Source organism: Melanerpes formicivorus, unplaced genomic scaffold, assembly GCF_026170545.1.
Source record: "Melanerpes formicivorus ecotype bairdi unplaced genomic scaffold, bMelFor1.0.p_v2 SCAF_17, whole genome shotgun sequence".
Lineage (NCBI taxonomy): Eukaryota > Metazoa > Chordata > Aves > Piciformes > Picidae > Melanerpes > Melanerpes formicivorus.
Genome location: NW_027142369.1, coordinates 32,142 through 602,611, shown reverse-complemented (window position 1 = coordinate 602,611; position 570,470 = coordinate 32,142). Strand labels below are relative to the sequence as shown.

At 45.4% G+C, this 570,470-nt stretch overlaps 16 protein-coding genes and 2 long non-coding RNA genes across 29 annotated transcripts; 10 read left to right on the top strand and 8 right to left on the bottom strand.

Moving 5' to 3' along the window:
- Positions 1–51,904: 51,904 nt before the first annotated feature.
- Positions 51,905–140,287, bottom strand: ADCK1 (aarF domain containing kinase 1). 3 transcript variants are annotated; one of them, XM_068148664.1, is made up of 12 exons: positions 140,213–140,287; positions 137,156–137,296; positions 132,447–132,530; positions 111,185–111,388; positions 88,094–88,252; positions 83,751–83,909; positions 80,738–80,854; positions 69,862–70,011; positions 69,428–69,625; positions 64,840–65,033; positions 63,400–63,589; positions 51,905–63,286 (listed from the first exon to the last, which is right to left on the bottom strand). In XM_068148664.1, the coding sequence occupies exons 2-11, from the start codon at positions 137,279–137,281 to the stop codon at positions 63,418–63,420; spliced, it is 1,563 nt and encodes a 520-aa protein (XP_068004765.1). In that variant the 5' UTR covers positions 137,282–137,296; positions 140,213–140,287; the 3' UTR covers positions 51,905–63,286; positions 63,400–63,417. The 3 variants fall into 3 exon arrangements, with proteins under 3 accessions (XP_068004765.1, XP_068004763.1, XP_068004764.1); XM_068148662.1 differs by having other exon boundaries at positions 51,905–63,589; XM_068148663.1 differs by having other exon boundaries at positions 51,905–63,589; positions 137,156–137,293; positions 140,213–140,283.
- Positions 140,288–155,169: 14,882 nt separating this feature from the next.
- On the top strand, positions 155,170–173,285 carry SNW1 (SNW domain containing 1). Its single transcript, XM_068148660.1, has 14 exons — positions 155,170–155,247; positions 156,283–156,436; positions 158,533–158,694; positions 164,806–164,901; positions 164,995–165,101; positions 165,894–165,998; positions 166,092–166,161; positions 166,855–166,920; positions 168,155–168,271; positions 168,621–168,762; positions 170,332–170,428; positions 171,214–171,331; positions 172,320–172,483; positions 172,564–173,285. The coding sequence occupies exons 1-14, from the start codon at positions 155,234–155,236 to the stop codon at positions 172,766–172,768; spliced, it is 1,617 nt and encodes a 538-aa protein (XP_068004761.1). The 5' UTR covers positions 155,170–155,233; the 3' UTR covers positions 172,769–173,285.
- Positions 173,286–177,740: 4,455 nt separating this feature from the next.
- ALKBH1 (alkB homolog 1, histone H2A dioxygenase) lies at positions 177,741–191,846 on the top strand. Its single transcript, XM_068148661.1, has 6 exons — positions 177,741–178,019; positions 180,776–180,884; positions 185,282–185,444; positions 188,321–188,411; positions 189,480–189,673; positions 190,204–191,846. The coding sequence occupies exons 1-6, from the start codon at positions 177,756–177,758 to the stop codon at positions 190,625–190,627; spliced, it is 1,245 nt and encodes a 414-aa protein (XP_068004762.1). The 5' UTR covers positions 177,741–177,755; the 3' UTR covers positions 190,628–191,846.
- A 6,397-nt stretch (positions 191,847–198,243) lies between these two features.
- On the bottom strand, positions 198,244–206,672 carry LOC137446277 (uncharacterized). Of its 3 annotated transcripts, none has more exons than XR_010988603.1 (3): positions 206,500–206,672; positions 201,148–201,304; positions 198,244–198,533 (listed from the first exon to the last, which is right to left on the bottom strand). It is a non-coding gene; the product is annotated as an uncharacterized lncRNA (long non-coding RNA). The 3 variants fall into 3 exon arrangements; XR_010988604.1 differs by lacking the exon at positions 206,500–206,672 and adding an exon at positions 206,294–206,331; XR_010988602.1 differs by lacking the exon at positions 206,500–206,672 and adding an exon at positions 206,116–206,267.
- A 2-nt stretch (positions 206,673–206,674) lies between these two features.
- On the top strand, positions 206,675–284,996 carry SPTLC2 (serine palmitoyltransferase long chain base subunit 2). Its single transcript, XM_068148659.1, has 12 exons — positions 206,675–206,914; positions 215,017–215,211; positions 224,764–224,918; positions 226,295–226,443; positions 226,949–227,073; positions 232,924–233,017; positions 235,520–235,625; positions 236,462–236,681; positions 238,442–238,568; positions 276,010–276,145; positions 278,223–278,352; positions 284,188–284,996. Exons 1-12 carry the CDS (start codon positions 206,789–206,791, stop codon positions 284,305–284,307), a joined length of 1,683 nt encoding a protein of 560 aa, XP_068004760.1. The 5' UTR covers positions 206,675–206,788; the 3' UTR covers positions 284,308–284,996.
- A 6,805-nt stretch (positions 284,997–291,801) lies between these two features.
- ISM2 (isthmin 2) lies at positions 291,802–313,762 on the top strand. Of its 2 annotated transcripts, none has more exons than XM_068148658.1 (6): positions 291,802–292,786; positions 307,231–307,491; positions 307,993–308,362; positions 309,151–309,291; positions 309,772–309,843; positions 310,349–313,762. In XM_068148658.1, exons 1-6 carry the CDS (start codon positions 292,649–292,651, stop codon positions 310,864–310,866), a joined length of 1,500 nt encoding a protein of 499 aa, XP_068004759.1. In that variant the 5' UTR covers positions 291,802–292,648; the 3' UTR covers positions 310,867–313,762. The 2 variants fall into 2 exon arrangements, with proteins under 2 accessions (XP_068004759.1, XP_068004758.1); XM_068148657.1 differs by having other exon boundaries at positions 309,766–309,843.
- Positions 313,763–320,665: 6,903 nt separating this feature from the next.
- On the bottom strand, positions 320,666–327,075 carry AHSA1 (activator of HSP90 ATPase activity 1). Its single transcript, XM_068148656.1, has 9 exons — positions 326,890–327,075; positions 326,320–326,510; positions 326,063–326,145; positions 325,159–325,276; positions 323,429–323,517; positions 322,957–323,091; positions 322,061–322,162; positions 321,492–321,543; positions 320,666–321,087 (listed from the first exon to the last, which is right to left on the bottom strand). The coding sequence occupies exons 1-9, from the start codon at positions 326,967–326,969 to the stop codon at positions 320,915–320,917; spliced, it is 1,023 nt and encodes a 340-aa protein (XP_068004757.1). The 5' UTR covers positions 326,970–327,075; the 3' UTR covers positions 320,666–320,914.
- Positions 327,076–327,197: 122 nt separating this feature from the next.
- On the top strand, positions 327,198–342,443 carry VIPAS39 (VPS33B interacting protein, apical-basolateral polarity regulator, spe-39 homolog). The gene is made up of 20 exons (XM_068148654.1): positions 327,198–327,450; positions 327,572–327,664; positions 328,152–328,251; positions 329,737–329,880; positions 330,813–330,851; positions 331,184–331,248; positions 333,715–333,771; positions 334,664–334,756; positions 335,385–335,418; positions 335,851–335,953; positions 336,042–336,069; positions 336,253–336,326; positions 336,873–336,948; positions 337,235–337,369; positions 337,889–337,930; positions 338,305–338,394; positions 338,829–338,915; positions 339,652–339,741; positions 340,038–340,142; positions 340,415–342,443. Exons 2-20 carry the CDS (start codon positions 327,572–327,574, stop codon positions 340,433–340,435), a joined length of 1,476 nt encoding a protein of 491 aa, XP_068004755.1. The 5' UTR covers positions 327,198–327,450; the 3' UTR covers positions 340,436–342,443.
- A 4,298-nt stretch (positions 342,444–346,741) lies between these two features.
- SAMD15 (sterile alpha motif domain containing 15) lies at positions 346,742–351,434 on the bottom strand. 2 transcript variants are annotated; one of them, XM_068148653.1, is made up of 4 exons: positions 350,290–351,434; positions 349,880–350,237; positions 349,616–349,714; positions 346,742–347,304 (listed from the first exon to the last, which is right to left on the bottom strand). In XM_068148653.1, the coding sequence occupies exons 2-4, from the start codon at positions 350,054–350,056 to the stop codon at positions 347,029–347,031; spliced, it is 552 nt and encodes a 183-aa protein (XP_068004754.1). In that variant the 5' UTR covers positions 350,057–350,237; positions 350,290–351,434; the 3' UTR covers positions 346,742–347,028. The 2 variants fall into 2 exon arrangements, with proteins under 2 accessions (XP_068004754.1, XP_068004753.1); XM_068148652.1 differs by having other exon boundaries at positions 349,880–351,434.
- Positions 350,268–361,676, top strand: TMED8 (transmembrane p24 trafficking protein family member 8). 2 transcript variants are annotated; one of them, XM_068148651.1, is made up of 6 exons: positions 350,268–350,559; positions 351,934–352,012; positions 353,031–353,160; positions 353,943–354,081; positions 354,317–354,616; positions 355,713–361,676. In XM_068148651.1, exons 1-6 carry the CDS (start codon positions 350,460–350,462, stop codon positions 355,928–355,930), a joined length of 966 nt encoding a protein of 321 aa, XP_068004752.1. In that variant the 5' UTR covers positions 350,268–350,459; the 3' UTR covers positions 355,931–361,676. The 2 variants fall into 2 exon arrangements, with proteins under 2 accessions (XP_068004752.1, XP_068004751.1); XM_068148650.1 differs by lacking the exons at positions 350,268–350,559; positions 351,934–352,012 and adding an exon at positions 352,099–352,213.
- A 1,685-nt stretch (positions 361,677–363,361) lies between these two features.
- Positions 363,362–371,732, top strand: LOC137446491 (rab9 effector protein with kelch motifs-like). Its single transcript, XM_068149160.1, has 13 exons — positions 363,362–363,474; positions 363,861–364,037; positions 364,293–364,398; positions 364,871–364,993; positions 365,514–365,733; positions 366,704–366,727; positions 367,533–367,655; positions 368,186–368,373; positions 369,091–369,290; positions 370,041–370,132; positions 370,450–370,504; positions 371,197–371,294; positions 371,443–371,732. The coding sequence occupies exons 1-13, from the start codon at positions 363,362–363,364 to the stop codon at positions 371,655–371,657; spliced, it is 1,734 nt and encodes a 577-aa protein (XP_068005261.1). The 3' UTR covers positions 371,658–371,732.
- Positions 371,733–372,826: 1,094 nt separating this feature from the next.
- Positions 372,827–382,001, bottom strand: GSTZ1 (glutathione S-transferase zeta 1). 2 transcript variants are annotated; one of them, XM_068148648.1, is made up of 9 exons: positions 381,838–382,001; positions 378,738–378,789; positions 378,026–378,093; positions 377,116–377,196; positions 376,588–376,713; positions 376,034–376,109; positions 375,136–375,188; positions 373,846–373,895; positions 372,827–373,306 (listed from the first exon to the last, which is right to left on the bottom strand). In XM_068148648.1, the coding sequence occupies exons 1-9, from the start codon at positions 381,856–381,858 to the stop codon at positions 373,180–373,182; spliced, it is 654 nt and encodes a 217-aa protein (XP_068004749.1). In that variant the 5' UTR covers positions 381,859–382,001; the 3' UTR covers positions 372,827–373,179. The 2 variants fall into 2 exon arrangements, with proteins under 2 accessions (XP_068004749.1, XP_068004750.1); XM_068148649.1 differs by lacking the exon at positions 381,838–382,001 and adding an exon at positions 379,306–379,411.
- Positions 382,002–382,036: 35 nt separating this feature from the next.
- Positions 382,037–414,910, top strand: POMT2 (protein O-mannosyltransferase 2). The gene is made up of 21 exons (XM_068148647.1): positions 382,037–382,281; positions 382,918–383,002; positions 384,442–384,546; positions 385,649–385,757; positions 386,716–386,824; positions 388,503–388,662; positions 392,178–392,284; positions 393,613–393,695; positions 394,837–394,946; positions 396,811–396,877; positions 397,693–397,762; positions 399,237–399,315; positions 400,510–400,661; positions 403,125–403,216; positions 404,308–404,384; positions 405,486–405,557; positions 405,772–405,831; positions 406,044–406,149; positions 408,511–408,651; positions 409,264–409,378; positions 409,929–414,910. Exons 1-21 carry the CDS (start codon positions 382,037–382,039, stop codon positions 410,032–410,034), a joined length of 2,250 nt encoding a protein of 749 aa, XP_068004748.1. The 3' UTR covers positions 410,035–414,910.
- A 9,204-nt stretch (positions 414,911–424,114) lies between these two features.
- On the top strand, positions 424,115–430,879 carry NGB (neuroglobin). Its single transcript, XM_068148645.1, has 4 exons — positions 424,115–424,368; positions 425,690–425,801; positions 427,330–427,449; positions 428,578–430,879. The coding sequence occupies exons 1-4, from the start codon at positions 424,262–424,264 to the stop codon at positions 428,722–428,724; spliced, it is 486 nt and encodes a 161-aa protein (XP_068004746.1). The 5' UTR covers positions 424,115–424,261; the 3' UTR covers positions 428,725–430,879.
- TMEM63C (transmembrane protein 63C) lies at positions 430,856–467,552 on the bottom strand. 2 transcript variants are annotated; one of them, XM_068148644.1, is made up of 24 exons: positions 467,469–467,552; positions 448,474–448,588; positions 447,982–448,202; positions 447,012–447,091; positions 445,830–445,917; positions 443,671–443,708; positions 443,116–443,258; positions 442,369–442,420; positions 441,845–441,953; positions 441,334–441,407; positions 441,147–441,227; positions 440,895–441,015; positions 440,644–440,777; positions 440,277–440,399; positions 439,659–439,812; positions 438,996–439,102; positions 438,114–438,200; positions 437,520–437,585; positions 437,239–437,401; positions 436,214–436,319; positions 435,851–436,018; positions 435,456–435,571; positions 435,237–435,308; positions 430,856–435,151 (listed from the first exon to the last, which is right to left on the bottom strand). In XM_068148644.1, exons 3-24 carry the CDS (start codon positions 448,186–448,188, stop codon positions 434,939–434,941), a joined length of 2,502 nt encoding a protein of 833 aa, XP_068004745.1. In that variant the 5' UTR covers positions 448,189–448,202; positions 448,474–448,588; positions 467,469–467,552; the 3' UTR covers positions 430,856–434,938. The 2 variants fall into 2 exon arrangements, with proteins under 2 accessions (XP_068004745.1, XP_068004744.1); XM_068148643.1 differs by lacking the exon at positions 467,469–467,552 and adding an exon at positions 467,130–467,229.
- Positions 467,553–486,948: 19,396 nt separating this feature from the next.
- ZDHHC22 (zinc finger DHHC-type palmitoyltransferase 22) lies at positions 486,949–493,965 on the top strand. The gene is made up of 2 exons (XM_068148642.1): positions 486,949–487,883; positions 491,935–493,965. The coding sequence occupies exons 1-2, from the start codon at positions 487,322–487,324 to the stop codon at positions 492,198–492,200; spliced, it is 828 nt and encodes a 275-aa protein (XP_068004743.1). The 5' UTR covers positions 486,949–487,321; the 3' UTR covers positions 492,201–493,965.
- A 17,432-nt stretch (positions 493,966–511,397) lies between these two features.
- Positions 511,398–523,349, bottom strand: CIPC (CLOCK interacting pacemaker). 3 transcript variants are annotated; one of them, XM_068148639.1, is made up of 5 exons: positions 523,286–523,349; positions 521,961–522,396; positions 519,983–520,173; positions 518,773–518,942; positions 511,398–515,616 (listed from the first exon to the last, which is right to left on the bottom strand). In XM_068148639.1, the coding sequence occupies exons 3-5, from the start codon at positions 520,068–520,070 to the stop codon at positions 514,738–514,740; spliced, it is 1,137 nt and encodes a 378-aa protein (XP_068004740.1). In that variant the 5' UTR covers positions 520,071–520,173; positions 521,961–522,396; positions 523,286–523,349; the 3' UTR covers positions 511,398–514,737. The 3 variants fall into 3 exon arrangements, with proteins under 3 accessions (XP_068004740.1, XP_068004741.1, XP_068004742.1); XM_068148640.1 differs by lacking the exon at positions 523,286–523,349 and adding an exon at positions 522,872–522,897; XM_068148641.1 differs by lacking the exon at positions 523,286–523,349 and adding an exon at positions 522,526–522,736.
- A 13,678-nt stretch (positions 523,350–537,027) lies between these two features.
- Positions 537,028–563,958, bottom strand: LOC137446262 (uncharacterized). Its single transcript, XR_010988601.1, has 3 exons — positions 563,725–563,958; positions 562,247–562,371; positions 537,028–537,156 (listed from the first exon to the last, which is right to left on the bottom strand). It is a non-coding gene; the product is annotated as an uncharacterized lncRNA (long non-coding RNA).
- Between the last annotated feature and the right edge of the window lie 6,512 nt (positions 563,959–570,470).

The following is a 570,470-nucleotide window of genomic DNA, read 5'->3' as shown; positions in this document are numbered from 1 at the left end:
ATAACAAACCCAGAACTGCAGACATACTGATGTGCATTTGAAATTACAGCTAGTGATGCTCTTTTTCTCTTTCTGAAAACAGCACCAATCCCCTGGACATAGAAGGGCAGTAGTTGAGAACTGCTATAATTAGCTAGCTGGGAAATCATTCATCATAAGCTTACCAACACAGAACAGTTAAGCAAACGGTAGTTTAGAGAAGGAAATACATCTCTTAAAATCCAAATGGACAGAGCTAAAGGATCTGTATGGCTTTGTAATTAGAGAGAGCAGAAAGGTCATGGTCTTTATTTACCAGGTCAGATAATGGCTGGCTGAACAGACTAAGGCAAACCACATTATCCTTATCTGCCTCAGTTTGCCCCCCCTAGAAAAGGATAATGAAAACTACCTAGATTATAAAGGGAAGATTTGCTTTGCAGATGGCTTCATTAATACTCCTGAAGTGCCGGGACACCCTTGCATGACAAGTGCTGCCCAGATAGTCACTGTTAAACTTGCCATTTTGCTAAGTGCTCCTATAAACAACTTAGACTTCCTTTTCTAATTCTCTTCAAATAGGTGGGTGTTAAGCAAGCACTTAGCACACCATTTATAAAAGCATCAAGTGGTTTCAAGTAACGCGTACGGTACCCGGCACGTGCCCCTTTCCGCGGTGCCGAACGCCAGCGGGCTCGCCAGTGCCCCTTTCCGCGGTGCCGAACGCCAGCGGGCTCGCCAGTGCCCCTTTCCGCGGTGCCGAACGCCAGCGGGCTCGCCAGTGTCCCTTTCCGCGGTGCCGAACGCCAGCGGGCTCGCCAGGGCCCCTTTCCGCGGTGCCGAACGCCAGCGGGCTCGCCAGGGCCCCTTTCCGCGGTGCCGAACGCCAGCGGGCTCGCCAGGGCCCCTTTCCGCGGTGCCGAACGCCAGCGGGCTCGTCAAGTGCCCCTTTCCGCGGTGCCGAACGCCAGCGGGCTCGCCCGTGCCCCTTTCCGCGGTGCTGAACGCCAGCGGGCTCGCCAAGGGCCCCTTTCCGCGGTGCTGAACGCCAGCGGGCTCGCCAAGGGCCCCTTTCCGCGGTGCTGAACGCCAGCGGGCTCGCCAAGGGCCCCTTTCCGCGGTGCTGAACGCCAGCGGGCTCGCCAAGGGCCCCTTTCCGCGGTGCTGAACGCCAGCGGGCTCGCCAAGGGCCCCTTTCCGCCCCGCGGGAAGCTTCACGCTGCCATGTTCTGCTGCCCCACCTTCACGGCTAGCTCTCGCCAGTAACTTTTCTTTAACTGGAACTTGCTCCAAGTTCCATGCTAGCTGGGCTGCATGGCAGAGTACTGTGAATAATTCTGCAGCGTGCCCTTGGATCACTTTGACAGGCAAACCTGGGCTACAAGTCCAGGTTCTGTTGCTTGATGTTTTGTTGCAGCCTGCTCTCAACACACTGGCCCCATCACTCCCTGATGAGAAAGGCAGCACAGGTCACAACCGATCTCCAATCTCAGACTTCATGGTAAGAGCATCTTCCCTTCCATTTAAATCACAGACAGTTCTGTGCCTGCGTGGGTCTAAAGTCTTCTTGGCTACAGAAGTCTGTTGTGGACTCTGATCATGGCTTTATGCACTGTGAAGTGTGGCCCTACTTAAAGCCTTATTCATTGTCCATTCCTCTAGCAGAGAAAGGCGAGAGGGATAACTGTGTCAGGGGTGGGGGGAGGGTGCAAGTTAGCTGTAGAGGAGGAAAGAGAGGTACCTCCATGTCCCCAGCTTAGCTGCCTTTTCTTTTTATTCTGGGTCACCACCTATCTAGTTATTTCTATGATCACAGGGGTTTGGGCCAGCAGCAGATCTCAGAGAAGCTGTGCAGCTGTTCTGCAGGAAAGAGTCTGAAAACATAGGAGAAATTCATCTCATCCCTCTCATGAAAGAAAACACTTGGGTGAAAGGAAGCACAGGTTTTCCATGTGCACTCCATGGGGAGGGCTCACATAGCAGTAAAACTTATCTGATCAGAGAATCCTCCTGTCAGCCAGGAAGAAGAGAGAACAGGACAGCTGTGTAACATACAATACTCTATACAAGAACAAACTTGATATTTTGTTAATTAAATATACAGTGATTGGCCCCTTGTCATGCCTCACCTCTAAGTTCACCATGAGTAAGGACAGCAATGACAGGAAATGCCCTGTTTCCCAACACATCTTTAAAGGATCACTAAACTACCAATTGTTTCCTATCTTGAGTATTTATGCCCTTTCTGTGTGGAAAAGAACAGCAAGTAAAACTGTAATCCCTATTTCAAGGAACAGATTGAACTTTCCCAGTCCTGTGCTTCTCTCAGGGATCATTTCTCAGCATGAGAAGGCAGCTGGAAAGGTATTTCTCAGCCTCACTGAGGTGATATTAGACTAAATCCATTCATGTTCGTAAAGCTCAGATATTACAAGAATGCAGGTCATAGAAAAAGCTTATCAAGAAAATTAAATACAAGGTCCTCAGTGCCTACCTCTAATCTCAGGAACTCTCAGGATGGGGAAGAGAGATAAATAAAATCATACTTGCTCTGAGGGTTAACTCAGTGTCATGGCTAAAATCCAAATTGAGTAATTACATTCTGTCTCCTGAGTGTGCCCTTGAAGTTTCTGCTAAGCATGTGACTTCCCTTCACTTCCTGTTGCCAAGTTTTGTTACGTGTGCCTAAGTATCAGCTGTACCCAACCATATGACCTGACTCACGCTGTAGGAACAGGAAGGTTTTGTTCATCCATACTCCAGCATCTTTTGATGAAAGGCCTTATTGCATCATCATACCTCACGTGAGCTGCAAATGTATTTTGCTAGGGCTGCTGCACTATTGTCAGCAATACTGAATTTTCTCCATAGCACATTTTACAAATACCCTTTCACAGTGACAGCAATGCCGTAAGTGTGCCAGACCCCCAAATCCACAGCACACCTCTGTATACTCTGATTTAACAGGGATGCTGAACAGGCTGTGAACATGCTGGCTGCTGGTTTCTGACATCGGGGTTTAAAGGTAAAGTTTGGCATCACAGTCATCTCCCTGAACTACAGCAAGGGCCTATAGAAATCTGAGACAAAAATCTCCTTGTGATACTTAGAGTCATGAATTGCCTCTCACAGACACTTTTATACATCTCTTCATTGTGTATTTACTTTGTCTTCCTTCTTCCTTCCTTCTTCCCTTATGGGAAACATGTTTTATACCCTTCAAATATTGCTTCAGCTTCACCCTGGTTTCTCTCAAGTAAAGACAGCATCTACTTCTCACAGGCTGCTTGATTTTCCTCAAATGCACCCTAACCTTAGAGATTCTAGGAAGGCAAGTGGTGATTAGGGTCTGCTCACATCAGGAATCCATGAACAGATAATCCTTAACCTGTGAGATTTTTAAATGCCACTGGGAATTGCAGGGAAGTAGGAAGGGGGGAAATAATTAAAATATCAAAGAACCAATTTTATTCCTCCAACTAAATCTCAGATTTTAAGGATATACAGCTACCTTATCCAACCTCAAATAGATCACAGTCAGCCACTTGAATATGTAAATATCTGTGTCCTAAAAATCTCCATTTATCTTTTCTCTTGACATCCTGGACCTTGCTCGCTGATGTAATATCATCTTAAAAGATCCTGAGACTGATAGGCAGAAGGCTTCCAGAAGATCCCAAAATGCACACATCTAAACAGACCAGCTGCATTTCCCAGAAGCTGCAAAGCAAAATAACTTAATTCTGAAGTTCAATCTATTACCAAGGCAGGAATTGTTGTTGTTGGGGCTGGTTGGTTTGGGTTGTTTTTTTATTGTTGTTGGTTTTGTGTTGGGTTTCTTGTTCATTTACTTGTTTTGGTTGGTTGGGGTTTTTCTGTTGTTTTTTCTGGGGGTTGTTTTGTGGGGTTTGGTTGGTTGGTATTTTAATCTAATATTAAGCAGCAAATGAGAAAGGTAGCTTTTCACTACTTGAAATAACAATAAAAATAATGAAGTCTAGTTCTTATAAATGTTTTCCATCCACACAGTCAGTACCATCCATTGAGAGAGGAGAAGTCTCTTTTGTAACATGACACTGAAAACCTGCAGCTGTGTTTAGCTTTAATAAAATCCAAGGGCAACAAAACTAAAAATTAGACCAGAGTTGTCTGTTACCAGGGACAAGTAATTGCCTTCACCCACATCTGAAAAGAAGCCAACTTCCATATGCAATTTGGCATCCCAAATGACTTCAAGCTTGAGATCATGCACTAGCTACATAGTAGGATGCTCACCTGTTCTTGAAGGAGCAAGAAAAGGACACTTGAAATCCACCCTTCTGAACACAGGCAGAGCAACAGATGCAAAAGACAGATCAGTATGTTCACATTTCTTACTTGCAGGGACAGCTACAAAAGTAGGGTCAGACAGTACTCTGTGGCTGTTGGAAGGCTCCAACTAAAACCAGCCAAGGAAGGCACTGCCTGGATTGTTAAAGGTCTATGGTGTGCATTTACTGACTGGAAGACAGATACTACTAGTGACAAACCACAGTGGTTCAGGAGATGCATAGGCAGCTGACACCAACACCTCAGCAGAAAGCCCTACTTCTGAGTTGCACCAACTTTTTAATAACTTAACCTTCAGGTCAAGACGTCTGTTCATGTGATCCTGACACACTGCCCTCACCTGTAAAATGAGAACCCTGTTTCTACAATGCTAGAGATGTCCCACACAGGTGAAACTCTTTTGAAGTGAGAGTAGAAATGCTTAGCTGTTCTAGAGCAATAAAGCACAATGATGACGTAGTACATTCTCTCTGCTTTGTACATTTTCTCCTATTTGCAATACAGCCCACATTTCATAACTGACCATTTCCCATGCTTGACTCAGAGTAGCTACAGAAGTGAAAAGGCAGAAGCTACAGAAAGAGATGACACAAGAGAATGAGCCATCTGACAGTTGCTTACTCAGAGAGCAAGGAACCTTGTGACTCCCACCCCATCCCCCCAGGGTTTTGTCACTGTACTTTACAGAAGGATAGGATAATAAAGCCATAGCACTGCACATTCAGAGGATTGATGTAAAATCCTGCTATCATACAGGATAGCTTCACATAGGACAGCTCTCTAGCTAAAAGGGGCTTCATCCTTGCTTACTTTCCCTGTGTTGCCTCATCTCCACTGCTGGACTTTGTTTTGCCTCAGTGAACTCCCATTGTTCACAGCAGAACATGAAGGTTGATGAATTTATCCTCACATTACTCTCTGGAAGGCAGAGAAGTGTCAACTTCTCATCTGCAAAAGGGTGATAATTAAATGCTGAGAGAATAAATGACTTGCACAAGGTCACTTGGGAAGTATGTGGCAGAGCTGAAAATTAAATGCAGATCTCCAGAGCTGCAGGTCAAGGCCTAGAACACAAAAATCTTTCTGCCCTGCTGGCACAGTGGAGATCAGACTCCCAACATAATGTAAGGGACTCTGCAGGAATGTGTGTGTGTTACAGGAGAGGAGATGAACTTCTTGTGTGCAGTTTATCTGTAGGAAGAATTGGATACATTTCAAAGAATCAGGTAAATATCAGAGATCAAGGGAACAGGAAAGCAACACAGAATCTACTCGAAGAGCTATGAAATGCCTTTTCAACATCTTGTATACAGGCAGTGATGCCCTTGTAGCCTTCTTCTATGGAACATACTACTAGACCAGGGGAAGGTGTGTCATCAACACCCTATTTTTATGTGCAGAAGTCACAAAATGCAGCCATGGATTTATCTTTCCAGTTTAATATGAGACTTGTTAACTGATTAAATATTTTATTAGTGCTACAGATCATGTTAGGATTATAGCTTGATTGCTACCTGTATCTTGTGTTCTTGCTTGCCATGCAAACTCCTCCTAAGAACTCTCTTTTACCCTTTCTCTTTTTTTTCACTTGCAGATGATTCCCTCTGATCCATATGACCATATTTATCCCCTTTCATGCATGTAACATGTTCCCTTCATCTCTCTCCCTTAAAAAAAAATAAACATAAAATGTTTCTGCCCTAAGGCTTTTCAAAAGCAAATAATCATTTTAGCTGGTAGCTACATGGGTCCTCTTACGCTTTTTGAAGCTAGGAGTGACACAATACATATTCACAGCATCTCCACAGAACTGGAGAGAAAACTATGTGTTACAGTGCCCCTACAAGTCCTCCTAGAAAGCAACAGAGTGTCAGGAAGGTAAATGAGCAGCAGCACAATGCTGAGTTTCTATAAAATTGGTACTGGGTGGGCTGGGGGATGGTGGTGGTAGAGAGTGCTTTTGAAGGCACCAGGAAGAGAGCAGGTAAAAGAAATGGTGAAGAAGGAGGGGGCAGAGAAAGGAAGGAACTCATCCAGGTGGAGACCTGCACCAGATGGGTCTCAGCCCCACCTTTGATTTCAGAACAATCAGGCAAAGTACAACAATATTCTCTAATTTCTCAATTGTTGGTGCTGCTTTTTGAGAGGTATGGGTACCAGGATGGATGTCAGCGGCTCTGCCCATCACTAATCCCAGCTGCCTGTCTCATATCAGTGGCAAATCTTCCTCACAACTAATGTATGTAGCTGCTTTGCTGCTGCCTGAACTTTGATGTGAAGTCCCAGAGTAGCAGTTGTTCTTAATGTGTGCACAGAAGAAAGCAGATGAGTAAAGCTCAACTCTGATAATAGTGATAGTTTGATAATAACAAATTAATTTGAATGCTGTCATCACAATTCTGGCAAATTTCTACTGATTCCACAAAGTTTGTGTTTGTATTAAAAAAAACCAAAATAATAATAATAAACCAGGTTGGAAGAGACCTTCAAGATCATCGCGTCCAACCCATCAACCAATCCAACCCACCTAAACAACTAACCCATGGCACCAAGCACCCTATCAAGTCTCCTCCTGAACACCTCCAATGATGGTGACTCCACCACCTCCCCAGGCAACCCATTCCAATGGGCAATCACTCTCTCTGTGTAGAACTTCTTCCTAACATCCAACCTAAACCTCCCCTGGCACAGCCTGAGACTGTGTCCTCTTGCTCTGGTACTGGCTGCCTGGGAGAAGAGACCAACATCCTCCTGTCTACAACCTTCCTTCAGGTAGTTGTAGAGAGTAATAAGGTCACCCCTGAGTCTCCTCCTCTGCAGGCTAAGCAACCCCAGCTCCCTCAGCCTCTCCTCATAGGGCTTGTGTTCCAAACCCCTTACCAACTTCATTGCCCTTCTCTGGACTCGTTCCAGCAAGTCAACATCCTGCCTAAACTGAGGGGCCCAGAACTGGACACAGGACTCAAGGTGTGGCCTAACCAGTGCAGTGTACAGGGGCAGAATGACCTCCTTGCTCCTGCTGGCCACACTGTTCCTGATGCAGGCCAGGATGCCATTGGCCCTCTTGGATGCCTGGGCACACTGCAGGCTCATGTTCAGCCTACCATTGACCAGCACCCCCAGGTCCCTCTCCACCTGGCCGCTCTCCAGCCACTCTGACCCCAGCCTGTAGCACTGCATGGGGTTGTTGTGGCCAAAGTGCAGAACCCGGCACTTGGATGTGTTAAATCTCATGCCGTTTGTGGCATTAATTCCCAGCTTCACCTGGACAGCTCCGCTTTTCATATTGCATCCCAGTTTCCACATAACTTTGAGGTGCTTAATCAGAGAAAATATTTGGGGTAGAAAAAAAAAAATAAATCTAATTATAATATTTTTGTTCCAGATACACTTCAGCATCAAAATGAGAGGGTATTTGTTTTAGGGTTTTAAAGCAATTTAAGCAGTCATGGTCAGGAGAAGTATCTGAAGTAGAGAAAAAGATCAAATGACTATAAACTATAGCCCAGAGGGGATTTAAACAACTGTAGTTCAATTTTCCTGGTAAAATAAATTATAGAAGAAAACTTTCAGCCTGAAACAATGAACTTATTATTCTGGAATACATGACAAAATAACCCCAAACTTTTACATTCCTGGATCTTTTTGAAACTGTTGCTTAATACTCTTAACCCAGTCACCAGAGTGTCATCAAACTGCAGCTTTGGAAATACAATCAAGTTAGGATTGTTCCAAAGGCTTCATTCATCCTAAAGAGCATCCCCAGATGAGCCATTCAGCTGTTCTATATACAAAACTAACTTTGCCCTCTATTCTCATGTGAGCACTGCAGTGTCCATAGATAGAACCCTGCTTTACTACCAGTGAGGAGCATAAAGTTAATACCCCTAAAGCTTTTTTTTTCCCCCGTGTTTGGGGGATGTTGATGTTAGTGCATGAGGATAATCCAAGACATTTTTATTAATATTTCAGCAGTACATCACCATATCCAAGCAAGCACTGACTCCAAATGATTAGGTGTGTTGGAAGTGCCTATACCCAGATCACTTTATAGATCTCACAGACAGGAACAGCCCGTGGCCCAAAGTGGTCAGTGGATTTTGTTGCTAGAAGCAAAGCCCTTTCACAACAAGCTGGTATCATTAGGGAACATGTGCCCCCCCCCCCCCCCCCCAAGTATGTCCTTTTTGTTATTCCTTCTCCTCCCAAACCTACTGTCCTTAGCCCTAAGAAGCAAAGGTCAATAGGACTCCACCTAACAGCTACCTAAACCAAATAGGTAAAGCTAAACCCACTAAGATTTGATCAGCAGTTAGATCAGAACTAATAGCCTCCATGGAATAAGAGAACTAAAATACTTTCTGCATTGGTAGGACAGCTATGGGAGTAAAGACTGTTGATAAGGGCTCAGGTGCAGCAGATCTCTGTGCACAAGCTATAAACAATTCTGGTTGCCCCACTGCAGAAACCACCCCAGTGAGGCTCAGAGGAGACCTTATTGCTGTCTGCAACTACCTGAAGGGAGGTTCTAGCCAGGTAGGGATTGGTCTCTTCTCTCAGGCAACCAGCACCAGAACAAGAGGACACAGTCTCAAGCTGCACCAGGGGAGGTTTAGGCTGGATGCTAGGAAGAAGCTCTTCACAGAAAGAGTGATTGGCCATTAGAACGGGCTGCCCAGGGAGGCGGTGGAGTCACTATCACTGAAGGTGTTTAAGAAGAGACTGGATGAGGCACTTGGTGCCATGGTTTAGTTGATTAGATGGTGTTGGGTGATAGGTTGGACTTGAGGATCTCAAAGGTCATTTCCAACCTGGTTAATTCAATTCTTACAGCCATGACTGACAACAGTAATATGGGACATCCCTCCCTGCAGGCTGCTGCTCTAACTGTCCTCTAAGTAACAGCATGCACACCATCACGGGAAAGCATAAACATCATCAAGAGAGATCATGTGGGAGCTGAATGAAGGCATATACTACCACAGAGAGCCTACCAGACAACACAACAGTGTCCCGCTCAGCTCAGAAGCATTTCCACATGGAACAGATCCAGAATGTCCACACACAGTGCATGCAGTCTGCATGGATGTACTGATTTTGCACCCATGAACACCCTTGCATTGTGATAAAAGGAGGGAGATCCTGCAGAAGGGGACAAAGTTTCCACATTGTCATGGAACATTAGTTTGAGGCATCCCACAGGGCAGCATGCATATTTTTCAACCTGCCAGCCCCAAATGTGCAAGGCGCTTTGTGACAGAGACCCAAAATTAGGCACATAAAAATTATTAACTTTCAAACCCTAGAGATTTCTCCCCTTCTTGTAATCAACTCTTCCTGTTGCTGCACCTTCATTATTCTTTGCTTTTGAGGGAAACAGATTTTGATGACTCCAGTGGAAGAACACCAAAATTTGGATGGGATTCAGAGCTTTGAAACCAAAGTGAGCAATGCTCCCACAAAGTGAGATACAAGTGAGACATACAAACCCAGTCACAGACCTTTTTTCTTTCCTTTGCTTTCAATGTGCACCCTTGCCAGAGAGCAGGAAAGGTACACAATGGCTTCACCATGGCTTTGCTGGGACTGGCAGCTTCACATTACTTGATCATCATCTTCCACTCTCCTTGATCTCCCACTTTTCAACCTCAGGTTAGACATTGTCCCTGATCTCCCCATGACACTCTTTTTCTCTCATGTCACCATCTCAGCATTTTACCCCACTGTTTCATGCCTTCTGCCCTCCTCAGCTGCTCCCACCTACACATCTCTCTGTTCTGCCCTCTTCAGCCTTAACCACTCTCTTTCTAAACCTCTAGATCTAATAAGTTTCTCTGCTCTCCCCATGCCCACAGCTGTAATACCATTCTCCGCTCTCTTTCTCCTATGGAAGAGTACACTAAATTCACAAGCCCCTGTTGCACATCCCATTTTCCCTCCTCTGTTCCCATACTGGTGTTTCTCAGGCTGTCCTCACTTCACTCTGGGATAATCCCTTCTATTAGTCCCAGCATGTAACCTTTTGTTTACACATAGCCAGGTCTTCCCTCCCTAGCTTTTCTTCTAGATCTGCCATGTTTAGAGAGTCACCATGACCTATTTAGGTCTCCTGACCTAGTTATAGCAGAAATACTGACTCTAAACACTTGAGAAAAAAAGGGCAGCAGGATAAATGTCATCATTGTTGCTTGAAAAGAAAACTAACCCACCAGCACACAGCTGCTGAGCTATTCCAGCTCTGACCATTCACCAGAGAAGCAGGATCAGCAATTCACTCAATATTGCAATGCCAGTGTGGCCATGGATAACGTAGTTCAAGAAATTACCTGGAAGGATGGTCTTTAATGTCTTGCCAGCACCCCATTTTCTTTTCCTTATTCCAGCATCTTTCTTTCTGGTCTTGATTGCCCAAGGCCTGTCTCTTAGGTCCACCCAGGCATTTTATAGCAAATCTGTTTGTTCCCACTACTGTCACCAGTCTCCTAAATCCAGGCTGAAGCAACAGCCTCTGTTTGCTCAAGAACAGCATTTCTACAGCCAGGCTTCACTTAAAAATCAAGCAATGCTCTCCATCTGCTTGGCTGACCTCCCCAGCCCTTTTATTCTACTTCAGCTATTGTCACAGCTGTTTCTCTTTTCCCTTCCCCTCCAACCTGTGCTATTCACCCACCTTGCTTCTATACCTGGCTTGCTGTTGCAGTGCTGCCTCCTCTTTACCATCTCTGGAGGTGGTGTCAGCAGTGCCAACACTGGCACTGAGCTAGTAAATCTGACTGAAAATAGCAGATGTTCTCCAGAACCAGTCTGAGTTAGAAATGCCCATTTACTGGAGTACTCTGTACTGTTCTCATGGCATTGCAGCCAGGAACCACTGCTCTGTGACAGGTGGGCCTGTGATTCACTCCCAGCTCAGCTTTTATTTTAGCCACTGTTAACAGCTTTCCCTGTAGTGTCTGCATTTTAGGAATCATATTTGCCCTATAGTTCTGTGGATTAATTCATTAATTCAAATTGTGTCTTCCCACAGATGGTATTTGGTAGTGCTGACCCTCCCTGGATAGGGGCAGCACCCTGACTGATGCTGCAAGCAGCCTGCTCTGCACCCGGAGCTCACAAGGTTCTAACATCCACCATGGCTGCAGATCACAGAATCACTAAGGCTGGAAGCAACCCCAAAGAGATCCTGTCAAGTATTTCAGTAGAGGGTCCCCCTCCATTGCCAAAGTCCCATCATAAAAACATAACTGAGTGGCTGTAGCCCTCTCACAATTCCACCATGAGAATGTGGCTATTCTGCATTCATGCACTGTGATTTTGTACGTTTGCTAGCTTCAGTATAAAACACACTTTTTGGCTATTGATTTCCTGGGTCACACTCTAATCTACTGTGCAAATGGCTTTGGAAATTTACTGTGGAGGCTCCAAATCCCTACATTGTCATCAACCACTGCCTGCTAAATGCACACTTGTGGATATACTAAACTGCAGCTTGGACTCCTGCACTTCCTTTGTAGCTGATTTCTCAGACCTGTCCCCCTACCTGTTGGTTTGTCATTCCTCAGTGTGCCGTATCTACAATTGGACATGGCCCCAAAAAGGCACTGCTAACCCACAGTCACTTCAACCACCCTCAGCAGGACTAACACTGTCACTTAACTCTCTACTGTGTCTCCCCATCCAGACCTGCTCTCCCAGTCTGCATCACTGCCAGCTGGCCCAGCCACAGGCCTCCACACCATTCTGAACATATCTGCGCCCCCTGACCTGCCTCACATCACCTTTAGCCACATCAAGACTGAATTCTTCTAGCATGCAGCACTGACATATATGGTCTGTGGTTTCAACTAGTCATGAATCTGGAATACACTGAGAAAGTGCCTCACACTTAGAGCCATGGGCAGGAACACACTGTGTTAGCATCACCCTCTCCCTCCATCTATAGAGTACAAGAGGACTGGAAAAGGACAAAATGGTGCCTGCACAAGTTGTGCACAGAGGATCCCTGCCAGCTTCTCAAGACAATATAAAACCAATTAATTAAGACAATTCCAGATATGCTGATTATGCTTGCCATTACAATTTCTGATGGGATTTCCATATGTCTTTGAGCATTCTCTACCTGGCATGTGTCAGCCACACTTCACTGCTGCTCTTATGTTATTACTATTGACAGCCACTCAGTTTAAATGCAGGTTAGGATTGAAATCTTGTCTGCTCTCTCTTATCTCTGCCTGTTTATCTTGGCTGTTTCTGTTCATTATGGAGAAATCCTCCTTTTAATAAAGCCCCTTTGAATACCTCAGTAAACTTGCAAAGGCAATGCCAAATGGATTAGCAGGGAGGTACTGCGCTCTGAAACCTGCCTGAATAGATGCTTCTGGATCAGCCAGCGCTGCCTACCACCACTAGCGGTCTGAGCTCCTCCCAGGCTGTCAGGGGGTTGAGTGCAGCTCCAGCTGCATGCTGGACACAGGTCTTTGAGGAAAGGCAGAAACGAGGAACATCTGGTTTGTGAGAGCCGGTTACTCAGCACTAATGTGAACTCCTGCAGGATTTTAACACATGGCAGTGGCAAGCGAGTGGGTGTGTCACGACTGCAGATTACTGTGCCAAATTTTATCAGCTCCCTTCTACCTCGTCCTCTCCCCCCATTTTCTGCTTCCTAGCCGCATGCTGGGAACTGCCCTGTCGTTCTTTTGTTTGGGACAGGGGCAATCTTTGTCCTGTGTGCACCCAGACGGCTTAGCACAGCGTACTCGGCTCCCAGAGTGAGCCCTCTGAGCTGTTACCTCAATCTCAACCAGTGCAATAACGCTTTCCGTCTTCAGGTCCTTCCGGCACGTTTTCCACACTTGAATTTAGCCTCCAAACGTCCCCGGGCAGTCCCCTGAAGGCTTGGTGGGAACCGGTTGGAACCAGTCCGGGGCAGAGCCAGCCTCCACCCAGAGGGGGCGCTCTGCCGCCCCGCCCTGCCACGCGCTGGGGAAGGGCGCCTCCGCCACCTCGCGCCGCCTGCCGGCCGCGCGGAGGAGGTGTCGCAGCGGCGCGCCCGGCCGCAGGGCTGCGAGCCACCGGCCCGGCCGCCCGCACCACCGCCCCGCCGCCAGCTGCCAGCCCGGCTCACGGGTGCCCCTCCTTCAGCCCCGGGCCTCTGCAGCCCCCGGCCCACCGCAGCTGCTGGCAGGGGTGACAGCGCAATGGATTTCGGCTCCCATGGCCAGCAGTCACTCCTGCTATGACTGATACATACATTTTCCACTTATTATATGTATATATTGGTTTTCAGGGGGAAAGGCATTTATTGCTTTTAGCACACTTAGGAGTTTAAATAAAAACAAATACATCTATATTGACTGTAGTTATTATGCTTGGTTTCATACAGTGTAAGTGGTTCAAATAAAAATAGATTGGTTGGAGTGAATGTGCATCAGTTCCAATAATAACACAGGCAGCTTCAAGAAGCATCTAAGTTTCATTTAATGTGCACTGGGCTTACAAAGAAGAAGGAAGAAACATGGGTTTGGAGCAGCTTTTAGTCTGCATTTTCCATCTAAAGGCTTCTGCATTTACTAGATTTCTGAAACAGAATGCGAGTCCATAAACAAGTGGAGAGAGGGTTTATTAGGAGGCCCAGAGGGGTATTACAAAGGGAGAAAGTGATCTACAATAAAGCATGGCCCGGAGGTAAAAATTCCCCACCTTATTACCGCTCAATGGCTAGTCCCCTATGTGTGGTATTATCTCCCCCCAGGAAAGCTAGGCTTCAAGCTGGAGCAAACAAAACTTTGGTGTAACAAAGGATTGTAGGTTTTGAGAAAGCCACATTAGCCAAAGGAAAATTAAGAACAAGTAAGAACCAGGAGCTTAACAACCTTATTGATTTGGGGCCATACATGTTGAGGAAAGGCTACAGGAGACTAGTGCAGAAGAGGAGTACCAAAGAAAAAGGCCCTTCTTTCATCATATTTGAGTCTATGTGTTTTACATAGATCTCCTCTATGTTCAGCAGAAAAGAAGACATTGCCTGGATATTGGAACCCCCTGCTTCAGCATGGGCTATGGCAGTGACTATCCACTCACACCTGAAGTCAATGAGGAGCTATCCTATCTCCCACAAAAAGTTCTTGGAATTTCCCAGCTCTGGGGCCATCTGTTCCCCACGGCACCACCTGTTCCCAGTGAGCAACACCCCAGGAGGGCATGTTTATTAAGACTAGCAGACTGAAGCTTGGCGGAGTCTGCAAGAAAGCAATGGGAGGCCTTTAAATGCAGACTTTCTATTTGCAGTATGTGAAGCATGCATGTGTGTGTTTCCTTCAACCACCCATACACCACGGGGGAAAGAATTCAAAAACAGGACCCTAAAATAGAATAAATTGTGTGACTCGTGGCCCTGCCACCCTGCGTTGTATGCTCAACAGAAATCTCAGGCAAAGCATTAGGTGTGACACCCCCTTCACACTCATAGCTGCAGGTGACCCCAAAGGAAAACCTACATACATAAAACAATGTATCATGTGCTAAGGCATCTCACTCAATAGTGCTCTTGCCTCCAAATAGGCACCACACTATGGGGGTCTGGCTCCACTGGATACACAAGTCTTCTGGTACAAAACAGCTGAGAAGACCACCGCCCTCTGGCATGAAAGCAGTAGCCTGGCTGCCTGCGAGGTTTAAGGCATGGCACATGAATCTAGAAATATTAACACACTGTCCTTGGCCACATAGCTATTTCCCTGAGATTTTCAACTAAGAAAGATATTCTTTACTTCTGCCCTTAGAACTTGTTGTGTTCAATAGTCTTCCATGGTTCTCCCACAAATGTTCCTATTTCAGAGGTCACTGAGCTGGGGTTTTGTCTATAGAGACAAAAAGGTACAAGAGAATTACCAGGTTTTGCCTGGGTATCATCTATTTCCCCATCAGATAACCAGCAACCAGATGCAAATTTTCTCTAGAAATGTATTTCTAATAAAAATACTTTTGCAAAATTTCATGACTTTTTTTTTTATAAGACTGTCCAATGTATTTTGGTCTCTACTGAAAGAACTGAAAACAGTAAGATAGTGGGCATATTTAAAGCAACATTTTTAACTATTTTTTTTAAAAGAGGGTTTTCTTTGTCAAAACCCAAAAAGCCTTGAAGACAAGTGTTAGCCAGAAAAGGCAGACAAAACTTTTAGCCTGGAGAAAAGGCTTATTTCATGATCAGCTCCAGCCATTCCCTTTCGCACCATGTTGGCCAGGTGGACTGCAATACAAATAGCAAACAGGTTTTCTGTGTGTACTCATGTCTCTCTCTAGTGGAAAGCCCTCATCACTACACAGATATAGATAAGAGACATGGGATCATCAGCTCAAGAAAGGGAGACCTGCTTTCATGGAGCTAATGCTGCCTCATGTTGGGAACAGAACTTTCCTGCCTTGCACAAGAACCCATTCCTTTTGCTCCTTTGCTATGGCTTAAAACTACCACACATAACCACAAGTGTTTTGGAGAGGGGGAGACATTAATGTCACACACAGAGCTAAATCAGTACCCAAAAAATGTTGGCATTTAGGGATTTGAGTCAGATCCACTTGCACTGCAAAGGAGAGCCATTAAGATCTCTTTAAATGCTTTGTTAAATGCATTTGCAGGCAGGAGCTACTCCACAGAAAGAGAGAGGTGCCATCCAAATTCTCATTGCACACCCTTGGAAAAGCACCCAAATGCCCATCAGCTACCAGCCTGCTCTGCCCAATTGCTCTCTGTGGACATGGAGGAAACATGCCCCAGCAGAGCCCACTGGCCTCAGCTTGCCAGTTCTTTCTCATATCCCTATGCAGCCACCGGGAGGTTTTTGCTTTAGGCTGTGAAGCAGCAGTTTTGAGCCCACTGGCAGGAGGCACACACCCCTCTGACCTTCGTGGCACTGCAGCCAGCACTGCTGCAGAGCACCCAGGGCATGAGGTCCAGCAAACAAGTGTCATGCTGCATGCTGGTGAGAGCCAAGCACAGGCAGCCAGCCAAGCAGATGTCGCACTTGCACATGGCTGGGTTTTCCTTTCCGTGGTGACAAATAAGCACTATTAGATTGGCAGAGACAGGATCTGCAGAGCATGGAGAGGGTGGATCATGCTTTGCCCTCTCCCTCTGCAGAGCTAGGGGAAGCCAAGCACTCTCTGCTTGCCAGAGAATTGCTCCCTGTAGTGCCAGGCCCAGCTCACACATCTTGTCCTCATTTATTCACAAGGGGGCAAGCGGGCCCATGTTGCATTTGTAGAGGATGACTATGGAGGGCTGTTAGCGTGGAAGAACAAACAGAAGGTATCGAAGGGCCCTGTGGCCAGCTGCCTTGAACAAGCCACAGACTGCTTTCCAACACCCAGGGGCCTTCTCAACAGCAGCACTGGGGTCCATCCCTGTGTTGTGATGGGTCTGAGAGCATTGCAAAGAGAAACCACGGACTGGCTGAGGGAAACCTCAGACATGTAAACTGAGAGAGGCTGAAAGCACAAAGCTTCCATTATAACTCCAAGATGCCTAAGCTGACTTGATGTGCAGAGCTTTGCTAGGTCCTGCTGATGGAGGAGCATCTGCAGGTGCAGCTGTTACAAAGGAGGCACTTTAAATAACTTTGGAAAAACCTGGCCTAAGTGATGTGTCTGAGGTGGCAAAATGTGTGCAACACATAGCTAGCAGCAGTCTTCTGGCAGCTTCCCAGGTCTAACCACTAAGCCTTTTTTTCCTGTGAACCCAGCTTTGACTGATGTAATTGTTATTGGTGGTTCCCATGCTTACATTAACCTCTGTTTTAATTCTGTATAAATATATTAACATAGATTCCATGATAGAGATCAGCGTTATGTTTCTAAGTAATTGTATGCATTTCGGACTATTTGATAGATGTTGGGAAGAGGACAGTGGGTGCAAATGGGAGTACAGGCACCAAGGCAGGCGCTTGCTCTAAGCAGCACTCACACTGCCCTCTGCTTACCCCAAGCAAAACTGAAGACTGCAATATAGTCTACATGGGAGAGAGAACTACCATGTGTCAAATGTGAGCTTTGCATCAGGGAGTAACAGGCATAAAGCTATCTACTTATTTCACTTGGGATAGAACATTGAGGAGCTACTCAAGGTAAAAACATTTCAAAGAAGTCTTGAATCTCCCCTTGCCTCACCTATCAGAAATTGGCAGAAAATCTAAGTGGCCAATTTGGTTGCCTTGTTTATAACATTCCCCTAACACAGGAGGACAGCAGTGACTGTCAAGGCAAGCGTCTTGACTTTTTAAATGCAATATTTGTCTTTTACTAATAAGCTCACTGATTGAGCTTGGCTGTTGGAAGTCCTGAATTTTGTCCACAATGAACCCTGGATATATTTAATATTTAGAATAGAATAGAATTAACCAGCAGCAAGAAGTAAAAATTGAAAGGGTATTTTATTTCCTCCTTTCCTTCCCAGTCAGAACAAGTTTGAAGTGATGAGTTTCAAGGTGCACATCGCTTTTTGTTTCCTAAGCAATTCTTTCCATACATTCTTTCAGTTACACTTTGTCTCCAGCAGGATCTAAGCAGCAGCTATTGAGCCTGACTTCAAATCTCATCCAGCCCTAGCTTTCCCTGTGGCCACAGAGGGGAATGTTTAGTGCCAGCCGCTCTGCTGCTTCACCTCCTGACACAATATTATTTCATCGTAACCTGTCCAGTGAGCAAATGGCCTCTTTGGCTCTCTTGCCCTCTCTGCATGAGGGCTGGGATATTGATTGTGCTGGTACACACAGGGTGATTCCTGGTGAGGAGGGATCGATGGGAGCGTAATTGCTACCTCACCAGCAGCAACCAGGGAAGGGAGGCTGGAGCACAGCTCAGCAGCAGAAAGAACGCTGATGCTGTATTTGGAGCATCTGCCTTCTGGCAGCAGGATGCCACACCATGGGGCAGGGAACATAGCCGGGCTGCTACCAAAGGAACAGGTGGCAGGTAGTTCCATGGCATTGGTTTTGCAGCCACTTAGGAAGAAAGCTACAGACAAGGGGAAAGAATGGATGAAGGCTTTGCATCTAGAAAGGAGGTGCCAAGGGATGGGTTGGTGGAGACAGTGCTGCTGAACTGCCGATTAGTTGTTTCCCCCAAGGTGCACCTGTATTGAAATCACAGAAAATAGGTCTGGAAGGGAGACCTCAAGGGTTATGTAATGTATTCCCCTGCCCCAAGGCATGACTGATTATACTTACAACATTGCAAGGCTGCAGCCTTGGCTCAGGACAGCAGAGTGGCCTAAAATGGACCAGGAACCAGCACTCTTCCCTTTAACACAAGACTGTAAGTTTCAAAGACTGTAGCAATACAGCGATCAAAATCATGACAACACGTAATGTGTTGGAGCAGTGCATTTTATAGGCATGACTTCTACACTGAAGAAAATACCAGAATCTTCTTATCTAATGGGTCCATTGGTTCCTCTGATTCACATCTCCCATGTTTGCAAGTAGCAGATGCTTTGGAAGAAGCTTCAATCATCAAGTAAAGACAAAACACTCGAAAAGTTTCTTATCAGGAAATTTTTTCTTACCACAAAACAATAGCTAGCCAATGCATGTGTTTAATGTACTGTGACTGCAAATGTTTCCATTATTCAGATAGGCAACTAACACCTTTCAGTGTTCTGCTAAATATGCCAAATTCTTGCTCAGACCTGAGATAGCTAAACAGCTGAATGTCACTAACAAAAACCAGGACTAGAGTATAAAATAAGGAGTAATTTTCTGATGACTTGGCAGGCAAAGAACCCACAGTGCTGATCAAAACAGTGACAGTTAGCTCAGTGGGTAATGCTGGGGACCTCATTTCCCCCCCTTTGTGCTTCAGTTTTCCCACCAAGCAAACAGGAAAAAAACAATGCTTATCAGTTAAGTAGAAATACCCAAAATGGTTAATCTCTGAAAAGCATTAAAAGGCTGTACTTGCTGATTTTACTATCCAAATTAAAACATACAGCCATGAGCCACCAGTGTGCACTTGCAGCCCAGAAAGCCAATCACATCCTGAGCTGCATCAAGAGAAGCACAGCCAGCAGGTCGAGGAAGGTGACACTGCTCTCAAGAGACCCACCTGGAGTACTGTGCGCAGTTCTGGAGCCCCTATTACAGGAAGGATCTGGAGGTGCTGGAACATGTCCAGAGAAGGGCCACGAGGATGATCAGAGGGCTGGAGCTCCTCTCCTATGAGCACAGACTGAGAGAGTTGGAGCTATTCAGTCTGGAGCTGAGAAGGCTCCTAAAAGACCTTGTTGTGGCCTTCCAGTATCTTGAGGGGGCCTACAAGAAAGCTGGGAAGAGACTTTTTAGGGTGTCAGGTAATGGTAGGATTAGGGGGAATGGAATAAAAATAGAAATGGGTAGATTCAGATTGGATGTTAGGAAGAAGTTGTTCCCCATGAGGGTGGTGAGACACTGGAACAGATTGCCCAGGTTGCCCAGAAACCCCATCCCTGGAGGTTTTTAAGGCCAGGCTGGATGTGGCTCTGAGCAACCTGATCTAGTGTGAGGTGTCCCTGCTCATGGCAGGAGGGTAGGAACTAGATGATCCTTGAGGTCCCTTCCAACCCTAACAATTCTATAATTCTATGATTTATTTGGGTAATATTTCTAAGCTGCTATGAACATGAAAAGTCATAGATGTTATCTTCTTTGTGAGCCAATGTTTGGCTCATTGGCTTCAATTTCAAAGGCTCTTGAGAAGGCAGACTTGCAAGCACTCTGCACCACTGCCACCTCTGCTGAGCTCTCTAAACACAGATACAAACTTGGACCTGCCAACTCCACCATGTTCCTTACATAGGAGACAGCAGCTGTGTCAGCCACAGCTCTAATAGATTCTCCCCATTTAGAAGCTTTCCACATGTTGGCTTTACTGTTACTACAGTTCCAGGAAAAACTTTGACATAGTGCTTCCCATTGTATCTGTATTTGTGGGTCACTCTCCATCACTGACAGAGCCTGTTGTTGCATTTCTAGCTTTGCAGACTTATCCAGGGAGTAAAGGTAGGTGATTTATTGTCTGGACACCTGGTGACAGCTGGGTGCACTAACAGCTGGGTACACTAACACAGCCAGGAATGGAATACTTTTTCTCACCATCAATCAATCCACAAGAGGCCTACACCAGCTGTGCCCAAGCAGGAGCAAAGGAGGTGGCAGAACAGGGCAGTAAGATACAAGGACTTGGGGCTTCCAGTGAATGAGAAGCTCAGTGTGAGCCACCAGTGTACACTTGCAGCCCAGAAAGTCCTTCAGATTAGATCTCCTGGGACTGAAATAAAGTTCAACTCAAACTTCTTCAGAGTATAGTGCTAGATTTGGGGATCCAAACTTATCCTCTTTTTGTTGGCACATTACAGTCATCAGATTGGACTGCAAACACCAGGGCATTTCCACAGCTGGAAATCCCTTCCCAAGCTCTGTATAAACTGCTATTATTTTCAGTGCCCCACTGGAATGTTTTCCAGATTCTACCTCAGAGATAGGTGTAAGCCCAGAGGAGTTTCTGGTGGAAGAAGAGCCTTGCAGGAATTGAAGCTGCTTTCTAAAGCTGGGAGCACTGGCCTGGGTTTTACTCACCTTCTTCTTTTTTTCTAACTCTATTGCATTGTCACAAATTAATTTCTGCCACACTAATGACACAAAACAATGGCATTAGATTCACAGTGTCAAAACTCTGGGGCTAGAGAATTATAGCATCTCTCAAATATGTGTGGAAAACTGTGTCTTCAAAAATCAACAGTGACCTCATGACAGTAAGCAGACTTCTAGTCAGCCAAAGGCCTGAGGTGACAGCCCTCTTTGCTTCCAATGCACACTACCTTTTTTCTCACAAGTACCACCCCAACTTTTCAGAGCTTCATGACTTGCAAAAGCCAATGTTTGCTCTAAGTGCTGCTGTTTCTCTGGCAGGGACTGCATGAGAAACAGCCAACACGTTGATGGTATCTCCAGTGCCACCTGGAAGAGGCAGCACCAGAATCCTGCCACAGAGGCATCATGCTTGGCAGAAGGCAGGGAAGCAGCATTGGACTCTAACCACCCAACAGTGAGAGAGACAGCAGTAACTGGCTGAGGGAAAGCACCAAAACTCAGGTCTCAGCAACCCAGCTTTTTCCAACCTAATGCATAGCAAGCACAGAAGAAATCAGCACCCAAGAAGAGCACTCTGCCATTCCACTGCTGGAGAGCCTATAGTACAGCTTGCTCCACACACACTGGAAAAGAAAGACAGAAATTACACATGGTCTCTTGCATGAGGTTTAGAGATCCTTTGCTTCTTCACTTGTCAAGTCACATCATCCTAGGGACTGACACAATATATCCCCACATGTGGAGATAGAGTAGAGATGCAGTCATTTGCTAAAAAGAGATTTGATTACTCCCCAACTTCCCCAAGCTTCACCCAAGTCTGGCACAGAGAGTAGCAGGGAGGAGAAGGAGGCAGGCATGTCTCTTTGTGTTTTTATCAAAGATTCAAGTTTGTTATTGATTCATCCAAGCCTATTTACTCCCCTCCCACCTCTGAATTCTTCCCAGCATTACTGACTCTCTATCCAGTACTTAAACATCAAGCCAAAGAATTTCCTTCTCAAAAGGATGTGCTGTGAGAAAGCAAAGGCGATGCATGGCTCTGAGGAACTCTGCCTTTTCCATCACACACTGGCCTCCTGCCTTCAGGCTCAGCTTGCTGTAGACAACAACTTTGTCATCACTTGCAAACAAAGTGCTTTAATGCAGGCATCAGTGAGGAGAACAAACACAACCCCCAGTGCTGCTTCACAGAGTTAATTCTCTGATGTTCCTAGCAGTACCTAGTGCTTCCATGGTTCTTTGTCTTCTAAGATCTCCAGGCAAAAGAGTTGTTGCCAACTTGATTGCGAAAAGGGCTTATCCCCACAACTCAGTCCCAGAGTGAGATTAACCTCTTAGATCAGACTTCAGAAAGGAGCAATCAGTTATGATGGGGCTGAAGGAGCTGATCTGTAAGTTAAAATATAATGAATTTGAAATAGCCATAAAGCTCAGTTGGTATGCCCATGATACAAAATGTTTGTGGCAAGGGTTAATGTTACCATTAACTACCCCTACATCATACATAATCATCATATGACAGCAGAATAAAAAAACCCAATCATCTCTAAATCTTGGCAGACTCTCTGAAGAAGAGATTAGGTGCTATAGGAGGGTAAATTTAAATGAAAATAATGAAAAGAAGGTCATAAAATAAAGCTAGGATCAATATCAGTGTACCTTTATTAGAAATTCATCTAGTACAGGAATCAGAACTGGAGGATTTTTTTCACAGAATCATTTCAGTTGGAAAAGACTTTCAAGATCATCAAGTCCAACCATTTGCAGCCTGCAAAGCCAATCAGATCCTGGGCTGCATCAGGAGAAGTGTGGCCAGCAGGTCAAGGGAGGTGATTCTCCCCCTCTACTCAGCTCTGGTGAGACCCCACCTGGAGTACTGTGTCCAGTTCTGGAGCTCCTATTACAAGAGGGATGTGGAGGTGCTGGAGCGTGTCCAGAGAAGGGCCACAAGGATGATCAGAGGGCTGGAGCACCTCTCCTATGAGGACAGACTGAAGGAGTTGGGGCTGTTCAGTCTGCAGAAGAGAAGGCTCCCAGGTGACCTAATTGTGGCCTTAAAGTATCTGAAGGGGGCCTACAAGAAGGCTGGGGAGGGACTTCTCAGGATCTCAGGTAGTGATAGGACTAGGGGGAATGGAATGAAGCTGGAGGTGGGGAGATTCAGGCTGGACGTGAGGAGGAAGTTCTTCCCCATGAGAGTGGTGAAGCCCTGGAATGGGTTGTCCAGGGAGGTGGTTAAGGCCCTGTCTCTGGAGGTTTTTAAGACCAGTCTGGATGAGGCTCTGGCCAGCCTGATCTAGTGTGGGGTGTCCCTGCCCATGGCAGGGGGGGTTGGAACTAGAGGATCCTTGTGGTCCCTTCCAACCCTGAATGATACTATGATACTATTACCTAGCTACCAAGTCTGGTGCTAAACCATGTCCCTTAGCATCACATCTATGCATCTTTTAAACACCCCCAGGGTTAAAGAGTTTTATAGTTTCTGAAACTAAATACAGAGGAAGATGCCCATGGCAAAACAACTGCCCAGGCTAGAAGAAACTGTATGCCAAACCCATAAACAGGGTGACCAAGCTGCATTGGTCTTCTCGTGAAACCAAGCATAATTCTTCATAAAGATTTGGCAGCAATCTCACACTCGATACCAGCTCATGTTCAGACTAAAAAAACCCAAATGGATTGCTATTCATGTATCAGATGGGCAAACAGACACCAGCTGCAGTGTCGCCCACTTACTCTGAATTAACAACAACAGTATTGCAATTCAGCCTTTGAGCTTCTCTAAAATACAAGCAGGGAGAGACCATCATAATATCCGTGATAATGACTGGGTGTGCAGATCATGGAGCTGAAGATTATTTCTCCTGAATTCCTTTCTTAGAAGAGGACATGTGTTCAGATTTGGCTAGCTGGTCTGAAACCGTGCCTGTGTTCATTCATCTCTGTTATATACCCAGTTTGCTCACTGGGACAGATCAGCATGCTGATTTCAGTTCAACAATATCACATCAAAGAGAGAAAAATCACATCACAGCCTTAAACTAACCTTCCAATGCTGTATTATTTGGGAATTTAATAACAGTTATAATCTTTAAATTCCAATTATGCCATGTAGAAACCTAGATAACAATGCCAATTTGACTGCACGCTCAAAATCTCTCTGCTTTTCAGGAACACAAACAAGTTTCCATTACAGATTAACATTGTAGGCAGGATCCTCACCTAGCATAAACTGGCAACACCCCTGTGCTACACCAGTTTATACCCACTGCAGAAGGTTTAGTCCAGTGACTTTAAAATCTCTCTGCTTTTCAGGAACACAAACAAGTTTCCATTACAGATTAACATTGTAGGCAGGATCCCCACCTAGCATAAACTGGCAACACCCCTGTGCTACACCAGTTTATACCCACTGCAGAAGGTTTAGTCCAGTGACTTTAAAATAATCGGATCAGCAATCCCATCCACAGCAGTTAGCAGAATCATACACAGGTACAGATTACACATACCCACTCACTGTAGGTTATGTATTTATAGAGCAAGCTAACTGAAAGGAATTAAGCCTGTGCACTGTGCTGCATTCAGCCTTTTGATGTGAGCAACAGGGGTGACGGCATTGTTGTGCTGGAATCGGATATGAAGGCATGAACGTGCAGACACGGCTAAGGGTGACACCTGCACTAACACTCAGAGACTTGCCTGGTGCAGGATGCATGAGAAAAGACTTCCATCAGCCTCAGCTGAAGGCCACTGATGTCTGAGGGCAAGGGGGAGCATATTCATATCCATATAACACCATTCCTTGCAGACTGCACCTGGATATAATATGAAGGTTGGTGTGTCCCCATAGCTACAGGCTAAAGCATTGGTTTCACAGGATGCAGAAGCAGATGAAAAGGAGTGCCTTGGTCTTCCACACTCAGGACTGAGCAACAGAACAGCACTCAAGCCACACAGAAAAACAGCCTGAGGTAGCTTCACTTATGCAGGTAGACAAGCTGTATAAGAGGAGTCCAAGTCTGCACAAGCAGAGCACACTTTGGCTGCAGCTCTTCGCCAGCCTTCCTCTCTCCCCTCCCATCCCACACAAGCAATCTTGCACCTACAAATACCTGCACAGGCAAAACCATAGCCTGTAGTGTTTGTGCAGGCTATCTGACCCAAGCAAACACCCAGATGCTCCAAGAATATGACCAGGTGCAATTGGGAGTGCTGAGCATTGTGGGTGTAGCTTTGCCTTTACATGCAATTAGCACTGCAAAGTTGCACTTGCAGCAGAGCCTGCATAACATACAACAAAAAGTGGCCTATTTTGTAGTGCTCTTATTAGCGTTGAGTGTCTTCCCTCCCCACCCAGACACAGGGCTGGGAGAGCAGGAGACAAGGGCTCTAGCCTTTGTGCATAATCAGGCAGGGCAAGCTATCTGACCCACATGTGCCTCCACCCCCCCCCCTTTCCAGTTAGTGCTTTCGTCATGCTGAGCTCCTGCACTGTGGTTTCCAGGCGAATTTCCACTCGCTGCTCAGAGAGCTGAAACCTTTAGATTAATCCCAGATCTGTCAGCCTCCATCATTTTCAAGCAGAGCTGTGAGCTCCAGGGCACTCTGTTACTTTCCCTAGCATTGAGGAGCCTTAAGCTTCATGCTCTCACTCTCATAGAGAGTGGACAGCCCTATTCCTCCCCCTCCCCATCCTGAGATGACCCTGAGTCTGTGGCTAGTCCAGTTGCAGCAGGATTCTCTATAAATCAGGTGATTAATTTGTTTCCTATCCTTCAATGAATTTTAATTTGATCTGCAAAGGTCAAGCCACCTAGAAGCCAAATACTGCCAGCATACCCCTTGCTCCCTTACACAAGGCTGCCCCAGCCCATGAGTGGCAGCCACTCTGGCTAGACCTATAATCCCTCGTTTGCTGCCAGAGTTGAAATGAGCCTATACACCCTACACAGGAACTCTTTACCCATTTAACTGATAGCTCAACATAAAAGTTTTGCTCAGATCTGGTTTTGGTTAGACTGAACCTCTCTGATTTTTCTGTCACTAATCAGCAGTCAGGGAAATGTCTTTTCCCCACTCCAGCAGACCATCATTGCCACCTATCTAGCCCCCATCTCTCATTCAAGAAATTTGCATCCTTCTCTTCTGCCCTGTTCCTTTTGCTCTATTCCAGGCAGCAGCAGTGGCTGCTGACCTGAAGCTGCAGTACCTAGGACTAGTGTCTAGGACCCATATGGAATGATCCCCAAGCATTTAGTGCCCACAAATCGTGTATGAAGGACCATGAAGAACATATCCACCAAGCTGTTAACCTGCTGAAGACACAGCATAGCTAATCTAGCACCAGTAGAACCCTTGCAAGTGGTGGGCATGGACATCTGAAGCAAGAAGAAACAGGATTTGTAAAATTACTCTAAATTCTGGTCTTAGTGCTACACAACACACAGGCCAAGAAGTGGTCTCTGCCATGCTGATCTGTAAGTCACCACAGCATTTCTTTCCAGCCTGCCCCAGAGTATGGAAGTGGGATATGCTTACTCAACCTGCAGCTGGCTCTGCTGGACTTCCTCCCTTGCACACGAGCATGGCATGAAGATGGAGAGACTCTGTGAAAGGCTGAGACCTGCAGAAGCCATCACTGGTAGAATAAAATAGTCCTGGTTGCTCAGCATAACCTGTGGTTCCTCCTCATTCTGGCAGCTGGGAGGCTCATGTGAGGAGCTTGCCTGTACCAGAGCATGTGCACCCTTGTGTGAGTTTCCTGAGACCACCTCAATCCCAAGCACCAAGGCCTCCTGTGTCCGTGGTAGCTTTGTGTTTTGACCCTGCCATTGACAGGCAAATGTTGGGCAAAGAGAAGAACACAATGCCAAATTCCATTGAGGAGGCAGGAAATTACATAGAAATAAAACAGAATGAAGGGTTGAAAGGTCTGTCTGTCTGTCCCTGAGAAAAACCTTTGCAGATGCTAAGAAAGGCAGCCAACATGAGCAGAGTGGTGCTGGTAGCTGCTGCTTAGGAGTCTAGGATATTTTCTGGACACTTTTCTTTCTTTCACACAGGTGCTGTGAGATGGGAGAGGCCCCATGTGCTGGACACCAGTTCACACTCCTGGCACGCAGCACCCTTATGAAGAAGACCTATCCTATCTAAAGGCCTTGACAGGGAACATTTGATACTTCAGGTGCAAGTCAGGAGGCAAAGCCCCATACAGGCTAGCCAGGATGCTGAGCAATGGGCAGTTTGCTCTGACACCAGAGGAGAAGGTGTTTACCTAATACTGCAAGAAGATCTCCCAGCCAGTAGCCCCTCCAAGCCAGCCACGATCTTGCCCTCTGCAGCCCTGCAGCTGAGCAGGGACACCAGAGCTCCTCAGGGTACCAGGCTCACCGTTTCAGCAATTATCCTTTCTGTGAATACCTCCTCCCTGTATGTGGAAAGGGGAGACAGTCCAGTGCTGGGTGCTGTGAGAAGAGTTTAACCCTTCAGCATGTAACAAATAAATCCCACTATTCCAGCTCCCTGGCTAGGGCTCCCTCCAGCCTGTGCTCCCCTCAGTCCCTTTCAAGAGCAGCTGAATCAATGTTTGACTTGTACAAACAACTGTCTGACTGCAATTTGGAAGGGATTCAGATGGGGATTACGGCAAGGCAGTGGATAAAAATCTATTACATAGCAGTATTTATTCTAGATCCCTGTGGCACTCAGTGTGAACTCTGGCAGCATCTTCTGTTCCTTACTCAGTGGCACATGTGCAGGGGATTGAGAAGAATCACTTTTGGGAGAGCGTTCTCCATAGCAGTGGAAGGAGAGAACCAGGATCCAGACTGATCACTCATTTCAAAACCAAATTTGGCTCTGCAGTGCATATGCCCAGAAGGTGGAAACATCTTCAGTTTTGAGAAAAAAAAAATGATATTAACAAAAACTCATTGATTTGATAGCCCTAAGAACCTTGCTAGCTAGGTTCTAGCTCTGGTTTACCAAAGACCAATGATTCTGGCTCAGTGCTGCTGTATCTGAGATCAAAATTTGATCCTTCCATCTCTCTTTGTGCACAGAAAAGATCCAGGCTCTGAGTCAGCAGTAGGAGCTCCCTGGGTGCAGGAAGCTTGCCTAATCTCAGACAACGAGCAACTTCTGCAGCAAGCCTGCTAACAGGACTGCAAACAACTCACTCATGGCTCACAGGGATCACCACCAAACCACCACTGTTGGCCCAGCCTGGCCAAGCTAGACAGGAATAGCCTCCCAGGACAGGCATCTGGTCCAAGCACCCTCAGTCCTTTTCCAACACACGTGCACACAGTCTTCCAGCATGAGGAAGCATGGGGAGCACCAGGGCAGTGCTGTGGGATGCTGCTGATTTAATAGGCTGTGACAAGGCACTCCAGCAGCAAAGAGAGGCAGAGAATCACTGCTCTTGAGAAAGAAATGAAGATAGGGGAGGGGTTCAACAGGACTGAATTACTCAGCTCCAGCTTTGCCTCCTTTTGTGTTTTAAGTACCAAGTTTGCATCTGCCAGAGGTACATCACATGTGATGGGAGACCAACCACTCTCTACCAGCACCGCAGATTTTCTCCCTGGGGTGATAGTACTAAGAGCAAACTGAGCACTGGTCAAGGCCCCCTTGCCTTGCTGCCACTGACAAGGCAATGTACACAGGCACCCTGCTCCCTGGCAGCAGCATTTCTGGGCTGAGCAATGCAGAGGTGACAGGAATAAATGGATTAGAGAAAGTTGGAAGAGCCTGAGCCAGTTAGAGCGGGCCCAGCAACAAGGGACCTGCCCTAAGCACCGCCACAGACTTTGAAGCCCAAACTCGTTGTGTCCTAAAAGCTTAACAACTCCCTCTGGGGACTGTCCATGTGGCTGGATCCGTGCTGGAGTTGACCCTGTGCCAGCGAATGAAGCTCTCCCATGAGGAGCCAGTGCAAATACAAGGTAGCAGTGTTTACCGGCATGGAGCACCATGAGCCTCCTCTTCCTCAGCTCTTCCCTGGGCTCTGTATAAGTCATTGCTCCTCCTGTACAAGTGGTTGCCTGACTGCACAGGCTTCAAGTTAACCAACATAGCTGGATCATGGGCTTAGCCATTTGAACTTTTAGCTCAAACTTTGTTACCTGTAAGCCAGATACAAGCCTTACCTGCAGAGATATCAGGAAACTTCATGAATGCAAAGCTTTCAATGTGCTTTAAAGATCATCAGGGAGAAGAGACAAGAGATAGGAAAAATATTGCAATATTGTAATATTTTGTCAGTGATAATAAACTTCAAAGTATTTCATGCAAGAATCTTATAAAAAGATGTGCTCTGTCATATGTTATTTCTTACAGGACCCACATTGCTTTAAAAAAAACTAAGCTTCTGGAAGGGAACTAGGAAGAGAGCATAACTCAGATCTCTGCCTCCTAGACTCAACCCCTCTCACACAGTCTCTTTTCCCCCTTGCTTTCTTTCTTGCTACAATCCACCCTGTCCTCCTCTATTGGTCTGAAATTATTGCTCACTGAGTTCTGTTTTCATGCAGAAGCCAAAAAAGCATAAGTAGCATGAAGCCTCAGAGGCAACCACACTAGAATGGCAGCATTCACATATTTTCCTCTGACTGCACCAAGTGCTCTTGGAAGTTGTGACAGGGATATGAATCTGAGACTCCCAGCTTTATGTCACTTTTCTGGCTGCATAGGTTTTCTGCAGGGACCAGGCTGAAGTCCCTCCTCAAGGAGAGCTTCATTCTCATGCCATGAGTCAGCCTCCATCCTTGTAAGTGTAATTTGGTCCATCCCAGTCCCCAGAGATCCCAGCCTACCTGAGCAAGCTCAGCTCTTCTGCCCAAAGGGAGACACTCAAGCACTACATATTACTACTAATGAAGTTGCTTTGTTTGTTCTGTTGCTCATGGGAATAAGTTAATGTCTCAGAATGCCCTTTAACAGTATCTGGCTTTGTTTATTAAATACTTGCTTTGAAAGATAAACATGAATAAAGGGCTCCTGTCTGGATTCCTTCTGGGAGGAGTGAGCATCAAGAGTCTCAGAGGATAAAATGAGTACAGAGATCAAAGCTGGTCACTCACCCAGAACAGCATGCAGCACCCATGAGTCCTACATTTCATCTTCCTAATTTTCAGAGATTATCCTGCACAGTCAAAAGAAAGTGGATCTGACATGCTTAGGGGGTCTTTCGCTCTTCTTTGCCTGGGGCCTGACACCCCCTTCTGCTCCTGTAAAACAACTGTGCATCCCAAAACACTGAAAGGGATTCTGACAGGCTGACATATGATTGCTGTTGCCACAGGAAGGATTTGAAAAGGCAGGAGGGGAAAGCAGGATGGCACCAGTGTTAGGAAGCCTTCAGCAGTAGAGAAGAAAAGGGAGAGTGTGAATCATATTGATGGAGCACAGCTAGGCATAGCCTGTTCACTAGTGAGCCTGCAGGCTGTGAACACACCTGCTGAGCCTTTCTTTAGGCAAGCGAATGGCAGAGGAAACAGATAAATACAGTTACGGTTAGAAGTGAGCACTGTGGGCTATCCTGAACCTTGCAGGAAAGTCACAACAGCCTCCAAACTCTCCTCTGCAGTGCTAGCAGATTTTGGTGGGTCTCTGCAGAGTAAGACCCACAGGATCTAGCTTACAGGTGATTTAGAAGTGGTCTACCCAAAGTAACCTAATTCCCTCACTCTGCCCCAGACACCCAGAGTTGGACAGGTTGGAAATGATGCTGCTCTCTCGCACAGCCATGTTTTATGAGTCACAGTAAAGATGCTATCTCCTCTCTGCCCACGCATGTGAGGCTGGCATTTGAATCTGGCCTTTCTGGTCACACAGCCATGGCATCCTTCTCCTGGGAGGGTGACTCCCCTGGCCTCTCTCAGCTGTAAGCAGCTGTAAGGGAGGAAGAGCCACCTCTTCCTGACAAGCATGGGAATAGATCTGAGAGGGAGTGGTGTGGATTCAGCCTCCAGCCACCTGCTGTAGGGAACGGGCAGATCATTACCCAGAGAGCTCTGTAATTTTGCTTTGCAAATGCATGCCCGCTGGCGCAGAGCCTGAGGAGAAGGGGGAGAGGGAGGCGGCTCACAGCTCTGCATGCCAAAAAGGCACTTTACGATGTATGAGGACACCAACACTTCTGCAGCCGTGAGACCTTGCAGACTTAACTCTCTCTGCTGCTCCCCAAGCAGCTTTTTCCTAAAAGAGAAGGAAGGAATGGCAAGAGGGAGCAGAGAGGGAAAGAACAAGGGGATGTTGGAATGAGGGAAAGGAAGAGGACATAATGGCTAGGGAAAGGGGTGCATGGAGCCTATGGAGGTCAAGACAGGAGTTCCTGCAAGAGTTGACAGCATGAAAGGGAGAAGAATCTGTCTCCAGCATCTCCCAAGCAGGGAAGCTGCAAGCACCTTCTGGGAACTAACAGCAGGATTAAGGAAGAGACTGCTTGGGACTTCCTCTAAATGCACTAAAGTTTTGCAAAGCCTGCCTCCTGGGAAAGCCTGGCTCACATACTGCTTGCCTCCCATTCCTCCTGCCTCCCCAGAGCATTTAAATTCGTGGACACTTTTCAGCCCAAACTTTGACACAGCCCCATCTCCATCTGATATTGTATTTTTTTCAAGTTTCATGGAAACAGGCAAAAGGATAGAAGAGAGAAGCTAAGTTTCTCTGAAGGCACATGTGAAATGTGAATTCAGCAGTATATCAGTAGAGAACCCAAACAGGAGAATGCTTCAATGAATAAGTGTTACAACAAATTTCAAACTCCAACTCTCTGAAAAGTTGTTTTGTTTGTTGTTTTTTTTTCATCCAGCAATTGTGCAAAATCACAAAGAGTTGAGTAATCTGGACTCCCAGGCTTTGTTCCATGCCAATACTTGCTCTCCTTTGATTTTGTTTAGAATAGAATTAACCAGGTTGGAAAAGACCTTCGAGATCATCAAGTCCAACCTATCACCCAACACCATCTAATCAACTAAACCATGGCACCAAGTGCCCCAGCCAGTTTCTTCTTAAATACCTCCAGTGATGGTGACTCCACCACCTCCCTGGGCAGCACATTCCAATGGCAAATCACTCTTTCTCTGAAGAATTTCTTCCTAACATCCAGCCTAAACCTCCCCTGGCACAGCTTGAGACTGTGTCCTCTTGTTCTGGTGCTGGTTGCCTGGGAGAAGAGACCAATCCCCACCTGGCCACAACCTCCCTTCAGGTAGTTGTAGACTGCAATAAGGTCTCCCCTGAGCCTGCTCTTCTCCAGGCTAAGCAACCCCGGCTCCCTCAGCCTCTCCTCATAGTGTTTGTGCTCCAAACCCCTCACCAGCTTTGTTGCCCTTCTCTGGACATGTTCCAGCAACCCAACATCTTTCCTAAACTGAGGGGCCCAGAACTGGACACAATACTCAAGGTGTGGCCTGACCAGTGCTGAGTACAGGGGCAGAATGACCTCCCTGCTCTTGCTGGCCACACTGTTCCTGATACAGGCCAGGATGCCATTGGCTTTCTTGGCCACCTGGGCACACTGCTGGCTCATGCTCAGCCTATTATCGACCAGTACCCCTAGGTCCCTCTCTGCATGGCTGCTCTCCAATGGTTTAAGCCCATTCCATAGAGGTGGCCCCTCTGAGGTGTACATCAAAGACGGCAGCAAGAGGAATCCACTGAGAGCAAGTGTAAACCCAGGTGCTCAGCAATTATCACCTTTGAAGAAGCTCTTCTTGCCCTGAAACCACTGAGCCCACAGACACACACAGCCACAGGATGACTGCATCCTAGACAATCTTTACAAAAATCTGTGCAGAGCTTCCCATGCAGCAGGGCTTTTACTGCACTGCCTGACATTGAACCAAAGCTGCAACTCCAACAGAGGTATGGCCTGAGAGGTCACATGTAGTTAGGGTCCTACACACTAGTGAGGGACCACATTTCCCAATGTTCTGTTTTCTGCTGCCAGGCCTGTGCAGAAAGGTTTACAGTACAGAAGGGAAAAAAGGCTTAATTGTTCACACCCACATCTAGCTCCTGCTCCCCTAGCAAGCTGGGAAAGCCTGTTGTGCTGAAGAACTTCTGGGTGTTCCTTTTATGTCCAAGTAGCTCCAAAAAGAGCAACCTTCACTCTTTTCAAATATCATTCCCCAGGCTTGCCTTAAGGGCTCTGGCTAAAGTAACCATCATAAAAAAACCATCAAAAATACCTGAGGGAAAAAATGTGTAAGCCAGAGAGAAGCGTGTCTTCAGTTTCCACAGCCAGGAGTTCTCCTTTTTATAGCAGAACACCTGTTTGCTACTTCACAAGTACTCTCAATTTCTAATAGTATAAGCCACAAGAAAAATAGACCTGCTGTGGCCACCTGATCTGCTGTAGCAGCAAATATGCACCCCAGTTCTGCTGGCACTATTACATGCTCCAGTAGCACCCATGACTTGCAGGATATTCGCTAGGCTTAAAGCCACTTGGAAAAGCAACGGGATACTATTTTGAATGTGATTTTATGACATGTTGATGTGTCACACTATTGCAGCACAAATTTGTATCAGTCCTGTTTTTTTTATCCTAATGATTTCTAAGAGTGTGTAATGAGTTTTTCAAGCATCTGGTTAGGGGATTATTGCCTTGAAAAGCTCCAGCCTGAGCCCCTTGATCCTACACCTATGCATAGAGGCTTAACTTCAGCATCAGGACCTCAGGTATGAAAATGGACAAGGGACAGGCAGGAAGAGGTCAAAGCCCAAGATTACTAAGAGAGCATTCTACCAGCTGGTGGTTGTGATTTATTTGTTTCTTCTCTTTCTCCTGAATTTTTCATCCAGCCCTCACCTACTGCTAAGAGGGCCAATGGCATCCTGGCCTGCATCAAGAACAGTGTGGCCAGCAGGAGCAGGGAGGTCATTCTGCCCCTGTACACTGCACTGGTTAGGCCAGACCTGGAGTACTATGTCCAGTTCTGGACCCCTCAGTTTAGGAAGGGTGTTGACTTGCTGGAACATGTCCAGAGAAGGGCAACAAAGTTAGTGAGGGGTTTGGAACACAAACCCTATGAGGAGAGGCTGAGGGAGCTGGGGTTGCTTAGCCTGGAGAAGAGGAGACTCAGGGGTGACCTTATTACTCTCTACAACTACCTGAAGGGAGGTTGTAGGCAGGTGGATGCTGGTCTCTTCTCTCAGGCAGCCAGTACCAGAACAAGAGGACACAGTCTCAGGCTGTGCCAGGGGAGGTTCAGGTTGGATGTTAGGAAGAAGTTCTATACAGAGAGAATGATTGCCCATTGGAATGGGCTGCCTGGGGAGGTGGTGGAGTGGCCGTCATTGGAGGTGTTCAGGAGGAGACTTGATGGGGTGCTTGGTGCCATGGGTTAGCTGTTTGGGTGGGTTGGATTGGTTGATGGGTTGGACGTGATGATCTTGAAGGTTTCTTCCAACCTGGTTTATTCTATGGGCATCTGTTACTCACAACATGATGCAGTGACAGGTGAGTCTTTCCTTGGCAGAGCTGAGACACTAAACACCTTACCTTTAGAAGGAGTTCCTTCAGTCACGCTAACTCTGCCTTGTGTGATGTTGGAATACAGCTGGAAATTAATGTGTCAGAACCAAAAAAAAAACACCCCAAAAATCCCCAAACTGGGAAAAAAATATATATATATATATTGCTCTTGTTTCTTTCATTTCTTTCCTAAGTATGAGGCAGACTCCTCATCAATAAGATTTCTAAAAAAGACAAATCAAAAATAAAGAAGACAAAAAAAGTGCTGAGACTTTCTAAATTTAAAAGGTTCTGCATTTTGGCACCTTTCCTTGCTAAAAATACCTAAACACACTTGTTGGTGGGGTGGGGGATTCAGTATTTCTGCTTTTTACCATCCAATTATCCCAGCAACGAGAGAGGTAGACAACTGCAATTTAAGATTCCTTGACAGTTGTCTGCTGAACACACAGCATTTAAATGCCCATGTTTGCAGAAGGCAGCGAGGAACCCAAGCAAGGAGCAACCCATTGGGGTTAGCACATAGCTGAGGTGCTGGGCAGCACACTGGGGTGTGCCAGTGCTCTGGAGTTAATTACACTCCCCACCTGAGGCAAAAAGACGGTGCCCATGTTCCCTTTGGGCAAGACAGAGTGGAGTGAGCCACAGGCCACCAAAGCCAGAAGCAGGGCATGGGCGGGGATGGAGGGAGGACATGCCTGGAGCAAGGTACCTGCCCAAACTCTCAGCCCAAGATACCTCTCTCAACTGATCTTCATTCCTGGATTAGGGATGCAAGTTATTTTTTTAAGGAATGTGGCACTACACTTACTCTGTTGCTTTTGAGCATTGCCCCTGCACAGTGTGTGTTTGATGGTCCAGTGGCCAGTGCAAGCTGGCTAGGGAATGGAAGACACGAGCTGTGAGCATCTTCAGCCTAAGGAGGTTTGGTTGCCACAACCAGCCTTGTTTGGTGGCTGCATCTCTGAAAAAAAGCTGCTATTGCTGCTGTGGAATCGTGCTGCCCACCTGCATCAGAGCATGCAACCAGGCTCACACAAGTTACTTTTTTTGGACCAGGACTTGGACTTGTCCCCTTAGTGAGTGATTGATTATTAGAGTTTCCTGGGACTCAGTCTTCCTTTCAGTATAATTAATATTGTTAGTAAGTAAAGCATGACATGAAGTGGATGAGTTTACATGAAGCTGATTGGGGTGGGTTGAATATATACTTTTTATATATATATATTATATATATATATATATAAAAAATATAGAATAGAATAGAATAGAATAGAATAGAATAGAATAGAATAGAATAGAATAGAATAGAATAGAATAGAATAGAATAGAATAGAATAGAATAGAAAATTGCCAGACCAGCTCAGTTGAAAGCAAATGAAGCTGTATTTACAAGCAAAACTACAATCTAGAAATATGGGATGCAATGAGTATGTCCAAAATACACAATATTTACAATTTATAAACACACAAGAACCACTCCTGGACAGAACCAGGGGATTACCAACAGCTCCCCCCTCTTCCCCCACTGTACACAGGACAAGAGAAAAAAGGAGAAAAGCAGAGAGAGACCTTATTAGTACTTAGCCACAACAAAGAACGCAGCCAAGCTCAGCAAGCTAGCAGAAGCATCAGTTAGTATCTGCAAGAGCAAAGAAATCAAAAAGAGGAAGAGTTAATGTACACAACTAACTTTAGGTTAGGTATCAGATAGCTCCCTGAAGGGAGGTTGTAGCCAGGTGGGGGTTGGTCTCTTCTCCTGGGTGGCCAGCACCAGAACAAGAGGACACAGTTTCAAGCTGCACCAGGGGAGGTTTAGGCTGGATGTTAGGAAGAAGTGCTTCATAGAGTGATTTGCCATTGGAATGGGCTGCCCCGGGAGGTGGTGGAGTCACCATCACTGGAGATGTTTAAGAAGAGACTGGCTGGGGTACTTGGTGCCATGGTTTAGTTGATTAGATAGTGTTGGGTGATAGGTTTGACTCAATGGTCTTGAAAGTCTTTTCCAACCTGGTTAATTCTATTCAGACCTCATCACTCTTTTCCCTTTTGCATCCAATGGTAGTTTATTTACATTCTTCTACTTTCTGTTCAAGATTTGTAGAAAATTCCCTAGGCACAGCCTAACACTACCACACTGACACTGGTTTAAATTGCTAAGCACAGCCTAACACTACCACACTGATACTGGTTTAAATTGCTAAGCACAGCCTAACACTACCACACTGATACTGGTTTAAATTGCTAAGCACAGCCTAACACTCCACACTGATACTGGTTTAAATTGCTAAGCACAGCCTAACACTACCACACTGATACTGGTTTAAATTGCTAAGCACAGCCTAACACTACCACACTGATACTGGTTTAAATTGCTAAGCACAGCCTAACACTACCACACTGATACTGGTTTAAATTGCTAAGCCCAGCCTAACACTACCACACTGATACTGGTTTAAATTGCTAAGCCCAGCCTAACACTACCACACTGATACTGGTTTAAATTGCTAAGCACAGCCTAACACTACCACACTGATACTGGTTTAAATGGCTAAGCCCAGCCTAACACTACCACACTGACACTGGTTTAAATTGCTAAGCACAGCCTAACACTACCACACTGATACTGGTTTAAATTGCTAAGCACAGCCTAACACTACCACACTCATACTGGTTTAAATTGCTAAGCCATCTCCTTTCAACAGGAGAGCCCTGAACATAAGGCAGGAATTCTTCTTAAAAGGAAGTGTAACAACCACTATGGCTTTGCAAGAGCAGCTCTAGTCACAGTGAGCCAGCTCCTTTTCCAACAGAGCAGCAGGGCTTGGGAGGCAGCAGGTGCTACGTCTCGACTCCAGTGAAGCTTCTGACATTTTGACATGTGACTCACGACATTTGAGAAAAGATTGTCTAGGTGAACCTACTGTGGGATAATAACATTCAGTTAGAAAAACATTCCTTGAAAATAGCTATCATGATTTCGTTGCCAGATGAAAGAGTTCCTGAGTGGATCCTACAGGTGTGGTGCTGGTTGGAGGGTCCAGCGCGAGTCAGTGTTTACCTTTAATGACTTAGATAATGGACTAAAGAGTATACTTATTAAATCTGCAGATGACATCAAGCTGGGAGGAACTGAATACGCTGGAGGACCGAAATAGAATACCAGACAATCACAGCAAATTGGACAAATGATCTGAGAACACAAGATGAAATTCAGCCAGGACTTATTCGTGTAATTAGACTTAAGCAGGAATAATCAACTTCATAAATATAGAAAAAGGAACAGCCGTCTTGTTGGCAATTCTGCCAAAAACAAGGGAGTCTGGAAGTTACTGTACATCACAAGCTGAAAAGCAGTAAGAAAAGACATGTCTCACCACCACAAGACAAGTAAATATCAGACTGGAACACTAAGATTAGCCTAACAGACCTGTGATGCAGGTTTTTTTCATGGAAGATTATGTCCAGTGTTGGGTGTTCCACTCAGAGACAGCAGCCAATTGGAGAGAGCCCAGGAGAAAAAAAGAGAGGGAATGGTTAAAAGTTTAGGATCTGTGGCCAACAAGAGTAGACAGAGGATGTCCAGATAAAGAAAAGATGACACTGCAACAGTTTTCAAATGTCTGAGGAGCTGCTACAAGGAAAAGAATAATCTTTTTCTCCATACCCATGGTGAATAAGAGCACTAAATTCAACTTCAGTATTGAAGATTTGGGTTAATCTGTTAAGAATAGGGAAGCATTGGAATAGATTGCCCAGAGCTAAATCAAAATACCGTCAAGGGCAAAGGAGGTGCAGCTGAACGTGCCTAGGGCAAGGAGATGGGCTAGATGATTTTTCAAAGCCACTTCCAAACCTGTTTCCTATAGGGTTTTTCGATCAGTATTAGCAAGTTTAAATAGAATCTGTTCATAGAACTCTCCCTCACATCAGATATTTTCCACAATGGAAAGGGAGAATTTTGAAGCTTTTATGGTACAGCAAAACACACACACCAGTCCCTGCCCAGCTCCAGCTCCATTTAGGTGCTCTCAACCCTATGTGGAACACAGCCTGGGACATTAATCTTTAAGGAAGGAAAACACAGTCCTCTCCTAACAAGCTTGTATTAGGCTCCCCTAGCAGTGGGAAGGAAGCATGTCTGGGAACTTCATGCCCTGCAGCATTCCCAGATGAACAGGACACAGATTATGGACATGTGAGATGAGCAGAAGTGACCACAGGACTGTAACTAGCAGAGCCACAGCAAAGACATATGGCTTCCTTCTTAAGTGATGATAGAACATTTCTGGTGTCAAGATGAGCAGGAGTGAATGAAATACCCCTGCCCATGCCATAGATGTGTGTCTACATGAACACATGGCAACTCTCTCCAAATTGAGAAGGTCATGCTCCCTATTCTGGCTGCCACTGAAGAGGATAATTAATATAACTTCTTAGATCAACCATAAAGTCACAGACTGGCACCTAGCAAAGTCAAGGAGTAACATATTTTGATGCTAGAGAGCTTCCAAGAGAAGCTGTCAGCTGGCCCTAGTTGTCCCAGCTCCTCCTGCAAGGCCTCAGGGGCTGTAGGGCTGTCCTCCCTGCACTCGGGCTCCATCTGCCGGGTAAAGGGCCAGTCCTGCTGCAGGCTGGGTGCCCCCCACTTCCCTTAGGGGCAACTGAAGCAGGGCAAGGAATAATTTCGGTAGGAGTCCGCAGGAGCTCCCACCACACCTCATCTAGGGCAATGCAGGTCCCTGCTGCCTGTCTGAGCAGCTCTGCCAGAGGGGCAGGACACAACTACATTTTTCTTATCACACCCTCAGGCAGGGAGGAGAGACCCGTGGGGCACAGGCCAATCTCCATGGCTGGCCATGCTTCCTCTCGCATCTCTCGCCCACAGCATCTCTGAGTGATGCTCCCAACGCTGGCTGTGCCCCTGCTGCTTGAGTTAATTACAGTAATTATACCTGCACTCCTCAGTTCCAGCTCCCTTCTCCCTTTTGTTGTCACTTCCCTGCCCGTTCATTTGCAAATCTAATCGCTCAGTGGATTGTTAAAAAAGAAAAGGGGTAGGGAGGGCAAAGATACAAATGAGGAAAGAAAGTATGATTCCTATAGCAACAAAACAATGGAAATCGAGGAGCCACTGAGCAGCACCAGGTGCTTTATTTAGAGCCCCTGTAAGGGCTGCATGCTGCTCCTGGCTCTGACAGACAGGCCTTTCCTGGGCTACAGCACTAGACCAGAGTGGGGGAAAAAGAATTGAATCAGCCTCCCCCAGTGCCTGCCAAATTGTCTCAGTCAAGGTTCACAGCAGACGTTATCTGCTTTGCAGAGGAGTGGAAGAGTATCCTGGGTAGCCAGTGTTCCCAGCATAGCAGGATGCCCACACAGGCACAAGCATCATGAACCTCCAGCAACTACTCTTCTCAGTGCTGGGTTCTACAAACAGGGCAAAAAGTGTAACCAGGAAACAAAAAAAGGCAGAAATGTTTTCATAACTGTTTTCAGGTGCTCTGAAGAACAGGAAGCAAGAGGTAGCCTGTGATTAAGCCCAGATGCTGGGCCCAGTGTTACATAGCTGCCAGAGGGCAGTGGAGTGGTGTGTTTTGCTCACCCAGGACTGTGTATACAGGTTTGAGAAGAAAAGTAAAAAGCAGTGTTATTTTTCATCATTTACTGCCAACAGATGGAGAGAGTAAAAGAATCAAAGGGCAATGAGGCCTGGTTCCTTTGCACTAAGTACAGCAGTTTAATTACCCTGAACTGAATCACCTTCATGCCACCTATTGTGTTCAGCATAGCCACACACTTCTGAGCTTGTTCACAGTATCATCCCAGACACCACAATTTCCCACTGTGCAATCTTTTGCCAGTTCAGCACTAGGGCTGATTTCTCCCATTGCTCATGCTGAAAAGGCAGCCCAGGTGACTGCAAAAGTCAAGGAGTTTGAGAACCACAGAAACACACAGAATCACAGAATGTTAGGGGTTGGAAGGGGCCTCAAAAGATCATCTAGTCCAATGCCCCTGCCATAGAATAGAATAGGAATTAGAATAGAATAGAATAGAATAGAATAGAATAGAATAGAATAGAATAGAATAGAATAGAATAGAATAGAATAGAATAGAATAGAATAGAATAGAATAGGTTGGAAGAGACCTTCAAGATTAAGTCCAACCTATCATCCAATACCATCTAATCAACTAACCCATGGCACCAAGCACCCCCTCAAGTCTCCTCCTAAACACCTCCAGTGATGGCAATTCCACCACCTCCCCAGGCAGCCCATTCCAATAGCAAATCACCCTCTCTATGAAGAATTTCTTCCTAACATCCAGTCTAAACCTCCCCTGGCACAGCTTGAGACTGTGTCCTCTTGTTCTGGTGCTGCAGGATCACCTAAAACAGGTCACACAGGAATCACAGAATTTATCCAGTTGGAAGAGACCTCAAAGATCATCCAGTCCAACCTTCAACCCAGCGCTGAAGGGTCAACACTAAACCACATCCCTAAGCACCAGGTCCACACACTGCAGGGATGGTGACTCCACCACTGCTCTGAGCAGACCATTCCCATGTTTGATAACCCTTTCAGTGAAGAAATATTTCCTAATATCCAGGCTAAATCTCCCCTGGTACAGCTTGAAACCATTTCCTCTGGTCCTGTCACTTGCCACCAAAAAGAGGCTGCCCCCTCCTCACTCCAGTCTCCCTTCAGGTAGTCATAAAGAGTGAGCAGGTCTCCCTTCACCCTCCTCTTTTCCATTCTGAACAAGTCTGGAGGTGAGGATCTAATTCAACTGATAAAGTACTAGAGGAATAGATGGTTAATTCTATTTATTCCCACTCCCCTTTCTTTTTTAAGAAGTCAGAACTAGGTGACATTATCAGAGTTTTCTTACCATTGTAGGCTCTGTACACAAAACATTTGTTCTGCATACCTGTATAGGAAAGAAAGCACTTCTAGAAAATGAACAGGAGCAGAAGGTAGAGACACCTCTGAACATCATGGGCAGGCAGAGAGGTAATCAGAAAAAGAGGTCAGAACTGTAAAGTATTTCTTTTTTGAGGTAATAGCCAAAGGGAAATTTTTAGGAAGTGAAATCAATAAACTCATTCTAATATAACAGGGGGAGGGGGAATGGAAATCCCCCAAGGTAATGCCTTGTTTCTAGGCAAGAAATATGAAACAAGAGTACTGCATAGATCTGAGCACAAGTAACTGCAGCATGGCAAACTAGGGAGTCTCCAAGTACTTTAGATGACGTGCTCAAAAGGATTTTCCATCTCCTAGGAGGCTAATTGCAGGGGGGGAGGAGAGAAAGGACCTGCAATTATGTTGATTAAAATAGTGGTCCCAGTATGGTCTGTTCTTCACTGTTGCCAGGAGACTAGAAGGCTGGGGTGAACTTTTTAACCTTTTTGAAACAAAAATAGGTGTTTGCTTCAGCACCATATGATCTTGGCCCTCTCCAAGGCTGTGCATCATCCATTAGTCCTCCAGGGGGAAAAAAAATCCCAACAAAACTTCACTTTCTTAGACTTCTGTCAAATTTACCATGTCCAGAACCATACTGATTCTTCCTAGCCTCCATCTTCCCGACCCAGTGCCCAGCTCCAGGCTCTGTGGTAACAGTTCAGTGGTGGTTCTTTCATTTTTCATAATATTAATCCTGACATTCCTTCCTGACCAGGATCCTAGTTCCAGATAGGCAGGTCAGCTCCAGGTTACTCACCCCCACCACAGGATATACATCTGAAGCAAAGGCTGGTTTGTGGCTCAGCTGGTGGGTGAGGATACTGAGATGGGCAGCCACTTGCAGGTTATGTGGACATACACTACCTGCACTCAGTGACTTGTGCTGAAAAAGGTTACCGTAATACTTCAGGAAATAGGATCTTGATGTAGAAATCAAGTCAGGCTATCTTACCAACTTAGAATAGAATAGATAAATAAAAATAAACAAAAATAACAAAATAGAATAAAATAGAATAGAATAAATTACTCCAGTTTTCCCCCTCTCTTCCCAGATGATAGAGAAGTGAATGGAAGCACTGAGTATATTGGTGGGATATGGTTATGGTCCAAGGTGAAGCACTGGTTTTTCCTTCAGGTCCCTTTTGGGGACCAATCTAAAGCAGGCAGAAAAAAAGAAAAAAAAAAGAAAGAAAAGAAAGAAAAGAAAAAAAGAAAAAAAAAAGAAAAAAAAAGAAAAAAAAAGGGAAAAAAGAAAACTAAAAAAGAAAAAAAAAGGGAAAAAAAAGAAAAAAAAAGAAAAAAGAAAAAAGAGAAAAAAAAGAAAAAAAAAAGAAAAAAGAAAAGAGGAAAAAAAGAAGGGAAAAAAGAGAAAAAAAAAAAAAGAAAAAGAAAAAAGACAAAAGTAAGACAAAAAAAAAGAAAGAAAAAAGAAGGGAAAAAAAAAGAAAGAAAAAAGAAAGAAAAAATAAAAAAGAAAAAAAGAAGGAAAAAAGAAAAAAGAAAGGAAAAAGAAAAGAAAAAATAAAAAGAAAGAAAAAAAAAAGAAAAAAAAAGAAAGAAGGGGAAAAAAAAGAAAGAAAAAAGAAAGAAAAAATAAAAAAGAAAGAAAAAAAGAAAAAAGAAAGAAAGAAAAAAGAAAAGAAAAAATAAAAAATAAAGAAAAAAGAAGGAAAAAATAAAAAAGAAAGAAAGAAAAAAGAAAGAAAAAATAAAAGAAAAAAGAAAAAAGGGAAAAAAGAAAGAATAAGAAAGAAAAAAGAAAGAAAAAGAAAGAAAGAAAGAAAGAAAGAAAGAAAGAAAGAAAGAAAGAAAGAAAGAAAGAAAGAAAGAAGAGAGAGAAGAGAGAGAAAGAGAGAAAGAGAGAAAGAGAGAAAGAGAGAAAGAGAGAAAGAGAAAGAGAGAAAGAGAGAAAGAGAGAAAGAGAGAAAGAGAGAAAGAAAGAAAGAAAGAAAGAAAGAAAGAAAGAAAGAAAGAAAGAAAGAAAGAAAGAAAGAAAGAAAGAAAAAGAGAAAAGAGAAAAAAATAAAGAAAAAAAAAGAAAGAAAGGGAAAAAAACAACGAAAGAAAGAAAAAGAAAGTCTGCAGTAGTAGCTGTTTGGAAGCTGTAACCCTGAAGGTGGTGTCCATGCATTTGAAGCACCTCTGTATCCCGATGTAGGCCATTTGCTCCAAGATGTCTCATCTTTCCTAAACCCAAGTGCATTAATGAAACTGAGCCCATGTGCCTTTTCTGTGCCTTTTCTGTGCCTTTCTCTTGTACCTGCTGCCTCAAGAACCGTGTGTACCAAGGAATGCACTTGTCTCTTAATGCCTTAGTGACAACATGCAGGTGAGGGGCTGCAATAGATGGATGCATGACACCTTTGGAAATGTGGGACAGAGAAGACATTGAAGGTAAAAGATTGCAACAACAGCAGCAAAATTAGCTCAACGCCTAAGCCTCTGCTACAGATGCTGTAGTGTGTGTGTGGAGGGGAGTCTGAAGACCAAGACAGAAGATCCTTGCCCCTGTTAACAGCAACAATCAGGCACTATCTGGAAAAAGCCATTTAAAACTCCTTGTGTAGCTGTGTTATAACACAGCACATAATTACTCATCATGTTCTTTCCACAGCCTGCACAGGCTGCCTGCTGGAAGAGCTGTACTGCGCAGCTATTCCAGCACAGCTTGGCCACATCACTCCTTGAGTACCCTCTAGATCAAGCAGAGGGGAATTCATCCAAGTGATGGAGACCTTCCTCCTAAATCCCATAACATGCACAAGGCTTCTGCCATTGCCACACCAAGCTCTCTACCTCCTCATTCTTGGGTGGAGAACAAGGGCAAGGCTGCAGGAGTGCTACCAGAAAGTCTGGCTTGGCTCCACATCTTCAGATCCTTCTCTAGACTCAGACTGGACAATACCCCTGTTTGAGCTTCTCCTCTGCGTTTTCTCCGACACAAGCATCCAGTATTGTGAACAAGGTTCTCCCAAGAGGGCATACACATCCAGGGACTAGAAAAGGTTCAGGTGGGAGCATAAAGGCACATTAGTGAAGGGTACAAACTAACTATTATTAGAACTGGAAAGAGGACCTCAGGTTTCCCATCAGCTTTTTAATGGAAGTGCTTCCGCTTCAAATCTAAGACCCATTATAAAGGCAGGTCAGTCCAGGTGTGAGGCAATGTAGCATAGAGATAGCAGTTGGAAGGCTGCCAAAAGCAAAAAACCTATGAACACACCCCAAAACCTTAAACCCAGTAAGCTCACTGTGGAACTACTACATGAATTGCTTCTTACCACCTCAGACGCTAATTACTTGTGTGTTTTAATTTTGGTACTTAACGTTCTTCTGTCCAAATTAAAGTAAATCTAATTTAATGCCCCAACAAAAACGGGCTCTAAGTGTCTTTTTCCTTGAAAGCTTCTCCTGTGCAGCATTATTTTAACTCCAAACTTGCTTTTGTCTTAAGTGTTGTGAACTTGGAAGACGAACAGAAAAATACCACAAGAATTAGAGAATATGCCTTCAGTCTTGTCTGTGCACAGCTATAGCTATCCAGCCTTCAACAAAGGCTACTGAGAGGGTTACACAGACCAGAGAGATGCACCACTATATAGTAACAGCATCCAGCAGATGGTTCACAGGTTCACTTCTGACTGCAGGAAGAGAGAGCTAGCTATAGAGCCCAAGGGTGCTTCTCTTCAGCACTTTCTTTCTATTTACAAACTTTTATTGGATAGCAACTTCCTAGCCTTGTTTACACTGCTTCCATCTTGGATATCACCCCTCTGACATTAGTTCTTGCTCAATCCCAGGCACAAATACAGGCTGGGCAGTAACTGGCTGGAAAGCAGCCCTGAGGAGAGAGACTTGGGGGTGCTGGTGGACAAAAAGCTCAACATGAGCTCTCAATGTGCACTTGCAGCCCGCAAAGCCAATCAGATCCTGTGCTGCATCAGGAGAAGTGTGGCCAGCAGGTCAAGGGAGGTGATCCTCCCCCTCTACTCAGCCCTGGTGAGACTCCACCTGGAGTACTGTGTCCAGTTCTGGAGCCCCTATTACAAGAGAGGTGTGGAGGTGCTGGAGCGTGTCCAGAGAAGGGCCATGAGGATGATCAGAGGGCTGGAGCACCTCTCCTATGAGGACAGACTGAGGCAGTTGGGGCTGTTCAGTCTGGAGGAGAGAAGGCTCTGAGGTGACCTAATTGTGGCCTTCCAGTATCTGAAGGGGGCCTACAGGAAGGCTGGGGAAGGACTTCTCAGGATCTCAGGTAGTGATAGGACTAGGGGGAATGGAATGAAGCTGGAGGTGGGGAGATTCAGGCTGGATGTGAGGAGGAAGTTCTTCACCATGAGAGTGGTGAAGCCCTGGAATGGGTTGTCCAGGGAGGTGGTCGAGGCCCCGTCCCTGGAGGTGTTTAAGACCAGTCTGGATGAGGCTCTGGCCATCCTGATCTAGTGTGGGGTGTCCCTGTCCATGGCAGGGGGGTTGGAACTAGATGATCTTTGTGGTCCCTTCCAACCCTGAATGATACTAAGTTTCTATAGGGTCCTCACAGCTAAGAGAGACATCTACCCCATCTGTTGCAGCATCTCCAGGCCCAGTGGCTACGCAGCATAAAGTGGAGAGAGAATAAAGGAGAAAGGACACAGGACAGGTTTTCTACAGAATCTGCAAAAGCTGAGATGCTTTTGAAGAGCCTGCACAAGCAAAAGCTGTTATTTAGCTTCTTGACAACAAAGCAGGTGGTGAATTTACAGAGCTACGTCTCCTCCCTCCCAAAATGGTTTTGCTACAAATTTCTGTCACTTCAGGAAAGCTCTTTGCATCCACCTTGATGAGAGGCAAGGAGGATGTTTGTCTCAGCAGATAGATGGCTTTGCAGATCCAGGGGAAACTGAGGTTACCAAGTAGGTGACATGATTAACAAGAGTATGGGATACCTTCAATATAAACACAGCCTGCCACAGGTCTCCATATTTAAGAGCAGCATTTCAGGGTCAACAGCCTGGTAGCTTTGGTCAGTCAGTAAGACCTAATATTAGTCTCTGAAAGGGTGTCAGTTTCTGCTTCACAAAACATAGCTTATATTCTGAGTCTCCCAGAGACTTTTCTACTGCAAGCTTCTCCTCATGTGGCCAAATCCCTTCAAAGCCAAGGAGCAAAAGAGAGGTGCTGGTCAGTCAACAGGCAGCAACATTTTGAGCCCAGGTGAGCAACATACAGGTGCACAAAGCCAAAACTCCCCCCAGTGACATGGGGTGAGGAGGAAAACAGGCAGGTAAAGACCTCCTCGGAACACATCCTCTGAAAGCCTCAGCTTTCTTCACACCTTCTCCCACCTGTCCTCATCACATACCATCCCAGGCAAATAACTGCCACACAAGACAGAATGAAGGTCCCCTCATATAGTCATTGTCAAGCTTGCAAAGAAGTCCAAGGAGAGATATGCTATAACGCATTCAAAAGACACCACTATCTCCAGGAGCAGGACTTTCCCTAACCACCCTTCCCTTAGCTTTTTCCAAGAGAAGCAGGATAATGCTTGGCTTTCTCCAGATCACCAGGGAAAACATCTCCCTCCTAAGTGCAACCTCACCTCTTCAGGCTCTGCCCTCTGCCCCCTTCCCTCTTTCCTTCTCCACCTCCCCCACGGGTCACACCAAAAATGCTACCAAAGCCTTCAGCAGATGCACTCGTTACTTCCAGCAAGAGAAAAGGCAGCCACAACCTCATTACAGTTTGTAATGAGCTGAGGGGAAAATACTTCTGCCCAATTAGAATGCTTAATGAGCGCCTGATTATTACAAGTGGAAGCTGGCCGGCCTCCTGTTTTGCCCCATCTGTAATGGCAGGACAGCTTCTAGCATCCTCCATGTATCTCTTCCCCTCAGCACAGCAGGAAGAGGTATAGTAACTCTTCACTAATCTGTACCACACCCTGGCAACAGCAAAAGAGAAATACTGCTGGTATTAATACATCAGCTCTTGCTGTAAATCAAAGGTTAAGCTTTCTGCTGCTTGGGAGAAACCTTTAGTCACTAACAATGTCACCAAAGACGCCAAAGACACTGAGTCATGTTGCACCCCAGAGACTGCTCTGGTTGAGAGTTTTAAGACTCTTTAAGAAGTGCTTGGAACCACAATGCTCTTTTTCTGTCCTATTTTATCTATTAAAAAAATGCCCACCTCAAGCAATGGCTACTGTCAGGTGATCTCAGCAGCACAGGGGAACTGCAAAGTAGGTATTTACAAAAGAGCGCACAGTCAGTGCTGCATGGTAAGCACAGGGCTAGGGTCTCCCAAGGCAGAAACACAGATCAGGTGCTGCCATGCTCCCCCCAGATATCCTCCCTGCTGGCAGCTTCAGCAGGAGGGCAGAGGCCAGGATGGGGAATGTGCTGTCATCCCAAGGGGGATCCCTGCAGGGTGGGCTTGCGGTGTTTCTGCAAGGCTGCTCTCTGCATCATGTTAAGAATTTTGCTCTTTTCTCAGCTTGGGACCACAGACATCCCCAAGATGCCCCTCAGCAGCCTTCATGTTCTCCCAGCACTGCAGGCCCACCAGGCAGTGGCAATCCATAGGAGGATCCAGACTTTCTCCACCCCACATCTATGTCTGAGATTTTCAGCCAAAACCCTTGCAGCTGTTGTTCTTGACTCCTCCAGAAACCATGACTGCCACCTGTTCCTTTCATCAAATTTTTCCAACTTCTATAGTGATCAGCACTATCTTTTCTCTGGCTTTCCAACAGTCCTTTCTTCAGCCTAAAAACACAAGCCAGCATGTGAGAAGGACAGGAGAGGCTGTCCATGCCCAGCTTACCTAACAACTGATGTGACAAGCCTATGCAGCATTGATTTGAGTGAAAGAAAACAAACCCAAACACTAAGTGCTCTGATGAGATACTAGAGATGGAGAACATCTTTACTGTATGTTTAAGGCTACCTTCAGAGTTTACCTGCAGTTTACTGGAGTGTCTCATGCAGTCTTGGTGATTCAGCTCTAGCCCACATAACTAAAGTGCCCAAGACCACTTGATGATGTGATAGAGCCAAGTGACTCATAACCAGGAGTGCTTGGACAGGACACTCCAGTGGCCACCATGACTCAGTTTTTGCTACTACTGTGACACACACAAGGAATGACTAGGCCCAGACAGACACAGGCAATGAGTTAGTCACTATACCTTGCACTGATTACAAAAGTTTCAAGGTACTCAGTAATCACTGAAAACCGTACAGTTGGATTATTTAGAATAGAATAGAATAGAATAAACCAGGTTGGAAGAGACCTTCAAGATCATCACGTCCAACCTATCACCCAACACCACCCAATCAACTAACCCATGTAACCAAGCACCCTGTCAAGTCTCCTCCTGAACACCTCCAGTGACGGCGACTCCACCACCTCCCCAGGCAGCCCATTCCAATGGGCAATCACTCTCTCCGTGTAAAACTTCCTCCTGACCTCCAGCCTGAACTTCCCCTGGCGCAGCCTGAGACTGTGTCCTCTTGTTCTGGTGCTGGCTGCCTGGGAGAAGAGACCAACCTCTGCCTGTTTACAACCTCCCTTCAGGTAGTTGTAGAGAGCAATAAGGTCACCCCTGAGTCTCCTCTTCTCCAGGCTAAGCAGCCCCAGCTCCCTCAGTCTCTCCTCATAGGGCTTGTGTTCCAAGCCCCTCACCAACTTCGTTGCCCTTCTCTGGACTCGCTCCAGCAAGTCAACATCCTTCCTAAACTGAGGGGCCCAGAACTGGACAGGTCAATACATATGTACATATGTAATATATATAAATAATATAAATAATACATATTTATTTATGTATCTTAACAGGAGAGGCAGAAACTTTCTCACTAAAATTTTAGACCTGCTATGAACAGAAGTACCTCTTAGCCTATCACTACAAGTCCTTCTAAAAAGTCCTTCCCCGTCTTTCTTCTAAGCCCCCTTCAGGTATTAGAAGGCCTCTATAAGGTCTTCCTGGTGCCTTCTTTTCTCCAGACTGAACAGCCCCAACTCTTGCAGCCTGTCCCCATGTAGGAAGTGCTCCAGCTCTGGGTCTGTTCCTCTGAAGATTACTGTCTCATGTTGAGAGTGAATAAACCAGCAACCAAGTGGCAAGCTGCCACCCAGGGGTCTGATGCAGTCCTTTGGCACTTGTGCTAGAAGATATTTCTGGCTGCATTGCCAGAGGAATGTGGAGAATGCAGTGCACCAGGAGCAACTGAAGTTCAGCACTCCAGCCAGCATGGGGACACACTGACATGAGTCACATACACTGGCTGACACAAGCAGCAATACAGCCTCAAATCTCAGGATGTGGCTGGAAGAAGTGCCCAAGAGCAAGAGACATCTAGCCTGCTCTCACACTGCAGAGTCCTCCCTCTGAATCAGAAGGAGGAACATTCCTTAGCAAGAGCTGGGTAGGGTTTTCAGGTGACTTAAGGACCTTGCACCATGTTATCATCTGAAACAAATGAGAAAGTGGACTGCAGCTGAACATCATGCCCTTGCTAAGCCTTGAGCCCTGTTCTTGCAGTGCTGCCAGACCTCCCTGCCAGAGCTGGTGCTCCTGCAGACTAGTTGATGGGCTTCAGCCTGCCATGGTTAGCATAGCACCTCCTTTTCCCTGCTAACATCTCGTCTGCACACAGAGTCCAGTCCATCCTCTCAGGACGTGTGGGGCAGCACCTCTTAGCCAGTGATGCCACTGCAAACCTGGCTCTCCCCATAGTCCTGCCAAAATGTCTCCAATCCTGACTACTGTGTCCACCTCAGTCACCTGCCCAGGTTAAGCTGAGATCTGACTTACACCATTATTCAAGACCAAACTATACAACTCTGAGTGATCTAAAACACACACAACATCCCACTGCAGTAAGGACTATCAATAAGCAACATCAGTATCTTTACAATATGGCCCAAACCACAGTCAGGCTTCCTTCAGCCCATCATGATGTCTTGAAGAGACAAACCAGGAGCAACAGGAGCATCACTGCACAGTAGGTTCCATACACAGAGTCCAGCAAGAAAAAGTAAGAGGGAAATTATTCAGCATGTGAATGTACCACAGTTTGCTCTAGGCAGCTGGGCACGGCCCTACCAACTTCATGAAGTCAAGATAGGGCAACATCTGCCCTGTGGCTAAAGCACAGACTGAAGGGAAGCTGCAGGCCCCATGCTAACTGGCAGTCCCTCCCTGTTTGCCATGCCCCTAGCACTGGCTAGCTGTGTCACAAGGTGACTGCCAGTACATGGGCTGTCAGTGCTGCAGGAGCTGGGGAAAATAAATCAGGCTAAGAAACTGGTTGCAAGTGGGATAAATATGTGAGAAGAGGTGTAGGCTCCTTTCTGGGAGTTGAGCTAGGCTGCTGGCAGAGTGAATGAAGGTCTGAATCACATAATAAGGCATTTCAGAAGTCCAGTTTCCTCTGCTTTACACTATCTTTTCTTTCCCTTCTTCACTTTGGCTTTCTTGTTAGTCAGTTTAAGGGCAGACAGCTTATCCTATCAAGCTGCCCTGAGAGGAGGAACTGGGCTGTCCAACCTTCTAGCAGCTCCTTGCTGACAGACATTTATTCAAATCATTCTCCAGTTTCAACCAAGAGAGAAGGCCAGAGATTCCAGAGATAATGAAAGTCCTTTGAATTTGATGAAAATAGCAAAGTGGATAGAGGAGGATGCTCTGAACATCCCCACCACAGGAGAGACTGCAGTTTGAGTCAAAATACCAAGCACCACAAAACCTTCATGGGAGAAACCATGTAAATACCCTAGGCCACAGGAAACACCTCAGAAGAGCACTTGCAGGGAACCAGCAGGTGATGCAGGCAGGGACAGCCCAATACGTCTGGGTCAGCAGCAGGTCTCTCTTCTCATGGCCTCTGCGCAGATGGAGAACACGTCTGTCTGGGAGCAGATGCACCCATTGCACCCGGTCTGCTATTGTGTAGATTCCTTTCCTGGCATCATTGGCCAGCACTGAACTGTGAATTAATGTCCAGGACTGCCAAAAGTGTTTAAAAGGCTTCTCCATCTCTTAGAAAGGAAAGCACATCCTCATCCCTCCTTACACCAGCCCCAAGGAGACTGTATCCTCTATACTAACAGTGCCGGGCCAGCTTTGTGATGAAGCCACACTGTGCTGCTAATGCTCCTGCATCCTCTAGGCAGAATGAGGCCAATGAGCCTGATCTATGTGCAAATCTCCCCACACCCTCTCCACAAATAAGCTCATGCCAGGTCAGAGCCTGACTCCACCACCGACTTTGCTGGCACGCGAGTGCCTACCAGCTCCTTCAGAAGCTGCTGAACCAGGATTAATGATGGATGTGACTCTTGCCTGCTCTCTGTGGATTTTCTGCACTCTGCTTGGGAGGTGTCAATTCCCTCTCTCTGAAGGAAGATGACAGCAAATGAAGGAGCATTATTCCTTCTGTTTGCACTGAAACACTGGCAGTGCCAGCATACAAAAATTGGAAGGAGTCACATACCTTCCTCTCCACATTTAGGCCATATCTTGGGCTAAACTATAGCAATTCACTCAGTGGCCCCTCCCCAGCGCAGAAGGGGAATAGAGAAAAAGGAGAGAAAACCCATGGATTGAAATGAAAACAGATTTAATGAAACAGCCAAACTAATGCCAACATAAAGCACACAAAGTTATACTCAGTCCCGTGGATGTACGGTGGTCACAATAAACTGGAAGGCAGTCCACAGGAGCAGGAGGACCGCCCCCCCCCCAGCAAACTTCCCCCTTTACACCGAGTGTGACATCATCCATGGTCTGGGATGCACCTGTGAGCCTGCCCAGGTCAAGCTGCCCTGGCTGACTCGGAACTGCTAACAGCCTGCAGCCCATGGCACGCCTGTGATTGTGTCCCAGAGAAACCAGGACACTTCCAATTTAAAAAACAGAAGAGCTAGGACGCTTTCCAAGCCTAGAAACAAACTTAAGGCCAAGGCTGACGTTCCAGGGATTGCTGCCAATTAACTTAATGGATAAAATTCCCCTCTTCAGCTGTGCTTTGTGCATGCAGGAGAGGAGCCGGACTGTTTTCATGCCCCAATTCCATATACTAATTTTTGCTGTGTTCACTCATCTGCCTGTTTTCATGCCTAGAGTATAGGCTGGTGTTGAAGTTGCATCTGCTGAAGAGCCTCTCTGCTCCCTATCCTGGGGGCTATTTGAGGGCAAAAATATCCATTAACCATTTACATTGAAGCACATACTCCACAAAAGCATGAGCAAAGAACATAATGATGCATCAAGTCCCACAAATTCATCAGCTGCGGCCACGCTCAGAGAGATGGAGGGAGCAGTGCTGCAGAGCAGGGTGGCTGCTTGTGAGGTGGTCACTAGGCTGCATGGGCTCCCCACCCCACCTGTACCATCACCTGGAAAGTGCAGCTTGCTCCTGGAGCATTACAACACAAGTGAAATCTCTAGCATGAGCAGTGACCCCAAACAGCCCCCATGTCCAACGGTGGCTGGGCTTTCAGGGCAGCTCTGCTCACCTGCTGGCTGGTACTAGAGGACATGCACTGCCATAAACCCCCACAGCTCTCTGTTCCTTCCCTGTGGACCTGAATTCACATCACATCCACCCTCCTCCCAAAGATGTGAAGGCCCAAGTGGTGCTTCCTTGTCTTCAAGTGGCTGTTTCACTAGCCTCAGCTTCAGAGATGCTGAATCAAATATCAGCAAATTCCTAAACCTACCACAAAAAGAGAAAAGGAGTGAGAAAGGTCTAGGTGCAGTGTGCATTTCAGAGTGCATGAGTGACTGACAACAAACCCCAAAGCCCTGAAACTCAGAGAAAACAGGAACAAAAGGTGGGAGAAAACCACACAAGCACAGGGGAGGGGGTGAGGAGAGGGGCTCTCAGTATTGATGCTTGAAACAGGCTCTTTAAAATGGAAGATAATGACACTGAAAATTATTCTGAGCTTTTCAAAGGCATAAATGACCAAACTGCCTCCTGACTCCTGAATTACATTATCCAGAAAGAACTTAATAGCATGTTATTATCACTTCTTCTCGCTGACAGGATTTCGGCACTGAAAAGACAAACAAGAAGTGCATTCATAATCACAACCGTGTTCACCTCTGCTGCCTGCTGGCCACAGCTAATTCCAGGTAAGTGGCTCAGTTGCTGGCCAGGGGAGCATGGCAGGGAGGTAATTGCCTTTGTCACTGCCTGAGGGGGACTGGCTGGGGGTCCCCAGAGGACAGCAGGTGCTGAAAACCTGCTGTATAGTGAACAGCATGGCTTGAGCTGGCTAGTGGCAGCTGATGAGGATCTACTCACCATGGGCCAGCTCTGGTGGGTCACAATGCTCTTTAAACCAGCATACAACTGTGAAGAGCCTAGGGCTGTGCAGACAGCAGTGGAGTCCCCATGTCTGCTGCCATTGTGGCTCTGCTGGCCTGTCAGGAACTTACAGGAATGGCAGCAACACAAGATAAGAGAACAGAGGAACATGCAAGGTCTGGGGAGTGTGAACAAGCAACCTGGCCTGAGTTCTCCAGGGATAGCCCCAGCCTCTGTTTTTTGTCATGTAGTTACTTTTCACGACTGGCAGCCAAGGTGATAGTGGTGCCATTCATTTCCAGAGCTGGGCAGCTTGGTAAGTCCTTCTCTCTCTTCTTCCACCCCTGCCACCCCATCCTCCTGCCCCAGTTCAGAGGTTGGAAAACAGCTCAGTCACATTGTGCCCTGGCCATGCCCTAGGGCTGGCATTGTCCTGGTGTAAGCCAGGGATGGCCCTAGATTCACACAGCGCCATTGTACTGCTGTCTGAAGGGTACCACACAACACAGTTTACTGAGCCACTCCCAAGGCCTTTCTTTATCTTTCCCTTGTGTTTTATCAATGTGTGCCACAGCAATCCAAAAATCCTCTCTCCCAGGAAGTATCCCATCTCCTCCCTCCAATGACCAGAGACAGCTGCAGCCATGTCAGAGCAACACAGGAGACCAATCCAGAGGAAAAGAAACAAAGACAAGAAAGAAGTAAAGAGCCAGAGAGCTCTGCTTGGCTGTCACTGCTACAGAAGTGTTTCCATGGGGCTGCCTGGGATGCAGAGCATGACCCAGTCCATCAGAGTCCCTAGGAAGGAGACTGTCCTTGCTACAGTGCTCACATGAGACCAACCTGAACCCCAGGGACAGCACTCATACAAGCACTCTGTGGGCTGCTCATGATCTATGTCCCAGAGTTAACAATATTTCATTTCAGCAGCCTTGCTTTGACATCCATAGGCCACTAAGCTAGTGAAGAGTGAAGGGAGTAACCACCAATAACAACAGCCAGCACTGTGCTCTGCTGCCCACTCACTACACATGTAGTGGTGATTCCCACCCCCCCAGGAGCACAATACGCCAAAGAAATAATCCTTCCCCAGTGGCAGCAGAAGACAGGCTGTGAGGAGAGCTTATGCAGTGTACCCAGAGTCACTCACACCACCAGGGTAGGACTCCTCAGCCTAGCCTCGGCAGGAAGCTCCAGGAGGTCATAGGAGCAGCCATTACCACAGCAGAGGGGCAGAGCACATGGCAGAAGAGCATGCAGTCTCCTACCTCCCTCAAAGGCTCCTTCAGGGTCTCCCTCTTGTCTAGCCAGTGCTTGGCAGATGGCTCGAATGTGGTGACCAAAGGCAACCATGGGGAGAAGACCTGGGACAGAGCTCCCAAGAGTAAGACTGTGAAGCATAAAGGAGTTGTGTAAGTCATATAAACTAGGCAGGGAACAGCCCTTGGCCAGTGAGGGCTGTGAGGGCAATGCTGCACAGCTTGCAGAGCTCTTCATTCTATTCTCTGGCTTCAGAACTCTCACTCTGTGTTCACACAGTTGAACAGTTGTCTATAATTTCTCAAGGGTGTCTATAATTTCTCCCAGAAAATCGACTCTTCAGCCTGCCATGCAGTTAGTAGTTGCACCACACTTTCAGCTGATGCCTCACACCATGTCAATCTGCTTTCTTCCCTCTGTCACTGTTCAGATCACATCAACACACTTAAAGTGCATGGATGCCCCAAAGTAAATCCCCCAACCCACATCAGCTCATTGCTCAGTTCCCCATGCTGGCTGTTGCAGAAAGCTATGTCTGTGCTGACCTTCTGCTCCTGGTAGTTATGCCAATGGACTTGCCCTGCTCCAATTTATCTGATGACCCCGCAATGCAGAGGACCAGCAGCAGTCCCAGTGCAGATTGGGTGCAGCATAAGCAGCTGCAGGATTGCCTGTCCTATGATATATGCATCTTATATTGCCAAGTTTTCCTTTCAGCCTTATCAGCATGATGGATAGTTTAGCTATGGGGAAGTACAAGATAGTAATAACAATGGCCATGATTACTATTTTTCATATTTTCTTTAAGAGCAAGAAGCCATTACCAGGCTTCATACATGTCACTTTATTTATTAGCCACATTTAGTAATCTCTCCCATCTTTGCTTTATTAAAGTGAGAGGCACTATTAGGCTGTGTGCTGGGAGGAGAGCAGGGGCTCACAGGGCAGCCACCATGGGGAGACACCCACTTGCATCCACACCGAGCCCAGAGCTGCAGGCCTGCAAGTCACCAGCAGCTGACTTGCATTTTACATGCAGGCACATCCTGCTAGGTCAGACTGCAGCGTTGTTCCCTTTTTTGCAACGCTCCAGTTATAGGGAGAGGCTTTATGAGTGTTATTTATGCTCATATGTATCAGAGGAGGGCAAAGTAGCCTCAGCACAAAAAGATTCTGAATTAAAATAACATATTCAATAAAATAATAGAATAAAATATCAAAGCTCCTCCCTACTCCACAGTGCTCATGCAGTCTGGGTGAACAGTTCTCACCAGATCACCAGAAATTCAAGTACCTGGGCTGCAGCAAGCAGCTCAAAGAGCAGCCAGTGATCTGACACTGTGGCTGCTCTGTAGTGCCACAGAGGGTAGTAAACAGAGTGATGCTCTCTGGATCACACAAGCAAATCCAGAAAGGCCCTTTGACAAGGTCACCTTGAGCTGCCTCGGGTCAGCAGGAGGTGTGTGGCTATGTGCACAGTCACAGCTGCGGGCAAATGGATGGTAATGATCCCTGCAAGGCACAAAGACACGGATCACTACTCTGCAGAGAAGCTGCTACAGCCTTCCGAGTTGTCGAGGGAAAGGCCAGGCTCAGCTCACACCTCCGAGTGTGCTGAATACCCTCAGCCAGGGAAACTCAGCACTGTCTCTATGGAACCTGACTACCATCACACAGAGGTCATTTAGCATCCTCCCAGGCTGCACAGGAGACCTTCAGCTGTATGTAAGCAGAATTTACTCCTAGCTTAAAGCCTATTTGACATCTGAAGTAGCCACATTAGGACCATGGAGAATGCTCATAGTGCCTCTTCCCAGGAAAGCACTGTAACATTCAGGTTTTGTCCAAGAAGGACCTGAGGTGGCTGGTCAGTTAGAATGGCCAGGTAAGCTACCCAGGCTACCATTTGCCAGGACAGACAGACTCACAGCCCCAATCCACGACCAAAGTAAACAAAAAGAGCCAGCAAGCTGGGCTTCAGAGCAATTACAAGCCCTGGGCAGGGACACTCTGTCTCATGTCTGAGCACAGACATTGACACAGAGGGAGAGCTGAAAAGGCTGAAACCCAGATCCAACCTCATCCCACAGTGCTGACTCGACAGTGATGTGAGCCAGCCTCCTTCCTGCTTTGTGCTGTGGATGTATGGCTTCATGGGAAGCCTGGCTGGAAGGAGCAACAGGGCATCTGTCTCTTTCTGTCCTCTTGCTCCCAGAGCAACTGAGCCACACTTTGGCTGCCAGGTCCTTGAAGCCTCCAGGGACTGAGACCCCCTCTGCATGACATGTCCTAGCTCTGCACCACCCTCCTGGTGAAATGCATCTCTGTGCACAATCTAACTATCCAAGCTGTAATTTGTGGCTATTGTCTCTTGCTAAGCCATCTGGCACTGCCAGAAGGAGTTTGGCTCTATTGCTTCTATAACTCTTTCAAAGAGCCACTGGCCATTTTTGGCTCATGTCTTTGCTTCCTCCTTGCCAGACTAAACAAGTCCTTCTCCCTTTCAGGCTATGGGCAGCAGGTCCTGGCTATGGTGCATGCCCTCCTGTGAGAGACTAAATCTTGTCTCTCTTGATGTGACTCAACAAAGAAAATCACCTTTGCTGCTTGCCCAGACAACAGCTGATGTGTATCGGGCACTGGATAACGACTCTCTGGAACGTGCATAGAGAAGGTCATCTCTACCCATCAGCTACCCTGGCAAGGGAGGATGGTGCAAAGGACAATGAATTCACCACCTGGACATATACCACAAAAACTGTATAAAAGATCTGAGCAACTACTGGCTCGGAAGAAGGGAAACTCCTGGGCAATGCCGCTCTGAAGGAAAACAAAGAAAATACCAGGAGAGAAAAGGACAGAGACATCACCATGTAGCCTGGAAGAAGCAGACCAGGAGGAAGCCTCTCTCCGTGTCCTAAGTTCTACCTGCTGCAACTCACGGAGCTGAAGAGGCTGCTCAGAGAAGGACTTGGACTTCACGATCTCTCCCTCCCCTCCTCCAGCTGAGGACAGCACAGCCAACAAGGATGACATCTCCTCCATGCTGAAGTGGCAGCACCCTTCCTCCACAGACCCAAACTGTCTTGGGAGTGTGGCAATATAATTCCTTTCCACTTTTCTCTCCCTCTTCTCCCTATTTTTTTCCTCTCCCTCTCCCTTCTTCTGTTCCATCCACTTTATTCTGTTAATAAATAGCCTCACTGTTGATATTTCAGCCTCATTTGTGCCTCTAATTTCCTAACACAGGAACAGTCAAAAGAACTGAGTCCCTTTCCTTCTCTGGACTGCAACACCTCCCCAGACCCAATCCAGTTTTCCCACATCCTTCCTCAACTAAGAGAAATGTAAAAGGACATGGTTTCAGTTTTGCACTTAGCAGCACCAAGACAAGGAGGAGAACAAGTAGCCTCCCCTGCCACATTCCTCCTGATGTAGCCTAGGATATATTTTCCACTGCAAGCCCATATCTACCGGGGATCCCCCATAATCCTTTCATGGTCCTTCTCAGCAAGGCTCCTACTCCTCTAGATCTTCTATTCAGCCAAAAGGTCCAAGTGATACCTCATGGAGTAAGATGTTAGGGGGGTGTCAGTATCACCTATATAGTGCTTGGAAAGGATCATTTTTCTCAGCAAGGTAATTAGGTAATGTCCGTCTCTCACTGTGCAGCTCTTTTTGCAGTCTCAGGCAGCACTGGGAGGAAAGAGGACCCCCACCTTGAAGGAAACTCACCAGGGCTGAGCAAGGGCCAGACCCATGCCAGCAGGAGCCTGGTGGCCCCAGTATCCTGGTGAAATGGGGACCCAGGTTGCCTTCCAACCGAGGGCTTTAGCATGTGGCAGCACATCACCCCAGCAGAGTGACAGCTGCTGGCTGATCAGCTGGGACAACAACCGAAAAAAGCCCAGGAGTCCCACCTGGGGAGTGAGGGAAACAGCCACAGGAGAGCTCCACAGAAACAGAGCTGAAAAAAGCTGCTGAACTGCCTTGCAGAGACTGCTGCACCTCAGCAAGTGTCATGCCACGCTCTACTCACGGGGGTTGGGAGGAATGGGGAACCCTCTGCTGTGCCAGAGGTGGCAACTCACCTGCCACAGCATCTGGGTGACCTGAGAAACAAAAAGCCAAGAATGCAGTCCAGAGCATTTAAAGATCACAGCTCCACTTAGAACCATGCTGGATTTCAGTACTTACACCCAAAAGGTGGGGGACACCTTTTCCTTTTTTCCTTTCTCCTTCCCCTTTCCTTTCCACAACTCTCCTCCCCTCCTATTCCCAAACCCTCAGCTCTCACTAGCAAACACTAATTGGTGTGAACACACAGAAACATGCACGTCCTCCCACTGCTCTGCAATGCAGGTGCCTGGTTGGAGCACCGTGGCCACTGCTAACTGTCCATCATCACACTGTGGCAAACCAGTTGAGGTCCAGTTCCCTTGCAAACAACACAGGCAGGACACCAATCACCCCCCCGGCTGGCAGTGCATGAGGACTGCCAGTGGGAAGGATAAGGAACTCTTTGGGCCTTGCAGACACACAGCATGGCATGAGGCAGCGAGCACGGAGCAGTGGCTGTGGCTTTCCCCCAGAAGCATCACCAGCTGACACCTCACTGGCTGGGGTGCTCCCTGCTGGGAACTGATGGAGGTCCTGGCCACCAGCAGTGCTGCAGCCCTGCCCAAGGTACAAAGCCACATAAGTGTGTGGCCCTGGAGCCTCAAGCAGGGTAGCAGAGGGACAGCAGGATTTCCTGAGGGCTGCTGTGCTTCTACAGCCATTGAGACTATCAGCTAGACCTGCAGGCAGTAGGCAGGAGATGGCTTTTTGGTGTGGAGCAGAGAGCAGACCTTCTGCTTTGTTTCAGACATTAAAAGAGAAGTGATGAGAAAATGTACAGGCTCTGGTTGCTTCCTTCCCTGTGTGATGGTTCCTTGCATGCTCTAGGAACAAGCAGCCTGCCCATACCCCTTTGGACTCTGGGTACAGTTGGGGAGATACACAGTGGAAGGGGCTGGGAAGAGCCCTGCCAAGTGATGCATTGGAAGGTAGCCTCAGTGACCCAGGGGGAGTCATTCTGGCACTGCCCAGGCTGTGTGCCAGGCACAGTGCATTTGCTATGGGATGCAGGGAGTGGTTCACATGGAAAGCTTCTACGCTGCAACTGGATGATGTTCACACACCCCTACGGGGCAGCAGAAGGCACCATGTAGCCTTGATCTGCAAATCTGTATGCCACCTACCTGTCATTTTTCAAGTTCAGTGGATGTGCTGGGTAAAGGCTGTGGTGTTTAGTCATGCTCTCTCTGGCTTTTTCTTCAGATGGATGTAAAAAATCATAGCCTGACTGCCTCATTCTCCACCTCCAGCCAACGTAGCGATGGTATGTTTAAAATGCCAGATGAAAAGCCTGCTGGATGCCCAACACTTCCAGAAGCACTGACAGCCTTTGGGGGGGGAGATAAGTTTACAATGTCACAGGAACTGAAAGTCAGCTATTAGCTTTGCTTCTCTGGCCCTAGCTCTTACACCACACCTGTTAGTCCCAAGAGTCAGTGGGCTCAAAAGTCTGCTGTAAGGCAAATGTTTAATACCTGCACCAAACTTCAGCTTGCTCACAGCTGAAGCCAGGCAGACAGCAGCCTGTGCACTGCCTGCAAGCAGAGCAGCAGAGGCTATGTTTCTAGCGGTGACAACACCAGTAAATGCAGGTTGGAAGGAGAGGCCAAGTGCCCAGAGCTGATTCAGGTCATCCATGTCTGACAACCACAAATTGGGATGAGAAAGTGTCTTTTCAAAACACTTTTAACACATTCACCTTTGAGAGCTTTCAGCAAAAAGACAAGGCAGGAATGTTAAAGGGTCAAACTCTGGGTCTTTCCTCAGGCAAACCCTCCTTGATTGACTGTGGGAAGGGAGAGAGCTGAGCACAACTGACAGAGGAGTCCCACTCCTAACACTGAAGCATACAGCCTCCTGGCACAGACCAGTGACAACAGACAAAGCTCTTCCAAACACATCTCGCTCTCTGCCTGCTGCATGTTGCCAAAAACAACAGTGTGAGAGGTTGCTGGTTCTCTACCACTTTTAGAGCCAGAACCTTCCTCAGGCAGCAGGACTAGCAGTGGCATGGTGGGATTTAAAACAGGTAAATGAACAGGCAAGGCTGAGAGTAGGCTGGGGGCTCAGTAGTCAACTAAATGCCAGCTGTGCAGAGCCTCTCCACAACACAGGATCTTCCAGAAATGAGGGATATAACCAGGGCCTTGCTGTGAGATGTGCTTTTACACACAGGTGTTAATGAAACCCAAACTCTGGTTGGTATATCCAGACATGGATAGGCAAAGGCATTTGCAGAGGCAGCTACAAAATGAAGATGTGAAGTCAATGACCTTTGCTAGAGTGTCTCCTAGACTTCAGTCACTGCATCAGGCCAATTTTCTGAGCAGAGCTCTGCTTGTGAGGGGAACAAGACAGGCCCACACACTCCAGCCAGCCTAGATGCTGGAAGTGCCTAAGCAAGGCACTGATTCAGCCCAACTACTCACATGAGCAAAGATTACTCATGTAGAGGCTACAGGACCAATACTCCAGGGCCCCTATGACTCCCTGTCGACTCAGGATCTCGTCACTGCAATTACCACCACTCTCTTGCCTGACACCACCACACAGCCCAGAAGTCAGGGCACTCAATCTTACTGGGGTTTATGGGCTTAGTCCTTAGCAAAGATGGGACAGCACATCACTCCCACTGCTGCCTCCACAGTAGGAAGGGCTCAGAGAGTTAACATCAAGATGAGGACACTGACTGCATGTGAGACCAAAATTCCTTGTTTGTTCATCCCCCATCCAAAACTCTGCTAATCACACATTTCTTAACAGTCCTGAGCCAGCCGTGCCTACAATCTGGAGCACAGTCACTGTCACAAGCCACACTTCTGCAGCCACTAACTCACCACACCCAAGCACACCTGTAGTCAGGTACTTTTCCTGGATTACATCACTTACCTCTTCCACACAGCCAGAGAATTGGTTCCTGAGGGACTGACCCACACTCTACCCCCTGCTTCCCTTCCCATGCAAATGGACTCAGTGCAAGTTGAGGTCTCCCACCTGTGAAAGCTGGCAAACTCTATGCAAGGTGTCAGAAAGCATGGTCACCTTGTGGCTTGCTCTCAGGCACAGCCAGGTGACTGAGTGACAACCCTCAGCTTAGCAAGTTTGCTGGCAGTAGAGGGACATTCCTGACCTGTCTTTCATGCCCCATTTCATCAAGACAGTGTATGAGAAAGCTGGAATGATCTGAGCAGTCACCTCCATCTACCCTTCCTGGCTACAGGAATCTTCACAAGCAGCAGGGATGTCTCCCAGGATCCCAAATAAGTCTCACATAAAGGAGACCTCTAGGTGAGACTTCCTGGTGGTAACCCCATAGCTGCAAAGTCAGAACCACCAGACCTGTCACTTGCACCACCAAGCAAGAGGCAGGTTTTCATCTGAGGCAGGAGCAGTGAAATGTCACAGGTGACAAGGTGAAATGCTCAGTGTGTGGCACAGAGATGGTGACATCTTATAGATGCACTGCAACATGCTCTTACAGGCAGGGAGGAGGCAGGATCAGGGTGGATTTGGGAGGAAAGGAGTGGTGCATTCTCCCAGCAAATTACCATATTCTCCTCTATTCCATCCCAACACACACTGGCACAGCACCAGAGAACCCAGATGTGGAACAAACCTCTAGAGCAAAGATGAAGAGGCCATTTCATTTTGCTTGCAAGGAGTTAACAGAGATGTCTGGCATCACTCAGTGGAGAAATGGAAACAGGACTGATGTCAGAGGCCCAAACATCATCCTGAGTGCACAGCCAGGCATCCATCTCCCAAAAGTCTTTCAGCCAACACATTTATTTTGCTGTGCGGCAGCACAGTACAGTCATATACATTATTACCAGCAGTTTCAGAGCCCTGAACACCTGAACAGAAATCAGACTAAGGAGACTGCTAAAACCAATATAAAGCCTGTTGGATTTTAAAGGGACTTTCCACGTCTCTGTAAGGGTCTGAGAAATGTTTTCAGGCATTCTAGGCAGGGTGGGGATTCTCTTAAATTTGTACGATTCTTTAAGGAGAGGTTTTTGCTTCCAGTGCTGTCCCACTGGAATCTGAGTGGCATTTCTCCTGCTCAGATGGGGAAAGAAAATACTCTGCTCGTCCTGTCATGTGGTATCCCTCACCTCTTTTTCCTAAACCATGAAATGGCAGAGCTCCAGGACCAACTCCACCTTCCGGCACCAAAGCGAAAGCTAGTGCTGTAGCAGGCAAGGACAGTGCAGCCTGTAACGTGGAACAAGACACCACAGGATAGACAGACACAGTCAGAAAGGCAAATGTGCTGTGGTGAGCAGAACGGAGGGAGGGAGGGAGGGAGGGAGGGAGAGCACCCAGACCTCTCCCACGGGTTCAGGTCAGTACATGGAATGCTGCATCCGGCTCAGGACGGCGATGACCAGCTTCCCCAGCTGGGACCCCTTCAGCCACAGGAGGAGTTCATAGAAGTTGATCTGCCACAGGCTCAGGGACTCTGTGAGTGAGATCTGGGCCCTCCTGTAAAGTGAGTGACTCTTGCTCCTCTGGTACCTAGAAGGAGAAAGACAGCTGCATTAGATCCAGCAGGATGCAGCCCAGCAGGAAGGCCTGTCCTAAATTTTCAGCACAATTGACCCTCCCTAGAGGAGGTGAACATCCCACATCTGGAGAATCACGAGCAGTGGGGAGCCCTGGGAGTAGGGATTGTCTCCAAGTAGTGTTCCTGAGGAGCTGGGGACTGCCTTCCTAGCAGAAATCTGGAAGAAGAGACAGCCTGCTCCCCTGTAAGCCCAGCTCTCTTCCCACTGCATTTAGTGACCTGGGAACATAGCATCCTCTGCTTCTACATCCAGCTTCACGTCAGCTAATAAAGATGGGTGCACACTCCTACAGCCTTTCCTGGCAGCACACTCATAATGGTCCAGCAATTCTGACACATTGATTCCAGGAAATATAGTCCTCTACCTTTCTTCAGAAGCAGAGGTTAACTGGGCTTTGTGGTCCCTCATCAGCCAGAGAAATAACTGTTATTTCTTCTGCAAGGATGAGAAATCTCAGGCAAAAGTGCATTGACTCATAAGATTCACAGATGGAAATCTCTTGCATGACTCCTGTTCCTGGCTTTTAAACATCAACCTGATCTTCACAGTCAGCCCTAGTCCCTAAATCAGGCTGCAGAAATTGGCAGCAGAGAAATGGCAGGTCTTTTCTACCCACAAATACTTTCCAGTGGTTATGCATGTAATAGGCAGGTAAGGACCTTTCCCTGCCTGAAAGGGCTAAACCTTAAGCCCTTACCATAAGATCTCCAACCCCATCCCTGGGCCTTAAGGGCCCTGATTAGCCTGGCACTTCCTCCCCCAATCCTCTGCCCAGGATCTCAGTTATACTCTGGCCTGCATCTTCAATCCCCACCTAAGTAATGGTCCCCAGCTCATGACCTGTTGTGAAGCCCCTTGATCTGGATCTTAATTCATAAAATGACCTCTTGGCTTGTCCTCAGCCATGTGTTATCACCATGCACCTGCCTGACAAGCACTAGGCCTGAACCTGATCTGCAGACTGACTTTCTGGTTTGACCTTGGACCTCTTCAGTCACCATGATGTTGCATCACGATACAGGCTTTTGGCTGGACTTGACCACTATCTCTGTGTCTGTCTTGCTCACCTTGCTCAGATGCTGTGAGACTGGGCCCTGACTGTCTTGCTGGCCTCAGGGTCCTCCCTGACTCCTGGCCCCCAGGGACAGACTGCCCCTGCTGCTCCATGTCTGGCCTCTGGTGCCTGGAGAAGAAACTCACGTGGAAACGGCTCTGATGCAGCAGCGAGACATGTTGAGGAAGGAGCTGGCACTGGCCCGTGTGCGCAGGGCTGCCTCGATCCCCCTCAACAAGTCATTGGTCTTCAGCAGCAGCAGCATCTGGCGGGGGACGTTGTTGAGGAGCTGGGTGATCTGGGGCAGGTAAGCAGCAGCGTTGGAACGGATCTCCACATCCTGAGGCCAGCCAGGTCATGTCAGAGAGAAAGGAGAGAGAAACTGAGAGTCCATGCATGGCAAACCCAGGTAGGGATGCAGCTGAGATCTGGCAGGGGGAGATGGTGTTATTCCAGACCATGACACTAGACCAGAACCTATAGAGAATTTTGTCCTGCTTTCCAGCAGACACCTAGCTGTCCCAAGCACTGACAGCACAGTCACAGATCACATTTGCCATATTCCCACCTGCCCCTCAGTGAGATAAGGACTTGCCCTCTCACTGGCAGGATTCATAGTCTCTCAGGAGACCAGGGCACTCGCTGCTATCTCAGTTCTCGGCTCCAGGCATCCCTGCAGCAGCCATGTCTCATTACTGCCCTTGCAGCCTTCTGACTGAGTCTCACCTCACCAGCCCCAGTGCTGGCAAACCTGCATGTTGCACAGGACTGCTCAGGAAGGTGAAGGCATGCTGCAGAGACAACTAGGTCGCTCTTTGTCTTGCTGTTCCATGCAACTGATAGCTTTTTGCTATACTTACAAAGCTGTTTCCAAGGCCTAGTTTAGTCCTCTGTCCTCCACACAACACAGAAGAGGTGAGAAACATCATGCAGTTATATGCCACGTTAACCCAAAAGATTGAAAACTGTCATCTGTCAGATGAGGGGTATATCCAGGCCTATATCCTGTCTGGCAGAAGCCAGTAGTAGGCACTTGAGGAAAGAGTGCAAGATCAAGGCAGACACAGGGTGATCCTTCATATTCCTTGGTTGCCCAGCTTCCAATAAATACACTATCCCACAGTATGATCCCTGTGGTAATAGCCTGAGCCACTTAAGACGAGCTCCCCTGCAAACATGAGCCACCACAGCATGCAAGACAGTCAACCCCCACTCTCCTGTCTCCTTTTAGATCTGAGAGTTCTCCCACAATCTTAGTAAACACAGCACAGCGTGGTGTGGAGCCAATCTCATACACATACCATGTTCCTGCCTCTCCCTACAGAGCCATGACACAAATCAGCAAATCAAAGTAGAAGTCCCTTGAACACCTGAGATCTCCAGAATCCATGAGAACACATGCAGAGAACAGCAAATGGCTTCTTACAAGATGGAGGCTCTTTTGTGGGAAAGGACAGCTCTAAAATCTCCTGTCTGGAATGAGGGACAGCTGACCTATACTTCATGATATTGGATCCCACATTCACTCTTTGTGAACTTCAGACTTATAAAGTAACAGCTCTGTGCAAATCGAGCGTGCAGGTCACAGTGTCAAAGATGTCAGCTCAGACATCACCACAGTTGCTTGGCTGCTGACAAATGAATGTTTGTATCCTCCTGCCTCCATCACTGAACAGATACACAAAGCTTCAGCAAAAAGATGCTTAGCTCTCCTAAACAGTAAATGTTTTGTTCTATTATCTGTTGGCAGAAAATTCCTCCCGATTATCCCTTATCCATTATCCCACCCAGTATCACTGCAGAGCCTACTTATTTTCCACACACAGGTTTTATTTGCTATTTATTTTCCTTTTATTTTTAGCTCCAACTGCTTGCCCACATCACAAAACAACCACATGACCTGTCATCAGAACTGTCATTTTCTGTCAAGGGCGAAGGCTGTGTGCAGAGGAAGAAATGAGCTATGCCACAGGACCTGAGAAAAGCCCCTTGGCTGCAGTCACAGAGGCTGCTGCAGAATGCAAGCAAAACATAATCATAAAATCAGATGAGAAGAGGCCAGCAGCCACCCTGAGCAGTCAGCTGCCTGGCCCTGGCTTAAAATGGGAACAGCTACACCTATGGCAATCCTCACACATTTGCCCTGCTCCTAAAACACTGCAGTGCTGTGACTTAAAGACTCCCCTCTCCTCATCTGCACCAGTGTTTCACTGGCCTTGCTGTTAGAACTGTTTTTTCTCAGGTTAACCCCAACCTCCTTTGCTGAATCTAAAACTCATTACTTCTTGTCCTGTTTACAGCAGTCCTCAACAGATTTGAAAATCACTACCACAACTCTTCTCAGCCTGTGCTCTTCCAGGTATTTTCTGCCCTGACTTGCTCAGACTTACCTTATGGGTTGCATGTTTGACCACTAGTCCTTGTGGCTTCCTACTGGACTTGCCCCAGTGTCATGGAAACTTTCTTGAGTTGCAGTGCCCCAGTCTGGGCACAGCACTAGAGAGATGATTTTATTCCAGGAGGGTTGCTTCCTTGTCTCACAGGCCACTCTCACGTTGACACATCCTCACGCACATTCTCTGGAGCTCTGTGCCGATGGTAGCTGCCTACACAGCACTTTGCCCCTGCTGCTGATACAATCTTTCAAATTCACCTTTAAACTAAGGGCAAGCAGCAGCTCATTTCCTAATGCCACAGCAAATCTGCTCATCTCCCCATTATCTGCCACAGGACTATCCAGTTTCAGCCTTAATTGTGTCATGTAGGCAAAGACAACAAATCTTGCTCCACGGACACAATTCAAGTCAGTGACAAAGTTCATTAGCCCACACAAGGCACCATGCAGTTGCACCTCTGGCGTAACCCTGAACAAGAATGACTGTAGGACAGGTGGGACAACGATCTGTCCCTCAAGTGGGACCTGAAGCCCTTGCTGAAATCATGGAGAATGCTGCCCCCTATGCTGGCTCACAGTTCCCCTAGTAGCAGGTGTCACTGTAACAGTGACTGAGAGGAATGATGTTTCCTTTCTGAATCATCAGCAGAGATCACTGGAGTGACCTTTATAGATCTCCTTGATCAACAAGTACTAAAACTGCATAGACCAAAGCACCAGGAGCTGTGACCTCTGGAAGAGCTGAGCGCTTGCTGGCAGCCCAAGGACATGCCAGATAGTCTGGTTTAAGCCAGTCATTCATTCACAAGCCCTATGAGGAGAGGCTGAGGGAGCTGGGATTGTTTAGCCTGGAGAAGAGGAGGCTCAGGGGTGACCTCATTGCCCTCTACAACTACCTGAAAGGTGGTTGTAGCCGGGAAGGGGTTGGTCTCTTCTCCCAGGCAACCAGCACCAGAACAAGGGGACACAGTCTCAAGCTGCGCCAGGGGAGGTTTAGACTCGAAGTGAGGAGAAAGTTCTTCACCGAGCGAGTCATTCGTCATTGGAATGTGCTGCCCAGGGAGGTGGTGGAGTCGCCGTCCCTGGAGGCGTTCAAGAGGAGATTGGACATGGCCCTTGGTGCCATGGTCTAGTCATGAGGTCTGTGTTGATAGGTTGGACTCGATGATCCTCGAGGTCCTTTCCAACCTAAGTTATACTGTGATACTGTGATAAGCATTTCATATCAACTCAGGCTCAACACCGGCCTCGTAGTACTGGAACCAGCTCTGTGTTGATTTTCTTTGGTGCCTCTGAATTTTTTTCTGGAGCTACAGCACAAGAACTCACCAGATCAAGCACAGATCTGCTAGACAGTCACTCTATTATTTCTGATCTGCAGAAAATTAACTCATGTAAGAAGCAATCAAATTACTGGGCGGGGGGTCCATTACCCAAGGTATCTGACCTGCTCATTGCTATGGATAATGGCAAGCCAGTGCAGCAAATGCTGCCACATCCATCAAAATCAAATGCCAACCCAAAGGAATTTCCAGAAGAGAACTTCACAGGACAATATTGTAATACTACCTAAATGAATTTCATCCTTTCTACTACAGATTCATGCAGATAAAAGCAAACCATAGGATACAAGATGTTTCTGCCCTAGTCCATTATCTGAAATCACATCACTATATCTGCATCTAAGAACAGCACAGCTGCCAGTGGCTCTGACTACCCTTAAGGCGGTGTTCAAGTGTCAGGAGTGTGAGAGGACTTCAGAAGGATCCAGCACATGTGGGTAGGAAAGGGTGAAGAATGTAAGTGGCAATTTCCTAGATTTGTAGTGATTGAGTTGACAGGATCTGCAGTTAAGCAACCTTGACTCCAAGTTAATAGAGTTTCTGATTGGGTGGTAATTTCCAAGGGTTTTTAGGAGTTTGTATCAGTGCTGATAGTCATTTGCATGAATAGTGATAATGCATTATCCTTCTCATGTCTTCCCACTATGCCTTTATGTCTCCTCTACCTTAACCTATCCTCTTTGATGGTTCCCTGCACAGCTGCATTCAACACTTTTTTAAGGCAAAGGCTGACTACAAATGGTGAACACTTACCCATTAAAATATTATACAAAATTCAAGCAGCCCACAACAAGTGTATCTGGGAAATGAAGTTCAGCCACTACAAAGCACATTGCAGGAGCAGCCCTGGCTTTTTCCAGCTCACCTATCAATGCAAAATTTGCTACAGAGCTGCCAGGGTTTGCCCAGCGTCACTGCAACATCAGGTGGTGACAACCACGAAAGGCACCTGAAGAGAAGAAAGCGCAACGACAGGATACGGCACAGAGGACCTACCTCTCTGGCTGAGACTGGTGACCGGTCAATGCCCCTGTTGACAGACTCCCAGGACCTGGCAGTCAGCATGCAGGCGAAGAGAGGGTACAAATCCCCTGCCCCGAGCCGCCGGCTGTACTTCTGCACCCTCTTCATGTCAGCCTTAATGAGGGCCTGCCAAAGGCGGCAGTAGTCCATGCGGAATGACTCGCTCAGCACCTGGGGAGAGAGACATGGGCCCCAGAACTCCATGGAGGATAGGGATCTAGGGGGGAAAGCCTTGTGCCCCCTAGCTTGCCCCATCTTCCACTTCAGAGCTTGGAGGGCAATGAAATTAAGAGGGAAAATATATTCATATGGGCTTAGCGGGGCAAGGCGGCAGCTGGATATGCTCTTTCAGCCTGATGTCCACAAGCAGCCTCACAAAGCCCTGAAAGCTCCCCATAGCTACATACCTGGTAGAGCCCATGGTCCAGGAGGATAATGTGGGCCTTGCCAGAGGCTGGGCACTTCCTCACTAGCACATTGCCTGGGTGTGGGTCACAGTGCACAAAGCCGTTCACAAAGATCATTTCGCTGTAGAGTTTCCCCAGGTTTCGAGAGATCTGTGAGCAGACAGGAGATGGTCACACGCTGCCACTCACAGCAGGGTGCCTGCCAGGGAGGGAGGCAGCCCCTTGCATGTCAAAACTGCAGTAAGTGAGGGTCTGGTATGTGCCCATGTCCCCACACAAAGCTCTTGCAGCTCTTCAGACTGACAAACACACAGGGTGGCTGCTGGCATCTACTACAGAGTGATTCAGGACATTCAGGGAAAAATCTTTGCCAGGGTATCATGAAGGTGTTTGTGGGGTCAGGAGTTATGTAGGGACACTTGCCCAGCATAACAGTGAGAAAATACCTGTGGGTAGGAACAAAGTTTCTGGAAAAAGGAGGGAAATGAAAGAGCAGGTAGGGCAGACACACACTCACACAGAAGGCATGGAAAGAGTTCCCTCTTCCCTCCCCCCATGACACTGTTCCCCACTTTCCCCCTTACTTTCCTCAGACCCATGTTAACCTGTGAACACAAAGCAGCACAGAAACACTGTTTGAATTATTCTGTCACTGCTATGTCCCTTCATGCTGCTGCTCCTTATCACCAACAGATGTTAGTGAAGTTAAAAATCTCCCAGGAGCAAGCAAATATTCCCAGGGCCTGGCATCAATCCCTCACCATGCACTAACATGGGAGCCTTGCCCTGACATCCCACTGCCAGCCCTCCCTGCCATCAGAGAGCAGCACAGTGCTCCACAGTGGAATGCTGAACAAGCAATTAAAAGACAATCATTATAAATGATTCCAAGCATGTCTCCAGACACATAATGGGAGCAGCAAACAGGCAGCTGTCCCCATCAGCAGAGGTGGTAGAAGGGGTAACAGGAGTACTAATGACAGCTTGTCCTACAGAAAACCAGACAGTCAGGGAAGGGTTTGCTTTAACCACCTCTGCAGCATGGTCACTTCTGAGAAAAGCAGATGTTATAAATAGTGCCCAAGTAACTACAAACGAGGAGAAAGAATGGAAACCCTTCCTACAGCAACAAGAATGACTGTAGGACAGGTGGGACAACGATCTGTCCCTCAAGTGGGACCTGAAGCCCTTGCCGAAATCATGGAGAATGCTGCCCCCTATGCTGGCTCACAGTTCCCCTAGTAGCAGGTGTCACTGTAACAGTGACTGAGAGGAATGATGTTTCCTTTCTGAATCATCAGCAGAGATCACTGGAGTGACCTTTATAGATCTCCTTGATCAACAAGTACTAAAATTGCATAGGACCAAAGCATCAGGAGCTGTGACCTCTGGAAGAGAGCTGTGACCTCTGGAAGAGCTGAGCACTTGCTGGCAGCCCAAGGACATGCCAGATAGTCTGGTTTAAGCCAGTCATTCATTCACACAGCCTCCCAAGGACCTGTACACCAGGAGGAATGGATTTGGACATCATGACTGATCATTGGCATCGATCATGACACTTGTGTGCACACTGAACAAACCCCATTTTGCCCTCTCTGTCTCAGCTGTTTGCCTTACAGAGACCTGGAAGAGTACAGAATTATTGAAGGTGAGAACTTGGAGACAGTCTGAGGCACAATATGCTGCCTCATACCCACTAAATAAAAGTCCAGACAAGGTCTGACAGTTCTGTAGATGTGTTGGCTGGTTATGGATAAAGCCTGGAAAGCTATTAATTTGGGACACTGGAATGGGGGTTTCTCAAAGATAGCAGGTTCCCCTTGTGTGCTGTGGTGAGGGCATAGGTTGGGAACATCAAGCAGTGGAACAAGCTGCCCAGAGAGGCTGTGGAATCTACATCACTGGAAGTTTTGAAGACCAGTGCTGATAACACCCTGAGTAAACTGGTCTGATATCATAGCTGATCCTGCCTTAACAAGAAGTTTGATAGGACACCTTCTGAGGTCCCTTCCAATCTCAAATATCCTAGGACCCTACAAAAACACCTCTCACCAAGTCATCCTTGCCATACTCATAACAGCATTACATGGTGTGGCTGTAGGTTCCAGGTGCAGAGATCTCCCCTCCTGAGTCACTATCAGCAGAGAGGTGACTAAACAGGCTTACAGTCTTAGCCTTTTGCATCCCAGGACGCAACACAAAAGCAGCTCAGGACTCGTCTCACCATGAAAACAGAGGGATCACAGACTTGTTCAGACCCTCAGGGTGGATCATGAGTGCAAGACAATCTTCCCTGTGAGATCCCCATCCTCTATCCCTTCTCATCTGTACTTATATTTACCTCTTCCCCTGCATGCAACCTTGAATATCTGCAGTAGTTAATTCACCCAAACCAGACATTGTGGCTTCTTTAAGAAAGACCAATGCAGTCAGTATAACTGAGTGAACATACAGAAGATATGTGACAGGGATTTATGATATAAACACAGAAACAGTCTTTACTTTGACATAAATAAATAAATAAAAGCACAGGGTAAGAGCTGTGCTGCAGAGTAAAATATTTTCCCTCACTTTTGTATGTTGAATTACCTCCAAAAGATGATAAAAAATTACTATAGGAGGCACCAATACTGCTGAATTCTAAACAAACCAAAAGCAACAAAACAGGAGACAGGTTAAAGGCTGTATTTGTAGGGCTGAGTGTGAGATGTGAACAGTGCCCTATCATTATAATTCAGACAAAAAAAAAGGAATTCATGTTTCTAGAGAAAAAGTTTAGGAAAAATAGCATGACACCATTAATTCTCCAGTACTGTGCCACATCACCACAAGCCTTATTTTAACATGTGCAGAATCCACTTTGGAAGAATGCAGCTAGGAAAAATGAGACAACAAACAAGTGAAAACCTCTGCTCAGGAGGAATTCAGCATGCATTTAGGTTGTGTAAGACCTTGGGGTGAAGGTGCTCCACAAATTAGACAAAAGGTTGCAGAGCTTTACAGAAGCAAAGACCAAAATAAACACAGAGGCATTTTGTTATGACATGGAGAGGTCATCATTCCTTTCTCTGTTTAGTATCCAACACAACAAGGTCTTTGTCATTACCAGGGTCCCCCAGCACTGTTCTGCTGCACACTGTAAAACAACGATAATCACCCTTGGAATCCCGCATTCATTTCCAGACACCTCATTAACAGAGAGATGCAGACTACAGAGAGTGAGTTCAGAGAAAGCATTAAATGACCAAGCTGCAGGAGGAATTTACTTGGGGAAAATATTAAAAGTTTGGGGAAAATATTAAAATATTAAAGATTAAGATTCCAGAGTTGGCTATGGAATGGCAGAGGAGGGGCAGTCTACCAATACTAGAAGATTTGAGCAGCAAGGAAACAGAAGCACTTGTAGCACTGGATGTGCTACAAGAAATACAACTAGGCAGATGGGGGTGTAATCAAGAATGGCATGATTTATCCATAACACACAAGAGAAAGAACCATGCTAGTCAGTAAGCAGACCTGAGCTGGATCCATCAGAATAACACCACGCACTGCCTCTTGCCAGAGGCATACCCTTGCCGATTGGTGCACTGCTGCCTAAAAGGAGTCATTGCAGACAGCAATCTGCCTTTGCTACATTATGTGACAGACCATGACACTGTCAGGCAAATCACACATTTTCAGCTCAACCTTTCCATTTGGAAAAAAGTGTAGCTGAAGAGTAAGTAGATTGCAGATGACAAAATGGAGAGTCAGCAACCTGGGCCAAACAAAGGAGTGCCAGATACATGTATGACAGCCAGATTTGGAGTAACTCTTCACCAAACTAAGCACACAAAGTTCATTTTATGTACTCAATATGGCACACCATGGTCACAAACCATACCCTGTGAGTTACAAGCAGATACAGAGTAAGAATGTAATGCAGACATCACGGATTGTGACTGTGCAGCATCACAGTCTCTCTATAAGCTGGTCAACTTCATTGGAAGTAAGAAAGATAGAAAGCATGACTCTGAAGACTCTTCCAAAATTTCACTCTCTAGATGGTGAAAACCTTTCCCCTAAATCCCAGCCTAATCTTAATGATGTCCAGTTTAAATTATTTCCTTAGGTAACATAACCCTAGAGCTTAACTAGCTTCTTTCCTCTCCAGCATTTACAACTCCAATGTGTTTACCAGTAAGATAATGATCATCATAGATAGAGCATAAAAACTGCCCTGTTTCTACAGGATCCTCATTTATCTGCTATGTCCTAGGAGTCAACCTGCTTCTTCCCCAGTCACCCTGCACTGGAAACACACACTTACCTTGTGATTGACTAATATCCCAAAGCTAATTCTAGCATGTCACTTCCCTCTGATAAACGCCCAGCATATTTCAGAAATCCTTCTTATTAGTTCCTAAGTGCAAGTCTTTGCTCATTTTTATCCCTTTCTATCACTTCAGTCCCCAAAGCCACCAAGTGCTATTGCTACTCTGGTCCTCCTCTACAATGCCATAACCTCCCAATTTTGTGTCATCAACAACCTCCTTCACACAGTTCTGTTCATGTTGAGGTCATCACTGAATCTATTAAATAAGATCAGTTTGCAGAGCAAACCTCACAGAACTCCACCACAGTAATTTTTCTCCATCACTGCCTCTCCCAGTTTCTTAACTACTTTGCAGTTTCCTTACTAATCCCCACCTCTTCTAGTTAACTGATTCATACCCAGAGTACCAAGTATTTTACCAAGTACACCTACTGCATTTCTGTCACGTAATTCAGAGGATCCCAAGCTGTGGTACAGGGAGCAGCAGTGACCTATTTCTTGCATGCATACACAGATGCAAACTGTTGCTGCCCTCAGTTTTGAAAGCCTAGACAACCTGTTACCCTCCCATGATCCACTAGGAGCCACTTTGGATGAAACCATATTGTAAGTCCCTTGCATACAGCTCCATAGCAGCAAACCTCTGGACACACACTAGCCCCTGTACGCAACTCTCCTCTCAGCACACCTAGCTTACAGATCAACCTGACAACAAAATACTGCAAAGTCCATCATAAATTAGTATCTTCCAAACTCCAATATGCAGTAGGTAGCAAGAAACCTCTCAGGAAGAAAAGAATGTGTGCACATTTGAGGTTATGAATGAAGTAAAAAAAAAATGGCACAAGTACCACGTCCACAGATAGCTGCAACGTGAAAAACCAACCTGGGTTATCCAGGGCAAGTCACTGATACTTTCCTGGCCTTGTGAGCAAGCTGGACCTGGCTTCATGCCTCTGGCTGACATGAAGAAGAAAGGCAAAGAAAAAAATCCTGTGACATGGTCCTGTAGACCTGATCTCACCGCCTGCCCCTGATAAGTCTCAGATGAAACTGCCAGATAGTGCATCATACTTTCCTATCCCACCTCCATCTGTGACTGTCTCTTTAGATAAGGAACAGATACTAGTCTCTGACCTTAATTTGGCTTTAATATTTGCCAATTATTTTAAGAGATGGCGACACTAACTTCTATTGATCTCATTAAAAGTAAAGGTCGTTGTGCAGCTCATTTCTCAGGGCTCAATATTACCTCCTCAGGCCAAAATAATACCATTGATTTTGGAACCTTAATCGAAGGTTAATTGGATTGAAGAGTGTATTGGGTTTTTGCTTTCTTTCATTGCTGTTATTACAGCCTTCATCCAAGAGTTTGCTTAATCCTGCCAGGGCAATCCTGCCCAATTAAAATGGTGTCAAATTAGCAATGGGTGCAGATAGAAAACAGCCACAATTTGGAGCCTGCTCTGTGTCTCTGCTCTGAAATGGCTCTTGTTCACAGCAGATTAGGATGGCCACGCACAAGAGATCCGATTTCACAATCTGCCTTCTGTGATCCAGTTGTGAGGATCAAAACCCAGTGTTCTCTAATGCAGTGCTATCTCTATGCATGATCTACCACCACAGCAAGGTGATGTCTGGACACACATGATGTCATTAAGCTACAGGAATAGTTTTTAGAACTCCTGGAGTGTACTGACAGCATATGCCACGCTCCCTGTTGGGGACTGAGGAAATTATTTTCCTGTTCAATGCCCCATCTTCCATGGCATTTAAGTGGGGAACAATATTTAGACTCATCTGCTCAGGGAACTGAGGGATTAACTTGGTAAGTTTCTACAGATTCTCAAAAGCACACAGGTAGAGAAGACCAGTCATTTATTTAATTGCTTCTTGTACCTCTCTCGAATGTGAAATAGCCGTGGGGATCATTTTCCTTTGGTTTTAAATGTAGTTCTGTTTCCTTGGATTTAATATAAACCTTGTTTCCAAGATTCAAGCAATGGACTGACACAGATGCTTCAGACTGACTTTCAGTGAGGAACAGGTTCGTATGCAATTTAACTCTTTTACCTGGTATCTTTGCACAGTTCAGAAGCTGCAAATGCTGGAGGTCATCTTTGCTTACCAGCGCCTTGTGAATTTTCATCAAGCTTCAGACAAGAGGAAATGTTGGAGGATATGAAAGGAAACCTCTCCCCAGACTAAATCAGTAGGTGCAAAGAGCAAGAAAAGCCTTTTTGCCCAGAAACAGTGTTCTTCTCTGTGCTCCATTTCAACTAACACTTGAGTGTTATAAGCACAAATACTTGAGACATGAGAGGTTTCCACACTTGTCCTGACAAAGGAATCCCACCCTGGGAAATCCCACTTAAATTTCAACAGCTACAAGGCAGCAGCTCCTGCCTCTTGGCACAAGAGTAAATCCCACATTGAAAGTGTATTTCAAGTTGCAAAGCTGTCAACCATGAGAAGGTAGCTTGGCTCTTTATTGAGCCTTATAAGAGATACCATTCCAGTGCAGAACCCATTTAGTAACAGAAGGAAGCAAAAAGCCACAGAAGGATGGGGTGACAGATGGCAGTAATTGCACACAATAGCTCATCTTAAGTACCTTAGCTGTTTGCTTTCACTTCTCAGCTGGACAAAACACTTTTCCTGAGTTCTGAATCATCCACAGCTCATCACCAGGCTCTTAGTGAGCTGAAGTAGATGGCATTGTTTCCTTTCCCTGACTTAAGTCCAAGCCAGGGTGATAATGGGGGACTCTGCACTTGGCTAACTAAGCTGGCTGGTTAGCTGGAGGACATGGCATGAGTGCATCTGGTAAGCTCCACAGCTCTCACAGCCTGCTGACCCAGCAGCCTCTCTAGAGGCAAGCAGAGCATCCACAAAGAGGGACAGTGAGGACCCAAGCAGTGGATCAGAAATAATGATACGATTTGTACACAGACAAGGTCTCTCAAAGTAAACCAGGTAAGATCAGAATGGGTGCAAAACAAGCCATTTGGGATCCTCTTTAAAAGTCCATGCTCTATGTAGCCTTGCTGTCCTTCCTCCCTCCTGCATACAGTATGCTATAAACATCTTGAGATCTCCTCAGTCTGGTTTCCCTCCCCTTTCTACCCACCTCTGCCAAATGTATTGTAAATGCTCTTGTGTCTTAAAAGAGGAACAGCCTAGGTTCTACATGTCCCCCTTAACCCTGCCATATCCTGGTCTTCCCTCAAAACTCATGCCAGCTCATTTCTTGCTAACGCTACTCTCCAGGCTTCCCTCCCACTGTCAATATCTTAGCTGCATGCTCATCCTCAGCTACGCTTGCACATGAATAAGTAACTGTTCCACAGGCAGATATTTCAGTGTTTGCACTTGTCTTTAGAAATCAAAGCCTTCTCTGATTAAATGCCATTACAATCCAGCGCTTGCATGGATCCAGAGAGATTAATGTGCTTTTGGGCAGCTTTAATGATAATCCTGCTACAGACGGTATTAAGTAAATGTCAGTAACCTGGTTTGAAGGAAGCTTTCACCTCAGGGATCCTTTCCATTTAGAGGAGGGAGGCTCAGCTTGCTTTTCAAGGCTGCATTGTCAGACAAGAGAAATCCTGCTTAGTGAAAACTCTTCTTCTTCCACCCAGTAAAACAAAATGGAGTATGATGACAGAAGGGTCAATAGATAAACAGATTGAGATGATTCATAGGGATCTAATGCATCCCTTGAAAGCCAGAATCTTATAAGCCATGTCATAGTTTTGAAGCCCCTCCTCATGGTCCTTTCAGTGTTTGATGCCTTTTGCTCAGTTCACCACCATGTCATGCAGTTCTTTACCCGAAATATTAACAGCAGCAACTGAAAATGGACCTTGGTCATATTTGTCCCCACCTGCTGCACCTTGCCAGAGGGTAGATCTGCGATGTGCACCGCTCCTGCCTCATTTTACTGCGCCCATAACAACAGACCTCATTCCCCATCACACGATTCTGACAGGCTTGGTATTCCCTCCTTCCTACTGTTGCTTTATCGGTAATCAGTAAAAATTAATCATTAAAATTCGGGTGTGAAGAGAGCAAAGGAAGAATGAACAGCTCAATGCAGGCACTGACAGTGTTGGCAGAAACTCAGTCCTACCACTGAGCTGAGTAACATCCTATACGTGACAGATTGCCAGAACTTCTGAAGCTTCATCTTTGCAGTAGAAGTCTGCTGCCAATCTTTTTTAAGTTACATCTTAGCCATCGTTTAGAGACCAGCTTGGAATCAGCAAAATATGTGGCTTCATCGCTGCACAGAACCTATTGTGCCAAAAGGTCACCAAAATTACCTTCTCAAAGGCATGAATGGTCAAAAAAAGGAGATCAATTTTCACCCCAAATCTCTCATACTGGAAGAAAAAGCCTCTGCAAGCTAGAAGAACTGAAATTAGCTGCTTTTCTACTGTATTTTGGCACATAGTGGCAGAAAACGTCCTACTGAAAGGCCGAAGTCACCAAATTCTCCACCATGACTGGTTGGAGAAAGCTACAGAAGGTTACAAAGAATGTTCTTCCACAGGCTTCCCCAGATAACTTTGCCATTTAAGAAAATCCAAAGTAGAGGCCAAAGCCCCAGGAAGCTACACTATCCTAGCTACCTCAATCTTAGAATGAATCTGCTGTTGAAGTATTGTGAGGAAGCGCAGCTCTGAACAGTCAACTGTTGTATCTGAGTGCAGTGGGCTAGACCTGGCCTGTCTTTATAGTAGAAAAAAGGCTAGGATTAACTCAAATTAACAACTCTGTCACTTCTGACCAGTTGACTTCTCCAGGTGAATGGAGCTGACTGTATGTTCTGCCATGGACAAGGCCTTCTTAAGTCTCTATTGATAGCAAATTCCATGACCTGCCATGTTCTCAACAGGCACACTATGGTGTTCTTGGTAGACCAGGCACATCCAGGTAAATACAAAGAAAGATCATCAGCACAAAACAGAGAAGGAATCATTTCTACCTCTGATCAGCTGACAATTACTACTGGATTGCCCTGATGAGAGGGAAGAGGAGAAACAGTGATATAAATGCTCCAAATTCTTCCTGATGGAGACACGAGAGACTATGCTATCTATGGGTGACCTTCTATTAATTCAAGAAGTCCCTTAAATGAAAATGGACCACCTATCTTGCAGAGAAGAAAGCGTCATTCAGTATTGCCCGTTGACCTTGGCTTGTTCATCACAGTTACAATGGAAAAACAGTTTCAGAATCTACTTTAACCTTAACTTTTCCCTCCTGTGTTTCAGTGGAGAAACATGTGAAAAGATGCCTGCCTTTCTACCTGCAGAGGTTACCAGAAAATCTCTCATTGAGTTCTGCAAGGTGCAAGAGCAGAGGAAAAGGTGAAGAGAAACAAGCAGAGAAAGAGGCAGGTTACTCAATCCTCCACCTCTAATTTTGCTGAGCTCTTTAGGCTGAGAAAAAGGCACCTCCTAACACAGGGAGGCAGCTGAGAAAATACAGTTAACCCTTCGGGGGCGCACCAAACTCAACCTCAAATTTTCCCATCTCTTGAGAGGTCTTTGCATGTCTCTAACTGATGGCACATGAACTTTGCCATAGATAGAAAGGGGGCAGAGGAAGAGCAGAGAGAGAGGAACTTTCATATTTCAGAGGTAAGTGGATGGACAGACCACGTACAGTTGATTTTATGCTGTAGCTCTTGGATGACCAGGCAACCAAGTGCAGGCTCATCCACAGGGCACAAGGGAAGCAGCAAGCAGCACTCACTGAGGGAAGCACTCACTGACTGAGAGTTGTGGCTTGACACACTGTCCAGTGGCTGAAAACCCTTTCCCCTGGCATCTTCCCAATCCTTCTGGGATGTAATACCTTCTTTTCCTCAAGAATCCTTCAGCCACAGAGAATCCAAAATGCTCTTCTACCTTCATGCCTCACTCACAATCTCACTCACTGGTGGGATGAAGTCTGTTTAATGAAGGACTGCAAAACTACACAGCAATGTAGGACCAGGAAGCAATGAAGAAAACGACTGCATCCAAAAGAAAAAAGGAGGCTTTGGAAAACAGAAGAAAACAATCCATGTCAGAATATTATACCATGGCTAAGGGCTCCAGCACTCTAATAAATGATCATGTAAAACCCATATCTCCTGCATAAGGTGATAAATACATTTGTCCAGAAGAAAGTAAATGCAGAAGAAAGAGGGAAGGAAGAGAGACAAAATGAAACAGAAGCTGAAGCTGTTCCTTTAAGAGAACAGGAACTATCATTCTGGAACAAACTGTGGGTGTATGTGATATTAGAGCATGGTCATCTTTCACGCTCTGCCTTTCTGAAGATCTTTTGTGCAGTGTCCATGACAGTGTTCCCCAAAAGGGGTTATGGACTTTTCCCAGAAGCACAAGAACTGAGACCTCTTAGATTGATTGCTCTGTTCACATCTGTGTGCTCTCTTTTCCATCCCCTCCTGTCACATTAGCCTCTGTTTTGGATCAATGTCAGCTAATGTCAACATCAGTTTCGTTTTGCCCACCTCACCCAACTCAGGGATGGCTGAGTAACTACCTCATTGACATTGATGCCATTCCTCTCCATGTAGGCCCTGTCATTCACTTGTCCCCCTTCCATAAATTCCATGAGGAGGACACGCCTTGAGGAGAGCTCCCAGTAGATCCTGGGGACCTGAAACAGGAACAGATGGGTTAGGTCAAATAACAGGCTGGGAAAGCAAAGAGAATACATAGCACAAAGCCCAGAAAAAGAAAAAAATGGAACAGGCTGAAACGAGGACTTGTTCTTCTCCAAGGGAGCTAAATCCATTTATAGGCCTCTTCACCAGGACAGCAGCAATGTGTGCAAGGGTAACACAACAGTTCAACAACAGCAGGATATGTCCTTACGGCACATTTCTGGCCACACTCCACAAGATTTTGACCACCTCCCACATCCAATGATTTCTAAGGGCTTTACCTGCTCTGCAGCTCCTCTAGCTGGGCTGCCTAACTAGTACCTATCTCAAGTTTCTGAATCATCCACTCAGGTCCTTCAGACAGAAACTGCATCTCATTTGCTATGCCCAGGGCCTACTTAAGCAGCTCTAAAAATGATAAACAATCATCATAAACTGTAGGTCTTCAGGGGCCCATGGAACACAAATGCCTTTGAGCTGACAAACCCTGCATAGTTAGGTCATCTGCAACTGAAAACCAAGTGTCAGAAATAAGGGCCTTGTCACAGAAGCCCTGGGAGATCCTTAACAATCTTATTGTCAGTGTGACACAGCAACAAATGTAAAATATCCAAGCACTTATCATTCAATCCACAATAAATCAAACTAAGGTGAAATAACAGTAAGAGGCCTAGTGTCATCCAGGGAGGCAGTGACTGGCTCCCTCTTTTCCAGCTTCTTTCTCCTGCCACATTCTTTCCATGCTGCAGCCTCTATTGTAGAGAGTCCTTTGTTGACGTTCCCTTTGGATATTGCTCACATCACTGTGCTGACTATCTCCCAAGCTGTCCAGATTTGCTTTTGCACATGGGTAAAGCCACACAGGTACATTTCACCAAAGGTATAAGGGAGTTCCACCCATGTTTTTTACTATGCCCCAGTAGAGTTGCACATTTTGGATCCTCCAAAGGGAGAGACAGCTGTGTAGACCCCTCTCCTTACCTGCCTGACTCATCCATGGACTCACATACTGCAAGGGTCCAGCATCTTGGGGCAGGACAAGCAGAATTACGAGGTCCTGTCCATCTTGTATGACAGAAACCAGAGGAACAAGACAGGCCACTGTAGCTCAGTTTCTCACAGCCTTCCCAGCTTATCTGGATGTCCATTCTTTACAGCCAGATAGGTGTGAAAGCAAACCAAAACAGTTCCCCAGACCATCCAGCTCACTGATCCCTGCTGCCTTAGATCATTTCAGGTGACACTCATTCTTGTCTCAAGATTTACAGATGCAAGTCAGTGGGCTTGTAAAGTACTATCCATGCATTTGGAGATGCCTTTCTCACTCTCAGCCAAATTCTGCAGTGATTTTTTTAATTACTCACAGATGTTTGCCTGTAATGCTAGTGCATGGAAACAATTTATCTCTGGCTTTAAAAGCTCAAACAGGTTCACAGCACAAAATCTACTTCTCAGCTTTCTAGCATGTTTAGGAAAATTAATGATACAGGAGCCCAATTCTTCTGTTGCCTTTGGGTGATGAACATGTCTCTGAATTGGCAGGTCAGACAGGAGGATCCATTACTTAGCCATCTCAAGCCATTTGTTATTGTTACACATATTGATATCATGATAGCTCCTTAACCCAGTGAGGAGGTAATTGGCTGTCTCCATGGGGATTTACTTCACTGTATCCTAGTTACGGCTGCAACGGATACAGCTCTTCAAGGTGCATCACTTCTGATAAGCGCCCACTCAGCAAAATCATTGTCCTTTGACCTTCTGTAGCCCTGGTGGCTTTTAGCTGTCTGTGTCTATGGGAAGGCCACTGCTGCTACAGGGCTCCAGGACTTCCCAAAAGCTGGAGTCAGGTAGCAAGGAATTATAGCCCTTAAATGGGGGAAACAAGGATAAAAAGATGCACTAGCCTGCAAAGCCTACCTAAACTCACCTGATTTTAGGTAGTTGTCACTTCCATTTTGGGACTTCTGTATAAACCTGAGCTGAGAACCTCATTTTGATGTGTGTATGCAGGAGGGTCCAAAGGAGGGGGCATTTTTTACTGCCTTTGTGCATGTGCAAAAGCAGGTACATAAGTGACTGTGCCCAGAGCACTATGTGTGCTTGATCGTATTTGTGTATGTCCAGAATGCACACAGCAGAGGCTTCTGCCTCTTGTGCATCAGCAAAAGAGGTGTGCATGTGCAAGCTTCAAGACAGGGGCTCAGGTCTTTCCAAGAATGAGATGTGTACATGACTGGCTGTACTTGACACATTTGTCAGTGACCTTAGTGCAGTAGCAGGGCAGGTGGGGCAAGAGTCTGTGGGGGAGAGAAAAATGTTGGTGCAATTGACTTTGTGTATGAAGACAACATGAATACAGAAGCCATGAACATGTATGAAGGCTGAATGCTCAATTCCAGATTGAGAATGTGCTTTTTTGAAGGAGGAAAGATCATGCTTCCTCCTGAGATATACAGCATTCCCTGTCCTACTTGACACCATCAGCTTCAGTCTAGCTTTTCTGGTTTATATCCATTTCTTGTCCTCAGTTGAGCTAAAGCCCAGGAAAGAGGTACCATCAGATGGCTCAATAAAGAATGGAAAACTCACAAGTCTCTGGACAAGTTCAGAAATGCTGGGAAAACAAGTAGCAGGATCCAGAGACAGCTGGCCCCAAGTCACCACTGCTCATCCAGTATACAGTGCCTACAGCAGGTAACTGATAAGGATGATGCCTGTCTCAGAGAAGTTTCCGGTTGGTATCAGCAGAGCAGTTTAGGATGAACAACACACAGAGAATGAGCTCCATTCTCCCTCTGTATCGTTCCTCTAAGTGGTAAATGAGGTGCACAAGATGCCTAAAGTCAGACTATTAATGTACATACATAGAAATATGTGTTTCCTCACCTTCAGGAAGTCAAACTTCTTGAGCATATGAGCAACCTTCTCAGCATTTCTGCCCTCATTGAGGAAATCCAGCTCCAAGGGCAGATTCTTCTTAGCTTCTTCCACCAGCCACATGAACTCAAAATCTGGAAAGATCTGCTTCACAACCAAGAGGAGAACCTGAGAACAAGGAAACACTCAGCTGCATCCTGGCTCCAAAATCATGCAGCTCCAGATAATGCTGTGATAGGACGCTTCCATGTCATTTACAACATCCTTAGCCTATGCCCCAAGTGCTTGTAGGGTTCACAATGCAACACATGGTGTCATGCTTTGGTCATGCAACACAAATTTTGACTTGCCCTTCCACAAAGGCACACCTGGGAGTTAAATGACAGCACAGACACCACAGGGAGCCCTGCTGACTAGAAGAAAAAGAGCAAAGCCCTGGAGAAAAGACCACCCGGCTAGATCTCACCGATGGCTTGGCCCAGGAGCAACTCTCTTCTGAGTGCTGACTTTTAATGTTACTCCTTTCCACTGCTAAGCAAGAAGTTTGCCAGCAGAGAAAATCCACTGGCCAGTTCACAGAAGACTGTGGCATCTGGATACAAGCAGTAGGCTACATATCTTTAAAGGACGCTTCTGGTGAGGGTCAGAGGGCAGGCTGCTCCTCAGCATCAGTCACAGGCATCCTCAGCAATGCTGAGGTGGTGTTTTCAAAGTACCACATATCGACCACCTGACATCCTCCTCTTCTTAAAGGCATTAGGTACTCTGCTACACAGGGTCTCAAAAAGCTCAGCCAAGATGTTTCTGGAAATCTTTGCTTAAAACAACATTTAAGGGGTGAGTAATAGGCAGTCCTTCCTGAAGAACATGAAGACTATGTGACTGGATGGCATAATCAAAGCTGCACAGCAGTCAAGCACGTTTTCTGTTCCAGTGAAGGGCCAGTTTCAGAATCAGTCACAAAATGACACCAGCTGACAGTCTGGACCACATCTTAAGGAAAATAAAACATTCTGTGGGCTTTTTACCTAACTACCTGAGTCATAACACAAAAATAAAGCATAAAAAATGCCATCCACATTGCTGTCTTTATCTTACTTTGCTCTGTACACCCATCCGAAAATTAAAATAGACTTGTCAAGTGTGTGTTTCTGGACACTTTCACCTTCTAGACCTTCACCACCGAGGTGGGAATTCCTGCATGGCAGGAAGAACATTTAAAGACCACGCAGAAAGCTGCTAGCATTGAAATGCATGGAAAGAAATAAGTTTATGAATCATCACTGTTCCTGTGCAGCTGCGTGAAAGCATTTTGTTCTCCACCCCTGTCTCTACTTCCCTTATCTAAATGTAAGTTTCAAACTCAGTGCTCCTTTAAAAATGTAATCACCAGGTTCCAGACACTATTGAATGATTTTTCTACTGTCCTATCTAGAGGCTTAAATCCTTTCAAATCTATCTCACTCGGTGATCTTCGTGAACATATACATAAACTTTACAGAGGCTGCACAATTGTTGCATTGGTGTCCAACGTGAGAAAAGTCATGCATTGTTTTGGGCTTTCTTTAAATTCTTTCAAGGCTCTTTTGAGCCCATGTGCCAATTTGACCATCAGCAGGGACATATTTAACAAATTATCTGGCCTGTCCTCTTTCTGACATCAGTCTAGCATATGGTCTTGAAATAAGTACCAAAATAAGAAGAGGTATCTCCCTCAGTACCGATTTTTAAAGAGTCAGTACTGATGCCATGAAACTTCAAATGAATTTAGGAATCTTCCATCTAGCTTTTTCCATTCACGCTCCTTCCCATCAGTCTCTAAATAGAATAGAATAGAATAGAATAAACCAGGTTGGAAGAGACCTTCAAGATCACCGTGTCCAACCTGTCAACTAATCCAACCCACCTAATCAACTAAACCATGGCACCAAGCACCCCATCAAGTCTCCTCCTGAACACCTCCAGTGATGGTGACTCCACCCCGGGCAGCCCATTCCAATGGGCAATCACTCTCTCTGTGTAGAACTTCTTCCTAACATCCAGCCTAAACCTCCCCTGGTGCAGCCTGAGACTGTGTCCTCTTGTTCTGGTGCTGGCTGCCTGGGAGAAGAGACCAACATCTGCCTGTCTACAACCTCCTTTAAGGTAATTGTAGAGAGCAATAAGGTCACCCCTGAGTCTCCTCCTCTCCAGGCTAAGCAACCTGACCATCTCCATCAATATTTAAATCAACCTCCCATCTAACTGGAATGTCTGATTCTTAAAGAACCAGACCTTCAGTGCATATTCATCTGGCTTTCACTTCAGCCTACACAAAAATAACCTCACACAAGGATACAATTATGCATGTAAGCCAACACTCCATAAGAGACCCTTTAAAAACAAGACTGCACTGTGTCATGTTGTGAGCTACTTCTCCACAGATCTCAAGGATGAGAAGCTAGACTGTCTGTAGAGGAAGGACAGTAATACATTGCAAAAAAGCAAACACACTGGTTTAGTTTCAGGTTTTCCATGAGGATTAGTCTAAAAGCAGAAAATAAAGGAATCACTCTCAAATTGTTCAAACGTGCCTGCCAATATAACCAGGCATCACAGCAGCATGGTGTGAGGGAAGATTTTTCCTGTGACACTGCGGTGGTGAGACCTAAAACGGTCAGACACCTACTGTCAAAAGGTCAAATATCCCACAGTGGGTGTAGATGGGTGGCTCATTCATACACAGTTCTCTTATTGTCCTGGTCTTACAGCCTTTCATTACCTGTTAGTCCTTCTTTAACTGCTTAGTTTCTGCCATCCTGTCCTGGCCAGGAGTGAAGGATGCCATAAGCCCCTCGAGAATTGCTGTACCTGTGATGACTCACAAAAGCAAACTCTGGGCAGATCACTGTAGTCAGTCCTGGAGACGACCTGAATCAGTTCCAAATCTACAGCTGGACCCAAAGCCAGTTCAAACAGTTGTGTGCTCTCAAAGAAGCTCTGCAACAGACATATCTAATCTAACTGGAATATCTTTATTGAACCAAATTTTTTTTCACTATGAGTCCAAAATAAATGTTCAGCTGCAAAAGTATGTGCTCCAGCTGGAACCAGCTGTGCTTCTTTGCAGGCTAGCCAGGATTGCTCAAAGCAGAGCATTTTAGCTGCCCAAAGAAGCTTCAGTTACACTCTTCTCTGAGAGGGTGCTGGCAGCATCTTTGATTCCTGATCTCCTGTGATGGAGAACTCTGTGTCACTGCATCAGCAGCTCACTCTAAAAACTTATTAGACCCCTCTCAGCTTAAGGTTCCCCTCTTTAACTTTTAGTTTTAGCATTACCATTTACAGACCTAATCCTTTGCCTCTGCTTCACCTCAACCTTATCCCCATTTCCTACCATATCATTGGCATCTTTGACTACTGCAATGCAGTGCTGTGCCACAGCTTTTCCCCAGCTCCCCACTTTAACAAGGGGAAGTTTGGGTGAAGCTACAGCATGGTACTGGGAACACGAATGGTACCTACCATTCAGCATAGGAACAGGAGACAGGCACTGAAACTTCTGTTTAGGCTCGAGGTGAGGAGAAAGTTCTTCACTGAGAGAGTCGTTTGCCATTGGAATGGGCTGCCCAGGGAGGTGGTGGAGTCACCGTCCCTGGAGGTGTTCAAGAGGGGATTGGATGTGACACTTGGTGCCATGGTTTAGTCATGAGGTCTGTGGTGACAGGTTGGAACTGATGATCTTTGAAGTCTCTTCCAACCTTGGTGATTCAGTGATTCTGTGATTCTTGCCTAATTGAATCCCTCATTTGTGAGTCTGCCTGTGTTGGGTGATCTCCATGTTTCACTGTGTTTGTTTCCAGCATCAACCAACTCAGCACTAAGCTGCTGATCAAGAACAAATGCTGAATCACAGCAACCTTAGCCACTGTTGAATCCATACTGGAATATAATTGAAAACATGCTAACCCTAAAGAATGATCATTCCTTGGCCACACAGCCCTGAATGCAAGGGCAACTGAGATCTGTTTAATCAACCAGTTGATGGGCACACAGGCTGAAGAGAGACTTCAGGACTCACGTTCTAGTTCTTAAATCTCATATGGACTTAATCTGTTGTCATTCATGTTTACCTATCATCTCATTCTGCCCCCCATCACTCTTACCTTCTTGCTCAGCTTCTCCTTCCACACAATCACGTGCACTGTAATACTCATCAGCTTTCTGTATTATTCCCATAAGACAACACTTACATTTGGAGGTTTCAGGGCTGCAGGATGATGGTGTTACACCTGCTTACATCACAGGTAAATATGTCTCCCATAGGTTTTGATAGCAATTGCTCTGTAAATCAAGTCAATAGCTAGTTTTACCTCCATAAGCAAAATATCCTTGGAGCTCTGGGCTTGGACCTTTGGGTGCTGGATTTTCACTGCCACCGTTCTTCCATCCTGCAGGACTGCCTTGTGCACCTGAGCTAGTGATGCTGCTCCTAAGGGAGTGTCCTCAAAACTCACGAACAGCTCTTCTATCTGCCAGGAAAAGAGATAGAGATATCAGCTTTGGGGTACCAGACACTGTCCTAAGGAAAGCCTTGCCACAGGACAAAGACAGCAAGTGCCAAAGCTGGGGAGGCTCATCCCTTTGATATTACCTCTCGTAAGACCTGAGCCTTGTTGCTGCTTGGCCTCCCAGTGAAAGCTGCCAAGCACGGAAGTGCCCTGGATATATTTTGTTTATGAAAACCTGTGGCAGACCCCAGCAGTACATTTCATCTAGGACATGGAGTAGTCAGGCAGCAAGTGAGGGACCCCTCCTGAAAATGTTTTGCAGCGGTAATATCCAGCATCCTTGATTGCTACTGTGTGCAGAAGTCAACAGCTGTCCCTTTGCATGTATTTCTTTTGCATGTATTTAATGCCACCTATCATCACCCCCTGAAACCTGACACTTCATTGTTTGCAAGCATTACAGCAGCAGCACTGAGCTTACTTGGTCAAAGCCAGCGTATGGCCAGAAGCAGTGGTAAGGGGGTGGGCATGGGGACAAAAATTGCAGTTTGCACCTCTGATGATTTGCCCTGAAAATGTGTTTGATGTGTGCCCTGGTTTCACCGGGTTAGAATCAGAACCAGTTTTATAGCCAGGAAAAGAGTATTTCTGAGAAGACTGCAGCACCCAATTCAGTGAGAACAAAGCTGCTAAGACACCATGGGTTTGTTTATGGCTAGCCATGGTATGCAGGTCTCCATAGTTATCAAGGTCTTTAGCAGCTTTAAGTTAGACAGATGCTAAAGCTAGGAGGAGCAAAAGCAGCTGACTGAAGCTGGCCAACACACGTATTCCATACCACAAACATCACGCTCAGTATAAAGACAGTCCCTGGAGAGTCTTGCCCAAAACTAACATTCCTGTTCACTGTGACCCTCAGTGTTTTCACTGAAGCTGTGGTGCTCACAGTGCTTGACATCTTGCACTCACTGCAAGTGCACAGCTCACAACCACTACACTGCCTGAATACAACCTTGTGTACTTTCTGTTAGTATTAAGAGGGTTATTGTTTTCTTTTGTTAAATCTGTTTCCATTTCAGTCCATGTGTGCCTTTTCCAAGTTCCTCTTGCTAGGGACATGGGATGTCACTGGGCAACACAATTGGCTAAACAAAGACAGCGTGATAGACTTTCTCACACATCCAATAAAAGTAACCAGTGCTCTCAGCTCAGAAAAAGCACCAAGTGGGGACAGCAAAGCACTGGCAGGAGAGGAAATTATTAGCAGTTCTGGCTGTGAAATCCAGGACTAGACTATAAGGAAAGTTGCAGATGAAGACATAGATTTACCAGGTGAATGAACAGAATGCAAAAACCAAGGCAGCCATGGGTGTGGCAATGGGAGGTGGGCAAAGGCTCATCTTCCCTGCAGAACACAGCACCCTGTTAGAGACTCTCAGTGCAGCACTGGACAGCTTGAGCCCTAAAAACTGTTACTACAGTAGTGTGGTATCTGCCTTGTGACTAGCTCTGCACCGTTAGTTAGCTCAGAGGGAGTGCCAACACAGTCATGAAGCTTCAGGCATGGAGCTAGTTCATGTAATGCTAGTTAAGGGTTTCTGTCTTGCTCTGCAAAGCAAGGTGCAAATAGGCTCTGAGGTATCAATAAGTCAACAAAGGGAACCTGTCCCACTCTTCCCGCAGGCTGGACTGGTTTGGGGCAAGCAGCTGAGAAGCTTGTAATTTATGCAGTAACAAAAAAGAAGGAATGTCAGTGCATTTTTGTAACCTGCTTTTTAAAAGGTAATTAAGGATGGGAGCTGCAGAGAGCTAGTAATTAACTATGAATAAAGACTTTCTAAGCAAAGTCTTCATGCAAAGCACTTGAAGGAATATTCTTTTTGCTGACAACGAAGAAAAATACTATACAAGGAGCAGACTGTTCCCTCCTGCAGCTGCCAGGGAATGAGCCCCCTCCCACACCACCCTACCCCTTCTCTCCCAGTACCTTCTACAGAAAACTACTGCTAGCAACAAACTGGAGCATTTGCAGCAATTAGATTCCAACAGAGACTCAGCTGCCACCAGTAATTCACGAGGAAGGTGCATTTTATTTATTTAATTAATTCCCTTTGGTCCTGGCAGCAAAATCAATTAAGTAAAAACAACTGCATTTAAAAGCAACTAGTTATGTGGTTTTTAATTACAGCAGGTCCATAATTCAAACCTATTGACGTTCATGTCCCAAGAGAAAAAAGATTTTTCTCTCTTTAACCCCCACCCTTTTTTGCTAACTCACTTCTGGATTTTGAGGCTCTTCTTTCAGTTTAGTAAAAAAGAAAGACTTTTTCCTTTATGTAAAGTTTGTCTATCAGCCAAAGAGAGGATATCTTAAGGGGAATAATACAGACAATATTCTTGTGTCACTACATTTTTTTAAGGAAACCTCCTTTGAAGACAGCTGCCCCTAGGAGTTCTTTTGGGCAGAAGTACTGCTTTTAAAAACTTGATATTTAAAATATGAAAGCCAGGTTAGCAGTCACAGAGCCAGCTGCAATTCAAGAGGGAATTTGTGCAAACCCACAGGCTGCAGGTGAGGGCAGCGAGGTGAGGAACTGCAACAGGGCCTGCGAATTGACAGCTCCTCCAGGAGCGTAAGGGTAGAGTGTGCACATGGGGGAGGGAGTAGATCACAGCCAGGCCATTACATGAGCAGCTGTGAGGCTGAGATAAAGCAGCAGCACCATTACAGCTGGGTTCCAGGACCCCCCACTTAGCAAATCACCCTCATTCATTATGAAATTCTCTTTTCACAGCTCGATGGAGGCAGCTAGTGCTTCTGATGCAGGCTGTGTGTCCCAGACAGGCAAAAGCAAGCAAGAGTCTGTATGACTTGGGAGCAGAGGTGAGCGAGGCTCCCATGTTGCCTGCCAGAGAGCAGGGTCCTTCCCCAGGGGTGGAAGCTGCAGCCATTTCATGCAGGCAGTGAGTTCCTGGAGCAGGCTGCAGGCTCTTCCTGCTCACGAGCACCTAGCTAATAGATGCCCTTAACAAAAACTCTACCCATGGTTTTGGGATGTATAATGAGCAAGCAAAGGTCCAGGATAGTCTCAGAGCCCACACAATATAGAATTCTCAAGCTTCTTTCAAGCCACAGCTGGTCTCAACGGGCCTTCTCAAACTGGCTCTTACCATCTGTAACCCTGGCAGGAGATGAAACAAGCACAGTTTCCAGACAGCTTTAATAAATATTTAAAAGAGAGAAGGAATTTTAGGGCTGCTCTTTTAAAAAGGAACAGGACAGCCAGCTGCAGGTTTACAGCTGTGCAGGTGAGCAGTGTCCCTGCACGCAGTAGATTCCCTCACTAGCCTCCTGCACAGCCAGTTCCCATCAGGTATGTGCTCAGCCAGCCAGTGAAGGTGCCTGTGTACTTCTCTGGCTGGAAATGGAGTCCTCACCATTTAAAGAATGAAACTTGTTTGATTTTAAATATGTAAAATCTTTCCATGATTGTTGGTATTAGTATTCACACCTCAGGGAGATGATACAAAAGCTCTAACAGGATCTATCTACTTAGGCACTTATTAGTATGTATTTGTGTTGAGGTGGCACCTAGAGACCATCATTAAGCCCAGAGTGCTGCTGTATAAGGTGCACTTCCACTGCAGGCCCTGCACAAAGTCAGCTTTATGGGAGTCCCCAGCTGGCACCGACAGGCCTCCTCACATGCTGAAGTGCCTTCCCAAAGCACACAATGCTCTGCTGGAGGTCTGTGGCATACACCAGCTCTGCTGCAATGGTGAGTATCAGAATGCCTCAGTATTTTTTGTGAATCTGTCCTTAAACACTGAGGAAGTTACTGAAAGGCAATTGGATTTAAGCTCCCAAATCCTGAGTCCTTTCTGAAAGTATTACCTTACATGACCTGCCCAGCATGTTATGAGAAGCCTACGACAGAGCTGGGATTTAACCCAGATATCCCAAGTTCCAGCCTGATGTCTTAATCTCCAAACCATAAACGTTAAATGTGCATGTCTTGCTAGCTAATTTCTTTTGAAATACACTGCCTCTTAATCCCAACCTTTTTATATCCATCTGCTGCACCAAATGATCAAATATTACTGCCTGGTTTCAACCTGCCCACTCCAGAGGGATATTCCCTTCCCTCTCCACAAAGGCTGCTAACAAGGTAGCCTGGAGCAGGAGCTGAAATCACGATGCCCCTTCCTGACCCAGTGATGTCATCCTGAGTGGAATGTGGTGGCTGCAGTCTGACGTAGTGACCACAGCAGATGAAGCACCATGTCATGTATCAGTAGTCTGTTCAGGACAAATTTAGGATGCACTGGGATGAAGGATCACTAATAGAAGATGTCTCAGCAGCCCAGCCCTGTTTAGCTGGCAGGCTGAATCCCTTCCAGCATGGTGCTCCAGAGCCCTGTATATGGTGCAGCCTGAATAAGGCCACTGTGGGGTCTAAGAACATTTTGCATTACAAATCCTATCCAAGAGTTTTCCAGAAGAGTCCATTACAGTTTTGAAAATTCCACTCTTCCACAATCACTTACAAAGAACCTTTCCTCTACTCTGCCAGCTGAACCAGTCCAGTACAGGTGGTGTCAGTGAAGAGACTTTCAAATGCTCAGCACTTCCCAGGGGAAGAGAGTCTTGCACCAAAGCATTTTGAAAAATGCCTTCAAATATTTTCCAGGACATCAAAGGACTCTTCAGCCTGGAAAGATAGACAATAGGGAGGGAATGTCACAGAGCTCTATGAAATTACTTCTGTCATGGAAAATGGGATTGGGCATGCTCATTCACTCCACAGAAGAACTTGGGGGCAACAAATTGTCGATTAGCACACAAGATTAGCAAATGGCAGGAGTAAAACAAGGAAAAAGAAGGGGGTTTTTTTCCTACACCAATTAAGCTGGACAATTTATTGCCACAGAATGTTATGAATACCAAAAGTCCAGCTGTGGAGATAAGTCACTGAAGAAAATCACAAGTTATTAAACACCAATATACAATCTTGAGACCAGGCAATCTAACCTTTGGATTACCAGAACCAGGAAGATGATACAAGGTAAAGCTTAACTGTATGTCTGCCATGCTTTTATAGCCTTTGTCTCTTAGCCAATATTTGCTACAATTAGAATAGAATAGAAGATAGAATAGAATAAACCAGGTTGGAAGAGACCTCCAAGATCATCACGTCCAACCTATCAACTAATCCAACCCACTTAATCAACTAAACCATGCAACCAAGCACCTTTACTGAATAAAAAACCCAATCCTTGCCTACAAGACACACACTGTGGTAAATGCTTTAAATAAAGCACAAATAATTCTAAACACTAAGGTTACAAAGAGATCAAACATGTACATTTGAGACTAAATAATGTGCATGTTCATGCCCCTTGTATCCCCCTTCCTCCAACATTCCATCTCACAGCCCATTCCTGAGGCTACATATTTGGGATCAGAATAGGTAACATGGAGTCTGAACCAGCTATTTTCAGAACTACCTTGCTGTTACTCAAGAGAAGTTAATTCCCAAAGCCACACAGTTAGTGGCAGGGTAGTGGGCTTCAGTATTTTGTCTGATCTGTACAGTTATCCTTATGTTCTTCAGAATCTCTTCCCGCCAAACTGACCAATGTTCATGACAGCAGCATGGACAATGCAGGAATTATTTCAAGGGCTGCTAGCTTGGGAAACAGTTGCTGTTTGACAGCCTAGAAAAATAACTGAGAGACCCTGTAAGATTCTGAGTCTTGCACTTTGTATTTGGAAATAGCAATGTATTGGATCTCCTGCTATTTTAGGAGGGACTGACAAGGCAACGCAGGATCAACTTGTACTTCTTGCCTCCAGGAAACTCATCACAGGCCATGATACAACAGAGCTTCATTAACAGTACTGTGTTACAATGGCCTGCAGTAGCTCAGTCTCCTAGCATTTTGATGCCATGTACAGGAAGATGCAAATGGGAGAGCTGGGCTAAATCCATTCAAGGCAAAGAGAACCATACAGTTGGGAAACAGGTACATGTCAGAAGCAGACAGAAATAAAGTGAATGCAGTAGGTAAATTTTGCATATCTCCTTGTGCTGTGATTCTTCAATGGAATTCCCTTGATGAGGTGACTTGATTCATCCATTTATTCCATTCCTGACAGACACAGCACTGAACAGTCCCCTCTTAATCATAGCTACATGGATGGTGATTTGCTAAGGTGAGCTCAATCTACAGGAGCTTTCTGAGATTTACACAGGGATCATGCAGTCTGCAGCCTCCTAGACCAGGCAGCATGGGGCACTGTGACAATGGGATTTGTGAGCTTGTTGGAAAACAAACCAACACAATACCACTCTGGGAAGACAGCAGGTTTCCCTGGGGAATTTTGAGGGCTGCATTTGCCATCTTAACACCACCTAGTACAATGTCCCCTCTATTTCATGTGGCAGAAGAGCTGAAGAGTTACTCAGTTCTGTAACTGATACATTTTAAGGCTTGTGGCTCCCAGAACTTTTGGAATTCACTTTATTTACACTAGGATCCTATTGCTCTCAAAAATCTGACAGCCTTTCCTGGAGCAGGTTTATAAGATGTGAATTACATCCTAGGTTGGTCACCTTTTGAAGAACTTAACTGTCCATGGCACCAAGGACTTACCAACCCCTGCAAGTCTGTCAGACCAAAGGGTCTAGGAGCGAGAAAATGTTACCTTGGAGCAGAGCAGTCTACTTCCCAGTGAGCAATGAGGGTTTTTTCCATTGTCCCAGCCTCTCTATTCCCACTACAAAAACAAAATATCACAGTATTGCTCCAAGAATTATTAAGACAGCAAAAACTGAAAGATTAGATTTATCACAGCAGACAGTGGATTATGAAGAATAATTCATCAAACGTCAGAACAAACAGCCCACAATTTACAGGCGGCTTTGTTGAGTCAGTGAAATCTGATTGGACTTCTCCCCACCTAATGAATGCCAAACCTAATTGATGGCTCCTAAATGCATCTGTCAAAAACAAGTATTTATTAACTCAATATTTTTATTAATACTGTAGATATACACAGAAGAGTGGCTTTGTTCAGCATGGGTTCCCTGGTGTTCAAACACATGTAAGTGTGCACACACAGAGAGGTATACACCACACAAATCCACAGGTAAAAGGTATGCATGCATTCTGAAACAATTAGATATGGCTTGCTACACCAAATCCCTGCATCTTTCAGTGCACAGGATGGAAAAGCAATGTGGTCCATCTCAAGGGGAGGTGTGCCTACCTAGAATTTTTTAGAGCTGAGCTCTTACACTGGCTCTCCATGATATCCCACATGATGCTGGACCACACCATGCTGCAGAGCTCATGCACAGATGAGCAGAAGTAGGGCTGGCCAAATAGCTATAAATGAGCCCTTGTTTAATTTCTAAGGGCCAAATTTCTAACTTCAATATCCTTTTTAAAAGAACTTATCTGTATGATTCATACACACAGCAGTTATTACACACACAGCCAAAGACATTGAACTTCATCTGCCAGTGGTACGCATTTGCTCCGGGCATGTTGATCACTGCTAACTTGGTTTATCACTGCTAATGTTGCACCACAGTAGCACAACACCAGGGCTGTCCATCAACTATCAGCTTTTCTTCTGGGAAAGGGCTGTGAGACAGCTTTCCTGTTATTTCTACCTGGTACCACTTTGGTACTCTGCATTCCACTACCAGCTGTATCACTTAGAATCTTCTCTGGGATCCTACCAACAGCATTTCCCAGTGTAAAGCCATGAATCTTACAGAAAATTAACTCTGCTAAAGGAACAGTTTTGGATTGCATCATCTAGAGACCAAAGTTGGCTCAATCATTCACTGCCTGATCATAGAATCACAGAATTGTCGAGGCTGGAAGTAACCTCTGAAAGTTATCCAGTGTAACCCCTTCTGCAGTAAGCAGGGGTGTCCTCAGATAGATCAAGTTGCCCAGAGCCCTGTTGAGCCTCACTTTGGTATCTATTCTCTGTTCCACTCACCCATCATCCTCTTTAGTCTCTTCTGGATAGAAATGCAGTGGGAGACCCTACATGAAGCCATTCTTGCTTTTATCTCATTCATTCACTGAACTGTACAGTAACAGTGTCAGTCCACTTGCTATAGTACTTCTAATTGCTACAGAGCCATACTTTAAGGAAAAGTGCCCTTTTTTCCATTCCTGATGGCTCTTGCTTTTCTGTGCTCAGACATACTCATGGTAGGTTCATTTATTTTCTTGAATAAAGTCAGATCCTTAAGACAAGACAGAACTGTCTGAGAATATCACTCATCCTCATCCTGGATCGAAACCAATCTCAGTGGTGACAGCTACAATAGGCAGTAACAGCAAGGAGCAGACAGAGCTGATGTAAATCTCCTGAGATCCTACCTGTGAGGTGGACCTCATCTCCGAACTCTCTGAAGGGTCAGTCAGTTACCCATGGCTCCCACAAACAAAACAAAAGAACAGAACACACCAAAATACCCAGTCCAATAAACACACCAAAACAAAATACCCAGTCCAATAAACACACCAAAACACCCAGTCCAATAAACACAAGGATTGCCATGGTCATACTGGAACCTCACTGGCTCAGGAACTTCCTCTGGCACAAGGAGATGAATGTCCTTCATCAATTAAGCCACTGGGTGTCCTACTACCTTCCAGAGACAAAGGATACGAAGATTAACTGACACTGCACATCAGACTGTCGTAAGTCAGATATTAAGCTGGATAGTAGAAAAGCAGAGTCTGGGTATTATTTGTATGGCCAGTCCAACAACTCCAGGGACACAACCACATGCAGAGAGAGGAAACAACAAAACTGGGATGTCTCAGAGTAGGTCTCTAACCTATCCACCAGTATGAACATTACTCCTGGTACTCCACTTCATGCAATGCAGATAGCTTTCCCCATGTCAGTAATCCCATGCTCAAATTGCAGGAGGTAGTTTCTTTGCAAAATGTCCATTACCAAAGGAGAAATTTTGCTGTCAGTTCTGGGGCCCTCAGTTTAGGAAGGATGTTGACTTGCTGGAGCGTGTCCAGAGAAGGGCAATGAAGTTGGTGAGGGGCTTGGAACACAAGCCCTATGAGGAGAGACGGAGGGAGCTGGGGCTCCTTAGCCTGGAGAAGAGGAGACTCGGGGTGACTTTATTGCTCTCTACAACTACGTGAAGGGAGGTTGTAGACAGGCAGAGGTTGGTCTCTTCTCCCAGGCAGCCAGCACCAGAACAAGAGGACACAGTCTCAGGCTGCGCCAGGGGAGGTTTAGGCTGGAGGTCAGGAGGAAGTTTTACACAGAGAGAGTGATTGCCCATTGGAATGGGCTGCCTGGGGAGGTGGTGGAGTCGCCGTCACTGGAGGTGTTCAGGAGGAGACTTGACAGGGTGCTTGGTTGCATGGGTTAGTTGATTAGGTGGTGTTGGATGATAGGTTGGACGTGATGATCTTGAAGGTCTCTTCCAACCTGGTTTATTCTATTCTATTCTATTCTATAATTTTAAGATGCAAGTCCAGATCTCCTAGAGAAGCAAGAAGGTGGGAGAACCTTGCACTACTGAAGTCTATTTCCTCAGTGGTAACAAAGCACCAGTCCCTCTAATTCTGATGTGGCCATTGAGAAAATGTTCATTTCCTGTTTCCAGATGCAGTCAATCAGCACAATCACCTGGTCTGTTCAGCATCTCATTTGTTTCCACCCCAGAATAAACTCTTGGGCAGCTTGTTGGTGTTCCACTATCCTAAAACACTTCCACACCCCCGTCTGTCTGTGACTGGACACCACCAGCAGCTACTGTTTCCTCATCCAGAGGGTCAAGCCAAAGTCCACCAGCAACACTGCTTTTGTAGAGAGAGCAGGTGGAAAATTATAGTCTTTCAAAATGCACACTAAATAGTGTCACTACTCTCTCTGTTTTGCATGATCTAAGCATCTTATAGCCTATACAAAATGCACAGATCAAAGTAGTGTAAGGCTGAGGCATGAATATACATTTATATACACACTTGGTCACTTCCTTCCTTTTCATCATGCTGAAAAATAAAGTAGTGACTTGTGAGTGACTTATTCCCTGTAACAGTGCAGGCTATGGGGCTACCTCATGTTCTCTGCCCTCCCCTTGCACATAAAGACTTCCTTTTATCTTAATTTCTCTTCCACCTTGAGCTGTCTCTCACTTGAACAATGCTGATTGAATCTACTCTTTTCTCTCTGTCTTTTTGGAGAAATATTGCTTCACCTGCATCTCTCCTGCCTGCAAGGATGGAGCCACACTTGTCAGTCATTCAGACAGACTGGGATCACAGCCCTTCAAGAGCACACAACTTCTCCACCCCCAGTGCTGAAAGCACTCACTCTCTCTCTCCCCCTGCTAACCAAGAAGGGTCTCAGTTTTTATACCAGCATGTAGTGAGAGCAGGGCAGAAGACAACTCTCTTGCAGTCAACAAACTTCTTTCTGCATCCCATCTGCCTTAAGGCAATTCCATGGTTCAGGAGGAGCAGTGGTGACCCCTTTCTCCTGAGATCTTTGTGGCTTACTGTGTTCTCTGCAGCTGCTCAGCTCCTAAGCAACAGAGCTGAAAGTGCTAACATAGCAGGAACATCCCTGTAGTTCCTAAGGAAGGCAGCAGTTTCCCCAGACTTCTGCTCTTCTAATGGTTCTGTCATGGTATCTGAGCAGCTTCCTTACCCCTTTCCCAGCTTTCTGGACATGTTCCACAAAGCTCTGCTGACAGCCCCTAGCCTCACCACTGCATCTAGGTAACAGCTCCCATAAAATTTCCACTTCCTTTCTGGTGACTTCTAGTGACTGTAAATAGAGACTACTTATAGACAAACTACAATTTCAGCTTGTCTCAGACATCTTCTTTCAGGTAGTCATCTCTCTGTTCATATTCAACACAGAAAAAGCAGTTTCTAATAGTCTCATTCAGACCATCCCTCAGTGTCTCCTTCCATCACAACAGACAATGACACAAACTTTCTGACAAGCATGCATACAGAGTTGGCCTTGTCATCAACACTGACCTATGTCATTTCCAGACTAGGTCTCCATCTAGTACTAGACACAAACTACTAATGCTCACTAGTGATAGGTGACAACAATCCAACTGTTCTCCCCAAAGTTCCCATTCCTCTGGAGCTACAAATGTAGTAAGACATGTGAGAGCCCCTGGCATACCCAGAACCCCTTGGCTGAATTCCTGCAGACATACTCCCAAATGACTTATCACTTCCACAGATGCCAACAGCCTGTGGCAAAGATAGCACATTTGGAAAGAATGACCAAATCACAGAATAGCCCAGGTTGGAAGGGATCTCAAAAGGCCATGTGGTCCAACTTTTCATGGGAAAGGAGCCTAGATGAGATTATCTTGAAAAACTTCAATAATGGGGACCCTACCACATCCCTGGAAAAGGTTGTTCCCATGATTGATAGTTCTCAACATAAAAAAATTCTCTTATATCAAGACAAAACCTCTCCAAGATGCCACAGAGAAGAAGACATGCCACACAGATGGGGCCAGCTGGCATATTAAGCAAGAAGGTAAGATTCAAGAAAGTACCCATAAGCAAATGAATTTCCAGGACCCTTTTGACTTCAGGCATAAACACATCCCTGCCATGTACAGGCTGAAACATGAGTAGGAAAGGGTCAACAGACCCACAATAAACAGGCTCCATAGTTAGTTGCAGCCAGGCAGAGGGAGACTCTGCTGAGATGCCCCAAGGGCCTTGTCAGCAGTAAACCTGCACAACAGCAGCAGTCCTGTGAGAAATAACCAGCTGCCAGAGACTGAGAATATATAGGGACCTTCGGGAACACACATCACCTGTGCCTCATCTCAAATGCCTCTGATTCAGCCTTGAAAGCCTAGGGGCTTAGAGAGGCACATGGGAGAAGGGGTGGTGAAGAACCGTCTGTGGGCAGGTTTATGAGACTATACAGAGAGTGGGGAGGAGATGTCTAGAGGTATGTTTGGAAGAGGTGAGCTACAAACATCTCATCAGCAAGCAAGGCTGTGCAACAGCTTGTGCAGAGAGTTAAGGAGGAGGCACAGGGCAGCACATTTGTGTGTGCAGCTTGAGTGGAGCAAAATCCTCCAGTGTCAGAGAGGCAGGGTCAGGACAGGTGTGTGGGTGCAGAGACAGGGTGTGCAGAGGGAGTGGAGAGCTGTGTTGCAAGGCTAGGTATCTGGCAGGACAGTACATGAGTATATGCTACGCTGACAGACCCTTCTACTCCAGCTCCTGAGAGAGAGGCATACTCCCATGGGTACTATGTGGAATGCTCTTAGGTGTCTTCTCAGAAAGAGATGATGGAAAAGTGGTTCTAGGCTCAAGACAAAGAGCAGAAATGACAAAAGGAGCATTGCACTATGAAGCAGCCTATCATCATGGTGGATAAATGATCAGTACAATAAAAACATCACAGAGAGCAAAGCCCAGCCCCAGTCAAACTCTGCCCAGCTACAATGCCTTCCCCAGGCTTTGGTCAGAATTACATCAATGCAAGCATGATAAAGTTTTATTGAAGCACAATATAGCTCCAGAATAATAATAGAGAGAAATGAGAGTGAGGATCTGAAGCGGACATGGAAGTACATGTAGCCTGGCAGACGTGGGCAGCTCTGTCTGAACTGAATTCATATCAAGAGCAGGATTTAATGAGGTCACTACCATTAGAAGAAATTAGCTAAACAAGTAGGAAAGCTCTGCTGAAGATGTAAAGCTTCTAATCCAGTTACTCTTGCTGACTGTGCCTTGATGGGATACTGAAACACTGTCACACCTGGCAAAACAGCCAGTGCAAGAGGCACAGCTGTATAGCAGTTCACACCACCAAGAAAAAGGTGTGGGGACTGAAGAGAAGTCAAGGAAGAACGACTTACAAAGGGATCTGGATGGGACCCTAGAGTTTGTATCCTTTGCAGCCTGCTCTCAGGAAAAGTAGAGATCCAGAAAAGCAATTAGAGAGAGACAACTGCATGGCAAATTAAATCCACAAGCAACTCTGCCAACAGTATCACTGACACCATGCTGGGGAACAGGTTCCGTGCATTCCCTAATGACCAGTTACACAGACCCTGGAGCTCAGAGTTCTCTGCACTGATCCAAAGAGAAAAGTCCAAAGAGAAAAGTCCTATGCTTAGCCAGGTACATTATTTCATGTTCCCTCCCTGTCAATCTCTCCTCTGAATATCAGCCTTCCCTTTCTTCTCCTGCCTGTATTTTCCCTGTTTTCACATCCCTACAGTTTATTTATTATCCCTCTCCCTTCTCCCCATGTTTTGTCGTTTGCCCCCAGATCTTCTTGTTGGGCTGCAAGGTTCCTGGTTCAATGGCACAACTCAGCTGATTTACTCTTCTTAAAGCAGAGTCTGCTCTCATGTAAATCACCCTCCAAACCCAGCCTGTGAAATGGGCTTGTTCACTAAACTCTATGAATAGGGAAGTAGGCACAGCTGGCCTATTCATAATCAACATAAAAAATAGATTAGCACTTTACAGATTAAACATTATCGTTTCAAGAGTTAACATAAATCAACTACACTTACAGGCCTAGCATTGCTGCTGCCACTGCACAGTGACAAGCACTGCAAAGGAAGGGCTGCCAGTCCAGGCTGCAGTGGGAAACTGCTTGTTTGTCTTCCACCTTGAACGCACATTCTTTTCTGGCACCCCAAGGGTGTACTGCTAGAGGTTGCTACAAGGAGAAAAGTGGGCTAAGGCAACAAAAGTAGGGGGTTAATTTTGATTAATTTACATGCATTTCAGAGCAATCCAGCAACCCACTATTCCAGAGCCACAATTCAGCTGCCCTACTTTACTTCCTGGAGTTGATGCAAGTCAAAAACAGATGGAGCAACAGTCAGTGTCTGGAATAGGAATAGGACAAGGAGCCTTTAAACACCAACTGGTACCTAGCTCTGTTTCCTGTAGTTCAAAATCACTGGGCTCCTGTAGATGAAGCAAAGACATTTGGGGGAATTCTATCTAATGTAAGTAGGGACACCGATCTCAAAACACAACTCATCATAACTCCAGGAGTCACCTCACCAAGGACTCCAGACATGCCCCAAGGAGAGCAAAGCCAGAACAGAGTAGTCCAGAGCCTGCTACTGGTCAAGCTGCACCTCTTTCTTCATAAAGGACAGGACACAAAGTCACTGGAGATGCTCCACCCAACACATTGTCATCAGAGTGCTATGGCTGTGCAGACAACAGAGAGCTAATGCCCATAGAACCAGTGCAGACCATGCCCTTTCCCTCCCCACTGCCCACTCACGGAGAACCACCCAGTGTCCTAAACGTTTAGCTTGGGACACCCAACCTGTAATTCCTGAGCTGGTCCTGAAAAAAACCTTTGACAGGATATCCCAGTGAGAACCAGACACACAGCTCTTTCAAACAGAAAGGAAAAAAGAAAAAGAAAAAAAGAAGTGAGGTTATAATCCAAAGGACAAAAGACAGCCTGGGACAGGACACTGTGGGCTTAGAGGGTTTTTTGGCAGCCAGGGCAAAAACGCTAGCAGTTCACAAAGGAGAGGGCACCAAAAGTCACATGGAGAGTCTTCTTTACTATAACCCCTTTTAATAAGCCCTAGTAATTTTAATTGCTCTAGCCTCCTTCTAGCCTTTCTTGATAAATGGGAATAACAGTTAATAGACCTGAACCAATCAGTTACATCCAATAAGCTGTTTGGCAAAATTAGCTTTGTTCTCCACTCCAACTGATACCACCTCGGTTCCATTCATTATCTGAAATGAGCCAACTAATGGATATTTTCTACTAATCATGTGAAATTTGGAAGGCTTGGTGCTGAACAGCCTCTTCCAAGAATTTGCCAGTTTGAGACAGAGTAGTTACATGAGCTTTGTAAGGCAGAAACTCACAGGTTTGTAACAGCTGAGCTTTTCTGGCACAAGCAATAGGTCACATGAGTTTATTGCTTCAGTTGTACAGACAGCTTCACAGGTTTGGCTCTGAACCACACACCTTGTAGAAACAAAGCACTGCAAAGCTTACAGAAAAGAAGTGCAAAATGTACTTAATGTTCACAAACATAACTTGGTTTTTCCGAAGCGAAGAGAAGGAAACTTTCTCCCTCTCAGGCCAGCCTGCCTACTAGGGACTGACACACTTTGCTCACTGGAGGAAAGACCTTTGAGACCCCTGAAATCCCAATTCTCACTTCAGTTCTCAAAACACAAAAGCATGTTGACTGTGAGGTTTCCCATGAGGAGAATTTTCAATGTTCTCTCCCACAGCAACTTTTTCACTCTGCCAGCACGATTGAAGCTCAGCATCCTTCTGTGGAATTAGGAGCTGTCTCTCAGACAGGTCCCAGAAGTGCCATAAAACAGAGCCCATTAGATCAGTGTACAACTTAACAATTCATAAAAATGCTATGTGTCTATTCTCTGTCTTAGGAAAATGCAGATGTGCCAAGGTTAGGCCCTGTAACTCCTTATTTCATTTTATGTCATTGGTTTCATCTACAAATAACCTACTGCCACAAGTCACCCAACACAATGCACCATGTTGTCATGTTTGCCATGGGTCAAGAGCCAAGTAACTGTGCAGATGTAAAATTCAGAGACGAAACAGGAGACATGAACCAGGCAGAATGAAGTAAGACATTAAAATATCAGCAGGCAGAAGACAGGATTCCCTGCAGCATCAGAAAAACCAGGCATAATAAACCCAGCCTGAGTCTAGATCAGAGTATTGAGTAAGACTGTTTCGGAAGATACCACCAGCAAGCTTTGAAGCAGAAGCCAGTCGCTCCACATGGCAGCTGAGTGCTTCTGCCACTTCCCACATCCTGCCAGAGGCTGCTGAGCAAAGAAGACACACACCACGTTCAAAAAAAGGAAGTCTCTGTGTGCAAGAAGGCCACATAAGAACTATCAAACCCAGTTACAGATAGCAATTTCCAGTGATTGTTTGGAAGTGGAGGAGTTACCCATGGCTGAGAGGTAGTTTCTGCTGATGGCTAGAGCACTGCTGTGCAGCACATCCTCTGCATGATGTGGACACCAAACATGAACGTTATTTGCATCAGAGCAACATTTCAAGTGTCATCAAAACTCTGGAGAAACTGAAGAGATGTTACCACCTGCACACAAGACACTGTGAGCAAACAGATTCTGTGTAGGTATATCATACACTGACCCCCCAGGCACCTAAAACATTTGTAAACTAAAGGAAAAAAAAGTCACTAAGCATGGAGAGGAGAACCACTCCTTATAGCAGGCCATTCCCTGTTGCATTTTCTGATCTCAAATCTTTCACTTTCTTGCAAAAGGCCCTCAAAAAAAACCCCAAACAAAACAAAACAAAAACCCAAACCACCAAAAAAAAGCTTCAGACAATCTACTGTCCAACTTTCTGTATTGTAAATCTTATTATCTTGAAAGAAGCCAAAGAAGATTATCCTCTAATCTATTCACAAAACCTTCCTTCTCTTAGACAAGGGGCTTAGAGAACCCAGGAAGAGGCTGCCATGACTCAGATCCTCTCCCAGGAGCTGTGAACAGAGAGAAACCCCCCTGTTCCAAATCTTCCCTGCCACAAGGGCACATTTCAGCATCATTGGTGTGGATCACTAACACTGGACCCTGAAAACAGAACAACTAGGGACACAAGAGAACAAAACAAGGTGGACCACCTGAGCCACACAAAGGTCCCTGTTTGCCTTCCCCACCTGACCTTGGCAGTGAAACAGCAGCTCTGAGCAGCTACTGCCCACATGAGAGCTTGGTGTAGAGGCAGCCACACAGAGATGCAGCAGTAACTGGGGCCTCTTACCAGAGACAGGGCAGGGAGAGCACCACGGAGGCTGCAGCAGCTGCTCCTGCCTTGCAGTTGAGTAATGCAGGCCCATTTGTTCTGGATGACATTAATGCTATTCACCATCCATCTCAGACTCTTTAAATTACCTTTTTATGGCCAAAATCCTTTTCATAATTGATAAAAATCTCTTTTTTATATCCCAAGTTATTGCAAAAAATGTGAAGGTTTTTTACTCCTCATTACAGTTTTAATACAAATGTGTTTTTTATTGACAGCTGCTTGGAAGCCCTGACAGGCCTACTGAGAGAGACTCAGAGGGCTGTGAGAAGGGCAAGATCCTTCCATCTCATTTCCTAGCACCTCACACTGTCGGAGTAACGGCCATCACAGCCCAGCCTCCACTCTGGTGGGTAACATCATGCAGGAAGAGATTTTCTGTGATGGACATAACACCCAGGGCAGGAAGAAGAAGCTCTTGCTGACCTAATTCCAGTTTCCCTTTGTCTATTAGTAAAGCACATGAGAGCCAACTTGACAGAGCACCCCAGCACAGCGTTGCTGGAGTGGGGTACTTCAGGACAGAATCAAGGTCACAAGCTATGGGAGAGATCTAGGTCTTTGGCAGGGCCGTTTAGCATCAGTCCCATGGCCCCAAGCAATCATGACAGCAAACATGCACTGACACATCAGTGCTTCTAGGCAGAACACTTGACCACAGGTTGTGCAACAGTTGAGGAAGCAGGCACATGTCCTGGTATGCTGGATGGGCTAGACAACACTGCCAGCCTGGGAAGTGGCTTTCTGGAGCCATAACAGGATCTGCAGCATCATGACCTGAAGACCCTGTGATCTAGCAGGGTAAATGAATCTTCTGTAGAGCAACATAGAGAGCCAGCCACAAAATGTGGCTCATGCTCCCTTGGGAGCACCCTGGATGCTGTAGGACATGCAGCATAATACCCAACAACCTACTGAAAGCCTAAATGCTCTCCCACAGGGCTGAACACTGCTCCAATAACTTTGCAAATAAGAAGTAAGCATATGTCTCATCACAGCTCAAAATGCTAATCAACAGTTACAGAGGGAAGGGAATCAGTCCATCCTCCCTGTCAGTGACACAGCAAAGGCTGACAAGCTGTACCAAGAATGAGTACAGAAACAGCAGTGTAAATAGAAATCTCTTCCTCTGTCTTTTCTTACACTCCAACAGTTCAAGGGAAGTCTCTTGCTGTGTGAACTAGCACCTTGCTGTGGTCTCATTATAAATCTTTTCAGTGGTAGGTTCACACAGGCATATCAGTTTTGTCCCTCCCTGTCAAATGGCCACATGCCATTGGTGCACATCACTGCAGTGACCATGCTCCCAATTTCGTGGATACACTTCAGCTGGAGGAGTAACACTCATGTGCCCAACCTTGAAGACACTTTGGGAACCTTAGAAGCAATTTTAAGCAGAGGGACAAAGGGCAGTATTCTTCTTAGTCACAGTTTTGCTGCAGGGATAGTAATTTCTTAGATAAGGAGTATCTGTTTCTTACTGCACAGCACTGATGCCATGCCAGCTACAACAGTAGGAATCTAAGGAGAGCAAAGCCCTCCAACCTAAGGCTGAGTCCTCCAAACATCACTGGCTAAGTGCATCCTGCTTCACAAACCACAGTACAGGGGGTTCCTCTACCACATGTGCTTTGCTTACAAATCACAGTCAAACCACTGACATATCTGGCCCTGCTCAATCAGCAAGCTCCATTACTGTATGGCTGCAGGAGGCTTCTTGCAAATGGCAAAATAGTCCTTGAAAAACAGGTAAAAGCTGCAATTAAGCGTGGATGAAAAGGATGGTCTCCTTGGAGGTGCTAGCTAATCAAGCAATTAGAAACTACTTCCCATTACCTGCACTCCCACAAAGCAGAGCTGAACTGACATCCTTCCAAATGACTCCATCTCCAAGTCCTTTATACAATTTGGTTTCAGCAGAGACAAGCCTTGACCTCTGGGCACTCACAAGCCCTTTCTCCCAGCTTTGAACAAAGCAAGTACTGGAACCAACACATTCAATCACTAATGTGTTCTCCCTGTGGAGCCTGTTTAGCCTCTCAGCCTTCCTGGAGCGCAGCAAACTCAACAGCAAAGGTCTATCTGCAAATGTGGATGCCTGGGGTCAGGATTTCTCGGGATCCATCACTCCACACTCCACAGCATCTGCAACTCAGCTTTGGCAATTTCTACTCACCTCTGCAACACCCTCTGCGCCAGGGGAGGTTTAGGCTGGATGTTAGGAAGAAGTTCTATACAGAGAGAGTGATTGCCCATTGGAATGTGCTGCCTGGGGAGGTGGTGGAGTCACCACCATTGGAGGTGTTCAGAAGGAGACTTGATGGGGTGCTTGGTGCCATGGGTTAGTTGTTTAGGTGGGTTGGATTGGTTGATGGGCTGGACACGATGATCTTGAAGGTCTCTTCCAACCTGGTCTATTCTATTCTATTCTATCCTCATATCTCCTGCTAAGAGATGTTGAAGCTAAGTCAAAGGGCAAGAAGAGAGGACAGACCCTCACTCCCATGGCAAGTAAGTCTGGCCCTGTGCCCTACATCAGCTCCTTGCCCTGCAGGCAAAGATGCAACCTGGACACAGAGCACTTGGTAGCCACACAGCACAGGTGCTCTACCACCAGCATGAGAAAGACCCTACCTGGGACCACAGTGGCCTCATGGGGATGCTAAATCTATCCTTGCTCTAACCCTCAATTGCACAGGAACAGGGGCCAGAGAACCAGCCTGACAGAAACTGGCCAGAAAGGAGCAAAACTGGGAGACCCATATTTGATTACAAAATTCTGATGTATAAGGATGGGCTGATAGCAGATGAGCAGTATCCCTGTAACCCACTACCACAAGCCAGTTCCTTCCAACAGACCAGCCAGAGGAAGGAAATGCCCCTACTCCCAGTGCTGGCAAAACATTTCTTCCATCATTTCTGCTTCCCAAGCACAACAATTTAGTGGCTCTAAGATGCAGCCATTATGACAGGTTTCTCTTTCAGAGCCCCTCATCAGCCTTCCTCCCTACATGTCTGGTGTCCATGTGTCACCAGAAGTCGCCTGGCTCTCCTCTGCGTGCCCTTGGTTGAGTTAAGAGAGCGTAGCTGAATCAGCTGTCTTTCCTTGAGTCATTAATAGCTTTGGAGAGAAAGTAACAATTCTGGGGTAGGTAACATACTCATTTTGCTTTCATTTTCCACACGACACCTTTTCACTTTCAGAACCTTCTTCAAGCAAGGAAGATGAAAAGAGAGGCAGAACAAACTCCTTCGACTGTATCTCATCAGCTATTATTATGCATACAGCTTTTCCCAACTGCTCAAATCCAGCCTATGGTATCTCCACTGACTCCCCAAAAGACTCTTATTCTATGATCTTGATGATGATTGTTTACAGGACTCATTGTAAAGATTTATTTGTGCTGCCTCTCCCACAGGTACTACTTGTACCGCCCTGAGAATGTCATCTCAGCCTCCTGCATACAACACTCAAGAGAATGGATCACTTCCCATCACCACTTAGCTAAACCACTGTGGCTATTAGAAAGACAACATCTGCTCACTACTGATTATTTTTATCCAAATGATCCCCAACAGCTACAAAGGTTTTCCTTAGACTTAAACCAGGGTTTGACAGGGCAACCCATCAGCATGCATGCACAATGCTCCTCCTTCCGTGTCAGATCAGCACACATGCCGTTTTCCTTTCAAGCAGTGCATTAGCCCATGCAGCACAGCTACATGCTGCAGCTCTCAGCTTCAAGCCATGACACTGGCCTAAAGTGGGAGATTCCTCCAGCAGCAGAGTGTCACACAAATCTGCACGGTGACCAAAGAACTATGTTGTACTGCTGTAAAGCTAACTCACAAGCCCTCTGTCTTTGCTCCAAGATCGGTCCCACCGACATGGTCTCACTTCACTTTTCCCACAAAATCACTCCATTGGTCAAACAGCCAAGCCTCTGACAAGATTTTCAGGAGGAGATCACAACAGCAGACAGACTATTTCTAATTGACTGAAGATACAATGTTTCTGTACAAGAAATTGGCTTTTTTGATCTTCAAATGTACATGCCTTTTTGCAAGCTCTTGCCTAATCTGTCAGCCTTCACATTCCTCCCTACGTATCTCGGTATTTCCAGTTGCTGTTTCTCCCATTTGTTCTGCACTGACCCTAACTGGATGTAACTACCTCTTGCTTACAGTTGGGATTCATATGAAGAGCCTGCTCCTGCACCCAACAAGGGAAATGGAAGTCTTACCACTGAATTCAAAAGCTATGAGGTTAGGCATAGACACCCTGGGAAGGTTCCCTCTCTATCATTTTCTCTTCTCTTCAAATTCATCTGCAAGTTCCCAGGTGTAATGCAGGCTGCAAGAAGAGTGGGTTTGGGATCCCTCCTTGCACCCTCCTCTGCCCTGACACTCCACCTTGCTCTTCTGCCATGTATATCATATTTTAAATGTACTGAAGACATAGTTACATGGGAAGTAAATTTGTGCCTGAATTAGCACCATTAAATCTTCTGGGCTCCAGAAAAGACAACTTTGGTGCATTATGTTCCCCAAATCCTTTTTGTTTTCAAACACCTTGAACTGATACCTTGTAACTAACAGACATGGGTGTTTACCTTGGCATTTAATACTACCCAGTCTCACCAGCTCCTTTATTTCTGTACTTGTCATTCTCTTAATTTTTCTCTTTTACCATCCTCTAATTACTATTTTCTTTCTGTCCCTTTCTTCCCATTTCTACCTTTTTTCCCCTCCCTTTCTGTATCTCTTTACCTATTGCCCAGCACTGCTAATGTGGGTGAAATGAATACTAAGACAGAAGGCTGCTGTGGAGACTGGATTTAAGCTGCCTTGCTGGGAATCAATGAGGTATGGAAGGCTCATCTAGGTTCAAAGAAGCTGAAAGAAACCAGGTGTATCAGTGGCAGCTGAACACACACTTGAGAAAAGAAAGGCACTGACCTCTGAGCACCTGCCTCAACCTCTGAAAGATGCCACACAAACAGAACCAGAGGTGGCTGCTGTGGTAATTTAGTGGGTGCTAATCTTGAGGTGGCTTTCCATGACTCCTGTAGAGGCCCACAGAGCAGCAGGAGTCCAGCCGCCTACCCTGCTCCATCTATCCACTGAGCTGTGAAACACAGCTGATACCAGCCATGCTACAAAGAGGCAGTGCTGAGAGAGGGAGCCTCTTGCAGGTCAGGGGCTGGTATTAACCCTGCAATTAAACTACAGGGAAATATTGTTGTTCCTGACTAGATGATATCTAGACCCTAAAACTACATAAAGGCAGACTCACCACCTCCAAATCTACCCATAATATACCAGTAGGTACAAATACTTCATTTATCCCATTGTGTTCCCCCCAGTACCTCCTTATCACCTAGGCTGGAGTGAGAGGATCTCTTTTTTGTAAGGGGCAAGATGCAAAACAGCAGAATGCCCTCCCTAAATACTGCAATTACTTCCCTTGTATCTAATGAACACTGATGTCAGTGCTGTGGGCTGCTGAGGGTTAATGGTGATAATTTCCTCAGCTACCATGTGATCTGACTGAAAGCAACAGAAATGATTTATGCTATTATTTTCTTTGGGGGTTAATTAGGGGCTCCAGAAAGTAAAGGGCTGTCAGTACCAGCTGGAATTGGTCTAGTGAGGCCAGGGGAGAGCAGTCATCCCTCACACAGTTCTGCTAATATATCTTTGCTGTGAACATCAACACTTCCAGATCCTACCTTTCAGTGTGGCAGACAACCCTTCATCCTGACCTCCAGTAACTCTGTTAGTCTTGGCATAACCTCTGAGGTATGCTGTTCTGCTGAGTCCTGCCATTTCCACCTAGCAGCTTTCACATCCTTAATCCTCTGTTATCTTCTCCTTTCTTAAGCTTATCAACCAGTAATGCCCATCAACAGACAGGGAATATTAGCATGGCATTGTCCCAGGGACAAGTAGAGAACTCCCCTCGGTATCTCTTGCACCTCAGAACCATTAAGGACCTCCTGTTTTCCTTCCTTTAACTGCCCTGGGCTTGCCAAGGCCCAAGAAGGCAACAGGCTATTGGCTGCCCTTACCTCTTTGCCCAGATCCTCACGGATCACTTGCTCAATCTCCTGCCTGGTGCTCTGTGGGGCTTGGCTGTGCAGCACTTTGAGGGTGCGTGTGTACTCCTCCGGCAGCAGGTAGTCCAGCGCTCCCAGGTGCTGTCCCACCTTGATGAAGGTGCCTCGGTTAGCGCAGCACAGCTCGCGGAGGCGCTCAGCAGAGCGCAGGTGCACCTGTGGAAAGACCAGAACATGAGCCAAGCCCTTCTGCTGTCTGTTACATGCACACACACAGAGAGATGTACTTTTCATTTGTCCAGTATTTAAACAGGCATGGGATTTACTCTCTTGATTTTGGGTATCACCATCCAATGTGTCAGCTAAGTATTAGGACTCTGACTTGATTTAGAGGGGCTGAACCAGATGAGAGGCTGAACCAAACGAGATGCTCCCGAGTACAAAGGGGCTTTGACACTTATTTGCACAGGCACCAGGATCAGTGACAGCACATCAGTTTTTGGCTCTATCCAGAGCCACATCCTTGCACAGAAAAAGAGGTCTAGCTATAAGGCAGCACTGGTTTGTCACTGTGATCCACCACTACAATGTGCAGTTTGAGAATCCCTATTCAAAATGATGCAAGTCAGAACCACAACTATGTATGTTAGACTCTTACGGTGTGTGATGAACAAAAGTGAGAAGAAAATCACAGATACCATCCCAGAAACTTTCAGGAACCTGGAAGAAGAACCTGTTAAAAATCAGAACTTCCTATGTCTACTTGGCAGTAAGGAGAACAGTATGTGAGAAGTCCTTCATGCTTCTCAGTTCACATCACAAGGAGAAAGTACATCCTTCTAGTCCAACTAGGTCTTGGTCTTACTCCTTGCATTGCCAAAAAAGCCCTGCAGAAGAGTGTTTAAAAACTAAAAATTAGAAGACTTGCCAGCTTTGCTCATGTTTGCCAAAATGCAGCCAACAAATGAGAAAACCCATCACCAACCTCTTCTGGATTTCAGCTCCTGAGGTTCTTTCTGCCTCTCAAGAACAAACCAGCCACCACATCCTTCAGTGACAATGATTTATTCTGCCTTTATTATTCTCACTAGAAAAGCCTCCTGCCAAGGACACAGACATACTCAATATTCTTTAATAAACTTCAGATAAGTTTACTCTGATACATTAATAAAATCTAAGCATGAATCAATGACAAAAAATAACTCTGCACCGCTCTCCTGTTAACATCTGACACCTATCTGCATGGAGGCTCCAAATTCCTCCAGCTTCTCTAACTGAAGGTCAAATCCTGTGTCTGCAGACCTCATCTGCACAAGATTCCATTAAAAGCCTCAAAGTATGTGGCAGAAAGGAATGCCATGGCAAACATGCATGAACAGCACACACAGCCACCCCATTTAGCAGCTGCCTTTGCCCTCTGTGCAAAGCAGTGCCCTGTCACATCACAGGAGAAGGTAAGCATCTCACATTTGGGAACACATCAGGGGGCAGACTGGGTGCTGAGCTGCAAGTGCATGAAACAGAGGCCTAGGGAAGTGTGAGGAGAAAGCCTAATGTGCAAGTCTCACACTCCATGTGTGAGACTTGACAGCTTGATGCACACAGACAACACACACACGCACTTCCCCAAGTGGGCATGCACAGGCAAGCGTAACTCACGCTAGGAAAGTGAGCTTCCCCTAGCATATTGCCCGCTCAGAAGGACTCCTCAACATACCATCCATGAGCATGCCTAATGTCTCCCACACTATCATGCTGTGTTTTACACACCAGCTTCAAAGCTTGTGCTCTAACAAGCCAGCCTCTGCCCTGGCTGTTTCCCCTGCCCTCCTCCCCTGTGTCTGGCTGGGGTAAAAGTAAGCCAGAAGGGGACAAGAAAAGGAAGCTGTGAAAGAGAACGAGAGAGCAGGAAAAGCAGTGAGGGCATAACAGGATGAAAGAGAAAAGCAGTGGGAGGGAAGGAGGTAGAGCAGCTGGGTAGTTTGCAACAGCACTAGGAGTGCAGCCCATTACAGGGAAACAGCTTTTATGCAGCTCTGATAATCGCCTTCTGCCTGCTGCCTTCAGTCGTGGAGGAAAACCACCTGCCAGCACTGAATGGGAAGGAGGCCGGTGTCCTGTCACCCCCCTGTTAAGCATCAGGCAGCCACAGCCCAGGGCACCAGCAGGAAACAGTGGCAAGGCTCCTCGCAGACATACTCCTAAAAACCCAGCTCTGAGTATGGGCCAGCACAGGGCCCTGCAACCTCCCACAGGCACAGCAGGAGCCCAGCAAATAGCCTCAGGCTGAGGCACGGCTCAGGGCAGAGTGGCAGCAACCCTGGGGCTCTGGCACTGTGCTGGGCATGAGGCTGGGCAGCCAGGCTGGGGTAGATATGCTGGCTTCAATACACCTACAGATCCCCATGCAGATCGCCAAAGGAGATAGAAAAAAAAAACAGATGGAAAGCTCAAGTAGCTGAAAATGCAACTTGCTGTAGACACACTTGGATGAAGCATCCATCTTTATGTCAGTCACAGCTGAGGAGGAGGCAGAAATAGCCTCTCTCTTTTCTAGCACAAGAAGAGGGGAAATTTTGGCCCTCCCAGACTTGTAGAGAAGTCAGTTGGCCTCATGGGCACAGCAGTCCTGGACAAGGCAGACTAGTGTACCCTCAGGAACAAAACTCTCATGCACCCCATCCTCCACCACCCCATCCTCCACCATGCTCTCACTCTGGCTTGGTTGTAACTCCTAAGAGACAGCTGCCCTGGCTAGCTGACCAGACCAGAGAATATCAGCTCCTAGCCCTCCCCAGGAGAAAGGATGACCAAGGAACTTATCTCAGATGAAGGAAATATATCTATAGCCCTAGGTCACATTAGCAGCAGAACTACAGTGAGAATGAAGCAGGACTGTGAATGCAGCTTCTAAAGTTGCTTTTCTTAGCAACCAGGTCAGGATTTATAGTGGAAAAATATTCCTAACACTATTAATTGCCTCAATCTCTCCAAGCTAGATCACAGTCCAGAGAGAGCACTTGCTTCTCTGATAGACGACATTCCCTTAATCATAAGCAAGAGAGCCACATTTCCACTACTGTGTCCAATACTGTTGACCCACACTTCTGCCCTCCCTTGAAGAAACTGCACAGTAAATGGAAACCCCAGAATGGCTCAAACCTTTTCTCCAAGGAATCCCACGAGATATTGCTCTTTGTTGCCCAAGCAATACCTTGGAGACTCTTCTCATCAGGAAAAAGAACTGGGAACAACAGCCAGTTAGACATGGACCTGCATTATGCCCAGGAGCTCACTGCAAGGAAAGGAAGCAATTCATGTGCTGAGGATTACCAAGAATAAGCCTCCCTCAGGAAGCACTTCAGATCACAAATACTATCTGACTGCATATATGGCTCTTTACTCAGCATACATGGGCAACTCAGAGTGTCAACCACCTTCCCTAAATTTCAGCAGGATAAGTGCTGTCCACCATCCTGGAGGAGACAGCTCTTCCAGGAATGCCTGCACCAGCAGGAAACTGGACTGGATGAGCCAGGCTGTCCCTTGGACTCCATGCAGAGAGAAGACATGATGTCATGACACTTCTGTAGGGAGTATCCCAAAAATACAGTAAGTTGAGGAGGAAGAAAAGACATGTCAGAGAAGAGAGGAAAGGAATCTGGTCACAGCCCTTCTCTCTCCCATCTCTGATAATGACAGGGCCATATGCACAACTACAGCTTTAGATGACGCAAGACAGCACGAAACAGAAAGGAATGAAAGGATGTCCTCCTCAGCTTAACACAGTGAGAGACTGAAATAAAGCCTATGCCAAAAGATTAGTGGAGATTTTTAGGGAGGATACAGCTACTGGTGAAGTTACTAGGCTACTTGGGTGCCTTAAAAACAGCAACAGAAAACCTAGAACCCATTGCAATGACAGTCTAGTTGCATCTAAGGGGCATCAAGAAATTGTAATAAGCATACAGCTAATATAAACTTCTGTAGCCTTCACTAATGTTATCCATCCAGTAATCAAGTTGACTGACAGCAGGGATGCTGCAGGGAGACACACGACTCTAAATTGGGCTGTTATTGCTTCCTTTTGTCCTCACTTCCCTGCTTACCTGTTATGAAAAAGCCCATTCCTCAGCACACCAGATACTTTCCATTCAAATGCTTCCTTACACCAATACCTACTGATAATACTGCTAATCACAGACAGATCCATGTCTTTGGAATTTGAACAATTTCTGCTTCAATATACCCCACTACCTAATACTTGATTACTTGTGTACATTATGTATTACATCCCTAAGGAACTACCTGCTTGCCCATATGAGAGTAGGGCATTCCCTGTGTTCCCATTTAGGCAAGTACATTGTTATCTCTTTAGACCTACAATTGTAAGTTAATTTGCCCTGGTACACACCCTAGTTAAAAAGGCATTCCCCTAATCCTCAATTTTGACTGCCATAGCTCAAAATAGTCTCAGTACAGAACAAGATCCTTCAGAAATTCCACCATAAGAGTTGGTTGCCAGTGCAAGAGCCAGGAAGCAAGAGAGAGAGATTTATGGCTTGCAAAGGGTAAAGGACAGTTCAAGGAGCACAGGGAACTAATGGAGAGATCCCAATAGAAGGCTACAAAGATGACTAGGGGACTAGAACATCTCACTTACAAGGCTGAGAGACCTGGGGCTATTCAGCCTGGCAAAGAGAAGACTGAGAGAGGATCTTACCAATGCACATAAATACCTAAAAGGTAAAAGTCATGAGGATGGGGCTCTGCTCTCCTCAGTGGTAGTCAGTGACAGGACAAAGGGCAATGGGCACAAATTAGACACAAAGTTCACCCGAACTTAAGGAGAAACATCTTTCTTTACTTTGAGGGTGACAGAGCACTTGACCAGGCTGATCAAGGTTGTGAAGTCTCCTTCTGTGGAAACTTTCAAAACTCACCTGGATGCATTCCTGTGCAACCTGATCTAGGCAAACCTGCTTTAGAAGGGGGGGTTGGACTAAATGATCTCCAGAGGTCCTCACAAACCCTATCATTCCATGATTCTGTGACAGAGATAATCACTTAGACTAAAATGACAATTTCTTAATTCTCAGTTTCAGAAGCAAAGGAAGAAGGAGTCAAGACAGCCGGCAGGATGAACAGGGAGCTCTCTACAAATGGATATACACAGTAAACCTGCATCAGACAGCTGAAATCTGGTGTTGGTGCTAGAGCCTTGTATCACTAGAGCTAGAGGCAGCTGAAGTTAAAGCAAACACTTTTCATGATTTGTGCAATCCTTCCCTGGAGATCAAAAGGGACTCTTCCCAACCACTGCCAGCGCATTTCACACTGAACAGACATGCAAGGCCCCACTATTCAAGATCCTGAAAATCCACACAAACACACTGACCTCCCACCTGTGTGACACATACCCCCATACTTTCCCCACTAATGCTCTGAATGGAAAACATGGCTTTTAATAATCCATACAGGTGACTAAGGGGTGGCTTAGCACAAACTTCTGATCTGAGATGTCACTTGGGTCAGGAAACATTCGTGCTGGACTGAGGTCCATCTCTTCAGCCAGACACTTCCCAAGCTGTCCTGGGTAGGAGGAAGCAGTGTTGCTCAACTGCAGCCCAGAGCACCAGTCACCCTGCTGAACCCTGCCCTTGCTGGCTGGTGCATACACAGCCAGAACCAATCGCCTGCTCAGGTTCCATCTTCGTTTTGCTCCAAGCTTGGTCATTTGTGCTCTGATTATCTCTCATTACTGACGACCTTGCTGTAATGAGTTTTAATCTGCCTCATATTAATTAGAAACATTTTCATTAGCCAGCTCAATTTTAGGTAAATAGCTAATAGAAGCAACTGAGCTGCAATTAGTTATCTGTGGGGCAGTTCAAGAGAAAAATCAGAAGGGAGCAGCTGTTTCCCCTCTAGACACCTCTGTGATACAATGCACTATTCTGTCTAAGTGTCCTCAGCAGGGAGAGCAAGGACCACAGACAAATGGTCAGAGACAAAAGGCAAATAACATGTTAAAACAACTCGGATGCAACACTTCTATGGCTATAGCATTGCCTGTCTACTCTCTCCCACTAACAGTTCTAGATCTCATTGCTGAATACAGGAATCTGGGAGTCAGGCTGAGTCCTTTACACCTACAGACATCACCTCCAGTGAATAAGATTCTGCTCTTGAAGCTGTTTTATCTTGAGACTGTGCAACATGCTCTTCATGTTGTACAATCTCTTCTGGGGCATATACACTTATGTGAATGGTAGAATAGACTAGACTAGACCAGACCAGGTTGGAAGAGACCTTCAAGATCATCACATCCAACCCATCATCCAACACCATCTAATCAACTAAATCATGGCACCAAGCACCCCATCAAGTCTCCTCCTAAACACCTCCAGTGATGGTGACTCCACCACCTCCCTGGGCAGCACATTCCAATGGGCAATCACTCTCTCTATGAAGAATTTCTTCCTAATATCCAGTCTAAACCTCCCCTGCTGCAGCTTGAGACTGTGTCCTCTTGTTCTGGTGCTGGTTGCCTGGGAGAAGAGACTGGCACCCACCTGTCTACAACCTCCCTACCTCCCTCCCTACCTACAACCTACCTAATGGTACTTACACACAAGGATATTGCATGAGAAGGAAGGACCAGACCTATGCATACACAGATGTAGAATACTTGCAAAGTTAGCAGGTTCCCAAAAGTGCCCTCAGTGCCTTGCAGTTCAGATAAGGTTGGTATACAATGAGATCTGTCCTATGCTTCATCACAGAGTACCCATGGAGGATAAGAAGAAATTCAGCAGCGTGGCTGCAGAAGGCACAGTGACATTTATAGAAGCCGCAGTGAAATTAGGCACATGTCTCAATCCATTGATCACAGTGCCTGCAGCTCCTGTTACAGAGGCAGGTGAAATTAGAATAAATTTGACACAGTATCTCTCAAAATCTTGCAAACAAAATTAATTCAGCTCAGTTTGGATTAGACTATGTGAGATGGCAATGAAAATAAGATGAGGGCTGTAAGGACACCATCTTACACAGCTTTGTGTTTAGCTGTAGTAGGGGGCCCTCCCAGCCAGCAGCCATGTTAAGCCCAGTTTTATTTGCTGTTTTCCAGGTGCTGTAAAGAACAAGATCAACTGAGACACCATGTTCAGGAGTGTTCCATAAACAGGAGCTGCTGCCACATCTTACAGAAATCACAGACTATTGACTGAATGGCAAGAGATGATATGCAGCAAAGATGCCCTGAAGGGAGAGCAAGCCACAGACAGCTATGTCCATGTAAGGAGACCCTGAGAAGGCAGTAGCATGGGAAGTGAGGTCCTGGGCCACGGGGAGGGTGTGGTAAAAAGCTTAAATAAGGCCACAGTAGGAATTGTCTCTTACTGAAGCATATACAGTAGTAACTATGCATATGTAGGCTTCACATAGGGGAGAGGGATGTAGAGATGCTGTCTTCGCTTTAAAAAAGGTCTTAAGTTTCAAAGGGACCAGAGAGAGCAAAACAAATAAGGAAGAGTACATCAGGAACCACTGCAAGGCAGATGAACCAGTATGGTATAAAAGAGAGAGTTTCATGCATTGCCCTCAATAATAAAATGAGATATTGTCAAAAGGCTGACCTTGTAACATTCTCCAACTACTCAAGAGGTTGAATACTGTAAATGTGAAGGAAAACATACAGGGTGTTACTAGGGTGAATGAAGAGGTGGAAGATGAGATGAAATGAGTATGAGGGGAATGTTCATTGATGAATATTCCTGGCCTTCAAAGAGAAGTGTAGGAACCCAGCAGCAGGGATGACGATGGGCATTTGACAGCCTCTTCCCTTAGTCCCCACACACCATTCTGCAATAAAATGCAGCTGGAACAGCCATGGACTCCACAGGAAGCACTGACAGACAAAAGAGAAACCTCACTTTTCAGTGTGTCTTTCAGCATAACAAGATGGATGGCCGAAGCACAGAAGGAAAGATGGAGACAGCTCAGCTAAGCCTCATCTGATTCAGCAGCTGAGGGTCATGACAGGGTAGCTTCACACAGTCTGCTCTCCTAGTGTGGGTGTGCAGGAAAGAAGGAGGCACGAAGGCAGCCGTTGCAGCTGGAGGGGAGAAATCGTCACATCCACTTTGTCAATGCCAAAGAATCTGGGCTGACATTTTTCTCTTCCCAACAGTCGAATCCCACCCTACCAGCTGCATGTCACAGCTGACCTCCAGTCAGGACCTATCCGAGTCAATGTCAGGCGATTAAACTACGCAACAGCAGCTTCTCCCCCTTGTACATATGCAACTCCTCTCCTGGCAGGCCACTCCAATGGCCAGGGGAGCGCAGCAGGCAGGCTCCCTCCCTTACAGCCACACAGACAGGCACCAGCACTCAGCTTGGTCACAGAACACAGAAAGAAGGGTTTCTACTGCAGGCTCTGCAGAGATCTCAGTACAGCTCCTTACCAAACAGAGAGGCAGATTCCTTCCCCCTTCTTCCATCTGAGAAGCTCTGACCTTTAAAGTACAGACCTCCTCCCATAAGAACAAGATGCCTGAAGAAGAGACAGTAACACAGGAAATACCTAGAAGTGATTCAATTGGATTGACAAAGAAGTCAGGAAAAAGAACCATGGTATTATGCCATCAGTTCCAAAAGCCTGCAGTGACTGCCACAGCACCACATCCAACACAAAGAGTGGCTACAGTGCCAGTAAGCCACCATCAATGGCAAAGTGCAGGTCTTCTAAAAGTGCCTATGCTCAAACAAAAAGGCCTTGTTACTCAGAAGGCCTGTTCTTTGCCAAGCACCAGTGTTGCTGACTTCAGTGGAAAAAATTATAATGCATACATACATATATATTAAAAAAAGACTCCAGCTTTTTCAACTGGTTATCACCACATAGCTCTACATCAAGAAAGGCCCAGCAATGTCACCACCATGGCAGACTGACATCTCTTCTGATTCATACACAATCAATAGACTTGCTAAACTAAAATTAGAAGATCAGGTCTTTCCTCCCAGCCACTCCTGTGCTTTCTTATTGAAAACAATAGGTTTGTGCAGGTGCCAGTGGAAGCAGAATTTGAGGAAAATAGGCTTATGTGGGTGCTAGTGAGGGCAGCATTCAGTCTACTGAATCCTTACAGCTGCTGGAAAGGCAGGCAACAGAGAGTTTATATTGGTTTTGAGAGTGCCACTTCAAAATAGCAAGAGATAGCAGTTTAATAAAGTAAAACATGAATATTTGACATGACACCAAGCTGAGATGAACTAAAGCAAAGCCCAGGTGATGCTGCATGTTGGTTATTCATCACTGAGAGCAGATTACTTTTGCTGCCACAATACGCAGAAGGAATTACCCCCAGCAGCAACAGAGGCAACTGCTTTTATTGCAGCTGGTATCCCAACCAACAGCATTGTGCGCGTCCCCCCTGCACTTGTCTGTGGCTCACCAAGGTTGTGAAGGGAATAAAACTGAGATTGACTTTGTATACAATTACATATTCAACATTTTGCCCTTTCCATTGCCAGTTGTTGAGTTTTCCCTCACATCTAAGAGATGAACGAGCATCCACGTGGCAGGGATGCTGCACTGGTAAATGTCAAACATATTACAAGAACCTAGAGTAAAGTAGTCAGTAAAGCTGTTGAGTATCATGTCTCACTCCAATTTTAAGAAAACTGAGCGGCCCTCCAGCTGCAGACTCACTGTTAACCCTGATTTTATTTACAAGGAATTGGGTGCAAAAGGAAACACTTGGTGTGTGATGAGCTGGGCACAGGGCCAAGCAGAAAAGGAGCTGAAAGTCTCCACCTCCAGGTTACCTATCCCACCCTGCATTATAGTGAATATTTAATAGTCAATATTTAAGAACAGTTCAGTCTAGAACACTATGAAACAGATTTCTGCACATTTGCCTGTGAAGGAAAACCTTATCCTCCAGCACTCCAGAGAAGCAACAACAAATAGCGCGAAATGGGTATCTAGGGTGAATTTTCTCTTGATTTAAAAGATGCTGATTACTACAGACCACCTGTGCAAGTACTCCAAAGGGCAGGGTAGAAGAAAATTAATCCATCACTACCCAGTTATAACTTCTCTGAGGAGAAAACTGCAAAAACAGGCAGCACTTGCCACAATGTTAAAAAGAAAGCCTCGTCTAGGAATCCACAGGTTCAGTCTGAATTTCACAAGAGCAAAAGTCAAGGTTTCTTTGTCAATACGGGGAGAACCTGGTATAACAGACTTACCCTGGACAAGAAAGAAAAATAATGACACAAACACTAACACAGCAGCAGAGATAACAGGCAATCTCCATCAACAAGTTAGTCAAAGGTAGCTAATTTCAAACTTTGGGTAGAAGGTAAATAATACACTGAAAGCAGAAGGCCTTCCAGAAAGGTGATCAGAGCAAAACCTGACAGAAAAACAATACTGTTGAAGATCCTCCAAAGAATCAGACCTTGCTGGCAAAAATCAATCACTGTGTATAGCCTCAAAGAAAAATTTTGCATGACACAAAAGACCACAGAGATCCTACACAGAAGGATGAAATCACAATAAAACTAGAAGTCATCAGCAGGCAGGAGAAGATGGAAAATGGCATAAACACGGTCTTGATTTGTTCTCTGGAAAAGAGTGGAACTTGACTTAAACAGGAAACACTCAGTGGCAATAAAGCAGTCCAAATGACAACTTTATGTCTTGTTCTAAAATCCATCAAATCCACAAGTCCAGCATTTCTCCCTTCCAAGCCTTCACAATGCTGCTCAACCATGACCCAGAGAGAAGATATTGGTCCGATACCAACCAGGAAGACCTCCCTTTCATATGGCAATGCCCAGGCTCAAGCTCATTTTGGCACATGGTATCAGGAAGCCAAAAGCTCAATAAAAGTGAGCTTGGAAACCCACTCTATACTTTAGTCCTAATTTTGCAAATCCCCCATCTCCAACAAACTATGTTGGCTTACAGAGAACACATGTCTGTAGCAGTTATACAGAAGCTGTTAAATTTTACTATTCAGTTGCCTGAAAGAAGAAAAAGAAAGAAATGTCTTCTGTTGGCCTATTAATCTGTCATAACGAGACTCTTCATAATTAATTTGTCCCTAACTGTTGCTTTGTAATGGTACCAAGAGAACATTTCAGGAATGGCAATTACCTCTGGTGTCAAAATGATGAGGAAAACAAATGTTCAACCATCAACAAAATGCAGTGTCTTTTCCACTCCCACCCAATGGTGGGTGACAGCACTGCACACCAGAATTACAGTGCAGTTAATTACCAGGCATGGTGCAACTGAGAATTCTTTCCTCAGCTTGAGATTACATTTGATGAGCAATGCAGGTGGAAGGAGGTGCATCTGTCACTGGGATGGAGGTTGAGTGGGGAAGTGATCTTACCTTGCTTCTTCCTACATTTACTACACAGCCAACAATTACAAGCAGTGAATGCTATTTAAAGATGCCTGCATTTGCCTTTTAATGCTAATAGGAAATATAATGGGTTTCTAGGTTATTTGTAAATTGAAGAGCTCCTTGGGTTATGAGCTTATTGGATTTCAGCATGTTACAGAATCTGACATCTGTTTCTGAAGTGGGATTTCCAGGAATGAAGCTAAGACACACACAATGTGGAGCTCACCTCTCCAGGTGAGGACCACTTTCTGCCAGAGCTGGGGGAATCCTGCTGGCTCAACTGCCAGAGACAGAGGTGTGCAAAGCTGCAGCCTGGGAGAGCTTTCCTGTCTGGGGTCTCAGTTTTCTCAGAAAATTAAGATTCTGGCAAATCTTTAGCATGAGAGTTACTAATGAATGCAAGGCTGAGTGAAGTAAGTCTGTATCAGCAGCACAGTGTGGGCCAGGCAGGTGGCAGCCAGGACTGAAGCATCAGTAGGGAGAAGTAAAGGCAGAGCTGGGTCAGGCTGCAGGACAATCAGGAGAGAAGGAAATTGATTCAGTTCAGTGCAAGTAAAAGAGAGGTCAGCTGTGCAGGGTAAGTGTGAGAAGCTACAGATGGGGATGCACCAGAAGTGCATGTGTGAAGCTGCTTCTGCCAATGCATTTTGCTCAGTTCTCAACCACATTGTCAAGCACTCACTACCCTAAAGTCGTTTTGACAGGTTTAAAAGAATCAAGCATCAGACTCCCTCCTGGTACAAACTCAGCCCACACCCTGTGGCCTTTAGGGTCAACAGAGGTAAAGGAAAGTTGCAGTGGATCTAATTCTGATGGTCAGGGTTGCAGGAGTTTGTACAGTTCATGGGAGTTCTTCACATGCATCAGAGGTTGGACACATTTTTTGTCTTCAGGGGCACAGTCCATTACATGCTCAGAGCAAGGAAAGCATGATTCCAGCTACCACCCTTGCTGTTTCTCACTGCCCATCTCCCAGGAGCCATCCTTTCATTATAACAATGTTCCCCAGTCAAGGATCACCACTTCATATATTGGCAACGAATAACACCCAATTCAGACTGCCACAGCAAAACCACAGCTTACTGGAAGAAACAGAGAAGCTGTCCTGGATAGGAAGTGGAGAGAGAGTGCAGGGCACTGCAGAGATGAAACAGTTCCTGCTGAGCTCTGGAAGTGCCCATCTGTGCTGCTTGACTGTGAACACAAAGGAAAGAGCTTTAGGGAAGAAAGTATCTTCCCCACTTCTCTTCACACAACAGTCCTGTGATAAACGAATGGGAGTGCAAAGCCTGCTGCCCTTCAGCAATCCTGTAAAAAACAGCTTGTGTTCAGAGCACCCTACAGTAACAAACAGGCTGTACTGTTACAGAGTTCACAGGCAACCCCAAGCCCTACATTTTCAAACAGAGACTGCAGGGGCAGCATAGATAATTTAGGAGCTGGGTTGGTTTTTTTCCAAAAGCAGTTCTGCTAGTGACCTTTTCAGTGAATTTACCTCTAAACTCAGCAAAAATGGATCCAGGCTTGGCAGGAGGCATTTCATAAAGCACCGTGCATGTGTGTAAATGTGCAGGCTCACATGCAGATTCATTGTTCAAGGGGAGCTGTATAAAGACAACCCTTGTCACAATGTTTACCCGCTCCCTGTGGGTCCCTTCCAAGTCACATCAACTCAGCACAGTGACAAAAACAAGTTGTTACTGGTGTCAGAACTGCCAAAATGATGCTGCTGCAGAGGAAGGAGCAGCAAGCTGCTCTGAATGGTGCATCATCAGCAGAATCTGCAGCCACTGAGACAGGACTCTCAAGTCCAAAACAGAACCGAAAGCAACACAAAATAAACAGACAAACCAGACCACAACAACAAAACGCAAACCGCTTCTGCGGGACCAATAGCTGGCTTAACTAGGCTAGCAGTGAATGTGATTATAACCTTGGATTCACTTCTCCAAAGCCATCTTTGAACCTTTGACTCTGTCTCAGAAGTGGCTAGTTTAACAGAAGCACTCACACTCATACAGGCACATGTCCACAAGCACGTATATGGCTGTCCAGATATACAAAGATGCAGGCACTTGCTCACATCAGCAAATTTCTAGGCAGGGCAGTAAAGACACATGAAGACACCAGTAAATAAAGTAAGATGTAGCTTCCAAACCTGGCACTGAACTTCACAATTTGTTTTGGTCTGAAAATAAATCAGCAACTGCTCCAATTCAAGGGAAAAACAGCTTCCTTCTTTCTTAGTCCCCCGGGTTTCCACAACCTAGCTGAGATCTGCCTGGTCTTAGAGCACCAGGTGGAGAAAGACAGCAGAGTTCCTTACAGAGACACCTCTCCCTCAAGTACAAAACAGAGTGGTCCCCACATAGGTAAAACAGTTTGCCTGGAACCCACTAGTGGACCTTCAACATTGATATAAAGCCCAGAGAAGTTTCTGAAAGATTCCACCCACCACAGCAATTCTCTCAACACTGGTTTCAAAGACTAACTGAAGACACTGGCTTGACGAGTAAGATAATTGTGTGCTAACCTCCAGCACATTCTTGCATCAGATACACTTTGGGGAGAATGTGATAAGGTCACTGGTTTAGCAGAGCAAATCTACAGTATTCAGCCCTGCTTTGAAATTCCAACCTGGCCTGCTACAAGTAGTACCCTCTGCATGCCATGCTAATCTTACCACTCCTAATTTAGGGTACTTCAAGCTGGTGTTCCATTGCAAGCTGACTACAGCAACTTTAGAAAGGTGAACAGATTCCATGACATAGGTCTTGTTAAGGACACAAAAGACAAAGAGAATGCTTGCTTTGTCACTGCAAGTAACGACATGTCTCTAGCCCTAAATGAATCTTTCAGGCATCCATTTATCCTACTCTCAAATAGGACTATTTCAATTCTCAGGCCAGCTGTTTTCCTGATATTAAAAGAGATAAAGCACGGGCTACCTGTCAGCAATATTGATATTACAGGTGGCCTCCAACACCTAAGTCATACAAACTGGCTAGTAGTGCACGACTACACAGTCCCTCCTTAAGAAAACATCCTTAATTATGGCCAGATTCAGTCAATGGGACCAGACTTAAGTGGCATTCTAAAGCAATTGCTTCTTTTTGTTTCCTGCAGTCTTTACACAGACCTTCACAACTCTGAGAAATCCTATGTTCATATCTATTTGTGCCACTCACATCTAGGGGGAAAATCCAGGCATGTAAATAAATCTCTACAGAGAAGATATCACCTCTTGCCATAACTCTTAACTTTGCATCGATTAGTTGTTCATTTCACATTGGGACTCAGGGCACCATCCAAATGCCAAATAAGATTACATCTTCACTTCCCATTTGTTCTTTTTATAGTGCTCCTCCTGGTGTAAGCTCCTTGCAACCTACATCATTCAAGGGCTTCCTCACTGTACCGGTTGAGATGTTCTTCAGATACTGCTTCGGCTATTGTGTACTTCCTCAGCAGCCACAAAGGAACAAAAGTAATGAGGTCTTCAGGGATTCAAATGAAAAGGGATAGCCCCACCTGGAGGGCAGAAGACTAAATGCTCCCAAGGCACGGAGTTAATTTAACTCCTGCTGAGGAGGCGCAATAAAGATGTAGGACCGTTTAGGCAAGTGCCTAACACCTCACACTCATGCTCCTAGAGTGAAGCACTTCAGGGATAAGGGTGCGCAGCCAGGAAAACATATGCAGCGAGGTACTGCCTCTTTCTCCTCACTTGTTCCTCCTTCAAAAATGTCACAGTGAGATGGCCCATTTCTCTGAAGAAATCACTGCAAGGGGCAGAAAACACATCTTTCCCATAGGCACACATCCCCTCGCCGCCAAATGGACCTTCCTCATTCTACAAAACTAAAACCTAGAGATGCTGTGTCCATAGTATTCAGATGACACTGCTCTAGAAAGCAGAAGGAAGAAAAGGAAGCGTTTTATAATGATAAAGATTTATTGTACAGCTTGTTATGTGTTTTCAGTGCAAAGCTTTCATGCTTAATGTGTTGGCAGGAAGTTTACTAGACAGCAATGCTCAAGTGCAAAGTCATCAAGCCACCAGCTGGCCCTTGCTAGTAGCTTTTTTAGGCTGCATTAGTGTCCAGCATGCTTTTAGACTAAGAGAAATCCTGGGGAGCACATAATAGGGCAACCAAATATGATGAGCTCAAGGACTGTGAATGGGCTGTGAAGCTCTCCACATCCCTATTACTGGTTCCCATTTAGATTGGTGATGGAAAGTCACTGCCACCTATTGGCTTTTCCATCTTACAAGGAAGTTCATTTGCTTCTCAACCAGTTCACCACAGGTTGAAGCACAAGCAGAGAAGGCCTCCACCACAGGCACTAACCTTGGTGTGGAAGAGCTCACAGTCCCCACTCACAGTTGCCTTTTTGAAGGAATGCCATGGAGAGCTCTTAGGGTTTTCTCTGCAGAGATACTCCACCTCCATCACAAAGAAACTTTTATCATAGTATCATAGTATCAGTCAGGGTTGGAAGGGACCACAAGGATCATCTAGTTCCAACCCCCCTGCCATGGGCAGGGACACCCCACACTAGATCAGGCTGGACAGAGCCTCATCCAGCCTGGGCTTAAACACCTCCAGGGATGGGGCCCCAACCACCTCCCTAGACAACTCATTCCAGGGCTTCACCACTCTCATGGTGAAGAACTTCCTCCTCATGTCCAGCCTGAATCTCCCCACCTCCAGCTTCATTCCATTCCCCCTACTCCTATCACTACCTGAGATCCTAAGAAGTCCCTCCCCAGCCTTCTTGTAGGCCCCCTTCAGATACTGGAAGGCCACAATTAGGTCACCTCGGAGCCTTCTCTTCTCCAGACTGAGCAGCCCCAACTCCCTCAGTCTGTCCTCACAGGAGAGGTGCTCCAGCCCTCTGATCATCCTCGTGGCCCTTCTCTGGACACGTTCCAGCACGTCCAGATCCCTATTACAAGAGGGATCCCTATTACAAGAGGGATCTGGACGTGCTGGAATGTGTCCAGAGAAGGGCCACGAGCATATAAGTTCCTATTATCTAAGGCAGACAGTGCTACTGACTCATGAAGGAAATCCAAAGACACAGGCTATTCCACTGGCCTGAATTATCCAGAAACTGTAGGTTATTTTTGAAAAACACATGCACACATACACCCACTCATTTTCTTTGCAGCATCCTTCAGTCCATCAGCTTCACTGTGAGATACAGCTCATTGTGAAAACAGCCACCCCATCGTGAGAAGCAAACACAACAAACACTATGAATAGCCTCCATGGAACAGGAAATCACATTCTGTATAATGATGGCACAAGGTTACACCTTCCAAATATTTGCCCAGATACTGACAGCCCAATAACCAGGAGTTTGCATGAGAGCATCCTCATTCTGCTCTACACAAAAAAAAAAAAGGAAAGCTAATTAACCTTGCCAAATGGCTTCCCCCTGACAAAGCAATTCTGTAGCCAACAAAGTTAATTCAAGAATGGATTCTCACTGTCTCCCAAGACACCTTGACCCCAGATCCTTTCTCTCCTTGCTATCTCCTCTCTACCAAAAACAAAACAACAAATAAACAAACCAACCTGCATCCTCATTCACAGCAGCAATCTTTTGTCTTACAGAGGAAAACAAAAAATGTCCTGCTCATGGTTTTCAATTATGGCTGCTTGTGCTGAAACCTGCAAAATGAGCAACCTAGTGCAATCCTCTTACCACAGTGGTGGCAACTTGGCATCCCACTGATGCCAGCCCTTAAACAAACTGCATGTTGTGAGATCCTGACTGACTGACAGTGGGATCAACAGAAATTGATGCCAGCAATATAGGAAGTGTCAACCAAGACATTCAGGTGCTACAGCGAAAGACACACTGGAAATGGCAAAGGGTAGGCTGACTTGAACTGAGGAAGCAAACACCCGTGGAGGCAGAAGAATGTCAGAGAAATGCAACCCTCTACAGAACAAAATGGTTTGTTGAGAAAGCAATAGGTAAGGAAATATCACTGGGCAGGCTGCCTTCTTTCCTCCTCTGAACCAGCACAAGCAGGGGCAGAAACAGGAAGAAATGCCCAAGCTTACAGGAGCAAAGATAGCCATGACAGCAAAGACAGACAGGAAGAAAGCTCTTACGTCCCCTAATGCTCCTGACACTAGAACTACAGATGGCCAACGACTTGGGGCTAACCATGGCTACCACTGGCCTTGATATTAATAAGATAGCATTATGATTAATGTAGAAAAATGGCAGACAGCACAGGAAGAGATCCTTAACTCAGGAAAAAGCTCAAGTTTCCTACCTGGCCAAGCCACTAAGCAGTGAGACGAAGCAACCGCTGGGACAGACATAAAGCCTGACCACTTAAACAAGTTTATATTCCCTGTTAAGGCAGGAGCAGAAATGGGAAAAGATTTATTATTTTTTCTCTTGGCTGTTGCTGAGGAAGGGCTTTGAGTGACATCAGCAACTGGATCCTCCTGTCTTATGACTAGTAGGAGAATTAGAGAGGCAAAGCAACCCCAGGGGGCCACCGTGAATTTCCAGATACTATTTCCTGACTCTTGGAAAGCAGTAAAGCATCCCCAACCTGCTGGCCATAAAAAGGTGCTGAGAACTGAGGAGCTGAGAAGGTTAGCATCAAAAGTGGTCCAGGAGGGACAGAAAAGTAGAGTAAGATTGAAGAGAATTCCTTGGAGCTAAGCAGGAACCTGGCTAAAAGCCCCAGGGGAACCCATTTACTTCTTAATCTGCTTTGCATTTCATTGATTTCTAATGACTACATCCCTGTTTGGCCCAAACACACTCAGGGCTGCTACCCAGGCTTCCCATCTCTCATCTGAGGCCATGGGCAATTGAGAGTCTTCAGTTTAACAGTTAACTGGGAATCTGTGGAGAGGAAGTTAAACATTATTTCCACTGGAGTAGCACCCAGTGCAGAGTACTAGGAGGAGATGCATGGAAAAAGTGCATGCAACCAGCTGCAACCCCATCCCAGAAACACATGCAGCTGCATCCTCTTACTGGAGAAGTGGCACAGCAGCTGCACCCAGATCTGCTGGCACTATTTGCAGCCCCAGAGTCACCAAATTCCTGCTTCACAGAATCTCTCTTCTAACCACTGTAGCAAAAGTGAGGCTAGAAATCAGTAACCAATTCATACACATGCTGAAAAGAAAATTCCAGACTCTCAGCATACAAAGAGAAGGTTAAGATGCCCTCTGAAAGGACAGAAATGAAAGAGTACAAAGAATGGCTGAGAGCACCAGAGATCTATTCAGGACAGAGCAGTATGAGCAGCATCTGGATAATTCTCCTTCACATATACCAGGTACTTGGGAAAGGCACTCACATTCTCTTGACCTCTTACAGTGACTAATCTCTAGTACTAATCTAGTGACTAATCTCTAATGGGGCAACTTCTTACAAATCATTCTGAGATAGTTCTAGATCAAGAAAATCAACTTCAACAGAGTGTTAGAAGAGCTGCAAGGTGGTATAGACTTGGGTTGCCACCCACTAAAGTTGCACTAAGATCAAGGGTTTGACATGTATAATTACTCAAACACAAGAAGTTTTCCCATGCAAACTGATGGTTTGCTAGCACAAACTGTACAGAGATGTTACTGAGGAACCCAACTCAGCCTTAGTGGCAGCCCTCCATAACATCTGCCAACAGCAGAACAGGCCTTCATGTGCCTGCATCTTCTTCCTCCTGTGTCCCAGCTCATTCCCCTTTAGGCAGCCAACGGCTAGTGCTGGCCATGCCACAGCGTGGTGCTGTGTCATGCTGACATGCTGTACTTGCCATTGGCTCTGCCATGCACAGGGACTGACTCAGCTAGCCCTGGCTGACAAGCAGGGAAAGCACAGATCTGTGCAGTGCCAGCAAACAGGGCCCTTTCTTGCTGCCTGGGGCATGAATTGACAAACCATCACAACCTGCATGACAGAGGTTAATGAAGTCATGAGGAGACACTGCAAAAGGTCAGGAATTTGCAAAGGCTGCTGCAAACTGCTGCCAAATGACAAGCTGTCCACAGCACTGATAACTCCATAACTTGGGTGTTGCTCAAGAAAGGTACAAGCAGGCTTTCTGCAAACCAGGTTTCAAAGGTACACAGCAGAGACATGGGCAGATGCAAAGTGAAGCACTAAACTCCAAGACATCTATCTCCAGTTTATGCCAGAGCAGCAGTGCCATTCTCCTGGGATGGGGAGCTACAGAACAGCTTATCATCTTTAGACAGGAAAAGATGAGAGCAAGCCCAAGGAAACCACCCTACAAACTATTCTAAATACTCTAAGACCATACAGATGGTGTGAATTTTCTATCAGAGAAATAGCAAAACATCCTGGAGTCCAGTGCCACTGACTTTTATCTGGTCCACTGATCAGAGCTTTAGAGTCCTGAGTCCCTCCAGTCTGAGAGTCCTTGGAGTGCACCACCCCATGCATTACAACCACATCAGCAGCCTATGCACCAAGGGAAAAAAATGCAGTTAAAGACTTTCAAATGGACTATGCAGAATGGCATAGTTTGGCACAAGCCACATTTCCCACTCTAAAGAGGCCTTGAGCTGAAATAGCAGAGAGATCCTGGCTACATATACCACGTTCACACAGCTAAAACTTAAATGTCACTGACAGCTCAAGGTATTGTAGGGCTGTAGGCTGGAGTGAAAGGTACAGCACAAGACTGAGAGGAGTAATAGGGGTGCTCATCGTCCTTCTCACTAGAAATGCTTTCTCTATTTGTGTTAATTAATGGTATCAAAACACAACAATGTGTTTTGCAATGAGATGAACGTTTCTTTGCCCAATTCTTAATTCTTTGGAGATCTACAAGCCTAATACATCCCTATTACTCCTCCTCCAACAGACTCCTTTTACTTATATTCCCTCAGCCTTCATGTTATGGCCACTACCAACCAACAAGCAAGGTAAGAAACTACTGGCAGTCCCTTCTCAGCAGCCAACTTTCACACAACCAGTCTAGGCAGCAGTGGACTGGTGACAGAGCCCAAATGCATCTTATCCAACATAGCAAGCACTTGAATCTCTACAGGATGCAAGTGAGCACTGGCTGCATGTGGTTTCTCCACTGGGCAATGCAAATCCTGCAAGAATTTAATCTAATGTGCAGCACAGTTTGCTGTTAACAATTCTCCCCCTCTACTCAGCTGTGGTGAGACCCCACCTGGAGTACTGCGTCCAGTTCTGGAGCCCCTATTACAAGAGGGATATGGACGTGCTGGAACGTGTCCAGAGAAGGGCCATGAGGATGATCAGAGGGCTGGAGCACCTCTCCTATGAGGACAGACTGAAGGAGTTGGGGCTGTTCAGTCTGGAGAAGAGAAGGCTCCAAGGTGACCTAATTGTGGCCTTCCAGTATCTGAAGGGGGCCTACAAGAAAGATGGTGAGGGACTTCTTAGTATCTCAGGTAGTGCTAGGACTAGGGGGAATGGAATGAAGCTGGAGGTGGGGAGATTCAGGCTGGACGTGAGGAGGAGGTTCTTCACCATGAGAGTGGTGAAGCCCTGGAATGGGTTGTCCAGGGAGGTGGTTGGGGCACCGTCCCTGGAGGTGTTTAAGAGCAGGCTGGATGAGGCTCTGGCCAGCCTGCTCTAGTGTGGGGTGTCCCTGCCCATGGCAGGGGGGTTGGAACTAGATGATCCTTGTGGTCCCTTCCAACCCTGACTGACACTATGATACTAATTTGTTAGAAGGCACACTGAATTATTAAACAGACAGTTTGATGGTTTGCTTTACAGTAATGAGTTTGGCACCACACCTCTCCTGTGCCTTGCAGAATTCCCAAGGAACACAGACCAGTGCTATCACCTACCTGTGATCTGAGGATGTCATACTCCTCTGAGCCATAGGGAACACTCCGAAGAGAGGTGAGGTAGTCGTAGCTGATAATTGCTGTCTGCAAAAGAAAACAAAAATGTTGAGCAAGCTCTGCAGTTATCAAAAGAGCAAGACTTCTGTTAAGGAGAACGTATGTAACTTAGGCTCCAAAGTTTAGTCTCCACAGTGAAGTTTATGGTAACACTCTTAAGAAATGAAAATATCCCTATTTCAATGCACATTCATAGAAAGCATTGCAGCAGCCTCACTGATGTGCAGGTATTAAAAATAAGCAACACCTGCCACTCCTGTACTATTCTCTATTGGAGAAGCTCAAAGCATTTTCATAATCTCTGTGTAGCACCTTGCACAGCAGACTCCCATTCTCAGCCAACCATCTGGGGCTTTCACAATAAAGTCGCTGCTAGTAATAGAGGCTACGAAGAGCTTCTTTGTGAACATCAGTTATCTCACACCATCCAACCTGCCTAACTATGTTGGTGCACACTGAGCTCACTATGTGTTGCTGGCTCAGCAGAAAGCAGAATAACTGAAGACAAGCTCCCCAGTTAGCACCAGCAGTAGTACTTTTGGAGATATTCAACTGTATACAGGACTAGAGGGGTAAGGAGTCAGATACCCAATTACAAGCCAACAATATGGGGATCCAGCTAAAGCTTGTTAGCCAGACAGTCACAAACAATGAAATTAGATTCCTAAGTACCTTCACAATGTCTGAAAGTGGGTATTTCACAATTTTATCCTATGGCTAAAGTTCTTTTCTTTCCACAGTCAGAATGCCAGCAAATGGAACTGAAACATACATGCCATGTTTACTAAGTTTACTTGGAGGGAAAGGAATTAACATCTAGATGAGCTTGTCCACTAACCTGCTATTTGAGCTTCAAGATCCTAGCCATACATAACCATTTGCACAACTCAGATATAAAGTCAGATTTCCTACAGTCTTTGCACTGAAGAGGAAACATCACATTCTGGGACACATACTAGCCCCACCCTTCATCACAAACATGCCTAGGAAGGACATAAAGCACAACTGATGTATCATGAAAGCCAGGGAGGCAAGAGAATCAAATTTGGTTTGAGACAGTCACTAGAACTGACAACAGAGAAACAGTGCAAAGCTCAGAGATGCATCCAAGTGGGGATCAAGCTGGGAATCAGTTACAATCAGACACACTCTTAACTTGTGAAGGTTGGGTTTCTCATGTTCCCTGTTTTCCAAATTGGAAATGGAGAACAGCATCTTATTTTCTGGCTTTTTAGGCTCCCTCACCCCTGGTGATCTCAGGAGCTACACACCTACATAAAGACCCATTCAGAAAAAAAGATTTTTCAAAGCATCTTCACAACCTCAAAAAACAACTTTAAAGTGGAGGGAGGCTCCTATCAGCCTTGCATGAAGTTCCCATTTTATCTCTGGTCCAAAAGGGTAATTATGACCTCCAACTTGAAAAGAAGTAGCTAACAGATTGGCCTGTATTAGAGGAAGAGGGAATTAATTAAGTGGTTGCTAATTATATTGTAATCTTAAACACTGAATTAGTATTATGATGATACTGATAGGCAACTCTGACATTGCCAAATCCCTGCTAGTGTCTGAGATTTATTCCAGCTACTGCACAGAACATCTCTTCCATATATCCAGAATAAGTGTGATACCCTCAGTGAAATACAGCAAATGCTCAACTGCTCTGCCAGGCTCCTAATTTTACCAGAAACCATCTGAAATGTGATGGTGCCCTTGCCACTGACTTCTTTCTCAGCTAAGACTAGTGCCGTCATTCCTGTTACAGTGTGAGACTGAATCTCAGGCACATAAGACAACCTACAAGATCAATCAGTCACTCCCCTTACAAATGCCCAGATTACTTAGCTGATCTTGCATGCAGGCCAGTGTCAAATGTCCCCAAGAACAGGGCTTCCATTTCGCATCAAGGAATTCTCAACACCTTACACTCTTCCATCACTGTTAAAACTATCCTCAGATCTTACCAAGTCATGGTGCAATGTTCCCTCTGAATAGCTGTCTACCCACAAGCAAGAGCCGGTTGCCTAAACTGAGCTTCAGGAAGATATTTTCATTAAGCTTCTTCAGAAAGTCTGCAGTGGACTCAAATCTTTCTTATCAACCCCAGATAAAGACTGCCCAGAGTCCTGTACTTACATGGCAGATTTCTTGATCTCCACACTTTCTTTCCTCCAGGATTTTGATTTGTTTTGTTTGCCAAACCATAACTTGTCTTAAACTTTTGTGTCTGCTGCTGCTGAACTTAGCTCTTAAGAATTACAGACTCTCCATTGCAACCTGCTTTTGCCTGGCTATGGTCCAATGATCAGATCAAGCATCCAGGTAAAAAGCCTGGGTACGGCTAGGATTGAAGGACTGAGACGTTACATCCATACAGATGCCACCAATATCCAAAGTCACTTGTTTCTAGTGCTACAGAGTCTCAGCTTTCATTTTAAAAAGAGCAAGCCCAAGAAGCTGAGCTTCTTAGAAATTAACATGTCTAATTGCTCTATTAACTTCACTCAGTCTATGGCTAAGAAATGGGAGTCATTTGGGCTGCCAGCGCTCAGATGAGAGATGACCTCTAACTGTCCAACAATGAGCAGACTTCAAGCTGAAGGTACAGCAGGACTAAAGGATGTCTTGGAAGCAGCCTAACCCAAGTCTTATATATGAGAGAACATAGAATTGAAAAAGATACAGAAATTTGTTTGAAAAGTACACACATAAACACATGCTACTACCACCCTCAAAAGACTGAGCACTGATAGCTTGGGTTTGGGGGGGTGCCTGCTATGGGTGCATAACCCTGCAATGTGTGTAAGAGCAAGGACAATTAAGTGCTTTACAGCCTGTGACTTGTGACATCCCTGAAGGCAGAGGATGTGAAAGTCAAGCATGTCTTTAGATTCATCAGCATGTAAAGCAAAGAAAATCTCCCTTCCTCTACTTCCTATTAATGAGAAAAGCAGATTCTCCTGGGCACTCAAAAGACAGATCAACTGCACAGCCTCATCTCACTTACTTTTGTGTTAAATAGAAGATAGCCACAAAAACACTGGTTTCAAAAGACTGAGAAACACTGGTCAAGCAGGCAGAACTCAAGGACAGACTGGAGAACCCCAAAAGCTTGAATAGAGGAATCCCCTCCAGCCAATAAATTGTGTTCCATCTCCATGCCTCAGTTTCCTGTGCAGTAAAAGGGAGAGAGCTGCTCTCTGCAACCAGGCAGCACTGCCCTATGGTCAGGAATGGAGCACAACGCTCAGCACTTGTTAGGTAGGAAGGAAAGATGACAGTTTGTGTTTCTGGCCTCACCCTTTCAAAATAAACACTCATTTCTCACAAAAGTTCATGGTGCAGCTCGTACATACGAACAGTGAGGCACCTAAGCCAACCCACAGATCTTGTTTCTTATTGCATGTGCCCTCAGGAGCTGACTCCCTCTAAAACTCATTAATGAAGTGCTTAGAAGTCATAAAATATGCAGAGAGACAGCTGCCTACCACTGGGGTCTCTAAATGATGGAGATCATGGCCTGAAGTGACAAATGCATAATGCAAGTGAGGTACAGGGAGACAGAGTTCTCTGTTGTCCTTGTTCCTGGCTGCTCATGGATTCATCAAGTAATATCCTCCAGAAGGCAGCAACCTGTTTGGCTGGCAGTCTCCATTCTGATGTTTTCTGGATAGTGATGACCAAAGGTGAAATAATAATGACAGTAGGCTGGTGTAGTGTTTATTTCACAACTCTGGAAACCAGTCTCAGAAGTACATTACCTCCCATCCTCACTTTACCCTTGCTTTGGGAGCAACTCTCAAAACACCTGCCCTCCCCTCCCCACATCTCACCAGTAATGGCTACCTTTCCTATTAATATAACAACCACAACCCTTAAAAGAAAAAAACACTCCAGTGTGAAAAAAATGGCACATGCAGACAAGGTGGTTTGAATTAGGTCATTGTTAAAGGCAACAGGACATGGTACCTGATGCACTGAATTTAGGGAGCAATGCTCAGCTGATAGAAGGAAATGTTTTAGCCCTTGTAGGCCACAGACCTTGGGAACGAACTGCAACTATGTAGAGAGAAAAAAGCCTTTAGCTAATTACCGACGGCCATTGTGACTCAGGAAGCCCCACAACTACCTGAGAATTAGAGCTGGTAAACATTGCAAAAGAGTCTGTTTTGTTTACTAGCTCTAATTCTCAGGTAGTTGTGGGGCTTCCTGAGTCACAATGGCCGTCGGTAATTAGCTAAAGGCTTTTTTCTCTCTACATAGTTGCAGTTCGTTCCCAAGGTCTGTGGCCTACAAGGGCTAAAACATTTCCTTCTATCAGCTGAGCATTGCTCCCTAAATTCAGTGCATCAGGTACCCAGGTCACTGGCCTTGAAGCCCAAAGTAAGCCCTTGCTCTGAAGGTTCCATCCTATCCAGGGAAGCAGAGACAGGTCTCTGCAGCTGAGTATCTTTCTTTGCTGCTTTCCAAAATGTGCAAAAGACAGTTCTATTTCTCCCCCTCGGTGCTCCTTATTGACCTTGTGACTTCTGAAGCCAGCTGTCAACTGAAAATGCAAAATAGGAATACAAGAAATTCTAAGTTCTTGTGAACTCCAATTCCCTTACCCAGCCAGAGATCCTCCTGCTGCACACTACTAGTGTGAAACTTACTGTGGCAATGGCTCGGCCCACACGAACAACTCCAAAATCATTGGGATCCAGGAACTTGTTTCCATACAGATAGATGCCAGAAGCAGCTGCTACCAATGAGGTAAGTTTCAAGACCCTTCGTGCCATGACTGATGAACCCTGCTAAGATACAAAACAGCAACTGTAACATACAAGGACCTACTGGCCTGATGCCCACAGACCCGAAGGACCTGGCAATCCAAGTTTTAACTGCTCCTTTGCTACTGATGCATTACTACCACTGTCCACAGCCAAGAGCTCAAGCAAACACACAGCGACCAAAGGTAAGCTGTTGTGCTCTGACTTGATTGCTATTCCTAACTCGACAGTGCCTACAGGACACAAACCCAGAAGTAACTCAATGCTAAACCTTGCGTACCCGGAGCAAAACAATTGTTCATGGTCCCAAAGGTTTTCCAAGGAGAAATAACAGGCGGACAAAGAGAAGGGAGCACGAGCTCATCAAAAGTCAAGGCTGCCTCCTCAATGCAAATGTTTTGAAGATAACACAATGTAGGGTAGATTACAAGAGAGAGGGTAAGAGAAAGCAAGAGATCAAAAAGAGCTCTTGCAACATCAAGAGCGCCCGAAAGTTGGAAACCCTGCCAGACTAGCTGGTAAAATGCCTCACTGCTAATCAGTTTGGGGAGAAGAGGCACTGCATTCCTGGAAGTTGCATGCAACTCAAGTAGCCAGTGGTGGACAGCTGCATACAACACAGGGGATGGGGGACCTGATCTGTGACCAAGTGAGATTTGTTTTCTTAACATGTCCATCCTGTTCAAGAGCAAGACAGGGACTGCACTAGCTGAACAGACATCTGCAGGAATCAACAGCCTAATCCTGGCTCTGTCATTGGCCCAGCCCAAGGTAAGGCACCTCTCATTGACTTTTTCTCTGGGAGACAAGGGCGCAGAAGAAACACATTTGCCCCACTAAGCGCTTTGGAGCAATGCATTTCTTCCTTATAGTACACAGAGTAAGTGTATTTTTTCCCTTCCCCTTTAGCTGGCATTTGATAGAAAATGTTTGATGATTCCTTCTGCTTGCACCACAAATCAAGAAGCATGGCTCACCTAATAGACGGGCTCTCCAGAGCACCCTTGGGAGTGCAAGCTTTTACCCCTCTCTACATTTCACCCATATCTGGGGCTAAACTATTACCACTGCTGTATCATTCAATGACACCCCACCTCCCCCAGCAGAGAAGGGGAATCAGGAAAAGCAGAGAGGACAGATTTAATGAAACAGCCAAACTAATACCAATGCCAATAGAAAGCACACCAAGTTACACTCAGAGCGGCAAATGTATGGTGGTTACAATAAACAAGAAACAAGACCTCTGGACATGAACCTTAGGTAAACTTTATTATTTCCTTACAAGCCCTAGGTAACTTTGAGGCAGAAAAGCTGAGATATATTGTGTCAGCACCTGTCAGAGCTGCCTACAGCACCCCAGCTCTTTCTCCTTTCAGAAGGGGCAGATCACTGATGAGGACTCCTCCAAATCTATAATTAAACTCAAGAGAAAACAAGCCTGGCCTCTTGACTGCAGCCAAATGAACATGTGTCACTGCAATTCCAGAAATCGAGGCTTCTTCCTGGAAGACTGGTCTTTTTGTACAGAAACCTCTTGTATCCTCTGTCACCTTCAAAAGACATTTTCTGCAACGTATTTTAATTAAACCATTTCTACATATTTTTTGTAGAATTTAACTTACTGGGAAGTGAAAGGTGCAAAAAGTGTGACTTTTTTTTTTTTAACACAGAAATTACACCTCTCGTTTTCATTAGTTTTCCTTCACATTCTTTATTACTAGAAGCACATTTGTTTGAAAGCAGGATGCAAGTCCATCTGTTCTTGCATCTTATTACTACCCGAAGCTATAATCTGCAGTTTGTGACATCACATCTATTACCATACCCGCCAGCGGTCCGTCACGGGCAGACGATGGGAAATTCAGCTAGCAAACGGGCAGAGCAGCTGACAAAGTTTCTACTTTCATGCTTAATGTGTTACACCAATAAAAAGGGAAGAATTAAAACTTCCGCGTATAAGGTATAGAAATGAAACTGTCAGAAATCAATTGTATTTCAAAGTTTTGCATAAGGTGCTGAGGAGCCTTTTCTATGTAAATGAGCCATTATGGCATCCCTAGGGGTATCTTAAAGACCCTGTCAGCTGTGAAATAGGGCTCAGGATGTCACTGCCTCTCATTATTAAGGCCGGCGATGATGAATCACCAAGGTGAGCTGCCTTCTTTGACTTTCACACAACTTCACACACGTTAGGTTTTCTTTCGTGACAGCTGGACGCCATGACTTTCCTAATCCCACTCGGGTGAGCCGGAACGGGACAGGAATTTAATGTTTTTTCCCGGAACCCGGGAGCTGAACCCCTCGAGGCACACCACCGCCACTGGCCAGGTCGGTCCCCCGGCGCGGTAGCGCTGCCCTGCAGGTCGTGCCCTCATGAGGCCCAGGGAGCGGCACAGCGCGCCGAGCCCCGAGGGACAACGGGGACAGCGCAGCCGGTCCCGCCGCAAAGCCCTAGCAATGCCCGCCCCCCCTCCGAGCCCGAGCCCGCGCCCGCGCCCGCTGCCCCCTGCCCCAGCAGCGTGGCGCAAGGTCTTCTCGTGAAGGACACAAGGGCCCGGGGCCGGGTCCAGCTGCTTTCGGTTCTCCTTCAGGAGAGCCGAGCCGCACCGCGCCTCCAGGGACAGCGCCCGCGCCCCTCGCTGCTCCTGCCTTCTGAAATGACCCCGTCCCCGCCGTGCCGTGCGGCAGCTGGGCCTCCGTTCCCGGGGCCCGTGCCTGCAGCGGACATCTACTACCTAGGCCCAGACCCCCTCGTCTGCCGACACCGGCCGGGGCGCGGAAAACTCGAACGGGCCGAGGAGCCTGTAACGGCAGTGAGGGGTAGGAGGGCAGCGAGGGTCCGGATCTGGATGACAGTCCAAATCCCAGTCCTTTCTGGACCCTCCACAGCCTCCGTCGACCGCACCGACCCCTCCGCCAGCGCACGGAACCGGCACTTACCGCCTTGCCGGCACGGCGGTACTTCAACTCCCGCGCGCTCAGCCGCCTACGCCCCCTCCGCCTCGCATATGGTACGGTCCTTTCCGCGCCGCATGCAGGGAAATGTAGTACGCGGGCACAGCTGCTAGAAGCGGCCGTGGCCTGGCGGGACTTCACGAGGCGGCCCCTGGGCGAGTCCACCGGGAAACGGCGGGGGAGGTCCCCGTACTGGGGACACGCGATTGCCGAGGAGTAGGCAGGTGCATGGAACCAGTGCAGCGTACACCAGGGTAACGCAGTCTCCCCTGTTTCAGTGGCGCTCCGGGCCTGGCACGACTCTCCAGAAATACCTCTGCTGTGCTCTTAAAAGCGCCTGAGGCTTTGTGGTATTCGGTGTGCTCTCACTGGAACCCTGCAGCAGGAAGAAGACCTGCAGATGTACATCCATGTATCAGAAACCATGAACGAAGGCAGAAATGCCAAACTCGGAGCACTTCTTTTCTACATTCTACGACAGGTGCCGGAGTGGCACTGACACTTTTATTGACTAGGGGTCACAACTGCGCTTTAGCAAAGGGTGTGGGTTTGACCAGGGCACCATCAACATTCCTAGGCTCTGACTGCAACACATCGGGATTAGGTGTGAGCACAGTCACCCACGCAGCTGTCGCACATGAACTGGTAATGCCGTGTCTGTGCCGTGTGCTTACCTGAGGGCTTCTGGACATAGAGTAGAACATTTGTCCTGCTTGTGTTGACATGTGGTCAAAGCCCCCAGTAGCACAAACTGACACCGTGAATTATGCTGCCGTACTTTGCTTTCACTATTTGGTGACATGAACACGTGGCTGCCTAATACCAGCTTATATTTAAAGGTATAATTGTGAAGGCCAAAGGGATGTGTGTCGTAAATATTTCAGAACCTGCTAGTCTCCATCAACAGAATGATCCTGTGTTCATCAGGAATAAAAGAGCTGTTTGCTACAAGGAAGAATAATTTCTGAATTTAAAAAACCCTTTATCTCCAGATAGCTTTTAGGTCCTTACTATATGAAATAGAAATTACAATAACTTTTATCATATTGAAGATCCCCTTCAAAACTAACCTCTTCACCAGCATCTTCTAATAAAGATTACAGTAAAAGAGACAACAGAGCAGAGAATGAAAAAATGTTGGTGAATCATCAGAAATACTGTAAGATTCATATTCCTGAAACTTGGCATTTTTAATTTCTCCCATTGTGAAAAGAAGGAAACTCGGTGTTGTTCACAGTCATTATCTTCCTGATAAAAAGAAACCAATTCAGTTACACCTGGGAACCCATAATGGCAAACTGGAAGTATTTGGGCCAGAGTTAAGGGCACAGATACCATGATTAATCCTTAATACTTTAAAGATGCCAGAGACCAAAACCAGAAGAGACCAAAAGGCTCTTAATTCTTTGAGAGTTACCATTTCCAGGAAGGTCCTGGAAACACTGAAACAAATCCGGGGAAATACCACACTGCATTTCCATTCATATCTGCAGAGATACAGTTGCACCCAAAAAAAGTAGAGGCAAGGAAAAAAGGGATCTAAAAACAACTGAAGCAAAAGGCCTCCGCTTCTAGAAGTAATAAACCAGAACACTGAGCTCTGGGAAAGTTCCTGAGACCAGCTGCTCTTCCAGGATGAATTTTCATTCAAGCCCCCGTACAATGTACTGTAAAGGTAACCTGTCCACCTTCTCACTACCTGTAGGACAATGGTATATCAATTTTTTCCTAAAAGATCAGTATAATATTGGGAATGTTTGCTAGGTACCCCTTTTGTTTCCATCTGACTTCGTTTGTCTTTTCCTTACTTGTCCCCTGCAGCAGACATTAACACAAATGCCTGCCCTGTGTGAGCTTCCTGCTAAATATTATCTCTGAGAAATCTCTGCAAAATATTATCTCTGAGAAATCTCTGCAAAATATTATCTCTGAGAAATATTTAGCTTCCTGCTAAATATTACCTCTGAGAGTAACTACAAATGATGAAGGGCAGAGTTGAGGGCGAGTACCCTACCAGCACACAGAGGATTCGGGGTGCACATGGCCAGTTGCTGCATCAGCCACATGATGGCCAAACTGGCTACAATCCCATAAATTTCTCTCACTTCTCGGACAGATGGGAGCTTTTGAACTGATGGAAGGAAGGTAGTGATGCATCCCATCTTAGTCTTGGACCATTACAAACTGTGTAAGAAAGCCTGTTCTTGGAAGATAGCTTTACAGTTTAAAGGGTGATGTTAAAAGAGGAAGAAAATAAAAAGCCAGGGAGATGTGTGTGATGTACTACTGAAAGAGATGAGTGCAGGCTGACATGAAGTAATCACTCTGAATGACAGAATAAAATAAGCTTAGAAATATAGGGAAAAGATCTATTACTCTGTATCTACTAGAGCCTGTGGAAGTCTTGCTGTGCATTTTTGCCTTAGAAAATTCAGAACCTTTATGGCTCAGGCTGATACTGGCCATAATAGTGCTGCCTCTATTTAAGGCTACTGTGCTACTCCACACAAAAATCCAAAACAGAGACTAACCTCAGCACAATCACAAATTCCTGATCACACACACAGCCTGCTGTTTCTACAAGGGATGCTTAAGACTGTGGCCCAGGCTATCAATCCCCTGCTTTAACTGCTAGATCACATGTGCTGGCAAAGCTCCCAGCAACAGGAGCAGGTCAGTATCTCATTTTTTATGGCCTCTCCTGGAAAACCTATTGGAGGCTGCTTCAGTTTAATTCTGTTCCTTGTAGCTCTCAGTTAAACAGGCTGATGCTGGGCCTGCTGTGGAGAGGGGGAATAAAAAAGAGGCTTTTGTCATATAACAATGCTGTGTGCTGATGTGCAGTGGGCAATTATGTAACCAACGCTAAATCTTTCTATAATTAGAACAAGCACCTAGTTAGACTGATCAGAGCTCTTTTGTGTGAGCCTGCACAGGGATAAGGCAAGAAAAAGCCTGGCTCAAAAGAAAGATGCTGGCTTGATTTTCCTTTTCACTTCAACTGGTGAATAAATTAAATCTCAGATTACCCCAAATTGCTGTGAAAGATGAAAAGCAAAAAGCATTTCCTTTTCATTCTTGGTGAAGACATTTGCATCCCAGGTGTGAATTTCATGAAATGCAGAAATAAACCCAAAGACTCAGGCCTCTCTGTGCCAAGCACCAGCACAGGAAAAGCAGCCAGACTGCCTGAACAGAGGACAGAAGGTCAGAATCAGCCCACCCTACTGAGAATCAATCTCTTTTTTTAGACTTGCTCTGATGAAGAAGATGGCATGGTATCTGGAAAGTCTCACATGAGACATGTCTCATGTAGGGGAGGAAGCACAGTAAAAGAGATCAAACAGTCCCAGAAAGCAGGTAGTCCTGTGACTTTGTGGACCCAAAGAACCAATTGAACAGTGAGACACAAAAAGGTATGGGGAGAAGTTGCTACCAGTGCAGTGGGGAGAACAGCTTGATGTAGCAGATTCTTCCACACTCCACACTGATCTTCCACACTTCCACACTGATCTGTCCTGCCATTCTGTGGATGTTCAGCAACACAAATACTAAGGCAGATCCATCTGCAACTACAAACAAGTTCAGCTCTAAAACTTGCTGTAGCAATGGCAATTCATACACATTGAAGATCTAGCTGGTGGGATCTTTACTGCTACAGATCTGTACATATGAAATATTTTCTGATTTTTTTCTGGTTAATTAAGGTCACAGTATCACAGTATCACTCAGGTTGGAAAGGACCTCGAGGATCATCGAGTCCAACCTATCGACACAGACCCCATGACTAGACCATGGCACCAAGTGCCACGTCCAATCTCCCCTTGAACGCCTCCAGGGTCGATGACTCAACCACCTCCCTGGGCAACCGGTTCCAATGACGAATGACTCGCTCGGTGAAGAACTTCCTCCTCACCTCGAGTCTAAACCTCCCCTGGCGCAGCTTGAGACTGTGTCCCCTTGTTCTGGTGCTGGTTGCCTGGGAGAAGAGGCCAACCCCTTCCTGGCTACAACCACCCTTCAGGTAGTTGCAGAGGGCAATGAGGTCACCTCTGAGCCTCCTCTTCTCCAGGCTAAACAACCTCTGAGTAAGTATTGACAGATGTGCAAATCAACATGGAAGACAGGAAGTAAAACCTGGAACTCATTCCAAAGATAGTTTAACACACTCCCACAGGTATCCTGCTAGGCCAAAGGCACCCATGTTCTCAGTCTAACTTTAAATGGAGATTGACAGGATTTGCCTTTATATCAGCAACAGAAAGCTCAGAGCTGACTCTGGGAGCCATCGACTTTTAGAATTTGGTCTGTTTTACCAATCATACTGTACAAAGCCAATATTTGGAAAAGACATCTCTCAAAAGAAACATGCCCATTGCCACTTAGGGCAGTCCCTTCAAGTCAGTAGTGACCAGTGTCTGAATGTGGTAACAGAAAGCGATGTGCTGCTTGGAAAGCTGTGCTGTCAATGAGCTGCAATATCCACCTCTACTGTTGTTTTGCTCCTTCAAGGCTGTTGCACAACCCTGTTGCTCAACAACAGCTTAGACAATTGCAGGCCACTTCCATACCTCTCTCCTCCCATTTCTGTTGGCAAAAAAATTCCACCTTACTTTGTTTGCTAAACCTGTTGGTGGCTAACTGCCACTTCTAGCAGTTGTAGGAAGTGTCCTTGGGCCACTATGTACTGTGTGAACAGATCTTTAGCACTCAGGAGTGGGATGTTTCCAAAACATTTGCAAAACACATGGAGTCTGGAAGGTTACAGAAGCATGAGATAATTTTTGCCTATGGGAGAAAGTGTACTTTATAAAAAAAGTAAAACAAACAACAGAAATTAAACCATCCTCCATTCCAGTCATTCCAGAGAATACAGATGTGGCTTGAAGAATTTAAAGATTTTCACAAAAGCACTAATAAACCTTCTGATCTTTTCCCCTCAGCTACCATTATTCCTTCTGAATGCTGCCTGGAATCCTTAAGGGAATGTGAAATGTGAGGCTTGCTGATGCAGCTGAACCTTTCCATCTAGGTAAATCTCTTCTTTTTCACTGTTTAGCATCTTACCTGTGGCATAATTTATCCCTTGAGCTAAGAAGTGTCATTTATTTTGCACATTTTTGCCCTACAATGTGCAGGCATACAGATTTCTGATATTAACAATAGCTTATTCCATTACTTTCAATTGTCATCTTCATTTGCTACAAGATCTTTCATGAACCATTTAATTCTGCATTTGCAAATGTGAAAAGTGCTGAAGTAGATTATATAAAAAAAAAAAAAAAAAAGAAAAGTGCAGAGGATTCAACAGCCTAAATCTACCCCAAAAGGCTCCTTGGAATGCATCATAACTTTGTCCTCAAAACTAGGTATGGTATTCACATCAAACTAAAAGCGTCCCTGCTGACAGCCGTGCCATGGCCATGCATTAAATCCTCCACAGAGCCTGAACCCTTACTCACTGTACAGAGGATAATTCTGGCATGACTGTTGTGTGAAAAGAGATGTATGTGGAAATCTGATAGCAATATTGCCCATAAATGTTAATCAAAAATTATCATGGTAAAACCAAACAGGAATTCATCCTTCTTTCTCAGAGACAGATTTATATTTGGGGGAAATGTGTTTGAGGGTGTCTGAACCATTCCTTGCCTAATATTTCTTTTTATCAGAGCTCTGCCAGACCTGGTGTCTCTGAACCATTACCAGGTCTGGTTCAGAAAATGTCTAGAACTAGGAGATATATGAAGACACACAGAGATGGTTAATTCAGAAGGGAATACTAACTTTTCTTATCTGATGCTGTATATATTGTGAGACTTAAGTTTTACTTGGCTGTTCCTGTATGGACCCTGGTTGCTCAGGCATGCCCAAAGCAGATCTTGCAATAATGAAACTATTCCCATGAGATTTCAGCTTTGATTAGAAGATAAGAAATTGAACACTGAGCACCTCCCACAGTTTTCCAAAGGTTAATTACTCTCATTTTTAAATATTTATGTGTAATTTCTCATTTGAATTTCCCTAATTTCCCCTTACAATCACTGGTTCTTGTTTTGCCTTCCTCCAATGAGATTGAACAGTACCTTCAGATCTTGTATTTCTAACTTGTACAGGTACACATACAGGGAGGTCTAATCTCCTTTTGTAATGAGCACAACATAGTCAGTGTCTTCATTTAGTTGTGTCTCGGTCTGGAGAGGGAAAAAGACTCAGTTCTTTTGAATATTCCCATGTTGTGAAATTAGAGGCACAAACGAGGCCAAAATATCAACAGCTAGACTATTTATTACATAAATAAAGTGGATGGATCAGAAGGGGAGAGGGAGAAAATAGAGAGAGAAGACAGAGAGAAGAGGAAAGGAATTATATTACCACACCCCTCACTTCCCCCAAGACAGTTTGAGTCTGTGGAGGAAAGGTGCTGAAGGAGATATTGGGTCTGTAGAGAAAGGGTGCTGAGGCTTTGGCTGGAGAAGAGATGTGGTCCTCTGAGCAGCTTCTTCAGCTCTATGAGTTGCAGCTGGTGGAACTTAGGACACAGAGAGGGGGTTCAGTCTGCTTCTTCCAGGCTCCATGACCTCTTTTCTTCGGAGCAGCATTGTCCCAGGCTTTTCCTTCTCTCGTGCTTTCTTTCTCAGTGGCATTGTCCTTCTCCTGTGTTTTCCTTCATCTCCATTTTTCTTCTGCTGAGCCAGAAGTTGCTCAAGTCTTTTACACAGTTTTTTAGTCCTTAGCTTTGTGTCCAAGTATTGTCCCTCAGGAAATCAGGGGCCAGGAAATCATCCTTAGGTAAATATCTAGGTATCTTTCCCCAGGAAATCTCTCTGTGTATTCCTGTGTGTTTGGGCAGGGGTCTGGAGGGGGGGGAGGGGAGGAGGCCTCCACCTCCTCCTTCTCCATCTACCTGCCCACACAATCATTACACATCAGGAAACAGGTGGTGAATCCATTGTCTCACCATCCTCCCTTTCCAGGGTACTTGATAGGTGGAGATTATCTTATGAATATTCATGAAGATGTCCATTGTTGTGAGGCCAGCTGTGGTCCAGTGAGCAATGTTATCTTTGCACCTTCCAAGAGTCGTTCCAGTGGCTCTGCCCACCACACATCAGCTATTGTCTGGGCAAGCAGCAAGTGATTTTATCTTTGTTGAGTCACACAAGGAGAGACAAGCTTTTAGTCTCTCAAAAGTTGCTAAGATCATTCCTGCTTGTAATATAATTGACTGATAGCACAGACAAATGGCGTTTACCTCATTCTAATCTGGCAATGCAATAGTTACTCAACTTGGACACGAAGAAATTTCACATATTGTATTCCCCCAACACTTCCAATTAACACTAGCCTTATATTATCTTTGTTTCCTCCTAACCACCTTCTATCTTCCAGCACTGTTTTCAAAACTTTGAACACCAGGACAACTCAGAGTCCCTGCAGAGTTCACCATGTCCCTAATTCTACATCCCCATGGACAAAACCTTTTGTTACTTCCTGGCACAAGAAATTCATGCTAAACTACTTCTCTCTCATAACCCTCCTGAACCCTTTTCAGAACCACTCTTTCCCAGGACAGTCTGTACTTACCCCCCCCCCCATTTCTTACTTCCAAATATAGAAGTTGTACAATGTGATATTAAACCACATCTTGTTTATATTAATTCTACTTAACATGTAAACTAGATCATGCTGTATGGCTCTCCTCTCAGTATAACTGAACATTTTGCTATTCATTTTGAAACCTACACATTCTATAAACAGCAATTCCATATTGATTCCAAGCTGATGAAAATGGTGACTAGTGTAAGTCTGGGTCCCTTCCTCTGTGATTTCCTCAGAAAGACCCTTAGGCACTGGTGATCCTTTGCTTTGTGAAATGCCAGCCAGTTCTCACCCAGGTACTCTATCTCTTCAGTTGTTGCACAGTGCTAATTCTTCAATCAAAACATCTTGAAAAGCAGAAGATGTAAGTAATGGGAGGTGTAACAGGTAATTTTCAAGGTCAGCTTTATGAATAATACATTTCTTTGGTCTGGTGACTAACCTACCATAAAAAAATAATGGGTTCCTCACTCCAGGAAAAAAAAAGGGGGGGGGGGGGGGGGGCGGGGAGGGAGCAACCAACCAACATTCTGTATACATATATTAAAAAGAAGGAAAGAAAGAATAAACAAACAGAAAACCACCACCAAAAAACAGTAGATCAGAAATGAAACACATTCTGGGTTTAAGGATTTTCCCACTTTCAGAAAAGTAAGCACATTCAGACTATACTTGGCCAATAAACACTACACCAAAGTTTGAATAATTCACGTTGCAAATGTTTAAAAATATTCCAACTTTCCAAGCTTCCCACAGTTCTTGAGTTCAGAACTTCTCAAAAGTAAACATTTTTGTAAACATCCCAGTAAGCATTTTCCACCAGTTATACCATATATATATAAGCCTTTTCCAGGTTTGATAGGTGCTAAGTAATGCAAAGTAGGGACAAGAAATTGGTCACAGCTGGATTAGCAGCACCTGTGTAAAATACTGTGATGTATTTTAAGCAACTGAGACATCAAAATTAAACAACAGAAAAAAAAAAAGAGGTTCAAAGAGAAGAAAATAAAGTGTTAAAAAGAACCAGCATTGCTTGTAGCCAGACAGCTATAAACATCTGCATGCACAAACAACTCATGGTCTGCAGACAAAGCAACTGCACAGTTCTTGGAACAAGCCATAAGGCTGAGGAAACCAAAGGAACATCTCCCTAATCATAGAATCAATAAGGTTGGAAAAGACCTCAAAGATCATCAAGTCCAAGCTGTCACCCAAGACCTCATGACTACTAAACCATGACACCAAGTGCTACATCCAATCCCCTCTTGAACACCTCCAGGGATGGTGACTCCACCACCTCCCTGGGCAGCCCATTCCAATGGCTAACAACTCTCTCTGTGAAGAACTTTCTCCTCACCTCAATCCTAAACTTCCCCTGGCACAGCTTGAGACTGTGTCCTCTTGTTCTGATGCTGGTTGCCTGGGAGAAGAGACCAGCCCCCTCCTGGCTACAACCCCCCTTCAGGTAGTTGTAGGCAGCAATAAGGTCTCCCCTCAGCCTCTCCTCCTAGGGCTTTTGCTCGAGGCCCCTCACCAGCCTCATTGCCCTATGCAGGAGCGGAGGCAGATTGCTCATCTGTAATTTTACCTTCTAAACAATAATCTTGTATTGTGGCTGCCTGTTAAGCTGGGTTGTGAAACAGCTCATGAAGTTGCATATTTACCATATAGCATTAAATAATGCGTCATAGCAAAGGATGAAGGAGAAATGTCATAGCAGGAGGGAGAAAAGATTATTTTTTTTCCAGCTGAGACTGGGAAGAGAGACCCTGGCAACTTCCAACAGTGAAAGGAAGCTCCTGAATCAGAAGGTAATTTTGCCAGCTTTGACAATAGCAATTGTGTTGCTAAATGACTGACAGAAATAGGCAGGAGAGATGACAGATGAGTTTTGTTCAAGGAAATTATTGATAAACGATGTATGTCTCAGTCTTGTATCTTTAGCTTTGTCTCAAGTGCTCATAAGAGACCAGCTGTCTTGGAGAGAAGGGTAAGTATCTGTCATTCATAGAGATGATGACAGAGCTCTTTTCACCACAATGCAAAGCCAAAGTCTGATTCCCACTGGAGACAACAAGAGTTTGGGCAGAGAGCAACTGCAACAGGACTGTCCTTACCTTCCTTCAAATCTGCCCATCCTAGAAATTACAGCAGACTAATTTAGTATGGCCTGCTAATCTGAGGATGACAGACAAAATCACTAGAAGACTGGAAGTCCTGCCTCTAATGGTATGGGTTTTTTTATTACTAATAAAGACTATGTATACTTCTTAATCATTCTACCAGCTTCTGTTTCTCTTCTAGATGAACCATGCCTAGCACAATGGGACTCTTCTCCCTTCGATTAACTAGGTACCAATATAATTATAGCAGTTCCTAAATACATCTCTCTTGTTTATATATGATACCACATACTGCCACTTCAACACAAATAGCCATTTACCCATGTAAAGCTCCACCTACAACTCCCCAAGAAGTATTTTTTCCTACTCCACCCTTTAACAATGGGGACGGAGAGAGGGAAGCTATTAGTAACCCCCGGTTTTGCCCAAGGGGGTTCTTGTGTTGTTTATAAATTGTGAATGCATGTAAAGATTGTGTATTTTGTACATATTCATTGCATTTCCTATTTCTAGATTTTAGGTTGCTTGTAAATACAGCTTCATTTGCTTCCATCCCAAACTGAACTGGTCTGGCAATTTTATTCTGGGGGTTAGTTCTCCAAATTAGTTGGGGGATAATCTCAACCCACCACAGCCTCTCATGTCTCAATTCAGTGCTATCTATGTAGCGGATAGGAGAATAAGAAATGTTATTCCAATCCATTTGCTCTGTATTCTCTACTTTTTAGTTGGGCACCATCAGTTAGATTGAGGTGTAAAGCTACTGAGCTCATTAGAAACTATCTGATTAGATAGGATGTCAAGAAAAGAAGAGGAAAAAAACTCAAACAAACAAGGAGGAGGGAAGTATTGTAGAGAGCTCTTTTTCTTTTTTCCTTTCCACATAATCAGAGTCAGTATGGTTGGGAAAGACCTTCACAATCATCAAGTCAGTTTAAGAAGGACATCGAAACACTTGAACATTGAACACTTGAACTTGAAGGGCAACAAGGCTGGTGAGAGGCCTTGAACACAAGCCCTATGAGGAGAGGCTGAGGGAGCTGGGATTGTTTAGCCTGGAGAAGAGGAGGCTCAGGGCTGACCTCATTGCCCTCTATAACTACCTGAAAGGTGGTTGTAGCCAGGAAGAGGTTGGTCTCTTCTCCCAGGCAACCAGCACCAGAACAAGCGGACACAGTCTCAAGCTGCACCAGGGGAGGTTTAGACTCGAGGTGAGGAGAAAGTTCTTCACCGAGCGAGTTGTTCGCCATTGGAATGTGCTGCCCAGGGAGGTGGTAGAGTCACCATCCCTGGAGGTATTCAAGAGGAGATTGGACGTGGCACTTGGTGCCATGGTCTAGTCATGAGGTCTGTGTTGATAGGTTGGACTCGATGATCCTCGAGGTCTCTTCCAACCTTAGTGATACTGTGAAGTCCAACAGTGATCTAACTGTCCAAGGGCCACTACACCACCATATCCTTGAGTGCCATATCTAGATGGATTTTAACCAGATACAGGTGACTTAGAGAAAGACAAGAGGCTCGCTAAGTTTCTTGTATTATGCTTCTATTTCAGCGCTGGACACAGGTAAAATCCCTTCAAAAGACCTGTGTGTCTTCAGAGTTTTGTGCAGGCTTACATACAAAAAGTTATCTGTCTAAAATGAGAGAGGTATGTTAATATTTCACAAAAAAGCCCAGATGTTTTCTATCCATACAAAGGTTATCTATCTAAAAACAACAGAAGTATCTTACAGAAATCCTGATGTTTCTTATCTGTGCAAATGCTGTCTGTGTAATCCTCTCCCCCTTCCTGCATTTCAGCATTCCAGCTAACAATGGGGAGTTCCCTATCAACTCTGTTACTCTGTTAAACTCAACAATATTTTTAATTTAAATAATTTAAATAAGAATAATTTAATAATTAAAAAAATAATTGAAAAATAATTAAAAAATATTATTTAAAAAAATTAAATAATTTAAATAAATTTAAATAATAAATTCCTGCTCATCACAGGGATAGCAATTCAACCACTTCTGGAAGCAGTCTGTTCCAGTCTTTGACAGCCCTTTCAGTTTATGTTTTTCCTAATGTCTAAACTAAACCTACCATGACACACCTACCTCTTGTCTTATCAGTCTGACCTTGTGAGAAGAGGCAAACAGCCACCTCTCTATAAGCTCTCTTCAGATAGTTGTATAGGCCTAACGCCTTGTGAGAAACTAAAGCTTGTCTCTCCTGATGTGACTCAACAAAGATAAAATCACCTTTGCTGCTTGCCCAGACAATAGCTGATGGGTATTGGGCAGAGCCACTGGAACGACCCTTGGGGAGGTGCAAAGATAACATTGCTCACTGGATCACAGCTGGCATCACAATGGACCGAGGCCACCCTCAGGAATATGCATAAACCAAGATAATCTCCACCCGTCAAGTATCAAGGAAAGGGAGGATGTGTGAAGTATCAAGGAAAGGGAGGATGTGTGAAGTATCAAGGAAAGGGAGGATGGTGAGACAATGGATTCACCACCTGGCCCCTGATTTCCTGGGGGACAATACTTGGACACATACCTAAGGACTAAAAACTGTATAAAAGACTTGAGCAACTACTGGCTCAGTAGAAGAAAAGCACAGAAGAAAAGCACGGATGAAGAAAAACACAGAAGGACAATGCTGCTGAGAAGGAAAATGAGAGAAGGAAAAGCCTGGGGCAATGCTGCTCTGAGGAAAAACTGAAAGAAAAATGAGAGAGACATCACCATGGAGCCTGGAGGAAGCAGAACCCTCTCTCCGTGTCCTAAGTTCCACCTGCTGCAACTCATGGAGCTGAAGAGGCTGCCCAGAGGACATCTCTTCTCCAGCCAAAGCCTCAGCACCCTTTCTCTACAGACCCAACATCTCCTGCAGCACCTTTCCTCCACAGACTCAAACTGTCTTGGGGGGTGAGGGGTGTGGTAAAACAATTCCTTTCCTTTTCTCTCACTTTCTATTTTCTCTCTCTCCCCTTCTGATCCATCCACTTTATTTATGTAATAAATAGTCTAGCTGTTGATATTTTGGCCTCGTTTGTGCTTCTAATTTCACAACACAGGAATGTTCAAAAGAACTGAGTCTCTTTCCCTCTCTGGACTGAGACAGGCCTCCCTCATCCTCCTTCTCTCCAGGCTAAATAACACCAGCTCTCTCAGCTGCTTCTCATAAGCCTTTAGTCTCAAGACCCTTCACCAGCTTTGTTGCCCTTCTCTGAACCTGCTCCAACACCTCAGTATCTCTCTTACACCCTGGTGCTCAGAACTGAACACAGTACTCAAGGTGTGGCTTCACCTGTGCTGAGCACAGTGGCACAATCGCCTCTCTAGTCCTGCTGGCCACACTCTTCCTGATGCAGGTCAGGATGCTGTTGGCCGCCGTGGCCATCTGACCACACTGCTGGCCACCTGACCACAGTGTGGTAGTTTTAGGCTGTGCCTAGAAAATTTTCCACAAGTCTTGAACAGAAAGTGATAGAATGTAAATAAATCACTACTGAATGCAAAAGGAAAATCATGATAAGGTCTAAATAATCCAATTGGTCTGACTAACTTTGTTAGTAGAAACACAGAAACACAGAACTGTAGAGGTTGGAAAAGACCTTTGAGATCATCCAGTCCAACACTCACTCAGAGCTCACAATCCACTATTGCTGCTCAGCAACTGCCACTGAACCACATCCCTCAGCAACACATCCAGGCAGCTTTTAAACAGCTCCAGGGATGGGGACTCCACCACCTCCCTGGGCAGCCTGGGTCAGTGCCTGAGAACCCTTGCTGGGAAGAAATTTCTCCTAATGTCCAACCTGAACCTCCCCAGGCACAACTTGAGACCATTTCCTCTTGTCCTGGCACTTGACCAACCCCCACCTCACTCCAACCTCCTCTCAGGTAGTTGTAGAGAGCAATGAGGCCTCCCCTCAGCCTCTTCTTCTCCAGGCTGAACAATCCCAGGCCCCTCAGCTGCTCCTCAGCAGACCAGTTCAAGGCCCTTCCACCAGCTTGGTTCCTCTTCCAAGCAGCTGAGGTGGTGATATGAAACCACTCAACTCTGCTCTCACTAGTGGTTTGTATAAACTTTCAGTTTCCTTCTCTCTGGCAGATACTAGCTACTGCTTCTGCTGGCTTTCTGACCTTGAATGCATTCTTGTTGTGGTTAAGTACTAATAGCAACTCTCTGCTTTTTTCCTTTCTCTCTCTTGTCCTGTGTACAGGGGGGAGGGAAGGGAGCAGGGAGGGGGAAGCTGTTGGTAACTCCCTGGTTTTGTCCAAGGGGGTTATTGTGTTGTTTATAAACTGTAAATACCTGTAAGTATTTTGTGCATATGCATTGCATTCCGTATTTCTGGATTGTAGGTTTGCTTGTAAGTGAGTTTCATTTGTTTTCAACTGAGCTAGTCTGGCAATTTGGGAGGGGGGTGGTGTAATTTCAACCCACCACATTAATCCAGCTGACCATCAACATCCTCAGGTCCCTTTGTGCCAGGCAACTTTCCAGCCACTCAGCCCCAAGCCTGTAGTGTTGTATGCAGTTGTGATCAAACTACAGGACCCAGCACTTGGCCTTGAAGCCTGTATGGTTGGCTGCAGCCCCTGAATCCAGCCTGTCCAGGTCCTTGGGAAGAGCCCTCCTACCCTCCCAACAGATGAACATTCCTCCCTAACTTGGTGTGATGTGCAAACTTACTGAGGGTGTTCTCAAACTCCTCAAGATCACTGATATTGATGTGTCGTTCCTACTAAAGGATCAGTATTGCTCTTGCTCCTGCTCTTCTCGTATGATGTTCTCGGGATTGGGCCATTTCCACTGTGTTCATCTCCTCTGGCCAAGAGGCCAGGAATGCCTGAGGAAGATGTCCAAGCGGGCCAAACATGCAATACGGGAGATACCCTGCATGTTGGCTGGGGCGGGTTCGTTAGATTGTGGCCGTCAGACGGCAGATCCGGGCCCGTGGTCGCGGGACCGCACAGCTCAGCCGTCTGCCAGGCCCGGGAGTGGCTGTAACCTCGCCACCAGCCTGTACGGACGCAGCCCCTTCTTCAGTCCTGTGCGCCCCGGAGCAGGCAGCGGCCCCAACGGCCCTCAGCGCCGCGGAGGCGGAAGAAAGACATTTCCCGCCGGACCTTGCATTGGCGCGCGTCAGCGTCCGCGCCACTCCCCCTGCCGTCCCAGCTACCCACGGCGGGGCTGGGCGCATGCGCAGCTGCCGTTATATCCCACAACTCCCCTCCGCTGCGGCCTAGTTCGTGAGAAGACGACGGAGGCGGCAAGATGGCGCTTACCAGGTAGGTCTCCCTGGCACTGCTCGGCCTGCTTGGGGTGACTGATCTCCTGGGTTTGCATACAGCTTCCCAGCGACTGTGCGAGGTTCCGGCTCACGAGAACCTCGCCTGGGGATGCTCCTGGAGAGAGCACTGCGGGGCCGCTGCCTCTCCTGGTGGAGGGGCCTCTCCTAGTCGGGCCACCAGCCGGATAGTAGGCTAGGCCAGGCCGCGGTCTGAGGGAGGGCCGTGTCGGGCCGCGTCCTGCTTTTGTCACGTCTTGGTGGGAGTGGGTGTTCGGGACTGCCGCTGGTTAGGGGCTTTGTCTCCGCGTGTTTTCTGCGCAAAGAAGGAGCGCATCTCCGCTTCGGCCGGAGGTGATCGGGTCCCCGAGGGTTTTGTCGAAGTTCCCTTGCCGTGAGGGAAGGCGACAAGTCTTTGTTACAAGCTGTTGCCGTTCATCGCAAGGCTCAGGAGTCTAATTTCAGTGGCTGTTCCAGAATGCAGATGTTTCCGGAGGTGGACACTTCCTTAATAAACGCATAAAAAGGACTCTGTAATCTAGACGAGCTGGAAATGGGAAGTCAAGAAATTGCGAATTAGTTTCTTAACTTTGGCCGGGAGCTATGTGATGTTAAGGAGGGAGGTTGTTGTGTCTCCTTGTGAGCATTTGCTCTGTGGGAAAAGAAGGGCGACTTGCTGGCACTAGTCCGTAGCGGTGGAAAGAGTACAGAGTCACATGTAATGTTCCTGTCGGTTAATGGGCACTGCCACACTCGTGTTCAGACGGGATGTGAATGTGGATGCATTTAGCATCAGTTTTTATAGGAATCTTCCAGCTGAAACATCGCACGTTGTTTTTGTCCTACTGCTCTCAGGTTTATGAATGCAGTACTCCAGTTTCTTAAATTTTCTTAATCTGTATAGAGTGATTGTAGAGAAAGTAATAATTTAGCAGTAGACTGAAGCCTAGTTGAATGTTACCAAATGAATTTATGATAATTAACTTGCTGTGTGTTTGTTTTTTTCTTTCTTTCCTGTCTCTCTGGGCATATGCAGTTTTTTGCCAGCTCCAACTCAGCTTTCTCAAGACCAGCTAGAACTGGAAGAAAGAGCAAGAGCTCAAAGATCTAGGCAGACTGCTCTAGTCTCATCACGAAGGGAACCTCCCCCCTATGGTTACCGGAAAGGATGGATACCACGGGTCCTAGAGGTAGATACTAAATTCATGCTGTAGTAGTGTGTCTGCTAATCAGAAGAGAAAGAGTGTATTTTCAGGAGTAGAAATAAACTCTTAAGCATCTTGAGCATAGCTCAGAAGTGTGCAAAGCTATACCATGTGTGTTATATCCATCCAAACTGCTTAATATATTCTGGTTTTGGGGGAAGTTGTTGTAGTTCACCAGATTGTCATCGAAGGTTTAAGCAAAGAGGATGGTATAAGGATTCTTCCCTTTGGAGATTATGTTGCAATATGGAAATACACTTGTGGTATTTCCAATTTGCAATGTGTCAATGCAAGGATCCTCTGAGAGGCATTTATATTGTTTTTCTGTCATTTGTTAAATATTCCTTCCAGATTTTGTCTGGAATAAGTGAAGGTGAGTATAATCAACAAAGAGAACACTCTTGTATTCTGCTCTTAACACCAGATAGCTGAAGTTGGAGCAGAAGATCGTTAGGGTTGGAAGGAAAATTAAAAATTACCACAGACTCGAAGTATGGCAGAAGGCTGTTGGACAGTGTTGTCTGTGTTTAGTTGTAATCCCTGCTGGTTTAACTTAATTTCAACTGGAAATGTTAAAAGGTAGAAGGGAAAATACAGACACGTAGCTCCGATTAGAAAACTGGTTTAGTATATTTTCTGACTGTGAGACAGGACCTTGCAGATTTCAAAATGTTTGACAATAATGCCTGAGACCTACACTGATGAGTCACAGGCCAGTGCTCTCAGGACAAGGCACACTGTTGTGGTTTTGCTACAGTATTTTGTGTATGATCCTTCATTGTTCTCAAATCCTGATTTCATGAGGTATTAACAGCCTTGCCCTTATTTGAGTCTCAGTTTCGTGAAGATGGATCCAGCATTGTGCCATGGTGATCCATCAGTACTAGATAGGGTGACTTCAAATAGTAGTTCCAGTGGTTCTCTAAAAGAAAACCTCTTTATGTAGGTTCAGCGTTTGATAAAGCATATGTTAAAGATTGTGCCTTTATTACATGCAGTGTAGAGTTCCCTCACTACACTAGTGATTACTCAAGTTAATATTTTAGTACTTACTCTATCTTGACAAGGGACTGACTTCTTTTGGCTAGTACTTGAACCTTGGTTCTGTAACTAAACGTTGACTGTGGGACACCCAGTGAAAGACATTTAAACTGGAGCTATATTTCAGTGAACACTTAAATATGGCATAGGCCTGTTCTTTGAAAGTATTCTCCTCATTCATTCTAGCCTCAGACTACATTCTGTTGCAGTGGTGTTAACTACTTGGTCACATGGTGAGCATGGAGATAGTTTAGTCTGTTTTGTTATCAGACTCCATGTGAGTAGTGCCATTGCAGCAGAGGGAGGGGGTGATAGGGTGATACTCATGCTTCTTTGAGCAGAGGCCTTCTCTGAAGAATTGCATTTGAGAACATATCCTGAAGTTGGTGCATGAATAGTATCAATTCGTTGTGACTGCTTGGTGTTGCTGTGTCAGGATGGTCTGCTTTAAGTAGTTTGTTATCTGTCCATTAAATGCTTTTACAGCAATACATTGAATGAGAGAGGAAGGAAACTCTAAGAAGGCTGGGCTGTTGCATGCTGGCCCACTTTGCTGTGTGTCCATAGGTCAGAGTAGGGAAGGAGGATAGCCTGCTCTTCATACCATTGTAATGCTACGAGCTGCAGGCTTTGAAAGCAATGGAAGGCTTTTTTAACTTCATTATGATGTGAAAAGCAACAAATAGCCAGTAGCCAATCCAAAAACTTTCATAATTTCAGTATTTCCACAGTTCCTTTATTACAGAAGGTAAGCTTTTGAAAGTATAATAAAAAATTTGTATATTAATTAAAAATACTTAATTATGTGCTGTTGGTAGGATTGTAGTGCCTGTGCATTCCAGTCACTTGATATGAGCTGTTGCTTTGTGCAGGGAACAATTGCTACAAGATGTCCATGCACTTCAGGGTCTTTTAATAAGTGTCAGTTCTATAGTCCATTATTCTCTTACCAGCTGAAATAAAGTTACTAGAGTATTCTGACAAGGTTTAAATTTGTTTTTCTTGTATTTCAATCATTCAGTACTTTTTCTTTTGTCTAGGATTTTGGAGATGGGGGTGCATTCCCAGAAATTCATGTGGCCCAGTACCCATTGGATATGGGCCGGAAGAAGAAAATGTCCAATGCTTTGGCTGTTCAGGTGGATGCAGAAGGAAAAATCAAATACGATGCAATTGCTCGACAAGGACAATCAAAGGACAAGGTAATGCTTCTTCAGATGTGGAGACTGGCATGTATACCTGGAAAAGTTGTATTTGCATGTACTTAAATTCCTTGGTCTGGCATTAGCCAAGGGGTTTGTGTAGTGTTTTCTTAAACTTTAAGAACTGAACCAAAGAATTTTGACTGAGATCACTGTGTGATCTTCTGTTACTTAATTAAAAAGTAGGTGGAAATGGTGAGAGTTGCTACACAAAACTTAGGCTGTGCTTTTGAGAAAGGGACAGTTACTGGAACACTCTGGCTGAATGTTTTGGTGAGATAATGAAAACAAAGATAAGTCTAAACTAATTTCATTGGTAGATTGGTAGAATGCAATTTTAAATGTTTAGCTTTAGTTCAGTTTGAATCTCAGTCAGTACAGTCTGTCTTTTTCAGTCTGTCTGTCTGCAGTCTCTCTGAGCAACAGCTGTGCAGTTGACCTTGAATTAACTGAGCTAACCAGATAAGAAACCAATTCTGGCATATGCTTTTAGCTAACAGAATTTCCTCCTTAATAATAACCTTTTCTCTCTCTAACCCTTTTTGGGAAAAAAGGGAGGTAGGGGTAGAAGAGGGGGTGCGGGGTGGGGGGGGACCCTCCTGGCTGGAGGAGGGAAAATTTTTTGCTATATTACATTCTTTGCTGTATATTTGTGTAAATATTGTATATATATAAATCTGAATTTCATCCTGCTTGTAAATATAGCTTATTCATATCTTTGCTTTTCTGACTGGGTTAGCCATGGTTTCTTTGTGTGTGTGGGAGAACTGAACTTTCTCTCACTACCACACAGCAGCTTTCCTTAGAGAGCTTTCCAGTGGAGAAACTGAAAACAGGCCTGATGACAGGCAGCCTCGTTTCAGTGTGTATTGGGAGGACAAAAAGACAGAAAACGCAGTTCAGCTTTTAGAACACTACACCTAGTATCCTACTAACTTAACATTGGATGCTTCTGGCTGTTTTCAGTACTGTTGGGTGCTCTTTTCTTTCTTAATTGCTGCAGAAAGTATAGCCAGTAGTTACACTTCACACTTTTTTCGTTAAGCTCAGTGATGTCAGGATTCTCATCTGCTTTAATGGGAACCAGCTTCGGTTTCCTGTATACAGTAGTCTCTCTGCAAACAAAGAGGTGACACTATCTTGATGCCTTTACTAGAATTGAGGAGACCACTTTGAGGAGTCTGCCTTTTCAAACGTGACAGTGGACGACATAAAAAGTTGAATTCCCTTAAGCAGGTATTGGAGGCTGGAAAACTGTGCTATACCAAGTGTATGACCAGCTGCTTCTTCTAGCAGGCATCTGCTGTAAAGAACAGAGTAACACAAAGGAAAAAAAGAGGGTTAACTACGAAGGGTGTTTCAGTTGATAGATAGGAATAGTTTTCAAAGTCATTTGACTTCTGCTTTGGTTTGGGATGCCGTAAAAGCTTTTGGTATGCAATGCCTCATGCCTTACTGCAAATGAGGAAGTGGGGAACCTATCTGAACAGAAAAGCAAACAATGAAGCTTAAATTTTAAAACAAAAAATAGGGTGAGCATTCCAAGAATATCAGGGGAGATCTTTCTTTTTAAAACAAATCATATTTTTCTGTTGTGGTGGTTTGAAACTGATCCTACAGTTGCCAAAGTTGCAGAAAGATAATACCTGTAGGGTGGTTTTTTAATTAATACTCTGTTGAGTGTCAAAAAAGTTGTCACACCAAGCATATCCTTATCCTATGCAGTGTAAGTTACTGCAGTACCTTTGGAAAAAGGAGTTAAAATCAGTCTCCATGCTCTCATGTGGTAGAAAGCAGTCAGACTAAACAAACAGCAGCAGTGGCAAGATTTTATTGAAGGGACTTGCATTGGGGTTCTGTAGTCTCTTGAATTATTTAAGAGGAGGGTGGTAAAATATTAATTACAATGAAAGGGGCTTGGGACTAAATTTTTGATACCTGATAACCAAATCATACTACAGAGAAATTTGAGTTATCCCAAAGCATAAAAAATTGGAGCAGATTAGTAGAAAAGTAAAAGTAGTGATTTTGGGGGGAAGATGCAGGGCAAGGGGGAGTGGGGGTGGGGGTTGAGAAAGTGTTGTTAAATCCCCACTTTTATGACTTGTCAAATATATCTTTACTTACCTGTAGGATAAGATTTACCTTTTATATAACAGAACTGCTCGGACTGGGGTCTGAGTGTATTTGAAAAAGAACTAGAAATTATAGTAGGCTTTAAGCAAAAATGACTGATCTTTTTCTGTGCCTCATTTGGTTCAGAGTTAGGAAAATAGTTAGAACAGGTAAAGTTAAATTTAATCTGTTAATATTTGACATTGATTCACTGTTTGATTCATGAAGAGCTGTACCAGCATTCATTAACTTCCCATATGGCATCCATGTTGAAGCAGTATTACTCTATTTTTGTAGCCATACTTTAGCAGAATGGAAGACATGTTGGTTTTTCCAAATCTGGACTCTGTAGAACTGGAATTACAGTTTTCTAATCCTAAAATCTGCCTTCTTGGTCATCTTGATTCTGATTGCACCCAGCTGGATATAAATGTTGAGAGTAAAGATGAACTATTGTGATTGAAGGAGGAGTAAAACTTGGGAGAAATTAGGTAGTTTGAATCTATTTCACTGGAAGTAGCAGAACTACTATTAATTGATTTGCCTTGCAGGAGAGAGAGAAAGTATTGGCAGAGATGACATAAGGAATAGTTCTTAAGTGATCTGTCCTGAATACTGTGGGGTAATTTCTGTGAGAACTTCTGACAGTAGTGTCAGTAGGATTACATACAGAAGCTTCATTATCCTGAGAGCTGTAGTATTAATTGAAATATTTCTTCAGTCTTAATACTTTTTGCTAAGAGAAATAGTTACTTGGCAGCATGTCAGAATCAAGATTGAGTTTCTGATCCTATTCTATGAGCTACTTCTTCGGTCTGAGTTAAGCAAATTTTGCTTTTGCTACAGTTTATGGATTTTTGAAGTTGAATTTAGTGTTCTGACTTCTTGTAGAGGCAGCAGTTCCATCACCTAGACCCTATATCTGGATGGCTTGTCAGCACTTTCTGCTGTTGCACTGGTTCATTTCTCTTGCATCTGTTCTTTTACATATTTAAAAATACAGTTGCTTCAGATAATTTTCCTTGAAAAATGCTGACCTAAATGAGATAGTCTGACAAGCCTCCTGTTTGGGACTGGCAGGAAGTCTTCTAGTCATGAAGTGCTGGATAGCTTTGAACCTCAATGTGTGACCTCATGGATTCAAGGATGTAATTGTCCGGTTGTCCAGATGAAGGATTTCAGCATTAGCTGGAGATGTGCTTACCTCTTGTGCTGCTATAGGTTTTTCCAATGCTCTCTACTCACACTGCTAAAATAATGCATCAATAATTGATAGGTTTTAGTGAGACTTGTGCTCTGTCCCCTTAATTAGGAAATTAAGGACATTAATTTGCTTCCAGTGTCTTTAAGATGCAAGAGTGAGTAAATATTCCCTTTTCTTTTTGTTTGGTTTTGGTTTGGTTTTCAGCAAAGATGACTTGTCTGTGTGAGTTGGATTTCTTCTCGGTGGCCCAAGGCTGTGACAGAGATATTAAAAGGAGGAGGAGGGGGAAAAAAAATCACAAATCTTTATTTTTCTTTTTTGTAATCAAGATTGTGCATTCAGTTGAAGCATTTGGAAGGAAGGTTCTTCTAGCTCTCTACAATAGTGAGGCCACATCTGGAGTGCTGTGTTGAGTTCTGGGCTCCCCGGTTCAACAGAAATGGGGAACTATTGGAGAGTGTCCAACAGAGTGCCACAAAATTGATAAGGGGCTGGGGTATCTCTCTCAAGGAGAGACTGACAGACCTGGGGCTCTTTAGCCTGGCTGAAGACCAGGAGAGGGTCTTATAATTACATGTAAATATTTAAAGAGTGGGCATCAAGAGAATGGGGCCAGATTATTTTCAGTGGTGCCCAGCAATAGAAGGGGGAACAGGAACAAACTGGAACACAGAAGTTCCACAAAACCTGACAAAACACTTCTTTACCTTGAGGGTGACAGAGCATTGGAACAGGCTGCCCAGGGATGTTGTGGAGTCTCCTTCTGTGGAGATTTTCAAAACATACCTGGATATGTTCCTGAGCAACCTGTTGTAGGTGCACCAGCTTTAGTAGGAGTGGTTGGACTAGATGATTTCTAGAGGTCCCTTCCAACCCCTGCTATTCTTTTACTGTGTGATTTACAGAGAGAGTAGGTCAGTTTCGAAAGGGAACCTGTCACTAGTGACAGAACATGCCAAGAGAACAGGAGTATAGCTTCAATAATCAGAAGTGTGCTTTACTCATAATTGGTGATAGAGCATGGTTTGAGAGCTTATTGCCAATTTTTTTCCTCTGGTGTATATGCCAGGCTTACAACCAAGTAATTGTAATGACTTCTAAAATGTTTTATGCTTCATATGAAGAAACCATTCGTAGACAATTCATTCTGCAATGCTTGATGTTAGCTTCTTGACCTACATGTAGGATTGAGTACTGTACAGGGCTGCTCTGGCTATATAGAATATGTGAATGGGAGGGTTTTGTGTTAAAAGTTAAGATTTTTCTGATAAGACCCTTGTGTCTGTCAGGTGTGTTGTGAGACTGAATGTGAGTGTGTCTAAATCCTGCCATAAGCTGCGGTATCTCGCACAACTAGTTGGGTAAGATGGTTCTTTTTCTCATGGCATGCAGATTTCTAATTGCTGCCCCAGCCTGAGAGGGAATCACATAGCTGAACCAAAATTTGAGAATTTTGTTTCTGCCTAGAAGAGGACTCTGCTTTGCAGTAGCAGTCAAAATGAAATATCTGAAATGCAGGCTGATGCTTCATTTGAAATTTAGTAGATGAAAAGTGGTAGTGGGTGGGCATATGTCAATATCAAACAACCTAAGTCTTCTCTTAAATTAATAAAATATCTCAACATTACTGAAAAGGAGGTAAATATTTAGAAAAACAACACAGTGCAACATCTTTATCTGCTTGTCCTTATGGTCTCAAAACCCAGCTCCAGTTAGAACATGCAACTGTATCAGGTTTATGATGGAGACAAAACTTTTTTGCATTTTCAGGCTGCTCTAATCTATATTATGGATTTCTTCCATGTCAATGCAGCATACCCTTTGTGTGCAGTAATTCAGAGTTTAAATAGTTCATGCATCTCATTTCCACCTCATTGTACTGTAGATCTTAGAGCACCTCTTAGGCTTCTTTTATTTTCTTCTTTGTCTTCTGGGATACGCTGAACTCTTTCAGCATACTTTGTTCTTCATGCAGCAAGACACTTGGATTTAATTACCTTAGAGGAACACTGCTCTTCAGATGCCTTTCAGCATCTGGGAAGCTAGGATATTACTGATGCTACTTCAAATTTTAGGAGTGAAGGGTGAGAAGCTGTAAATGGCTCTTGAATGACAAATTAATGCTGAGGCTAAAGGTCAGTTTCATAGTGGGACACGCACTTAGAATGAACTTGAAATAATAGTTGTAATGACTTTTAACCTTTTGAACTAAGACTTTCTGATGTTGTTTTGTTGGACAAATGGGAAGCATTAATGCAATTTTTTTTCTGCAACCATCTAATACTGTTCTTCCACTGTACTTAACTGTTAGCAGCTGTAAGCCCCAATTTTAGCTGCACATTGTCTGAAGACTGAAGTACCTATATAAGGGAGACTGTCAAGTACAGATTTCTGAATCATTATTTCAAGGAAATAGCAAACAATGAAATTGTAAAAATGTAGCTGCTGGAAAAGTCTTGTGTCAAATTCAGGTTCCCCAAATGAGACCAAAAAATAGTTAAGAAAAAGGAAAAGGCTAGGAAAGGGAAGCAAGAAGCTGGTGTCTACTCCCAGCTCTGAGAGTGATTTATATGATGATGTTCATCAGATTCCTTATTTTCTTTCGTTAAACGGTGTCCTGAGTATATTCTTGTTCTGTGGGAGTCATTGGAGAGTATGCAATTGTAATGCTTTTAGAGTTCTATGCAAGTTTTAATTAGTACCTACAGTATAGTCCAGGTCTGAAAAATGCCTTTTGAGATATGTACTTTTATTCCTATTCACTGACACTAATAAAATACAATGTCTTCCAGGTTATTTACAGCAAGTACACAGACCTTGTGCCCAAAGAGGTCATGAATGTGGATGATCCTGAACTGCAAAGACCAGACGAGGAGGCAATTAGAGAGGTATTACATGCACTGATGTGCCTAGTTGTAAGTGATTATATTGTATGTCTTGCATAGATGACAAGATACATACTGTGGTATCTTTGTCTTCAGATAACAGAGAAGACAAGGGCAGCCTTGGAGAAGTCAGTCTCCCAAAAAGTCGCAGCAGCCATGCCAGTTCGAGCAGCTGACAAACTAGCTCCCGCACAGTACATTCGGTATGTAGTGCTGGGGTGTGTGCAAGGTGGTGTTTTGTATAAAAGGGATTAAAATTGGGGTGTTCCTCAAAATTTCTGCAAACAGATTCCTCTTAAATTCTGTTCTTCTCAAAATAATATGAAACTGGCTTTTATATTTTGAATTACCTCACTAACAAGAACCTAGTTTGAGGTGTGATGAACGTGTCATGAGCTGCGGCACGTTGTGAAGATGTTGCTTTAGCAACAAAATACAGGTTTGTCAGGGAGCACTATTGATGATGCTGCCCTGAAAGCAGTTTTTACTTGAAAGTTTCAAGACAAGGCATCTAAGAAAGTTATTCTCTCATATAAAATGAGCAGTTGGAAATGGAATTACTGGGAAGCTGGTACTCATCTGTGATGATTTTCCACAAACAGAAAAATTACATGGCAGGGTTAGACTTGGCCTGAGGTGAATTCTGAGGAAAAAAAAATGTGAAGTTGTTCTTAAATAACCACTAAGTACTCACCTGGGATTCACACATAGGTAAAGACTATTGTGGCATCCTCTGTGTACTCTATTAGTTTCTTCTACTTCAGAATTTGGGCTGAAAATGGGGAATATAGCCCCAGGGAGACAGATTCTGTGTGGTGTAATTGACTCTCTGCATTCAGTCCGGTATCCTCTGTGCAGTTAACCTGCTCCTGGCATTCACAGTGGCAAAGTCTTAAACTGGTGTGGGTAAACTGAAAATGCAGAATAAAAATGGTGTTGGACAGGGAGTATCTAGCTGTATGCAGAGAACTGGACACTTGGATTGTTTTATTCAGGTACACACCATCTCAGCAAGGTGTTGCCTTCAACTCTGGAGCAAAACAGAGAGTTATTCGGATGGTGGAAATGCAAAAGGATCCTATGGAGCCTCCAAGATTTAAGTAAGTATACAAAACTTCTTCATGGCAGATAGAAGATTCTGAAGTGTATTTCCACACAGCATGCTGACTGTAAATATTTTCTTAATTGTTCAGAATTAATAAGAAGATTCCACGGGGACCACCTTCTCCTCCGGCACCTGTAATGCACTCTCCTAGTAGGAAGGTATGAAATGCCATAGCTGTTCTCAGTTTTAAATTCTGGATGGGTTCACAAGTGCAACTTCCATGTAGCTCATTTCTCTGTACCTTCTTAGTGTTTTTTTGATGTGATGTTAAGTGCTAGTCAATGCACAGGGCAGTTGTTTTGGTTTTTTTGTTTGAGCAGTTCTGAAAGTAGCTGTCTTCCCATGCACCTTGTCAAAGGTTGAGTAGATTTCTCACACATTATGTGCAGGGCTGCATTGCTGGATTTGTTCATGACACGGATGAGTTGGCTGAGGCTTTAGCATTGGTACACTGACACTGCTTTTGGACAGCACTACAAGCTAATCCTTAACACTAATTTGTGTTATCAAGGATTAGTTCCTCCTGAGAGATGTGTGTTCATCAGTTTCCTGCAACTCAAACTGCCAGTAGAAGTGCAAAAGTTATAAGGCTGGCTGTGATTTAAGGCCTGTGTGAAGAAACTTAAGAGGTTGGTTGAAAATCTGTTGTGACTTCATTCAGTGCTGGCGAAGGTACAGTGCAGCAAATAGCGTCTTACCGCCGCTAGAAGCATTGGGGGTTTTGTAGCAATGGTCTGAACTTTGTGCTGTGATTTATTCCAGTAGTTTCATAGCTGCATTTGAGAGAGAAACCACTATTTCTTTCTGCTATAAATCTAAAGATTGCTTTTTGCTTTTTCTGTTAAATCCAGATGACTGTGAAGGAGCAGCAAGAGTGGAAGATTCCTCCATGCATTTCAAACTGGAAAAATGCAAAGGTAATTAAGTTGTCATAAATCGATCTTCCTAGTGTTACACCCTGCTGGGGGACTTCTGTGAGTGATATAAGCTTGAATAATAATGAATTTAAACCTCTTGAGTTAGGTAAACTGGCTGCTTCCAGCATGGAGAATGCATGACTGTACTCTGTGTTTCTCCCTGGCACATAAGGCTTGTCGAATTGACAGGAGCATAGAAATGAGAGAGAATATATTGATTATGCATTTTGAGAGCTAAAAAAGGCATTAGTTAATACCCATAATAATGCAATGCAAGGACTCTGAAACTAAAGTTTATGGAGATCAAAAAGTAAGGTCATCTAAACTGAAAAAGGGAAGGGCAATTTATAGAGAACCAATCATGTTTCTTTTTAATACTGCAGTCCCAAGTTTGTGGAAAGTACCATTTGCTTCATTCTTTCACTAATTAGATTTCATCACTGGTTTGCTTAGCTGTTTTCATTCCTTGTTTGAGTAGGTATGTCCTACTTTGATTTTTATCAGCCAGTGAGTTTATATTCAGAGAGAAGGAAGAATTGATGATTTGCTGCACTAATTGGTCTAATCATTCTCAAACTTAGCAAGCTGCTGTTGTGAAGCAGCCTTCCCAAAGAGAGGAGGGAAAAGCTGCATATTTGGATGCTGGGTTTTTGTTAAGATTTTTTTTTCCCCTACCCCAACACAGCTGTAGAACTAGGTCTGATGCTAATTAGTGGATCAAATTTTAGGTTACAGATGCTAAAACCAAAGCAGATTTTTTTTAGAGCTCATTAAAGAATCTTAAAATGTCATCTATAGGTAATTTTTGGTTTCAGCTCTTGAGAGCAAAATTGGTATGTTGTTTCTTATATTGTGGCAGCTTTGCCCTGTCTCATTTTGAATCAGCTCTTAACAGGTATGAAAACAGATTAGGGAAACCAATTTTTAAGCACAAATGGTAAAAGAGCTCAGAGGCTGGGGGAGTTCTTGTCTGTAGTTCTTAACACAAAGCAAAGACTATAACTGAGTTAAAGGGAAATTGTGATTCAGACTTGGGGGCTGTGTAGAATTGGAGCAAATCTTAGGACTGCCTGGTATGAATTTGAAGCCAGTTATAAAGGAGGTCCATTGAGGCATATTAACCATGGGCTCCGAGTTCTCTGTGTGTGTTTTCTTATAAAATAAACATCATAATGGTTGCTATTACAAATAATACTGGTTTCTGTGACAAACTGACTTTCTGTTTCCACTGTAGGGTTACACCATTCCATTAGATAAGCGTCTGGCTGCGGATGGCAGAGGATTGCAGACAGTTCACATCAATGAAAACTTTGCTAAGCTTGCTGAGGCTCTCTATATAGCTGACAGAAAGGTCAGTTTTAAACTCTTGTTCCATGTGGTTTTACCCTCTTTGAATGTTTAGTTTCCTTAAGAAAAATCAACCATGAATAGATTATCATTTGTTCACTTGTCCTGCTTCTTAGCTAACTTAAGACATAAAGTCTTACCCCCAGTGCCTTAGAATCAGTGGTTCATGTGGGTTTAATTATTAGAAGCTGTGGGACTTACTTTGCAGCTCTAGCTGCTATGGCTGTTTGGCTTTGACCTTCCTCTTTGTGGCTTGATTCTTGCCCTGTATGCTGGATGACTCCATTACACAAGATCTGCTTGCATCCCAGGTGCTACCTTTGTGTCTTTTTAACTGTATCTTATGTGTGCAGGCTCGGGAGGCAGTAGAGATGCGTGCCCAGGTGGAGAGGAAGATGGCACAGAAAGAAAAGGAGAAACATGAGGAAAAGCTCCGAGAAATGGCTCAGAAAGCCAGGGAAAGAAGAGCAGGGATCAAAACTCATGTTGAAAAAGGTATGTTTCTTTGTTCCTCAGATGCTGTGGCATTTTCTGGCACCCTATGAAGTGTGGGCTTGGTGAAGTAACCTGATTTCTAATCATGGCATCTGTTCTTCAAGTCTTCATGTGATCAGCCACTGAATTTGATTAATTCACTAGCTGGTTTGATGGCATTTGGGTTTGAACGTCACAGCAGTGTGTCAGTGTATACAGATTCAGGACACTGTTAAGAATTTCAGAGGGTGTTGGGCTTTTGGGGTTTGTATGGTTTTTTGAAGAAGCTTGTGGCAACTTTGTTTACAAGAACTGATCCATCTTTTAGGTTTTCAAAGATGGTAATGGCACCATTCTTGCAGACTGGTCTTGCAGAACTGTAGTTCTGTCAATAACTAGGCCCAAAAGCCATTAATGAATTGATAACCCTTATGGTCTGACGTTTTGATTGAAATGACGCTTTCAAGATCAAGATGCTGAACTTCCAGAGCAGTTATGATCAGTCTAGAGGGTGGAGGATGTAATCATAAAATGTCAAGTCCTGGATCTGGGAAATGCTAAACCTCTTCCCAATAGGCTGGCAACTGACTGGCTGGAGAGCCACTCTGTTGGAAAGGACCTGGAAGTCCTAGTGGACAGTATGCTAAACATAAGCCAGCAGTGTGCCCTGGCAGCAGTAATGCAAGGGGCATGCTAAGATACAGCTGCAGAAGTGTAAGCAGCAGGTCAAGAAATAACCATTTCCTTTTACTGGTGACCTGTTGGACTGCATCTGGAATACTGTGTGCAGTTATGAGCCCCTAGGTAAAATACAGACATGGATTTATTAGTGTGAGTTCAGTGGAGGGCCCTCAGAATGATGAGGGGTCTAGAGCATCTGGGTTGTCAGGAGATGCTGAGAGAATGAAGCATTTTCTGCCAATAGAAGGTGCGGGTTTGTGGGCACCTAATGGGAGCTTTCCCATATCTATAGAGAGCTCAAAGCTCTTCACTAAACTGCACAGTGAAAGAATGAGACAGTGGTCAGAAGTTGAAGCAGGAGATTCCAATTACATGTGAGGAGACCAGTGTTCATCATGAGCACAAGCAGCAGTGGAACAGGTTGCCCAGGGAGTCTGGCAGACTCTATCCTTGGATGTTTTCCCCACCTGCACAGGGAAAGCCCTGAGCAGCATAGTTTGTATTTAGCATTGATCCAGTTCTCAGGAGGAGGCTGAACTAGACTCCCTTCCAGTTGTTCTTTGATACTGACTCATGGAATGATCTTCAAAGCACTTAGATGCCTGTGTGTTTGAATGGTATTTTCATAGTATAAAAGCATGATATAATGATCTGTAGGTGTTTCAGGATATTAATTCCTAGCTGGACATGTGTTTCCATTTCCTAGATTGAAAACTGAGGAAAACATAGTTGTTGGCTAGGTCTGCTTGTCAAGGGCAGTTAATTACTTGTGGCATAAGAAAGCTGTGGGTTTCCATGTGTTCAAGTTGTTGAAAAATGCTGTAAAAGAGTCACTGTGCCAACATCTGTGGCTTAGTCAATTCAAACCTAAAAAAATTGTCTATAATGAGTAATCTTGGATTTGTTCAGAGGATGGAGAAGCCCGAGAAAGAGATGAAATTAGACATGACCGGCGCAAAGAGAGGCAGCATGACAGAAATCTTTCCAGGGCAGCCCCTGACAAAAGGTGAGTCACAAAAAAAGCTGCTTTACTCCTGTACTGGCACTGGCTTTCCCTCCTGTTAACTGGGCTTCCTTTTGCTTGATGTCAGTGCCTTACTGGTATGAAGCACTGTCATTCATTGTATGAAATGGTATTTGCTGTGTTAGTGCACCGCAGTACTCCCGTCTAAATTTACAATCTTCCAGATTGATGGAGGAAGGGTGGGGGGAGGAGATTTTTGGGCTTGGGTGGGTTTTCTTTTAGCAGAACTTCAGTATATTCCTGTTTAATTAACATGTTGACAGCAAAGGCTGAAACCTGGATTGTATAACTTGAGACCAGAGTATCAGTAGTGGCTGTGTTTTTTGAAGCCGTTCCTTTTGAAGTAAGCTTAGATTTATGCATGCAGGGTGAAGTATCTTGTTTGCCCAGGCTAGTGATATTTCTGAGCACAAATGGTTTCTGGAGGCTTAAAATCTTTAATATCTTCAAATTAGATTGCTTGGCCTTCCCAGGATATAATTACACTGATTCTTGCAAAAAAACAAATATGACATTTTAGACCAAGTCAGCTTGATGTAAATTGCAGATAGTGGAGAGCAAATTTAAATGTCATGCCCAGCTGAACATAACTTTCCCAAATGTTTCCTTTGCCAGGAGACAAATCTTAAATGTTACCCAGTAAGGAAGGGCAACAGTCAAATATGGCTTCTGAGGAAAATGTTAGTAGCTAGTGCAAGATCAAGTTGCAGCTGAGTATGTCAACAAATATTACTAACTGACTTAATAACTTGAAATTTTTAATTCAGGTCAAAGCTGCAGAGAAATGAGAACAGAGATATCAGTGAAGTTATTGCCCTAGGAGTACCCAACCCCAAGCCATCCAATGAAATCCAATATGACCAGAGGCTATTCAACCAAAGCAAGGTAAAAATACCTGTCCACAGCTGAGTAGCTTTCTATGAAAACATGCTCATCCTTCCTTAGTGGCTATGCCCAGAATACTAAGGGGACCCTGTTTTTTGGGCTGGTGTGGATTCACTCTGAACGAGCCTTCTATATTAATTGGCTTGTTGATCTACTTTATCCATAGCTGATGCAACAGAAAAGGAATATTCTGAATGTGTAACTAAATTCAAGGGGTTTTGGTTTGTGTTTTTCCTCACTGGGGAGCAGGAAGAGGCTATTTTGCCTTCAAGCTGCAGTGACCTCACTTTCTTTTGTACAAATGTACTGACTGGATAAGGGAAATCTCTGAGAAGCCAGTAACTAGTTTCTATTCCCATTGCTGCTTGTGTTAACTATAGCCTCAGAAGGATTTTTAACAGCAATGTTTGTTTTTCCTGAACTTGATGCTATTCAGAGATGAAAAACCTAGATTAGGCTTCAGAAAATCACTGAATAGACTGGCAGTTTGTCAATCATTTTTTCACATCTCCAGTGAAAGAGTTGCAGGCCAAAGGGAAAGCTGATGAATCAAAAGTGAACAAGCTGGCACTTCTGCTTGCACAGAAGTCTGTCATCTGTATCAACCAGCTTAAATCATGTGTTCCAGAGATTCTGAATAACATTCATTTCTGTATGGTTGCACTTGGCTATTCTAGACAGCTGTACTTGCAAGGAAGACCTGAAACGATTCATTATTCTGTAATTACACGGCCTGTAATCCTGCCCGGCACTTTCTGGAAAAGTGGTCCTGGCTGAGGCTTGCAATGATTGTGTCATGGTCTCTGGACTTAATCCCAGACCCATTCATATTCTGATTACATGCTTGAACTAATTTGAAATAGATAGTAAATCGCACAGTACCATTTTGTGCATTTGTGACCCCATCAGTGTATCTTGATGTTAAAATGAATTAGCAGAAGTTTTGCAGACTCCTTTGTGCTACACTGCTGCTCTTTCTTCTTCACAGGGTATGGATAGCGGCTTTGCTGGAGGAGAGGATGAAATTTACAATGTTTATGACCAGCCGTGGAGAAGTGGCAAGGATATGGCCCAAAATATCTACAGACCAAGTAAAAACCTGGATAAGGACATGTATGGTGATGACCTAGAGACTCGAATAAAGACCAACAGGTAAGAAAATAAAGTTAAGCAGTATTATTGATAAGCACTTTGAAGAGACAATCAGCTGAGTATCACCTCTTCTTTTGCAGGTTTGTCTCTGAAAAAGAGTTTTCTAACTCAGATCGTAACACAAGAGGGAGGGGCCGAGATGGACCAGTTCAATTTGAAGAGGATCCCTTCGGTTTGGATAAGTTTCTGGAGGAAGCCAAGCAACATGGTGGATCTAAAAGGCCATCAGATAGCAGCCGTCCTAAAGAGCATGAACATGACAGCAAAAAGAGGAGGAAGGACTGAATGCCTCTGCTCCTGGAAATGGACTACAAGCTTGGACTTGACACCAGGCAGTTTTAATACCAGGTGTATAAACATGGTAATGCAGCAGTTCATGACTCTTGTGTGGATGTTTATACACACAAATTGCTCTGCACAGGACAGCTGCCCCTGGAGAGTAGAGGAAGTGAGACCACTTTGAAACATTTCACAGGAGAATTTTTCTTTAGCAAGTGCTCTGACTTTGATTCCCTGTTGCCCAGCATCTCGGGGTAAGAATGTAGCCCCTTCCTACAGCTTTAGTGTTTGTGGGTAGCTTTACTTCCTCTCTTAAAAGCTTTCCTGCTGTATATAACTATGGTCTTATGCTGTAGTGGATGTGAGGGAGTTTGGTTTGGTGTTCCTTTAGTGAGTCTGTACAGTTCGTTGGAAGAAGGGACGAAAACAGCTGTATTTGTTTTAAAACCAAACATTCATAGTTTCTCAATCTTTATTTTTGTTTCTTTACACTTAGTGAAATAAAGCTTCCTTCCACTGCTCACTCACTTGTATTACTCCTTTGACTGCGTCTTCTCTGAGAGTGCCTTCTGAGCATGAGCTGCAAACAATGGAAATGATTCAAATTAGTTAGGCAAGAAGGTTCAGTATTTTTCACTTCTGGGCTTCTAAAACATTCATAGGGAAGGTAGAAGATGGGTTTATAATGGATTCAGTATTGTAAGCCATAACCATACATGCTAAGCTTCTGCCAGGGAAAGGTGAATATAATTTGCACACTGATTGCTAGTTATGTCAGCAAAATGCACCTTAAAGCTTGTGCATTCAAGTGGAACTAACAGAAGGTAACTGTCTAAACCTATCCTAGAACAGAGTGGGAAGTTTGCATTTTGGAAGAGATTAAGAAAGCTAATGTGGTGGGTTAATGCCTTTTTCTGAAAACAAAAGAAGAAAGCAGGGTGGAGGGCTTGCGGGTCCTTTACACTCCCTGAAGGGCGTCTCCCCCCTGGGAAAGCTGAGTCTGTTCCACTTCCCCCTCCCTGCCCAGCTAGGGTATAAAAAGCAGGACATCATAGCAGTTGGATCTCCTTTTTGGCTCCTGCCTTGCCTCTGCTGGATGAGAGCTACTGCAGCTGCCCTCCTGCTCCTCAGCCACGTGGCCGGACCTGATCCTTTTCCCTGCTGCCTCTGCACCTCCTCAGAGAAAGACTGGTTTAGTATTTTTTTTTCTGTCCCACTCCCATCCATTCGTGTTCCTTGCCCTTGTGAACCTTGTTTTTCCCTGTTATTGTTATATATATATATAAAATTTGAAGAAAAAAATTATTTGCCTCTCTACTTCCAAGCTGACTCCAGATTGTTGCTTAGTGGATTTGCTCCTTACCCTTTTTTTTTCCTCCTCTCCCTGTTTGGAGGGAGGAGGTGGGGGGGAGTGGGGAAGAGATTCTCAGCCTTTTCCCATTTGAGCTTTTAACTCTCAGCTAAGGCTCAAACCACTACAGCTAATCACTGGGTGCCTTCTGCTTTTCATTTCTCAACTCTTGTACCTCTTCAGAGTAGTCCTCAAAGCCTGAGCAGTAAAGTCAAAGGGGCTGGCTTACAGCTTCAAGAATAAAAAGCAGCAAAACAATTTCCAAGAGGTTGATGCTAAACACTCATTCATGTCCTTCCTCGTACAAATGTCTTGGATGCTTGAATACAGCTCACATCCTAGGTATCTTCAGCCTATTGCCTGGCTTGTCACAGTTGTAAGACTGAAGTTGTCAAACCACTCCTTAATTTTTTGTAGCTCACAGGTGATCTCTTCTTAGCAACAGGTACTGAAAACTGCAACCAATGCAGACTTCTGCAGTAGTATGACCAGTGTCAGACCTGATTCCTTAGCACAAATATGTTGCATCCCTGAAGTCTCTTGCCAATTCATGTTACTCCAGTCATCTCCTAGCACTGAAACTCTCAAAAGAAGAAACTAGGCAGGATGCTGCTGAAGAGTTATTTGTATTTATTCAAAGACATGCACTGATCATGTCTGTTACACCAGCCTGCTTGTGGCTCATGGTCTCATTCTGTACTAGGTCTGAGTAGCTAGGTCAGCTGAAGCACATGTAACTCTACAAGAAAATCCCCTTAATATTTTGCCCCTATTTAGTGAACACACTAAATGCAAATTTCTAATGATTTTTTTACATGAGACCTGTTAATTCATTAATGGCTTTGGGCAGCCATTGACTCACTGTCCTTTTATCCTTACCTGTCAACATCACTGCATACTAAATGCTTGGGAGGTAGTGGGATGGCCAGTTTCTTTGCTCTATTTGTGGCAGTGACACTAGATGATAGTTATCTGGCTCTGTCATTGACTAATGACAGATACCTTTGTATGGGTACTTGACCAAAGGTTTTTAACTTAGTGTACACCATCTCTTGATCATTCACTAATGCACTGACACTGACTGACAAAGTGCTGTATTTTTTCCTTTATTAACAATGTTAGAAAAAGCTTTAGTGTAGCTTTTTCCTAAGTGAAGAGCTCCCTCAAACAGCTGATTTTTCCTGTAGGAAATGACAACTGAAGGGGAAAAAAACCAAAATTTTGGCTAAAGTTCAAAGCTTAGCTTTACACTGTGTTATCTTCCTCCTGCCACCAACCATCCACATTAGATGCAGAAACCTGTCTTTACAAATAGTTGCATGGCAGCTTCTGAACAGTTAGGCAGCATTGGTATTCTTTTACCTTAGCAGAGCAAGAAGCTTTCATCTCTGGAATATGGCCTAGGTGCTAGCTATTTGTGAGGTTGAGAGAGGGGAATGAACCAGAGTGATTTAGGAAACACTAAGAACACCTTGAAGTGTCAAAATGCTTAATCCCACTTGGAATGAGTATGGCACTACTGGGATGTTACAACATCCAACCAAAGGCAGAATTAAAGAGCTGAACTCGTTACTTCATTAAAGGAATCAACCTATTACCTTGGCACCTTCAAGTATGTGGGTGTCCTTCTGAAACACATTCTGAACATCTTGTGGAGTCGAGAACTTAATCCAACAGTGGCGCCTGTGAAAGCCTGTTTCTTTGTCCTAGTTAGCAGTGCAAATAAGAGAATCCAGTTACTGTAGGAAATACTCAGAGAGGCTGCTAAAATCTTTATACTCATAATCCATTCCAGGATTCAGAAATTATCAGGAATTGGCACACTTGCCATTTCAGAAGCCTTTTTCACACTCTTAAGACATTTACTTATATTGGTAGTACATGGGGGCCTAGCAGAGACTGTTCTGCATCCCTGTCTCTCAATTTGAGTCCAACGATTATAAAACAAATCAAGATTTTAAGTTACAGTTGCAGACTGGAATAATGCACAGCCAGTTACTTCAAACTGCAGTCATTACCTACTATTAAGCCAGGCACAACAGAACTGACATTTAAATGTCTGTCTGATCTGAGAATAAGCCTGCCAGGGTACTTCAAAAGCAATCAGCACAATAAAGCAGCTTCTTCGTATTTCAAGCAAGCAGCCTGCAATTGAAGATGACAAGCACTAACAGCATTAAATAAAGTAAGTTATTTCTAAGAATGATTTGCCAGCTGGGACAGACAGTTGCCAATAAAGAGAATATAATGCAGGAAAGCCAGGTCTACCAAAGTGCCTTTTATCCCAGTTGCTCCCCAGCAGAGTTCACAGCAGCTCTGGCACACTGATCAGCAGGCATGACTGGCAGCACCTCCGAACCCATTGCTTCAGCATTCCAGTAGATGTCTTCATTAGGGTGTCCTACACCACTGGCAGATTTTTATACCTCTGGCAGTTTTAAGCATTAATGAATGCTCACAAAGTAATCACTGATCAGTTCAGCTTTTATCTGTGATACAGGCACGTTTATGGTAAGCTGCCAGTCTTTTCAGTGAAGCAACACATTCCTGTCCTGAGGCACAGAGCATGGCTGGCAGACATATAAACTTTAGCGTTCAGAAGTAATCAAACTGTTTCAAATGATCTCTCCATTTCGAAGCTAGTCCTCAAGTGATAGCCCATCAGCTCACTAACTGAAGTTCACTATAGGCTGAGGCTAATTTAACAGACCATTACTTCACCTGGAGAAACATGAACATGCAGGAGAACCTCTACTCAGCTTGCAACTTTAGAGTGGGAAGGCAACACTTTTGACTGTTCCACCTTTTAGAAACTATGTGTGGTAATATTATCCCTGGTCTCAGAAGATAACTAACCTAAACAGCAGAGGCATGAACCAGAGGCTTGGGAACATCCTGAAGAGGCTGCAGTTTCTGCCTTAGCCTCTGCACTCTGGGTCGAGTATGAACAACAGAAGACTCCTAAGTTCGTGCCCAAACCCTCACTGGCCAACAAAAAATCTGAGATCAGGCACATAAATGCCTTATTAGTTGTCAGAAAAAGAATAACACTATGAAGAAAGGTCAAGCTTTAGGTTAACTGCTCAGAAGTGGCAGCACCGACGAGCTTCCTAAAACTCTTACACAAACCCCATGGAAACCACCGAGCTTCAGCGAAGCCTGCAGCTCGCAAACAAGATGCGACACCCATTAGGAGAAGGAACTAAGGGTAAGGAGCGCTGAAAATCTGACTAGAATACGAAGCTTCCAGAAAGCAGCTCCCAGCCCAAACAACAGGACCACCCCGCCGCGACCCGGCGAGCGCCGGCCGGTAGCTCCTAATTTTACCGAGAAGGCACAGCAGTGGCGGGGAAGATGAACAGGTACTCACAAACGGCAGCTGGCACCTCTGTATTGACCCGAACTGGGAAAAGTACTCCTTCAGCTCCTCTGCGGGAGAAACAGACACTGGGTTAGCGGGCCGCGGCGCCCCCGCGCAGCCGCCCCCGCCGTGACCCTGTCTCTGTGGCCTGCGCCGGCACACGCGGCGGGGCCGCCTCCTCCCGCGCTGCCCAGCCCGCGCCAGCCGTAGCACCGGCAAGGGAAGAGGAGGACGGCGCAGACTCACTGCTCGACACCGTCCAGGGAACCTCAGTCACGAAGATGTCAAAGAACCTCCTTGAACGGCGCCCCACCGCCCGCACCGCGCTGGTGGCTGCCATCTTGAGAGCTGCAGCGGGAAAGGGAGCGGCCGGCCCCGCCCCGGCAGTGCGCAGCGCCGCTCCCCGCGGCCTGGCCAAGATGGCGGCGGCGGCCCTCACCCGGGAGGGCGGGGAGGACGCCTTCCGCCGGCTTTTTCGCTTCTACCGGCAACGCGATGTGTCGGATTTGCGGGGCGTGGTGGACTTCTCCGTGCCGGGGGGGCAGGTAATGCCGAGTTTCTCCTGTTCTCGGCAAGGGGCTGGTCCCGGCGTGCGGCGCGCTCCGGGCTTGCCCCGCGTGTTGAGCGGTGTCGCCGTGTTTCAGCGCGGTGCTGTGGCAGCGGTGCTGTGGCTGCGGTGCTGCAGCCCGTTCTCGCCCTTCGCGCTTAACGTCAACTCTCTAACGCCGTTCTGTTACTAGCTGCAAGGTGCTGCTCTCCAGCGCTGAGCTCTTGCGGGTCGCAGTAGTGTTTAAAAGCCCGTCGTGCGGCAGTTGAACGGAGGCGGGCACGTTTGCGGGCCCAGCGCCCTTCTGTGTCCGCAGCACCTAGGAGCAGGCTTGCCCAGGGTCCCGCTGCGCCTGCTGCCATGGGTTTACGGCACGGTGCCCGACGGCACCAGGCGCTATCCCCGCTGCCCTTGGCCAGCGTGTCGCTTATTCACAGGTATGCTACTTTCTGCTTAGGTTTATTTGCTCCCATAGTGTTCAGTTGGGGCCCTACACTGCAGCAAGGGATCTCCAAAGCCTCTGCTAGAACTGTGCGAAGGACCGAAGAAAAAAGCCCAGAAGTTTCACTCCTGAAGCTGACACTGTTTCCTGACCCTACTAATCCTTGCCTTGTCCCTGAAATACTTGAGTGAGCTCGAGTAAGAGCTGAGATCAGCTCTTTGCTGTGCAGCGTGCACCCAGGATTCCTGCTTTCTCCCCTTTGGTAAAGCTTATTCTTTCTTACTCCCATGTAATAAACGTTTGGCTTAGCCATACGGGCAAGTCCAACCACTGCACCTATATGAGGCTTGATGTCAGCAGCACATCTGAAGGAGGTAGCCAGCATAATTAGTAATGTCCCTTGTCTTGGGTGATGGAGAAGTGATCCTTCAAACTCATCTTCCCCAAAGGGATAATGGATGTTGTTAACCAGGGGTTTCCTATGTATGAGCCTATACGGAAAAAAAGAGTAGGGAATGTAGTTAAAATGAAACTTTGCCTAATGTTCTGTATTCAAATGCTTGGCTTTGTAGTGTTCTGTTAGAATATCTTTTTTGTAGCTCCTCAGACTACAATTTTGATATTAACAGACACAAAACCAGACCCATGTGAAAATGTTCAAGGTGTTAGCATTAAACAAGGCAGTTGTTAACATCTCAGCCATTCTCGAGCATGCAGCAATCCTTTATCAAATAAAGGATTGCAGCATTACAGCCCTTCTGGGAAATCTGAAGTATGTGAAAGCATCACAAGCATCTGTCCCCTCTTCACAGCATTCTTTTTTATGCCTGTTACCTTCTAAGATCAGTTGATGGCTTGCTAGTGAAAGCTTTCTCCCAGGTTAAAAACATCTGGCTTTTATCTTTAAGAACCACAGGCCAGGCACGTTGGCTCAGAAATGTTGCTTTTCTCTCAGAAAAGTGCTTCAAGTGATTGAGCTCTTCAGTGAAGTGTGACATATCCCAGCTGCCTTGCCACCAGGCTTATTTAACTGATTCAGCACTTGTAATTCTTCAGTGCAGAAACAGCTTCTCTTCTCCAGGAGCCCTAGCAGCAGCTGGTTGGTAAGCAGTTTGAGACAGCAGAGAAGTGGCAGAGACTTAGCTGAAGGAAGAACCTTCCTGGGGACATTCTGCAGACAGGACTCTGAACTGAGCTCTTCACAGCTGGCAGTCACAGGGCTGTTTTTGGCAGAAAGCTGAAAAATTGGTAAAACTGAGGACGTTGCCAGAAGCTGCTACTGTGTGGTAGTTTAGAGTTTTCCTACAAATTCTGTGCACAAAATGTAGACCCTATTGCTTGGAAGACATTAGCCAGAGAGACTTCATATGTGCAATGGCCTTCATTTCAGAAACACTTTAAATTATCATAAAGTCTTCTCTGTCACTGCCTGCTTACTCCCGCAATACCTGGCCAGCTCTTTCCTTTTCCACAACCACATGGAGATCTGGACTGGGGAACCTGCCTCTTTCCTGGCCTCCCTAAGGTGTTTCCCAGCCCTGAAAGAAGGGAGTGGGAACACAGTGGGTAAGTTTGGTTTTGTTCAGCAACTCTTTGCTTATTGCAGCTTAAATACAAGCATTGTTGTGACCCAAGAGAGTCCATCAGGTAACTATATTCTGCTAAGCCTTGAGCTGTTGACCCTGCTGTTGAACAGCAGAAAGTGGCAATGTTTTATTCAGAATTTACAGGGTTTCAGCAGTACTTCACACAACTTTGGCCACTTCATCATTGGATTACTTCTCCTCTAAATTATAGATAAGAATAGGCATCTGCCCTATGGAATCATGACCAACTTGTTATTTGGGACATTCTACAAAGGTGTAAAGTGTTAGGGGTACCAATTACTGCTTTCTAGTGGATGTTGATAGTGACCAGAATGTGTTCTAATGATAAGGTTGTACTGTGTAAGTGGACAAACAGTGTTAAATTGTTTTCTCTTTGGTGTAAGTTGTTTGGGGTTTTGCTTATGAATGGAGAACATCTGATCCTCAAGTACTGTGAAAACTGTAGGGACCTTTTGATTCATGTGTTGAGTACATGCTGGCTCCGTTAGCAGCATGCCCTGTTCTGGTCACAGCTGCTTAGACAGTAGTCGTGTGATACAGTTGGCATTTCTGTAAGACTTGCCTTGGAATATGGCAGCACTCTTTTTCACAGGGGCTATTTTTGGATAATTGAGTATTTCTTCATTTCAGGGGTGTGGGGGTTTGGTTTGGCTTTGTTGTTATTTGGGCGGGGTTTTTTAAACCAGCTCCATTTCCTTGTGCCAGGTGTTCAGATCACAGCTCAGTGTTTCTTCAGTCAGTGATCAAGATGCCTACAGAGCAGGATTACAGCCAGTTAGCCAGTGGAAAGCCTATGGCCTCAAGGGATATCCAGGTAGGTTATTCTAATTTGAAGAAAAATTAAACACAACCTGTTCCCCTTGTCCTGTGACTTGCCACTACTGTGAATTGCCCAGCCCCATCCTTCATGATCTCCACCATTTTAGATATTGGTATGCATTGGTAAGATCCCCTCTCAGTCTTCTCTTTTCCAGGCTAAAGAGCCCCAGGTGTCTCAGTCTCTCCTTGTGAGACGCTCCAGTCCCCCAGTCATCTTTGTGCCCCTCTGTGGGACTCTCTTCAGTGGTTCCCTGTCCATCTTGAAGTGCAGACTGCAGAACTGGATGCAATACTCCACCCCACACCATTGATCACAACCCTCTGAGCTCTATCATTCAGCCAGTTCTCGGTCCATCTGACTGTGCACTCATCTAGCCCACACTTGCTAAGCTTATGTGTGAGGATGTTACGGGTGGGTGTCAAAAACTCGCCAAAGGCAAGGTAATAAACATCCACTGCTCTCCCCTCATCTACCCAGCTGGTCACACCATGATAGAAAGCTATTAGATTGGTCAAGCATCATTTCCCCTCTGTGAATCCATGCAGGCTATTCCTGGTAATCTTTTCCTTCACGTGCTCAGCGATGACCTCCATGTGCTTAGCGCTTGCACACCTTCTCTGTCCATCTGTCCCACTCTGTGGTTATGGTTTTTTTGTACATTGTTTAATTATTTTTTTTCACTTTAATCAAAATTTGCCTTGCTGTAATTTGTGACTCTTGCCTCTTACAATTTTGCTGTGCACGTGTGAGAAGAATCTGGCTCCACCTTCCCTTCAGGTAGCTGTTAGGAATCTAGGCCAGTGTGTAATCAGCCTTTATGGCCGCAAGGGTGCGCTACAGACTCATGCACCCCGGTCCTTTGATTTGGAGCTGCTCCTTGGGCCTCAGGCTGTGCTGTTGCAGGGTGTTGTGCAAAAAGTAGTATCCAGCATACCAACTGCTGTCCCAATGTAGTGTTATCTCTAAGTGTGATGAAGATGAATGTCCTGTTATCCAGGTTGTTGACGTAGGTAGTCACCAGTCTTGGCCCTCATATTAAACTGAAGAATGCAGCTTGCAACGACCACTGGTTACACTGAACCATCAAATCACTATTCTTTAAGGCTAGTGGCCCAGCCAGCATTTGCTCACTCTTTTAGTTTATTCATGAAATCCATGAGTCCCCAGTGTGGCTGGAATGATGCTGAAGGAGGCAGACTGGAAAACTTTGCTAAAGCCAAGGTAAAGAGTATCATAGTATCAGTCAGGGTTGGAAGGGACCACAAGGATCATCTAGTTCCAACCCCCCTGCCATGGGCAGGGACACCCCACACTAGATCAGGCTGCCCAGAGCCTCATCCAGCCTGCTCTTAAACACCTCCAGGGACGGGGCCCCAACCACCTCCCTGGACAACCCATTCCAGGGCTTCACCACTCTCATGGTGAAGAACTTCCTTCTCATGTCCAGCCTGAATCTCCCCACCTCCAGCTTCATTCCATTCCCCCTAGTCCTATCACTACCTGATAGCCTGAGAAGTCCCTCCCCAGCCTTCCTGTAGACCCCTTTCAGATACTGGAACTGGCATCTCAGTGTAGCAGGCAGTAAGGTTGGTGTGACAAAATTTCCCTTCAGTAAATCCATGCTGTGTTCCTCAACCAGTTTGTGTCTGGAAAATGGCTGCCATGAAAGTTTGCTCCATAATCTTACCAGGGGTTTTAGTAAGGCAGATGAGTGTGTAGTTCCCACATCCTCCTTACTTCAAGAATTTTTGTGATTGATTGTTTGATTGGTAGATTAATTTTTCTCCCCCTCACATTTATTTTGGTTCATTGGGACTGCAGTCAATGTCATTCTGGGTTGCTATAAAGGCAGCCTACTGTTTCTGTACCTGAGGCAGCCACACTAGCCATCTGGTATGGTTTATACAGGGAGAACGGAATAACTTCAGCAGAAAGGCTTCTACCTCTCCTTTTGTTCCACTTACCTGTCGTAGTAGAGCTGCCCTTGCTTGGTCACTCTTGTCATTTGATGTCTGTCTAAACATTTCTCCCAGAAATTACATTGCAGCAGGGGCATCACTTCCCATAGTTATAAATTAACCTCTAGTGTGCTGCAAGATTTTTCTGCAGTGAGAGCACTGCATCTTCTTCCTCAAGACAGATTCCTTTAGTATACAGATCACCAAAGAATTTGGCTTTTGACCACTCCACTCAGACCAACTCTGTTAAAATGAAGAGGTTCAATTGTGCTTGTCAGTGGCATTATTTATTTAGCTCATAAAGATTGCTACTGAAATACTTTTTTCACTCTTTTTCCTCCCATGTGTGGAAGGTCATTGATTAGCATTACTTTCCCTCCCAGGAACTGTTTGTCATGAAAGTTAGCATAGAATTTTATAGCCAAACTCTGCAGCTCTTAGAAATTGAAGGTTTTCTGTTTTCTTGACATCAGAAGCATAGCAGTAACTCACATTTTAGTTGTTCTCACTTTTGTACATCTAGACTGATCTGATTTTTTGTAGGGCTACACAAAGGTTTGGAGACACATGAGCATCTTCTGAGCTTCTGATGCAAGAATCGTAAAATTTGGATCCTTGTGCTCAGTTATGTGTGTCCAGGCTTCAATTCCTTCATTAATACCTAGAGATAAAGTACACACAGCAGAGCTTAATTTCCTGGATGTAGTCAAATGCTTTCAGAATCCCACATCAAAAACTGTAGACAGGAAGGGCAATATTATTATTATGCTCTATGCAGAGGCCACAAGAAAGTAGAATTAATGCTTCTGGCAAAGCAACTTCTGTAACCAAACCTATCAGAAGCCTGCTGTACTCTGAAGGTGCAGGGAATGGAGGGAGAAGAATGACAGTATGTTATTAACACACTGAAGGCTCTTTTTCTAACTAGTTAATTTAGTCTTGCGAGGTCTGTGAGATGTGCTGGCAGGAAACATTTTATGTGCTTTTATTACCACTTCTATAAGGCCACAAGGCAAGCTTGTATCCTACTGACATTTCTAGCCTTGCTTCTTCCTTCTCTTCTCTATCTGACTTGGTGTGACTGAGAAGTTCAAAAAGACACAGTAGGGTAAAACCTCAAGACCTCCTTTTCCTTTGTTCCTCCCGTGCCCTTACCTCTCCTTGTGAGTGAATTTTGTGTTGATGAGTCTTACTGAATTGACAGTCTTTGAGAGAGTGCCTTGTTCTCCAAGCAGGTACAGTACAGATTAGTAGCATATTCCTGACAGAGACTTATTCATCAATAACTGATGGCCAGCCCTGGCCTAGGGAGAAAATGATGGTGAAGAAAGCTGTTAGCACTCCTGGTGATGGAGGCTCTTATGTCAAGGACTCTTGTCTGTTAAGATGGAGACCAAATCAATCCATTATATCTCTGCTAACCCTCTTATTTGAGTTCTTGCTTGAACTCTGTCTGAGGTGCCTGGCTGAGTGGGTGTGCAGGCTAACTACATGTTTACTTTTTGTTAATTAACAATGGCTGCAAAGTATTTGCAGTCAGCAACAAGCAGTTTGGGATATAATTTGACTTTCATCCCCTCTGAGTATTGCCATACCAAAATACAAAGATGGATACAATGCTTCATGCTTACTTTCAGGTAAGATTCAAAGGACAGTTACAATACTAGAGACTTGCTCAGCCTGTGGAATGCTCTTTGCAATTCATGACACTACATAACAATAAGAAGATGGCACAGGTTTAGGGGCAGCACAAGGTTAGTTTGAAGTCTACAAAACTAGGCCAGAATTATTTACATTTCTCAAGGTTCAAGAGAAGAATTTTGCTGAAACAGTTGAAAAGCAAATATATTTCAAAGCAGTTGGTTTTCCAAGGTCTTACTGCTTTATCTACCTGTAATCATAGAATCATAGAATGGTTTGGGTTGGACATGACCTCCAAGTGTTATTGAGTTCAACCCCCTCTGCAAGTAAGCAGGGGCATCCTCAGTTACCTAGAGCCCTGTCTAGCTTCACCTTGAGTGTCTCCAGGGATAGGGCCTCAACCACCTCCCTGGGCAACCCATACCAGTGCTCCACCACCCTCACGGTAAAGAACATGTTCCTAACATCCAGTCTAAATCTACTCTTCTCTAGTTTGAAACCATTGTCCCATGTGCTTTACACAGATATTTCCTTTATTGTCGTTTTTCCCTGCCTGCTTCCTACCTTGTTGCCACCATTTGTTTGCACTGAAAAAACCCCACAGATTTTAACGTAATTATTCAGACCTGCTACAAGATTTCATCAGCTTACATGCAGTCAGTGGCTGTATGTCTGAGGTGTTTTTCAGTACCTGCCATTCCTGTCCTTGGCTCTAGTTCTAGGGGAAAACCCACAACAAAACAAAAATGCCTAATCACACTTTCTCCCTCACCCTTTTTTCTCTCTGATCAGGGTTTATTTTCATTCTAAACCCTTTCCTCCCGGGCTGCCAGCGTCATTGGGTGAAACAGTGTCTCAAGCTTTACCCCCAGAAACCCAATGTCTGCAACCTGGACCTGCACATGGCTCCTGAGAAGACCATTGACCTGTGGGGACAGAGCAAGGAGCAGCTGAAGTAAGTCCACACAGAAGGTCTCAGCTCTGATAAGGTCTAAGAAAAATGAGCAGAAAAGGGAGCTGGAAAAGACTGTGTACAAGGTGGCAGTATGCAGATGGTGTCAGATATGCCAAGTTAAAGATGTGTATTTCAAGGCTTGTTGTGCATCCTTGTTATTTCTCTGCTTTCACACTCAGAATGGGATTTTGCATAGCAAATTATTCCAAAGCCATCAGTCGGATGTAAAATAGTGACCCTGGCTGGTATCACGGTGCTTGGAAGCTTGCTAAGCTCAGCTGCAAGTGGGACCATGAGGTCCTCTGGGCCTCCTGTTTTCCTAAGGCAAAAGAGATCTTTCCAAACACCCTACTTCCCAGTCAGGTGTCAGACCTGTATCTTGCAGGTTTTGTGAACTTCCTAGGCCAGCTAGTTCCTGTGGTTTTGTTATCCAAAGTCTTTGTTTGGTTTGGTGGGGTTGGTTGGTTTGGGGTTTTTTTATTCAATCTGAGATGGTGATTAAATGTACCATTTTAATGGCAACCCTGTTTACTCTTGAAGATTCCCACAGGTTCAGAGTTCTGTGGCAGACACAGCTGCCCTTCCTCTCTCTGGTTTGGAAGTTAATGGAGAATTTGTCCAAATTTTGAATTCAAGCAGAAAGTTTTGAAGACGACTTCTTCTTTTTTTCATGTAATGGAAGTCACCTGTTAAAATACATACAAGAGAGATGCTCTTTGCAGTGCACAATCTTTTAGTTCTTTGGGTATTTATTATTACCTTGTCAATTTCACTGCTCATTTTCCTGCACAGTTGTTTAATGTGATGGAGAGATCAGAGTTTCCTACAACTCTCATCTTCCACCTCGAGCTCATAGTAAAATTGAGATGCTTGAGATTTTTCTTCAGAAATACTTTTGACATCTACAAGATACAGAACAGCAAAAAGCAAGATTTTGACTTCTAAATATTTGTACATAGAAGTTATGCCCCCAGTTGTGTTTTCCAGGCTCAGTCAGAATTAGTAACAGAAATTCAGACACCTTTTTTCATGTTCTATCAAGCATGACAAAATTGTTCTTTGAAAGTATTGTGCCCTACGGCTGGAAAAAGTGGGGCACTGTTCCACCTTGACAGTTGTTTCCCAGCAGTGCCTCCTGTGCACACAGAGAATGATTGGAGTAGAGGTTAATTTGCAGCTGAAAACAGTGTTTAGAGGAGTGATGGCTGGCAGAAACACTGGCAGTTTTATTAAGCCCTTGTCCAAGTCTTCAAGTGAGCAAACTGCATACGGCATTTGTGCTTTTACTTGGGAGACAGTGAGCAAACTGCACAAACTGCATTTGTGCTCTTACTTAGGAGACAGTGCATCCAGACAGCCAACTTGTCTGGAGTGAGAGCCTTTCAGGGAGGCCAGAAATGGAGTGCTTAGCTAAAAAAGAGGTCTGCTTCCCAGATTTGACAAACCTGTCATACTTCCTAAAGCCATCAGGAAGATGCCTAAATGTGCTCGCATCGTGGCTCATCTGCTCTTCTCAGGATGCAGGTATCACAAAGCCCACACAGTTCCTAGAAATGTGTGCTGTGCTATGCTGTCTTCACAAAGAGGAGTCTGGGGATTTTCTTTAGTGCTGGGGACAATGAAAAGCATATCCTCAAGTATAATGAAAAGGCTGGGGGGATTTCACAGGTGCAATAATGTACCAGTGAACAAAGGGAGCTTCAGACCAAAGTACCCCTGCTGTTCAGTCTTGTTCTCTTTCTAGTATAGTTGTACCAGAATTTTTCTGTGTTTTCTTGTAGGAGAACCTGCTGCTACAGCTCTAGGATCTCACTGTTTGCAGATGCACTCAGACTTTCCTCTCCTTAGCAATCACCTGTGAAATCACACACAAAATTAAGTTCTGGGACTAAGGCTCTACTGAGCACGTTAGGGCTCCTACTGTTGTGCAAACACTCCAGCACTGTAGTGGAAGAGGAAGGGCACTTTCAAAAGGCACATGCTAAAAATGTTTAGTTATGAACATTACATTTGTCAGTTCAGAGATGCAGAGGAATGAGCTCTGGCCTCTCCCTTGTCTAAATACTGTGTTGCCTGCTTGTGGGCTCCATAAGTTGTTCCAATCAGCATGTATTTGACAGTTATTGTGTTGCTGCATTATGGCAATTGCAGCTGCTATTATTCTATGACAAAGATGGAAACTGGAAAGATTACTTTCTTTCAATCATCAGTGAGCTATGAAAAAGTAGTAAAGGTAAAGAAACTGTTCTTTTATTCCTGTTCCTCCTTGAGCATAGGAGTGATCAGTATGGTAGAAGTGAAGGGTAGAATCAAGGTGTAGAAATCCAGGTGGAAATGCACACTAAATGCAGATTCTTTGGCTGAGACTTGACCATGGCAGCACAAATATGAATCCTGGTTTGTGAGAGAGCATGTCTTACTGAAGTAGTGAGGCTGTAAATGAGAACAAACCATCTGGTGCTACTATTTATTATGACGTTCTGAGTGCACATCCTTTTTCTTTCTTTCTATATCATAACACAACTTGAGAAAAGAAGCTGAAATTCCTAGAAGAGAGATGTGCACCTTCCTCTTTTCATGTGGCACTAGCATGTTTCCATCTGATTTGCTATGGTAATATCTTTTCCATAGGCCATAGCAGGACTCCTCCTGCCTGACAGCAGCTGACAGCAGACCCTATAGTTTGCACAAACTGCATGAACTGGATTTTTAGAGTCTTTAGAGGAAAAATATAATGGCACTGAAAATAAAAGTTTAGCACTGATGGTTTTAATAGGTTGTCATGGGTGAGTGCATCTCATTAATGTGTGCTGCACTACCAGAAAACCACCCAGAAATTAACACACAGCCTATTTCTTTTCATTTTCTCTTTGCAGAAGGAAAGGTTCCAGTAAATGGGAGCCCAGAAGCTTACTGGAGAAGCTGCGCTGGGTGACCCTTGGCTACCATTATAATTGGGACACTAAGGTACTGAAATGAAATTCTCTCTTTCTTTTTTCAGCTGTAAGCACTCAGAATGGCAGACAGGAGGGTATCATGCCATAAAATGCTTATGATTGTACGAAACAGCCTTGAGGAAAGGCCTTAACAAACCACGCTTGTAAGAACATGTTAATCTGTGTTAGTTTACTGTGAAGGATTTAACAGCAAATGTTAACAGCTGCATTCCTTCCTTTGAAAAGTAGTGTGGTAGCACATACGTGGCTCTAGACCTGTTTTATCCTGATACTTCAGGGGAGAATGACCCTGAGAGCTTGGAGACAGCTATTCATGAGAAGCCCCTTCTTTGGAGGGGCAAGTGAGAGCAGAAAGAGACTGCTGCTGATGTGACTTTGAACTTAAAGAGTCTGAGCCAGTATATTACACTCTCACCAACCAACAGCTAATTTGGGGCTCTTAACCAAAATTAAACTTCCATGAGACTGAGCCAGACAGAGGCTGAGAAAGGATGGCAGAGTGAATGTGCAGTCTTGCTCCAATATGTGCAATACGCTGATAAATCTGCTTGCAGCCTTATATTTACCAGGTCAGATCCCTTCTGTAACAGCCTATTATTGGGTGGCCTTAATAAAAAGTTGGCTGTTCCCTTCCAGCCCTCTCAGAATTACTCACACAAGACAGAAAAAGTAGGTTTGCAATTATTCCAGTTGGCCTTATTCTTCAAGGAACAAAGATGCTTGTTTCAGAGCTCTGTTGATGAAATAACAGAAATGCCTTTCCATTGGTGGCTTTAGGTAGTGACTAAGTAGATCCTCTAGATGTTGGTACTAACCTTACTGAGTTCAGATTTGCCATACCGATACAATTCTTAACTCCACGATTGATTGAATCCCTGGCAGTCTGGGCGTAGGCCCAGAATTAAATGACAGGAGGTAAACCTGCTGTGGTTCTGCCTATGTTGTAGTCATTTTCCAGTCCTTCTCCATGACTATCAGCCAATCTAGAGTTCTCATTCAAGGTGTGTTTCCAGTTGTATTTGCTGCTCTGATGTTCTGGGTGTGGTTTGTTTTTTTCTTTCCACTCTCCTTCCTCCAGAAGTACTCAGCAAATCACCACACTCCTTTCCCCTCAGACCTTGCATTCCTGTCAGAACAAGTGGCTGCAGCCTGTGGGTTCCGAGGTTTCCAAGCCCAAGCAGGAATCTTGAACTACTATCATTTTGACTCTTCACTGGGAATTCATGTGGATGAGTCTGAACTAGACCATTCTCGGCCCCTTTTATCATTCAGGTGAGTCAAGGAAAGTATTTGAGTGTTGTGGAAGGATTGCTGGCTTTTTTCTTTCCTCTGGTTGCATATGGTTATAGTAAGTTGGTATGGCTTAGTTGGTTAATTGAATAATGTTTGCTCTCTGAAGGTTTGAATAGTAGGAGGCTGTAGCTCAAGGGCATAATTTTTTTCTTTGAAGACTGCTTAAACAGCATGGATGTGGCATCTGGAGTGGAAGAGCTCTTTGCACACAGCACAGTTCTGTTCTAAAGCAGCAGAGTGGCAATTAGGTACTAACAGGGAAGGATGAAATACCTGAGCAGAGCTTCAAACCTGGCAAGGCCACTGCTTACACTATGCATACCTTGACCTAGGCCTTCTCTTAGTCTGTTTCTCACGTTCTCATTGTAAAGTTCTTGCTAGGAGTCCATCTGGTTTTCTCCTTCTGAATTATATAATTTTCCACAAAGAGATTCAGCTGCTAGTACTTTCTTACTGCACATATAATAATTTATTTTCTCTTCTCTCTCCCTCCCTCATACTACCTCTAGTTTTGGGCAATCCTCAATATTTTTGCTTGGGGGCCTGAAGCGGGAGGAAGCCCCAACAGCAATGTTCATGCACAGTGGAGATATCATGGTGATGTCCGGCTTCAGCCGTCTGCTGTACCACGCTGTACCCCGGGTCCTCCCCAACCTTGAAGGGACAGTTTTGCCTTCATGCCTGGACCAAGCACTCTCCTCAGACCTTCCTGTTGGCTCAGTCATAGAGCACAGCTCCGATGAGGACTGGCAGGTCTGTGCCAAGTACTTGCAGTCTTCCCGCATTAACATGACTATTCGGCAGGTGCTGGCTGAGGGCCAGAACTTTCCAGAGGAATCTGGGACAAATGGAAAGAGCCAAGCATCCTCTGAAGACAGCCACCATCAGCAGAACAGCAGAGCCAAGAGACATAAACCAAACCCAGACAGCTGAGACCAGGAGATCATGCTGATATAGACCGGACAGGCAACCTCCATATGGAATTGGGAACTGAAGCAAACATGCTAGAAGTCACTGGTCTGTATTTGAGTTAATAAACTTCTGCACAGTAAATGTGGCTCTTCTTGCTGTATGAAATGCGTTGGGGAAGAAAGAGAATTTAAAAGGAAAAGAAAGGAAACTGTTCAGGACCAGGACTCAGGATAAACTACATTGGTATTTTGTTGCAGATGTTTACTCTGCACTGTTCCCTTAAAAATACAGAGAATTGTAAGCTTGATTCATAAAGTGTTCTGTAATGGTTGGGCAGGCAGAAAATGCTAGCAAGAGACACGTAATTGCAATGTGTTAAAGAATCCTATTGGGTTTGTAAAGCTCAGCTGAAGGGCAGCAACAGGTATGAATGAGAATAGGCTGCTCTGGCTGTGAGACCTACCTGCAGCAATTCCACAATTACCTCTACAGCAAAATTTGGTTCAGTAATCAGAAGGGAGCAGCTCCCATGAGCAACACCTGCTATAAACTTACTCTAGCCCTGTGCTCTCCTTTTGCCTACTTGCACCCTCTTAACCTGCAGCAGTGTTATGAGTGGAACTGGACTTCATTTGCATACCTCAGATTTTAGAGAGAAACAACTGGGGGCAATCTCTACTTGGAATGTGTAGTAGGTCCCAGCTGGATCTCCTCCCAACAGTAAATATGTGGCTGAGCCCTACACACTCCTCCTTTCAAAAATGCCCACTTAAGTGCCTGAAGATTATGGTCCTCCAGTCCCAAGCTAGTATCTTTAAGGAAGAGAATGACTTGCAAGTAGAAGCAATGAACTTGTAAATTAAGTACCTAAAAAAAATTAATCAGTGACTATCTCTGCCACCCAAAGATAAATATTCTGAAACAAAGAAAAGGACTAGCTTTTGTGCCAGCTCTTTGTTAAGACTCAGACCTTCCTATCTGCTTTTTAATGCAATTTTAATTGTTGGAGTCGAATGCACTGTGTCTGGGGTATTTTGTTGCACTTTCTCAATGAATGAGCTTACTCAGTTTTAAATTAAAGGTCTCTATCAGTTTGGGGCTGGCTTTTTTCTTCATTGCTTTTTTCCTATTAGTTATTTCAGTGTATTGTTAATGCTCTTGCATCCCTCGCGCTGCTCCTTCCAGGCTTCTTTTGAATCTACTGCCTCTTCCATCTGCCAGCTCTGCTGGAGGAACCCTGCATATGTCTCCCGGGCTACTTTGCTTACAGGCACTTCAGGATTTGTTAGGTAGTGGCAGAGAGGTGTTGTCTGCAGTATGCAATTTAATATGTAAGTGGCAGCTTTCCCTTGGGGGAAAGCATGTCTGTCTGCTTATTTCATAGCAGTTGAATGTGTCTGTGTGCAATTAATTCCTATTACAATACTGCAAAGAGAGCTCAGTAATTTCATGTCTGAAATAATCAGATGTGGGGGTTTAATATCTTATTCTATGACAGAAATGTGTCCTTTCTGTATCCTAGGCCTGGTGTATTTACATCTGAGGTCTGAGAGAGTGAATACAGTCATGCAGAGAGGTTACAATGTGACCAGAAAGGAGGGTTGATTAAGTAAGTCCCAGGAAACAGCAAAGCTCCCTTAGTGGCACCTGAAGGTGCACAATGGAAGGAAAGTATTTGTTTTCTTCGCAGTGAGGGGGCAGACTGACTGTCCTTCACCTTTCACTCTTAAGAGGTGAGCAGATCTGCCAACTCATTCAGCATTGAAGATGAGAGAAGATAAGAGTCATGGAACTAGATCACCATGAACTGGAGCTGGTTTCTTCCTGTCACAGGCTGAGGTTTAAATCCATGGTTCACATTTCTTAGGTCTTCAGTTCTCTAAAAATACATAACAAATTACCAGCAATCATTTATTCCAGCAGTCAATTGTTCTGTGATTCAAGGATGAGAAGCCATGCTGTTTATCATCTGCTCTTTGAAACTAGTAAATGCTGGCAAAATACTGATGGCACTTGGTCATGGCAAGTATCCAGTCCCTTGAAACCTTATGGGAGTTGAGAATTTACTGCGTTACCAATTTGCAGTCAGGCCATTGTGAGTGAGAGGCAGCCCTGATCTAATTCTACTATCACACACTCACAAAATGAGAAGTCCATGACCCAGAAATGGGCATAAGGGAAATGACACAGGGCAAAAAAAAAACCACCACCTACAGAGGAACAGGTATAAGAAGGGAGAATTTCCTGAGCTGTCAGCCTAGCAGGACCATTGATTCTGTGACAACAGAAGAGTACAAATGAGCAAACCCCAGAACTGCAAACTCTGCTTCCAGAACATGACATTGAAGAGGCAGGAGCAGTCCTAGGAGGACATGGGGAATAGGGCTGCATCCAGTGATGAGACACTGCTCATTTTCCTTCTAGGATAGAATGATTTGGAGCTACTGACTTTAACTACTCTACAATGCTCTCAGGCTGCAACATTGCACCGGATTTGTTTAGGTTTGTGATCATACAACAGAATGTTTCATAGCACTGATCACATTTTTGTAGCTATAGGTAGCACAACATTTGTTTGCATTTGTATAGGTGCACACTGAGATAATCTCGACAGCTTTTAATTCCTCTAGAAGAAAAGGGTCCAAGGGTCACAAGCAGAAAATTGCATCAATGGCATAGGCAGCAGTCTTCTGGGGTGATAAGCATTGAGGGGTAATGGTTTCAGACTGAATGAGGGTGGATTAACTCCAGATACAAGGGACAAATTCTTTACTGTGAGGGTGGTGAGGCACTCCTGGTGCCCAGATTAGTCGTGGATGCTCCCTCCTTCAGTGCTCAAGCACAGGCTGGATGGGGCTTTGAGTAACCTGGTCTTGTGGAAGGTATCCTTGCCTATGGCAGGGTGGTTGGAACTAAATGACCTTCAAGATCCTTTCCAACCCAAACCATTCCATGATTCTCTGTCCTGCTGTGCCCAGCTGAAGGGAGGGAAAGAAGAGGACAGCTGGAGCAATTCTGCAAGAAAATGAATGAGTTGATTACAAGAAGATAATTGTGTGTTTATTTCAAGGCCAAAGGATCTCAAAGCTCTTCCAAAAGGTAGGTCAGGACTATGACCTGGTCAAGTAGCAAGGCCAATTTATATGAAAATTGAGGGAAAATTAAATGGAAGTAAGGTGAGGTGGCACACTTAACACGTTGATGTGACACTTAATATAGTGGTGGACTTGGCTGTGTTAGGTTTATGGTTGGATGTGAGAATCTTAAAGGTCTTTTCCAACCTAAATGACTCAACGAGGTATAATGAAACATTCTCCAAATACTCCTTTTGAAACTATAGAGAGTAAAAAATGCGTCAACCTAAAAGACATACTGCCTTTCTTCTCTGCTGCTGGGAAGTCAGCACTTGACATTAGCTTTTAGCTTCCTTCTAGGTGAATTTAAAACTCATTCTGTATTTACTGAGGAAGGCCAGAAGAATCAATAAAGGCCTTGGCTTTCTAGAGGTGATCATCTCACCAATCATTTCTGTCTCTGTTCTGCACTAAGGGCTTAGATAAGAAGGTTTTGTTTTTGTTTTCTTTCTCCTTAATGGATAGGATTCTTAATTAGGATGGGGGATGAAATGACTGCAATTTTGCTATGGCAAATTAAAAGCAAAATGAGGTAGCAAAGAGCAGGGTCTGGAGGGGAGGGGAGCAATCAGAGACAGATATTGATTTTGAAATGATGGAGGAGACAAAGGAGAGCACACAGCCTGGGAAGGAGACTCATCTTTCAAAGCACTGTTCTTGCTTAAAAACAATCAGTCTAGGCAGAGGTGTTGGTCACTGCTGAAGCTTCAGGGTTAGCTTTATTTTCAGAATTTAAATTTTGGAAAGACTCACTAGCTCATAGCTTCTTAGACAAATCTTGAGACTGTGTAGCTTATAATCACGGGATGGAGATGAACAGAAGTAAACCTGAATGGAGCATTGAGAATTCTTAGTAGTGGTAACAAACAATGGTTGGAAATATTTTCTTCCAAAGATGAAGAAGAAGTGTCACTGCTCTTAGCCAAGCAGGCAGAGAAGAAACAAACAACATACACTGAATATGGGGCAGGCACCAAGACCTAACACCCTTCTTACTCCCACTCAATGCACATACCATCTTTTCTTTCTAGAACAGAAAGAATTGGTCTGATGTTGTCTTGTCCCAGCAGCTGAGATCAACCTTAGGTACAGCTTTCTGCCACTCCAGTTAGCACACTTCAATGTACACTGGCCTTTTCCCCCTTGGCTTTTCAGAAAGCATTCTTCTAAGATTAAATCAGATGTGAGTCTGACCTTTGGTCAAATATAGCCAGCACCTAGAAAGACTGTCAGAGAACAGTACCAGTCTTGTAATAGCTGGTTTGAGTTTGTCAGCTTGTTCTCATTGCTATGATGAAACCTGACTTTGCAGCAATGCTGATTGTCAGGTGTCCTCGACAGGGACAGAAAGATTTAAGCAGCAATACTGCAAATCATCTGTAGCTATTCACATCCAGCTGAATGCTGTATGCAAATAAGTCCCTTCTCACCCCAGACATCTGAAAACATGCCTCAGGTCCTTTCAAAGCAAAGGGTTTGCCCCACCATGTAGGAGACCTATCTTCTGTTCTTCACACTGACATTGCTCCTTCAAACCTTCATCAGAATGGTGGTGACAAAGCAACATCCAAAAGGACTGCAGGTTCTAGGAGATAGTGTGTCCTTGTCCACAATCCTCATTTCCCCCTCTCTTCCTCCTGCCTCCAAGTGCTGCTAGAACAAGAAAAATCTGTCTTTTCCTTATTGATTCCTTCATCTTTGCAGCCCAGCTCAGATCCTGGTATGTCACCTGTTCCCTGTCTGAATCCCAACCATAGACAATGCAGATAATTAGCTGGCAGAGAGAATTCTTCATCCCCTCCTAATGCCCTGTCCTTGCTCATCAACAGCAGAAGCACACCTCTCCAGCAACTGTTTCTGTGGCTGCTCCTGTCATGGACAGCTGCTGCTGAATGTCAAATGTGAGTATAGAGATATGATCTCCTTCAAGCCCTTCCTGGTCTACTGCTGTAATTGTGCTCTGGGAGAGATACAAGTGTGGCACACTGTTTTGATGCTTCAGCGTTTACCTGGGCTGAAAGTGGAACCAGTCTGGAGACTTCTCCTGGCTTATACAGGGGTCATAAGCAGCAAGGCAAGTCTTACACAGTCTTATTACCACCCTTGTCTAATCTACTTGCACTTCTTCCATTCTCCCAGGACAAAATATTAATGAGAAATTAAAGGAAAGAATGATCCCATGTGAGCAAGTATAAAGAAGTGAAGCTATGGCATGCTCTTTCTGATCCCTGTGGCCTACTCACTCCTCTCCTGTAGCTGCACCACTGCACACTGTTCTGAACAACGGAGGCTGCTCAGTGCCAAAGGCTGTAATCCCTGGCTCCACAGATACTTAATATTTCTCATCCCTGGAATTCACACACACAAGAAATTATGTTTTCTTCAGGTAACATGGAACCTACTGAGAAACCACAGCTCCCATCTGAAGTGCAAGTGTGCAGGCACTCAGTGCTTGATTAATTGAATATTATTTCCTGCAGGAGAAAAGTAGGAGAGAGAGAAGTATTAGTCACATACTTGCTTATTGAGATCTCATAGCCAAGGTCAGTGCTCAGCCAAGAATAGATAGCAGAAGCCTCTTGTGATGTATTTTTGTGATGAGATGTTCATAGCACACAGACATTATCGTTTTTCACGATGAAAAATTTAACTATCTCCTGGAATATGCTCAATTCTATTTTGTCTAATTTCCTTGCTTTGTCATTTAAAAATATCTTTCAAATGAGACCTTGTGATCGTGGAAATTAGCAAATCTCTTATCTGGAAATATTGCTTCACCTCCACTGAAGTGCAGCTATTTGTTCTTTTGCCAGCCCTCTACAAGATGATGATGCCCATTTGTCAGTGCCCACCATGGGGTTTTGTGCTTTAAACAAAAACCCTTACAAGGAAAAGATGAGTAGTCAAGTGAAGATGCTGCAGCGGGCACATTGGTGAGGAAGACCACCAGAAGTGGCAGAACTGACACGATGGCCTATCTGCTGGTGTACAGTGCCTCTCTGATCTCCTGAAGCACAGCAGCCTACAGGATCAGCACAACCCTCTATTTGGTTTGCTCCTTCTAGCTTTTGCATATGGGTCTGTGCAGGATGTCTCAGCAGTCCTCCCCAAACATTTTAAGACACAAAGCCTTTTCTCCTCCAAGTTTTCCCCACAGACTGCAAACCAACCATTTCCCCAAACCTTTAACTGAGAGCACAGGAGAGATATGATTTATATGGCTTCTCAGACCACTGAGCACTAAACCTAGAAAGAAATAAGGCCTCTGAAGATGAAAGGAATAGGATCTTTTGGAGACTTGATAGGGTGCTTGGTTGTATGGTTTAGTTGATTAGGTGGTGTTGGACACAATGAAGGTCTCTTCCAACCTGGTTCATTCTATTCTATCTCTGAGAAACTCACCTTAGCTCCTGTGGTACCTGAAAGATGCAGCTGTACTTTGTTTGCCAGGGGCTACAGCACAGGACATGACTTGATCCAACTGAGCAAGAACAGAAAACATCCTGTATGTGAGCACTAACAGCAAGTGTGAGCATGCTCGGCACAAGGAAGGGGTATGTTCTGCTGTACATTTGCCCTCTCTGTCTCTGGAGTCTTGCGGCACCTATTGCTGCTGAGCTCCAAGTTCTGAGTGGGGCAAGGGTTGAAGTTGTTTCCTGTGATGCTCCCTGGAGCACCTTTCACAATTGCAGCATGGGTGCAAGGTCCTCCAAAGCTTTCTGTACAGCCTAAGAACTGGGAACTTGCTCAGTTTTCACTGCTCTTGAGGGCACTGTGTGGACAAACAGTGGAAGAACCATAATGTAATGACCACAGTAATTCAAACCACAGCCCTTCTGTCCTTGCACTGCAGCAGCCACCAATGTAGGGGGTACCCAGAAAGTGGAGTGTGTAGAGAATACCTCCATATCTTAGCATCTACCCTTCTCCCAGTCTGGAGTGGGAGCAACATGGTCCTCAGTCTCAAAAGAGGGAGACTGCGTTTGGGGCTTTTAGAATAACACACACACACTACTGCCTGGGAGCTTGGCATCTGGTAGGGAAAGTGCAGTCACCATGGTAATGCTTCACCTCATTTAACTGCAAAGTAGCCTCTTGTGTTGTTATTTCATGCAGCCACTCTCAGCACATCTGCCCTGCACACAGCACAGGCAGCGCTTTGCCTGCGTACCCACACACACAGCAACCCTCTGTCACAGCCCATACAGACAGGCTGCATCCCCTGCTGTGCAGCACCCCTGCCCACACGTGACACCCAGCACGTATGTGCTGAGCAACACATGTTCCCTCAGCTCTCTCCCACTCATATCACCTCTGCCTCTCGAGAACCAGCCAGGATTTAAGGTCTCTGCTCCCACAACTATAGGTCCCTCTGCTACACAGGCCTAGGGTGCTTCAGAAACACAAGATCAATGCATGCTTAGTCCTTTCCCAACACTTCTGCCACAATACCTATTCACAACTCTTGCACAGTTTATTTCTGGACACATTTTGTCTTCACACTGTGGTATGAACAAGGAACAAATGCACCTTGGTCTCATTAGTTTTCCTCTGGATTTTTTTGGGGGTTTTGTGTTTTGTTTTGTTTTTTTGTGGGGGGAGGGCAGGTGGGGGAAAGTTGCCTGAGAAACAGATCTGCAAGACGGAATGCCTCTCCGCAGTGCCGGCTCATGGGAAGGTGGTGGTCAGGTCATTTCCTGCTCCTGACCAGACCCCGCTGCTCACATTTCTTGGCATGTAACTATAGGAAATTCATCTCAATTCCCTTTCTCCTCAAAGCACTCTGTGGATCCCTGCAGGAGATAGCAGCAAAACAGTAGTCCAGAATAGGAGTGCCTGATGTGATGCTGTAGCAGGAGCATAGTAGATAGGAGCCATGAGCTGAGTTCCTAACTCCTCTGCTACACAACAGCCAAGTATTGCCTCATACAGAATCACAAAATCATTAACATTGGAAAAGACCTCCAAGATCACCAAATCCAACCATTGACCCAACACCACCATGCCCACTAAATCATGTCCCCAGGTGTCACATCTACATGTTTTTTGAACACTTCCAGGGACAGTGACTCCATCACCTCCCTGAGCAGCCCATTCCAATGCCTGACCATTCTTTCTGTAAATAATTTTCTTTTCTTAATATCTAATCTAAATCTCCCCTGGCACATTTTGAGGACATTTTCTGTCATGCTATCCACTTGGGAGAAGAGATTAACACCCACCCCACTACAACATCCTTTCAGGTAGGTCTCCCCTCAGCCTCCTCCAGACTAAACACAAACCCAGCTCCCTCAGCTGCTCCTCATAAAACTTGCTCTGTAGACCTTTCACCAGCTTTGCTGCCCTTCTCTGGACACAGTCCAGAAACTCATTGTCTTTCTTGTAGTGAGGGGTCCCAAACTCAGTGTATCAATCTGTGGCCTCATGGCTGCCAAGTACAGGGGAATGATGACTGTCCTACTCCTGCTGGCCACACTATCGCTGATCTAGGCCAGGATGGTGTTTGCCCTCTTGGCCACCTGTGCACTTTGCTGGTTCATATCCAACTGTCTGTCATCCAGCACCTCCAGGTCCTTTTTCTGCCAGGCATATTTCCAGCCAATCTGCCCCAAGCCTGTAGCATTGTATGGGTTTGTTGTGTCCCAAGTGCAGGACCCAGCACTTGGCCTTGTTCAACCTCATACGACTGATCTCGGTTCATCAAGCCAGCCTGTCCAGAACCCTCTGCAGACCCCTTTTGCCTTCAGGCAGATCAAGGCTCCCATGGAGTTTGGTGTCATCTGCAAACATACCTAAAGGATGAAATTTAGCTCCCACTTACACCACCAGCCATAGCCTGGGGATTTCTCCCAGGATACCAGTGTCACATCAGGTTCCTTCAGCTCTTCCAGAAGCTGCTGGTGTGATTTGAGCTTGGGCAGTGTTACTAGAGTGGGCAGAGACCTGCTCTTGACCAGGCCAGGTTGCAAGTACCTGGGTAAGCATGCTACTGAAATGAGATCTCCCCACCTGGCTGCCCAGCATCTCTCAACAAGGCATCCCCAGTTCTCCCAGGATGAGTCAGGGCTGCACATCTCATCCTTCTCCATCTTGAGGAATAGGCAGGCATTTGCACAAGGCAATTCCCTGCTCCTCTCTCTCCCCATCCTCATTATCACTACCTGCATGCCTGCCTGTGGCTGAGTTCAGGTGCCTCTGGAAGCAGAGGCCCTGCTTTTAGCCCTGCTCAGGAAGTGGGACCCAGGCAGAGGCCGTGCTGCTTGCAAAGCCCACAACCAGCCCAGGTGGGGCTGCTCCAGCCCGGGGAAAGACACTTAATGCCTAAGCACACACTTCCCTCTTATGGCCGTGCCTGATACAGCAGCCGCTCAGGCCTGCAGCACCTTCCCCGGAGATGTGATTTTCCTGTCAATACTGACATTTCCCGTCGTTGCCTCTTAGAATTATCGAGCACAGGCATTTCTCCTCTGTACTTGGGGGTCAAGCACAGGACCTTGTTGCCATGTTTAGGTGATGCTGAGGACACCATGAGCAGCATGAGCAGGAAACACAACTCAAGTGCTCAGTACATGTCCTGGCTGTGTCTCATGATCTGACCAAGTACACATCCCTAGTCCTGGGGCAGATTTCCCCTATAGTAGGGCCCAGCCTCTAGTATCTTTCCTCAGCTTAAGCATGGCTTTCACTTACTCTGATTTTGAAGGACAATTTTTTAACTATTTAATTATAGTTAAGCTTTTTGATCAATTTCCCTCATCCCACTGCACGGAAAAATCTCTCACTTATACACAAATAATATCCTTGCCAAAAGGAGAGGCTGCAGCCTTCAGAACAAGAGGACACAGTCTCAGGCTGCGCCAGGGGAGGTTCAGGTTGGATGTTAGGAAGAAGTTCTATACAGAAAGAGTGATTGCCCATTGGAATGGGCTGCCCAAGGAGGTGGTGGAGTTGCTGTCATTGGAGGTGCTCAGGAGGAGACTTGATGGGGTGCTTGGTGCCATGGGTTAGTTGTTTAGGTGGGTTGGATTGGTTGATGCGTTGGACATGATGATCTTGAAGGTCTCTTCCAACCTGGTTTGGTTTATTCTAAATAAAGGTTTATTCTAAAGGTTTTCCTGTACTGACCTTCTCCTCTGGACTAAGCCTCAAATAGCTGGTTCTTTCTGTGCTCCCATCACCACCAACACCAGACTTAATTCAAGAGCTGCATAACTCTTGAATCCCCTTACATCTGAACTATGGCCATTCTTGGCCCAGCCAAGAAGTTAGTTCAGTTCACTGACCTGAAGGAAAACTAGTCAATTTTCCATGGGACAATTTTCTACCAGATCTGAGAGTTGAACTCATGCACTCTTCAGGTAGAAAGAGAGGCAGGAGAACGAGTACCTGCAAAACTGTGCTTGGTACCTGAAAGGGGAGAAACTGCTCCTTCTTTCTCCAAGCTAAGGGTTGGTCACTGCTCAGGTGCCACAGTACTGTCCTCACCATCTCTCTTCTTCTCTACAACGTGCTGTCTTCTCATGGGCCAACTTTGTAATAGCATCAGTAAGGTCTGAAACAAAAACTATCAAAGACACATGTTCAAGGGAACACCGTTTATACTCATGTTCTTCACACAGCACCAGGTGAATGAGAAGGAACATGTCTAGGCTCCAGCAGTACCAGTAATTTTGTTAGAAGCAGTAGTTGTGACCCTTCTTGAAAGGAGCCACAGCAGTCTGTTCATGTTTTGCTGAGCGCAGTGCCCTAGTGTTCTCTATGCACTCTGAAGCCATTAGTGACATCCACAGTGCCAAAAGCCATAGACCCAGATCCTCAAAAGTATTTAAGCACCTAAAAAGAAGTTAGGAATTAAAATACCATGGGGCTGTGGGTCCTAATGAGGATGCAGTTATAGTGGTATTCAGGGTTTTTGCTGATACAGCTGATAGTGCTTAGAAAAGTTCTGCTCAAAAAAAAGTCCTATTCTGCTGACATAAGCTGCCTGCACACAAGGAGGGGTTCACTGCTACAACTCTGCTGCTACAGCGATACTGCACGCATTTACATGTAAATTAGGGCTTTGTTTACACGCACAGATGCAGCCTTTCACTTCATCCTGGATGGGGAGGGAAGAGAGAGGGTAATGGTCTCACTACTCGAATTTTATGGACTGAAAAAGCAAGGCACAAACAAAATGAAGTAACTGGCTCAATATAACCCAATATTGGTGGCAGAAAAGGCAGAGACTACAATCATAGATTACAGCCACAGGATTTCAGTGCTAGAGACAGGGAGACAAATTAGTGAATTATTGAGTACAAGCCTTGTCATGCCAACTATGGAAGGTCAAATCTCCAATGTGTTTGAGATGGGCGGGGGGGGAACTGGACAAGTAATGAATCCCTAGAGAGCCCTGAAGCTAGAGGATTGAGGCCTGTTCAGATGCACAAAGCATTGTCAGGAAGTATTTGAACCCGAGACCTGAAGAGTTTATGCTATGCATTGTAGAGTTTTACAGGTTATTTCCAGAATACTACTATTCTCCGAGCCAGTAAAACAGAAGCTGTGGTGAGCCTGGAACTGTAGTATTCACAGCAGAAAGTGTTAAGGACAGGGAGGGACTTCCCTGGTGCAGAAACACAACTCTTAGCGGAATTTAAGCCAACCAACTCCATTGCTTAGAAAGATGTACCTGTCTACACCTTTCCTCCATCAGATGGAAGCAATCTGCTGTGGGCATTCATGCTTTACTTACTTATCAAGATATGCTGAGGACAAACAATGGTCAATTCCTACACCAGACTAGGAAACCTTCCAAGTATCACTCTCTCTTATGAGCTACACCAACGCCTCTCCAGCTTTCCATGAATTTTACCTAGGGGTTTGACAAATTCTCCTGGGGCATACTCACAGCTATCTGGTTCTTTAAGAGCTATGAGGTCCCCAAGACCTCCATACTGCTGCTAAATCTTGTCCTATGCTTCAGGCAGTAATTCTGCCTTTCAGCACCCAAGGTTCACTGCTTCCTTGAACTCCTTTCCCAGCACAATCCATGCAATTTCAGTGCTAGGTTGCTGTGACTGTGAAAGAAAAACAGGGAGCAGAGACCATGCGCACCTCACAGCGCTGGTCCGCCCAAATGGCAGCCTTTTCAATTATGTCTTTAGAGCTCATTTCTGCTTACTTCAACCTGCACCTGGAAACTGAAGATGAAAGGTTATGTGAAAACTGTGGACTTTCAGAGCAGCCTGCCTTCTGTTCACTGCCTCACATGCAATGGCTGAGGTATTGCTTATTTTGTGTTGCAAATATAAAAGGCAAAGGCTTAGGTTATTTTGGACTACAGCTACCTTGAAATCTTCCATCAAGACTCTTTACATATCTGACATCATTCACATACCCAGTGTTTTCTCAATTGCCAACTCCCTCCTTTCCTGAAATTCTTCCCCTCAGTCACATCTCAGTGACAAGTCCTGGTTATTTCTCACCAGTGCACAAGCCCCTGTTCCCTCTGTTTGGAATGTCAGAACAGAATTTTTTCCTGCTACACTTCTGTTCTAGTTTACTCAATTGGTCCTTCTTGAGCTTGCCCTTCTGCTGTCTCCAAGCTTCACAACTCCACACCGTGAGCCCCAAACCTACAGATGGTTAGAAGCAGTACAGCTCTGTGTTGATAAAAAGCTTGCTGCACAGCAATCCCTGGCTGTCTGACCTGTCCACTCTTCCTTTTGCCTCGTTAGATCTTTTGATACAGTCCTTTGCTTCATTCAGTTGGCTGAGTAATACTGTTTGCTTTGCAGCTCAGAGGAACAGCAGCCATGCGACCTAAAAGGAAACTCAGAACTGCAATTCCCTGGTCTAAGTTTGTTTGGCTTCACAAGCTGCAGCCACCTATGTACACAGGTATCTCATGTGTCACACCATCAGTGCTGCATCAGAGCTACCTAGCTGTGACTCCAGCTCTGCAGAATGCGCTCTGCAGGCAGCTGCTGTGCCCTGGGATGGTAACCCCATGCTAGGACTTACCTACACATCTATCTTGAACTCTTCTGTCACCTGCAGCCGCAGGGTGAGCATGGTATTTCCTGTCCCCAGTGCCAAAAGGGGTCAGCTGCCTCTCAAATACCAGGTTTTGCTGGCTACATGCTGAGGGAAACTTGGTCGCTGGGTGATGAAGTCACATATGTGAGACTGCCTAGACCTGCATGAGTTAAGTAGTGGATCCCTTAATGTTTTTTAATTCCTGAGTTTCCTAAACCAAAATTGAAAACATTGCATTGTAAAGGTTTAAGGACAGATGAAGTAACCAGTCTGCAGGTGCCTACATGTGAAAGGGGTTTGGGCTCTATTTGAACAGGTAACACAACAGTAAAATCCAGTGCCTGGCAGGCGAGGCAGCTGATCCTTGCTAGAAACAAGACACTAGCAGATAAAACTCCCCCATACACACATGGGCAGGGAGCAGAGGGTATTGCCCCATACATGCCCTGGAGTGTAGACTGGTGGACCATCTGCATCCCATGACACAATCTGGTCAGTGTAACTCAATCTGCTCTGCTCAAAGGTAGACAGGAAGAAAACACCCATAGCCAACTATGGCAACAGAGGTCCTCTGATACACTTCTCTCTAGCTCATTTTCTTTTTTCATTATAGTATTTGTTCATTTCCTCATAATTATTTTAACTCTGCAGAAGCCCCCTCCTTCTTATGCAGAAAAAGCTCAACAGCAGGAGAGGTCCTGGTACCTCTTCCCACCAGTACTCCTAACTGCACCTACTTCAGCAAGTCCACTTGCACAAGCAACCAAATGCTGAACAGGGACATCTGCTGCTTCGATCACTAAGTCCTTCCTAGCAACATCAGTTTACCTCATGCTCCCATCCTCCAACACGAGAGGGGACATGACCCATCCCATTTCAGCTGACAGCACACCGAAACCAGGTGAAGGAAGAACGCTTCTTAGACAAGACCATACCTGCTTCAGTGGCAGTCAAGATATGGGAGTGGCCACAGAGAGCAAAAATAGGAACAAAGTCTCACGCCCAGCCTGTGTGCATTACCCCATAGCCTGTTTGTTCCCCTCATTACAAAAAGCCCTCTGATCCAAAAATGACACAGAGGTGAGGAATATCAGACACATACTGCTGCCTAGAAACAGGCTGAAACCAGGCCATGAAGCTCTCCCAAGTCTTCTTGAGGGGAGGAAAATTACTGTCTTTCACAGTAGCTAATGTATTTTTGTTAGGGACTCCATGTTCCTATTGAATGTGCAATGAAACCCACAACAGAGGCTCCAAGATGTGACTATAATACTGAAAAATAACTATCGGTAGTAGCAAATGAGAAAGAAAAGGCTGAGACCATCTCCTCAAATTCATCTGCTTAAACCTGTTAATTTTCCAGTGTGTTAACCGAGATCTGTGCTATTTCAGGTTGCACTCCAGGAAACACCACAGCCCTTCCCTCTCAATTACACTGGAGAAATCAAAGGTCATCCTCTTACATCTCTTCAATATGTGATTAAACATGTTAAACTGTTTCCTCTCTACAGATTAACACTCCTGCAACGTGGAAACCTCTGGATGCCTTCGTCTTCCCACTCCCTCACCAAAACGTAGACAAGTTGTTTAACAGTGCACAAATACAGATGCTTTGTGGTTGGCAGTGCATCTTTCCTCTGGTGTTGTCGTTGTGATGTTTGGTAACCCAAACGAAGGTTGGTAATAGCTACCCCCGAGCTAAATACAGTGTTTAGTTTACCTGGCTTCTAAATAAAGTATGTTCTTTCAAACTCTCAGGAAATACTCAAATTTATAGCCAAGCATACCATGATTTTTAAACACAGCCGCAGGCAGAGTTAACGGACTGGCAACTCAGCAAAGCAGCCAGGCATACGCCTACCTTTAAGCCCAAATTTAAATCCTACTGACTTAAGTTCTGCCAGGAGCTTGTCAACAGCGTTTCCTTTCAAGCCCTTCATTACTTGACGGAGTAGCGCCAAGATTCACCTCTCCCAGCTCGATCCCACGCTGGAAAGGGCATTACAGTAATTAAGTATGACCTCCCAAAAAGCCATTCAGTTTCATCCAGGAGGTCTCCAGTCAGACTTGCAACGGGTTACTTTAGCTTTCCCACTGCCCATCACGACACAGCCCAAAGCCTGCGTGTCCTGAGGCCACGCCCAGAGTCTCAAAGGAGCTGCTTCACTCTACCAGCTCCCTCAATTCAGAGCAGCGAGGGCAGGCGAGGAGCTCCCCGGCTGCCGCATCATACCCTGGCCCTCTCCTCGGGGACTCCCGAGGGTAGCGCCGCCGCGGGTAACGAGGTGGCCCCAGCCTGCGCACTCGGCGGCGCTGTCCCCTTGGCGTCAACGAAAGCGTTTAAAGACCCACCGGGTGCCTTCCGGAAGCCAGGGCAGCCTCACATATTCAGCTCCCCCGCGCACCTCCTACAGGGCCGCAGCCATGGCCCAGGCGGTGCACTCATAGCTGCGCTGCTCAGCCAGCCGATCGGGCGGCTATCCTAACCGGACCAGAGCTGCCGCGCTTCCCTGAAGGCGCTTTAGCTCACCTCCGCCTCATCCCCCGTCCCGTCAGCCCGCTCCGACGCCCCCCATTGGCTGCCGTCTCAGCTCCCGCCCGGCTCCTCCCTCCTGCTATTGGACGGATGCCGCTGTTCACTCGTGCCCCTCCCTCCACTTAGCGCTATGATTGGCTAGCTCATGTTCCTCCTTCGTTCCCGGTTCCATCTCTGCCAAATGATTGGATAACTTTTACCTTTTGGCTCCATCTCCCTCCCTTGTGATTGGGCAAGCGCCTTCCTTCACCTCACTTTCCTCCCATCTGATTGCCATGCGGCGCTCTCATTGGGGGCCGTCTCCTTGATGCCGTTCCCCTTCCTCAGCCGCTGCCGCCAGTCTCGCACGCGCTCTGATGCGTCGTTGCGGAGTCCGTCCCCGCGTGTGACGCCTCCGCCGACGATTGGAGGAAGCAGCGGCTCGCGCTTCCGGTGCGGCGCGGCCGGGCGGGGGCAGCGGAGCGGGCGCAGCGGAGCGGAGACGGTGGGATGGAAGGACCTGAGCGAGCTGCGGCGGCGCTGAGTGCCCAGCCTCGCGCCAACGGCTGCAGCGGCGCGGCCCATGGAGCGCTCCGCAATGGCTACGTGCGCGGGCTTCCTGCGCCCGACACCCAGGTGTGCGCGGCGGGCGCCCTCCGCCGCCCGGGCGGGGCCGGCACCGGGGCGCGGGATGGGCTGGGGAGGCGGGGGAGTTTGTACCACCCCTCACGCCGCGGCTGCGGCGGAAGGTGGGCTCCGGGCAGCCATCGAGGTGGCTACTGGGTAGTTCGGCAAAACTTCGGTGGCCGGTGGGGTTCGGATTTTTGCCTCCTGGCCCTCGCCTGAGGATGTGGGAGGGCAGCGCCTTGGTCACGGGCCTGCTTCGGGGGGCTGCGCCGGGCGGATGATTGTTGGCTAGATTGGTAACTTCAGGTGGAACGACTGGCCCTCAAGTCACTGCTATACCTTTACTGCAAGGCTTTTGTCACCCGCAGAGATTTAAACTTAAACCTTTCATAGAATAGGTCTGTGCTTGAGAAGAAAGGATATTTGCACTGCTCTTCTCTTTATTGTTACAGGTGTGATGCACAAGGCTGTGGGTTCAGTGGGCTGGTGTAGGGACTTACACGGAAGAGTTAAAGGTTGATGCAGAACTTCACATTTAGCTGTATTAACACCCTGTGATGTGAGTGTATCTGTGATTCAGGCTTCTAGTTTCTCTGAAAGAAAGTAAACCTTTGTGTAAGTGTGTAAGGGACGTCATGGTTCTTGTGAAGGCAATCCCAACGAGATGGAAAAGGTCGTTTCCTTGGGCACCTAAAGCTGCTTGAGAAAACCTACCTCCCACTGTCATCCCTCCTGTTACTCCATGCTTTTATCCCACTGCTGCTCCGTCTGTTTTTCCTGTAGGCTTGTGTAGTCACTAGGTGAAGCAGATTGAAAGCTCATGCAGGATAAAACGAAGCTTTTCTTTCTTTTGTTTTTCTTTTCACTCAGGAAAAAAAAAAACCACAAAAACACACAACAAAACTTTAACCCGGGGCACTTAGTGTATTCCTTTCACTGGGTGAATGCTCATAGTTTTGCCCTGCCAGCTGGAAGGTGACAGCACAGTATTGGGAGTGAATCAGTTGGAGAGTACAGTACCTTCATTTGGTGGCACTGTCAGCTTATACTGGTTTAGGGGGCTCTGGCACCTTTAAAATCATAGGTGTAAATATTTGCTCTAAGGCCAAGTGTGGTGATGATGAGGGCTCTTCTGTGAGTGTAGGGTTTGTTTTTTATTATTTTGCCCCTTTATGCTTTTTTAAAGAAGGCCTGACTTAAATTACATTTTTCTGAACAGAGAAATAAGGTATGGAAGCCTTTTTTTCTGGGGATTTTGTTCAGCTGTGTATCTGGAAAACATGGGAGGTGCAATATGTCAGTGGATAAACCATCAGTGTCAAACTGAGGAAGCTTAAAAATGTTCCTGCTTTATGAGACATTCTATTCAGTTAGTAGCTTGCACATAGAATCAATAAGGTTGGAAGAGACCTCAAAGATCATCAAGTTCAACCTGTCACCCAAGACCTCATGACTACTAAACCACGGCACCAAGTGCCATGTCCACTCCGCTCTTGAACACCTCCAGGGATGGTGACTCCACCACCTCCCTGGGCAGCACATTCCAATGGCTAACAACTCTCTCTGTGAAGAACTTTCTCCTCACCTTGAGCCACATGATACTACATTCAAATATGTCTTGGACACCTCAGGTGTTTGAATAACTGTTTCTAAAGGGGAGGAAGACTCGTGGCAGAAGTGGTCATGAGAAATCTTAGCAAAGAATCAAAAGTGTATTGACGGTGTCAAAGAATGTAAGAAGAATATAAGGAAGTTCTACTTTTTTTCATGGCAGCTGTTTGCTTGTCCAGCAGGAATTTATAATTAAGAATCTTGCATTCTTTTCTCTGTAATTTTATATGGGTCAGATTGCTACCTTTCAAAACAAGGAACTCTATATCAGAACTTGACTGGAAGAAGTGTTTGTTCAGGGGTACATATATAGATTTCTCAAACAGCATCAGTGATGGGAGGTTAAAGCCGATGTATCACAAATTTGGCTACTTGAGTAGCCCTCTGTCTTTTGAATTTTGGTTGTTGAGCCTTCACACAGGAGAAGGGAAATGTTAATGCTTACTGTGTGTTGAATGTATTTGTCTGTGCATGTATCTTATATACCATACCAATACAATACTTCAAGTGAAGAGGTCTGTGAAATGCAAAATAGCCAAGTACCAGAAAGGAAGATGCTCACACAGGCAAACTTAGTTTAAAAAAAAAAAACAAAAAAGGTGAAAAATAAGGATGGGGAGGGGTGGGGGTGGAAACGGTGCTTGAAGAGACCTGACAACATCTAAATAAAATGAATGTATTGATGGGAAGAGGAAGGAAAGCCATTGGTATAAAGATCTGTTTCAGTTGCTGACAGTTTATCTGGAAAAGCCTGGAGCTTGTGAGAGGAGAGCTTAGATGAGAGGTAGTACATCACTGTGCCCTCCTGTAGGGCTTGATTATGCAGGAAAGCTTTCCCCATTTTATTGATGTGAAAAAAAGGAGTCTGCCTTTATTTAGGGCATCTCTGTTGTGGTTACCTGAGTAAGTTTTGGGGTCTTTTGGTTGGTTTGGTTTTGTTGTCCTTTTTTTAACCCTAACCAAAAAACATGGATTCAAGGCATTATTATCCTTGTGATGCATCTTTCAGTCTTTCCTCACAACCTCCTGCACAGAGATAGACAGGTATTTAACATAGTGGGGGCTTTTTACCGTTACTCTGGCATCAGCAGAAGAGGGTGAAATTGTTCACCTTAATTTTTAAACACATTATATTACTTTGTCTTCTGTTTGGATCTGAGCTGGTAATCCTTCCTCTTAGGAAGAGGAGAGAGAAACTTGCTGCCTACTAAGACTGTGTGGTAATTGCTGCCTACTAGGACCGTATGGTAACTGACTTTGGCTACCTTGGAGATTAATATTACTGGTTGCTAGGAAAGTAATAATTTGAAGTTAGAGTTTCCCTGATGTTTCTAGAAGATCTTCAAATACCATACCCTAGCAATCTCCAGATATCTTACTGCATTCATGCTTTTATAAACAAGATCTCGCACTACTTCCTCAGGAAGACAAGGAGTAGCTTGGCTGAAGAGAGTGGGAGGACTGTGGGATTTGCATGCCTTTAAAACTGTTACAAGTCTTGAATTCTCTCTCCACAGCTATTAAATGGGCAGCATAGATACTGTTTTTTCTGAAAGCTTTGGTATGTGCATGTTAAAGAAACAGCTTGTGTGGTCCTGCAATTTGTATTTGGGGTTTTGTGTTTTAGAGAATAATCATACTGCTTATAGCCTCATATCATAAGATGCTTCAGGATACAGGGGAACAATGTCTTCATTTTATAGATGCTGTTGTTGCTAGAGTTCAGGTTAGTGTAACCTCTTAGGGAGAGCACACCTAAGAAGAGGAGAGAAAGAAATACTGCAAGTTTTTCTTGTTCTAGTGATAGCAGTGATGTGAATGACCCCTGGTTTCATATGGTTAGGTTAAGATAAAGATGCTAAATAACTGCTCTGTCCACTAGTGTAAGAAGGAATTTTAGTACAGAATTGTGTGGGCTTGCTTTTACAGCTGTGTGAAATGAAAATTCAGGTATTTCTGCTAAAAAGAAAAAAACTCATCCTGAAGAACTGAATCTCATGAACGTACTCACGAAGAAGTAAGTGATCATTGCCCCTCACTCAGCATAGGTGAGACTGCAGCTTGACTACCGTGTCCGGTACTGAGCTCCCCAGAAAGTTGCTGATAGAGCCACATGAATGTCTGAATCCAGTGGAGGGCTCCCAAGAAGCAGAGGAGGCTGGAATGCATCACTCTGATGTGTTCTGCTTAGAGCAATGCAGTCCTTTCTAGCTGTAGCTAGATGCTGCTGCTCAGTAACTATTGCAGTGCTGGTTTATGTGATTAGTTTCCCCAAGAGCTTGGCCCAACACAGGCATTACCTGCCTGTGGCTGAGTCAGAATGCCATCTTTTTACTGCCTTTTGTAAACAGCTGTGTGGTGCACTCTGATTTTTCTCTTGCAGTAGTTTCTTGCTAAGATGGTGCTCTTCTGTGTGCACACAGTCTTGGACAGTACAGGAAGGAGTAGGTGAACATCTGTTTGTTCTGAGCCATACGCTTAGCTTAGGTGAGTCCTGGGCTTTCTTTGTCCTTTCCATTTAGATACACAAGTACATGCTAGTTCAAAGGTCATGGCTCACTGGCTCACTTTATCACATGACTTGTTGAAACCATAAAAGTCTTAATCTTGTCCCCTTCCTTTTTCTACTTTGTTTTTCCTCCCCGGGAAAGGAAATTAATTACTGAGCTGTAGGCACTTTCTTGGTGTCTGGAACTGCTCTTGCAGCTCTTTGGCAGCAAGCTTGGAGCTTGCAGCGTGTAAGCCTTCGTTGGAAGGCTTGTGGGGGTTCATAAGACGTTCTTGGAAAAACAAATAGGCTCATATCTAAAATGTGGCTACAAATGTCTCTTGTAGAGGTATATTTATAGTCATAGTACTCCTCCTGAAAAGTCTGTGGAATTGCATTCAGAGTATTTCTTTAGTTCAGCTGGGATAACATAGAAGCTTCTCAGCTGATATGATAGCTGACGTGGGAGTTTAAGGACGTATAAGCATGCTGGTAGGAGAACACTGGGAGAGTAAATTGATTGGAGTGCATGTTGAATCAATACAAGTATTCCCAAAAGGGTGTTTCTCAGTGAAATAATAGGGTTCAATCATATGGGATAGTTTTAGCATTCATTATAATCAGAGGCACCTCAAAGAAGCTGGAAGAAAATGAGTGTATTTTTATTCTGATTAAAATGGTCTATAGGTTTGGGTTTGTTGAGTTTGTTTGGGTTTATTATTCTTTTTTACAGTAGCTATTCTTTTGGTATTAGATAAACTTAGATCCATACCCTTAGGATGTAGCTTTTCATTTCTTCCAGATGAACTTCATGTTACTTATCATAGTATAAGTCAGGGTTGGAAGGGACCACAAGGATCATCTAGTTCCAACCCCCTTGCCATGGGCAGGAACACCCCACACTAGATCAGGCTGGCCAGAGCCTCATCCAGCCTGGTCTTAAACACCTCCAGGGATGGGGCCCCAACCACCTTCCTGGACAACCCATTCCAGGGTTTCACCACTCTCATGGTGAAGAACTTCCCCCTCACATCCAGCCTGAATCTCCCCACCTCCAGCTTCATTCCATTCCCCCTAGTCCTATCACTACCTGAGATCCTGAGGAGTCCCTCCCCAGCCTTCCTGTAGGCCCCCTTCAGATACTGTAAAGCCACAATAAGGTCTCCTTGGTGCCTTCTCTTCTCCAGACTGAACAGCCCCAACTCCTTCAGTCTGTCCTCGCAGGAGAGGTGCTCCAGCCTTCTGATCATCCTCGTGGCCCTGTGATCTCTGTTTATTAGCTGCTAGGTAGCTTGTGAAGTAGTCACTGTCAGTTTTTTGTGCTTATCCAGCAACTGGCTACTAGTAGCCAGCTATAGGTAGCAAGTACATTGTGTGTTTGCTCCTGAGTAGCTGCTGTTCACAGCATAGTTTGTCAGTGAGGGGACACAAAACTGAATTTTAATCTTATCAAGCAGTGAAACTAGTAATTGCAGCTTTAGTGCACAATCTTTCTCAGATCTGGATGCAATAAAATTCTATGGAATTGGAACCATAGTGTTGCAGTTAAGCAATCTCAGTAGTAGCAGAGAAGATAAAGCTCTCATGGGTTTTTCTCTGCAGTGTTGGCTTACCAAGTCGCTTGATTGTCATGGCGGTGCTGCCCCCCTTCTCTCCCCAAAAGCTGCTGGTTCTTGTTTGCTGAGACGTATTGAATGAGTGTGTGGAGCGGTGATGCAAAGATTATTAAGGTCTAATAAACAACCTCCTGCAAACTATTATATTTCCAACCTGAGTCATTTCAGTGTTGGAGGGGTGCTGTGCTGAAAATGATTAGCTTTAGTTGTGCAAGCCAAATGGGAGTGAGTGGGGTGGAGGGAGTTCCTTTGGCTGGCAGTGTTCCTGAAGAAACAATGTATGAACCTATGGCCTGTGTTAAAGCTTCCAACTGCCATCATCTGCCGTCATGTGGTAAGCAAGTGTTCCTGCACCTGTTCCAAAGCATGGTCTTTTTCTAGTTTAAGCCACCACTGTACACTGTGTTTTTAAAAATTAACTTCAGTATTAAACCTGGCCTCAAAGCACTGCAAGTGAGTTCCTTGCATTTGGGGCAAGGGTTGCTGCTAAAAGACAAGTTCTTAACTATGATTTTACTGTTTTGTTTCCACACTTGCACCAGTTCTAAAGTTTCTGCGACTATGGTGGCCAAACTGAGGATGTGCTCTGGTTAAAACTTTGTTCTGGATGTCCATGTTGGCAAAGGGGAAGAAGTACAAATCAGTAGCAGAAGGAAGGTGCTGGTGCAGTTTATACTATACAGTGACTGCATTGCTGTAGCATAGTTATGGCCTAAGAGCAGAATTTTGCTTCTAAAAATTACTTTCAAAATCTTAATGCCAGACTTCCAACTGAGGCTTTCTGCAGCACCTGAGATAATAAGGTGTTGCTTTTCAAGTAATGCAGCATCTGATGAAGTCAAGTGTCTGTGTCTTTATTGATTCATCTAGTTGATACAGAGGTTAGTACAACTCTGTCTCCCTTCCCCATACGATAGGGTAAATGTTATAGGTAAACAACTGGTTTTATTCTGTCTGCGGGCCCCCACTCATTAATTATTTGCTGTTGTCCTTTATTGATGCATTTGGGTTCAGCCTTTTTGCTAGGTGCTGATGCTTCTTTGATTAGAATGTATTTTTTTAATACATTTCTTATTATATCTGACTATAACATGCAGTTTGAGTACAGTCCAGAGAAATCTGGGCAATGTCCTAGAAGCATCCTTTTATTTTAGCCCTCTTTTCAGTGTGATGTTATTAATAAAGGCAGTTATTGAAAGGTATTACCTTGGTTTCCTTCTTGTGCACATCTGGCATATTTGGATACCAGAAAGGTGTAGAACTATCTGCCAATCTTGATCCATTCAGGGGCTGTCATTTTCCTAGGACTAGGGTTACTAGCAAAAATAAATTTGTTCTGCAACGAGTTGGACTTGTGTCCTTGGCTACAGGTAAAGGATTTATGTCTTAGAGAGTGTTTTTTCACACATCATATTAAGTGGTAGCTGCTCTATAACTTTTAGGAATACAGGTAGCAATTTGCATCTAATATCTGGGTTTCTGTGTTTTGTTGCATTGACTTTTATCTTTTGACTTTGTTCTCTGAGCAGGTGGTCTAGCTAAAACTGTGATGGGGATGTTTTTTCCCTAATGTTATGTTGAGTGAGCCCTGTCAAGTTTTTCTATAGTAGTCACCAACGTTATGTATTACAGTAGTCATACTTCAGGTGGGCTTGCACATGCATTGCACATCTAGTCAATTTCTTGTCTCCAGGAGAGGGTATGCAAGTAGCAAGATGGCTTTCAGGGTGGGCTTTATGCAGAAAGCCTTGCTTTGTTCTGCGTGCTGACGTACATGTAATGTTGGGACTGCGTATACAATGACTTTTTTGTCTGTGGTATCATGTCCACTCATGGATGAGCACAGTGTTTACGTCAGCATCTTTAGGCTAAGGGCTATGGAGACACATAGATTATGTTTGTTTTGTTACAGGAATACACGGTTCCAAAGCTAAGTCTCACTCTGATATGTTCCACTTGCTTTCCAAGTCTCATAATTCCAGAAAGATATTGTTTAGATGAAGAAAACTTCATTTCCATTTTGGTTGGATGCCTGGGGAGCATCAGTGTTCTGTTATTTGTGCTTACCTGGCTCTTGGTGGAGGGGGAGGGCAGACTTCATCTGGGTGGGCCTGAATATAAGCAGTGTTCTCTATGTAGCTTCACAAGCTAAAGAATGTTGAGACCTTAGAGTAAACTGTACTAAGTTGGTAACCATGACTTTGGTTGTATCAACAACTTAGCAACCTCATGTATGGAAACTGACTATCAACAATGGCTGAACCTAGCTGAAAGTATGCTGCCCTGGGTAGAGGGATGAAGACCATATAGCTGGTCAGAGGGCCAGGGACTATGCTGAAATGTCTACGTGTCATTTCATTAATGAATATCTCACAAATGCCTCTCTTAATTTGCAGATGAATCATATTGTGCACAATGGAGGGTTATACAAAAGGCCTTTCAATGAAGCTTTTGAAGAAACACCGATGCTGGTTGCTGTGCTGACCTACGTAGGCTACGGTGTTCTCACTCTCTTTGGGTATCTGCGAGACTTCATGCGGCAGTGGAAGATTGAGAAGTGTCAAAATGCAACAGAAAGAGAAGAACAAAAGGTAACCATTGGGAAATAGTGGCCAGTGGGAAATGATGTGGCTGAGGCTGTAAAATAAGCATTTCTTTGGTGAGCAATGTTATTTAAAGTTTCCTGCTGCTTTCCGTGTCTTCTGAATGCCCCAAATATTTTGATAGCACTGCTGTTTCGTTAAACAAAATGTTTCTTTAGTTGTGTTGTTGTTTTGGTGGAGCAGTTCCTTCATCTAGTTCACTGCAAAACTGCATCAGCAGTTACATCAACACGATGCCTTAGCTGCATAAACAAGGGTTTGGCGAAGATAGATCACTTAGGCCCGCAGCTAAAGAAATGCTTATCAAAGGATCTGGTTTAGGTTTGAGAGTAGTGGGAGGCTTTCTGATGCTGCTCTAGTGGCTGTGTTTTTATTTGGCAGCATGCCATTAATTCTCTTTAGCCTAAACACTTGTTAAGAAAACCCTTGTGGATGAGAACCAGAGCACAAACTGAACATCCAGCACAGTAGCAGGTTAGCGGGTGAGTAGTCTGAGGTACTGACTCTTGACTCACTGACAGCAATTAATAACAGTAAATCTGTAGTAAGATATGCTCACAAAAGCATCTGTTACTAGGTGAAAAGTCTTGCCTGCTTCAGCAGTTAGTCTGCAGTAGATAATCCTAATTTTGAATAGTTGTAAAATATTTTGAGGCCTTTATTCCCTGCAGGAATTGGTTACTCTTAAGAAAGCTGAAGTTTAAAATTGCAGTTCACAAGCTATTTCCTGATGACTCTTAATGTGAGCCCTGTTAGCACAGCGTGAATACTAGTGAGCCTTGCTCCAAAGGTAAAGTCAGTTGTCTTACTTTTTCTGATCAGGCTTCTATTTTTCTGCCCAGCTTTGGGGAGCCAGTTTGGTTTATCAAATGCTAAGTAGAGTTGTTTTCCACTTACTGGTTTCTGGTTCACTGTTAAGCCACACAAACAGTTGGTTAGCAGAAAATAGTGTGGTGGGAAGGATGTTGCACTAAGGCAAACAAATAATCAGTGGTGAGAAGGAAAACTAGGAAAACTTATTTGGAGGATTTTTTTGAGTAAAGTGCATGTCATGTGGTGGTAGATTAAGTAAGATGTAGTAAACTAACCAGTACCATAAATTACTTCACAAGGGCTTCTTTCAACATTGTGAGGTAGAGTTAGGCTGGCTCATAATAAGGTGCTTAATTCCAGAATAGAAACATTCTCATAGGAATTTGATGAGTAATAGGTATTTAATATTTGTTAAAAGTATAGGAGTTTAAATTTGCAGTATTTCCAAAACTGACTTCTGGAATCTGGAAGTAAAAAAAACTGATTCCTTTTAGCAGTTACAATGTCTGAATAAGGATTGGTGGCTAAATCTCAATTCAAACCCCAAAGTGTTCATTAATGTTGTTTAAGCTCCTCTGGTTTATGTCACCTGAGAATGTGGCACCTTTGTATTTTTCTGTATATAAACTAGAAGTTGATGCAGAAAGGAATATCCAAACAGTTGTAAAAATCTACCAAGACATTAGAATGAAGGTTTAAATATTGGTCTATGCTCCTGGTACTTGAAGATTAGAAAGGGACAACTGAAGTGTTGGTGCAATTATTCTGTTGCACAACTGTTGTGAAATGCTTATTCTGTTACTTAAATGTAAGGTGCAAGACTGCTTACAGTAGTCCTTTTCTCTGGGAGCAGTCATGACTCTTACATGAGAGCGTACAAATGGAGGACCTCAGGCAGCAGGCCTAGTTTGGTGAGACTCTGTTGGTTAAGATCATTACACAGGACGCTGGAGTACAGACTTTGTTAGCAGCTAATTATCCTAGTTCTGAAAGAAATTTAGCTTTGACATTTTTTTTCTAGGTTAATTCAGTACTGCATCTTTCCCTGCAAGACATTTGCTTAACAAGCGTACCTCCCAGACAGATGAGTTTAAAACCTTTTGAGTTTATATGTTGGTCATGGCTTGCAGGAAAGAGATGGCACATGTTCTGTATTTGTTTTGTATATAGGATGTCTGTGGATGGAGCCAGTAAGAAGTGCCAGTGAATACTGCGTAAGAATGAAGAATAGGAAATCCTGTTTTAAATGGTGTTGAAGAAATCTCAGCCTAGTGGACTTCCCCTAATCACGTTTCTAGTGCTTTGGCTGGAATAGCTGGGTTTGGTATTGGACAAACAGAAAAGTGATCATGTGAGGTCTAGAACATACAGTACTTACCCTCACACTTTGCTGCTTTAAGCTTTGTTTGCCTACAAATGAATTGATGGGAGCATGTTGTAGCACATCTAGTGTGGGAGCCCGGTTTTATTTCGGTGCTGGGGGAGTGAGGTGCTCAGTGACTTGTTTGGAAACAATTTCTCCTGATTTTCAGATATTTGAATCTCTCTCAGTGCTGGCTGACAGCCCAATCGTCTTAGGGTGAGAGAATGCAGATACTAGTACACAGAAAAGGCTCAGAACTCACACTTTTTTGTTAATACATACTAACTGGAGGAGCCCTGTGGTTGACTCTGGCAGATTTGTGACCTGTGTGGAAAGCAGCAGTTTTATTGTTGAAGTTCTAAAGAGCTGACTGGATGATTATGCTCTTACTTAGATCTTAAGTATCAAACAAAAGGAGTTAGATTTAGCTTTTTGAAATCATAATTGCCTAGGTGAAAAGCTCCAAAACAAAGACAGTAGGAGTAGCTGTGTAGCTGGGCAGTGTGACAACCTGCTTTGTGAGCAAAACAAAATTACATAGAGTGAGAAAAGGTTTCATAATGGTCTGAATAAACTTGTCCTGAAAGTTTTTCTCCATAGTATCAAGTGATAGAACAAGAGGAAATGGCCTGAAATTGTGCCAGGGGAGTTTTAGATTGGATATTAGGAGGCATGGTCAGGCTTTGGAATAGGTCACCCAGGGAGGTGTTCAAGAAACATGTGGACATGGCACTTTGGGACCTGCTTTAATGGCCATGGTGGTGTTAGGTTGACGGTTGGGCTCAATGTTCTTACAGGTCTTCTCCAACCAAAACAGTTCTATGATTCAATGAATTATCATAGTATCAGTCAGGGTTGGAAGGGACCACAAGGATCATCTAGTTCTAACCCCCCTGCCATGGGCAGGGACACCCCACACTAGATCAGGCTGACCAGAGCCTCGTCCAGCCTGGTCTTAAACACCTCCAGGGACGGGGCCTCAACCACCTCCCTGGACAACCCATTCCAGGGTTTCACCACTCTCATGGTGAAGAACCTCCTCCTTACATCCAGCCTGAATCTCCCCACCTCCAGCTTTATGTGACTTTTCTGTGGTGTGTTTCTGAATGTGATCACAGTTAAAAGCATAATGTAAACTTAGGCCCAAAATGTAGTTATGAAAAGCTAAGACCAGAAAAATCCACCTTTGCTTTTTGTGTGTTATTGAGGGCAGTTTATTTCAGTAGAGCAAATCCTCTCCTCAGTTTGTCTCTTAATATTGTAGTCCTAGTCTGTGCGTCAAAACTGGAACCCAAAAGTGACCAAACAAGGTTAAAGAGCAGACTTCCCAACGGGTCTTTATTGGAACTGCCTCTTGACAGTGGGCGAATTCCTTGGAATTTATTAGAGCCTTGCACTGAAGTTAATGATTCCAGGAAAACTTCAATATCCACTCATGGTTGGAACACAAAAGGGTGAAAATGAACGGACTTTACTAGTACTGATTTCCAGGAAATAGTCTGATGGGTCTTGGCTTTGTTTAAAATATACCTAGCTAGGCTTTTCCTGGAAACCAGTGTTGTGTGGCACATCCTCTCCAAAGCATTATTAGTCTGGTTTAGACATGGGCAAGCAGCAGGATTAAGAGTTCTCAGTTACCCTGGCATCAGTTTGTGGATCCCAATTTCAATGTAATGTCTGGTCATACAATGTAGTTAAATCTGAAAAATGCTTGTGGGATTTTATTGGCTAGATGAAAATCACTTTTACCTTTCTTTAGGTCTGATTTGCCTTGTTGATTACCTTGTATATTTTGTATGCAGGAACAACTCTGCAAATGGGGCTGGTAACAAGATCTCTTAGCATACCTCTTCTTACTCAGTAGCTTGCCCAGTTGGAATATGTTGCTAATATCTGGGGTTTTCAAACACTTGTTCACAGGAATCCAGCAGTAGTATTATCTCAGGAGCAGTAATCTGTTGTTTTAGCATCTGTATAGCTCACTGGAGGCCTTCTAATTGTATAAAGGCTACCTGCACTTATTGCTCCATTTTTCTTTTGACTCACTAGCAGTGAGATGGAACTAGTTGTTCTGCTTCCTTTTAGAAGCCTGAATTTTGTTGCAACTGTCTACCTGGTTTCCATTCAGAGTAATTTTTGTGTTATCGGGGAATGCCTTATGTGAATTGCAGATAAGCCTGGCTGGTGCTCATGGCACCATTTGTTAGCTTAGGTGCAATGCTATGAAAACTTGGCTTTAAAAGCAGCATAAGTACTGCATTTGCATATCCTTGTGCCCCAGGCTAATGCTTACAAAGCTGTCATTATGACCTTCACTTGTAGTATTAATTTGCAATATGATGAAATCTTGGATTCTCAAAGCACATATACGAAGGTGCTGCACCCCAAGGGAGAATTTTATTCTTTCCTGATTTTGCTCCCTCCTGAAATTGCTGTGCCTTTCAAGCTTCTAGGAGACCACTGACACTTGGGTTTCTTCATCATAGAATAACAGAACATTAAGGGTTAGAAGGGACCTCCAGAGATTATTGAGTCCAACCCCCTGCCAAAGCAGGATCACCTAGAGTAGTCTGCACAGGAATGCATCCAGATGGGTCTTGAAAGTCTCAAGAGGAGACTCCATAACCTCTCTGGGCAGCCTGTTCCAGTGCTCCATCACTCTCACTGTAAGGAAGTTTCTCTTCATGTTGAGGTGAAATCTTCTATGTTCAAGTTTGTATCCGTTGTTCCTTGTCTTGTTACTGTGCACCACTGAAAAGAGCTTGGTCCCATCCACTGGAGACCTGCCCCTCAGATATTTATAGTCATTGATGAGATCCCTTCTCAATCTTGTCAAGACAAAACATCCCCAGGTCTCTCAGTGTATCTTCACACAGGAGATGCTCAAATCTCCTAATCATCCTTGTGGCAATCCAGCAAATCCCTGTCTCTTGAACTGGGGAGCCCCAAATTGGACACAATATTCCAGGTGTGGTCTCACCAGGGCAGAGTAGAGGGGGAGAAGATATCACCTCACTAACAGGGGATATGTTCTGGGCTTAAATCAATAGGAATTGAGCTGTGTAGGATTTCCTAGCCCCATGTTCAAATGAATTCAGATAAAAGAACATTCTGCTTTGCCTCCTGCATTGGAAAGAGCATAACCTTTGTGTAACCTTACTCTGAGCATTGCTCAAGGAATCAACTCTCTTAGAATATTTTTCCTCCATATAAGGCTGTTCCATCTCAGGCTGATATTCTTAGAGTCTCTTACAGCTAAAAAGAGTGTTGGACCTTAAATAGGATGAGAACTTGGTGAAAAAAATAATAATACCCTCTGAAGGTCATTTAAAGGTGACAGTGATTGCTTCCTGTAGTAGGATGCTCTTGCAGCACAGCCCTGTGGCTATATGTGCCAAAGTTTTGAAATAGTATGAATTTTGATAAATTTCTTTCCCCTCTTCCTTCCCAAATGATTTTGGTTTTTTCATCTTTGAAGTGGGGAAAAAAAACCCCACACCAAAATTTCATTTCCATGAGAAGTGGTCTTTCTGCTATCATCTCTCCTCTCCATCTGAAATACCACACTGTAGACAGATTCAGGGAGAAAACAAACAAAAGCCCAACCCCCAAACCAACCAGGCAGACCATCACGTCCTGTATACCCACTCCAGAAGTGCTCTTCCAAACTTCAAAAGGCAGTGCCAGTTTATAGAGGCACATTGACCCTACCATTTCTCTTTCTTATGTTCTCAAATGCATGGGTCATGAGAACCTCTTGGTGGGGTTAGGATTACTGAGGCAACAGACAATCTAGTTACAATTTATCCCAAAATAACACTTCCTGCCTGTTGTATTCCAAGGAGGATGGTTTACTAGGGGACAGGTTCCTTGAATTCTCATTGATTTGCAAGACATCCTTTTTTCTTACCATAATCCATTAGATTCAGGGCACTTGACAGTTAAATCACTCCAAACTCAATTTTTGCTGTTGGCTTGTAGGATCATACTTGCATTGTATATCTTGGTGGTGTCAAACTCTTGTGGATGATTGTCTTTGTCTCACCAGTTGAGCTCGTTACTCTTCCTGCTTTGTCAGCCTGAGTTTCAAAATAAAACTTGCTCTATCTGATCAGCCGTCTCAGGTGAGATTGGACTCTAAGCCCAGGCATACCTGCTTGAGTTGGTATAATGACTCGCTTCCAGACTCTGGAAAAAAAACAGTCTTCTTTTCAGTGGTGCCCAGAGACAGGACAAGAGGTAATGGGCACAAACTTGAACATCTAAACATGAGGAAGAACTTCTTTAGATTGAGGGTAGTGGAGCAGTGGAAGAGGCTGCCTAGAGAGGCAGTAGAGTCTCCATCTCTGGCCTCAATTCAAAACCCGCCTGGATGCTGTCCTGTGCGACCTGCTCTAGGTGATCCTACTCCATCAGAGGGGTTGGGCTAGATGATCTCCAGAGGTCCCTTCCAGTCCCTGTCATTCTGGGATTCTCTGCTTCTAGCCAAGAACCTTGGCTGAAATCTCGGTTGTTTCCAAGGTCACATAATGTGTTTGAATTACTGCTGCAAAGCCAAATTCTCAAGCGAAGATGGCTAAGAGTTGAAAATGCTGAAAAAGATCTCAGTAGGTGATAATGAGCCGTAACAAGTCCTTCAAGTGTCGATCTTCTAGTGTGTCAGAGATTCTGTTTGATGTCACTTCTCCCACCCCCCTATGAATGATGTAGCAGTGGGTTTCAGATGCTTTCAGATAATTACTTCAATTTTGTCTCATGAATCAGGATCCTATTATATTGCTACAAGTACTCTCATGCATATCACCACTTAATAATACAGTACTCTCCATGTGACCTCATATATGAAGGAAGTTCCCAAATGTATTTGTCAATACTTGGATGCTTTATTCTATTGTCAGAGTGACCAGTTGGTTAGTGATTCAGCCTTGAAACACATTTTGTGCCTGGAACAGTACAAGACACTGAAATCGAAGGAGGGTAGACTGTGTAGCTACTTCAAGAAACTAATGATTTTCTAGCTGTAGCTTTATACTAACTGAGCTATTACCCCTGTTAAGCTCACTTGATAAAGAGCCTTCAGAGAAGACTTGGCACATGAAATAATGCAAAACTATCCTGAAGTACAGGAATGTGAAAGAAATAATTGCCCCACCCTACACCTTAGCTCATGGAAATCATATTCCTTCTTTCTGTCTTTGCTGAGAGAGAGCATACTTGTGACTCCCTGGAGGAGTGATCACTGGCTAAATCCAGCTTGTTTTTCATCATCAAAATGATGATTTCTAGTATCTTTGTGCCTTTTGGGCATGTCTAGAGAAAAGGAGGCTGAGGGGAGGCCTTGTCACTCTCTACAGCTACCTGAAGCTCCTGAAGTGAGGAGGGGGCCAGCCTCTGTTCCTTGATAACAAGAAACAGGACTAGAGGAAATGATTACAAGTCATGCCAGGGCAAGTTTAGGCTGGATATTAGGAAACACTTCTTCACTGTAAGGGTTATCAGACATTGGAATGGTCTGCCCAGGACAGCAGTGGAGTCATCCTCCCTGGGGGTGTTCAAGCAGTGTGTGGACCTGGCACTTAGGGACATTGTTTCATCTTGGCCTTTCAGTACTGGGTCAGGGGTTGGAGTGGGTGATCTTCAGGGTCTCTTCCAACCAGATATATTCTGTGATCATGCACAGGCAGATTAGAAGAAAGCTTAAGTGAACTGTCTGCCCTGAAGTAGTCACTTTCAGGCTCTTTCCTGTACAGTTGGTGGTATGCAGCTGCAAAGGGGTGGACCTAGAGGTTCTTTTATTCCAGACTTAAAGAACAAAGTTGCTAAGTCGTTAATATAGGAAAGTAAAGAAAAAAGTACTCTTCCTGCAGTCAAGCATTTTAAGTAAAAGCTTGTTAGTGGCCATTTGTTAGAGTTGTTATTAAAAAGCTGGCATAAATGCTCCCAGTTTGGCTTTGGTGGTGCAAATGTGAGGCAGCATAATTTGGTCAGATAATCTGTCTTGCTTATCGTATCACCAGAAATGAAATACCTCTCAACGTATTTGCATTTCTCCTGTGAAAAACAGGAAGAAATACTATGCTGGCTCTTGCCTTTGTCATAAATTCTCTTTCTTCCTTTTGCAGATTATTAAAATAGCTTTTTTTTTCTTTTCTTGTTTTTTTATTTCTTCCCAACAGCAGCCAATGAATTATGCATTATTCTCGTTAGTGAGTGTCAAACGCTCTTGTAATCGAGTAGTAATAAGGAAATCTCGTTATTTTGGAGCATTTTAAACAGGCCAGGAAAAAAATATTCTTGTGTGCTCAACTGGCCTTGCTGTCACAGTTAGTGTGACATTCCTGTGTGTTATCCATTCAAGACAGTCACTTACTTTTCCTGAAAAACGTTGGAAGGGAAGCTAGAATTCAGGAAACGCTCATGCAAAGAAATCCTGTGGGATGTAAGTGCCGATAAGCTGTGCAGAAGAGAGGTACCATAGTGGAGTTGATTTGCTGGAATTCAGGACAAACATTTATGGAAAGTTCTAGCTGTAACCTCTCTGATAATGCAAATGCTGCTATATTAAATGAATTTCTGAAGTACAGAATAAAATATGGCAGAGTACCAGAGTTTTCAAACTCTCTGTGCTTTCAGTAGAGCAATGCATACTGTTTGGTGCCAAAAAGCAGTTGCATGTTCCTTTGCTCTGCTAAGCTCTGAAGGCTGAATGTGAATCTCTTGTAAAGATGATGTGGCTATGAATTTCACAGAGGAGGTTATTGCATGTTTTGAGAGGGATGCTCTCCTTCATTATCCTGCAAGAGCTGGAAGGAGAGCCAAGGTATTTCAAGTCCCATTTTTGCTCAGAGAATGAGATCTCATTGTGTCATTAGGAGCTCCCAGTTCAGTTTCAGTCTTGCTTTCACCATTATCTCTCCTATGTGTTAAAATTCTTAGAGGCTTTCAAACTTGAAGCATGGCCTAATGCCACAATTATTTTTCCTAGCTGTGCTTTGTGGCTTTTAGTTTCTGTGAACTGCTAGAAAAGTTGAATTGAATCAGCACCTAATTTTGAGGAAATCTGGAGGGCATGGTGGATTTACAGGCTGAGAAAGTTCAGAAATCACATCTAGCAGATAGATTTTTGTGCTAGCTGATGAATATCTGGAGTTCAAAAGATTTTGCACTGGCATGGATATCCAGGATAAAAACCACTTTGGATGGAATTGGTTTCAGGGCTTGTGGTGAAGAGCTCTTGATCTTTTTATCTTGAGTTCTCTTTTTCCAATTCTAAATTCCACCTGAGTGACAGAATTAACTTATTCCTCTCCTTCTTGGTTTACTGTAATACACATTTTCCTTTGAGCACTCTCAATGTTTTTCAGGACTTTGTCCCATTGTACCAGGACTTTGAAAATTTCTACAACAGAAACCTCTACATGCGCATTCGGGACAGCTGGAACCGTCCCATCTGCAGTGTGCCAGGGGCCAAAGTGGACATGATGGAGAGAGTTTCCCATGACTATAACTGGACCTTCACGTGAGTCAAAATTGAAGAACAGACTTCAAGCAGCTGTCTTGGAGTAGAGGGTCTGTAAGAGCAAGTTGCATACTGTGAGGTTAAAGGAGCAGGGAATTGTGTGTGTGTTGAGCTTTCCAGTGGCTTTAATCCTGGAGTACTGTGTTCAGATCTGGGCCCCTCAGTTTAGGAAAGATGTTGACTTGCTGGAACGTATCCAGAGAGGGGCAACAAAGCTGGTGAGGGGTTTGGAGCACAAGCCCTATGAGGTGACTTGATGGGATACTTGGTGCCATGGGTTAGCTGTTTGGGTGGGTTGGATTGGTTGATGGGTTGGACGCAATGATCTTGAAGGTATCTTCCAACCTGGTTTGGTTTATTCTAAATAAAGGAGAGGCCGAGGGAGCTGCAGTTTCTTAGCCTGGAGAAGAAGAGGCTCAGAGAAGACCTTATTGCTGTCTACAGCTACCTGAAGGGAGGTTGTAGCTAGGTGGGGGTTGGTTTCTTCTCCCAGGCAACCAGCACCAGAACAAGAGGACACAGTCTCACTACCACACACACCTGACCAACACAGTGATTATATGCCTGTAATATTTTGGCTACTTACATAGGCTTCTATGCCTATAAAAAAATTAATACTTGGGGTGTGATAACCAGAATCTGGAGCAGGTACTTTGGATTGCACTGCTGACTGTACCTTTGTGTTGATTTAGAACCCGTCCTGACACTAGAAGTAAACATCTGAAACTGAATTTAACACAATTGTTTTGAGTCAGTCTATAGAAACAAAATCAGAAATGCAAGAAGCAGGATTCTTACAAGATGGAGACAGCAGTGTTGTGAAGAGGTTTGCAGCACAGTACTTGCTGAAGCTAGTCATGTCTCTCCTTGACTTTCAAGGGCAAAAGAATTAAAACTTTTTTTCTGCTAAAATTCTTCCTTAATTTCCTCCTCATGTATTGTCAGCACAGCAGTGCCAGATGTGTTTCCTTTATATGGTTGGAGGATATCCTGCTTGAGGGGCTGCCAGATTAATTGATCTAGCGATCCTAGTTTGTAATTGACAAGAAAGCTGTGTACTTCTGGGTTGGGGAGAGGGAAATGGCAGAGAAACAGCAAATGGGTCAAAAAGCCTCAAATCATTTTAGATATGTTTTTAATTCATCTTTTATTGTAAACTCTTCTACAGTCTAGTGTGAGATGCTGGGATAGGGATAGCGTTTTTGTCACTGATCAGTTTCATAATGAGGGGCACTACTAGAATAATGTTTGGTTCTATTGATTTTTAACACTGCAGTGCATATTCTAGGAGACTGAAATAAGAGTCTTCTGGTGTAGTTACTTTTTATTTATTTTCTTAATTGTGGGTGTCCTAACTTGTGGTGGTTTTGAAACAGGTACACGGGGCGAGTGATAAAGGACATCATTAATATGGGTTCCTACAACTACCTTGGATTCGCACAGAAGTCTGGGACTTGCCAAGAAGCAGCAGCTAAAGTTCTGTCCCAGTATGGAGCTGGGGTGTGCAGCACTAGGCAGGAGATGGGTAAGTTGGAGCAAGATAGAGTGCTCCCTCAATGTGTGTTGTTTCAAAGACAGTAATCTGATTGCAGGTCTTTGAAACATTATGTGTTCCAGCTTTGGAACCTTAGACTAATCAATATAGAAGTTGTTTACTTTAGTGAGTGCTGTGGCTCAGTTGGTAGTGCTATAAGACCGTTAATGGGAAGGTTGTGAGTTCAAGCCTGCAGTGGGCAGTGGTGTCCTCCCTACTCTAGTCATGAGGTCTGTGGTGACAGGTTGGACTCGATGATCTTTGAGGTCTTTTCCAACCTTAGTGATACTGAATATACTGCAAAATTACTTGCTGGGTTTAGTTTACATGGCATGGTAGTTGGTTCACTTATACTTTCATAATTGGTATTTTTTTCAACACTCCCTTATAGGCTTTTAAACAAAGAGCAGTCTGGTTGGTGGGAATCTTTCTTGTAGAATATGGCAATAGTGAAAGCTTCTCCTCACTCTGAATTTCTCATTTGTCTTCTATGCAGGAAACTTGGACAAACATGAGGAGCTGGAAAAGCTAGTTGCCAGGTTCCTAGGTGTGGAATCTGCAATGGCATATGGAATGGGGTTTGCAACCAACTCTATGAACATTCCTGCTTTAGTTGGCAAGGTATGGCTTCAGTGCTTTCGAAAATTCATCTAACAAAGATTCTGCTGATTGGGGTTTCTAAAAATCTTTGTTTGGTTTTGTATTGCTTCAGTGGTAACCCCTATTCTCTATGGAAACTATAGATCACAGTATGCATCTCTAACTTTGGCAGAAGTCTTTGTGGAAAACAGCATCCATGAGACCAGCACCAGTCCAGATCGTGCCCTCTTTCTGGGATAGAGCCTCACATGTTGAGGCTTGTTTCCTCAGGCTACTAATTAGTGTATGAATTGGTTGCTAATTAACAGGCTGATTGGCTGAAGAAATTTTGATGCTCTTGAGACACTAAGAAATGGTTGTGTCAGTGAGAGGCACAGATGAGCTGAGTTGCATCTTGGTACATACAGAACTTCGTATCTTTGAGTGACAGGTGAAAAGTCCGTCTTTTGAGGGAGCAAAATCCAAGTAGGAAAGATACTTGCGAGAAGCAAAGTTAAATGTAGACTGGCCATGTCTGTTATGTGCCCCATAAACCAGTACACAACGCAGCCTGTGTGTCCTGCATCTCAAACTATGTTCTTTTTTAGTTTTTGATAAGTGAAATGGAAGAGAGCTCTTTGTTAGCATCTTCTGATGCAAGTACTTGAACCATTTCCTCCTTCTGAAAATGATTCACTGTTAGCCTACTACTGCTACCCTATTGGAGTTCTTTGTCCCTGTGTAGTGTGTTTTCCTTCTGTTCACTTATTTTTCTAGTTCCTGAGATAATTTTGTAAACTCTTCACTTGTGATATCTACAGTTTAACATTGCTGCCTTTTTCTTCCTGGTAACTTTTCTTACTGGTGAATCTTTTCTTGACTAGCTGTAGTGTCTTCCTGGATGCTCTTCTGTTTGTAATGATGAAACAACACTGTCTGCATTATGCCTCTTTTCTTTTGGTCTGTTCAAGTTTATAAATATCAGATGCTTTCTGTAATGAAAGATGGTTTTGAGTCCAGTGCCAGAGAGAAATTCAATGATTCAGATTTAGTCTTTCTGGAGCCAAATATATTGTTCAGCATCATAGCACTGTGGAGGTATGTTACTCCTGACATACCTTCTACTTGCATTTTTCTCCTCTCTGTCTTCCCACATCGTTCTCTTCAACAGAAAAATTACTCATGTTTTCTGTGAGATCTTTTGGACCCAGAACACACAGTGCACCTTGAGTACTGTGTCCAGTTCTGGGCCCCTCAGTTTAAGAAGGACATTGAAACACTTGAACGTGTCCAGAGAAGGGCAACAAGGCTGGTGAGAGGCCTTGAACACAAGCCCTATGAGGAGAGGCTGAGCGAGCTGGGATTGTTTAGCCTGGAGAAGAGGAGGCTCAGAGGTGACCTCATTGCCCTCTACAACTACCTGAAAGGTGGTTGTAGCGAGGAAGGGGTTGGTCTCTTCTCCCAGGCAACCAGCACCAGAAAAAGGGGACACAGTCTCAAGCTGCACTAGGGGAGGTTTAGACTCGAGGTGAGGAGGAAGTTCTTCACCGAGCGAGTCATTCGTCATTGGAACGGGTTGCCCAGGGAGGTGGTAGAGTCACCGTCCCTGGAGGTATTCAAGAGGAGATTGGACGTGGCACTTGGTGCCATGGTCTAGTCATGAGGTCTGTGTTGATAGGTTGGACTCGATGATCCTCGAGGTCCTTTCCAACCTAAGTGATACTGTGATACTGTGTTAAGTAGACTTCAGTCTGTTGTAAGTCAGTACAAATTGTCCATTACTGCAAAGTTGCTTAATCTTTTTTTTCCTGTATGGATCCCACTGTATATATTTAGTACCTTAGGAGAATATCTGAGATGCCTGACTCAGCTCCTTAGTTTCCATATTTTACAGCCATTGAGAGAATCTGAACAGTAAATTCCCAGGCACATAACCTGCACATTTACTAAACCACTCTTTTCATAAATGGATAGTCTATATTGTGTTAATGATGAGCATACTTGGATTTTTGTGCACTTTTAATACAGAAGTAAGAAGCTTCTGCTCTTAATACTAACAGTGCCATTATACTCAGGTGAATAATCCAAACAGAAGATGCCCTCTTCTGAAGAAAAGAGGTTTTTGTCAGATGAACCATTTTGCAGTTTAGGATGTTCACTAAATGATTTTTATGGCTGCCTGAAGTTGCTTCTTTCTACTCTTTTGATTTCTTCGTTGTCTGCAAATAAGGACTTGGATAAATCCTGAATTGTGGCACCACCTGGTACACAATTGGCTCTGTGTGTGCAGCTTGTTTGGCAATGCTTTGTCAAGAGTCCTTAGTAAATCCCAGAGATTCCCATACTTGATTAGTATCTGGGGCTCTCTCTCTTTATATCCGTTGTTTGTATGTCTTTGCATGTCCTACATGCATTTTCAGGTGCAAAGCTACTTGGAAAATGGATTTTTGGAAGTTTGGAACTCTGCATTCAGCCAGAAGGAGTTTCTTTTGACAGTCACTGATATGATTTGAAGCTAATAATTACTCATATTGTATCTAGGCACCCATAATGTAATTTAAATAGCTCAAAACGCAAACCACTGAAATGAAATTACTCACATATGTGTAATATTGGACCACTCATTCTGGTTTTGCTCTGCAAAATCCTTGAGCACTTGATTTATATTGCTACTGAATCCTTTTCTAAAAGTAACAAACATGACTTGACTGTCCTAGAGATACAATTCTACTCCGTAATCTAATCAGCATTGGTCAGCAAAAGAAATTCAAAAGCTTCATCAATGTTACCTAGCTGATCTTTATACACTATGCCTTGTGACCAGCAGCTTCTAGTAAGCAGATCCTGAAAAGAGGTATAGTTGGTGTGCACTGAAAGTTGTTTTTCAGCACTGCTAAAGCATCACTAAAAACAGGTCTTTCTGCACCTGGCAGTTTTCAGCAGGAGACTTGCTGATGGCAGCCAAGTTGTTGGCTTCCCAGTACAGTCACTGCCAAATAGGCTGAATTTAGGGCACAGATAATATGAGATTTGAGGATTACCTAGTGAAAAGTTGTTAGACTGTTTAAGGCTAAGCTAGACTCCAATTAGTGTTCGTTGTCTTCTCAAATGTAAGATTGCTGATAAATGCAACCTAACATTGTAGTAGCATCATCAGTGATTGCTATACTGCACCAGTGACTTCTTTGATCCTTTTCCCTCTTTCTAGTGGCAGACAATACTTCACTGTTTTTACTTCCTCTTCAGTTTTAAATTAACTTACTTTGTCTAATTTAATGTCCTTCTCTGTTACAGGGGCATGAGAAGTCGCTCAGCGATTTTGTTAAACCTTTTCCCTACCAAAAGCTTGTACTTGTTTTTATGGAGAAGCTCCTTACAGCCTATTAATCATTTTCTCTCTTTTTTTTTTTTTCTCCATTCATTTCATTTTTTTTTTTCATTTATTTCATTTCATTTTTCATTTCATATAAGAAGGATTCTAATACCTGATTATTGCATTCAGTTTTTGATACAGTATTGTTTAGCAGCAGTGCCCTCTGACGTAGCGTCTCCTTCTCTGATGTAGTAGCTGCAAAGATCAAATGCTAGTTGAAGATTTCTGTGCTTCTTATGCTAAAGTCTGAAATATAATAGTTCAGACATGTCTGAAAGGACAGTCTATGTCCTTGTAACAGCAGTTTGAACACTTGGGATTTAGTGCAATTTCTGGGGGAAACCATTCCTGAGCTTTCCCAATATGCAGAATATTTCTAGGTACATTACAGTTCTAGTGGAGAATTCCCTTTTTTTGTGGAGAAAATAATCCTACTGTTTGTGGTACCTCCTTGTGTCAGAGGACATTGTGTGGGCAATGCTTTCACGGTTCCTTCTAGTAACTCTCATCACAGAGATGTTCTTGACACTTCCTTCCATTAATTATTAATAGAGAAACATAGAATGAGTATGTGTTTCGTGTCAAATCTTCAGCACCTAGCTATGCCTTTAGGATTTTAAAGTTCACAGTATCACTTCTAGAGCTGCAGCAGATATGCATAGTGGGCCAGAGTTATTTGGAAATATTATTGCTATCTTACAGATTAATCCCCCAATATACATCTCTGTAGTCCAGTGGTAACACTGTGCCTGAATATTCATCATAACAGTTATTGACCTGTAGTCATTACTGCTCTCAAAACAGATGTATCCCCTTTTGATATTTGTCTAAGGATATATCTTGGACAAATGTAATTGCTTTTTGAAAATGCAAACAAATTAAATGTAATGTTTAATGGCTTCAGAAAACTCCATTTCACTGCAGTTTTGTTTTCTACTTCCTGTCTCTTCTGTGTTGCCTCCACCTGCAAAGTACTTAATAATTCTGTTGATTAAAGAAAATTAGTCCCTTTGGAGCTGAGCACACATGGGTTGAGTCAGTGGTTACCTCCTAATGTAAGAAATAGTTCAACTTTGATAAGGTCTTTAATCTAGGACTTTGGTGGCCTGTTTCCTACCACTGCTGTAGACTTGCTGCATGAACTGTGGCAAGAACCTTCTCTTTTATGACAAGGTTACCCACTTGGTGCATGAGGGAACTTCAGTGACGTAGAAGTGAAGTGTTCCCCACATCATCCTTGTGAAAAATCTGTCTGCACTAGGCATGGATGGATGTACACTCTGATGGATCAAACATTGGCTGAGTGGCTCGGCCCAGAGACTGGTGGTGAATGGAGTTAAATCTAGTTGGTGACCAGTCACAAGTGGAGTTCCCCAGGGCTTAGTGCTGGGGGCACTTCTGTTTAATATCTTTACCAGTGATCTTGACAAGGAGATTGAGAACACTGTCAGTAAGTTTGCAGGTGACACCAAGTTAGGTGGGAGTGTTGATCTGCTGGAATGTAGGAAGACTCTTCACAAGGACCTAGACAGGCTGGGTGGATGGAATCATATGGGCTTCAACAAGGCCAAGTGCTGGGTCCTGCACTTGGGTCACAACACACCCATGCAATGCTACAGGCTTGGGGCAGGCTGGCTGGAAATCTGCCTGTCAGAAAAAGGATCTGGAGGTGCTGGTTGACATACAGTTGAACATGAACCAGCAATGTGCACAGGTGGCCAAGAGGGCAAACAACATCCTGGCTTGTATCAGCAATAGTGTGGCCAGCAGGAGTAGCAAAGTGATTATCCGCCTGTACCTGGAATTGCTGGCTGGCAGCTGTCTGAACATGAGGCAGCAATGTGGCCAGGAAGCCACTGGCCTCCATCAGGAATAGTGTGGCCAGCAGGACTAGAGAGGTGATTGTCCCACTTGTACTCAGCACAGGTGAAGCTGCACCTTGAGCAGTCTTGGGTGCTGCAGTGTAAGAGAAATGTTGAGGTGCTGGAGCAGGTCTGGATAAGGGTAATGAGGCTTCTCAAGGGTCTTGAGAAAGGGCTATCGAAGACTGGAACAGGCTGCCCAGGGAAGTGGTGAATTCCTGGATCTATTTAAAAGCTGTCTAGATGTGGTACTCAAGGATATGGTGGCCCTGGTAGAGTTAGATAAGGGTTGGACTTGGTGGTCTTTGAAGGTCTTTTCCTACCTTAGTGATTCTGTGATTCTTTTTCGCCTGGCTGCTCAGGAGGATGAGTGCATCACCAGGAGATACTCAGGCAGATTCAGCTGTAGCACTTCTGGGAAAAGTGACATTTAAGTAGTTCTTTTAGTTAACAGCAGTCATGTATTTTTTTATTTGCCATAGTAAGGCTGCACACTTTCTTAGCAAGTCGTGCCTGGACTAGCTGGTTTTATGTGGGAAGTATGTATTTATTTATTTATTAAACGACCCCTTAAGCATTTCAGAGCTGGAAAGTGTTGCATGCTTGGCCGTGAAACATAAGATTTTCAGTATCTTCTTCTTTCCCCTTCCAATTCAGGGCTGTCTGATTTTGAGTGATGAACTGAATCATGCATCACTAGTGCTTGGAGCAAGACTGTCAGGAGCAACTATTCGAATCTTTAAGCACAACAGTAAGTATCAGATGGTGGGCTCTGCTATAGAGGTGCTATAGATCAGGTTCAGTCTCTTCTACCTTCTGAGACTTGGAAATCCAATTGTGTACTGGTGACCTAAAAGGTTAGAAGACTGCTGCCACTGAGAATTTTACCAGCCCAAACTGGGTACTTTTTGATACACTTATCCTGGAGTTGTTCTGCATGTGAAGAGAAGCATACTGCCCTTTTGCAAATCTAGGGGCACTGATGTTTTGATGTGGCTTCTGTTACTTGGATAGCTCAGTGTAGTTAGACTATTGCAACATCGTGTGTCACATAGTAATGTGATCATGTAGTGGTCTGGGTTACTGTGTGGGGAATAAGAAAATGTAATTTTAGGACCAGATGCCAACATGATCCTACAGTAACAAGCTTAAGAATGCAGATGATGTTCTAGCTAAACTGGACTGCCATGCATTGGTATAATGTACAAAAAGAAATTTTGGGATGTGAAGCTTAGGTTTATTTTACTCAACACTTGCTTCCACTGTTTGCTTCCAAAATAAACAGAATTTTCATGTTGCTAGTTTCATCTTCTTCCAAAGGAGATAGAATATCTTTCAGATTAAAAAACACTAAGGGTTTCCTTCTTTTATTCTCAGTGAAAGAGATGCCTGGTTGTCCTTGATTACTAAAGCCACTACCTTCACTCTTCAGCCACTCCTAATGCTTTTTATAGGATTATCTCTGAGATCATGATGCTTCTTGCTCTTTGAAGTGTCTGGTGATGGCAAAAAAAGCTTGGGTGGCAGCAATTATTTTCCTTTCTTTGTCCTACTTGATAGTGGATCCTCTGCTGTGCTTACTGTTTCATTCATTACTCTATCACTTGGATAATTTTTTTTGCAGAAGTGTAGAGCTGACCATAGTTTTATTTATTTATTTTTCCATAATACTTCATAAATCACAAAACCTTTGCATTCAACTTCTGCATTTGTATGGATATACTTCTGCACAAATTCCAGAGTTTCAGAGAACTCTGGTGACAAACAGAGTTCTGAGTATGAGGAGAAAGACTTAGGAGCTCTCTTGTGATGGGGAAATGAGACTGTTTGAATGGGGTACAGACTTGCAGTGGGGAGATTGAGGGATATTCCAGAAACTTTATAGGTGGTGGGGCTCTGTGAAGGTGAATGGAGTGACCAATTACAATTGGAAGGTAAAATGCAGTCAATGCTCTTGGCCTTTCAAGGCGATACACAATTCACAATTAGGCATGTGTTCTCAGTCCTACTCTTGTAATACTCTGTGCTGCCTTAGGTAACTTCATTTTCCTGAGCTGTTAATGGCTTCATTAATATTCTGCTTTTTAGAAATTATGGAAGAAAATGTAAAATCCCCCTTAAAATCCTTCTTCAGTGGTTTCATTTTTTCTCTACCTTATTCTGCATTCTGTAGCTTTCGTTAAAGTCAGACCTAGTTCTCAGTCTTTCCCTCTTTCTTGAGAAGTTGGAGCAGAAGTCTTTATTTCATTGTTCTCTCTAACTGCACCAAACTTGTCCTTTCTTCCTGGAGCAATTTGTTGGAGGCAGGGGCTTCACTGCTGACTTCATCTTTGTCTTTTTCTGAGCATTAGCTGTCTTTTGCAGTCTATTAACTGACCTAATTTTCTGTATGAGTTCTAGTCTAGTTCTAGTTCACAAGCTTCTCTTCCTGCTACAACTGATCTAGTCTACCAGTCCTCTTTTCATGATCATATGTGTTCTTTTTCATGCCTTGGTGTTTATGTCTGTCTCTTGCTCAGCACTTTAGCTTTTATGGTTTGATTACTCCCATCTCCATTCCTCTCTCTTCAGGTGTTTATTCAGGACTCACTTCATGTGTATTTATTTGCTCACATTAGTCAGGTTCTCCTAGGATCATGCCGAGTGTGCATAGCCAAAGCTAGTTAGGTTTCAGAGTACATTGCTGTTAGCAACATCATCTATCTAGTATCTGAAGTGCTGAGTACTGTCCTCTTTCCTGCACTGCTGGTTCTTTTTTCTTCCTTTTCTGTTTTGGGTTTAGTAGCTTCCTGTTCCACACTTCCAGTCTGTTCAGCTTTAAATAAAGCATTCTGCACTTCATTCTGTATTCTGCTTATCTTTAGTTGATTGTCCTTAAGCTGGCTTGTACTTTTTTGACTTACCTTTTTCCAGCAGGACACACTACCTACGTTGCTTTTGTTTTTTCCTCCTAATCAGATACTTTTTTTTCCCCACCTCCCCCTTCCTTGTTTGCTGTTTGTGCCTAATGCTCTAATTTTTGCTTTTAGCTTGGGATAATTAAATCCTTCCTCAGAGTTCATACAGTCACCCATTCCCTTCAAACTCGTCTGTGGGCTTGCAGCTAGATGAGGCCCATGCTTATTGACTTCTGTATGGTCTGTCCTCCACACTGGAGCAATTTGTGCATTTCTGGAATATTGCTGTCGTTAGTCATGTCAGAGCTCAAGCTGGTAGCTGTTTTGGTACGGTTTAACAGTAATTTCTGGTGCAGATATGCAAAGCCTGGAGAAGCTGCTCAAAGATGCTATTGTGCATGGGCAACCTCGTACACGGAGGCCCTGGAAAAAAATTCTTATCTTGGTGGAAGGAATATACAGGTACAAACTATTCTTTATATTCCTAAGACCCTCCACATGAGATCTAGCTGCTTAGTATTTGGGTTCCTTTGCCAAATCAAACAATGAGTACTGTCATTTCACAGTTATTTCATTAATCTCATCTGTGAATTAAATGGAGCTATGTTTGTCTCACATCCTGGACTTGCTGTTGCTGGTACTGTAGCTGCACCTGCTCTTGTCACAATGCTTCCCATATCCCAGTTAGATTGTAGAAATTAATTAATCTGATTGTTTCCATCAGAGCCGAGATCCTAAGTTGCTTGTCTATTCCATTCTTTCTGTGTTCATAGACAATGCTAGCGTGAATGGAATTGTGCAATTGGAATGTTTTCGCTGAGAGCGAGTAGGAGCATCTAGTAGGCTTAGTTGTGTTAGGCATTTAAATCACAGTTACTTTCAGCACTAAATAGGGTATTTTGGAGGGCTACTAACCTAAGAACAACAGGTAAGTAGGTGTCAGATCAGAATACTGACATGAGAATGGAAGTAAGATTGAGATGATGAGTTTATAAGATTGTCAGTGAGCACGTTGATTTATGAATTGTCATTGAATACATTCCTTTGCCTTAACTTACTGTTGCTGCTACTACTTAATCTCTATGTCAGCATCCCAGAGATGTTAAACAGGTAGAAAGTAGATATTTAGGCCCCAGGTGCAAGGATGAGTTACATCTTTCTGCAGAACATGATGAGTCTAGCAAATTTTGTGTTCATAATTACTGAAAGAGTGAAGAAAAGAACGCTCAGTAACTTTAGGCTTTATCAGGCAGCCCCAGCAATTAAATGAACTGACCTGAATTTCTGTTTCTCAACAGTATGGAAGGATCCATAGTCCGTTTGCCTGAAGTGATTGCTCTTAAGAAGAAGTACAAATCCTATCTGTACCTTGATGAGGCTCATAGTATAGGTGCCCTGGGTCCCAGTGGCCGGGGTGTAGTGGAGTATTTTGGACTCAATCCTGAAGATGTGGATGTTATGATGGGAACATTCACCAAAAGCTTTGGAGCTGCTGGAGGATACATTGGGGGCAAGAAGGTAAAAAGCTAGGAATCTCATGGCTGCAGGCTGGAGATGGAGTCCTTCAGTAAACATTTCATAGTCGATCTATTTCTGAAGTTTTCTGATTATCCATTTGTTTCATAATTTTACATACTGCCTAGTACAGTGAAATTCTGCAGTGTAGAGGAGGCTAGTCTAGTAAAACACCTCATAGGTGTATAGTTTTCACATGGTCAGCAATGATCCCAGTTTCAGAATGTACAGTACTGGTGTAGTGTCATTTTAGAAACTGCTAAGAGCCAGGAAATAGGGATTTCCTACTGTTACTTTTAATGAGACTTGCAGGAAAATTGCTAAATGCTGAAGTTTCTCATCCTGCTCAACATCTTAGGTTAGTCTAGTAGAGCTGATTCCCTCTGGACTTGAACAGATTACTTTCTCGTAAAAAACATTTTCTTCACTTTATGGTTGGGGTTTATTTTGTTTGTTGGTTTGGGTCAGGTTTTTCGTTTGGGTTTATTTTTCCTACTGACTCTTTTCTGGAAAGAGTACTGTTAGAAAGTGTTACTCTTGCCAGACTCCTCCTCTTGGGAGGAATAATGTAGACAATGGCATGTGTCCCCTTTCTCATGTCCTCAACTGTGTTGTACAGATCAGGCTCCCAAGCTTTATGTGAGGGTATTAGTCTACCATTTTTGGTTACCGTGACTGTAATTATTTTTTTTACATAGTGACAATTGCTGCACCTCATCCAAATGCAGATGGGACTTGCAGATGTTTCTTTTGGGGAGTTTACTGGAATTGGATTAAAAGTACTATGACATCTTCCCCAGAAGAAAGCACCCTATAAATCTTTTTCCAAAGGTAGTGAGCCAGCAGGATTAACTCTTGGCATAATGTGAAGCAGCTGAGACTCCACAACTGCGTTTTAGCTGCTGTTTGAGGGATTGCTTTAGAGCCAAGAGAACTTAAATCTTCTTACCTGGTTTAATTCAAAGTCTCTTTACAACTTCTTTGAACACTCCCACATATTTCTAGAATATGTTCACAACTTGTGCTATCTGTAGGGCCATCATTATTAATTTTTATGATAGCAGAAGACAGAATCTGTCCTGCCATTCATACTGCTCCTGTGTCCTGGATATTTAAGAGTGGGTTTGTTGCCGTTAACAATCAGCCTATATCTGCAGTGTGTTGGTCCTTTTGTTCCTGTAAGACCTTCTTTTGTTCTCTAACATATCTGACAGGTGTGTTTAACTGGGAAATGCAGGAAGGGACAGGTTCTTGACTCTTAAATTAGACCTGCTGCTTTATTTACATTGTGCTGATAAATGGGAGAAAACATTTTGTGACCCATTCCTCTGCTTGGTAACTTGTGGTTAAACATGTTGAGCATGATACATGAGCACCAATGGATCCTAGTCCTCACTATTCCATTTGTTTTAGACTCTTATAAACTCTTTTGAAACACAGCCTCCACACAGCTTGAGTAATGCAAGCAAAACACCTTGCTGTAATCCAGTGCTCAGGGTGCTGGCTGTTGTAGGCATTTGTCTTTGATCAGCACATGTTCTTGCCTCCTGATATAATTATGGGTTGTTTTGCCCTTGCTGTTCACTTTTCCATTGTTTATTACATATACTATAAAAACAGTCCCTGAGATACCTATTCTCTTCCAGGACATTCTGAAAGAGGTTTCTTGTGGTGGTCTGTTTCACTGTATGATTAGGACTTGACAATAAAACATATCTCTTGTGCTGGGAAGGCGATGTCTGATGGCTCTTGTGTTTTACTAGGAACTGATTGATTACCTCAGGACATACTCTCACAGTGCTGTGTATGCAACATCACTGTCACCTCCTGTTGTGGAGCAAATCATCACCTCAATGAAGTGCATTATGGGTGAAGATGGTACAACTGTCGGTGAGTCTTTCTAACAGTAAGCATGTGAAAGGGGGAAGCTAAAGAGAGCCTCTATCACATTTAACAGATAACTCATTAAGTGGGCACAACAACAAATAAATTTACCATCCTACTTGGCAGATCAGCCTAATAACTGGATAATGAATTTTCAGATAGAGGTAAGTCATCTTAGCCTTGTCCAAGACACAGGATTGTCTTGTATTGATTTTTGTTGTGTCCAGCTGTTGTAGCTGCCTTCTTTCTCTTCCCCATTGTCTGTCCTTTGCTGTTTGCCTCGCTTTTAAGTTGCTTTCAGAGTATTTTGCTGTGTATCCTTTACAGTCCTGTTGGCTGGTTACTGCAGAGACAATGCTGCTTATTTTCATCATGTAGTATAGTTTGATGTTTGCACCTCAGTAAATATAGGAATGTTTCTGGAATTTCATTTTACTTGGGGAGCTAGAGGCAGTTTTCAAGATCAGTGGAGTTAGTATATCAGGAGAAGAAATTGAGCATGTTCATCGTCTTTGTGTGCCTGAAAGTAAGAACAGGGAAATCCTTACTGGTCTGATGCATTTAAAGTAAAACCTACAAGTTGTCTTGTCTCATTTGCCTAGGAGGTAGCAGATTCCTTCACTTACAGCAAGAAGTAAATAGCTTGCACTTGTAATGCATAAGCTGCCTTGAAACTGAGATTGTACAGCACTTGGCATGTAGGTTTCTTTTCCCCCTTCACAGGCAATTAAAAAGTTGTGAGTAGCTCACATAGGATGGCAGTCAAATCTGTCAGTTGTGCTCAGTTCAGGGGCTCTTTGAAGAATTCAAACTGCAGAATATATTCAGTTGTGGGAGTTTCAGGCATCTGGCCACGAGGTGGTGGTGGTGGTGTATACTAAAGAGCTGTGTTTGCTTTTCAACACGGGTCAGCTGGACAAATAACCTGACAGATGAGTCCTGCAGTGAAAAAGCTAGTTGGAGAAATTACTCTGGAAGTTTTTCTGTTGTAATGGATTTCATTCAATCTGCTTACAGAGTTAAGTGCTAGCAGTTGGTGGTGGTGGTTGCTCAATAGAGAAGGCGTCACTGAGGCAAGCACAGCCAGGCAAGCAGTCGGTATCTGCACGCTTTCAGAGTGATCCGTGTGAGATGTGTACCATCCAAGAGCAGTCCCCAGGGCTGCTCTCGAGGACAGATACTAACCAACCCTCAAACTGCATGAAAAATTTAGTTGTGCAAAAGGCCTGGGTCTTGCCATCATCTTAAAAGTTAACTGTAGCACTCTTTTAAGCTGATGAACAGTGTGTGGTCTGCTCAGGCGTTGCTTGTTTTGGGATTTTTCCAGTATCTGTTTTGCTTAATGAAGTGGAAAGCAAGGAATGTGTAACTGATTTCTGTTTGCAGTATTCAAACTAAGGCATTTTTGATCCTTGTATGAGGCTACAGTGTGATATTTCTTCAGGCCAGGAGAATGGAAGCAACTTCCACTCCAGACTGTTCTCTTGCCATTATGCCAGGAAGGTCCATCAGAGCTGAAAGGACTGGGAATCAAATTGGCAAAAGAATAAAAGGTGGTCTTTGTTGTTGTGTTCCTTAAAATGGACATCAGGCTATATCCTTCTCACTTGGTGCTAAGGAGTACCAAAATTCCTATGCACTTTTTCAATTGAGGAGAAAAAACCCCCCACATTTCAAAGAAGAGTATGTATGTCTGATTTCTGTATGAACTGGAAGTGCTGGATTATAATAACTGGATAGCCAGAGTCCTGTCTGCTGGCACCCAGAATCCCTCAGCTACAGGTCTCATGAAAGTGTTACTGTCTTTCCAAGCATCTAAGTCAGCCCTCAGCTAGGGTGATCACCTCATAGGATGATCCCTGCATGGAAGTGCTTCTCTGCTTCATCTTCTGTACAGTGCTGTACCCAGGCATGGATGTTTTTTAAATTTGCCTTAAGGCTTTAGAGATAATATTCCCTTGTAGGCATTTTATGTGGATGCAGTTGGCAAAAGTTCAGTTGAGTAAATTGAGCAGCTGCTAGTGATACCATGACAAAATTTTTTCCTTGTTTAAGGGCTTTGGTTGAAAAACCTCTGTTTGGATTCTGTGGAATTTTGGGTGGGGCTCTGGAGGACCACTGCCTGCAGTTGGTTAGGCTATGAGTAGATGTGGAGTAGAGTGGTGCTGGTAAGAGTTGTTAACTGTGGAAGACAAGTAGAGAAATAGTGTTAAACTGGGTCCCTGGTAAGTACCTCTGAATTGACTGTCCATTACAAAATATTTGCTGCTTTTATAGTTAGTCAAGCTGAACTAATGGAGGAGAGGAAACTGAGAGCAATGGTTTTACAAGGGCACAGGAGTTGGAGCTGGAATCAAAACAGTTTTTTGGTCCACAGCTAAATCTTTTAATGGTTTCAAGAATGCTTTCTTGAAAAGGGTCTTTGTGGCTTCTTTGTCTTTCTGCTTCTGCTCATCCTAAGGGCAACAAAGTTGGTGAGGGGCTTGGAATACAAGCCCTATGAGGAGAGACTGAGGGAGCTGGGGGTGCTTAGCCTGGAGAAGAGGAGACTCAGGGGTGACCTTATTGCTCTCTACAACTACCTTAAGGGAGGTTGTAGACAGGCAGAGGTTGGTCTCTTCTCCCAGGCAGCCAGCACCAGAACAAGAGGACACAGTCTCAGGCTGTGCTGGGGGAGGCTCAGGCTGGAGGTTAGGAGGAAGTTCTTCACAGAGAGAGTGATTGCCCACTGGAATGGGCTGCCCAGGGAGGTGGTGGAGTCGCCATCACTGGAGGTGTTCAGGAGGAGACTTGACAGGGTGCTTGGTTGCGTGGTTTAGTTGATTAGGTGGTGTTGGGTGATAGGTTGGATACGATGATCTTGAAGGTCTCTTCCGGTCTGGTCTGGTCTATTCTATTCTATCATGCACTATTTTTAAGAGCTGCTGTCCTCTGTGGCATAAAACCTGTGTGGAAATTCTGATGTCCTGATAGCTGAGGAATAAGTAGAAGGAAGCAACGGGTTTTTGAGAACAAAAGAGGGTTTTATACATTATTTTGCAGGAATAAGTTCATTCTCTCCTCTCCAGGTTATTTCTAAATCCAGTGAAACATCTGGAGGCTCTAAACTTACAGTATGAGGCATTGTAGTTACTAAAACTTCACATAACTAAAAAAAGTAAATATCTCCTTTCAGACCTTTCCAGCAAGCTGCCAGTGACTAAATAGGATATTAGTAGGAGGCAGCACAGACAAAACACAGATGCTATGAAAAACTGAATGGCTGCTTATAAAGAACTTAAGATAGACGGCATGCAGTGTGCTGCCTGAATTGGAACAGTAGTTTCTTGTGTCTTGATTTCTGTTGAAACTAATCTGTTAATTTTTTGTACCATTTATGCATGTAAGTGACTAGCAAGTTCCAGTCTCTCTGAAGACAGTTACAGGAATGTAATTATGTATGAATACAAGTGTGTCACTTGCTCCTTCATGCAGACTGCAGAAAACCCTCCCAACAACCAAAGTGATAGCAGAGCCGTGTTACGGTTCTTGATGGTGGTGCTGCTAATGCAGAGTCTATCTTTGAAGTAACAGTTGTCCTCAGGAGTAGTGAACATCTTAAGCACATAGAATGTCTTTAGACAATGTACATGGTTATCTCGCATATCATCACGTTTAGCTTTGGTGTATAGTAGAACAAGGTCAGTAGGAGTGGCACAGGAAGCTTCTTTCCACAACAGCAACATTTTGGAGCTGGCTTTCCAATTCAGAGTCACTATGGTTGAAATTGTTAAGAAGCAAGTGTTGCAGAGGCTTGTCAGCAGTTCAGTGGATGCTACTCATTCTCTCTGTTCAGCCACAAAGATGAATGGACTTCTGAAAGTTTAGAGATAAAGGAACATTTTTCAATGCATGATAAAAAGCCACAATAAGCAGAGCTTTTGGGGTCATAGTATGCACAAAGATGGAAAACTGATTTCTGGAATAGGGTTCTGAAAGCTTCTTATGTAGAGCCATTTGATTCTTGCTGTTCATGTGGTGGCTGGGTTATTTAAATTGACTACAGGGTAAATGAGACAGCTTGGTGCTTGTCCTGGAAAATGAAACATTAGGACTTAGGATATTAAGTACTTCATCTGTCTCAGTGAATTTTTCAACATCAATTATTTGGTTTGAGTTGAGAACTGGATTTTTTTCACCATAACAATCTCCCTAGGACTGGGAATCAGGTTGACTCCTTTCCACTGTTTACATAAGAGCCAGTCATATATCACCGGAGGTGTTTAGGAAGAGACCAGATGGGGCACTTGATGCCATGGTTTAGTTGATTAAATAGTGTTGGGTGATAGGCTGGACTCAGTGATCTCAAAGGTCTCTTCCAACCTGGTTTATCCTATTCTATCCTATATTCTGTGCAACTGCAGTTTTTAGCACTGTTGGTCTTCAGGACTTGGCCTGTTTGCTGCCATGATAACATTGCTGGGACAAGTGAAAGAAAATCATAAAGTAACCTTACTTAGGTGTGGGCAAATCAAAACATGCAAGGTGAAATCAGTCTAGGAACTGGTTAAAGTCCTTCAGAGATTACACTTAGTTCTCTCTCCTGTGTATTAAAAACTGAATGTAAATCTTAAATCCAGTTTGAACTAAAGCTGGCAGTGTTACTAGCCTGTAAAAGAGATGAACTGCTTCCTTCCATGGAAGTTAACAGTAGTACTTATACATGCTGACGTTTTATAATGTTTGCTGTCTTCCATCTCAGTTTCAGGAGGCAAATATCCAATGCTCAGTCACAGCACTGCACTTACTGTGCATAGGCTAAGTTGCTGAGAGCTCTTGCCCAGGATTACACTTACATTTCGAATGGATGTTGTTTTGAGCAGTGTTTAGAAACGAAGGTAATGTTGTACATTAACCTGCATCGCTCCAGTGTTGCAAGCAATAGAGGTAGCAGTTGTATAAGCTACTCCAGCTGCTAAACTATCAAAAAATTTTAAGCAACCTTTGAAAGCTAGTCAGCTGTGCATACTTTGATTAGTATTTGTCTCATTTGAGAACCTGAGTTGTAAAAAGCTACTAACTGATTGCATCTTGTCAGAGGAATCAAAACCAAATGGTCAACAAGTAAGGATTTCTAGAATTGCTATGGCTGTACACAACAAACTCCAGTGACTTAAACCAGGGAAGGGAGTTGAACCAATCATAGGCAAAGACAGTAAGAATGTACAGTACTTGGCCGAGTACTGAGCCTAACTGAGCTGCTGAGAAGACAGGACCATCTATGATACACACAGGGGAAAACATGATGGAAATGAAGCTAAGCCTGGTCTGCTTAAATTTTAGGGGGACAAAATAAGACTACAATTGGTATTTTAACTTCCATGTGGTTAATTGGGCTCTAAAGTGAAGGTATGGTCTGAGTAGTTCAATCAGCTATCTATCAGGTTTCTTCAAGTGTTCAGTGAAATTGCCCTGTTCTTTCCAAAGGCAAGCCAGAAGTATATCCAATAGCAATAGTGTAAGCAATAATGAAAGGTGAGCTAATGTTGCATCACTTAAAATTGAACATTATGTAGCAAATAGTCTAAATATGAATTGTTTGTACCTTTCCAATGTTAGAAGTAATTGAAGCAGTGGCTGCTCTTGTGCTCAAAAGGGGAAATAAACGCTCCTTTTGCAGTCTGAGCTTGAAGACATTCTATTTGCATTAAAACTATTTCATTTGAATTTCCTCCAATAATGCAGTTGCTAATGAGGTGTTAAATTATCACCTTAGGAACCCAGGGACCAGTCAAAACTTTTTTTTGTGTGTTTTGTTTTGTTCATTGCTGCCCTTGGGAATCTCAAGCTGAGCTGAGAAACTGTTGGAAAAACAAATACTCTGGGGGTCATAAAGAGAGTTTCCTGCTTCTCTCCAGAGGACTAACAGTTTTAAACATCACTCTCTGTACTTGTGCTTTCAGCTGGGGATCTTTTAAATACAGCTTGTTGCTGCACCTCTGCCTCCCTCCCACAGAGCATGGAAAGCCTCCAGAAACATTGCTTTAACCTAGGCTATGCGGGAGAAGTCTTTCAGCTTTGGGTGCTTTGAAGAGTGTTTACAGATGTTAGAAGAGCTGCACCCTTTGTGTTGTGCACTGGAATGTGAGAATTCCTCAATGCCTCTTCCTTTGCACTTTGATATCAACGCTGTGGTGTTTATGCAAAAGCTTACAAACCTTTATAACTGTACACCTGCTTTGTTCCCATAACGTTCTGTTTCTGCTCAGGTGTGAACTGCCATCTTCTATCTTTGTAGCTTAAACACTGTGTCATAACAGGAATAAAACTAGGAATGTGCTGCTTTGAAGTAATTCCATTTTTGTCTATTTCTTACACTACATTTGATTTAAAACTTGTGGCTTGCTTTTTTTACTCTCTATAGGACTGGAGATGTCACATTTCTACAGAATACTGAGGTCTTGCTCATAGAAGGAAAGGGGGAAATACTGGAGAGGAGCTCACTAGCGTGTATTGTTAGCAATAGTGTGACTAAAATGCTGTAAGTCAGTATGAATGTTGAAGTAAAGCATTGGAACAGGAGTAACCACAAATTAGGTGATGTTCACTGTCAGTATGGAAGAGTTCATTGTACCAGGAATGATACATGATTTACTAGAGCAGAATTTACTGAAAATAGGTGAATGACCCACACAATTACCACTTCCTACCATCAGCCATGGCAACTGCAGCAGCTTTCTATGTAGAAAAATTAATACTAGTATTACTGGAGTGTCTGCAGTGCACACACACAGGGCAACCTTTCATTCCCTGGAGTGCCAATGTGAATGTTTCTAGCTTCTTTGGAAAGAAGGAATAGTCTGTAACTGAAGCCCTTTCTGTGAACTGTGTGCAGGTGTTTTAGGCTTTGTGGGACTCACATACTGTGCTTGATTATTGCAGTGGACTCTAATGTAAAATGTAGTTGGCACCAGGTCGGCTGATGCCATTTCACATCAGTGCAGTTGATCTACCACAAATTCCCAAAATGCAACAATCTTGACAACCTGCAGTTTGTAATTTAGTTCTGTTTGTGTGCAGATGTTTGCTAGTGTCTCAGAATTAATGAATTTGTTGAATAGTACAGATCTAGCCTTTGAAAGAAGTTGTCTAAAAAACCTGCATGCCAATTAGAGTATTTTGAGAGCACGTATGGCCAGTGAAGACATTTGAGATGACATTAAGATTGTGCAAGATCTGTTGCAGTCTAGCTTCAACAGAGCAGTTTAGTTCAAGACAAATTGGCTTGTCAAGAATAGGAGGTAATGACCTGTAGAGCTTCTTGCTGCCAAGTATAAGCTCCTGTCAATGCTCAGGTTGTTGCCTAATTGTTGCATAGTGGAAAAGTTGTAGTTACAAGGCTGTCTGCGTGGGGTTGGAAATGTGTTGCAGAGGATGCATGCTTCTCACGTTTATGTTGGCTCCCAGCTCCTGAGATTTCTTAACTGTTTGGGATTTCAAATTTAACAAAAAAGAAAAACAACCAAGCAAACAAAACAACAACAACAACAAAAGCCATTCAAATACTTTTAAAGTCCTAGGAGGCTTCAGAGCTTGTTTTCCTACTAGTCAGCTTTAATACTATATTGTATAAATGTGCTGCCAAACTCAGGCCCTAAGTGGGCAGTGGAGAGCTCCCTTGCCCTGCAAATAGTATCTCCACAACTAAGTACTCTGCACCAACAGATAAGGTACTCTTGCAGAACAGCTGTCTGTACCAAGAGCTGGAGGCTGAACATTTAGTGCCTTCAATCTCTACTGCATGTAACTTGTCTTTTCTAGGCTTATGGCTATATTCCTGACAAGTAACTTTTTGTTCAGGACTTGGCATTGTACAGACAATTGTGGGGTTTATATGCTTTGATCTTTCCAGGATCTTTGGAAAGTATAGCTGTGCAGGAAAAAGCAAGTCTATAAAAGTCACAGCAGAAAAAAGGCTTCCAGGGTTTGGGCCTTTTTAGGCTCAAAGCCTACTCTTCTACCTCACTGCCCTTCCAGGTGGCAAGCTACCAGAAGCTGCTTGCCAAATACAACTTACTAACATGGGAGGGCTCAACACCCTTCCTGTTGAAATTATTGCAGAGTTTAAGGGCAAATCTAGTGTTGTTTCAGAAAAGGACAACTCTGGCTGTTATAACAGATGTGGGCAGTTCTGACATGGCGTCAAATTTGCAAGCTGTAGCTTTACATCACGACATGAACCTCTTAGCTATAAGCATCTTTGATGTTGAAGGAGAGACTTGAGATGTATGAGGACTGTGTTCTGTGAATGACTGAGGTGCTAGCTTCTCAGTGACTTCACACATAAACTTTGTTTTAAAAAGCTAAATAAATGAAACCAACTCAGCTCCCCCAGAGCAGAAATGCATAATTTTAGGACATGTTAGTGTAGAGCAGATACACGTTTGCCACGTCCTGTCTCTTACACTGTTGCTTGTGTTAGGTGGATGAAATCTCTAGCAATATTGGGAGGCATAGCAAAGTCCTGTTGAAGGGCAAAACAACCTTTGGAAACTAATGTGCTCCATTCCATATAGTCCCATTTAGCACTGAGGAAAAGTAGGTTATTTAGGGCTGTTCTATTCACTGTCCTTATTCTTTATGGGATCCTTCTACCAAGAGACTAATAGTAGAAAATAACCTGCCAGGCTTTTTTGTCTGCATCTTCAGATTAAGTGCTAACACAGAGATGAAATACTTTTTACAGTACCTTACAGTATCAATTACAGGTCAAATCTTCTGTGTAGGATCTCATTATTGTCTTAAGCTTGGGTAGCCTGTTTTATAGTGCTCCTCTCACTGTTTCTTTATGAAGCTGATTTCTGTTCAGTTTGGCCACAAGATGGTACTCCAGTGTTTGTGACTGCTGTCTCCCAAAGAAGTTTGCCAAAGAGTAGAATAGTCAAACACATCCCAACCCTCAGCCCTGTTCACGAGGTAAGAGAACGGATGCCCTAGCTCTATTTGTCTCTTTTCAGACTAAGCTGATTTACTGGCTGTTTCTGACCAGAGATGGGTGCTTTACAGCTGACTAGTACCTATGTCTCTTCCACTCTTCTTGCTGTGTTAGACCTTGTGCATTAGTCTAACTGCTTCAGCAACAATGCTGTTAGAAATTCCTAAGGTATTGACATGGGTTGTGACCAATTAACCTACTTCTGCTGAATACTGTTTCTTACACTTGTACACTTCTCATCTGATTTTACAGTTAAGAGCAGCACTTCAGTGGCTGAGGCAGCTGTAGGGAATGAGGGAGAAGATTGTTGCTTGTCATCTGCAGTTAGTCTGTGCTGTTTCTTGTGCCTACTTCTTGTGCCTACTTCTTGCCTGTGATTTCCCTGTTCTACCTGTAGTGGTACTATTGTAAGTTTAGGTATGTACATTCCCTGTGGAAAAGTTTACCTATTCATACCTTTGTTGACTTCATTTTCACAGTCCTGAGGTTATTGGAACATCTGGAGTTAATATGTTGTGATTTTTTTAATTCAAACCATAGGATCTTTTTCAGAGTTCCACATCTGATATATAAAAATGTTAATTTAAATATAGGGGAAAATTTCAGCTGGCAGCTTAAAAAAACAAACAAAAACCCCAAAACAAACAAAAAACCCCAATCCACTACAAAACAAAAACCCCAAACCCTGAACACCCCACACACTAACAAACAAAAAAACTCCATCCCTAACAAACAAAACCCAGAAAAAGAAATAAGCTAAATGGAAAGAAAACAAAGAAACCCCAAACAACACAAATAAATTACAAGAGGGATGTGGAGTTGCTGGAACGTGTCCAGAGAAGGGCCACAAGGATGATCAGAGGGCTGGAGCACCTCTCCTATGAGGACAGACTGAAGGAGTTGGGGTTGTTCAGTCTGCAGAAGAGAAGGCTCCCAGGTGACCTAATTGTGGCCTTCCAGTATCTGAAGGGGGCCTACAGGAAGGCTGGGGAGGGACTTCTCAGGCTCTCAGGTAGTGATAGGACTAGGGGGAATGGAATGAAGCTGGAGGTGGGGAGATTCAGGCTAGATGTGAAAAGGAGGTTCTTCACTATGAGAGTGGTGAAACCCTGGAATGGGTTGTCCAGGGAGGTGGTCGAGGCCCCGTCCCTGGGGGTGTTTAAGACCAGTCTGGATGAGGCTCTGTCCAGCCTGATCTAGTGTGGGGTTTCCCTGCCCATGGCAGGGGGGTTGGAACTAGATGATCCTTGTGGTCCCTTCCAACCCTGAATGAAACTATGATACTATGAAATCAACTTGGAAACTAGTTATTTTAAGGCTCATCTGTTAACACAGGACATTCAGTGACACAAGGTGTGGCTGTTGGACTCTTCTTCATCCTTCCCAACCCTGAGCATTTGCTGTAAGTCTGCTTTGTCGACTACTGTTGGATTTTAATTCTTTTTATGATGCCACACCTGCTTTCTTCACCATGTTTGGAGAGAAAGTAGCCCTGTTTGCAGCAGAGGAAGGCTACAGAACCTTCTTGGGGGTTTTGGTCGTTTTTTTTCTTTTGGTATTGGTTAGTTTTGTGTGGGATTTGGGCTTTTTGTGTGTGTGGTTGAGGGTTTCTGTGTGTCTGTAGCCTTTGTTGTTGTTGTTGTTGTTGTGGGATTTTGTCCGTCATGAAGAAGGTAGTAGCTTGCAGCCTGTTGATTGTGGAGATTGAGCCCTAATGTCTTGGTGGAGTGCATGGATGTTGATGTATAGTTAACTCAGAAATTTTGCTACAAAGGGAAACCTTTAACCTTTGTAGAGAGGAAAGTGTTCACCGACAAGTGCTTGTCTTCATGATTGAATTATTTTGGCAAGTCTCCGTGAATTTTGACAATTCACAATGATTTTCTTGCAGTGTTTTCATGGCAGTGCTGTAGATACCTGGTAAACTTGGAGGAATTACTCTGTGTTCTGAGAAGCACCTGTGTAGGCTTTGGGGGCTTTAATGGTTCTGCTTTAGTGATGTTTATTAGCTACAGCTCAGGCATAGTCTTAGATCCACGAGGTGGTGTACATAAATGAGATTGCTTAAGTTAGGGGTTTGATGCATTCAGTAAGATTGGTGGGTTATTTGAAGGCTTATATATGTGTGTGTGTGTGTGTTTTTCCATAGTGAAGTTTTTCCTAATACAGATTGTACCTGTTCAGTGACTTTCTTCTGGTTTGAGGGTAGTCTAACGTGGCCATGAGGGTTGTACAAGCCTTACGTGTTGTGTTTTCTATAGCAGTAATGGCTTGTGTAAGCATTTCAAGTGCCTTTCTCATTGAAGTGTTGCCTCTCTAGATCAGACTTATTAAACTTGAGCATTGTGCTTTTCCTCAGAACAGCTGGTGTGCACTACACCTTTTCTGTGTTCCAGGAAAAGAATGTGATTTACTATGCTGTTTCTAGTAGTCCATAGATGTAGAGAACATCTATGCCATATAGTGCAGGGTGAACTCCAGCCTTGCAGCTGGCAGTGTAGCAGAACTTAAGATATATAAAAGTACAATTGATGCCATTTGTTATTTTTCTCTGTTGAGGTGGAAATTTTATGTTACCACTGTAGGTGAACTTTAGACATGAAGTTATCATAGTATCAGTCAGGGTTGGAAGGGACCACAAGGATCATCTAGTTCCAACCCCCTGCCATGGGCAGGGACACCCCACACTAGATCAGGCTGGCCAGAACCTCATCCAGCCTGGTCTTAAACACCTCCAGGGATGGGGCCTCAACCACCTCCCTGGACAACCCATTCCAGGGCTTCACCACTCTCATAGTGAAGAACTTCCTCCTCATGTCCAGCCTGAATCTCCCCACCTCCAGCTTCATTCCATTCCCCCTAGTCCTATCACCACCTGAGATCCTGACAAGTCCCTCCGCAGCCTTGTTGTAGGCCCCTTCAGATACCGGAAGGCCACAATTAGGTCACTTCAGAGCCTTCTCTTCTGCAGACTGAACAGCCCCAACTCCTTCAGTCTGTCCTCATAGGAGAGGTGCTCCAGCCATAGGAGAGGTGCTCCAGTTCTTAAAATGCTGGCATTTTTGTTCTTCTCATGCTTCAGTTAAACTTCAATTTGTGGTTTATACTGACCGTATCCTTCATTTTTGTCTGGAAGTGCAATGATTTTCTGTTCTTGTGGCATGTGTTCAGCTAGAGGTGATAATCTGTCTGGTTCTGTAAGGTACTGTATATCTGTGTGGTATTTTACAGTTAGTAAAGGCAGTTGATAATGCTAAATGAAACCAGATGACTACTGACTTATTTGTAACGCTTCCTAGTTGAAGCATATGAAGAAGCCATATCGTTAACCATCTTCTCTTGTACAACAAAGGCAAAGAGCCTTTCTCTGCCTTTTTCTGTTTAAAATCCTAAAGAACAGTTAGCTTTGATACCAGCTTCCATTGTAGAGAAACTGCAGAAAGCAGATGGAAAATATAGTTCACACTCTTTGTTGCTCTGTTGTAAAGCTACTGAGCTGTCTCCATGGAAGTAGATTATAAACATCCTTTATATAACATGCTTTGTCAAAGCTTGCACATTCTTTCTCTTGTAAAGAAATGTCGTGTTTATATGTGTTCCTGATGTTTTTTTTCTTTCAGTGGCTTCATCTGCCATAAAGGCCTGCCAACTTATTTGTGTTGAACACGGGTTTGAGTCTGTTTCCTTCTGTTTCTTCTTTGCTGATGCTTTGTCTTATTCGTGAGGCACTGCGTGAAGATGTGCTTTTTAACTTCCAGTGTCCAAGATGTCATCATAGAAAAAACCCCAGAAAGTTTAAAAAGCTTGCTTTTCTTGAAGATCCCATTCTCTTGTCAAGTAAAATTTTATTGAAAGTGCATACATTCACGGTTCTCATGTTTCTGACAGCTTCATGGTGGAGGCACCATCATTAGTTCAGAAAAACAGTCTGACAGGCACGCATTTCTTTTTCCTGTCTTCTCACCTAGGCACAAGACTGTCAGACAAGATCTGTACAGCTGCCTTTGCAATGGTTATGAATGTTGTTATAATGACTGTGCATTTGTGGTGATATACATTTTGTATAAGCTGATGTGTAAGTAGTGCTAATACCAATCCTACAAATCCTCCCTCTCAGTAATTAACATGCAGAGTTAGGTAATGCATGTACCCAGGCAATACAATCTTAATTCCTTTGTTATGGAGGGAGAACTCTAATCTTAGTCTTTAAAATTATTGATCAGCTGAAACGCTTTCAAAATAGAGTAGAATAGAATTAACCAGGTTGGAAATCATTGAGTCTAACCTATCATCCAACACTATCTAATCAACTAAACCGTGGCACCAAGTGCCCCATCCAGTCTCTTCCTAAACACCTCCAGTGATGGTGACTCCACCACCTCCCTGGGCAGACCATTCCAATGGCCAATCACTCTTTCTATGAAGAACTTCCTAATCTCCAGCCTAAACCTCCTCGGACACAGCTTGAGACTGTGTCCTCTTGTTCTGGTGCTGGCTGCCTGGGAGAAGAGACCAACCCCCACCTGGCTATAACCTCCCTTCAGGTAGCTTTAGACAGCAAGAACTCCTCTGAGCCTCCTCTTCTCCAGGCTAAGCAACCCCAGCTCCCTCAGCCTCTCCTCACAGGGCTTGTGCTCCAAACCCCTCACAAGCTTTGTTGCCCTTCCCTTAGACACCAAGCTGACTGTAAATTGTAATTGATAGGATGTGGTGAATTTCAGCCACCTGACCATGGTGTAACCAGATACAGGAAACATGGTATAAACAAACATGAGCAAACAAAAAAATTAAGAAGTGGTGCTCTTGTAAATTAGATTTCAGAAATTGCTCTTTTTACATTCCCAGGGCACGGGGAATTATTTGTTGCAGGGAATACTGCTGTTTCTCTGCAGGTCCTTCAGTTACTGTCTGCTTCCAGTGTGCTTTTGTTCTCACTTTGTCTCACAGGGTAATTACTTAGGACTATTTAGCTAGAGAGAACTTAAATTGCTTTCAGTAGAAATTCAACCTCTAGAACAGTTATGTGTGGCAAAAGTACGGCGGTGGCTTGTGGCGTTGGAGTTAGGGTGCCCTGCTGGGTCTCTTCTTGAGCCTAGTCTCTCACTGCAGTATGGTTGCACTGGGCTTGGAACATATGGGAGGAGATAAGTGTCATGTAACCATGAAATGAAGTTGTTTCTATGCAGTTCTTTGCATATGAAATAATTTTGTGGTCAGTCAGTCTTGCCGTTATTTGGATACACGTTCTCTCTCCCTCTCGGTCTTCTTCATGGTGAAATAGAGTTTGTGCATAATTTTTAGTCAGCTTTATCAGACCAGGCATTGTCTTGAATTCTGCTTTAAGTGGAAAGGGTTTGTGTGTTTCTGACAGCCATTCACAGGGGCAGTGTTTTGATTTGGTTTTGGTTGTTGGTGGGTTGTTGCAGGTTTGGGGGTTTTGGGGTGGGTTTTTTTTTGCTTTGGCAAAAATCTATTCTCCACCAAAGACATCAAATCCTCCCACTTCTGTCTAGCTGGATTTCTTACAAGGAGTCACACTGAAAATCAATGGAGAGCCTAGGATCTTTTGTTCTGCCTTGTGTGAAATTTAGGAACACTTGCTATTTCTGCAATGTTGGACTTGGATCTGATACACCATTATAGGTAATGGGGGGGGGGGGGGGGGGCTGGGAATAAAAGCTTATTACCAGCTAAATGTAATTCTAGTAGCAATTAAGTAATCTGATGCTACCATCAAGCAGCAGTCTTTTTAAAGACTTTCCTGAGTCTTGAAGAAGCAGGTTTCTGTAATGCACAGTGCATGCTGAGCATGGCAAGAGGCTGTATTACGCTTTCTCATCTCCTCAAACTGGATTCTTGAGTAAAATACAAGTTGTTGGCATGATGTTTGACAGTGTGGTTCTCTGTTACATGGTTAACTCAAATAGGTTATGCAATGTAGATCTACTGTTTGGTCATTTCTGTATCTTTAAAATCAGGGGGCTGCTGACAAACAGTCTGAGCAATCATTTTGGCTTGTATGGTGTCCTATGTGAGCTAAAAGACTGTGTCAATGTAAATAGGAACTGTAGGTAGCTTTCGGGATAGAAGAGCTATATAATATAGGTTTAGGGGTTGGGCTTTTGTTTATCTGATCCCCAATGCTAACTGATCAGTTAACTCTCACTTTGCAAAGCAGTGCTTGCCTTGTGACAGCTTTTCACTTTAGGTTTAAATAAAACCATGATATGCAAACTCTGTTTCACAGCAGTGCTTGAACATTGTCTATGACTACTATTTTTTGGGGCTGCCAAAGTGTTTCTGGATTTTGAGAAAAGTATTGGTCCAGCAGAACCTTTTGCAGGGACATGCCTGAGGTGGTGAATGTCCTACTAAATCACTTCCTCTTCTCTACCTACTGCTTGTGTAGACTTCAAAGACTCCAGAGGTCAGAAAATAATTTCCTCTAATTACCACACAGAGAGCCTGAGATGCTAATGGCTCCCTATCCCAGCTCTGTGTCATGTTCTTATCTATATAGAGGGGAGGGGCAGCTTTTAAAATCAGAGGTGGATAAAGCACTGCAGCTCAAGTGTTAAACCTTGTGGAGGTTACTTCTACAAACCAGGTGGTTCTTAAGATCTCTTTTAAGGGCTTACAAGTGTAAACACATGCATTTTGCTGAATTGCTCACAGCCAGATCAGTTGGTATCCCTAGCTGTGAACTCCTGAGGACTGTGGCCTTATAGAACAAAGAAATGGTCTGATGAGAAAGCTCTAGATTTAGAGGGCAAATAATCTCTTTGGCAACCCGAGAGGGAGTGTGTGGGAGGTGGGGGTACTGTTATGGGCAATGCATCAACTGATGGACTGCACATAAGGGCACAAAAATGCACACACTTCAATGACAAATATGTGGCATGTCTCAAATGTCAAGAGTTGCATAGGAATTATCCTGGTATTAAGATAGCTGAAATGTTTCCATATTAAATTACAAATAATCCTGTCTTTTGGATGTACCAAAGAGTTGCATGTTGTTCCTATTGTGGAGCAGTATTTTAAACAAGATTTGAAAGAATACACAAACTATTTCCAAGGCTAAGCCCCTGGCTGTATTTTTATCACAGCCCTGTAAATATCTGATGTTTTTTAAAATGTTGGTTAGTGTACCCATGATGCTGTATACCAGTGGAGCTTTTAAAAGCCTGTATTCCCCAGAATACAGCTTCACAAAGCTCAGAAACATTGGCTGTTGGTGCCTTGTGTGTTGTTTGGATTGTTGTTTGCTGGGCTGTTGATTGGTTGGTTTTGGTAGGTTGGGGGTTTTCCCCCCTTGTTTCATTTAATTACATCTCAGTACAGATTACCAATCCATCTGTGTGGCAAGAGAGACTGAGGTGTATCAGTTAATAAAATAGGTTGATTTGGGTGGTCACTTTAGAAAATTCAGATAAAATAGGAAATCTAAAATGTAAACTAGAGGGGAGGAGTCATAGTAAAACCTTCAGCAAAACTGTTCTGACATGTTCGCCTTAAGAGTTGTATTACATGATTTCATATGGTGTTAAGTAGAAACTGGTATCAATTCCTCAGTCACTTACTGAAGAAGGAGGTTGCTCAAGAGCAGGGTTCTGAGCATGCTGCAGTGTGGTTCTGCCCTGGTGTAAGTGTTCACATAATTAGCAGCTGATTATCTGTGCTATGGTGTAGCCTATGTTCTTTGGCTTCACTTCTCCAAGTACTGTGCATCAGTCAATATTGGTAGCTCCATTGGAACAGGCTACCCAGGGAAGTGGTCAAGTCAACATTTCTTGAGGTGTTATGTAGATATGGTGCTTAGGAACATGTTTCAGTGGTAGATTTGGCAGTGTTAGGTTAACAGACTTCACCTTAGAGGTCTTTTCCAAACTAAACAATTCTCTGATTCTGTTTTCTTCATATAGGGACAAATGGCTTCAGCTATCCTTAGACTGATTGATTGATTGATTTCTGACAATACAATATGTACTTAATTTTCACTAATTTCTCATTAAAGTGCCTTTAAAAGCAGTGAAAACGTTAATGCTTATAGTTGATGGGGAGCTCAAAAGAGATGATTTTGTTATGATGGTTTTGTTTTGAACTCTGTGTTATAGAGCAGGGTTGGAGAGAGCAATATTGTACAAAACAAAAACAGTAGAAATGGTTCATTATCAAGATGAAACTAATTGGTGTGTGTTGGAAAGCAATAAAAAGCCTCTACCTTGTAAAGGACATTGAAATTTCTCCTGTGTGCACCTTTGTACACTGAGCTGCCCCACACCTGTGTCTGTGAGCTTTGTAAAACCTTGCAAAACCCCTACTGAAGGCTGTTGCATAAGTGCAAGAAATGCTCAGGCCCTGAGAAGAGTTTAAGTGTTAGTAAAAATAAATCCTTCTCGCTGTGGAAGATTGCTGTTTCCTGTCTCCATTGTGTTATGGCCTTGCTGCATGTACTCCTTAAGAAAGAACAAGAGAAGTTTTTCCAGGGGTGTTTATGAAGTTCTGGTGTGGATGGATATCTAAGGTAAGAGCCATGCTTGCTTATTCATACAGAGGAGATGATTTATTCTTACCCTGTGAAACTTTTCTGCTCATGCACATAACTGTATTTGTTATGAGGGCCAGGAGACCTTTTGCTTGATCTTTTATCCTTTTTTTATTAGTTATGGTCTTCTGGGTGGTACACAATCAGCAACTGACTGCAGCTTCAGACTGCAACTCCTGAAGCTGATGGGTAGAAATGTGCATCAGCTGAGATTTTGCATGAATCTCAAGTGCTGCTCAGTTGTTGTTGGGGTTTATCTCCACTATCATGCTTTCCCTTTTTCTTCTAAGGCTGTAAATCACACGTAAAATATAATGGAATCTGAGTAACATCCTTTAGGCAACTGCTCCATGAAGAACAGAACATGCTGATTTGATATTAGTTGGAGGGTCAATCAAGAGTAAAATGACTCAGCCATCTTTTTAATATTTTTTTACAATCCCAGAACTATAAAACTACAGGAACAATTTCCTTTCTGTTGAGTGTAATGCATGGAAATGGCCACACTTGGGATTGCAGCTCACTTGTAATTTCTCAGGTTGAATAGTCTAGATTTTCAAGATGAACAAAATGTTCTGCTGGTTTTGAAAAAGAGGATGTGTTTCTTAACCACTTCATTAAATATGTCCTGTTAAAAGAAGAGGAAGCTGAAAATCAAAATTTGACTTGGAAGCAGACTCAGAAATACTTGGAGTGTTCAAATAATCACTGCTTTTTACTTGGCAGAGTTCAGAACTCCAGGGGAAATCTAGTGTGTATTGAAATTCACCCAGTCTTTTGCATTGCTCAAAGTGGAGGCGTGATTTGGTTGTACTGTAGTGTCATTACACCACAAGGTCCAGTTCCCTGATATACTCCAGTATAGTTGGGATGTGTTTCCAGATGTCAGAGCAATGTCAGCCTAGTGATATTTTGGTCTGGAAGTTCTTCTTTGGTTTGGTTTACTAGCTGACTTTTAATGCTCTGTGCTTTATAACCCCTACCTATTATTCTTTCCCCCAGAATAAATGTCCCTACTCCTGCTTTTGAGATGCAAAAATGCAGAGCCAGAAGTGGTGCATACCTACCATAATTTAGGTAAAAGGTTTAGCCCTAGGAGGTGTTTTAATGCAGTACAGCTACTTTCTCTGTTTGGAGAGTCTATGCAATGTGTTTTTAAAGAAGACTCAAAATGCCTCTTTTTTTTAATCCTATATCATCAATGTTCCCTTTGAGAGACTTGTGTTTTTAACAAATGGTCTCCTTCAGTTCTTTTGAGTCTAATGAATTCTGGAGCTGCACAGTGGGAGTCTGACAGGCTGGAAGTTGCATTAAACAGCTTCAGGTTTATATTGAAAACATTGTCCTTGGTTCAAAGGAAAGGTAATTATTCTGCCCTGGAATGATAGCAGCCCCTCCTTTATTGACAGCACACCATCTGGTTGTGATAAATTACATAGCCCTGGCAAGGCTGCAGCTTTTTGGTAGCAATGGATGACTTAAAGGCTTCACAATTCAGGTTGGTAAAAAAAGTAAGAAATACATATTGTTTATGGAAATTACTTATTGCCCTGTTATTGCTCACAGTGCTTTTGTCTGGTTTTATGTTCATTAGGTGTACCTCTAAAGGAAAACTTCACAAAGCATGGAGTTTTCAGGAGCAAATTCTGGCTGCAAGTTCAATTCTACTAATTTTTTGAGGGAGAGCTTGAGAAAGTGGCTATGGAAATCTTGAATGTTTCAGGTGTAATTGATACCATTTATTGTACTTTGTCACCCAAGGACTGTTAGTAAGAACAGTGCAGATTATTAAAGGTGTGTTTTTTTTTCTCAAGGAGTGATTGTTCTTAAATGTGTTGGTTGCTGTAGCTTCAGGGTGGTAGGTTCCTCTTCTGAAAACTTGCCAAGTAGTCAGTTTGCATCTATAAATAAAAGTTCAGAGTGGTGCTAGGTAGTTTGCTAGCCAGTTGGTCCTCTTGCAACTAATTCTTGTTCTTGCCGTCCCAGACAAAGTTGCTTCTTGTAGCCTGCCTAATTATATGATATGTTTGGGTTCAGTTCTGTGCTTCTGACAAAAAGCAAAAAAATGAGTCACTGGTGGTTGTTAAACAGAGATATCTGCAGGTGTCTTGGAGGGGTCAGTTGTAACCCCATTGCAAGACAAGGTTAAACGCTTGCCGTTACAACGTACTGAATGTGACTTACTGTCATGTCTGATTTGTTGGAAACGTTGGCTGGTCTCCACTTGCAGATTTTCTTTTCTTTTGGAACATGATTCTAGATATTCTTCCCATACATTACTGCTTCTGCTTTAGAAATTTCCTCAATTTGTTGATTTTATTTGCTTGGGGAAAAAAATAATCACAGCCACACTGCGATGATGAACCTTATTTTGGCCAAGTTCTTTTGATACCTTCTGTGAAGCTAATTGCTGTAGAGGGAACTACCTCTGCAAAGCATTTTACTCTTTCTTGCTTGGACAGAGGTAGCAGCAAGACCACTCATTACTAGTTCTTACTTTCATACCACTTCTATTTTTAGAACTGGAATCCTTGGAGTTATATTTGCACAGTGTGGCATGAATAACATTTATCTTAGATTTAGATGTAAAGAGAAAACACTTTGAACCTGGCTTTGCTATGCTTGTTATTTCTGTGGCTAGGCAGTTTGGACGTTCATGCAGGGATTTGCCACAGGTTAAAATAACTCTGAAGCCATGTTGAGTTGTTACTAAAATTTAGTCAAGCATTTTATGTGTAATGAGCGAAGTGCCCTGGTAAGTTTGACTTGCTCCTTGCCTGCCAGGGTACATAAGAAGCAGATGTATGTTAGTCTGGGGTTTGGCAAGCTTGGTCCTTCATCTTTTGCTGGCAAAATATCTCTAGAGCTTCGAGTCTTTTAGGCAAGATGCCTCTCATTTATTATGTGCAACATATTGATGTGGAAAAGTTGCCAAGTGCTCATTATTTTTAGTATCTCAAACTGATAGATAGGAAATTTCATCCTCTGTTGTGGGAGGCTGCTAAAGTACAAGGTAGAACTGAATTCATGTGGGTAATTTTAGCTGCTTTCTACATCTACTAAATGGTAACTTTCTTACAATTTTAAGATTTTCAAGAGGGAAGCAGTCTGAAAACTGAAAGTGTTAGGGTGGCCAAACATTGGAACAGGCTGCCCATAGAGAATGGTGGGGTCACCATCTGTGGAGACAGTGAAAACCCAACTGGGTACAGTTCTGGGCAGTGAAATGGACTGGCTGATTTTAAGACATCTCTTCCAACCTAAAGGATTTTGTGAAAAGTGGAAGTGGAACCTTCCACAGCAGTAACATCCTGTTTTCAGCCTCTGTGATATTTTGTGGGCTTACAAAGAGAATAATAAACCTGTAGAGCTTCTTTTACATTCCACAAATGCCTTTTCCAGTGCTGTTGGACCACAGGGAAAGGTGCAGAATGGAAGTTTTCAGAATCATTGTCTGTGCAAGATGTGTTCTAGAATGATTTCATTGCATTGGCATCTCTTAATTATATCAATTCCTGCTGCTTTATAGTTGATTTCTGATTCCTTGTGTGCGTTTCCTGCCTGTGGCCAGGGAAGCTGACTTGGTTTCTTGCAGTTTGCCTTGGCCACTTACGTCTTTGAGATGTTATTATCTACATTCAGCCACCCTTTACCCCTGAAGTACCAAAGCAGGCCAGTAAAGTTGTTTTCCCTAGTGAAAAAAAGTTCCTCCCTAAGGCAAATGCCAATTTTCATTCCTACTGTACTTATATGCCTCATCAGGACAACAACTGCATTCTCATCCCCTCTATGAGGACTCCTTTTTCTGGTGATTTTCCTACAGAGCAATGACTGACAGCTTTTAGTACTAGCTTCTTTTTGATTGTGTTTGACTTTCACCCAAGTCAGGATATTATCTTCTTAGATATTTGCTTTAAGCTTTGTACTGCAAGGCTGAAACTTTACTTCCCGCTATGAAGAGCAATCTTGTCTTGTTTAAGACTTTAGTTTATCCGTGGCTGCAGTCCGTCCATGGAATCTTGAGACTCATTACAGAAGATTCTTCTCTAGTAGAATCAGAATCAACCAGATTGGAAAAGACCTCAGAGATCATCAAGTCCAACCTATATAACAAAGGAGAAAAATAATGGAAGCATGCTCTGTTAAAATACTCTGTCATAATCTGAGCTAACTTAAAAATGTGTCTTGGCCATCTGCAGATCAATCTCATATTTTAGTCACAGCTTCATGAAAATCTGCCGCTGGTACAGTGTCTGGTAGTGATGCTTCCTGCATTTTAAAGATTGAGACTCATCATTGGCTAATTTTAATGGCAGAGAGCTCTTGGAGCCTTCTGTCCTGTGGATTTTTAGATGTACCATTCCTAAGGAATGTAAATACTTGACGTGTTCTTCTCATGTATTGTAACTTCTTTCTGAGTCCTTAGTAGGTTTCTTTAGTTGAGCAGCTGTGAAGGACACATGTAAGGCTGAACTTTAGCCTTGTTTCAGTCACGCTGAGGAAGATGAAGGTACAGTTATGCCAACTGCAGAGGCAGAAAGTATGAACATTGGTGGTATGTTTGCACTCAGAAGAATGGACGTGCAGATGAAACGGTTAAAGAATTATTAGAAGTTGTTTTCCTCCCTGTAATCTTAACAAGTTTCACCATACAAAACCTTTTTAGCCACTCTCTCTAGACTGGACTCTGGGCATATTAGAGTCCACATGCATGCCACCTCAGACCTATAGGGTACAGTTTGGATATGCTTTTAACCACTGGCTTCAACGATGTGCAAAAACATGTAAGTGGTGATGGTGGACAGCCCTTAAGTTCTGAACTGCCTGTCTGGTATGTATGTGAATCTTGGTCTGCCATGTGGTAGCTCAGTAAAAATGTATAGTTGGAGGTATGCCAGCGTGTTACCTTTCTACTCCCAGAGCTCTGCTGTTAGCTGCTGCTGCTTTGTTCTGGCTGTTTGTACAAAAGCTTCCCGGAGTGTCGGCAAAATGATTAACGTTTGGAATCTCCCTTTAATGACTGTGGATTAATAATTATTAAGTTTTAGCATTTATAAATATTTCTAATGGAATTTACTCATTTTGTGTGTGTGCAGCTATTGCTAAATGCTTGGTCTCTGCTGGTTTTAAGGGCCAGCATAGGCCAGATTTGAGGCAGGATGGTCCATTAACCCATCACTTCATTGTTTTTTTCTGTGGCTTGAGTGGCATTGTGCTGGTTTAGTCTCTATCTCCTGAAAGCTGGAGTTTTCAGGATTTTCTAAAAGGAACTTGGCTGTAGGAAAGCAGTCTCCTGTGGTTTGATAAATATTGGCTTAGTTTAAATCAATTGTTAATGCTGCTTTTACTAACTCCTTAAAATGTTTATTCACAGTGGTCTCCTTTACGCGTGTGTCTTATTTCAAAGTCTCTCTGCTCACATAATGAAGCCTGCTGTTTGAGGCAAAAGATGACTTCATCAATTGTAATATTTTCATGGCTGTGTATGGGTGATAGGCCATTTCAGCTAATTTTTATTACCACAGCGTTTTGTTACAGCTTTATGTCACTGTATTGCAGAAAACCTACACCATGAGCTAAGGATGTTATGTTCACTGCTGTACTGAGATCGTGACTGCTCCAGAGAATTTACAGTTTCAATGATACACAGATCAGGGCAATATGAAGAAACCAGATTTATCCTGTTAATACAGATACTGGTTTATTGGCTGCAATGAAGTTGGGCAATACCACCACTGTGACGTTCGGAGTGCATGTGCAGACTGATCAGTCGGTTTCATTTGTGGTCACCAACAGGGAGTTTCTGTTAACAGAATAATAATCTGTGGAACATGGCTTACTTTGAACAATTAGTAAGATCTTCTGGGAAAGTGCCTCCATTGTAGCCTTTCAATACTTAAAAGGCTTGTAAGAAAGATGGGGAAAAACATTTTGGTAGGACCATATCCTGGTTTGAGCTAGAAGAGAGCTAATTCTGTTTGGCAATTTAACTTTTCAGCTCAGTCCCTTCTAAGTGACTGCACCTTCTGCAGGCAGTGTCTGCTTCTAGAAGTGGTAACATTTGGTCTTTATAGTTAATACTAAGGATTAGTCTTTAGAAAGTTCTTGCTTATACCTCCTCTTACAGACACTAAGGTCACTGCTGAATCTTGTGTACTATGTTGGTGTGCTGCAAAGCAAGAGGTCACTACTGTGGGGAGGAACAGACAGGACAAATGGTCCATAACTAACCAACAAAGTATTCCATCCCATATGTGTTACATTCCATATAAAGCTGTGAGGGATCACAAGGGTTAAGCATTCTTCTTCAGTGGTTGGTTCGATTCTGCTTTTGATCCAAATTTCTTCATTCCTAAATCCAGTTCCGTAATACAGCTCCTGAATCCAATTCCATGATACAGCTCCTGAATCCAATTCCATGATACAGCTCCTGAATCCGATTCCTGTTTGCTTCTGCTGAGCAGAAGGTCTGAGGGGTTTGGAGCACAAGCCCTATGAGGAGAGGCTGAGGGAGCTGGGGTTGCTTAGCCTGAAGAAGAGGAGGCTCAGAGGAGAACTCCTTGCTGTCTAAAGCTACCTGAAGGGAGGTTGTAGCCAGGTGGGGGTTGGTCTCTTCTCCCAGGCAACCAGCACCAGAACAAGAGGACACAGTCTCAAGCTGTGCCAGAGGAGGTTTAGGCTGGATGTTAGGAAGAAGTTCTTCACAGAAAGAGTGGCCATTGGACTGGGCTGCCCAGGAAGGTGGTAGAGTCACCGGCACTAGAAGTGTTTAAGAAGAGACTGGATGAGGCGCTTGGTGCCATGGTTTAGTTGATTAGATGGTGTTGGGTTATAGGTTGGATTTGATGATCTCAAAGGTCTTGTCCAACCTAGTTAATTCTATTCTATTCTAATCCAGTCTGGGACTTGCTCAGTGCCTGTTCACAATGTGTGCTATAATTGCCATCCAGGGGGGTGGGTTTGATACTGATTCTGTATATATTTCCTGCTATTGTTACTATTTTCATTAAAACTGTTTTGGTTTTCTTTTTCAATTCATAAATCTCTCTTTCCTTTTCTCCTCTCCTTCTGAGAAAGGAAAGGGGTCAATGGAGAATGTCTGTAATTCGTCTGGTGGCTGGCCCAGCCTTAACCCTTGTCAGACCTGTTGAGATAGGACAAAGGGGTAATGGTTTTAAATTAAAAGAAGTTAAATTCAGACTGAATGTAAGCAAGACATTTTTTACAATGAGGCTGGTGAAATGCTGGAGCAGATTGCCCTGAGGTGGTGGATGTTCCATCCCTGGAAACATTCAAGGCCAGGTTAGATGGGTCTCTGTGCAACTTGATCTAGTTGAAAATGTCCCCACTGACTGCAGTGGGATTGGACTAGATGACCTTTAAAAATCCCTTCCAGCCCAAACTATTCTGTGATTACATACTCAACCAAACTTCTTTTAAAGTCAGTGTATTTTACGTGTCAGTTCTTTAACAGATTGTATCTTTCCAGCCACATGATCTCTTTATGGTAAGAGCTGCATCTTTCTGTGATGAAGTTCCTGGTGTGAGCAGGCTGCCTTGAAATTCTCTATATGCAGCTGGTAGTTGCATACAAAACGAGAAAATGCAAATAGAAAAATACTCCTCTGGTCTTTGGAATATGCCAAAGGCTTCAATCTCACCAGTATATATAAACTTAATGAGCACATAATGCATGCACCCAGCTGGTTTTTGGCATGCTTTTAGACTCCACTGGAACTGTTTGGCTTGATAGCAAATGTAATGACAGATACTTAGTATTAGCATAAATTTTGTTTCTTGGAGACCTTTCAGTGCCAAGAAGCTCAGCAGTAATTTTTCTTTTCTCCTTTTTCCATTTCTGAATCTCCTTGGCTTTACCATTGCCAGTTTTTTAAGTCCAGTTTAATGGTTTTCCTCTGTTCTTTAAAGCACTGAGCATTTTTACCATCACCTCTGCAAAGGCTCCATGCTCGGTGCCCGTGTAATCCAGGCAAATCCTCTGCAGAGGGTCCTGTTAAAAAGCCATAGGCATGGGGTTAAATCAGAATGGTCATGAGCCAAGCCATCCACTGTTTCTCCTAAAATAAATCATTGCTAATGCTGCTGCCATATGGCCAGTGAATGTGAGGCCTCTGTGGTTTTTTATTTATTTCTTTCCTTGTTCATGCTTTCAAGTGCTCTGGCTCTTAAACTGCGCTTCTCCTCCCACGTTATTTGTAGTCTATCTCCTGAGCAGTGAACTTGGGAAGCATGCAAGTGTGTCAGAAGAATAAGTAACTTGACTCAGCTGTCCAGTTAGTGGTTCCTTAGTGTCTCCATGGTAGAGCCGTGCTTAATTCATCCAGATGTGATGAAGGCTTTTTTTGCGGGAGCGCATCCTGACAGCAGGTCACTGCTGCACAGGAGTCCACAGCTGCCCTCGGGTACTGCAGAGGTACTCCCTCTGTGCAGCAGTGGCCCCTAGTGGAAGATGCTCAGTCCTGGTGTCCCCCAGATTAGACATGAGGCCTAAAAACTTCCCATAATGACTCTTGCCATTTCCAAGCTTGTTTCAAATCTGGATCACCCCCAAGTAGCACTGTGGAAAGAAACCAATGACTCACTTCTCTCTCCTGACTGGTTTGCTAAATACTAGAGTTTGAGCTATTAAACAGCAATATAATTACACTGAGTTAAGGAATTAGAGACTCTTAAGTACTTTTCTAAGCTTCTCATTGCTTTGGCAGGTTCTCTCAGCCTTTGCCAGTGTGAGCCTGCACTTTATAATGGAAAACTGGGGGAATATAATATTCCAACCTATACATTTTAATTTGTCTCTGTGCAATCTCAGGTTACATTGTATAATTGTATATAATGCTTTTCTGAAGACCTGTAATGAAAATCTATATCTTCTGCTTCTGAAGGGAAGGATGTAAAATTCTTACTGCAAATATTGGCAGTGCTGCAGCACTCACACATGCAAACAGAGGAAACAATTTGGTAAATGTGGAGTCACCTTGTCCCTGGAACTTAAACAGTGAGATAGGAAAAGTATTCTGGAAGATAAGAAATCTGTCTGTAATGATGTTTTCCATATTGGCTTTTATAGTATGATCTGTTAAAAGAAACCAGTGCAAACTTTGCTTCAAACCTTCCTTTCACATTTGAGCTTTTGTAAATGACTATAGTTTTTTTGAGGCTGACGGAATAGCTTGCTGTAGGAGGCAACTTTTCCATTGTTATTTTGGGTGAATGCTGCTTTTGGCAGGACTGTTCACATGAACTGGTCTTAATCCCCATTTCTGCCTTCAGATATGAGTTCAAGTTAGTCTTGTTTCTTACAGATTGATGTTGCAAGCCTCTTAAAATCAGTTCTAGCAGATATTACCATCCCAGGACCTTAAACATCTACTACAGCCTTTTTACACAACATTGTGCTCTTCCTAAGTGCTGCTTTTCCTTAAAAGATGAAAAGTGTTGGGTTTTAATCAGCCTTGGACTGGAATTTTGTCTAGTGTTCTAATGGGGATTAGTATAAAATCTCATTCTACTTTCTCTAGTTTTCAGTATAATTACTGTGGCTCTTAAACAGGTACTACTTTGTTTCAAAGCTGACCCTTATTTCCAGTCAGATATTCTGCAGTCCTGCTTGTCCTTTCTGCTACTTGGCCAGTCTAAAATTATGTTGCTAATTTTTTTTTCCATTGTGCAAATGTTGTTAGAAGTCATGTTGACTTGTGCTTTTCAGGAGAAGCCATAAAGAGGGAATTTTCTATATCAGCCAACATGGATTTAGGAAGGGCAGGTCCTGCCTCTCCACCTGATCTTCTTCTATGATCAGGTGACCCGCCTGGTGGACGTGGGGAGGCCTGTGGATGTGGTCTACCTGGACGTCAGCAAGGCCTTTGACACCGTCCCCCACAGCAAACTGCTGTCTAAGCTGTCAGCTCGTGGCTTGGACCACTACACTCTGTGCTGGGTTAGGAACTGGCTGGAGGGCCGAGCCCAGAGAGTGGTGGTGAATGGTGCCGCATCCAGCTGGCGGCCAGTCACCAGTGGTGCCCCCCAGGGATCAGTGCTGGGCCCCATCCTCTTTAACATCTTCATTGATGATCTGGATGAGGGGGTCGAGTCAGTCATCAGCAAGTTTGCAGATGACACCAAGTTAGGAGCAGATGTTAGTCAGTTAGAGGGTAGAAAGGCTCTGCAGAGGGACCTCGACCAACTGGACAGATGGGCAGAGTCCAACGGGATGACATTCAACAAGTCCAAGTGCCGAGTGCTGCACTTTGGCTACGGCAATCCCATGCAGAGCTACAGGCTGGGGTCGGAGTGGCTGGAGAGCTCCCAAACAGAGAGGGACCTGGGGGTGCTGATTGACAGCCACCCGAATATGAGCCAGCAGTGTGCCCAGGTGGCCAAGAGGGCCAATGGCATCCTGGCCTGCATTAGGAATAGTGTAGCCAGCAGGAGAAGGGAGGTCATTGTGCCCCTGTTCTCTGCTTTGGCTAGGCCACACCTTGAGTACTGTGTCCAGTTCTGGGCCCCTCAGTTTAAGAAGGACATCAAAACACTTGAACATGTCCAGAGAAGGGCAACAAGGCTGGTGAGAGGCCTTGAGCACAGCCCTGTGAGGAGAGGCTGAGGGAGCTGGGATTGTTTAGCCTGGAGAAGAGGAGTCTCAGGGGTGACCTCATTGCCCTCTACAACTACCTGAAAGGTGGTGGTAGCCAGGAAGGGGTTGGTCTCTTCTCCCAGGCAACCAGCACCAGAACAAGGGGACACAGTCTCAAGCTGCGCCAGGGGAGGTTTAGACTCGAGGTGAGGAGAAAGTTCTTCACTGAGCGAGTCATTTGTCATTGGAATGTGCTGCCCAGGGAGGTGGTGGAGTCACCGTCCCTGGAGGTGTTCAAGAGGAGATTGGACGTGGCACTTGGTGCCATGGTCTAGTCATGGGGTCTGTGTTGATAGATTGGACTCGATGATCCTCGAGGTCTCTTCCAACCTTAGTTATACTGTGATCTTATATGAAAAACATGTTCATGGCAGTGAAAGCACAGTAGTGCTTTTATGCCTTCTCTAAACAGCAATTGGCTGTTGTGTTGTTTTTAATGATGAGCTATTTACAAGTTTAGTGTCCAGAAAACAACTTGGCTTGTTATGCTAACATTGCACAAGATCTTCATAAGCCCTCAGGAGGCTTCTGAAAGCTTAGTGGAGAATCTGTTAAATCAGCAGAAGAATATTGAATTCCTGGTTGACTTGAAAAATGCTTATTTCCAAAACAGAGTATGCTGAATTATGTCTTCCACTGAAACAGCCAACCAAAAGACAGGAATGTAGGAATAATAAACAGAGTGGAAGTGTAAGCCTTTGCAAAAACAAGAGCATTTTAATGTGGAAAAATTTACAAGCTCTGATTTGCAGAAACAAAATTCTAGAGAATGATAAATGTAGCCAAGTTTTCATCACCAGTTTACTTCTATTTAAACTCTCCCAAATGTCCAAAAATGCAAAGAAATTTTCACTTACTTTCTACTGTTTGACCAGTTTGAGAGCAAGGTATATGGAGAAAAAAAGCTCTGTCCATGCTAGTGAAATAGTGGCTTATCCCCACAGTCATTGATGCTGGTGCTCTCAGAAAAGCAAACGTTGCGGCCTGGTCCATGTTATTTCCATGTAGGGTGCATTTAGACAGTATCACAGTATCACCAAGGTTGGAAGAGACCTCAAAGATCAAGTCCAACCTATCACCCAAGACCTCATGACTAAACCATGGCACTGAGTGCCACATCCAATCCCCTCTTGAACACATCTAGGGATGGGGACTCCACCACCTCCCTGGACAGCCCATTCCAATGGCAAATGACTCTCTCGGTGAAGAACTTTCTCCTCACCTTGAGCCTAAATTTCCCCTGGTGCAGCTTGAGACTGTCTTCTTGTTCTGGTGCTGGTTGCCTGGGAGAAGAGACCAACCCCCTCCTGGCTACAACCACCCTTCAGGTAGTTGTAGAAAGCAATGAGGTCTCCCCTGAGCCTCTTCTTCTCCAGGCTAAACAACCCCAGCTCACTCAGCCTCTCTTCGTAGGGCTTGTGCTCAAGGCCTCTCACCAGCCTCGTTGCCCTTCTCTGGACATGCTCAAGCATCTCCATGTCCTTCTTAAACTGAGGGGCCCAGAACTGGACACAGTACTCAAGGTGTGGCCTAACCAGTGCTGAGTACAGGGACACAATGACCTCCCTGCTCCTGCTGGCCACGCTATTCTTGATGCAGGCCAGGATGCCATTGGCCTTCTTGGCCACCTGGGCACACTGCTGGCTCATGACATCAAGACATCTTATCTTCTGTTTGGGGAGCAGGGAATGATGGTATTACTTTTTTCTCTTTCCTTCATTGTGATTTATTTATTTCTTTTTTTCTATTTTCAGTGATGATTGTCCTTTGATTTACATGCAAGTCTGTTAAAAATCTTAGGAAGCCTATGTGATTCAGGTTGGCCATAAAACCGGGCTGTAGGTTGGTGGTGTCATTTGGGAACCATGGCAAATGCCCCTTTCCACAAGCTCTTGTTGTGAATATGGAGGCTCAGTTTTAACATTAGCAGCCAGCAACAGTCAGTAAACATTACTGCTTAGGTTATAGAATGCCTTTCAGCACCATGTTCTGAAAAAGCAGGCTGAGTTCTGCTGCTTTGATGTCCTTCTGCATGTAGGTGTGCCCGTACACATGCACACAGATCTACCATAATCTGCACAAGCACTTACGTTGCCCAAGTAACTTCTTTTGGGTTAGCTTTATTTTTTGTTCTTGCTTCTTTTTTATTCTAAGAAAGATGGAAAAAGTGTTTAGTCTTGGGAAAGCATTTGTGTAAGAAAAGGAAAAGGTTTGTTAGGTTCCCTAGGTTGTGATAGTCAGGAGAGAAGAGGACAAGAAACCTGCCCAGGTAAGCCATCCTATAAAACTGATAGCTCTCCTAGCAAAGTATTCCTGCTGAGGTCATGCTAACATCAGTCAACCTGTAAGCTTGCTGCCAGGTAAATCCCTTTGTTGACTCCAATCAGCTATAGGAAGATAAATGCTTCTGCCACGAATTAAGGATGGTACATGTGCTTCTCACCTCCAACACCTCTGAACTGGCAACAGTTTGAAAGATGGGACAAACTTGAAAAACAATTTGAAACAAATTACATTAAAGAGTGAAAGTAACTTTTGTGCAAAGAATTAATTGAGTGTTTTCATCCCAAACGTGCCTTATGGATCTGATATTAAGATTGACTTGCCCTAATCCTCTCTACTTTTTGCAGTGATTTAAAAGATGTCTTTAATATGCTCCAGCCAATCTTCTTAACAAGACCTACTTCTTGTTAGATACGTACTGAGGCTTACCAGGAGCAGTGTGCTGTTGGCAGAGTACATGTTCACAAGTTCTCACAGAATTCTTAGAAACCTCTGCTGGTAAATGTTTCAGTTTAGTTGACCATGTAATAAAAACTGGAACTGAGGTCATTCCATTATAGAATTTTAGAATCAATAAGGTTGGAAAAGACCTCAGAGATCATCAAGTCCAACCTGTCACTCACTAAACTATGGCTCCAAGTGCCACGTCCAATCCCTTTTTGAACACCTCCAGGGATGGGGACTTCACCACCTCCCTGGGCAGCACATTCCAATGGCAAATTACTCTTTCTGTGAAAAACTTTCTCCTCACCTCCAGCCTAAACCTCCCCTTGGCACAGCTTGAGACAGTGTTCTCTTGTTCTGGTGCTGGTTGCCTGGCAGGAGAGACCAACCCCCACCTGGCTACAACCTGCCTTCAGGTAGCTGTAGAGAGCAGTAAGGTCTCCCCCTGAGCCTCCTCCTCTCCAGGCTAAGCAACCCCAGCTCCCTCAGCCTCTCCACAGCCTCTTGGGCTGTGCTCCAAAACCCTCCCCAGCCTTGTTGCCCTTCTCTGGACACATTCAAGTGTCTCCATGTCCTTCTTAAACTGAGGAGCCCAGAACTGGACACAGAACTCAAAGTGTGGCCTAACCAGTGATGAGTACAGGGCAGAATGACTTCCCTGCTCCTGCTTATGTTACAGTGGGAGCTGTTGTTGAGGAACTGAATAATTGAGGTAAAAAATATGTATCACAAGTGGAATGATTCTTCATGTACTGAATAGCAATCTACTCGTGTCAAGAATTTTCATTTATTCTCAGATTTTCATTTAATCATTCAAAGATGTTAGCCTTCGACTTGTGTAGAAGAAAAAGGCAAGAAACTGATGTTTACCCTTTTTTGTCTGTGTTGGCAACAACAAAAAGAGAGATTAAATTAAGTCTGGAAAGTTAATACTGTGTTAAATAGCTAGAAGGTTAGTTAATAAAAGAATATATAATAGCTTCATCATAGCAGTCTAATGTGAACTAGTATTTGTTGTCCAACAAGAACTGTATTGCAGCTAATCCACACCATTTCACTGCTCAGGAACCACTTTTAAAGATGTTTCCTCCTGTGTTGCTTTGAAGTCTTTATAAGAATGAATTAAAACTGTAAACATACAGCTTGATTTGTATTGCATCAAGTATCTGTTGTAGATCCAGGTGACAGTGATCCCTAGTGTGACAAGCAGATAAAATCCTGCTTGTGCTTTTCTGCCCATCTGAAGTTGGTTTGCCCCTCTGGAGTTCAGTGTCGGGCAGTAGTCTGTGTACGATGCAACATGCCTTTTATTTCTCAAGAAGCTTTGCTGATGAAGTGTTGCTTTGTTTGGGAGGACAGATTTGTGATTGCTCTCCAATTACTGCCTCGAGATCACAAGAGGGGGGGAAAACCAAATACACCCTGGTTGAAGGAAATTTGCTTTTGAGTCTAATGCCATCCATGATAGTTTATTCATCAGCCTTAACAGATGACAAGAATGTTAAAAATATTAGATCCTTGTGACAGAGTAACTGTGGTGGGTTGAAATTACCCCCCCAACAAAGACTTGCCAGACCAGCTCAGCTGAAAGCAAATGAAGCTGTATTTGCAAGCACACTACAATCTAGAATATGTAATGCAATGAGTATGTACAAAATATACAATATTTACATATATATACAACACAAGAACACCCCTGGACAAAGCCAGGGGGTTACCAGCAGCTTCCCCCTGCCTGCTCCCTTCTCCCCCTGTACATGGTAAAAGAGAGAGAGAGGAGAGCAGAGAGTCGCTCGTTAGTACTTAACCACAACAAATGCATGCAGCCAAGGTCAGCAAGCTAGCAGGAGCAGCAGCTAGTATGTGACAGAGTGAAGAAAATTGAACAGAGATATAGTTAGTTTACCCAACTAACTGTTATGTTAGATACCAGGCCAACGGGATATTTAGACCTTATCATTGCTTTCCTTTTTACATCCAGTGGTCATGTATTTATGTTCTACCACGTCTTGCTCAAGAGCTGTGGAAAATTTTCTAGGCACAGCCTAAAACTACCACAGTAACTTCCACAAATTCTAGGGCTTCTTTTATTCTTTGTAGAGACTTTTTTTTTGTCAACAGAAAATTAGAAAAGTTAAGCAAATCTTAAGTCTAAGAAATACCTGGTTCTTTGGCTTTTGGTTTGGCTTTTTTGGTGTGGTGTTTTGGTGGTGGGTTTATTTTTTGAGTTTAGCCTAGCCTTGTAAAAAAATTTGAACTGCTGAGCAATTCCTGGGTTTTTATTACACTGCCTTTTGCAAGTAAGGGTTGTCTGAGAACCTTTGCAATATTTGGGCTGTTAGCTTAAGCATGAACTTTTGTGATGTTTGCTTCACAATGGTAAAGAGCAGTGACACTAAACACAGGTGAGTTTCTCTGTTTATGTGCCTCATTGATAAACCCATTGCAGGCAGAGTCTAGATTTGGTGTGGTGGAATGTGCAGCCCACTTTTTATCCTGCAGATAACTACGGTAAGCACCAACTGAACTTCTGCTTACAGAAGAAATGTGGTCAGATATCTCCTGCGTAATGTTTTCGCTTCTGTGTTTCTGAGCAATAATGGTCCCTAAAGCAGAGGCCTTCACGACTGATAAAGTATCATTTTAGCCTGTGGGAACCTGTCCTGGCTGAGATGTTCACTTTGTTGCCACTAGGCTTGTGGAGAGCATGTGTCTCATGTACCTTTAGATTCATGTCAGAGTGCTTTCTCTAGGGTGTTGGGATACTTTTTTTGGTGTTTTCTTTCAGGGAGATGCTAGCTGTGTTTTGTAAATAATATTGCTTGCCTTACATATTTGCAAGACTTGATATGCTATATGGTAAAATGTTAGAAGAGATAAACTCTCCCTCAGCACAAATCTAGAAACACCGTCTTGTGAAGCTTGTTTAGAAGCGATCAGAAGTTTGCTGTTTGTATTGGAAGGTATGTGTTAAGTATGGGAAGAATGGTACAAATACTAGTCAGCCATTGGTAGTGAACTCTGCTGCTGCAGAAAAAGCAGGCTGTAAAGCCTGACTTGTCTGCTCTGCTAGGTCTAGAGTGAACTTGCTTAAGGTTTGTAAATGCAAAAGTACATATCTGGCTTTCTTGACCATGTGGAGTAGGTAACAACAACGGGCAATGCCTTGGAGCAAAGGTTTGAGAGGATCTCCAGGTGACTTCCTCAGCAAAGCCGCTGCTTGTCTGGGAGTTCACAGGTGATTATTAGCACCTAGGATAGGAAGGCTGCAACTCTGTAGCATCTGTTGCACTTAAGGTGTACAGTAAAACAAATGGCAGTATGAAAATGAGCAATGCCAATTCAGAGTGACTGCCTGTTATCCTGGACTAGTATCAGGTACTGTCAAGTAAATGTATGTTCCTCTTCTCAAACTGTTAACTGTAAATATCCAGCTCATCTTAGCTATCCCACTATAGGCAATTGTTGGTTTTTTTAGTCTTCCCTCCCTTTTCTCTGTTGAGTCTGTACAGCTCTGAGTTGGGTGGTAAAAGTTTCTCCCCTGTAGGTGACATGTGACCTTTACTTCTGATACAGTGGCAGCTTGCTCTTTAGGGTATACATGTGGACTTCAGACTAAATGATGCCAAAGTTGATGGAAGCACGTAAGTGTTTTGGTGTTTTGCTGCATTGCAAGAGCAATCTTATGACTGCAGCAAACTTGCAAAATGGTATAAAAGCAAAGGCAAAGTTATTAGTTAATCCTCTAATTCCAGTGTAGTTCTGTCAGTAGCTAGTTTAAGTCATTTACAGGCCCCATAAGGGACTTCAGATCAGTTACTTTGATAAGGCGTTCTAGTTTTCTAGCCTTTTGAAGAACTCAGTTCCAGTAATTCTCTCTTTCTTCTCCCTTTCATTCCCTCCCTAAAGGTCATCACATTCCAGTTTCCTAGATGAAAGGATGTTACCAGAATCATTGCACAACTCTATGTGAGAACAATTGGTAGGGTGGTGTCTGAGCCAGCCTTTTTTTTGCATGGTCTTAAAAATGAATCTTCATACTGCCAAGAAAGCCAACTGCTGGAAGACTGATCCAGTCCCAGCAGTCTTTCTAGGCCTACAGTTGACCAGATGTGGACAAAGCTCTGAAGTTCAGAATGTGTTTGGACTGAGGAGGGATTTTGAGGTTCTGACTGAATCCTCAAGTACTGTTTGGGTACAAGCAGGATTAGCCATGTTACCTCGTCACTGCTGTCTCCAGACACTGCTTGGTTTGTGGTCCCAGAAAACATGATAAAACTGTGGTAGCAGTTAACAGCCAGTTAGCATGCACACAGCTAGTGTGTACCAGTGTGGCTGAACCAGGGCATGTTAACAGAGCAGAACATTGTGGGTATGCTGCTTGTATAATATTGCAAACCCTACTCAATTACCATGTGACTGTTTAAGTGCAGGATTTTATAGTGGAAGAGGAAAGTAGTTGCATAGGATACAGGGAGAAAGGACAGCAGAGGATAAAGAACCTGCACTCAGTTCTGGTTCAATTCCTGGTGCTTAGCTTGACCACAACTACAGTTCTCTTCAGAAGATAGTAATGACCTGTGGTGGGTAATGAGAAGACACCACTGAATATATTTTGAAGCTTGTGGTAGTGATGTAGCTGTGGTAACAAGGTTTTAGAAAGGTAGTAATTTCACTATGTTGACTGATGGTTCTGGAGTGAAGTAAAAGCTGACAGGCTTTTGAGACCCACAAATGAAGGCTGCAAGTGTCTTCCGAGTCTGTCAGTTGCTGTAGTAGGTGATTATGTCTGTAGAGGACTAGAAGACTTGCACATGAAACTTGTTTACATCTCAAAACACTCTTCAATCTATAAGGACAAATCTAGAATCATAAACTCTTGTTATGGGAAAGAGTCTAAGGAAGACTGTGAAGTAGTTGCCAAATACAAATTAAGGTTGCTCTTTAGCCTGGAAGGCTCCCAACAACTTGAAAAAGGATGTGAATGTATAGAGGGGAAAACTATAAAGGTGCTGAAGTTCCTTCTGCTTGAAGCACTGTAAACTTTCCTACTTTCTGGGAGCATGGAGAGAATGTATGCATGGGAGAAGCTGCACTCCTGGTTGTGGGAGAGGGGCTGATCACAGAATTGTAGCCAGCTGTTTGTGTTGTCTTACTTTTCTCTCAGTGGTGAAGTCTTTTGTATTTTGATGGGTTTGTATATCACTGACTTGAAATGTTACCAGAAGTTGTGTATTTCTGCATAGGACACATGCAGATGTATCTTCCTCAAAAGGTACTAAGGTAGCTCTTTCATACTGCATGTAGACTTCTGTGGACACTTCTGGGTTTGTTGATTGTCTCAAGGTTAAAAATGCAAGTAGTGGGTTTTGACCCACCTTCTGTAGTACCTTGCAGTAGGCCTGTTTCTTTTGCTGGGTTTCTTGGGTTTGGTGGCTTGTGGTTTTGGGATTTTTTTGACCTTCACTTTGCAGTCTGGGGTATTTAAAATAGCCAAAAAGATAAGAGAAACCTAGGCCTCCATTAGGTGGCCTGATCAGAGCCAATTTATGGACAAGTTTCATAAGCACAGGATGCCTTTGTGGTTTACTGAAATCTTACTGCTTTTGAAGGAAGAGGAATTAAGCTTCTGCAGAAACTCTGTGGGAGAAAAGATTAAGAAATACTGCTGTTAATGGAAGAGAAAAGATGTCTTAAAAAGCAATGATTGCTGTTAAAAATACCAGCTGTTACCCACTAATGATAGACCAAGTTTTGCAAACTTAACAGGTTTCATCCGTTTTTCTCACACTTTGCCTTTGATGGGATTTTTCCTTTCGATTGCATGGTTGTGAGTGGAGTGCCCAATATTCTTGGCTACAAAAAGTATATAGGTTCTTAAAATTACATTTGTTGTGGCCTGGAGCACAGCTGTGTGGATGTTGGATGTTTCTTTGAGACCTGGCGTTACTTCTGGCTAATCCCTTTGTTATCTACAAATTCAAAGGAAGATGATTAGTATCTAGCAGCCTACTTCACTAATGTGGCATAGACTTGCACTGCTGTAGATTTAATGCTTCAGTATATGAATCATTCATCTGGTGAAGGCAGTTTTGTGGTAACTGATTAACCAGAAATATACTCTGTGGACTAGAGACAAGTAATTGTTGCTTATTACAGTCTCATCGATGGTACAGTGCTCAATCTGTTAGGCAGGATGCAGTTACTAGAGAATTCTGAATCTTATTTAAAAGCAGATGACTTTCTTGGTTAGCCAGGTACCTCCTGAATCAAAACCTCTTATGGAGAAAGTAGGGGAGTACTTGGACTTGATGGTTGTGTCTGTCTTAATCTGTTCAGCTACAGCCTTGTTGGAAGATGAGTGATTAATCTTGACTGCACGAGGGAGAAGAGACTCTGAATTCTAGTTTGTGTTTAATTTTAACACTTCCATAAGCACAAGCAGTACATTTCTTAGTTTGTACTTTAACTAGAGGCCTTGTGTTGCAGTTACTCGTGTGTCTTAATGACTATTGGGTTCATGGTCTTACCTTCATTTCTCTTCTAGGTAAGGCACGTGTGCAGCAGCTAGCAGAGAACACAAGGTATTTCAGGAGACGACTGAAAGAGATGGGTTTTATCATCTATGGAAATGAAGATTCTCCTGTTGTGCCTCTGATGCTGTACATGCCAGCAAAAATTGGGTAGGTTTAACAGGATAGATTCTCATCTGTTTCCTTTAAAACTAGGATGGAGCACGAACATTAAGACTTCTCTAAACATAAGAGAAGACTGATTTGATTGTTTGTTCTTATGATCGTTACTGAGTCTTATAAAACATGGAAACGTCCTATAAGCAGTCTGGAGAAAACTGAGGCTTTCAGCTTCAGTAAGAAAGACTTCAGGGAAGTAGTTTTAAAACATGGCATGTAGTTGTAAAAGTTGAAGTTTGGGGAGGATTTTCTAATTTATATATATGTAGAGTGTATATATGTGCTAAAAGGAAGCCAAAATTGAATGGAAATTAACATTAAAAGTCACTGGAGGATTCTTTCAGCTGCTCCTGGATCAAAAGCAGACAGCATTTCCATAGATGGAATCTGAAAATTAAGGGGGGGGGGGGGGGGGGGGGAAGGCAAGGGACAAGACATGATGGGTCACAAAAACCTGTACTTGATGAATCCCCAGTTTTTCAAGAGGTCTGGACTTAATAGCTGAGATACTGTTATTGTAAATACTTAGATTTGTTAATGCCTGTGGGCTGCTGTGTGGATGATTAAGGCTAAAATTCTGCCAGCAGAATACAATGTATATATAAAAAATTTTTGCAACATAAACAAAAGCCTGATTTCAAGGACAACTTGGCTTTGATAGCTGCTTTTCAGTGTCTGTGTATATTGCAGTGCTCAACCAACACTTTGAAATTTGGAAGGCAGAGCTTCGTTTAAAGCCATATCACGCATCTCTGGTGCTCTTCTGGCTCGCTTAGGCTTCAGCCTGGTTAAGCACTGTGGTTCTGTGAGGGAACAAACATCTCCTGGCACTCTGCATGAAGCTATATATAGTCTTCTCCACCTTTCTCAGTTCAACCAAATTTAAAAGGTCTGTAACCTTTATGGGTGTTGTAGAGTCTGCAGTTTGCACCATCCAGCACACAGAGGCATACTGTTTCTACTGCCCAGCTGCTCTACCAGTCAGTACAATCTTTTCCCTGGAAGTGCTCATGGAAATATTTAATAGCTGAGCAGTTGGGCCAGTAACTTAATTTAAAAAAACAAGAACCCAGAGCTCTGATGAGAGTTGGCTCTCAGGATCTACACAGAGTCTACTTCATTCTTTCTTTGTCTCTTTTAGTCTGCCTTTACAATAGTTTGGGGTTAGTGAATGGATTCAAAATGAAGTGTATCAGAATGCACCTATGCATAAGAAAAATAGTTGCAGCAGAAAGGCAGAAAATTTAGAAACCTAGTAAAAGGATGGTCTTTCTATACATCCTTGTAAGTCTCTTAAGTTCATTGCTACTTCTCAAGGGAAGGTCAATTCAAAAAGGTTTAACCAGGTTTTCCTGTGGCCTGTAGAAACACTCCATTGTACCACCATCAATGAAAGGTGGTAGATTTTCATGCCTCTCGAGGCATGTCACAGACACTAATTCATTTAATCCCCATAAGAATTTGTTTTGTTGAAGATACTGTATGACTGGTTTATGAGGGTTTTGCAACCTCCTCAAAAATATTTTGCATCAGATTAGATGATCTCAATTTACTGTGGCAATTCAGTGGTTCCCATGGTAGGCACTTAAAAAGTAGCGCGTTCTGTGACACCATGATGTACTTGAATTAAATTGGTGAAAGCAAATCATCTTGAAGCTGCAGAAGCATCTAGTTTGGGGCATTGCAGCATGGGGGATTCCTTGTGTAGTCAGACTTCTGAGCCAAAATCTCCATTTCCTGTCAACAAGGTTTGCAAGCTTAGGTTACAAATCCATCCAGAAACAGCCTGCTAAAAGCGTGGCCTCTGCCACATACAATCTTTCAGCTTTGTTAGAACTTAATTCAATGAAACCTTTTGAGGAGGACCACCTTGGGACTGAATTTTTAAAAAGCCTTTTGTGAACAGGTGTTCTGCCTCTGAAAAAAAGGTACTGGAAGCTCCAAATGGTGGTCTTACAGGCTTGCTTTGGAAAAGGCCTCTCTGGGTTAACATACTGAGACCTTAGTGCTGTTGCTGCTTTGCCTCCACTGACAGCATCCTGACAGTCTCTCTTGTTCTCTTTGGCAGCGCATTTGGGCGTGAGATGCTGAAGCGGAACATCGGTGTTGTGGTTGTGGGTTTCCCTGCCACCCCCATCATCGAGTCCAGAGCCAGGTTCTGTTTGTCTGCAGCTCACACCAAAGAGATGCTTGATACAGTAAGTGTCTCATCTTGTCTTCCTTTTTGCTCATGCCTTCTACAAACAGATACAACAATTGTCTGGTTTTTGTGGACCGGTTCAATGTTTGGTACACAAACTAGTTGAACCTAGTATTCAAAGCTTTGTGTAGTAAAGCTGGCAATGACTCTGTCGCTTTCCTTGCTTCAACAATGCAGAATGGCTGCCTAGAGTAACTTTCTTTTCCTGTTTTAATTATGTGTGAGAGTCTCATTCCTTTGAGTCAATGCTTTCTCTGCTCTAAAAGAGGCTCTACCTTCCACAGAATGTTAGGAGGAAAAACTTCTGCTGAATAGAAGTTTAACACACACACACAAAAGCCCAAAAGAAACACCCAACAAACACCTGAAAACCTCCAAAAATCTGTAATCTTCTCAAAAGCAAGTGCAAACCTCAGCATGTGATTACCAGTGAGAATTCTTATTCTGAAGATTACTATTCCAATTCTTGTTTACAGCTTCAGAGCACTTATGTCTTAAATAATCCTGTCCTAGGTGAGTTTGTGCCATGTGCAATGCCTTACTGACTCCTGCCTGCCCTAAGCATGTTCCAGCAGGAATGGAGGTTCCCTCTAAGGAGGCCATTTATGATATGCTGCCTTAAAAATTAATTATGGGAATTACTCTCTGACTAATTCATCTGAAAGGGGATTATATGAATAAGCCTGCCTCTCCTTGTTACAGTTTAGTGTGGTAACTGCATGCATTTTTGAGTCTTCTGAATAATCTTCTGTGATGGTCACAGACATGGGCTGCCTTAGGCCCTTTCAAAGTTTTCTGTTGTCTTTTTGTTCCCCACTCAGAATCTAAGCTAGATTGAGTCACAACCTTGGCCTTCAGAATAATAGATTGTCCTGTTCAGAGACCTGCTTGAAGGAATCCCATAGGATATGACCCTGAAGAGAGGAGGTGTCCAAGGCAACTGTTGGTTTTAGTTATTTCTCCCTGAAGAATAATCCACCTTGCCTTACAGGAAAGCATATGTAGTGGGAAACTTGCACTGATGGACAAGAGAACAAAAGCATAAAATGGAAGCATGTAAGAGGTGCAAGCAGGAGCAAGTGACGCAGGAGGAACAGAGACAAAACATACAGGAATGGGGTCAGGAAAGCCAAAGCTCACTGGCACTTGAATCCGTCAAAAGACATGAAAAGCAGCAGGCAGGGCTTTTATGGGGTTATCAGTAGCAAAAGGATGAACAGAGAAAATGTGGGGTTGCTGATGAATGGCACAGAGATCAGGTGATAAATGGCACACGAGAACACAGGGTACGCAAGTGTCATTGTTACCTCAGTCTTTCCTGATGAGGCTTCCCTTCAGAAATCCTGGGCCCGTGAGGTCAGTGAAAAAATATGGAGCAATGAAGACTTACCCTTGGTATGGAGTGTCTGATAAGGAAATATTTAAACAAACTGAACATACAGAAGTCCATGGGACCTCATGGGCTGCACACATATACACTGAGGGAGCTGGCTGTCCCTGCAAGACCACTCTTGATTATCATTTTCGGAAGGTTATGGTGACCAGGGGAGGTTCCTGAGTATTGGAAGAAAGCAAATACCACCACTAACTTGAAGAAGGGCAGGAAATACCGTCTGAGGAACTGCAGGTTGAAAAACCTTACCTTGATCCTTGGGGAGGTAATGGAAGAAAAAACCCTTGAAACTATTTTCAGACATTTTGTGGACAAGAAGGTAATTTGGAGCAAGAAGGTAATTTGGAGTAGTTATGAAGGTGAAATCCTGCCCAGTGTCCACATATGATCAGGTGGTGACACTTCAGACTTTTCACATTTCACTGCCACAGAGCTTTCAAATTAGCAGCTGAAATTTGCTCTCTTTTGTTTCAATTTGGTTAGGAAAAACAGCAGGGTAGTGGGGTGTGCAGTTTGATGTATAGTTCATCTTGTTCCCTATCAGTTACACAGCCTGCCACACGTCTGTGGTGTTGTACCTGATGCTACTGAGTTGGTTTTGCCTTGTAAAATCTGAGTGATTCTTCCCTGACACTCCAACAGCAGACTACTTCAGGAGTTCCTTTTCAGCTACTTGCCCTGCTGCTCTTCCTGTAATTTTCTTAATTCAGTTGTTTCTGTTCCAAATAAAAATTCTGAAACTATGGAGAAGGCCCTCTCCTTCCTTTCCTCTCAGTGTAAAATGAATAGTATCATAGAGTTGACTCAGAGCACAGTAATAGAGCTGAGTGCATTGACATGAGGGAGCAGTAGAATCTGGCCAGGTGGACATGGGGATACAAATGGGCAGGAGACATAAGGAAGGAGAGGAGAGAGAATTGAAGTCTGTGAATTCACACTGCTGCAAACTGAGCTGCAACTGAAACCATGCAAACTTGGTGTGTTGGCATGACCTGAGCAGTTGTGTAGTCTCCCTGTTGGTTAGGTTCTTGGTCTTTTCTCTTAGTGACTAACTGGAGTCTTTACCATAACAAGCTGCTTTTGCAGAGTCTATATAACTACTGTACTTAGTCTCTTCCAAAAACAATCTGTAACTTTTACTACTCTGCTGGAAAAAAAGTTCTTTTCCTGTCAATTTGCTTACAAGTCTTGCTGCTTTCCAGACAATGTTTCAAGCTCTGTGCATTTAACTCCTAAAGATTCATTTCTGGAGGACTTCTGTAGGTGCTGAATGCTCTAAATTGAGGAAATGCTTGTTTAATATATTAGGGCTTGTCTGCCTAAGTAAATTAATCCAGGGCAAAATGAGGTGTGAATTTTGAAGCGAATGAAGAAATCCCAATTTAGCTCAGTGTGTGGAGGATTTGTTCCAAGTTACTTTAATCCACTTTAGGCTTCAAAACAGCTGCATACTCTGAACCCAGAACACTGGAAAAAGGAGTTAATAAGGAGCCAGTCTTTCTGTCAGTGACTTTGTGTCATGTTTTCTTGTGATGCAGTGAAAGGGGATTGATTTCAAGCAGCTAATCATTAAAGCAGCCCTAAGATCTGATCCCTCTACTGAACTGTAGCAACAATATCCACCAGGAAAAGGAGCTGGAATGAATAGACTTTCAGAGAGCTTCTTGAAGTCAGTGACAGTGAGGAAAACTTGGTGGCTCATCCTTGTGCAATAACTAAGGCTGTTATGGCATTTTCTTCTAAACAAAGTCCAACCAGGTTTGGCCACAAGGAAGAGAAGCTTGTGTTGTAAATGCTGATACTTGTAATGATTCCTTGTTCTTATTAAACCAACCCACATGATGAGGAACAGTTCTCAGTTACAATTTTAACCGTTTTATGTAAATAGAACTTCCTTGCCTGAAAATATTTGGCTCAGGATCAGAGTGAAGTCCCTCATAACCTGCATCCCTGTGGGCTAGTACTTTCTTTTCAGTGATGAAAAATATATTACACTCTCCTGAAGTCAGAGTTCACCAATGCCATTTCCTTTGTAGTCTTTGCTGGTCACGTGGTCCTTTTTGTTTTAAATTAATAAAATCCTAAATCTGCATTCAAGAATAACAGTCAAGACTCTTTCAACAGAAACTCAACCTTAAATTGTTTCCATATGGGATCTTTACTTAAAGCTCTGGCAAACTGTGCCCACGCTTTTCTTTGGGGGGTTTTGTTGGTTGTTTTGGGTTTTGTTTGTTTTGGGGGGTTGTTTTGGGTTTGTTTTACCGAGGCCCAGCTTGGTTTTGTTGCTCCCCCCGCATTTTAGAACGGAGAGGTTCTCGCTGCCAGATATAACAAGCGTGAGCAAGCATGAGGGGATGTTGTTTAAAGAAACAAAAACTTGAACTATCCCTCCAGGAAGGAAAAGCATGTAGGGATATTAACCCCTGTCTGCCAGCTATTCTCAAGAGACAGGCATTTGACCCAGAACATGCTAAAATTGGAGCATTAATGCTGCGTTAGTTGCATGCTGAAGGAATTCTGAATGTATCTATCTGAATAAATTTACAGTTCAAGGGAGTGCAGAATGGCAATTTTCTTAACTCAACCTTTGAGTTCAAAAATCCCATTGGACTTGGAAGTCATCTTCTGAATTCATTTCTTTGTCACTTGCCTGTATAATTAGCCTGCAATGTACTGTTGCAGAATTATCTGCAGCAACTGATTTATTTTGTACCTTGCTCCAGGAGTGTTCTGTAGAGAGATGAAGTTTAGGGTTTGGCTTTTAGCAAACCCTGCTGTGAACCAGTGTCTTATCAAAGAGATTGCAACATAAAGAAAGTATGATTAACTGAGCTGGGACTTTACTCATTTCTTACATTAGCAGATGTTTGTTCTCTGGTAAACTTCATAACATTTGTATTCAGGTCAATGGTGAAAGGTTTTCCTAGCTTGTTCTGGGCCACCAGCTGTGTGAGTGTTGTTTTGTGGCACCCTCATTCAATGGGACTTGTTTTCTAGAGAGAAAATGCTTGAGATCCTACCCAGAATAACTGGTTTTTTTGATTCCTTGGATTAGCTGGCAAGAATCTCCTATGCAATATTGTTAACAATGTGGTTAACATCTCTAGTTGTATAGGGACAATGCAAATTAACCAAATGGAGATGTAAGAAATACTTCACACAGTATTGCAGTTTGCTTTTCCCTATCTTGCAATCTCACAAAAGAGAGTATGTCAGAGATGGTATACTAACAGGTACACTAACACACAGCTTGGTTTCATACTGAATGATTCACTAAGAGGAGTCATTTTTTTCCTTTTCAGCTCTGTTACCTCCAGAATGGGAGGAACATTGCTCTTGTTTTTTTCTGCCTGTGAACAGTCATGGGGTTTTGGGGATGACTGTGAAATTTGAGTTAGTATTGCTGGGGTCCTGCATCTGGGTCGAGGCAATCCCAGGCACAAATATAGGCTGAGCAGTGACTGGCTGGAAAGTAGCCCTGAGGAGAGAGACTTGGGGGTGCTGGTGGACAAAAAGCTCAACATGAGCTCTCAATGTGCACTTGCAGCCTGCAAAGCCAATCAGATCCTGGGCTGCATCAGGAGAAGCGTGGCTAGCAGGTCGAGGGAGGTGATCCTCCCCCTCTACTCAGCCCTGGTGAGACCCCACCTGGAGTACTGTGTCCAGTTCTGGAGCCCCTATTACAAGAGGGATGTGGAGGTGCTGGAATGTGTCCAGAGAAGGGCCACAAGGATGATCAGAGGGCTGGAGCACCTCTCCTATGAGGACAGACTGAAGGAGTTGGGGCTGTTCAGTCTGCAGAAGAGAAGGCTCCGAGGTGACCTAATTGTGGCCTTCCAGTATCTGAAGGGGGCCTACAGGAAGGCTGGGGAGGGACTTCTCAGGATCTCAGGTAGTGATAGGACTAGGGGGAATGGAATGAAGCTGGAGGTGGGGAGATTCAGGCTGGATGTGAGGAGGAGGCTCTTCACCATGAGAGTGGTGAGACCCTGGAATGGGTTGTCCAGGGAGGTGGTTGGGGCCCTGTCCCTGGGGGTGTTTAAGAGCAGGCTGGATGAGGCTCTGGCCAGCCTGATCTAGTGTAGGGTGTCCCTGCCCATGGCAGGGGGGTTGGAACTAGATGATCCTTGTGGTCCCTTCCAACCCTGAATGAAACTATGAAACTATGATATTACGATCCCACCTTGGCACTGCAGTAGTCAGATGAGTGCAGAGCCACTCTCCATTGAGTGACCAGTGGTGCTCACTTGGTCTTGAGACTTCTAAATGCTAAAATCAAATTCAATCCTATGCACCTCTGAAGCTACAGACTTCTAGCACAACCCCACCTCACTTCAGTAAAATGTCTCTCAGCAGTCTGCAGGCATGTGAAAAGGAAGATGTGCTGATAAATTGCTTGCATGTGTCTCTTCTGCTAATCTATTGTGGTCTCTCTCTCAGGCTTTAAAAGAAATCAATGAAGTTGGGGACCTTTTGCAACTGAAATATTCCCGTCACCGTTTGGTACCTCTCTTGGACCGGCCATTTGATGAGACAACATATGAAGAAACAGAAGACTGAACTCCCTCCATGTGCCTTGGTGGGATGGACACACCCTGTGGAACACTCCGTGGCATACAGGCCAACAGCGTCCATGAACAACACACTTGTGACTGCTTAGCGTAACAGACATTTCCTCACGATACTGAAGTGGCCACATCAGCTCTAAATGGCATTTTGTAAATAAGGAGAAGAGGAGAGGAAAGAAACAAAGAAAGAAAAAAGGAAAAAAAAAAAAGCTTTGATTCCTGTGTCTTCAGGGTCTGGCCCTAGAGGTGCTTGGCTTATATTTTTTTTTTTTTCCTCTTGTTGCTTTTTTATTTATTTGTCTCAGTGAGTTCACAGCAACCCACATTGGCTGTGGCTGATCAGATCAGACTTTGTATGCACCATGAGCCTCCCAAATGCTGGCTGAGATGTTGTGAGCATGTGTGACGCTGGCATGGCAGCATTTCCAGTGTCACTGCTTAGGTGTCTGACCTTCCTAGCAAGGAGTGAGCTGACCTGTCTGTTCTCGGAGACTTCTAGAGAAGCTGTTGATTGCTAACTTTGACATATTTAACAAGATGGATAATCAACCAAAGCTGGTTTTGTTGTTGGGTTTTGGGGGTTCTTTGTTTTATTAATTTTTTTTTTTTCTTTTGCAGTTATTTGTGTTTAAAACTTGAATTTAGCCTTTTTTTAAAAATAAATGTGTTGTTGACATGTCACTGACAGGATCATTGTTCCCAAACATTTATTTAGTTTTGTAAGCCACAGACAGGATGACTTCTGGAACTCCAGCCTCTTTTCCTCCTCAGTGTGGATAGTGGATTGTCTCCTGCTTTTGACACTCATTGTCCTCTTGATAATAGGGAAAGTGATGTAGAGGGGGGTTTGGGTTGGGTTTTTTTGTTTGTTTCATTTGAGTTTTTTTTTTTTAATGAGTTGTGTTTTGTCTTCCTTCTGACATACTTCTGTTTAAGAAAAGAAAGTAAGATGGGGTTAATGTGCATTGCCCTCTGTCTGCAGGTTCATTTTTCTTGCTTTAGAATCATTACAAAACCATGCTAAGTTCCTGAAGGGTGCTCTTTGGATTAAGTAAACCATAGCAGGCCTATACAATGGATGACTATTGGCAGAACCACTTATTTCATGCAGATCTGTGAAAGACTGATTGCTACCCTTGGCCATGCTAATTCACTGTTTCTTGTCATATCTGAGATGTTCTTCATTGGCCTTGCTGCACAAGGCTGTTACACAAAGAGCATAGACAGCTTGGATCTTGTAGCATACGTTACATTTTGGCTATTCATCAAAGTCATTTGGCAGCTGCATGCCTGTGTAGACCTTTTCTGAGGAAGGAATGTCCTCACAATTGCATTTAGTTTGAGAACTTTGTTCTTTTGCATTTCTGTTACTGAGATCAAATTAACAGTCACTGAGCCAGCTGCTTTTTGGAATCTTTATTTGCAAGTTCCACACTGTCTTGCTCTGGTCAACATTTGAAATGGACATCTTTGCTCTAGCACACTTTAGAGGTGCTCTGCTGCTTAGTCATTGCCTTTTGCATTCTTTCAGGAAGTGGGATGGATTGTTGAAGAGGTACCAAAAACGCCCTAACAGGCGTCTGTTGCAGTATCATTTGTTTCTGTGTTTTATATCTTGGACACATAGGGTTTCTGCTTTAACACTGATAAGTTTTCTTGGGCAGCATGATGCTCTTTGCAGGTGACTGGAGTTTTCTAAGTCTGAGCACAGCTCAAAGCTGTTTGCCTGGTGCTACAGGGAAAAAAGACAAGTTCTGTCATGTTCATTCTGCAGTTAACAATGAAGAAGCACTTTGGTCACTCAAACAATTCTGCATATACAACTGGTGATTTAAAGTAGAATTGGCATTTATGGAATATCTATCTTCATGTATTTATAGATCTTGTTCCACTTTAATGTAACAGAACTTCAAAACAGGAGTTCAGATTTTTACCATTGCATTTCAAAAATTTGGTTAGATGAGAAGAACTAAAACTGTTGCACAATGGGTCCAGATAACTGTTTCTGTCTTAGTCCACCAATGCTGATTTGCTCACCTTCTGGAGCACAGTCTAAGAAGTCCATGACCTGTACATGCAACTTTACCTAGCTATGAAGTAGTCTCATTTATTCAGCCAAAGAGTGAGTAAACTGCAACTACGTGAGCTTACTTTCTCACCTGCGTTCTGCCAAGGCGTAGCTCTAACATTCCACCAGATGACCTGCTTTCTGAGTTCCAAGAGGCTTTGCCTCAAAGAATTACTGCCTCTTTTGCCTTTCTTTTTTTTTTTTTTTCTCTTTTTTTCTTTTCATTATGGATTGTAGTATGGAACAAGAAGAGGTTAGTACAGGAAGCCCTGTCTCCAGCTCTGGAGACTTGATCACAAAACTGTTTAAGATCAGACAGAACTGACCAACTTGGAGGCATAGGCATGGGTCAGTAGGGAACTGTTGTGAGCAATCCCCGATACACCATGTGCTTGTATCTGCTGTGTAGTCAAGTTAGTTTGAAAAGTGTGATGTGTTAAGTTTAGAAGTGGGTAATTGTAGGTTCTGCAAGTCTTGAGTTTTAATCTTGTCTCTGGGATTCAGCTTTAGGCCAGCTTGTCTTGAGAAGGGAGAAAAACTGGATACATCTCAGTAATTCAGATAACTTCTGTGTAACACTTCTGAAATGGTCAATGTTTGAAAATTACTGGTCCCCATTGGGATTCCAGTCGCACTTGTTCAGGAAATTGTGCTTGTGTTAATCTGCCATTTAGTATCTTTTTGCCTATGACTTCCAGTTCTGGGTTGCAAAGACATTTCAGAAATCATTCAGGCAGTTAGCAACGTTTGCAAACTGCTTGGTTACATTTCAGCCCTCCCACATCCTTTTTGGGAAGCAGCTTCACACATACTCCCACCCCCCCCACCCCCCCAGTCCTTTCCCCAGACCCTGTAGGTCTTTTATTCAAGGGTAGCTCTTCTGCCAAAGTCTGGTACCTGTTGAAGCCACTTCTGATAAAAAAAGGAAATTACAAGTCCAAGATTTTTCACTTTTAAGTCAGTAATTCACTGAGCTTGAAAGCCAGGAATGTTTTTTTTTCACATCATCTATAAAATACTCTGCTCCCACAACTGAAGGAGCAACCCAGTACTGATTTGTGCTAGGCAAACCTGTAGCATGTGTAGGATGGATTGCTACTTTGATATTTATGTACTAGACAGAAATGTGTGTCTCTTTTGTCCTGGCAGCAGAAGTGAATGAAAGAACCAAACTTGAAAGATCACAAAGGAAGAAAAGCTGCTTTAGAAATAGACTCCAGTCCCTGCCAACTTTTCTGAGACATTCTAATTGAAAATGACTCCTGGTATTTCTTAAGAGATGCAAAATTCAAAAGAAAATGAAGGCTGCTTTTGAACAAAAGATTTTGCCCTGTACTGTACCTTGGCTAAACCTACTCATAAATATACAATAGTTACCGTACCAGTAGCTCTGTGAAGAACTTAGCAAGCAAAATTTTGCCTCTGCTGAGCAGAATGAAGAGTTTAGAACCATTATAGTTTTCAAGGCTGATGGCCATATTCTTTTACACTTGAGAAAACTGAGAAGCTCCTATTACTAAGCATCAGCAAAGAGTGAGAGATCTGCTTCTTGTTAGAAACTGGCCTTCCCATGGAGACCTTTGTCTCAAGGAGCCTGATTCATAATTTTTCTTTAGTTCTTGAGCACAGAAGACACCAAAGGGGTTTTTCATGTCAAAATACTCAAAACTTTAGGTTTTGTCGGTTGGGGGATTTTGAGTTTGGTTTTGTTTGGTTTGGTTGGTTGTTTTGTTTGGTGGGGTGGGGTTTTTTTTACACAAGAGACAAACTTTTGTATATTATCTGTGTATATGGTATATTTAACCCTTTGTTTAGTTGCTGTATTTTTTTCCCTCCTTAAAAAGAGCTGCTCTGATTCTTATACTACTGGTGTAGTATACTTCTGCTTTAGGCAAAAACTCAGGAGTGAATTGCCCAAACATCTTACTGTGATGAAGTTGTTCAGTGAAGGAATTGCATCGTTCATCCTTCTCTTGCTCTTTCCTCTAAGAGTGCAGGAGTGATATTCACTGTCAGAGCTGCATCTTCACACAGAGCAGGAAAGAGGGAAGTGAGTCCCTGAAATCAGTGACCCAGCCCTGTGCTGTGTGGTCGAAGGACTGCTAGAGCAGAGATGGAGAAAAGGGGGCAGTCAGTCATCACTTCCTCTCACCTATATATAGGGATCTCTCTTGTGTACTTGAGTGAGCATCCCTAAGACAGGACTGCAGCTTCCAGTGCCCAAAGGGACATCCCTCAAAACCTTTTCCACATCAAGTAAATAATTTCTCTCCTTTTGTGCAGATTTTAATTTCTGTACTTCTGAAAAGTGTTTAGCTTACAGTTGTTTGCTCATCCAGAAGCCAGGTTATCCATTCAGGCAGATCATAGGAGAGGTTGGAGGAAAGCATGAGCATGAGCTCTGTATTTCAGAGAACACCTTGCAGCACTGGATCTGATGTGCTATGCTTGAGCTCCCTTGCTGCATCCCAGAGAAGGAAACTTGTGAAGATTTATCCCAATACACAATGCCCAGTCAAAATGTGTACAGTTTATACATACAACTTAGATTATACTCTTTTTACAGTTTATACTCAGCCTGTGAAAGTGTCAAACATGCTGGGATCTGTGTGGGTGGCACTTTCTGCACAGAGATAATGAGGTACCTGTGATCTGTTCTACTGATAGTGAAGCACTGAGCTATTTACCAATGCCTAGTGTGACCTCTCGGCAGGTGCATCGCAGGCTCTGGTGCTGGACCTGGAACCCAAGTGGCATTGGCCCACTGTTTAGGAAGGGCACCAGTCATTCAACCTGTGTAACTTGAACATGGTTTTGAAAGGAAGAAAAGATAAAGAAACAAAACCAAAACCAACTCAGATGCCATTGTGATAGCTTGTATTCCTGTAAATGTCCCCAGCCTTGCAGTTGTTCACCTGTCCAAGGATTTGGATGTGAAGCTAGAGCACAACCATGAAGTGTTTGTGTGAAGTATCGTGCTTTTATCTTTCACTAAGAGAAGCATTTGGTGCAGACATTGAAGCTGTTGTGTTTACACACCCAAAAGGGGCTGGGTGAAGATGATGACTGCAGTGTGTGTTCAAGGCCTTAAACTGTGACTCTTGGTATGAAGAATTGAAATTAAAACTGACCTTAAAAGAATGCAGTGGATTTTAACCCATGGAAGAATACTCTGTGCTTTCACTTAAGCAATAGGTACTGCTGTTTAAGGAGCAGAAGAGGTGTCTGTATGTGAAGGCAGAAAAAAAAAGTGCAGTCCTCCGCACTGATGTTCCCATGTAGCAAGCATGAGTAACTTGTTGCCGAGCTGCTGAAAGTGGGAGAATTATTGAGAGGATCAGGGACCTCAGAAGCAGTGGCAGCTAGCAAATTAATTTCCTCAACAGTATGTAAACAGGCCTCAGTTGAATATGCCAAGGGTTGGTGCCGTTCCCAAAAAGCCCATGGTGAAGTGAAACATGCACCATTCATCTGACCCCTGTAAAGCATTTGAGTTTCCTGCAAAACCTCACCCTGTTCAGACAGTATTTCTGCTACCCTCTAACGGTATGTTAAGCTAAATGCATCTCTGGCCTTTCAATATTATTAACTTCAGACCAGTGTGAAAGAGATCAGAGGATTGTTGGAGCCTGAGGCTTTAGGCTAGCAGCCCCAAGGCCAATGGTGGCCCACATTTCCACAAGCCCTGGGCAGAATTACCAAGTCACAGCACTTTGTCTAAAATTGCACTGTCTTCTTATGCCTCTGTGTTGCTATAATGTACATATATATGGAATTTTTTTGTAGATAAGACATTTTAGATAAAATTTTTAAATGGGCTTCCCCAAAAAAAATATTTTATGCCAGATGTCTAATTTTTTTTACACTTGGGATTAATATGAAGTTGGATGCTCCATATGCAGGGGGAAAAAAAAATAATGGATGGTATATTGGCTTTAAAAAGATAACAATGCATGTTTAAAAACAAAAACCAAACACTTGGAGAAAAAAATGCTTGGGGAAAAAAAATCCATTCAAATATATTCTATGTTCTGCATAATAAAAACTTTAAAAAAAACCAACATAAAATAAAAACTGTATTGTGATGTATTTATTTTTCTTGATGCTAATGAGTCTTTTACCCTGATAGGGAGACCAAACTCTTTTCCCCCTCCTTCCCACCTCTTCTACCCCTCCCCTGCCCACCCCCTCAAAAATAAAGCCAAAACCAAACCCAGCACATGAGTTTCATATTGGAGTAGCTGGGTAAAACCATAGCCTGCTTGAGAGCTCAGAGAGATCAGTGTTTGCCCACAGCTTTGGGCTCCAGAGGCAGGAAACCTTGCAAGTGAGATGGACACTCAGGTGTTGCTTTTCAGTCTCAGGTCCATCATAGAGCAACAGCCCTGATGCACAGTCTAGAGAGGCTGCTTCTTTTGGGGAGAGACAGGTCTGCAGAGGTTACTACTGTTCCTGAGCTGCAGTGCCCGCCATACCTCTGTGCTAGCTTCATGAAGCTGGCTATGCTGGGCAGCAAGGCTGCTACCTTTGGGTGCTGTTAGTGTTAGGCTATCAACTGTCAGGCTGCTAATGAGATGTTTGAAAAGATGAGATGTTTGATCCATCATGCATGGGATTCTTGACCTCACATGTCCCTTGCAGTCTGTGCCTTGTTTTAAATACTTCCTTCCATTCATCTTAGCCCCGAGTTTGCATAAACCAGATGTCGGTATTTGAAAAGGAGGTGCCAGGTCCTATTTCAGCTGTGGGTGCAGAAATGGGACCAGACAGAAATGCTTGCCTTGTTGTTTTTCAGGTGTCCCCTTCTGGGGTCTGGGCCAGGACTGGCACTTTTCCTCAGAGGCCTCCAAAACCTCCTTTCAAGTGTCTTTCCCTAGTAATTCCTTCGTAATAATTTCTGCTACAGGCTGATGTGGAGATCCTGGAAAAGATATTCCCTAGACCTCAAAGAAACAGCCTCGCCATATTTCCAACGGGTCTTGGGGATGAGAAAAGATGTTGCCGGCGCAGGAGAGAGCAGATCAAATATTAAAACTTATTTTGAGTGATGGAAACTTCCTTCTGCAGCTCGGGAACAGCCGGAGCTTTCACCGGGGAGTACAGAGCCCTATTTCTGCCTGCCACAGGCTGGCCCAGGTCGGGGGTGGCCCGTCCCCGCTCACCAGCGGAGCGGCCCCAGCGCTGCTGGGATACGGGCAGGGGGGAGACGTTAGCAAGCGGAGTCTGTCTCCTCGCACTGAATCTGCTTCTCCTGAGGGCCAGGCGGGAGGCTCCGAAACCTCGATGCGGCTGAGTCCCCAGCCCCGACGCGGCTCCCGCCCCTCCACCCTCCCCGCCTCGTGCGGCCGCGCCGGAGCCCGCCGCCGCCCCGCCCCGCTCGCCGTGAGGGCGCTGCCCCGGCGCTGCGGCGGGGCTCCCCGGAGGGAAGCGCCCCGGTGCCACGAGGCTTGTGCAAGGCCGGCGCCGCCGAGGCGAGGCGAGCCGCCGCCCGAGAGCGGAACAAAGAGCCCCGAGCCGGGCCGGCACCGCCGGGTAGAGGGGGTCGCGCCCGCCCGGGCCATGCAGCTGCCGGGAGGGGAGGAGCGGCTGGCGGCGCCCCGGAGGGGACAGCGCTCGGAGGTAGCTGGGAGGAGGCTTGGCAGCGCCGGCAGCCCCCGAGCTGGGCCGGGGCGCGGCGGGGCCGTGCCCGAGGCCGGCTGCCGCGCTGCTCGCCCAGGAGGGGCTTGACCGCGCTTCATGCGAGAAGGAGCCTCTCGGCAGGGAGCAGCCGCCCGCCCTCCGGTGCCCGGCGTTGACTAAAGAGCCGCTGCAGCACCGGAGAGTGACTCGGCGGGGGGAGGAGAAGAGGAAGATAAGAAATCAGATTGCCGAAAGGATTAGGCAGGGGGGTGGAGAGGCGAAACCCTCTTCTCCCCTCCCTCCCCCCCGCACACACTTGTGAAGCTTTTCAGAGTTATCCTTCAGCATCAGTGGCACCGGCAGCCGAGCCCGGGGGAGCAGCGACACCGAAACGTGCTCGGCAAACTGCAAGAGAGATCAGAGGGAGCGGAGCGGTCCGGACCGGCAGACCCTGCCTCGGTCCCTGCCCGCACCCGCAGGGAACTGCACTTCCCGTCTGCGATATTTTATATATTCTTCTTTTTTAAAATTTCCCCCCTGCTCCTTTCGCTCCCTCGAGGAGGGACGGGTTTAGCAGCACCGCGGGCGGGCGTGCTACCGGGCCGCCTGCCCTGGGCGTGCGAGGTGGGGTGAGAGGCAGGGAGAGATGCCTGTGATTAGAGGGAGAGTCCTGCTCATCCTCGGCTTCGTCTGTCTGACAACTTTCCTGGCTGCCGTAAGAGGACTGCCCGTGAGGAAACAGCGCAGCAACAGCCCGAAGGAGAGAAGCTCTAAGCTGGCGGAGGTAAGGCAGATTTTGGGGAGGGAGGGAGGGATGGAGAGCCAGGAGGGTGCTGGGGCGAGCCCTCCGCAGGCTGAGGCGGGCAGCCGGCCACCTGGGCAGTCGTCGTGATTCCCTTGGGTCTCCAATGGAATCACGTACAGCTCGGAAGGGAGCAGAACGCAACACGTGTCCCCGCGGCAGCAGCTAGGAGAAGCGGCGCTTCGTGCCCCTCCGCTCCTGGGCTGCTCTTCACTCGCTGTGGGGCAGAACCCTCTCCTGGCTTCTGAGAATTCCGGGTAGCCTCAGGTCTTCGCATTTCACAGATGCTGCAGTAAAGGGTCTAGTTTAGGTGCTTTGAGATGGGGGCCGAGTGCCGGGACCCAGCGCCCGAGAAGATCCGCTGCCTGCAGGGGGCAACAGCCCTCAGAGGAGAGGGGAGGGCAGCCGCGGCCCAACCTGCAGTAAAATTAGCAAGGTTGGTGGCTTGCCAGGAACTCCAAAACTCCGCTACTACAAAAATAAGACGTGGCGGATTTCAGCCACCATCTCTCCTTCACGCTGGGACGACCCTGGGGCAGATTCCGGAGTGCTCATGTTGCGTTCTCAGACCGGCAGTCAGCGCCCTGTCGACATCCCCCGGAGCGGTGGCCTGTGCCCGGTCCGGCGTTCCTCGGGCAGGAGGCCCTGAGAGCCCTTACAGACAGCAGGGGGAAGTCCCGGGGCTCTGCCTCGCCGTCCTGAGAGCCACGTCCTGGCAGCGCTGGCTTGGGAGCACGGATTGTGGAAAGTGAAACTTAAGCAGGCAGTGAGGGGACTGGTCAGGCTAGGAACCAACTGATGAGACCTGATGAGGATGGCAGGAAGGGAATAGGGAAGAAGCAAACTATCAAGAGGAGAAGGAGAAGAATTTGAATAAGGTAGAAAAGTGGACGCTTAAAACAAGCTGTTTTCATCTCGAAACTGTTTGCTGGAGAAAAATAATTCAGTCAGCAAAGCTGTATTTTAAAGTTACCTTTTGAAAAAATGCTGCTGCTAAAAGTGGATTACAGGAATAAGTGGGAAAAGTGGCAATAGGTGGAGGCTGAGCAGGACAGGGTAAGAGCAGTGCAGCCCTTGCTGGTGGTACATAGCAGTATGAGAAGGAGCAGATTTGATCTGCAGCATCACACTGGCAGAGGAGATGCTGAGTGATGGGCATATACCTTACCATTAGTTATTACCAAAACATCGTGCTGATCTGTGGAGAAGTCATGCTGGGAGCTCCTGATGGATGTGCTAACTTCACTGCAGCATGAAATCCAGGGAGCAAATGTGAAGAAGGACTCTGCTGCATGGAAAGCCTGGCCAGCAGACAAGAGAGAACATGGGCTGCATCCAGCCAAGTACCGCCAGTCGAGCATGGTAGTAGTTTTGTCTGGAGTGTGGACCATGCATATGCCAACAGGACTGCTGTGGATATTACGTGCTGCAGTACTGGTAATACCATCTTGATGCTGTACTTTGCTTATGAAGCTTCAAGTACTGACACAGGTAGTGATTCAATCACCAGACAAATGCCAGGCAGAGTGTACTCAGGCTCCAGATGCTGAGGGAATAGAAATTTATGGCTTGAAATCCAGGAAAGTACAGAAGGCCTGTGTCAGGGCACATAGGATAGGGACAAACTACATATTAGGAAGCTGTGCAGGTTTTCACCATAGGACCCTGCAGTGCAATCTCAGGCTCCTTTTTAATCTGATGCCTAAAATACATCAGGAAGTGGGGTGAGCTGCTGTCAGTCCATTTTGTGAATGGTTGTGAATGGCAACGTTGTGTGACCAGCCAAAGATCACATACGGCACTTACACAGCACAGCCTCTGTCCCATTTGCTTCTTGCAGAAATAAAAACATACAAGAAGTTTGTAGGCAAAGGTTTGAGGGTGGAGGTGAAGAGCAAGGAGGAAGATGAAGAATGGATTCCACTGGGGATCTCTCCGTGATCCCATGCACACATGTCCCTTTGGGGTACTGGCTGCAGAGTTCACACAGCAGGGGGAAAGCAGTAGGTATTGGTATGTGTCTTTTAGCTGCATTTTTGGAGGAAATCTTCTGTTTCTAGTGTATGTGGGGGGGAATTTGGAGTAGTAGTGCCTGGCTGTTTGAACTAAAGCCTGAACACAAGCACAGCAGTATGGTGTTTAAGAAAAAAAAATCCAGAGTGATTTTGGGTCATATGCACAGATGGTTCCTGTTGCAGCGCTGATAGGTCCTGTCTCTATGGCAGCAGGGCAGCCACAGCTGGAGTATTGCTTACACTCTGGGTAATGCCCTGCAGATGTGGGTAGAATGAAGGGGGGCAGGAGAAGAAAAATAGAAATAATGTGGCAGAGCAGATAGACAATCAAACCCATTAAACAATGACATAACTTGGACTTGGTTTAATTTAACATCTTTATTTAAAGCATTTTTTCTTGGTTTAGATCTGCTGATCCTCAGAGTTGAACTTCTATGCTAAAACAATTTGGAAAAAATGAAAATCATTAAGGTTCTCAGTACATTTATGAGTTAGAATGTCTTGTAATTGAAGGCAGGATGGAGGGAGCAGATGCTTTATCTTTGAGCAGTAGGCACATTGGTATGTCTCAAAGCCCTGTACCTCAATCAGAATCTGTTACTTCAAGCCATTGCCAAAGGAGCAAGCACTTACATTTACATTTTCTCAGCAGTGATACTGCAGAAACAATTTGCTTGAGTCCAGTATAAACAACAGATATAGTGAGAATGTTTGCTATTTCTTCGGTCTGTTTGTCTGGAAGTTGAAAAGGCTGAATACTTTCTTTCCAAACTATGGCTTAAACCTAATGAAAGAAGATACCTGCTCATTCAAAGAATCTTTGGTGTTGTTTGGGAAGGCAGATGAGCTCCAAAGCAGCAGGCAGGTGTACAGCAGGGTTTTCAGAAGCACTTCTGCAGGCTGAATGCATTACAGACTGATGTGGGCAGAAATGTGACAGGTCCAAGCACAGATCCGTGCTCTTTGGATTTGGATAACTGAGTACTTGGAAAAGCTTATGTCCCTTGTGGAGACAAAGGACATCTCATCACATTACTTAATGGGTTGATTATTTATGAAGTCAAGGGGGTTAAATGCAAACTAAGTTTTGATAAACTCACTGGATTTCAGAGGATTGCCTTTAAGCATTACTAATAGATGTTTGGATTCTTCCTGGCTGCTACCTGTTGGTTCCAGTGCTCTTCTAGTAAAGAGAAATAGCTAATATTCTGATACACTAGAAATTTAAACGTTAGAAATTAACAGGTCTGTGTGAACCGACACAACTGCTTCAGTAACTGCGTGGAAATATTACTGCCAGTGGTAACTGTGATGGGAGTGTTGGTAGTGAGTGTCTCAGCAGTCACAGAGAAGCCTGAGCTATTGTGTGGAGGGTCCAAGCTGCCCAGTCCAGCTCCAGTGGGCTTGTTTGGTTCTTCTTCACAGGAGCAAATTACTCTGAGGGTGCCAAAAGCAATGGCAGCGAGCCCCCTGAGGCACAGGAGCAGGGTGGGAATCCAGGCTGGAGCTTGCTGTTGGAGTTCCCCTATTCCGAGACTGTGAGCTAAGCAAATCTGGGATCTGTGATAAGAGATAATGAAGGGCAACAAAGAAATATCAAAGGTAGCATAAGGGCTGTAGTTGCCTGCAAATCAGTGGGTTTGTGCAGCACCTGGTATGGCTGGCTCCTGGCCCCTGAGACATAAGGAAACAAAGAACAACAGTGTTACTTGCCGATTACATCAGGCAGCAAGAGTTGTGATGGGGAGCCACATTTAAAACTGAAGATCTACACCAAGGGGTTCAGCTTGCTGATTAAAAATCATTGGCTGCAGTATATGGAGAGTCTGAGTGCAGAAGAATGTTGAAGAACTAAATGTACAGCAGTGACATGGTGCCTGACTGGAGCTACCAGCAAGCAGGGAGGGAAGGAGCGACAAGGTGATGTGGCATGGCTGTACTAGATAAAAAGCATTAAAGGGAAATACCAACTGGGGGTTCAACCATTCAAGGAGTTTGTCAGGAGACTGTAAGTTGGGGTAGACCTGTCATTTGAGAGCCCTAACGTAGCCTTGAGACTCTGCCTAGGAAAACCACCGGAGGGGTCAGCAGTCTGGGAGTGGCTCCTGCGTGCCCAGGAGCCTCATGTGCCTCCCCGAGATCTCGGTCCCCCTTGGATCACCCAGGCTGTCTGGTCGAGGAGAGGGTCTCGCTTTCCTCAGAGCCGTCTGGCCCTGCTGCAGGTCTCCGGGTTGCGTTGTCACCGATGCCTGCCCTGCGTGGGGACACCTCGCCGCGCTGCAGCCCGCTCCGGAGGGGTCGGTGCTGGCTGCCTGCACTGCCACTGCGGACTGTGTCAGTAGCAGAGTCATTTTGTCTGCGGATGTGCTTTTTACCTTTTCATTTCTTCAGCAATTAAGCGTTCTTGTCCCTGGCTTTGTCCTTGGCGGAGGTCGGATTTGCGGGTACAAAACGTGCACTGAAGCATCCTTCCGCTCTGAAAGGGGCTCTTTGTGCACTGGGAGGTACTTCGCCCTTTGTAGCAAATTTCCTTTTGAGAAGTGCCAAATTATCTTAGTCAACACAGTTGAAAACCCTCCCGCCCTGGGGCTGAGGCAGGAGCAGAAACAAAAGAGAGCCGGGTGTAGGGAAGCTGCCCGACATGGGGGCTTCTTCCCTTTTCACTGCATAAATAGGTCTGCTGCATTCCCATTGTCACAGTCAAAGGGGTTCCTGTAAAAGGCACATGTAAGGGGAAGAGATTAGGCATAAATCGCTCCACAGGGCATTGCCTGGCCCTCTCTCTGGGTTCCCAAAAGTGCCTGGTTCTTGCAGACCTCCTTAAAAACTGCCGGGCTGGGGTGTCCTCCTGCCTCCAAGCCCAGCAAGGTGATAGTGGGAGTGTACTGGGGATTAATTCCTCTTTTCCTCTTCTCAGTGTCGCAGGCCTAGGGAGTGCAAATCAGGGATCTTCTGCTTTTCACAGTATCAATAAATATTCTTCCACACAGAATAATCCCCAAAACAAGATACCCAGACACTTCCCGTAGGGAAGCCTGAGGACAGTGTGAGCTGCAGTCATGACAGCAAGGTGGCCCATGTCATCCAGCTCCCCTAATGCTGTCAGCCTGAAGCTTGTTTTTTGTATAAAATGCTGGCGCTTGTAGCCAAGAAGCAGCAGAGAGGTTGCAGCCATGTTTCAATGTAAAAATGTTTCTGTTTCAGACAGAAGCTTGCAAAAGTGCAAGAGGGTTTTTTGTTGTTGTTTGGTTGGTTGGTTGGTTGTTTTGGTGGGGTTTTTTGGTAGACCATTTTTGCAGAAAACCTTCACTGTGCTGTCAGATGCTTTCAAGGGGTTCAGTTTCTGCACATTCCCTGTGTGTAAGGACTCCTGGAGCTTGTCTGAGAAGCTGCTATGAGATACACTCCATCTCAGTATTTAAGAGATGAAGACACTAAAAAGATGGTGACCTGCTTGCTTCTGAGTCCCAGGTGGCTCTTGGTGTGAAGGGAAACAATGCTTCCTGGACTGCAGGTTGTTTTAGTCTCCAGAGGAAGCATACAGCTTCAAAGGGAACAACCTGTAGTAAATTGCTGCCTTCTGCTCCCTTCCACACTGTTGGATGGGCATGAGGTAGGGACTCAGTTGTGGATGGCCACAAAGCATGCATGCATGCAGGGGAGAGGTGGTTGCAAGACATGGGTTTATCTTGGATTAGAAGCTGTTGGTTGGCCTGGTCTACCAGGGCCTTATCTGGTGTGTGGGACTTGGGGTGTGAGGCAGGGCTGGGAACATGTCCCCAGCCAAGGGAGTCTCCATCACACAGGGCACAGGATGAGGCTGGTGTATGGCACAGGTACTGTGTTCTTCAGATGAGCTGTCCTCATCCCAGTCCCAGCAGCCTCAGTCTATGGCACTTAAGACAGCCCTGCGTCTTTCCTGTGAGCAGAGCCCCGAGGTGCTTGCCAGACAAGGGGATAGTATTTATGGAGTGGCTAGGAGGTGTTCCACCAGTGGAGATTTGGAACCTCTTCACCTCTGGGTTGTCCTCTTCCCCACTGCTGCCCTCTCTGCCCTCCCCTTTACTTGCAGTCACTCCCACAGCAGCTAAAATCCTGTGCTATGCTGTGCAGCACCTCCAGCAAGACAAGGTGTACAGATGTATTCATGTGCACTGCTTCCCCTACTCCTTCCACTCCAGGAGCACTGTGGTTATGTTACATGGTTAAGCTGGCTGCATCGTAAAAATCAAAGATCTCCCATTGGGGATTGCTTCTGGTTCTCTCCTGGGGATCATCTGCAGAGTGGTCCCCCTCATGCCTCCAGTGGAGCAAATTTGGGACTGCCTCAAGATGCTGTGGGCATCTTGGGGTCAGCTTGGATTCCCCTGCACCTGGGATTACAACTCAGCTATTGAGCATTTGTGCCCATGCTGGGGATGGGCCCTGAGGTTACAGCTGAGATCCCACTGGGAAGTGACTGGCCAGAAAAAAAAGAAGGGGTCAACTGGAGGCTAAGATGCTGGGAAAGCAGGTGTCCCCATTTGGATGTGCCCTAGCTTTGTTCTGACTTTGGAGTTGCCTCTGCAGTCCTTCAGGCCTCAGACTCCTGTCTCCTGGGGGAAAAAAAAAGTAATTATTTTTTTGGTGAGGCACTTAGAAGTAGCAGGGGCTGTCCTGGAAAAGCTTATGAACAAATGAGTTATGAACAACAGATTGGAGATGGAGAGGAAGGTTTCCATGCCCCAGATCCTTTCTCCACTCCATGCTGGTGTGCAAGAGTCATTATATCCTGCCACAGGGCGGGGAGGGGAGCCACTGCTTTGGGAAACTGCAGCCAAGCCTCTGGATAAGGGGCTGTTGGCTGTGAGTCCCTCCACTTTGTTCCTTCAGGAGACTGAGATGCAGTGTCCTTATCTGGATCCCTTCCCATGCAGGGCATGGAGACGCTTCAAGTCCAGCTCAGGTGCCCATTTTGTCTGTATTTGAAGGGGTGCCTGATGGATTTCCATCTGCTTGGTGGGATGTGTTCCCTGTCCTGCTGCCTGCATGGAGCAGGCAGCCTGTGTGTCTGGCATGGGGCAAGGGCAGTAGGTGCCCCCTGCACTCCTGTCTGCCCTGTGTTCCCCTACACTGCAACCTCTTCTTGCATTCTGGGGTGGGCAGGGGGATGCTGGCATTGGTCTGATCCCTCCGCTTTCTGCGTTTGTTTGCAGTTCTGCCTGGGCTGCAGCAGGGAGGGGAGCAGCAGCTGGAGCAGTCTGAGGGCTATGGTGTGCAGCCTAACAAATGTGGATCGTTAGCTGGAACAAGTTAATGGTTACTGAAGCACAGGAGGTTCGGAGCTGGAACAAGTTACCAGCACCTAGTCTGAGGCATTAAGAGCTTATGCACATTACAACTCAGCTATGTTAATGGAAAACATGTGCCCTAGCAGGAGCATTTTCCAGAGAGCACCAGAGGGTATGGATGTGTGTCTGTTAACCTCTCCAGGGGACCTCTCTGTGCAGTCCCTGCAGGGACCCTGCTCCCATACCCACAGCTGTGCCCCATCTGGGCAGCTCCAAGCTGTCCTGTCTGCAGCATAAGTCTCAAGGATACTTTTCTCCTCAGGTAAGGGTGTCTTGCTGCCAGCTGGGCTCCTTGCAGCAGGTGCTATCTGTTAAAGGTCATCCCTTGGACCTATGCACTTAGGCAGAGTCTTCAGTGCAAGGACAGCCCCAGCTGCTGTGCTGGGATGTGTCAGTTGTGCTAATTAGGTGCTGCATGTCCTCCATTGCAAAGTCTGCTTGGTTCATCTGTGTGGGAGGCAGGGCAGCTCCTCCTGTGGGGCAGGTGGGGAGGAGAAACTGGTCTGTGGTAGATACTCCTGAGATCCTTCTCCAAATATGACATGGAAGACTTGCATCTATTCCTGCCTTTGCCACAGGGTACCCAAGAGACCTGGCACAGGTAATTTTGTTTGTCTGCAAAATGAGGGGTTTACAGGATTTGGTTTTATATTGAAGAGGGGAAAGATATTTATGCTAGAGAAGCACCTCACTGAAGTATAACGGCTGAGCTCCTTCTTGTCCTTGTGTCTCACAAGTGACCTGAGGAGTTGGCCAAGGATGCCATGGGCAAGTTACTCATTAGTGTGCCCACAGGAAAGCTGACTGCAGCAAGAGGGGCTGGGTGATGCCGACAAGAACATGTTGGGAGGAGCACTGACAGCAGCCTGGCCAACCACCCGTTTTTGATCTTGCACAAGGTCCACTATGCCATGTCCTGGCTCCTTGTGCCACATGCTGCTGCTTCTCTCTGCTGTGGTGTCTCCTGCTCCAGGGCTGACTCTGCCTCGGGAGCAACCAAGTCACCAACTCTGGAAAGAGTTTTGTTACTCCTGTTGTTGCAGTCATGAGACGTGAAAATAAATGTGAGTTCTGAAAATGAATGAGACATGAGGAAGCCTTTGCTGCCTCCTGCAGCTTCCTACTCAAGACAGTTGTGATGAAGCTAGTTAGAAAAGAGAGAGGTTTCATAGGCTCTTAACTGCATGAAGATTGTAATCATGAGGGCATAATAATGATCCACACAGCCCAGTCTGCTGCTGGCTCCCACTGATCTGTCATAAACAGGATCTGCCCATGCAAGTGTGATGACCAAGTGCTTTGTCTGTTCCATCAGCATGTGCAGAGCTCTCTCAAAACCTAATGGGAGATGGTTTTGTCTTTATTTTTTTAAAAAATCCCCAAACCATCACTCAAGATCAAGTTGATCCTGAGGTAGACCAGTGAGTAAAGCAGCTAGAAGATCATGGTCTTGCCCTTTACATGTGCCACAGCCCCTTTATGGGCAGGAGTGTAACCGAAGACAGAAGACGAGGGAGACAGCTGAAGGTGTCCACTGCCTTAAGTTACCTCTGGCAGATCTTCCAGAGCTCACCTGCCAAAACCCTGAGTGGTGGCTCCTGCTAAACCACCTGCCTCTGAGTCTAAAGGTGTTGTGACTGATTGTTGGGATTGTGGCTTGGGAGGATTTACAGGAAGTAACAGGGACTGTGTGGCACCTTCTTCCCTGCTTTCTTGTAAGTACCCACCCAGCTCTTGACAGCTCTAGACGCATGCTACACTCTGGTACTCTGGGAAGTATGTTAAGCAGGTGATGAACTGAGCAGAGATCACTTGCCTGATGTGCGTCCAGTGGATTTTCCATCTGGCTGAAAGACAGGTTGTGTGCTGGTCAGTGGGTTATGAGCCACCAAGATGAAACTGCAGCCCTCAGGAGGCTGAAGTGATCTCAGCCTGATGGGCTAGAAAAACCCAAACCTTTCTTTAAGCAATGTCTGTGGTGGGGTCATGAAGAAGAGAGCATGCCCAGCACTGAGGCGGGACCTTGAGGTCCCTTCCAACCCTTTAAATTGTGTGGCTCTATGATTCTTGTTATTACCCTGTTGTTCAACCTTCCTTTGTTTTAAACACACTTAACAGTGTTACTTGTTAGCACTGGAAAAACCTCCCCTTTTTCCCACTCCCACCAGCAAAAACCTCCATCAGCCTTTCTGCAAATTACAGCCCCAGAGCTTCCCCCCAGACAGGCTGGGCTTCTTTTTGAAGCAAGCAGCCAGTGTCCTTCTGCTTCCATAGCTGTGTAATAAACCTCTGCTCTGGAGTTTTTCCTGCCTGCTTTCAGTTCAAAGATCATTTTTTTTTTATTTATTTATTTTAATCTTTCTCCAGATCTCTGTACCTCCTTTAAGTGAATATAGAAGGCAAAGTTTTATGGTAATAAACAGATTTTTTTAAAGTTATGGTTTCTATCTTGTACTTGGCTGGTTCATAAGCGGGGAAGTTCGCCACACACTGTGGGACAGATTTTAAAATGATGTTGGAGAGAGCTTGGGGGAAGGAGTCAGAAGACACTTGTGTAGACTCAGCTTTATCCAGGAAAACATCAATAGTTCTTCTCATGGAGTCTTCTTTCAGTACAACATGGTAAACTGTTCAAAGGAAATCTAACACAAGCAGTAATGAATTAGCAACACCCCACCCCCCCATTCCTTACAGTTAAGCCCAGTGCGGTGTCGGTGTTTAAGGAATACATCCTTGTTTTCACTGCAGGGTTAAGCCCAAAGCATGGCCTGGACATTGCCACTGATCTGAGTCCCATATGCACAGCTTGCTTTGGTTCAAGATCAACAAGTTTGTGCGCTTGCTAATTGGGTCAGGATAGGTGTGGGTAGAAACCGTGTCCTCTGAGCTTGTCCTATGCTGGGGACTCGCTTGCTCCAAGCTGCTAATGCACAGGCACTGCAGGCTCCAGCAGTGCTTCTCTCTGTGGTGAGTGCACTTGGCTTGGATGTAACCCCATGATGAAGAGCAGCTCTGCTCAGCGGTGTATGTGGTTACATAGAGCCCTGCTGGTGGGCTCGCTGGCAAGCTGCTGGGCCTGCAGAGTTGCTGAGGAACGTGCTGGAGGAAAAAAGTACCTGTGGTTGTAGTAGCAGCATAGTGGTGTCCCTGGTTGCCAAAGGGCAGTGCAGTACAGAGACTAGTCTTGTTGATGTTTTCAGGTTTTAACCTGCTGTAGGGTCTGAGATGTCATATCTCTAATCACGTTTATTTAAGACCTATAGCACGTGAGCACTGGTCGTTGTGCTTTCTTACCCTAGGAGTTAGTTCAGTCTTTAGAGAAGTTTGTAGCAAAGTCACAGATTTTTAAGACCAGAAGAAAACAGTAGATCCTTGAATTTCTTTCCTAGCACAGATGCAGTGCATATGTGTTGAGCCCAGTGACATGGATTTGACTGTCTCCACTTCCCTTGTTAGCTTGTTCCTGTGGTTAATCACCTACAGTGTTAAAAGCACGATCTTTATTCCTCAGTTGAATTTATCTGGCTTGGACTCAGGCACATTGGTTCCTACTATGTGTTTCTGTTCTGGATTAGAGAGTCTCTGGTGTCTGATGGATTATTGCCTTAAAGAACTGGGAAATCAAGTCATTCCTTTCTCTTTAACATGACAAACAAATTGGATTATACATCTTTCACTGGTGAAGTTTTTCCATCCCTTGAAATGATTTTGTGGTTGCTCTCTTCTCCATCTTCAGACTTCCAAGCAATTTTAATAGAGGTGTATGGACTAAAAATGGGAAAATGCCAGCCTGGATTCTCTGCAGAAACGATGTGTGGCCTTTCCCCACACTTTTTCCACATGCTCTGTTGTCTGTGTTACATACAAAGTAGACATGACACTGGGGTGAATTGCTGACAAGTTCGTTCCCCTTCCTAACACTGTTGCTGAGCTTGTGCCCCAAGGTGTTTTGGTAGTCAGTGCTACATGTGGGAGAGCCCAGGCTATGTGAGAAGGGCTCCTGGGCTGGCAGAAAGGAGGGTGTGATCCTGCTTATAGCCTTTGGTCTAAACATGGTCTGTCTTGAGTGCTATCCCAGAGTTTCTCTTGGGCCCCTACCCTGGAAAACCTTATTCCTGGCCAGACAGGATATCCCAAGTATATGCAGGAGACACTGAGGCAGTTCCTCTTTTGGCTTTTTCCTTTAGCTGGTGCTGACTGGTTGCAGAAGGCTGGAGCTCGACCATGAGACACTGGTGGCTTTCCAGTACTGCACTCTCTGCTTCTGAAGTGTGGAGGCAAGTGTCCTTCCACAGTGGCAGAAGGAGAAGGGAGCTAATAATGACCAACTCTGCAAAGGTTTGCAGCCTTTCCCCTGCACTCCATGGAGAGCAGGGGAGTGGAGTTTTCACTCTGGTCGGGCCAGCTTTTCCCTTAGCTAACACACTGCTGTGAGTTAGCTCCAGGCTTGACTGCCTTATCCATCTGTTGCCTAGGCCTTAAGGGCAGAAGAGAAGGTAGGTGTCACACAGGAGTGTGACCCTTGAAGGGAGCTGCCTGTGTGGCTGGCAGAAGCCCTGTGGTGAAAGGGAGAAGACACATCTACCCATCAGGATCGTATTGCCACGGATGCACTGACCCAGTGAGAGCACTAGGCATCACAGGACCTTGCTTGATCATAACCCATGGCTTGATCAGCAGGGGCTGGGCATTGAGCAGGACCTTGCTCAAGAGGGATTTCTGATACAGGGACAAATTTTAACCAAGCGAAGCTTCAGAGCGATGCAGACATGAGAAGGGTTGGGTGGTACGGTGCAGTGACTGTTGCTGAAAGACTCTAGGCTATGCAGTGTGGACAACCCCACAGACTCCTTTTGCCTCTGGAGGATTTGGGAGTAAATGGAGCTCTGGTCACCCTACAACACTCACATCCAGTCCCCTTGGGGCAGTTTTGTATTTTCCCAGTGGGAGCAGTACTCTGAATTTCTTGAGTTTGTTTGGGCATAAAATCTGAATTAGGCACTGGGTGTAAACTTAGAGACTTGGAGTCTGTTCCTGCCTTACTTGCTCTGATGTCCTTGGGTAAGCTTGGATCTTGTTGCTAGAGACCTCTCTTTCCATGTGTATTAAATTTAGGTTGTCTGTGAAATGAGCTTACCAAGCCTCAATAAGCTCATTGCCAATTAGGCAGGAGTGCCAGCCTCGCAGGGCTGTTGGCAGCCCCTTGCGCAGGGGTTGTGTTGGGCACACGCAGCTGGCAGCAAACCCAACACCGGCGGGCAGTGTCATGTGGCCGACACCAGGATACGGCCAGGTTTGCCTGCTCGCCCCCCCTTGTGGTTTCTGCTCCACCTGGGCTCCTCCTTGCTCTCTCCCAGGGTGTCCCTGGGCATAAGACGAGATCTGGCGGGGGGCTGAGGCACTGGGAGCCAGGCTATGGCAGAGCCAGGCATTCTTCCCATAGGCCCTTCACAGAACTGTTGTGGTTGTGGTTGTGGTTTTGGTTGGGGGTAAAGGGAGCTAGGAGAGGAAGGTGCAGGCAGAGGGGTCTGTCAGTGCCTACATTTGCTGCCAGCTCCCTGGCCAGGGACAGGGGTGAGCCTCAAACCCTCTCAGCAGGCAACACAGGCTCCCTCCTCCCCACAGCTCTCTCTTCTCCGGCCCCATCTGGTGAAGTCTGTCACCAGCCCTTCCCTGTGTACAGCCCGCTCTGGGCAGCAGCCAAGGGACCAGCAGTGTCCCTGCTGCTCTTTTCCCTCCCCCGGGGACCGGAGAGGGGGGTCGCGAGCTTTGATGTGCGGGCACAGGGCTGGGGACAGGCTGTGTGAGCTCATGAGAGCCTGGCCAGGCTCCAGCTGCCTTTGAAGTGCTCCAGTGATCAGGATGAAAGGGAGGGGAGTCCTTCCCCGAACCATCTGGCTCTAATTGCAGGTAGAAATGCCTCTCGCGTCCCCCGTGGAGAGGGGGCATGCCGCTCCCTTCGTTAATCCCGCGGCTGGGCTGGCGCAAGGGCGAGAGCTTGGGAACAAAAGGGGGTTTCAGCTGGGCAGCCGGGAAGAGGCAGCCACTGGTGGAGATACTGGGGCTCAGGGCATCTCTGCTCCCAGCCTGAAGCTGCGGGGCCCCCCAGACCTTCCCGGGGACGTCCCGTGCTGCGGGGGGGCTCTGCCAGTTGTTCCATCTCTGGTTTCTCGGGCGCACTGGAGCCTGCTGGCCCTTTGACTCCCGCTCTTGCGTGCCAGCGTGCGCCGAGGATGAGGACAAGGAACATGGGAATTCAGCACAAGCACGGGCCGTTGGCAGGGTTTGTTGGCTGCCCCCTGTGTCCCTGGCCAGCCGGCACTGCCACCCTGGCCAGGCTCCCTGCCCACTCCCCCTGCACCTCCTGGGCAGGGCTGGCTGCCAAGGCCGCGTGCCACCACAGCAGCGGCAGCACTTAGAGCCCTGGCAGCACTGGCAAGTGAGTTGTGTTGTCCTGTTCGTGTGGCATCTTCCTTTCCTAAGGAGGTGAAGGTAGCTGGGTTATATCAACCAGCAGTTTCTTTCCCTCTTTGTGGTACCCTTTGGGCAGCAGCTGAAATCTCAGTTAAACTCCACTTGCTTGTAGTCATCTGCCTACTACCAACACCACAGAACAGTACATTTAGGTGAGGTTTCTCCCCTTGTTCTAAAGCCCGTGTTATAAACTTGTTATATAAATACAGAAAACTATTAAACATGAGCTCTGGTAACTGTGACCAGAAACAGCCCTTCCCATTGCCCATCTCCAGGGCCTAAGCAATGGCCACAAAGGGAGGACAAGAAGTACGAAGCCTGGTGAGATGGGAAGTGGGACAGCAGAAAAGTGCAGAGAGAGTGGTCACAGAATGGAAAGCACCAGCCTGAGTAGACTTGTAGGTTGTTCAGATGCAGTGGGGCTAAGACCTGGCATAGCACAAACTACTGGGTATGAACCTGGTTAATTACTGCCCTGATGCTGCAGTAAGGTGGGGTGGAGGAACTGTTTGGTGCAGGAGACCAGACCCCACTTTGCTGGGCAGTGGTTTTGCTCCCTGCACAGCTACCCTCAAGGAGGTGTTCTCACTGCCTCTTCCTTTTCCAGGTCTCTGCCTCATCCAACCCCCATTCAGCAGGGGACGAGGAGCTGCCGCCACCAGGCAAGGCACGGGGGCTGAGGCGGAGTGGGCAGGCTGGCCTGCGGCGGCACAGGCGCCGTGGGGTGGCTCAGCAGGTAGCCAGGAGCCCAGCACTGCCCCATCCTGACAACACTGACCAGGAGCAGAACCTACCCTTCGTGCTGGACCTGCAGAGTTTGACGGGGCTGGCCAATGTTGACCTGAGTGCCCCGAATCCCAACATCCAGGTAGGGATCAGATCTGAGCGGGCTGCAAGGGCACATGGGTGAGTGCCACATGTGCTCCTCAGCCTCATTTGGTTCTCTAAGAGGAAAGAACTCATGTGTGGGCTTCCTGTAGGCACTGACATCTGTCCTCTTGGTAGCTGTCTGATGCAAACAGCTGACAAAGACAAACTCTGTGGCAGGGGAATTTGCTTACCCCCTTCTCCCTGTCCCTTACCCTCTCCACCCCACCCCCTGCTCCTCTCTGTAGAGCTGCAGAGAAAGAGCAAATGCTTCTACAGGGGTCACCTGTCAATTTCTGAGGGTGGTGTTGGTCCCTGTGGGTGACCATCAGCATCCCTGCACCTTCCACTCTGCCTCTGTCCAGTCCCTCCAGGTGAAAAGAGTCCTCCTGCACCCATCACATGGTCCCGTAGCCCAAAGCATCTCCAGCATTTCAGGGCTGGTAGGTCTGTTCCACAGGTGTGCCCTGGCTCATTACCCTGCCTCATATCTGGCCTCCAGGTGACCATTGAAGTGGTGGATGATCCTCAGGCTGAGATGGAGATGGACTTGTTGAAGGAGACAAGCAATGACTGGTCCCTGATGTCCTCTGAGTGGTTGTCCCACAAGGACCTCTTCTGGCCTCTCTTCTGGGAATACACCGACCCCAGTGAGAAAGAGGAGGAGGATGAGGAAGAGGAAGAGGAGGAAGAGGATGAGAAGCTGGATGTAGGAGACAGGGAGGAGGAAGAAGAGGAGGAGGAAGAGGAGGAGGAGGAAGATTACATGGCAGAGTATGAGGAGGAGTCCATGCTCAGTGGAGTGGGAGGTGACTGGGAGCAGCGGTGGCCTGGGCAGAAGAACTGGATCTTTAAGGAAAAATATAACTATGGTGAGTACCCTGCAGACTGGCACTGCCCTCTGCTGCTCTGCCTCACCCACAGCCCTGTCTCACTGCAGGGGGAGCAGCCCTGCACCACGGAGCACAGCACAGTGGTGTTCATTTCCTACTTAAAAATTAAGCAAGCATGCTGAAGAGCAAAGCCAGCACTCATGGGCTGCCTGCAGGCAGACACACCCCAGCATCCCAACAGGAGTTGTCCTTGCATGCAGTCAGACAGGAGTGTGGACTCCTGCAAAGGCAGGCTCAGATGAGAAATGCAGGGTAAATGTTTAATGGCAAATGTAATCAATTCAGATCCCCATGGTGACACCAGTGTTAGAAGCCTTTGCCACAGACCTGAGCAATCCCCCAGGAGGGGAGCTGCAGAGGGTTTGATGGCAGGTGCCAGTGGGTAGGCAGGCTAGGCCATCACTGCAGCTCCTTCCTACAGCTTCACAGCCACAAGCCCAAAAGCAGTCAAATATTGCTAACATGGTGCTTCAGCATCGTGGCCAGTGAATCAGGCAGGGTCAGTGATAATGGGGGTGAGCAGCAATGCCTGTCTGAGTTGGTACAACCTTCAACAAAGTTGTGAGAACTTTGCTTGGGGGCTGCTTTCCTGAGGTTGCCAGCAAGGGCAAGGCTGGCCCTTGGCATCACATGGTTGGTCACCTCCATGTGCCCCAGGCTCTGTGTCCCTGTAAATGACATCCCAGGAACAGGACAGAGCTAGAGGGAGGTTCCAGGTGGCTGCTGAGGCTTTGCTGTGGTCCACCACTCTGTCCTGCCATGCACAGACTATGAAGATGAGGAGGAGTGGAGCCTGTGGTCCCCTTGTAGCACCACTTGTGGCAGTGGCAACCAGAAGAGGACTCGGTCCTGCGGCTATGCCTGCACAGCAACGGAGTCAAGGACCTGTGACCTTCCTCACTGCCCTGGTAAGCCTTCCTCCATACCAGTGCTTGGGCACTGTCTACCTTGATGTGGGCTGGTCTCCCACCACTGTGGGCTGAGTATAACTCATGCTTCAAGAACTTGTTATGTCTAATGTGATCTGAGGTAATGACCAATGGGCCTTCATGACTCCTCAAGCAGCTACATGGTGCCCAAGGGTGGAAGAGCTGGTGCTCTGCTCAGTGTGTGACTCTTCATGTTTTTCTCACACTGGGAGCTTGGAATCCTCTCCTGAGACATACTGAGAGCTGGCTCCATCACTGGAGCCATAACCATAGCCTTGGGGCTGTCTGTCCTGCTGCTGGCCCTTCCTTCCAGGCACAGGTTTGTCACCAAGGCAATAGCAGAGGGGGTGTAAAAGCAGATAGTGTCTGATGCACTTGTGGAGGGAAAAAAGTACTCCTCCTCCTGATGTTCAGCCTGGCTCTTTGTTGTTTTTATTTTTTACCTGTCTCAAGGAGCAGAAGGAGAAATGGTCTTCCCCACAGAGGAGACACCTTTCAAAAGTGACAACACCACAGAGCTCTTCAACTCAGGTCAGCATCTACCTCTACTTTGCTCTGGGGGCTGCTTCTGGGCATGTTAGCTGGCTGGTGGGGAGGGCTCTGCTAAGGTCTCCTACATCTGATGTCCAGATCTAAGTCACCCAAATATGCAGGCTTTTGGAATCATGCTGGGAAACCCAGCTCCTCCCACAGCCCTGGTACAACAATCCCACTTTGTGGTGCAGTGGCTGAGGCCAACCTGCTGCAAGCCCTCTACCAAGAGATGATGCTGCCAGCCAGCCTGGCCCCTGCAGCAATGGGTGCCCCAGGCAAGGCCCCTGTAAGGGCCAACTCAGCCTTGGCATGAAACCTCTTCCCTCTATCATTGCCTCAGTGATAGAGCCTGGGTCCAGCTTGTCCCACGAGGCTGGCTGATGCTGCTTGGCAGCTGCGGGACCTGCTGGTGGTGCTGGTGAGGCCACAGGCAAATAGCAGCTGGGTAAAGCGAGGTGCAGGGCTGCACGCACCCTCACCCTTTCGGTGCACTCCCCCACAGAGGTGGACAGCTGCGAGAAGTGGCTGAACTGCAAGAGCGACTTTCTCACCAAGTACCTGAGCAAGGTGCTGACGGATCTGCCCAGCTGCCCCTGCTCCTACCCGCTGGAGGCTGTCTACAGCGCCGTCAACCTGCAGGACGAGCAGCGGGGCAAAAGCTTCCAGTGGCGGGACGCCAGTGGCCCCAAGGAGCGCCTGGACATCTACAAGCCAACGGCGCGCTTCTGCCTGCGCTCCATGCTGTCCCTCGACAGCACCACGCTGGCCGCCCAGCACTGCTGCTACGACGAGCACACGCGCCTCATCACCCGCGGCAAGGGCGCCGGCGTCCCCAACCTCATCAGCACCGAGTTCTCCCCGGAGCTGCACTACAAGGTGGACATGCTGCCCTGGATCCTCTGCAAGGGCGACTGGAGCCGCTACCACGCCATCCGGCCCCCCAACAACGGGCGGCGGTGCACCGACAATCCTGCCGAGGAGGAGTACCTCTCCCAGCTGCAAGAAGCCAAGGAGTACTAGCCACAGCCACGCTCACGGGAGCCAGGGCCGCCGCCGGCCCCTACCCCAGCCCAGCCTGGCAAAACCCTGGCCCTGCTTGTGGGCTCCTTGCTGGCGCCAGGCAGAGTGGGGAGGAGGTGCTGTCTGTCTTGTCTCCTCAAAAGGGTGCCTCAGCCCCCCTCGGATTTCAGAAGGGGCCAGAGGTTGTTGTGATGCGATCCCTGCCTCACCACCCAGGGCGGTCTCACACCCTGGGGTGCCTGGGCTGGCATGCAAGGAGCCACAGGGGATGGGAGACATAAAGTGAATGGGAGGCTGCTCCCATCTGCTTTTATTCTCTATGATATATCAGTGCAAGCTGAAAGCTGAGGCTCTGCAGGGTGAAATGGCCTTAGCTCATGCTGTCCTCACGTTACATCTGAAGAACTGGCCTGCTGCAGGCAGAGTTGCCTGCTCTTGCCTGTACACCTGCCCTGGCACATGCTGATCTGCTTCTGAAACTGGGGGTAGGTCCTCCTGGGGAAGGGCAGGGCTTTCCCTCTCCTCAAGTTCTTGCATGCTCAGTTGGGAAGGAGCAGGGAGAAGCTTATCAGGGTTTCATGGGTCCAGGAATTATGTGAGGCAGGAGGAGACTGGCCACCTGGGCTTCTTTGGCCAGACTGTCTTGCCACCACAGTTTTGGCTGTGAAGGGGAACACTAGATGTCGAAGCTAGACACTAGTGAGCCTCAGAGTTGATCAGCACAGGTTGGCACCACCTGTGTGCATTTCAGCCTCTGCCTCAGTGCTTGGGATGGCAGCACCCATGCAAGTCCCACCACCAGCCTGCCTCCACACCTGCTCCCCAGGTTTCAGTGCTTGGGTGCACCCTTGATGCAGCTCAGCACAAAGTCCTGTGTTTCTCACCCATAGCCCTGTGGGGGGCAGGAGACAGCTCAGCCACTACTTGTGCCATTGCTGGAGGAGCAAAAAGCACTGAGCCAAGTTCTGCACAGAGATGGGAGCAAGTCAGGGACTGCTTGGAGCACCTAGCATTGCCCCTCCCTGGTCTACTGCTGGCCTCGGGCAGCAGAGAGAGGCAGCAAGCAAGTGTGGCTCCAGAGAAGGAAGATATACACATGCTAATAATGTCAATTGACCTGGTGTCTGCAGATCATGGATCATCATGCTCTCTGTTGGCACTCTGGTCTTGCCTGGGTTTTATTTAGCTTTTTGCAGGTCCATGGCAGCATATTTTGGGAGCTCCTGAGTTTCCTGTAGAGAAAGCACCTTCATCCCTGGACAGTCAGTGGCTGAACCTGGGAGAAACTGTTCATAGCTATTTAGCAAATGCTATTCACCAGAGGAAATAAAAAAAGCAAGTCAAGCACACATGAAAAAGAATGGAGTTATTTCTAGACTAGAGGTTGAACCCAAGGCTGCTGTCTACTCCCTGTTTTAATGCAACAAACCCATCTGTCTGAATGCAGAGGTCCTTGGTTGACTATCCTGTGCTGGGTTTGTCCTTCTTTCATGATCTTGCTCCAGGGCCAGTGAATATCCATGAATATCAGTGAATTTCTGATAGCACTCTGGGGAGCCTTTCTGGGAGTGTCTTATGTATGTTGAGTATGCTGATCCTTTTGCCTTGGTTATTGGTAGAATATTGCATCCTTGCTCATCAGTACCTAAAACTTCATTGTTCTTAAAATGGAAGTATTAATGAAGTTACCACTGAATTGTCCTTCCTTATTTAAATACTATTCTACACATACTCCCAAGGCTCCAGTTATGAGTGCTGTCAAAACATTGGCAAACACAATCCATTTCCTAGCAGCTGTGCAGTCTGACATGATCAGTATTATGTAAAGGGGGAAAAGGAAGGCATAACCAAATAAGCATGGATGGAACCCCAGATCCTGGTAAATGTTCATGATGTTTTCTAGTCCAAATGGTCATTTTCTCACTAGTAAAGAGTGGCTAGTAAAGACTGGTAATGAGCTAGGTCATAAAGTGGTGGTCAGGAAGGGGTGGTAGTGATCTGGGGTCTTGGTTCTGGGAGCCTAGCACATGTACTGGGAGGCTCAGCAACAAACAAGGAGGTGTTTGTATAGGAAGCAGACAAATGGAGTGGCCCAGGCCAGGGAAGGATTAGCTTTTACCTTCTGTCATTCAGCAGAGGATCTTCACATTTCCTCTCCCATATCATACGTCAGGTCTGCTGTTAACATCAGCAGACTCTCAGAAGAGCTTATTTACCATCAATGCACAGACTTTAAAACACTCTCCCGTTAAATGTGCCTAGTGCCCCAGTACTGAACCCACACATGGAAGCAGGACCTCTGCAAACAGCCTTTCTGGAAGGAAACTTTTGATAGTTCAGCCAATTTATTTGTTAGACTGGCTGCTCTCAGAGGAAGTGCTATTATAATGAGGACTGCATCCTCCTCCTTTTTATACTGGATATGCCAACCAGTCTGACCCCCCAAAAAGAAACTATAATTGCTGTAATAAATGGGATTTCCACCAAAGGGGAAAGAGAAACATTTCTTGCTTTGAGCTCCCTCTCAGAAGAACTGGTTGAAAGCTGAGTGGCTGTTCTGCCTTGCTGCCTCTATGTTTTAGATGATACAGGCATGAAGTGGAGCATGAGAAACGCGAAGCAGTGTTGTTCCTCACACAAGCACCTTATATACTGGGAGGTTTTGCAGGGCACCATGAGAAAAGTAGACATTAAGGAAGCATTTATTTTTATATCCCATCAAAGATTCTGTCCAGCTCAATGCTATTTAAGTGATAAATCTAAGCTTCCACTCCTTAAGTTGATTGTGGTTTTTATATATAATATATAAAATGTGGGGGTTTTTTTCCTACAAAATTTCATAGAGAAGAATCCTTTATTCTGATGCTGCAATAAAGCACTTTACATATGTGTGTGTTACTGGTGTCATTCAGGTGAAACTGAAGCATATGTTGCTATTTGTTTTGGTTGATGACACTACATTAAATGCTACATGTCTTGGGCCTCCAGCCCCAACTGTGCTGCAAAGACCCTGGTTGCTTTGCTTCCTTCCCTTATTATTATATGTATTACAGAATTAGCCAGGTTGAAAAAGACCTTCGAGATCATGAAGTCCAACCTATCACCCCACACCATCTAATCAACTACACCATATTGCATGGTGCTTGACTGCAAGAAGTGCAGCTAACAGAGACTATCTGGAACCCACCACTGCAGCCATGGGATATGTGAAGTTCCTCTCACAGGGAAGGAAGCCTCCTTCATCAGGGTCAGGGCTGAGAAGCAAATACAATACCTGTACCTTAGCCCTTACCCTGGCCAAAGTTGGATGCCAGCCATCCTTACACAAGCACACTTCTTTAAGCAGGGACTGAGCATGGGAATGGGTGAAAAAGCCCAGCATCATCCCAGCTGGAACACTAGTTTGACAAAGCACCTCCAGCTAATGATAGCAGGGGGATTTGTACAACTTTCCAGGGATCACAACTTTTTGTTGCCATTAATTAGGCACATAAATCATGACCACTTCCAAGCTCTTTCTATTTCCAGCTGTTTTCCCTTCTTCTCTCTTTCTCCTTTTGCTTTGTGCTGGCTGCACATCTGTCAAGGGTTATCTGTTACTCCAGCATGGGGCTCTGCTCCACAGCTGCCTGGTGCCATTACTGACCCCTGCCTGAGATTAGCAGATGGCTCCTCTCAGTGAAAGATGCTCTGATCTTCCTACTGATCTTCTTCAACATCAAAAACGTTGTTGCATGGAACCTAAACTAGGGACAACAGGCTGAGCTGCACTTTGCAGGAAGAGCAGCACAGGGAAGATCACTCTTTCCCTGGATAGGCAGTCATACATAACATGCCTAACATGCCTTTATCCTCAGCAGCAAGGTCCTTGCTGTGCATAGCTGAGGTCTGCTCTGAAAATCTCGGGCTGTAGAAATCCCACAGCCAAAAGATAGAAGCAGGAAGAATTGCTGCCCTAATTCTGCTAGTGCCAAGATCTGGAGATGGCACCTGAAACCATGGAGTAAGTCTGCTGCATTTTTGCCTGCTGCTTTGAATGCAAGACTTCTTGACCAGCTGAGTTGTCAAAAGTATGCTAGCCTGGACTGGAGCTCTGCATGGCTCAGCTGTACTGCTTCCCTGGCATCCAGCTTGCAGCCAAGTTAATTCATACACAGAAGGAGCTGTGCCCAGATGTTGCTAGGCACAGCAGTCAGCATATTCCTGTTGCTGCTGACCTCCAGTTTTGGCCCCAGATGAGTCAGGAGCAAGCTATGCAAAGACTTTTTCGTTGAGACTGACACCTTGAAGGCATGAGTGCATGGTCAGCTGCCTGAGAGGCAGGTGAGTGCAGCCCATCTCTTGGGGATGGACATGAGATTTCATAGGAGCATGTTTACAGTAACAGAAATCCCATTAGCTATCTGCTTTTTTTCAGGGCTCCTGCTCCAAGAATCTGCTTCTTGGAAAGCACACAAACCCCCTAACTGATCCCCAAAGGAGCTGCTTTGGGAAGAAAAGACAGAGAATGACAATGCCAGAAGAGTTTGGCCGAAGCCTGCAGAGCAGACCTAACTGCAAGGCCTGGCTTTAGCCTAGGAAAGCACAACAAGGTCTGTGGACCTTGAGTTAAAACTGAGGCTCCAAAGAGGAGAAAAAAGAACCTTCCAAGCACTCCCGTTTTGGGTTGGTAAAGGCACTCATCCCACTGTGTGGCCACACTAGCCCTCTGGACTGGGTGTGCTGGTGACACAGCATGGCACACTGCTGCCAACTTCTCTCTAGAAGAGTAAAAATAAAATTAAATCACACTAGCTGCAGTTCTCCAGCAGCAGTCCTGCTGACCAGAGTGTAAACACTGGACAAATGGGAGTTTGTGGCGAGACCTGGTCTCCTGGGCTTTGCCTTCACCCCAAGTACAGAAAATCACTCCCAGTGAGTGCTGGGTCCCCAACACCCAGCAGAACTCCTCCACTGCTCCACTTTTCACTGACACTATGCAGAGGGATGCTGAAATCATGTCAGAGTAGCCCTGCCTGATGTGTCCATGTGGCAGGATTTACTCCCTCCATCTCCACAGAGAAGAGACCCAAACGTTTGCAGTCAGGAAAGGAATGTCTTCTTCCCTGCCATGCAGCGGCCAGCTGCCCCTCAGAAATGCCTGAGAGGAGCCCAGCTGGCAGGGCTCAGCCTCTGCTTTGTTCCAGGTCCCTGCAAGCATGTCAGCTATTCTTCTGTCACTGCATGGAAGCCCAGCAGTAGGGATCACAGCCCCACACAACTTGATTGTCACACAGAGGCCAGGGGCTGCAGCAAAGCCATGCACCAGCCAGTGTCCCCCACCACACCAGCTCCTGACAGCCCTGACCCTTCCTTGGCTTGTGTGCACTGTGGGAGCTGAGCAGCCACAGGCCAGGATGTGAAGTTTCCGACGAACCAGGAGAAAGTGTCCCCCCGTGCCAGGCATCACAGCCTTTGCACACAGGGATGTGCCACAGAAAAACAGATTTAGACAAGAACCTTGGGAAACTACACAGCCCCACCATGGGGGACATGGGCAAACTGTCCCTCACTAAAGGGTCCCACTCCCTCCTGGGCTTCAAACTCTGGTGATGGAGATGCCACAGTAACCCTCAGCTTTACTGTGCTTCAGAGATAAATATTTTCCTATCACCCTTCCTGCTTTATTTTAAGACAACTGCCTCTAATCTGCAGTGGCCACAGAGAGCATATTATTATTGCCTTACTTGCTTATACCTCTCATGTATTCCAGGATTTTATCATGGTGCCCTATTTCCCTCCCTCTCTGCCCTCTTCTCTAGACTTAATGCAGGGTTTCCTTAGAAGCTGTACTTGCAGACCTCTGGTCAGTCTCATTGTCCTCCACTGAACTTGAGCTCTTTCTTGAAGCATGTAGCCCATAGGAGGCTTTCTTAATGCTACGTGAAAGATCTCTTCACAAATGCTACAAACCACAGCCTGCCCAGGCAGCTTTTCTTCCCTTGCATGATGTTTGGAATTTGTGTTAATTTGAAAATGCACCATAACCTGCCCAGTTCAATCATCTTTTACAGATGGGCTGCCAAGCCTTTGACTTTTCCTCTTGTGCATATTACTGGTGGTTTCTGCCTCACTGTAAAACAAGGTGAGGTCAAGTATACATGTATTCTTTTTTGATCCTGAGTCACTTTTCCACTTGGGTACAACAATTTTCAATCCTAAACTTGTCTTCTAAGGATTTTGCAGCACTGGCAGTGATGTAAATTATTTTAGACATTTAAGTTATCCATGACATTATCTTCTATACCAAAACATACTGGATTAATTACAGCTCTATTAGGCCTTCCCTTATTTGCTAATAAAAATAACATATAAAAAGCATTGCCTAAAGCCTTAATAAAGCCCATGCATTCTGCTGAAGCATCAGGTTAGCTCAGTATGGGTTGTGCTTGATGTAGCCATGATACAGGGGTGTTGGTCAATACTTTTTACCTGCTTATCTGGGTGTTTACAGGTTGCTGACTGCATTTGTTTGTTTTGGAATTAATTGGTCTTGCAGACTGATCTAATTCCCTTGGTCTTTGCCTCTTTCTTTCTCCCTCACCTATCTCATTCCTCCTTGAATTATGACAGATTGCTCTGCTGTCCCAAGTCTTCTAGAGTGAACTGCATCAGGCCCTGCCATGCTGGAAACATCCAACTACTTTTGCTTTGGCTTTTCATTTCTTTAAATAGATAAGTTCTTCCTGGTTTGCTACTGAAGTAGGGTTGGGATGAAGTTTCAAAGCAGTTTTAATAGTTACCTAAGCTAGGGATTTCTGTCTCTTTGATTTGTGGCCTGATTTTCCCACAGAAGTTTCACATACATACATGATCAAAACACATGAAAAAAGGCTGAACCATGACACAGGTTCACCTAAACCAGCATCCAGTCTCTGACAGCAGTCAAGAGCAGGTGAGTAGTAAGGAAGAGTAAAGAGGACAAGCACATGTAGCTATTTCCCTGAAGTGCTTTCCTTGTCAGCAGTTGGTGGCTAAGAAACTCCCTGAGATAGGATGGTTGGTCTGATTAATAGCCCTTGGTTAGTTTTTCTTCCATGATGTTTTCCACTCCTGTTCTGAATGTATGCAAACTTTTAGTGCTGCTGAAGCACCAGCTGCAAGAAATTCCAAAATTCACTACATGTGTGCAGAGAGTAATTTGGTTGGGCCACCTTCCCTCCCTTGTTTGATGGTTGCTCCTTACACTCCATACGCCTCATGTGTAGCCAGTTAGCATCCACCTCTGACCTCTCAGCACTGAAAAAAAATCACAGTTTACTTCTTTGTTTTCTTTAATTCACAAAACTTTCCCTCTTACCCTGTGTCAGGTCAGATTCTCAAAGAGCTTTTGGGCAGGAGTATACAAGATCTTGCTTTTCTTCCTCGTCTTATATAGCCCTCTCTCCATCAGACAGTTGAAGGACTGAAAACTGTGTCCAGCTATCCTGGCATTTTCAGGACAAGCAAAGGTCTGGGCTTTCTCATTAGCATCTGTATCACTTGCATCAGATGTCACTGTAGCTGAAGGAGGGGGTCTCCCTGCTGTGAGAGCAGGTGAATGTAGCACAGAGACCTTCACCAGCATGCCTCGACTTAAGGCTCAGATAACTTTTGCCAAGTAAACAGCAGAGGCGGTGTAAGGGATCACCACTGCTGTGCCCTGACACCATCTCATGACACACTCTGTGGCTCAGGCTAAGGGCATGCTGGCACAGGTTTTCCCTCACCAGTGAGTTAGGCCAATAGATTCAGTTGTGAACAGCAGCCACTGCATGGCTACACAGCCACCAGCCTCTTCTGCTGCTGTGCACAATTTCCAGACCCAGGGAGCCAGCTGCTGCAGTACCAGGGGAACTCAGGGCAGGCAGTTTTGCTGGAAGAAGAGCCCTCAAACAGCCTCCAAGCAGAGCCCTGAGCCCATGAACCCCATGAATATGGGTTGCTGGCTGAGGCCAAAGCCTATCTTATTAGAGTAGCAGCAGGATACCCGAGGTAAACCCTGTTTGTGATGAAAGGAAGGCAATTAAAATTCCACTTCAGCTGCCTTCCTGTCCCACTTCCTAACCTTCCAGCAGCAGGTGATTAGCAGGGCCTGCCTTCTGCTGCCCTGGCTCAGCTGTGCCAGCAGAGCCCTGCTGCAGGCGAGCACTGCTGCCACAGCCTGGCCAGCTGCCAGCACGGCTGCCAAAGCACAGCAAGGACACTCGATTCGACTGCTGAGCTTGCCCCAGCTTAACTTACAATGAGCTAATTTTTCCCCCCATTTTTCAAACAATTTTGCAGTTCTTTTACAGAAGTTCTTGCCTTGGCTGTGAACATGCCTGCTAGGCTTGCTGGTTAAGGTTTCCCATGGTTCAGGATTTCCCAAATAGAAAAAATCAAACATTCAGTGTGACATCAGTGTGCTTGCTTTTGTTACACTCCTGCAGCCCAGCAGATGCCTACACAGGTGTTCATCTGTGCATAAGAATTCTGGCAAAATAGGGTTCAAGAGGGGATTGGGCATGGCACTTGGTGTCATGGTTTAGTCATGAGGTCTGTGGTGACAGGCTGGACTTGATGATCATTGAGGTCTCTTCCAACCTTGGTGATTCTGTGAAAATACCTGCAGCACCTTTCCCAGACAGACAGCTCTTTAAGGAAGACAACCTAGGGGGACACAGGGAAGCCCTACCCCATCTACACCTGTCCTATCTTCAAATGACTTTTGTAGTCACAGATCAACACAGGAGTAAGCACACCACATAAAACTTGTGCATTCATACTGCACTCTTGACATCCCTACACACCTTGCCATGAAGAGTGTGTGGAAGAGGCTAGAAATGCTCCTTCCACTGCTTAAAAGGGAACTCAATCACATTTGTGTTTTTTTTTAACAGGCACTATAGTGTTTTTTTTTTTCCTGTCTCCTCTAGTGAAGGGGATGGATACAACATGCCACTCAGATTTAGCAAGAGATAAATTAAAACACCTCCCCAAGATAGTAACTTCTCATCCAGCAGCAGTACTTACTTCTAGCTTACTAGAGGTGCTCCACAGAAAACACCAGCAGAAGACAAAACGTGTGAGAGGAGCTCGTGCCTCAAAAGGAAAACTGAGCACTTGTTGCACTTGAGGTTTGGCAGACTGGCACTTCTGACCAGCACTGGGTTTCTTCCTTATCCTCTAAGCAAGTTTATTGCTTTAGAAGACATCTCTGCAAATGAACTGTGTTAACATTAGAGAACAAACAAGTGGTTTTCCCCTCACCAGCCAAACAACACTGGAAGTGGGGTCAGCCAAAAGTACAGCACCTTGTTTATTTTACAGGAGTCAACCCCACCCTCTGAATGTAGTTTGCTTTGGCCTAAAGCTCTCAGAGGTAGCTGACCCTGGGACCTGCAACCATTTTGTAAGTGGGAGTTTCCCTAGCAGTCATTTGGTTTTCTGGGCTATCAGGTGAACAAACTATCAGCACTCTCGTAGAGCAGCCTTGTCTAAGAATGGGTTGTGTTGGAGAAAGGGATGTGTAAGGGAGGAGAGAAATAGCTTGAACAGCATCTTAGATCCCTTCAGAAATGGAAAGGGTTTGAAACATTTACTAGCGGCAGATCAAAAGCAGAGAAAACGAGCAGCTGCTCAAACTAAAAACTGCATCAAGCTAATGCTCTCCACTCTCCCAGAAGTGAGGAGTAAATCACGTTGGGATCAGCACTCCTTATTGATTGCTGTTTTTCCAGACAGATCCCTTTCTCAGCCTATCAACCAACCCTTTGAACTCAAGCCAATCTGACGACACAAGTTCCACAATGGTTTTTTTAAGTTAGGTTTATTTAGCAATAGAAGTATGTACATGTAAGAGAATCCCCTGCAGCACGAGACATGCACAAAGCAGTGAGGGACTGAAAGTGGTGCTGCTCAATGGCCTTCCTTATCACCTGTCATCCCACTTTACTCAGCAGCAGGGCCAAGATTAGAAAGGGACAGGTGAGAAATTTATCAGTCCACGTGGCAGAGTCTTCAGGCAGAGCCTTCCCAGCAACTGGTATTAAAACAAGCGGGCGCCGTAGCCAAATGTCTGTTTAATGCCCTCGAAGTAGTAGCGCTGCCAGCCTTGCTTTGTTCTTTCCTCCTCACTGGCAGGTATGCCCTTTCCTTCCAAACACACCTCTGTCTCACCACCTTTGTCAGTGAAGTTCAAAGTAATTGTTGCAAAGTGCCCTGGAGGGACCAAAGCAAATCTGTCAGTGCGTGGTATAGTATATGCTGCCTCAAGCTGCTGCTCTGCTCCTCCTCTCACACAGCACCACTTAAAAGACTCCTCAGGATCCATCCCAGAGGGTCTATTTATGACAGCTGCAGGCCTTCAGAGAGGAAGGAGAGGGCTCCCTCTTCATGGGATTTGAAGCACTTGCAGCCACAGCTGAGCAAGCTGCTACTTCCTTGTTCCTAATCCCTGACTACTGCTCTAAGCCATGGCTGACGATTCTGACTTGATGGTGTGGGATATGAAGCTGGGAAAAGGCTGGTACTCTGTGTTCCCTGTTCACAAGCCAGAGTGCAGTGTGGCAAATGGGGATGGAAATCTTGAAACACAGGCAAGGGTCCATTCTTGGACTACTTACCAGCTGGCCAAGATTTAAATCTCCATTTCATAACAAGTTGCTTCTCGGGGACCTTGAAAAGAGAAAGACTGAGTAGTAATTTTTTGCAGATCTTGCAGTCTAGTAAGAAAGTTAATCTGAAGCCTTAGAGACCCCTTGAGAAACATGCACACACATACAGAGGGAAAGAGATTGTAAGTGTCCTTTTCTTTCCACTATTCTAGGATTGTAGGCCATAGTACACTCCCAAACTCAGAGACAGCATCCCTATCCAGAAGACTTCAGTGGAAGGAGAGCAAAAGAGAAAAAGGGTCTTTTACTATCTTTAACACCCCTTCAACCCTCAACAAGTAAGTAAAATCAAAGACAGGGCAGCTGCATGACTGGAAGCCAGATTTTCTCCCCAGACTGAAGTCCCATACATTAATCTGTACTATAGGGAACAGTTCAATAGCCACAGCAATTGATTATAGATAACTAAGAGCACCAGGCAGAATTCCACAACTAACTGAAGTTTTGTTAAAGAACTGATGTGTGAAAAACAAGAAGCTGCCCCTAAGCAAGGTATATCTGCACTAGTTAGTACTTACTAGGTCAACAAACTCTCCTGTGACACTGCCATCCAGCAACTGAAATTTGCCTCCTTTATCAGCCTCCAAGGTGGCTTGTGCATGAGTAAAAGCCTGGACCATCTGAAAAGAATTCAGAAGATCCACATTACTTTGCATCATCTGCTTGCAAACTTGTTGTCTAATGCCTCCCTTACCAAGATACCAAGGCTCTGGAAGAGGAGGTAAGTCAACAGTGTGAGACAAGACAAGACAAATGCCCGGCCCTGGCCAGAAAATCAAGGCTGTAGCCACCACAACAGCATTCTGCCTGCCTGGGGAAAACAACCCCTAGCTTACATATTCCATGTAGTGTTCTGTAAGCCATGCTTCTGCTCTGTTGATTCCTTAAGGAAATCTAGTTCTCAGTAAAGTGGTTTTTTTTTCCTTTCTTTGCATTTTTCTTCTTTTCTTTTTCTTAAAAAGAACAAGACACTGAAACCATGTTTAATTAATAACAAAATGCCACTTTCTCTCCTTGAACCACATAACAGCATGTGCAGGAGAGGGAAAGCTATGCCCAAAGTGCCCTTCGATGCCACTTAACCTTAAAAAAAAACCCAAACAAAACCACCACCCCAAAAAAACCCCAAGAGCACACAACTGCAAATCCCAAGAGATGTGACCACATGCACTAAGGGATACACCTACAGAGAGGTGCTGATAGCATTCTGGAGCTGGCTTCTGGCTGGCATTACTCCTGTCTTATCAGCTGTGTGAAAAGATGGGCACGTGAGCTTTAAGCCAAGTGTCCTGCAGACCAGCTTTCTTCCTCCAATCTCACGGGTCATGGACATCCTACAGAATGCTCTAAAAAGCTTTTTTAGCAACAACCTCCTATGTGCACAGGGCAAATGTGAGAATCCGCCTGGCATTACCTCCTGCGTAACGAATACCCGGTAGAGTTCCTCGGGAGACGTGAGGAAGGTGTCCTTCAAGCTGATCTTGCACGTAGGGATCTTGACTCCTATGGATTTGGACTGTGACGTGGCAGTACCGCTGCTGGCGGCCGTCTAGCGAAACAACAAGCAAAACACACACGACCCCCTAGATTTTGCACCAAAAAAGCTGAACAAGTGGTTCACATATCCAAGAGAGGAAGAAAAGGAACCAAAGGCCTTGGGTAAAGGCGTAATTAGGTGCAAGCATATCTGAGCGCACAAAGCAGATTTATCACTCTGAATCAAGAAACATCACGCGCTGCAAACTGAAACAGTCAGGCCTCCCCCACAGATTCCTGACTACAGGCATCCTATAAACAGCACAGGTTGCTCCTGTAAGCTCCAGAATCTAATGCTGTGTACCTTTTCCTTCACAGATCCAAAAGCACGTTTGCAGAGTTTTATTTACCTTGCGGTCTTCTGCTTTAGGAGCCACCTGAGGTGTTGTTTCCATGTGTTCACCGTTCACTGTGGGCAAAATCATGCCCTGGGTGAATTCTGGAAAGACAGGAATGTGCCCATGAAACTAAGAAAAGACCAAGTAAACAGTTTTAACTGTCCTTTGAAATTCACAACCCAAAAGGGATTCCTGGTTCCTGCCCTGCTCTTGCTAGCACCCATGACTCAAAACAGTGTTGAGAAAAGTAGAGAGACCTCTTTTCACTGGCAACTAATTCTTCTTGTCCTCACTACTCCTCACTGAAAGCCATCAGAACTTGTCTGAGCTTACCTCCTCCTCCTAGCCTAGGCATACTAATCACCATGTTCCACATGTTGTTCTCATATTAATGTCAGCCTTACACTTACGTAGCTTTTTCTCCCTTCTCTCACCCACCACTATAAACAGCAATCATATCTCAAATACTTCTATCTTGCTGGTCTAGATGAACCAAACCCAGCTTTACAATTGCTTTTCAGACTGGCTCTCCCTTCCTCCTATTATTGTAGTACAGAATAGTTACTTCTAACTCCATCTTCACATCATCTTTGTTGACAGCAGATGACAGGACTACACAGAAACTCAGGGGAGGTCTCACCAGTGCCCTGCTAGCTGCACTAGTGTTTTTATAACTCCACCAGAAGCTTCTACCTTTCTCAGCTTTTTCTCCAGCTCTATCACTTCTTTCAATGCTCTTCCTCCTTCCTCTTCATCTGTACAAACTGGCAAAATCCCATTATGCAGCAGAATTGTATGTTTTATATATATATATATATGTGTGTGTCTGTCTGTTTTATCTTGTATATCACACCACTTACTTCCTAATTGTTACTTATTCCAGACCACAAGATTATATGGTTATACCTGAACAACATTCTCAGCTTCCACTGGGTGACTTCATCTCCCACCCTGAACACTAAAACATCTGAACAAAAAAACCCAAGGGTGCAGAAATGTTATCCTGGAAAAGCAGCAGCCAGCAGCAGCTTGTATTCAACACAGCCTGAATACCTAGCATGTGTAGTGCACTGAAAGTAATTAGACATAAAAAGCAACTGTAGTGTTCCCAGTCTGTACCAGACAGCAAAGCAGAACCCATCCAGAGCACACTGATTTAAGTCCAACTGCTGGAAGCAGGTTTATCTTCTATACTAAGTTTGATCTTGACCTGAGATATTCAATGACACACACAAAACCTGTAGAGCCATGTCCAGTTTTGAGCTATTCTGAATCCAAACAACACTAGATGCCTTTACTAGTGTAGCAAAAGAGAAAAACTAACAAACTAGAGAGGAGTTCTCACCTTCTACAGGACTAACTAAAGGACAAATTGTGCCACATGCAGCGACTGCTGTTTCTGTGTCACTGGGATAGCAAACACATTTTACTGGCTTTCATCTTCTCCACAGCTGAGTTTCAGTGTGTGAAGGACATTCTCAGTTTTAGAACATCAATACAAAAACGTTATTACTGGGTTATCACCAAACCAAATCTTTCTGGGCTGTGCTAGTGTTTAAAGACACAAGTGCTTCTTGCCAGATGTTAACCATTTTCAAGAGACAAGTTAACTGTTGTTGCTGTGACACCCTCCTGTTGAGATGGGGTGAGGATCTAATATTCAATCCTCTTGTTACCCCCATTCTTCCTTTAACACTAGCCCATATGGGCTCCCATAGCACTTTTCCTTCTCCATTACATACCTGTTTTGAGAGTGCTGATGTAAGTTTTCATTGCATCTCTTATTTTTTTTGCACCTTCTTGCTTCATCAGAGTCTTCAAGTTAGTGTCAGGCTCATCTTTAGCAAGGCTGACAAGGATCTAAATGAGGACAAGTACAGATTAACAAATCTGTACTTGCATGGTCCTTTTATTACTCAGATCAACATCACAGATAGGTTTTGACTAAACTTTAACAAGCAACAATGTAATTTTATTAATCTTTCACTTTATCTCTCAGAGCCTACAGCAATGTACACATGTACCTAAATACCTTCATGCATCGTCACAGAGTCATTCAGGTTGGAAAAGACCCTCAGGATCACCACATCCAACTGATATCCCTACTCCACTAAGTTCACCCCTAAATCATATCCCCAAGCACCACATCCAAACCACCTTTAAACATATCCAGGTTTGGTGACTCTACCACCTCCCTAGGGAGCCCATTCCAATTCCTGACCACTCCTGTGAAAAATATTTTCCTAATGCCCAGTCTAAACCTACCCAGTCATAGCTTGAAGCTATTTCCACTTGTTCTGTCACTAATTACCTGTGAGAAGAGACCAGCACTTATGTCTAGAAGACAGGAATTTGATAAAGATACATCCCAGGAAGTGTTCAAAGCCAGGCTGGATGGGGCAACCTGGTCTGGTGGAAGGTGTCCTCGCCCATGGCAGGGGCACTGGAACTAGATAATCTCTAAGATCCCTTCCAACCCAAACCATTCTATAATCCCATGGTTGTGTTAATTTAAGTAGTCTCTAACACTAAAAAAGTTATACACAAACATTCCTTAAAAGGTAACACGAAAAAGAAAGTATTGTGTGAGAGTTCTTTTTAGAACAGCCACACAGCCCAACAGTATCAGCCTTTAGTTGTGCTTACCTCGACTTCATCGATGTCATTTTCATCTGAAAGATTAGGAATCTCCACATAACCTTTGTATTTCACTCCTGTCTTGGAGGTGCCTATAATTACAATTGTTTAGATCAAGATTTCTTACTTCAGCTGCTGTAAAAGCAAACATTTTAGCACAATGCAACACTTCCCTTCATACCTATTTCCCAAATGACACAAGTACTCTTATCTTTAATCTCACATTTGAATCAGTCTTTGAAACAGAAGTGGAGACCATCACTCACCAGTCCATGCCAGCTTGATAGCCCATTCATAGAAGAAGATAAGTTTCCCTTTGCGGTTGTTAATGGAAGCCTCTCCATCCAGCTTGCTCACTTCTGTCACCTCACAAGCCCCTTCCTCACCCTCCACTCTGACAGGCAGGAGAAGAGTTTTCAGCCGCTCGGTGGACCAGTTGGAGGCATCTCGCTCCGTCCTGTGAGAAAGCAGGGGGGGGTGACAATGTGGGACAGGCCGCACCAGCAGCACACACTGGGACTACCTGGCCTTCTCGGGTCCTTCCCTCTCTGCCTCGCTCCAACACGCACACAGAGCCCTTCCCCCAGGCACTTACTCAGGCATTCCCCGGGTGCCCCAATGCACCAGCTCGGGTACCCCCCACACAAAGAAGGCGAGGCCCTTCTCGAGGCGTCAGCCCGGACACCCCAGTCCAGCACCAACACACAGGTAGGGGAAGAAGAGAAGTACCCGTTCCCAGGGACACCGGCCGGCAGCCTCCCTCCGCCCAGGGGCACGGAGGACGCCAGCAGAGACGCCCTGACGAGCCTCGGGGCCGGCGGGCCCGGCCCGCTCACCAGTGCCAGTTGTTGACGTTAGTGGCGTCCGCCCGCTGCTCGACGATCCAGCGCGGGTCTCCCTCCCCCCACTTGGCCATCGGGACCGCCGCCGCTGCTGCCGCCGCCTCCTCCGCACCGCTTGTCCGTGGAAACTGCTAGAACCGCCGGCCGCCGCGCCACCTCCCGGCTTCCGTCACCGGCACGGTCCCTTCCGGCGCCCTTCCCCCGCCCGGCGCAGCCCTGCCTGCTTGGTTCCGCTGCGCCACCTCCAGCTGCCTCTCCTGCCGGTGGGCAGCTCCCGGAGCCGGCCCCGCCTCGCAGTCGCCCGAACCCGGCTGTCAACAGCCCAGCCCAGCCCTTAGTGCCCAGCACGCACACCGCGCCATTGCGCCGGGCTTGCAGTGCGGTGCGGACCGGGGCGCAGAGCCTGCCGGTACTCGTAGTGTACCAAGGGGCAAGCGCCGGGGCGGGCAGCGGCGGGGAGACCACGAGTCCCGGCGGGCTCTGCGTGGCAGCCGCCCTTCCTTTCCTCCCCTCCCCGGTCGTACCCTGCCGGTGGCGGTGTCTAGCACGGGAGCGGTGAGCGGGACCGAGGGGCAGGAAGGCCGGGAAGCGAGAGTGGGAGCGGGACCGGGCGGCGGGGACGAGGATTCCGTTCAGGCAGCCGCGCCCCTGACACTGCTGCGCGGTGCCGTTACAGATGAGCAGGGCGAGGGCGGACGAGGAAGAGTATTGGCACAGCTCCAAGTTTCGTGCCTTCACTTTCGACGATGAGGATGATGAGCTCTCACAGGTAGGGTCCGAGCCCGGGGCTGCCGGGGCGCCGCAGCCCGACGTCAGAACCCCCTGGGCAGGCTCCCTCCGTGGCTGGCTGAGCCCAGGCCTCGGGCCCGCGCTTCGCGGAGGGTCCGAGCTTCCTGGGTGGGGGGGATGCTTGCCTCCTACCCTGCTTGAAGGCAACCATGGACTCCCTTCTCGCCCCTTACGGTAGCCAATCCGACATCTCAGTAGGGCGGTGCTGTATCCCCAGCTGTCTGAGCTGTCAGTGTTTGTGTTGGTGTCAGTAGCCATTGGATTCCTAGTGGTGAGGAAGGGTTGCTGTATCTCTTAAACATCTCTGAAACACATACACAGGTATTGTCTGTGTTCTTTAGAGGTGACAGCAGAAGCCAAAGAAGCTGTGTTCGAAGCTCTGAGAGGGAACGTTTGAAGGGAATAGGAAACAAATCGTGTTCTGCACCACTGCTGGGTTTTATACAAGCTCTTTCTTTTGTCTGTAGCTAAAAGAATCTAAACGAGCCGTGAACAGCCTTCGGGATATCGTCGATGATGATGATGATGACCTTGAGAGGGTCAGCTGGAGTGGAGAGCCTGTGGGAAGTAAGTGCAGAAGTACTGCAAGTTATTCTTGAAGCAGATGGAGTTTAAAATTACCACTTAAGTCATTTAGTCAAGGTTAGGACTACTACTTGCTATCTAATCCTGCACATCTAATCTAATTCTCATCTTCTCAGGTCACATAGTGAGCCACTTGATTTATCTGTGTGGATCCACTGAAAAGAGAGCAAGCAAAAGTCCAAATTACATAAAGAAGAGGAGTGCAGACAAGTGAAGGGAATGCACTGTGGTTTTCCCAATATGTAGCCCAGCTTAGAGCTGATATGTTGGAGTTTATGGCTTGATATTCATCGTGCTTAGCTGGCCTGCAGGATTCTAGGTGATCATTTCCTTCACACTGCTGCTTGAAATGGCACTATTTAAAGTTCTTTGTGCTTTGTCTCCACAAGATTTCAAGGAGATATTCCAGGGTTTAGTGTGTGTTTATGAACTAACTCTTATGCTAGAGGTTTGAAAGGGTATTGTAAGCACTAAGCAAATGCATTTCTAGTGGTGATGGGAGTGAGCTCATGACCCACACGCAATGCTGTCTATCGCGATTTGGAGTTCATGACCTACAGAATGTGTGCAACTTGCTAGCCAGTGCCAAACTGTGAAAACTTATATTTGGGTTACCCAGAGGACTTCTGAAGAGCCTGTCCTTGTCCTGTGCCACAGCTCCTCCCTCTGGTTCAGGCCACTTCTTTTCCCACCTAAGGTCTCTACCTATTGGTTTTTTTGCTCTGTCACCCTGTCCTAAAACGTGTGTGTTGTGCGGCTGCAGGAAAGGGCAGCATGTGCACATCGATAGTTTGTTTTGTCTGTGTGGGGAGGAAAACTCTCTCCCAGTGTTCAGGAAGGAATGCTTTTATGTTTCTGTAATTAGAGGTAAGACAGGGATTCTCTGTGTTGCCCTGTGCCTTTACAGCAAGGATTATGCTTTACCCCATGCAACCACATAAATGTTGGGTGGTCTATGCAGGCTTTTTCTATAAGCCATACCAGCTGTCCAGCGTAAGACACAACAGGTTCAAGCTTTACCGTAGAAGATTTCACCTCAACATGAGGAGAAACTTCCTTACAGTGAGGGTGACAGAGCACTGGAACAGGCTGCCCAGAGAAGTTGTGGAGTCTCCTTCTCTTGAGACTTTCAAAACCCACCTGGATGCATTCCTGTACTGACTACCCTAAGTGATCCTGCTTTGGCAGGGTGGGTGGGCTCTTCTGAAATCCTTTCCAACCTCTGACATACTGTGATACAGTGAACATTGCTGAAATTGACCATTTTTGCATAAATGTTTTCACAAGCAGTGTTACATGAGGTTAGGATTCTGGCTACTTCATCTACTTAGTGCTGAGGGTCAGTGTTATCAGGATGTGCCAATTCAGAACTGACTGGGACACAGTTGGTAATACTCCTGCCGTGCCGTAAGATGGATCTTTACAGGCTGTTTTTCCCTGTTATAAGTGTCTTCTGTCTGCACACAGGTATCTCCTGGTCAATTAAAGAGACAGCCTCCAGCAGCACTAGCTCATTGGAGGGCCATGACTCCAGCCTACAGAAGGGCTCTTCCTCCTACGCTGCTTTTCCCAAACAGGCTTCCTCCTATTCTCTAAGCAGCCTATTTAAAGGTGAGGTCTCTCCTGTCCAATATGGACAAATGGCTTTTCCCTCAAGAGTGTCAAGGGACAATTGTGGTATCTTATGTAAATCTTTTAAGTGTATTGCACCGCAGGGAAGCTCTGATCTCTCCTCAGTGTGGGAGTATCTCTCTCACTAGCGTGTTCTTGTGGTATGGGAGGCAGCTTTGGAGTTCATGGCTTCTTAAAAGCCAGATTCCCACAGAGCGGCAAGGTAGAGTACAGCATTGTACAGCAGACTTTGCATGGTGGAAAAGAGCAGGTTGCAAAGGGTCTGGCTTGACTCATGTGGCCCTCATTTGATCTTCAGTACTGTGGAGAACACAAGTTGATTATTCTTTATTTGGAACTCATCTGGAATCTGTTGATGTTCTAGTTGTTTCAGCAAGCACATGGTAGCAGCAGTGGTAGCGTAGCTGGTTAGGGGGGATCTGTGCTGTGGGGAGACTTACACAGCTTGCAGGTGTTCAGCTCTGTTGTTTCACAGCCAGACAACAGCCCAGCTTTTGCTCTGTCTCTCTGGGGTGGATTTTATCCTCAACTTTGATAATACGGTGATAATGAAAGGCATCCAAATCACAGCCCTGGTGAAGAAAGCTGCCTGTGTTGCCATGGCCTAAGCAGTGATGCATGCTTGAGCCTCTGCTCTGCAGGTAGATGAGTGAATTCAAGTTAACCTCTCCCAGCCTAAACAACTAGAGGGCAGATAGGGCCAAGGCGTGATGGTGTTTGTGATGCCACAGCCATCTTCGAGCCTTACATTGCAAGCAGGTGAGCCTCAGCTATGCCAGTGAGAATCACCATACAGAGTGGCTTGTTCTAGAGCTGCAGTATGCTGGCCTGAAGTCTAGATTTGTGTTACCTCTGCAAGAGAGATTGCTGGTGAAGAGACAGTCTCTCATGAGTGTTTGTCTTGATTTCAGGACGAAACAAACTTCCAAGTTTCCAGTCCCTTTCAGATGGTAAGTTTTGAATCCCTGGCTCATTTTGGGAGGGGTGCAGATTTACACTGACCATGAAAAGGGGAAGTGTCACCTTCCTTACATTGCAGAAAGGGAAACTGAATCTGGGTTGCTTGAAAGTCATTCAGCAAAGAAGCAAAAGAACTGGCATGCTGGTGTGGGCTAATCTGCTTAGGTAGGACTGACGGCTGTTGGGTTTAGAGCAATTTTGTATTGCTGATTGGTGCTTGAGTTTGGACCTTCTACCCTGGAAACCAAGAAAAGGGTGATTTTTGGAAGTGGGGGTAAATCAGGACTTTGATGTGCTACTCAGCTTTGCCTTTTCCTCTCAGCCCTCTCTGACACAGGAGTTAAAAACTATGCCCCAGAGCTGCGCAGACCGAAAGCTGAGTACAAGGTGAGCAGCCTGTGCTTGTGGCATGCTGAGATCAGAGCACTGCCAGAACTTTCTACTTTATTGGTTCTATGTGAGGTGATTAATTGCTATTTCAGACAGCAGAGGGCAATGCTAGGAAAATGCAGCCTCACAGTAATTGAGGTGTTCTCTGCTTATGCTCAGAAGTGAGGAGCTTTGCTGGGGGCACCTTGACTACTCCTTCTGCTCTTGAATGATCCTGCAGACTTTGTGAGAAGGATTTCTAAGTAGTGCTTTGCCTGTAAGCTGCTTTCATGCTGGGTCAGATGAATGGGCACCATGTCTGCAGATTTTAAAACATTTTTAAAGGCTTCTAAATTTCTTGTTCATGAGTCTCTGGGACAGCACAGAGGGACTTGCACAGAGATGGAGTTCCAGTTGTCAGGACCTTCTCCCAGACAGACAAGTGTTAGATGTTGCAGAACCTAGTGGATGGTGGGGACTGAGTGGGTCCTCCTACTAGGAGCAGTGTTGTGATTCTATGTCCCCATATCCAGCCTGTAAAGGACTGAGCAGATATTCCAAACACATACAGACATGCACAGTGCTGACTCAGCTGCCAACATAGATGGACACAAACCAGTGCCTTTACCAACAAACACATAAACAAAATGCTCAGGCCTGATCTTGAGCCTCCTTTCTGTCTGACCAGGGTTAAATTCCCATAGTGGAACATATGCACACTCCTGGGGGCTCTGCAGTAGCTGGTCTTGGATGTGCAGTTTTTGTAACTGACTCCCAGCCCCCAGTGTCCTCCAGTTGGTGGCACCTGGACCCTTGAGCCCATAGGGTCCATGGTTCCATTCCAGCTCTTGGTACTCAGACTGAGCTTGAAGTTAACTAGCATACGAACATGCAGACTTGGAACAGGGAGCCCACCCACACAGAAGGTGGTTAAATATAGAATTTAATGAGAGTATAAGACAGACTGTAGTGATCCATTGCAGGGCTCAGTCAGGCAGGCACACTAACTAGTCACTTGTTTAAACATGGCTGGCACCCTTATAGCTTCTATTTTTCTATGCTTGTTCATGCCCAGTTAATTTTGATCCTTCCCTTTCCCTGTTATTTTTTTTCTCTTTCCCATAAACTTCCATCACAAGTCTCACACATTTACACAACCCTCTTAAAGCATCCCATGATTATCTTTCCCCTGTGTCTCATATTGGATCCTGTGTCTCTTTAAGGTTACATGGTGTTTGGGGAAACTTTCTTTGCTTTGCTCCTCTTGGGGGATTTTACACAACAAATAATGACCTAACCTGCCTTATTTGAGGGTGGCAAGAGGTGGCTGAGTCAGTGTGCTCAGATTGCACTGACTGACTAGGTTACTGTCCTTGGCCATCTGATCTTCACCATGTTGGTGTGTTTGTGTTGACTAGCCATTAATCACATAATCTAACAGGCAGCACTTTCTGAAAGCACAGCAGGAGGAATAAGTATGCCCTGTTGTATTCTGTTCTGTGCCTTCATAAGCAGTGGAGCAGGAAGGAGAAGGATTGTACAGCCCCTTAAAAGTAGGCAGGAGAATTGTAAGTGAGGTGAAACAAAGAAGGGAGAGTTAGTGAAGGCTTTGAACCAGTGTCCTGACTGCAACAGGCTGAAGAGCTGCCTCTGGCCAGAGGTGCTGGAGGGAACCCTGGTGTTCAGGACATTGGATGCTCAGCTGTACATTGACTTGAGAGACTTACGTGAAGCGGTGCCCTAATAGGATTGGGTCAGGCCTTTGTTTTTTTCTTTAGTCTCAGTACATCTTCAATGAATTTAAAATTCAGTCCCTTTCTTTGGCTCATTTGAGGCAGAAAGCTGAATTGCAGCCGCTGGCTCAAGTGCTCAGGCTACTGCCACTGTTTCCAGATCATAGTGTCTTCAGGGGAAGGACTTTGGTCATTGTGGCAGTGGTAGTGTGTTACCTTAAGATGGTCTCACCAAAGGCTTCAGTGCCCTTGTCACTAGTCCTGTGCAGCTCTCCAGGCACTTGCTTGAGGGTGCTGTCCCTGCATTCTCCACACTGCTGTGGAAGGCTCACCAGCAGAAATTTGTCTGAATTGTAACAAGAAACTGCATCCTTTCTCCTCAATTTTGGGTTTGTCAGTTCTGCATGTATTTTGTTTGCACTTCTAAAGCAATACTGGAGCTCTAATTTGCAAGAAGGACAACCTATTGAAATGCACTTCTTTTAAAGGATATGCTGATGGTGGACCTTACTGAGGCAATAGATGCTGTGTTAAGATCTGAGCCTCTAGCTTCTCTGTCCACCAGCATGCAGAATCTGATGGCCCTGCATCTGCACCTGAGCACTGTAGGGACACATGCTGCAAACACCTGCCCTGGAGCAGCTACACATGGGCCATCACTCTGATCCAGCACAAGTGGAAAGCAGTTTTGAGACTGTTGGTGTGATCTGATCTCTTGAGGCTCAAGAGCTCTTTATTTTTCTTCTGTCAGGACTACAGCAGTGATTGGAGCCCTAAAGATACAGTCATACGAATGCAGAGGGGCAAGGTAAGGGCTTTCCACTCCCACCTGCTTTCAAGTCACAGAGGGTGGGTGGTCCTAAATGTCTTTACACTTCCCTATGCTCCTGGCTGTTCCCAGAGCAGGATGGGAATCTAAGTTGCTTGCAGCATCTAGCAGGGATGGTGCTCTGCCTGCCCACTGCTTTGCCAGGTGATGGTGCTTGCATCACACTAGCTCAGGAGCAGCATGAGGCCTTCAGGGTTTGTTGCATTGTTTTCTTGAGTCACTCCTCAGCAAGGCTTTGGCAGGAGGTATGTGCACTACTGTGTCCCTCTCTACACTCTCTGCTCCCTGGGGCTGCGTTTATGGAAAAACTCTGAAGGTGTGGGGCTTTACATCTCTTCTTACTTGGTGGCAAATGGAGGGAGGAAGACAGAAGCAATCTTGGTTACACCAAAGCTGGAGTGTTAAGTCTCAGCTGCCTCAGTTTGGAAGTGAACACACAGGGAGCTTTTGGTTTTACTTCCTCAAAGGCTGAGGCAACCTAAAGGCTGAGAGAGGCCAGAGTTATGGAGTAAGGAGAAGGAAGGAAGAGTCTCACAAGTCTACTTTTTTGGTCTCCTGCAGAATTTCCTCCTCCTGTCAGGCCTGGCGCTTTGCAGGGAACTTTTGCTTTGTTACAAGGGTGTTTGTGCTGAATACATAACGTCTGCTGTCCTAGCTGGGGCAGTAATGATGGCTAGCTCTGCAAGCCTTGTGGACAGGTTTTCAAGGATCATGCCACACACCATTTCAGTTAAATGAGTAGTTGTCTGCTGGTTGAGAGGGCAGTTATTGATGTTGCTGAAGGACTCATGGGGGGAAGAATAGGTAGCACCTTGTGGGTTGGTTCAACCTCGGGATCACCTTATGTCCTGTATGGCACTTCTGTCTCCAGGTCTGCTCTCTAGAGAGATTCCGCTCCCTGCAGGACAAGCTGGTGCTCTTGGATGAAGCTGTGGCAGGGCATGATGGAAATGTCATTACAGCTGTGAGTCCTACTGGGGCTGTACAGGGCTGGGATTTCCTGGGTGGTTGTGTGAACGCAGTATCTTGCAAGTTGGGGAGTTGTTATTTACTTAAGCCCAAGAAGCTACTGAAAAGGGTCAAAGCTAAAAGCTGGGAGGTTGCATATTGCTGATAGCTTTCCTGCCACTCTGCAGAATTATGTCATGTTACTAACAAGGAACCTGATCCTTCAGCCTTGCAGTAATCTTTGCAGCGGCTTCTTGAAGGCTGAAGCTTAATATGCTCATTGCAACACTGAAGGTCTGAGAAGCCTTTCCAGTTTATTTGGCTTCCAAAGCATCAGGCAGCAAGTTGGGACTGTGTCAGAGCTTCCCTCATCCAGATCTCACACAGAATGTTTTTTTCTCTGCAAATACTGATCTCATCTAAGCTCCAGAGTAGGAGTTAGGCAGGTGTCCTGGCAGCTGTGGCCCTGGCTTACTGTTTGTTCTGTGCCTAGTGGGCAGCAGAATTCAGCATGGTGCTATAAGAGCTGTGTATTCAGAGGCCCTTTGCAAAAGCTTCCTCAGGTATTGTTCTTCCTCTCTCTCTGTCTTAATTCTGATAAAGACTGATCTGGTCATCTGAGAGCTGCCTCTCTGTGTTCACAGGTCCTGATATTCCTGAAGCGGACTCTAAGGCGAGGTAAGTGTGGCTGGAGCCAGCGTTTCTGTAGTGTTTCAGTTCAGGGCATGGGGGTGATTCTTTCACTGGGTGCAAGTCACAAAGAGGGCATCTGGAGTATTGTTACTTTACTGAACATTAAATGTTTTTGCAGCAAGTCTGACGTGGCAGGGGTGTTGGTGATGTCCACAAAGGCTCCAGAGAGGAGCTTTAAGCAGTGGTAGTGGTGATGGGATGGATATAAATGAATCTGTAGGGCTAGCAGACTGCAGTGGATTTAACTGGCAGCCTAGTGAACAGACTTTCTTGTGCTCTAGCTTCTAAGACTGAGCTTTGAGATGGGGTAACGTTGTTGAATCCTGCCAGTGGCTTGCAACTCCATGTACCATGCTTAGCCCTCTCTGGCTTGGTAGAGTTAACTTTACCACTTGTACATGTCACTCTTTTCTGTAGAGATCTTGTTTCGGGAGCTGGAGGTGCGGCAGGTGGCCTTGTGTCACCTGATCCATTTCCTCAAAGAGACTGGTGAGCAGAAGTTCCTTCTGGATCTGCTCAGGTGAGGCTCTTGCACAGCCTTGTGGCAGGGCTGAGCATGTTGCTAGCAACCTGCCTCCACATTAATGCTTGCTTATTCCCTTTTGCAGGTTCCTAGACAGAACTGAGGAAGTTGCTGTGAGTATTCCCAGGAGGAGAAGCTCCCTTTTCTCAGTGAAGAGAGAGTGTAGTGGGCAAGGGGATGCTGGCTGCAGGGTGTCCAGTAGTCAGGCGAGAGCTCTGCACCCCCATTTTTCCCTCTGGGGTCTTGTACCTTCCAAATCCATGAGAACAGACTGTGCTCCTTTTCCCTCCCTCCAGCTGTCCCAGTACCGGGAGCATTTGAACATCCAGGATGTGGAAAAAAGAAGGGAATTTCTGAAAGGCTGCATTGGGTAAGAAAAAAGTGCAAGAGGGTGGGAGGGATGAGGGTTCTTCACAGATGGTGACAGTAAAGAAAATTAGACTTCTGTCCCAGTGCCACAGCTCGAGAGCTGACGTTGACTTTGCCCCAGTGGGAATGGGGTGTTGTGGACACAGTGTAGACCAGAGAGGAAGAATTAGTGTTGATCACTAGTCCAACAGCTTTTGCTGCTTACTTGGGGTGAAGATGCTTCAGGTACCTTCTCATCATTGACCCTTCAGGTTGTGAAGGATGAAAGCTTGTGGGTTTGAGTGCTTGAGGGAATTGGTAGCATCACCTTCAGGTTGCTTTGTGAAGACACCATATGATTTTTCCTTCTCTGGAGTTTGTCTAGGAGAGAGCCAGTTGGAGAGAGCAGTGAGGCAGAAGCTTGAGTACCTACTAACCACTCAGGCTGGGGAGAATGGGAAGTGTTCCCTTCATGCTCTGTGGGGAGTACATTTTGTAGAGAAGAGCATCCTTCTAAGTGTACTGGTAATAGCTGTTGACAGTGTCTCCTTCCTCCATGCCTCACCAGGCTGCCGTTTTCAGCTGAGGATACCTCCCACATCCAAGACCATTACACCCTGTTGGAGCGACAGATCATCATTGAGGTATGACATTTTCCTTGCTGGGCAGGAGATGACTGGGACTAGCTGCAAGATCTCTGTCTGTCCCTAACTTACACCACTTCAGATCTAATCAGCTTGCTCTGGCTAGTGTTAATGTAACTGCTATTCGTGCTGCTGTGCCAGGCACGTGTGTGAAATACCAGACCCGAGACTTAATGGCTTGTTGAAGCTGTGCTGTCACAACACTCTCTGCAGGTCTCTACCCTGCAACTAGGTCAGGCAGTTGGCCTGGCTCAGGCTCACCCTCTCTGTCTTTCTGTTTCCACAGGCCAATGATCGGCACCTGGAGACCGCTGGGCAGTCGGAGATATTTCGGAAGTATCCTCGCAAGGCTTCAATTCTCAACATGCCACTAGTGACCACCCTCTTCTATTCCTGCTTCTACCACTACACAGAGGCTGAGGTGAGGATGATGTGAGAGAAAAGAAGGGTTACATCTCATCCCTGTAGCACTCAATATGTGGTTAAGCCAGGCCATGTTAAGGCAAGAGCCAGGGGGAGGTCACATTTCATCCATCAGAGAGACCTGGAGGAACGCAGGTCCTGTTGTTCTGGGACCATTTTGGGGTTTTGTGCTCTTCTAAGATGGGACGTTCAACCTCCAACAGCTTGTCAGGGAGCTGCCTCCTAGAAACAACTGTCTTTTACTTCTGGCTCCCATGAGGCTGAGGTGTGTGATACTGATCATGGAACTGCTGGTGGTGCACCAGTTGAGGATGTAGAAGAAACCAAACCAGAGAGCCAATGGTGTGGGATAGTTGCTCTCCTCTGCCAGCCGTTTCCTCCTGTGGTACTGACATGAACAAAAAGCAGTAAAAACTTGGTCAGGTTCACCCTGTGCAAGGCCTTACAACAGGTGTCTGAACCTCTCTCCTAGTCTGCCCTGCTGAGTTTTCACTGACTTGTCTGCTGCTCTCTCTAGGGAATGTTTAGCAGTCCAACCAACCTGAAGAAAACATTTAAGGTATGTGAGCCTCCTTCCATTGTGGCAGCAGTAGCAGAAAATGTGGGCAGCCAAATTGTATTTGGCAAGGGGGAGTTTGAGGGGCTCAGCACTGAGATAGGGAAGGGCATGCCATCTTCCTTGAGCAGGGAGACTCTGGAGGCTTAGAAAGGCAAGTGGAGCCATGTGGAGATTTCCATTGGGTGTATCCTATCTGCAGCAGCACTTGCAAATCCTCACCTCCTGCTCTCTGCAAGTGCTGGCCCTGGCCTCAGGCATCATCTCATCTCCTTGCCTAGCTGTTGGTGTAGGTCCTGACAGGGCTGGGTCAGATGCAACTCACACAGGTCTTCTGAGCCGTGCTAGTGCTCTAACTGCAGTTTTCTGCCTTGCAGATTCCTGATAAGCAGTATGTGCTGACTGCCTTGGCTGCCCGTGCCAAGCTGCGAGCCTGGAATGATGTGGACGCCCTCTTCACCACCAAGGTGAGCTGCAGTTCCAAATAATGACATACACTGCTGATAGCTGGCTTGTTCTGGAGTTACCAGACTGGTTTTACTTCAGCAGGGCCCAGCACCTCTGCTGCAGGGGCTTGCACTACCTTCCTCCTCTCCTTGCCTAAGACCTCTACTTAGCCTGGCTTGGCTGTAATAACAAAGTCAGGGCTGCCTTCATGCTCTTGTTACCAAAGACTTCTCAGCCAGCCTGTGTCCAGCCACTGCTTGAAGGGCTGTGCCAGCTTTGCATGTGGTGGTTAGTGGCATATGTTACTGGCACTGGGGAAAAACATTTTCTTGTGTATGGAGAGACTGCCCTTTCAGGAGTAACAGGGTTTGGAGAGATTGCCCTTTCAGGAGTAACAGAGGGTTTGGAGAGATTGCCCTTTCGGGAGTAACAGAGGGTTTGACTCTTGTTTCAGAACTGGCTGGGCTACACCAAGAAGAAGGCACCTATTGGCTTCCACCGAGTGGTGGAGATCTTGCAGAGGAACAATGCTCCTGTGCAGGTGAGCAAGGAACCACTGCTATTGTCATCTTGCTCTTTGGGTTTAAGGTGTGAATGATTCCCTGAAGTGAGCTGCTTCCTAGCTGGGAGTGGGAGAACAGCTTGTTGAGCTGCTGACTCCGGCAGGTGGGCACAGCAATTAGCTGAGCAACCCATACACCAAAAGGAATTGTGGGTGGTAATAAACCTTTATTAGAATAAACCAAACCAGGTTGGAAGAGACCTTCAAGATCATCGTGTCCAACCCATCAACCAATCCAACCCACCCAAACAGCTAACCCATGGCACCAAGCACCCCATCAAGTCTCCTTCTGAACACCTTCAATGACGGCGACTCCACCACCTCCCTGGGCAACCCATTCCATAGCGCAATCACTCTTTCTGTATAGAAATGAGGGCTGGGCCCTAGGTACGACTGCAAGAGGGACAGCAGTTATCTGGGAACTCTTCCCAGTGTATTGTCAGCTTTGTTTGCTGCATTAACTTTCCTTATGCTTAATCTGTCTGGCAAAGGTTCACCCAATCCATAGGAGCCTTGGTAGCCTTGGACTTTGAGCTTTGTGAGCAAAGCTTTACTGCTTCTGGAGTCCTGAGCAGTCTTGTCATGTCATTTTTTTGCCTTAAGAAGGGTGAAGTCTGTGTGACCAGCAGCCTTGAAAGGTTTTGTGACTGGGGTGAGAGAAGGAGGCAGGAGATGGCTGCAGAAGGCAGCTGAGATGCTCTTCCTTCCCTCACAGGTGCTGCAGGAGTACGTGCGCCTGGTGGAGGACGTGGAGACGCGGCTGAACCTCGCCACCAAGTACAAGTGTCATGATGTTGTCATTGAGGTAGGTCCCTGCTCTGTGTGTGAAGAGATGGGACAAGAGCCTGGTATTTTTTTTCCCCCCTAGCTTTTTCCTGCTCTGCCCTGTGCCACTGGAGTCCTGTGCCTGGTAGAGTTTGTTTATCCATGTGGCCTGGGAGCAGTGATACAGTGGCCAGTGGAAAACAAGTGGGCCGGGAGAGTGGTTCCCAGGATTTGTGCTGTGGAATTGTGCTGAGGGGCAAGAGACAGGGCACCAGCTAGCTGTGGAAGTGTCCTTCCTCTTCTCTCAGCTGGGTGCTGGTTTTTCTGTTTACCTAGACATACAGAGATCTAAAGGACCGCGTCCAGCTGACAGCATATAAATGCAAGGTGGAGCGAGGCTCTGCAGAAGAAGAGAAGATAAACAGCATTCTCAACAACATGGTAAGAAACAGCCTACTTTTTCTTCCAGGGACTTGTCAGAAACAGCCATAGGTAGGTGTAAGGGCATGACTGTCCAACATACTTTTTATCCGTGCTAGGAAGCTAATCTTGTGTTTGGGGTCATAGTCATTGTAGGAGTGAAGGGAGAAACTGAGAGAAATAGCACTCTCTAGCCGTAGTTGTCAGGGTGAGGGGTTGTGGGACTCACTGACTTTTCACCTGAGGGATCTGTGTGCAGCACTGACATTAGTCATGTCTCGTTCTTTCTTTAGCAAATCCGATGGAAGAACTGAGCACCTGTGAAGCAGCCAGCTCAGCCATTGCCTTGCCAGTGAAAGAGGAAACTGCAACACCCAGTCCAGTGCCAACAGAGCAACTGTTACTACTCATTGCATGATCAACATTTGTCAGTGACAGTGGGTGCCTGTGGCTTGTGGGACAGTGGCATTCAGGCTGGCTGAACACAGCTGCTCCAATGTAGCCTGTAAAACCATGGTACTGATCTACCAGGGTTGATTCTTTTTGGAATCTGATTCTCTTTGACTTGGCTGTAAGCCAAGCATTGCTTTTGTTTACAGAGGGAAGTTGCTGGGCACAACAAGATTAGCATTTGCTCTAGGTGGTGCCTGGGCCTATTCTCACAAGAGGAACAGGTCTGTCTCGCTTGACATCTTGCCACCAGACAGTGCTGACCTGTCCCTGTAACACTCAGACAGGCTTGGGCACCACCAGTCATGGCTATGGTTGGAGTAAAGCCTATTGGACTGTGTTCTCCCTGCATTGAAGAGTGTGTTGGGGGAAAGGACCAGCTCAGCAGCTGCACCTTTAAACCTCTTTTTTGGGTTGTTTATTTGTTTGGTTGTTTTTCCTTGGTTCATTCTGGCTCACCCTAGCAATAGAGGAGCTATGTGAATTCCTACAGAGAACCAGGACAGCAGCCTCTGCCATCATCCTTGCACTGGTACCCTGCAACACCGGGGAGGTCCCTTTAGCAGGGCAGAGCAGTCACCTAGTGTGGAGCTGGTCAGAGCCCTGCTGGGTTGGATGGAGAGCAAGGAGGGACCCTACTCAGTTGGCACAAAGCTGCTTGCCACTGCAGCTCTTTTCTTTGAGAGTGTTACACCAGGAAGGATTGAATTGCACTTTCGTAGAAACACAACTCCTCAGGAAACTGCTGGCTTCATCCTTCCAGACCTCGATTCAATTCCTTAAATAAAGCTGTGTCTCTTTCTCCTTGGGCTCTTTATTTCCTTCCCACACTGAACACTTTTTGTGCTAACCCTCAGCAATTTCTCACACCTCCCACAATGTGAGTATGCAGGGTATTTTCTCATGTCCTCCATGGCACAGTGCATGTCTTCATGAAGTGGCTTTGCTAGCAATAGTATCTTATTTTACACTTCCAGTGCCATCAGCACAGATTAATTAATGTCAGTCATGTAGGAGAGTTTGCTGCTGCAAGGGTGGTCACACCAATCTTGAGGGCAAGCTTGAGCTCCAGCCTCCCTGCTGCGCTGTGCATTGCATTTTGTTTTCTGTCAGTGTTTGGTTTTCTTCTCACAGAACTATTTCAGTTAGTAGGGACCTCTTGATCATGGAACAGGCACACCAGGACTATGTCTGTTAGGATTTTCAGTAACTGCACAGCTGGAGATGGCTCAGCTTCTCTGGGCAAAATGTTCCTGAGTGTGACTACCTTCACAGTTAAAAGGTGTTTTTCTGTCCTCAGTCTGTGCCCACTGCACTTTCTTCATAGCACTTCAGGCAGAACTCACTAAATATTTTTCTGACAAAAATTTTGAAGGCATGGAATCACTAGGGGCTTTACTAAGAAGCAGAGGATGCTTCAGAGATTTTAATTATGCTTTGTTTATTTGGTTGGAAACTCACTGTCTGCCAAACCATTCATTTAGTTGTTTGGTTTTTTTTCACCAGGCCTATCCAAATGTGATGGACACATTAACCCTGTTTACTGAAGGCTGGCTACTTTGAGTCCTGTTGTAGGTGGTGCTTGATATTCCAGGTTGAGAAATACTCACCCAGCAGAGGAAAAAAATCACCAAATGAGCATCAGTGCTGAAACAGAGATGCCTCTCTCCTTGTTGCATGGTCAGTTGTAGCAGACAAGCTTCTCGGTGGGCTCTCAACACCCAGCCAGGAGAGTTCAGCCTGCAGCATTACAGCAACTGTTTGTACAGAAACTGTCAACTGCCCTGTAAACTCTTATATAAAGCAAGGCAAGTGTGGAGAATGGTCCTCCAGGGAGATGCTTGTAACAATAAAATCCTCTTTCCAATCATCTCAGGGATGCAGGGATTATTTAAATAGCTTTTTATAGACCTTGAAAACTGGCCAGATCCCAAGGCCTGGCTGTTTCAGCTAAAGGCTTTAAATCAACCTGCATGAACTGGGGCCAGGCAGCTGAGGCAGATGAGCTACCTGCATTTTATTCATGGCAGAGGCTTTTTGCTCTGTGCCACTCTGCTGCTGCCCTTTGCCATGTAGGAACAGTGATGGGCAGCAGTCAATGTCCTTCAGTGCCACTTTGGGTAGGCAGACAGTGGTCCCAGCTAGGGCATGGTGGTTTGTGTTTCACCTGCATGTGGTAGAGCACAAGCAAGCGTGCTGCTGGTGTCCACAGGTCAGCTGCCTCTGCTGGTTCCATGGACTCTTGAGTCATGTTCTCCTTGTTTATCACCGCAGACTTGCAGAAGCAGGGGCTCAAGTGCTTTTAAACCCACACTCAGCTGGTGACCTGGCTGATGTTGCATTTCTCTGCTGCATCCCATTGCATATGCTGCTTGTCTGCTTCATCACTCAGTCTGCTACCTAGAAACCCTGCATTGTGTACAGCCTTGTCACCACCATCCCTCTCCTCAGGTGAAATGGACAACATCATTTCAGAGCATGCTGCTGTTGTTTGGGTAAGTGGTCACTTCCCCAAGTCTACCAAATGCTAGAGTCACAGAAACACTTTAGAGTTTCACCTTTCTTGTTTGTCTAGAGGAAGTTGGAGACTTTGTGGCTATAAACTTGAAAATGTGATCAAAAGGAGTTAAGGGAACTCCAGATTAAACACAATACTGGCATTGAAACTCTGCTCCTAACAGGGCCTCAGATTACCACTGCAAGATAATCACTTGTGAGATAGAACAGGAAACAAGGTGTGGAGAAACTGCCTGCAGTCTCTGGTCAAAGAAGCAAACCCAGAAAGTTGCATTTCACTTTAGGCTGCTGTTGTAGGTCTTCCAAGTGCTATGAGTGCAAGGGTATGACCCGTACCCCCTGCTTATGACCCCTGTGGGCATCTAGCCCCTCCAGTCGGGCTAGTCCTGGCCTTCTGCTGAAGCAACCAGTGAGGGGCCAAACATGATGCTGCTCTTCATGCTGCAGGCAAAGCCATTTACTAGCAAAAGGATGGCAGATCTTGCAAAGAATAACAACTTCCTCCTCTTTACCAGCTAAATCTAGTTTCTCCCTCATCAGCTAAACCTGAGAGATGCTGACTGCTGATTACAGAGCTGAGGGAGAGCAGACAAGTAGTGTGGCTGAGGAGGGGAGAGGAAAGGGAAGGAAGACCAAACCAGACCAGACCTTGCTTGAAGGAATCTGCCTGCTATGTGGAGGACTTGAATCTTGACACGTTTCTGTGCCACTGCAGTTCTGGTATGGCCTATGACCCATGGATTAACTTTAACACAAAGCAATGAGGGTCCTCCATCAAGTAGGAAGAACTTTTTTAGCTGGTTAAGGTGGGTCTTGAAAAGGAGTCATTATGAGTGGGATATTCTAGGCGAGTTTCCCTCATGCAGGACCTTAAACCCTCACGCTCCCATCCATGCTGTGTGGCACCACAGGAGCATCCTTGTACTATCCTTCCCGTGAGCCCCCTTCGGATGCCTCCACTTTGAGGTTGAAGCAACTCCTTTGCTGCAGTGCCATCGTGAGGCCACAGGACCAGTGCTCCGGCCGGGAGCCCTTGGATGAGTGAGGTGAGTGGCACAGTCCCAGCTGCACTGCCAGACCCTGGAGCTGGGCCCGCAATGTGCCTCTGCAGTTCTTTAGAACTCCTCTTTAGGCTTCAGCTTGGTAGCAGTTTTCCCGAGGAGCTGTGCTTGGTGGTTCCCCTGCCTGTATGATTCAAGGCTGGGGCTCGGGTCTGAGCTGGTGATAATTCTGTTGGTGAGAAGTGTAGCATGTGTGAGAAAACCCTCCTAATGTACCACTGTACAGCTAAAGCTGGAGTGGAAATAGCATGCATGGAAGGGGGTAGTCATGCATGCAAAGTGGATCAGCAAAATGATGCAGCATGTGTCTCCCTCACCAGTTTCTCTAGTTTGGGGTCACCCTGCCTTCCAGAAGCACTGCTTTCCATGTAACTGCCATCAGTTTTTTAACAGCTTCATGAAATAACAGTAATTCTGAGGCTACATCAGTGAGAAGGAGCTAAGAAGTACTTGCTGAGCAAGAATATGGTCAAAAATCTTTTCCACTTGCCTCAGGCTCAACGTCTATTTCCATGGGTGTGCTGTTCCTATTGGCAGCTGCTACATCTGACCACTGCAATTTCATTATCCACTTCTGCATGCTGTTCTCTTTCTTGTCTCCATGAACACTTAAAGCAGGATATAATGTCTGTCCATGATGGCTGAAAGTTTGTTTGACTTCATATGCAGCCTGTAAAGGACGACTCTTTGCTCAATGAGAATGAGCTATAGAACACAGAAGTTATACTAGAGTCGTTACTATTAATTTCAGCACCCCTCACCTAAAATGGTCCTAGATCAGAGGTTTCAAATAAACCACCTCTAACCAATCACCAATGCAATTTTTCACAGATGTGGGAGATGAGAATGTCTCTTCACACCTGTGTGCACACTGGTAAGTGACATTTGGCTTTGTTTGTCCTGCAGGGAAAGTAACTGTGAATGCTAAATGGCTGGTGGCCATTTTCTACGCAGCCCTGAACTGCAGCACGTGTCAGAGCTTGCCTCACCAGAAGGCACTGAAATTACTCAGTGACCTCTGTTTCCCTGAATGCTGCCCTATCTGTGCAGAAAATTTTCCTGGCCATGGTTTATGTGCAAGAGTTTTGTCAGCAGAGGTTTTGCTTCTTCAGTGATTCAGAGGAGTAAGTAAAAGGTTGAATGCTAAGGCACTGCTTGTCCAAGCTTCCTCTTTGCTCTGAAACTTGTCTCATCCCTCAGGTGAAGGTGCTGAACTATTTATTGCCCTTAGAACCTGTCAAGGAAGATTGCTTTAGATGATGTTTTAGCAATAAAAGATCTGAAATATCATCCCTGAGTTATTTTGTCCCTGGTTCCTGTTTGGCTACTTACCAGGGTAGTCTGAAGCCAGTCATCAGAACTACAGCATGGGATGCAGCAAAAAAGTTCTCAGGGGATATCTAGTCAGGACAGCCATTGCAGGTAGTGAATTTAGTCTATGGATTGGGCTAAAGAGGAGATTAAGTAAAGGGAACACTGCTTGAGGGAAAGGACTCCCACTTGGCTCACTTTTGCTCTGCATGGCAGAGTAATACCTCGTACACTTTAGAGTCAGGTATCTGACTTCATTCTCCACTGCTTTCAACATCTGCTCAGAAATCCCAGAGGAAACTGCTGGCTGATTGTTAGTCCTCATAGACTGTAATGAAGCCCATAGCAGAATGCTTTACTGAGACCTCATCCCAGCCACCTGACAGGACTGAGGAGTGCAAGAACCAGCACTATTCACTCTTAGACTCTAAAATATTCCAGCCAGTAAACCTATGCATACATTTGTTTCAACAAGTTTCACTCTCTAGACTGCTCAGTAAGCTTACATAATCCGGTCTGCCTGAGTCTTCCTTTGTTTTGGTTTGAATTTGTTTATTACATAGTTATCCTGACCTATGAACTGCTTCAGTTTCACTGGGTTTCAGCGGCAGTTTCAACAGAAAATGGAATTCTAAATCCAAATGGCAGTTATGTTGTAACAGCTACAGCTTTGGTGTAAATAACTAAGCAGGACTGAGCCCAGACTTTCATTTTTTTTTCCCCATAGGGGATCTTGAGGAAGCCATTGATGCCAGACAAAATAGCAATGGTTTAGTTGGGAGCACTCATTCTGTTGAGCCAGGCTTTAATCGGCACTTATTCATACTGCCTTGATGGTGATAACATACCACCCCCACCACAGGCTATGTGATATTCCTTTCAAGGATAAAAGGAGGTAACTGGATAGTCTCTCCAAATACATCCAAGACAAAGTATCTTTTTTTATTCCCTAAATATCTAGTTCAGTTTATTCTCTTATACTTCCTGCTGTTAGCTGTGTCGTTCAGTAGTGTTTACTATGACAAACCGCTGCCTAGTTTTCTCTCACAGGAAATGATTTCTGTGGTGAGGCCAGGGACTAGTTTTGCACCTCATAACTATGCCCCTTTTCTAACAGTGATTGCTAGCAGCAGCTGGCACCACACCTACACACTACTTACTGTATTTTACATCTGGGCTTTAGAGCGAGCCCAGTCTGCAGAGACTAAAATCTGGGAGAAATCAGTTCGCTTAAGATGCAAGCAAATTGTTATCAATCACAGGTAATTAAAACACAGCTATGATTGTTTATTTTTTAATTTATTCGTTTACATTTGTCTTTTTAATCAGCTGTGAAGCAGAAGCGAAAGACAAACGTGTACAATCTGATTTACAGCTTCTGCTTCACTTACTTCCTGGAAGCAAACAAAAGACTGCAGAACAGAGCCAGTGTGGGGACGTGTTTGCTGTCATCAGATGGCTAAGAGCTGCAATGACCTTTTCTGTGATCTGGAGAAGGTGGAGCTATATACCTCCTTGGACAAACTGCAAGGTAATAAGGGTGTGTTCTGCTGTCCCTGATGGGCTTCTTACAAACATGGCTGTGCATTGTGGGATTCCAATCCTGCCTCCGGGAGAGCATCTGCTACCTCAGTCTGGGCTTGTTGCAAAGGAGGAACTGTAGTATAGGGCTCTAATCCTGCTTCTTGGACAAACTGTGAGAAAGTGAGGGCATCTGCTTTCTTTCCTGATCGGGACTTTTGCTCTAGGAAGAGACCCAGAGTGTCTCTGTATGGGAGCGCAATGGATCTGTTGAAGAGAGGCTCCTCAAACCCCAGCAGCTCTCGCACATGTCGTGAAATCTCCTGAAATACAAAACAAAATACCAGGAGGTTTCAGTTCACAGAGCAACAGCTAATAGTATTCATTCTGTGTCAGAGCAGAAGGAAAAATAACTGAAATTGTGCATTTTGGAACAGTTTCACACTTGAACTTGCAACTCAAGAGGCATCTGGACCCATTAGCCCTTTGTGACATTTGTAAAAGCAGAGCACACTGCTCAGTCTCCAAGGTTTACTGGTAGGAGTGGCAACACATCTGGTCTCTTAGTGGCACAAACAGCTCTGCTTTTCTCTTTGCCCTGTCAAAACAGGCAAGTTATGGGTGAATGAGCTGGAGTCTGTTCTGCCTAAAGCAAAAACTGGTGTTTGCTAAGTTATATTGTCAACAACAGAGAATATAGACAGAAGACATGTAATAACTAATTAAACCCATAAGTCATATTGTTCATTAAGAAAATGATGAGTGACTGAGGCAGCTGGTCAGTGAAAAGAGCCTTGCCATTAATTTTGAAGTCACCTCTGAGAGTGTAACCTTCTGATTTGACTGAAACTTCAATATACAATTCGCAAAGTTTTGCTGATCTTTCACAGTATTTGCTCAACACCTTTCCCCAGCTTTAGCTTTGACTTCGAAGAGCAGTACCCCACCTTGTGCAATATCAAAAGAATACTGGACTAGTATCTTCAGTAGTTTTGATATTTAAAATACCAGTACTGTGGAATTAAAACCAGTAGTAACTTCACTTGTCCATGCTGTGTAGCTTCCACATAATTCACTGTGTAGCTGCCCTCTAGCCAAGTGCCGTTTCCCCTAAATTGCAAGAAGTGTCTTTCTTTCTGAGCTGATGCTATCACATTTATTCCTATAGTAACTATCTCAGTTTTAACTGTTCACAGCCTTTCACTGGTATTTCTAGTTGGGAATCTTATGTGTAGGGGATTATGGCCTTAATTTGTATCTGCTCTGCTGCACATTTCCTGAAAGACCAAATGAGCCACATCCCGCTCAGAGCTCTGCAGGCTTGGGTATTATCAAGAGTAAAGTTCTTTACAACACAGATAACTAGCAGGATAATGCACAGTCTTCAAGAACCTCTAGGTTCCACTCAAGTCTGTGAGATGCCCCAAATTCACTTGCAAGCTATGTAAAACACTACAGAGAGGCTCGTTTCAAAGCCTGATGCAATACGCTGGCTCTTGCTTATCCTGTCTCTGAGAACATTCATTTTCTGCAGGAGGAAGAATGGATTGGGGTTGACATCTCTAACCCATGGCTCAGTGTTTCTCAGCAGCTGAACTACCACCATGCATAATCCTTATATCCCAATGTGAGGCTTACAAAGCCTGTGACATTCTTCCCATCTTTGGTAAATGCAAGTGGCTATAAAGGCTGTATCTGCTTGTACTAGAAACACTCTTCAATGGCTGTTGTCTGAAAAACTAAATTTAATGTGGTGCCTTCTCCTTCAACTAACAGGCAAATTCATGGCACCAATCAGTAATACATTTCATTTCAAACAAACAGTTAAGGTTGTGCAGCCAGACAGAACTGTGGGGAAATTGCTTGTTGATGCTTTGGAATAAAACAGCATTCCTGCTCTAATCACTGGACCACAAAGACTTTTCTTTCTTCCTGGTTATTTGAACTTCTACCTTGTGTCCTCTGGGGAAAGCAACTTTAAAGTATGCTGCAAAACAAACAATTTATTTGTTTTGCAGCCCTCTGTGGTTTCCATTAGCAAGGGGAAGAGGGTACTGAAACCTAAGTCAGCTTGTTTATTTTCTGAACCTTCAAGAAGCTTTGGCAGGCCAGACTGTAGCCCTGAACTTCAGTCTAGCTAGATTAATTATCAGTGCTTGCTACAGAAAAGATGTAGATTTGAAAGGAAAATGACCAGGCAGATACAAGTTTATAAAATGAGGAAGACAGAGATGCTGTTTGTGTTCAGCAAAGTGTAAAACAAGGAAGTAACAACGAGTTCCCCTCTGCTGCCCGGGAGCAGTGGCTCAGTTGCTGCAGGTTAGACCTGACCAGATTTTTAGAAGTACTGTGAATCAGTAAGCAGAAAGTTACTGGGGAAAAAAAATATCTGAGGGATATACAGGCTTCGTTTCAACCTAAGAGAGGAGCACGCATCTTGCTAAACAATTGCATGTGGTAAGAGGAGCAACATAGTCTTAAAGATAGGCTAAGTACTTCCAGCTGTTCAGTTTCGGGTTCACTCTTCGAATCCCAGCAATCTGGTTGGCAATAGCCTAGCTTGCACGCTGACAGAAAGGGTCAGAGCTGGGCTCCAAGGGGCTAAGGTGCTCCGGGACCCGCAGACCGCCGCACCTGCATGTGGCCGAAATCCGTGACGCCCATGGCGGGCAGACTGGAGCAGGTCACAAGGACGAGGCGGCGGCCAGTGATGCCGTTGCCCCTGAAGCACTCCTGGACAGAGAAGCAGAAGGAAAGGCGGATGGGCAGCGGGTCGCCCTCGGCCACTACCGCTCCCGCGGCACTCGCACACTCGCTCACACACAGAGAGAGTTGGGTGCCATCGGTTCAGGCGGCGGTAGGGGAAGGGGCTTCCCGCCCGGGCCCGCAGTCCCGCACCTCGTACTGGGGGAAGCCGAGCTGCACCACCCACTCGGCCACCTCCTCGGCGCTCCAAGACAGGACGGGGCAGGCGGACCGCGACCACCCCGCGTGCCCAGGCTCCGAACCCTCCTTGGGTTCCAAACCCTCAGCTGCTCGCGGACCCGAGGGCCCCGGGCTCGGTTCCATCGGCATCACTCCCAGGCCACCAAGGCAACGCGTTCTTCCGGGCTTCCCACGGCAACCGCGACTTCCACCCCCACCCTGCTAAAAGCCTGCAAGGACGCCTGCGTTCCGCGCCCCCTGGCTCTGCGGAACTTTGTGATTGGCTGTGTTGCCGAGGGGGGAGGCTGAGGGGAGAGCACCTAGGCACCGCCTTCTCCCTCCCGTCCGATCCACAAGCGCCCACTCTGTTCTTCTTGCTCCACCCTCGTTCACACTCGGGTTTTTCCGCTGGCAGCGGCCGCAGCGTTTCGGCCCTACTCGGCTCTTTCCGCTGTCGGCGACCTCAGAGACTTCGGCCTCACTCGTCTCTTTCCGCTGCGGCGGGCTGCCGCCTTCGGCTCCTCGCGCGCCGCCTGCCCGCTCAGCCCTGCCCATGTCGGACGTGCTGGCTGCTGCCGCCGGCTCCCGCTTTGAGCCCCCGGCCGCTGGGACGCCGGGCGGCTGCGGCGGCCCCGGACCCCGGCACCTCTCAGGTACGGGCTCGGCAGGGGAGGGGGCAGCCGGTCTGGTCGCGGCGGGCAGCGGGAGCGGCTCCTTGCCTGCGGTCTTCCCTCCCGGCGGCAGCGAGCGCCTGCAACTCGGCCCAGGTCTCTGAGAAGTACCCCCAGCAGCCGATCGGGCTGTCCGCCGGCTGCGGGGCAGTGGAGGGGGCCCGCCGCGATGAGGCGGCAGGCCCTGGGGCGCCTATTTTAGCGCTCGTCTTGAGGCCAGGGAGAGTACCCTGAGTTTCCTTTTCCGTGGTGGGTTTCCTCGTTTCTCCGGGAGAAGCTTTATTTCAACAGTGACAGTTCGCTTCGGTAAAAACACTGTACCGTTAAGAGCAGCATCCGGAGTTGTCCCTTGGATAACAAGTGCGGTACAGGGTGGGCTGGCTGCTGGCGCGGCGAGGGGCCGGCCGTGATGTCCAGGCATACCCATCTGCAGCTGGTACCCGCGCTGTGCCCCGGGGGCTCAGGGTTCCGCTGCCGCCCCTGCGCCCGAAACTGCAGCTACAGTTCCCGGCGGTTTTTTCCGGCAGGCCAAAGACCGAAGATTAATGCAGGTTTATTAAAGATAGGGTGTTTCCCTCCATGAAAGAGGCCTCCATCTAGCCGGGCGCTGAGCTACCTCACCTGGGGTCTCTGTCGTGAGCCGGCGTCCCGGAGCTGTATTGCTGGAGAAGGCTCCCAGCTCGAAACAGGCTCCGCGAAACAGCCATCAGAGAGCTGATAACGATGTGTCATAACGGAGCTGCAAACACAGGAACTTGCCGTTGCCCAGTTCACTGCCTTAATGCGATCAGACAGCGGGGCTGTGGAGCGTGTACCGCAGCTGTATGGGGACACAGCTTTCCCGGAGTTCAGGAGACTCGGGGGAGACCAGGAGCCATCTTTGTAGACAGTCCTTTCAGCAGTGAGCTAGGAATTTCCATCTCGTCAGAGCCCTGTGGGAACTGCATGATTGCTTTTTCCAGGGCTTTGTAAGCCCAGTTTTACATGATGCAATTTGGCCTTGTTTTACCCTTCTAAAGCTAGGGATGGTGCTGCCTGAAATAACTCTGCTTCTGAGAGTAGTTCTGCATGAAAATGTCTTGTTCTCCCAGTCCTAAGGTTAAGACACTTATAAATCTTTGTTCTGCAAGGTGCTAGAAGGCGGTAGGTTGGACTGGATGATCTTGGAGGTCTCTTCCAACCTGGTTGATTCTGTGGTTCTTGATACAGATCGTAACATGAAAAACTCTTTGGTACAGCTCTTTGTTTCATCACCACGTGACCTTGTCAATGAGTGGTGGCTGTAGTTTTTCCTTTATGTGTTCTAAACCCCCAAATTTGTTACACTTTTTGTCTGTGTACTCTACTTGTTTTCAGAAAATGACAGCTCAGCCCTAGAGACAGAGCCTGGAGATCAGCTGGCTGATTCTTTGGAGTCTAGCACTAATCAGAACAGGTGGGGAAATCTTTTTCTGTGTTGTGACCCATATGCATGACAGCCTGTCGCACCCCTGTGACCTCCTCTGTACGGTAGTTGATCGTGTGCAGGTGAAGAGAGGGACTGGAGACGGAGCTGTCCGCTTTGCGACAGAATACGCCGGAATCGCTATAGCAAGGGCTGTTCCTACAGGCTTGAGGCTGTTTCAGAGGTTATGAGGTGAGGAAGTGTAGTTCATGGCTCAGCTATTCAAATCACAGAGTCATTCCCTTTGGAAGGTTTTGTAGTCCACTGTAAGAGCTACTAAACTCTCAGAAGGAGATTTTCTCTATCCTGTCCAAAGAATATTTTAATAGTTGGGCATTCCCACTGTCTATAATTCTGGTGGCAGCTGAGTAAGAAAACTCCTTGTACTGTCTTTTTGACAGTGTTTTGGGGGGGTTTTCTTCACTCTGTTTTCTGTGTCACTCATTTGTTAATGCTGCTATTACTGTGTTGCTGTTGTATGTTTTATGGTTTGCTTCTCTGTGCAGCACATTTGAATACAGCTGAGACACCTGGGTGCTCCCAGTATCTCTTGGGATTGCTAATAGGAAAGGCATAACAGGGCACTTAAATAGGGGGCATTTTCAGAGTGGCTGTCAAAACTGTTTTGAATTGTTTTACTGATCCAGCTGACCTCTTATGGAATATCTTGCAGTAGCTGGCATAGAAGAAGTTGTTCTTTCTTGAGCAGAAAAGTTGCTGCTAATTTCTGCACTTAGTACAATGCTGGTGAGCAGGCATGGTGCTGTCTGAAGGAGGGTAAGCACCAAGTGTCTGCAACTGAAATTGCTCCCTTGGGTTCACATGGAAGATAAGTGCATGGAGATGAGGACAGGACTGGTGTGCAGAGGGTTCTTTGTGCAGTTGGCAGGTGCTAACCACAGAAGCTTTTCCCCTTCATTGCATTTGAATTTGAGTTTCAGAGCAGAGCGATTCCTCTGGCTGTGCCCTGGCTGTAAGTGCTGAATTTAGTGCACTTTACCTCTGACAGGTCACAGACTGGGTCGCTCCTGAATGCTGGCATGACGGAGGATTTGAAGCAAGAAGCTGGCACTTTGAAGGACCAGGAAGTGCCTGAAGCAAAAGACAAGCTGCCTGACCAAATCCAGTCTCTCAAAGAGGTAGGTGGGTGTATCTTCTGTCTGAAAGCAAGGGCAGTGGTATGGCAATAGTTCTCCCACTCTACTGTTGTGCTTATGACTGTGGAATTGAGGCTTTAAGGGTTGTGTTAAGGCAAAAGTAGAATTACCATAGATTCAATTGTACTTTATTCTGTACATTGGTTGGAGGTATTACCTTCTTGCAGCTTTATGGAAGGGGGAATTGAAAGTGACTTCTGTCTTGTTTCTTTTGTTGAGCAGCCAGTTTGCACTACAGATGAGTCAGGGGAACTTGTGCAAGTGGCACCTAGCTCATGAGCTATGCCTTTCCCTATATGAGGAGAAAGGACTGGCTGTAGTGAACCAGTGGACTTGTAACTAGAATGCAGCAAATGACAGTGTGATTGTGACTGTAGTTTAGGTACATATGGAGCTGAAAGGGTCTCCATAAAGAGAGACTCGTGTCTTGGGAATTCTTTGTTAAGTCTGTATGGCTGTTGCTTTGTTGAGAGATGACAGTTAACTCAGGCAGAGGCAAAGATGTGCCTGCCCAGGGACTCCTGGTGAGGCCAAGGGGTATGTAACACTACATTTGATTTCAAAGTTCATAACTTCTGTGCATTGGGGGAAATAATGCAGAGAGCTGCCTCTGAGCCAGCCATTTCATTTGAAGTGATAGAAACTTCTGCAGATTCCTGGCTTCAGAAAGATGCCTGAGTTATTAACAAATTCTTTTAAACACATCTGGGGACTTTCTTACCACCATGGTCTTTATGATGATGGTTTTTATGTTCTTTGTGCAGAAAGCTGTTAGGATAACCAACTACCATGTTCCTCAAGGAGCAGGGGATATAGTTATGATTCAGTCAGATCACACTGGTGCTGTGGATATCCTTTCAGCTGAGCTGGAGACTGCAGACCTCCTTGGGGAGCAGAGGAAAGGTGAGTACTGAGGCCCCTTCTTAGCTGCCTGCTCTGCCTAGAAAAGAACAGAGGCTATCCTGGAGACACTGTTAATTCCTGATGGGGATTTGGGTTGCTGGCTTGTGAGTGGGAAAACTCCACAACCAACGCTTCTGAGAGCAGGCTTCAGAATGCAAAAGCTTTGCTTATTTCAGGTAGCAGCTTGTCAGTAGTGAAAAGCCAGGTGGGCCCATGATCTTTTCCCGTGTTTCAGCTCAGCCTCCCCCTCTGGCTCCACCCACCATGTGGACCACCGAGAAGATGAAGGAATTCAAGGCCAAGATGGGAAAGGAGAAGAACGGGCAGATGGTAGTGAAGCGAGGCGAGGTGGTGACGGTCCGTGTGCCAACTCATCCTGATGGAAAATGCATTTGCTGGGAGTTTGCTACAGATGATTATGACATTGGATTTGGAGTCTATTTTGACTGGACCACAGTTACGAGCACCGCCATTACTGTTCAGGTCAGCGAATCCAGTGATGAGGAGGATGAAGAGGAAGAGGATGAAATTGAAGGTTAGTGCAGAACTTATAAAGGTTGATTTGTGGTGCTTGTTACCATGCTGCTGGGAGTGTCTGTCAGATGCTGTCATTTCTGTCTACTTTGTTTACTCAGACCATGTGTTATCTCTGCAGCCTTTTGGGTTCTTGGTTAGGCCATGATGAGAAAGCATTTAGCCCTTCCTGCTGCAGCACATTTCAGTGACTGTCCTTCTCCAAGAGTGTTCTTAAAATTTAACACATTGAAAAAGAAACCCAGAATTCACTTGTTCAACTTCTACTTGATACACAGATTAGAATCTGAAATTTTAACTTGACTGTTTTTCTTAGTCTTTCAGACAGAGGAATTTCTGGTGGTGAATAGGAGCAAAAAAGTTGAGGGGTTTGTGTGTGTTTTGTTTTGGTTTTATTGGTTGTTTTTTGTTTGATTGGTGGTGGGTGGGTGGGTTGGTTCATTTGTTTTTTCTCCTCTTACATTAGTGGCTCCCACTGACTGCATTGGAGAGGATTGATGCCTGCCTTTGTGCTTCTGAAACACACAGTGACGTCGTCTGTTCTGTTGCTTAAGTGTGTGTGTGACCAGGGTAGATGGGAGGCTAGTGTCAAATTAATTTTGCAGGCTATCTTGTATGAGGAATCCTCTTGGAGAATAATTGATGTGTGACAGGTTGGACTTGATGATCTTTGAGGTCTCTTCCAACCTAACTGATTCTATGATGGCACAAAGTGATGTTGTAGCTAAGAGTTTTCCCACCTTTCTTTTCCTTCTGTATCACTGGATCGCTTGTGGTACGTGTAAAAGAAAAGCAGTGAGGTATGTAAAACATAAGTGCAGGGAGAGGAGACCAGGCTGGCAGGCAAGTGGATACTGTCCCATCAGTGTTCCCAAGAGAATTGTTTCTTACCAAATTCTTTGTCATGGTAAGGAAAGCTGGACTTTTTGGGTGTTATTTGCTGGGAGTCAGAGCAGATGCTATGCAGAATGCTATCATAATTAGCCTTCTGTATACCTGCCTGCCTCTGACACATTCTGGTCTTGATCATGTTTTGCTGGACTGCCTAATAGTTAACAGTCTCTGGCCTACTTACTTGTCTCCTCTTTTGCATTCAGGACTCGCCCCTGTTGGTGATGTAGAGAGAGGCTCTAAGAGCTACCTGCGGAACCGCTATGGGGAGATCCTGCCTGTGTACCGAAGGAACAGCCACCGGGAGGTGCAGGCAGGCAGCCACGAGTACCCAGGCGAAGGCATCTACCTGCTGAAGTTTGATAACTCCTACTCCCTCCTCCGCAATAAGACTCTGTTCTTTCATGTCTATTACACTAGCTGAAGCAGCAGGAAGGGGCAGGGACAGCAGGCAGGTAATGGTGAGTGCAGCAGGCTGCCACCCAGCCCTGATACCGCCTGATGGGCACTGTTGTGTGACAGAACTAAGGCACAATTCTGCCGGCTTCTCTTCAGATGCTAACTGGTTTCTCCCCACACCCTCCTTGTCCGCTGTCCCAGTGGAGAAAGGTAGCTATTACCACATGGTTGTCTGCAGGTAGCTGCTCTTTCTGTAAAACTCTGGGAGATCTACTCTGTGTGGGCATTGGCTGGACCTTCATGTCATAGCTGAAAAATGCCCAGAGGCCAGGTTCAGGGGGTCTTGATTTCGATCTGTTGTGCTGGTACGAAACAAAATGAAAATATTCTTGATCTGTTACTATTTTGTGAATACCTTTTCTGACTCTCCTGTTGCATCTACATCACTAGAGGGCAGCTGTCAGCTGCAGTGAGACAAAAGCACAGCACTTAGCCACTGATAGCCTCATCACCTGCCACCAGTACAAGTCCACCAGCAGCCAGTGCTTCCTTCGCTTCTGTGGGTGGGGGTGCATCTGGCCAGTGGCAAGGCCAGGCCAGAACAGGCAGGCCCCAAATGGCAGTCACAGTGTGTAGCCGAACGGGATGGGGGGGAGGGTGCACTCCTAGGAGCCCATAAGGTTTTCCTACAGATTAAGAATTGGGTGTTATACCTGTTGATTGTAGGAATATGTGTGATGATTAAAACTTGTGTGATCACCAGTAGTTTTTCCTACAATGCAGATGTGAAGCAGAAGAAATTGCTTACTGCTGTGCTGAATAAATACAGAAAGGTTGGTGTACAACTATTAAACGTACAGGAAATGTTTCTTAGTAGCCTGGTGGTTCATTGGTATTGCTGCCAGATGGGTTAATACCATGTGTGGCAAAGAAAAGGCTCCCAAGAGAAGTGTAGCTTGTCAGCTGCCATTGCTGTTGCAAAGGTATTGTCAGGAAAGAACACCTGTGCTCAGAAACTCGAAAGGTGTGGGATTTAACCAACCCTTTCTGTGAACCAGAATCACCAAGGCCATTGCTAACCCGGACCACATGAAAAAGGATGGAGTTCCGTGGCATGTGCTGGTGGCTAGCAGTGGTATTAGTGATCATCATCTGCTGAAGTACCAGCAGAATTGAACAGGGATTAAGTTAATCCTTCAGAGATGAATTTTAAATTGCATTTGTCTATAACTGTTGTTTATTTTAATACTTTTAACTTGAAATCATTCCCTTTTCTAGGAATACTGCTGTATTTATATTTTGATACCTCTTTGCAGAGAAAGAATATGGCTGTTTGCATGGGGATTCCAGCAGAGTTCTGAGTTTTGTTTTTAAATCCTCTAGGTAAAGCACCTCTGCTTGATCCATTCCCTCTATTGAGAGGAAATGATGGACAAAAATGATTTTGGAGTAGTTAAAGCCAAAGATTTCACTCTTGTAGGAGGGCTATGTATTTCATATTTAAGGCTATAGTGTAATGCTCTGCATTTTGCCCCATATTCAAGCTCTTCTGCTTACTTACTTGTTGCCCCAGAGAGCTTAGTAGATCAGGACTGTGTGAGAGAGAGCTGTCAGTCCAATGAAGAGCAGGCCAAGATGGGGGAGCAGGAGGAGTAGAAATGCAAAACCCACTGGTTGGAGCACAATGAGAGCAGGCAGGGTGCAGAGCTGGTCAGGGTAAAAAGCAAGAGTTGTTGCTGGTTTGGGTCCTGAGACTGGGAGAAAACAAATGCCTTTTGTAAAAGAGTGAGAGTTGCACATGTGGGCAGGGGGAACTGCAAAGCTGCCTTATTTAAGCAGAGGCAACCACAGGACAGCCCTGCAGGGAGACAGAACAGCAGGGCTTGCTACCTGTCAGAGTAAGATGCTCTTTCATTTAGCAGCCTGGGGAGGATTGTTCCTTCCTTTAGCTTCTCTTGGGGGAGATGAAGTACCATCCTGTGGCCTTCATACAAGCACTTGAATCAGGCCTGATCAACTTGGGTAAGGCACTCTCCTTTTGCATCCTTTTTCTGTCAAGTTCCTACACACTGGGTAGAAGAAAATAAAAAGGACTTTTCAGTCTCACCACAGTGTCAGCACTGTCCCACTCAACGACTTTGGTCCGTTGCCTTGAGACCCACAGAACTCTGTATGCACTTGCTGATTAGTGTATGATGCACTGTCTTGTCATTCACTCTGCTTTGTCATTAGGACTTGCTTAGGATGAAGGAAAGCCTGACCTGTACATAACAATAGACACTCCAGAGTTACTGATCCTTGGTTGCATGGTTTATTGCAAGCTAGTAGGTTATCTCCACTAAAAACTATTTCCCTTACAGATTGGCCTCCCTGATGCTAAGTCATGGCTACTTCCCTCTTCTGCCTGTGTATTGCTTATATTAAGGTTCAAGATGAGTTTTGTCATGTTGTAAGAAATTAGTAAGCCTTGCCTCACAACCAGCTTTGATCATTCACTGACACGCAAATAGCATGTGCCAGGTTTTCAAGCCATTAGTGGCTGTTGCACTGCAGGTGGTATTGTGTTGCTCACTTCTACCTTTCTGAAGTGTGGATCAACCTTGAGTATGGCTCAGGTCGGTTATTTGGCACCATGCCTGTCTCTTCATCTTACTGACTTAGGCCCAACAACAGCACTAAATGTGGTGTCATCCCAGTCAGCATCCATCTGGTGTGCAAATGCTGTGTGCCTACAGATGGGCCTGCTGCAGTGGAACTGAAAGCATTCGATGTGTGTTACGTCACTGCTTAACTTTTCCAGAAGTATCTGTTATCTCTTATAAACAGAGAGTATTTAATCTGTAGGAGACACAGTAGCTTCACAGTTGTACAGGATTATTCCTCTTTATTTTTCCCCCTCTTTTTTTCCTTTAATTTCCACATTACACAAGTATGTTGTTTCTGGGCTACTCAACATTCATTAATCCAAGTGACAGCTTCTCTTTGGATGGATATGTAGTCTTCAGTAATTTTCTGATAAAGCCAATAGCTTGGCTACATGACTAGTGATTAACAGCAGCCATTCCCATTTAAAGTAGAGCCTGTAGTTGGTTCAGAACAGTAATTTATTTCTCAGGCATCCTTTTTTCAGTTTGGTGTATCTCCTAGATTTGCATTCAGTCCTCCTATCTGGCTGAGGCAGTGATGGAACTTTTTGTTATTGTAATTGCAGACCTCTGGAACTAAGCCTTGAGTTTAGAAAGCAAGATGAATTTAGAAGGCAGTTGCACTCCAGAGAGGGAAATTAATCCTTGAGAAACCCAAAATCTTCCTTCTACAGCAACAAAGAAAGAATTTTCCTAAGTGTGCGTTTTCTCCCTGTAAATTGTCTAGGAACTCAAGAAGCTAAATCAAGAAAGAAGCTTCTTTTGCATTTTAGGTTTGCTTTTGTAAAAGCACAACATTGTTTTCCATTTTCTTTTTAATATACTTCAGATCTAGGAATAAAACATGTTCAGTCAGAGATACAAGACAAAACTGAAGTGCAAGATGTGTATAAAACCTAGCTTGTGTAATTGCTTACAGTAATAAACAGCAATGGTTGGGGCATTTCTTCTATGTCAAAGAAGGTCATAAGCTCTCCATTGTTTTTTTTCTCTCCAGGTGTAATGTGGTAGCAGGAGTTTAAAATGTATTTTACTGAGGACAGAGAGTTAAAATTGCTTCAGTTAGGGACTACTTGGACTGATCCAGTTTACTCTCAAACTCTTTGGAAGCCTGCATTATGGCTTCTTGTGAAAGGTTACCGGTGTCAGACGTAGGCTGATTGCAAATTAATGATCAGGACCCGTTTAATAGTGGCAGATGATTGTTAGTAGTGAGCTGTTTAAATGAGCAGGTAAGGTGAAAATGAGAGAGTGAGTTTAGTTGTTGACTTCAGGTGCTAGGAAAAGAGTTGAGTTACCACACAACTGAGTCTAAAAGACAGCCACACACCTTTCATTTTGGCTTTACCCTGCATGCTTATCTACTGTAGCTGTGCACACATGTAATCTTCATCCATGGTTGCCAGTGGGTCAGTTATTGTGGTGCTGGACCTTGTGAGGTGGGGTAGGGATCATATGTCTATTTGCTGAAAGACTTGTTCATCCTTGTGGGGAATCAGAGTAGAGATCCTTAAATGAGTTCACTTCTATCCCTGCTACTTACACCCTTCTTTTTTGTCTCACTACCCCTACTAAAGCCACTCTACAGAGGATTTATTACAAGGTGCCATAGGAACAAAGAGTGCAAAATAAAAGCCATAGATGTCATTAATCCAAGAGACTTCTTGTTTCTCTGCCCATGAGTCAGACAAGGAGAGCCCCTATAGGCTGTTTCTGCAGATTCAAGCTGTTCATTAAAGACTGTCTTGTTGCTGTAAAATTAGTTTGAGTTTCGTGGTGCCATAAGATCTTTGCCTTGTAAAAATCACACATTGCTGTCAGATATTGATGAACACTATTGAGGACTAATCCTTTTGATATACTGGTGATAAACCTGAGGACCAGAGGAACACTAGAGAGACACAGAAAAGCATTCCTTGTGTCCATTCATCATTTCTTCCAGAAAAAGTGTCTGAATCCAGTGTTGTGAGTGGTGTGTGCTTGTATATATTGAGGTTGGATAAGAGACCAAAGCAACAAAAGGGTGTTTTTCTATCTACAGGAATGAAAGAAAAGACTATTTCTCCTTTTCTCATAATTAGGGAAATGTTGGATCTGATAGTGTCATGTAGATGTAGCAGAACATCTCAATGAAAAACTGGGAACTGATCATGTTCAATACATTGGTTAATTAAGACTGTGAAAGAAGCCAGTTTAGCAGGTGTCAAAGTGCTGCATCATTAATCCAAATAAGTTATCTGAAGCAGTAAATACCAACTAGGAGTTTTAGAAGGTACATAAAACTGTGGAGTTCAAATACATCTTGCTAGGAGGGGAATTTTCCCTGGGGTTATTCCATGTTTGCCTCCAAAGAATTTCTGGCAACTTAATCACTGGTGCTGAGGACACATAAGGTTGAGTGGATGGTGGGTCTAACTCCCCTTGGCTTTTCTGTGTTCCACTCTGCTTTTACATTGTTGCTTTCTCAGAAGCTCTGTCACAAGAAATGTACCCTTTATCAGGTAGGGAGAGAGGAAGGATTTTGTAATCTCTCAGTGAGAGTTATCTGGTATAAGCCCATCTGGACTGGTGAGTCGGGTCCCATGGGCAAGAAGCTGGATGCTAGCCATTAAGCTCAGAGCCATGGAGGCTTTGCTGAGTAATGAACTTGAAGTTTAGGAACTGCATTTGAAAATGAGAAATAATTGGAGATGGTCTCCCTGCAACCTCCAGGATGCTCAGAGGGAAACAGGCTTTTCTCAACTCACTGCTACCATAGTCTTTTAATGGGGAGCACCTTGTAGCTGGTCATACCTTTTACAGACCTATATTCTTGTGAACTGTGAGGGTTGTCTGTCCATCCTTAACTATGTGATGTGAATATCTTTGGTGTCCTGTGGTTTCAAAATTAAGTTCTCAGTGCCAACTGTTTGCTTTTTGTGTCCTCTGAAGATACAAGTTCTAAATGGAGGAGAGGATATTTCAACAAAACGTGGCACTGAACCACTTGCTGAAGGGCACATAAGAAGACTGTAGCGAGATTGCATTGCTTCTATGCTTGGTTTGTGTTACTTATATTTGTGTTATGGCTGATTTATAACAGTATATTGGAACTTACTCTCTTTAAATAAACTTTTCACTATGCAACCAGAACCTTTGTTTTCTGCTTAAAGTGAGTGCCTTGATATGAAAAACTGAACTACACACTCTCTAAGAAGACAAGGATATAATTATAATTAGCTCTGTGAGCAAAGAAGAGGCAAACTTGTAACACACTCTGCATTCTGGCTGCAGATGGATTGGGAAATACTCTGATGTCAGCTGTAAGTGATGGTTCCAGCCAGGAGGCTTTGTCTGTTAAACTGACTTGCTGGGATATTTATTTTTAATTCTTTACATTTTCTGCAGTGCTTGAAATTGTACTGAATAGCTGAAGAAGCTGAGAGGAGCAAGCAAATAGCCAAGCTCATATCAGGCACATGTGCTTCATATTAATACTTTTCACGTTCATTTGCAGAGATGCCCTATAGCTATTATAGCCCCATTCCATTACATCATCTTTCAATTTGAAGGATTAAAAGCATGTCTTCAGTGATCAGGTACTCATTAAATTACCCTTCATAGCTCCTGAGAGCTGCCAACCCATCAACTTTATCTTACTATGAAGACTGTATTGATGTGGCCTGGAGAAAGCACCTGCTGCTCAGAAGGAGGAATGATACTGCAGCCTGAGCCATCCTTCCTTGCTTGTGAAACTCCGTAGGGCAAGTGCTGCAGAAGTTCAGTGGTGTCTGTTTCTAATCTGCTTTTCTGTGGAGCACTTTTATAAGATAATTGATGGGCAGGAGTAATCATGAAGCAAGGTGCTTGAAAGGATAGATGACTGTCAAGTGAAAGGCATTTCATCTTCTTTTTAAGACCACTGAAAAGAAACAGCTCTACAGCAATTTAATTACTGTGCACTCACTATGAATTCCTGTCCTTGTGGTTGGCTCAGATACAGGGCCAGGAGGAAAATGGAATAACTCCATGGAGATGCAGAGAAGCAATGGGAAATTTACTTAACAGCAGCTCTTTCCCGCCCTTTCTGTGATTGTTGTGGCTGAGCTGCAGCAGAAATGCTCTGATCATGAGCTGCTCAGCAAATGTCTTGCAGTAGGCTTTGTTGGCCCTGACTGGGAAGTGATTCTCCCCTGCTTCAGCTACACGGAGAGAATATAATTTTGCTGCTGAAGCCCCGTCGTTGCTTTTAGTGGTGTTAGATGATCAACATCAGTTCTGAATTTAGCAGAATGATTCCTTGTAACACGGGTGATATTGGAGAGACAGCAGAATCCTGTGGGAACATATTACACAGATGTCCTGCCTTTTTTTGCTGCTAGCCCTAACTGCAGAGTAAGGGAAAAAAGTTTCACACCTGCTGGTTTTTATGAGAGCTACGGGAAATGTGTACCGATGCCAGCACTGAGGAATCGACAGACAAGCTCCCTCTTTCCCCGCAAAGGGATGGGTGGTTTGGGTTCTAGCGATGAGTGCAGCTTACCCCGGCATGAGTGGGCCGGAGCTGCTGCCCGTGCTTTCCTCGCTTTCTGCCTGCCCCTGGGGCTAAAGGGGGAGGGCGCGGCGGCTCCGGGCTCTCCTAACGCCGACTAAGGCGGTGCGGACGGGGCGCGCCCCTGCGGGTGCTGGCTCAGAGAAGCCGGGGGGCGGTGGCTCGGGGGCGGTGGCCATAGGGCGGTGGCCCGGGGGCGGTGGCCATAGGGCGGCCTCACACAGCTGCGCCGCGGGGCTTTTATGGCGGCAGCCCGCAGTCGGCGCATTCGCTTGCGGCTATGCTGCCCGCCTGCCGTCGGGCCCAGCCGAGGCCATGGGGCAGCGCTCAGGAGAGCCGCCTCACCTTCTATGTGCTGTGGGGGCTGCTGGAGCCGCCGCGGCGGCTCGGCAGGTGCGGAATGGCCCAGTCAGGGGCAGTCTCGTCGCAGCAGCGCTTGCTTGGGGGCTGCAAGGGAGCTGTGAGATCGGAGCGGTCCCGTCTGTGTTCCGGGGTGGGCTCCCTGGGGGGGGCGAGGGCATGCCACGCCTTGTCTCTCGTCTGTGTAGAGCTACCGCAGCTCATAGCAGCCCTCTCTTGCTAGGCTGCCACTTGCTTCTCTCTGCATCGCTGTGCAGTGTCAGCTGTAAATCACACAACCCCTTTCCTTTTGCCCTCCCGTGGCATAAATGTATTTTCAAACCTTTCCATATGTTTTTTTGACCTTCCACTTTATTACTTGGTGCTTATCTCTGTTTTCTCTGTTGTGTTTTGGGTTTTTTTTCCCACTTCCCTCGCAGCCAGTCCAGCAAGATGGTTTTCCAGGCTTGGCTGCCCCTGCCATTGCCAAAGCAGCTGGTGGTGTTTGCATTGGGAGACTGGAGCTGTTACTCTGCGGACACAAGCGTTGTGGTGGACGTGCTGGTGACCCCAGGCATTGCACCGCAGCAGGTTGGAACGCTGGAGCCTGCCTGCAGGTCCGACAGGAACTGGTGCTCTGAGGGTGTACTGGTATAGCTTTCTGCTGGGCGGTGCTGCCAGGCGTGCCAGACCTCCACCGTGGTGTTTCGTTTTAGTAATGCTTTTGGCAGCTTCCTTGCGGCTGCTCTCTGGATGGATGTGTTTGTGGGTTTTCTTTTTTGTCTGGGGTCATTACCAGCTAGTGTGGGAGCAGGAGTTTTTCCTCTGGTCAGTGTCTCTTGTTGGCTGAAAACCCCTGGTCCTCTGTGCAGGTCTCTGGTGTGGGAAGGTGACTGGAGGAGAGATATTTTCATGGCTTCATTGAAAGAGATGGATGAAGGCAACTATGTGAAGCTTATCCTGACTGTCAATGGGCAGGTAAAAGAACTGAAGTCCTCCCCTCTTCTTGTTTTGGGTCCCAAAACATTGTCACTGCTGAGCTACAGAACTTCCTCTCCCATCTTCTCCTTCTCTTTGCTACCCAAGGCAGAGCTGCCTCACATACACCTGCTGAGTCTAAACCCTCTTGTGATGCTCCAGGCCCATTGCCTAAACTTAGCTTTGACAGAATGCCTTGTGTATTGCAGGAGGTGGGTAGCAGAAAGCAGTTCACTGGGTCTGTGGTAATCACACAGTTGTTTTACCTTGCAGTGAAACTCTTGGATTTAGCATCCCCAGTGCCTGGCTTTGCTTTTCTTTGTTTATTCTGTTGGTGCTGAAGATGAAAGCTGGGCTATTCCCTTGCAGGGAATTTATCACTTGCAAGACATCTTTTGGCTCAGCCCTTGGGGGTGGTGCCCAGCATACTTGGCATGTCCTTTTATTCTCAGTGTCGCTGTTTCTGCTGCAGCTGCTCCGAGGTCTCTCCAGCAGTACCCCAGCTCACACTTTCCTTGTGCCAGAAACCACCCAGTCACCAGTGCTCCCAGCAGGTGATATGCCCCATGGCCAGGACATGGAGGAACCTACTACAGTATGTCTGTACTTTGGAGACTTCCTCTTGTTTTTCCATCTCTAAGTATCTTCTCCCTCACTCATAGCTGTTGAGTTGATATCTAGCAGAAACATTTGCTGCTGCTGTCTTTGAGGCAGCCTGGCTAGGCAACTTTTGGAGCTGAGGATTCACTTGTGAAAGTGGTACTTTTAATTGAAAAGCCTTTGGAAGGAATAAATTTAACAGCCTTTGGTGGTATGTTTGATTAGCCTGCTCCTAGCACAGATGGTCTTTCTGCCTTTCCAATTGCTTTGTGCTAGCTGTGCCCATTGCAGCCAGCAGTCTGAAAGCAGACTGCTGGGCATGTAGTAGCAGGTAGCAGCATTGCTCAGGGTGTATTTGGCAGCTGATTACTGTTGGCATGCTAGCCCTTATGACCCAAAGGGAAGGAAGATGAGCCTGAAAATAGTCACCACGTGAAACTGAGGTCTGACCCAGTAATAACAGTGACCTCAGGTCTTATTCTTCAGGGCTAATTTGATTGAGGCTCTTGTCACAGGTTAAGGGTCAGAGCTCAGAGGTGACTGCTAGAGCATTCAGGCCTGGGAGGAAGGACATCCATCCACCACTGAGGACCCTGGCAAACACCTGTGCCCTTAAGCCACCATCTGACAAGGTGAAGCCCACTGAGGCCTGCCGGAGGAGTCCTGTCCACCTCAAGAAGCCCAGGAAAAATTTGTTTGAACCTACAGCATCTGAGAAAGATCTCAGTGAAGAAGGTAACTCTGGCAGCTCCCAGATTTGTTTTATAGATCTTGTCTGAATGCTGCTGGGCAAGAAGCTTCCAGACCATTTCTCTGTATACCTCAAAGGCAGGATGGGCTTGTCTATTTAAGTTTGAAAAGTACTGAGAACTGTTCTTTAGTCCTGGATAAACTGCTTGATGATTTTTTTTTGTGCCTGTTGGCTAAAGGCCAGAAATAGAACATGGGATACTTTTAGTGTCAACACACTGTATCATAACATAATATGCCTGTCTCTGTGTAAAAGTGCTTTATAAATGAAGGCAAGTATTGTTAGTCTTGATTTACAAAACAGTAAGCTGAGGCATAACAAAGTTACCTAATATGATGTTCTGTAAATTCTCCAGCCTGTTCTCCTACTCACACTTGGTCCATAGAAGACAATGAATGTTATCATTAAAGTATAGAGAATATGAAAAGGAATTATATGCATAATTAGTGCAATTGTGCTCACTTTTCAGTAGTGAGGAGGTAGCTGCCAAGGGCTCTGAACCTTTAGCTTGTGGAGTGTTAATTCCAAGTCAGCTCCAGGGTGTGACCAAGTTTGTGTTAACATTTGACAGTAGCTCAGTGGTCTGCATGTAAAAGTGACTTTTTGGGGCTTGACTTGCTCATTACAAAGGCAAATATAACTTCTTCATAAAGTCACTTTTGCTGTAGGCAATGTGAGAAGGGGGGAAATGAGCTTCCATCACAGGGGTAAGATGCATTGGTGAAAGCATGGTGGCAGGGAAAGTGTGCCCTGCTGTTACCTGTCTTCTGCGTTCCTGATAGGACTTTCTTCAGGATTCTTGGTCTTGCATCATGTTTGTTGCTTTGAGGTAGCTTTGTTCTAGGCTAAAAAAAATGAAGGCTAAAGGGCTTTTAAACCTTAGAGCTTAGCACTTTCCAGGGTAGGTCTGCTGGCTGCATTCTTTATGGGGCTGTCTCTGTGTTTCCTCTGCAGATCTGGCAGTGAAGGAGTTGCAAGGTGAGAATCTGGTTCCTGGGCCCTGGTTTGTCTTTTCAGTCACTCATTGATGCCATTCCCTTTAATGTCACAGGCCTCTCACACTTCATCCTTTTCATCCTTTATCTCCTCAGTGATTATCAAGTAGGTTGTGTGTATATACTGTTCTTCCCCATGCAATTGCCCTCAGTATATGTTCTTCCAGTACTGCCAGGCTCTCCAGTACGTTTCTGTAGCCCCTCTGAATCTCAGGCACACCACTGGGTGCATAGCTGATTGAGGCAAAGGGTAAGGTGTGAAATAGACTTTGATTGAAAAGTATTTTTTAGCTTACTCAGCCAACCACAGGGGCCTGGGACAAGAAAGGAGCAGGGACAGAGCAGTACAAGCAATATCTCTAGAAGCAGTTCCAAGCTTCTGATTGCAGTATCTTAGGTACTGGCAAGCTCTTCCTGGGTAGATCTCTCTTACAAGAAATAGCACAGGGGGATACCCCAGCTAGGATAGTCTTTCTGGGGATGGGTAATTAATTGGGGATATCCAACCCTGTCTGAAGTGGCAGCCTGTATGCATCCTAAATCCAGCCAGACTCCTTGCAGGCTCCTTCTGCTGGTACTGTCTCTCATAGTACAGCAATTATTCTCCTAAGCCAGCAGAAAGCCTTCCTTGGGAAGCTGTCTCTTGCCACCCAGAGGGAAGGATCCTAGGCCCTTTGCCTTCCCAATTCTTCCCTCTGAGCCTTTAGCTGCCTTGTTGTCCCCAGCAGGGAAGGGAGCTGAGGGTGCATTGTCTGACTGCTCACGGCCCTGTGCTCTCCCCTCCCCAGGCATTCCCAGCCCACGGTGGTGTCATGCTATGTGCCTCAGTGACCTGGGGACAGCTGTTCTGATCGGTGGACAAGGTGTCAATCAGCAGTCCTGTGAAGATGCGCTCTGGAAGCTGGAAATAGGTGGGAATTTAAGGGTTATCAGAGGTAATAAGGTCAGTAGGACTCCAGGGTAGCTCACGCACATGGGAAGAAGTACTCGGGTGTCTGTGCACACGAGGGGACCAGGGTCGCCAGGCTGAGCCGACAGTGTAGGGTGCCATGAGAGGCTGTTGGGTTGTCTGAGGGCCCTGTAGGAGCCAGAGTGTAAGATCTGGAAAGAGCTGTGTGAGTTTTAAGGGGTAAAAGCGACAGTGCAGTTTACAGTCTGTGTGCTATGACTGGTGGAGAAGGACGAGATAAAATTCCAGTGCCTCACAGCTTTCTGCCACTCACCAATTCTCTCTTCCATCTTTGTATTCCACACCTAGTTAGTGTTTCCCTTCATTCTTCAGAAACATTTCTGTACGAGTCCCCTCTAGGCCTGACTCAAAAGAGAGGAGGAGATGAAGGAAGCAAGGTCTTGAGTGAAGATTTTGACATATTCTTTAAATATAAAGAAAACAAGAGCATCTTTGAACTCTCACACCATCTGTCTGGTGTTGCTCCAACAGACAGTGATTTCTGGCTTCCACTGGATTTCCAGCTACAAAACACCACACCATTGTGTTTGTATGGTCACACAGCCACCTATGACCCAGACACCAAGCGCATCTATGTCTTTGGGGGAGTAAGGGAGGACAAAGACTGCAGCAGCATCTACATTCTGGACACAGTTACCTGGAAATGGCTCCTTGTGGCTGTAAGTACTGCAACTCTCCAAGATAAAAGCACAGGGTCGGTGGCAGGTCCTGCCTGAATGTGGCAATCTGTGTGCCCATACCCTTACTCTAGTAGTCTTGGGCCACTGTCACTGCAGGTTTTCTGGGCTGCTTAGGGGGGATTGACATGTATAAGAATGCTATGTTGAAGGGCTACAAGCTTAGAAACCAGGGGCTGTGCTTGCAGTGAGTGAAGCAAGGTGAAAAGATAGTTGTAGCAGAGTGCTGTGCCTGACTAAGGTCATGGGTAGGAGGACTCTACAAGTGACAGAGGGAAATAACCTCTCATTTGCTATGGTGCTGTTGAGAGTTGCACTGGCAAAGAGCTGGTCTTCTCAAATTGTGGACTGCTGGGAGCATGGCAGATCTCTAAGCTCTGCAGTTGCCTGTCGTGTCCTTACAGAGGGCTTTCTGAGCTGTCACAAGATTGCTTCTACAGAATAAGCCTGGATGACATTTGTCTGTTTCCTGAGGAAGCTAGGTTAGGAGATTGACTTCCTTCTTTCATCAGAGCATTCTGGTGGTGCAGAGTATGCAGAGGATGCACTGTCTGTCTGTATGGCAAATCTCTGGCTAGGGAGCAAATAAAGTGAAAATGAATACTTGTTGGACTCCCTGCATGATGTGGGCCCCTTTCCTACAGGTCTTGCAGCAGACAATGCACTTCTCATGACAAAAGCATGCTCAACTTTTTCCAGGCTAAAGGGAGGGTGCCATTGCTCACCTACCACAGTGCAACCATCTACCACAAGGAGCTCTTTGTTTTTGGAGGGACTTTGCCCAGGAAGGCATCAGTGGCAGTCGGACCCTGCAGCAACATGCTCTATGTCTTCAATCCAGAGCATGAAATTTGGTACCAGCCCATCTCAGAAGGGGAGAAACCTCTCCCTAGGCTTGGGTGAGAGTGTTCTTATTCTAGCCCTCCAAAATAGAGCAGGAAAACTCTGCTGACCTTCCCTCCCACCCCAGTAAAATTTCCTAAATATTGGGTGATAGTTCTCCAACATTTGCTCCTTAAGACAGGGCTATGGTTTGAGCAATGTGACTCCCAGTACTTCCTGTCATGAATCCTGGTGGGATTTTCTCTTTGGGTAGCAGTGGCTGAAGGCAGAGGCAACTGCAAACTGAAGCTATGGCAACCCAAGGCTGAAAATGTCAGTTTTGGGAACCTGATGAAGATACAGAATTACAGAATATACCTGGTTGCAAGAAACCTCAAAGATCATCCAGCCCAACCCTTGACCCAGCACTGAAGGGTCAACACTAAACCATATCCCTAAGTGCCAGGTCCACACACTGCTTAAACACCTCCAGGGATGGTGACTCCACCACTGCCTTGGGTAGACCATTCCAGTGTTTTATAACCCTTTCAGTGAAGAAATATTTCCTAATATGCAGCCCAAACCTCCCCTGGTGCAGCCTGCAACCATTTGCTCTACTCCTGTTGCTTGTTATCAAGGAGAAGAGGCTGCCCCCTCCTTGCTCATACCTCCCTTCCAGTTGTGCTAGGGAGTGATGAGGTCTCCCTTCAGCCTCCTCTTCTCCAGACTGAACAATTCCAGCTCCCTCAAATGCTCCTTGTAGGTCATGTGCTCCAAGGCCTTCATGAGCCTGGAGTACTGTGTTCACTGGCTTCCTCATTGCCCAGGCATTCAGCTACTCTGCTGAAGAACAAGCTGCTGATTTTTGGGGGCCGAAGGACTTCTCTCTACCTCAGTGACATGCATATCCTGGATCTGGGTAAGAAAGTCTGTGCCAGGTGGATGGGAAAGTTCCCTTCTAAGACAGGGACTGGGGAATGAGGCATGCTTGATGGGAAGGTAGGATTAATTTACAAAACAAATTCCTGACTAGGCAATAGAGATGGAAAACTAAAGGGTGAAAAAAAACCCCAACCAACCAACATCTTTCTGGGGTAAATATGGGGAGTCTGCTTTCTTGGAAGAAGCTGGCTAACAGAGAATACAGGGTGCTGATGTGACAGAGTATGTCAGTTTCTATCTAGCTATGAGGCTGAGCTTTTTGAACATTTCACCTGCATTTCTCCTGGCTGTCAGGTTTCATGGAGTACACACCAGTGCCCCTCCTTGCAGGACAGCCTTCTGCACGCTGGTAAGATCCCACTGCAGACCCAGAAGCCCTCTTCCTCTGTCCTTTCTCTCTGAAGCCAGATTTAAACGGTGCCTGTGATCAGACCTAGTTGTGTATCTCTGCCCCACTAGTCAAAATACAGTGGGTGGCCCCTCTGCTGTGGGACCAGAAAGTCCTGTGCTGTCCTAGTTAGTGCCTGTAGGGTGGGAGCAGGGTACAAACTCTTGGTCTCCATGAAAATCTGCCTTTCAGGCTAGGGGAAGTTTTCTGCTCTGTGCTAGTGAACTTTATTGCCTGCTGTTTGGTCTACGCAGTACCTGGAATACCATAGGCACACAGAAAAGATGAAACTAAATCAGGACTAGGTGGTTCCTAAAAAGACACTGTTGCCCACTAGAACAATGACCTAAATCAAAGCAAAACCCAGCTAGCCTACTATCTCACTCCACAGAGCAAAGCACAGGAGTTTTAATAGCTCCTTCTGAGAAAATGAAGTGCTTTTCAGGCCTGCTTATGGCCTGACCTGTGGAGGCAAACAAACAGCTCTGTCAAGGTTATTCAAGTCAGAGCAAAAGAGAAGCAGAAGTTAGCTTCCATTCTGTAGCTTAAGCCCCCAGCCTCCTGCTGAAGTCTGCCCACCACTGCCCATTGCAGATTGAGGTAACTGCAGGAGGTTTTCTTGTAATCACCTTTTGCCTCTGCTTTGGTCACAGTTTTCATGCAGCTCTAGCTGTGTCGGACCAGAAGGTTTTGATCAGTGGAGGCTGCAATGCCAAGGGAGCCCTGCAGGATGCCTTCATCTTCCACCTAGGTGAGTGACTCTCCTTCCCTGTTTTCATAGCTCAAGGTGATTATGGGGCTGCAGTGGTGTTTTTGAATACCTAGGCTGCTCCACTTGTTGTTTTATCCCTTGGACTATGAGTGGGCTTGTCAGTGTTAATAGCCCCTTTCTACTTCAGATACTCTTTCATGGAGCACAGTGGTCCATCATGACCTCTGCTCTGTGCCCCGAGCTGGCCACACATTGGTTGACTTGACTCCTGCCTACCAGATGAATGTGGACCAAAAGAACAAACAGGAGCATAACCTACACACAGTGTTGGTCTTTGGGGGCTCCAACTGTTCTGGGTCCTTTTACAACAGCCCAGTCAAGATCCAGCTGGACCTAGGATAATGCACAATACTCAGAATGAGCCTGGAACAGAAAGGGCTTTTCACCAGCCTGAATACAGACATGCATGGCAATAAATGACCCCAAGTAACGTGGCTGTCCAAGTATCTGTATGTAAGTGAATGCTACTTTGGCCCAAAAGATCATGGGTTTGTGAAGTCCTGAAGGCAGTGCTATTGTCCTCTCATGGTAGCCAATATACAGCTTCAGACTGGCAGAAATTTCCTCCCATGTCTCTGGCTTGAGTGCCAAAATACTCAAGTGTGATTTGAGCTGAGTCTGCACAGGAACAGTCACAGGCTTACAAGTTTCCCTTCTCACTCTACTGGTTTCTGGGCTGGAATTCTTGAGGTGTTTTCACTTAGGTAATACTGGAACAGGTTGTTCAGGGAGGTCATGGATGTCCCCTCCTTGGGGGTGTTCAAGGCCAGGTTGGATGAGGCCTTGAGCAACCTGGTCTAGTGGAGGGTGTCCCTGCCCAGGGCAGGGGGTTGGAAGTAGATGATCTTTAAGGTCCCCTGGTCCCCTCCAACCCAAACCATTCTATGAATGGGATTTACTCCTGCTGCTTGGAAGGTCCTCATAGTCAGGTATGATTCTGGTTTGGAGGGAATCTGAGGTGGGATTCCCTTGGGCAATACTCTGCAGCTGAGGACTAGGAAAGCACCTAGAGCAGTGTCTTGAGGATGGGAAGAGAATGCCATAGTTTTCAGGGTATGGGAGTGAGCTGGCTGTGTCTTGCTGATTATGGCACAACCACCTTGCTTTGGACAGGCTTTTGTTATAAATCCCTTAAGTCTGCTGCTAGACATAAGGAAGAGATACAAGTCAGTTGTGCAGGAAGTTATTCTCTTGTCACTGCAAGAGGTGGCAGAACTGCTGACTGATGACTCTCACAAGACCTGCAGGACTCAAGGAGGGTTGGGGTTAAGCTGCCTTCTGTCAGAGACTAGCTCTTAACTATTTATCTCCACAGCACTGGTGACTATGCCATAGCTCTGAAGCAGTTGCAAGGACAAGCAGACCTACTAGGTTAGTAGCACACTACGTGCACTGGTCCCCTGATGCACTTAGATGGTAGAAAGAAGCCCCTGGGGAGAGTCCAGAATTGGCTCAATGCTTCACAGTTGTTCATGGTCACATTCCCCAACCCAAAGACATAGAAGTGGGACTTCTGATAATTATGGATACTTCTGCTTTAATTGTTTCATGGAGATACATCAGATAGAAAAAAATATAGTCAGAAATAGCTGCAAACTTTCCAGCACAGGCATAGAATAGAATTAACCAGGTTGGAAAAGACCTTTGAGATCATCAAGTCCAACCTATCATCCAACACTATCTAATCAACTAAACCATGGCACCAAGCATCCCATCCAGGCTACTTCCAGATCCTCTGTCTTTCTTCCCACTCAGATGAAAGTGAGACAATGATACGAGGGCTTCCTGCTGGCACTGAAGTCCTACTCAAGCTGTACCTGTTTTCTTCTTTGACAGCTTACTTGATTTAATGAGTAGAAGGGCTTCAAGCTCGCAGCTCTGCAGGAGTATCTGGCTGCCGGGATGGGTGGCTTACTTTGAATGCCTCTAACTCTAGGAGAGCTTTGTTTATTCTGGTTATTGTAGGATATGGACCCATATCTACTTTGTATCTGCAAAAGGAAGAGAGTTTGTGATCAGAAGGGCAGAGCAGTGTGCTGTGCTTGCCCAACATGCAAGAAAAGGTTCATCTTTTTTTAGGTTTATTTCTTCCATCTTCAGGCTCTTACACAGAGTGCAGCACAGCATACAAAGGCACAATGCTCTTCCTGGGAATTGTGCAGCCACTACTAGCATAGGTTTTCAACAAATATAGTCTGATTCATCTTTTCCCACTGTGTGTAGTGCGAATATAGGGGAAATAGGGATAGAGGATGTGGGGCATGAGCAGCCTTAATTTTTCTAAGGCCATAAGATCAGGCTTCTCCCAGGAGCCTCTGGAAGACAGCACAGCTCCTTATTTCCAAGAGCTTCCACAAGAGACAGTATTTGTGACAGGAAAATGAATGCAAAGAAGAATCCATAACTGGATAGGCCAGGCAGAAAGGATGCTGCTCTTTACAGGCACAAGGGGCAGCAGAAGCTAAGCTCTGACAGCCCAGCACAAGGAACAGATGCCCTTGAAGAGTGCCACCAGCTTAGCTGTAATTACCTTTCAGCGTTGAAAACTTGAGGTACCAAGCACAGATCAGCCATGGAAACCTGCAAATGTAGCAGAAAAAAAGAGGTCAGAGTAACTCAGAGCCTGTCCCATCACACTTCAGTGTGGCAGCAGGCTTGGAAGCAGGAATTATTTTATTGTCCAGTACAGAGGAGTTGTCCTGACAATCTCATTCTTTAATCTAGCAGTAATAATACAACAATGGTGCATGGAAAGGAACTTCATAGCTGTCACTAGCAGAATAAGCCATCACCCTTTGGGGAGCTTCATATCTACCAGCTGATTGTGAGGACCTCAAGGACACAGTGCTTCTATGGCAACTGCCTCTGAGCAAACAAGTCTGCTGGCAAGCTACAGAGGGAAGCAATGGAGGGAGGAGGGAGTTTGCATGGCTGGGAGAAGAGGAGTAAATTTTGCATGTTTGTATTGCAGGATTATCTAGCAGCTCTGGCCAGTGTCAAGGCTTGATATGTGATAGTGCCTTTGCACACAGGCTCAGTGACTCACAATGTGAAAAGACTCAAGGACTTGCTGCTTAGCAGCACAGAAGCAGTTGTCATCCTGTTCCTCAGGTCACAAAGTCCTGAGTGCCCTTCAGAGGGCACTCAGCACAAGATCTTGTAACTAGCCTTTGCCCACCAAGGGTTCCAGGTCCATAAGGTGCCTATTAGAAAATCCTCTGCATTACAGTGTATTGCAGAAGCTCTCCTGTGTTGTCAGCCTTTTATAGGAAAGATCCAATTTCCTGCTAAACAGAACTGCTAAAGGGGAGAGGCCCAAGAGGCCTCTACCTTGCTAAGGGTCAGAACAGCTTTTATGTGAGCTCTCTGAAGTCTATCCATGTTAGAACTGGACAAATAGAGCAGAAAAATACAGTGCAGCTTGGTTAACAGTTCCACAGAGCAGAGCTAAGAATTGAATCTGTGTTTCTTGAGCCAAGCTTTGCTCCCATGACAGAACTTCAAATCTCATAACAGATGAAACATATGTAATCTGTTTCCACATTCTCTAGTAGCAGCAAAATCCTAGGTACAGCTGCAGAGTGGCCATCAGTAGGTCAGAGGTAGGGACAAATAAACATCTTTGTAACTACCTGCAAGTCAGTAAGGGCCTAAATAGGATTCATGCAGCTGTTTCTCTTAGGGTGAAGGTAGCACATGTAACTCAAATCACAGGGTGGGGTTGTGCTGTGTCTCCACACCTTCCTTCCTTTCCTATTTTATGAAATATACAGGAATTCTCAGCTCTTCAGTGGTACACAATACTCTGACAGATACTTACTTCATCCCCCACACAGTAGCGCCCAGCAGTGTGCTGCAGAATCTGCTCCAGTGCTGTCAAAAGAAGTGGCACATTGGCGTGAGATACAGGAAACTCATTTTGAAAGGAACACCAAAGATCTTTTAAGACTGAATTATGAGCAAGTGCATTTTCACTCTGAGATAAATATCAAAAATGACCTGTATGGAACAGAAGCTAGAAGGAACAGAAATTTTACAACAGTGTAGTCATGGGAGTCTTTACAGTCCTTCAGCTTTTTGGGATTATCAGCTGCTTCACACAATGCACCTGAAATACTAAGAAGGTAGTGTGGAGGTAGAGTGGAGAAGGGAAAAATGCAGAGGTTCAGTCTGTTTGCACCTTTGCAGAAGTGAAGATGTGCCTGCCATTCCAGCATGTGGGAGAAATGGGTTTTGGGGAAACAAAAAGCACCACATTTCTCCCAGGGAGGTAACCAAATATTCTACTACTTGCTAGATTCTGTGGGATTTTGCCATCAGGTATCTTTTGTCTGATTACAAAAGCATTTAAGTATAGACTGATATATCCTTGAAGCACAAGGCTCTAATCTTGGAGTAGATGCGTGGAAAGAGCTGCTGTCAGCCCTCATATTTCAGGATGAATCAACTGCTGCAGTATAGAGGAAGCCTTAGGCCCTCCCCTTGCATGCACAGAACTGCCCTGGACAGCATCCTTCCTCTGAGACCCTGGAGAGCTACCTGGGCAAAGTCCTGGGCAAAGGACTCGGCAGAAAGAGCACTACCTCTGCCAGCAGGGTGGGACTCCAGCACACCAGTTTAGGGAGGGCTGTTCTGTTCAAAGAGGAAAGTAGAACCCCAGAGGTGCAGCATTCTGAAGGGTCAGTTGAAGTGCTGATCATTTTGGATGTGGGACGCACCTTTAAAGCCAGATGAGATGCAGTTCTGAGCCCATTCCATTTTTTTCTCCCCCATTTGATTCAGGATGCTCAGGTTCTGCAAAGGCAAGCAGTCTGCAGGTTAGATTGACTACTGCTGGCTGCAGCTTACCCACTGCCCCATTCAGTGGAGGGGAGGAGTTGAGGGCTTGCCAACTGGAAGCCCTAGCCTGCTGGACCAGCCCTGTTCTCACCCTTACTGACTAATGTATTCTGCTGTCTTAGAATCATTCTTCTGTAGCAGCTTTGTCTCTGACCTTTGGGTTGCTCAGTTGTCTTCTTCCTAAACCATCCTAGGCCCAGCAGTGAAACTGTGTGGGTTCTGTTGTTTCTGCAAAGACCCCTGGGGTGCTATAGGATTTTCTCTGTAGGCAATACATATTGTTGTCATTGGCAGATGAGGCAGAGGCCAAGCAGAGATTGCATCTGCTAACAGCCTTAAGGTCTGCTGGTCTATTGGCTGAGCTTTTCAGAGATACAGACACCTAGAAACCCATCCTGGGTTTCTCATTAGTATGGCTATGACAAGACAGTACCTGGAGTGGCTGAATGCCAGAAACAATGTGTTCAGCAATCATTCTGACTTGGGCTCTTTTCTTTGGATCCTGGGGCAGGAGCCTGGGGTTAGGATGGGTGTCCTCTAGGTAATGAAGTATAGCTAGCTGTAATGAACAGAGATAAGGGGAGGTAATTGGAAAGGTATCTGGGAAAGGGAAGCTGATCCAAGAGAATACAACAGCTTTTGAATGAAGCCACAGAATGTCCCCTTTGACGTCTGCTTGGGACCTTGTCATTTAGCACAGTTGCAGAGTCATTTAAGTCAGACCATAAACTGCTCAGTGGAAAGTGAAGATACAAATTAAAGATGAACTGAGATTAAATTCTATGCAGCAGTTTCCTAGCAGAGGCTGTGTGCTATTTCTGCCCCAAGTGGGATTGTTTATCACAACTGCCATCTCTTTTCCAATACACAGATGAGAGTTCTGGTGGAAAGATGTGGCAAAGTTGTCTCCAGACTGGGTGGCAGGTTGGAGTGAATGGTTAATAGGGATGTGGTAACTTACTGACTGAGAAAGGGTGATGCCATCAATTTTCAAGGCTGGGACTTGCTGCATTGGGTTAATTGCCTTGAATTCAGCAGAAAACTGTGGAAACAAACCTGAGATCAATGCAACAAGAAATTTTTCTTCCTATTTGTTTTCCTCTAGAACTCAGTTACCAATTATTTTTTTCCACCTGGCTTTTCCCTTTACCTCAGTATCAATATTTGAGTAAGTTGTGCTGTACTATTAACCTACAGCAGGCTCTCACTGGTGCTCAGGGATTACTGTTATCCAGGGCCAGACTGCCTTACCTGCTGATAAAGCATTGGTACAAATCCCAGGACAAGTAGTGCTGCAGCAGTGTCACTATTGCTGTTCTAGTTCTCCAACTCCATCTTGGCCCATACTGGCAGACCAAGCTGGTGCTACTACCTGGCATACAACTCCCTGCTACAGCCCCCTCAGTAAGTTCTCAGTGAAGATCTCTTCTAACAACCCACCTCTTCCTTTGACAAGCCTTTTGCAGCCCCTTGCTATATCACTTAGCATCTTTTAGACATGCATCCCCTGCCCCACACACACTTTCTGGTATCGAGAGAGGTCAAGTCTGTGTTTAAATTGTGGTGCAGCTTCTCTGAAGTCTGCATGCCAGATATGTTCAGTTGTATCGTGCTAAGCAGGAGCAAAAGACCTTCAGCCTTATGAAATTCAGTCACAGATGTTCAAGAGACGGAAAACCTTTAGTCTCCTGCAGTCATTTTCTCCCTGTCTTGCATGCCAGGGAATACTGGCTGAAAGCACCTATTGATTACAGAGAAAAGGTGAGGAAATGAGTGACTTTGGTTGTGAACTTTCTAGTGCTAATCTCAATTCTCCCAATAATCCCCAAGTTCAGCACCCCTGGAGAAAGCAATGGTAGCTGTATCCTTACCTGCTGCCCCCCATCCTTCAGGAGGTTGACTGGCACCAGGTCATAGGAAATCCCTTTCAGAGCAAGTGCTAGGGAAAGCAGAGTGTACAGCTTCAGACAGGCACACTGAGACCAGTTCCATTGGTAATGGGCTCAGGGAAATGTTACCTTCTCAGTTTGAGAAAAGAATGGCTTTAAAACCACAGGAGACCCTATCCCTCAAGAAAATTGGCCTGACTCCACCAAGAAGATAGTGTTCTGGTATTTGCCAGACCAAAGCACTAAAGATCAGTCCTAGCAAAAGTGCTGCATTGTTCAAAATAAGCTTTGTCAGTCTGCCACACAGCCCCTCCTGAACTGGCTTACAGAAGGCAGGGAGCCCTGAACTCACCTACAAAACAAGTAGGGACTGTTCCCAGCCCTGCTTAGCTCTCAAGACCTAGGCAGAGCAGAGACTGAGGCAGTACCTGTGTAAAAACAGTGTAGAGCCCCTCCAGATAATGTGGAAGAAATAGCTACCTGCAGCATGTTAGCTTTACAAAAGGAGTCCTTCCCTCTAACCAGCTGCAGGCTGAGTAACGCCCTCCTGTCTGCTCCTGCTGCAGAAATGCCTCACAGTTCCAGGTTCATGTTTGCTGATCTTCCTCTTAATAAGTGACTGATTAACTGTGTCAGTGAGGGGGAATATTCTGCAATAACACCAAAACAGTAAGAGATAAACACTGGATCTTACCGATTCTCACTCTCCATGAGCAGGAACTTCGAAAGTAGCTATAAAGGATCGGCTGAGAAGAGAAAGACATAAAATGGTTGTATGGTGGTAACACCAGAGCATTGTAAGGAGAACAATGCATGAACAGAAGGCATTTCAGGAAGTGTAAGACAAGGAAAAGCAACATTTTGTGCAGAAAAGGCTCCTTTCTGAAAGTAACTCTTTTTTGGGTGCACCTCTAGTGCCACTGTCCTTTCATGCTGACCCTCTGATATTCAGTTGCACTTGATGTTTCCAGCACTGCACAAGATTACAAAGCTTCCCTCTTCCTCAGACCTTGCTAACTTCTAACCCATCTTAGATTTCTAGAACAAATTCCCCACTGATTGGTGCTATGCACCTGCACTGGGTATTTGTATGGCAAGAAATAGCTTTTCCAGCTGCACAGGGGTAGGGCCAGGCCGCTTTCCAAACAAGAAGAGTTTCTGCTGTTTGAGATGAAAGCCAAGAAGGTGGACAATTAATCTCTACCTGAACTCTAGCACCGAGGCAGCTTTCCCAGATGAGTCTACCCTGTTCAAGCTCTCACCTTTTCAGATGCCATGGTCAGTGTATGCAGTCTACTCCACGAACTAAAAACAACCTTTTTGCTTTCCTTTTAAAGCCAGCTGCAATGGGGGAAGGCTTCTCTCCTAAAGCCAATGAGAAAAGGACTATGCCCCCCAATCTGTGCCCAGGACACAAAAGCCAGCCAGTCAGATCCAATCCCGAGCAACTGCAGTCAGCTGGGTTCACATCCACATCTCCTTGCATTATGTGGTAGCCCCAGCCCTGGTATCAGAACCAGGAAGCACATTTAGGAACCATCCTTATTTCTCTGTCTTTTTGTCCAGGAATAAAAGAAGATATCTAGACAGTCAGGCTCTCAGCAGTTTTTAATGCAGAAATATATCCCTGGGGAACAAACCAGGGATCTGAAACCACGTGCAGATTTTCTCTTTCACTAGGGAACGACTGGAAGCTCCCTGAGCAGCAGCTGGCTTTGCAGGGAGGGCCCCTAGGGTCTTCCTGTAGCCCTCCTCTCAACAGTACCAGCCAGTGCAGAGGGCTTTTTATGTTGCAGGCTTCTCTGCTCCTGGGCCATCTTTGTGCAAAATATGAACTTTGGAGTTTTTTGTGTTAAAATCTTTTCTTTACCCACAGGAAATAGGTACTTGTGCATGTCTCTAAATAAACCTGTAATTCTTGTCTCTCCTTCCTTTCATAGATTCCCAAGGCATGTCAGGGAACCCTCTGTGTCTCCAGTCTCCCAAAAAGCATAGAAATTATACCAGAGACCAAAAGCAAGGAGAGGGGGGGAAAAAAAAGGCAGGGGAGGGGGGAGATATTTGCTTACTGATACAAAATCTGCCAACAGGAAACCAGAGGCCCCAAGACTCTCTGTGTCTTTTTGTAAACATGATGTTTCTCTTACAATTTAGAGTGGTTTAGGTATCTTTAAAGGAGGTATGCATTTGATTAAATTAGTCAAAGTTTACTGGAGAAATGGTCTTTAAGTTAGAAGGTAGGTGATGGCAGTACTGGCAGAAATTTTCTGGACAAAGTATTTACTGATTTCCTTAAGTTCTCTGGTTCTGGAAGCAGAGCACTAGAAATCTCTGCTATGCTTTTTATCGAATGTCTAGCCTGCTGCATTGCAAAAAGAAACAGAAACAGTGACTTCAGAAGGGAAACATACAGCATTCATTACACTAATTTTTTGGCTCAGAAATTCATGTCCTTCACCCCATCTGTTTTGGACTCTGGCTTCTTAGCTGGCAGAGTAATTTCTCCTGACCCTCTCTACGGATCTTTGGTTTTGCAGCCTGCGATATCATTTGTCATAAATTGTGCTAAGCTAATTGCTTCACTCTATGACGTCCAGGCCCCAGAATACTTCACAAGAAGAACAGGAAAAACAACCCATTCCTCAGCTGGGAACCATATCTCCAGAGGCTGGGGCCTGGAATGATCTCTGAAATTCAAGCTGTTTTGCTCCCAGTGGCAGGGCAGATCACAGGCAAAACAATCAGCTAAGTAAAGCCTAGAAATAGCAGGAGTATTTTCATCCTCAGTGGACAGGTCCCAGAGTGACTTTATATCTAGTCCTCCTCAGAGGAAGAGCTGGGCATGGACCAGGAAACTAACAGGGAAGTGCCCCCATTTACAACCTGGTGAGGTACAATCCCCATAAGCTGCAAGCTAGACACGTTGGAACTGGGAGGACAGTAGGACACCTCCTTGATGTCTACTGAGATTTCTGGTTTGATTCTGCTTTAATTTCCAGTATCAGTGGCACAGTGAAGGAAATCTGGGGTTAAATTCTAATCCAGAATAAAAATCTGGGAAATTAATGTCACTGTTTAGGAAGATGGAAGAGTCACCCCAAATTTTGCCTGTTAAGCTCTCAGGTTTCCAAGCCTGCCCACTTCAGTATGGTCTTCTCTGGATACCACTTCTTCCCAGGCTATATTCAGGATGCACTTGCAAAGGCAACATCTTTCACCTCTTTCTTGAGACTCATCACTCCTGTACACACCAATATACACAGGGCAACCACCCACGTGGGACATGAGACAGAACACTGCTCCTTGGAGTTTTGTGTAGGGGAAACCTCGGTGTCTGAAAGGCGCCGCTTGTATCCTGCTGCCTCGAAAGAGAAGGGTATAAGGAGGAAGTACAGCTTTGCTCCCGAACTCAGTACCTCTGCAGCAGCTGCTGGCGCTAGCAGCCCACATGGCTCAAGCGAACACCACCACTGCTTTAGTTTTACTTAGCATGGTTACAGATTCCACGTTCCCCACTGAGGCAGACAGGAGGAGGCCGGGGCTGCAGAAATCTCCGGAAGACACTGTGCACGGGGGTGCACTCCCCCCGGTAACCACCATCGGGACCTTCTCGGGGATCCCGGGGCAACCAAAGCCGATTTAGGTCATCCCAATCAGCTGCCGAGGAGGGCGGCGAGCCTGCGCCCCAAACTCCGTCCCCCATAGCTCTGGCGCCGCCATCGTCCCCCGCGCCCCTCCCGCCCGGCGGGGACGCTCCGCAGGGAGAGCGCGGAGCCAGCACCAGCACCGCGTACCTTGGCTGCAGCAAAGCTCATCCCGCGCCGCGACCCCTTGCGGGGACTCTGCAGGATCACGGTCAGGCTCGACCCGCTATAGAGCCGGACCCGCTATAGAGCCGTTCCCTCAACTAGAGCTCGGCTACGAGAGCCGCGGCGGAGCAGGACTATATCTCCCGGCGTTCCCTGCGTCCCGCCCCGGACTCCGTCTCCCAGGATGCGCCGCGTCCGGCCCGGCGCTGCGCGCGGCGGAGCCCCGCGGATGCTGCCGGCCGGGGGCGGCCAGGCCGAGGCGGGCCAGCGCAGCGGGCAGCGGCGGCGGCGGGAGGCGCGCCGGCTGCCAGTGGGAGCGGTGCGCTCCGCCGCCCCTCCCGCTGCGGCTCGCCCGGCGGCGCTGGCCCTCGTCACTCTCCTCAGCTTCGTCTCCCGTTTCTACCGCCTGCCGGAGCCGCCGCACGTCTGGTACGGGCCGGGGAGAAGCCTGTGCTCCTCCGGCGGGGCATCGTCCCGCGGGCGGCGTGCCGGGCCCAAACCCCTGGTTGTGGGTGGGTGTCTGTCTCCACCCAGGAGGCGCCCCAGAAACAGCCGGCTTTGGCCCCCTCGGAGGGGCGTGCGCCCAGGCTCCCAGCCTTCGCCCCGTTCCCAAGCATGCGTCCGCCCCTGCCTCGCTCGGCGGCGAGCGAGTGTTCGTTCTCGCAGGTGCTGGGGCGGGATCTCGGCAGTGAGGGCTGCAAGGAAGGGCTGCGATTTCTGGCCAGCGCACTCCCGGCCCCGCGATGTTACACAGAGGGGACCGGGATTTGGGGAGGCTGTTCGGCGATGTGTGAGTTGACTTTTAACATCTCTAGGCTTAGTGGAATCAAAAGGGCAGGTTAGAGGTTTTAGAATGCTAATACCAAGTTCATTAAAAGGAACCCTCCCTGGAATGGCTGAAGAACTCTCCATGGTGTCCCAGTGAGTTTAGTACATTGTCTCATTTTGAATGTATGACACTATCCTTCTCTATGATGAAAAGCATGAGTAGAAAGATCTTCCTGGATTTTTTTGCTGCCTTCAGTATTATCAGGTTAATGGCTGATTTTGTTTATTTTTTTCCAGTTGGGATGAAACTCATTTTGGGAAGATGGGAAGCTACTACATTAATCGAACCTTCTTCTTTGATGTCCATCCCCCACTGGGGAAGGTAAACTGCTCTTACGTTACAAGTTTTAGAAGCTGACAAAAGTCTTCCACTTACCTCTGGCTGAAGGGTGTGATGAACACCAACCAGTAGCTTTCATAATTGATGTTGACATCATGGTACTTTTCTTTTTACATCCAGAGCCGCAGCTTGCAGCTTTTCTTATGGGAAAGAAGCAAAACTATATTGCATGCTTAGTATTTGAAAGGCTTGAAATAAAACCACGAGTCTGGCTACAGGCTGCGGTCGAAGTGGCTGAAGAGCAGCCAGACAGAAAGGGACCTAGGGCTACTGATTGACAGCTGGCTGAATATGAGTCAGCAGTGTGCCCAGGTGGCCAAGAAAGCCAATGGCATCCTGGCCTGCATCAGAAAAAGTGTGGCCAGCAGGAGCAGGGAAGTCATTCTGCCCCTGTACTCAGCACTGGTTAGGTCACACTTTGAGTCCTGTGTCCACTTCTGGGCTCCTCAGTTTAAGAAGGACATTGAGACTCTTGAACATGTCCAGAGAAAGGCAATGAGGCTGGGGAGAGGCCTCGAGCACAAGCCCTGTGAGGAGAGGCTGAGGGAGCTGGGGTTGTTATGCCTGGAGAAGAGGAGGCTCAGGGGAGACCTCATTGCTCTCTACAACTACCTGAAGGGAGGTTGTAGACAGGTGGGGGGTTGGTCTCTTCTCCCAGGCAATCAGCACTAGAACACAAGGACACAGTCTTAAGCTGTGCCAGGGAAGTTTAGGCTTGAGGTGAGGAAAAAGTTTTTCACAGAAAGAGTTGTTGCCCTTTGGAATGTGCTGCCTAGGGAGGTGGTGGAGTCACCATCCCTGGAGGTGTTCATGAGGGGATTGGACGTGGCACTTGAAGCCATAGTTTAGTTAGTCATGAGGTGTTGGGTGACAGGTTGGACTTGATGATCTTTGAGGTCTTTTCCAACCTTATTGATTCTATGATTTGGAGGAGATACATCATAGTTCATAAGGAACCAAACAGTTTGTGATAGTGTATGTGTGAATGAGATGTCTACCACAAACAACTGAAAGCCTCGAGTTGCTATTCTGTAATCTAAGAACTTTTTCTAGCAACAGTGTATAGTGTTGGTGAAGGTGGACTCCTTCAGAGAAATAACTTTCCTTTCAAGGCTGGGCTGTCTTAAACTGTAGTAATAGGAAGCTATGGGAGAATGTACAGAGACACAATTCTCTCTCTGTCTCACACCTGCTATTTCTCTTGACATTATCCTTAATAGTCAGTGGTCAAAGTCCTTTTGATCCCTTCTGATTTTGATTTTAGACAAAGGGCAGTATGCATGCATATGAATTCTGTACATAAACTTTATGTCTGGATAAAGTAGTTATCCTCTGGATCAGATTTGCAGATTTGCTGCCAGCCTGGATAGTTCTTCAATGATACTTCCCTGACCATTTTTCTTTTTGCCTTTCCTCTTCAGATGCTGATTGGACTTGCTGGCTACCTTAGTGGCTATGATGGTACTTTTCCTTTCCAAAAGCCAGGGGACAGATACGAGCAGCACAACTACATGGGAATGAGAGGGGTAAGGCTCTCCAGGCTAGTATCAAGCTAGTTAGCTCTTGTGTTTTTCCGTACTGAGTGTTGTCTCCTGGATCAGATCAGAGGTCTGTTTAGCCTGGTGCCTGTTTTTTAAAGCTCCTTAGAAAACTGTTAGTGAATGTATTGTAAGCCTTAATGACTGTCTGTGAGAGGCCAGGTAAGAAAGTAAAGTGAATACTGAGGCCAACTCTTGCTGCTAAGTAGTAGGACTACAGTGCTAAGTGAAATGGATATCTTGCCTGTTCTGCAAAGGCAACATTTGGCTTCTGCCCACTCCATTGTGCCTGGCTGCGCTGCTGAGGAGCCAAGGATTTTGGTAAGCCAGAATCATCCACTGCCACCTGCAGTTTGCCACCACCAGTGACACTGAGCTGAGTAAGCTGGTGGAGCAAGTCAGGCTAGGGAGTGGAATTGTATCTGAAACTCTGGCTGTTCTGCTACCTAGGAAGACCAAGATTCATAAAACTGGCAGCAGGTAACATGAGTCAAAGTAAGAAACAGTGGCAAATTGCTTGTACCTAGAAAGAGGAAGAAAACCTGGGAAGGTATATTGTCTTGGTTTAGTTTCTGGGTCTCTAGCAATTGATAGTTCTAGAATTCTGTGAGCCAAACATGGGAGAAGTGCTAGAAGCAGGCACTGAAAAGAAAAAAAAATACTGTGATGCCTTTTTTTTTTCTAATTATTTTGTTTCTCTAATTATCCTCAGTCTCATTTGTGTGGTGGAGGTGAGATACTGAACTGCTGAAGATGTAACCTGTGGGTGGATTTTGCTCTTGGATTTCATATTCTGTTAGCTTGTGAAGAGTATGGTGGATGTGTAGTGCACCTACTTGACATACCTTTTATCAGTATGTGTCTAGCAAGAGAATGACCAGCAGGGGTTGCTGACACCTTGGCAGAACAGAAGAAGCCTTCTCTGTCCTCTGAACAATGTCTCTGTTCATGTGGCTTTTATCTGATGTTCTTAGCGAGTGTGTTCAGATAATGCAATACCTCCTGCTGTTGGCAGGTGTGGAAGATGAGGGAAGGGATGCATGTTCACCTTGGGGAGGGTTGTAACTCCAGTGATCTTCTTTTTCTGCAGTTCTGTGCATTTCTTGGCTCCTGCCTGGTTCCCTTTGCCTACCTCACAGTGTTGGAACTGTCAAAGTCACTACCAGCAGCCTTACTCACAGCTTTCATCATTATTTTTGGTAGGTGTTTCTGCTGTGGCAAAATCAATCAGGTTAATTGTTCAGAGAATTTAATTTGTTTATTACTCTTTGTTAGCTAGCCAGAATATATTGATGTTAATGAGGGAGTTTCTCTAAAGCAAAATAATTCTGTTTTAGATGTATGAAGCTTGGAACCCTTGAGAATTGAGAGTTTTGTTTCACAGTATCACTAAGGTTGGAAGAGACCTCAAAGATCATCGAGCCCAACCTGTCACCACAGACCTCATGACTAGACCATGGCACCAAGTGCCACATCCAATCCCCTCTTGAACACCTCCAGGGACATACTTCTATTATCTGTGTAATCACAGCTTTGGATGACATTTCACCTCAGGTTTAAGGATTTTTATAAGATGGGTGGTCAGGAAGGATTTTGCCCACTAGTGAAATACTGGTGATTCCCATATGAGTTACAGAGGTATTTAACAGCCTGTTGCATTACTGTGGAAGAGTTCACAGCAAGAAATGAATACATTTCCCTGTTGAACTGAGCCATGGAGACATTAACACTGCAAAGGGAGTTACCCAAACTGGGATCTGTGAGGACGCACAGATCCTGAGGTACAGAGACTTAAATAACTGAAGTCATGCTAACTTCTTGTAGGTAACATCTGAAAGGTGACTTCTCCTGTAGCAACCCCTGGCACCATCCTAGTGCCTTAGTGGGTGGATCTTTACTGTCTGCAACACTCTCCATCTGAATATGTTAGCAGCACTTCCCAAGTGGTGTTTTGCAGATGCCGTTGTGCTGCCTGGGCTTTGTACAGGTGTTCTTTTTTTCATTGGTTACACAGATAGAAGTTGAGATGTTCTGATCTGCTTCTGAAATTTCCCCTGTTCCCCTTGTCTTGACTACACTGAGGAAACTCGCTTCCTGCAATCTTAGATTCACTGTGGAACTGCAAACCTTGTGACCTCATTGTGCATCTCTTTCCAGATACAGGCTGTATTACCCTGTCTCAGTATATTCTGCTGGATCCCATTCTGATGTTCTTCCTCATGGGAGCAGTTCTGAGTATGGTGAAATGTAACAGCTGTGCAGATAGGTAAGATAAAGATACTGATTCTGTTAAACTATAGGTACACAGATAAAGTAATAGAACTTGTCTGTCACTTGGTAGTCTGGGTGAATGGCTGAGATGAGATTGTTTCAGGAAATGTGAAGTGAACACAGCTCATGGTAGGGGAGAGGAATTTTTAGTAGGAAGGTTTGTGAAACTGGGGAGAAAGTACAGTGGCTAAGGTTAACCATGAGAGACTTAGATTACTTTGGCATGAAAGGAAATCTCAGCAGAAATAGTATTTATGGAACTGCAAATCTTGAAAATGAAGGTTAAAGCTTTTTTAAACTTGACAGGAAGGAAAGCTAGTATAGAGTTGTAGGATAGAGAAGGAGGAAGGAAGGATGGTTTTAACCTGTCCCAACACTTTTCTCCTTAGTGGCAACAATACTCATTTGTTATCTTGAACTAGTCACTTTGTCTCTAGGCTGCAGAAACACAGTTTATTTGTGACTGTATCCTGTAAGTGCTTAGAAAAATTCTGCTAGCTGGGGTAAATAGTGTGATTTATTTGGTGTAGAACAATTGGTACCAAAAAATTGGAGGGAAATACAGCCAGGATGTTTCTGAATAAAGCAGTCAAGTTGCTGACAATATTTGCTATAGACCCATCCAGAGAAGGATGATGATTTGTAGGTCTTTGGATAGGTCAAAAGGCTTCTTTGTGGCTGGGCTGTACAGAGTAGCTTCCCCATAATGCATCCAGAATTCAGAGTTATAAAAGCTTAGAATAATGTGGAATATATTAGCATTGGGTTTTATGAAACATTCAAGAACAGATCATATCAGTCTTAGTGTGACTGCAGCACACATGGCTAAAATGCAGCCTGCAGCATCATGTAGAGCCATTCAAGGCCATCCTCACCTACAACACATATCCTAGGGAGTGCAGGCACTAAGTTACAGGGCAGTATTTGATCAACTCTTTATGCCTTGACCTGAACTTATGTTTCATGTCTTAGAGCTAATCCTGTTTTCAAACTAGGTGATTTTATGCAAATGAAAAGCCAGCTCTAGCTGTTGTGTGGCTTAGCAGCTCACAGGGGTTTTGTCTAGTCAAAATACAAGCATCAAAGGTGAATGGAGCCAGAAAGGATTTTAAATTGTGTCATCTTTTCTTTCTGTTCTCTGTGGTTCAATATTGGTTGAGTTTGGAGTTTGTTTGCTTTTTCTGGCAGTTTTTGTTGGTGTTTGGATAGATGTTTTCCACTATGGCCTTTCTGCTTTAGGACAAGTGGCTGTTCTGTTGTCCTCTTCTCCTACATGTCCTTAGCTTTCTGGGAGAAATAAGTTTGCATTTTATGGAGTAAAAGTCCTGCTTCTGTTTTCAGACCTTCCATGTGTCAGGTGTTCTTCACACTGGTGTTTTAGCAAATACTTGCTATCGTGTTCTTTTCATTAAAGGGGAGATCTAGGGCTGCCCAGGCTTATGTGTTGGGCCCTTCTGAAGCCTGTAACAAGGCTTCACAACCCTTTATCTGAAGCCAATATCCTTTCATCATTCTAAAATTAATGAAAAACTTGTCTTTCTGTTGCTCATGGGCTCCTGAGAGGATGGAGTGTAATTTTGCAGGGTGACTGATGTGCTGTTCACATTGCTGATCACAGATGCCCATTCATGCAGCTGTCATTTATTTACTGACCTGCTCTATCTGTCCTGCAGGCCATTTTCTGCCTCCTGGTGGTTCTGGCTGAGTCTGACTGGTGTGAACCTTGCTGGAGCGATGGGGGTAAAGTTTGTTGGCCTTTTTGTAGTCCTTTTGGTTGGCCTGAACACAATCTATGACCTGTGGGACTTGCTGGGGAACCTCAGCCTGTCACTGGTGAGTTCAGGAATTTGAGATGAACGTTGTAATGGGAAAAACTATTGCCATGCTTTTGAAAAAAACAACAACAACAAAAAGAAACATACATGTTTAGCAGGATGTAATGGCATAAGAGCACAGCAAAAGGGTTTCTTTTTCCTATCCTATTGAATGCCTTAGTTACTTCTTTGTTTTTTCAGTCTGGGCTAAAAATGCTCAGTGGGAATGGCTGAGAGTGCAGGGGCATAGGCCACATAGCAGTAGCATTAGAATAAACCTTTATTAGAATAAACCAAACCAGGTTGGAAGAGACCTTCAAGATCATCGTGTCCAACCCATCAACCAATCCAACCCACCCAAACAGCTAACCCATGGCACCAAGCACCCCGTCAAGTCTCCTTCTGAACACCTTCAATGACGGCGACTCCACCACCTCCCTGGGCAACCCATTCCATAGCGCAATCACTCTTTCTGTATAGAACTTCTTCCTAACATCCAACCTGAACCTCCCCTGGCGCAGCTTGAGACTGTGTCCTCTTGTTCTGGTACTGGGTGCCTGGGAGAAGAGACCATCATCAGCCTGTCTACAACCTCCCTTCAGGTAGTTGTAGAGAGTGATAAGGTCACCCCTAAGTCTCCTCTTCTCCAGGCTAAGCAGCCCCAGCTCCCTCAGCCTCTCCTCATAGGGCTTGTGTTCCAAACCCCTCACCAACTTTGTTGCTCTTCTCTGGACTCGTTCCAGCAAGTCAACATCCTTCCTAAACTGAGGGGCCCAGAACTGGACACAGTACTCGAGGTGTGGCCTAACCAGTGCAGTGTACAGGGGCAGAATGACCTCCCTGCTCCTGCTGGCCACACTGTTCTTGATGCAGGCCAGGATGCCATTGGCCCTCTTGGCTGCCTGGGCACACTGCAGGCTCATGTTAAGCCTACCATCAACCAGCACCCCCAGATCCCTCTCTGCCTGGCTGCTCTCTAGCCACTCTGACCCCAGCCTGTAGCACTGCATGGGGTTGTTGTGGCCAATGTGCAGAACCCGGCACTTGGATGTGTTAAATCTCATGCCGTTGGACTCTGCCCATCTGTCCAGCCTGTCCAGGTCTCTCTGCAGAGCCTCTCTACCCTCCAGCAGATCAACTCTTGCCCCCAGCTTGGTGTCGTCAGCAAATTTACTGATGATGGACTCAATGCCCTCATCCAGATCATCAGTAAAGATGTTAAAGAGCACAGGGCCCAGCACTGATCCTTGGGGCACACCACTAGTGACTGGTTGCCAGCTGGATGTGGCACCATTCACCACCACTCTCTGGGCTCGGCCCTCCAGCCAGTTCCTAACCCATCGCAGTGTGCTCCCGTCCAAGCCATGGGCTGACAGCTTGGCCAGCAGTTTGCTATGGGGGACAGTGTCAAAGGCCTTGCTGAGGTCCAGGTAGACTACATCAACAGGCCTCCCCACATCCACCAGGCGGGTCACCTGATCATAGAAGGAGATCAGGTTGGTCAGGCAGGACCTGCCCTTCCTAAATCCATGCTGGCTAGGCCTGATCCCTTGGCCATCCTGTAAGTGTTGTGTTATTGAACTCAGGATGACCTGTTCCATGATCTTGCCTGGCACTGAGCATGTTGTAGTCCATCATGAATCACAGGAATGCTTTGCAACTTGCAGTCTCCACAGCCAGTCCTGAGGATGGGGGAGGCAGCCATAGATAGCCTGCTTGTTTTCAGATCTAGTTCTTAAAAGCTCTAAGAAATTTGCTAGTGAATTTAACAGCCCTCTTAGATATTGCATTTTGTAATTGGGAACTGTGAAATCTGATTTACCATTTGCTGTCTTGCAGCCAGCAGGAAAAGAAATTGTTCAAGCACATCTTTTAAAAGGCATTCAGTTCTCTCTTCTCAGCCTTTTCTGAAGCTTGGAAATCCTATTTTTTTTTCCACTCAACTGTTTGTCCTGTTTGTATCATAAACAGTGGGGGTTTGGGGTGACTTTTTCTATTCCTGCTGTGTGACTTCTTTTCTCTGATAAATGTGAATCAATATAGGTTGCCAACATGGAGTGTTTAAGCTCCAGAGAAACACTTCTTGAGCAAAGTCAATTAATTGCATTTGAGATGGAACAAATCCATCATGTCTAAGCTTTCTGCCAGAGGATGGGTGCACACTGATTTAATTTGTGCTGCTGGCAGCAGAGGAAGCAAGCCCTTGAGTGTTAGGATATGTAAAGAAACTTACTCCAGAAGGTAGATGCTTTCTGAATAACCATTTGGCAGCCTTGGCACTTGAGATTAAAAAACCCAACCAAACACAAAAACCTAACAACAAACCCCCAAACACACTAGTGAAGATTAAACCCCTGAAAGCCTGAATAAATTCTCTCTGCATTTGTTAGGAAACTACTCATGATTATTTATGTGCAGTGTTTTTCAGACTAATTTGATTTCTAGGATTCTCAGCTTGATTTGATCCACTGTTGTGGTTTCCTTGATGTTGTCCTTCAGGTGTGTCCTCCCTTTTTGACTTTGCCTTGGAGTCTGTTGTTGAAAGAAAACCTTTTCACAAAGGTTAAAGCATTTTGAGCAGGGGACAAGAAGTTAGCTCATGTGCCTCTCCACTGGGTAAATATTATGTACCATCAATCAGCATTTTTCCAAGTGGCAAGTGTTTAATAAATATTTTGCTTTCATCCATTTTGAAGTTAGATGTGGATGTTTAGCAAAACCTTTTTGTTATTTAAATGTTTGTTGGCTTTTTCTCTCCTCCTGCAGCTATTTATTACCCACCTTGCATTTTACAGTATTTATTTGCCAGCAGTGTCAGTAGGATGTGAATGTGCAGTTGCTTCTTCAGCATCTGTGTACAAAACACCTTTCCAAGTGGCTTAAATAAAATACTCAGGTTTTGTGTTGAGGCAGCCGAAACACTCACAGGTTTTCCTGCTGACTTTTCTGTAATTTCTGGCTGAGCTGCAACAGAAGTTGCTGTGTGAGAGCATCCTTGCCTAAGTAAGCTGGTTTCTGGGAATGAAGCATATCTAGGACCCCAAGAAGCACAGGTTACAGGGAGACTCCAGGGAGTCCAGTCCAGGGAGACTTGCTGGGAGAAAAAGGTTTCATTTTCCTTTTTGCTTAGGTTTGACATTTACTATTCTGGAAGCCATCTCCTTGCTGTGATTTTGTATCAAGTTACAGTCCTTGTTTTCAAAGTATTCTCAGTGGGAGGTGTCCAACCTCCTTTGCCAAGGTTGGCAATGCTCAGTACTTTGAAAAGTTACACTCTCCTGTTGCCTGAGTTTTGTTTTCCTCCTGAGACCATGAAATTTCAAGGTTCTACAGCTCCAGCTTTTGGATATGCACAGTGAGGCCTGCCTAAGCTTTTATCTCTCTCTAGGCCTTTTTGAGGTAGTTCTGCAGCCTTCTGAGCTTGCTTGCTGGGCAAGCTACTGCTGCTCAGGGCTGCTGCTCAGAGTCCTGTGGAGTAAGGAGCGGAGTTGTTCCTGCAGCTGCACTGTTTGATCCAGATTGTGTTTGTTACAGGTCATGCTTGGGAAGCATTTACTGGCTCGTGTACTCTGCCTCATCCTGCTCCCGCTTGCCCTCTACACAGCTACCTTTGCTGTTCATTTTACAGTATTAAACAAAAGGTATTTCACAATGTTTTCTCCAGAAGAGTCACTTGTCTTTACATTGAATTAAAGCCTGTTGATTATGGATTTCTCCATTTTCAGTGTTGGAAGCACAGCTACAAGCTGTGTCTTTGCTAAATTCCTTTCTTAGATTCCTGCATTAGAATAGAATAGAATAGACCAGGTTGGAAAAGACCTTCTAGATCATCGATTCCAACCTGTCACCCAACACTATCTAATCAACTAAACCATGGCGCCAAGCACCCCATCCAGTCTCTTCCTAAACACCTCCAGTGATGGTGACTTCACCACCTCCCTGGGCAGCCCATTCCAATGGCCAATCACTCTTTCTGTGAAGAACTTCTTCCTAACATCCAGCCTAAACCTCCCCTGGCACAGCCTGAGACTGTGTCCTCTTGTTCTGTGCTGGCTGCCTGGGAGAAGAGACCAATCCCCTCCTGTCTACAACCTTCCTTCAGGTAGTTGTAGACAGCAGTAAGGTCTCCCCTGAGCCTGCTCTTCTCCAGGCTAAGCAACCCCAGCTCCCTCAGCCTCTCCTCATAGGGCTTGTGCTCCAGACCTCTCACCAGCTTTGTTGCCCTGCTCTGGCCAAGCTGGCCATGAAACTGAATTTGAACTTGAGACTTTCAGAAATGCCAAGCAAGTATCCTAACCAAATTCTCTGTCTCCTTCTTAAATTTCCTCCCTCCCCCTCACCTCCCCTTCTTTCCTGGACCTGAAAATGTCTCAACACCACTCTTTTTGTGATTTAAAATAAACCAAAAAGCATTGCATTCCTGAAAAATGCTTTGACTGTGATTAAAAAGCCTGTGTGTGCCCAAAGGGAGGTCTCTTCTCTGAATGCCTGCAACCAAGAGATGCACAACAGCTAGTAGAATAGCCAAGTAATGTTTTTCCATATTGCAGCATATGAGATAGGTGAATATAAAACTGAATCTGGTATTTTTCAGTTTAAGTCAACTGGACTAACTGCTAACCTCTTAGCAGAAAGGAAACTTAAGGGGCCACAGAGAGGGGCTTTGTTGTATCTAACCTGAGAGTTGGGTCAGTTTATTTGTCATAAGAATACCTCCAAAGTCAGCTTTGTACAGTGACAGAGTATACACTTCAGTGACCTCAAGGCCTTGCAGCTCTGGACAGTATTTTGCAAGACTGTCTCTGTCTGCTGTGATTAGAGGTGTGTGCATCTAGGGGCACTAAAGTCTGATGCCTTGTCTGTTTTTGTCATCTTCCTTCTGTAAAAACAATGTGGTAATCAGTGACAGAGCTTTGTATGCCAGTTTTGCCAGACTTTGAATTGTCACGTTCTTTGCTCTCTTTTGTAGTGGTCCTGGAGATGGTTTCTTCAGTTCAGCATTTCAGTCCCAGCTGATTGGGAACAATCTGCACAATGTCTCTGTTCCAGAACGTGAGTGTCCAAAGAAATAAACCACTCTTGAGTGTTGTCAGTGTGTGTGGGAGTTTAAATAAAAACAAGGTCTCCTTGTGACTCAGTGCAAGGCAGTTGAGATTTTACCTTCATGGTCATGGTCAGATTCATGCTGTTCCTCTGTGCAGTTTTATGTATCAGCAGAAGAGAAGAAAGCTGCAAATAACACTATGTTTAGACATGGTCACTAGCTGTTTCATCATATTCCTTCTAGAGGGAAAGGTGCTATTTAGAGGGGTTTGACAGCTTTGTATGTATGCATCTTGTTAATTTTTTAGCCTTTATGGTGCTTGAGAGAAGAAAAATAGATGTGTCCTGTTTACCTTAGGTTTGTAGGTGCTCAGATGTGGGATTTGTTTTCAAAAGATGTGTAAATGAAGACTTATCAACTCCTTTGTGACACATCAGTGCTCCTGCTTCAGATATGTTATATTCAGCATGCATGTGAATGTAGGGGAAAGATGGCTCCGTGGTTGTTCCCTAATGCTGAGGTTGGCTAGGAGATACTGAGCCTTTAAGATGGCTTAGCTTTCTGATTACTTCAGCTTTTCTTTGGCAGGCCCCTGCTCCAGAGCTGTTACTATGAGAGCATCAGGTCTGTTCTCCCAGACTACGTTCTCTCATTGGCGTTGGCAGGCTGTGAAGGAAGGTATCTTAAGACAGGGAATCAGCTCTGCTATCCCATAGCTGGGCTTGCCTCCACTACCTCTTGAATTGCTCCAGGGGTCCAGCAGTGGAGTGCTTCAACTCAATGACAGGCTTTTCAAACTTGGTCATGTTTTAGTCTGACCACACACTCCTATGCAAAGTTATCTCAAACCTCTTGTTACCAAAATTACATACAAAAGAACTAGCTCTTCTGGTAATTTTAAAACTAGGTGGGAGAATTTTCAGTGCTTCAGCCAAATGTTATGTAACAGCTTTAATGAATTTTGGTTGGGGAGGGAAGGTAAAATTGCAGTGAGCTGTGCAGAGTGATGTGTCAAACAGGAAGTGAGCTGTCATCAAAACTGAGCAGGAGAATGCTTGCCTAATCAGAGTGCTGCAGACTAGCTGGGGGAGATATTTATAGGAGAGCTGCCTTATGCTTGTTTTGCCTCCTTCCTTCCTTCCTATGTAGACTTGGCTTATGGGTCTGTGGTCACAATGAAGAACCTTCGGATGGCAGGGGGATACCTTCACTCCCACTGGCACCTGTACCCAGAGGGGGTTGGGGCTCGCCAGCAGCAGGTTGGTGTGCTTGAGGAGCTCTGCCTCTGACTACAGCCAGGGACTGACTCCCACTGCGCTTAGCATTACAGGGTCACTGTGACAGGAGCTATGTATTTACTCACCATCTGTTACACTCTCAGCTCTGCACTTGGCTTTCAAGTGTGAGTGGAAATGATGTTTGAAAGCAGTCTACTACATTGCACCAGAGGGGTGACTTACAGCAGCAAGGCCTCATTGTAGTAGCATGACCACCCTCCATAGATGGAGGCCAGGAGGATTTCAGAATTATCTTCCATAACGAAAATGCTTTTGTTACCTCAAGTAAGGCTAGAAAACTCCTGTTGAAAACAAATACCTTATAGGTTTCATTGCTGTGTTTACCTTACATGAATTACTCCCCTTTGGAGCCTTGCTTTCCTCCTCTGTCACTGAAGAGTTTGTAAGGCTTTGCTCATTAAATTAGATATCTGTACATTCATAAGCTAACCATAACAAAGCTATCTGACCTCTAAGAATTTCTGATTAAACAAGTGATAAAGTGAAAAGCAGAAGTCAGGTAACTATCACTAACTAAGCAGTACAAAGATGAAGTGAATTTCTTAACTTTTTGTCCATCTTCATCAAACTTCCCACATCTTTTCAGCTCTTGCACCTTTCCCAAGATGTGTTTTGCAGTTTGCATGTCAGTGTCTAAAAATTGTTCTGAGCTCCATGAAAGAAAGTTGCTAGGGAAAAACAAGGGTTTGATTTTTACCTCTCTTCAGTGAGGAAGGGTTCAGAAATGCAAACTGTCTCAGTCTTCTTTTCCTGCTGTTCTTCCCAACCAATTCTCTGTGAGGCGTTCATGTTGGTTACTGTGGATGGAGATGTCATACCAAAACTGGCTCAAGGATAGGCACTATTCAAGTGCAGAGAAAATGCTTTGTGACACTGAAAGCATTGAAGGGAGAGGACACTGCTGGGAGTTTCCTTGAGGCTAAGCGGAAAAGGGTAGAGATGCCTACTATGTAGGTAGGACAGGGATAAGGAGCTGGAGAGTTTGGGTGCTGTGGAGAGGGGAAGAGAATTCAGAACTTGGAGGAGATTAGGTAGGAAAAGAATGGAGGTAATAATCTCTCTCTGCCTCCTCCTTTCCCTTCCCTTCTAATGGTATAACATCAAGTTATGATATTCTACCAGCAGCTCTCCATTTCTCCCCTCCGCCTCAGACATCCCTGTGTGTTCTGCCTTTCACCCACCCACTAGGCCATCTGCTCCCACCTGAGTGGGAGGCACACATCTGAGGCTGGGCTAGAGTTCCACAGAGGAGGGCTTGCTGCTTGCTGGAAGAGGAGAATGAGCAAAGTGGATGCAGTTTCTCATGCTGTTTTGGAAGGTTGCCCTGGGGCCAGATGACCTGCCCTGCCATGGTAGCAGTAGGAGCAGTTACTCTCTGTAAGGCTGAGTAGGCCAGTGTATCGTGCAACTTTAACACTGATCCCTAAATCCTTACCTTGCCTAGATCTTCTGGCAGAACTATTATGATTGTCACAGGCAGCCAGTTGTTGTCAGTCTCTGCCAGTGTTGCTCATTTGTAAAGCCAGTGCTGTTTCCATCTCCTCAACTGGTCAGTGACTATACAAAGAGTTGAGGTTTGGATCTGTGCCTGTTGCTGTAGGGTGAGAGGAGGTCAGGCTGTATGGTTGGAGGCCCGTGATGCATGTGAACTGACAGTGAGTGTGGTGATTCTGAGTGTCCAGCCTATACACCAACTAAGAGGGATCACCAGCATCCAAATCATCCCAAGGTTTCTGTGTTATTGGTGCAGTTTGCTGGCAAATGTGTGTCTGCTATCCCCAGCTCTTTTTCCTGTTTGGTAAAATAAGTTTTCATGTGCTTTCAGGTCACTGCCTACTTGCATAAGGATTTGAATAACCTGTGGATTATAAAGAAACATGATTCAGATGCAGGTAACAAATAACCAGTAACATGCCTTTTATAAAGGCTGGTTCAGTTTTTCACTTAAATGTTCTGAGTTGCCTCCAAGGCATGGATGCAAGGGGGAGAGGAGGCAGAACAAGAGTAACCTGGCTCCATCTTGATTAATGCTCTTTGTGTCTGCTCTGGTTTTGTTGTGTTATTTTTTCTCTAGATTGTTCACTGACAACATTTCAGCTAGGTAGGGCTGCAAATAACAGAGAGGAAATTAATCTGAACTCAGTTAATATTTTATGCAATCTATTGTTATGGCTATGGGCCCTGGAAAAACTGGGTCCTGGTACATTCTGATCTCTTGTGTTGATTGATTTGCATGGATATTTGCCTGTGACAAGAGTGCTGAACATGGAGACCTGTGGTTTGTACGTACATCTGTTGTTTTAGGATATCATATAGTGTAGCTCAGGCGTATTTGATCTGGCAGAGTTTCCTTTCTTCACCTGAAGCTTGTGTTTGTAAAAATGAACAAGAACTGGATGAACAACAAAAATGCAAGTGGAACAAAATTATCACCAGTGTTGCAAGGCTAATTTTATAGTTAATAAAAATATGTAGCTATTGTGTTCAGTTAGCCTGAACAGGCATCCCTTTTATGTAAGGGGAGCAGTATGTGCTCCTGCGGGTGATATTCTTTCGAGTAGCCCTCTGGTCATTAAACCAGAGCAGTTGTTTACACCAGGCTTGAAGCAGACACAAATTAGTTTGCCTTGTCTGCTTGAGGGAACTTTCAAACACCCTGATATGTTTGTCAGTGCATTGATGTGATTAGCTTGCCTTCCTTTGGCAGATCCGTCAGACCCCTTGAGCCCTGTGGAGTTCGTGAGGCACGGAGATATTATTCGTCTGGAACACAAAGAGTAAGGATCATTTCTGGGATTCAAAGAAGATGCATGGTTGAATAGATTGTGACAGAGGTATCTGTATATCTGCATTTCCAGTGTGGGGTTTGTGGAATTTTTTTCTGTGGTTTCCCTTTTGAAGGGTGTTAAATGGGAAACGTAACCATCATTAGAGTTACCTACCTAAGCAGCAGAGGGATGATTTTTCAGCTGCGTAATGTGCAGCATTAAGGGTAACTCTCCTGCAAAGAAGCAATTTCAGAACCCTCATTCTATTGCTTGTGCCAACTCAGTGAATTTTCTAGGCAAATAGAGTGTGGTGGTTTTTTGTAAGTGTGCTGCACACGTCCTAGTCCTATGGGTATAGGCAGCATCCACCCACTGAAGTTCCTGACGGCACTGAGATCACAGCAGTGAAACACTCTGAGCACAAATGTTGGCTGATGCCTTCAGGGAATACCTGAAAAGAAGCTCTAGTGGCTTGATATTTAATCTTCATCTGGCTTAATGTCACTATGCTGCAGTTCTTTGTGCTGTCACAGCTTTGATTTCTTAACAGAAAGCTCTAAACAGAGGCTCTAAACTCGTGAGCCTGGAAATCATGTCACGTTGTGTTCAGTATTGTGTGTTCACAAATTGTTGCTTAAGTTTTCAAAAGTATTTTAATATTGTGGGTTTTATGGCCTTCAGTTTTGGGGTTTACTACCAAAGACAGGAGGATGAAGATGATAGAATCTTCATAGGCAATTGGTCTTGACTAGGTCTCTAGAATGGGTGATGAAACTCTGGTGCTGCAGAATAAATCCAGCAGATGGCTCTGGTCTCCTTGCATATGAACCTAACCCCTCCTGAGCAGAGGGTTTCTGTGCAGATAAGGCTGGGCTGGATGCAGCTGCATTGTTGGTGGGAGTGTTTCATTGTCTGAGTGGTTTTACTAAGGACTGACCAGGATATAGTCAGACTTTTCTGGCTTCCCCAGTTAGTAGCTCTCATTAGAGCAGTAGGCTGTTTGTCTGCATCATGCACAGCTTGTGCTAATATTAGTGGGCCACTGGTTCTGCCCTCAGAAAAAATCTATGCCTAAGTTGTACAATCTTGCCCCTTGAGCAAAACTGGTAATCAATAGAGGTCAGGATCTTGCTGTTAGTGGGACTGTTAGTCCCACCTTTACTTGTAATTAAAACAACCCCTCATAATCAACAATGTCTTTTCCACTTGGAGGTGGTGGATTATATCTTGAGGATTGGATTTATTCATACTGTCCTCCTTTTCCAGCACTGCCCTAGGTGGCATAAGCTCAGACTTTCATGGTGGGAAGTGGTAGTTTCACTCTGTGGCCCATTGCTGTTAGGGTTGCATCCTGCCCTGCCCTGTTCTCATCTGGGATTCAGTGATCAGAGCACTGGCAGCTCTCTGAATGGCTCAGACCCAAGTTCTTACCACAAATGGACTGAAACACAAAAACAAACCAAGATTTGCCTTTTAATTTCAGAACTTCTAGAAATCTTCACAGTCATCAGCACGAGGCTCCTCTGACAAGGAAGCATTTCCAGGTCACTGGATATGGAATAGTAAGTGAATGGCAGGATAAAACAATATCTCCTTCTTTGGGGGAGTCTTTCCTGGTTTGGGGGGTTTGGGTTTTTTAAAACAAATAAATAAATAAATGTACATCAACCATACTGGAGGAAAAACTGATTTACCATGAAATAGTTCATCTCATATTTAAGGTCTGTTGAATATGAATACAGATTTAAGCTTTTACTGCCAGTCTACCTTTGGCAACATTCAACTCTTGAAACGCCAAACTAAGCAACCTTGAACATTCTCTGGCAGGTATTATTTCATATATTTGGCCTTGCCACATAGACAAGTGCCTTTTTTGTGACAGAATGATGACAGAATTTTGAATCATGAAAATGAAATCTGCTTTGAGGGCTGAATTTTCGAATGCAAGGGGCTGTTGCCTAAACTCCTTTAGCAAAGCAGCCAAGTTAATCCCATTGAAAATGTAACACTGAGCAGCAGTCACATATGATTTGGAAGAAGAAAAAAATACTTGAGGTTGGCAAGATACAAAATGCATGTGTGAGTAGTTGCTCATGTCTAGAATTGTCCCTTCCTGATGGGAAATGTTAGGTGAAGTCTCAGCAAGAACAGCATGGTGTTCAAGAGGGGATTGGATGTGGCACTTGGCGCCATGGTTTAGTAGTCATGAGGTCTGTGGTGACAGGTTGGACTTGATGATCTTTGAGGTCTCTTCCAACCTGATTGATTCTATGAACTTCTTTGTTGAATTTTGCCACCATTAGAGTGTTAGAGGTTCCTATTTACATAGAACCCACCTAAACAACTCACCCATGGCACCAAGCACCCCATCAAGTCTCCTCCTGAACACCTCCAATGATGGTGACTCCACCACCTCCCCAGGCAGCCCATTCCAATGGGCAATCACTCTCTCTGTATAGAACTTCTTCCTAACATCCAACCTAAACCTCCCCTGACGCAGCCTGAGATTGTGTCCTCTTGTTCTGGTACTGGCTGCCTGGGAGAAGAGACCAACCTCTGCCTGTCTACAACCTCCCTTCAGGTAGTTGTAGAGAGTGATAAGGTCACCCCTGAGTCTCCTCTTCTCCAGGGCTTTAATCCTCTACATCTTCTAGTTGGTGATTGATTTATTTTTGTGTGGTGGTGGTGTTTGTTGGTTTTGGGTTGTTTGTGGTTTTGGTTTGGTTTTTTGGTCCTATTGTATGTTTGCATGACAGAATGGATCAGGAGACTCCAATGATTTCTGGCGGATTGAAGTGGTGGGCAGAAGGACCGGGAAGCTCATCAAAGTCCTACGGAGTCAAGTCAGGCTAACTCATGTTGCCACAGGCTGTATATTGGGATCTTCTGGAAAGACTCTGCCAAAATGGTAAATGGCTTGTAATCCCCCTCCACCTCTGCTGATGTGTTCCTTTGCTCAATGGTACTTTCAAACTAGGCAATATCCACCTTTCCTCCAAGTGTTTGTCTGCAAAAGATTAAAAAACTCGCTGGCAGGTACTAAAAATAAAACCAGAGGGGAAGATCTGGGTTAAGGTTATGCAGTCTGCTACAGAGCAGCTCTGATAAATGGTATCTCTTACTGAGAGAGCCAAGGGCGTCATGGATTTTGTCCTGACTTTGGATAGAATAGGGTTAATTCTCTCCAGAAGTTGGGAGGGGACACATCTGAGCCAGCCAGTGGGGTGTTCTATACCATGCAGCCTCATGCCAGCTATGTAAGGGGGGGCTGGGGCAGGCAGTCCAAGCAATTCTTGGGCAATGCAGGGTTCAGTGGGGTGCAGGCAGTTGGTGTCATGTTTTATCTTGCTCATTTTTATGTATCGCTTCTTTACTGTTGCTGTTTTTCATTTCACAGTAGTGTCTCAATCCCCTTCCTAAACTGAGGGGCCCAGAACTGGACACAGGACTCAAGGTGTGGCCTAACCAATGCAGAGTACAGGGGCACAATGACTTCCCTGCTCCTGCTGGCCACACTATTCCTAATGCAGGCCAGGATGCCATTGGCCCTCTTTGCCACCTGGGTACACTGCTGGCTCATGTTTAGGTGGCTGTCAGTCAGCACCCCCAGGTCCCTCTCTGTTCCTGATGTTCATTCATTCTTTGTATTGTTCTGTTAAACTCTCCTTATCTCAACCCACTGGATTTTGCACTGCACTCCCAATTTCTCCTTCCCATCCTATTGGGGTGGGGGGAACTACCCCAGGTATAGATCTTGTCATCTACTAAGTCCAGGAAGGGATAGCAGACATGTTCTTCAAGGCCCGTTTTTAGCTTGGGATTCACAAAAATTGCTAGAAACTGAGGCAGTTCATGATGTTCCCACACCATAGTCCTCCAAATTAATTTTCATTGGCATTCATTTATTTTGTGGTTGGAAGATCATCTGTCATTTTTGCATGCAACATATGAAGCAAGGGGAACAGTAACAAGCTATTAGCAGAGTATCATAGTCTCATAGTATCATTCAGGGTTGGAAGGGACCACAAGGATCATCTAGTTCCAACCCCCCTGCCATGGGCAGGGACACCCCACACTAGATCAGGCTGGCCAGAGCCTCATCCAGCCTGCTCTTAAACACCCCCAGGGACGGGGGCTCGACCACCTCCCTGGACAACCCATTCCAGGGTTTCACCACTCTCATGGTGAAGAACTTCCTCCTCATAACCAGCCTGAATCTCCCCACCTCCAGCTTCATTCCATTCCCCCTAGTCCTATCACTACCTGAGATCCTGAGAAGTCCTTCCCCAGCCTTCCTGTAGGCCCCCTTCAGATACTGGAAGGCCACAATTAGGTCACCTGGGAGCCTTCTCTTCTGCAGACTGAACAGCCCCAACTCCTTCAGTCTGTCCTCATAGGAGAGGTGCTCCAGCCCTCTGATCATCCTCGTGGCCCTTCTCTGGACACACTCCAGCACCTCCACATCCCTCTTGTAATAGGGGCTCCAGAACTGGACACAGTACTCCAGGTGGGGTCTCAAGATGTCCTTCAATTATATCTCTTCATTATTAAAAGGAGGTATATGCAGAGACATCCTCTGTATCTGCAGAGCTGTACTGTGTGGGATGCTAACATGGATCCTGAAGCAGCAGGCTGTGTGCTCATGTTGCTTCTGTTTCCAGAGCAGCTAGCTTAGGTTTCCCATCACTGTGTTACAGTGAAGAGGGCTTTTAAGAAATCCTGTGGATGCTGCTCACGCAAGCGGATACCTCTGGTAATTGCCTGGTCAGGAATGCCAGTGCCATTGAGACTTTACCAGTAAAACCAATGTGATTGGTTTAAACCCCAAAATAAATCACTGCCTCTGTCAATAGCATTCAAGAAAGGAATGTTTCTTTTTCCCTAACACAAATGCACTCTGTGAATAGAAGTTAGTGCCACAAAGTATTAGTGATGTTAAGATCTGAGGGAAGAAAATACTTTTTAACTGCAAATAAGGTTGGATAGAGTATACTTCTATGTCTTTTTAGGAGTGTAAAAGGGAGTAATCATTGTCCATCAGACAATTAAGTGGTGAAGCCTGCTGAGGAGAAAATTCCTTGTTAATCTGTGACATTACTGCAGGGTTTGATGCATTTTCTCCTTAAGTATTTGGCATGGCCTGCTAGAAATAGGATGAGAGACTGAATGAGCAGTTGATGGGACCCTCTGTAGTCATTCTTTCGTTTCTGTAATACCGTTGTTTTAGGCATGAATTGACTTAATGATGGTGATTTTCTTCTGGAGAGACTTGAAGTACAAATTCTAGTTGTCAGTGTGCATCATCTTCAAAAATCCCACTGCATGGGGTTGTTTTTTTTAGTCTAAATGCCCAAAGTTAACTGTTCTTCAGGGGTTGGGAGCAAGTTGAAGTCACCTGCACACCATACCTGAAGGAGACTCCCAATTCCCTCTGGAACTTTGAAGATCACATCAACCCTAAGCGTAAGTTCTTTATTTCCTTTGAGAGTGAAACGTGGCTTGCTGTTACAGGATGAGCCATCAGACATCAAGAACTGGCATTCAGTGTTTGGGATTTGTCTGCTCTTTCCCAAATCAAGTGCAGACTTGCTGAATTTGGGCCAGTTGTGCAGAGGTGCATGGCCTTTTTCTGCTTCACTATTTGTACTGTAAGCTAGTAACCTCACTGTGAGTGTAATGGAAGTATAAGGGCTCCTAAGGACTTTGAGATCTTCATAGACAATAAAGGTGTGAAGTTTTATAGGCACTGCAGTAAAGGCTATTATTTTTAACATCATTGGTTTAATTGGGAATTACTGTCCTCACTGTGAGTATGTGATACACACTTGAATGATTTATTACAAAACAAAACAAAAAAGCTAGCATCCACACAGTTCTGGTGGAATCTTTTTTTCCTTCTCTTACCAGGGTCATGCTAAATGATGGCTTTGCAGTGCCATCAAGAAATGAATAGAAGTGTGACAGAGAGCTAAGTTTACCAGTAATGACAAATGTGCCTTGCAGCCTTATCCAGGAGTGAGATGTGTGTAACAGCCTCATTTGGCCTGAATTATTTGATACCATTTTCATTCCATGAATTGCAGATGACTTGGGCTAAATTCTGACTTAAAAAGCCTGCTGTTCTTCATCCTTTCAGAGCCAACTGTATGCAACCCAAAGGAGAGAAATCCTGGGCTGTCAATTTGTAGAATTTAATCTTCTGTTGTAATGCATTTTATGTTCCCACACTCATGGCTCGTTTGCAGATAAACAGCAGCCTATGTCTGTAATTTCAGCTATATAAATACAGAACTGTTTATTTCGTGGATTTTTATCTGTTTGTTTTGCTCCTGAAAGTAAAGGAGGAAATCTAGGAGTTACATCAGTTGTAAAATTAACTGGGGGATACTTTTGACTGCAAGCCTCTGTGTTTAGAATATGAATGAACTGGATAGGTAATTAAAAGAAGTGCTAGAGGAAGATTTGCACAGGAGGAGAGAGTTTATTATGAAAGAGGCAAATAAAAGTAAACCATACAGACTTCTAGCCTTTATTTTTCTCTTCTTTTTCTGAAGTGCCCAATATCAGCCTGGATGTTTTGAAGCCCTCTTTTGCAGAAATTCTGCTGGAATCCCACATGGTTATGATCCGGGTAAGATACTGATTCTAGGTTATCATTTTCTTCCTGTTTTCTCTTGCATCAAAAAGATACAGCATCTTCTTAGGTATCTTGGTGGTGGCTGCAAGCTAGGGCAGAATTTACATACCCCAGCAGCCTACTTGATTTTATAATTAGAAAGAGGAGTGCTCTTGCAGCTAAATCTTCCAAAAGTTTGGAAGCCTTGGGCTTCATGCCTGGCTCTGCTGTTGGTGTGATCTAGCTACGGTTATGCAATCCCTCCGCTGCTGAAATTCAGTTTCACAAAGAAGAGTTGGAAATTTTCCCTACCCTACTAGAAGGTTTTGAAGTTAAATTCATTTTTGTGAGGCAGGAGGATATGACCCTGGCCAGTCAGGAAAATTAGCTGAACAGGCACTTAGGAGAAAGTACATGTTTGGATTGAAAATCAAAACCTTCTGATTTATTTTAAGTGGCATCAAGGTGCTGAATTTTCTGCTTTCCCTATTTCCCCCTGATATTAAAAAAAGAGCTGGATGTAATATTTTCCAGGTGGACTGCTCTTGTGGTTTTTCCCCCATGATTGTTCTTTGTGCTCCTGGCCACAGCCTTTCTGCTTCCACCTTTTGTCTGAAAAACAAGGAGTTAATCTCTGTAGAAAGGAGTCTAAGGTTTTATTTGCTAGTGTTTGTGAAGCTCTTCTCAGATTCCTAGGAGAAAGAAGGTAGTCAAACAAATTAGTATTAATGCTAAGCATTTCCATGGCAACCAGTGATAATACTGTCTCAGGTAAGGAAGCACCTGCATGTGTTTCCATGGAAATAATCTTTCTGAGGCTTTTTTTTCCAGTGTGAAGGAAAACCTGTCGAAGTAGTCTCTTAATGAACAAAGAGGTTTTGCTTATGCAACGTGTCCTCAGTGACAGAGAAGCTGTAGGAGAGAGACATGGGGGAATGGTGCCTCTAACGGTGCCCAAAGAACATTTTCACTTGCACAGTAATATTGAAGCATTCATTGTGGCCATCTCCAGCCTTTATTCAGGAAGAGTGTTCCTGTGTGTTTGTGTACTCAGACATTTCTGTGCAGGCTTTGCATCATAATTGCCTGCTCATTTACATTTTATCTTACCTGTAGGGAAACAGTGGCCTCAAACCAAAGGACAATGAAGTTACATCCAAGCCTTGGCACTGGCCCATCAACTACCAGGTATACTGATTAATCCACTTTGCTTTTTGTTTTCTAGTGCTTTTGTTACGCTTCTTGAAGCGTAGCACCCCTTAATTTCATTAAAGGTGCTGTCAGCTTTATTTTGTAACACCTTGGCTGCATGGATGGGAATTTGCCTCACCTTTGACACTGTGCAAAACACAAACTGGATTGCTGGAAATCCATTTCACCCTCTTCTGGTCTGTTTCCTCAGGGCCTGCGTTTTTCTGGCGTCAATGAGACCGATTTTCGGGTGTATTTGCTGGGAAACCCGGTAAGCTGGAGTGGGAGGTTCCATGCCAATGTGCTCAGCAAGTTTTAGCTTAGTCTTGCTTCTACCAATGACAAGCAATTCTCTGTCTCCTCCTCCTCCTTTTCAGCTGTTTCTCTCATTGTACTCTTATGCTTGCGTGTAGCTTTTAATTTGCTCTTGACGCACGTGTGTCCAGCCTAAAGTCCTAAATCTTCCCTTTTTTGTCTATGTAGGTGATTTGGTGGCTAAATCTGGTCACTATTGGATTATATCTTCTGATAGCACTTTCTACTGCAGTTACCCTGAAGAGAGGTGTCCAGCTGACACCTGAGCTCAAAGGTGAGGTCAGTCTTCCTATCCCTCCTGCACTATAGAATCCCTATTACATCCTGGTTTGCCAATACAGGAAAGCTCATCTGGGGCTGCTGCCTGTGTTACAGAAATCTTTGTATGTTGTATTGAAACCCTGGAGGTTGGACAAGTTACACCTAAGGCAGCTGTGTGTACAAAACACTGAGCTGTAGAATGCCTCGAAAGCATAGCATGAATGATGTGACTGTTAACAGAGGTTCCATACCAGAAATAATCACTCTGATGAATAAATCTGACTTTTACATGGCAGGCCATTCCTGATAGGTTGTCAAATTTCCTAGGCCTGTAAGACTTGATAGGAAATCTTCAGATTGGCAAGGGCCCTGGTACACCTACTTAGCCACAGAAAAGGGCTCTGAAAGTAACTCACAGGCAGGAAATGTGATCAGTGGCCCCTCAAAAGTCTTACCACTCCATTGCTGGAGAGATTGGAGCTGGATAGGTATAAGGCGACATTTTAAGGTGATCCTGAGGTCCCAGTCTCAGTAGGCTTTTGTGGCTTTATTTTCTTGCAGGAAACAAGGGCTTGGATTAGTCAGTAGCTGATATGTTGTCACTCAGCCTAGGATAGGAATTTCTTATGGAATTTCTTATGGACTGCTCAAAAGTCAGGATGCTGGCCACAATTGTTGTCAGTTCAGCCAGAAATGACCAGATGTAAAGCTGCTGGAAAGACTCTATTCCATCTGGGTCTATCAGTAAGAGAAAGTGATAAAACATGTCAGGGAAACCTTACTGATGCAGAAATCTACTGGCCCCATGTCTTTTAACTTAGACTGCTTTGCAAGCTTCCAAGAAATGTTTTCTAGCAAAGATAATTACCTCAGATAGGTTACTGGTAACAGGCTTCCTTTTCACGGTTGCCTTTTGCAGGCGCCTTGAAAGTGTGTGGGTGGCAGGATTTTGTCTGCCAAGGGCGAGAAACCACTGAGCTTAGATTATTGAGCAATGTCATAGAATCACAGAATGCACTAGGCATGAAGGGACCATTAAGGGTCATCTAGTTCAATCCCTCTGCAGTAAGCAGGGATATCCCAAACCAGGTCAGGTTGCTCAGAGCCCCTTAAAGCCTGACCTTGAATGTCTGCAGGGATGGGGCCTCCACTACTTCCCCTGCCAGCCTGTTCCAGTGTTCCACCACTCTCATAGTGAAGAAGTTCTTCCTAATGTCCAATGTAAATCTACCCTTCTCTAGTTTAAAACTGTTGATGCTTGTCCTAGTGCTGCATGCCTTTGTAAATGGTCTCTCCCCAGCTTTTTTGTAGGCCCCCTTCAGGTACAGGAAGGCTGCTGGTTGGTCTCTCCAGAGTCTTCTTTTCTCCATGCTGAACATCCTGTCTTTGTAGGAGAGGTGCTGCAGCCCTCTCATCATTTTTGTGGCTCTCCTCTGGACCCTCTCCATCAGGTCCAATCCCTTCTTGTCTTGAGGGCCCCAGAGCTGAAAATTAAAGGCCTCAAAGCTGGACACAAGGAAAAGAGTGTGAGCTTCCTATAGTAGTGAACTGGGCTGATCTTCCAACAGAAGTACTGCAAGTTGCTACCTGTATCGGCTGTAAGAGAGACAGACCAGTTGCATCAGTGCCCTGCTCTCAAGCTCTGCATGTGCTCTGTACTTCTGTAATATATATGGGGTTTTAAAATGATAAATATTTCCTGGCATTTGTGAAAATATGAAATTATGATTATGAAAATGCAAAAGATGCAATGATTCCTCATTATGTCCAGTGCCAGGGTTGTGGAGCTTTCCACAAACCCTAGAAAGTGATAGTTTGACCATTCCAGTTTATGTCAATGGTTGCTTCATTCTCTCTGTGGGAAGTGAATTTTAAAATGGGATGTGAAATTACATTTAGCTCTTTGCTAAGCTGCATGCAGACACCAGAGCTCCTGCTCCCTTCTCCAGGCTCTGAGAGATAGGCAACTTTTCTTTCCAGGAGAGGCTGGAAAAATGATGATCTGGATGCCTGTAGCCTTATTGCTGCAGAGAGAATTCAAAAACATCAGAAACTAAAATGATGTCATTAGTCTGATGTATGTCCTGAGCAGCTGCAAGTTCAGTCTTAACATAGAGCGTGATCAGTCAGTCATCTGCCAGTCTTTTGAGACCTAGAACTTTGCATATCTTGCCTGCTAACTGTTCTCCTGAAGTGTTTCTGTGCTTTTAACGAGTGCAGCTGGGATGCTGCAGAAGCTGGAAGCAGTTTCAGACCAGTACCCGACTTCCTGCAAAGATAACCATCTGCTGAGTTTACTTGTTTGTGATAAGGCTTGCAATAAGGAACTGTAGTTGAGTTTTTCTCTGCTGAGGTCTGTTTGTTTGTGTTCCAGAACTGTCCAGCATTGTACTGCGTGGCGGAGGGCAGATCACACTGGGCTGGCTCCTTCATTACCTCCCTTTTTTTATGATGGGACGAGTCCTCTACTTCCACCACTACTTTCCTGCCATGCTTTTTTCCAGCATGTTGACAGGTAAATACTAGAGTCTGGAAGAAGCCAGTTCTGGTAACTGGATTGTTTTCAGGCTAAGCAGTTATTTATTTAGTTACTTTTAACAGGTTTTCTGAGTGCTTGTGCAAAGTGCTTGAAAACATTGACTAATTCAAAATGTTTTCATGAAGCAGCTTGCATTGCCAAATTGTCTTTTTTTGTCTGTTAACCACCATGGAGAGGCAGTTATGTCTAGTGCTTAAGGCATTTAAGTTTGGAAACCTGATTCCTTTTGTCTGCTGTGTCACTGTTTGTATGTAAGCTTTGTTACAAGTTACTTCCTGTTCTTTGCTGCCCTCACTTTTCTGTCATGTCTGCTTATAGTTCACTCTCGGTAGTTCTTCCAGTGGTTTTTGTACCAATTTAGCATGCTGGGCCCCAGATCTCTCTTGCATTTAGTCACAGGGAAAGGACTTTCTACTGATACAAAAACAATACCTGCAGTTCTGGAGGTTACTAAGATAAATGAATTTGAAATGTACAGGCTTTTCTGGTGTTAAACAATGCTTTGCCATCCAGGTCTGTCCTGAGCATAGCAGATTGTTTTCTTTGGCCTCTTCATTGCTCCTGACTTATACTTCTTCCTTCTCCTAGGAATCACCTGGGACACACTACTGAAGTTCTGTGCTGGATTCTTGTTGCCCAGCACCACAGCTAGAAAAGTGTATGGAGGGGGGTTCTTGACACTGATCCTACTCATTGTGTACAGGTGAGCACTGGAAGCTGAACTTCTTCTGAATGTGTGGCAGTTTCTGTCTCAATGGAAATCTTAGTGCCTGTTAATTATCCTTAGTCTTTGTCTCTCTTCTCTGCTCAACTTGTCAGACATCATCAAGCCCAATCTTAACTCCTAAAATTTGATTAGGTTCAGCATTTGTGTACCAGTAATGCATCATACAACATCTTTCCATTGCAGGGAATCTTTCTTTTATCCCAACACTCAGTCTGAATGCTGTATTCTCCTCTGAACCCTGCAGGTCGCTGGCTTCTGAGTCTAGTGTCAGTGTTGGATGGTGTCACATCCCTCCAATACAGCCAAATTCTTCATTGTTCTGGATTTCAGAGATGGCTTTTCTGACAAGCTGTTGCTTTGTAAGATAAAAGACTGTGTTCAGCAGAGATTAGAAGGTCCACAATGGAGCTTAGAGTAGCCCAAAAACAAAGGTCCCATAGGACATCTTTGTGGACTAATCTCCTTCAGTGTTCTTGAGACAGAAAAACTGTGCAGTCTCTGATGGACATTTGGTGTCTTTCCACAGCTTCTACCTCTTCCATCCTCTGTCCTATGGGATGATAGGACCCATGGCCTCTGACCCTAGCAGCCCCATGGCAGGGCTCCGGTGGATGGACTCCTGGGAGTTCTAGAGCCAGCAAAGGGAGCCTGGAAACAGCAAATGAGGACCACGTGATCTGCTGCATGTCAGGCTGATTCTGGTGCTTTAGAGATGTGTGAACAGTGCTCTCTATGGAGAACTCTGGGTATAGTAGCCCTGTTGCTATGGCTTTTGCACTGCCTGCATTGGAAGATGCAGAGGATGACCATGAGAAGGTCCTCTTGAAAAGACTCATACTCTGAATCCTTAGATTCCTGGATGACTGACTACTTAAATCTCTGTTCTTTGAGCAATATATGTATTAATCAGACAGCAGTGGCATTCTAGCTGTCAGATGGGTACAAGTTGGAGGCTGTGGGTAGTTGCATGGTTGTCATGCATGTGTGTGTGTCTTCCTTCTGGTAATCAAAGCATCTTTCAGTCTGAGAGCCAGACAGTGTCTGAGACATTAGGATTTTTATCAAGAGGAACAACCTTCCTTATGGTGAGGTTTGAGAAAGCTTCATGTAAGTATCTTGGTACCTCCATTCTGCCCTGCCCTGCTGTCTACTTTTTTTTTTTTTTATGTTGTTCTGACCTTGAATTTAAAACATTTGACTGAAAGGAGCCTGCTTGAAGTCTCCTGAGCCACTGTGCCTTGCCTGTCTCACAGGCTCTTTGCAGACAGAGATGAAGGTTGTTTATCCTTGTATACTGCCTTGCTTTCTAGTCACCTTTAATCATTTATCACAGTCACCTAGCAGGCCTGAGCTCAGAGCCAGATTGTTCCAGCCTAGCACTTCATAGCTGCTTTGCAGTTCTGTCTGAAATTGCTATGGAAATTGTGGTGGAAATAGCAGGTGATTTGTTTTCTGCCCTAAGTATGCAGTGAAGACCAGCTTCTTGGGGCTGTATGGGAGACTGAAATGATGGCTTTGGAATTTCACAGACAGCTGCCAGTCATTCATGTTTTGATCCCAGCTACTCCAGTGCCAGTTCTGTGCTTTTAGGGGGGAAAGCCTTATCTTTGTGAATGTGGCATCTGCCGAGCTAGCTGTCAGTGCTAAGGGGTCTGCACACTATTCTAGCAACCCTCACATAGATGGCTGATCATGAAATTAGTGCACTGAAGAAAGTCAGGCCAGGAAAAATCTCTTTCTGTAGTGAATGTCCATAGCAATTGGATGTTGAATCCCCCTGTTCCAGGAAAGCAGTATCTTGTTTATCAGGTGCCTTTCTCCTGCATTAGTCTCTTTTTGTAACTGTCCCTTTCAGTCCATCTCCTACTCTTTTTCCCAATTTCAATTTCTTGTTACATCTCAAGGTTGCTACCTTGCAGGATCCAACATGAATGACACTTGGACCCCAGATACACTCCTCTCTCAAGAAGTAATATTTGCAAAATATTATGTATATCTTTCAAGGACCTCCAGCCTTTAATTTCAGAGTTCTTGCTGTGCTTGACAGCCTTGCATCAAAATTACAGGTACAGGGAGAGCAGCAAGTGAGTATCTTTAAACATGAATTGTGCATTAATTTATCTTGCCAAACCTTTTTACAGCACAGGAGGGCTGTGTTCCTGTAGTTGTTTGGGGTGAGGTTGGGGGCATTGAAACTCCAGTCAGACTTGCTTTCATTCTTCTTTAATAGAGATCCAGTAGCTGCTTGCTATTGTAAGGCTCTGGCTTGGTGTGTCACATCTCTGTTCAGAAGCTGACTCCTATAGACACTAACTCAGATGGTAGAGACCTGTGCTTTAGGTTTTAAAGGTTTTGAGTTAATCACCTGCTGGTAACACATGGTGGGAAGTCATTGTGCTAATTAGCTGCTGAGTTTGATGATACTTTTCCCCTTGCTATTGCAGGATGTGCTCCCACCTTCATGAGCCAGTGGTTCACAGAGATGATATATAGCCAAGCAGCATGAAGAGGGAGGGAAGGCTGCAAACTTTGTCAGATCCTCCTTGATCTGGCAGCAGCTGTCAATTGTTAACTGTTGGCAACATAGCAGACAGGCAGTGCAGTGCTGCCTATGTAGCAGTGTGATTCAGCATCTTCTGTTCTCATGAGATTACTGGCTTAATACCTTGCAATCCTGAATGTGAACCTTCCTTAAAACAGTCCCATTGCCATGAGGAGGATTTGCCAGAAGAGCTGATAAGTCATGATTTAAACACACTTGACCTTAACAGTAATGACAGAGAACACTAAGAAACTTATGTTTTGGAATGACAGTTTCTAACGCTCTTTATTCATCATGTTTAAATCTATGGAGAAGCAAAGATCGACTTAGTAACCTTGATTAGTTATTGTGAAAGGGTCAGCTTTGTAGGAGCAGTCTGAGGTGTGTTCCTTGGTCAGGATCCCTCTGTTCTTTGTTCTAACAATCTTTTGGGTGAGGGTTGACCAGCTGAAGGTGGCAAATGTCGTACTCCTATGCCACTTTCCTGTGCACAAGCCTAGTTCCTGCTTCAGTACAGACAAAGGTTCATTTTTCTTTATGACTGCCATTTCAGAAATCCTGAGGGCATTTGGTTGGCCTTGAGACTAACCTAGCTGTTCCACAAGAGGGAGCAACCTGCAGCAGCATCTCTAGTTATTTATTTATTTAATAAATCATTCAGAGTTAGTTATTAGAAGGTCTGCATTTGAAGACTGTAGTCTTCAAACACTCTCTTTGTGGCATTTCCTCTGCACTCTCTGGACTCCAAGGGTTGGGATTTCAAGTCAGTGTAAATTGATGTGACTCTCTTTTTCTTTCTATCAGGAGAAAAGCACTGAAAAAAGTGTTTCAGTTAGAATTTGACCATCAGTATTTGCTTCCCAAAACAAAACCTGTCGGGTTGTAGCTGGAACATAACAGTAACCAGTGTTTTGGGAGATCAATGAAATAAAGTCTTTGGGATTCCTTTACTGACTGACAAAATGTCTGAGTGGTCCAGATGTGAGGCAGTGGGTGCAGGGCAGAAGGTACTCTGCATGGAATTTGGGCTGCTTCAGTTTTTCCATTTGTGCTTGTGGAACAAGTTATTAGTCCTCTTCCCTCCTTGTGTGGAAAATAACTTTCTGAGGCCAAAAGATGTTCTCTGGAGCAGCTGCTCTCTTTGAGCTTTGCTTGACAGAGTACTTTTATCACTGGCAAAGTATTTCATCAAACTATCCATGGATTCAAACCATGAAAAGCTGCAGGCTGCAACATTGCCTACTTCAATTTTTTTTTTAATGTGTAAACTCTTGTTTTCATCTCTTCAGTCATTGGAAGATAGCTAGAGGGCTGCTAGGCTCATGTAGCTTCATCCCAGACAATTCAGCCATCTTAAAAGGTTTCTGTTAACAGCAGCTTCAGGACACACATGTGCACACAGCAGCGGAGACTGGCCTGCTTCCAGGAACTGGACTTGTCTTGCATGAGTGGGGTTTGAGTGGAGATTCCTCTGCCAAGATTGCCTGGGATCTAGGTGGAGAACTGTGTGTCATACACTGCTTATGGGTGAGAGAACCACCACTAGCTCTTGACTGCAAAGAGATTCCTTTTTGCATCTTGACTGGAAGGCCTTATTGATGCACAGAGGGCATTGGCAAGAGCTTCCTTTTACTATCTCCCTCCTTCCTGCTGCTTTTTCAAGGATGCCCATCGTACAGGACATGTCTTTGCTTCCCCTCCAGTTTTTAGGCTGTTCATCCATTTCTTATGGGTACCTGAACAAGGAGCAGGACATGACACCTCACAGTATCTTGAGTGAATGCACTGAGAGCAAAACCAGAAACTTGTGGAAAGGTAACCAAGTGCATTATTTGATGGTAAACAAAGGTGTTCTTTGGCAGTTCCATCCTGTCCTTTCTCTATCTCTTGGAGAGTTGTTTTCAAGGGACACGAGAGTGAACCAGCTCTCAGCATGGAAACACATGAAACTCTGAATACCTGAAATTCTCCATTGCCACACTTAGCAGCTCCCTTTCCAGAGGCCATGCACTCTGCACACCAGTACCATTATAACACTGTTTCCTTCTCTCAGGATCCTGCTGACAAAGTGAAAATCTCCTTAGCAGTGCCCTGTGCCTCTGCCAGCTGGGGAATATAGGTAAGATTACTTTTTCTCCCCTTTGCAGCAAGTGACCACACATGTTGGCAAGTGTGTGCCGTGAACACAAGATTGTCAAGTGTTAGAACATCATAAAGCTCTTTCCTGCTGGGAAAGGAAGACTGAGGATATGAACCACCTCCATAGCACACTTACTTTTTTCAAGGGGCTGTGGAATGCAAGCAGATAGGACTGGAAATTGTCTTTTGTTGTCTTTAAAGTACTAAGACCTTAGTGGAATCTCTTGGCTATGAGTTGCTTTACTTTCTTAACTCCGTTATGTTTACTTGAATGTCAAGGGCTACGATTGTCACACTTAATATCTGAGGTAAGGGACATACTAGCACAGAAACACTCCTGCTGAATTTGCAGTTGCCAAGTAAATTTATTGTGTTCTCCATCTTTGGAGAACTTGCCCCTGACTGAGCAAGAGTTTGGAGCAGCAGTGAGAGGGGTTCTTTTGTAATTCTCTCCTATATTCTGAACCTTTCTTACTAATCCTCTGTGTGTGTGTGTGTGTGTGCTTCTGTCCATAACCTGAATGTCATCTAACTAAGGTGTAATTACTGCACCAGTGAGTGTGGGTGTGAGAATGTTCCCTGGATCTATGTATTTTGTATAGGAGATCATGGAAAATGAGGTAGAGTTTGGAATTTAATTTTGTAATAAATGCCTCTTTTTCAAACATTCTCTTTACATCTAGATCTTGGAGTGTGGTTTTTTTTCCGCCCCCTTTTCTCTCTCCCTCACACACATCCTGGAGGTAGCAGCATGAACTTGAAATGGACTCATTGGAGGGCTTTATCTAGGACAATGGGGACCTACATTAGCTTTGAGCACAAAAATGTTGCTGGACTGCACTTTTAGGAGGTCAGGTTTTACTGCAGTCCTGATAAGCACAGCAGAAAGCAAAACTGATCCATCTGGATGGGAATAGTGATGAAGCAGATTTATTTCTCCATGTTAACGATATGTCAAATTGTAATATGTAAAATATGTGAAGATTTAATGGGTATATTCATCAGGCTTCTGGTATGTTGCCTGTGAACTCTTCATTTGGCAGATCAAACACTTTATTCAGGAGCTCAGTGTTTCTCCAGAAGTCATTCTTATGTTGGGTGTGTAGTGTCCATAATATCAGAGCAATGCACGGGTCTGTACAAATGAGGCCCTGACTGTAAAGTGAATGTGGAATCTGTAGTGGTGCTTGGACGTGGTACATCAGAACCTGGCTCTGTGACAGGCTGTAGTGACAGGGCAGCACAGACTTTTGAGTACAGTGTTAACAAGGGGGTTACCATCCTTGGTGTGGAACTAGATGGGGAAGAAACAAATACAGCTGCCTTCTTTGGGGATACACAGCAATGTCCAGATCTGTGCTGGAGGAGGGCCAACCAGTGTGTTAGACATGTTCCAAGGGATGCTAAAGTAAGGCCAGGATAGCTAGAAACTGGGCTATGGCTTGCACAAGATGATATAGTAGTCTAATAGATGGTTACTGAAAAGCCTATTGACATCTTGTATTACAGAATACATCTGGCTGGAAGAGACCTTAAAGATCATCCAGTCCAGCCCTCAACCCAGCACTGAAGGGTTAACACTAAACCATGCCCCTAAGCATTAGATCCACACAGTGCTTGAACACCTCCAGGGATGGTGACTCCACCACTGCCCTGGGCAGACCATTCCAGTGTTTGATAACCCTTTCAGTGAAGAAATATTTCCTAATATCCAGCTAAACCTGTCCTAGCAGAGCTTGAAACCATTTCCTCTAGTCATGTCTCTTGTCATCAAGGAGAAGAGGCTGGCCCCCACCTGAATGGCTACTTTGCCTCAGTATTTGTCAGTGACACTAGCTGCTGCATGAGAATTCAGCCCCGGAACTGGAAGACTGGGATGGGGAGCAGAGAGCAGCTCCCACAATCCAGTAGGAAGTGATCAATGACCTATTGTGTCACTTGGATGTGCACAAGTCTGTGGGACCAGATAGGATCCACCTGATGTCCTCACCAAGCCACTCGCCATTATTTGTCCACAGTCCTGGCTAACTGGGGGGGTGCCACCTGACTGGAGATTGGCAAATGTGATGCCCAGCTACAAGAAGGGCTGGAACGACAACCCAGGGAACTACAAGCCTTTCAGTCTGACTTTGGTGTCAGGAAAGGCCATGGAGCAGGTTATCCTGAGTACTATCACAAGACAACCAGGTGATCAGGCCCAGTCAGCATGGGCTTTTTGAAAGCAGGTCCTGCCTGGCTAATCTAATCTCCTTCTACAATAAGGTGACTTGCCCAGGGGCTGAGGAAAGGGCTTGGATAGTGCCTGACTGTAAAGCCTTTGACACTGACTCCCACAGCATCCTCCCTCAGAAACTCCTCAGAAAGTGTAAGCTGATATTTGGATATTGTCTGATCAGGGCTGTCATTCTGGGAGGAAGGACTGCTGATACAGAAACTGTGCTAGAGTGTAGGGAGACAAACATGTAGAAAAGGCATGAAGTACTTCTCAGAAAATACCGGATAACATCTGAAGTAAAACTTCTCACCACCCTCCAAGGGAAGAATGACTGCTTTCTGCAGGCAAGTGTGCTTAGGTGGGTGGACACTGGTGACTGATGCCTTTTGTATTTGATTTGAACCTGACAGGTTTCTAGACACCTGAATTCCAGCCATCATCCCATTATATGTTCCTCAGCAAGAATAAGGCTTTGTTATAACCCACTTTTTTAGTATAGATTTTGTGCTCTGGCTTCAAGCTGCTGCTTAGTGGTTTTTTTGCTAACTAGACAGAAACTTTCAGTGCAAGTTGCTTTCTCTGGCCACAAATCTCCTGTGCTGCTTCACTCAATTTCATTGGTTTTCTCATATGGTTTTCCAAACTGTACAGTGTCATCCAGTATCAGCCTCCCCAGCTCCATAGGCTGAAATAAATCTTCATTGCTTCCTGGTTTTTATCCAAGGGTTGTGGTTGTCTCACACTGTGGAGTTGTTTTCTGATACACCCTCTTTAACGCTGTAGCTCTGGCCCATGTATAATGCATGCTCTGGAAACAGAAGGTTTGTGCTTTATCTGAATGGTCACAGTCTACCAAGTGTTAGGATTGCTGTAAATTGCTTTGTCCATATTTACTATTCTTGCAGTCATTGTTTTATCTCCACATTTCATCCAAAGCTAGTCATCCTGCTGTCTGCCAGCTGCCATCCTTGCAGATGACAAAAGACAGTTTTCAGGTTTCGCTCAAGATGATCTTGGTTTTCACCAGGTGTTTTAGGATGAGGTGCTTCATAGAATGGTCTGGGTTGGAAGGGACCTCTGAAGGTCATCTAGTTCAACCCCCTCTGCAGTCAGCAGGGACATACTCAACTAGGTCAGGCTGCCCAGAACCCTGTCAAACCTCTCCTTGAATATCTCCAGGGGTGGGCCCTCAACTACCTCCCTGGGCAACCTGTTCTGGTGTTCCACTACCCTGATGGTAAAGAACTTGTTCCTAACATCTGATCTAAATCTACTCTTCTCTAGTTTGAAACCATTGCCCCTCATCCTATCACTACAGGCCTTTGTAAACAGTCCTTTTCCAGCCTTCCTGTAGGTCTCTTTCAGGTACTAGAAGGTCATTAGGTCTCCCCAGAGCCTTCTCCATGCTGAACAGCCCCAGCTCCCTCAGCTTGTCTTTGTGGCATAGGTGCTTCAACCCCCTTACCATTTTTGTAGCCCTCCTCTGGACCTGCTCTGTCAGGTCTATGTCCTTCCTGTATTGAGGGCTGCAGAGCTGGGAATCCCTGGGCTTCTTCACTGACCAGAAAGGAGTTTAGATTATTCACCCATAAGAAGGCATCTCTGTTGGGTCAGCTGAGTCCCACCCTACCAGTGTGCTGATCCCTTGGAATGCTTTAGAGGCAACTCTCTGAGAAGTAGGGAGGGTTGGTTGAAACGAGAATGTGAGCATGCACAAGGTGTACATCTTTATTTAAGATGTGTGAACTGTGTGAGAACAGCCAGATAAAGCCAGTGCAGCTGTAGAAAATGAATTTAAACAACTTGATAACTTTTCAGGCAAAATCCCACTGGAACCAAGTCTGAGGAGCAATATTTAAATAAAGGTCAACAAGAGCACGAGCACTAATTATCCCAGTGCAAAGCAAGACCAGGAAGAGCCAAAGATGAGAGGATGAGTAACAAGTTAATTAGCTGACTTCAAATGCAAGAGAGAGAGAAATCAAGAGAGAGAACTCAAATTACTAAGGACTGCTATAAAGGAGGCCTAAAGAAGGGGAAAGCTCACAAAATGAAGATTTAATGAGGAGTATCAAAAGGTAATTGAAAACTGTCAGGACACAGGTAGTAAGAGATGGATCAAGAATTAGACCACTACTTGGCAAAGACAGAAAGGCATAAACTGATGGATTGTTGTATACATCTGAAATGCTTTAATAATAAACTCCCTGCTGGGTTTTTTATTATTTCCTTTGTGTTGCCAGGCATGTTAGCTGCAGAACCATGTTGAACTACCAAGGCTGGAGAGCTTTGGGACCACATAGAATCAGAGAATTGTTAGGGTTGGAAGGGACCCCAAGGATCATCCAGTTCCAACCCCCCTGCCATGGGCAGGGACACCTCACACTAGATCAGGTTGCTCAGAGCCACATCCAGCCTGGCCTTAAAAACTTTCAGGGATGAGGCTTCCACCACCTCCCTGAGCAACCTGTTCCAGTGTCTCACCACCCTCATGGTGAAGAACTTCTTCCTAACATCCAATCTGAATCTACCCATTTCTAGTTTTGTTCCGTTCTCCCTAGTCCTATAATTATCTGACACCCTGAGAAGTCCCTCACCAGCTTTCTGCTTACATCCCACCAGCCTGGAGTGCACACACCTCTGTGGTTCTGTCTTACGATCAAGTTCAGCTTGCAAATCAAGGCTGACACCAGAGGTCGACTTTCTGAACTCACTTTGGTAGAGTGACTTGCAAAAGGGAGTGGTTGCTCCTCGGAAGGTAAAGTAGGTGTAGCAGGTGATGGATTATCACCGTGCTGGAGAGCCCAAAGTGAATAAAAACTGAGCTAAGGTCTGAGCATCTGTGACTGCCAGACCTGGTCCAAGAGCTTCTTAAGTCAAAACCACTCAGGCTACAGCTCCCTGTATAGTCCCCTTTGGCTCCTTTCCTTGCTTCATGCTCTGTCAGCCTTGGATTGTTTTCAGCTGCCTGTACAAACTTCCCCAAGCTGGCTCTGGGAGATCCAAGATGAACCTGGGGATGTCTAGTAGCAAATAGAAATCAAAAGACATATTTTCATTTGATTTTGTTGTTGGATCCTCTTCTACACATTGTTCCTCCTCCTCCCTCTGCCTATCCCTCTCTCCTTAGCCCAAATGCTCAAGGTCGGCACTGCTGCCCTGCTCTCCCTGCGGGCACAAGTGGCAGCCAGCAAGCTCTGCAGCTGTTGCCTTCATCATTTTATAGGCAAGATTATTCCCTCCTGCATCTCTTCTGCTTCTTGTTATGCAACTGTATTTCATGATTTACTTTGGTACATGGCCTGAGGAGGTAGCTTGAGAAGAGTGATGGGAAGGTTGCATGACTTCTGCTTCTACCTGAGGATGGAGACAGAAGTTTGGGAAAAAGAGAAACCATTGTGGTCTGTTGTTTTGAGACTAGGGGCAAGGGGAAAGAAAGGGAATTAGCTAAGACCAAGGAGTCTGTATCTAAGGTGAGCAAGGAGCCTGAAGCAGCTAGATCAGAGTGACATTATTCATAAAGAGTCACAGATGTGGAATTGGAAATGAGCAGGAGTCCAAAGGGGAATTTGGGTTTGTTGGTACAAGAGCTGAGCTGCAAACTGACAGTGCCACAGCAGTGTGTGCAAAACAGTCATCCCTGGGCCAGGCTGATGTGGTGTCTGTGTCAAGTGAAGGTTGATCTCTAAGCACCCTGAACCCCAGGTGCAGGGTTAGGGGGCTCTTGCTTGCAAGCTTATTCCTAGTTCTGTCATACTGTTCTATGAGGTCAGGCAAGTTTCTTTCCCTGTGGGTAAACTGAGACACTGAACAATTAAAGCTGACACTTAGCAAGAAGAGTTATGAGTGTTGGTATCAGAACTTGAAGGGACTGCAGATTACAACAGCGAGACCCAGTGCAAACTAAAAATATGTGTGCTTCCAAAGCACAAAAGAGCTTTAATATCCTCTTTGCAAGTCAGCTGGTTTCTCCAAATGGCCTACATGTGCTTTTGGAGCAGTCTGTGTTGCTGACCTGATGTTCCATCACTCATGAGAGCTCCAAGAACAGTCGTGTAGAAATCCAAGAATATCTCCAAAAAGAGCAGAGCTGCTGGGCTAGGTAAGTAAGGGAGCTGAGGACCACTGAAGGAAACCCTCACACCAGGGAACCATTTGCAGTGCTCAGTCTCTTGATGCATTCTTGGAGCTTCCTCATGCTTGAAGGCTCACAAAGCACTTGAACAAGAAGGGAGGTTTGCCTGCTTGTTTTTTGTTGTACTTTATATCCCCTCTGGACTCAGCTTGAGCTGTCATCACATCACTGCTGTGGCAGCAGGAGGAACTCCTTTGACAGCCACATAACTCTGAAGGAGAAGCTGCTTTGCACATATGGTAGTGGTTCAGATGTTTCTGACCCCTGAGCTCTCCCTCTCTTCCAGTTCAAGTCCTTCATTATAGCTCTCTGCTCCTGTGCTGGAAGATCTGTACTGTCATGGGGGAAAAAAACCTGCTAGTTTTATTAAGAGACAATCCTTTTTATTAAGGGGTAGTTTATGACCTGGCACTGGTGATGTACCTGTGGTAGAACGCAGTAAAGGAATGGATTCACTGTTTAGAGGGGCAGGAAGGTGGAAAACTGCTCCTGAATGTGCCCCTACCCTGTCCAGAAAGAGTTGTTAGCAGTATCAGGGAAGGAATTAACTCTGTTTGGTCCTTAGGTTATGCTGTCATACTAGTGTGGAGTTTGGGTGGGCAGCAGGGGTATGGTCAGGATATTGTCCCTTTGGTCAGCTGGGGCACCTGTATGTTCAGATTCACAGATTGCTTCAGGTTGGAAGGGACCCTCAAAGGCTGTCTTGTCCAACTCACATGCAGTGAGCATGCATCTCCAACTAGACCAGGCTGCCTAGGGCCACATCAAGTCTAATCTTTAATATCTCCAGGGCCAGGACCTCAACCACATCCCTGGGCAGCCTGTTCTGCTATTTTGCCACTCTCACTGTAAATTGCTTCCTTATGTCCAACTTAAATCTACCCTGCTCCAGTTTAAAACTGTTGTCCCTTATCCTATTGCTACAAGCCCTTCTAAACAGCACTGACCCAGCCTTCTGGTAGGTCCCTCTTCAGGTGCTGAAATGCAGCTTTGTAGCTGGGTCTCCCCAGATCCTTCTCTTCTGCAGGCTGAACAGCCCAGATTCTTTCAGCCTGTCATCATATGAGAGATGCTACAGCCCTCTGAGCATTTTTGTGGCCCTCCTCTGGACCCCAGTTGTGTTGGGGGTCGCATAGCTGGACACAGTACTCCAAGTGAGGTCTCACCAAAGCAGAGTAGTGTGGCAGAATCACCTCTTATCTGCTGGCCATGCTTCTTTTGATGTAGCCCAAGATGCAACTGGTTTTCTGGGCTTCAAGCATGCACTGTTGGCTCCAGTACCCCTAAGTCTTTTTCTTCAGGACACATCAGGCTTAGTTGTCTTATTGCTGACATTTGTATCTTCTCTGTGAGTGCTCAGCATGCAGCCACCATGTGCAGCACAAAGGGAAGGTGTGGGGGAGAAGACTTTGGACAAGAGCCACCATTTTGCCTTGCTGTCATGGCTTCACTGCTATTGTCTGAGATACCCTTGCCATCAGGAAGGAAGACTGAATCTGCATTTTGTTGTTGCCCTGGGATATGGTAGCTGGTATAGTGCCTGCAGGGACTCAGAAAGGTGTCCCACATGCCAGCTGAGCTTTAGAAGCCAATCATTCTTAACTACAATGACTTGCTTTTGTGATGCTTCTCTTCCTCCTCTGCTAGCCAGCAATGAATATATTCAGAATGTTGCTAGGCAAATACTCAGCCAGCCTGCTCTGCACCACCTTCTCGTTAGCAGGGTCAGGCTGAACTGTCCAGCCAGGCTCTGGTGGAGCTCCACGTCAGCGTGGTTGTGGGAACTGACTGGAATCTGAGAGTAGCTTGTGCATATGCATGTAGGATGACCATGCTCTTTGTTGGTGTGCTCAGCCAGCTGCAAGACAGTGAAAGGTTAATGTTCATCTTGGCACTATAACCTGCCATTTCCTGCTGCTCTTGCAGACTCCTTGCAGCTTCAGTAGTTATCATTGTACTGTTTTGTCATCAGTCCCCAATGTGAATGTTTTCCTTCCACACAGCTAAGATTTTGCTTTTAGTGGGGACTGCTTATGGTACAGAAGATGGTGGCCAACAGCAGAGAGCACTGTGGCCTGTCAGGTTGCATGTTCTGGACCCTCAGCCATGAGATGGCCCTGCAGCTCGTGCCATTTCTTTATTATTGGATGCTTTCTATTTATGCCCTGTTCTCTAAGAATGTAGGCATGTAGAGGTCATGTGCTTTTCTGGCTTTTCTTAGCTATAATGAAAGCTAAAATGCTGTATTTGTAAGAGGAGCCCTGAGAGGAGCTACTTGCATCTTTCTGGGCCCTTTGACGTGAATTCTTTTCTAGCAATGGCATTCAAAACACAGTATGCCTGGAACGTTGTTTGTTTTCTGGCTCAGCAGCCAGAGGTCTAAAATATTTGTGGCATTCCCTGGTCCCATCTGACAGTTCAGTTTCTTTGTAAGTTTGTTGGACTCTAAGCTCCAGGATAGGGTTCTCCAGCTTCCTTTAATGTATGTGGAGCTTTTCCTATACAGCATCTTGTCTGATGTGTGCTGAGAGTGTGACATCTCAAAAGCCTGAGTAATTTATTCTGGCACTTACAGAGATGTCTCGGGTGGCTTCCTGCTGTCACTGCAGTCACTGCTGTCACTCTGGCTCTTTAGGAGAAAGGCCCCTGGGAGGCAAGCTGGGGCTGGGGCTGAGGATATAGCGTTGTGCCTTTGAACTTGTCTCCTCCCAGGGATTATTTTCAGTACTCTGATGAGAAAGGCCTCGTTTCTGCCTACACTGATTCGGTGGGTTCCTGTGCTGGGTCAGAGTTTGCTGTTTTCTCCCTGATTGCAGGAAGTAAGTTTGATGTGTAGAACCAGAACCTGTCATAAAATCAGCACAACTGTTATTTCAGAGCAGACTGTGATGGTTTCCATAACATTATGTTGCTTGCATCTTCTGAAAACTGTGGCTTGCCTGACTGCTCTGGCTTTCCTGGCTTCTGTTGTGCTGCCTGAGACCTCGCTTGCCCCTTCTCGCTTTGTTTTCTCCATTCTGTCTGAATCCCAGGGCCAAATTAAAGGCAGCATTTCCCTTTGTCTGAGCAATAGGGAAGCTGGGTGTCCTGATCATCTTTGACAAAGATGACATGTCTTCTGATCTGTTATTAATGACTTTGCCTGGTTCAGCTGTTTTAATTAGCCTCAAATTAAACATGAATCTTTCAGTGTCTAGACTGCATCTGTCTGTGGAGATAGCAGGTGGCTGTGGGGCATCCTATATTGCAGTGAAAGTGGCCAAGAGCAGGAGGATGCTGTAGGGTGGGAGCAATGCCCGTGACCACCCCAGCAAAGCTGCACTTAGAAGGAGCTATGCTGAATGGGGAGCAAACACCGTGGGTCACGGTGGTCCCGACCTTGCTGCTTCACGGCTATATGTCAGCCATGGACGAGCTGAACTTTGTTCTCTGCCCTGCGGCAGTGCCTCCTTGTGTGGGCAGTCGGGGTGTGTGTGTTAATTTCTTTCTTGTTTCTTTCCTTGGGTGGGAAACACAAAATGAGTTCTCCCTTACCATTGAGGAGGGCGGAGAAGCCCCGAGTGGCGGAGAGGGTCGCCGGGGAGTTGCAGCAGGCGGCAGGGCGGGGCGCGGGTGCCCGCCGCGGCGGGGGCGCGGGGCCGGACCCCAGGTGAGCGTGGAGCTGCGGGTGCGGGAGGGCAGGGGCGGACGGCAGCCCCACCACGGCAGAGCGAGGGGCGGGCGGCTGCCTCTCGGCGGCCCCTCCGTCCGCGGAGCCAGCCCTGCCAGGGCCGGTGCCAACGCAGCGCCTCGGCGAGGGCGGCGCGGGTCAGGTCCCCGCTCCCCGCCATGGATAGCGGGATGCCGCTGTCCGGTGTGCAGCGGGCGCTGATCCGGGAGAGCTGGCAGCGAGTGAGCGGCAGCCCCGTGCAGCACGGCCTCGTTCTCTTCACCAGGTGAGTGGGGCGGCGGGGACGGGAGGCGGCTACCGCCCCCCCAGCCCCGGCCGCCCGCCCGGACCGACCCGGGGGTGACGGACAGGCTCCGCTTCTGCCAGTGAAACGCTTCCCTTCGCCCAGCGACGGCTCCGGCCGGCTGCCGCACGCCTCCCTCTCACGGAGGGGCTGGGGTCCCGGGAGGAGCGACGTGGGGATGAGACTCATCCACCGCCAAGGGCAGCAGCGGGCAAGGCCGCCCGCCCGTGAGAAGTTTGTTCTAGGGAGATGGAGAGCGAGGGAGAGGGGCAGGTTTTGTGCGTGTCTGTCCATTGACCCTCTGCCTTGGCAACGTTACTTCAGCCCTTTGAAATGCTGCGTGGACGCCCAGCTCTGGGGAGTGGATGGAAGGCACCTCAGGTGGTCGGTGGCATGGCACCCTGCAGCCCAGCCAAAGCACTGGTGAGAGGCTCAGCCTCTGGGCAGATGAAGCAGCGTGCCAGTGGAACGGCTGAACCCCAACTCCTTGCCTCTCCTAAGCAGATTCATGTCTTGATTATGGGAAGAGAAAAAGGGGAAATCTATGAGAAGTCGTTTTAAAAGGATAGTTGGAGAGTTGATGACCAACTTAAGGAGTAGGATCTATCAGGTGGGGGCCAAAACTTGCAGAGCAGAGCTGGGAGCAGTGACAACAACTTGGCAGTTTTAGTGGAGGGGATGCACCAGTTTGACATGCAGACTGGGGAGAAGAGAGACTGGCTGGCCTGAATTCCCTGTGACCTCCATGGACAGCACCAGCCTGTTAGACCTGCTTGAATATCTGCTGCCAAATATGTGCTTGGCATATGCTGGTGTGGTGGATGAGAAAGAGCAAAATGGGAGCTGGTGATGGTGTGGGAGAGTGGGACATGAGGTGAGTTTATAAGTGCCCTCCTTGCTCAAGTATGAAAGGTAACTGCTGGAGCTTGCAGGCCTTCCCCAGACTTGGAAGCTTTTGGGCTCTAGGGGGTAATGAAGTGGGAACAGGAAGACTTCAGACAACAACCAAGACTTTAGGAAGAAGGGCCAGGCTGGTGAATTTCTGATCCTCAAGCACCTGTCTGAGTGCTGGGACTGTGAGCTGAAGAAATAGTGACTTTTTAGACTATTGGTAACTAGGATTGCCCCAAAGTAAGACTTCAGAATTTTTGGGTCCTTTACATATGAAGAGGGATTGGTAGATGGGAAGAAAGGCAGAGGGGGCCTGTGAGTGTGGTGCTGAAGAAGTTGTTCGTGGAGTGAGCAGAGTTCTAAATAAAGCTGAGGAAATGAGAAGATGGAGGTTTCTTTCTTGCTCTTGCAGGTTATTTGACTTGGACCCTGACCTGTTGCCCCTTTTCCAGTACAACTGCAAGCAGTTTGCCAGCCCTCAGGAGTGCCTCTCTGCCCCTGAGTTTCTGGATCACATCAAGAAGGTGAGAGAGGGGCTGTGGCATGACCTGAGCATAGCCTCTGCAGAGGCAGCAGCTTGGCAGTGTGGGGTGTCTGGCTGGGGAACCATTGTGAACCACTGGGGGTTACTTGTGCTGGCAGAAAGTGTTATTGCCAAGTCAAAGTGCCCTACAACAGTGGGGAGACGATGAGGATGCAGGTTGTGGTGGGTAAGAAGAATCACACTGATTTCCATGCCTTTATCTGGGAGTAGAGCTCTTCTTGTGAATGTTGGAAGGCCTCTTCTACTGTGGTGAACTCACTTCTGTCCCAACAAGGACTAAAGCCCTCTGTTTGGTCACATGTGGACCCACTGTTCTGGAGAGGCTGTTAGTGTGGCTGCAGAGCCAGAAGGCCCACAGAATCTCTTGGACAACCGCTGGGGGAGTGCTGAGATATGCATTTGCCTCCCCCTGAAAGAGAGAAGAGCAATACTGATGTCATCTGGAGGAGCTCAGGCATGGACAGAATTACACCTCGTGCAGCAGATACTCTGCTGAGCCCTGAAGGGCAGCCATACTGGGGCAGGGCTCAGCCTTGGCTTGCAGGTGCTTTCATAAACTCACTGTCTCCATCTTTAAACCATTTTGGTGCTATCTTTATACCCTTTTGGTGCTATCTTTATACCATTTTGGTGCTATCTTTATACTATTTTGGTGCCTTGTTTGCCTGTCTGTATTCCTCATAAGAGGCTGTTTCAGGATTGTGCTCTTCTGATAGCTGAAAGACTTTTGTTATTTTCCATCCTCTGTTTATTGGCAAAGTTAAGTCTATTTTTACTTCTGCTACTATTGCTTGGAGCTGAAATAGCTCTTTGCTCTTGTTGGAGATAATTTCCCTGTTGAAATTATAGAGTACAATTCTATCACCTCTTGGCTTTGCCAAGCTAACCGTGCCCTGGCTTTAATCTCCTCTAATTTGTTGTGTCTGTTCCCTTCATCCCACATTAACCCTTCTCTGTCCTGTTTCTGTTTGACTTTTCATGCTCCTGGGAGGCTGCAGTGGTACAATGCCTTACCAGACCAGGTTTCTTGGCTGTATTATCTACCTCATCCACTTGAAATACTTGGTTGGTCTTAGAATTGGAGTTGCCTTACTTGCAACTGCATTGTCTTGGCAACTTCTGGTTGGAAACTCTAGTCCATGCAGCTTCCAGGTCTCCCTGGAGTTGTCCTGGGATCCTAAGAGCTGTAATGACTGCATCAGCATTACAGCTTTACCTGTAGCTGCTCTGCTTTAGGGCTGTTTACCCACTCCAGGGGGTCAGCAGTGCTGCTTGCAGTTTGCACCTCTGGTAGTCCCCCATGGAAGGATTTGGTGTGTGCTGCTGCCATCATACCTCATTGACGTGACACACAGATCACACTAAAGCAAAGGAAAGATCAGAAGGCACCTGCTGCTGCTGGGAGGTGGTTGGGCTGAGAAGGGAAAAGTAGAGGGGCCAGACTGTTATTCTGGGAGGGCAGCAAGACCCTTGTTGTTTATTGCCATTCTGCCCCTCTGTTCCTGCAGGTGATGCTGGTGATTGATGCTGCTGTGAGCCACCTGGAGAACTTGTCCTCTCTGGAAGAGTATCTCTACAACCTTGGCAAGAAGCACCAGGCAGTTGGTGTGAAGGTTGAGTCTTTCTCGGTGAGGCATCCTCTCTGGTCCACTACAGTTGTTTATGCAGCCCTGCCTGCAGCCCTGCTCCCTCCATCCCTCTGTGCCCACCTGATGGGTTCTGCTGGCTGGAGAGGAAGTTGGTCACTCAGGGCAGTCCCTGAGCTGCTGATACCTGTGCAGTGATGTTGGCTCGATAAGGAAAGCTCTTGTTTCCTGTCCTCTCCCAATAAGCTCAGGGAGAAAGAAGAGGGGAGAAGGGGATTTACCCTGTTTGAAGACCACAGTTGGGTTTCTGTGGCAAAGGGATGTAGACTCAGCCTTTGTCCTGGACCCTGGACCTCTGCATCAAATGCTCTGGGCAAACCTCACTGCACCTGGGAAAGAGAGCATCTACCTCTTTGTGTCTGCACTGTGTGATGGGCTGCCTGCACCTTGACCCTTGCTTCCTCCATGGCAGTAAGACAGCAACATCCTCCATATTAAACCCTTGCTTATTCCTTTCCTGCCATCAAGCACAGGCAGAAATGCTGGATCATGCAGTGGGAAAGGGCAGGGTAAAGGAAAGGTTTCTAACAAACACATGGCTCCCTCCTGACAACCACTAGATTTGGTCCTCTTGAGAGGAAGCAGAGTCTCCTTTGCCTGGTATGCTGATCTTCACAAGCCCTGTGCACAATGTGTAGATGCTCTTGGGTGGAGCTGCTCACAACAATGTGAGGAACACTGCCCTGTCAAGGCAAATGCTGAGCATTCAGCCTGGGGTCTCAGCCACTCTCCCGACATCAGAGCATTGCTCAGCTCTGCTGATCCACTCCTGTGACAGGGAATGGGGCTGGCTATCTGCATTGGGAAGCCCTGAGGACAGACATGTGCCTCTCTCCTGGTGTCACAGGTGCAGTATCAGCCCTTGCTCCCTGCCTGCACTCCCCACTCACCTAGGGTGGGGTAAGGGTCAGTGCAGGGCAGGGGCAGGGTATGTCACAGGCTGGCTCTGGGCCCCATCTGAGCAGAGAGGGATCAGGTGGCCTGGCCTTGCTGGTGGAGGAGGAGCATCTGCCCTGCAAAGGGAGAAGTACAAAAGGCAGTGAAGCGAGATAAGGGGCTGCATGTCATCCCCCTCGTGCTGAGCTTGATGCCTTTATGTTTGGTTTGCAGACTGTTGGTGAGTCCTTGCTGTACATGCTGGAGAAATGCCTTGGCACTGCCTTCAGCCCAGACATGCAGGAGGCTTGGAGCAGACTCTATGGTGCTGTGGTGAAAGCCATGCGACGTGGCTGGGACACTCTCCCAGAAGGGGACTAGATTCTGCCAGCCATGCCCGTCCCCAACCACGCAGCTGTCCTGGGTAAGGGGAGCGCTCATGCCATGCTCGCTGCCTTTCTCCATCTCTGTCTTTCTCTGTGCACTGGCCCATTGCTGTCTTTTCAGTCATTGTGCTTCAGGGTTCTCCCAGTGATTCTGCCTTGCTTTGACATGACCACATCTCTGCCTTTGCCAAGGGCTGGCAGGGTACGTCTGCAGTGAAGCCTAGGAGTGCCACAGCACAGGTACACTGCCCTGCCCCAAGTTCCTTCCAGCTAGCTGGAGTGCTAGCACCTAGGTACCTACTCTGGTTTTCAGCTGGTCTGTCTTCCCTCCTTTTGCTACCCATTCCAGTCAGACAGCTACCACAGGCCTCTCAGGCTTCTCTGCCTGAGATCCTATTTTCCATGCTCAAGACCTGCCAAGTCTGGCACTGCTCACTTGTCCTGTTCTGCTATGCCCAGAGATTTTGGCTCCCTCCCAGAGGAAGGGGAAACAGAGGTAGGGGAAACAGAGGTGGGGAGCTGGCTGTGCTATGCAGCCATCCTCCTCAAACCTTGTGTAGAGCTTTTCCCCTTGTCCCTTCACCACCATTGTCACTACCAGATGGTTAATCCTGGTGCTTTCTTCTGCCTTGCCTCTTCCCTGGATGGTATCCATGACTTTTCCTTGTGTCAGCTTGGCCACAGCTCAGTGCGTTTCCTGAGGATGCTTCAAGCAGTGGCATCAAGTTAACCCTGAGGTGAGGTTAGTTTTAGCAGATCTGGGCTGCCAGCTGAAAGGTTTTGTGTTGCTTTGGCTGGTTGGTTTAACCTCAGAGCCAGCAGAAATGCAGCAGCAGTGGTGGCTCTTTACTGCTTTGTTTTGAGGAGAGTAAACACAAAGGCAAGAGGTCTTAAAGTAAAAATGAAGCTTGCAATCATGTCATGGCAACAGCTTCCAGAAAACATTTTGGCTCTTGGCCAGAGGAAGCACAGCTGAAATTTCTCTGGTGATGCTGTCAGGACCTGGAGCACTTCCCAGCTGCACACAGTGCCTATCTGCAGAACTACTCACCCTTTATTAATTCCTACCAGCCATACTTGAGACCCAGCCACTTTGGGGCAGAAGGAAGCCCCCAGTCAGGTGTGAGCAGCAGTGCAGTGGTGTTAGGACTGGAGAGAGAAGACAGCATCTACCAGAAGAAATCCCAGGATGTGGCTGAAAGGCAGCACCTGAAGGCTCTGAGGGTAGCTGAATTTGAGCACTTTAAAAGTGCTCTTCTTTATGGGGAAGTTGCTGTGGGACAGGCAGAATCATGTTTACAACCATCACTAGTCCCAGGGCAAGGACATGGAGCAAGTTTTCAGTCACAAGTAGTGTAGCTCCCTTTTTTACTGCTCCTTACAGGCAGGAGGAGCCTGGCGTTGAGAGCTAAGCAGGTTCTGTTCCAGAGACACATTTCTCCTACACTTGGATGTCCTCCACGCTGGGGCAGAATAGAGCTGCCTGCACATCACAGCTGCAGCTGAGGTCTCCCAGCCCCATGCCATGGAGAGGATGTTGTGGTGCCCTGTGAGATGGGGCTTTGGTTCCGTAAGACCAGGCCTGGTGGTGGCCATGAGCTTCCAGTGAGCAAGGAGCGTTCCAGCTGTTTGGGTGGGGTGATGAGGGGTGTTGTGGAATAGGCAGTGAACGGCCTCATGTAGGATGCTTGCTGTCCTCCCCTGGGGAGCAGGCTCTGCTTCTGCAGTGCTACACCATGGTATGCATTCTGGCCCACGGCTCTTTCCATCAGCTGGGTCAGGTGAGGGTCCTTCCATTCTTGTGCCAGGCAGTAAGGGATGGAGGAGCTGGGGCTGGGAGGAGGCACTAACTGTGATGGCATGGTACGGCGCAGGAGAGTTTGGGAACAGGGACATCCTGTTTGCAACCCTGTTCTGGGGCATCAGCCTTCAGCAACACAAAGCAGACCTGACTCTGACAAGTAGGCAGCTGTGTGATGGGTAGGGTGTGGGTGTTCCTGCTACTGCCCTGAACCATCCCTGGTCCCTCTAGCTTTCCCAGCTCTTTGACTTCTCTTCTGTACCACGGTTTGTGTAACTCCTAAGAGAACTGATCTAGTCTGTGTGCCTCTTATACCCAGCTGTACTGTTTAATAAAGAACAACAGTGAATCTTGGCCATTTTTGCTGCCTTGTGTTTATTTTAATATGAAAGGCCTAAGCAAGAAAAAAACAAAAGAAAAAAAAAGAGGATGGCAGAGAGGGGTTTACTGGTTTCATGCTGGCTCTAACTTTGGAGATATTGGTCACTGGGAGTGATTGTGTAGTCCAGAGTGACTGACATGAGAAGGCATCCAGCACCAAATGTCTGTTGAGAGCTTTTGTGCACTCTAATGGAATGGGTGAGCAGCAGAGGAGCTAGCAAAGGCATCCTGCTGCTGGTTGCTCATTACCTTTCCAATTTAACAATCTCTAATGCAATTAGAATTTTAAGCAATCAGCCTAAAAATCCCCTTCCCATCGCTCAGATGCTTTTGTTCTTTGAGATAGCATCAGCTCACCCACTGCTGGCTGCCCACAGCAGCAGGGCACAACCTTGAAGTGAAGTCCTGCCTACTTCCTTGCAGTGTCTGCCCTGCCAGCTTCGACTTCAGAGCACCCCAGCAGCCCTGCCCCAGGGAACAGCTGGTGAGGATGCAGGAGGTCCTGTCTTCCTCTTCCTCAGGCCTGTTCTGACTTTAGCAGGGTGGGTTTTCAGCCCTGGGACAATCAGACACTTGGCACTGAAGTATGATGGCCTCTAGAGCAGGTAAGCAGATGTGGTGACTGTAACAGCATGACCTGGGCAGGAAATCCCAGCCCTGCCATGAGAGAGCATGGTCAGTATCCTGGGAAAGTCATGCAGCTCTGCCTTGAGATGTGGCTGGTTCTAGAGGGCAACAAGCAACAGGCTGTGAAGGGCAAGTAGAGAAGCAGAGATCTGAATGCAAATAAATCTTCCCTGTGGTTCAATGATAAAATAAGTATTTCAGCTCTTCCTGGGCTGGAGCACTGCTGCCAGCCCTGGGGCTAGCTGAGGGGGGCCCAGTCCCAGTGCTGCAGGAAAGAGACAGTGATCCCCTTAGCAGCACCCTCATTGTTGACTTGCTGTGCCAGCACAGAGGTTTGCCATAGCTGGCACAAAGCACCCCAGGGAGGCTCTGGGCACTGCCTGCCACTGGCCAGCGGTGGGAGGCACTATGTGACTGCTGGGACCCTGCCTGCCAGGGGCTTATGTATAACGCAGGCTGTGCATTTCCTGAGGGCAGGAGTGGCAAGGCACAGCCTGATGGGGCTCACACCACCTCATTAGGCTGGGAACAGCTTCCTTGGTGTGAGGGCTGGGAGAGCCATGAGGTGAGGGGGCAATCACGGCCCTTGCCCACAGCAAGAGCTCCTGCCTCAGCTCCCTGGTGCCAGCCAGGCCCTGCATCTAGCCTTGTTGACAAAGTTACCAATTGTGGGTGGCCTTTGTGGGGGCATGTGATGAGGAGAGTGGGGTTTAAAATTTTCCATTTTTTTCACCCAACAGGAAGCCCTCCCTGAGTCCCCTGTCTGGGACCTGCGGAGCATCCAGCAGGAAGGATCTGCTGCAACAAGAGGCAAATAATTCCAGTAGGAATTTGAGTGTAACAAGTGCTGTCTGCTCAAAACCTAGAGAAAGGCTCTCACAAGGGAAGGTGTCCCTGCCCTATGGTGGGGGGCAGGGTTGGAAACTAGATGCTCATTAGGGTCCTCTCCAACCCAAACCCTTCTATGATTCTAAAATGTTGTTCACCCCCTTCCCTGGGACTTGGTGGTGGCAGTTTAGTTTTGGGAACATCTGCTCTCTCCCCAGATAAGATGGGCCCCCTTGCTACTTCCACTCCTTGCTGTGCTCCTAGAGGACTTCCAAGCTGTCCTTCTGCTCCCTCCAGGCAGTGTGTACCACTTTGCTGGTGTCCTGAGCCAGCCCTGGCTGTGGGACAAGGACTGGCAGAAGGGCAGGGGAAGGACATGCCTGTTCCAGTGATGCACCCAGCCCCCAGTGTTTGGGATGGTGCTAAGGGCTGTGGCAACCTTTCTGAGAGGAGAGGGTGGGGTGCTTCCTCACTCCAGCACCTTTGCTGCTTCTGCCCACTTGCTGAGGTTTTCTTTTGTAGGGCCCATGGTAGGTGGCAAGGTGCCTGGAGGTAGAGAAGTGTCCCATCAGTCTCCTCACCCTTGAAGCCTCTGCAGGACATTCCCAAGAAGGGTCAAAAGCAACCTGCAGCTGGGAAAAGAGGCTTGAGGTCCTGGGCAGGGTGTGCAGAGGTGACATGAGGCAGCAGCTGGGTGAAGTCATTTTATTCAAGGCACAGTCATAGCAATAAATCACAAGAAGGTACAGACCTCTGGCACATTCCAACAGCGGGGCAGCCAGGGGCAATCAGACCAGCAGCCCGAGCTCCTCAAGCCATGGTGCCACTCACAGACACTTGCTTCCACCCAGAGACAGGCCACCAGCATCTTCCTGCTCCAGCCAGGGGCAGGCAGTGAGGGCAGCAGCTGAGCTGCAGGCAGCCCCAGGGACACCTGGGCAGGAAGCTGTGAGCTCCCCACAGTGCTTGTTGGGGTTGGGAAGGAGAGGCTGAACTCAAGGCTCCTGCAAGCCAGCTGCTCAGTGGCTAGTGTGCTGCAGCCATCATCCCAGCATGCAGGAGCGTGGGTGAGACAGGGGCTAAAGAGCTGCCAGCTAGCCCAGCTGAGACCCAGCTAGCCCAGCTGAGACCCACCAGCCCACAGGGATGTCCCAGGGCTCACCTAAGTCCAACAAAGACCTACAGCTCACTGCTGGGCTGCCCCCTTCACAGGACTGACACACCAGGTCCACTCTGCCAGTGGCAACAGTAATGCTGAGTGGTGCCAAGTATTTGCCTTTGCAAAGCAGCACTCTCCTTACCAGCAGCCTTGGTGCCATCAGAGCTGTGTTGTTGGTTCTTCCCTCCCTGCACAGCCCTGGGATGACAGCTAGAATTGCTCTGAAGCCAGCAGGTAAGTCAGGAGCAGGAAAATGGGCCCCAAGGTTGAAGCAGGGCCAAGCAAGGAGCCAGCAGGATGGGACAGGTTAGCCTGATGGGATAGAGGCCAAGCAGGGCAAAGATCTACCCTCATCCCCAGAGGCCTCCACGGCTGCGGTGGAAGAGCCAGGAAACACTAGGGATGCTGTCCAGGCAAGGAGCTGGCACATTTACACTCAACCCAGCAGGACTCACACTCAAGAGACAGTGTGGCTGCTGGTGGAGCACCCCATGGATGCAGCTTGTGGGTACAGGTAGGTGGTGCACCAGGACCCAGGGGCTGGGGTCCTGCCAAACTCCCCACCCCTCATTTCTCCTGCAATGGGATGGAACTAACCCCACAGGGAGCCTGAGCACAAGGGAGATGCTACCCAGGAGAGAGGGGTGATAAGGAACTGCCCTTATAGCCATCAAAAACAACTGTGCCTTCTCCCCCTGCACCTCCCTGAGGACCCAAGGCCACAGGTATGGTGCAGCAGTGGAGGGACGGAGTGGCAGAGCAGGGAAGAGCTTGGTTTGTGTTTTGACATCTGCCTCAGGGTAGGGCCACTGGTGCTTAGGCAAAGATGGGAGCAGCCCCTCAATAAAGCACACTCCTCTCAGCAGTCCCTGCTTTATTGGGCAAAGCCTTGGGGGTGGCAGCAGGGGTGGGCAGGGGGCTGCAAGGCCAGCATTTGAGGAGGCAGTGGGACAGCCGCCACGAGCAGTGGGTGGGCATGATGGGAAGCGAGGATTAGGAGTGTCTGTCCCATGCCACTGAGGACCTGGAGGACAGCGCTGGGGTGGGCACATTCGTCTGAGCTGTCTGGGCTGCTACTCCCCTCACAGAGGGGCCAGGGCCTCCCTCCTGCCCACAAAAGCATTGCCTTTCAGAGAGATCCTCTCCCCACATCACTGCACCCTCTCTTCCCCAAGATGAGCTGGAAAAGGTAGGTGGGTACAGGGGCAACAGGGGGACTGAGCCAGTCCAGGCAGCAGGAGGGACCAGCAGAGCCTCCTGCCACTTCACACACAATGAGGTCTCTCCTTCACATCAATCCTGGTGTCCCCCAGCCCCGTCAGCAAGGTGGCCCCCACCAGTACTGGGAAGGCTCCTTCCTACTCCCTGGCACATACTCCACTTGGCACAGCTGGTCCTTGCCCTGGTGGATGCTCACTGGTAGCGTGCCTGGCTCTCCATCACTGGACCACTCCTGTACTCGCCCTCCACTGTCTCCAGCTCTGTCTCAAAGCTCTGCAGCCCTCCATCCTCCCCATCCTCTGCTGGCTCCAGGTGGTTGCCCATGGTGCCGTAGGACTGGTGTGCTGGGGAGGCTGCTGGTGTCAGACTCAGCTCAGGCTCCTGTAGGACAGTGGCCACAAAGAGCTGCCCCGGGAGGGGGCAGTGGAGTATCAGAACCCAGGGGACTGAGACTGGGGTGGCCACAGTAGGGCTGGGGTCAGTTACTCACGTTGGAGTTAGGGGTAGAGGAGACACTGCTCCGCTCCACGTCATTGAAGGCGCCGTCAGACTGATCAGACATCTGGGGAGAGGGAGGTTGGGATGAAACAACAGTTTGGGAGTCCACAGCTCATGCTGGGGCAGCCAGGCACTACCTCAGACTCTCCAGAGAGGCAAGGAGGGGATGCAGTGAGGCAAGGGAACAGGACAGGCACATGCTTGCACTCACCTGGTAGCTAGAGGGTTTCCGTGGCTGCAGCTTCTTCAGACAGAGGCCAAGGAAAGAGAAGACGATGCAGGCAAGGAGGACCACAAAGGTGAAGAGGGTGACAGGGCGAGTGGGACCTAGAGCACAGAGACACTGGGGCAGCACATGAGCATCCAAGGACCTGCCACACATCTAGCGAGTCCCAGGCTGGGTCCTGCTTTGAGTATTACAAGTTCTCAACCTTCCTCCCAACACACCAGGTGACACCCACCTCTTCTGCCAGGTCTCCATCACACATTCCCCGCTCCCATCCCCCTTCCCACCCTCCATGCTGTGCCTGACTTAGACGTATCGTCCCACTAAGCACGAGATGTGACCATCAGCAGTGCCAGGAGGCAGCCCCAAGCCCTCCCTACCAAGGCGCAGGACGGAGAAGAAGAGCAGCCAGAACATGCAGAGGATGGGGGCCACCACAACCTGGCTGATGGCAGCAACGTGGAGGCGCTGGTTGAGCTTGGTGGGGATGTACACGTAGTAAATGTTGTAGCGGTCCACCATGTGCTTCAGCAGCATGTAGAGCAGCCCTGGCGAGAGGAGAAGGGCCACTTGCTGGGGACAGAGCGTGGGGGACAGCAGGGCAGGCCCAGGGTATAATGCCCACGGGAGCCCTCCTGCACCACACAGGAAGCTTATGCTCCTACACTGCTGCTGGTGGCTGGGACAAGCTGCCCTTGGCATGGCCAGGGACACCAGGACCGTGGCTGTGGGATGGCACTCACCGAAGGGGACGATGATGGGGCAGGTGATGCTGTAGGTCATAACGACAGAGAAGATGCAGCAGGTCCAGGCGTACTCCAGTCCAAACTGGAACTGGTAGGCTTGGCTCTGAGGCACAATCAGCAGCATCATTAGTGTCCCTGCCACTGCAAAGGCTAGATCTGCCTTTGCAGCCTGACCCACACAATTGCTTCACTCTGTCAGCCCCTATGAGGTCTGCAGAAGTCCCAAGCCTCCCCTCTGCAGCAGGCCAGCCTGAGTTTCTGTGGCAATGCATCCAAAACCCCTTTCCCCACCGTGGAGTCGGGAAGGGGGTGAAGACCAGGAAGTGTGGAAAGAGAGGTAAGGAGGAAGGCAGCTCCCCCCTTTCATGGCCGTGCCAGCTGACACCTGGGCCGCTTCCCCCATGTCGCATGTCAGGGCAAAGCCCTGGGCCAGCACAATGCAGAACCTGATGCTGATCCGTTTCTTGCCCTTTTTTGGCCTGTGGAATATGATCTGTGTCATTTGCAACACAGGACATGTGGGCCATGAGCTGATACAAAATGGGTTGGCTAGAGAGCACTAGAGGCTCTTCCTGGGGCTTCCCCCTCTGCACATGTGGACCACACTTTGCAGGCCAGAAGGATTCCTCCAGAAACAGAGACACTAGGAGGACTACCCCCACCTGGAACCAGCGTTGTGAGTATATTTGGAACCTGCCTGAGTCTCCAGGGAATACCTTCTCTTGCTAGTAGGGGCAATATACTGCTCTTGGGTCCTATCATTTTCCAAACACTGATCTTCAACCACCTGCACCCATTCCTGTGCTCTGGCAGACACTGTGCCACCGAGCAGCCAAGCTGTAAACAGCACTTTTCTGAGCGTGTGTCTAAGTCAGGCGGGTGGCAGGGTTTCTACATTCATAGAGCAGTTTGTGTTTCTGTTAGCTTCCTGCCTGCACCCCTCCATCCCTAACAGTTTCCAGCAAACACAGCCCCGCCGCGCTGGGTGCCACGCACGCCCGGGTGTGACCAGAGCCACCGACCCGCTTGACGTGGAGCCGCTCAGGCTCGGACTTGGCAAAGCAGAGCCGGGCGGTGTAGACGAGGAGGCCTGGGATGCGCAGCAGCTCCATGGCCGTCCCGATCAGGCTGGAGGTGACCACGTAGTTGACGAAGAAAGCGCCATTGTCCGGCAGGAACACGCACCTGGCCAAGAGATGCAGAAGGGGAGAGGATGCTTGGGCAGGTGGCCAGAGGAGCAGCCAAGGGCTGATGGCAGGAGCTCTCCCTTGCTGTGGAGGTTTGGGAGCTCCTTGATACTCACTGGAACTTGGTATTGGCCTCATACAGAAAGCGGGTGTCGAAGAGCCAGCGGAAAAAAAGGTCCAGGCTGAAGAGGAAAGGAGGAGAGTGAGCTGCCCTTATGAAGGAGAAAAGTCACAGAGCAACCTGGGAAGCATCTAGTGGGCAGTGCTTTCCTCTGACCTGGGTGGGTGACATCCTCTAGACTCTACCAAAGCAGCCCCTTCTGCCACATGGGATCACTGTGGTTGGGTGCTCACCTCCTAGCCAGGATTGCTGTAGCTGGGGCTGGGCTACACAGATACCTGACTTGGTCCTCTCAGGGTCTGCTAAAGGGCTGACCCCAAGCAGGACACTACCAGCACACCCCTGGGTCCACCCTGGCAGCCTAGCAAGCTGCTTCACTCCCCTCCTCCCTTGCAGGGAATCTTTTTGTCTGTAACCATCTGAGAGCTCAGGACAGCTAGAGAGCGAGTGTTTTCCTCCCCAGAGCCAGCCCCGTTTCAGCAGCAGTGGGCCCTCTGCCCTTTGAGGCTAGCTCATGGGAAGTGAGGGGCCCAAGTGTGCTCCTGGCTGCCAGGAGTAGGGACTAACAGCATGGCAGGGTGGTCTGTACCTGCTCAGCCCCAGTGAGGGCAGGATGATGACCATGAACACCAGGAAGAAGAAGCACTTGTGCATGGTGAGTTGATTTTCACTTGACCTGCAGAAAGGGGAGGGAAGAGAAGAACATTGCACTTTTCCAAGGCAGAGATTCCAAGGAAGAATCTGGGCTGGGTCTCGCTCTTCACCAATCTGCTGCTTCCAGCCCCAGGAAGCCAAATGCATTTGATCTGTTCATCTACTGGGGCCTTGTAAGACCTTTCTGAGGCCAGTGGAAGTCACCATAAGGAATCTGCTCCAGTAAAATCTCTTGTCCTCTCAGCCTCCCCCCTCCATCATCCCTGTCATCGCCCACCATCCCTGCTGGTGTAGACACCCAACAAGTCAGATAGGTGTCTACAATGAGTTCAGGAACCCACATTTCCCCCAAGAAGTGATGACAAATCTCCTGTAAGGACTCAGAAAATCAGGATTGAGGGCTGGGGCTGGTGGAGGGTCAGAGAAGGTACATCACAGGAGTTGGGCAGACTGCTTAGAAGACTTTGAGTACCCCAAACTTCTACTTCCACCGTGGAGGTCTGGGAGCATAGCTACGATGTGCCACCCAAGTCAGGGACTTGGTGCTGCCAGTCCACCATCACACTATCCCTTTCAAAACCTTCTTCAGATTCACATTAAACCCAGATCCATGTGCCTTTGGCAGCACTCTGGAAGGACTGGGGGCTATTGCAAGGAAATGGTTCCTTTGGGCACCGACTTGGGGCTCTTTCATGAAGGGCAACACCCAGTGGGCTCTGCAGGTGTCTGCCAATCCACTGCCTGCCCCGCTGCAGGCCAAGTCCCACGAGTCCTCCCATCTCCCACTCCCAGGGAGTGTGGGGGTGAGCCCCTTTACCTTGTCCAGTGTGACTCGAAGAATGCTGAGTAGTAGACGAGGAAAGGCAGGAAGACAGAGAAGGCCCAGAGCAACAGTGTGGGGAAGAACTGGGTGATGATAGGGTTCTACAGGAGGAGAGAAGTCAGACACCCCCTCAGGAACCCACCAGAACTCAGGCATGTTTGAGGCAGCTTCCTGGGCCTCCCAGCACAGGATGATATGTGCAACAGGTGGGCTGGGGCATCCCCTCCCTGAGCAGCAGCATTCGTTTTGGGAAATAAGAGCCTGAGGCTAGCCGAAAAGCATCACAGGCATGCTCTGAGCCCCAGTGCCCACCCAACAGCTCACAGGTCAGTGAGCAGGAAGGCAATGTGCTGCTGGCAGCTCCTAAAATCTTGAGCTCTTTCCATCCCTGTCCTCTTGCATGGACACTAACCTGCCCTATCCCATGGACAACAGCACTAAAGCTCAGGTTTACACAGGTGCTAGGGCTCTGCCACTGGTAACACATGGGGATGGATAGCAAACAGGGGCATGACCACTCCTTGCCTCTCATTAATGCCCATCCCAGTGATGCCTCATCTTCTCAAGCCAGAGTAGACCCAGTACTTTCCCCCTGTTATGGACCAAGCTAGAAACTGAGACTCTTTGGGGAAGCTGGCACAGAGCCCCAGGGACTACCTTCAGGCTCTCCACAGGGTATGTGACGTTGAACATGTCCATAGTGTTGACAATGATGGCTGGCGTGGTGAGGAAGAAGAGGAGGATGAAGAGGCAGGTATTAAGGAGAATGAATCTTAGCCACCAGGATGTGCCACGGACGGATAAATTCTCCCTGAGAGAGGAAAACACAACTCAAGCATGGTGTGGAGGAAAAGCCACATGTTCTGGGCCTCCTAGCTTGGCTCCCCAAAGCTCTGCCTCCCACTGCCTGCACCAGCCATCCTGACAGCCCTTGCTGTGAGCTCACCCCTCCCCTCTCTACTGTAATGACACTTGGAGAGACCTCAGATCCAGAGTCTGTACCACCAGGAGACTTTAAAGTCAGGCTGAAGAAATCGGAGCCTGACAATCACGTCAAACCTCACATGGCTGAGGTGATCACCATCTCCCCTGCTGACTTCTGTTATGGACACAGGAGGGATTGTCAGTCCCTGCCACACTGGGAAAGTGCCCCGTAGATATGGGCATGGTTTCCCTACAGCTATGTGGGCTTTCTGCTGTGAGCTCCCTACAGGTATGGATGCTGGTTCCCCTTGGCTGCTCCCCTCCCTTCCTCCTTCCCACCACAGGGTTCACCAGATGATATCGCTGGGTGCAGGAGCATAGCGAATGCCCCACTGGTGTGACTTGACCACGGTGGTGACAGACGACTGCTGGGGGTGCTTGCGGCAGCGGATGCGGCTGTAGTCCTTCAAAATCCTGCAGGAGAAGAGAGCCAGGTGTCAGGCTCGGACTAAGGGCTCAGGATCCCACACACATTTCTGGTCAGACTCTTTCTGCAGCCCCAACAGAGCGGCCATATCTGCAGATGGCAGAGGCACAGAGGAGACAGACCCTGCTGCCGGGCTTTGACTGGAGAAGCTGGCAAGGTGCCCCAGTTCCCTAACAGTGGTGGTCACCAGGCTAGGGGATGTCCCCATGGCCACTGACGCGGGGTACTCACACAGCTGTCATCCGCTCATCCTGGAAGGTGACGAAGGCCACATCGAGCCGCTTGAGCGTGATGCGGTTGCGCTCGGCATTAAACTCATCCGTCAGCTTCTCCTCCAGCTCCCCATAGTACTGCTCTGCATCCACCTGCAGGAGCAGCCAGGGCTCTGCTGTGCTCGCCGGGCTGGGGCACAGGCGAGCTGCCACACTCTGCCTCGCCCTGGTGGGGCTGTGCTGCCTACAGCCCTGCCGGCAGCCTCATACCTGCTCAAAGCCACAGAAGCGGCAGCAGAAGAGGCGGGCGCAGGGGTGGGTTTTGATCATGATCTTCCCCTCCTTCTGCGCCTTGGTGGTGAAGTAAAGGCGTCCCTTCATCGCCTTGCGCCTGCCGGGAAGCAAGCAGGGGTGAAGCTCATTTGGGGAGTGGCAGCCAGCCAGCCAGCCTGGGCCCCTTGACATGGTAGGGAGGCAGGGCGCACCCACTCACAGCGGCAGCGGGGAGCTGCCTGCACTCACCTCTCCCCATCCAGCTTCATCAGCTTGCGCACGTCGAAGCAGAACTGGACGTTGGTGACGGTACAGCTGGGATAAGCCTCACTGTGGACACAAGGACACGGTGGCACCAGGAACTGGGTGAGACAGAAGCAGGCCCTGCCTCCTGCTTGCCAGCCACCTGGTGAGGCTGTGGCACACCACTACTTACTGGAAATGCTTGATGATAAGGGAAGGGTCTGTGATCTCCTTGGGGATGTGGGTAACCATCAGTGTCCGGGCAACCTCAGGAAGGAGAAAGTACAGAGAAGGTGGATGGGCTGGGGGGTCTTCGGGACCCGTCACTGCCACCCCTGGTCACCCAGCCACCAAGAAGGCAGAAGTGAGCCAGGTCACTGATTACTACTCCAGAGGCTGCTCAGCAGAGACCTCCTCAATTTCCACTCCCAGGCCCCAGCGGCATAGCTGAATGCTGTCACCCCCCCAGGGAAGATGGGCACAGCAGAACTTCAATCTCAAGAGACAAGGCAGCAAAATATTTGCCTCTGAGGTGCTGGCCTTTCTCCAGAAGCTGGAGAAGAATAGCTGTCTCTTTCCCTGGCTGCTCAGTCCCAGGCTGTTTCTAAAGCTCTCCCTACATACTGGGAACATCCTTTCTGCAAAGCACAGAGTTGTCCATTGGCATTGAACGAGGCAGAGCTGGAGGAGGAGCAGTTGCTCACCTTCTCATTCTCTCTGTATTCAAGGTGGACAGAGTGGTGAGCCATGCAGAGGATGGTGAGGATGAAATAGATGAGGGCGAAGATGCTGTGCAGCCACAGGAGACGGTCTCTAGAGGAGGGGAAGAGGAGACCAGTGAGCAATGTGGCAGGTATGTGGCATGCAGGCCAGCCTGGCATTCAGTGTCTCACCTATGGCCACCCCCACTACCCAGGAGGACCTCCCTGAGCTGGCCACTGGGCCCCCACCCTAGGGATGAGAAGTGCAGCATCCAGGATGTTGTCTGAGAAATGAGGCTGCCCCGTGTCCACTTCTGCCAGCAGTGCCAGTGTGACAGCTGCTGTGATGGTGCTCACACATGGCGCAAACAACCACCAGACACGGGGCTACTGTGACTGGCACACTGCTCAACATGAACCTGTTCCTGCCACGCATGGGGCTGTGATGAGTGCTGCTCCTGGGGGCTCCCAGCAGTGCCCACCACAGCAACAGCACCCATAGCCCCCCAGACACAGGAGCCACATACTGTGTTGGGATGTTGGCGATGGTTGTCCGTCCAAAGTGGGTAGGATTGTGTCCTGCAGGGAGAGGGAAGCATGAGGTTAAAAGATTAAACCAGGGAGGTGTGCATGACCATGCTCGCAGGGTTAGTGTCTGTGATCTTTGCTCCCTCCTTTTCCTCAGGTCCCCACCAGGTTCCTACTGCCCTGAAGCTCCCTGTCCCTTGCATTCCTTGATCCCACAGCTGATGGTGGATTCCTGTACAGCGAATCACAAAATTATTGAGGCTGGAATGGACCTCTGAGCTCATCAAGTCCAGCCTATGACCTAACATGACCACATTGACTAGGCCATATCCAGTCTTTCCTTAAAAACCTCCACCACCTCCCTGGGCAGTCCATTCCAGTGCCTAATTACCCTTTCCATGAGGAAGTGCTTCCTAACATCCAACCTAACCCTCCCCTGGCACACCTTCAGGCCATGCCCTTTCATCTTGTCACAAATTGCCTGGGAGAAGAGCCTGACTCCCAGCTGACTACAACTTCTGTTCAGGTAGTTGTAGAGTGTGTGATAAGGTCCCCCCTGAGTCTCCTCCAGGCTAAAACAGCCCCAGCTCCCGCAGCCTCTCCTCATAAGACTTTCCCCCTAGTCCCTTCACCAGGGGGACTGCTGACAAAAAAGGGCCCTCCATCCCTGCAGCATGGTACGTGCCTCAAGACTGGAGAGCTTGCATCACAATCCTAAGCCATCTTGTGACTGGAGAAGAACCTACCCAGAAGGTCTCCCGAGAAGTTGACAGGCAGGATGACAGCCACAGAGAGCATGCAGACCAGCATCAGCAGAACCAGGAGGTGCCGCTGGAAGGAGAGGTAGGTGGTGGCATCGACTCCACACTTGCTCTGAATCTCCTCATCCCTGGGGGAGAGATGAGTAGGAATGAGAACTAGAGGTGCCTCCCCACCATCTCCCTCCCCACCATCTCCCTCCCCAGGGACACTGGCTGCTCTGGCCTCACACAACCCACTTCATGACATCCTGCCCATGGCATGTGGGATTTGGGCACAGAGGGCACAGAGGGAATGAGCCCTCAGGTTGCCATACTATTACAGGACCAGTTCCTATCAGAAGAGGCTGAAGCCCTTTTCTGTGGGACACTATCCAGGGCTCAGTGGAAATGCAGAGGGGAGCCTTCTGCTCTCTCTCCAGGTTGTGTGTTTTAAGAAGGTTCTTCTCTGCCACTCATCCCAACAGCCCTGGGTCATGGGCCACCATCTGTGGCCACTGTTTCCCCAGGGGTGGGCAGCAATGATGCTGAGGACATACTTACTTCATCTGGTAGATAGAAATGAGCCAGGAGCAGAATCCCTAGAAGGGAAAAGAGTTGGGATGAGGTGGGGTCACCACTCCCCATCCAGGAGACAGGAAACAACATGCACTGGAGACACATGTGGCAGTGGTACGATGCCTGAGGCTCCAGGACTGAGCAAACGCAGGCATTACCCCAAGCAGCTCAGTAATGCTCAGCCCAGTTGGCTTAACCTCAGTGATGCCAAAGGCTTCAGGAGCAGCAGGACATCTCTAGAACATAGACTTCCCTCCTCTGCCCCATCCCTCATGGTCCTCAATGTGCAGTGTGCTTTTTTGACCTCTACCAAGCACTGCACCAGCACTGCTGCACAGGGACTGGGGCACAGGCTGGATGTCCTGCAAGGGCTCACTCCCTGTCACTGCCTAGGTAGTATCTCTCCCATGCATTATTTCATGTTTTATGGACACCAGAGGTCATGCAAGTTCAAGATCCCTCTGCAGTCTGCCTGGTCATGGTTGTACCCAGTAACACTCAGCTACCTGGTTGTTCTTTTCACACTTTCTGAAGGGTTTATGCTGACCTTGGATGGGAGGCACCTCGGGTAGCTCCCTGCGGGATTGCCTTAACCTGCCCCATCAGAGCTGGCAGTTTCTTCCTCCTCTCCACCTCCTGGCTTTACCTTCTCTCCTTCCCCACAGCTCAGTTTAATCTGATTGACAGCAGCAGGAGACTTTGGAAGTGCAAGTGTCTTCGTGCCCATCAGCTGTGCAGAAGTTGGACAGCTCCACAGCACATCCACACTGATTTCCTTCCTACATCTTACTCCAGGGCTCTGCTCCAGAGAACATCTAGGAGGTTGTCTGTGTAGACTCTAAGATCCCTGGCCTGTAATTTCTTGGGATTTGTAGGGTTTCCAGAAACTGTCCTGATAAAACATCATTTATTAGCTGATTCCCAGCTCTCCAGGACCCCCACGTGCAGGAGAGAGGTTGCACACTGCAGTCAGTAGCTTGGCTATTTGTCTCAGGGTGGGAGAGAAGTCATCTGCCCGCTCCTGGGAATTTGTCAGGCTGCTTTTATTGCAACCTCATCTTCTAGCCCCACTGCTAGAGGGACACTCCAGTGCTTTCCCAAGGAAGGGCTCTCTGTAAGGAATTTGGTCATGCTCCTCCTCACTGAATGCAGGCACCAAAACTTTATTTAGCTCTCCTGCTCCATTGTTGCCTTCTCCAGCAACTGTTTTCCATCTTCAACATCTACAGCCCTACAAACTCTCTGGCAGGTTTCCCATTTCAAATGTGTGAAGAAAAATCCAGTACTTCTAGGCTCTCTACATTTTTTTCCTCAAAAGGAATCTTCTCCCCCTCTTAGACTATTTGATATCTAACCTCACAGAGTTTAGATTTTCCTCACTTGGGAACAGACTGGCTTTTAAAAAGATGCCTTCTTCCTTCTGGTATTCTCCTTTGATCTGCTCTTTAGCAGTGCTGGCTTTCCCTGTGGTCTTTTTCTCAGTTATTTGTTTAATAAGCAATACAGATTTGCTCAGAGCATCCAGTACAGAGCCTTTAAACAGACCTCCTGCCACCTGCAAGGATTCTGCTTTTCTACCTTTCCTGCCTAGGTGTTTGTTTTTTTAAATAAGCCATGCCATTATTTTTGTTGTTTTCATCATCACACAGGTGACTGATTTTTGAACTCTTGTTGACAAAAGAAAAAGAAACAAAGAGAAAGAGAGAAAAAGACAAAGAGACAGCAAAAGATGTCCATCCGTGCTTGTTTCCAGCAAAGCCTGATCAAAGTGATCAGCAGAGGTGGAAGTGTGTCATGCTGGGACCAGAAAGTCTGAGAGCACACAGTGAGGCTCTGGCCATGAACACAACTAGTTCCCTGCAGCTGGCAGGGATGGCCATGCAGCTGGGAGACATTCAGCCTGGCAAGAGCACCCCTTCTGAGCTGCCATTCAAGGCAGAGGACTCAAAACAAATCAAGACAAATAAACCTACCAACTCTCCCAGGAATACCCTGCTGCTAGAGGGTGTTAAGGAGGAAAAACCTGCTAGAGGGTTTAACTTTGACCATTTAACTTCTGACCTGGATTTCTGGTGAAGAGCAGGTCAGGCTAGGCCAGGAGGAGCCCAGCCTGGGCTCCCACTGTCACGTCCACTGGCACTCACCATGTCCTTGTTGTCAACATCCAGAGGGCTGCTCTCTGATGGGGACTTCTCCTTCTCGCTCTGCTCTCCGTAGAAAAGCGATGTCAAACTTTGGAGTGAGGGAAGGAGTGGAGCAGTGAGGCAGGAGAGAAACAGCAGACAGAAAAGGATGAAGTTCCTCACAGAAGCTTCTCCTAGGACAGCAGCCCAGGAAATACCCCCTCACTCCCTGTATCCTACACTAGGGCCGGACTGCCACTGGGCTCAGGGCAGGGGCTGCATCGGGCTGCCTCCATGCCATCTTTGCAGCTTCTCTGTGACCCTGGCCCATGCTAAGATGGCTCATGGAGAAATGATCTTAGCTCCAGGACAAGGGGCTGCTGAACCAGAATTTTTCTGTTCCTTCTGTTTCAGTCCTCTCAAGTGGTATTACAGTAAAAAGGAATGTAATTTTAAGCCTTGATTGGTCCTTTGATCTCCCTGGTGAAAGGAAAAGTCTCCTATCTATTGCCAGACTCACTCCAGAGCCCAAGGCCAAGAGAAGCTGGAGAAGGTGAGAAGACAAGAGAAAGCCTATATGGAATTTACTTCTGCAGGCTGCCCAACCTTGCGGAGACCCCTCCTGTGTCACCTGCTTGCACAAAGAAAGATGCTTTGCTGCCTGGGGTGAGCTGTGCTGTGGCAGGAAGGCAGATGCAGGCAGCACAGCCTGCCTGGAAATCTGGTCTGACAGGACACCAGTATTTTTTGTGGAATTCTGCATGTAGCCCAAAGGATGTGCCAGGCAAGATGCCTTGGTGACAGAACTAACAGTGTTATTGCTGTGTGTCTCCCTCTGCCTCCTCCACTGGCACACCCTGCTCATCCTCAGAGAGTCATGAGAAGAGGCAGCAGCTTGGTCCCCTCTTGAAAGCAGCTCTTGGGCCTCTGATCTTCCTAGGACAGTTCCCTCCCTGGCACAGAGAGCACCATCACCAGATGGTGCCTGCAAGAGGGAATCAAAGCTGGCCTGAGCTTTCCCTCTACCTGCAGCAGATGGTGCCTGTGCCTTCACAGGCAAGGACAGCCAGGCCATTTGTAGTGGGAAGAAGGGACAAGAACAACTGCTGAGCTTCTCCATGAGCCACCCTGCAGTGCTGGCCCTCCTGATAGCACTCTTGGAGACTGGAGCCATTACCCATGGTGACCTTGCATTCTTCTCACCTGTCATTGTCCATCAGCAAGGCCAGGCGCCCATAGTCCCAAGCTGCTTTCCGAAGGCAGGAGAAGACCAAGAGCAGAAGCTGGAAGAAGAGGGAAGAGTAAAGGTGAAGGTGTTTGCCACAGGGTCTCACCTCTGAGGGTCTCCTCACATCCCTCCCATCTGTTTTCTCACTCAGGAGCCCAAGTTTGTGCAAAACTCTTGCCTCAAGGCAAACTTCTGCTGCTCCATGATTACATCACTGCTGCCCAAATGCCACCTGCTACCCACCATGACATAGGCAAAGCTTTTGGCTCCCTGCAGTCACCCTTGTTCCCTTAATAAGCTAGGTGCACCAGAAACAGGCTGCACTCATGTGGCTGTCAGCACACCCATACCACACCCACCCATCTGTGCTCACAGCCAGTTGCTGGCAGCAAGGCTGAGGGCTGTAGCACTGTGGTAGTTTCAGGCTATGCCTAGAAAATATTCCACAGATATTGAACAGAAAGTGGTGGAATGCAAATAAATCACCACTGGATGTAACAAGAGAAATAATGATAAGCTCTAAATAACCTCACTGGACAAATTGGCAACATAAGGCAGTCCTGTAAACTGCCTTTCTCTCTTTTTGCTTCCTCCACTCTGGCTGATGCTTCTGCTGGTGTCTGCTGACCTTGGCTGCATTGATTGGTTATGGCTAAGTCTGACAAACAACTTTCTGCTCTTTCTCTTGTCCCTTGTGTACAGGAGGGGAGAGGGAAGGAGAAGCTATTAGCTCCCCCGGTTTGTCCAGGGGGGTTCCTGTGCTGTTTATAAATTGTAAATATTGTCTATTTTGTACACATTCAGTGCATTTCATTTCAAGCAAGTCAGCTGTGCTTGTAAGTACAGGTTCCTCTGCTTCCAGCCCAGCCGTCTGGCAGTTTAATGCTGGGGTGGAATTTTCAACCCACCACAAGCACCCACAGACCCATGTCCTGAGCTGCTCACCAGCCAGAGGATGAAGTTGATGGCAAGCACCGTGGGCACCCCTCCGAAGGGCAGCCCTTCCAGGACGGTGCTGCGGGAGCGGGCGCTGAAGCACTGCTCCTCCGTGCTGTTCCCCAGGGCGTCCAGCAGGCTGAGCGCGGCCGGCCAGGTGGGGCTGGCACCGTCCGGCATCGGCTCCACAGAGTACACGCTCTCCATTGATGCCATTGTGGGGCCTCACCCTGTAACACACAGAAAGAGGGCTGCAGCTGGAGAAGCCTTTGCTTGAAAAGTGGCCTTGGCTCTTTTAGGTCCTCCAATGAGCCCTGAGGAGCTAAGGGCAGGGAGGGGAAAGAATGGGCTGGTAACCCTGGAGCTTCCCCAGACCCTGTCACTCCCAAGGAGATGCTACAGGACACTCGGCAGAGGGTGCTGCTGAAGAAATCTCACAGCTACCTCATACCCTTTCCCCACTCCATTAAACTACATGGTATTTGGTCATCTCCACCATACCTGAGACAGGTCTCTCACCACCTCTGCCCCTCAGTCTTGGAAGCTGGGTTGAGCCATGGTCATGCCGGTGTGGTCAGCAGACAGGAATGAGGACCTGAAGCATTTGCTTGAGTTTCTGAGAATAAGAGCAATGATGGTGTTAACATCTGGGATGTGAATACTGCACTTCTTTGCTTCCCAAAGCCAGATAACCACTGTGTATGGAACATCTTAAGCCCCCTTTTCTCCTCTGGCATCATGATCTGTGTGACTCAGGAGTTGTGGGACCTCCCTTTCGTCTTTCCACCAGAGCAGAACTGTTCTTTCCAAAGTATCTTAATGACTCAAGAAGAATCAGCTTCTCAAAATCCTGAATGTCAGGCCACCCCACACTTCCCCAGGAACTGATACCACAGGCTACCATCCTCACTGGTAGGAAACATGGCTTGTTTCCAAAGCATTTCCTACAGCCATACTTTAGGTAGGAGAGGAACCTCTCCAAAACTGCAGTGCCTGGGACCCCTGAGAACAGGCACTCTACAGCAGCCATCATGGCTGTTACTTATGGGATGCCACAAGCCTGCACACCAGATGGTGGTGAACAGCCACTGCATTCACCAGGACAGGAAGAGAGTGAACCAGCACAGCAAACAATAACAAACCTAGGGTGGGGACAACAGGGACAGAGTCTCTTATCCCTGCATTCCGTCATGTCATTGTGCCTTGGAGCCCCACCAGCACCTTTAGTCAGCTGCTCCTGGCTGTGGTGAGACAACCACAGGCACCTTGGGACACTTGGAGATCTTCAAGATATTCTAACTATGGTCTATCAATAGCTTGGGGGTGGTGGTTTCAAAATGACAACCAGGTTGGAGCATTTTCAAACGAGACATTAGGGACCCAAGCCAGGATGTGTAATACTTTTTAGGTAGATAACCCCAGCAGGCTGAAAGCCTTGCTCACTGGAAGACTGGGGTTACCACTGTAGGGGAAAAGAGACAAAGGAGCATTGTCTTTGGAGGCCTGGAGCACCAAAAGATAATTTTGAAGTTGGCCTGGTTCTGAGCAAGGGCTTTTATCAGATGTGATCTCCAAGTGGGTCCTTCTCACTGCACTTATTCTACCTCTCTGTTCTGGGGAACTTGTGCTCCTGGCAACAACATCTTCTGTCTTGTCTGAAGTTTATAAAGGAGCCTTGTCCTGCAGACATGCTGAGCACAGTCTGTTGTGGCCAGTATGCTGTCCAGTGACTTTTGTATTCAAGTCACTGATTTCCTTCCCTCCTTTTTAATCTATATTCCAGCCACAACCTGGACCCTGCTGTAGTCCCTGCAGTCACCTAGCGACAGCTGATCCCTTTGGCAAGATTCTCACAGACCACATGGACAGGATGGAGGTAGAGGAGCAGGAGCCATGGTCTGATTAAGCAGTGGAGGAGGATGCAAACAAAGACAGCTAACACCTCCAGGGACCTGGAGATGCAAAGTGTTTATGGCAGGTTTCTCCCAACAAGACCAAATAGGATCAACTCTTCTTCAACACCAAAGGAAATCTGATGGAGAGGCCCTTGGGGAGCACAGAGAGAGCATGCACAAATGCCTTGGCTTAGAAAGAGGATCTTCCTGAGTTCTACACAGATTTGGTTTTGTTGGGAAACATTTACTTCTGACGTGTCAGTGTGACAGATGGGAGACTACAGCAGCACGTGGTTTTATGTGCACTGCTGTAGCCTCAGCCTCTCTCTCAGACCATGCTGCTTCCTGCTTGAGGAGACAAATCCCACTCTTAAGCTCCTGAGAAGCCCAGATATCCTCCAGCCCATGGCCGAGCAGAGCATGTAGTACAGGGGTGCTGGGGCAGGAACTGACATATGTTACACAGCTGAGACACTGACTCTCTTTGACCGCTTCATCTGGGGATAGACTGAGGGAGGTTTTCAAACACATATTGAACGCCCAACATGCCCCCCACCCCCTGCTAAAAAACAAATGAAAAAAGGCTCTGAAAGACTCTGACAGCCTGACAAATGCAATGAGGTGGACCAGGGATTCCCACACAATCTCTCAAGATGGCTGAAGAATGTAAGAACTAGCCTTGGTTCCAAACTAAACACAGAGATAGGGACTTTCTATCTTCTTTATTTCTGTAGCATAAATTCCAGCCCAGAGAAAAATCTCCACTGTCACTCAGTGTCTGAAACAGATCTGCCCATGTTGCCCTCTTCAGTTCTCCTCAGAGGTCCCTAGCTGCATACCTATTGATCTGTCCAGTCCCTATTGTCTGAAGACATCACAGCCCGAGCTGGGACAGCTGACTACCAGAATGGTTCCCAAAGGACCTGCCAAGTCACCTGAGAAATGCTGATACTGCTCCAAAGGACATCTCGGTAGACTTGGGATTGAAGTACCATCCCTGCAGTCAGATGTGAAGTGGGGAGTGGGCCAGGAAAGGCTCCCTGTAGCATCCTCAGTTGTGGCCTACCTCTCAGACACAGCTGGGAGTCCTGTACCTACAGGCTCAGTGTGGCCCCATTGGGATAACAACCCCTGAAGAGGGAACTCCAAAAAGGAGAGATGTGGGAAATGAGTGGGTCACTCTGGCAAGCAGCAGCTCTTTGCCCTGGCCTGTCTGCATCCTGCTTGCCATCAGGTGGCTGTGAAACCACCTGGGCCAGGGGGACCTCTGGCCAGGATCAGCTTTTTCCTATGGAGATGTTCTCAATCTGTTCTCCCCACGTGCACATATCCCTGCCTCCCTTCCTCCTGTAAGCAGCAGAGCCATCGCCATCTGGCATTTTCAGCTGCTAAATAATTAATTGCCTTTTTTGTTAACAAGGAAAGTGTGCCTCTGACTAAGGGAGCTATTGGACTTTCAGCAAATAAGCAAGGAGACTCTTAGCAACCTCTGAGTCCCTTCTCTGCTACCACCACTTCACTACCAAGTGGTAAGGCCCAGCAGCTTGTTTCTAGGCACCATCTTCATGCTTGTAGAAGGAACATCCTGCTGGAGGATGGAAGGGTGAGGGGGATTTTCACATGGATTGGTACAGGTTGTCTTTCACTGTCAAGTCCTTGTTGCTGTTCCCTTCCTCCAGTAGCAGAAGTTTTGCTCCTGGTGGCCAAATGCAGCGAGTTCCTCCTGGAGATGGTGCTTATATTTCCTGCTTCAAGTTCTGCAGCCCTCAAGTCTCCCAAATGCAAGAATTCACTCACCCAGCAAAACTCTACACAGCATGGCTGTCTCAATGCCAGAGACTTACTGCACCGAGAAATTTCAGGAGCAGAAAAATCCTGAAGCCACCAGTTCAGCTCTGTCCCCTCTCTCTCTGGCACCTTCAGCTACATTGCCCAAAGGAGCCACAGCATCATGTTCAGGCCTGTAAAGCAGTCCTTGCAGCTCCTCTGAAGCTAATCACAAGCTTATTCTCCTGTCTTTTCCCAGGTCCCTTTTACTGTTAGATACCCATGGAACCCACATCCAAATACCCAAACCAGTACTTCTAGACTGTTTTTTCCAGCTAATCTCACCTTTTATGGTGCTGCTCCTAGAAGAGCTTATGCAAATTATATAGCTGCAGTGTTACCATTAAAATAACCATTGGGAACAATCAGCTAAAAGTAAATCATCTAAATGTTCTAGGAACAGCACATGCAGCAGAAACAGTGGGAGATTTCTGCTCACACATGCCAAGAATAGCTTGAACTCAGACCTGGAGGACATATTCAGCCTTCTTCCAACTGGAGGAGATACCTGACTTGATATACAGAGTGAGAGATCAGATGGACACTGTAGATCAGACTTGATCTCACCATTACACACCCAAGCTAAATTTTCACACCAGACCTATGAGATAATTCAGCATTTTGCAATACTTGGCTGACGGCACTCTGCAATAGGATCTTAAAGGAACAAACCAACCCCACAGCATTGCCAGACCAATTCCCCTTCCTAGTCAGGCCATTTGCCATTGTTAAGGGCTAGAGGCGGAAATGTGGCTGTGAATAAGAGAGCTGAGTGAGTACCTTCACCTCCAAAGGGTGTCAGGAGAGCTTCCTGTTAGCTGTGTGTGAGGTAGTGCCTCCAGATGCCAACCACAGACAGGTGATAAATCAGTAACATAGGGGCAGAAACTGCAATACATGGTCTACCAAATCCAGGCCTAACTTAGAGGAAAGACGCTAAAATAGGCTCTGAAAACACACAGAGCTACAGAGAAAGACAATTCTTCTTCCTCCTCTTTGTGATGGGTGTGTATGGACAGTGAATGTATGAGGTTTAACACTGAAAGAGATTTGCTGGATAATGTCTATGAAGCATTTCCAGTGTGTGAGGTTTGCCTTGAATATTCAGTGCCCTGTTTGTGCTGTTGATAAACCAGCATATGCTTCTCCTCTCCGGCTGGGTGGGCACTCATCCAGAGAATCAGATTTCCAATTAAAAATAAGGCATGTCTTTTATGCAAATGCAATTTCTCAACATTTATCTTTCCCTTCAAGCACCCTGCCAGCAAATTCATTTGCTAGGGGATTCACGGACAGCTGGAGCAGCAAAACACCAAAACAAAGTCTTGGGAGCGCTCGGATGACTAAGCTGGCCTTCTTGGAATGCCTGCACTCACCCAGCCTTGGTGTCCTGCTCTGGCAGGGAGGGGATTACTCACTCTGGCTGGCAGGTGGGCACCTGGGGTGCAAGGCTGCTGATGCTCTAGCCATGTGTAGCCAGGAGAAGTGCCAGGCTGAGAAGCTAGACCTATCTCCTAGAAAGCAAACATCTCCACTACACGACTGCCTCTGCATCCTGCTTCCTTTGCAAGGAGATGTGGCCAGGCTGCAGAAGGGGAAGTTGAGAATCACTGTAATGGGAAGATCAGGGTTGTGTCCTGGTGTGCCCACGACTGGCAGGCAGGTGAGCCTCTGGCTTCCCATCTTGCAGGACTGAAGTGACTGACCTTGAAGGACTGCAGTGATGGGGAGACCAGGAAACCAGAGCCACTGCCACTGACTCAGCACAGCTAATGACAACCCCAGGCTGGGAAAAGGCTCATCACTGCACTGCGCTCAGATCACACCTTGGCAGAGGCAGTTTGGACACAAAAGGGCATGGTGACCTCTTTGTCCCTCAAGCTCAGTGTACAGGACAGCGAGCACATTACAAGCCTCCTCCATCCCTGAAAAGGATGGGACCACAGATATGACCCACCAAACCCCCACAAGGGTCCAATGCATTCCTCCCCAGCTCTCCCTTTGTCCTGTCTCTTTGTGTCATGGCTTCCAGGTCCAAGTTGCAAAAAGAAGGTCAGGTTGCTGATGGTCCATGGAATGGGACTATGGCATGAGGTAACAGCATCTGTAGGCAGGGCTTTTTGCACCACCTTCAGCATTGTCAGGGCAGGTGCCTGCAGAGGAGACCAACCTCCCTATGATGGTGCTTACCTCCCCTAGGCTGTGATCCACAGACTCACAGGATTGAAACCAGACTCCCCTAGGGAGGCCAAGAAACTAGATGCAGAGAGACTGGTAGCACAAACACACTGGTGTGAATGCTGTGCTCTGCTAAGGCCATGGCACAGTCAACCCACCAGTAGAAGACTCTGTCCCATCATCAGCAGGATGGCAGCTGCCTCACATGGGATACACCAGTCTGTCCCACTAGCCTGCTGCAAACCAGACATCTTCCAAACAAGGAGAACCACAGCATGAATGACAATCTGGCTGGTGGGCTAAGGGGCTAGAGTCTATAACATCTGGAGGCAAGGACCATTCTGCAGCAGCAGATCACAGAACACATCGGGTTGGAAGAGACCCTTAAAGGTCATCTTGATGACTCCTAATAGGTATAAAACACCTCCTCAAAGACTGGTATTGTCATTGCTAACAAAGATATGATTACTCAGAGAAGTATGAAGGACTCTTCAGCCAATGTCCCTTGTCCCCATGTCACCCACGAGTGACCACATGTACCAGGGTGGATATGAGTATGGGAGCCAGTGGGATCAATAAGGCAATGTGTGAGCACATGGCTCAGTACAATAAACCCACTTAAAGATGGTGCAAATAAATATCACCTTCCCCACCTGTAATCTCTAGCACTGCTCTTCTACAGAGGGGTGCAAATGCCTGCCATGCTCACTGCCAGCTGTGGCAGGATGGTGAGGGTGTCCCACAAGCCCACCAGGCCCTGGTGATGCAGACCTCACAGCAAGTCACCCACACTCAGTGGTGAGCCCACATTTGGCACCACTGCTCTCATCCCCATTTCTTCTGTGTGTCCCTGGCCCTCAGGGAGCATCCCACAGAAAGAGATGGCATGGAAGCACAGGAACCTACTGCAAGGGACCATAGGGGTAGCAGGATGAGGGTAGATGTATTTGTTCCTGGGACAGAAAATTGATGTCTTCCTCACCCACCACTCCTAACCTGCTTTGCCAGCACTGACCATCAAATATTTCAACCTAACAGAAGGGCAAGACTGTGAACCCATTTTGGGGAATCATGCAACTTTTTCTGCTCTCAGGATTGGCAAGTTGTCACCACCTTCAGAAAACCCTGTGCAGGTTCACGCTGCCCCAGAGACTCACCTGAAACCAGTACAGCATTTGAAAGCAAACCCCTCCCCTGCCACAGGCCCCTCAGCTCCTGCTTCCTCCAGCCCTCTCCTTCTTTCCCAGAACTACCACGCAGACCCTGGGTGTTATGTTTTGGCACTGTGACAGACTAAGCTTAATGGATGAGGTTTCTGAAAGAGGTGTCATCTCAGCCCCCAGCCTCCAACAGGGCTCTCTGCAGGACAACATTTGTGGCCTTCCTCTGTGGTACAGCAGCCACCTGCAGAAGCCCCATCTCCCAGAGGGATGCTGTAGACCAAGCATAGCAGCGCTGACACTGCAGAGTTCCTCAGCAAAAGAATAAAGCCAAACCTCAGGCCATGGAGAGCAAATGGTGCTCACAGTGATAGCTACAGCCTGGGAGGTTGCTTTGGGCCAGCGTGTGGGAGATGCCATGCACAGAGCAGCTCTTCTCCAGGGCCCCTCCACGCATGCGTAAGCCAGCAGCTGCTGGAGCCAGCACACGGCAACTGGCAAAGAAGAATCAGAGCAGAGTTTATTTGTTTCCCCCCCAGCCCTTCTCACCACATGACTCAGCTGCTCTGCAGGCTGGCTCCAGCCCGTGTTTGGTTTGTATTTTGGTACCCTGCTGTGCAGACCGTGTGCTCACCCCACGCTTCCTGTGTGCAAAGCACCGAGTAAACATCAGCTGACTGGGCTGCAAGGTCCCCAGGGCAGTGGCCTGTCACTCATTCTGCAGCATCCACCCTTGTCCTCTGATAACACTTAAATCAAGGCTCTTCAGCACAAAGGACAACCCAGGCCAGGTCCAGCCCAAACACAGGGCAAAGAGCCACTGGGCTGCTTGTGGGTGATGCATGAGAGAAGAGAGCCAGGAAAGATGGGAAGGGACTTTATAACAGGGCTGGTAGAGACATAAAAAGGGGCAATGGTTTTAAACTAAAAGAAGAGAGATTTAGATTAGATAAGGAAGACATTTTTTACAATGAGGGTGAGTTGAAACACTGGAACAGATTGGCCAGGGAAATGGTAGATGCTCCATCCCTGGAAACGTTGAAGGTCAGGCTGGATGAGGCAGTAACCACCTGATCTAGTTAAAGATATCCCTGCTCACTGCAGAGAGGGTGAGCCTTTCAACCCAAGCTTTTCTATAACTCTATGAGAAAGCCAAGGCTGACAGTGGGGAACAGAGGCTCAGGTTGCTCACAAGAAGGAAGGGGCAGTGAGTCATGCCAGGGCTCTCAGCTGACATACATATGTGCACATGTATGGAAAGAGACCTTCAGGTACCACCAGGTCCCCGCTCTCAGCTGGGATGTTGAATGCTGCTTGCAGTCCCCAGAGCAACCCCTGTGCTTGCAATTAATGAAGGCTGATAAACACGGGTGAGGACAACTCCCAGACCCTGCTCCCTGCAAGACCACTGCCACAGCCAGTCCTAGGGAAGGGCTTGAGCTTCAGGGCAAAGGGTAACCTCAGGTTGCTTAGCACCTGCCAGCTCCAAGACCACAGCATGCTGTGCCCATGCACAGCCAGCAACCAGCAGCTCCCATTTGGCATCAAAGGCCAAAGAAGACACCTCTCAGTAAAGCTGCAACAGCAGTGGGATGGTAGGCATTTATGCACAGATCACTCCTCCTTCACCAGGTAACTGTACTCAAACAGAAGATTTTAAAGAAGGAAAGTGTCATTTCCACTAAGAAAAATACTCCCTTATGGAAGCCCATACAGAAACCAGGAGCATCTGGGAGCCAGCCTGAAGCTGTCACTACAGGCCATGGTCATGTTTCACAGTGCCACAAGGTGTCAGGAGTACCGTCGTCCCTGGACAAGGAGGAAAAGGCAGGATAGAGATAGCAGAAGAGGCAGCCGTTTCCTTCTGCTGTTTGGGGAGCAGGGAGCTGTGGCAGGTGGAGAGCAGAGTGGGAGGTTTATCTACTGTCTTTTATAAAGCCACCTGCTGCAGAGAGCCTGCCAGCCACAGCAGCATCCAGCACGGCTACAGCCATCATCAGTGAGTAGAGGAAGCCTCCTCCGAGAGAGGGAGAACACTGGCAAGGAGAGGACCTAGGCTGTGCATAAGAAGAACAGAAACCAGGAAGCCAAACAGTGCACTGCTTGGACCAGGCAACTCTGGTGGCACTGCACCCCAGTGTCCTGCCTAGCCAAGATGGCATGGCATGTTTGGGTAAGGCAGGGACCTCACTGCTGAGGGTGCATTTCAAATCCCCTGCATAGTTGCTCTCAGCTGCTGGGCTCCAGCCAGCCCTCCTCATGGCTAAAGCTCGCAGGGGAAGGTGTTTGGCACTCATACTGCTAGGCTCAACTCTGCTCTACTCCAGCCTGCTGATGCCGGATAGGAACCTGGGAATACCCTTCCACCTTGCACCCTCATTCCACAGCCTCCTAGGGGCCAATACCAGGTGGGCAGCATCATATCTGTCCCATTGATCCCTTCCTTTCGGGCTCCCCACACACCTCCCTCCACACCATTCTGGGAGACCGAGCCGCTGCCATTCTCCTCCGCTTTGCTCCTCCCCAGTGTCAAGCAGCCACAACTTTCCCTGCAGCTGATACTGCTGCAGGAGCATAGGAACACTCCTGGCCCTGGCCAGCTTCCCTATTTGCAAGCACCAAAGCTTCTTCCTGAGAGCAGTGGATTGCACCACCATACACACACACACATGCATACATTAAATATAATTTTAGAGCTAGAACATTTCTATCACCTGTGCCTGATGCCAGCAGCACAGTGAGATTTGAGCTGCAGCAGGAGCCCACAAGCACACTGCTCACCAATCCTGGCCCCACCAAGGCTTTCCTCTCACCTCTGCCCAGCTTCTGAGCAGACTTGGGTAACACCAGATGACCAGGGTGAACCACACCAAGCTGAGAGCATCTGAGATGGCAGCTCAGTGAAAGCCCTGGCACTGGTAGGTTGCACAAGCAGGGATGGCCCTGGCAGCTGCTGCACAAACCACATCCAGACATGCCAGAGGGATTAGCTCTCAGCATACCAGTTTGTGTCAATAGTGCATCAGAGAGAAATGGAAGCCTTTGATGGTGAACACAGAGTCTTGCTAGGGGAGGATGAGGGAAAATGCTTAGATGCTCCTCAAGGCCTGGCTTGGCCACATCCATCCCTTAGGGATGCATCCATAAGGGGTCCATGAAATTGCTATCTATCCTCCAGTGTGCAAACAAATTTGGTCCTTGAAAAGGAGGAGGGAAAAAGCTGAAGCCATCTCAGAGTCTGAGCACCAGACGGCATTGCCTTCGTCTGGGCTGTGGGCCAGCCACCTACCCTCCCACCAAATCCTGACCATGTGCAGGGACAGTCCAGTGCTGCTTTTTGCTGGGGCAGCAGAGGGAGCACACAGTCTGTGTCCCCGAGTCACTGGAGCATGCATCCAGATGCCTCTGCAGCCCACACAGTCTTCAGGAGAGGTCAGAGGAAAGCTGCTGCTGCGACTGGGCAGATGAGCAGATGTGACGTGTGGCTCTGCAAAGCACTGATGGCTCCAGCCTTCTCCCAGCACCATAGCTGCCTGCAAGCAAGACAACTTGTCCCCATCACTCCCATCCTCCTGGAGATTTCTGCTTGCTCAGGACACCCATGCATAGCCCCAGCCACCTACCTTCTGCAGGGCAGAGCAGAGCAGAGTGGAGCTGGGCAAAGCAGACAGGTCATCATGCCCACCAGCCTGCTCTTGTCCATGGTCTTATGAATGGCCCTGAAGCATCAGAATTAAGAGGGAAATCACGGGGCTGTTGGGATGGGCACATCAGTGCATCTCATGCCAGCAGGAGCAGGGATGAGATGCATGGCAGGGACCAAGGTTTAGGATTCAACCCAACACACACCTACTGCAGGGTGGATGGCCCAGCACACAGGGCAAGGTGGGACACAGACACTCCCTGCAGCCTCTGAGACAGCACCTACACCTACCACACTGCCTTCCTGCTCTGCCCTGGCCATGCCCACCAGCCAGCAGCTGCCCACAAGGGCTGTTGAGAGCGACTGATGTGACAGAGAGAAACACAAAAAATGGTTTCTTTCTGTTCATGCAGAGAAGGGAGTGTCACATCCAGACATGAACAGCAGTCAGGCTGGGAAAGGGACAAGGAACAGGAAGGAGAGGAGCTGTGGGCTGGGATGCACAGAGGATGCAGTAAAACAGATGGCAGATTTGGCAGCAAGGTGGTCATGGAGCGACCTGCAAGATCTTCCTGCTGCAAGAGCAGGCAACACAACACTGTAGGGGCTGTCAGCCCAGCCTGGCAGACTTAGAGGGGATTGCATCCATTCAAACATGCCACATTGAACTACCAGCATTAGAGGCGTTCCATGTGCAAGTCAGCCTTGGAAAAAGACTATCTGGGATCAAGTGGAAAATGGGAAAAAATATCAGGATGGCAAGTTTTAGAGGCAGGGAGCCAGAAAGATTGTCCCTGGATTTTCTGCACAAGCCTGCCTTCCATGCACAAAGGGCTGTGGAGCCCTTGCAGCACTATGCCCATCCTGCTAAAAGCACAGGGTCCCCAGGCAGCTACCCTCTGTGCTCCACATCACCACTCATATGGAAGAGGAAAGGAAAGGAAATTAAACACGAGGTGCTGTAGCAGATGGCTGCAAAAGGAGCCCTCCCCAAGCCTGTGCCCCCTTGTCCTTCCAGCGCACTTTTGGCACAGCAGTGCCAGCACTGGGAATACAGCTGGCCAAAGAGGGGGCCCAGGCAAGAAGCAGTCTTCCAGTAACAGCCACTGCAACTTCTCCACAGCACAGCAGCTCTTGACACAACTAACAGGAACCAGGCAGGCTCTGTGTCTGTTCTGGAAGGGATGCTCAGGGATGCAGCACTGATAAGGAGGGGTTTTCACAGTGGCTGGGTGTTCTGGCCCAGCCCAACCTTTTGCTTCTTGGCTGGTTTTGGATATGCTGTTCTCCTTGCCTGCATCCCCACCTAGTACATTCCAAACCTGCCACTGTGAACACTGCTCTTGCCTGGCTGGGCTGACCCTGCAGAGAGCACCTGGAGATCCTGTATTTGGCCTCTGCAGTAGCAGCAAGACAATAATTAAACAAGGAAGGGGCTCCACCTCCTCATTCACTACACAGCTGATATCAGAGGCAGTCTGGTACACGCTGTACTGCGTAGCTGCTGTCCCTGCTGTGGGAAACATCCCCCCAGCTGGAAAAACAAAGAGCCTCCAGCCAACCTGAGAAAACCAAAGGTGCACAGGACCTCAGCACACAGCCACACACGCCCTCCCAGCCTGGTTTCCTGGGATAACCAGCGCTTCCAGGAACACATGGACACATCACACCCTGAAGCACCCTTTCACCAGTACCAGCACCACACCTGCACTTACTAGAGACAAAAAGCTGTGAAACTGCTGTGGAGCCTCTGGCTCACCTTGATATCCCTAAGCTGACCACGACCCTGGGAGGGCAAGCAGAGGTCTGCACAGGTGGCCAAGCCTTCCGCCAGAGTGGCAGGAACCAACATTTAAAACCCTGGGAACAGGACCATCTGCAGGACACATTGCTCTCCAAATCCTGCCCAGCTGCTTTCCATGCTCCTCCTGGCAGCACAGCATGGTTGCAGGGCACATGGATGTCGTGTTGGAGGGAAAGGACCACATAAAGGACCCTGCCCTGCAGCACTGAGAGCAGTATTAGACCTGAAGCTCAACAGGTCCCATGACATGCCTGCCTATGCCTTCTCCTGCCCCACTGGATGTGAAAGACACAGCACTGGCACAGCAGACTCCCCTGGGCAGTCAAGGAGGTGGAGGGGGACACCTCTGATTATCACTCCCAGGCGGGAGTTAAAGGCTACAGATTGTGCAGAAACTTAATTCTGACACCAGGATATTCCCCACCAACAAAAAAAATCCCAAGCCCAATGAAGAGTGCAACCTCTGCTCTGCTGAAACCAACTGCAACATGCCTTTCACAAGGGCCAGAAATTCACCTCCTTGTTATGGAGGGAAAGCCTCCCCCAAGGTCTGACTAAGTCCAGTTACTAATTAGAGAACTGTATCTACAGAAATATCCATTCCCTGGCTTTCCTGCAATGATTGAACTAACCTGAGTTAGTTCAATCTAACTATTCTCAGGAGGTGGCCCAGACACTGCAGCTGTTATTAGCAGGATTGGCTTTGTTGAGGTGTTTGGTTTTTTGTTGTTGTTGTTGTTTCTGAACATGGAAGAATGTGATGAAATTTCATGGAAGAAAACACAAGAAATTAAAAACTTGAATGAAAGATAATTAAGCTTGATGAAAAAAAAAAACCTCAGAACAGAAAAATCCAATGAAACTACCTGCTGAGAAGATTAGCAGCAAGGCAATATGAAAAGAAAAAGCAATAAAGATAACTTGGAACCAGAACAAATAAAAGAATTATGACTTTTGGAAACACATACCCGAGTCAAAAGTAATCAGATTTTGCCTGACCTAAAAACTTTTTAAATGAAAAGGCAGTCAGTTTAAAGTTGGGAGTTCTAGCAACCCACATGCTAAGCCCATGGATCATTCTCATCGGTGGAAAAAATGCCAGGAGAAACTCCTGCAGTATGTCCTTGCTGCCAGAGTGGCTGAGCACCTGAAGCTAAAGCCTGATGACCTGCTAAAGCACCTGACAGTAGCAACCTTTTGAAAGGGGGTGGGGGAGGGGGGGAATGTTTCAGTTAATTTAGTACACTGATTACTTTACAGTATCACAGTATCACTAAGGTTGGAAGAGACCTCAAAGATCATCGAGTCCAACCTGTCACCACAGACCTCATGACTAGACCATTACTGCAGGTTAACGTGGGAGAGGCTGGTTCCCTTTCCAAGCCCGATGAAGATGAAATGCAAGAGGATAATCTCTACTAGTTCTGAAATCCTAAAAGCCAGAAATCATCAGGCTATATTGTACATCTTCTGTTTAGGCTTGATCTCAGAAAGAAGTTCTTCACAGAAAGAGAGATTGCCCATTGGAATGGGCTGCCCACGGAGGTGGTGGGGTCAATGTCCCTGCAGGTGTTTAAGAAGAGACTGGATGAGGCACTCAGTGCCTTGGTCTAGTTGATTAGTTAGGGTTGGGTGACCGGTTGGACTTGATGACCTTGGAGGTCTCTTCCAACCTGGTTGATTCTATGATTCTGTAATAAAAGTCTGTTCCTTTAATGTAGCATTAAAACAATACAATGTAGTATGGCAACACAGCATTGTTACCTTCATTACATACACAAGCAATGCTTTAATAAACTTCTTCTTTTCTTTTGTGGGCACATACCTTTTAAGCAGTTTTATTTAACCAACTGGAAATCATTTTCTTTAAAATGCTAGCTTTCTGCCTTTTGAATTGATTTTCAGTTTACACCTATTTGCTGGACCAAATTTACAGCAAATAACAAAGTGGTAGCTAATAAATGGATGTGTGGCTCACCGTTTTCTAATGCAATAAATACAGACATCAAGAATCTAAATAACTGTGTTACACTGTAAGCCCCTTCACTTAAGCATGGTGCAGCCTCCTGTTCAGCCCTGAGCACCACAATAGACTCATCACTGAGAAGCAACTTGTCCTTAAGGAAAGAGCAGAAGTGTACAAATATAACAAGATTAAAGCTAGGTGCTTCAATTGTGGCTTTCTGATTTAAATCATCACTTTAATCCATCCATCCTACCCAGCTACAGGTCAAGAGCCAAACAAGGTGCAGATCAAACAGTCTGAAGCCTATTAATTTTAGCTTGCTTTTTTTTCTGCCATTTTTGCCACTTCCCTTCCACACAGTTCTGCCATTTGCAACTTCTCCCTGAGAAAAGCAGCCTGGAAACACAAGGAAAGGTGCACGTTCCCAGCCTGGAACCTGCAACTCCTGGGGGTCTTTTACTGGTCCAGAGACCTCAGGATCACTGCTTGCAGGCTCAGGGAAGACAGGCTTCCAACTTCCAAACTTCTGGTCACTTCTCTAATGCTGCCTTGGGGATTATCCCACAGTGACCAAATTTGACAGAAGATAGGTCCTTTCCAACCTAAGTTATACTGTGATAGGACAACTAATCACAGAAGGGTTGAGGCTGAAAGGTGATTGTCTAGTTCTGCCTCCCTTCTCAAAGCATGGTCAACCAGAAGAGGTTGCTCAGGGCCATTTCCAAACAGATTTTGAGTATCTCCAAAGCCACCCACTGTTGCAGCCAGGTTTTCTATCCAGCTAGGTTCCAACCCCTGGGCTAATAGGGGCTGTCCCAGCACCAGCTGGGTTCCTAGCTGCACTGGTACCCTGTGGCCCATGACTGGCCACTTCCAAGCCTCAGGAGCACCCCTCAGCCTGCCAATCCTCACACAAAACCTCAGCACCTCAGCCTATGCCACTTCCCTGGTGTGTCATCCTACCATGCACCCTCAGGCTTGGTAGTGCAGCAAAGGGACTCCTCCAGCAGGGCCATCTTCATTTGACCAATGCAGGGTCCCCAGGCCTTGTCTTAGAGTTCTACAGACTCACTTTGGACCACAGCTGAGAGCTACTCCCCAAATTCCAAACGTGGAATTTCCCCTAAATCCCCTACTTTTACCTTCTCTGAATTTCAGTCTCACCTAGCCCATCCAAAATAACACATCAAGCATCTTGTCTCAATCTCCATCACCTCCTGCCCCAGCTATCTCCTACCACCAAATCCCAAGTAACAACAAAGTGCTCTCCAGTGAACCAGAGCTAGAGTCCCTTCCCTTTGAGGAGAAACTCAAAATTATATGGCAACATATTTTTCCACCTCTCATAACCTGCCTTTTAGCACTCGAGGTGCAGTGCATCTCAGCCCCTTCAGATCCTGCCTTTCTCTTAGCTCACCCACGGTATGCAGATGACAAGACAGAAGATGCTGGGGCTGAGGCTAGGAGGATCAGGTCACTCAAAGCTTTCACATGCTCCCAGTGAACAGAAGCACAGAGCCACTTTGCTCTGGTACTCCACTTTAAAGACATTTTTACTTGAGATCAAACAATGACAGCACAGAAGCTCCTTCTTGGTCAAAAGGGTACCCACAGCATTTCATGGGGACTCTGCTGGGAACTGCACAACTGATCCCAGTGTTGAAATTCTTCTATACTGTGGTATTCATGCTCCCCAGAGGCTGGGCAACGTTACAATGATTTCAATTAGGGAGACATTTTTTCAGCCAAAGAGATTTTCTCTGCAGCCCTTCATATGGCTGAAGCTCTTATGCCAACACAGCCATCCACTAAGAGGGTTGCACCAGGACAGGCAAGGCAGGACACCGCTGGGGCTCAGGTAGCCACCAAGATGAATCATAAAAAGTGAATGTAATCAGAGGGTGTGAGATCAAGCAATGACTGAACTGATAGAGAGGAGAAGGTGAGAAAGGGAGTGGGACAGCAGGATGGGAGAGTTCATACTCCATGCCTGTCTACTCCACTTCTCCTCCCCATGTCACTGCAGAAGACGTCCTGTGGGACCTGCCATGCCCGGTCTTCCCCATTAGTCAGCAACAACAGTGGCCTGGGGGATGGGAAGGACTGCACATAGCCACCTGGCCAGGGCTGTCCCATTGTTGCTGTAAGAGTGAGAGCTAATTGCTGCCATTGTCCCCACGTAGTAACAAGGTGTGATCACTGCCTAATTACCAGTCCCAGCTACATTTGAAACAATAACTTCAAGGCAGCTTTTAAAAGATGTTTATGCATCTGAAAAGTGTAGGTTGATGCCAAGTGGGATCTTCAAAAGCTCTAAGACCTCTCATTGTTGAGGGATCTAATGGGTGGTTAAGGATTAAATGTCATCAAAACATAGCTGAAGGAAATCGGGACTGGAGCTGTTTCTCCCGAAACAATCTCACAGCAAACCTGAGCACAGTGCATCAGCAACGCAACATTTTCTTCAACCTTAGGGCTAAGTACACGAAATAGATTTACAGCAATTAAAGTAGGTAAGAACACCAAATGCAGAAGTGAAAATGCTAAAAAGCTTTGGTGTTTATAGCACTCGTGGAGGAGTCGCATTTGCACAGCACACTGCTGTTTGCCTAAGAGTTTAGATGACTGATTAGTTTAATATCAATTGAATTCACTTGTGGGTGTTAGAAACATTTCTCCTTGCTGCTTTGGAAAAGCTCTTACAGTCTGTTAAGACGGGAGTGTTTCCTGCAAGGAATATTTTAAGGCAGTGACACTCCCTCCTTTTACAACTCTGCAGAGGTAGGCTCTGAACCGGTGTTGAAATCTGCCTTACTTTCCCTTGCACCAGAAGTCTCTGCGTGGAAGGAGAGTCTTTACCTGCAAGGCCTACACACACACACCTGACCAGCATTCCCAACAAGCACTGCTATCCTTGTTTGCAGGACCACCCTATGCTTACCACTGTCAGCAGCCACCAAAACAGGGATGAATTAGTTAACCTTAGGGAGAGCTCTGAAGAGGAGAGCAGCTACAGAGCAATTCAAATGTTATCATAAAAAAAAAAAAGACCTGAAAGGCATTCAGATAGCATTGCAGGAGCCTGAATGCTGCAATGGGAAGAAGACAGAGGTTTCAGTTTAACAGGAAAGCTGGAAAAGCATGTGCTATGAAGTCAGAGGCTGTAGGGGTGCCACCAGCCTCCTTGCTTTTATTTATTACTTATTTGTTTGTCAATGGCTGTTTGCCAGGCTACTTAAGACAAATCCTTCTTGAAAGAGCTGCTTCTGCTTCCCTCTCCATCTGGTACCCAGCCCTGACCACCACTGTGTGTAATTGCAGGGAAGACAGCAAAGCTAAGGTTCAGATCTGGTCTCAGTCTTATTGCCTTCTGCTTTTTCCACACTTCCTCCCCTGAACAAATACCACCACCCACTTCAACAGCACCTTTTATCCCAAGCAGCACATTTTTCTGTGTCTCTGCTGCTCAGACAGACAGCCTGACCCAAAACACAGCACTGTAAAACCCCAACATGGGGCAAGGTGATTTCTGATATCTCATTTACCCATTCAGCTTTACCCCCACCGCCTGCTCCCCCCCTGTACTCTATGAAAGGGGAAAAGGCAGGCATGTATATCAGTACTGGAGATGGTATCTAAGCAGTTAAAAGAAATAACATCAGACAGTCAGACAAAGGTCTCTCTTCTTCCTGGATAACACCCATTCTGTTCAGGTGGTTTCTGAATTGCAAACCCCCTGTGCAGCACCACTGCTGCCAGAGAGGATGGGGAAGCAAGCGAAGGAGAAAGCAGGGCCTTGATTCATGGACAAATCGGGATGAAGTTGTAAATTGGGGAAGAGCAGCTTAGCCACAGCATTAGATCATCCTGTCCTGACAGCCCTTTCAGAGTCATCAGTCTCTCCAAGCTGTGTGAGAAGTGGGGAGATGTTCCCGCTCCTCCTCCCTAATAGCATTAAGCATTTCTAACACCACCAGGTGTGGCTCCTGTAGGGAGGATTCTGTGGCCAGGATGACGTGGGAACTGAGCAAAAGCCATGGCATGACATAGCTGTGGGATGACATTTTATCTCGCATCAAAGGACAGTAGAGCAGGCCAGCATGCGTGCAACTGGAGAGGACACGGAGGGACTGGGGCTCCCTCCCTACCGCTGACTTACTCCAGCAGGCCGGGGAAGACCCTGCTCCTCACTGGGCCTCCGACGCCCATGAGGCGGCTGGAGATGAGCATTAGTTAAAACCACTTGGGCAGGTGATAATGAGGGCATAAAAACAGTCTCTGAATAGAGCTAAGAGCCCAGAAATCTCCCACAACAATAAACCAAACCCATTCCTGAAGTCCAGAGCCGCAGAGTCGCCCTGGCGACCTCTGCCCGGGTGCTGCCAAGGCGGGACTGGCACATCTGCCCAGGGGATCGCGCAAGTTGCTGTGAGCATCCCTCCAGCAGTCCCAAAGCCGGGCCCACCCAGGACGCGCAGCAAAGCGCGGCGGGGCATAAGCCCCACGCACGCCGAGGCTTTCTTCTCACCCCGATCACCCCACCGACAAGAGCGCCCCCGCCTCTTTCAGCGCCCCCGGTCACCCTTCGCTTGAGCTCCACTGCCTGCCGGGACCCCTGTCCGCTGCCGCGGCAGGTGCCAGCTGACCCCCGCAGCCCAAACCGCGGCTCCCGCCCCGGACTGACCTGCTGAGAGGGGTGGTCCTGGCTCCGCTCCGGGCCCTGCGCCTGCCGTGCCTTCCTCCTCCTCTCCTCCCCGCGTCTCCCCCGCGCCGCCCGGCCGTGGGCTGCCCGGCCCGGCCTCTCCAGCATGGGAAAGGGCCGGGGCCGCCGCCGCTCCGCCCCACCGCCCGCCCCGCTGCGGCGGGGAGGCCGCGGTCCCCGGACTTCTCCCCCCCTCCTCACCGATGCTCGGGCGCCGAGGCCTGCGCTGCCGGCCGCCGGGCCGCTGGAGCTGCGGTTCCCGCTGGGGGAGCCACTTCCCAGCCCGAAACGGGGGTGGGCAGCCCCCACTGCGCTGCCTACCGTGCGCCCCGCAGCATCCGAGCGGAGGGCGAGGCGGTGGTTCCGGCTCCTGAGTGCAGGGAGCTGCCGGCGCCTGGGTGCGGGGCTGCGCGTCTCAGGCTATTTCTGGGTCTGAGGCTGTGCCCGCCGCACCAGCCTCTCCGAGCAGCTTCCGCGGCGCTCGGGCTCCACGGGATGGCTGCCGAGCGTGTGCCACTGCGGGAGGCGAAGGGGCCTGCCGGGCTGTCAGCTTAGGCAGCAGGGGCATACGGGGGTCAGCCCTCAACACAGCGGCAGGGGCAGGTGGATTGATGCGCAGACGACCTCAATGGCGTTTGCAAACCCTCTCCCGTTGATGGAGCGTCGCTCAGTTCCTTCATTGGGGTGATACCTAAGATAATTCCTAGGGGTCTTATTTCTGCAGAGCAGCTGTACCTTCCTGCCATCAGAAGTGACCAGCAGGTGGGACAGAGACCCGAGTCACGAAGGTGCAAAAGGGTTTTGAGAAGCTGGTTTTCCTTAAGCATCCCACCCTGTTCCCCATCTATCCAAACCATGAGAATGCAAGCAGTGCACCCCGGCCTGAAGAAACAGCCACTGTCACACCTGCAACTGGGCTACCGGGAAACAGCCTCCAGAATGTGATGGCATGGACATCCCACTAACATTGCAAGTGCTTCATTGCTACCACCTCATATGGGGGGGCCTGAGGTTCCACATGTGTGGCTTCTCCAGGTGCTGAGTAAACAGTGCTGCTCTGCAGCAAACGCTGAAGGCTCGTTTGGGCTCATCTTGTCTCTTGCAGGCTGAAGAAGCACAGTCCATTGGCTAAACTGCCATTTGAAGGACCTTCCAAGTCTGACAAACACAGCTGTGAAAGTCACCCGGAGAAGCATTAGGGAACTACAGCATGTAATGAGCTGTCAGCCAAGAACTTCCCTCCATACTGCAATAGGCTGGCACAGCTCATGGACCATAATGGACCAAGGGGTGAAAAATAGCTGCCTCCTATAACGTCCTTCCTTTTATTTCCCCCAGGCTTCCCAAGGCTGAGGGGATTTCAGCTGATTTCTGCTCTGCTGGAGCATGGTGCAGAGCACAGGTGGGCTACAACACAATGTCTTTTGATAAAACTTTGCTGTAAATGAGACTTTTGTCCCCAGCTGACTTCTAGGAGCTGCCATAGCCTAAACAACAACATATGCATAAAATGTTAGGGAACAGCTGAACAAAAAAAGAGTTCTGAGTCTCTTTCACTGCTGTCTCCTTCAGCCCCAGCAATATGTCTGTGTCCTACAGCATGACCAAGGCTTGGAGACCTTGACTTCTACCTTGCATCAGGTGACATTGCCTCAAGAAAGAGCAGAGAGGAGACTTAGTATGTGTCCTCTGCAAGCACTGAGCAATGGGGGCCTGTGGAAGAAACAAATTTTCTAAAATGCCTTGCAAATGTGATCTGCCACTGGGTCCCAAATATTTGATACCCTAATTCTCAGCAGGTACAGACTGTGTGTTTCATAAGCCAAGGCTTCTGTGACCTGCTGAACTGGAAATCAAAACACTCTGTCACTGAAACTGGCAAATGCTGCTGGGAAATCTTTGCTTCTCAGCAGAGCTGCCAGCCTTACTGCTGGTGTACTGCCCCAGACCCAAAGAAATAAACACTTGCTCCTCATCCCTTGACCTGGCAAGACATCAGGGATCAAACACAACTGGCCAAGCCTGCCCTCTGTACAAGCCAGGTTAGGTTTAAGGTTAGGGATACTTGTTTCTTCCTAACTGATCCAGATTGTGCCTCGCTGGGATGGAATTGAGTGGGAATGGAATGGAATGGAATGGAATGGAATGGAATGGAATGGAATGGAATGGAATGGAATGGAATGGAATAGAATAGAATAGAATAGAATAGAATAGAATAGAATAGAATAGAATAGAATAGAATAGAATAGAATAGTAAACCAAGAGGGAAACACAGAGGAGTGCAAACAAGGAGAAAAACTCCTTCATTTTCTATTATGTATCAGGCCTCAGTGGCTGTGGTTTTTCCCAAGAGAAGTCTTACAAGGGTTCAGACATCCTGTGATTTTTATGTCCCTCCACATTCCTGGCAAGCACGAGCAGTGTGTGTCTGAGCCTCCAGCTCTGTGTGTGGAGGAGCCTGTTACCTCCTTCCTGTGATGCCTATAACCCTGCAGCAGTGCAGAAGAGACATGGAGCTGCAGACTGAGGCAGCAGGAAGATGAGGCACAGGGCGCTGCTTCACAGTTGGAGCTGTAGCACTGCGTCCTGCTATCTGTGTACTGCTCTCAGATGTAACTCCTCTTTTCCATCATTTATGGCTTTAATATTTAAGCTGAATTTCTCCAGGCAGGCTGAGGGATTTGGGCTGAGTTTGCCTAGAGGCATTTCAGGCAAGATGGTATAACTTGTTCTAAGAACAACATCAGCAGAAAAAAGAATATTTTGCCCATGCTTTTTGAGAAGGGCTGGTGGTTTCTCCTTGGCCAGCTCCAAGACATGCTGGCAAAGGTATGGCCTTTACCCAGGTATATGCCTTGGAATATGCCTGTGGAGCCAGTGCATGTCCCTGGAAAAACAGAGTTTGCCTGGACTGGGGGCAGACTTGAAGGGTGTGAAAATGAAAACACCTGTTAGTTCCTGCTCCTAGAGCAAACGTGTCTGTGTCCCTGACTGGCAGCCCAGCCTAGCACAGCATGGTGGTGCTGGGATGTCCCCATGCTTCTGCTTCCTGTCAGGATAGGCCAACTGCCCATGAGCAGAGCCCTCAGCTGGGGCGTGCCTGTAGGCAGCCATCAGTGCGAGCCCTCACCTCCCTAGCTGTGGGGAAGAGGCCAGAATGAGATTTCATGAGGCCATGTGGTGCAGATGGGTCTGGATGTGGCACCTGGAAGGCTGGGAATGGGCAATGGCATAAAATGGTGCTGGTGCAGCACAGCCCTGGATGTGGCCCCATACTTTCTTGCCTGCAAACTGCCTCAAGGACAGAATGGTTTCCTTGGAGGATTTTTCCTTCATTGTTACATTATGTTCATTCTTCAAAAGCAGGAATTAATATCTTCTCATCCCTGGGACAAGTGTGGGATTATCACCCAGGTAGAGATGGAAACTCACACCTGGAGAGACTGAAGTTGCAATTACCCAGTGGTGCTGGGTGGTTTCTTGGGCATCCAGCACAGACCAGCACTGCAGCCCTTCTGTGCTAACTTTATCTCTGGCTGTGTGTGCTTGGCATTTCTTCCAGCTGGACTCTGTGGCACCGAGTGGACACATGGGAAGATGAAGGTTAATCTCGGTGTAAGGGAAGTGTTAGTGAAGCACCCTGCCTTGTACAGCCCAGGGAATGGTGGCAGGAGAAAGGCTGCTCCCCAAGGCAGTGTTACCCCTCTTCTCCTGAGACCTGCCTTTCCCAGCACTGCTTGCCTCCTTCTTGAAACACCTCCTGCCTGCTGTAACTAAGGAAACAGGGCTCCTGTAGGCAGCAGCTTCTCTCAGTGGGCCTCAGAGTGCAAAGGACCACCAGGCACCATCCTGGCCTGAGGCAGTGCCAGTCCCCTTCACAGCCTGGCCAGGGGCCTTCAGGCTGCCCCATAGCCCGTTCTCAGATCCCAAATACCAGACATCACCTCTCACATGCACCCCCCAAAATCTGGGGCAGAGCTGGCTGTGATGGATCCACATCCCTCCAAACAGGGAAGGGCTCCCTGCCTTTCACTGAGATCTGCCTGGCGGGGGCCCTTGGTCCTAAGCGAGATGCTTCTCCCTTCCCACAGGAGGCTTGAGCTTTGCAAAAACAGAGGCTGGAAGAGCTGCAGCAGAGACTGAGCTGCCATCACACCAGCCACCTCAATTCCATTAATTAAAAAAGTTAATTTCTTAATTTTCGAGTGCTCACCTCAGACCTTTGCAGTGCTCTTTGAAGGCAGCTTGCCATTGGAAACTGGGGCCGCAGCTGCTAAGCTGGGAAATTGTCTCTCTCCTATGCCAACTCCCTCAAGGTTTGGTGTCTGCATGCTTGTAATTTCAAATTTGCTTCAAACATTACCCACCACCCAGGCTGTGTGACCAGGCACTAATCAGTTACATTGAAATATGCTAATTGGCTCTTCACAATTGCCAGTCAGGCAGGACAGTGTGGCTCAGTGCTTACAGGCACTACATTTCTCCATGGCTCCAGATTGCAGTTTTATAGCTGGCCTGGGGTAGCAAGTTGTTCCCACAGTGCTACCCCACTACTGCCAGCACTGCCTCTCAAGACATCATGGCTGGGCCTTCAACACAGGACTCTCAGCTTGTCCAAGCCACTGATGCAGTTTAAATCCAACTATTCGTCTCAATGAATACTATCCTTGGTCTCCCGGACTGTCAATCACCCCTGCCTCCAGTGGTGCCTCTACGGGCGCTCCCGCCTGCTTCTGTATCACTGAAAGCAACTGGTGTAGCTTCTTGCTTGAAGCTTCTAGCTTCTAGCCTCTCTCCACCCCAGAGTCCTGCCTTTTGCACACAAAGTGCTTCACTCAACCCCTTGAAGAAGGACCCATTGCAGGTCTTCTAGATCTGCAGGATTGCACTTGGTAATGCCAAACCAGCATTTGTGTAATCAATATCCTCTGTTCCTGTGAAAATAGCTAGTTTGCACTTCCACAGAGCTCAGACCTACTGCCCACCTGCCCTTTCAGTGACAGATGCTGTGACCTGACCCTGTGTCTGCTCTGAAAGCCCAGAGTGTGGTATGTTGCTTGCTTGTGGCTCTAGAGAGGTATACACAGAGGAATACAAATGCATTCATTCTGTGGAAAATACATCTTCTTTTCTTATGCATGTATGTGTGAAAGGAAAACAAAATTAATACATGGTTATATGGAGCTTGAAGGGGAGGTCATGGATCAGAGTCAATTTTTTACTGTACATCTCAAGACAATGACCCCTCTGCAGCAGGAGGTGCAACCAGTAATTCCTGACAGACAAGAAGAAGATCCAGGCTGAGCACTTGACCTTCTGAAGCAGGAAATGGCATTTGCAACGATGCTTCAAGCAATGAAAGGTTGATTGCAGAGATACCAGGGAAAAGTGATGGTAGCTTTAATGAGAATGTCAGTGGACTATGGGGGAAGGATGTAAGATGACAGGCTGAGCTGGGAAAGCCAGCAAGGAATATGCACGTCATGTAATGAACCATATTACCATGCTGGCCAAACACAGGGCTCTGTGCAGGCTGTGTCTCTGCCCACATGCTCGACTTTCCTGGGGGCAAACACTCAGTTTGCACTGATGTTCTCCCCAGCTAAAACAGTTTCCAGCAGAGCAGCTAGCTAATGCACAGTGGCACGGTCCTTTATGAAAGGCATTAACTCCAAACAAGCTGTCTCATATACAAAATATTCCACAAAAGCATCTCTGCTAACTAGCTCTTTGGCCTGTCCTCCATGTATAGCATAGTGTTAAAATGAAAAAGAAAAAAAAAGACCAAGATAAAATAAAGCCAAAGGCTACCCTGAGCCAAAAAAAAAAATGGGATTTGTGTGCAATAGCATTTTGGTTCTGGAAGCAGCTGGCAGAAAACACCTTGAGAAGAGCAAATGCATCTTGAAAGAGATTCAGAAGCCAGATAAAATGTGAGCATCCACAGCACCTTGCAGCAAGGTATTCCTCGGGTAAGCCATGTGTTGTGTGAAAAGCACAGTCTCCTTACAGTTCTTCTGACCCACTCACCAGCTATTTTCACCCACTTCTCAGCCTGCAGCATGCAGTCAATGTTTGAGCCTTTTTATGATTTCCTTGCTCATGCTGCTGGCTTTACCTATGCATTTACTGCATGTGTAATAGATCATCTTCAACTTCATCATAATCTTTGCACCTGCTTTCTCCATCCCCTCCTTTCACATGTACTGAAACGAAACCATCACTCAGGCAGAGACAATATGGGGTTTATCAGGCTGGAATTACACCAGAGAACAGTTGGGAACACTCAGCTGAACCGAAACTGTAAGGGAAACGTGAGTGGATAGCATGCTATTAGTGGCTAATAATGTTATACCATTATAAAAGCAAAATCCTGAAGCACTGGTGGTCACTGATGATCACAGCCCTGCTTCTGGATGGTCCTTATCTGCCTTCCTGGGTGGCTCGGCAACTAACAGCTCTGCCACAGCTTCAGCAGATCGCCAAGAGCCCCAGGGCTCTAGCACACTGAGACAAGGCAGATGCAGCAGCCCTTTTGCTCTGTTGGTGATCAATGTACTGTGTGGTGTAACAAATATGTAGAAAGCACTGGAGCTCCCAAGCAAAAGCTTGAAGAACTGGAGTGTGTTTAGCTATGTTGCAATGGAGCACGAATCACTGCAGTGGGCAAGAGTCACATCTGATGCCGATTTTATCCTCCTGCAGTGAGACCTGCAATCCTCATCAGTAGCAATGTGAGGAGTTCTGGGTGGGGGATGCTGCTGTGCAGGTGGATCCTTCTTGGGAAAAAGTGCTGCCCTCCCAGGGAAGATCACAGCTGGGTGCTGCCCAACAGAGATGAAGAGGGAGGCATGGTAGAGGTCTCTCTTGGGTTATGGTGGTTGGCTCCTATGTCCTTGAGATGCTTAACTCCTGACCCATGATGATGGCAGCCCATGCTGTGGGTGACCTAGGGAATGGATGTGTAAGCTTGTGGCCCCCAGTCTACCCCCTGCAGCACTGCTGCACCCTACACTGCCCCCATCTTACTGCAGGGCTCCCACTCTCTTATCCCTTACATATCTTTAGCCTCCATTGAAAACTCTCTCCACCCCCTACTATCTGTCCTCCTATGCCTTTTGTTGTGAGGGATGTAGAGTTGTACTCAGAAGAGCTGACTGCCACAGGGTGTATGCTCTACAGTCAATGCTGGCCACTGCCTCCTGACTGTTCCAGATCCTTGCTGAGGGGGTTGAGAGCCAAGCAAGCTCCCCAGACTCTGCAACCTAGGGGTCTGAAAATACAGCACACCATCACGTAACAGAAGTGGTACAGGCCTGGCTTACAGCTACTGACCTAAACACCTCTTGCTCAGCAGATCCATTCCCCTCTGTGCCAGCACTTTGCCCAGTTTATATTAGCCTCTGACAAGGTGGCATTTTGCTATGAGATGGGTGTGAAGCTCCCCAGGGGCATATTTAATGGGTAGGTTGGAGCCAGCTGAGCCTTGATGTTGTCTATCTTGGACACATAGGAAGCAAGTACCATAGGAAAAGTCAGTTTTCCTGGAGTTTGGCGGTCTCTGCTAATATCCCCTCTGTGCAGCCTCTGGATTTGCTGTTCCTTCCCCATGGGCAAGATGATAAAGGCTTTGAGGAGGTGACTATCCCTGCCCGGCCGAGCGTGGGGTTGCTGCTCCCCTTTACTTTGGTCATTGCTCCACTGCCTTCGGATACCTCTGGTAAGGAAGACCATAGGTAGGAGCCATGCTTTTCTGAAGAAGACCTTGTTTGCCTCCGTCTGCGTCTTCCCATGGGAGCTGCGCAATGAACGCTGAAAGCCTGGCTCCGCAGAGGCTTTCTGCTACCTACAGGAAGACCTGTCTCTGAGGGGCACCACGGCTAACCTGGTGGAAACACCCTTGAGAAGGGCTCGGCGAGGCTTTCCGGGGCGAGACTGCAGCCAGGGCTGCGCTCCCCTCTAGTCCCTCCCGTCGCTCCCGGCGGGCTCCCGGCGCCACCTGCTGGCTCTGCCAGGCATCCCCGCCGCGGCCGGCGCCGGTGCGGGGTGGTGGCGGGGGTGCTTCCCTGTCCTTATGGTGCCGGCCCACCCCCGGCAGTCCCTGGGGACCGCTCCTCAGCAGGTGACAGGTTCAGCCGTCACACGCGACCCGGCAGCTCTTCTTCGGCTGCAAAGGTGCTGGAGAAAGGCCAGCGGCAGCCCTAGAATACTGGGAGCGGGACGGTACCTGTGTGCCCCGGGGTGATCCGGTGAGAAGTGGAAGGATTGGGAGGGTGCTCCGCAAGCAAGTGCCTCCTGCACAAAGTCCCTCTCATCTTGGTGATCACCCCAGCCACTCCACTGGCTCTTCCTGACTCCAAGTGCCCTTGGTTTTTCCAGTTTTCATGTCACATCCAGCATCTTCACCTCTTCTGCTTCTGTTTCTCAGTCTGCCCTATACATCATGCCCCTTGTGCCTGTGCCCTCCCTAGGGCTTCCCCTGGCCCCAGTCCCCCCAGAGTCCCCAAAGTGGTCATGCTCCCTCTTCCTGCTGTGCAGCTGCTGCTCCTCAGCTCCCTGGGTACAGCCTGCCTGCTGTCCCCTCCAGCCCTATGGAGCAGCCTCCTTTCCCCAGCTGTGAGTGAAGAAGATGTTTGCTTCTGGGAGGCATTTTGGAAACCTGGATACTGGCTGTGTTTATCTGAAATCCATCAGACAGGAGTCTGAGAGAAGCAAGTGAATCTTGAAAAAAAACATCCCAGTCCCACTGCCATGGGACTTCTCCCTTACATTTGTTTCCTTTTTTTTTTTTGTTTCCTCCCATAACTCCTCACTCTGTCTTTAGAGGTGAATAATTCACCTCCCTCCCTGCTGCCTAAAAGCACTGCTGCAGTGCTTTTAAAAGTAGACTGCAGACTTCTCCCTTACATCTATTCCCATTTTTTTTGTTTCCTCCCATAACTCCTCACTCTGTCTTCAGAGGTGAATAATTCACCTCCCTCCCTGCTGCTTAAAAGCACTGCTGCAGTGCTTTTCAAACCCTGATGCAGTGCTTTTAAAAGCCTGCGTGCTTCTAGGGCCAAACAGGCCCAGGACAGGTCCAGAACGTGTCCCAGTAGGTCAAGCCTCAGGCCCCCACTTCCCCCTCCTGCTGGGGGATTTTTTGGCTCGAGATAGACAATGGGGCTAGGAGTCTGGTAACCTGAACATGGCCCAGACTTGCCTGGACATAGCCTGGTGCCCAGGAAAACCAACTGCATGTGTTGCACACGGGTCTGACCTTCTGACACCTATTGGCCTGTCTGTGTGTCTGACCATGTTTGGCCAAACTCAGTTCCATAGGTTAAGGTATAGCGTTTCTGTCTTTCAGTCTTTTCTACCACTGGTCATTAATTGTCTATGGATGTTATTAGTACAAGCTGAAATGGTGAACAAGTTGCCTTGTTCTGCCTTGTTCTGTATCTGAAAAGTCAACAAGAGCTGCTGCCGAGGTTACAGCTGAAAAAAGCTCTTATAGCAGGCAAGCTGTACAGCCACCAAGCCAAAAGCTGCAGGGGCAAGAGCTGATCCAGACTCATGAGTCTCACCTTGCAAATCAGCAAGCTACCCCAGACCCATGAGTCTCATCCTGTGAATCAGCAAGCTAAGGAATCGGTCAGCTAAGGAATCGTGCACTCTGCATGTGTCCAGCAGCTGCCCTCAGAACACTGGCTGCAACAGCAGTGCTTCCTTTAAGCCCGCTGCAGTGCTTTTAATGCTCCACTGTGGAAGTCCACCAGTCCTCCATTGTAGTCCTCTAATGGGTTTTCCTCACTCAATCACTGTGCTTGCAAGAAGGGAAAGTACAGTCAAAGGTGCTATCCTCACAGCAGACACTCTGTAGGCCTTGGACCCCCATTGGCCTTTGTACACGCCCAGAAGCTTGTAGATAAGGGAAATTACCATCTAACAGGAGCATGTGCTGTCTTCAGGCAGCCTGATGTTTGGTTGCCTTTGGTCAGGTGCCACTAATTTAACAGTGGGCTTATACAAAGCAGCGCTAAGGGCTTCATTTGTCTGATTCAAATACATCAGGTAGCTACTGGAACCTGGCAAATATTTACCCTTGATCAAATAATGTCTTTCTTTTCTTCTGGCTAAGAAAATAAAGTAGCATCTCAATTATTCTGCCATGGCTCATTTAAGGAGGGTGTTCACTGGACTACTAGCATCTGTAGGGATCCTCCCCACCCAGGCACAAAAAAGAGTGGCCACCCCTGAGAATCCAGGCCACACAGGGGCTGGGAACCGGCAAATGTGGGGCTGCCTCCATCTTCCTGAGGAGGTCCTAGTTCTGCCTTTTATCCTCATCCTGAACACGGCTTTGAATTTCTTCTGCTAAAGCAAGCCTAGTCTGCTCTGAGAAAAGATTTTGTTGATCACAAATAGGGACAGAAAGCTGCCCAGAGGAGGCCCTGACTGGTGATGAGGCAGAGCAGATGTCTAGCTCAGGGATGCACAAAAAGCACCTCAACCTAGTCAGGGATCAGTGTGGGAATCTCCCCCATGTGAGTACCTGACTGGCAGGGATAATGGCCCTTCTTCTGCACTAAATCCAGGGCTTAAATATCTGTGCTCAGAAAGTGAGGTGTCTGGGCTCTAAGCCCTCTCAATCTGTCAGACTTTGATCCCAGCATCTTTCATACCAAGCTACCTGATGGATGGAATGGGTTCTGTTCCTTTAATAGAGCCAGGCTACTCTGGGTATGACAACATGGGGACAGAGAAGGGCAAAAAGCAAGATAGTGGTCAGAGGCCTGGTCTCTGCTCATGGTGCTGTTAGTGCATTTTGTGTAATGAGTGATAAATGGAAACTGCATTGACTGGGGCAGGTGGGAATGAAGCAGGCAGAATCCAGCCCTCCATGTAGCAAACAAGTAATCAGTTAAATCCTGGCCAGCTGCAGCACGGCTGGGATAGTGGCGGTGTGCAGAGCTGCTACTGCACTAGGCACAGCCAGCATTTTTGCAGAGACAGAGTAATTTAGGAGCTGCTCTTTACAGACCCACTGCAGGAGTACCTTGATGACAGAGCAGCAGCCATGAGATGGCAGGGAGAGAGATTACTTTTCCTAGAGCACTGCTGCAGCAGGCAGGAGGATTAATCCAAGTCTGTTTTCAGGAATTGATTTAATACCGTGTTCGTTTAGCTGCAGCTCCTGCTGAAACATTTCATATTTCACATATGATTTTGCTGTTTCCAGGGCTGAAAGGTTTCCTTCTCTAGGGAGCAGCAGTTCTGCAAGAGAACAAGTTGGAGCCCAAGGGAAGCAGCAAAAGGGAAGGTCTATTTCATCTTTAGTAACTGGTCACTTCCATTTTGGAGTCAGAGAAAGAAGAACCATCTGGTGGGTGTTGAGTATTCACTATGTGAATGGTGACTTGGTTATGAATATGTGCATGTGTTGTTGTTATTTATTATTGATAGGATTCCTTAGATGTGCATGACACTTCACAAACCAAAATGAAGCCCAGGGCTCTTGCACCTTGATGTGCCAAATATAAATTTGACACAATGCTCAGCAGCAACAGAGCACAGCAGGTGGGGGTTAGGCGAGCAGCTGAGGGTGGGGAGGAAGATTCCACCAGTGTCCAAAAAGGCAGTACACAACTTCTGGAGCAGTAGCTGCTTCTGCTACTGCCAGCAGATTGCTTCAGAGTACCATCTTCACATATTCATGCCTGATATTTTGGGTTTTAATCCTCCTCTGCAATAAACACCATTTACTTTCATTATTTTAATTCTCTACTGAAGATCTCTGCTCCCACAGTGTCCTGTCTGGAAGTGATGCAGAATGAAAGGAATCTTGGTTCAGCACCTTTCCTCGCTGTGTTATTCACCCTAGGTGTGATGGGGCTGCTCAGTTGGCTTGATTTTTTTGTCTCAGGAGCTTCAAATCAGTCAGCTGAAACAAAAAGAGACATTTTACTGTGCACTTTTCCTGCTAGATAAAGTACCTTGAAAGCAAGAAGAGGAATCCCATAAAATCCCAGGATGGCATCTTCTTGTCTGGGTATAATATCCAGTGCTGAAGCCTGCTGGGGATGATGGGAATTTGAGAGCACCCAGACACCTGCAGAGGATGCTTAGAGCTTTGCAGGAAGAAGCTGTCTGTAGTTTCTTCTTTTCACTGCCTAAGCTTTTCTATAGCAGCTCTTTCCACTGGCATTTAGCCATTGCTCTGGTGCCACACCAGTACTGTGGGCAAGGTTTGATGAAGGGAGAAGTCGTAAGCACTTGAACTGTAAGATTTTGAGTCCCTTGGAGGGACACTCCCCACACCACTATGGGGACAGGGCTTGGGGCATGTGTGTGGCCAGGGGGACAGAGGAATGGGTACCCCTGTCCTGACCTCTGGCCCATAAGTGCCTTCTCTCCTCCAACACTCCCTTCCCACCTATCAATATTTTCTATTCCTGCTGTTGGGCTCTGACACACTGAATTTTATTGGACTGCAAAAGTTCATTTCCCAGCACCACCAGCAAGCAGCAAATGAGTCGAATGCTGATTTTTGTGACAGTTTTCCTAACACAGCAGTGCTTTGTAGATTGTGACTTTATGTGCTTGTTTCAAACAGGCCCGGGGTTTTGTTGCACAGGTCAGCTAGAATTGCCCAGAATATCAATAGTGCCATATCTCAACTCCTTGTAAATACATTGGCCATTAGGTCCTTCTCCTCTGCTCCCAAAAAGAGATGTTTATGTGACTCCAAGAATGAGGGAGATAGGGCCAGCAGTGAGACACATAAGAACTTTCATGCAGGATGAGGCCATGTTTGTGACTGCTCTGATTTTTTTGTGGGAAGAGCTCTGTAATCCTTGTTGAACATCTGTAAACAGCTGGTGTCCCTCAGTCACAGGACTCTCCTTGTTAGTCATCACCTGTGTCAGAGAAATAGCAGCCCCTTGGTTGCAGCCCCAGGTAGCCAGCTCCAGTTCAGACAGAATAGCAAATCAGCTCTTGTTTTGAGGGATGGCCTTCCTTGTACCCTAGGCATCAAGTCCTGTGCTTAATAATAATAATAATAATAATAATAATAATAATAATAATAATAATAATAATTTGAAAAATTCTGTGAGTTAGAAGACCTGTAAGACACAATTTATATACCCTTGGTACTCAAACTACTGGGGTCACCTGAGTTTTGGACTTTCTGACAGAAATGACACCTGGTCTCTGTGGTGGGTTGCTATTCAGAGGTTCAGAATGTGGGTTTTCTTTAATAGACTTGAAACATCCTCTACAGCCTACTCAACTCATTCTTCCTTTGGAGGCAACTGACCTTTTGTCAATAAGCCTTTCACCTTGCCTTCTGAAGTGCTGGAAATTCATTCACTAAAGAACATCACCACAGGGAAAGGCAGAGAAGAAGCCCCTTTGAAGAGTAAAGTTCTAGGTGCATTTTTCCCCCCTCAGTTCCATTTCTTCTCTTCATTCACATAGCTTATTGACCTGAAAATATCTCTCAAGTACAAAGACGCAGCCACGAATATGTCTTTAGATGGCAGATTATTTACTTATTTAGTTTAGAACTGTTTGGATTAGTTTTCAACGTATACCACTATCTGGATCGTAATGTGTCCCTGCCTAAATACCTTGTACACCAAACATTACCTCCTAGTTTCATTTTACACTGAATCATAAGCTGTGAAGTTAGTAATGAAAAAAGCACAGGTTCAGCAGCTTGGGGGAGGCTCTACACACTGAGGCAGGATGTATGGCTGTATAATCCCCTTCTTCTCCTCAACACTGTCCTTGGAGGAAGGAGAAGGGGAGGGCAGGTGAAGATTGGCCAGATGGGAGCTGAAAATGAGGTTCAGTAGCTTAAGTCATAAACTCAAATGCAGTATGGTCTTGACGGTGTGCTAAAATTGTGACCATCTGTCAACTGTTCAGTTACCATCTCCTTCCTTGTTAATAACTGTCCTCCTCACTGAAAACCCCAGCACAACTGATGCAGCACAACTGGCAATTTGGGTCAAAATGATTAAAACCTGGCTACCTTAAACTATGCTGTCAGTCTGTCTGGCCACCCTCAGCTCTCAGGTACTTGCACAACAGACACAATACCCTGGGTCCTTCAGTCTTTCTTTCAAAGGTTTCCAAAACACAACCTAAGAAGAAAGATTGAGGCAACAGGAGGGCTTCATGTGGACAAGCCATGGTAACTACTTTCAAGTATGTAAAAGACTGCAGGGAGGAAAAGATGTATCTGTTCTCTGTATCCACTGGGCTAAGGACTAAGATCTTAGATTGCTGTAAGGGAGTGTCAAGTTAGGTATGAGGACATACTCTGAAAGGAAAATTAGCTGAATGGATTGCCTGGCAATGTTTAAGAATCACCATCACTAGAGATCTTAGGGACCTGATTGAACTCTTGTCTGCAAAGGACAGGTGTACCTGGGACAAGGATATGGAGAAACTGGGAAAGATGGTTGAGTTGGCCTCTGAATGTCATTTTGCACTTTGAGTTGGAGCTTAGCATTAGTTTTCTGTTTCAGGAAGATCAGGTCCATCCTGACAACCTCAGCAATGTAACCCAGAGCTGAATGAAGAAAGGATGAGGTCCTTTTTCCTCTCTGATCATGTCTCCACATAGGCAGGTTAGAAGGCAGAGCTGCATGCTGCCAACCATGCTATACTTGTTCTGTTGCTAAATTGAAGACGTCACGTCTCACCTGCTGCTTTTTATGGCCAATCAACTTTCCCTAACCAAAGTGGAAGCCTCTCCAGACATTGAGGGTGTTCAAATTTTCAAAGCTAACTAACTAAAAAAAAAAAAAAAAAAAAAGCCCACAAAAACTTCCTAAGGCTTGTATTGAAGTGATAGTTTGAGGCAAGTAGCACTGGGTTTACCACAGAGCACATTCATTTCTTCCAAACTATCATAGAAAATAGCAGAGATTAACTCACTCATTTCAGGGGAAAAAAATCACCATTGGGCTGTAATCTTGAATGCTGAACTAATGGGGCTGCCTGAGGCAATACACCTTTTGAATTGGAGGAAATGGTACATCATTTGGGATGCAATTTAAATCAAGACTTTGAAAGGTGTTGGGTAGGCATAACAGAGCATGGCATTAATTGTAACTATATTTTATTCTGCTTAAAGTGTCTAAACACAAGGAAGATTCAGGCATCAAGATACCGACACTGTCATCTGCCAGTCATCAAGTGTAGCCCAGGTTTTTGAACTACATCATGAAAACACCAGCTGTCTGACAACTGTATGGTTTATACCACTGCCCTCCTACCTTGCTTGTGAAAGGGGCATATTGTGAATGGGTTCATACAGCTATGTGCAAAGCCCCTCTGCACAGCTGCCCAGGAGGTAAGTGTGGACTGGTAACACTCAGCGACATCAAGGATAGGATGAGAGGAAGGGGCTGGCTGCAGTATGCTGTATGAATTTCTGGAGAACATCTGCATTGTAGATAATACAAACAATAAATTGCTCTTTCAGGTGTTACTTGTGGCCAGCTACCAAGGTCTTCCTGAGAAAGGCATCTGGCATAATCCCTACCCTAGAAAGGAAAGTAAGGAAAATCTTGACATATGGGTTGCATGTACCTATTGTTGAAAAGCAGGATGGTTACAGTACTCCATCCCCTGGGTCACAACCAAATTCTGTCTAGGGAAGATCTGTCTCCCCAGGAGTCAAAGAGGAAGATAGTATTTCTGAGTGCCACACATCCAGATTCTCTCATGATGTTGATTTTACAGCAGCAGAAAATTAAATTGCTCCAAATTAAATTCCATTCTCATTCTTCACTCACTCTCTGTGCTAATCTTCTTGTTTACCCATCTCTTACTTATATACCCATGCATATGCAGGATGGCCAAGGGATCAGGCCCAGCCAACATGGATTTAGGAAGGGCAAGTCCTGCCTGACCAACCTGATCTCCTTCTATGATCAGGTGACCCACCTGGTGGATGTGGGGAAGGCTGTGGATGTGGTCTACCTGGACTTCAGCAAGGCCTTTGACACCATCCCCCACAGCAATCTCCAGGCCAAGCTGTCAGCCTGTGACTTGGACAGCAACACTCTGTGCTGGGTTAGGAACTGGCTGGAGGGCTGAGTCCAGAGAGTGGTGGTGAATGGTGTCACATCCAGCTGGCAGCCAGTCACTAGTGGTGTCCCCCAGGGATCAGTGCTGGGCCCAATCCTATTCAATATCTTTATTGATGATCTGGACAAGGGAATTGAGTCCATCATCAGTAAATTTGCAGATGACACAAGTTGGGAGCAGGTGTTGATCTGTTAGAGGGTAGAAGGGCTCTCCAGAGGGACCTTGACAGGCTGGACAGATGGGCAGAGTCCCACAAGATGGCATTTAATAAGTACAAGTGTGGGGTGCTGCACTTTGGCCACAAAAACCCCATGCAGCACTACAGGCTGGGGTTGGAGTGGCTGGAGAGCAGCCAGGCAGAAAGGGACCTGGGGATAGTGGTTGACAGCCAGCTGAACATGAGCCATCAGTGTGCCCAGGTGGCCAAGAAGGCCAATGGCATCCTGGCCTGCATCAGAAAAAGTGTGGCCAGCAGGATCAGGGAAGTCGTTCTACCCCTGTACTCAGCACTGGTTAGGCCACACCTTGAGTCCTGTGCCCAGTTCTGGGCCTCTCAATTTAAGAAGGACATTGAGACTCTTGAATGTGTCCAGAGAAGGGCAACAAGGCTGGTGAGCAGCCTTGAGCACAAGCCCTATGAGGAGAGGCTGAGGGAGCTGGGATTGTTTAGCCTGGAGGAGTCTCAAGGGAGACATTATTGCTGTCTACAACTACCTGACAGGGAAGCTGTAGACAGGTGGGGGTTGGTCTCTTTTCCCAGGCAATCAGCACCAGAACAAGAGGACACAGTCTCAAGCTGTGCCAGGGGAAGTTTAGCCTCAAGGTGAGGAGAAAGTTCTTCACAGAAAGAGTTGTTTGCCATTGGAATGTGCTGCCGAGGGAGGTGGTGGAGTCACTGTCCCTGGAGGTGTTCAAGAGGGGATTGGATGTGGCACTTGGTGCCATGGTTTAGTTAGTCATGAGGTGTTGGGTAGTAGGTTGGACTTGATGATATCTGAGGTCTTTTCCAACCTTATTGATTCTATGATTCTATGATATGCATAGGCAAATTCATCCCCAGGCAACTTCTCCCCCATCCTGCCAACAGCTCATTGTAACACCACAAACAGCACTGAAAGAGGAATTTTTATATATATATATTACTATATTCTAAAATATGAAAGCAGTATTTTGACAGTGAGAAATCATAAACACCAATTTGCAGGGGCATTTTAATGAGACTGTGCAGATCATCTTGCTTCACCATTCTTCCATGCCTGTGGAAAACACTTCCCTTCCTTTCCTTTCCCTTCCCTTCCCTTTAGCTACAGCTTATAATACCCCCTACACAGGCAGGATTAATGTCTTTCATGAGATGCAGTCCCTTCAGTCAAGAATCTTTCATGACATGAAAAGGTTTCTCTGTAATTCTTTTTATTATTATTTTGATGTAAGCTGTTAAAATATGGAGAAAACACTGTCTGATTATTTAAAGATAAAATCCAGGCTGGGTCACGTATCTTTATTGCAAGGCTCAGACTACTTTAAGTTGATGAGTTGAGGGAATATTGGAGGATTTTTATTCTCAGTAGTCGTGACAGGAGAATGAGGGAGGTGGGAGTGAAAGCTCAATCGTTTCTGAGCAGCTTTCCCCCCAGCTCTGCTGAAGGTGTCTCTTAGTTGTTCATCACTGCTGATCCAGTGCCTGCAGATAGGGTTTGCATTTTCTTTTATTATTGCCCCTGTTTGTCTCAGAAATATTGAATCATGCAAGGTATCTGGGGGGGGGGGAGGGGGAACAAAGGGGAAAAAAAAGTTATTTCTGATAAAGAACCCTTGAATGCTTGGTTGCTGTCATCATCCTCCTTGCTAGTGCACAAGCAGGAGACAAACACAGCTAGTCTTTCCTCCAGGCTTCTCTCCCTAGAAACTGAGACAAGAAACATACTTTAATTTTGCTCTGAACCTTCAGGCAAAGGGAGAGCCTCTTTTGCAGAAACAGAGTCTGTGCTTAGGGGCTGGTCAGTAAGTCTGAGATTTAGTTAGAGCCATCTTTCTTTGACTTTTGATGAGTGCAGAGTTTGACTGTTTCCAGGGGCAAAGATGCAGCTCAGCAACACTCTTCTCTCCCTTTCTCCTGTCATGGGTGGCTCATCTGTGGAGGGAGAGAGGAATGGTTTCCATCAGAGCCAGGGAGGTGTGGCGTGTAGGTGTGTAGGAGAGTGAGAGGCTGTGCACAGCGCCTGTGTAGACAATACAAGGATTGTGTGGGTGGGCAGAGAAGGGTGAGGGTGTTCAGCTGTCAGAGGGTAAACACATCTGCAAAGCTTCTGCCAGCATGTCATACTGCCCAGCTGCCACCTGCCCAGTTCAAAGCATTTTCGAACTACCTGCTGTTGCTCTACAACCCCAGGGATGCTTTCAACCTGCAGAGATTTTCCTTCAAATTTCTCCTTGCCTCAGATGTCAGTTCCAACAGGGGCAGACTTGGTGTGGTAGGGAGACGCTGTGAGACCTCACCTTGCCTCCCTCACCCACGTTGAGGGTGGAGAAGGGAAACCTCCCCTCCTACCCCCTCCTCTTCCCATGGGAGTTGTCAGGACCTCATACCCCATGCACACCCTTCTCCTTCCCAGGGTCCAGGGTCGTGGGGGGAGGCAGAGGGACCCGCAGGATGTGCGGCTGGTGCTGAAGGGACAGCGCCGGGCCGAGGCAGGCACAAAGACAGGGATGGGGACAGGGGCAGAGGTGAGGGCAGAGACAGGGGCAGGAGCACAGACAGGGACAGGGAGAGCGACCGAAGACGAACGAAGTCGGGGGAGGAAGAGGACGGGACAAAAACAGGACTGGGAGGAGAGAAAGAGGGGGAGGAGTGGGGACAAGGTCTGGAAATCACAGGGCTAGGGAGAGAGACCGGGCAGGAGACCGGGACAAATGGACACGAGGCAGGGTCAGGGAGAGGAGTGACAGGGCAAAGGGCAGGAGAGGGAAAGGAAGAGGAGGATAGAGGAGAGGTAGAGGGAGGGCAGGCGTTGACCTACGCGCTCCTGCTTAGCTGCCGTGGGGGGTCTCGGTGTGGCCGGAGGCGGCCGCCGCGCCGGGCGGCAGCAATGGCTCTGCCGGCGCCAGACACGCCAGTACCGGGCGGCCCCATGGTGCGCCCGGGGACCAGGGGACTGAAAGGTGGCGGCGTGCAGCCGATCCCCCGCGCCGCCGGAGCTCTGCAGGTACTGCGGCCCCGGGAAGCCCCTATGGCTGCCGGCGAAGGGGTGCGCGGGGTGCTGGGGCACTCAGCCCCCACCCAGCTGCCGTTTGGTTCCCCGGGCTGTCCTGTGCGCTGGCGATGCAGGTTGAGCCCCGGAGTCAAGGGGTATCGGGACCAGGGGTGTCCACCGGGCCGGTGAGGACCCGCCGTCCCCGGGCGGAGCCTCGGCTGTGGTCGCGGGGCCGCCCCGGCTTGGTAGCCCAGCGCCGCAGGTTGCATCCGGACAGCACTTGAGCAGCTGTTTTGTGCATTTTCTAATTTCGTGCAGAGCAGGGCAGCGGTTATAGAGGTAATCTGTAGATCCGCGGCTTTAAAGGATAAATGAGAGCATTGGATTTGATCCGTATTGCAGTGGATTAGAGCAACCTCTCCCCCCTCCTCTTCTCCTCCACCCCCCTCCTCCCCCCCCGTTCAATTCACTCCCCCCTCCTCCAGCACCACCTTTTTTCCTCTCATGCAATACCAAAACTGACCCTGCCTGGTAGAGGGACTGTGCTAGCGAGCAGAACAGTGCCCACGTCGCCGGCACACCGTGGGAGCCGGCTCTCCCCTCCAGCCTCCGCAGCCCCTCTGGGGCATCGCTGCTGCAAGTTCCCCGGAGGGAGACGCCGGGGCCGGGGAGTCTCCTCCGGGCGCCGAGAAGCGGTCGCTGCCCACGGGTTCTCCCTTTATCCCGGCCCATCTGCGGTCGTAGGGCGGCAGCGAGGGAGATCGCTCCCCGGAGGGCATTTCCCGGAGGCAGCGGGGCCGGGACCCGGCAGGAAATGGAAGGATGAAGTGTGCAGCCGGAGCGGTGATGTTCCTTCTCTCCTTGCTTTCCCCTGCAGGAACGTAATCCGCAATGCTAGTTCTCAGGTTGCTCAATGTTATCGCTCCAGCCTACTTCTTGTGCATCTCCCTAGTGACCTTCGTCCTCCAGATCTTTCTCTTCATCCCCAGCATGTTCAGAGACCCTTCTATCACCCCACTTTTCTCTCCTGCTCTGCTGCATGGGGCCTTCTTCCTATTCCTCTCAGCTAATGCCTTGGGCAACTACATCCTTGTGATCCAGAACTCCCCAGAGGACTTGGGGAAGGGCTTAAACTTGGGCAAAGGAGCTGAAGTGGTGACAGACTGGCTGGATGGAAGCAGGTCCCCTGGCTCAGCCTTGCCCAGCACTCACTTCTGTAGACTGTGTGCCAGGGTCACCCAGAGGCATGACCACCACTGTTTCTTCACAGGGAACTGCATTGGGAGCAGAAACATGCGAAACTTCATCATGTTCTGCCTCTACACCTCCCTGGCTTGCCTCGACTCCCTGGTGGCAGGCATGGCTTACATTTCTGCTGCACTCTCCATGTCTTTTGCAAACCCACTGGCTTTCCTTACTCTTCTGCCTCACTCCATCAGCCAGTTCTTCTCAGGTAAGAACTCCTTCCTTGTAGATAAGAAGCATCTTCTTCCTCCAGGGCTCCTGGGGTTGGAGGGACATGATCCCTCTCAGATAGCTATGTGTGGGGAGCAGTGGTGGGAAAATGGGCAAAAGGGAGAATTGCTTGTGTTTTGCCAAGTTCTTCTTAGAGGCTAGAGGCAGCCTTTGCAAAGAACTTTGCTTCACTTGAAATAAAGGCTGGACCCACTCCAGGTTACAGCCAGAACCCTGTGCATTAGGCTCTGGATAACAACCCACAGTCAACTTGCCAGTGATAGAACTGAGCTAGCTGTTGTATTGCCAGTGAAGATCTGTTGGCTGCCATACAGGCAGAGTTTCAGGTCCTGTAGGTTTTTGTATCCTACAAGTCTGTAGGTTCCTCAGATCCCAGTGGAGATATTCTCATTCTCTTCATCCAGGTCCACTCTCTCCTCCACTGTTACCCACCTTCTGCCTCCTGGCAGCACAAACTTACTTGCCATTCTCCTAGCACAGAAGGATTGGTGTTTGGGCAACAGAAACCAGGAGAGGAGTTAATGGGACATGATTAGCCACCTCTCTCATGAAGACAGGCTGCGTCAGAGGTTCACAGAGAACCAGAACTCTGTGCCTGCTCTTTGCAAGCTCTCCACACCAAAAGCAGCTATCTCTTTCTCCTTGTCCTCATCCTTTACCCTTCCTTCTGCTTATCCCCCTTTCTCCTTTCTTCATGCCTTTCCATAAACCTCAATAACCTTTCCCCTTCCTGATTCTGCTCCCACAGCTCTTCCTCTCCTCTTCCAACCTTGCCTCTTCACCTTTCAACACACCTTTATACTCTCAACTCTGTCCAAACCCAAGAGCTACATGAAACCTAGTCCCAGAGAAGGGACTATGCAGGCAGCCTAGGCTGCTACTCTGTTCTGAAAGTAACTGTAGAAAAATGCCTTTCCCCACTCTGCAGCTCATGCCTCGCACACTTTGATCAGCTTTTGTTAGACTAAAATAGGTATCCCATATATTGTAGCTTTGCAGATTCAGCAGATCTCAGTAAGAAGGGCCCAGATTCTGTTTTGGCTTGTGCACCGTCAGGAGAAGTGTTGATTATGATCTGAATGTAACGACTCTACTGCTGGTGATACAGGAACCAGAGAGGCCTCAGCCTTCTTTTTGGATTCCAGGTTAAGTTTGCAGGGTTGCCATCTGAAAACACATCTCTCTCTACTTGGCGAGTTGGCAGATTTGTCATGGTAATCACTGAGCGCCAATAAGCATGAAATCCTGCCATGACATTTTTATGGAGTCATTTTTCCAAGTAGAAGAGTTTTTGTAAATAATTGCTCAAGCTTCACTAGCATTGAAAAAAACTGGGGCTGATTCTCCTCTGTGCCTAAGCTCTGCTCAACACGCCAGCCCGGGAGATGAAGCAGGGACCTGAGAGGAGATTATCAAGGAATAAGTTCTGTCTTTCTGACTCTGAGGGCTCATCTGCACTGAACTGGGCCCTGGGATGCATATGAAGAGCTACTGAAGTGCCTCAGCTCTGGTGTCAGCAACTGTAGTGTCGGAGACAGCATGTAGGCAGTGTTTGAATGGGACACAATGGGGCTGGGAGCTGGGAACCAGGATGCCTTTGAGAGGCAGCAGCTCTCAGCACCTCCTACTGAACCTCCATCTTGGCTGGGGTGAGAACTGCTGCCTCGATATATGGGCGTGTGGTATCTTGGTTGCTTTAGAGGAATGGTCTGCTGGGCTTCTACCCAGCACATTTAACATTCAGATCAGGAAAGACAAATACAGACTGAAATAGTTACATGGAAGGGTTGTCTACCCAATATTTTTAAGCTAACATAACTATCAGAGGGCTGTCGTAAGTTATTTCTTCTCTCTTATGCCCTCTGCGCTGGAGGAGAGGTAAAGGAGAATGAAGGAAATCTGCTGGTCTTATGTCAACTGAGTGTTCCCTGCTTTCATGCTAGGAAAATTTTCACTTGGTTTGTTCTGCCCAGGCTGTGCTCAAGCATGGAGTTTAGAATCTGATCCAGAGTCTATAATTTCAGCCTGTGATTCAGCTTTTCTGGCACAGATAATGTATAGCAATAAGCTTGAGATCACACCAGGTCAGTGAGGGCAAAAGTGAATCTGAGACTAAAATGGACTGTGGTGATGAAAGACAAATGGAAAGCACTTCTGTAGACACAAAGTCGTATTGGATCCACAAAACAAATGCTAAAAATTGCTTTATGTAGGTAATCTAAATAAAAGGTTAAAAAATCATGCATCCAGAAAGGACGGCTCAGAGATGCTCAACATTTGCAAAGAGAAACAAGGGCAATTAATTTCTTGATGTCAAATTTCAGCAGCTCGTAGAAATAAAGCTTACAGCCACCTTGAAAAGAAAATAGCTGTCTTTCTCCATGTCGCGTATGAATGTCAGCTGTAGGAAAGGACAAATGTCTGTCACGCTCTGGTCCAGTAAAAGAGGGGCAGAGAAACCCATATTTGGTTCTGGCTTCTTGCCTGATAGATTAAGTTATTCTGACAGGATTAGTGTGAGGATTTGTCATCATCCTAAGGGGCTTCTTCCCTTGCTGTATTGCATATGAAGCCCACTGAGCTGAATGGGATCTAATAAGAAGGGAGAGATGACATTGCATTTAGGAAGAAAACCCAAGGACTTCTGTGACTTTTTCAAGTGAGGACAATCTCTGAAAGCTTGAGGCTGTAGTCACTGTCCTTACAAATCATCCTCAGAGGGGTTTGCTGGCTGAGTCCAAAGATTGATGTGATTGCCATGAATCAGCCCCAATCTCTCACTTACAGTGTTGCCAGGTGAAGAAGCCAGGTTTCAGAGACTGCAAAACCAGGTGACACCACCTAATCAGTCCTTCTGTATAGCAGAAGCAGCCTTATATTGAATTTAAAAGTTGAAGCATCTCTGTGCCTGTTTAAGGCAGCACACCTCTAGTGTGCTGGAGCAAGGGCTCCAGCACAATTGCTCTTGTTGGGCCTTAAAGCGACCAGAGCTTCCACCTGCCAGAGTCTGTCTGCTAAATGGTCTTCTAGAGGGACAGGAGCATGGGAGAGCTTTCTCATTTCTAGATTTTGAAGGAACCAGTGAGAAGGTATCAGCTATTACTTTGTGTGCCTGTGTGTAAATACAGATGTTTCATAACACACTGATATAAACCAAACGTGTACACATTCATATGCAGACACAAAGAAGAATGTTTTAATGGGCTTCGATCTGCCTCCACATGGAAAGGTCACTCAGTGACACCTGATATTATACAAATATTTTCCAGAAGGAGCTCTGAAATCATTGTAGAAGAAAAGGCCCACATAATAATAATATTGAGCATAAATATATACTACAAACACTGTTGAACTAGGAGCTTCAGACCTAGGAAGTGTTTTGAGTATTCCAGCAATGCCTTGTAAAAAGGAATTGCTATTGTATTTTAGAAAGTTTTCTGTTTCTTGCATTCATATGAAACTGATCTTTGCCCAATGGTAGGGAAGTCATTACTGATTTATTTTGCTTTCTAAACACATTTTTAACATATACATGCAGTGCTGAGAGAGAGATGTCCCAAATCTTTCTGCCTAGTATTAATGCATACACAAGGCTTCTGGAAGCATCTTCATGCTCTAGGATCCACATCTCTTTTCATGAGGAACCTGGAAATTTTAGGTTCACTGTAATGAGAGGGTAGGGCCTGAAATAAATTAACCATTCTTCAAAGTAGTGCTGAAGTCTTGCAGATGTGTTTCATTCCTGGCTGAATTTCCCCCTGTAATCTAAATCCTTACATTAACAGCAAAGAGATAACTGTATGGAGAGCATTATCATTTTAGTATTTCCCCAGTGGGGTCCATTGCCCACACTCCACAAAGCAAACTGTTATACCTGCCTGAACCAGCCTCTCTTGCTCCTAACTCCCCACTTGCAGCCTCAGAACACAGGCAAATCATTGGCTCTTGGGGTTGAGTGTTACACTGGCATGTGAGGTCTGTCTAAACTCTTTCTTTTATGGTTCTCCCTCCCCTGACTCTGTCTGCAGGAGCCCTCCTTAGCTCTGAGATGTTTGTCATTCTCATGCTCTACCTCTGGCTTGGGATTGGACTGGCCTGTGCTGGCTTCTGCTGCCACCAGCTGCTGCTGATCCTGCGTGGGCAGACACGGTACCAAGTGCGGAAAGGGATGGTGGTAAGAGCCCGGCCCTGGAGGGAGAACCTGCAAGAGGTCTTTGGCAAGAGGTGGCTGCTAGGACTTCTCATCCCTGTGCTGAACGTGGGAAGTGACTACCGTAGGCAGAAAGAGAAATAAAATTCCCAGGCGTGTGTGTGCATCCCATGTGCACAACACCTTCCCTGTTCTCTCCCACTGTCTCCTGGATCACTAAAGAGCTGGGCTACTCCATCTCTCAGAACTGCAGCCTCTGTGGGAGGAAAGGACTGGCTATCAAACAGAGTAAATTTAGCATATTAACAAGGAGATCAAAAACCATGTAGATGAAGAGATACTGCAGCTTAGTAGTCACATCACTGCAGCTGTGTATGGGGCAACAGCCTTTGAACTAGCAGAAAAATTAGTCAGACCCTCCTGTGGCTTTCTGCCTGACTCTTCCAGCCCCCAGCCCCATTAGCCACCCTATATAGTCCCTAACAAACTGCAGCAGGATCTTTCAGAGAGCCTGGGCTGTTGTCGTAGACTGCAAAAAAAGGGTGCCTGTTCCTTGGCAGGGTTCGGCAGGGGGTTGCAGAGTGCCATTTGCGGGTCCTTGAGGTAACTTCTACTGAGAGCCCTTCAATGACAGAGCTGAAATACAATCAAGCTGCTTTAGGAGCAGGCTATGCACATGGCTAGTGTGGCAGGTAAACCTTTTCTCCACAGGCTCAGAAATTAGGAAGAAAACAAAGAGAAATTCAGAATTCCTCATTTCTGTTCTTGATCTGCACCCTATGCAATGATATATTAGGACTGCAGCGCTGCTACTTATTTTCAGCAGTCCTTTGCTGAATGACACAGTCTAGGCAATGCTGCCCTTCTGACAGGGAACAGCAAACAGATAAATCATGATAAGAAAGAAGCACAAGGAGAAGAAACCATAAAGGTGAACAAAAAGGCTGTGTTTGAGAAGCTACGTGAAGAGGTAGGCCATGTGTGCCTGTGAGAGAGGGAGAGGAAGTGCAGACACGCTGTCAGGAGTGTGCCAAGAGCCTTGCTGATGTGTCTGAGCCCTGCTGCATCACATTCTTGCAGGGGCACCTGCACCATTAGTGCTGTGAGGAGTTCAAAATCCCAGAAGACAGAAAGATTTCACAGCATGTCAGGATGCTTCACTCTGCACTAAAATGTTGTTCACCTTGGACATCCCTGCCACAACATAGTTACAGGCTCTCCAGGGCAATCCCCTCTCGCATTGCCGCAGAGGGGTAAATTCATCCATGTTATAACTCCATTAAGGAGGTTAATGGAATTACTACAGGGATTAATCAACCTAATGTGTCAGTTGTTTTCTAGCTGTGGCAACAGCCCATGAGATAAGTGGTGAGATCCTATGCTAATAGGTGCCTTAAGAAAGGATACCATGACATCTCTACCAGGATCATTGTGCTGGATTCCTGAGCAGCTGCGACAAGAAGCCTCCATTTGGGGAAAGTGCATCAGCTTATGCAAGCTGCATAGGAATCCACTGCTTCTCTTTAATAGGCCGGGGAGTATGCTGACAAGCTGTGAAAAATGTTACTTCTTCCTCAGAAATGCTTTCAGTTCATCCCAGGTAGGGCAATGCACCTGCTTTCATCTTTGCGTTTCCTGTGAGCCAGAACAGAGGCACTCGTTCCTACAGGCTTTGAAACCATCTCACACCACTTCACACTTGTGTATGTTTGGGTCAATAACAAACATAGTCTATTGTGATGAGCAGATTAACCATGAAAATATACTGGAAAAATTCTTGGCTGGATAATTAAAACTTGTAGGATAGATGTCCTTACGCAGTGTGTGTTCACATGAACGCACTGCTGTTCCCACGTGTGATGCTGTATTTTCACTAACAGTGAACAATAAAAAGTGGTCTGTTTTTTCAGGTGGGCTGCATTGTGCTTTTTTGACAGTTCATTACCTGTCTCTGTACATTTTTTTTTCACAGCATACACATGGACACGTTGAAGAAAAAAGTTAGGATTAGTTTCTTGGAATTGCCAGCAATTCACGACATGATTCTGGACAAGTCCTTTCACCTTTCCTGCTTAAATGTAATGACCAATCTAAAAATGCATCTAATATCTAACTTGCAGACCCATTCCAATTTCTATTTATAAATTACACTGTCACCCTCAACTGAACACTACAGGAAAATGAAGCTATTATCATCACCCACAAACGGCATCCTCACTTAGACTGTTCCCTGCTGGCATCAAGGTGAGCAGACAGTCACCTTGTTGCTGGAACAGGAGCCAATGCCTTGTGCCATACACCTCTCCTTGGAAGGTTTCCCAGGATTATTTTTATTTCACAAACTGGTTGCTCCAACTTCTTTTTCATTTATTTCTGAAGTCAACAGGCTCCCAGCATTTCATCCAGCATCTTCCTCACATCAGCAGAAATTATCATTTGACACCTTTGCCCTCTGCTTTTGGCATTTGATTGACAGTGCAGTCTCGGGCAGCTCGTGGCACTTGATGCCTGCTGCCATGCTGCCTCAGGCTGTAAGCTCTTCAAGGCCACATGCTGAGAAGGGCACAAGCGACTCAGTTTCAGCGAGACATTCTGCAAGAACAGCCCCCATACAGCACAACAGAATTAGCTGTCTGTGAAGCCTGTTGCCTCTTCACACCAGGGCTGGATCAAGTCTGGCCCCTGTGTCACAAGGTCACCACTGTCTGTCCCCATTGCAAAGTCTCAGTCCTTGCTGAAGCACAGAGAGCTCCAATCTGAGTAACTGCAGCAGAGTTCCACACAATTATTCTTTCTGTCAGATGCCTCTGTTCCCAGCTGTAAATTGCTGTATCCCCATTTTATGCCTCTAAATGGTTCCTTTGCAGCAAACCAGTGTATTTCAGCAGCTGCAGTGGGACTTCTAGGTGGATACAGCCTTTACAGTCATGATCCTCCAGGATGGAAAGAGCTATAGAAACATAAAATTAGTCTCACCCTGTATATTGGCTTCATTCCCAAGTGTGTAGACTGCCCTGTTTGGGGTAGAGTAGTGGTTCTGCAGAAACAGTTGAGAGTGGCTCTTTAATTATCCAGCTGCTCCAACATCCCTTCCTTGTTATATCTGTGCATCCACTTATAGAAATCCTTGGCAAGAAAATGTAACAGGGCTCAACAACCATGAACAGAACCTTTGCTCTTAGCTGTGATTTAGTAAATGAAGGCTGAACTCAACAGCAATGTCACAAATTCTCTCTCTTCAATGGCTCTGAAGTGTTTTAAGGATAAATAATAAACCTTTCTCATTTTCTGTGCCTACAGACTCATCACTTATTATGTGAATTGTATTAAATAGAAGCTGCAACAGTACATGTATTTTTGAACATGATTTATTGTGGCAATGCCTAAATACTTATAAATGTTTTACAAATACAACACACAGGGCTGCTCTGGCTTTAGAAAACCAGATGAACATCCTTTCTTCTCTGACAATGCTAGTGGCTGAAGAAAAAGTTCCTTGTTGCTTAAGACCTTGCACAGAAACCACAAACTTTGCTTAGTGACTTGTCTATTTTAAGTGTGGCATCTCCAAGGCCTCAGAAGTCTTTACAACGTGTTGCAGTCTAACCTCAGCTGGCAGCTAAACACCACTTAGCTGCTTGCTTGCTCTCTCCCTGCTCCCATGCTCATGGCATGGGGAGGAGAATCGGAACAAAAGCGAGACACGTGGGTTGAGATAAGAAGATTTAAATAATTGAAATAAAAGACATTATTAACAAAAATAATTGTAATGGTAATTAATAACAGTAATCTAAAGGAAGGTAACAAAAATATTAATAAAAGGCAAGCAAAGACAAATGATGCACAATGCAATCATTCACCATCTCCTGGCAAAGGCCCAGTCAGCCTCTGAACAGTCAGACCCTGCTGCCCACCCCTCCCAGTTTATATACCGAACATGACATCCTATGACTTGGAATATTCCTTTGGTTTGCTTGGGCCAGCTGTCCTGGCTGTGGTCCCTCCCATATTCTTGTTCTCCTGCTCACTGGCAGAGTGCAGAAAACTGAGAAATTCTTAAATCAAGCCCTTCTTAGTGTGTTATCAACATTATTCTTGCACTAAATTGAAAACACAGCACTGTACCAGCTATTGGGAAGAAAATTAACTCTATCCTGGCTGAAACCAGGACACAATATCAATCTAGACCAAGTTTGGTGATGCAACTGTTAAGTACACCAGAAGAAGTCTGTTCTTAGGTATAGGAAAAATCTCATGCTAAAAAAGAAGTAGATGAGTTTCCTCTTCATTCTACCCTGCAAGGCAACCCTCAAGGACTGCATGCAAAAGGTCTTTATTGGATATCCCCAGAGGATATAGAGTTAAAACATGAAGTCTCAAGTAATAAGGCGCAGGGAACACGTGAGAAAAGATGATGTGAAATAGCATTAATCTTGTTTAAGAAATAGCCAACTCAAGGGAGATGATCACAGTCTAAAAATACTCACAAGGAGACAGAATAAATGAATGAGGAAACTCATTAACTGTAAGGAGATAGCTGGAGGAGGATGGGCAGTCCTGGACTGAGAGAAAAACTGAGGTCAGAGCTTAAGGGATCTATCTTTAAAACAGTCAGAAAAGAGCAATCAGAGAAAGTGGCCCTAGTGAGAGCAGAAGTGATTTGACTTTGGTAGGGATAATGCACTGAGAGAGCATCAGGCAGTAGGAGGTATGATAACAGAATTCAGTCACCATTGTTTGTTGACTGAATGTACCCAAAGAAAGCCTAGGCTGAGAAACCTCATTGCTAATCACTTTCTACACACAAAACCTCAAAGCTCCAGCACAGTCAAAAGGGGTTTTCCCTTCTGAACAGCAAATGTTGTTACACGCAGGAGGTGCAATGGTAGAAGTCATAAATAGCAAAAGCAGAGTCTATATAATTCTCTTTGAGTTATTTAAACACTATCCAGAGTGTTTAAATCATTGGAGTAAAGCAATGACCTACTTGCTAAATATAAATAAATAAAGAGAGAGGAAAATTTAAAGCATATGTAGAGTCTCTGTGCTCTGCTAGATATTTAAATCAATGGAAACACAATGTTAGACAACTCATTAATGAGCAGTAAAATGTTCTCTAGTAACTACATGTCCACATGTGGGTCCTCCGCTTTCCCATCTCTTTTCCAGAAAGCCAGAGGAATAAGGAGTCCTTGGAGATTACACCAAAAGTCAGTGCATATGGACAAATTAGTGCTTCAGTCCTCTTACAGCACCAGCCAGCCAGCAGCCTTGTCTTCATTACACCAAAGAGGTATTAGCATTGCATTGTGCTGCTGAATCTAACTTGTGAGTGATGTCAGAGCTCAGGCAGGGCAGCCCCAGGGCAGGTTTTTGAAGCAGGAAACTTGTAGTCTCCTCGGATGTTTATAAACAACAAAAAAAAATGTGCAAGTTCTCAAGTACCAGTGTGATACAGTGTTTGTGCAGCATGGCATGTTGGCAGACACCCTTATAGTACTTCCAGAATTGCTATCAATTAAAAATAAATGGAGCATGTTGCTCAGTGTACTTCAAAAGAGAAGTGGTGGATGGTAATAGCAAGCTCTGCATATGAAAGAGAAGGCTCTCCTTGTAATCAGCAAGGATGGGAAAGTTTCATTTCTCTGCTGCTGATTTTCTAAATACTGCTGTTAATTCACCTTGACTGTGATAAGTTATCAACTTGGCTTTCCTTTCATTACTGTATATCCACCAAGCTTAGAGGGAGGCACAGCCTCTGGCATGTATTCCAGCTGTTTTGTTTAGCCTATCTTTACCATCAGTCATTACCAGATTCACAATATTACCATGCCTGACAGGAAAATTTCCATTAGATAGCAGGTCAGTCTTTTAGCTGTGTTGGATAAGAGATGAAGACATGAACCTATGTGTCAGACTGCTGAAAATATGATAGATTGGTTTGCCATCACTAGACTCTTAAGACTCTTATATTCGCTGAGCAATGGGGTTAAGACGATGCACCCACATGAGAGTGCTCTAAGGAGTTAACAAGCAGCTGCTGAATGAAGCTTTGTCACAGAAGCTGTTATCAAGTAATGATGTTATCCTCCAGAACTGCTTGAGACCACAGATGAGCTCTACAGTCAGTGACAAATAAACAAGAGACAGGTCCAGCATCATCAGCCAGGACTCTTAATGATTTATGATTGCTGGGAGGAAATTGTTGATTGGTAAAATATCAGTCTTTGTGGGTCTAAACAGGAACTGCTGAAGTCAAGCAGGTCCACAAACTCCACATGCTCTGAAAGCTGCTTTGAGAAAACTATCAAAATAGCATTACCTACAGGAGAAAGCATTTCACTAGATAAGAATTTTCAAGCACTCAATGTTTTGAGAAATAGAAGTTCCTTCAAGAGCTGGAGAACTTGTCCCCCTGCTGACAACTTCCAAGAATCAGTTCTTTATGAATCTTCACTGAGCTTGGTATTCAAGGCTGTCCCTAGATACTGTCCCAAAGCACCCAGTGCTTTGGAAATAAGGGGACTGACTGCAGAAAACAAGAGATGGGAGAATGTTCTACTAATTGCAGCAATATAGTTGATGGAGATATAAAATCTCTTTTAAAGCCTCTGGAAACAAAACTCAGAAGAAGAAAAATCATAGAGTTTTCATGCCAGGAGGAAAGCTGAAATTTCAAATTAAACTGTAAGACCCCAGTTTCTGGGGCCCAAAGCTGGAGAGATTTTCCAGGTGTTTGAATTCATCCCACAGCCACCTCAGATCACTCCACTGCTTCAGGGTAGTCAGGTGTGTCAGAAATTTGTCTATATAATCAATGCAGCTTGGCTGCCACAATCAGCTTGGGCAGAGCCAGGGTCCTGCAGCAAGGGATGCCATCAGCTCAGAAAGAAATGTTACTATCCAGGCTGTTGACAGCGCAATAAAAGACCTTTAGCTCAGGCAAGGATCTATCATGTAACACAGAATATTTCTATCAGAACCAGGCTGGGTTAGGAGAAATTTTGTTGAGGCAATCACCACATCTCTCCCCCTGACAATCTGTATTTGGCTTTGTGTATTGACTACTCTTTATGAACTAATTTGGCCAAAGCTTGTACAGAGTCATCCAATCAGCTTGTCTTCTGGGAAAGGATGAATTTCAGCAGAGCCTCATTAAGACAGGTATTATGCTGATGGAAAAGGAGTAGGAAAGTGTGAAATATGTGAAGGAGTATGCCAACCCAGCCTACAAATTATAGCATGATGGACAAACTTGATATGAGACTGCAAAATAAGATGACAGCATTTCAGACTGCATATGAAAACAAGCTTGAAGCTAAAAAAAAAATACAATAAACCTTTTACATGGTGCTCTGATGCATGGAATATTACACTCAGCTTTATCTTCATTAGTCAAACCAGATGGTGTTCACAGAAAAGCCACAAATGATTAAGAAACAGAGAAATGGATTTGTGAGAGGTAAAAATAATTCTATTTCCTAGCTTGGGTAACTGCACCCAAACTGCATGTGAGGAAAATGTGGCAACTATCCATGTATTTTGGAGGGTGGTAGAAATAATTCTTGTTGGATAAACAAGCATCTATTAGAAATGGAGTTCAATTTAAGAAAAGGAAATGACATGTTAACACTTCAGGAAATACTTCCAAACAGCAGTTTTTTTCTGCTGTCAGCCCTTAGAATATATGTAGGTTGGAGAAGCTGAAATCTTCACACTTAGGGAGCTTCAGAACTGAATGGGCTAAAGAAGAGTGAATAAGGAACTGCCAGTGGTTGCTGGAAAATGGTGGGGGAAAGCTGCTACTTTTTACCTAGGTGGTTGCTCAAGCACAAGCCAAGAGGAGATAGATACTGATCTTATTCACTCATTTGTATTATTATGAACCTTCTCTACTCTGCATTTCACTTCTTGCCATCTCAGCTCATTTCAAAATATTTATTAGTACCAGTGCTTTATTTAGTAGAAATAACATGAGATACAAATAGTTATGCAGATAAAGTAATTATATGGAGGTGAAATGTGTTGAATGAAGCACAAGAGAGTGTTTTGGTTTTCTCTTTATAAGCATTGGATTAGAATGTGATTCCTACATGGCTTCTGTTTGCAGATGCTACAGCAAAGACTGACAGCAGAGAACGTCACAATTTTATATCCCTGGTTTTCTGTTCAATGAGGAGTTATGATGTTATTTCTCAGCATTTCAATAGGACTAAGAGATAGCAGGGGGGTGGGACCCGATGATCTCTTGAGGTCCCTTCCAACCTCTGGTATACTGTGATACTGTGATAATCTGCTCATGCATTTACCCTCTCTTATGCTTTCAGGTACTGCCAGAATGACCACTCTGTGTATGTAAACTGAAGAATTTATTAGAACCACAGATTATTAGGGGTTGTAAGGGACCTCAAAAGTTCACCTAGTCCTTTCTAGAGCAGAATCACCTAGAGCAGGTCACACAGAAATGCATCCAGATGGGTTTGGAATGCCTCCAGAGAAGGAGGCTTCATAACCTCTCTGGGCAGCCCATTCCAGTGTATGTTTTTTGGGTTTTTTTTGGGGATGGGCTTTTTAACCTTGAAATGAACAGTTAGGTATCTTAACTTCTCATGACATAACTTTCAGATGGTTTGGAGAAACTGCTGGGAATATCAGGACCTCTCAATAGAGCAGCTACATAAATACATTCAAACTGGGATGTCACAGTAGTTTTAAGATCACTTCTGAATTCTGACATCATTTTAAGATATTCTTTATTTTTCTTCTTTACTCTTGCTCCATCTCCCTCTCCCTCTCCTTCCAAATTGAATACAGAGAAACATTTTTTAATAAACATAGTAAGTTGTATAGAAAAGATTTACATGGAAGAACTGGGAGATCTTCACAGCATCTGGGAAATACCAAAGAGGAGAAAACAGACATTTCATCAGCTCAGCTATTATTATTTATGAATCAGCTAGAATGACCTTTTATGCGTGTTTGATAACATTTACTTACTGAAGCCCTAGTGGAAATGTAACCAATACATAATTTAAATTTCCAGCAAAAAAACCCCCAAAATTAAAGTTTAAATATAAATTGAAGTGCTAAGAAGATCTACAGATTCTCATTCCCCATAGGAAGTCCCTGAGGTATCAGAAGCATTACTCTGATGGTCAGAAATTTCCAGCACTACATCAGAGAGGGTCTAATCCCTTTGCAATTAACTAGCCAAATGTCAAATCTTTTAACAAGTGTGAATTTGGGGAGAAATGCTGAAACACTTGGCTTATATAGGTGCATAAAGGGAAAGGCTGTGCCCCTGAAGTTTCTTCAAGGCATACAAAAATTCCACTCATTAATGCGCTGCTATCTAAGAGAATGATAAATCATAGAATCATAGAATCAATAAGGTTGGAAAAGACCTCAAAGATCATCAAGTCCAACCTGTCACCACAGACCTCATGACTACTAAACCATGGCACCAAGTGCCATGTCCAATCCCCTCTTGAACACCTCCAGGGACGGTGACTCCACCACCTCAAATCTTCACTCTTTCTTGAAAGCCTCTCCTTATAAATCCCATGCCCTGATCTTTTTCACTTCAGCCTCTGAGAAATCCTAGTGTTTCTCCAACAAAATTGTGTAAACTATGTAAACACACGTAGACAAGCAGGACAGAAGCTCCATGGATGGAGAGACTAATGAAAACATTCAGTTCTATTAGTTACAGAGCACTGTAGCTCAGTCTGGGAGAAGTGACTTGAGCATATTTTTAGATCCAAGCATAGACACAGTCCCATAACTGCAGCTGCACTACTCATAGCCTTCATTTTACCGATATGTTTCTCAGTTCTGTTGGCAATGCTGCACTGCTCAGTGGCTTCCAGGACTGCTTTGAGGTTTTTTTTCTGCTTTCAAATATATAATTTTTTTTTCCATACAAAAATGTAGCATCTGATAAACATCCAGGCTTTTGACCCCAGTCTCATATGTTACATTACTAAGTACATGAACAGGTTCACATGCTGGAGAGGAAAATGACATTCGTGGGTGTAAATTAATACATGAGTGGGGCAAGACAGATGTCTGCTTACACCATGAAAGGGTTTTTTTTAGGCTGGCAACACAGCCAGCTAACACAGGCTATGTTCCTTTAGTCTTACCAACTTGGAGACATTTATTAAAGTTTTCTTGGAGAAATAAAACAAGTAGAGATTTTAGTCCCTTGTATTCCTTTCTGTCAGTTTTCTAAACCATAAGGGACCAATCTCTATGCTCACTTATGGAATTACATTAGGGGAAATAAACTGAGTAAGTATTATCTAATTTATTAAAATTAAAAGAAATGTAGGCTAGTATAACCACACAGATGCTCAGTTTTCAGAAAATCCAGCACCAGAACCATCATGGCCCACAGCCATGACTTGTAATAAATACCAATATTGCAATTCTTGTATAAGAAGCTTAAAGCACTGTGTAATAGGCAACAATCATAGAATCACAGAATGGGTTGGATTGGCAAGGGCTTTAAAGGTTGTCTAGTTCCTAACCCCCTACCATGGGCAGGGACACTTTCCACTAGACCATGATGTCCAAAGCCCCTTCTAACCTGTGGGGACATCCACAACCTGTCTGTTCCAGTGCCTCACCACCCTCAAAGTGAAGAATTTCTTCTTTCCATCAATTCTAAATCTACCCTCTTCAGTTTAAAACCATTATTCCTTGTCCTATGACTACAAGCCCTTGTGAAAAATCCCTCTCCAGGTTTCTTGTAGGCCCATTTTATTTGCTGGAAGGCTGCTACAAGGTTTCCGTGGAGCTTTCTCTTCTCCAGGATGAACAACCCCAACTCTCTCAGCCTGTCTTCACAGGAGAGGTGATCCAGCCTTCTGATCATTGCAGCCCTCCTCTGGACCTCCTCCATGTCCTTCTCATGCTAGGATCCATGTCCTTCTTGTGCTGGGGGCCCCAGAGCTGGACACTACTCCAGGTGGGGTCTCAATGTAGTGGAATAGAAGGGGAGAATCATGTTCCTTGACCCTCTGATCACACTTCTTTTGATGCAGCCCAGGATGCAGTTTGGCCTTCTGGGCTGCAAATGCACATTGGTCATGTTGAGCATCTCGTTAACCTACATCCTCAAGTCCCTCTCTTTATGGCTGTTCTCCATTCTCTACTCAAGTATTGCTGTTCCCACTTTACAACTGATAGGATCACAGTGCCTTCTCAAAAGCGAGACAAGAAACAGAGGTTGAGGCCACCTTGATTTCTACCATATGTTATTATTTGAGTTATTTGATGCAGCAGTAGTAATGCCAGTGCCAAATGCTTTTGAGCTGGGTGTGATTTGCAAGATCCAAGCCTACAAACTTCAGCCTACAGCATACTTTTTGTCTGGAGGAAAGAGGAGGGGAGAAGAATGAGCAGTCAATGAAAGCAGTAAGTGAATTAATCTCTATCATCAAGATACATTTCAGCTTATGCATCTAGATCAAATGGAGAAAAAAATAACCTTGGTGGTTAAAAATACAGTGTTCAGATTTTTAAAAAGAAACCTGGGAAACAGTTTTAGGACACTGGGTGTAGATGGTTGCCTTTAGAATCCATTGTCATGCATCTGTGAGCAAAAACCTTGGCAACACCACTGTTCAGTATTCCTTGCTTTTGTTCTCCTTCTCCTTTACTAACAGCTGCCACCTACTTACAGCATTATTTTTGTGGAATTTACTTCATCTTCTTTTCCACTTTCTCCATCTCAAATTGCTGAGACTTTAGGCGGCAGCCATATGGCAACCAGCTCCTCACTCGAAGTTCTCTTACTTTATCTTCTACCTGATGTGACTGTGTAGAGTGTAGAACAGGAATGGAAAATTACAGGGCAGTGAGAACAGGGTGTGATTTTAAACAAACACTTTGTCATGCCAGAGGAATACTAAATGTCAATACCAAGCACCAGAAGAAGACTGAGAGCTGATATTACACCATAAATACTACATCTACATCAAAATCTTCCTGAGTTAAGAAGGAAGAGACTAGGGCAAATCTCAAAAACGAAGGAAAAAAAATCCAAAAGCATTTGTTAGACACTAATGTGTCTAACAACTCTACAACTGCCTTAAGGGAGGTTGTAGACAGGTGGAGGTTGGTCTCTTCTCCCAGGCAACCAGCACCAGAACAAGAGCACACAGTCTCAGGCTGCGCCAGGGGAGGTTTAGGCTGGAGGTTAGGAAGAAGTTCTTCACAGAGAGAGTGATTGCCCATTGGAATGGGTTGCCTGGGGAGGTGGTGGAGTCACCATCATTAGAGGTGTTCAGGAGGAGACTTGATAGGGTGCTTGGTTGCATGGTTTAGTTGATTAGGTAGGTTTGATGATAGGTTGGATGTGATGATCTTGAAGGTCTCTTCCAACTTGGTCTGGTCTGGTCTGGTCTGGTCTGGTCTGGTCTGGTCTATTCTATTCTATTCTATTCTATTCTATTCTATTCTACTAATGACACTTGTTGGATATTAAGCATTATCACAACTGCCAATTATGCCATTTTGTGTGCATGGGTGTCATAGTTTAAGCCTGCCAGACACAAACCCAACACGTCAGGTTAGAGCAGTTCTGACCTGGAGCTTTAGTGTCATGGCAATGTATGAGAAAGGTCTAAGAAGAACTGTGAGCAGCTCTATTTGCTCTCATTCCAAAAGGAACCAATTTCAGGCAATCAGAGAGTTATTTTCAGTCGCATTTATGTGATGAAGGGACCTAAAATGGATGCAGTAGCTGATTTCCTAAAACATTATGTGCTAAGGACTCATCTTGCATCAGAACAGGGTGTGATAAAGAAATTACAAAAACATGCCCGAAGTTAAATTAAGCTGTGGAGGACAATGAGGTGTTTTCCTCCTTTCCCCATATCAGTGTGAGCAGCAGCTGGTGAGATTTTACTGTTATTGTCATTGTTTTCAAAGAGGTGAATCTTTGTGGGGCTACCAACCACTTGTTTGTTACTGAACCAAATGCCAGAACAGTGAGAAGCAGCAGGCATGTGGGTACTCCTCTGAAGTGTTCACCCATGGATAAACAAGATGTTATAATGGCATAGAAGAGGAACAGTTGCATCACAGAACAATTGCACCCCCAGGAATGCAGGATTTTTATTTTATTGGCATGCACCTGCTTCCACTCACTCAACTGATCTCACTGATAAACTAACCCCTTTTAGATCAGATGGTTGTAGTGTCTCAGGCTGGGTTTATGCATGAGGAAGCAGTAGGACTTGCAAAAACCCCCAAGCTCTAGAACCTGCAGTAATGCTTCCCGTAACTTTTCAGGCTCCAGGATCACACAGAGGCAGGGCATCATTCTGCTTTGCCTGACATCACTGTTTTAACTTTGGCTGCGGAAACAGGGTAAACATTCTGATGTGCAGGCAAGTTTTATCTTTCCATCCCAGCCTTTCAAAGAAATAGACCTTTTGGCTTCAGCCATGAGGTGCGTGTTCAGACTGCCCAGCTTGATTCTGAACAGATAGAAACTAGCCAGGGCCATTGGTGCATCTGTGCACTAACATCTTGCTCTGAATGGCATCACCTCTCTAACTACAACAGTCTCTACCCAAATGCTGTCACTGCAGACTGCAAGTTGCTGCAGCAACAGACCCTGAGTGCAGACCACTGCACTGCTCTGTTCTAGTTTGGGCTGGCTGAAGCTCCCATTACACATCTGGAGGCATTTCAGTGTTCACATTATTATCTTCAAGCTCAGACTTGCCTTCTTTGCATAATTAGTGTGGAAACAAATGTTTTGGAATTCTTTTTGGCCATTTCTCACACAATTGATGTCAGCAATCTCCTTTCAGAGTCTTCTTGGGAAGAATTCTTGCCTAAGCGTGCTGTAAGCAGGGTCAGCAGTAGGATGCTGAACAGTGAGAGCCAGTTTCACTTTGATGAGGACTATCCTGTTCTGACTTCCAAATATGTTAGGAAACATTGTATTGCATTATCATTTGCATAGGAGACAATACTTAGCAAGAATACAAAACAATAGGCATTGTTAGTGTTCACTCTGGGTTAAACAGCTCCCTTACTATCTACTCATATTTCACACTTTTCACATTAAACACTGCTCATTTCACAAAATAGTCACTGCATTGAGCTCTGCCTCTGGCAGATGCAGGACAAGGCCTGCCTGGCATAGTGATGTTTTGCACCAAACAAAACCCTTCATGATATTTTTTTTTTATTAGAATTCTTAAGGGTATGGTAAACCCAAATGTTTTTGTACTCATTGAGCTAGCAATTGTCTCATGAGGTGCTCTTCCATTCTCACTCCTCAGGAGCTAGTAGTCTCTATCACAGATGATTGAGCAATTTTGGCTGTCGGAGTGGGGCTCTGCTTCTTTAGTGTGAGGTGATGGAACTACTAATCTAAGTCATATTTCTCTCTCCGGTACAGGCAACCCAAAACAATCCAGGAGAAGGGAATAAGGGCAAAGGGAAACAACATCTTCCCCCATCCCCACAGTCCAGACTATTTCTATAGTGCTTGAGATTCACTGAAAAATGAATGCTGTGCCTAATGCCATGAAACACTAAGCTTCCAGCCAAAATACATCTTCATTTCCAATACAAAACATGGGAGGATTCCATTTAAGACACATAAAATTTTCAAGCAGTCCTAAAAACAATAAGGATTTGGTTTCTCTCCGTTATTGAATTTGTTAGTCTTGGAAAATACAAGTGGTCTTAAAAAACCCCCTTACTACTACTATGGAAAAACAGCAAGATTGCCAAAATGGGCATGGTAAGAGGCATTCCAGTTCAATTAAACTAACACAATTAGAGTAATCACAACAGGAAAGAGAAGAAAACAATGAAGAAATTGATGAAATTCCCCTTTTGGCCCTGGAAAGCCCACTTCTTCCATTTCTTAAAATGTATGAGATGCAGGAGAAATTTTTATGCTGGCAGTGCTCCATTTCAAGAGGGAAATTACATTGCTGCAGTGCAGAACAGCAAAAGCATTTCACAAAAATTTCTGTTGAGCAATTAGAGAAAAGCCAGATGTAGTCCTCTCATACCATCCCAGCAGCTTGATTTCCACTTCAAAAAGTAATTCAGGACATTTTAAACAATGGTTATTAAACATGTTGAAGTCAGCAAGTCTCAATAGGTTGTGATTGAAAATTTAACAGGGTCTAACCAAGGAGCTCTTTGAACTATCACCATTAGTTCAAGGAATTTCAGGAAAGACTTCAGAGGACTGTGGGAACAGAAGCACTAACACAGCTTTTTGGTGGGTAGGTAGACTGACCTGAATGAACTGAGAGAAAATAATGGAATAATCCATATTTTTATTTAATAAAGGACAGTAGTAAAAAACCTAACTGAAATTCATAGAATGGCTTAGGTTGGAAGGGACCTCAGAGATCTACTCCAACCTCCCCATCACGGGCAGGGGTGCCTTTCAACTAGATTCAGCTGCTCAAGGCCTTATCCAGCCTGGCCTTTCAACACCTACGGGGAGATGTTCACAACCTCCCTGGGCGACATATTCCACAGTCTCACCATATTCATACTGAAGAACTTCTCCCTAAGATCCAGCCTAAAGCTACTCTCCCTCACTTAAAACCATTCCCACTTGTCCTACTCCTAGACACTTATATGAAATGTTCCTCTCCAGCCTTCCTGTAGGATCCCTTTGGGTATTGGAAGGCAGCTATAAAGTTCCCCCAGAGTCTTCTCTTCTCCAGGCTGAGCAAACCCAGCTCCCTCAAGTCTATCCTCATAGCAGAGGTGCTCCAACCCTTGGATCCCTCCACAGGACTGCAGGTTTTGAGTTGAGGTCTCACAAGAGCAGTGTAATGGGGAAGAATCACCTCTCTTGACTTGCCCTCCACACTCCTCTTGATGCAGCCCAGGACATGATTTGCCTTCTGGGCTGCATGAGCACATTGCCAGCTCACGGTGAGCTTCTCATCAATCAACACACCCAAGTCTTTCTTTAGAGCTACTCTTAACCCACTCTGCAACCAGCCTGTATGTGTGCCTGGGATTGGCCTGACCCAGATGCAGCACCTTGCACTTTGGCTTGTTGAACCTGATGCAGTTGGCACTAACCCGCTTCTCAAACCCATTAAGATCCTTCTGAATGGTAACCCTTCCCTCAAGTGAGTCCACCGCAACAGAAAGCTTGGTGTCATCAGCAGACTTGATGCCACTGTCCATGTCACCGAAGAAAATGTTAAACAGCACTGGATCCAGAACAGATCCCCGAGGAATTCCTGAAGCTTATAAGAAAGAGTTGGTCAAATAAAACTGACTGCTTCTTTTGATGAACTAGAATTAAGAACTGGTTCAGGACAAAGTCAACACAGATATAACCTATTTCTGATGGGCACTGAAGTGCGCTGCATGACACAAACTGAAGCCAGAATGATACAGAATTAACTGGATGCTGTGGAATGCCTGACGACTAAGGATTCTGAATTGAATGAAGATCTATTAAACACTATCTTCTACTCTTATTTTGAAAGGGGTATAATAATTAATTCTTGACTGTAACTTTATTTTTACTAATCGGAATCCAACATAAAACTACTTTTACAATCTGCAAGTGAGAAAGTTTCGAGGCAGAGAAGCAGAGGTGACTAATGAATGCAATTGGTACTTAAACCAGATTGCTTTGCTTTCTAGCTACAAATTGTATTCAAAAGTGGAAACACACTTAAGAGACAGAGGTTCACCAACCACAGAAGCAACAGTTCCAAGGATGATTGACTTCCAAGCTGCTGCCATAGCCAAGGCTGCTATACAAATGAGGCAGGGTAGCAGCAGAGAGTGTTGATATTGTACAACTCTTAGCAATCCTGTTTTGCTTTTCATCTTAGTGATCCAATTAAAAATGCATTTAAGTAATTTTAAAGGATTCAAGGAATAATGTCACAGATGAATAAAGGATTCAAAATATTTGAGAGTTTCATCAGTTACTTTAAAAAGGAAAGCTGAAGAATGACTTGCTCATTTTGTAAAAGACTGCAGTGAAAACAGCAATGTCACAGCATGTGCTTCAGTTTAGCAGACAAAAGGCAAGAGATCTGACAGCTGGATACTGAAAGATGACAAATTCAGCCTCAATAGCAGAGGCACATTTTTAATCACAAGCAATTACATTTTGAACAATTCAGGTGGATTCTTCACTGCTAGGAGCTTTCAAATCAAAGCAGGATGCTTCCTCTAAAACCATCCTTCAATTCAAACAAGAATTTGAGCAAGTATGGGAAGCCATGCTCTACAAGAGAGCAGGGTGAACACATAGTGCTTCCTTTTGTCTTCTGACTTAGGTTACAGCGGAGCAGTTTAGGTTTGTCTCATGGACATACCTCCAAGGCGGTACAGATTTAGGAAGGGAAGGTAAGTCTCATGCATTTTGGATGCTCTGGACCATGGTTGAGGCTGTATGGCTGCATTACACAGTGGCCTGCAAGAAAGCATCACCTAGATAAAGCAGAAGTGTAAAACTGTGTAGGTAGAGAACCCACATTTCTCTCCCAGGAATTGAGAACAATAGCATGCCTCACTTGACCAGGAATTTTGCATGCCTGGAGATTCCCCAGCCCAAGTCTGTGGGGGCACTACTCCTTTCAACCTGTTTGTGTGTCATGAGAAATTAAAACAAGACACACACTGTACACCTCTTTAGCTTCAATGAAATAAAAGGTGGATAGGCCTGACATCCTCCATATACACTTCACCATGTAAAAAGAAGCTGGCCAGAAGAGAGAGAGATCTGAAAACTGCCTGCTTGAATTGTACCCTTATCTTCTACAAATTCAAAATTTGCAAACACTTGAGCTTCCAGTCCTGGGTAATAAAATTACTTCAGTTGATGGTACATCCAAAAAGGTTTGGATGTCATGAGATTCAAGTTACTGCCTTGCCTGATGCTAAGAACTTTAACCACAATCTCTTGTACCTTAGGACAACTACCTGAAGGGAGGTGGGGGTTGGTCTCTTCTCCCAGCAACCAGCACCAGGACAAGAGGACACAGTCTCAAGCTGCACCAGGGGAGGTTTAGGCTGGATGTTAGGGAAGTTCTTCATAGAAAGAGTGATTTGCCATTGGAATGGGCTGCCCAGAGAGGTAGTGGAGTCACCATCACTGGTGGTGTTTAGGAAGAGACTGGATGGGGTGTTTGGTGCCATGATTTAATTGATTAGATGGTGTTGGATGATAGGTTGGACTTAATGATCTCAAAGGTCTTTCCCAACCTAGTAAATTCTAAAAATTATTTCCAATAGAGAATACTGGCCATCCATTAGGATGACAGGATCTCCTGCCAGAAGCTTGGGTACTGTGTTCAGTTCTGGGTGCCACAGGACAGGAAAGACATTTGAGGTCCTGGAGCATGTCCAAAGAGCAATGAGACTATTGAAGCGTTTGGAGGGCAGGCAGATATGGAGCAGATGAAGGGGCTGGAGAGAAGACTAAGGGGACATCCTATTGCTCTCCACAACTACCTAAAGGAGGCTGTAGTGAGCCTGATATTGGTCTCCTAAGTAACTAGTGCCAGGAGAAGTTTAGAGTGGACATAAGGAAAAAATTCTTTACTGATACAGTGGTGAGGAGGGAGGAGTGGTGCCGAGGGAGGCAGTGGAGTCACAATCCCTGGAGGTGTTCAAGAAGCTGTAGATGTGGAGCTTCAGGCTATAGTTTAGTGGTCAAGGCAGTTGCCCTACTATTGGACTTGATGATGTAAAAGGTCTTTTCCAACCTTAATGATTCTAATGCTGCTGGGTGTTCTGTGCAAGACAGCCCATGTTCTCACTGTAAGAATCATCTTTGACTAAAGAAGAGGCCATGTAAAGATGACCACGTTTTGAAAAAGATGGTTTAGTGAAAAGCTGGTATGCCTATTTAGTTGAAAAATGTTCTTAGAGAGTACAATTTTGCACTCAAGCCATTCTTTTAGTAGCAAAGACCCTTACCTTGCAATTTAGAACTGCAGCTGACAGGCTGAAAACTGCAGCGTAGGAGCTCACCCTGCACAGACGGTGAGCAGAATGTAGTCATCACATATAGGTAACAGTTCAGAGATGGAAAAATCCTCCCAGGCTCCTCATGACAGATCTCTGGCAATAGTCACCCCCAACAATATATTTTTAGTGTTCTACACAGCCCACTTTTTGCTCATGCTCATCTCAGAGACCCTTTAATTCATAGATACTGTTAAAGCTCACATGACTCTCTTCAGGGAGATAGCTCATAGTATCACTTCTGGATCTGCACTTTCCCACATGGGCTGCATGTTTTGAAGCGTGCTGTGGAATAAAGGACAATGCATTTAAACAGCATTAAAGCAGCACACAAACTTTTCAAGTATATACTTTATTTAATTTGTATTTCACAGTCTGTTTCTGCAAAGTTTTAGCAAAAAAGGTCATGTTCTGTAACAGTTCTTAGGCTACTGTAAGTCAGAGCTGGTAACGGACTTTGGAAGGACAGAAAGTGTTTACATTCCAACTACAGCAATAGAATTTCAAAAATACATAGGAAAAGTAATAAAAAAAATACCAACAGTTATTAAAACTCAATAGAAAAACAGCAGTCTGCCTAACCCATCAAAGTACCTTGCCTGCTAATTGTCAGCAGCAACTCATGCCCCAGCGGGTGATCTGAATGACTTTTTAAGACTGGGAGAGAGCTGTTTTCAGTTAACTTGTTAATACAAAGTCCTGCTGCTTCAAGGGCAAACCCCAAATCTCTAAGTTCAGTGCTTACAGGTTTCCAATCAGAGAGGCTGGTCCTGATGTAGTCAACTAAGATTCTCATCAGTTTCAGGCTAACCTATTCTATTAAATTGCCACCAAGAAAGGAAAGCCCTTGCTGTTTAAAGGTTTAACAGGGCTTCCAGGAGTAAAGGTAACTAGGAGAAAAGGAACAGAATGGTACTTGATGGAATATTTATCACGAGGAGCCTTCCACACCCTTTTTACAGGTGTTGCGTCAAGATTTACAGTTACCTAACGATGTGGTTTCTAAGGAGTCCCAGTTTACATATCATAGTGCCATAGTGGATTTTTCTAGTTCAGCAAATACTATTTAAGTCTGGAGTATTGCCAATAGGAGATTTCTAACCAGCTGCTGAACTTTATTCACAGATTTATTTATTTATACAAACTGTGCCAGCTGAAAGGCTGATCAGCCTTAACTACTGTAGCCCACCCTCAGTGATGTTGGGGAAAAAATACATGTGGTACTGCATGGACTATGAGAAATTTCTGTCAATCAAAGTCTCCCCATTACCCTCCAAGGTCAGTTCTTCATTCCTTTTACTCTACCAGAGCATAGCTAGGACTTCTTTTCAGCTCCAGGTAGCCTGAGTCCATAATCTTGTTTTCTAAGACAATCACCTCCTAAAAACATATACATTTTCTGACCTTCAAATTCTCTTATTCTGCCTGTCAAACAGGGAGGAATTTGATAAAGAGTAGAAAAGACTCCATGCATTTTCTCACACCTCACCACTAGGCCTCTTAGATACCTGATCAATGGAACTGCCTCTTCTCCTTCCTGTCAGAAGCTCAGAAGAAACAAGCTTCTCCTTTAGGATTCTTTCACAAATGGCCTAAGGTACCATCACATCTATCCTGCCAAATGTGATTCAGTGCAGATATCACAACTGATTCCAAAAGAGTTAGATTTGACATGTCCTACATTATCACACTGTACTATGCTGCCTTCCTGCCTGCTGGGTCTGCTGGCTGAGTTTTGATATTGCTGCACTGCGAGGTATGAAACATTCTAGTATGCACAATTATACAGAGCAGAACACAGCCTACCAACACTTCTCTTTTAATCAATTTCCACACACTGCACTAGTCTTCAGCCAATGGGCAGGATACCGTGGAAGTCACGGCCTCTAGCCTGCTACAGCTCCAATAGGGTGAATCCTGCAACAACACTTCTCTCTAGGCCTACAGTTAGTACAAATATGACTCACATTTCTCCTCTTTGTAAGGCATGTACAGCAATTCTTTTCATCAGTGTAGAAAGGGACAAACCCCTTATAAGGGAGAAGCCCTTCACAATTTCTCTAATGCACATATTTGAGAAAGATTACAAAAGCATTCTCTGCAGTCTTCTGCAATATTGATTCCCAGAAGCATCAGTAAACAAAAAGGTCCACTCTACTTTCAAGTTTGTTTTGTGGTGGTGGTTTTTTTGAAGGACCTGAAGCAGATACCTGATCAAAGCATCAAAATACACAGCCACCAAGACTGCACCGTTTTTTAAGCCATCACCATACAGAAAAGAACACACCATAAACAATCCAATCTCAGCTCCCTGCAGTCTGCCTCTGAAAAAAAAAAACCCTCCAGATGGGAGTGATGTAACTATTTAGGTAAGTGAAATGAAATAAATATCTGTAGAACAGTTTTTGTAACATGTGGATCTCTATTAGTAAGGCCTGATATCTTATGCACACAGTGGTGTTAGCTATAGCTCAAAGCAAGCAGGCTAGGGATTTATGTATAAATTAAATGTGAAGGAAAAATGTTTTGAGGTGTGCTATTGTTTTAAGTCAAGTAGGTAATTTCTTCCTTTTTAGGGAGACTATCAAAGATGACATCTCTTTCCTTCCCCTCCCCTCCTTCATTTCCCTCCACTTCTCCAGGTACATTCATCTGATATCTATGAATAAAAGGGAGGGAAAGGGGATGGGAGAAGGACTTGTTTCAGTATAGGTCATTATGTTGCTTTTCCTTTCACATCTCCTTTTTGTTTCTTTTTTATAGCAGAGTAAAATCTGACTTCACAGGAGGGAAACAAAAAAAAGGACTTTAGGCTTATAAACTACACATACTAAATAATATGCAGTTAGTCTTGCCAAATTAATCCTGGTGAATTAATATATTTCTTATACTTTTAATTTAAAAAAGTCACTACAGCCTTCAGTTACAAAGTTTAATCTGCTAGCTACCAAGAAAACTCAAAGACCCTTGGATGCTTATTAGCCATTAGCAAGTATGGCTTTGGAACACACACTTCCAGTGCAAGCCCTGTGATTTTCACTCACTCAGCCATACAACTCGAGATCAAAAATACGCTCATCAAAATGTGCCATACCACTCGGGTCCCAAGAGACTCACCACTTTGCCCAAAGACTGCAGTGAATGCAGAATACTACTTCAGAACAACCAGATCTCCACTAATTCGAGTGTGTTAGAACTCCTAAGCAAGACAGTGCTACAATAAAAGACTTCACCAATGAAGTTTCCTCTCCTCACACTAACTACCTTCACTTACTTGCAACTGATGATAGCCCAATACTGGGGCCTGCTCTGCGGGTCCATTCTCAGAACTGACTATCTGAAGATGGGAACAGGAAGATGCTTGCTTGCAGAATACTGCAAATGACTGTCCTTTCATTGCAAGAATGGCCAACATGCCAGCAGAGCACACTCATCAGAGCTTAAGTTCAAGGAAGTACACAGAGTTAGAGTGGAGTTCAAGGTCACACTGAAATAGCAAGTACCAACTCTGTCAAGACCCTCCCATGCTATTCCAGTTCTGTAACTGGTTCTGAAGACAGGTTGTTAATGGCATGCCACTTTGCAAGTCTTGGACTCAGAAATTGCTCAAGTAAAAGCTTGAGACAAGAAATAGGAGGCACGGAAACAGCTTGATGAATAGCTATGTACCTTTTTACTACATATTGGGATAAGATGGATCGTCAAGGTTGCTATCAGCTTTATCAGATCCTGTTAGAGATGCTTCTAGCTTTGCCCACGACTGTGGAGCATTGTTCTTTATTGCCTCTATAAAAAGCTGTGTTTGGTGCTTCAGCAGGTCCAGCTCAGCCTGAGTCACCTGGTTCTGATGAATGAGCTCCTTGGTTTTTAAAGTGATCTCCAGCAGCCCTGACCTGCGTAGCACAACAAGTGTATTCTGAAAGCGTCTGCATTTGCTTTGTTGTTGCAAGAGCAACTCTGGGGCAGTACAAATCTCATCTGGTATCAATGGGGGGCTCCAGGCGGTAGACTGCACTGCAGTCTGTGCTGCACTCTCGCTCTCATGAGGGGTGCACTTTGTTGCCTGCAGAGTTCCAAAAGGCAACAGAGGACTCAAACCCCGCATTTTCTGAGCGTCACCAGAAACATGATGAAAACCAGGAAGAGCTGACCGTTTTCCACTTGTCACCACAGCTGAAGAACTTTGCTGGTTAGAATCCTGGGAAGTCTTAAAGCTAACTGGTAGGTGGGCAAAAGGACTAGTGGGCAAGCCTGTGATCTTTGATATGGGAGAAGTCTCCATCTTGGGTGCTTCTGTGCAGAGTCGTTTATGGCAATTGGTTTCCTGACGTTCTTCCAGATCAAAGGAGTGATCTCTTTTGCAGGGCTGTGGTGCTATTTTGGGATAAGAATTCAGGATGGGCAGGTAATCAGCGGAGTCATTTCTCTTTTTCCCGACAGGATGAGGGTTCATAGGAGGTGGAGCTGATGGACGAAGAAGCACTAGCTGTGGCTGAGCTGGAATCACTTCAAAGGATGGCTGCACAGTCCAAGACTGGAGTTGTGATGAACTCCCCTGAGAAGCACAAATGGGGAAAAACCAGAAGTCTTACAACGCTATTGTAGAAGGGGATCAAAAAACCTTAAATGAATCAGATGGCCCATGCCATTTCTCCATATCTGATACACACTCTCCAATGAATACATTCTGAACAGTTTCCTATCAAGCTTATACTTCTCTCTGACAATGGAGAGCTGTAATCACAATAATTTTCCTATGGAACAGTAGATACATTTAAAACCAACTCAGTCTGAACTTACACATGCCTTCCTAAATGAGGATTACAGTGCATACTAACATTGTACAATGCTCATGTGTAAGCTCAACCTAGACTTGGGGGTCCAATAACAAGTGCACAGAAAGTTGAAAAATAATTAAGCACTGTGGTTATGAAATAATTTTAGAGTCAAAGACCGCACAGAATTACAGGAACAAATCAGATTCTTTCTTTGTTGAAAGGCAGCCACTCTAATCCTGTCAATTCTTACAGCAAGCTTTTGAAATGGTTATTTAAAAGGGACAAGAATATCGATCTCACCATCTTAAGTACAATACAGCTTCCATTAACTTAAAACCATGCAGTAGAAGAAAAAAAATGCTATCCACCAATGCAAGGAAAGGAAGCCCGTTGTAAGCCCACAGCAGTTTAATGTCATACTTCTGGTAAAACATTGGGCACCAATAAACCTTAAAAGAATTATATTTCAGGAGAAATGCCCAAGTTTTCACTCTCTCCCAACAAGTCATATTCTACAACAGAGGGGAATACATCCAGTTTTAGAAGACATTACCTATTTCTCCCCCCAACACAGATCTTCCTGAAGTCTCCTGGCCAAAAAGCATGCCAGCTTTTCTCCAAGCACATCAAATAGTCTAGGAAGAGATACTATTGTTTTCTGAGGCAAAAATCTCACTAGTTAATATATTGAGGTCATCACCACTACAATTATATTACTGTAATATATTGTCAGTTGCTTTTCCAACTCGTCACAACTGGAATGCTACTGGCAAGCCTGTTGAAGGAACAGGCTTTAGCTAGCACAAATACATTTCATTATTTTTAGTGCTACACTGTGTCATCTCAAATCCATCTCCTTTCCTCTCCTAAGATTTAAACTGGGAAATGAGAAAATGCTAACAGGCTTTGCTGAAGTCCATTCCCCTACTGAAAGACTTGAAATTGTCAGAAATGGGCACTACCCACTGATCAGAACACTGAGAATCACAGATGGGATTCAGTTACCTACTCTGACACAGAATTTGTTTAGTTCAGTGAGTGAGATGCTTATGGAAATAGGGCTACAGAACACCTACTTGTAAAAAACAAAGAGTACCTCCTTACCACAGAAGAAAGGACAAACATATTCAAAAGACAAGTACCTAGAGATGTCAGGAGTGAGGAAGTATATAAATACCATGGCTATACACACACAGGACAGAAGATACAACCTTAAGGAACAAGGTTTCCAGGTCTCAAGTTTTCTCCATCCCTGGAGATAGTCAAGGTGAGGCTCAACAGGGCCCTGGGCAACCTCATCTAGTTGAGTATGTCCCTGCTTATTGCAGAGGGGTATGGACTAGACTACCTTTCCAGGTCCCTTCCAACCCAGACCATTCTATGATTTACTGCACAGTTGTACATATTTAGCACAGCAGAGCTTCAAAATCATTGAGGCTGTAAGGGCTGTGGTAACTGTTTATCTATTCCAGCTTTTTACCTATCTCTCTTATCTACTTTCTTCTCCTTTCTACTCACACACTGCCTTCTGCTCCTATTCTCCTACCCAAAAATCTTATTTTTAGCAGAGAACAGTTTATTTTACTAATTCTGCAAAGTGTTTTGTTGTTTCTTTTTTCGTGGTTGTTTGGTTTTTTTTTTTTAATGAAAGCTAACATCCTGCCTGTATCAGTGTTATTTGTTTTCCCACTTATTAAGGACTCTTACAAGACTTACAGAAACCTTGCCACAAGCAGCCCTGTGTTGCAGAGAATTAATCTCCACTTGATTTTCTTAATTTTAATAAAAGTTTTTTTTAGCAACCTCATTGCTAGCTCTTTACATTCTAAAATTAAGATAGCAGGAAGCCATCACTGCATAGAATCACAGTGGTTCTAAGACAGAAAGTTGATGCTGTATGAAATTGAAAGTGGGACAAATAAATAGCAGTGACTGGATGCTGCTTTACTGGGGGGGGGGGGGGGCTGGGTAGCCTGACTGAGCACTCTGTTGAACATGTTATTTTAAAAACATGACCAGTATGACTATGAGGTAACTAGGCATAATGGAATAGAGGGAGAAAGACACTTCTTTACTTTTATGAACTAGACCTGCTGCTTTTGTTTCTTGCAATAAACATATTTAATTGTGGTGGTTTGAGAGAGAAGGGCCCAGCCTTCTCTCCCCCACAAAGAGGAAGAAAAACCACTTGATTGTCCTTAACCACACAACTAGTTCAAGAGAACCAAGTCTGCTAAATTTCTCTGCCTTCAATCCCTCCTCCCCAAATTCCCTTTTTGCTACATTACCTGATTTTATGTATTTTTATATATGTAAAAGCTACTCCTCCTGTTTGCAACACAGCCTCAAGACAACCATAGCAATCAGTGGTAGTCAGTGGTAGCAACCATTTTTCAGCTCTGGGTCAAAGGCTATCAATGTTTGTTGAAGCTTGCCTACTCTCAACTAAATGCAAACGTCAGGATTCGTTTACATAGTACTTTGTCCACCCCTGTCTAGGAACATGACCATAAAATAAAACTGCTTCTTGTCAAGATAGAACACAGTGCTCAGAGATCAGAACCATCTCCCCCACAAATGCATCATCTGCCAAATACTAACAGAAACCCATGTCTGTGTCAACAAAAGATACACAGTATTTTTAATTTAATAGGTTTTCCTCGTTGTCATAACAGATCCAGCAGAAAAAGGATCAGATTCTATATTTTTTACCCTTCTCACTGTGTCCTCAGAAGTATGCTAATGAAAAACACTGAAGAACTATTGCTCTGCTCAGAGTACAGAGCAAGATGTCTAATAATATGGCAATACTTTAAGTCACTACTTACTTTCTGGACTGAAACAACCTTGCAAAATATTTTTGAAAGGAAAAATACTTAATAAAAACATATTTAATATGCAATAATTTTCACCAGGTATTATTTCTTCCCTACCTGCTTAACTAACACATTTTTCATTACAACCATAGGAGAAAGTGCAGGAAAGGAGCTGCTTCTGGTCACTGGGCATTGCCAAGACCCATCCTCTGCATTCCAACACAACGCGTTCAGCGCATCCTCCGAGTCAGTCTGCTCCATAGCACTTGGGCACTCTGAACTTCCATCTGCCAGATACAGAATTCAGGTGTTAGTTTTTTCACATGCAGCAAGTTTGCTATCTCTTGTCAGGTCTACTATTCTGTGTTCTTTCAACCAAGTCTCAAAGGATTCTGGAATACCACTAAAATCAGACCTGCTGTAACAGTTGTCAAGTATCAAACTTTTCATTAACGTCTACTTCGTACACATATTGTCTCCCCAGAAATCTATTACTTCCTGTTCTTCTGCATTTAGTATCCAAGGGACTCCATACCATTAAGCTCTAAAACTGAGTGCAGGAAAGAACTCCAGGCTCCAGCATTGCCACAGCCTGAGCTGAGGGTATATTCTTTCTCAAAATCATCTGTGTACAAACCAAATAAATTAGGTAGCTCCCACAAAAGCACTTTGTATTTTTTCTTTTAAAGGCCATCTTTGCAGTTTTGTTGAGTATTAAAATGGCACACCATGTCTACATTTTACCAGTATTGTAACAATTACTCTCTGGTTTATCAGGCACCACTTACATTTGAGTCAGATAGACTGAATATTCCAACAGTTCATTCATCAATGCAAAGAACAAAAAAATAATTTTGCCATCCCCACTTTTAGACTTTAAAGTCTGAAATTACACAGAATCACAGAACATTAGGGGTTGGAAGGAACCTCAAAAGATCATCTAGTCCAACCCCCCCTGCCAATCATCCACACAAGCCTTGCAAAACTTAATTATCTACCCATCTTAAGACAGCCACAAGTCCTTCTAGAATCACACATTTACAAAATTCAACAGTTCTCTGACATATACCATTAATTTCTTTATTAGGCATGTTTTAAATTCCCATGCCATTCAAATTCACAGGATGAACTTCATTTCTACATAAAGCTCTACTCCAAAAAAAGATGGATGGTAGGATGATTGCAGATGCAACCTGTCTTGCACATAAAGGCCCTCACAGGTAATAAAGCACAAACTGTAAGGGGCTACAATCAGATTTGTCAAACACCACTGATAAAAGCAAGGTAACACACACAGAGAGAAAGGTAATACAGTAGTTTTCTACACCTGAATATCCAGAGTCCTTGTCAGATTCAGCTGCCGCCATGTTGAAGCGGTTGGTTGTTGAAGGTTGGTTCAAACTCTTCATTTCCATCACTTTGCCCAACAGTTCCTTGAGGGTCTCAATAGGTAACTATTTCGTCTCCATGTGACCATAGTAGCACAAACACTTTTTAACACCTTCTCCATCTGAGGAACTACAAAAACAATTAAGAATAAAAAAAAAGACTTTCTTTGAATTTAAAGTTCCATTAGTATAAAACAAAGATGTTTGTCCTTATGGAAATCAGGTTATCAAATGTTGTTGTATCTGTCAAGCAAGCTGCAGAATTCAGTTAAACTCCCTGCTTCACATTTGCTTTGTTTACAGCCTATTGAGCTCGCCAATAAACCCACACTTTATTCCCTGCAAAAGCCTCTGAACTATGCATGTTTAATAACACAGAGCTGAAAAGACAGGCATTGATTCTTTGCATCAACTGACATGTTACTCTGTAAAACCTTCTGGACTAAAGTTGTCCATCTGCCTTAGACTGACTATTTAGTTCTAGTATAGTTTCTATGATCCAATTTTTCAGTCCTCTGCATCAACTAGGGGGAAAAAAAAATTCCTATTAGGCATGACTGTTGAGTCCTTTCACATAGAAGATGCCAAAAACAAACACACAAATCTAAAACAGAGGATGGAAGGAATTTATTGAAGAAATAATATAGTACAGATGTGGGTATTTTGTTTTGGGGTTTTTTTGGTAGTTTTTACTACTGCTGTGAATGACATCAATTAATCAAATCCTGTGAGACCTCATCTGGAGTAGTGTCCAGCTCTGGGGCCCTCAACACACCAGAGACATGGACCTGCTGGAACAAGTTGCCCAGGGATGAGGTTGAGGGTCCTGTTCCTGGAGATATTAAAGATCAGACTCAATGTGACCCTAGGCAGCCTGATCTAATTGGATGGGTACCTGCTCTCTACAGGGAGGCTGGACAAGATGACCTTTGAGGGTCCCTTCCAACCTTATGGAATCTGTGAATCTGTATTTTAGAGGCATTGAAGGCACAGATGGAGTTGAAGGGTGCGAACACACTAGTCTCATTCAGCTCCTTTCTTCAGTGCCTGCGCAAGTCAGAATACAGAGCACAGGTCAGCCACTCTTGCTGAATCAGCTGCAGTACAAAACGTCATACTTAAATTTAAGGAGCAAAGTACACAGCAGGTTCATCTGGAGAGTACAAGGCATAAGCAATTTCTAACTGTCAGATAAGGTAGTAATTCCTTCCTGTACACCAAAACCTGGGAAATAGGAATGTGATGGCTTGATATGCTAGAAGTGTAATGCCCAATTCTAGAAAGTTATGATAAAATGGCAAATACCAAATGTACAGTTGTTATCTGTAATTAAATCAATGCTCCAGTGAGTCAAGTGGGATAACTACATCTCTCTTTTTACACTGAGAGCGAGCTAACTGGAGACTTTTAGTATAGAAACATTTCAAATTATTCAAAGAATGATATGGAGACATAAATTAATGTTATACAGGTTCCTCCAACCCCAAAATACAAAACTAAAGACTAATAATAAACCTCCCCTCCTCCCTGAATTAAAAATTACTCGGGCCATATATTATAAAAACTTAGCTATCCCACAGACTGAATTCCAAAACAAAAAGCTGGGTGAAGCCCAAACAGTAAAAACAGCTGAATCTGAACAGCTGTGATTTTGTTAACAGAGTCTGTTTCACTCTCAAGAGTTAAGGAAGTCATCAGAGAAAAGAAAGTCAAGTCAGTGATCAGATAACATGCTAGTGATGAAGAAACCTGTACTGCTAATAGTGCAACACATACTCTACCTGCAATCTTAAGGGAGCCATGGCCTTAGAAACACCCTCTTCTTCCCACACCCAGAATGAGAACATTGCACGGCTGAACTAAAAGCTATGAAAATCAGGAAAATGCAGTTACATTATGGCCTCTCAGTCTACATACTTGTCACAACCTTCAGGTGCTTCCTGAGAGTAGGCAGACTCTACACTTTCAGCTCATCTTGAAGATCCATGAGAGATTCAGCAACACGAAAACGACAGGATGAATTGAAGACATTACATCTGATGTTATTTGTAGAAATTATTCTCCTTTGAAGTTATGTCTCAAGTTAAGAGTTGTGTATTCAAATTACAAACACAGGAACTCTGAAGGCTGCATCATAATCAGGCCAGCTGTCCATTAATGGCAGTCTCCAGTGCAAGCTACTTCATATGACATTTCAGCAGATGTTCTGGAGAAATCTATTGCGAAAGGCAAGTTTCTTCTCAAGGTCCTGACAACCAGTCGTTAGAGTTCTAGTCCAAGATCTTGTGCTTTGGCACCTCCAGCAATGAATTCTGTGTGTCAAATAACAGTGCTGAGACGGTATGCTGACTGCCTGTTTCAACAAAGATAGAGGAATGATCATCAGAAGAGAACTTCCTCAGTAGCTGTTTCCATTATTTTCCCTTTGCATCTTTAGTCACATCAGCTGACCTGCTAAGAGCTATGTTTGCTCCACACCTACCTAAGAGCAATTCAGATACCATCCCTTGAAGTTGTTTAAGTCCCCATCTACACTTCCATTACTTAGTCCTCTCTCCTCTCTCCAAAAAGTTTTTTAAGAAAGTGACACACATTAAGGCTAATATTCAAAAGAGCTGAACTAGAAATAGAAGGAGAACAAGAAACAAGTAAAATCACAACATGCCACCTGCTAGTCTTGCATCAAGGTAAGTTTTGGGAAGGCTTGGTTTACCTTCCTCTTTCCTTACAGAATAAAAAAAAAAGGCCCACGACAACAACAAACTACAACCGAAAACAAACAAGCCAGAAACATCACTTTCCCGAGACACGGGATCCCTGCTACCCACCCACGGTACACAGACAGGTGTTCCTCTCTGCACCGACGGGAAGCACCGGGCGCCAACCTCGACACCCAGGGCCCTCCCTCCTGCCGCAGCGACAAACGCTGACCCCACCCGTTTGCCTTCCCGTCGCTTCGCCCACACGCCAGGTCCAGACAACGGGGACCCCCGGAGCTCTGCCCACCCAGACGGGGTGCCCGCGAAGCGGGTGCGACGTGAGGAGTAGCCCTCCGCTCAGGCGGGGCCGAGCACCCGACTTCGGGCCCGAGCTGCCGTCCCGCACACGGCGAGGCGAAGCGAAACAAAACAAAGAGAGGAGAGATGAGGCAAAAGAGACCCCGGTAATGGCCGGGAGTCTCGAGGCCCCACAGCTCAACACCGCTTTGCCACGGCCGCCTCACACCACGCCGAACCCCTCACCTCCTCCTGGCCGCCGGACCGCCACAGCTCTAAGCGTGCCGCGCAGGCGCGCCGCCGTACGCTGGCGCACGGACTTCCCGCAGCGCCGGGACCCCGGAAGAGGAAAGGTGTGGACGGGAGTGGCGGCGGCGCGCGCGCGCTGCCTCTGGTGCCTGCCCTCGCGCCGGGCGCGGCAGGGCAGGGCGTTGAGATGGCGTCGTGGCGCCCGGAACCGCGCTCCTGTGAGGAGCGAGTGAGCACAGGCCTCTAGGAGACAGCAGGGACAGGCTCGGTACAGGAGTCCATACTACAGGCCCTGTAGCGCGGCGAGGATTGAGGAGGGGGCAGCTCTATATGCGCTAGTGGCCTTGGATGCACACAAGGCCTGTTAAGGAGAAGGGACGCCAGAGTGGTGGTTTTGAAAGGCTTCTAGAGACCCATCCTACCACGATGGTTAGGGACCTGTCAGAAAGGAGCACCTTCAGAGAAGTGTGTGGTTACCTCTTTGGCATTTGTCACATGGCCAGGCAAGTGTGCCAAGGCTTGAAGCTGTTCATTGCCTGACCAGAACTTCTGAGGGAGTCAGGGTGGTCGAAGCCAGGATGCTGCTGGAGTTGCCAAATAATATTGAAAAGAGTACAAGTCCTCTCTACACAGGAGATCACTTTTGTAGAGTCTCAGTCCAAGAATGAGAGATGACAGCAAACTCCCAACAGCCATTCACAAAAGAAAGAAAGCACCAAAGAGGTTCTGAAACTTCAAATTTGTCACAAAGAGGGAAAACATAGCAAAATGAGAAGCTGCCCTGAGCTGAGGGTACCCTTACTCTTCTGTGTGGTTGGTAGATAGGAGATAGTGAAAGAAAGAATGTGGATTTGCCATGAACTGCATATAAAACAAGGGTAAATAAGTAGGCCAAATGGAAGCCTCTGGTTTAATGATTACAACTAGAAATGCAGTTCTTGTTCTGAGAACTACATAAATACTACCAGCACCCAGAAGTCTCTCAGAATATTTTGCATCTGGGCATGAAAGCCATTGCATTAGACAAAAGTGAAAAGGCTGTGTGGAAAGGCATAAGTAAAGACACAGTTCCCTAAAAAGAAATGGATGGAAGAAAAGCTGTCGCTGCTAACCATGGTCTTGTTAAGACCATGAAACACGCTGATTAAACAAATCGGTGTGACACTGTCATTTTGAAAATGTGACACAGACCGCATTCCATTCCTGCCAATCCAATGCACTGTGAGAGAACACTGGTGACACATGCTGCTGGGATGTATTTTTGAGTATCGAAATACCTGAGTTGACTCTTGAGTTATATTTAAACAGCACCGTGAGAGGTGTGATCTCTAGACTTCAGATTTGGCACTCTCTCTGTTTGGGGTTCTGAGAAGCGTGCTTTGGATGCTATAGCGTCATGCTCAGGCATGGTCCTGGCTGTCTTCTCCCTGGAAAAAAAAACCCTTACTGATCTCCACGGAGGCTGGATTTCTCAGGATGCAGAGCATGTGTAGATGCTCACTGAAAGAGCTCAACAGAGAGTGAGCAATCAGAATTTGGGACAGACAACCGGCCGTTCAGGTGATTCAGAACAGCTTTGAAAGGTGTGATACCAGGCCTTCATTCAAGGGGTGACAGGTAGGAGAACTTAGCTACGGCACTGTTTAATAGAGAGACTGCACTGTTTAATAGAGAGGTATTCTTGGATAGTCAATGTAAGCCTCTGTTTTAAGTGACTTAACCTTAGGTTTATACACTTTAAATAAATTTGTAAAATAAACTTATAACTTTAAAATAAATTAAACCTGAGGTTTATGTTGAGCATTAGGAATACTGAATATTATCTCCTGAATTCTTCCTACTCCATGCCTTGTTTGGTGTGGTTTTGATAGGATTTCTCTCATTGAACCTTTTCTCTCTTTTCACTTGGTCATCCATTGATACAGGTCTCGTTTGCTGTGTGCTTTCAGTGATTACTGTCAGTGGCAACAGGATGTTCATTTTTTCAGGCGATTTCCCGTGGGTTGTTTGTTTATCCCGAACTTGAGTGTTTTCACAAAGAAGTATTAGCTTTTTGTTCACTTCCTTGTTTATTCTGTCACACAACAGGAGGAGACTGAAAAGAATCTTGGTGAGGATGGCTGCATGTTTACTCTGTTTAGGTGTTTCAACACTTTTATTAAATAATAAAAAAAAAAAGAAGTATTGAATCTCTTCTTCCAGGAACAGATGTAGAAATAATTGTTCATGGCTTAAGAGACACAAAAGCAAGTATTTATCCAAAGAGGCACTTAAATAATAGGTCTTGTGTGGTTACTGAACAATTAATAAAGGTGTTGATGCATGGACTTTGTCAATACTTACGGAACAAAGGGTCTTTTGTCGTAACACAGCAGAAGAAGGAAATGTTTGGCGGACTTCGGAAGTAAAGCATAGCCAGGTGAAAAGAATGTGGTTTCATAATACATTATCTGAACTGGAAAGCTTTGGTGTTTGTCTTGAAAATGCCATGTACTCAGTCTTTTTTCTTCTTGTAGTCACTGATTTATTTTGTGATCACAGTTTAAATACAATTTAGTAGGTACTGTATTGCATTAGGTTAGTCTGCAAATAAATAGCTTTACTAATCCCATGTTACTGAGCCAAAATCTAGCTTCTTAGGAGGCAGTTCTTCAGTATGAGAATGTTGGGACTCTAGAATAGGATGCCCAGGGAGGTTGTGGATGCCTCCTCCCTGGGGGTGTTCAAGGCCAAGCTGGATGAGGCCTTGAACGGCCAAGTCTAGTTGAGAAGCATTCTTGCCCATGGTGGGGATGTAGTAGTATGATCTCTAAGGTCTCTCCCAACCTAGGCCATTCTATGATTTTGTGATATTCTGTTGCAGTTATCATTGTTCCTTCTGTTAATTATTTCTCTAAATTTAATACACAAATGGAAGGATATTGTTAAAATGAAGCCTCTACGTTTTCATTGGCCTTAACCAAAGAATGAATTCATGTGGTTGAAGTATTTACTTCACCTTTTAACAGAGGGGCACTAAATCTCAAATGTGTTTCCTTTTATGTTTGTGTGCGTTGTGTCACTGGCATTAAAACAAAGCTCCGACTCTGTATGAAAAGACAATCCACATACGGGGTTTGTTAATAGCGTATTTACTAATACCCAAGCATGAAAGAGATCCTGTATGATCTCCTGCTCTGACCTGAAGACTAGCACATAGAATTTCACCCAGCAGTTGAGTTAGCAAAATTTTCCTCTAATGAAGGTTTTTTAATAATGGCTTGTTTTTCTTTTGTAGCTCAACATTATCTAGGTGTGTTTCCTTTTCTAAGTGCAGATCTTTCAGATTCTTGTATCTGTCGACAACTTCCCCTTTACCATAAATGTTTCCAAATTAAGGGAGCACAGAATGATGATAATTTAACAATTACAAATGATTAGCAGAGACAGTGTATCAAGAATAAAGCAGCTTTGATGTTCTGTACCATATTATGTTGGAACTTTTTTGCAACTCTTAGACTCTTGGGCCAACTGAAAATGTGGGGAACCTATGCAAAAGAGCAGCCCCTCTTCCTTGTCCTTCTCTTACTGATAACAGACTTGGTTTGGAAGTGAATACAATATGAAATCCATGCGGAATGTGTGTTCTTTTTCTTCTCCTTTTGATGGAACACTGGGACTGTATACATTGTTCATGTTTGGAAGCTGAGCACACATAAGGGCACAAAATCAGAGCTGTGCTGATCACTTTTTTGGGTTACTGCTTTTAACTGGGGCACCATCATTCCATTTCAACAGTCCAGAGTACTTTGGAGGGCAACACCTTTCATACTCCTTCATTGCCCCAGCACAGTACTCCTTTTCTCTGCCTGTCTTCAGTACAGCCTCTGATGTGTGGAAAGCAACAGGATGTAGAAAGTTGACTTATTCAGCACAATTCCATCAGAGAAATCTTCTCATGGTATTGTTACTTTCTGATGGAGAAATCTACAGGATTCACACTACTGTCATGAAAGAGATACTGTTTACTCCAGAGCAGGATAGATGTCACATTTTCCTGGAAATAAAAACTACTTGAGTTTGTATTTCAGATGTTATTGTCGTTTTGGGAGCTTTTTTGTGTGTCCTAAGTGTGGAATCTGTTAAGGCCATCCATACTGACTCTTTACTGTGGGTTGTAACTTGTCTGGTATCTTAGTTTTTCTAGTTGCAGTTTAGTATTGTGCTCCTGAGAATGGTGAGAAGTGTTTTCATATTACTGTGGCTTCTGTATCCCTGCCTTACTTCTAATAACCACTAGGTGTCGTGTGTCTCTGTGCATTACAGCATCCAGGGAAGTCAAACTTCCTTCAACCAAGCGCTGCTTGTGGATTTATTGTTTTGTAGCATAAAAATGATTTTATCTAACTTAGATAAAATTATAATAAGTAGTCTCAAGTCTTATTTTAAAACAATTCTATTTATATAAGAAAGTCAGCAAATAAGAGATAGGGCTGCTACGAACAACAGCCTAATTCTCTCCATGATTTATTCCCAATACCATTTACCCAGATGACTGCATGACACATTGTTTGGTGGAAAAAAAACCTAAGATGTCAGTAGGTAATTAAAGATAGCCTGATAACATAAATGCATAACATAGCAGAATTAAGTCTGCACTGGTGATCTCAAATCCATACTTTCCTAATTGATGGGAACTACATATGATATAGCTATATTTGAGAGTATTATTTTGCTAAGGATTTTGGCCTGTTCTTTCCTGTTATGTTTACAAGCAAATGAAAAAAGCAAGAATTTGTTACTTTGTGTGCAAGAATAATTCATGTACTTCACACAGAAGAAAATTTGAACCTCGAACCTTTGGTACAGACCTCTGCTCCAGTGGATTAAAGACTGGCCATGTTAATTGCACATAGAAGGATTAAGTTTTCTACTCACTGGTCATTAGAGAGATCATATGATGCAGTAACATTCATGCAGCCATGTGCTGTGCCTCACAGAACAGCTAGATCAGCCAAGGGTATAGACTGGACATAGTCTTTCTGAGAAGCTCAGATGCTACTGTGGCTCAATTGCTTTCCCTCTAGGCTTGTTATGTTAGATGGCTGAATTCATCTGTTGTGTGTGGGTTCTCTTAGTAGTGGTTGAGGCTTTGCTTAATAATATGATTGTGAAATGTTCAGTATTACCAGAGCCATTGAAAGAACAAATATAGAACTGGCTCTTGGTTTGTGGGGCAACGTATCTTCTGTGCTAGGGAATAGAAGCAGGATCCATTTTACCTTTACCTAGAAATCTTGACTGCACAGACTCTCACAGCAAACACAGTTTCTGTCCAAGGCTGTGGGTATTATGAGGGCTTATAGGAGCAGATCAAGAAAAAGCTGTCAAGGGCTGATTTTTCCAGTGACCTGTGTAGAGTGTAGCTAAATCTGAACAGATTTTTATGAGGCTAGAAGAAGACAGTGCCTTGATGGTGATACTTCACAGTTCTTCAGACCAATTTTCTAAACTTAGCAAGTGTAGCAGCAATTCTAAAAAGGTCTAGTTGTACAAGAGGATGTTGGTATCAAACAAGACATGATTTTGTTCTAGAGCCATTTATGGACCTTGCTGAGGTGTCTGTTTGCAAGCTTCTGATCAGGGAGAAACTAAAAACAAGTTAGGGTTTCAAGTGAGATAGCAGAATTGACAGAAGATAACAACTGGATTTCAAACCCACATGTAAGGGCTGATTTCTGTTGTGCTGAATTCAGAAGGATCAACTGGGGGCTCACCACTCCTTGAAAATGGTGCCCCTTGTTTGTATGTCTTTGGGAAAGTAAACAGCTGCTTAGAAATGTTCTGACAGTAATTGTCTTCCAGACAAAAGTAAGACCTTTAAGGAAAATGTGTCAGTATTGCTGAAAAGTTCACTGAAAAATGATCTAGTTTATTTTGGCTTTTACAATAGCAACACAATTTGAATCAGTACAATGCAAATCTAAAAAAAAAAGAATGAAATAATTCATGAAAACATCATCAGAATGATGTTCCATTTTACTTGATAAGAATTGAAATAAATATAGTTACTGGGTTTGGAAAAAAATGTTGGCATTTCCTAGAAAGTAGAAAAGCTCTTCTTCTTCTTTTGTTAAAATTAATATAGCCCTTTACATTTCCAACCTTCATGAACAAGTTCTAATATTTTTATCTAAATCCTCAGCTGCAGCTCCCACAATGGTCAGATAAAATGGAGGATTGCATACTGGGAACAGTAATGCCTGAAAAATGTCTGATCTGAAGATAATTTATGTAATTGGATTTGTGATACTCTGCTGTAATATTATTTTCCTTTGTATTGTTGTTGCATGGAAAGAAATAGCATTGGTGCTAAATGTTTCTATCTTCCTGCAGACCAGAGAAAGAAACCTGTAATGAAATAGCAGAAGTGACAGGCTGTCATACTCCTGACCAGCTCTGCTGTGCTGACAAGTACACTGCTTCAGTAGGGCAAAGTATACTAAAGATGGTAGAATAGTTAGCAGGTATTTATGGAATTTGGGGCTTCAGGACTAGCCCTGTGTAGATGTGAGACTGAATTAGATATTTTTTCAGTTTTGCTAAGGGCAGGAAAAAAATCATAGCCAGTCAGGGAGGATGTAGGGGTTTTTGCATTTTTGTTTTAGGAAACTCTCCACATGATGGCAGTAAAAAACCTCTGCAATTCAGAGGTGGTTTTTGTTTCACCTTCAATAGCCAGAGGGAAAAAAACAACCCAAGATGAAGAACTGAGTATGTGACTGAGCTTTTAGATTTCCCATTTTTCTCCTGGTAGTCCTTAAATTCCCCAGATAGTTTTGTAGACAGCAAGGCTACATGCATCCAAGCACAAGGAGAATAGGTCACCCGTCACATTATGCTAGGGCGCAGTGTCACTCAGAGGCACAACTTCAAAGGATATTTTTTGTTTTTTATCCTGTGTATTAATGTACAGAGGGAGAGGACAAGGAGAAAATAGGTTGTTTTTAATCCATATCCAAAAACTTGTCGCTGACCAAAGAACTTGGAGACTGTAGCTCATTACTTCAAGCCACATAACAGAAGGCATTTGGATGAGGACCCAGTTTGCCCCAACTGGGCATTTGACCAACTTGGTTTAATCGCTGTAACAATGCCAGACAGAGATTAGTTGTGGAATGAGTTTGCAGTTGCGACTGAGCCTGTCTAGAGTGCTTGGATAGCTTGGTGTATGGAAGCACTTAGAGGGGAGTGTATTTAGAGAACCCAGAGGCAGCTGTGTGACTAAAATTAAAATGCGTTTTTTCTTGTATTGTTTTTGCCTGGTTTCCTGTTGCACACTCTGGACCTATCTTATGAGAGCAAATGGGCAAAGGAAGGGGATGAGTCAAAGGGGTGAAAGCGATCCTAGAAATTCCTGCATTGCTTTTTTACAGTTTAGATGCACCAGATATTTGGCATGAAAAGGCCTGTGGCTAAAACAGTTTTAAAAGTCTCCTCTTCATATTCATATGCCTTTCACTTCATTCTTCATTTATTCAGCCCACAGATTTTGTGTGTGCAAGTATTGCTGCTGCATACCTTTCTCTCCATCTTTCTTCCCCAGAATATAGGAGGTCTAATTCCACAATTCATAGCAGCAAACCCAGTTCTGTATAGTTGAACCAAACGTGTATAAAAACATCAAATATAGGTGGCAGAAAAATACTTGTGTGTAAGTGAACATGTAAGGTACGGCTCACGGATGAATCAGACCAACATCTCTAAAACAAAGTTAAAAACAAGAATAGTTTATAATCAGTAGAGCAATTGCTTCTCTAGCATAAGGAGTTTTCTTTCATAGTATCATAGTATCATTCAGGGTTGGAAGGGACCATAAGGATCATCTAGTTCCAACCCCCCTGCCATGGGCAGGGACACCCCACACTAGATCAGGCTGGCCAGAGCCTCGTCCAGCCTGGTCTTAAACACCTCCAGGGACGGGGCCTCGACCACCTTCCTGGACAACCCATTCCAGGGCTTCACCACTCTCATGGTGAAGAACTTCCTCCTCACATCTAGCCTGAATCTCCCCACCTCCAGCTTCATTCCATTCCCCCTAGTCCTATCACTACCTGAGATCCTGAGGATCTCAAAGAGGATATGAGACTTAGAAGTCTCATTGTAAAAGATATTTAGCAGTAAAATTATACTCAGATGCTTCTGACACAGCGAATTAGTAAATAGGATTTGAAAACTGATCCTAGAGGAAATCTGTAGCAGAGTGACAAAAACTATGAGAATGGTAAGGGCAGTTCCTATTCACCCTTTCCCTCTGACCATAGGCCTTATAGAGGTTGTAGAACCCTGCTGTTAGACTAAAAACGCATATAGTCTGATGCCCTAAAGGCTGCTTTACAGATAAATACAAACCTCTAAGTTATGGGGAGCCTGGGATATGATTCCATATGAACTTGTAGCAAAGGAAAAAGACACGTTTATCTGTCATAGCAAATGTAAAGCAGCTATTAAAAAACCCCACAACCCCTTTCCAAACCAACAAGTATACTCATTGCATCTGCTTTAAATGCACTGTAAGTCTTTCCTAGTAGTTTCAAATTTAAAAACCAATCAAACAAACACCTCCCCACCCCCCAACCTACAGTATGTGTTAGGCAAGGTAATTTTCCAAAAGAGTAGAATGCTACTAGGGAGTGGGATAAAATGACCAGCTTACTTTGCCAGTGATACATGGGAAAGTAAAGGGGATGTTTTTGAAACCATAGGCTGATCAGTAGTAACAAACATGTTTCATGTAGCTCATCCTTTGCTGGTGTAGCAAAACTTGATTTTAAAGAGGGATTAGATTCTTTGTGCCCACGTAGCGTTCCTGTTCCTGGCAAGGAGTTCAACAGACTACTCAGAACCCCCAAGTCAGCAGCCCTGAAAGGGTCACATTAGCAGTTTGAATTCTGGCCTTGTCAAGGGTGCTCTAGAAACAATGAAACCAAAAACCAGGGGTAGTCAACAGAGTCTGACTAAAACAACGAAACTGAAACTGTTACAGGTCTAAATCAGCCTTCTGCCTCAGCAATCGTTTTGGCCAATGTTTTGGGTTTTCTACTGAAATCTCTCGGGTGAATGATTCCGGAACAGAAGACCCATTAAACGCTGCTAAACACTGTGGCTTTCACAAGTAACAACTTCTCTGTCATACAGACAATGCAGCTCTGGTACCCGTGTAGGTTTTCTGCAAGAAGAAAGAATGGTGATTACATTTTATATTTGGTGGTTGTTTTTTTCCTCTTCAGAAATAGTTCATCTGTGAATGACCCTGTGTCGTGAGTAAGAAAAGTTCAGTATGCAGTTTTGGTGCTACAAAAGGGCCTGTTGGTAATTTCAACATCTCAATGCATGTTTCCCAAGTCCTCAGAAAGGTCATTGAGGGTCTCTGTTATGCGCAGTCTAGAGCTTGCTACAATTTTCTCATACAATATAATCTGCTATCTGGATGGCCTCCAGTGTGCATGCAACTGACAATCTAGTCTTTGGAATTGATTTCCTGGAATCGTGGAAGGCCTGCTTGGCCTCCAGATGACAGATGTGTGCTGGAGCTCTTAGTGCAGCTAGATGCTTTGCAGAGATGAGAGAAAATTTGCCTCATTTCAGCATTTTCTATAAGCTTCTAAATCTTCTTCTAGTGATTTGAGGGATAAAGTTATTGCTAAGATACGAGCATCGTTCTGAGTGGGCATTATTAATAATAATCCTTTGCTTTCTGTAGCACTTATCATTTGGGGATCTTCATGGGTTTATAAATATTCTTTAGGACAAACACCCCACCTATGGTTTTGATAACTATTGTTACAGTCATTTTACAGCTGGGAAACCAAAAATTGAAGGATGGATAAATCAGACAAATGAGTTGCCAAAGTTCATACCCCAGGGTAGTGTAATCACCGGAAAGAAAGGTTTTAATCTGAGAGTTTACTTCCAGCAGTTAAAGTGAATTCATGTTATAACTCTCTTCTCTTCACTAGGATTTTACTTGTACTTTATTTAAAGCACATGAAACATACATGTTCTTCTTGGTAAATACAATGCCTGGATAAGAATCACAATGAAAAAACAAATTCCATCTTATTTTCCAGTTTTAAGGCCAAATATTCTGCCTATTTAGCTTCCATATATAGCAAATGCAACTAAGCCCAGACTATAGGTACCATTCCTTCCTCTCATGGTATAGAGCAGGAAACTCCACATCTCAGACTGAGGATCACCAGAAAAAAAACCCAATTCTAGTGGTGAATATGAATATGAAATCTTCCATAAGAATGGGTGTTAATTTTGTCCCTCGATGACAAGCTAAGCCCAAATGATCTGCTGTCCTTTCAGATCTAGAAATGTCTTTTCAAACATAGAAATCAGGAATAGGAAATAAGAACAGGAAAGCTGGAATTTTTACTACAAAACTCCAACTCAACTGGCATAGTAATGGTTTGTTAGAATGTTTCGTATGACACACATGGTGGCTTGTGCAGAAGGAGGATACACACACCTGTTATGAGATCAGGGAGATTTCTGCTGCAACTCCGAGTCAGAAATATCTGTTGCATGAAGCTTGAGTTCACTGTTGGCCCTTTTGTGGGGGTGGTGCTCTTTTAGGGCAGTTTCCTTTGAGAAACTAGCCACATCCTCCAAGGCATAGAATTTTATAAAAACAGGCCAAAACCTCTACATAAACTTTGGCTAGAAAGGAATATAATGACTTACACAGAGAGAGAGAGAGAGAGCAAAATAAGGGATATATATTTTTTTGGCAGCCTTGGTACAGAAATTAGAGGAAGCAAGTAGAGAGAATCATCATATCACAGGCTCGTATAACGCCTTGATTTGGAAGGGACCTCGAAGATCATATAGTGCCAACCTCTTCCCTGTCATGGGCACAAACACCTCCCACTAGACCATGCTGCTTAGAGTCTCATCCAGCCTGGTCTTAAACACTTCCAGGGATGAGGCTTCTCTGGGCAGCCCATTTCAGTGTCTCACCCCTCTGATTGTAAAAATCTTCCTAACACCTAGTCTAAAACTACCCTGCTGTAGTTTAAAACCATCACCACCTGCCCTTGTAAAAAGCTCCAGTTTTCTTGTAGACACCCTTCAGGTACTGGAAGGCCTCTATAGGGTCTCCTCAGAGTCTTCTCTTCTCTAGGCTGAACAGCTCCAACTCCCTCAGCCCTCTGATTATTTTTGTGGCCCTCTCCAATAGACCCATGACCTTCTTGTGTTGGGGGCTCCAGAGCTGGGTGCAGAACTCTAGGTGAGGTCTCACCAGAGCAGAGTCACAGAATCCCCTCTCTCCATCTGCTGGCCATGCATATTGGATGTATCCCAGGGTATGGTTGGCTTTTTGGGCTGCCAGTTCATATTGCCAGGTCATGTCAAGCACCCCATCAGCCAGTACACCCAAGTCCTTTTCTACAGGGCTGCTCTTAATCCACTCATCACTCAGCCTGTGTTTGTGCTTGGTATTGCCCCGACCAAGGTGCAGGACCTTGCACTTTGCCTTGTTGAACTTCATGAGGCTGGCATGGGCCCATTGTTCCAGCTTGTCAAGGTCCCTCTGGATGGTATCTCTTCCCTCCAGTGTGTCAAGCACACGACATACCTTGGTGTTGTCAGCAAATTTGCTGAGGGTGTACTCAATCCCACTGTCCCTGCCACTGACAAAGATGTTAAACAGCACTGGCCCCAGTACCAATCCCTTGGGACTCCAGTCATCACAGGTCTCCATTTGGACGTCAAGCCATTGATTACAACTCTTTGAGAGTGGCCATCTAGCCAATTCCTTATCCTTCAAGTGGTCCTCCATCAAATCCATGTCTTTCCAATTTAGAGACTAGAATTGCATGTGGGACAGTGTTGAATGCTTTGCAGAGGCCCAGGAAGATGAGGTCTGTATCAGCTTTGTGCTAAATAGGATGTGGATAAGAGCATGAGAGGACTTGTGTGAACATGAATGGAAGTATGCATGATCCTTTTGAAGGAAAGGAGGCAGAAAAGCAAAATAGAAAGTGAGGTTTTCAAGAAAGCAGACTACACCAAGCTCAGAATACTGGAAGATCAAATGTCATGGAAGAGAAGTTTGAAAGAATAAAGGAAATTAACACTTCATGATGTAAATCATGCTATTCAGAATTTAATGAGCCCAATGCAAGGTATGAATAGCAAGTGTATAGCAAGAAGTCATCTGGTTAAATCATATACGTTGACCTCAAACATGTGAAAGAGTCATACAGGAAATGAAAATTATGTGAGATTACTAGGATTAGTATAAAGGAATGCATAAGTATGTGGGTACAGAAATCAAAGAAGAACAAAGCAGAGAAGAACTTATAATTAAGAGGAACAAGAAACCTTTTGTAAGTGACCAGCTTAAAAATATGTTTTTATAAAGAACATTGCAGTTTATGACTACTGAGTTTCTGCTTGAATTCCATAAGGAATAAGTGAAAGACTGAGAAACTATTCAATACTCAGTTGGAAGAGAAAACCCAAGACCCAAGATGTCTTGGGTCAAAAACATTTAATACCTTCTTTGTTTCAGTATTCACTGAAGAAGTCTGCTGTAATCATGTGGCTAATAAAATTATTATGAAAAACAAAGGAGCATGATGTTACAGCCTAATAAAATGGACTCTTGCTTAATCAGAACACTGGCCAAAACTATTTTTAGCTGTCAGGAGGCACCTCTGATAACCTGAAGATGCTTGCTAAAATCTCTAAGAAATTGAAAAAGAATAAATGTGATGCTTAAGGGTAAAAAGGAAGAAGATAGGGAATTTTCCATCAGTCAATTTAAATTCAATTCCTAAAAGAATATTAGAGCAAATAAACAAGTAAACATCTGGAAGACAGCAAAGATATGCCTGTCAGACAAAATGGATCTGTTGAGTGCAGCCCATTTCAAACCAATCTGTTTCTCTTCTGCTTTGGGCTTACGACATTTTTATAAGCAAAGCAGAAAAACTTGATATGAACACCATGATGGTAAGATTAGTGCAGAATTATTCAGGAAGCATATTCAGGCAATAGTTAGCAATAGCAGTAGTAGCAAAATAACAAAAGTAATCATCACTGCCAAATTGGGAGGAGGTATCAACTGGGTGGAACAGGCATCTCTCCTGTGTCTCATACTATTTAGTATTTTCAGTAGTGGCTTGGGGATAGAATACAGATTATGTTTATTCCATTTACAGATGGTAGTAGGCTGGCCACAACAAGTTGGAGGACAGAATTCAAATTCAAAATGGTGTTGGCCAGTTGGAGAAGCAATCTGGAAAACTGGAAGCAGTTCAATGTGGAGAAATGAGAATTTTCATATTTAGGTGGGATTAAGCAGCTTCAACAGCTTGGAATAGGGAATCATTGGCTAGGTCTTTAGGAAAGGATCTAGAAAACAGAGTAGCTCTCCCTTGGGTGCAAAACCAGAAACACAGGCTGTATGATACAGGAAATTATGGTACTCACCATCAGTAGATTACCATAGTTAGCAGTTAGCATTACACTTCACAAAGGAGGTGAGTTAACTGAAGGGAGAACAATGAGAGTGATCAAGATTTATGGGGAATGTTTGGAGAACTGGTGGTGTTTCATCTACAGGAAATCACATCTGAGGTGAAACATGTCTTCAGATACGTAGTCTGGGCTGCTCCAGAAAGAAAAGAGCTACTTTTTCTTCAGAGGAGATCACCAGGGCTTAGCACAGTTCTACTTACAAAATGAGAACGTAGAGCACTACTCTTATAGCCCAGTAGCATGGTGGTAAGTCAAAACATGGTGTACGTTGATCTCTTTAATAGAAAGCTAGTTCCCAACCTCCAGTGACTTGAAAGAGCCAGGATTCTTTTCTAGGGAAGAAATAACAATCAAATAACATAATTTTGCAGCAGTTAGGTCTTGTTTCACTTTTATTCCTGTCTCCCTTTTTGTACATGAAATCTTTGTCAAATATATATTATAAAACTATAAAATACTTTTTCTTTCTGCTAAGCATTGACATAGTTACAGAACTGGAAGCTTTACAGGTAATGCATGCAGGAGAACAAGGATGGAGCTACATGTTGTGAAGGAGAAAACAAGAGCATCATGTCATTAAGGATGGATTTGATCTGCTAGAAATGAAGATAAATCATTGGAGAACATGAGTAGCACATCTTACAGTGTTCTTTGCAGAATTCTTTACAGTATTCAAAAGTGGTTATTTTAATGGGGATTTCAGCTTTTCATTAATACAACAAGAACATAATTTAGAGGTAATTATTACTAAACTTCTATGTATATTAACCTGGCTTAAGAAAGGAAATACTAGAAGGCTTACTGGAAAAAAGTGGAAAGACCAAAATTATGAAAACAGCTAATTTTTTTTTTCTGAAGTGAAACATAAGTATTGTCAAGAGTTGTTAAATCATAAGATAAAAAGAATTCACACTTATTTCAGAAAGAAAATTAGTTTCTTCAGAGTCCCCACATCAAATGAATGAAGCTTTGTCTGTTGAAGTGGAAGAGATAACATGGGGTTTATGATCTTCCAAGTGAGACATCTTCAGTGTTATTGAACATTAGCTACAATGAAAATGTAATTCCCTACTCTAGGTCTTCCAGTAGCTCTTCAACAGGAACCTCCTTTCAGAGCATTCTCAGTTCATCTTTTAAAACCTCAATATGACAGATCAATTGGTGACTGCACCTTAGAAAAAAAAAAGAGTCGACAGAAATGAAGGCAAAGGCTTGAACTTGATAGAAAGTTGCAGCCGCCTTTTCTTCTAAGAACATCACCTTCAGCGTAGCACAAAGTGAGCAATTTAAAAGTGATTGAAGCACTTTGCCCTGAATACTCTCATTCAGACAGATTTAAATTTCTAGTTTCATATTATATACTGCAAGTGAAGAGACAGAGGAAAGAAATTAAAGGAACAACTAAAAGAATCAACTTTGACGTTAAAGCAGATGGTCCGTCGCACATGAGAAATGATCCAATAATGGATACAGGTACCCATAGAGAAAAATGAGTTCCTACTTAATGCTATTGATTTTCTGTCTGAAAAGAAAAGCAAAGAATATTGTGTCCAGGTTGGTACAGATGTTGTCTGCTAGTTCAAAAGATAAACATAAAAAGGGATCTTTTTGTTTGTTCAAATGATGGAAATTAAGAGAATGAAGCTATTTACATGTTTTAAAAATCACTTTAGTCATTTGTATGGTAGATTATATTAAACTGTGAATTAATGTAGCATCTGACACTCTCATATGGCACATTTGGGAAGTTCAAATGCTTTCCTACAGCCATCAGTCTCGTGTTTGCTTGATTTAAGGAATAGAACTGATATTGCACCTTCCCAACAGTTCATGGAGGAACTCCATGTGAAGTTGTTGACCTAATTTTCATTTCTAGTTGGCTTGCATTGCATGAAATAACCTAAATACACCTCTGTGTCCATTTTGCACCATCTAAGCAGTATTCTGTCACATTTTTGTCAAGAGAATTCAGATTAGAAGATCTTCATACTTTAACCAGAAATAAGACAGACATTCACATTTCTGTTGAGCCCAAAGTGTGCTGAGGACAGAACACAGAGGACTTTATTGGCTTAGTTTTACAGAGATACTGCATTACAAAACCTATTATGTTGTGGTTTTGAGGGATAGAAGACATACAAGTCTACTGTCACAGTCACAGTGTAAAAAAATGCATGTGTAATTAACAGCTACAACCACACAGGGAGAAAATATATTCTTTGACTTATACTGTGCTTTTTATAATTAGAGATTGTAATTATTTTTTTTAGCTAGCATCACTGATTATTAATTCAATTGCCAGATTTTGGTCTGCATTTAGGAAGAAGTGCAGAAATGCAGTAGGTAGGCCCTAAACCTACTTTTCTTCCTTGTAACATTTACAAGCTTTGTACATGACATATGTGGGAAGAAGTTATGTCACAATTTATGTCGCGGTAGTAAAATTTGAGAGTAGAATCAGAATGGATAGATAGTCAAAGTCTGAAAGATGTCAGTTCTGTTCAGCATGCTCAGTGTGCCTCTGTGGTGATTCAGCTTAATTTGGTTAAACTGTTGATCTCTGAAAATCGCTGCTTTTAAATATTCTAGAATGGCTTGTCAAAACCTAGCAGCAAAATCCACTGAGCATTCTCTGTCTCCTTCCCCATCACGGCTCTGCTTTCTGAAGGCAAATGGTCCATTTAGAAAAACTCTCTGAAGGGACTGCATGACCACAAGATCAGCCATCTTTCTTGTAAAGTGCCATGGCAACGGAGAAGAAACTGTAAGACCTTTTTCTGTGTATCTTAGAGCTGCCTCTTCTTGCTAAGATGGAGAATAGAAGAGAAAGCAAGCTACCTAACATCCAAAGGAATGGGTGGGAAAGAATAGTTATGGGGGTATGATGTTTGTCACGATATGAGAACGGCACAAGCTAGGATCAGTAAACAAACAGGGAGGAAATTAAATTCTCTCATTAACAGAACATATAAATAAATCTGAATCCCAGTGTTCTTTTGCTGTTGTAAAATATATCTCAAATCTGCTAGTAAAGTGCATCTTATTTCCCTCTACCATCTAACCTGTACTGCAGTTTACTATTTATACAGTGACATACAGTAGTGTCTACTCAAAATTTATAAGATTAGAATCCTATTATTATAGAGATCAACATAGGTGAAATTTGCATTCACCTCTAATTAATCATTTTCTCCCTGAAACTGGAAGAGTAATATGGCTGTGCTAACATTCTAGAAGGTAAACAGAGTGATTCAAATAATAATGCAGGTCTGCTATCCCGGCATCAATCCATGCCAATATAATGGAAAGTTATGAAGGACTTACTAAAAAATTTAAAAATAATAGGAAAAAAAAAAGAGAATGGAACTATAATGAATGCCAGTCAAAGCATATTTATAGAAAAAGAGGCCTAGTCAAAGAAACTTGATTCACATGCATTGTTTACTAATTGATAGAAGCAATATATACAGATTCGTATAAGGTGGTTGAATTGGTTCTAAAAAGAACCTAAAACATTCTATTTCAAGAAAGAAGCCTACACAATGTCAGCACATGCTGCTCTGGTTGAAGAGCTTGGAACACAACAGAGCAGTTGTCAATAAGGAGTTGTCATCACAGTATCACAGTATAACTAAGGTTGGGAGAGACCTCGAGGATCATCGAGTCCAACCTATCAACACAGACCCCATGACTAGACCATGGCACCAAGTGCCACGTCCAATCCCCTCTTGAACACCTCCAGGGATGGTGACTCCACCACCTCCCTGGGCAGCCCGTTCCAATGATGAACAACTCGCTCGGTGAAGAATTTTCTCCTCACCTTGAGCCTAAACCTCCCCTGGCTCAGCTTGAGACTGTGTCCTCTTGTTCTGGTGCTGGTTGCCTGGGAGAAGAGGCCAACCCCTTCCCGGCTACAACCACCTTTCAGGTACTTGTAGAGGGCAATGAGGTCACTCCTGAGCCTCCTCCAGGCTAAGCAATCCCAGCTCCCTCAGCCTCTCCTCATAGGGCTTGTGCTCAAGGCCTCTCCCCAGCCTTGTTGCCCTTCTCTGGACACGTTCAAGTGTTTCGATGTCCTTCTTAAACTGAGGGGCCCAGAACTGGACACAGTACTCAAGGTGCGGCCTAACCAATGCAGAGTACAGGGGCACAATGACCTCCCTGCTCCTGCTGGCCACGCTATTCCTAATGCAGGCCAGGATGCCATTGGCCCTCTTGGCCATCTGGGCACACTGCTGGCTGAGTGGAGTTTACCTTGCAGAGGGATTCATGCTAATACTCTTGGTCGGCTAGTGGAAGTCTAATGCTATTCAATATTTTCCTTGTTATTTTAGTAAATAAATGGTACTGAATGTATTTGTAAAATTTGTGAATAATAAAATGAGAGAAATAAGAAACACTGAATGAAGGCAGGGCAGTTTTTCAGGATTGTTTTATGAAGTTATCGTTTCATTAAGTTCTGCCCATTCAAAGAAAGTTACATTTTAACACTACCAGAAGCAGGATCGTATCTTTAGGGACAGAAAACATACTGTCTGCTGGTCTATAGGAAGAGGAGGTGTTTCCCTGAAAACAGTGATTCTGAAAAGATTTCAAGGTCACAGTGGACATATAACTCAGTGTGGGTTCCCATTGTAATGATGTGGCAAAGACAGGTCATTTGAGTAGGAAATGGACCTCTTGAGAGGCCATTTAAATTTTGGATATGAAATTGGCACTGGAATCCTGGATAAGTTTCTCTGGCTTACATTTTAAAAAGAACAGTGAGCACTTTGCATGGATAGAGAGCCACAGAAAAAAATTCTGGAGAATTACCCTGTAGTGAAAACTGAAGAGCCCAGTCTGCTGTGAAGGGATAGGGATGGTGGGAGGGGAGGGAGGGAGAGGTTTTTCACAAGTTATTTGATTACAATTGTACAAATACTTTCCTGTGGAGAAAACCCCATATTCTAAAGGCTTTTACATTTTAGGGGAGAATTGCATATTACAATATTGTGCTGGTATCACAGAATTGTCAGGGTTGGAAGGGGCCCCAAGGATCATCTAGTTCCAAACTGCCTGCCATGGGCAGGGACATCTTCCCCTAGATCAGGTTACCCAGACCCATGTGCAGCCTGGCCTTAAAAACATCCAGGGATGGGGCTTCCACCATCTCCCTGGGCAACCTGTTTCAGTGTCTCACCACCCTCATGGTGAGGAACTTCTTCCTAATATCTGATCTAAATATCCCCTCCTCTAGCTTGGATCCATTCCCCCTAGTTGTATCATTACCTGACACACTAAAAAGTCCCTCGACACCTTTCTTGTAGGCCCTCTTCAGCTATTGGAAGGCCACAATAAGGTCTCCTCGGAGCCTTCTTTGGACTGAATAGTCCCAACTCTTTCAGTCTGTCCTCATAGAAGAGGAGCTCCAGCCCTCTGATCATCCTCATGGCCATGGCCCTTCTCTGGACACATTCCAGTATGTCCATGTCTTTGATGGGAGCCTGGAGATGCTGGAATGGAAGAATGTAATTTCTGTAAATTTTGTACATGGTTCTGCAGTCTCAGGGACGACTGAAAACTGTGATTGAAGAACTGTGAGAATTCTGGATGTTATTTCACGTTTCTGTGAGCTGAAAAGGCAGAAAGGGACATGTCATAACTCTCTAAATAAAATGAGAATAAGGTTTAATTTTAGTGATTGCATCTTGTTCTCAGCTGCATATTATAGGGATGGCTTTTTCTGCCATATGCTACTTCAGGAACAATTTAAATGGGCTTCTCTCATGGAATAGTAGTAGTACAAAGAAAGCAATACAGAATAATAAGAAGCAAATATAGCAAGCCAGCAACCTCTATGTTCTTCTGTTTGCAAACTATATACTCACATTTTACAATGCATGGCTTTTTGTTTGATAAAACTTGACTACATAAAACTTAGCAGTTCTCCTTGTTCCTTTGCAACACCTTTCTTCTCATTCTCCTTTCATGAAAGGTATGAAATCAATGTAATAGCTTTTTCCTCACACTAAAGGGAATATTGCAACAACTGTGGAGCCTGTAGTAGAAAATACTTGTGGGAATTATATGTTATTGTGGGAATTACATGTTGTTGTGAATGGTTGGTTGGGTTTTTTATTGTAGTGATATTCTTCAAATATCACTGAGCCAACCAGTGTTCGTGGACCTTCATACTGGTTTGTACTTTGTAGTCCATTTCTTATATCATACTGCCACAGTGCTATTGTAAGACATGTACTCCCACTAATGTGGCATTTAAATATGAAAAGAGACATTATGTGGAAGGAGTTAAGTCTTCATGATTTGAGATGGGGAATAAAGATAATGATATTCAAAGGACAAGGGTACTGTACACAGTGGGAAAAATGGTAGGGTAATAGAAATGACTGTCACCAGTGTGGAAGGATATAGAAAATATAGACTTCTTATCCTGAGAAAACAGGAAACTTCTCTTATGAGCCAGAAAGAACTGGCACATGAAATTGCAACTCTGCCAGCAAGGATTTTCAATTAATCTTTCAGTTCTGGGGTGGTACCATGTGATTGGCAAGTATCAAAAAGTTGGGTTTTTTTACAGAGGGGAAGACTACAGGATTGTTGTTTTGACCTTGATGTTGTGCAAGGTCTTAGGAAAAGTTTGAAAGGACAGAGTAATCAAGATCATGTAAATGGAGGTAAATGGAAAATGGGATAAGATATGAGATGGTTTTATTGAATGTAGATCATGTCAGACAAACCTCATCTTTCTTTGATAAGATAAGGAATTTATTTTAAAAGGGTAACACAGTGGACCTGATATATCTGGATTTAAACAAAGTTTGAAACAGTGTTCATAGAAATAATTTAAACAGAAAAGGACAGGAATTAGAACTAAAAGCTGGGTAAGGACTTTAGTGGGGCATTTTGAAAGAGGTTGTAAAAATGTAAGGATTTTTTTAATGGTATTTTTAAAGATTCATCTTGGGACTGCTTAATATTACACATTAGTGACTTTTGTGCAAAGCCAGTGCGTGCTTGTGAAATTTGCAGGTAACAGAGGGTTGGAAGGTATTGCTAGTATTAAGGAGAAGCTGTGTACAATATAGGAAGAGTGAGATGACTGACACTAAGAATCACCACAATGAGAAAAAATTCAGTACTAGAGAGTTATGTGTTTAGGAACCTGCTGCTGTGAGCTCACTGGTCAGCAGGGAAGCAGGAAGTTAGACCTCCATGTTTATTAAGATCACAGAATCATAGAATGGTTCAGGATGGAAGGGACCTTAAAGACCATCTATTTTCAATCCCTCTGCCATGGGCAGGGATATCTTCCACTAGACCACATTGCTGAAGGCCTTTTCCAACCTGGCCTTGAACACTTGCAGGGAGGAGCTATCCACAGCTTCCCTGAGAAACCAGTTCCAGAAATTCACCACTCTCACTGTAAACAATTTCTTCCTAATATCCAGTCTAAATCTACCCTCTTCCAGCTTAAAGCCATTATTCCTCATCCTAGCACTGCAAGCTTTCTTGTAGGCCCCCTTCCGGTACTGGAAGGCTGCCTTCTCTTCTGCAGGCTGAACAACCCCAACTCTCACACCCTGTCCCATAGGGGAGGTGCTTCTGCCCTCTGATCATCTTCATCTCTCTTCTGGACCCACTCCATATATAAATGCACTAATAGTATTTTTCAGCTGTGATGAAGGTCACTGTAAATGTCAAAACCACATTTTCTTTGAGTATTGGAAAATATTTATATAATTGGGACAAAATAATGTTAAGATTTCATCAGGATTACTGGTATCAGTCTGACCATCTGTACTGGAAAGAAAGGTGTATTTAAACTGGACCAAACCCAGAACAGGTCTCCAAGGACCATTAATGGAATGCTAAAAAAGTCTTTTGAGATGAGATTAAAAGAATGTGGCTTGGTTTGACTGACCAAGATGAAGATTCAGAGAGGATATAATTACTTTCTAGAAACACATTTGGGGGTAAATAGTAAGTAGGGAGAAGAATTAAAGATAAAGGATAAGATCAAATGGATATGAATTAATAAATAATACATTTAGACAGGAATTAAAAGAAGTTCTTTTGCCATCAGAGAAGTGAACTTCCAGAACTGTCTTCCAGAGAGCTTAATGGGTGCAAGCAATCTGAACAAGGTGAAGTGTAATAAATTAAGGGTAAACCAGGGGTGGGCATGAGGCTGGAAAGTAAAGCTGATGGAATGAGGCTTTGTGCATTTGATTGTCATTCTTATGTAGTGCTATCACACATGCCTTTGCAAGGGGACCTTGGGAGTGACTTGTGGAAGATGGAAAGTGTGCATGTTCTTGTTCCTGTAGTGCCCAGTCTTGTGTTCCAAGACTGAACTGATGAATGATATTGATGCTGGAATTATGATTCAGAAAGTATGTTTTATTGATGAGCCCATGTTCTTTGTTGTTTGATTTTATTAAAGATTGGTAGCTTCTCTCTCAACAGCTGAGGTGCTAATCACGGCTTTGCGGTTAGTTACCAGCTGACTAACTACATTCTCTCCAATGTCTGAAGTGGGCATGACATTCTTCATCACTGTCTGAGCTGCTGTGCAGTACCATTGTGTGCTTTTCTGTCTTTGAGAGTTTGGATGCATTTAAATTACACTGCAGATAAATTTATAATCGTCATCATGCTCTCTTACAGAGAGCAGTTTCTAAGACACATTGTGCTGAGGCATTAACATTTATCATGTTATGTTGTTATTAAATTATTATGACTGGTATTTGAACTTCTTTACTCTTAAATGTAAGTATGAAAGCATTCCCTGCCTTAGAAGAGATTGTAATACTAAAACCCCAAACCAGGGATGGGGTGCTTGGTGCCATGGTTTAGTTGCTTAGATAGTATTGGATGTTTCCAACCTGGTTCCTCTCCTCTCCTCTCCTCTCCTCTCCTCTCCTCTCCTCTCCTCTCCTCTCCTCTCCTCTCCTCTCCTCTCCTCTCCTCTCCTCTCCTCTCCTCTCCTCTCCTCTCCTCTCCCTCTCCTCTCCCTCTCCTCTCCCTCTCCTCTCCCTCTCCTCTCCCTCTCCTCTCCCTCTCCTCTCCCTCTCCTCTCCCTCTCCTCTCCCTCTCCTCTCCCTCTCCTCTCCCTCTCCTCTCCCTCTCCTCTCCCTCTCCTCTCCCTCTCCTCTCCCTCTCCTCTCCCTCTCCTCTCCCTCTCCTTCTCCTCTCCTGGTAGCTCACACGGTAATTCAAGGCCAACGAGTATTTTTACTTCCTGAAAAGAAAAATGCAGTGCCAGTAGAAGGTGTAAAAAAGAAAAAGATTTGTAAGAAATTCTAATGGGAAAAAAAATTAAAATATCTTCTATCCATTTTTAAGCTTTTACAGAGTTACTGAAGCAGCTATGCTGCTCATAAAATACTCAGTGCATTTTAAAAAATCTGAAATAAGTTACCATGATATTTGAAATATTGACACAGAGGTAAATGTTGTACTTGTTGCTGGGAATGAAACTGAATTTCCAAAGTACAAACAGTTAAGCCAGTGCTTCACTAGAGAGCATTCAGAGCAAACCTCTTTCATATGGAAGAAACAAATTTGTAAAATTGTAATCTATTTAAAAAAAAAAAAATCTTTAAAGTAGATTTGCAACATTTATTTTATGGTCATTTTTTTGACAGGTTATCAAATTTGGGACTTTTTTAGGCTTTCTGGTCCTTGCCCAATGTGGCAGATACATCCAAACTCAGTGTTTGTTATTCCAGGGCACAGAAATTGCCTTTATGCCATCGAGAAACAAGCTGTCATGGGATATGGTGTCAAAAACCTTTCTCTAAGGGGTCCAGAAGGGACACACTTCTTAGCCTGAGAACATAGTCTTTCAAGTTTTTACTCTAAAACCTAAAAAAATAGACCATCTCCCTGAAGATCACATAGTTGTGGCTATGTGTGGCATCTTTTCATTTGATCTTTTAAAGGAGGAATTATAAAGCAAGACTAGGAAAAGCTGTAGGGAAGCCATGGCCTACAGGGTTTTTTTTTAGTTTCTTCTTCTCTTCCATGGGAAGAATGTACCTCCTTCTCCCCTCTACCCCTGCTTTTTCATTTTATAGCCTCCCCTACTAAGAAGAGAGTTTTCATCTTTTCTTTCTAGCAGTCTAACAAGTCACAGCTGTTAGTTCAAGCAGCATGTAGGAGCTACTTTCCTGTTTTCACACAGTGGGAGAATTTAAATGCAGAGCAAACCAGGAAGGGGTTTATGTGTGTTACCCCTGACACAGAACTGTTAAGTGAGTTCCAGTTTAGAATTTGTCAGATGAAATGGAAGAGAGCAGCTCCTGTAATCTGTTTAGTCACTAGCCTTGGATCCTATCTCAGTGTTCCCTGCATCTGGACTGACTGGATCATTCATCTATAGCAATGTGCTGCTTAAGTTTGTCTGGCCAAGGTGCCATCAGTTGTCATCTTTGGAGGAAATGTCAAATAATCAAACAGTAACTAATGCCTCAACATCTTTAGGAAGCATTTTCTCTGAACTAAATGAGAGTCCAGGAAAAGGAGTCCTTTGTGTGAGGGAAGTCAATGTTCAAAGACAACTTTCTGTCACTGAATTTTTTTAATCTGTAGATCCCATCTTGTTGGCATAAACCTCTCAGAGTCACATTGTTCTTTTATTACACTTCACATTATTCTTTTGAAACTCCACTTAATAAAAATCGTGTTTAAGCAAGAGAACATCTTTGAAAGCATTGCTGCTAGTTTAGGTAGCTCTAGAGTTCACCTTCTGACTTTTCTTCCAGGTATTCCTTAGCATGGGCAGTTGCTGCTAAGGTTCTATTCATCTATCATCCATTCTTCTGGCAAGAAAAGATTCTTTATCTGTCAGTGCGTAGAAATTCAGGCATCACCCTCTTTCAGGGGAATACATCTTCAGATGGTTTCAGTGTCTTGTGGCACACCTTGCAAGTTCACTGATAGCCAAGTATACTCCCTGTGCCAGAAATCACTTAAAACCTTCTTATTTTGACTTAGATACAGAAAGAGAGGGCAAAGGGGTTTGATATAGGGGGAAAACGGAAGCTAAGCAAGATCTTTATTTTGTCCACCATATATATAGACTTAAATTTGATGGTTCTATTCAAAGCCTTAAAAGGTGCTATTAAATGTCCCTGCTATTAAAAAAATGGGGGAGTAGAGAGAATTAGTAAATGTCCTTGGACTGCTGGATGCCAGTCCTGGGTTAGTTGGGTCATAGTATCATAGTATCATAGTATCATTCAGGGTTGGAAGGGACCACAAGGATCATCTAGTTCCAACCCCCCTGCCATGGGCAGGGACACCCCACACTAGATCAGGCTGGCCAGAGCCTCATCCAGCCTGGTCTTAAACACCTCCAGGGACGGGGCCTCGACTACCTCCCTGGACAACCCATTCCAGGGTTTCACCACTCTCATGGTGAAGAACCTCCTCCTCACATCCAGCCTGAATCTCCCCACCTCCAGCTTCATTCCATTCCCCCTAGTCCTTACTTTATAGATGAATAAAAGGGAAACACGTGGGAAATGAAAAATAGCATGGTGTGTAACTTTCATTTGTGTCATAGCATACAGAGTAACTTCTGGGACGTGGCAGGTCCAGCATTCTTAGATGCTCAAAGGCTTTTCCTAATTTTGATTTGTTTAAGGCACTGCTTTCTGGTCCCTGACTCACAGAGAATTATGCCAATTAATAATTTTTGTGTCTGCCTGTATCAGACCTTCATTAGAAGGAAAGCAAACATAAGGAAGATAGGAAAGACCAGAAAAGAATCTGTGGGAAAGCTGGGCACACCACAACTTTGGGGAAGGAAATCACAGAATCACAGAATGATTTGGGTTGGTAGGGACCTTACAGATCATCTAATTCCAAACCCTCTTCCACGGGCAGGACATTTTTCACTAGACCAAGTTGCTCAAAGCCCCATCCAGCTTGGCCTTGAACACTTGCAGGGATAAGGGATCCACAACTTCTCCAGAGGTTGCCTCACCACCCTCACGGTGACGCATTCCTTCCTTAGATCTACTCTACATTTACCCTCTTTCAGTTTAAAGCCATTAACCCTTGTCCTGTCACTACATGCCCTTGTAAAAAGCCCCTCTCCAGCTTTCTTGTAGACCCCTTTTAGGTAGCGGACATAGTCTAAAGCAGCCTGAAAACAGACATGTACAAACCCTCCTGGTCATCCTGCTGGATATGGAACTATTTATCTACACAGCCTGCTACCATAGCCTAACATGAAAATATCTGCCAGGCTTCAGATGCTCCAAGCAGCCAGGAGGAATAGGAATTTGAGGTTCATCCTCGGCACATGAAAGATTCATCTAAATGTAGTAGTACAGAGATTGTCTAGTACTGGCTCCTCATCTAACCATTTGTGTAGCTTTATCAAGGATGTTAAAACCAAAAAAGCCCTAAAGGAGCGCTAACAGCCATTAAACTGGGTGGGAGAAGAGGGGCAGGGATGCATAGAAATTCTGATGATGAAACTTCTTCCTTTCCCTGTCTCTTGAGTTGTTCAGTCTGACAACCTTCCGGTCTACAAACCTAAAAAAGTTGCCAAACAGCTACAGTAAAATAATTTCCAGAAAAGGGTGGCATCGGATTTATTTCCTGCATCCTACCCTGTCTTCTTGTGGTTTTGGCTGCAAGACTGCAAGTCTAAAACAGAGAGAAGTGTCATCGACCCCTAGAGACGGTGTCCAAACAATTGAGTATGTTTGGAGGAAAGGTTTATTCTTTGTCTCTCCCCATACTTGTGGCTGCCAATTATTGAATAGTTATGGCCAGACACAGACTCACTGTGGTTCATGGCTGGCTCTTGCATTCAGAAGTATCTGGAATTGTTCAGGGAAGGCTAAGGAGGTGTCCAACCATTTCGTCAAGGTTCCTTTGATATTTTGTGGTGCCGGTGGTCTTTAAGCATGATGGTTTCTCTCAGGAGGCATTACTGACTCATATTTCAGAGACTAGGCTAGTATATTAACTTAAATAGAGAGATGAGCATTCCTTTTCTGTTCATCTGAGAAACTGGACTTGCTCAGATCTTTTCAGCTCAAGGCAGACAAGGTTTTGGAAATGCTGAAAGCCACAGAGTTCACAGCCAGTTTTCAGGGCTTGAATCAAACTCTGCTTTTGCAGGAAATCTTTTCAGTTCTGTAAGTGACAGCAGTTAGCAGTCCTCTTTTAGGAACTAGCTACCTGCAAAGAGCACAAGAATCTGCCAGTCCTAATCAGAGAACACAAAAAACCACTTCTCTTGCAGTTTTCCCTGTTCTGCCCCATTAAAAAAGAAATCCAAATTGCCCCTGAAATCCAGAGTTAAAGCCAAAGTTCAATCTAGATATAATTCATGATTATGACTGAGAGATCTAAAGCCAGAGAGATGGTTTACTTTATCTTCTTACAGTGATTCTTTGTCTTGCATTTCTCTGGGTCATTTGATTTGAAAGTCTCAAAAGAATGGTGATTCTGAGTAGAAACAGAACCAAAGCTGATAGGTCTTATCCCCTTCTGCTCCTGGTATCTTGCTGATGAAATAAAACCTTGAAGAGTATTGCTTGGCCATGGTGCAAATGTGAATCATTGAAGACATTGCCAGGGCCAAGAAGAAGCAGTTAAATTTCTGTATTCTTTTTCCAAACACATACACATACACAATTTATATTTACTGGATTCAGATCTCTGCAATTTGGACAAATATCTCAGCAGAAGGAAATTCTGGATGCTTTACTAGAGGAGAGTAATCAATCCTGCCAGTGTTCAGGATGGATTTGCATTTCTAGGCCTTTGAATCATTTCCATCTATAGCTCAGTAAGTCAAGAAAGTACATCATGTTCTTGGTGGGCTGTGACCACTGCCTTTCAAGCTGCTATCCTTCAGATCTTCAGTAGTCCTTAGGCTATCATTAACTGCTTGGCAATGGTTTTATCTTTGTTGCTAACATCTACAGGTGCATTAGTTATCTAGAGAACTTACTCCTTAGAGATCACTTTTACAGCAGGGTGGTTCATGCCTTCTGGGAAACTTACTGCATGAAGAATCCCTGTCAGAGTAAGATTTTCTTTTGTTTCAGGTTCTTCTCTTGACAGAGGCCACCTGGGGTCTCAGAAGGTTTACATATACTTGGACAGCTTCTAAAATATAATGCATACAGGAGATCAATATATCCACGTATATCCACAACAGTATACCCAGGATATTTTACTTTGTTAATTTTATACTGAAGATTGGATTGGATATGATCTATACCAGAACAAGAGAGTTTAAAGTACAAAACAAGCATTTGAAGTTTGAACTTGGTACATTTTCCATCAACGCGTTGAAAGACTTGATCCAATGCTGAACAAAAATACTTTGATGGAGATGCCCTTCTTTTAGCCTTCTCCAAAAATGATGACTTATAAGGAGTATCCAGTCCAAAAACCAGAGTTAACTCTTAGGTGTTTGGAGAAAAATGCTAACACAGAGCAAACTCTGCAATCAGTACACCTTTCCCAGCTCCCTTCTCTGGCAGCCAGGCTATAACACTCCTTTGTGCTCCAGTCAGAGCTTCTAACAGCATCATTTTTACAGTGAAATATGCTCATTCTCACAACTAAAGGTTTTTCCCTTTAAAGGACAAAAATTTGGGACATCTGATCCTGAGTTTTAGGATGCTTGCATCATCAGAATAAGCTTATCCAGATGTCATCTCTGATTCCATAGCAGTCCACTGCCTAGGTTCACACACAAGAGCAGACAAGAGCAGTTAGAGGTGTGCACATGCCTGTAGGACTCTGGTCTTACTGGCATCACAAAGACATGGTTGGATGGCTACTATGACTGCAGTGCTGGAATGGAAGAATACAGGCTCTTTAGGCAGGCAGGGGAAGTGAGAAGAGAGTGTCACCCTCTGTGTCAGTAACCATTTGGAATTCATGGAGCCCTGCCTGGGCATGGATGAGGACCTCAGAGAGAGCTTAGGAGTCAGGAGGGCAGGGACTAGTGACATTATACATGGGGTCTCTACCCTGGACCTCAGGAAAGCAGACTTGAGCCTCTTCAGAGATCTGCTTGGTAGAGTGCCTTAGAGTAAAGCCCTGGAGGGACTATGGGGACATGAAAGCATATTCAAGGATTGCCTCCTCCACCCCAATGCATCCAAACAAAGAGGAAGTCAGGCAAAAACTCCAGAAGGCCTGTATGGATAAACAAAGAGCTCCTGGACAAACTCAAACCCAAAAAGGAGACCTACCAAAAAGGTGGAAGCAAGGTGAGGTAGCTTGAGAGGAATACAGAGATATTGTCCAAGCATACAGGGATCAGCTTAGGAAAACTAAAGCCCTAACAAAATTAAATCTGGTTAGAGACATCAAGGGCAACAGGAAAAGCTTCTGTAGGTACATTAGTGGTAAAAAGAAGACTAGGGAAAGTATAGCTCTCTCTAGAAGGAAAGAGGCGGTCTCTTTACCCAGGATATGAAGAAGGCTGAAGTGCTCAACAACTTTTTCACCTCGGTCTTTTACTTCAGAAAGGCAGGGACAGGGAGAATAAAGACCCTCCCACTGTAGAAGATCATGTTCAAGCCCATGTAAGAAACCTGAGGGTACACAAGTCCATGGGGTGATACAGAGCAAAGGAGTTATACCTTAACTAATCTGAATCTCACAGGTAAAGCTTCAGATAAAGCCATGAAAGTTATTAAAGTCACAGATAAAATACTGCCATGAATTAGCTACTGATTAAAAGGCATAACTGTGAGATTTTCAATGTGACAAAAGGTTAATAGTGAGGTGCCACAAGGCACAGTACTGACTACTACTGTTGTGTGTAATATATTGAGCAGGGTGAATATGCTGAGGGGGGGAACAATGAGATGGCAAATATTGCAGATGACGTGAAAGCAAATCAGTCCCTGGAATTCAGATTCACAGCCAGCTTTTCCCCTGATCCATTGCATTTTTCATCACAGCAGATTCTCTTAGTCCTTTTCACTGTATTCATGAATGTAACTTGCACAATACAATATCCCAGCAACCTTATGCTTTCCATTCTGCTGAGTGAGTTTTATAGCTTTTTATTTTCAGCCTTGGGCTGACTTGAAAGACTGAATCCACGTCCCAGCCTGCAGACTGGAAGCACTTGATTAGTATTCAGGGCAGGTACTGCAGGAGGCTGTCTCTATGCGACAGCTCTCAATCCACTCCTCTGCTTTTTATGGCTCAGGGAAGAGAGAGTGCAAGGGAAATAGAAAAAAAAAACAGTGAAAGGAAAAAAAACGACTGCCTTTTTAAATTAACATATATATATATACACACACTTAATGGCATAAAGATGTGGAAATATCAACCAAGATAATGTATCTGCCTCAGTATCAGTAGCTAGTCATTCCCCCAGTAAATGTAAAAGCAAATTCCTGTTAAAGATGGTCACAAGGGAAGAAGCCAAGCCTGAAATACTAATTACCTGTTGAATTTATTATTTCTGCACTATTTTAAGAAAAAGCTTATGACTTCAATATGAAAAGCATAATAGCATCAAGTCATAATCCATTCTGCTGCTAATTTTCTTGTTTTCTGCTTGGGCAGATGGCTCCCTATCAAGATTGTAAAGCTAAGCCCATTGTAACTGTATGCATTTGCTCAGAGGGGGAAAAAAAGGAAGATATGTGGGAAAGGAAATGTGAGATATTATGATGATGATAATGATTTATCTGTGTTGTCTTAGCAAGATATGAAACTGGGGCAGGGGGGGAGAAGTACTATTTTTGTCATCAACAATCAGATCCCCTCCCTTTTTCCAGTTACAAATATCCCATCACAACGTGGCTGCTTGTTCATGGCTAAAATACTGTCACTTCTGGGTAGAAATATCATACCTGTTTAACAATGGAATGTTATACTACACACTAGTTTTAGGACCAAATATTACATGAGGAATCATAACTAATTTCTTCTTAAAATGAGATTATAAGGATCACCTTTTATATGGTTGTTACCTTAACCGGCACTAGAGCTCTTGCCTTACCCTCTTAGCCAATGGTGAGAGCACTTAACAACAAAATTCTTGGGGCCCTCAGTTTAGTTTGCTTAAAGAGGCTCAATTGTATCATCACCTTCCTCGCTAGGAGCCTGCCCTAAGAGCAAAGTGGTTGGATAGGGGCAATGTTTTTCTTCCCATTGGCTCTGTGCCTTTATGCTGAAAGGAGCACAAGATATATGGCTCCAGAAGAATGACAGACAAGAAGGGGCATGACTCACTAGCCTGGTACTCAGAGTTCTTACTTTGAAGATGGGATTTCAGCAGTTCACATTTCTCTCCCTTTATGCATCTTTGTGTAGCTCACCACTCATTCTTTTCAGTTCTCTGATTGGGGCATTTAATTTTCTCCTGGAGTACAGAAAGCCAAGGTACCTAATCTTCTTTGAAGGTCAGGAAAATAAAATTATGTTCTATTAAGTAAATTTTTTATTAGCAGCCTGTGGGTAGTTGCAAAGAGTGCCCATTTCATCAGAAGCAGAACTCAGGATTTTGATTATCAGGTTGGACCCAATGATCTCTGGAGGTCCCTTCCAACCCTTAACATTCTGTGATTCTGTAGATCACAGAATCCTAGACTGGCTCAGATTGGAAGGGACCTCAGAGATCATCTACTCCAACCTCCCCACCATGGACAGCGTTGCCTCACAACTAAACTCAGCTGCTCAAGGCCTAATCTGGCTTTGAACACCTGTGGGGAGGAGGCATCCACAATTTATTCCAGAATCTCAGCACTCTTATACTGAAGAACTTCTTCCTAAAATCTAGTCTAAACCTACTCTCCCTCAACTTAAAACCATTCCTGATTGTCCTACTGCTAGACACATGTATGAAAAGTCCCTCTGCAGCCTTCCTGTAGAATCCCAACAGTTTCAAACTTAAACATAGAAGATTTCACCTCAACATGATGAGAAACGTCTTTACAGTGAGGGTGATGGAACACTGGAACAGGCTGCCAAGGGAGGTTGCGGAGTCTCCTTCTCTGAAGACTTCCAAAATCCACCTGAATGCATTTATGTGTGGACTACCCTAAGTGATCCTGCTTTGGCAGGGGGGTTGTACCAAATGATCTCTTGAGGTCCCTTCCAACCTCTAATATACAGTGATACTGCACCAGGGGAGGTTTAGGCTGGAGGTTAGGAAGAAGTTCTACACAGAGAGAGTGACTGTCCAGTGGAATGGGCTGCCTGGGGAGGTGGTGGAGTCACCATCATTGGAGGTGTTCAGGGGAAGACTTGATAGGGTGCTTGATTGCATGGTTTAGTTGATAGGTGGTGTTGGATAATAGGTTGGATGCGATGATCTTGAAGGTCTCTTCCAACCTGGTTTATTCTATTCTATTCCACTGTGATACTGTAATTCAAGATCAATTGTAATGTCACTAACAGTGGAACATTTCCAGACATCAGGAGGTGTGGGGTTTTACTATCCATCTATCATGTATAATCCAGAATTATCAGTTTAGTTATTTGCATGCAGACTTATAAAATCCATAATCATCACTGTAAGTGAAAGCTAGAATTCCATCAAGGAGCAGCAACACCAAAAATGCTGGAAATTAAGCTCAAGTCTCTATACATCAGAGCTTGGATTTCTTGGGTTTAAGCTGTGTGTATGTATAACCTAGCACCTGTATTTTTCTGTATTCTGCATTTACAGTTTATTTGACACTCCAACTTCTGCTTGAGGGTGGAGCTGATTGTTTACATAGCACAATAGTGACAATTTCTACTAATTCTTATAGGACTAAGACATGCTGTCACCTGACACTAAGGGAGCACACAGGTTCTGGTAGAGATTCTTGGTGACAAGTTGTAGATACAACTTAAACTTTCTTTTCTTAACAGGGTATTATGATTATTACAGCACAGAATTTATGGCTGGAGTTGCATGAGATTCCTACCAGCATAATCAATGTAGTATGATAAATAAGTAGTGTAATACAGAATTTATAGTGTAACTCATGTTTCTAACCACCTAGACCCATCCAGGACTTCTAACTGCCTGATTTTCTGGACAGTGCTCTGTGTGGTGTTACACCTCCCTGTTCTGTGATGGGATCATCATCAGCACCTCTCTGGCTGGGTGCCTCAGACCTTCAAGGCCAGTAAGGAAGGGACTAATCATCCTGGCTCCTAGGAACCTTGAGGCTGGCAGGGAGGAGAAGAATAAATCTGTTTGATTGTCTGCTTGGTTCACAGGATCTTCAGGGCCTAATAATGAGCAGAAAGGGAACTCATACATGACTGACTTGGTCACAGAGAATGTCTTTGCCTCATAAAATGGTGTTAGTTATGCTAACCAAGGGTCAGGAGCAGGGGATATCAGTCACACACTCCTAGAAACACCAAGTCATTTTCTGCCTCTTTGAGACTGTGGTGGGTTGAAGTTTCCCCCCAGCTTTAACTTTTGCCAGACTAACTCAGTTAGAAGCAAATGAAGCTGTATTTACAAGCAAAAACTACACTCTACAATGGAATGCAATGAATATGTACAAAATAAACAGTATTTACAATATTATACAGATACATTCAACACAAAACCCCCCTTGGTCAAGAGACCAAGGAAAGCTCCCTGCTTCTCCCTCCCTGCCTCCCCTACCCCCTTGTACAAAAGGGACAAGAGAGAGGAGAAGTTAGACTTAGCCAAAGCCAGCCAATAAGCAGGTTGTCTATCCCAAGCGAAGCAAAGCAGCCAGAGATCAGAAAAGGGAAGAATTGTTATGGTACAGCTTGTCTTATTCCAGATATTTACCCAATGAATTTGTCTGGAATAATCTTTTGTTTTCCTTTTTACACCCAATGGTGATTTATTTATATTTTTCTACTTTTCTGCTCAAAATCTGTAACTAAATTTTAAAGACATAGCCTAAAACCACCACAGAGACAAACACACACAAGAAACAGGCTTGAATTTACCTGTAGTGAAGCACCTTTGCCAATGAGAAGATTTACCTCACTCCTGAAACTAGGCTTTATTTTGCAAAATATTTTCATGGTATGTGAATGGATGGTAAAACATAAGTGTTGTTGCCCTTATGTTTAGGCTGCAGAGTCTTCTTCAGCACAATTATGTAGGTATGCTCTGCTAAGTACAAGGCATTATTGGCTGATTTCCTGGGACCTGTTTGTACCCACATTTTTAAGCAAGATCCTCATCTTGTGCTCTATGTGAGCAACAAAGAAAAGAATGAATTAAGATTTTATGTCAGTGTGACTGTTGGCATTTTAAATTCTGGAGTGTTTGACTTTGCAGGGATAATATTCTCTTAGTATAATCTCTTTGTGTGATATTTCTTGAACTCCATCATATGAAACCACATTGAATCTCATGGATCATCAATAGAGCTGGAACTTAGACATGCTTGCACAGACCTCTACCATTTGTGCAAGCTGACCTTAGCAACACACAGCTATCCTTTCTGAGAACCAGCCACTAAAGGCAAAATGAGACAAGCACTTCATGAAGGGATTTCATGGCTATTTGCTGACAATGGAGGAACTATAGGATTCAGGAAGCTTTGTCCTGGTACTGTCCATGTGCTAATGGCTACAGACCCTCACTCTAACTCTCTTCAGTCTATCTCCTTCTGTATTTGGAAAGAACCGCCCTGTCAGCTCAGTTCAACCTGTAGTAGGATGCTCTAACTATGGGTGAAATACTCAAGTACTAGCCTCTTAAATGTACTGAATGTACACAGCCATTGTAGACCTTATTGTGTCAGGTTGTTTTCCACCTTACCAGCATGAATTACCTAGGGAACGAAGAAGAATTTCTCTCTACCAGGGGCTACTCTAGTATTTTGTCTGCAGTTCTGAAGCATTAAGTCACTGAACCATCTGAAAATGTGTAAGAATTTTTTATCATGGACAAAACAGTATCATTTTCTATGAATCATTCACCAGAAAGGTAGAACCATCTATGCTGACATTGTACAAAGTATCAGCCTGAGGCAGACAGCCCAGAAAATTTAAATTCAGATTATTAAAGCACTTACAAATTCAAGTGTTAGGTAACTATCACTCTATTATATCAGCTCTTGACAAATGCAAAACTTTCCAGGTGAGATCTGAAACATTAATCAGGGAAATACATGAGACTCAGAAACTGCAGATCAGATTTCTTTCACTGCCAATATTCAGGAAAATCAGTAAACAAACTAATCAGCCTGCTTATTTAAAAACAACATTTTAAAGAGCTTTTGGGTTCAGTATCATAGATTTTGGTAGCAAGGGCATTCAAAACACAAAAGTTTATCTGGATTGTCTCCTTTCAGCACTTTCACAGTGTCACACAGTATCACAGTATCACCAAGGTTGGAAGAGACCTCAAAGATCATCGAGTCCAACCTGTCACCACAGACCTCATGACTAGACCACGGCACCAAGTGCCATGTCCAATCCCCTCTTGAACACCTCCAGGGATGGTGACTCCACCACCTCCCTGGGCAGCACATTGCAATGACGAATGACTCTCTCTGTGAAGAACTTTCTCCTCACCTCGAGCCTAAACCTCCCCTGGCGCAGCTTGAAACTCTGTCCCCTTGTTCTGGTGCTGGTTGCCTGGGAGAAGAGACCAACCCCTTCCTGGCTACAACTACCCTTCAGGTAGTTGTAGAGAGCAATGAGGTCACCCCTGAGCCTCCTCTTCTCCAGACTAAACAACCCCAGCTCCCTCAGCCTCTCCTCATAGGGCTTGTGCTCAAGGCCTCTCACCAGCCTTGTTGCCCTTCTTTGGACACATTCAAGTGTTTCGATGTCCTTCCTAAACTGAGGAGCCCAGAACTGGACACAGTACTCAAGGTGTGGCCTAACCAGAGCAGAGTACAGGGGCACAATGACTTCCCTGCTCCTGCTGGCCACACTATTCCTAATGCAGGCCAGGATGCTGTTGGCCTTCTTGGCCACCTGGACACACTGCTGGCTCGTGTTTAGGTGGCTGTCAATCAGCACTCCCAGGTCCCTCTCTGTTTGGGAGCTCTCCAGCCACTCTGACCCCAGCCTGTAGCTCTGCATGGGGTTGCCGTGGCCAAAGTGCAGTACCTGGCACTTGGACTTGTTGAATGCCATCCCATTGGATTCTGCCCATCTGTCCAGTCGGTTGAGGTCCCTCTGCAGAGCCCTTCCATCCTCTAACTGACCAACATCTGCTCCTAACTTGGTGTCATCTGCAAATTTGCTGATGACTGACTCAATCCCCTCATCCAGATCATCAATGACGATATTAATGAGGTGACTTATAGTGACTTTTGGTCACTATAAATTGTGAGAGTTGTGAAGACCTTGGTATGAAACACCAGCCCGAACCAAAACAATTTACTTATTCTGATAGTTGGCTGGAAACAAACCCACATATGCCAAATATAAAATTGAATACTTGTATCATGCACATTCCTGTAATTACTGGTGTTTATGTGATGCTGTCAATCAGAAGTGTTTTATAGTCAATTGATTTAACGACACTTTAGTAACTGAATTTTAAAAACATACCCGGTTGCAGCCTTTTCTCTTTTTTTTTCCCCTTTTATTTGTGTAAAAAGCTAACTGGAATCTCTGTTGCAGGTATTATCACTCATATTAGGTGGGATTTTCAAAAGTTCTGCCTTTGGAACAAAAAACCTAACTTGTGTCCAACGTCTTAGAACAAACGTTAGTTTATATTCCCACTAATACAACTAGAAATAGAATGGATTTTCTGACTGCATAAACACTGGACTACTTCAATACTAAATTTGTGATCTGCCAGTTGAAGAGCAAAATCTGGACATTTGTTGATATGCTCAGGCTTACCCTGAGAACTTTTCCTTGTAGTATACCTGACCCAAGTAACAGCATAGTTTACCTGACTATGCTAAAACTAGAGATGCTCAGTTCTACTTTGTGTATATCTATGTGCTATTCACCTGTGTTTCACACAAGTGTATGGAATCATAGAATGGTCTGGGTTGGAAGGGACCTCCAAAGGTCATCTAGTTCAACGCACTCTTCCCAGAGCCCTGTCAAGCCTCACTTAGAATATCTCCAGAGATGGGGTCTCAACCACCTCCCTGGGCAACCTGTTCTACTGTTCCACTATGCTCATGGTAAAGAATTTGTCCCTAATATCCAATCTAAATCTGCTCTTCTCTATTTTGAAGTCATTGCCCCTTGTCCTATCACTATAGGCCTTTGTAAACAGTCTCTCCATCCTTCTTGTAGGCCCTCTTCAGGTACTGGAAGCCTTCTCTTCTCCAGGCTGAAAAACTCCAGCACCCTCAGCTTGTCTTCATCCTCATCCCTCATCCACCTCTACAGAATACAAGCTTAATATCTGTCAAGATTTTCTACTAAAGGGGAAACTAAATAGCCTTATAGCAGGGAAAACTTACTTTGGTTTACAGGCAAACAGTACATATCCAACCTGTACTAGGCCTAACCTCACTCCAGCTCTCCAGAGATATCTTTGACAAACATTCTGACGTTGCTAGTCTGGATGCTTGCCAGCAAACTTGGCATCTTGCTGGTGGATAGCGAGAAGCAGGAATTGATGGGAGAATAGATGGCAAAATGTAAAGGTATTTATATGCCTTTTTCTCATGTTAAGATCTTCCTGTGTAATCTTCAGATTTTTTGCTATACTCTTTTCAGTTACTTTGCTGAAGTAAATAGTTTATTGCTCTGTTTGCAATTTGTTGAGCAATAATGAGCCATCTGTAAAATGAATAATGCACTACAATAATACACCCTCTTGCATTTTTCTGAATTTTTAGATGCTGGCAATTCCTTTAGGTTTTGTTCCCTTCACCTTCATGGGCCTTCATGTGTAGGCTGAAATAGGCATCCTGTGTAGAGGGAGAAACCCTGGTCCAGAATGCAGTGTGGAGTGGGCACTGGGCAGGAGACTGAGGTAATGGGGTGCCCCTGGAGAGCCACTATATTCACAGGAGAGAAGTCTTTCTAGCAGGTTAGGAGGGAGCTCCTCTCAAATGCACTTAACCCAGTTATTAAAAAAGTCACACTTACTAGCCTTTGGTTTCATTTTAGGGGCTGAAGCCTATGGATATTCCTGGGGAGAAGACTTCAGTCATGAGGGGCTGAAGAGCTGCGTCATGACAGAAAAGGGGGAAAAAAGAGTGTCTAGGAGATGTTTGCACTTTGTGAATGTGCTGCAGGTTCTTCTGCAAAATAAACTCTGATGGCTTCTCAGACGTGTCTCCCCATCAAGAAGACAGGCTCACTGCCTAGCTTTTGAGAAGTTGCTATAAAGGGCTCTATTTGCAGAATCTCTTCTGGATGGAAAAGCTCTCATGGGCCCCATGGACGACATGGTACACTTAGACTTAATGAGTTGATTGAAAGCTTGTTTATCCCCTAACCATCAGGAGTTTAGTGTGTGATGAAATAGTCCTGTTTGTCTCCCTGTCTAGCAGGACAGCGTGACCAGGAGAGCACAAGATAGATAGTACTGATCAAAAGGCAATCAATATCCTAATCCAGAAAATACAGGAATTACATGATCAGTGGGCACATTCTTTCATGATGTTCTTGTATTCTTCCTTGTACTCAGCAAGGCTCTGTAGGACAGAAAGTGAAATCTTCTCTCAGTAGCTTTGTCAGAGGCCCTCTATGCCAGGCACAATTATCTAATCTCTTGGCCCTTTTCCTTCTTTCTGGGAAACTGCCTGCATACTTTCTGGGAAACTGCCTTACGATCTCAGGGTAACAGTTGTCCATGCCACTTGGGGGTAGTAGACTTGAGTACACTTGAGCTGGCCACTTGACAATTAACTTTTCTGTCTCTGCAGGACTGGTTGCAGGCATTAGGAATGAGCAGGTTGCAGTGTTTATGGACATGAGGACAACACCCATCATGCTACTGGCGGGCTCCAACTGTTTGCACAGAGTGACCCCTTATGCTAGAGTGGTTGAGACAACGTCCATCCTCCCTCTGCAGAACACAAAGCAGTCCTTCTGGTGCATGCAAATCTTTTTCTCCCTCCTCTGTTTGCTGGGAAGAGATCTGCATTTAATAGTCTCTGCTGTAGGAGTAAGTCTAGGTGATGTGGCAGAGGTGTTCTAAGCAGATTGTTCCCCTTCATCTAGGGTGAGGGAGAGGCCTGCAATCCCAAGCTCTCCTGGTCATCGAGAACTGTGTCCCATCCTATTATGTCCTAGTTAGTTCTTAAAAGTCTGATCCCTTCCAAGCCAGCTGCAGCAGGTGCAGAAGTTCCAGCAAGAGGCATCATGTGCATGTGTCAAAGTTGCAAAGCGGAGGCTGATGAACAGTGCTGGGTGAAGTCCTGTTTATATGGTCACAGGCTCTGGGTGAGGCCAGTGAGTCAGAGTGGAATACAGCTGCATGGATTTGTGTTACTGGAAGGCAAAGCCAGAGGGTAACTCCTGTGCTGTTGTTCTTACCTGTGCATTCACTGTGTGCTCAGGGAGTATGGGCACAGCCTGTCTCCTCAAAAGGTCCTCAGACTGGAGTAGTGTGTTTAGCCCATGCCACATGACCCAGCTATATAAAATGTGCTCTGACATGCCTGCCAAAGGTATAATTAGAATGTGTGTTTACCCAGTGTAGTCACTGGCAATGGAAGTAGAGAAAAAGAAATGTGAAGTTAAAATTGTCTCCACGTGCTGTATATTTCTACTCTCTTTATCAGAGTGGAAAATGTTACGATAAAAGCTCATAAGTACAAGTGCTGAGAATTTGTTACTGCTGTGTGGCTGTGTGTGTTTGCTTGAAAGACAAACTGAGCTCTATTCAGCATCTAATTACTCAAATTCTTTAATGCCATAATAAGATACAGCAGGAGGAATTTGTGTGAATCCAGCAAAAAGATGAACACGTGCAAAGGTTTTAGGATGTAATCTTGATTGACACAGAGTAGGTGACATTCTTTTTTCTCTCCTGTCCTATGCTAGAGATTTTCTGTTCATAAAAGGAAGTCTTTTAAAGGAGGCCCTCCTTTATCATAGCCCAAACTGATCACCCTTAATGCATAAAACAAAAAACCCACATACATTTGTATGGAATAAAACCCCAAAGCAAAAATTACAGCAAACCAAAATCCTAACAGTAAGGCACATATTTTACAAGGTGTAAATACTCTAAATAGGAAAAGGAAGGAATCCATGTAGAATGCTAATTGAGCTATTAGAGAGATATCATTAGTTCTTAATCTTCTGAGGCATGCACAAAGATTTTGAATGTATAATTTTAGGAAAGTTTTTATCTTAATTTAGGCCCAGATTCACCAAAACATTTAAATACAGACATGAAATTATTTATATGCTAACTGCCCTTGATTCTGTTGGGTCATAGAGGAGCAAAGTGCTCACCAAAGACACTGTTTATGGAAAGGACTTGGGAAACTGTAACTTCCTGCATTGCATAAACTTCCTTAGTCAAAACAACTAGAAGCTGAGACAGGTTTGGCTCTTGTTCCTTCAATGTACAAGATCTGCTAATGCACAGCAATTGGCACAGAAAGACTGACTCAAGTGGAGGCACAGTATGGGACTGTTACATGTACATGTTACTTCTCATGTAAGTGCAGGAGCTGGAGGGATGATGGAGTAACTGTGCAAGTAGGACCTGCACTGCTAGGATTCCTGTCCAGCTGCAGCAAAGAAGCAGCCTGAGACTGGCTGTCGTTATCTGAGCAGCAAGTGTTGGTTTGGCTGGAAAAAGAGACATCCATATTCTGGAAAGTTCCCTTCCCACTGTTCTGTGAGCTCTGTGTAGCTTTGCCAGCAGGAGCTTCTTCCTCTTTTTCTTTTGTTTAAATATAGTAAGAATTTAAGTAGATTCAAAGGAGACCAACCTTCAAAACTGTCAAATCCATGTGAAACTGACAACCTGACAGACAACTGGCAATAGCTGTACTTACCGTAGATCCCATGGTATGCTGTTGGAAGTCAGGTTATTAATTCTTACTGTCTTGGCCAAATCCAGTGTGCTTTATTATTTTCTGCTTCCTTCAAGCTCTCTTCTGCACTTTCAGTAACATGTGGAAGTTTTCTTCGTCTCCTCACTTAAGCTTAGGCACTATTGCTTGCATGATGCTCCAGGAGATGGTAAACTGATAGTAAGCAACAGGATTCAAATGTGCATACCTGTAAGACTTACTCCTCTGAGCTCCTGCACATGGAATAAAAACTACTGCTGTACTTTTACTCTAGGAAAGCAGAAGGAGCTGAAGGAGGTTTAAGCTGAAGTGGTGTTAGCAAGTCACCATAAAATGGACAAAAAAGGATACTGTGCAAGCAGAATTTTCCTCTGACTCAGCCTACAGAGTTGATCTAGCTCACAGAAAAACATGCATTGCAACATTTTAAGAAGTACAGCAAAGCCCATTTCTGCATTCTTGGGTGATTCTGCTAGGTCCAAAGGGTAAACTTGCTTCAGCATAACCCATTGTTTGCTTTGGAATCTCAAAGATTAAAGGTGTCCATATGTGTCAGTAATTCTCATGGTTATTGTTAAATATTTCCTTTTATTATCTGTATAATAGCAGTTAGAGATTAGAAAAAACAAGGTAAGTTCTCAAGTGCACCCTCACCATTTCCTGTCTGTGAGCACAAGAATGTTCTGTGCAGGGGGAGACTCCGACTCACACGTCCCAGGAGAGTGGCCTGACCACCAGACTGCAGGCTGTTTTGAAGGCAGGCATGCTCCACCCTTCCTATTGAAACTGTGCCATGCTGCAGAAAATAATTTAAGTTCATTTGGCCAGAGGGAGAGAGAATGGAAGTCACAGAGAGCAGAGAAAGCATGAGAGAAAGCATGACTGTACTGGTTAAGGCACTCATCTGGCAGAGAGCCTTAGACTCCCTTCCCAGCTTTCAGGACTGTTTCTTAAATATTTAGTATAAATAGTCACTGGATAAAATACAGAAACAGATGTTTTGGATACCATACTGAGAGGTGCCTAATTTTTCCTGTGATCTATATAGGAAATCTAGACACACAACAAGAGGTTCTGATCTTCCCTCTAGGAACCCAGTTCCTCTCACTTCGGTTCCACAGGGTTGAAGTTCTGGGTAACCAGTTCCCTTACTGCATCTGATCTGTAGGCTGCCACCTCAAAAATCTGTTTCAGAGATGCACTTTCTCCATCACATTTCCCTTTCCAGTATGTTTGGCACTTATGATTTTTTGTATTCCTTCTTACAAGTGTCCCATTATTCTTTTGGCTCTTCTGTAGCTTTAAAATTAAAGGCTTCAAACATCAAGTCAGACTTTATCTTTGACTGGGGTAATTATTCTGCTTTATATTTGACCTGCTAGAGAGTGCAGCCATTTCCCATTACAGAAGCTTGACTATGCCTGTATTTAGGTAATGAGCCAGGTTGGAGTTGGTTTTCTAATCAAAAACATTTGTGATATAGTTTAGTGGTTTATGCATTTCCTCAGAAGGCTGCCTGGATTGGAATAAACACATACCTTCCAGATGAAGCTTTGGGTTATATTGCAAGAAAAATGAACTTTGGAAAATGTTTGAGGAAACTCACAGGCATTTACACCCCAATCTCTTCTCCCCCCACCCCCCACCCCCCCCCCCCCCCTTTTTTATGAGACCTTTTCAATATGACTGGGGGTAAGAGAGTTCAGTTTCTGCCTATAAAGTTCTGCATTTTTGTAGTGCTTACCTTAAGCCTGACCAGTTCAGCATTCTGATATGGAGTGCTAAGTAGGTGTATGTGTGCAGTTCTTCCTGACCAGGAGTGGCTTACTGATGTCAAGGACATTAGGAAGTGTGCTGTGGTGGCAGTACATGAATTGCAGGGCAGCAGTGAGGGCCAGAAGTGTCAGACTGATTTTCAAATACAGTGTCTTATGTAAGAAATTAGGGTATATGTCTGACAAATCAAGCAATGGATGAAATAACAATAATACAAAAGACAAAAGTATTTAGAATTTAAATTGTGTGTCAGTAGGGTTGCAATGTATGCTCAGAGGTCAGCCTCTCTCTGATCTTTAAATACCTTGACAGTCCTGTTTTTAACACAGGAAAAGCAGTGTGGGCTAGTGTTGTGAATTACCAAGGTGTTGAGATTGTTGGTGTCACCTGCTTTTTGCTGTGGCTGACAGGTTTATAGACAAGAAGGTTCCTAAATGGGACTAGTAAATGGAAATGGACAAGACCAAATGTTTCTGCTTACAGGGGTGTTTAATGAGGAATTTAAATACAAAATCTAAATTCTTGGACCTAGTTTTCTCAGGGAGCTTTGGGAAAGAGCATTCAGTACCCTTCAGAATTACCGTGCCTGACACAGCTGCTTGAATGTATGCTGCCAGCCTATGGCAGGGTTATGCTTTGCTGGCCCAGTGCTGGGAGGTGTCTTATCCCACTCTTTGCTTGAATCCTTCTGACGGTGGTGGCAGATTTCCATCCAGTTTTAGAAACTGCAGCTGGGACTGGTGTTTCAGGAAGCATTTTTGAGGTGGTGAAAAGAGCTACTATCACAGGAAGAATCAGCTACAGAAGAGGTTTCTGTAGTACCAGAGCAGCCTCTCTTTTGGACACACCACAGCATCTCATCTGGTCTCTGAACTTGCCAAGGCAGAGAGGAAAGAATTTGACTTCAGTGGTTCAGAAATTACACAGGTGCCAGTATGCCCTTTCCAGTCCCTGTTCTGGAAGCAGCTCCTCCGTCTCCAGTTACAAGTTACATATGAGCACTGTAACATGCTTTATTACTTTCTCAAGCTCCAGCTTATTTCCCAGGTTCATTTGTATAATTTTCCTGGAAGGAACCTGGTTCCAAATGTAGTATTATGCTGGCTTTGGTCCCATTCAGCATTCAGCTTGAGAAGACATTACAAGCAGGGGCAGTGGAAGAGGACAGGCTGGGGCCTTGTTTTGGTTACAAGATCTAGGCAAACTTGTGAGAAGTTTTTTTAATATCTGTTCAGTCGAAAGTATGATTAGGGAAAAGGCAACTCACAACAGGTAACGATTCCAGAGCTCTGAAATCTTGTCAAAGGGAAGGAAGGAAAGGAGAGATACATTTCCAGGTGCATTTCAGCACCTCAGTTACTGCACATGAATAGTGAAACATTCACTGGAGATTTGAACATGCCTGGGGTTGGGAGTAAATGCCACTCTGAATATTTTTATTTTTCACTGTATACAGGAGTGGAAGAGAAGCAATATCTACAGCTGTACCAGGCAGATGAATTTTATGTTATTTCATCCCAAAGCAGGAAAGAAAAATCATGATCTGAAAAAAAACCTACAGCTGCCCTGGAGGGGAAGACAGTAGCTGTTCAACTGCACAATAGATTAAAACCGTAAAACAGAACATAGAAAGACAGGCAGTTTAAGAACAGAATACAGTTAGCTGGCTTTGAATTTTAGAGATACAAAATTTGGTGCTTCCAGATTTGTGGGAGATGTCCTGGGAACATTCAAAACGTCATCTGTCTAATTGGCTATTTTTGTTTCCCATCCAACAGCACAGGCACTCTAAGATTTTCATTGGAAGTGATGAATTTTAACAAGCCTTTCTGAACCCCAAGCTTGTCTTAGTCTTTTATTAAAGGGCTGACCAGAGTTTATGCTACTTAGCCTGTGAACCATAATAAAAACAAATGGGGAAGATAGTCAGGATTTCTATAGCTTTATATGTAATATAGGGAGTTTCTAGAAGGAGTCTGTAAGTAGGGACTGTTGCCCAGACTCCAGCTTTGGCCAAGCAGTTCTTGGCAGGCCTCAAAAGAGGATGGTGAAAAAACAGCTTTGAGCCATCCTTGCATCATCCTGGGGATCACCCTGCCAGCATGTTCCCTAGCGTAAACTGCAGCACCATCAGAGCTTCTGTATTTTGTACTGGATACCACTGGACTCAAGAAACTAGTCCATGAGGAAAAGGCTTGGTTTACCCATTTCTGAATGTATGTCTTTCACAAGGATTTGGGAACGGAAGAGCCCTTGCAGTCCCTGCAGTGGCTGCAAACCGTCTGAGGCTTTGTTGTATCTGCACTGGCTGATGCACAAGTAGCTGACTGAGCTGCCTCACAGACTCCATTGCATTGATAATGTCGCCAAAAAAGCAGCTTTCAGTGTCTGGAGGATCTGTCCCATATGTCTGTGTGTGCATATGCAGATGCATGTGATGTCAGTGAATGTCCCAGCTTTTGTCAGTGAATGTCTCCGCTCTCTGCAAAGGTCACTTTGAGATTTTTCAGTTGCTTCAGAACACAGAAACCTCGAGAATATAATGAAGGAAATTAGGTCTGAAATTTGTTTCCTAACATCCATGAAGTGCAGCACTGAGTGAAGGGGGAAGCATTCAAATCCCTCTCTGCCCTCTTGGATAGGATTCTGTTTGTAGCTCTGCAATTATCAGCAGACATCAGTGTCTGCTATAGCTGAATATTTTTGGTATCTAATTGGCACATAGATACCAATGTGATAGCAGCTTTAGAAATAGCTAAAGCAGATAAATATTGCTTCTCCTTTCCCTGTGTGTATGTCTGTATCGTCTGTGAGAAACTCTGTATTAATGTGGAAAATTCCCTGTTGATTTTAATGGGATGCACCTCCCTGCAGAAAATTTGGTTCAGTCAAAGATGCAGTAATGTATAGCAGGGATTTTTTCCCTTTGTGCTGTGAACATCTAGATCAAATTCCTGAAGTATTATTCGTGCAGAAACTGTGAATGCTCCCTGCTTGCAAATGAAGTCAAACCCTTGTTAATGTTTACAGTAAAACAGCTGTTCTCAGCATTTTTCCCTGAGCCTCAGCTACTTTACCTCTACCCTACTCAGCCTTACATCATAGCAGCTGCAATAATAAGAGGCTGAAAGAGGTCAGAAGGAGCCGGTCCTGCTAAACCACACCTTTGTTTAAAAGAGATTTTGGATTGTAAAATGTCTCAACTGCTACATTTTTCAGCCTGACTGGACTTCATGCATGGGCTAGGTCTTCAAAGACGTAGCTCACCAAAAGCACGCAGGCTCTGCCAGCACAGTGTAAAGCAGAACACAGGCTCTTTATACATTTTCCCGGGAAACTTTCTATAGATCCAGACTGGGAAATGTTCCAAGGCTTCACAGAACTAAAGATAACAGTAATAAAAAAAATGGACTAGAGCACACTGACTTTTAAAAGAAATAGCTGAGCCTATTCTATTTGCATGTTAAAGCCTTGGTTGTTTGTGCAGCAAGACTTTGCTAATTTACACTAATAAAAGTAAGATCACTGCAGATTACTGAATTTTAGCAATTAGCAGGTATGTAAACAAGCAACATTCTAAGAAAACAAAAAGCATGTAGGTTGCTTTCAATATTATAATTTCTAAATATTTATGATCGCTTAATATATGCTTCTGGAGATATTTCTTTTCAATAATTAGGTGTTAGCAGAATGTCAAATAGAGCATTCCCCCAGTCAGTCTTCTTTTCAGAAGAGAGGCCATTTTTCTGCTAGGTATGAAGCACAGGGTCTGTTGAGCTTCTGCAGGGTCTACATTGTAGAAATATATGAACAAATAGCAGTTTAAAGTGAATTTAAGAACATTTTAACATTAGATGTCCTACGTGTGATTTACTGAAGCCTTTTTTTTCTGATTAGCAGTAGGAGACAGGTGGGGTATAGCACATATGAAAAAATGTGTTCTTTGCTGATTTATTACACTACATAGGAATTGGATCAAATTTGTTATTTTGATTTGACTGGAAATGGAAATCTGAAAATCAAAGTAAGGAAAAAGAGATTTGTACAGTGGAAAAGTTTTCAAAGAGATTCACAGGTCCTTTATTCTGTGTACAGAGGCTTATTTTAGGAGCATTTTCTCAGTTAAAATCAAGTGTGAACATGCAGTCACATGCCAAATACTACATGTGACACCTTTTAAATTAATAGTGACTAAGGAACAGCAACTTCTTCTGGTCTTGCAGTTCACAGGGTGATGTCACAGACTGTCAGACGATGTCACAGATGTCTTAGATTATGGCAATAGGTTAGGGAAGAGGGGTTGTTACAACTGGAATGCTCACTGAGTTTAGCAGATTCCACAGTGTGATGACATCAAAAGGATTTAGTAAGAAATCCCAAATGTGTATTCCAGCATAAGAAAGAGAAAGAAGAAGAAAGCAACAGAAGCCAGACATCAGAATTTGTAGGTTCTGTTGATACTGGAATTTTGAATCAATACAGATCCTTTTAATCCAGTGGAGTTGCAGATTCCATCGATACATTAGAAAAACAGTATACAGTGGAAATTACTTGGTCTAAATTGTAATAATTTGAACTATAGTTTCAGTTGTGACTCTGAATGGTGGTGAATTATTTCCTTCAAATAATTCTTTGAGATCCTAATGATGTCAGGGTGTAGCTGTGTGGGGCATGGACCAGCACGGTAAACGCATACCCATTCTTGAAGAGTGTCGAAGCTTAGTGTACAAGAGCTAGACAAAGGAAATAATATTAAGATGTAATATTCAAAGAAATTATCTAAAGTAAGCATAGGGAACGTGTGTACAGTATCTTTGTGCTTTTGTCACAAAAATCATGTGGTGTCTGGAGGGGGAGCAAATGCCCACATGAAAAAAAAGCAAGTTATGTACCGTCATGCATATATATTATGTATACATCTATAACATGTATGCATATATTTCATTTACATA

Coding starts and splice junctions, on each gene's coding strand:
- AHSA1 (XM_068148656.1), bottom strand. CDS start 326,969: ATGGCCAAGTGGGGGGAGGGAGACCCGCGCTGGATCGTCGAGCAGCGG. Junction 325,277..326,062: donor ATGACATCGATGAAGTCGAG/GTAAGCACAACT, acceptor GTCCTCATTTAG/ATCCTTGTCAGCCTTGCTAA. Junction 321,544..322,060: donor CAGGAGAGTTTGTTGACCTA/GTAAGTACTAAC, acceptor TCTCTTTTCAAG/GTCCCCGAGAAGCAACTTGT.
- CIPC (XM_068148639.1), bottom strand. CDS start 520,070: ATGGAAATGAAGAGTTTGAACCAACCTTCAACAACCAACCGCTTCAAC. Junction 518,943..519,982: donor CAAGGACTCTGGATATTCAG/GTGTAGAAAACT, acceptor TGTATCTGGCAG/ATGGAAGTTCAGAGTGCCCA. Junction 515,617..518,772: donor AAAATGTGTTAGTTAAGCAG/GTAGGGAAGAAA, acceptor TGTGCTTCTCAG/GGGAGTTCATCACAACTCCA.
- ZDHHC22 (XM_068148642.1), top strand. CDS start 487,322: ATGCTAGTTCTCAGGTTGCTCAATGTTATCGCTCCAGCCTACTTCTTG. Junction 487,884..491,934: donor CATCAGCCAGTTCTTCTCAG/GTAAGAACTCCT, acceptor CTCTGTCTGCAG/GAGCCCTCCTTAGCTCTGAG.
- SNW1 (XM_068148660.1), top strand. Junction 156,437..158,532: donor GGATACCACGGGTCCTAGAG/GTAGATACTAAA, acceptor TCTTTTGTCTAG/GATTTTGGAGATGGGGGTGC. Junction 172,484..172,563: donor ACTCGAATAAAGACCAACAG/GTAAGAAAATAA, acceptor CTTCTTTTGCAG/GTTTGTCTCTGAAAAAGAGT.
- SPTLC2 (XM_068148659.1), top strand. CDS start 206,789: ATGGAAGGACCTGAGCGAGCTGCGGCGGCGCTGAGTGCCCAGCCTCGC. Junction 236,682..238,441: donor GATACATTGGGGGCAAGAAG/GTAAAAAGCTAG, acceptor GTGTTTTACTAG/GAACTGATTGATTACCTCAG. Junction 278,353..284,187: donor CCAAAGAGATGCTTGATACA/GTAAGTGTCTCA, acceptor TCTCTCTCTCAG/GCTTTAAAAGAAATCAATGA.
- GSTZ1 (XM_068148648.1), bottom strand. CDS start 381,858: ATGAGCTTTGCTGCAGCCAAG. Junction 376,714..377,115: donor GCATCACCCTTTCTCAGTCA/GTAAGTTACCAC, acceptor TGTTCATTACAG/CTAGCTATACTTCATTACCT. Junction 375,189..376,033: donor CATCTCATCTGGCTTTAAAG/GTGCGTCCCACA, acceptor TTCTTTTGACAG/CACTGGAGCAGATTCTGCAG.
- LOC137446491 (XM_068149160.1), top strand. CDS start 363,362: ATGCTGCCCGCCTGCCGTCGGGCCCAGCCGAGGCCATGGGGCAGCGCT. Junction 364,038..364,292: donor ACGCTGGAGCCTGCCTGCAG/GTCCGACAGGAA, acceptor TCCTCTGTGCAG/GTCTCTGGTGTGGGAAGGTG. Junction 370,505..371,196: donor GGACAGCCTTCTGCACGCTG/GTAAGATCCCAC, acceptor CTTTGGTCACAG/TTTTCATGCAGCTCTAGCTG.
- ISM2 (XM_068148657.1), top strand. CDS start 292,649: ATGCCTGTGATTAGAGGGAGAGTCCTGCTCATCCTCGGCTTCGTCTGT. Junction 292,787..307,230: donor GAAGCTCTAAGCTGGCGGAG/GTAAGGCAGATT, acceptor TTCCTTTTCCAG/GTCTCTGCCTCATCCAACCC. Junction 309,292..309,765: donor TGACCTTCCTCACTGCCCTG/GTAAGCCTTCCT, acceptor ACCTGTCTCAAG/GAGCAGAAGGAGAAATGGTC.
- SAMD15 (XM_068148652.1), bottom strand. CDS start 350,056: ATGCCGATGGAACCGAGCCCGGGGCCCTCGGGTCCGCGAGCAGCTGAG. Junction 349,715..349,879: donor TCGGCTTCCCCCAGTACGAG/GTGCGGGACTGC, acceptor TTCTCTGTCCAG/GAGTGCTTCAGGGGCAACGG. Junction 347,305..349,615: donor CGGATTTCGGCCACATGCAG/GTGCGGCGGTCT, acceptor TTTGTATTTCAG/GAGATTTCACGACATGTGCG.
- POMT2 (XM_068148647.1), top strand. CDS start 382,037: ATGCGCCGCGTCCGGCCCGGCGCTGCGCGCGGCGGAGCCCCGCGGATG. Junction 405,832..406,043: donor TGTATTTGCTGGGAAACCCG/GTAAGCTGGAGT, acceptor TTGTCTATGTAG/GTGATTTGGTGGCTAAATCT. Junction 408,652..409,263: donor TTTTTCCAGCATGTTGACAG/GTAAATACTAGA, acceptor TCCTTCTCCTAG/GAATCACCTGGGACACACTA.
- VIPAS39 (XM_068148654.1), top strand. CDS start 327,572: ATGAGCAGGGCGAGGGCGGACGAGGAAGAGTATTGGCACAGCTCCAAG. Junction 334,757..335,384: donor ATGGAAATGTCATTACAGCT/GTGAGTCCTACT, acceptor CTGTGTTCACAG/GTCCTGATATTCCTGAAGCG. Junction 335,954..336,041: donor TTCCTTCTGGATCTGCTCAG/GTGAGGCTCTTG, acceptor TCCCTTTTGCAG/GTTCCTAGACAGAACTGAGG.
- ALKBH1 (XM_068148661.1), top strand. CDS start 177,756: ATGTCAAAGAACCTCCTTGAACGGCGCCCCACCGCCCGCACCGCGCTG. Junction 178,020..180,775: donor TCTCCGTGCCGGGGGGGCAG/GTAATGCCGAGT, acceptor TCCTTGTGCCAG/GTGTTCAGATCACAGCTCAG. Junction 180,885..185,281: donor TGGCCTCAAGGGATATCCAG/GTAGGTTATTCT, acceptor CTCTCTGATCAG/GGTTTATTTTCATTCTAAAC.
- TMED8 (XM_068148651.1), top strand. CDS start 350,460: ATGTCGGACGTGCTGGCTGCTGCCGCCGGCTCCCGCTTTGAGCCCCCG. Junction 354,082..354,316: donor CCTTGGGGAGCAGAGGAAAG/GTGAGTACTGAG, acceptor CCCGTGTTTCAG/CTCAGCCTCCCCCTCTGGCT. Junction 354,617..355,712: donor GGAAGAGGATGAAATTGAAG/GTTAGTGCAGAA, acceptor TTTTGCATTCAG/GACTCGCCCCTGTTGGTGAT.
- ADCK1 (XM_068148662.1), bottom strand. CDS start 137,281: ATGGCACGAAGGGTCTTGAAACTTACCTCATTGGTAGCAGCTGCTTCT. Junction 111,389..132,446: donor ATGACATCCTCAGATCACAG/GTAGGTGATAGC, acceptor GTCTTTCCACAG/GTGCACCTGCGCTCTGCTGA. Junction 83,910..88,093: donor AGGATATTTTGCTTATGGAG/GTAAAACTAGCT, acceptor CCTTGTTCTCAG/GTTCTCCTCTTGGTTGTGAA.
- NGB (XM_068148645.1), top strand. CDS start 424,262: ATGGATAGCGGGATGCCGCTGTCCGGTGTGCAGCGGGCGCTGATCCGG. Junction 424,369..425,689: donor GGCCTCGTTCTCTTCACCAG/GTGAGTGGGGCG, acceptor TTGCTCTTGCAG/GTTATTTGACTTGGACCCTG. Junction 425,802..427,329: donor TTCTGGATCACATCAAGAAG/GTGAGAGAGGGG, acceptor CTGTTCCTGCAG/GTGATGCTGGTGATTGATGC.
- TMEM63C (XM_068148644.1), bottom strand. CDS start 448,188: ATGGCATCAATGGAGAGCGTGTACTCTGTGGAGCCGATGCCGGACGGT. Junction 443,709..445,829: donor ATGTTGACAACAAGGACATG/GTGAGTGCCAGT, acceptor TTTCCCTTCTAG/GGATTCTGCTCCTGGCTCAT. Junction 440,400..440,643: donor GATGAGCGGATGACAGCTGT/GTGAGTACCCCG, acceptor CTTCTCCTGCAG/GATTTTGAAGGACTACAGCC.